General features: G+C 42.2%; 11 protein-coding genes across 15 annotated transcripts; 6 read left to right on the plus strand and 5 right to left on the minus strand.

The window, feature by feature from the left end:
• Nucleotides 1-22711: 22711 nt before the first annotated feature.
• dpysl2a (dihydropyrimidinase like 2a) lies at nucleotides 22712-44054 on the minus strand. Its single transcript, XM_074670073.1, has 14 exons — nucleotides 43695-44054; nucleotides 36750-36838; nucleotides 36477-36661; nucleotides 36178-36342; nucleotides 35530-35591; nucleotides 35340-35420; nucleotides 35174-35242; nucleotides 34917-35037; nucleotides 30562-30718; nucleotides 30161-30302; nucleotides 29881-30051; nucleotides 28833-29012; nucleotides 28526-28709; nucleotides 22712-24572 (listed from the first exon to the last, which is right to left on the minus strand). Exons 1-14 carry the CDS (start codon nucleotides 43734-43736, stop codon nucleotides 24481-24483), a joined length of 1740 nt encoding a protein of 579 aa, XP_074526174.1. The 5' UTR covers nucleotides 43737-44054; the 3' UTR covers nucleotides 22712-24480.
• Nucleotides 44055-44597: 543 nt separating this feature from the next.
• bnip3la (BCL2 interacting protein 3 like a) lies at nucleotides 44598-49701 on the minus strand. Its single transcript, XM_074671195.1, has 6 exons — nucleotides 49573-49701; nucleotides 48210-48483; nucleotides 48039-48120; nucleotides 47830-47936; nucleotides 47592-47741; nucleotides 44598-46383 (listed from the first exon to the last, which is right to left on the minus strand). The coding sequence occupies exons 1-6, from the start codon at nucleotides 49622-49624 to the stop codon at nucleotides 46335-46337; spliced, it is 714 nt and encodes a 237-aa protein (XP_074527296.1). The 5' UTR covers nucleotides 49625-49701; the 3' UTR covers nucleotides 44598-46334.
• Nucleotides 49702-51233: 1532 nt separating this feature from the next.
• Nucleotides 51234-61011, minus strand: ppp2r2aa (protein phosphatase 2, regulatory subunit B, alpha a). The gene is made up of 10 exons (XM_074670446.1): nucleotides 60678-61011; nucleotides 60239-60316; nucleotides 58487-58584; nucleotides 57837-58002; nucleotides 57566-57678; nucleotides 56322-56499; nucleotides 55323-55487; nucleotides 54293-54462; nucleotides 54013-54104; nucleotides 51234-53640 (listed from the first exon to the last, which is right to left on the minus strand). Exons 1-10 carry the CDS (start codon nucleotides 60682-60684, stop codon nucleotides 53361-53363), a joined length of 1347 nt encoding a protein of 448 aa, XP_074526547.1. The 5' UTR covers nucleotides 60685-61011; the 3' UTR covers nucleotides 51234-53360.
• A 2905-nt stretch (nucleotides 61012-63916) lies between these two features.
• vps33a (VPS33A core subunit of CORVET and HOPS complexes) lies at nucleotides 63917-70127 on the minus strand. The gene is made up of 13 exons (XM_074671202.1): nucleotides 69981-70127; nucleotides 69605-69670; nucleotides 69349-69476; nucleotides 69041-69227; nucleotides 68718-68834; nucleotides 68451-68625; nucleotides 68143-68336; nucleotides 67504-67630; nucleotides 67174-67241; nucleotides 66599-66736; nucleotides 66283-66420; nucleotides 66028-66196; nucleotides 63917-65408 (listed from the first exon to the last, which is right to left on the minus strand). The coding sequence occupies exons 1-13, from the start codon at nucleotides 70080-70082 to the stop codon at nucleotides 65215-65217; spliced, it is 1803 nt and encodes a 600-aa protein (XP_074527303.1). The 5' UTR covers nucleotides 70083-70127; the 3' UTR covers nucleotides 63917-65214.
• Nucleotides 70128-71392: 1265 nt separating this feature from the next.
• On the plus strand, nucleotides 71393-93408 carry LOC141790572 (rabphilin-3A-like). The gene is made up of 19 exons (XM_074670549.1): nucleotides 71393-71654; nucleotides 82747-82836; nucleotides 82943-82954; nucleotides 83069-83194; nucleotides 83284-83413; nucleotides 83559-83642; nucleotides 83732-83888; nucleotides 84022-84066; nucleotides 85893-86078; nucleotides 86174-86362; nucleotides 87973-88052; nucleotides 88195-88269; nucleotides 89942-90051; nucleotides 90177-90303; nucleotides 90394-90450; nucleotides 90571-90725; nucleotides 90810-90891; nucleotides 91019-91115; nucleotides 91202-93408. Exons 2-19 carry the CDS (start codon nucleotides 82763-82765, stop codon nucleotides 91330-91332), a joined length of 1917 nt encoding a protein of 638 aa, XP_074526650.1. The 5' UTR covers nucleotides 71393-71654; nucleotides 82747-82762; the 3' UTR covers nucleotides 91333-93408.
• Nucleotides 93409-93974: 566 nt separating this feature from the next.
• LOC141790717 (uncharacterized) lies at nucleotides 93975-102196 on the plus strand. 2 transcript variants are annotated; one of them, XM_074670770.1, is made up of 7 exons: nucleotides 93975-94565; nucleotides 95639-95771; nucleotides 96381-96515; nucleotides 97104-98035; nucleotides 98385-98514; nucleotides 101002-101121; nucleotides 101277-102196. In XM_074670770.1, the coding sequence occupies exons 1-7, from the start codon at nucleotides 94079-94081 to the stop codon at nucleotides 101464-101466; spliced, it is 2127 nt and encodes a 708-aa protein (XP_074526871.1). In that variant the 5' UTR covers nucleotides 93975-94078; the 3' UTR covers nucleotides 101467-102196. The 2 variants fall into 2 exon arrangements, with proteins under 2 accessions (XP_074526871.1, XP_074526872.1); XM_074670771.1 differs by having other exon boundaries at nucleotides 96381-96506.
• A 618-nt stretch (nucleotides 102197-102814) lies between these two features.
• On the plus strand, nucleotides 102815-139902 carry hectd4 (HECT domain E3 ubiquitin protein ligase 4). The gene is made up of 76 exons (XM_074669420.1): nucleotides 102815-103492; nucleotides 106390-106943; nucleotides 108643-108732; nucleotides 108814-108941; nucleotides 111669-111777; nucleotides 112483-112621; nucleotides 112994-113164; nucleotides 113265-113457; nucleotides 113590-113751; nucleotides 114013-114126; nucleotides 114239-114379; nucleotides 114467-114702; nucleotides 114796-114938; nucleotides 115053-115123; nucleotides 115217-115322; nucleotides 115465-115585; nucleotides 115694-115822; nucleotides 116155-116279; nucleotides 116673-116826; nucleotides 116936-117039; nucleotides 117210-117408; nucleotides 117540-117659; nucleotides 117745-117849; nucleotides 117948-118111; nucleotides 118240-118485; nucleotides 118573-118765; nucleotides 119201-119305; nucleotides 119400-119492; nucleotides 119570-119738; nucleotides 120074-120209; nucleotides 120301-120445; nucleotides 120555-120721; nucleotides 120842-120988; nucleotides 121087-121271; nucleotides 121441-121594; nucleotides 121770-122050; nucleotides 122147-122333; nucleotides 122426-122507; nucleotides 122602-122804; nucleotides 122964-123099; nucleotides 123214-123396; nucleotides 123491-123655; nucleotides 123752-123921; nucleotides 124143-124258; nucleotides 124369-124472; nucleotides 124950-125111; nucleotides 125210-125358; nucleotides 125497-125576; nucleotides 125832-125995; nucleotides 126135-126372; nucleotides 126537-126673; nucleotides 126767-126893; nucleotides 127508-127645; nucleotides 127789-127925; nucleotides 128175-128335; nucleotides 128425-128606; nucleotides 128698-128903; nucleotides 128988-129118; nucleotides 129210-129415; nucleotides 129512-129691; nucleotides 129913-131309; nucleotides 131395-131602; nucleotides 131687-131910; nucleotides 132007-132152; nucleotides 132253-132356; nucleotides 134328-134451; nucleotides 134765-134955; nucleotides 135046-135192; nucleotides 135316-135435; nucleotides 135540-135695; nucleotides 135805-135908; nucleotides 136199-136420; nucleotides 136503-136669; nucleotides 136766-136961; nucleotides 137050-137272; nucleotides 137716-139902. Exons 1-76 carry the CDS (start codon nucleotides 103346-103348, stop codon nucleotides 137850-137852), a joined length of 13356 nt encoding a protein of 4451 aa, XP_074525521.1. The 5' UTR covers nucleotides 102815-103345; the 3' UTR covers nucleotides 137853-139902.
• A 4503-nt stretch (nucleotides 139903-144405) lies between these two features.
• Nucleotides 144406-149799, minus strand: LOC141790812 (L-serine dehydratase/L-threonine deaminase-like). Of its 2 annotated transcripts, none has more exons than XM_074670910.1 (8): nucleotides 149716-149799; nucleotides 146474-146630; nucleotides 146286-146325; nucleotides 146060-146199; nucleotides 145831-145922; nucleotides 145072-145299; nucleotides 144847-144971; nucleotides 144406-144750 (listed from the first exon to the last, which is right to left on the minus strand). In XM_074670910.1, the coding sequence occupies exons 2-8, from the start codon at nucleotides 146624-146626 to the stop codon at nucleotides 144557-144559; spliced, it is 972 nt and encodes a 323-aa protein (XP_074527011.1). In that variant the 5' UTR covers nucleotides 146627-146630; nucleotides 149716-149799; the 3' UTR covers nucleotides 144406-144556. The 2 variants fall into 2 exon arrangements, with proteins under 2 accessions (XP_074527011.1, XP_074527010.1); XM_074670909.1 differs by lacking the exon at nucleotides 149716-149799 and adding an exon at nucleotides 146711-146780.
• A 5575-nt stretch (nucleotides 149800-155374) lies between these two features.
• Nucleotides 155375-367159, plus strand: LOC141790211 (tetratricopeptide repeat protein 28-like). 3 transcript variants are annotated; one of them, XM_074669913.1, is made up of 25 exons: nucleotides 155375-155513; nucleotides 157971-158270; nucleotides 277521-277668; nucleotides 283803-284075; nucleotides 286565-286695; nucleotides 322544-323051; nucleotides 336022-336818; nucleotides 336952-337496; nucleotides 338748-339271; nucleotides 345713-345822; nucleotides 348712-348841; nucleotides 348931-349149; nucleotides 352349-352511; nucleotides 357315-357455; nucleotides 360158-360302; nucleotides 360456-360635; nucleotides 360819-361363; nucleotides 361912-362159; nucleotides 362264-362388; nucleotides 362475-362706; nucleotides 362905-362981; nucleotides 363635-363658; nucleotides 364450-364579; nucleotides 364687-364794; nucleotides 364884-367158. In XM_074669913.1, the coding sequence occupies exons 1-25, from the start codon at nucleotides 155484-155486 to the stop codon at nucleotides 366485-366487; spliced, it is 7437 nt and encodes a 2478-aa protein (XP_074526014.1). In that variant the 5' UTR covers nucleotides 155375-155483; the 3' UTR covers nucleotides 366488-367158. The 3 variants fall into 3 exon arrangements, with proteins under 3 accessions (XP_074526014.1, XP_074526016.1, XP_074526017.1); XM_074669915.1 differs by lacking the exon at nucleotides 363635-363658 and having other exon boundaries at nucleotides 364884-367159; XM_074669916.1 differs by lacking the exons at nucleotides 155375-155513; nucleotides 157971-158270 and adding an exon at nucleotides 224815-225604.
• A 535-nt stretch (nucleotides 367160-367694) lies between these two features.
• Nucleotides 367695-393900, plus strand: LOC141790776 (phosphatidylinositol transfer protein beta isoform). Its single transcript, XM_074670852.1, has 12 exons — nucleotides 367695-367799; nucleotides 371369-371399; nucleotides 375007-375152; nucleotides 375397-375488; nucleotides 375711-375718; nucleotides 375821-375895; nucleotides 375998-376081; nucleotides 383167-383244; nucleotides 387240-387350; nucleotides 387669-387791; nucleotides 389554-389632; nucleotides 391257-393900. Exons 1-11 carry the CDS (start codon nucleotides 367780-367782, stop codon nucleotides 389599-389601), a joined length of 816 nt encoding a protein of 271 aa, XP_074526953.1. The 5' UTR covers nucleotides 367695-367779; the 3' UTR covers nucleotides 389602-389632; nucleotides 391257-393900.
• A 5379-nt stretch (nucleotides 393901-399279) lies between these two features.
• On the plus strand, nucleotides 399280-416159 carry mn1b (meningioma 1b). Its single transcript, XM_074670607.1, has 3 exons — nucleotides 399280-400147; nucleotides 400253-403855; nucleotides 414767-416159. Exons 2-3 carry the CDS (start codon nucleotides 400321-400323, stop codon nucleotides 414994-414996), a joined length of 3765 nt encoding a protein of 1254 aa, XP_074526708.1. The 5' UTR covers nucleotides 399280-400147; nucleotides 400253-400320; the 3' UTR covers nucleotides 414997-416159.
• Nucleotides 416160-576716: the final 160557 nt, after the last annotated feature.

Below are 576716 nucleotides of genomic sequence, written 5' to 3' on the forward strand. Positions count from 1 at the left end.
ACTCAACACTAACCCTAGTAACCCCAACCCTGAACATAACCCTAACCGTGACGCTGACAGTTAACCTAACCCTAACAGTAACCCTAACAGTAACCCTAACAGTAACCCTAACAGCAACCCTAACCCTAAAAGTAATCCTAACCCTGACCCTTACAGTAACCATAACCCTAACTGTAACCCTAACCCTAACAGTAACCCTAACCCTAAATGTAACACTTACCCTAACAGTAACACTAACACTAACCCTAACAGTAACCCTAACCCGAACCCCAACCCTAACAGTAACCGTAACCCTAGCAGTAACCCTAACCCTAACAGTAACACTAACCCTAACTGTAACCCTAACCCTAACAGTAACCCTAAATGTAACCCTAACCCTAACAGTAAACCTAACCCTAACTGTAACCCTAACCCTAACAGAAACCCTGACCCTAACAGTAACCCTTACCCTAACCCTAACCCTAACCCTAACCTAACCCTAACCCTAACCCTAACCCTAACCCTAACCCTAACTAACCCTAACCCTAACCCTAACCCTAACCTAACCCTAACCCTAACCCTAACTAACCCTAACCCTAACCCTAACCCTAACCTAACCCTAACCCTAACCCTAACCCTAACCCTAACCCTTAACCTAACCCTAACCCTAACAGTAACACTAACCCTAACAGTAACCCTAACCCTAACCCTAACCCTAACCCTAACAGTAACCCTAACCCTAACAGTAAACCTAACCCTAACAGTAACCCTAACCCTCACTGTAACCCTAACCCTAACAGTAACCCTAACCCTAACAGTAACCCTAACCCTAACCCTAACAGTAACCCTAACCCTAACAGTAAACCTAACCCTAACAGTAACCCTAACCCTCACTGTAACCCTAACCCTAACAGTAACCCTAACCCCTAACTGTAACCCTAACCCTAACAGTAACCCTAACCTTAACCCTAACTGTTACCCTAACCCTAACTGTAACCCTAACCCTAACTGTAACCCTAACTGTAACCCTAACCCTAACTGTAACCCTAACCCTAACTGTAACCCTAACCCTAACAGTAACGCTAACCCTAACAGTAACCCTAACCCTAACAGTAACCCTAAACCTAACCGTAACCCTAACCCTAACAGTAACCCTAACCCTAACTGTAACTCTAACCCTAACCCTAACCCTAACAGTAACCCTAACCCTAACAGTAAACCTAACCCTAACAGTAACCCCAACCCTCACTGTAACCCTAACCCTAACAGTAACCCTAACCCTAACAGTAACCCTAACCCTAACTGTAACCCTAACCCTAACAGTAACCCTAACCCTAACAGTAACCCTTACCCTAACAGTAACCCTAACCCTAACTATAACCCTAACCCTAACAGTAACCCTTAAAGTAACCCTAACCCTAACTATAACCCTAACCCTAACAGTAACCCTAACAGTAACCCTTACTGTAACCCCAACCCTAACAGTAACCCTAACCCTAACAGTAACCTTAACCCTAACGGTCACCCTAACCCTAACAGTAACCCTAGCCCTAACAGTAACCCTAACCCCAACAGTAACCCTAACCTTAACCCTTACAGTAACCCTTACCCTAACAGAAACCCTAACCCTAACCCTAACCCTAACAGTAGCCCTAAACCTTACAGTAACCCTAACACTTACAGTAACCCAAACCCAAACCCTAACTATAACACTAACCCTAACAGTAACCCTTACCCTAACAGTAACCCTAACCCTAACCCTAACCCTAACAGTAACCCTAAACCTAACCCTAAGAGTAACCCTAACCCTAACAGTAACCCTAACAGTAACCCTAACCCTTACAGTAACCCTAACCCTAACAGTAACCCTAAACCTAACAGTAACCCTAACAGTAACCCTAACCCTACCTGTAACCCTAACCCTAACAGTAACCCTAACCCTAACTGTAACCCTAACCCTAACACTTACCCTAACCCTAACAGTAACCCTCACCCTAGCAGTAACCCTTACCCTAACAGTAACCCTAACCTTTACAGTAACCCTAACCCTAACAGTAACCCTAACGCTAACCCTAAGAGTAACCCTAACCCTAACAGTAACCCTAACCCTAACAGTAAACCTAACCCTAACAATAACCCCAACCCTCACTGTAACCCTCACTGTAACCCTTTCCCTAACCCTAACAGTAACCCTAACCCTAACCCTAACTGTAACCCTAACCCTAACAGTAACCCTAACCCTAACTATAACCCTAAAAGTAACCCTAACCCTAACTATAACCCTAACCCTAACAGTAACCCAAACTGTAACCCTAACCCTAACAGTAACCCTAACCCTAACAGTAACCTTAACCCTAACAGTCACACTAACCCTAACTGTAACCCTTACCCTAACAGCAACCTTAACCCTAACAGTAACCCTAACCCTAACTCTAACCCTAACCCTAACTGTAACCCTAACCCTAACAGTAACCCTAACCCTAACAGTAAACCTAACCCTAACCCTTACAGTAACCCTAACCCTAACAGTAACCCTAACCCTGACAGTAACCCTAACCCTAACTGTAACCCTAACCCTAACAGTAACCCTAACAGTAACCCTAACCCTAACTGTAACCCTAACCCTAACAGTAACCCTAACCCTAACAGTACCCCTAACCCTAACATTAACCCTAACCCTAACAGGAACCCTGACCCTAACAGTAACCTTAACCCTAACAGTAACCCTAACCCTAAAAGTAACCCTAAACCTTACAGTAACCCTAACACTTACAGTAACCCTAACCCAAACCCTAACTATAACCCTTACCCTAACAGTAACCCTAACCCTAACAGTAACCCTAACCCTAACTGTAACTCTAACCCTGACAGTAACCCTAACCCTAACAGTAACCCTTAACCTAACCCTAACCCTAACAGTAAACCTAACCCTAACAGTAACCCTAACCCTCACTGTAACCCTAACCCTAACAGTAACCCTAACCCCTAACTGTAACCCTAACCCTAACAGTAACCCTAACCCTGACCCTAACTGTAACCCTAACCCTAACTGTAACCCTAACCCTAACTGTAACCCTAACCCTAACCCTAACCCTAACTGTAACCCTAACCCTAACTGTAACCCTAACCCTAACAGTAACCCTAACCCTAACGGTAACCCTAACCCTAACAGTAACCCTAAACCTAACCCTAACCCTAACAGTAACCCTAACCCTAACTGTAACCCTAACCCTAACTGTAACCCTAACCCTAACTGTAACCCTAACCCTAACAGTAACCCTAACCCTAACCCTAACCCTAACTGTAACCCTAACCCTAACTGTAACCCTAACCCTAACAGTAACCCTAACCCTAACAGTAACCCTAACCCTAACCCTAACCCTAACTGTAACCCTAACCCTAACAGTAACCCTAACCCTAACAGTAACCCTAACCATAACAGTTACCCTAACCCAAACCCTAACAGTAACCCTAACCCTAACAGTAACCCTAACCCTTACCATAACAGTAACCCTAACCCTAACAGAAACCCTAACCCTAACCCTAACCCTAACAGTAACCCTAAACCTAACAGTAACCCTTACACTTACTGTAACCCTAACCCTAACAGTAACCCTAAACCTAACAGTAACCCTTACACTTACTGTAACCCTAACCCTAACAGTAACCCTAACAGTAACCCTAACCCTAACAGTAACCCTAACCCTAACAGTAACCCTAACCCTTACAGTAACCCTAACCCTAACTGTAACCCTAAACCTAACAGTAACCCTAACAGTAACCCTAACCCTAACTGTAACCCTAACCCTAACAGTAACCCTAACCCTAACAATAACCCTAACCCTAACTGTAACCCTAACCCTAACACTAACCCTAACCCTAACAGTAACCCTAACCCTAGCAGTAACCCTAACCCTAACAGTAACCCTAACCCTTACAGTAACCCTAACCCTAACATTAACCCTTACCCTAACTGTAACCCTAACCCTAACAGTAACCCTTACCCTAACAGTAACCCTAACCCTAACCCTTACAGTAACCCTAACCCTAACGGTAACCCTAACCCTGACAGTAACCCTAACCCTAACTGTAACCCTAACCCTAACAGTAACCCTAACAGTAACCCTAACCCTAACAGTAACCCTAACCCTAACAGTACCCCTAACCCTAACATCAACCCTAGCCCTAACAGGAACCCCTACCCTAACAGTAACCTTAACCCTAACAGTAACCCTAACCCTAACAGTAACCCTAAACCTTACAGTAACCCTAACACTTACAGTAACCCTAACCCAGACCCTAACTATAACCCTTACCCTAACACTAACCCTAACCCTAACAGTAACCCTAACCCTAACTGTAACTCTAACCCTGACAGTAACCCTAACCCTAACAGTAACCCTTAACCTAACCCTAACCCTAACAGTAACACTAAACCTAACAGTAACCCTAACCCTAACCCTAACCCTAACCCTAACAGTAAACCTAACCCTAACAGTAACCCTAACCTTCACTGTAACCCTAACCCTAACTCTAACCCTAACCCTAACTGTAACCCTAACCCTAACAGTAACCCTAACCCTAACAGTAACCCTAACCCTAACCCTTACAGTAACCCTAACCCTAAGAGTAACCCTAACCCTAACAGTAACCCTAACCCTAACTGTAACCCTAACCCTAACAGTAACCCTAACAGTAACCCTAACAGTAACCCTAACCCTAACTGTAACCCTAACCCTAACAGTAACTCTAACCCTAACAGTAACCTTAACCCTAACAGTAACCCTAGCCCTAACAGGAACCCTTACCCTAACAGTAACCTTAACCCTAACAGTAACCCTAACCCTAACAGTAACCCTAAACCTTACAGTAACCCTAACACTTACAGTAACCCTAACCCAAACCCTAACTATAACCCTAACCCTAACAGTAACCCTAACCCTAACAGTAACCCTAACCCAAACCCTAAAAGTAACCCTTACCCTAACAGTAACCCTAACCCTAACAGTAACCCTAAACCTAACCCTAACCCTTACAGTAACACTAACCCTAACAGTATCCCTAACCCTAACAGTAACCCTAACCCTAACTATAACCCTAACCCTAACAGTAACCCTAAAAGTAACCCTAACCCTAACTATAACCCTAACCCTAACAGTAACCCAAACTGTAACCCTTACCCCAACAGTAACCCTAACCCTAACAGTAACCTTAACCCTAACAGTCACCCTAACCCTAACAGTAACCCTAGCCCTAACAGTAACCCTTACCCTAACAGTAACCTTAACCCTAGCAGTAACCCTAACCCTAACTGTAACCCTAACCCTAACTGTAACCCTAACCCTAACAGTAACCCTAACCCTAACGGTAACCCTAACCCTAACAGTAACCCTAAACCTAACCCTAACCCTAACAGTAACCCTAACCCTAACTGTAACCCTAACCCTAACTGTAACCCTAACCCTAACTGTAACCCTAACCCTAACAGTAACCCTAACCCTAACCCTAACCCTAACTGTAACCCTAACCCTAACTGTAACCCTAACCCTAACAGTAACCCTAACCCTAACAGTAACCCTAACAGTAACCTTAACCCTAACAGTAACCCTAACCCTAACAGTAACCCTAACCCTAACAGTAACCCTAACCATAACAGTTACCCTAACCCAAACCCTAACAGTAACCCTAACCCTAACAGTAACCCTAACCCTTACCATAACAGTAACCCTAACCCTAACAGAAACCCTAACCCTAACCCTAACCCTAACAGTAACCCTAAACCTAACAGTAACCCTTACACTTACTGTAACCCTAACCCTAACAGTAACCCTAAACCTAACAGTAACCCTTACACTTACTGTAACCCTAACCCTAACAGTAACCCTAACAGTAACCCTAACCCTAACAGTAACCCTAACCCTAACAGTAACCCTAACCCTTACAGTAACCCTAACCCTAACTGTAACCCTAAACCTAACAGTAACCCTAACAGTAACCCTAACCCTAACTGTAACCCTAACCCTAACAGTAACCCTAACCCTAACAATAACCCTAACCCTAACTGTAACCCTAACCCTAACACTAACCCTAACCCTAACAGTAACCCTAACCCTAGCAGTAACCCTAACCCTAACAGTAACCCTAACCCTTACAGTAACCCTAACCCTAACATTAACCCTTACCCTAACTGTAACCCTAACCCTAACAGTAACCCTTACCCTAACAGTAACCCTAACCCTAACCCTTACAGTAACCCTAACCCTAACGGTAACCCTAACCCTGACAGTAACCCTAACCCTAACTGTAACCCTAACCCTAACAGTAACCCTAACAGTAACCCTAACCCTTACTGTAACCCTAACCCTAACAGTAACCCTAACCCTAACAGTACCCCTAACCCTAACATTAACCCTAGCCCTAACAGGAACCCCTACCCTAACAGTAACCTTAACCCTAACAGTAACCCTAACCCTAACAGTAACCCTAAACCTTACAGTAACCCTAACACTTACAGTAACCCTAACCCAGACCCTAACTATAACCCTTACCCTAACACTAACCCTAACCCTAACAGTAACCCTAACCCTAACTGTAACTCTAACCCTGACAGTAACCCTAACCCTAACAGTAACCCTTAACCTAACCCTAACCCTAACAGTAACACTAAACCTAACAGTAACCCTAACCCTAACCCTAACCCTAACCCTAACAGTAAACCTAACCCTAACAGTAACCCTAACCTTCACTGTAACCCTAACCCTAACTCTAACCCTAACCCTAACTGTAACCCTAACCCTAACAGTAACCCTAACCCTAACAGTAACCCTAACCCTAACCCTTACAGTAACCCTAACCCTAAGAGTAACCCTAACCCTAACAGTAACCCTAACCCTAACTGTAACCCTAACCCTAACAGTAACCCTAACAGTAACCCTAACAGTAACCCTAACAGTAACCCTAACCCTAACTGTAACCCTAACCCTAACAGTAACTCTAACCCTAACAGTAACCTTAACCCTAACAGTAACCCTAGCCCTAACAGGAACCCTTACCCTAACAGTAACCTTAACCCTAACAGTAACCCTAACCCTAACAGTAACCCTAAACCTTACAGTAACCCTTACACTTACAGTAACCCTAACCCAAACCCTAACTATAACCCTAACCCTAACAGTAACCCTAACCCTAACAGTAACCCTAACCCAAACCCTAAAAGTAACCCTTACCCTAACAGTAACCCTAACCCTAACAGTAACCCTAAACCTAACCCTAACCCTTACAGTAACACTAACCCTAACAGTATCCCTAACCCTAACAGTAACCCTAACCCTAACTATAACCCTAACCCTAACAGTAACCCTAAAAGTAACCCTAACCCTAACTATAACCCTAACCCTAACAGTAACCCAAACTGTAACCCTTACCCCAACAGTAACCCTAACCCTAACAGTAACCTTAACCCTAACAGTCACCCTAACCCTAACAGTAACCCTAGCCCTAACAGTAACCCTTACCCTAACAGTAACCTTAACCCTAGCAGTAACCCTAACCCTAACAGTAACCCTAACCCTAACAGTAACCCTTACCCTAACAGTCACCCAAACCCTAACAGTAACCCTAACAGTAACCCTAACCCTAACCATAACAGTAACCCTAGCCCTTACAATAACCCTTACCCTAACAGTAACCTTAACCCTAACAGTTACCCTAACCCTAACAGAAACCCTAACCCTAACAGTAACCCTAACCCTCACTGTAACCCTAACCCTAACAGTAACCCTCACCCTAACAGTAAGCCTTACCCTAATCCTAACAGTAACCCTAACCCTAACAGTAAACCTTACCCTAACAGTAACCCTAACCCTCACTGTAACCCTAACCCTAACAGTAACCCTAACCCCTAACTGTAACCCTAACCCTAACAGTAACCCTAACCTTAACCCTAACTGTAACCCTAACCCTAACTGAAAACTTACCCTAACTGTAACCCTAACCCTAACCCTAACCCTAACTGTAACCCTAACCCTAACTGTAACCCTAACCCTAACAGTAACGCTAACCCTAACAGTAACCCTAACCCTAACCCTAACCCTAACCCTAACCTAACCCTAACCCTAACCCTAACAGTAACCCTAACCCTAACAGTAAACCTAACCCTAACAGTAACCCAACCCTCACTGTAACCCTAACCCTAACAGTAACCCTAACACTAACAGTAACCCTAACCCTAACAGTAACCCTAACCCTAACTCTTACAGTAACCGTAACCCTAACAGTAACCCTAACCCTAACAGTAACCCTAACCCAAACCCTAAAAGTAACCCTTACCCTAACAGTAACCCTAACCCTAACAGTAACCCTAACCCTAACTGTAACCCTAACCCTAACAGTAACCCTAACAGTAACCCTAACGGTAACCCTAACCCTAACTGTAACCCTAACCCTAACAGTAACCCTAACCCTAACAGTAACCTTAACCCTAACAGTAACCCTAGCCCTAACAGGAACCCTTACCCTAACAGTAACCTTAACCCTAACAGTAACCCTAACCCTAACAGTAACCCTAAACCTTACAGTAACCCTAACACTTACAGTAACCCTAACCCAAACCCTAACTATAACCCTAACCCTAACAGTAACCCTAACCCTAACAGTAACCCTAACCCAAACCCTAAAAGTAACCCTTACCCTAACAGTAACCCTAACCCTAACAGTAACCCTAAACCTAACCCTAACCCTTACAGTAACACTAACCCTAACAGTATCCCTAACCCTAACAGTAACCCTAACCCTAACTATAACCCTAACCCTAACAGTAACCCTAAAAGTAACCCTAACCCTAACTATAACCCTAACCCTAACAGTAACCCAAACTGTAACCCTTACCCCAACAGTAACCCTAACCCTAACAGTAACCTTAACCCTAACAGTCACCCTAACCCTAACAGTAACCCTAGCCCTAACAGTAACCCTTACCCTAACAGTAACCTTAACCCTACCAGTAACCCTAACCCTAACAGTAACCCTAACCCTAACAGTAACCCTTACCCTAACAGTCACCCAAACCCTAACAGTAACCCTAACAGTAACCCTAACCCTAACCATAACAGTAACCCTAGCCCTTACAATAACCCTTACCCTAACAGTAACCTTAACCCTAACAGTTACCCTAACCCTAACAGAAACCCTAACCCTAACAGTAACCCTAACCCTCACTGTAACCCTAACCCTAACAGTAACCCTCACCCTAACAGTAAGCCTTACCCTAATCCTAACAGTAACCCTAACCCTAACAGTAAACCTTACCCTAACAGTAACCCTAACCCTCACTGTAACCCTAACCCTAACAGTAACCCTAACCCCTAACTGTAACCCTAACCCTAACAGTAACCCTAACCTTAACCCTAACTGTAACCCTAACCCTAACTGAAAACTTACCCTAACTGTAACCCTAACCCTAACCCTAACCCTAACTGTAACCCTAACCCTAACTGTAACCCTAACCCTAACAGTAACGCTAACCCTAACAGTAACCCTAACCCTAACCCTAACCCTAACCCTAACCTAACCCTAACCCTAACCCTAACAGTAACCCTAACCCTAACAGTAAACCTAACCCTAACAGTAACCCAACCCTCACTGTAACCCTAACCCTAACAGTAACCCTAACACTAACAGTAACCCTAACCCTAACAGTAACCCTAACCCTAACTCTTACAGTAACCGTAACCCTAACAGTAACCCTAACCCTAACAGTAACCCTAACCCAAACCCTAAAAGTAACCCTTACCCTAACAGTAACCCTAACCCTAACAGTAACCCTAACCCTAACTGTAACCCTAACCCTAACAGTAACCCTAACAGTAACCCTAACGGTAACCCTAACCCTAACTGTAACCCTAACCCTAACAGTAACCCTAACCCTAACAGTAACCTTAACCCTAACAGTAACCCTAGCCCTAACAGGAACCCTTACCCTAACAGTAACCTTAACCCTAACAGTAACCCTAACCCTAACAGTAACCCTAAACCTTACAGTAACCCTAACACTTACAGTAACCCTAACCCAAACCCTAACTATAACCCTAACCCTAACAGTAACCCTAACCCTAACAGTAACCCTAACCCAAACCCTAAAAGTAACCCTTACCCTAACAGTAACCCTAACCCTAACAGTAACCCTAAACCTAACCCTAACCCTTACAGTAACACTAACCCTAACAGTATCCCTAACCCTAACAGTAACCCTAACCCTAACTATAACCCTAACCCTAACAGTAACCCTAAAAGTAACCCTAACCCTAACTATAACCCTAACCCTAACAGTAACCCAAACTGTAACCCTTACCCCAACAGTAACCCTAACCCTAACAGTAACCTTAACCCTAACAGTCACCCTAACCCTAACAGTAACCCTAGCCCTAACAGTAACCCTTACCCTAACAGTAACCTTAACCCTACCAGTAACCCTAACCCTAACAGTAACCCTAACCCTAACAGTAACCCTTACCCTAACAGTCACCCAAACCCTAACAGTAACCCTAACAGTAACCCTAACCCTAACCATAACAGTAACCCTAGCCCTTACAATAACCCTTACCCTAACAGTAACCTTAACCCTAACAGTTACCCTAACCCTAACAGAAACCCTAACCCTAACAGTAACCCTAACCCTCACTGTAACCCTAACCCTAACAGTAACCCTCACCCTAACAGTAAGCCTTACCCTAATCCTAACAGTAACCCTAACCCTAACAGTAAACCTTACCCTAACAGTAACCCTAACCCTCACTGTAACCCTAACCCTAACAGTAACCCTAACCCCTAACTGTAACCCTAACCCTAACAGTAACCCTAACCTTAACCCTAACTGTAACCCTAACCCTAACTGAAAACTTACCCTAACTGTAACCCTAACCCTAACCCTAACCCTAACTGTAACCCTTACCCTAACTGTAACCCTAACCCTAACAGTAACGCTAACCCTAACAGTAACCCTAACCCTAACCCTAACCCTAACCCTAACCTAACCCTAACCCTAACCCTAACAGTAACCCTAACCCTAACAGTAAACCTAACCCTAACAGTAACCCAACCCTCACTGTAACCCTAACCCTAACAGTAACCCTAACACTAACAGTAACCCTAACCCTAACTCTTACAGTAACCGTAACCCTAACAGTAACCCTAACCCTAACAGTAACCCTAACCCAAACCCTAAAAGTAACCCTTACCCTAACAGTAACCCTAACCCTAACAGTAACCCTAACCCTAACCCTAACAGTAACCCTAACCCTAACCCTAACCCTAACAGTAACCCTTACCCTAACAGAAACCCTAACCCTAACCCTAACCCTAACAGTAACCCTAAACCTAACAGTAACCCTAACACTTACTGTAACCCTAACCCTAACAGTAACCCTAACCCTAACCCTAACCCTATTAGTAACCCTCACCCAAACAGTAACCCTAACCCTTACAGTAACCCTAACCCTAACTGTAACCCTAACCCTAACCCTAACCCTTACAGTAACCCTAACCCTAACAGTAACCCTAACCCTAACTGTAACCCTAACCCTAACACTAACCTTAACCCTAACAGTAACCCTAACCCTAACAGTAACCCTAACCCTAACAGTAACCCTTACCCTAACAGTCACCCAAACCCTAACAGTAACCCTAACCCTAACAGTAACCCTAACCCTAACCATAACAGTAACCCTAGCCCTAACAATAACCCTTACCCTAACAGTAACCTTAACCCTAACAGTTACCCTAACCCTAACAGAAACCCTAACCCTAACAGTAACCCTAACCCTCACTGTAACCCTAACCCTAACAGTTACCCTCACCCTAACAGTAAGCCTTACCCTAATCCTAACAGTAACCCTAACCCTAACAGTAAACCTTACCCTAACAGTAACCCTAACCCTCACTGTAACCCTAACCCTAACAGTAACACTAACCCCTAACTGTAACCCTAACCCTAACAGTAACCCTAACCTTAACCCTAACTGTAACCCTAACCCTAACTGAAACCTTACCCTAACTGTAACCCTAACCCTAACCCTAACCCTAACTGTAACCCTAACCCTAACTGTAACCCTAACCCTAACAGTAACGCTAACCCTAACAGTAACCCTAACCCTAACCCTAACCCTAACCCTAACCTAACCCTAACCCTAACCCTAACAGTAACCCTAACCCTAACAGTAAACCTAACCCTAACAGTAACCCTAACCCTAACCCTAACAGTAACCCTAACCCTAACCCTAACCCTAACAGTAACCCTTACCCTAACAGAAACCCTAACCCTAACCCTAACCCTAACAGTAACCCTAAACCTAACAGTAACCCTAACACTTACTGTAACCCTAACCCTAACAGTAACCCTAACCCTAACCCTAACCCTATTAGTAACCCTCACCCAAACAGTAACCCTAACCCTTACAGTAACCCTAACCCTAACTGTAACCCTAACCCTAACCCTAACCCTTACAGTAACCCTAACCCTAACAGTAACCCTAACCCTAACTGTAACCCTAACCCTAACACTAACCTTAACACTAACAGTAACCCTAACCCTAACAGTAACCCTAACCCTAACAGTAACCCTTACCCTAACAGTCACCCAAACCCTAACAGTAACCCTAACCCTAACAGTAACCCTAACCCTAACCATAACAGTAACCCTAGCCCTAACAATAACCCTTACCCTAACAGTAACCTTAACCCTAACAGTTACCCTAACCCTAACAGAAACCCTAACCCTAACAGTAACCCTAACCCTCACTGTAACCCTAACCCTAACAGTTACCCTCACCCTAACAGTAAGCCTTACCCTAATCCTAACAGTAACCCTAACCCTAACAGTAAACCTTACCCTAACAGTAACCCTAACCCTCACTGTAACCCTAACCCTAACAGTAACACTAACCCCTAACTGTAACCCTAACCCTAACAGTAACCCTAACCTTAACCCTAACTGTAACCCTAACCCTAACTGAAACCTTACCCTAACTGTAACCCTAACCCTAACCCTAACCCTAACTGTAACCCTAACCCTAACTGTAACCCTAACCCTAACAGTAACGCTAACCCTAACAGTAACCCTAACCCTAACCCTAACCCTAACCCTAACCTAACCCTAACCCTAACCCTAACAGTAACCCTAACCCTAACAGTAAACCTAACCTCAACAGTAACCCAACCCTCACTGTAACCCTAACCCTAACAGTAACCCTAACCCTAACAGTAACCCTAACCCTAACAGTAACCCTAACCCTTACTCTTACAGTAACCGTAACCCTAACAGTAACCCTAACCCTAACAGTAACCCTAACCCAAACCCTAAAAGTAACCCTTACCCTAACAGTAACCCTAACCCTAACAGTAACCCTAACCCTAACCCTAACAGTAACCCTAACCCTAACCCTAACCCTAACAGTAACCCTTACCCTAACAGAAACCCTAACCCTAACCCTAACCCTAACAGTAACCCTAAACCTAACAGTAACCCTAACACTTACTGTAACCCTAACCCTAACAGTAACCCTAACCCTAACCCTAACCCTAACAGTAACCCTCACCCAAACAGTAACCCTAACCCTTACAGTAACCCTAACCCTAACTGTAACCCTAACCCTAACAGTAACCCTAACAGTAACCCTTACCCTAACTGTAACCCTAACCCTTACAGTAACCCTAACCCTAACAGTAACCCTAACCCTAACTGTAACCCTAACCCTAACACTAACCCTAACCCTAACAGTAACCCTAACCCTAGCAGTAACCCTAACCCTAACAGTAACCCTAACCCTTACAGTAACCCTAACCCTAACAGTAACCCTAACCCTAACAGCAACCTTAACCCTAACAGTAACCCTAACCCTAACTGTAACCCTAACCCTAACAGTAACCCTAACAGTAACCCTAACCCTAACTGTAACCCTAACCCTAACAGTAACCCTAACCCTAACAGTAACCCTTACCCTAACTGTAACCCTAACCCTTACAGTAACCCTAACCCTAACAGTAACCCTAACCCTAACTGTAACCCTAACCCTAACACTAACCCTAACCCTAACAGTAACCCTAACCCTAGCAGTAACCATTACCCTAACTGTAACCCTAACCCTAACCCTAACCCTAACTGTAACCCTAACCCTAACTGTAACCCTAACCCTAACAGTAACGCTAACCCTAACAGTAACCCTAACCCTAACCCTAACCCTAACCCTAACCCTAACCTAACCCTAACCCTAGCCTAACAGTAACCCTAACCCTAACAGTAAACCTAACCCTAACAGTAACCCAACCCTCACTGTAACCCTAACCCTAACAGTAACCCTAACCCTAACAGTAACCCTAACCCTAACAGTAACCCTAACCCTAACTCTTACAGTAACCGTAACCCTAACAGTAACCCTAACCCTAACAGTAACCCTAACCCAAACCCTAAAAGTAACCCTTACCCTAACAGTAACCCTAACCCTAACAGTAACCCTAACCCTAACCCTAACAGTAACCCTAACCCTAACCCTAACCCTAACAGTAACCCTTACCCTAACAGAAACCCTAACCCTAACCCTAACCCTAACAGTAACCCTAAACCTAACAGTAACCCTAACACTTACTGTAACCCTAACCCTAACAGTAACCCTAACCCTAACCCTAACCCTAACAGTAACCCTCACCCAAACAGTAACCCTAACCCTTACAGTAACCCTAACCCTAACTGTAACCCTAACCCTAACAGTAACCCTAACAGTAACCCTTACCCTAACTGTAACCCTAACCCTTACAGTAACCCTAACCCTAACAGTAACCCTAACCCTAACTGTAACCCTAACCCTAACACTAACCCTAACCCTAACAGTAACCCTAACCCTAGCAGTAACCCTAACCCTAACAGTAACCCTAACCCTTACAGTAACCCTAACCCTAACAGTAACCCTTACCCTAACAGCAACCTTAACCCTAACAGTAACCCTAACCCTAACTGTAACCCTAACCCTAACAGTAACCCTAACAGTAACCCTAACCCTAACTGTAACCCTAACCCTAACAGTAACCCTAACCCTAACAGTAACCCTAACCCTAACTGTAACCCTAACCCTAACACTAACCCTAACCCTAACAGTAACCCTAACCCTAGCAGTAACCCTAACCCTAACAGTAACCCTTACCCTAGTCCTAACAGTAACCCTAACCCTAACAGTAACCCTTACCCTAACAGCAACCTTAACCCTAACTGTAACCCTAACCCTAACTCTAACCCTAACCCTTACTGTAACCCTAACCCTAACATTAACCCTAACCCTAACAGTAACCCTAACCCTAACCCTTACAGTAACCCTTACCCTAACAGTAACCCTAACCCTAACCCTAACTGTAACCCTAACCCTAACAGTAACCCTAACCCTAACAGTAAACCTAACAGTAACCCTAACCCTAACAGTAACCCTAACCCTAACTATAACCCTAGCCCTAACAGTAACCCTTACCCTAACAGTAACCTTAACCCTAACAGTAACCCTAACCCTAACAGTAACCCTAACCCTAACAGTATCCCTTACCCTAACAGTCACCCAAACCCTAACAGTAACCCTAACCCTAACCATAACAGTAACCCTAGCCCTAACAGTAACCCTTACCCTAACAGTAACCTTAACCCTAACAGTTACCCTAACCCTAACAGAAACCCTAACCCTAACTGTAACCCTAAACCTAACAGTAACCCTAACCCTAACAGTAACCCTAACCCTAGCAGTAACACTAACCCTAACAGTAACCCTAACCCTTACCCTTACAGTAACCCTAACCCTAACAGTAACCCTAACCCTAACAGTAACCCTAACCCTAACAGTAACCTTAACCCTAACAGTCACCCTAACCCTAACAGAAACCCTAACCCTGAAAGTAACCCTTACCCTAACAGTAACCTCAACCCTAACAGTAACCCTAACCCTAACAGTAACCCTAACCCTAACTGTAACACTAACCCTAACTGTAACCCTAACCCTAACTGTAACCCTTACCCTAACAGTAACCCTAACCCTAACCCTAACCCTAACCCTAACCCTAACTGTAACCCTAACCCTAACAGTAACCCTTACCCTAACCCTAACCCTTACTGTAACCCTAACCCTAACTGTAACCCTAACCCTAACAGTAACCCTAACCCTAACTGTAACCCTAACGCTAACAGTAACCCTAACCCTAACACTTACCCTAACCCTAGCTGTAACCCAAACCCTAACAGTAACCCTAACCCTAACAGTAACCCTAACCCTAACCCTAACCCTAACAGTTACCCTAACAGTAACCCTAACCCTTTACCTAACCCTAACAGTCACCCTAACTCTAAGAGTAACCCTTACCCTGAAAGTAACCATTACCCTAACAGTAACCTCAACCCTAACAGTAACCCTAACCCTAACAGTAACCCTAACCCAAACTGTAACCCTAACCCTAACTGTAACCCTAACCCTAACTGTAACCCTAACCTTAACAGTAACCCTAACCCTAACCCTAACCCTAACCCTAACCCTGGCCCTAACCCTCACAGTAACCCTAACCCTAACTGTAACCCTAACCCTAACAGTAACCCTAACCCTAACACTTACCCTAACCCTAACCATAACTGTAACCCTAACCCTAACAGTAACCCTAACCCTAACCCTAACTGTAACCCTAACCCTAACTGTTACCCTAACCCTAACAGTAACCCTAACCCTCACTGTAACCCTAACCCTAACAGTAACCCTAACCCTAACCCTAACCCTAACAGTAACCCTAACCCTAACAGTAAACGTAACCCTAACAGTAACCCTAACCCTCACTGTAACCCTAACCCTAACAGTAACCCTAACCCTAACAGTAACCCTAACCCTAACCCTAACTGTAACCCTAACCCTAACAGTAACCTTAACCCTTACAGTAACCCTTACCCTAACAGTAACCCTAACCCTTACAATAACCCTTAGCCTAACAGTAACCCTAAAAGTAACCCTAACCCTAACTATAACCCTAACTATAACCCTAACCCTAACAGTAACCCTAACAGTAACCCTAACTGTAACCCTAACCCTAACAGTAACCCTAACCCTAACAGTAACCTTAACCCTCACAGTCACCCTAACCCTAACAGTAACCCTAACCCTAACTGTAACAGTAACCCTAACCCTAACACTTACCCTAACCCTAACCCTAACAGTAACCCTAACCCTAACAGTAACCCTAACCCCAACAGTAACCCTAACCCTAACAATAACCCTTAGCCTAACAGTAAACCTAAAAGTAACCCTAACCCTAACTATAACCCTAACCCTAACAGTAACCCTAACAGTAATCCTAACTGTAACCCTAACCCTAACAGTAACCCTAACCCTAACAGTAACCCTAACCCTAACTGTAACCCTAACGCTAACAGTAACCCTAACCCTAACACTTACCCTAACCCTAGCTGTAACCCAAACCCTAACAGTAACCCTAACCCTCACAGTCACCCTAACCCTAACAGTAACCCTAACCCTAACTGTAACCCTAACCCTAACAGTAACCCTAACCCTAACACTTACCCTAACCCTAACCCTAACTGTAACCCTAACCCTAACAGTAACCCTAACCCTAACAGTAACCCTAACCCCAACAGTAACCCTAACCCTAACAATAACCCTTAGCCTAACAGTAAACCTAAAAGTAACCCTAACCCTAACTATAACCCTAACCCTAACAGTAACCCTAACAGTAATCCTAACTGTAACCCTAACCCTAACAGTAACCCTAACCCTAACAGTAACCCTAACCCTAACTGTAACCCTAACGCTAACAGTAACCCTAACCCTAACACTTACCCTAACCCTAGCTGTAACCCAAACCCTAACAGTAACCCTAACCCTAACAGTAACCCTAACCCTAACCCTAACCCTAACAGTTACCCTAACAGTAACCCTAACCCTTTACCTAACCCTAACAGTCACCCTAACCCTAAGAGTAACCCTTACCCTGAAAGTAACCATTACCCTAACAGTAACCTCAACCCTAACAGTAACCCTAACCCTAACAGTAACCCTAACCCAAACTGTAACCCTAACCCTAACTGTAACCCTAACCCTAACTGTAACCCTAACCTTAACAGTAACCCTAACCCTAACCCTAACCCTAGCCCTAACCCTCACAGTAACCCTAACCCTAACTGTAACCCTAACCCTAACAGTAACCCTAACCCTAACACTTACCCTAACCCTAACCATAACTGTAACCCTAACCCTAACAGTAACCCTAACCCTAACCCTAACTGTAACCCTAACCCTAACTGTAACCCTAACCCTAACAGTAACCCTAACCCTCACTGTAACCCTAACCCTAACAGTAACCCTAACCCTAACCCTAACCCTAACAGTAACCCTAACCGTAACAGTAACCCTAACCCTTACAGTAACCCTAACCCTAACAGTAACCCTAACCCTAACAGTAACCCTAACCCTAACTGTAACCCTAACCCTAACAGTAACCCTAACAGTAACCCAACCCTTACTGTAACCCTAACCCTAACAGTAACCCTAACCTTTACAGTCACCCTAACCCTAACAGTAACCCTAGACCTAACAGTAACCCTTACCCTAACAGTAACCTTAACCCTAACAGTTACCCTAACCCTAACAGTAACCCTAACCCTAACTGTAACCCTAACCCTAGCAGTAACCCTAACCCTAGCAGTAACCCTTACCCTAACAGTAACCCTAACCCTCACTGTAACCCTAACCCTAACAGTAACCCTAACCCTAACAGTAACCCTAACCCTAACCCTAACTGTAACCCTAACCCTAACAGTAACCTTAACCCTTACAGTAACCCTTACCCTAACAGTAACCCTAACCCTTACAATAACCCTTAGCCTAACAGTTACCCTAAAAGTAACCCTAACCCTAACTATAACCCTAACTATAACCCTAACCCTAACAGTAACCCTAACAGTAACCCTAACTGTAACCCTAACCCTAACAGTAACCCTAACCCTAACAGTAACCTTAACCCTCACAGTCACCCTAACCCTAACAGTAACCCTAACCCTAACTGTAACAGTAACCCTAACCCTAACACTTACCCTAACCCTAACCCTAACAGTAACCCTAACCCTAACAGTAACCCTAACCCCAACAGTAACCCTAACCCTAACAATAACCCTTAGCCTAACAGTAAACCTAAAAGTAACCCTAACCCTAACTATAACCCTAACCCTAACAGTAACCCTAACAGTAATCCTAACTGTAACCCTAACCCTAACAGTAACCCTAACCCTAACAGTAACCCTAACCCTAACTGTAACCCTAACGCTAACAGTAACCCTAACCCTAACACTTACCCTAACCCTAGCTGTAACCCAAACCCTAACAGTAACCCTAACCCTCACAGTCACCCTAACCCTAACAGTAACCCTAACCCTAACTGTAACCCTAACCCTAACAGTAACCCTAACCCTAACACTTACCCTAACCCTAACCCTAACTGTAACCCTAACCCTAACAGTAACCCTAACCCTAACAGTAACCCTAACCCCAACAGTAACCCTAACCCTAACAATAACCCTTAGCCTAACAGTAAACCTAAAAGTAACCCTAACCCTAACTATAACCCTAACCCTAACAGTAACCCTAACAGTAATCCTAACTGTAACCCTAACCCTAACAGTAACCCTAACCCTAACAGTAACCCTAACCCTAACTGTAACCCTAACGCTAACAGTAACCCTAACCCTAACACTTACCCTAACCCTAGCTGTAACCCAAACCCTAACAGTAACCCTAACCCTAACAGTAACCCTAACCCTAACCCTAACCCTAACAGTTACCCTAACAGTAACCCTAACCCTTTACCTAACCCTAACAGTCACCCTAACCCTAAGAGTAACCCTTACCCTGAAAGTAACCATTACCCTAACAGTAACCTCAACCCTAACAGTAACCCTAACCCTAACAGTAACCCTAACCCAAACTGTAACCCTAACCCTAACTGTAACCCTAACCCTAACTGTAACCCTAACCTTAACAGTAACCCTAACCCTAACCCTAACCCTAGCCCTAACCCTCACAGTAACCCTAACCCTAACTGTAACCCTAACCCTAACAGTAACCCTAACCCTAACACTTACCCTAACCCTAACCATAACTGTAACCCTAACCCTAACAGTAACCCTAACCCTAACCCTAACTGTAACCCTAACCCTAACTGTAACCCTAACCCTAACAGTAACCCTAACCCTCACTGTAACCCTAACCCTAACAGTAACCCTAACCCTAACCCTAACCCTAACAGTAACCCTAACCCTAACAGTAAACGTAACCCTAACAGTAACCCTAACCCTCACTGTAACCCTAACCCTAACAGTAACCCTAACCCTAACAGTAACCCTAACCCTAACCCTAACTGTAACCCTAACCCTAACAGTTACCTTAACCCTTACAGTAACCCTTACCCTAACAGTAACCCTAACCCTTACAATAACCCTTAGCCTAACAGTTACCCTAAAAGTAACCCTAACCCTAACAGTAACCCTAACAGTAACCCTAACTGTAACCCTAACCCTAACAGTAACCCTAACCCTAACAGTAACCTTAACCCTCACAGTCACCCTAACCCTAACAGTAACCCTAACCCTAACTGTAACAGTAACCCTAACCCTAACACTTACCCTAACCCTAACCCTAACAGTAACCCTAACCCTAACAGTAACCCTAACCCCAACAGTAACCCTAACCCTAACAATAACCCTTAGCCTAACAGTAAACCTAAAAGTAACCCTAACCCTAACTATAACCCTCACCCTAACAGTAACCCTAACAGTAATCCTAACTGTAACCCTAACCCTAACAGTAACCCTAACCCTAACAGTAACCCTAACCCTAACTGTAACCCTAACGCTAACAGTAACCCTAACCCTAACACTTACCCTAACCCTAGCTGTAACCCAAACCCTAACAGTAACCCTAACCCTAACAGTTACCCTAACCCTAACCCTAACAGTTACCCTAACCCTAACCCTAACAGTAACCCTAACCCTTTACCTAACCCTAACAGTCACCCTAACCCTAAGAGTAACCCTTACCCTGAAAGTAACCATAACCCTAACTGTAACCCTAACCCTAACTGTAACCCTAACCCTAACTGTAACCCTAACCTTAACAGTAACCCTAACCCTAACCCTAACCCTAACTGTAACCCTAACCCTAACTGTAACCCTAACCCTAACTGTAACCCTAACCCTAACTGAAACCCTAACCCTTACAGTAACCCTAACCCTAACAGTAACCCTAACCCAGACCCTAACAGTTACCCTAACCCTAACAGTAACCCTAACCCTAACAGTAACCCTAACCCTAACTGTAACCCTAACCCTAACTGTAACCCTAACCTTAACAGTAACCCTAACCCTAACCCTAACCCTAACTGTAACCCTAACCCTAACTGTAACCCTAACCCTAACTGTAACCCTAACCCTAACAGTAACCCTAACCCTAACAGTAACCCTAACCCAGACCCTAACAGTTACCCTAACCCTAACAGTAACCCTAACCCTAACAGTAACCCTAACCCTTACCCTAACAGTAACCCTAACCCTAACCCTAACTGTAGCCCTAACCCGAACAGTAACCCTAACCCTAACAATTACCCTAACCCTAACAGTAACCCTTACCCTAACAGAAACCCTAACCCTAACCCTAACCCTAACAGTAACCCTAACCCTAACAGTAACCCTAACCCGAACAGTTACCCTAACCCTAACCCTAACAGTAACCCTTACCCAAACAGTAACCTTAACCCTAACAGTAACCCTAACCCTAACAGTAACCCTAACCCTAACTGTAACCCTAACCCTAACAGTAACCCTAACCCTGACAGTAACCCTAAACCTAACAGTAACCCTTAACCCAACAGTAACCCTAACCCTAACAGTAACCCTTACCCTTACCCTAACAGTAACCCTTACCCTAACCCTAACCTTCACCCTAACAGTAACCCTAACTGGGTTACTGTTAGGGTTACTGTTAGGGTTACAGTTAGTAACCCTAACCCTAACTGAAACCCTAACCCTAACAGTAACCCTAACAGTAACCCTAACCCTAACCCTAACCCTAACAGTAACCCTAACAGTTACCCTAACCCTAACCCTAACAGTAACCCTAACCCTAACAGTAACCCAACCCTAACTGTAAGCCTAACCCTAACAGTAAACCTAACCCTAACAGTAACCCTAACCCTAACTGTAACCCTAAACCTAACCCTAACCCCAACTGTAACCCTAACCCTAACTGTAACCCTAACCCTAACAGTAACCTTAACCCCAACCCTAATAGTAACCCTAACCCTTACAGCAACCCTAACCCTAACAGTAACCCCAACCCTAACTGTAACCCTAACAGTAACCCTAACCCTAACTGTAACCCTAACCTTAACCCTAACAGTAACCCTAACCCTAACAGTAACTGTAACCCTTACAGTAACCCTGTTGAGCTGATTGCTTAATGTTTTCATTTGAATTTTTTTTAAAAAAATTGGACAATACAACCTAACACACTCAACATGTTTAACTTTTATGAGCCATAAATGTTTCTTCAATATGTCTTCATTTTATTTATTTTTGTATTATTTACCAAATTTAACTACTCAGGAAAATATTATATAAGTGTCCTATTCAGCTAATTCTAAAAAAAGAGCTGATACAACAAGCTTGTTTTAATTATTTTAATCCACTGAAGTCAACACAGATAGGGTCAAATGCTGACAGGACTGATTATTTTCCCCCCCAAACCCTGATATCCTACAAAACATACATGACTGAGAGTATCACACCTGCTGGGAGAGGGGCAACAACAGTGCTCAACATCACAACTCAATAACCATCACCAAGAAACTTCCCCAAATGTAAATCACTTCACATCATAGCTCGGCATACAAAAACCTACACTGGACAAGGCAATAAGGGAGAAATAATAATTTAGTGTTTTACAGTAAAACAGAAAACCCAATGTGATTCAGTGTTTTATTTTTTTTTACAGCTAATTTCTGCAGTGTACCTTGTTTTGGGCAGGTAGAGGATCAGAAGGGATAGGTAAGAGAAGAAAAACTGGATATCTGATAATTCATTCACAACACTAACACCGAGTACAGTGGACACATCATCAGCACGCTGTGACGGATTTCATATACATACCAAAGATTTTTCATCAGGTCTTAAAGATTATGCTTTCACTTCTTTCAAGAGCCTTCATAGATACAGTGTGCTATCATTATCTTACAGAACAGGCAGGCAAGTAGTTCAATTCAACAAAAACATACAGATATATCTATTATAAAGAAAAGAGTTGCAAGCTCACATACATTTTCTAAGATTTGGATTGTTGCAGGTGCAAAACAAATCGTGTTGAGACTGGAGAGATGTGACTCTGTACTGGCTGCTGTGTGGAGTGAGACATCATCTGCATGAATACAGCATTGTTCATATAGCACCAGGTGCAGAGAAACCATCAGCAAATCTCCCATCTAGCTCGTCTTGGTCTGTTTTCTGAACAATATGCACTGGATGGATTATAGGAAGCTTGTTGCTCTGACAACCTCATGCATGACGTGAGGACAAAACAAAATGATGAAATTAAGGAAAGCTTTGTGTTTCTTGGACAAAATGATTTATGCCAGCTGTTCTCCTCTCATATTCAGGGCAAAGTTCAAAGAGTAGAATGAAACCCTTCACTACCTTTTTTCCCTTTTAGCTCTTTACAACATGACGTGACTGTCTGAAACATAAAACATCAACTTTTGTTTTTAAAAAAGTGTAACTATAACAAAAAAGGAAGACCAAGGTTAATTGATCAGTTGCACAAATTACCTATACAAAAATACTGCAAACATCAGATAAAATATGCTGTTAAAAATGAGAAACCTTGATGTGAAGTCTAATACTTCATGATTAGTGTTTCGAGTTTTTGTAGCAACATTTCAGCGTGTACTTCAAACAATCTTTTAGTGTAACGTCACATGGATTACTGAGGGTGACGTTGTGACGTGGCCACCAGCACATTCAGACTGATATCAAGAAAATAAAGGTTAAGAAAAATTGAGGTTTCTAAAAAACCTGCTCAAGAAACTGACTTCTTTCTGAGCAGCAACAACAAAAAAACAGCTCAAATATGTGCAGCAACAATAATACAAAAATGTAAACAACTTAATTCAATCAATAATCAAACTGGGCTTATAAACCACAAAAATACAATTCACATGATCCTTCCTTAGTGACTGGATATGGCAGGAAAGATGAACACATGAAAATGTGAGTTTTTCTGCATGAGGAGACAAAGTGGTAGTGTGAGAGTAAAGATGGCGGGAGGCTCGTGGGGTAGGGTGCAGGAGGAGTCAGAGGTAACCAGATGTGATGTGACAGCAATAAAAGTGGCCTCTGGTCCCGCGTTGTCCTGCATCCCCCAGCTCACTTAACAAAAAAGCTTAGCCCAGGCTGGTGATGTTGGCTTTTCCACCGGGGGGCGCCACAATGCGCTGAGTGGTACGGCGAGGAACATTGTCATCAATTTGGGCACCTAAAAATGAAAGGGCAACATTAAAGCAAGAGTCTGCAGGATTTTCCTAAAAAATAAAGTGTCAACTTCTCTGGGAATAAAACTGCCCCATCATCTCCTCTGGGCCTCTATACACGTGTGTCAGTGTCTGTGTCTGCCTTGAACCCTCTCCTCTGCCTGTATGTTGATGTTTTGGTTGTTTCTGTTTCTGGGCAGAGAATAAGCGTGATTACATAATTCAATCACAGAGCGCCCAATGCATAAGTGACTTTGGGTGTTGCAAGTGGTAGAAGCAGGGTTCACACAGATTTTTCATGGTCAAATTCATGTACTTTCCCAGGAACTACAAGGTCAATTTTCAAACTTTTCAAGTACTGTGAGCGGTTGTTAATTTCATAATGTTACGAAATTGATGCGCACACAAAATGGCAATTTCATTGTTTTGTGTTTAACAGCACATTTGTTCACAACTTAACAGAGAAGACTCGCATTTACAAAAAAAAAACCAGCATTTTTTTCCTGATTCTTGTCTTTTTACTACTTCTCAAAGAACTGATACTGGTATCATTATCTTTGAAACTAAGAGTAATAGGAGCATTATGTGGATTTATATTATATTTATTGTATTACAACAAATTTTTTAATGCAGCTCCCTCCTTTGTGAAAACAACATCCCTCCACAGTAGAGCTGCACGATTATCGCAATCGCAATCACAATCACAATCGCAATGTCAGCACATGCAATTACGTAATCGCAAAAGAGGTTATCGCAATGGCAATGGCAATGTCAGCACATGCAATTACATAATCGCAAAAGAGGTGCAATTGTGCAATTATTTTTAAAAAGTGTAAAAAAAAATGAGAGTGTTTGGGTGAGTGATGTGTGTGTGTCTGTGTCTGTGTGTGTGTGTGTGTCTGTGTGTGTGTGTGTATTAGGGCTGCACGATTATCGCAATCGCAATCACAATCGCAATGTCAGCACATGCAATTACGTAATCGCAAAAGAGGATATCGCAATCGCAATGTCAGCACATGCAATTCAGATTTTTCTCCATGATAACCAAGCAAATCTGTAGACTCATCATGACACAACTGTTTTTATTAAATCGCAAGCACAATCGCAATCGCAATATTTTCCACCTAATCGCAAATCGCACCTTTTCCCCAAATCGTGCAGCTCTAGTGTGTATGTGACTGAGTAAGCAGCGAGCATGAGATGACTAATCAGTCACTGTTTCAACTGGTCATGTGACTACCTGCCCCCCTGGTACAGCAGTTTAATCAGACAAGATGGAGCACAAAAAAGTAAGTGAGGCGCTCAAGGCGAAAAGAAACTCTACCTCTGTTATTTGGTATTATTTTGGTTACCGGTTGAATGACACAGCAAAAAGATGTAATTTTCAAAACATGCAAAGCAAAAGTGGCATAAATGTGCTATTTTGAATACAAACAAAACAGTACTGTTGTGCTGTACATTGTTGTTTGTATACAGTAAGTTTGGATATTTTGAGAATTATTACACAATTAAAATCCTCAGTAATCCATCTCTGCTTTTTTCTTGATTTTTTCCATGATAACCAAGCAAGTCTGTAGACTCATGACACAACTTTTTTTAATTAAATCGCAAGCACAATCCCAATTGCAATATTGTCCACCTAATCGCCAATCGCACCTTCGTGCAGCACTACTCCACAGTAGATGGTTCACAAACAGGGCAGACTGGGATAACAAATTAAACGCACCCTTCCCAACACCGTGTATGTTAATGAAGCAGCTGACAGCTCTCAGTGGATCAGTCTGAAGTCATATCTCCAGTTCAGACCCTCAGAATTAATCTGAACACCATGTAACAAACAACCACCCGTTAAAAACTCCAGCGTTTAACACATGGAGCTTATCATTTAGCGCGAGCACATTAGCAGTAGCTCGCGCAAGCGTCAGCTGATGAGGAGGATGATTGACAGCGTTTTCTCATAATCTGACACAGACGTCATGTTGCAGCAGGACAAAAACACTGAAACAGGTGGTTTGACGCTGTCTCTCTGCAGTTCTGATCAAACATAACAAACGGTAAGTAAAATCTGTTACGCTAAGACTGCTGCATGCCAAAGTTATGATCTCCTAATGAAGGAGAGCGTGAGGAGACGCGCTGATCCAGATGCATCTTGGGCTGATATCTACTTCATATTATCTTACAAAAACTCACTGTGAGTTATACACAGATAGGGTATGACTATATATCCCACACTGACTTGCAGGAACGGAATATTCTGTGTGGAGCACCTGCAGTCCGAAACTGAAATCCGGCCAAGAAAGGGAATATTTTCTTTTGATTAAAAGATCGATCCTTGGACTTAATTAATCGATGTCAAATTTTGAAAATGAGGATCGTTTTGATTTTTGAGAATCGATTTATTTAACCCAGCCCTACTTTTTTGTATCAAATTCTATGGTTTTTATCATTCTCAAACAATGAGTTAGATAGCCACATCTCAGACGCTTATAAAAGACCAAGCCGGTAGCGCGGTTTTAGCACGAACGAGCCATCTAACCTTAATGGTTTGATGCTCGGGGCAGGTTATCACATGACCGTTGTTCGTCTGTGCCGGGTCTCAATGAGAAACGCCGTTTCGTTCCTTCGTATGTACAGGGCGAGCCTCCCACTCCGCCGCGGCCGTGCGCTCAGACCAGGCACGACCCAGTATTTGTAGACAAAACCTGTCACCGCCCGACCGCAGTTATTTTATAACCTGCCCCGACAAACACCCGCGGGCAACACTACCTTCATGTTAAATGGGACTTTGCCTTCATCACTCATGCCTAGTATGTAGCATAAAAAGGTGGTTAGCTTCAACAGGTAGCAGGCTAATTGGCTAATTCACGTGTAGGGCTAACAGGGTACCTCTCATGTGGCTGGCGAGTGCCGACTCGCCCATAGCTTCCACTGCAATCTCCTTTTTACATACATTGCAGTATGCTGCATGGGGATTTTGCGCTACGTTTAATCCAAAATTTGTATTTCTCATTCTCCAGGTTATTGAAGCGGCAGCCTCCCGGTATGCTGTTCAAGGAACAATCCTCATGGGGGAAACGTCACAACGCACATATAAAAAGACCAGTGACGTTACACCCACGAGCCCATCAGATGGAACGTTTTTTTCCCCCACAATTTTATTTTATTTCTCTCTATTTGATCGATCTGTTGAGTTAGGAAGCTGAGTAGTGAGTTATATACGATTATAAATTCAAGCATTCTCAAGCACTTGAATAGAAAATCAAGTACTTTTCAAACCCTGAAAACACAACATGAAAAAATAAGCATTTTCAAGGATTTCAAGGACCTGTACGAACCCTGTAGAAGCTACCATGAGCGGCTACGATAGTGGACAGAGAACAAAGGAAGAAATACAACAAAAATGAAACAAGACAATAGTTTTAGGGAACTTGAAGAGCAGCTCTGGATGAAGCAAGTTGGCTTTGTAGGTATGTGTCAAAAACCTGTGATTAGCTTGTGCTAACATGACAAGGCAGGTGCACGGCTCTCGAGTCTCGCAAGCGTAGAGACCTGATGCTACAGGCGGTTGCCCGGCTAGTGAATGTGTTCACATAGTCCTGGTCAGAGGCACTGAGCCAAGGAGGCGCCCAGTTTGAATGTTGTGTTTACTAACAAGTAACAGAAATCCCTACAGACCCTACCTTTAATTTAAATAGAAAAAAAGTAAATCTCCATCCATTTTCTCCCACTTATCCTGTTCACAGTCGCAGGTGGCTGGAGTCTATCCCAGCTGTCGGTAGCTTTCTCTGTAGCCAGCTGTAGACTGTGGGAAGAACACACAATCTCCACACAGAAAGGCCCACTTTGCCCAAACTGGGATTCAAACTAGTTCTTGCTATGACACAATAGCATTAACTACTGCACCACTGTGCAGCCCAACAAGAAAACTCAGAAGAATGAAAAGTGTGATGTAACTCACCAGACAGACTGAAGCCAGACTGGTGGAGGTTGCGCACAGGCTGCTGGGTCATCTGCTGCTGCTGCTGCTGCTTGGCAGGAGAGGTCTTTACTGAGGAGACCGTGGACATCACCTTTGGAGTCACAGTCACCTCACAGACGGGGCCGTCATACTGGCCCCTGGGCACTCCTCGCAACTCTGTGAGCTAAACATACAGATCCGTTCATTATGAATAAACTGTCCGGACAGATGAATAGAAAACAATACACTGATCTGGTTTTGTCAATAAAACTTATCACAGTCAGTTTTCAGGTGTACAACAGCTCACCCTGCTGCGAGCCTTTATCCTCTTGTACACGTGGTCAGAGAAAGGTTTACGGCTAATGTAGCGCCCACAGCCCTCTGTGGTGTGAAGGCTGCCCTCCTCCAACACAATTTTGCCTTGGCTGATCACCACCACAGGACCTCCACGCACCTCTGTGCCCTCAAAGATATTATACTCCACAGCCTTGGAGAGGGGAGAGACAAGGTCAGATACAAAAAAACTGGATCATCATGTACCAATCACATCACAAACAAAAATGTGTTTTTATTAAGCAACTAGAAAAATTGCATTTCCTTGCAGCAAATGTGTTGAAATGCCTAAAAATGAAGAGGGAAAGTAGTGAAACACTGCTAAGATACTGCCTTTGTGAGAAGCGGAAGAAGCCAGGGAACATTTTTATGCATTTTAAATGTCTCTACAGTGAAGATTAATTTATTATGACAGTTTTTTTGAGAAAGTTCTGACGTATCAGCAGCAGCCTCCTTCACTCTGGCTGCTGATGTCATGCACTCTAAGAGCAGTGATTTTTTAAGATCTTGTGTTGCTCAAACAATAAAATCTCAAAAACTGTGAAAGATATCAAAAAGTTACATCATACATGAAGAGCTGAAAGATCAGTGAACATAACTTAACTTTGAGCAAAAATGAAGTCTGTAAAGAGAAGTATGCTAAAGTCATAGCATCTCAAAGTCGAGGAGTATTTAGGCAAAAGAGCTGAAGTTCCCCATTCATTTTAAAGGGGGAAATTTTGTCAGAAAAAGCTGAATAAATAAAAAATGTTAAGGGTTAAAGTTAAGAAAAGTCATAGCACCCATGTCTCGAAGAAGCTGAAGACTTTGAAAATTGAAGGGTGAAAATCAGACAAAATTTGAAGAAGTTATTACACGGTACAAAACAAACAGAAGAAGAAAAAAACGAAGAAGAAGAAGAAGCAGAAGAAGAAAGAAGAGGATAACAATATGATGAAATGCTGACTCAGCATTTTTAAATAAAAAAAGTTGGTCTTAAACACTCAGGAATTAGTCAGAGTTAACAACAGAAGTTTTCTGACCAGGTTGTGGCTCTTAGCTGTGATGATTTTGGTGACATCAGGGTCCCAAAGCACGAGGTCAGCGTCAGAGCCCACAGCGATACGGCCCTTGCGGGGGAACAGGTTGAAGATCTTGGCTGCGTTTGTGCTGGTCACAGCAACAAACTGGTTCTCATCCATCTTGCCAGTCACCTTTGAGGACAAGTCGGATTAGACGCTCACATTTAGATTGGAATGCACACACAAAAGGTTAACTGTGGGAATTTTGAAATGTGTGAAAAATGGGTCACATCAAGCTCACCACACATTTGTCCCAGATTATAGACATCCTCTCCTCTGTGCCATTGGTTCCCTCTGGGATTAGGGTGAAGTCATCTTTGCCAACTGCACGCTGAGAGGTGTGGAAGGTGCAGTGAGCACTCCCAGTCACCTGCAAGTCCCCACTAAAGCCAGAAAATAGGAACACTAGTTATAGAAACATACATCATAAAGGAAAAAATTAATTATGACGAGACAGGTGACTTTTGCATCCATGTAGTTTTTTATCTTTGCAATGAAAGCATTTAAATTACTAATGCTACTGCCAGGATCTTCCATGGTGAATGATCTCACAGAAAGAGGCACAGCAAAGGAAAACACAGCAGTATGCAGTACGTCAAATAATGTTCCAGCTATCTTTAGGCCCCAGCACAGAGCATGTACCATGACAACAGAGAGTTGAGGTAGTCAGGGGTGGTGGGATCAGGACTGAGTGGTGGAGAAGTGACAAAAGCTGCAGCCTTAGCCCAGTTCTTGCTCCAATAATGAGTACCGTCTGTGCCCAAGCTGGCAGATATGGGCTCCCCATAAACCACAGCACCTACGGGAGAAAACAGAATAATGTCAGAGCAAAAAATCAGACACATACGAGTGGATGTGGAAAAAGTTTAAAATAGGGTTGTCAAGATACCAAACTTTTAAACTGGGATACAAAAACAAACCCAAGATACCTTTTCAGCCTAACAGCAAAAAAAGATGGACCTGGGTTCAGAAAATGGAATAACTTTCCCCATTTTATGAGATAATACAAACAAAGAGGCAAAATGGGGATAATTACCCAATAAAGGTGCTCACAGAAACACACAAAAGAAAACATGTAATTACGTTTCCCTCTCACTCTGTCTATTATGCTCTTCGTCTGTCTGTCTGGGAGGATGCTACAGGTTACCCAGTGTTTCACTAAAACACTCCAAAGGTGTGTTAAAAAGCGTTGGTGTTTGACAACCTCTGAGTGAGACCTGTGTGGTGAGATGTGGATGTATGAGGAACTTGAGCAGGAAGAAAACTTTATTGGAAACCTTGTGCTAAGGGAAGGGGGCATCTCCATTCATGTTTAGTTTCTTGTATCAAGGCATTTTTCTTAAGATACTTCGCAGCCAAATTTCCCTTCCCTATTGGGAGATTTTTTTAAGCAGTCCTTTAACCCTTTGTGCACTGCTATGGCTGAAAACAGCCACTAGGGGTAAAATTTTATCAGTTATTTGACCATAACTGTTCTTGTATTACAGCAAATTGAATGAATTTTGGGCAGGAAGCTTATTTTTACATGCATTTTGAAAATACGATTTTAAAAATTTTCAAAGGGTTAAAAGTCACTGTGGACAACTTTACTGTACACTCGCACTGTTAAGGCTGTTTTCAGCCACTAACTTTTTGACTGCTCTAAAAACATATCAGATCAATATTTTCTTCTACTTTTTTCACATACATCTCTTAATCCACTTCTTCCTGCCTATAAAAAGCCATCAGAGACCAGAGATTTTTTGTGTGACATCATAGTCTTAGATATGTCAAAGATTTGTCGCATCATTGATTTTTAATCATTTCTCTTTTTTTGTAGCATCAATTTTTTTTCGAAAAGTAACGCTGGTGCTGTTATGGCTGTTTTCAGCCACTAACTTTTAACTACTCCAAAAACCCATCACATCAGTATTTTTTTCTACTTTTTTTTGCTAGAATCTCTTAATTCACTTCTGCCCTTGTCAAAATTACCAAGCATTGAAAAATAAAACATTTGTTTTGCCCCTATTCTATACTAGATTCCTTTCTGTGTGTTGTTTTTCTTTCATTCCCTCTCGGTACCATTACGTGGTAGAAACATGCAGAGTCAGAATTCATTTTGAGGCTGTGTGTTTTGTTTGTCAAGTCAAGTTGGTGAGAAAAAAGAAAAATTACATGATGGGTCTGACCTTTGTGAATTGATCCTGGAAAATAAAGTAAACATTTACTCCAGCTTCTAGAACTACTAAGGGTCCACTCAGACTAAACAAAAACAAAATGTAGAGGGTGCTTATGCACCTGCCACCTGCTTGCTCCATTCCCGCGCTCAGGTCTTTCACTCATCCTCATGATCAGTTTCTGATGAGAAGAGCAGCTAAAAGCTATATGGAGAGGAAACTCAGCATCACTGAAGCTCTTGAGATTTTGCTTTCTTTTTTGTGTTTGTTTTTCAAGATTAATCATCTTCAGAATCTGACTCTCCTGAGTCTGTTGTGATGGTGTCAGGTTCTGAAGAAAAACACAAACACAGAAAAAGAAAATGACGAATTGGTGCATTAGTGCCACCATGTGGAGGGTGATGTAACACGACCATTTTGCGGCTCAGAGTCAGAAGAATCAGCTATGACCATCTCAAGAGCTTCAGTGATGCTGAGTTTCCTCTCCATATAGCTTTCAGCTGCTCCTCTCATCAGAAACTGATCATGAGGATGAGTGAAAGACCTGAGCGCGGGAATGGAGCAAGCAGGTGGCAGGTGCATAAGCACCCTCTACATTTTGTTTTTGTTTAGTCTGAGTGGACCCTTTGTAGTTCAAAGAGCTGGAGTGAATGTTTACATTATTTTCCAGGATCAATTCACAAAGGTCAGACCCATCATGTAATTTTTTCTTTTTTCTCACCAACTTGACTTGACAAACAAAACACACAGCCTCAAGTTGAATTCTGACTCTGCATGATTCTACCAAGTAATGGTACTAAGAGGGAATAAGAGAAAAACCACACACAGCAAAAAATCTAGTATAGAATAGGGGCAAAACAAATGTATAAATTTTTTAATGCTTGATAATTTTGACAAGGGCAGAAGTGAATTAAGAGATTTTGGCAAAAAAAAGTAGAAAAAAATACTGATGGGATGGGTTTTTGGAGTAGTTAAAAGTTAGTGGCTGAAAACAGCCATAACAGCACCAGTGTTACTTTTCGAAAAAAAATTGATGCTACAAAAAAATGAGAAATTATTAAAAATCAATGATGCGACAAATCTTTGACATATCTAAGACTATGATGTCACGAAAAAAAACTTCTGTCTCTGATGATGTTTTATCTCGAAAAATAGGTCATTTGATGTTGTACCCTTCCAATAATCCATACCATATTTCTTCAAATAGCCATTAAGAGGTTAAATGTTTTATTTATTTTTCAATGCTTGGTAATTTTGACAAGGGCAGAAGTGAATTAAGAGATTTTAGTGAAAAAGTAGAAAAAAATACTGATGGGATGGGTTTTTGGAGCAGTTTAAAGTTAGTGGCTGAAAACAGCCATAACAGCTCGAGCATTCCTTTTTTAAAAAAAAATTGATGCTACACAAGAACTTAAAAGACATTAAAGTCAACAATGTCACTCATCTTTGAAATATCCAAGACCATGATACCCCGTAAAAAATCTCAGGTTTCTGATGGCTTTTTATATAGAATATAGGTCATTTCATCTTTAACCCTCCCATAATCAGTGATGTTCTATCGGTTTAATTCCCTTAAAGGATAAGTTCGGTTTATACAGCTTTTACATTGTTTATAGAATGAAGTAGAACAAAATACTCACCCAGAAGGTTTTCCTGATCCAAGCAGTGCTTCGGGAGATATCTAGATCCAAAATCGTGCAGCGGACATCCGTATAATGGGATCCATCTGGGCATAGACAGCGCCACTCCTGAAACTGCATTAATCGTCCAAAAACCTGTGTTTTTCACCAATATTCCATCATGGTCGGCTCCGAGATAGTCCTCTGCTGCAGTCTGTGTCACTCCAGACAGCGCTGTGCGGCTGTACTGATCTCTGAACTGACGAAGACTTTGTTTACGTTTGCCATGTCCAGATGTTAACATGCGCAGTACTGAGCCGACTGCGCATGCGCAGTGCTTTCTGTAGAGCTGAATCCTTTCTTTGAGGGGCAATCGTAAACAAAGTCTTCGTCAGTTCAGAGATCAGTACAGCCACACAGCGCTGTCTGGAGTGACACAGACTGCAGCAGAGGACTATCTCGGAGCCGACCATGATGGAATATTGGTGAAAAACGCGAGTTTTTGGACGATTAATGCAGTTTTAGGAGCGGTGATGTCTATGCCCCGATGGATCCCATTATATGGACGTCCGCTGCATGATTTTGGATCTAAATATCTCCCAAAGCACTGCTTGGATCAGGAAAACCTTCTGGGTGAGTATTTTGTTCTACTTCATTCTATAAACAATGTAAAAGCTGTATAAACCGAACTTATCCTTTAAGGTATTAAAATTTGTTAATTATTTTTTAATGATTGGTAGTTTTGAGCAGGGCAGAAGTGGATTAAGAGATTTATGTGAAAAAAGGAGAAGAAAATATCAATCTGATATGTTTTTAGAGCAGTCAAAAAATTAGTGGCTGAAAACAGCTTTAACAGTACCAGCGTACAGTATACTTAAGCAGTGCACAAGTTAATATGTTGACTAGGGCATTCTTCTTGACTTGTTCGGGTGTATTTGGCTCACATTAAGTCAAACGTGTCCATTTTTACTACGCCTTGTGTGTGAGTATCTAATAAATAAAGTTTGACTTGACTTAACTCGCTGTTTTCTCTTACCTTTCTATCAAGCTCAACCTGCTCACTTGTGTGACTGCCTCAGTCTTAAATCTCTAAAGTTGTCATCTACTTTAAAAAACTTAAACTTAAAATTTACACATATGGTAGCTCTTTAAACACGTGGTATCTAAAAAGTAAAAACCTATTAGCACATTTGGTAACCCATTGTCAAAAAATGCTTCATACCCTTTTTCCTGGCGAGGGCGATGACATCAGCAGCACTCTTGCTCATCACTTTGGTGATGTAGAGGGGACAGTTGGTCTGATTGGCTATGGTGACGGAGCGATTGACGGCCTCAGCCTCCACCTGCAGATAAACAGTCAAATCATCAATAACCTGGTATCAATACCAGTTTTGTGACAGTTTAATAACCCACCTTACCGTGGCACATATCAAACCATCTTTTTGCCACAGTTATTGTGGAGCAGAACCTCTGTCTTACCTCCTCGGGGCGACTGAGCACATGACCTTCTGGGCCAGTGATCCCCAGCTCTAGAATACGTCTCTGCTCCTGAAAAAAACATAACATAAAAAATAGATCTGAATCAAAAATGGCAACAACTGCCTACAGCCGAAACTTGACCTGTTTTTTTCTGTGGCTCTGTTACCTCTAAGATGATATCGCCATTCTCAGCATGCACCTGTGCAATGGCTCCAAGGTCTCTGATGACACTGAACACCTCATAGATCTAAGAGAAAACACTCAGGTCAATTTTCTATGCCACAGACATTTAACAGGAGCAAGAATGTGTGCTCTGGCAGACCATACAGCAGAGCAGGAAGAGAAGCAGAGCATACCTCAGAGTCAGAAAGTTGGAAAACATCCTTATAAGCCAAATAGACCAGGAAAGAGTTGACACCTGAAGATAGAGAACTTATGAGAGAAAACTTCCCAAGGTGGAACAAAAAGAGCAGAAAAAGAGGGAAAATCCCAGAGTGAAGGAAAAAACAGTAAAATCAAAGGGTAAGGATTACAAAGCAGGATCATTTAAAGATTTATAGTCTGTGAAAAGTGTTCTATCCCCAAACAAGGGCTAAGAAACACTCATTGAAGCATGATAAGAAAGACATTTTGAACAGTAACAGCAGCAAGTAGGGGCTTGTGTTTATGGAGCTTTTTTGGCAGAAAGGGAAGCCAGCCGGGTTACTGTAGAGCAGCCAAGCATGAAGAGCCAACTAAAAAGATATCAACAACTGACTCTGTATGATAAACTAATATCTACTCCTACATGGCTGGTTGTCTGAAAAGAAGTGAAAGCAAAGATATCAATGCCTTTCTGGAAAGTTCAAGAAGTTTAAAGCACTGAAGAAGAAGGGCAGAGCTCTGATCAATAAAACAACTCCTGCTGCTGCACAAAACACTTGGGGGCTCTGTAGTTACAGGCAGTGAGGTAGCCTTTCCTTGAATGTGTGCTTTAACAAAATGTGAAGTTAATGACTACACACCATGATCCTTCACTAAGGTCTCCATCTCCTCTTGGGTGCCTTTGTTCCACTCAGTGATGTCCACATGCAGAGAGTAGTCACAGCAGGACTTGCTGTCAGCCCACTCCCTCCACTGTTTGAAAGCTGCGAGCAGGCCGACGCCAGGCTCCTGCACCACATGGTCGACTGTGCAGCACAAACAAGCAGGCTGGGTTTTTTGTATGCAAACAAACTGCATAATTTAATCATACGCTTGAGGACATGAACATCTGCAAAAGGATTACTCAGCTCCTAACACATAAATGATATGAAACACATACTGATCATAGTTGTCCCCCCAGCCAGGGCCGCCCTGGTGCCCTGGTAGAAGTCATCTGCTGCCACCATGCCTCGGTCAGGCATCTGAAAACGGGTGTGCACGTCAATACCTCCAGGCATCACCATCCTCCCATGAGCCTCTATGATCTTAACTCCCCCAGGGACAATGAGGTTGTCTCCTATTTGTCTGGAGGAGACAGATAGAAGAAGTTATGGTTTATTATGTCATCCTAAAATTGAAAATAAAAAAAGAAATCCTTCAGACTGGTACTCACTTGATGACCCCATCCTCCATGTAGATATCAGCCAAGAATGACTGATCATCGTTCACTATCTTTGCTCCTTTTACAAGGAGGCGATCACTCTGAAGGAGGAGAAAGACAAAGCTGTTATAGTTCCCATAAAAAAAGAAGAATTTTTCCTGGCCAGCTTCAGAGCAGAACAAAAATGTGAGAAAAGACTGTCGAACCCTGTAAGGTAACAGCCAGCTCTATCAGTCTGAGGCAGTTTTGACCCATTTTCAGCAGTTTTTTAAAAATTTGTCCTATAAACTAGAAAAGCAATTTCTGAAGAAATTGCGCTGTGAATGCAGAATGCTGAAGCAGCTTGCGCTGAACTGCTAATGCAGAATGCTGAACATGATTGACTGAAGGTATGTCTGAAAATGGCTGAATGAAGTGTTAAAAAGCTTGCACTGATCTGCTAATGCAGAATGCTGAACATGATTGACTGAAGGTATGTCTGAAAATGGCTGAATGAAGTGTTAAAAAGCTTGCACTGAACTGCTTATGCCGATACTGAACATGAATGACTAAATGATCATGAAGCATGAATCAGTGTAATCTAAAATTAGATTTTAAAGTTTGAATGGCTGAATCAATTCCAGAAATAAAGGAAGGAATTTAAATTTAAAGAAAAAAATCTAGGAAAATAAGGAACTGACTCAGGGAAATGGAAGTCAAATGCTGTTAAAGTGTGATACTTTCTGCCCTGTGTGTGTGTGTGTGTGTGTGTGTGTGTGTGTGTGTGTGTGTGTGTGTGTGTGTGTGTGTGTGTGTGTGTGTGTGTGTGTGTGTGTGTGTTCAATCATGTAAACCTGGGTGGTGAGGCTATTCTGAAGCCAGATTTTGCATTGGTGATCACTGATAAATTAACACACACATGCGTGCCTTTGTTCTTGGATGTTTTGATGAGTTTCTATAAACAGCTGCATGAGATGAAAGGTTTCCACGGAGACCTGCTCGTTAAGGGTGCAGGTGCAGAACTTTGCCCTGGTAAGTGTAATCTTCTGAAGATTTTGTGGCAAAGCAAGAGTCCGAATCTCCTGTCACCTTGCCAAAACCGTGAGGGCTAGAATAAAAATGAACATACCATAGGAATCCTGAGACCCAGAGGAAGCTATTCGTGTAACTTTCATGTCTGAAGGCCAAGTAGCAGGACAAGCCTAACCTACATTTTGACATATAATATGCCTATGTGGGGCAAATATTGTGACCAAAAGAGCAGTTTATAGGGCTGCAGCGATTAGTCAACATAATGGACTAGTCAACGATAAAAATTCGTCGACGCAAATTTTAATAGTCGACGCGTCTTATTATTGTTTTTATTGTTGTTGTCACATGGTGAAATCAAATACCAGGGGGTAACACTCATTTGTAACTTCAGTTCACAGCATGAGGTGCTATGTTATTGGATACTTTTATGGGAAAAGATCACTAAGTTCATACGTGAGGAATATTGATGAGGAAAAATCTCCACTCCCAGAGAGCGCTGTGCGCTGACGGAGGCTCTGCATCTCCGGCTTGAACAGCCTGACAGCTCCCGCAGTTTAGCGTCTGATAACGTGATTTAGAGAGTCTCCTTCACTCTCTGTTACCGACAGTTTTTCAGGATCTGAGTCACAAACTAGAGTCAAAACTCCCCTAACTTGAGAAAAGAGAGGACACTTATCTGATGGATCTCTCACTCGCAAGCTTACACTGCACCGGTCACACTCAGCGGGGAGGAGGAGGGGCGGAGTGCACATGAGCAAAATAGCGCATGTTGAGAAACGAAACTAAACGTGTTGTCATGGAGAGCTGGGAGAGAGTCAGGCGGGATCATACAGAGAGCAAAGCAAGCCCCAATAAGCAAATAAACATTAGAAAACAAGCCCATAGTCACTAATAAGCGGTCTGTCCAACACTGGGTACAACAACTTCATTTCCCTGTTACCTGCTTCATTCATTTTGAGATTTATTTAATTTTTTTGTATAAAAGGCTACTTATATTTTTTGTTATCATAAATAAAATAAAGACAAACAGACATGACACAGGGCAGACCAATCAGAGGTGAGAACCTAACTCTGAGTAAATGCAGTGAAAATGCAACACATGGGTTGAACTAGAAAAGCAGTTTCTGAAGAAATTGCACAGTGAATGCAGAATGCTGAAGCAGCTTGAGCTGATCTGCTAATGCAGAATGCTGAACATGATTGACTGAAGGTATGTCTGAAAATGGCTGAATGAAGTGCTAAAAAGCTTGCACTGATCTGCTAATGCAGAATGCTGAAAATGATTGACTGAAGGTATGTCTGAAAATGGCTGAATGAAGTGTTAAAAAGCTTGCACTGAACTGCTAATGCAGAATGCTGAACATGATTCACTGAAGGTATGTCTGAAAATGGCTGAATGAAGTGTTAAAAAGCTTGCACTGAACTGCTTATGCTGATACTGAACATGAATGACTAAATGATCATGAAGCATGAATCAGTGTAATCTAAAATTGGATTAAAAGTTTCAATGGCTGAATCAATTCCAGAAATAAAGGAAGGAATTTGAATTTAAAGAAAAAAATCTCAGACAATAAGGAGCTGACTCAGGGAAATGGAAGTCAAATGCTTTTAAAGTGTGATACTTTCTGCCCTGTGTGTGTGTGTGTGTGTGTGTGTGTGTGTGTGTGTTCAATCATGTAAACCTGTCTGGTGAGGCTTTTCTAAAGCCAGATTTTGCATTGGTGATCACTGATAAATTAACACACATGCGTGCCTTTGTTCTTGGATGTTTTGAGGAGTTTCTATAAACAGCTGCATGAGATGAAAGGTTTCCACGGAGACCTGCTCGTTAAGGGTGCAGGTGCAGAACTTTGCCCTGGTAAGTGTAATCTTCTGAAGATTTTGTGGCAAAGCAAGAGTCCGAATCTCCTGTCACCTTGCCAAAACCGTGAGGGCTAGAATAAAAATGAACATACCATAGGAATCCTGAGATTCCTAGAGGAAGCTATTCGTGTAACTTTCATGTCTTACTTTTCATGTTCTTATCAGTGATCACCAATGCAAAATCTGGCTTTAGAAAAGCCTCACCAGACAGGTTTACATGATTGAACACACACACACACACACACACACACACACACACACACACACACACACACACAGGGCAGAAAGTATCACACTTTAACAGCATTTGACTTCCATTTCCCTGAGTCAGCTCCTTATTGTCCGAGATTTTTTTCTTTAAATTTAAATTCCTTCCTTTATTTCTTGAATTGATTCAGCCATTCAAACTTTTAAATCCAATTTTAGATTACACTGATTCATGCTTCATGATCATTCTTTTTGTCAGAATTGCAAGCACCTTTACACCCTGATTTCAAAGGGAATGTGTTGGGAATCAACAGTCTCCACCAGCTCTCTGATGGCAGTTGGTAAACAATGATCACTATGGCAACATCTGGTTTCAGATGGGCCTAAGCCTACAGGCTTACATGGTTAAAAAACTCACACACAGGATAACATTTTGACAGCGTTTAAGATATCTGACTTGCAATTTCCCTCAGTCAGGTCATTTCTTCCATAAATGTCCTTTAACATTTATGGAATTCAGCATTCTGCATTAGGCAGGAGTTCTTAAAACAATTTTCAGACGTATCCTCAGTCATTCATGTTCAGCATTCTGCATTAGCAGTTGAGCACAAGCTTTTCAAGACTTCATTCAACCATTTTCAGACAAATCTTTAGTCATCCATGTTCAGCATTCTGCATTAGCAGTTCAGCGCAAGCTGCTTCGGCATTCTGCATTCACAGCGCAATTTCTTCAGAAATTGCTTTTCTAGTTTTCTAGTCACATTGTTTCTGTGTGCTGTATAATTTTCAGGGCAATGGAATTTTACACTGTTCTATACTTCTGTGTAGTGCTTTTACTTCAGCTTCTTTGTACAATTTCTCCGGATATCTGTTTATTTAAAAAGATGATAAGCCCCAATGAGTCAACAAAAATGTTTTCCACATTTCTCATACTAACCAAAGGTCAATTCATGCAATCTCCCGCTCTGCCAAAATTACTAAACAAGGCTTTCTAACATAACTGATACATAGAATAGAATAGAATAGAATAGAATAGAATAGAATAGAATAGAATAGAATAGAGATGGCCAACTGGGACATTGTGGTATTACAGCAGCAGTGGTCAGAGCCAGTAAAACAAAGTGAAATACATGCCTGGTAAATAAGTACTCAACATATAAAAAAAGAAAAAGAGACTTACACACTAAGATTAACATACCTAATAGTTTCAAAAGGAAAAACTAAATACAACTTTAACTTAGAATAGCAATCTGAATGTAGAAAATAAAGAAAAATAGTTGCTTCATTTAAGAGGTGTAGGTTTGCAAAACACAGTGGTGACAGTGGTAAATATGTAATAACAGTGTGGAGGCTGAGCAGTCAACCACAGTTTTAACTTGAATATAATGTGATGTAGAACAGAGAAGGACAACATTCACCAAAAATGCATATTATATTCTAAGAAAGTGATCGTTTTTAAGTAAAAAAAAAAAAAAAAACTCAGCCAAGAGCACAGACTTCTTGAGTGGCAAGATTAACTCAGCCTGTTTGAGATGAAAAGAGAGCGTACAAGCCTGTCCTACTTCTCCTACAGGCTTACAGGGTCTCTGAGGACAATACGGAGAGATAACGAAGACAAAAGTGGTTTACTGCCAACCTCACAGCAGGGAACACTGTTTATAATGTGTAGAGTGGGGGTGAAGAGGACAGCCAGAATTCATTTGGTATGTATGTGACTGTGCTATTGTGATCTCCCAGCCAGTTACTCTCCTGTTAATGGGTCCTGTAACCTTTGTGCTCTCTGTACCTGAGTGGTCAGCAGCAGGAGCACACTCAGCTCGACATTGATTTCATATCCCACTGTCTAAGCCCTTCACTCCCCTAATGAACGCATCCCTATGTTGGCATAATGAGCAGTACATGCTCTATGCCATGAATAATTCTTAAGTGTACGGTTAAGAAGCTGGATTGATTACTCAAAACATACATCTCGAGTGAGGGAGTCAACAATCAAAGAGATGCAGGCACAGCAAAATAAAGTGTGGTGAAATGTAGGGAGGTATTTCAAGACTGTAGACCTCTTAAGACTCTACGCCTCTCTGAAAGCCAAATCATCATTAAGTTGGATATATGACATGATACTTTAATAGGACTGGATCAGTTGGGGCTCTATTTCTGTGCTAGTGCTTGACAAGAAAACATTTCCAAGTATGAAATGAGCAACAGTGGTATTTCTAAATATAACTTAAAAAGAATAAAGTATATGAACCAGAACTCATGAAAAGAACATTCAACCAAATGACAAAGCCATAACTGTAAGCTACAACCAGGTTAGTCAATGTCATTGTGCTTATTATTTCCATGAATAAAACTTAATAGTGGGGAGATGACTGAGAAAACTTGATCTTATGATGAAACAAAAAAGAGCTTTTTGCTACATTTCCAGAAGAAAAAGAAATGACACATCACAGAAACTGATAATGCTTTAGAAAGAAGCAAAAAGTGAACTAACTGCTGACAGAAAAAAAGAGACATAATGCTGCTACTTTTATATGCAATATTTTTAATTTATCAATTTATTAGAACACAAATTTCTATCATAGTTTCAAAAATGCAGGTGAGTTATTTTGCAGCTTTAGCATGCAAATTAACTATAAATTAGTAAGAACAAATCGCCATTTACCATTTGTATTTACTTTGTCGTTGCATTTTTCAAATAAACAAGATTGTAATAAAGGTTTAAAGCATTTATTAATATTTCTGCACTGTCATAATTGATACATCAATGAAGAACGCAACACCACTTGGTTATATGCAATCATACCACTGTCATGAGGCAGAATATAAGAGGCTAAAACCTCTGCAGAACTGCAGTTATTGTAGCTAGAAAAAAAATAATAAAATATGTTATTTATTCATTTTTTCAGCTATGCAGAGTAAAAGTAGCAGCTTGATTCCTGGCTAACACGTGGTGTCTGATGGTGGGTGTCTGAAGGCCTAAGGGGCCTTCTGCACATCTACTCATGACTGCATGTTGTGTCTGGTATGTCAGGGTTTTTTTTTATCACCCTGTCCTACCTGTGAGAGAGACCTGACAACAAATAAGATTAAAGACACAATTCATTTCAATAAGTGGTGTTATCAAGCAGTTACTGTCCATGTGTTTCAGCAATCTCACTTTAACAGCTGCATGATGAAAGATTAGGGGAAAAAAGGTTTGGATGGATGCTGTCCAATGACCTACTTTACAAAAGAGGTTTTATTTCTTCTAACTATCACGCATCCCTTCTCAACAGCTTTATTTACAGTGCTTTCTAATGAGAAGCTGCACCATAAAAGAAATATGATGTTTGTATAGCAAAAAAAAACTGCAGTATGTATCTCACAATTATTTTTCAATAACCCCTGCCTCTCGTGGCTACAGCATTAGACATATTTAAAACAACAATAGGTACGTAACAATAAAATTTAAGGATTGAGGATGTAGGAGAGGACATTGTAAGTGGTCTCCAAAGGATGGAGGATGAGATGATGACAGTAAAGGAAGATGTGTCTAAACCTGTTAACTACACCCTAAAGCAGAGGATGCTGACAGGCAGAGCTAGCGTTACACCCCCCCTTATGACAGCTGAAGGAGAGAGGATGCTTAAATAGGCTGTGGAGGTTCATTAACCATCATTATCTGCAAAAGAAATACTCAAGTTTCAAATATATATTCTGGTTATAATTAATTGCCCAGCACTATCAGTTTATAGAGATGAGGGAGGGCTGTCTGTAAATGAATGGCTAAGCGTTTGCTAGCTCTTGGTCTAATCCTGAGGCTCAACGCACGTTAAATGAAGCACTACCTTTAAAAGTTATCTAAACCGTTTCTTCGGGTTATGGTAGTATACTCACTGTAATTCGTGGAATATTCTTCTTTCCTTGGTAACCCGACATTTTGAAGAAGCCTCTGTCACAGCTGCCTCTCGGCTAACGTTAGCTAGCTTGTCTGGAAAACCTCAGCTGCCAATGAAAGGATGAATGGATGCTCTGCTGCCTGGTGGCCAGACGACGCCCAGGGATATCTCTGCTCCTGTCTGACAATTTCTCAAGCTAGTGATGAGAGTTTGTACAGTGCGACCTGAAATATTATTGTAAATTAATAGCTGTTTCCCTCCCCTTAAGGTCCTTTTCTTGGAATTACTGCTGGAAAAGGTCCCTGAAGACCAGACAAGCAGCAAGAAGAGATGGGCCACAAAGAAGTACCGCGCATGCGCATTGCCCCGCCCTGCTCAGTAGTAGCTCCATGTTTCTTTGATGGTTTATGTGTAGTTTTTTGGTAATAGGGCAATGATGTATTAAAAATCCCTTATAATTATGTTTTTTCACCCTTATATTTCCAGTACCTACGCATTTCATAGCACAGTTAAATATTAATGCTTTCTTTTTAATATAAAAATCAGGCACTGGGGTCTCTACTCACCCAATAGAATTTATACTTATACAATTTACCAAGTTGTTGTCTTACAATTAACTAATGCGTGGCCTGCAAGGTGTAAAGTTTAAAAAATTGGCAATACATTAGAGTCTAATTTGAACCTTCTGAGGAAAACAATTTTGTCACAGCATGAAACATAATAAGCTACTACAAAACGTACTTTCACATGTGACATGACTTACGATTAAAGGCAAAATAAAATGTAGCGGAATGTAGTGGAACTAGGTATATGTATCATCATGATAAAGTTGTAGGTGTGGCACCATAGGACACCCCCAGAATGACTCAGTTGAAATAGATTGGCTTACAGAGTTTATTCCATCCAGGAGTCACAAATTAAATTCAGAAATTTGCATGGGCCATCGTATTCAAGCCTACTTCACTCAGATTTTACAACGCTCACTGCTGGTCACTATTCAAATGTGCAGAAGTCGTTTGTGCTGACATGGGCATTTTTTATTTAATATAACAATGTACTTAAATAATGAATTAACATCTGTGCAGCTGTGTCCACTCTCTTTGTATTTATTTCTAGGTCACTGTATACAGTACAAACTTCAATTCAATTTTCCAAATGTCTGTATTGCACACTGATTTACTGTACATTAGCCTGTTATGCTGACAGTTTATGAGTAAGTATGAGTCATGTAATGCATTACAGCCTGTATGCATGATGTGTGTTGAATATAATTGCAGCTTAAGTTGGAGATACTGGTACTTGGTTTTCCGTACTGATTCCATAATGTCATTTATAAAAACAGACAGCAGAATCCTCTGGCAGGATCCAAAAATGAAAAAACATCTCTAACTTTTCTGGTAGTTATGCACACTCTGTACACTTTTATTGTATTATGTTGTGAAATGATTGCACAGTGTAATCTAGGTAAAAGTCAGACACTCTGAAATGAGGCCCAGAAAATACCTTCCTTTTCGTTTAGCTTCAGCAAATCAACAACGGCAAAAACACATTACATCCACTGCCACAATGCTATATAATGATATAATATGAATTAATATCAAGTATAAACAAATTATACAATGTTGAAAGGTGTACATGGGGCAGATCACAGCTTAGATTATTTTTCACATCTATATCTTTAAATACCTAAACATATTTGAAAATAAAAAAACAGTCTAAGAGAAATCACCAATGTGCAGTGGTGATAGATACAAATTTGGCACTTAGCCATTTGCTGTTATGTTATGTTAAAGAATACGATATGTTGGCAAAAAGAAAATAAAATAGCATATAGCCTGGTAAAAAAGCCGTTCAGCCTAGGTTCCACTAGCATAGGTATTCAAACAACCTCATTGTAAAATTTTGCAGCTACATACTACATCAGTGTCTATGCTTTCCAACCTTCAAAGATAAACAAAGCTTTTTATAAGAAACCTTCAGGAGTCAACATGGTACAACTTCTAGTCTCAGAAACTTGTGGAATTTGAAAAAAAGAAATTCCACTTGTGCGGCAACATTTAGGCCCCTGACCCTCCCCCCATCCTGAATTACTGCACCTTGAAAATTTACTTTAAAAAAATTAAGGCGAAAAAAGTCCCCGCTGTTGCAAGAGCCAATTTAATTTCTTGGTATTGCAGGCATGGCTAATATATTTGGTTCACACACTCTGCCCACTGAGACCCCAGCAGAGAGATGCAGCTTGGGAGAAAGGCCAAATTCCACATGACAAAACATAAAAACAAGTAGAAAAACTTCAACCCTGAAGCCACCGGACATCAAATCCTTGTCACATATTTTAAGGGTTTAAAAGGATGACTAATAGTTTCCGGCTGTAGCAGGGTCTGTTTTCTGCTGGATTCAAGTTAATGACATGTAACACTGTTGCCCCGTGTCAAAATGTGATGGAGTGTGGCAACGTGTCGTCATGTGTACAATTCTATAACTACAATGTGACAGGATTTAATGCTGATTGAAGGAGAGATGGAGGTTTTACAATTGATACAGGGAAACAGCTGAACTACATGAGGATGGGTGGGGAGACTTGGGGAGACAGGAGAACATCCAGGCACTGCTTCAACTTCTATTCAGTAGGAGCTGTTCAGTAAGAGCTGGTGGGGGCTGCTGCAATCCTCTTCCCAATGTACACACTGTAAGAAAAAAAAAACATGTGAATTTGAAAAGGATGATAGACACTGACAACCTTAATGCAGATGAATTGATCAAAAATGGTCACAGTCTCATGTTTGACATCGTCTTTTGGTGATTTCACGAGTGCCATTTACATAAAAACTACAATAAGGTCTTTAAGTGGCCCTTTCTGGATTTGCCTTTTACACATATCCCACACAGCACAGGATGCTCTCTCTGTATTCCATAAAAAATAAAATATTGGTTATCTACAGACATGCATCAGTCGATCAGGGGGATCGGTGATCAGTGATGGGTGATCAGTGGTCAGCCCATCCTTACATATGAAACTGATCTTATATACCTCTGGGAAGGTCTGACAGCCATCATTGTTGCTTTTTGCTATCAGACCTAAAACTCAGGATACTATATTGGTTAATAAAATTAGATAATTAATTATTTTTTAAATTTTATTTTATAGTTTTACAAGTATTGTACAATGATTTTCAATAAAAATAAGATTGAAACATTAAAGGTATATGCTGTCAGTTATAAAAAACAAAAATAGGTATCGGCAGGTCAGGCTTTTTAAAGATCAGTGATCGGTGATCTGCCAGAAAATTGTGATCGGTATACCCCTAGTTATCTAGGCAAGCATGCCCGGAGTAAATAGAAGAGAAAGTCTGCTCAACATGAATGACTCACCCACCTGTCTGGACAGTATGATCCCGACTATTAACTGCTGCAGTGGCACATCAGCTTAGCTAAACTTTTTATTAGTGTTAGGTTAAATCCCAAATAATGTTTGGGTAAAAAGACTTTGCTATCTGCTTTCACGCATGCATCTTCATTCAATGGTGTTATACTTGTTTCATACTAATAAATGAATTAGTACAAGAAGAAGGCACATTGGGTGCATTAAAAAAAATACAAAGCCTTGTGTCTGTGATATTAAACATCTCTGAAAAGTGGACAGGCATCATGGACACTATTTCCTGGAACTAAAATGGCAGCGCACTGTTAAAGAGACAGTCATTTAAATCTATAGCAATACTCTTGTACACAAATGCTGAGTCACAAAAATAACCAACTCGCAAAGAAACAGGAAAAGCACCATTCACCTCACCCCCTAAACAAACAAACATCCCAGGCTGAAAGGGATTTTTTTCATATCCAAGGCAAAAGCAAGCAATGTGCATGAAGGCAAAACTGCAAAATTCAGACTTACCCGATACCAAGAGCCAGGATATGTGAGATGAGTAAGGAAGGGATAAAAACTTTGAGGAATTCAGCAGAGAAGATGCCTCCTTTCTTCATTACTCCACTCTTTCTCATACTGAGAGAGACTGAACGTCTGGGGTGCCTGAAGTGAAACTCCCTGAGAGGAAGAAACCAATAATGTGTAACTCTTTCTAATTACATGAACAGGTAAAAGTGAGAAAATGTGGAAATGATTGTGTGCTCACTTTGGTGGAATGTTCTCTGGTCTGCTGGACCACTGAGCGACCCAGTCTACATCTTTGTTCATCAAGATGTCTTCCTCTTTGTCCTGCTCCAGACCCTCTTCCTCTGACTGCAAAAGGGGAGTACGCAGTGAAGCTTTGTAGTAAACTGACTTTTTCTTTTCTTTTCTTTTTTGAATTGCTGGAATTAGTATAATTAAATTTCATCTTACCTGACTACCCCTTGAGCTTGGCATTTCAACATCAAAAGTTATCTGACCTTCATCCTGGTCTGGGCTTGGTGGCCTGTGAGGACTGAATCACACAGACTGGGATTAAAGGAATTTATAAACATTAAAAAAACAAATCTGAGCTTTGTGTCAATCTTTGACCTATAGCCCTACCTATCACAGGCGGAGTTACTAGGGCTGGATTCATGCTGTGCATCCAGGAGAATCTTTTCCATATCTCCATTGTGGATAGAGGAAGACGATGGCACATGCTCAAGTCCTCCAATAAGGTTCTCATCTATCTCAGGCACCACTTCCAAGGTCTGCATGGTCTGACTCATGCCAGCATTTGCATTTACTTCGTCTGCAGGTGGTTCTACTTGTGGGTTGGTCTGCACTGAGCCTTGGGCCCCTGTGTTCCCATTCAGCTCCAGCTCTACCCAAGAGCCTTTGCACCACGATGGGTCAAGAAGAGAAAAGAAATGAAAATTAAGCTTGTGCTTCAAGAACAAACCGAACGGCAGATTGAATACCTCAAAGAAACACAACTCTGTTTCCTTTGAAAGGAAAACAGCTGACCTACATTTCCTGCACCAGTGACATTGTGCATTCAAATGAACTGACTGTGCACTGCATCCATGAGAGCATGCATGTCTTTGTGCCACTGCCCCACAAACAGCTTGCACATTTTTTTCCGGACAGGAGGTTATGTAATCTCTTACGAGCAGGAGGCTTGAATGAACAGGAGATGAACATTCAAAGGGGCTCAAGACATCCTTTTTTGCATATAAAAGATGCAGTTATTAAGTCGACACAATCTTGCCAGATAGTTTGCTCATTTACAGACGAGCTTGTCACCCATGCTGTTCTCATGGGAGGGTTGCATAACTGTGAAGTGCTGTGTGAGACAGGTTGTCCAGACATGTCGCTGTTCCAGCTGTGATATTGACACATAAAAAGCAAAGGGTTTGAATCCAAGTCAAAGTGTTGGTCTGTATGCGGTACCGCGGACCAATTTCACGTGAAAAATGTTTTGCGTAACATGTGATCAAAGTGTACGTTAAGTGTTTGCAAGCACTTAAGCTAGCATCCAACCATTGTCTTTCGTTAAAATTTCTATTTAACTACGACGACCTTTTCCTTTGTTTAAATTAACATACTTACTAACCAGATAAAGGAAAAGATGTGAACAACTGGATTCAAAAATAAAAACAAATACTTTGAAAAGCTAAATTTATATCGTCTTTTGTCCCAAACTTGTTTTCATTTCAGCTGTATCCGCCCTTTGCCGAGCTGAGTGCATGATTGGCTTCCGCCCCATCAATCAAACGTTTATAACGACGCCGTTGGCTTTCTTTTAGTGACGTCAAACATCATCATCCCCACCCCTCCCAAAAGAAGAGGAAATACCAAACCCGATGCAACTTTTATAATAAAACCTAAAATACGCAGTTTCCTTAACACACTCACGCTTATTTGAATTTCTCAAGGTAAGCCTTGTACCGAGGGTAACGGTACAACCGACGGCTTAACGTACCGTGAAGCCCGGGCTCCTCGTTATTGTTCCGTTGAGCAGCAGCGGTGGACATGTTGACTACCCAGTCTCAGCATTCATCAACATGACACGCAGACAAACGGTGATGTGCGCATGCGCGGAATCCGTCCAGCGTCAAGGCAACAGAGACAGACAGATAAGAGACAGACTATATGCTCATGAGTGATGGGCATCTTTTCAAACTTTCATTTCTCTTGGAAATACTCCTCGGTTTCACATACAGATTTTCTTAAGTTTTACGGAGTTTATGAACTAAATAAAGCACGTATAAAGTTCTGTTTTGTTATGATAAGTCAAGTTTTAGGGGCTTTGGAGATGTAGGACTGTTGATAGGAATGATGGGCCTCTACCATTCTCTCGCAAAATAAGTGCTCTGTTGGCATGACTTTATTATTAATGAGTGGAGCGTCATGTCCATTAGCAATGCTTCCTGTGCATTTGTAAAGGATGGGGTCATCTCTCACCCAGCCACACGTAGGTGTACTTGCTAAACCTCAGCAGTAATGTGTTAACTTGGTTTTTCAATGTGGTTGTTTCACTTTTCCAACAAAAATCCTCAAATCCAAAGCATATAGCAGTCAACATAGGACTTAAAGTCGAAATTCTTTATTACTTTTCATCTAAACTGTACTTAATTCCACTTTACAAAGACAAACAAAGCTGTACATGAACAATTTGTCACCTTTACCCCAAACAGATCACCCAAACTCTCCAACAATATTTATTTTAGATCCCCTTCAAAGAAATGAAAACAACAAATTCATGAAATTCACAACAATAAAAAGTGCATTTCATTTTAAACTCCTGTGATGCATGTGTATTTATATATTGCTGCTTCAAGTGAAAACCTTTCTATAGTTTCCACAAGAGAATTTGACAATGACTTTGTAGGGCAAGTAAAATCCAAAGTGGATGTTCAGCAACCATCATAGTGACCTGAAAGTCAAAAAGGTAATATCTAGTGAATAAGGCCATTTTAGAAAGTCCTGAAGAGCTGCTTTATATTAAAGTTATAAGGTTTTGATCACAGAGCAGCAGTTAAATCCCCTGAGCAGACGGTTTAAGAAACATACTTGATTATCTCATTTCTTTTTAATGCTAGAAAAGGCATTAGGGTTCTACTGTGTGGTCTGTGTCAAAGCATCAAACAACATATATGAGGGAGTGATGAAAAATAACTGAATGTTTTTTCCTGAATATCAGTGACCTAAAGTCTAATCTATTTCAATCTGTAATGGCTTTAAAAAAACATATTTAAAAAGAATTAATCAAAATGAGGACCTGTCATCTCTGTATAATTTCTATATTCCAAGAGATTTTTGCATTTCTGAATACTTTATGACCCAACAACTCTATGAAACTAGACAAATGTGTTGTTACATATGTTGATGCAAACATGACACCAAGAAAATAAATTAAAAATGATCCAAATACAAGTTTGCAATAGATGATAAAAGAGAGAAAAGCAAAATGTCCATTCAAAAAAAGAAATTACTCAGAGCCCTGAGAGAATGACACTCAACAGTAAATAAACACCTCCCCTTGGTGGATATTTTGGGGGTATGAGCACACTAACAGGACGAACATAAGCCAATGAACCAATAAGCTAAGTAATGGCTTGAACTGTCATCAAACTGAATGAAACAAAAGCCTGGTTTCATCTTTCACTTCAGAAAAGAACTGGCAGCACATGTCTGTAGACTTAGGACACAGAAAAACAGCAGAGTGAATATTTCATGTTTGACTACCACACAGCAATCGTCTTCAAATCAAGTGCTTCAGAGGCTCTTTTTAAATTAAACAAGTCCATATTCTCAAACTCATCTAGTCAACGGACTTGACTAGTTTCAGAGACAACTGGATCGCAAATTATAAAAATCAACTAAAATGTTGACCGAAATGACTCCTGTTTAGACCCTCAGAGGCCTAAGATTTCACAGCAAGAAAAAAAGATTTATAAACTAACCATGGCACAAAAACAGGATTTAAACGATCCAAATCATGACAGTCTAACTCCAAAGCATCCAAAAATAAATTCTACAGAAAACATCAGGTACAGCCAAAATAAAAAAAAAACTGTAATAGTGCTTATGACTACAGAGGTACTAACACCTGAAACACTTTCTCTTTGGACATCCATAGAAACAAAACTCTCCCCTTGATGTCACAAGAATTTTGTAGCTTTTTAAGAAACACCTGCCAGAATCAGAAAAAACATCCCAAAGTTGTGACAAAAAGGTTACCTGGTCAGGCAACCGTCCATACTCACTGAGAGACAGACAGCTCGAGAAACTACAGTGATCAGACTGTAATCCTATTGCCTTAATTCATACAAAAATAAATCTATAGTGATTATTTGTCTTTTATCAGGTACAGTACAAAACATCATAAAAAAACTCAGAAAACTAAATTCAGAGGATAAAGATGTCCATCTTTTAGCAATAAAACAAGATAGCAGCCTTAGACCATGACAGAAATAGGCTGCATCACAACTTTATGCCCATCCACACGCACAAGCCTTCATCCTGAGCTTTGAGTGGTGACCTAAACATGTGAAAAGGTAACCAGCATGACAGACGGATAGTTTTAATTTACACTAACTAGGACAGGACCGTTAACTTTGGCACAATAAGCCCTCATTGAACTCCTGAACCACAAAACCTGAAAATGTGTTCTGCTTTTTATGTATGAACAAAACAGGACAATCCATGTGTTGCTTTAGATGCTCAAGCTCTTATCTCAAAATTACATTGCTGCTGATCTTTAATCTAAATGTTGTAATTTCTCTCCACAATGGAAATCATCTCACAGGAGTGAAATATGATTTGAGATTGGTGAACACTTCTTCAGGTTATGGCTGAGGAACTGAGATCAAGGACTGTTTCTAAGACTTTGCTGAATTCTGGTTTTACAGACAGGTTTTGTGACATTTAGATGAATTTTATCATGTGTTAAATACGACAGTGCGCTTAAATTTTCCTACTTGCCCAGATAAAATGTTCTACGGGATGACAAAAGTTGGGTCTGTTTGGAATAAGCTAGCGTCTTATAGAAATGATTCTGAACCAGTGGTTGAGCTCAAATCTGATCCCTTAAATGTAAACAGTTTTGGACAAAGGTCAGCAGTAATGCAGCTCTATGCACTCAGAGAGAAGGAGCTTGAAAATGTGAAAACACAAGAATAGTCCTTTAACTGCATGACCATAGAGAAGTGGTAAGTGAAGTTGGCACCTTGACAAATACTTGAGGGCAATACATGGAGTGTTGACAGCTTGTATTTGCAGAGTTTCAGGCTAATTGAAAGAGATTTGGTGACAAAAAACTAAGAGTAAGAAAATTTTCCAATCAAACATGGTATGGTTCAAATACTTTGAACAGTTGGTAGCTATGACATGGAAATAAAGTGTGTCTGCATGGCACAAATAATCAAAGAAAAAAAAGCAAAACATGTGCTTTGAACACAGTTTCCCTTTGGTTTGGGATGTAGTGGAGTAGCAAATATTTGCTTGGTGAAAAGAGAGTTCCTGCTGCTGAAAATTAAAGGCAATAAATCCCAAGTTATAGACCTACAGTTACACACCCTGAATGATATTTTAAATACACATGGAAAATGTGCTTGTGTATTTCTCATGGACATAGAATATTAATTTCAAAACTCACAGAGAGCAGATCACATCAAAACTTGGGATTTAGCCAAAGATGGTCTGATATCGTTTGTAAGTGTGAAGAAGAGCATTGGGCTCAAGTAGAAGCTGGGATTCAAAAATATGCTAGTTCAGTTTTTCCTGAAATATGTACAGATTGTTGATGGTGGCAACTGCAATGATGTTGTCCAGAGGATGCCAGGCAGTGTGGAGGATCTTCTTGTTAAAGTCCAGACTGTCTACACTGATCTCATCCTTCTTGCGCTTTCCGCCTGTGCTCACTTTGCGAGGTTTTAGGATCGATCGAGGCTTACTGTTCTCCCGCGATGCCTCTAGAGTTACATCCTGACGATAGCCTCGGTCAAACAACCTGAAGAAGTTGTTGTAAGATCCGGTCATTACGACACTGTGGGAACAAAGTGTGAGTGAGTAAACAACATGGTAATTATAGAAGAAAATACCTAAAAAAGTTGAAAATATATTGTTCTGCAATGAGCCTCTTCCAGCACCATGGAGGGAATCCCCCTCTAAAACCAAACATTATCAAGTGCAGCCCTCTGCTCTGCACCAAGCTGATACACACTGTCAATGATAAGGCTCGAAAAGTGCATTCAATAAGAGTCAGCCCCAAATACTCGCATGAGTCATGTTAATTCATAAGGAGAATTCCCAAGGCATGATAAGGAAAACAAAGACACCCCTCTCAATGTATTATTCTTCCTAACAAGGCAGACATCTACCAGAGTTTTTCACATTTTTCACCCTGACAGAAGCTCACCTGTCATTCCCGTTCCAACAGCACTCAAACTTGTCAAAGATGCAGTCATTCTCATACAGTGAGCACAGCTTACTCCTGAGATATTCATGCACCTGTCACCAGATAAATACAAAGATACATTGAAGTTAGAACAAGCAGAAGTCTGAAAAATAAAACTTCTTCATAACTTCTGCAAAACATTGCCCTCTTGTGGAGAGGCAATGGAATGGTTTTTGACCTCAGCCAGTGATAAACAAGTGCAACCACATCCTTTTTTTCTTTGTATAGTAAAGCCACAAACCTGATACGTCTCTACTGGCCTGGACTCCATGTTGAGATCCCAGATTTTGACGGACAAGTAGTCGCGTGTCATCAGGTATCGACCACTGTGGCTGAACTTGACATCGGAGATCGAGGAGATGATTTCAGAGAAAAAAGAACGATTGTTTGGATCCTCTGGTTCTTCAAACACTAATGAGATGAAGACAGATGTGGACCATTAGTATACCTTCATTGTATATAGCTGAGTCACTACAACATGTTTACAAATACTAAGAATTTGGTCAATGGAGGTGTCCAATTTATTGTTCCAGGCCAAAGGATTATCTCAGTTAAATTTTGGACACTCTGAACCCAAACACATTTAGCTCTTTTGACTGTGACTCACTTTTGGCAAAACTAGTAGTAGCTCTTTTGGTGAATGACGAATGAGAACTGTTATTCTTTGTGGTTTTCAAGAGCTCACAAAGGTTCTTGAGAGTATTTTCTAACAAGACTTCTCTCTAGGATAGTTTGGGTCAAAGGCCAGCACTGCTGCCTCTGAACAAACACAAAAGTTGTCAGTAATGAGGCTTCAGCCGGCGGCTCCCTTCTCTCACCAACACGTGGCTGAGATAACTGATGTTTGACACAACCCTTCACCTCCTACATGACCTCCCTGCTCACACAGCTGTGTGGTGCTCACCAATTACGATCTCTCAGAAATTTTGGGCTCAGTGTAAGAAGATTCCTTGACGGATACTGTCGCTCTGCTGTTAGAGAAGCTACATATAGACAAAATATGTGGGGGGTATGAACACAAGTCTTGAAAGCTTTCACTTTGTTTGATGAAACCACTGGGGTCACTGCTCTTTAGAGAAACACCAGCCCCACAACAGCCAACAATTGATTTTCAGTGATTGATAAAAATTTAAAGTCTTGCAACTTGACCAAAACATTTTCCACAGAGAAACAAACGTGTTCAGTTCCCCTTACATTGTCACCCAGTTTCCATGAATTGAATATCTGAATAGCTCCCCTTCAGGCACTCGGCACAGATTAAAGAAGCTTACGTTTGGTGTGCTGGTCGCACAGCGCTGCAGCCCTCATGTCACACAGACGGATGGTGCCTTTGCTGCTGCTGTAGACAAATGTGTTACATTGGTTTGGATGGAACTCAGCTGCTGTGATCACCTCAGTCAACTCCTCCATGTTGGCTGGTTTAATGTCAACAATGTCTGTAAGGTTAGGTTAAAGTAAAATGCCACACAGTGACTTTTTTTGCTGCTTGGTTATTCTAATTCTTTTTTAAATACAAAAATAACTTGCTAAGGCTGGCAAATGAAAACCTGAGATATTCATTCATTCTATGTGATAAATCGTTTAACACGCACAAGCACTAACAACTAGCATTTTGATTAACTTACTATTTCAGCAATGTCTGAGCCTCATCGTGGTGAAATTATCTTTACTTTGAGGACACCTAGAGGCAGTATCAAACATGACACCCTGGCTCACACAATTTGTGACTAATACAAAGTCTGACTTATTTAACCTTTGATAAGTGGCAAAAAAGATTGTATGATCAGATAATTTACTCATTGACTTGAAAGATGTTTTAAAACGTCCTTATATGGAGCGGGTTTCACATTTTCTAAGAATGATTAATGCTCTGTCTGGATGTGTCAAAATTGATTGGCGTGGCATGTGGTGGGCAGGTTAACAGGATGCAAACAAGGGATCATTGGCTGACAGTGAGTCAAAGCTGCCTCGGCAAAACAAACTAACCAGCATATAACACAAATTATTTTACATAGACATTAAAAAAATGAAAACTTGTGATCCCTAAAATTGTCTGCAAATTTGACACTTGGACTGAAAACAAATTGAGAACACAAAATAGCTGGGCTGACCTAAAAATTTTCCCATTCAAGTCAAAGTTCTTGCTCTGCCACTGTCACTTTTAACAAGACAATTATGTGAAAGTGATGCGATTAACTGGGATGAATTATTCCTAGAACAATAAAGTCGACGATTGCTTCATGAAATACAAGGCTAAAATCAAAGGATACTAAAGCTGCGGTCAGTGATCTCCAGGTTCCACAGGTTAATGCGCAGGTCATCTGCAGACAGGTATGTCTCACAGTCACTGTTCACTGAGATCGAGTTGATGTGGTAAGTGTGAGCATTTGCAAAAACTCTTCTAGGACTGGCTTCAACCATCAAGTCCATCGGCATGAATACTGGAACCTGCGTAGAGTAGAGTAGAGGAGAGTAGAGGAGAGTAGAGGAGAGTAGAGTAGAGTAGAGTAGAGTAGAGTAGAGTAGAGTAGAGTAGAGTAGAGTAGAGTAGAGGAGAGGAGAGGAGAGTAGAGTAGAGTAGAGTAGAGTAGAGGAGAGGAGAGGAGAGGAGAGGAGAGGAGAGGAGAGGGCTCATGTTTTCATTTTTTCAGGACAATACATGATTATAATTTTGCAGAAGTAAGGGGAAAAGTTTTAATAAGTACTGATGAAAACAGTAAAAATGAAGGAAGGATGGTCCAGCTCAGGACTCTCCTACAGCACTGGCCTCTGCAGTGCACTTGTACATTACCACAGCAAAAATTAGTTAATATATCAGTCACTTAAAGCAACTGGTTGAATCTGACTTGTAATTAAAGTATTCAATTCAAAGTCTGGCATAGTGAAGTAACACTGATTTTAACATACTGTGGTTTTTAACATCTGGAAAAGATATGCTGTACATGTAAACTGTTAAAAATGATGCTGTTTTAACCGTCCTAGTCCCCCCTTTTCATTCCAAGTTTATACAGCCTTCTTGACGCTACCTGGTGACCCCTGGGAGGTCAGGAAAAGTACTTGTCTAGCCTCAGAGCTCCAGGCTAATCTTTTAGTTTACTCCAAGTTTCCCTGCATAAGCAAACAAAACTTATAAAGATGTATATTTAGATAAAGTGGTGGGATTTAAAAATAAAAAGGAAAAAAATCCATTAATATCTAGTTTCATGATTATGGAAAGCTAATGCCATTACTCTAGCACTGACTGTACAATGTATGATTAAATTACTGTTGCAGGACAGACGTTTCTGTGTGTCTGGTAAACATCTTTGGGAATAACAGAGATCTGACATTAAAAAGAGTAGTGCCCCAAGTTATTCCAGAAAAATGTTGAGGAGAATCAAAGCTTCATCCTTTTTTTAACCTTAATTTGATTAGATGGTTAACTAAAATGTTCTTGATTACATGTGGTTTGTATTATAAGTGATCATATCTTCATTTGGGTTATCTGGACAGTGTTTAAGTCAGCTTTACATACCCGCAGAGTAGTAACTGTGTTGAAATCTCTGTATCTTCCATCTTCTTCCTTTAAATTGTAGCCCTCTGGTCTCTTGTCACGCTCACTAATTTTCCACAGCTTGATGGTTTTGTCTGGTGATGAAGAAAGCAAAGATCACAGAAAACTCTTTAGCGACAGAAGAGACAGAGTAAATTTACATATCCAGAGGAGAGATGGAAAGACTTGGGTTAAAAAATTCATCACCTTCACTTCCTCGTGCAGTTAAATTATAAAAGAGTGTTTCACATACCGTTCGTTGACAAAAGGAACTGTGCAGCATTCTTCTGAGGCAGCCATCGAATCTTGTTGATCTTCTCCTCGATCTCAAGGCTTTTCAGGTAGTCAAACTCTGGCTCGTGGCTCTGGAAGGTGCTGTAAACATTGTACTCTCCTCGACACTGCGGCTGACTCTTGCTCTGAACAATGACAAATACATCAAAGTTACTTAAGTATCATTATGAGTGAAATGAAAGAAACAAAGTGTTTCAGCTTGTGAATGATCAAATGTAAGAGTCTTTTTTTTCTTTGAGATAGTTTTCAAATTCTTCCTAAAATAAGCTATTCATTAACCTAAAATAAAAACAGTTCATTCAGAATTTGTATGAATCACAACATGCATCTCGATTGGTACTAACAATTTTCACAATGTTAGATGAACCGCATTATTGGTAAGAGTTTTCTGAAATAAGATTGACACAGTGTTGACTTTGGTACCACTGCTGATCGATTTGTTTGCTTCTTTAACTGACTTGGGAGGAATAATTGGATTGCGTTTGTTTTGATAGGTTGATTTCTTTGTTTAAAATTTAACTTGTGTAATTAAAAAAAACTACAAAAAGCTCACAACTTTTGACAACCCATGTACATGTAAGTTCAGACTGCTGAAACAATAAAACTTACCTCTGGTTCCTGCTGGAAGATGACAACACGGCCCCCCTTGTCCCCAGTGGCGAGCAGTTCCCCAGAGTGGTTGAACTCAACAGTGGATATAATGTCAGCTGTCAAAAGATAATGTTGTAAACATAACACATTTTGGACCTAAGCACTTTTGCAAAGCAAACAGCATTATTAACTGCAAATTTTGTTAAAATTCAATCAGAAAGTAGTGAGTAAATTTTTGCAAAGTTTTTCTTGTTTTTCCTATTAAGACACAGACTCTCCTATCCGTCTTTAAAATATAAGACATGCTCCTGGTTATCTACCTATGAGCAGGTGACTTCATGTCAACCGTAGTGAAAACACAACAGAGCAGTGACGTACATGTTGTGTTTAAAAACACTACAGTGTGCTAATGCGATGTTACTCAACGTGAACTGAACACTTTCTATGTGCAGCTACTCAGTCAGCACTTTAAACCGGAGAAGCATTCTCATCAAATCCTACAACAGAACAATCAATCCCTGTTTACAGGCTGGTACTATTCTGAGGGAGTGCAATCCTTAATATAGACGGTGGTGTTGTTTCTCCTTTAACACAGCAAACAAAGCGCCTGACACGACCTGACTCCATACAAACTCTCATGGAAAGCCTAGGCTGGCAGAGTGGAGGAGAGTCAAATAAAATAAAACTACAACCCTGTTGTATTGCTGAGTTTACAGCCTGTGTGCTGCTATGTATTGACTCAAGGAGAGGTTCACATTTATACTTGTTCTCAGGCAGAGCTTACTGTAAACAGCTGTGTAGTCCTTTGCACACAAATAAGTTCAGCATGTACTGTAAACAAACCTGTCAAGGGAAGTGAAGTCTGTCATCAGACAATGGCAACGAGCCAGCTACAATCCAACACTAATCTTTCTATGAAGCTAACAACTTGAAATGTAAAAATGACCATCCCTCTGAGTTTTTTTTGCACTTAAGCTACATCACATATTTCCATGCATGGAGTTTAAATTATCTGCAACATTGCAAGTGTCAGTTTCTTAGTGTCCCTCAATTGTGTATGAATCTGCAGAAGATGACAGAACTGCACCAGGAAACCATATTCCTGTCTTTAAGTCAGCTGTGGCCTTGTTGGTGACTTAATATTAGTACAAAAATATAAATGAAAAAAGGTATAAATCTGGCTACTGTTGCAAACCAGTATAACCTACAAAACAGACACTTTACCTCCAAGGTGGCGGTAAGTGTCCCAAAATGTAAAACCCCTAAAACAGCTGAATGGACAACAGACAAAAGGTTTTTCTTTGGACCTGGACATCACAAAATGTAACTTGCTGAGACTGAGCAATGGAGCACGCTATTGCCTTACAGAACATGCACACATCAATTACTTCCTGCTTCTTCATTGTTGGTAATAGCTGTCTTGCAGAGATTAACTAAGACTGTGCAATTTCCTTCCCCAGCATGCAAACATCACATTACAAATAGTCAAGAGAGAATAAATTGTGGCTGATAGCAATTCACAAAGCAGGTGAATGGTAGCTCTCTTCTGATTTTACTTGTCTGAGACATACCTTGGGATTCAAAAATCACTGATTAATCTGGGATCAAGTAGCTCAAGTTCTTGCATTAGATTTAATCAGTGGACGTGCATTTGTTATTAGAACACAACTAATAGGAATAATGTGGCAGTCATTAGCTTATTTCAAAACAGGCATGCACAGGATGCTATTCGGACACGCTAGTGGTTCGAAGATCTCCACATGGACTTACCTTCAGCGACTTCATCATCAACAGCTCCTTTGACTTGGGAAAAGCACCACTGCACATCACTGTTCCCACCACCGGCCCCTGCAAGAGATACAAACAAGTTTTTACCACACCTCCACCACACAACTTTACACGCGTTAGCCTGGTGCTAACTTGGCTACATAGTTAGACAGACAATAACTATCCCGACTGCGAGAGGACGCTAATGGCATATTCAAGTGGCTATGATTACTTAAAGACACTTGGGAAACTTCAGCTGTGTTTGTTATGAGAAAAACGTCACTTTCACTGTCAGTGACACACATTAGCATAGCTTGCTAACTAGCCTGCACTGTTGAGCGTGATCAATGAGACAAACCATCATGTGTGCAGAGCAGCTCAGTAACTGTTTTTAAATGATAAAACGTTTAAAACTACGACAGTTTTCCACGTTAACTTTTACCTGCCATGCTGAGAGACTCGGACAGAGGATCTCTGTTAGGGGCTCAGGCCCTGGACTGGTGCAGTGCTGACCCGGGTCGGCTCGGGTGGTTCTGACCGATAAGCAATGAAAGAAGAAACTAGCAGGTGCCGCTAATAACTCCGAGGACTGTACGAGTCTCCGTCCCACTTTGTGTACACAAAACGAAGGCGTTTTGGGGTAAAGTAAGTAGACCACAATCCTCTCCGGTGAATTTCAGACTTTGCTCTCTACTTCAAGATTTCCCTCTCCCCTGCCTGTCCCAGACTTACGCTTTCAAAATGGCGCAGCGCGGGCGGCGCTCCGCAGAGAGCATCTCACGGAGAGCGGCCAAGGTTCAACAAACTATTTTAGAGTGACCAGATTTTGGACCCTCAAAAACTCGATGCTTTTATAATTTTCTTGTAATGAAAATAAGTATAAGATAGAGGGTGCGAGTGAAAAGAATGAAGTACCCATATTAATCAAGTAAAGTGACTTAAACCCCGCTCATGTACTTTGTTATGGTAGATAAAACCAAACTAACCCACGTACGTAGGGAGTTTTCACTTCACGTCAAAAGGGGAACTGTATCAAGTTAATCATAGACATCTAATCATACTTTGACTGTTGAGTAAGTCCAAGGGATATGTCCAGTCACGGTTCATTATTTGTTTGGTTAAAATTTAATTGACATTAAATGGATAACAAGTGGATTAATTTCTGTTGATTCTGACCCATTTGGCACAGGTGCTGTTTGCACCCATAATAGACAACAGAAAAAAAAGTGGTGATCCAGCAGCAGCTGATAAGACCTGCCACGAGTCTTACATCCGTTAATTGTGTGTTTTGAAGTTGTCGTTCTAAAATTTGCAGGTCTCGGTTCATACACCAGGGCTGAAATAACTTGTGCTTGGACTCATAGATACAATTAAGTGTTTTCCCTCCCAATAAAGCCCCCCCCCCCAAAAAAAGAACCATCTCAACAGACCATAACAAGGCCAGTTGGCACCGATGCAGATGCAATATTACGTGACAGTCATCTCAAATTGCTGCTTATGATTTTAATCATAACTCCTTAGCCAGAGACCCACACCTCTATTCATTTGACCAAACAGATTTATTCAGAAATTTGCTGCATCTGCTGCAAAATAAGTTGACAGAATAAAGCCCTTAAAAAATAGTTTAAACCTTCATGACCTTCGGGATGATGGGATCTGAGCTTAGGTGAGGCCTCAAAGCCTTTATATCATGCTTTAGCTGTATATTGCCAAGCAAGTGTAGTCATTGTTTACCCCTAAGTTCAGAGCCCTCATCATTGCAACAATTAAATGCTATACAGTGAATCTGGGATCCCTGGGTGCTCTGAGAGTCTCTTACTCTCTTAGCAGGTGCCTGCTATTGTTTTTCACTAATGATGGAAAATATGTTTCACTGATTAATTCAAGAAAAATGATCAACAGAGAAACAGCTGATGCTGCCCTATTTTTGCCAATAGTATGTGTGCTTTCCAAGAGAAAAACATTTTAAAGATAAATAATCAAACAATAAATTACACAGTTTTTGTATGCCACAAAACCACACATGTATAGCCTCATCGTGGATATTTTGCAAAACTGCAAACATTACTGCATCTATATTGCAGTTTTAAGCACTTTTAACAAATCAGATGCAAATATGCTTCACTGTAGAGTTTAGCACTTTATCTGTGCAACACACTTAGTTCGCAAAATTGCCCCCCAAAAATGTGTTTTTCCTGCAACATAACTTGATTCAAATATAGAAACCATTATGAGTCCAGTCTTTTGTACATTTGTGTTTTGAAACATCAATAATTTATAGGAACTGCATGGACCACAAGCCCCAGAAAGTCTGCCTGATCTCCGTCATTAATGAGCTTTAAGTCCATGAACAGGCTGTTTTTTACAAGTCTTTTTACTTTCCAACCATGAAATAAGTGGTCCATCTTGCAACCAGCAAAGCACCGAACAGCACAGTGTAGCTGAAGAGGACAAATTTCAGGATTTCCTTAAATGTCCGGAGGACGCGGATAAACAAGGGCTCCACATCCACATCCAGGTAAAAGTGCTGCGTCTTCTGCCTACCACCGGGTTGAGTCAGATGTCCCATGTCCCCACCTCGACCCATTCTGCAAACACAAACATGACAATACAGCAGAGTAGAAACTTTAATCCTCAGCAAACATGTCTGTTTGAAAGCCTGTGAAATCACAAAGACGTAGCATACAAAACCTGTCACAGCTAAAACAATCTGGTCGCTGATGTTTTAAAAATGGTCTTTTTTTATATGCATTAACATTATTTCTATTGGTTATTGTATTGTTAAAACGACCCAAGTTCAGATGTAGAAGTGCTGCACATTGATTTCTTGTTGGTCTCATAAAGGCTGCAGTTTTATAAGACCTCTGTGAATAATTTATCTGTAAATTGCTCTAAATGGTCTTGTTATTGATCTACTTGAATAAAGTAGCAAGCAACAGCTAACATTTCTCACATTTAGCTTTAATTTTGTCTGCAATGTGCACGTTATTTGTTCTGTAGAGCAGAACAGATAAGTTATAGTACTGAAAATAAATTTAACTATAGCCAGAACAAATCATGTAATCAAATATACTCAGTTTATAACTGTTTTCTTCTGTTAAAATGTGTTGATTTCTTGAACAGTTGGAGGTTTAGAGGCTGAAAATGAAGCAAAACTAAATTTAAACATGCATGAATCATAAAATGAATAAATCATACCTTGGTTTTGTTGGGGCAGGGCAGGACCTGATGAGAAAGTGGACTCCTGTGTTTCCAGCCCTGGAGTCCAAGTTGTTGTGTGCCGCCTTGAGCTTTTCAAGCTCTTATGGCAGAGGAGGAGCCAAGAGTAATAAGTGATCACAGGGATCTGAATCCCCCTGTGGTTGATCTAATGGGAGTTTAGATCTGCAGTGCACCTGCTCCACAAACAGAAATATCAAAGTGTTAGATTAGAAAGCTAATCCACAATGTTAAGTATTTTCCATTTCATTTAATCAAATCCTTTTTATTCTGACAAATCAGCATGGAGAAGGTTAGCATGTATTTACCCTAGCTTGTTCCCAGAATATCTGAGTGCTGTCAGCAGGTCTCTCCGTGTTCATAGTGTAAGGCACGGAGAAGATATTGACTGAAACAGAGATCAAACACCCTCCTGCAGCACTGCTATCCTCTACCGGAACATGGAGCAAATGGCCTCCTAATTCAATCAGTGTCATGCGCTGTCAAATCTCGGGCTGCCGTGGGCTGAGCTCTCCAGACAGCATAGGGCCATTACCGGCTGATCAGGGGGCCTGTTACTGTGCTAATTGCTCCTTCAGAGAGCTGGATCACTGCTGACGGATACACTCCCATCTCTGCTTCTTATCCGCTCTCCATGTCAGCCTGTCTTTCTGAAAATGATCTAAACAATGAGCAAAATGGCTTCCCACATGTCAATGCAATCCCAAACTGATTGGTTTCACAGTTGTGAGGACTTTATTTACCTTTTTTTCATCCCTGAAAAAGCCATACAAAAACAAAACTGGCAACAAAACTTTCAGGAATCATAACTTCTCACCTCTTACACAACAAAACACAAATTTTAAAGAAAAATTTCTTCTCAACATAAATACATATGTACAACTGCTGCAGTATGACAGTGACTTAAGAAATAGACATAAAGTAAAGTGACAAAGGGATGAAGCAATGGACACATTGTTAGTTATGTTAGGTGCATTATATATGAAGGATTGGAAACTTATTAAAGATGCCCTGTGGTGTGAATGACCACTCAAGATGCTATGGAGCACATATTGCTCCTGTTTGTGGTTTAGCATGGGTGCTAAAAGCAACAAGATACATTATTCCATGTATTCACAAGGTAGCCATATTTTCTTGATGTTCAAATCATTTAAAGATTATAGTTACAAATTATTTTGGTGCAGGAAATTCTATTATTCCACTGTTTGCAGCAACCTGGTGCAGAATTTCTGGCTAAGGATAATGTAGCTGGAGGGTTGATGGCTGCTAATGATGGTTGTCTCCTTACAGTAACTAATGGGTCATGACAAAGAATTTTCCATAAGATATTGCCCTATGTAATCTGGTACAGATTAGTGCAGCACTATAACAGCAACTGATCTTTCTACTCTGAGCCTGACATCTGCAGTGAGTGGTGGTACAGTTAAATTTGGCACAGGAGCTTTAGGAAATTAATTGCTGGCAAGAAAACATTAATTAAAAAATACACAGCTCAAGGTATTAAGTAGGATCTGATATGCACATGTAAGGAAAGACAAGCTTTTTCCATGTTAGTAAATCCTCAAGATGTAACACTGACTGTAAATGTGAGTTTATTTACAAGTGGAACACCACAGGTTACCTTTAAAGAGCTTCCTGTTCCTAAACCTGCACAAACATCAATGAAACACCTGCAGTACACTGATACAGACATAAAAACAGCAGCTGAGGTTTTCTGATGGATGGCGTGTTTGATGTGTCCAGGTGTGCACGAAGCTGACTCAGGGGGTCTGAGATTCAGGTCGGTCCATAAGGGATTTAATCCAAGTTGTTCCGTTTATGAGTTTGGTGGTGGCTATAATGTACTCCATCCCACTGTCTTCCATCTGAGAGAGGAAGCGCAGAGCAGCTATTTCTGCATACGTCACTCCGCCAAGGAAGAACACCAGGGTTGTCCGATTTTCCCCCTGCTGGCCTGAATTACAGGAAAAAGGATATGATAAATCCCTTATACTATTTTAACGGACAGGAAAAACATTTCTGTAGGTTTTAATTTGTATCACTTTAACACTGTAAATTTCAGTTACTTAACACACTACAACTTCATTTAAAACAGGGCAAGTCCCAACTGCACAAGCACCTGATTTGAAATGTGCGAAGACTAATTTCCTATCAACCTCCCCCAAGGTCAGTCCTCTATTATCACCTTTTAAAATTCAATTGAAAGCAGGCATGTAGAAACAAGTCCACTGTCCAATGCCCAAACTCAGTCCTCATTAGCACATTTGAAATTGGGAGTAAAATTAAATTCATAATTCAGATCAATCTAACACCTATTACTGCCAAAAGAAAAAAAATGGACCAGCTGAAGGAAAGAATTGGACACTGACTGTGTTTTTATTTCACCACAGACAGAGAAACCACAAACACAGTGCTTCTGTGGTACTGTCAGTTTTGTGTCGTCAATCTGCTGCTGGTCAGCATTAACCATGACAGAAACAAAGCCTGTGTCTTATCTCCGCACAGCAGGCAGAAGGTCGTTGGCTTTTGTTCTGTGGAGCAGAACAAACAGCATTTTTTACATCAAACCTTACGTTTCTTATGAAGGCCAGCTGGAAGCTGTTGTCTCTCCTCAAAGTGTGGGCCTGGGAGCATCTTCAGCACCTCTTCGATGCTGCGCCATCCGGGCCTGGCCAAAACCTGTGTCAATCGTATGCTCAGTGGAGCGTAGCCACTGTAGACGTAGGAGATGTCGTTTGGATTCTGTAACAATCAAAAAGAATTAGAAGGATTCTTAAAATGCATCAGCTCGTTTCTTAAAGTTTCATCATTTACAAAAAGTCTTGTACCTGCTCATTGGCGTCCTCCATCCACAGTTTAAGAGTTTTTCTAATAGTCGGGTAGTTGTTCCTTGAGCTTGTCTGTGGCTTCAGAAGACCTCCTTTCTCAAGGTTGTTTAATGTAAGAATGTGTTCATATCCATACGTCTAAACAACAAAGACACAAACAACTAATTATAAAACAGTCACCTATCAGTTTCTTTGATTAAATTCAGTTAGTAAACTTCAAAAAGAAGCCCACAGAACACAGAAATTACAGACAACTGTTTTCTCTCAGAATAGTTACAACACACCAATAAATGCATACATATCTTAGTAACTGTACCTGGAGAATCTCCCGCTTGTAGTAATCAAACACTTTCTGTTTGAGGCCGTTGTTGCAGACTGACTGCATACACACGAGACGAAGAATCTTGATTAGAGGATCCTTCTGTGCGATGCAGTCTTCTATGTAAGTGTTCACCTGAGCGGGAGAAATAATGTTTAACAAATATAAGTAAAACCATGTGCAGTATAACATTAGAAATAGAGTAAAAAAGTTTTTTTGGGGGGGTTTCAGACTCTCCTTAAAATCTGCCACCGGGTGCAGTACTGAGTGAACAAATGCAACACAGTATTTCCTGTTTTTGTGGGTTTTTGAAAACTTGAGTAACAATCAATGAAAACATAATATAACTATGTTCACTCAATAATTACATTATACCATATAATACATAACTTCTGAGTTTATTTTTTGTCTTTCATGCCTTAATAGAGAGATAGGACAGTGAGTAGAGCAATAAACTATTTAAAAGTTGAGGCTGGGATTGAACCCAGGCTGCTGCCTCAAAGACGACAGTTACTGTACATGCCAATCGTTGCCCATCAAAGACAGTTACTGACTGATAGATTAATGAATACCTTGTCTGTGTCAACCCCAGTCATAAACTCCTGCTCCACCGTAAGATTGTCAAAGAAGGCCTCAGATGCTGTGGGGAGATACACAAGTCAGATTTATGGTACAGTGAAATAAAACTTAAAGCTTAGGAATGGTCCAAAATGAATTCTGCATTCTTTAAAAACAGGATTTATCAACCGAATTAAGAGTGGTTTTATCATGCCAGTCTACTAACCAGAAAGTCCTGACTGGGGCTTTATGTCACTGCTTTGTGATATTGTTGTTTTAAAAAACTTGTATGTACTACTAAATGTTTTGAATAAGTCAAAAACAAAATTTATATTTTTACTCACTGGTAATGTCTTTGATCAGCTCTGCTATAGAAGTGTGGTTAGCCAGGGAGCTTCTTGCAGCCTGCATGTGAGGCAGCTGAGACACAAACTGCTTTATTTCTCCCACTGTTTTGGCATTGTGGCGCTCCTGGAAGACAAGAAACAAAAGCATGTTTACTATGCCACTTTCTTATTCAATCAAACTACTAAATAACCAAATGGAAAAAAAAACTTTCAAGTACAACAAAAACACACAATCACTTATGTTCCTTAATATTTTTTTAGTGGGAGAGTCTTTACTTAAATAAACAGCCTGTTCAGGTCACCACCTTAAAGCATAAGAAGTTTCTTCAAAACTTTTCCAATTTTGTTCAAACTAATGTACTTTTTTGACCTGATAAGCAGCAGAAATGTGCTTTGCTTTGTTTAAGGTCTGCCTAAATAATAATCTTATCTGCAAGAGATTGTCATCACTTCTCTATCCTCATGGATTTCCATTATTGACCTTTGTGCAAAAATGCCACAGAGATTCTAATCACATCAGAGCAGCTGGGATGTCTGGTAGTGATCTGATTTAGCCCCATTAAAAGCAACACACATCACATCTACATGTTGTTGCACTACAGTCAAGCATGCCAGAACAATAAAGGCCGGACCTACCTCGAAAGCAGCAGAAATTATCTTGGCCTTCTTGCTGAGCGCTGCTCCAACAGCGTTAAAATTCTTGTCCCGTATTTCTGCATACAGCTCCTCTGCTGAGTTGAGCTGCAGCTTCTTGGGTTCTGTTGGTAAATCTTTGCTGGCTTCACCTTGTTTCTTCTGGGCAAACTTTTCAGGGGGCAGCTTCACATAACCTGTAAGCAAAAGGGGATTGTAAACAAGGGAAATCAAAGTTTGTTTAAAATGAACAGTAAATGGTACATTTACAGAACAAACACAAAGAGCAGGAGTTAAAAAATCATTCTGACCATTTGTGATACCGTAGATCTCGTCAATTAGACCCTCATAGGTGAGCTGTGTAGCTAAAGGGGTGAGCAAGTCCACGTTACGATCCAAGAGGAGCAGAGTGTCAAACACAGGGAGGATCTGATTCTGAATACCGGCAAACTCCCTCTTCATCCTCAGCATCATGTTGGCAACATGCTAAGAACAAGCACAGAAATTATTTTTCAAAAACACTAATTTCTTTTTTGTACTCATTCAGTTTTCATTTGAAACTCTGCCATTGTACTCACTCGTGCACAGTCTCCTTTCCCATAAATTTGAGGAATGGTGCCATATAGTGCCTGTAAAGTCATGAGGCCTTTGGCTGTGTGGTAAAGACTAGTTTGATCATTTTCCAAGTAGCACTCCTGTTTAAGACAGAGAAGAGTAGAAATACACCATAACAGGAAGAGATATACTACAACTATTAATAACACGTCCAACAGGAGATCTTACAGATTTCCAAATGTGTCATCAAGAGCAGTGAATTTACACTTTAACACTCTCAGTGAATATACCATTAACTATAAAATAACAGTTACTTCATAAGAAGGGCACAAGAAATTATTCCCACCCTAAAGGCACTTTCATACTCCATGGACAGCAGGTCACCATCATAGGGAATCAGGTCCAGGATGTACTCATCAATGTTGGTAAATGAGGCTAACACACCCTGCTCCTTCAGCCTCTGTTCACACAGCATGCTCCTCCGAGGCACAAACAAGATGTGGAAGTCTCTTGTTGGGTGCATCTTGTCCTCACTAAATGGTGCACAATCAGACAGGAACTATTTAGTACTTGGGACAGCCGGACAAAGAGACACGAGAATGTGAAATACTTTATTTCACACCAAGGGGCTGAAGATGTGACACATAAGCAGACCTGAACACATTCTCAGCTATGATGTCCATGAGCTCCAGTCGTGGACGGACAAAGAAAATGATATTTTTGACATCGGCAGAAGGCAGCCTACCACTCTTGAGTGTGAACATCTTTTCGACCTCATGTTCCTGAAATCCCAAAATACACAGAATTTTACAGTCAACAAAAGCTTGAAAATGAGTTATGGTGACACCATTACAAGTGGTTGCGTTTAATTTAGTTAAACTCTTACACAAAACGTATGCACAGCACTTACCTTCAATAGAGAGTACTGAGCTATGAGTCCAAAAGGTCCGGTCAAATACTCATCCCAAACTATAGCCTAAACAGAGAAAACGGTTATCTGTATGCGGAAATATTTCTATGGGTGTCCACCTGTCCACAATGACTTGGCAACAACAACATGTTTTAGTGATATGCGTAGCCCCCTTTCGGACAAAATGTATCAATCACACTCGTGCCTATAATTTTTTACAGCTAACATAAATATCTCCCTTACTAAGATATCAACTGTTGTTAGAGATACATGCTGCATGACAGCGCTCAGACTAAGGCAACTAGCTTAACTACCCATAGATGTGGATAACCGTCACAGTTCCAGCCATGTTAGCGTGTTTCTGCATCTCCATTACCTTACTCCCCGCACATTTGTCCAAAAACTCTCGAAGCTCTTTTCGTGCTGCTTCTCTCAAAATGTTTAAATTAACTCTTCCGTAGGATAGGTGTGCAGCCATCTTCCATACCAGAAACACAACACATCAGGTGACCACAGTGGCGAGCGTCGGTCACGTGAATTATCAAAGACAATAAAAGCTCAAGAGAGTCTCCGCCGTGGTAGCTCCAGCTTGCGCCCGCGTAAGATGAGATACTTTATTGAAGCCGGTATAGAAAATTATGGAACCTATGAGTACAACTCAATCGATCGATTTGGCTTGTCTCAAACATTCCTGTCCGCCCTGCATGTATCCGAGAATTTAACATAAGAATCTCAGTGTCTTTTTCTCAGGACGCGAACCCGGAAGTATGATGGGTATTATCTTGTTTTCTTGTTTTTCTCCATTTTTTTTCTTTTGTGGGAATATGGTAGACACAAAAGCCTGATAAAACTGATTCTGATTCTTGATTTCTGACAAAGTGCACCTTCAGTTATTAAATTAATTGATTATTTATTTATTCATTCATTTATTTTATTTATTGCATATTGTTTTATTTTATTTATTTATTTATTTATTTATTTATTTATTTATTTTATCTTATTTTATTTTATTTTGTGTGTGTGTGTGTGTGTGTGTGTGTGTGTGTGTGTGTGTGTGTGTGTGTGTGTGTGTGTGTGTGTGTGTGTGTGTGTGTAGGGGAGGGGGGGGGGGGTGTCAATGTCAGTGTCAGCTATATTTATATAGCACATTTAAAACAGCCAGAGGCCTACTGAAGTGCTTTACCATAGAAAGGGTAGAAACAATTAAAAAAAAACAACAACATATGAATAAAACAATGAAAATTATAAACACATAGCAAAGGATTTAAAAATACTTTATTGAACCCAGGGGCAGAATTTGGTATTATCGTTGCTCTTAGTATAATACAGCGGTTGGAAAACATGATGGGTGATAAAATAAGTGAAAGATATACAATAAAATAAGAAATACAGTAAGCTGTACCAAAATAGGTGATAAGTACTAAACCTGATATAAACTATTGGCATTAAGAAGTAAGACAGGGCAAGATGAACTATGTTCAACAAATATTTCACTTCGCGAAATATCTATAACAGATATTGCACGTAATGTACTGAAATGGAAAACACTCGTAATCAAAAGCTTACGATCAGTTCATGACCTATGAGATATAAACCTCAAAAATGAGTTTGCTGTTGTAAATGACACCATCGTCGGGATCGCTTTTGGTCCTCTGAGGCCACCGTAGATGAAGCAGGTTTGAGCCATCGGTTTCGGTCCATTATGAAATCTGACAGCTAGATGTCGCTGAATGACCGTTTCTCTACACTGCACCTTTCAGCATCAGTGTTATCACTTCAGATCCAGGGGTTTCCTTCCCAGGGTACCAAGGGCTTTCCATCCACCACGCAGAATAGGAGACAAGTTCCCACGCATTGTGGAGGTCTGCTGTGCATCTTGCAATAGACTACTCCTCCGGGCAAAAAAAAAAAAGCACGAATTTTGGTGACAGGCACCATGCGCAATGAGTGACTCTGTGGTGGGATCCAAGCGCTGCACAGAAATTTAGTCCGCATCATTCCCTGACAGCTCCCTAAAAGAGAGGAGGGAGAAGCAGGGCTGGATTCTCAGGTAGGATACTATTTGATCTCCTTCGAAGGATTTTCAAACATTGCATCATTAACTCAATAACATCGTTTGGTTATATCAGTGAGAGGATGACTACGTATATTAATATTTGTCACTCACAAGTTGAATGAATGCAGCATTTCATTCACAAGAGAGGGTGGGAGTGGGAATATTCTGTTGTGAGTAAACACATTTAATTGCTTGTGTTAATTTATTTGATGGCACACATTTTATTGTCTTTATGAGTCTTTTATTTACTGAGTCATTTGAATGAAAAAATTGTAAATGTGTTTGTAATCCAGTGTGCATGAAGCAGCTCCTAAATAACCTATCTGGTTTAAAAAAAAAATGAAATCAAGACTTGATTGATTCTTTTGTTCAGAGAAAGAAATGTCTTAATGACAACAGTGCTCTGCTGCAGAATGTTTTATGCAGAGGCGTTGGTTGAGCTTCTTATTTTGAGGTGTTGCATTGATTTTACTACAGCATGCTTTGGTGTTGTGATAATGTCCTCGGTTTATTCATGAATGGCTTATAAATGTTGCCCAGGGTGTTGCTCCATAGGCTTTGATAAATCCTTAATTAAAACAAGAATTGAGGCTGGCTGTGTTCCTGCTTCCCGGATCTAGATCTGATATGAGAAAACAGACCTGGTAAGTCAAAAGGGGGACTGTGTGGTTGCAGTCCCTGGGCGTTGCTGCAGGATTTTTAGGAGTGCACGCTGGGGTTTGATGTGCCTGCAAACCAGGAGGAAAGCACAAGTGATGCCTTTCAATGCTGATGTGGGCAGGGCAGCTCTCAACTCCAGCTGTGCCACAGGACAGGTGATACAACTGCCTACTTGTTGTTATATTACCTCATCCTGCAGCCGTGGGTTATTACGCTTTGTGGGTCAGAGCGGTGTGTGTTGTTAACAGACTTTTGGGTTTATTTCTCCCTCTTAATATGGAAGGAGGACAGGAGGAAAAAGAAGCTGCCTCTTGGTTCCACCATCTCCAACTCCTCTGACAGGCCTGGAGCATGGGGGATTAAATGGGGGAGGGGAAGAAGAGGCTGAATGAACAGTCTGAGATATCTGCGGCTGGCTCCTCTCACATGAGCAGCCACAGTAGTGATTGGACGACACCCTTCTGCTGGTACCTCTCGCTCTTTCTCTCTGGGTTTCTGTCTTTCTGCCAGCCCTCTGTTTCCTGTCCAGAGATAGACCGGATTTGGGCAAGGGACAAAAGAAGAAAATTGATTCTTAGTCCATATCTCATGAAAGGAGAGAAAGGGGGTGGCGGCGGAGGGAACTAGGAAACATGGGTGTTAAGAGTAAAGGTTAAAACATGGAGGAATGAAGTAAGTGCTTTGCACACTAACTGCATTATTTAAAGCTGAGGAATACACTCCATCTGTACCCATAATCCCATGTCTTCAGCTTGTCTTCTTCTCTAACCACACTGTCTTTCCAAGTTGAAGCACCAAAGCATCCTAAGTGCACCGTCTTTTAGAAGCTGTAAACATGTTTATTGATACAGGAGATGATCCACAATTACTGCAACAATGGCCCAGTCTGCACAGGCTTTGCAATTTGGCGCAGGTATCATGGACTACAAACAAATAGACTGTGTTGGACACACACAAACACACACACACACACACACACACACACACACACACACACACACACACACACACACACAGCTTTTAATCATTCTGGTTCTTCTGATCTTGCTGTTACCATGGCCACAGTTGGTAAAGGTGCATGACTCCATGTTTCTCTGTGCTCCTCACAAACCGTATATGGAGCTCAAAATCACATTAAATCTTAAACACCTGTTGGTATCTGTTTGTTGTGTTGATGCCTTTCTAAAAGAAATCATTAATCAGCTGTTAGTGACAGAGGGGAGTGGCTTCATCTTCAAATCCTCATCAGACTGCTGGCTGTGAATCGATTCTGGGGCCTCTCAAAAAGGAGATTGGATTTGCCTAAACACTGTGGCATATTGGAGAAGACAGGTGTGATCAATGAGGCGCCCAAGAGAGCAAAGAGTTCGACCAAAACAGAATTTTCACTTCTGTCCTCTTCCATTTGTAATCCCAGACACTTAAATCTGACTAGTTATAATCATCTCTGTGCAAATGTGGCTGCAGCTCAGGGTGACATCTAGATAAACAAACTCTGCATTTCAAGTCACATCTCCTGGTCTCTAAGGGTTCAGGTTTTTTTCTTCAGAAGTTGAGCCACAGTTTATTTTTAGTGCTGCAGTGTCTCAGACGAGACCAGACTTCCTTACTCCAAGATAGATTTGCTAAAAACACCCAGGGGTGTTGTACCTGCCTGTTTGCTAGTGGGACAAGAGGGAGCATCAGATATCCAGCTGCTGAACCGTGCCAGATCTTCAAAGCAGAGCGGCACAGAAACAGAAACACAGCCATTACACTGAGAGAATGAAATGAGAGCTGACTGGTTTCTTTATATGATCACCGCCATGCAGTTTATCTGAACTGACCACCAGCTGCGGGTCCCTTCTGGTCAGTAAAAAAATAGATGCTTAGTATCATTACGACAGATTTAACTGCGCTGATTTAATGCCCTTGTCTGCTTGTGCTTGTTACCCTGAGATAAGATGAGAGGAAATTGAAAGTACATGACTTGCCAATGCATCAATGGCCAGGTCTCAAAGGCCCACCTTTTACCTCATGGGTATACTGGGATGAATCACCATCGGCCAGGAAATTTAAGAATTACTGCGGGCTTTTGCAGGAGCGCTGTTAATTGAGTGCTTCTTGTTCAATAGTTGTTTACTGCTGGAGTCCTCAAATAAGGTTTGGACAAATTAAGCTTTAGTATTACATCAAAATGCCTCAGAAAATGCGGATGTCTGCTAAATTCAAGAGTGGTTTATAGGGATGAGACACACAGGGCATGGACTGCTTACTCAGTGTGTACTGTGTTAATTTAAGAATGAAAGACATGTTGCCCAGCCCGTTTAGGTCCACTGGATTCAGCCAAAAGTGGTAGCAGGGTATCAGCATGGTAGCTTGTTGGTCACTGGATGGTCTTTCCTGTTTGTTCTCCAGCCATGCGGGACCTGGAGCCATGCCTGCTGGGAGGATGTAGTTGTGTGTATTAGAAACGGTGCAATACTCTCACATTGGAGGGGTGATGAGTCTTTGCAGATGGTTCCACAGATGGTCCTTGTCAACAGCATTGTCTGACTGAAAACACAGATAATTTGTTGATGCCTCAGACCTAAACAACAACAAACACCCTTGCTGTTGCCTTCAACAGATTTCAGTTATTTCTTAATCTGTCTGATCCTCTGTGATGTATTCCTGTACAGGTCCTCTGTTCTGTACATACAGATCCCAGAACATAAAGCATGCTTTGATGCCTTAAAGTGGGGGCTAACATGAAGTGAAAAGCAGTAGGGGGTGGGAGTTGTAAATAATTAAGAAATGCTGAGTGATGTTTTCGCCCTGCAGTGGAGGCTTTTCTTGGTGCAGTGCTTTACAGTCGTGCTCAGGTCCAGGCTTCTCTGTGTTTGGCAACTCACAGTCCCTCTTTGGAGGGTGGATGGCGTTGTGTCATGCATCTGTGAGTGGGTAGATACCTCGTTTTTGTCTTTTGGTTTCTTCTAACCCTGTCTCCCCACTCGCCTTAAGTGCCTGTGTATCACCACCTGAATGCTGTGTGGAGTCACGCTGTAAGACCAAATGATCGTTAAAGATTTTGGGACAGAATGTGGATCAGCCAGTCTTGACCATCTAACTGGGCAGCCGATAAAGTCTAACAAAAACACAACATGGAGCAAAACTTCTTCATTTCATCTCTCTCACAGTTGTGTGAAGTGTGTTCATTTTCTTTGTTTTGGGAGATCGGTCTGCTTGGCTTACGACTGATGTTTTTGTGTCATTTTGAACCAGGAACCATATGTACTGGATCTTTGATTACTCCTCAGTTAACAGGTGAATCCAGCAGGCTAAACAGGCTGTTTCTTTGTGAAATGAATTGGTGCTCACTTTGATTAAAGTACTCAGGGGCGTTTAGGCCAGCACCTACTGGTTAAACCCTCTGGACAATGAAAATAAAGCGAGAGGATCAGACTTATTGTTGTTTGAGAATTTGAGTGTTGGTGGGTTTCGGTGGCTGAATGTTAAAAACAGGACTTTCTGCCAGATGACAGATGTTTGTTAGCTGTATGAAGTCAAGAGTTTCATTTGAATTTTGGTCAGTGAAGTCAAATTTGGCCATTCAGTAAAAAAACTAACACTTGTTTAATTCAGCACAACTTTAACATACTGTGTCAACTTTCATATTTTACCCATTGACTGACTACAGACAACATGCCACCAAAAGCCAAAACACCCACGTGACCTGCCATATCTGCTAGTGACATTGAGTGACATGTAAGCAATAAAATCAAAAGCTGCTGAGGGAAGTGTGTCTTCTACAGCACAACTTACAGTCTGTCTGTTTAGTCTTCCCCGGTCTACAGATTGTGGACCACAGTCTGGGTCACTGATGTTGCAGAGCTGGGCTCCTAGTTCAGCATGTTTCTTGCTTTGGTGCTTCATGAGGTTAGAATTGCTACTCTTGGAATTAGATCAAGTGTTTCTTCCCCCAGATAGACTACAATTCACCTCTATGCTCTTACTCTTTCCCTATTTCCAAGACTCAGCTCAGACCTGGATGACTATCTGCCACTCCTCGAGTTTACAGCATGAGTGAGTCTTTCTCCCCAGGTGCTGACATGGGCATGACCTTTCCACAGATGATGGTTAGATGATGAATCTTATGTTGTTGTCAGCTATTTGATAATCAGTTTCCAGTAAAGAGTTTCTTTCTTGGTAACTGTAATGATATTTTGAATTTGAGAAGTTACCCGATACACTACCACAGATCCATAGGGTTGGGATGGTCAACAGCAGAATAGATCCTTTCACCAACTGAAGCAGACACTCTCAGATGTAGAAAGTTCTTGCGCGAGGGATAACAAACATCGTCCACTCTGCTGATCTGTCGAAGAACGCCTGAGTCAGCATTCGTCTGTATGTTCTAATGTCTCTGCTTCACTTTTAGGGGCGTTTGTCTATTCATACATGTTGACATTCGGTTTATGGTTTCACATGGAGTACATACATGTCAAAACATTTCTGGTCCACTGATTTCTTCATGTTTCATTTTAAGTGTATAATATAACTGGGTAAAGCCATGGAGCTTAGATAAGTGGCAGCTTGGCTTGCAGCCCCAAAAGCCCTACCATGGTACCTTACAGGAATGGAGGATTGCTGTAAATGGAAACTGACTATTAAGTGAGTTTTCTCTTCCTGGTTAGGTCACCTCCTCAGATTATTCTAAGTTACAAAAAAAGGACTGGTTCATCAGATCAGGCTTATAGACTGACAGATTTAGAGTCAACTTGGTTGATTGTCTATTGTGTGCTGGTGTTTCAAGTAGTTTTATTCAAATAGTAAATGTGCTTTGACCTGACTACAGCAAAACACTCTTAAATCCAAAGTGTAAACTTAACTCAGTCAGGACCATTCTTGTTGAAAGAAGATATAATTTGCATGCAATAAGTTATATTTGGCATTATGGCTCTATTCTGCACTCCCCGCCCTTCCATGTGCCTACATGGAAAGCCACAGCCGGAGGTAGGGAGAGCATACATGAAAAGCCAAGTCAAAGAGAGTAGCAGCAACAGCAGGAGGGACCTTCCAGGGTACAGAACAGAACAATATGTGTAACACTGGTAAAATCAGACACAGCATAAAAGGAGGTGCTGAGATGGTGGTAGTTTAAGGGGGAACAGTGAGAATAGGCAGGTTAAAGAACTTTAAAAAGAACAGCCATTTTCCTCTGTGTTAGAGCAGCTGATGTACTGTGGACTAAACCTGATTTCTTGGCCTGAGAAGTCAAACTCTGACTCTTCGAGTTTGGATCTTGACATTCATCACTCTTTATACAGCGCACTGATTCTTATACATCCCTGTGTGTGCATGAAACACAGTATGGACAAGAGTTTAGTTTGTACACACTCTTTATGCAAAAGACCTTAGATGAGCAGAATCCCTATAAAAAGATAACATGCTCGGAAGAGAATGGGAGCGTAGTGGTTTTCAATTATTGCAATCTGAAACCACATCATTTAGCACTTATTTCTACAGACTGTCCTAAAATAGGGTGTGCACTCGAGTGATCTGTTGTATATCACTCTAATATGGCCTGATCCCAGCAATAAGATGGTTTTATTTTACAAGATTTGGGTGTTTTTAATGGATTGACATTAAAGCCACCGGCTGGAGCCTACATGTGTCAAAATGATCTGATGAAGAAGAAAGCAGTTGGCTGTAGTTTTCGTAAAAGTAGCCTTCATGTGACTCACAAAGAGTGAGTCAAGGTATTGTCAGCTGGTATAGACTTTTCTATTGTTTTCATGAAGGTCTCAGATGACTCATAAACTCAAGAATAAGGCTGCAGTGCTTATTGATGGAATTCTCTTTTACAGTTGTCATTGTCAGTAAGTTAATAAGTTGTTTTTCTTTTTGTGGTGATCTGTTTTGAAAAAACCTGAACAACTAATGTTAGTGCAAATCACCTTTTTATGTAAGTCTGTTGATGGAGATTTGTTTAGTTAGCAGAAGAGACATTTTTCAGTCTTCTGTGCTCATGGGTGATGATCCAGATCACCACAGGACCTGTGTCAGAACTGTCGACAAGCCAAGACTCTCCTGTCTGAGGAGCTGTTTCATAATACACAATACAATCTGGGTTACCACCAGACCAGATGGTAGAGGAAGAAAAAGTCTGAAAAATAAAATGTTGTGTTCCCTCTCTTTTTTAACACAGCTCTTTAGATTTATTTTTATAGCTATAACAGCAAAGCTTAAAAGAAACAGACTGTTTTTCAGAAAATTACCATCATACATATTTTTTTATTTTGGACAGCGTAACAAAAAAAGGAGTGGTTTGACATTAGTTTTGTACAATACATAATAACCCTGGCTTGATGAGCCCTTTTAGTGTTTTGGTGTGACCACATTGTTTGTGGATTCACAACATAATAAATTATGAATGTGGTCAAACAATGGACTTTGAGCCTTGTAATGGCTATGTTTTAAAAAGTATTATAGCTGAGCTCGTTCCCCCATCATGGTGAAAAATGTGTATGAGTTGAGAGGTAATTGGACTTTTCTAATAGGAAAAGGCACAGTGTGTTATAGCTGATGAAACATTCATGCTCACAGCTATCTGAAAAAAAAAAAAAAAGTGAATGGTTTCACCAGGATTATTAACTCACTTGTGGGATGGATATGCGTCACCGGCATGAATACCAATTTGTCATCTACTTAGCATTACCACCTTGGAAAGGGGTTTTGGAGCAAAGTGCTGATTTGAGCCTGCAGAGACTCTGCAGGGGCCACTGGTAACGTTTGCTGGTGAATGATTCGGTGGTTTGCTTCAGCTAAGCTATAAGCAGACCTCTATTACACCTCCATAAGTAAGTTTTAGCCTCAGGCAACAAAATATAAATGGAGGCCTGATTAAAGATAAATTAAAGTGAAACCAATTGTGGGACTTTGCATTGATCTCCAATTCTCATTAACCTATTTCAAGAATGTCCTTCTTTAAAAACAGCAAGGGAATTGTCCTGGAATTCAGTTTCTTTAGATTCAACATGATTAAAAAAAGGACACAAAGCAGGTGTGAGGAAAACCAGATCAACAAACCTCCACTGTCAATGTATGAATAGACTTTGCTGTGAAAGAACATACGCTACCATGCTTTTACGCATTGTTTTCTGCTGATGTCAGTACAAGCAAGATGACTCTGTTTCCTCTGTCCCCAACCCCCCCTAAAGCTCCCACTCAGTGCTGTATCCATAATGATCCATGTTGGCTCAATCCATCAATGCCCCATTGCCTTGTTGTCACTCTCCACGCTTTATTCTGTTCCCATTTCCTCAGGCAAGAAGCAGTCTTGTGGAAAAAAAAATACATCAGGCTGCCGGCTGTAAAAACATGCTTTGATTCCAGTTAACTCTTCTCCGGCCATATATTCTGCAGTAATGACTCATACACCTGCAATTCAGAGTCACACAACATCAATCTGTGCATGTGCCTGATACTCAGACTTAAAGCTAGTTTCTCATGCTGAGCGTTCACTTCATGTTTCCAAGGAGAACGCATCATTGTGTTGCTAAAAATGGATGGAAAGTGTGTAGGGTGTGCCCTGGGAGTTGAATGTGCATACATCCCTGAAGATGTACAGATGCAGATCTGTATTGACTTTTCTCTCAGGCCCCCAGGAGGAGATACAGACCTCTAAACTGGTTCTCTCCCACCCCCACATGATACTCTATATAGGAGAGCTCCTGCTGTGCAGATGACACGAAGCAGAAGCTCGATTCAGTGCTTTCCTGTTGTCCTGTCACGTGAACTCTTACAACTTGTGTCTTTTGTGTTGGTGTCACAGTTCTGGGCAACACTTTGCAGGCTGCCACATCTGAGAGCAACGTCACCAGTTCTCTGTGACATTTTGTAAAATATCTGCTGCTCCCCAGAGAAGGATCCACCACCTGCCTGAGTCATTTCATATGGGAGGAAAACAGGCACAAGATGACTGTAGCACCAAGTCAAAGTCACAGATGACGCAGATTAGTTGCATTTATAACCTGTGCACCATGGAGAATGACAGTCTGAGGACCACGATGATGTCATAACTGCAGAATAACAACGCTCAATATGACATTTTGGTCGAGACACTCCATTATAATTGGCCTCGGATGCGTTTTTGAAAACTGTTTGAGATGTGAGCCCCTTCTGACAGCACAGTACAAAAAAAACGAGCTGTGCTTTTTGTGTCGGACGCATCAAAGCCTGCGCTGGCAGCTCTTTATGAGAGAAGTGTGTGTGTATAGGATCCTTCAGACGATCTCCCGAATGCTAATTGGATTGTCACCTCAGCAGAGAGTCCACTTCTGTGATGCGGTAACATCCATCCCCCTGACACCAGAGCGCTCTGACTTGTCTGAGTCAGTGATTACCCTGCCCAAGTCTGAATACCTCCTCCCAGCTGTCCCTCTTCCCCTCTTTCCCCTTCGCTCCCATTCTTTCTCTATCCACCTCTCTCCACAACAGTCATGTGAGACAGAAGTCAGATCGGTCATTTTGGCACGTGAAGCCTGAGTGTATAGGAAACAAGTCACACATCCAGAGTGATGTCTGAAGTGTCAGACTGCTGCTGAAAAGTAGAAAAAGACAAATGCTCTCGGTAGACTGTGTTGCTGCTGTTGTTGGGTGGAAGCAGCAGCAGCATCAGAGGGAGAAGCCCACACCCAGAGTGTCTATTGTTAGCACAGTGAATTTGTTGTTATTCTATGAATCCTGCAGGAAGAGTAGCGACAAAATAGACCTAAAAAGGTGACAAGCAGCTGTTTGACAAAGGCATTATCAAAGGGTTATTGTGATAAGAGAAGCTGGTGATAAGTAAAACTGATTGATTTTCCATTTAGCTTCATGATTATGCTTTTCATCTGAGGTTATGTGTCTCTGCAACGCAATTCCTCCATAGCAATTCCAGACATTTCAAGCCCAAAAGAGGAGCTTTTTTCCATTTTTCTTGCCCTATGTCCTCTCTGACTGCTGGTGCTTTCTCTGAAGACATACAGGGCTTTTTCCTGCTTTCTTGCCTGTGGCAGCTGTCACCCAATGTACTGTTCTGCAGGAATCTTACATTGCTCTGAGGCAGTCAAGCAGGGGCACCCATACTCACTGAGCAGACTTGCTCATGGGCACCCGCCTCAGTGATTTCTGTTGACATCTTGTATCATCTGTACCTGCCACTCTGAGATTGAATCACATTGTTAGTGTATCATATGGGCACACTTCACTGTTTTCCTCTGTCATCATTTGCTCTGGGCTCAGTTCCCAGTCTGTTTCCTTACACCATGTACACAAACAAACCATTTCCAAAGCTCACCTCCTCTCATCCCTTCTCTTTGTATGCTCTGACAACACAGCCATCCATAAAATTAAAAGTGCAGTCCTCTTGACAACGACTTCCTCCAGATCTCTCTCCTCAGCCCCTCTTCCCCTATGACACCTGACCACCCTCCCACTCCCACCCACATCCCTGAAGGAAGATTACAAGTGTCTGAAAACTAGAAAAACACTTAGCTTTAACCACCACACCATGAACAATCAGAAAACACTGGAGAAAAAGACTCTTAGTCATCCCTGTCAGTGTAAAGTCACCTCCTCCTCTCCCTCTGTATACGGCAGCATTATGGAGCCACTCCTGCTATATGGAACCATCTGTTTCTTTGAAACGTGTAAAGACACCAACTGGAAGAAAATCCTTACTGCTGCTAAAATAATTGGCTGTGCTTCCATCTATTTAGAGAGCGAATTTAACTTTTAAACACTGCACCACCTACCTCAACGTGATTTCACTTGTCTCTTAGTGCAGAGGGGGCTTTGCTGCGTGTCTGCAGTTTTCCCTGTGTCCGTTTGTTGCTTGAATATGTCTTGGGAACAATCTCTACAAAACAGGCTTGGCAAGAGGACGTAATTCTGATTGGCTGTGAGTTTGGCACCAAATGTGCTTACAGTTGCCATGGAAAGATAAAACTTTTGGTCTCTCTGGCTTGATATGCAGATTTTTGGGAAGTGAGTGGATTAACGGAAAAGTAGTATTTACAGTTTTATCCTAACAGTTGATTTTTGTCTGTTTCTACAGTTGTTTGTGTTTGATGGTCAGAGATGTGAAGTCATTTTGAGACAGCTTTCAGTAAATGATTAGTGTTCAGTGTCTGGTATTTCTTCAGCAGTGTCTCGGCTCATTTATCTGTACAAAATGTACTTTTTAATGAGATAGGACTGGCCTGAAGTCAAGGCTGCATCAGAAAAAGATCAAGGATTGGTTAAAGTGTGGGGTCTGGACTTTTTTTAATTTGGCTGAAAGTCAGAATCAAGTCATAGTTTGATGATTTATGGCCATACTTACCAAGACCATTCAATCCCTTCCAAAATAAGAGCCCACAGTGCAGAGTTTGCATCATAGTTTGTTTCATTTCTGAATTGATATCTTTCTGTCTTCCTGTAGACTGCCCCAGTGCAGCATGACAGACACAGTGATGAGCAGCAGCTCAGATTGCTGGGGGTCCAACGACAGACAGAGGAACATGCATGCCAGGTGAGCAGAGTTGTTAGAACATCTAAGTACCATGCCTTGCCTTGTTAGTACACTAACAGATATTTCCTGTTTGACCTTCATCCCACCTGTGTATGACCTGTAACAGTGACAAAGAGCAGTAAGTAGACAAACTTTCATTCTGTTTGCTCTGTTCAACCAAACAATTTAATGTGCAATTAAATTTGACCATAAATCAAGGTAACTTTAACTTGAGGCTGTGTTTGTCCAACAGGGGCACCTGGTCCATGCAGCAGGGCCCTGGACCTGGTCCAGACCTGACAGATGAAGAGAAAGAGATCATAAACAGTGTGATCGCTCGAGCTGAAAAAATGGAGGCCATGGAGCAGGAGAGAATTGGGTGAGAGATGAGGAAACCCATCGATTATTGAAAACCGAAAAAGTCAAACTTGCACATTTAATAAGAAACGCCACCCTGTGCTGTTTTAGGCGCTTAATAAACCGTCTGGATGACATGAAGAAGACAGTAGTCGGGGACGGACAATCCCGTTGTTTGCTGTGCGGGGAGCAGCTGGGATCACCTGGGGTCAGCTCAGTGGTGTGCGAGGACTGCAAAAAGGTAGCTAATGATGAGTCATCCAATTCTTGCAGGACAAAATAAAACCACTGCAAGTCATCCTGAAGTTAAGGAAGCATAAGAGGCTGGGTACTTGTGAAACAGAGTAAACGGCAGCTTGAAGTGCTTGTTTTATCTTCCCATGTAGAACATGTGCACTAAGTGTGGAACACAGTGTAGCAGTAAACCACGCGCTGTTTGGCTATGCAAGATCTGCAGAGAGCAGAGAGAGGTGAGAGCCTTTCACACAAGTCCTCAAATAAATGAATCTGATCCGCCAAAGAAGAAACGTGACAGATTCATTGTTTCCTGTTTTTTCAGGTATGGAAGAGATCTGGCGCCTGGTTCTTCAAAGGGTTTCCCAAGCATTTCCTGCCATCGCCCATGCCGTTATCTAAACCAAAAGAGAGTGAGGCAGCAGAGCCCCAGGCACCAGCCCCTGCACCCCAGGAGGCCAAAAGTCAACCTCATCAACCAGGTAGCCACAGCAAATTTTCTCACTTTGTTTTATTTCCATAATACAGAATTCTTACATCAGGTATTCTTTGGCATTTGAGAAGATCTGTCAGACCATTGTCATTAACTGAGAGTTTATATTATGCCTCTTTTAGGTCAGAGACAGAGTCAAGCTGCTGCTTCTGAGGAACAAGTTTCAGGTGGGTTTCTTTGTCTGTGGGACTGCTCAATCTGCACTAAGAGGTTTCAGTTGCTTGGAAAGCTGGCTGTTGTTTCACATCCAGGTTGAGATTGTAGTTTTTCTTGATATTATGGTAAGAAAATGCTACATTACATTGCTATATTATAGTTGTTGTGCGTACTTTTCCCCCAGTAGAGAGCAATTACAGCATGACAAAGTCAGTTAAAAACAGCAACAATTTGTATTTAAGTATAATTAATGGAAAAAAATATTTTTTACAGTGTATGGTGAAGGAAACCTGAAAGGTAATTATATAAGACAAGCGTAATCTGAAGGGCAAAGGAAAACTCAATATGAAAAAAGGCACTTAAGAAAAGTAAATAAAAAGCAAAGGTCAGAACACACCTAAGTGAAAAAAATTGTAGATTTCATAAAAGCTGACAAAAAAGATGAAGACAAACTGAGACAGAGTAGGAGAAGACAAGATGTCCTGGAAAGAAGAGGCTGGTAGAGCTCAGGGACTGACAGTGTCACAGGTGAGAGACTCACAATGCAAACTGGTGACGTGTTAACAGAGAGGAAATATGTTTGAGACAGAAGACGAAATTAAAACAGGACAAAACACATAACCTAAGTGATTGAGAATCATGACTAACTATTTTGAAAGTAGACTGAAATCTAATGTCTTGTTGTGCTGCTTGCTAGCAAATATGCTTTCAATATCAGGGTTGTTGCTACTGTTTGGAGAAGACCACATTTCCTGCAAACATTAACTACACAGTCAGAGACAATGAGGTCTTATCTCGCTTATTTCTTGCATGATATGACTATGTAAGTTATTTCTTCCTTTTAAACAGTTGTTTGTATTTGTTCCTTAGCTAGAAAGACAAGCTAAAAACCCTGAACTCTAAATATACTTGCTAGTTAGCCTAGCTAGTTAGCTTCTTCGTATTAGCCCTATGTTTCAACATGAGCTGAGTCACTCGCAGCTCTTGCCTTTATATTTAACAGGAGTTGCTTTCTAGTGAGTGTTAGCTGTATCTGTTAAGTCTTGATATGACAACAAAGGACCAGACTGTGTGTCCACACAGATGGACACACAGGCCTAACAGAGACAGTGCAGAAACAAGACACAAATAACCTGAATGAACATTGACTATTGGTTGCCAGAAATTTACTGTCTTGACAGGAACTTTTACAACATTTCATGTTGATGTTATTTACATTTTTGAAAGAAAAAGACATTCAAAGCTGACACCAAGGATACCATACATATAGACTTGTATCCTGGAAAAAAAAACAAGTTAACTTCAACCTTATCTCTTTGTCAAGTCTCCACCTCTACTTTTTTTTAAATCAGCATCTGCAGACAGGTCTTCTTGCATCCCCACCTCTTGGTGATCTTTTCCAAGCCTTTTATCCGCTTCCCAAATACATCAGCACCGCCCACTGTTGTAACGGAGGAGCTCAATTAGTCTGTCGGAAGGTGCATGCTGTGACACGGGATAAGCCTCCAGGTGGTGCTGGCATGATGGGTCACATTTTATTCTCACACACTTTCAGTGTGGTTACCTAGCGATAAGTTTTCACCACAATGGAGATGTGTCAGCTCAAGCGGAAAAGCAGACGTTATAGTTACTGCCTGTACAGTACCCGGCTGCCATGTTGTAGTGTATGTAGGTCATTGCTTTTGCAACGAAAAAGCTGCAACATCAAAAGTATCCAGAGAGACTAGGGAGTATTACAGATTCCACTGCAGTAAGAGCCTGAAGTGGTGTGATTATTCACTTCTCCTTTTTTATACTGTGTGTCTGTGTGTTTACTCTATTATATGCTTATTTTTAGGAGCAGAACCACAGGGCCGTGCTGGTTACCCACCTGTGGCCCCTAAACCCTCAGTTGTGCGCATGGCTGCGGGTGGGGCCGGCCCTGAGGAGGCAGGACAGGGCAGCCCAGTGGTGATGAAGAAGATGGTGCCTGTGCAGAGCTCAAGACCTCAACCCGCTGCATCAGCTAGCATGGCACAGCAGGGTGAGAGACAGCTAAGCCAACATCCTCTTACATGAATATTGCATCCCCAAGTGCTGCAGTTTAGTGCAGTTTTTGCTGGTTGAATGTGGTTGTAGGTCCGATGGCAGAAGAAGAAGGAGGGGCCTACTCCTCCTCTGGTGCAGCGCCTCCAGAGCAGAGAGTGCCCCTTGCATTAAGAGATGACAGAAGGCAGCCAGCAGCCTACAGTGCTCCTCCCGCACGCCAGCAGCCTCCCCCAGCTGAGGAGGAGGAGGAAACAAACGACTATGACTCTGATGAAGCCAGTGAGTACACCATCTGCTCACTCTCCTCACAGAGTGAGGTTTAAGGTGCCCAGTTTCATTTCACCCCGTGGTCAATTAAACATGACTGATTTCTTTCTTCCTCATTTCAGATTAAAGGTAACATGTTGGAGTCTTTTTTTATTCTTAGCCAAGCAAAACATATCATTAGTCAGCATACAGTATTTTAGTTGATTACCTCAATCTGGCAGCGTCTCTGCTCCTGTTTGAGATTCTGAGTCACATCGTGTTGATGCTTGGTTTCTGGCTTTTAGTCTGTCGGTAATAACTCATATCCACAAACTGCCCAATGGCCTTCACAAACAGCAAGTATCTCTCTGGCAATGTGTATTGATTTAGCCAGGAAATGACAAATGATAAGAATGGTTTGTTGTCGGAGGACTACAACCAATGTGAGAGGAAGATGTGAATCACTAAATCAATAGTGATACCTCAACATCGTAATTCTCCCTCTTTTTTGAACATCCGATTTCCCATTTTAATGATTTGAACACTTTCATGCCTATCACATTCCTTGCCTGCAGCGTCAAACAGTCTTTTTGTCACCTTTCTGGGGAACTGGCTGTTAATTTACTTTATAGTGGTCCGGGAATACAGAGCTGTGCAAATAATTCATGATACAACAAGGCAAGCAGGCTTCAGATTCCCCCTGTGTCTGACCCAATCCCCCTGTGTGGGGACTAAAAATGGAAGAAATAGCAATGGTTCATGTTCCCTGTGGAGATTTAACAAAGGGAACTAGATCCTTTGGTACTCATCTGGTTAATACTTGTTCTGTCATATGTTATAAATATTAACGTCCTAGTAGTTTAGATCTGTTAAAAGCTATGCATAGTTTGTTGAATAGGCATGATTGGACCATCATCTGGGTTAAATCATTTCACTCTTAGCAATGATGACCCGCAGAAATGTCTCAGCTATACTTGTTGTGAAGTGCTGAGTCAGATGTTAGAATTTCATCAGTGGTAAAAAGTCAACATCAAGATTTTACCTGCTTAGTGTAAACATGCTTATGGTTAGCATATTTACCTCAAAGTGCTGTGTAGCCCTGCAGAAATCGAGCATGCCTGAAGATTCTCTAAGTCCTTTTTTTATGAGCTCTGTGTCTTTGGTGTCCAAGTTTATTTTGGTTTTCAGCCCAGAAAAGTTAATAGATTAAAAAGAAGAAGAAGAGAAAAACGGACGTGCAATCATTTGTCCCCCCCAAGAGCAATGCTAGGCAAAGAGTCTCCTCCAAACAAAATGTGTGTGGGCAGATTTTTTTCTTCCTCACCCTGAGCATTATTTTCTGAATGTCTTCCTCTGAGACTTGAGTGTTTGTTTGATTTCCATGATCTTATGCACTTGTGCTTTGTGATGTGCTAATTTCTCTTCTGCTGGGTAAACAGAAAGTTGCATTTTTTTTTAGAACTGAACCTTGCTTGTACGTTTTTTAGCCAGTCTTTACATTTATTTAGATCCTTGGTACCTACACACAATGTGTTGTTTGATTACCGGACAACCTCCCCCTGTATTTATACTCTAAATTATTCAAGAGCAGACTTGCTGTCTCTCTGTAGTCAAATGTAACTATTGGTCTGGGTCTCTTTCAGCCACTCTGGGCTCTCTAGAGTTCAGTCTGCTCTATGAACAGGAGAGCAACAGCCTCATCTGTAGCATCCTCAAAGCAAAGGTACCACTCTCCTCCTCCTCGTTCTCACACACAAAGGGACGATTACAATCAAGTGCTGTATGTTAAAATGCTTCTGAATGGTACTTTAGCTTAATTGCTGTACTCAATGGTGTGATGGCTGTGGTGTTCGGTTTCCCCTCAGGGACTGAAGCCCATGGACTCAAATGGACTTGCAGATCCTTACATCAAGCTTCATCTGCTGCCAGGGGCTAGTAAGGTAAGATACACACCTTTCTTACTTTAAGCTTTTACTTCTTTTGAAAGATTTATTACATCAATATCCTGCTTAGCCAGAGGAAGGGTGGTGATTTTAAATTGCCTCGGTGTGATGATAGGTGTTATTTTAGCTCAAGGCTGACACCTTGTGGTTTGAATTGCCAAAATCATTTGAAGTGCCAAGAGATGAAATACTTAAAAAATAAGAATGAGGGGAAAAATTATTTGGGTTGTTTTAGTAATTCAATTTTAAAAGTGAAAAAAAAAGATTCAGTACACACAGGGTGAAATGGTTCAAGTATTTGTTTCTTTTAACTGTGATGATTACAGCTTACAGTTAATTAAAAGCTAAATTTTGGTACCTCATAAAATTAGAATGTTGTGAAAAAAAATCATTGTTGTGAACTAATGGTGTCACCTGGAAAGGTTTCCCAAGCTTTTAAATGGCTTCTTAGTCTTTCAATCCACTGTCATACAGTTGTCAGGTTAAGTCTCTGAGGTTTTTCACACTGTCACGGTTCTGGAGCTGGTTCTGTTCTGGATTCTTAGAGCCACGGTGCTTTCTAGCAAACTAGCTGTGGATAAACTTGACCAAGACCAACCGTTCAGAGACACAAACCTTCAGTTTTCTGAAACATTTTTTTTCTGGTCTGAACATCCCAGCTGGTTCAAAATTAGGTTTGGGAAACTTAACAAGCACAAGACCGTGCTAGTGTGAAAGCCCTTATCGAGACCCTCCACATGGAGATTGAGACACAACAGAAGAAGCTAGCTGCTCATCGAATGCTGTATCTAAGTGTATTATTTGAACGTTAAGTGAAAGGAAAAAGTGTGTTGGAAAAACATGCACAAGCAACAGGGATACTTGCAGCCTTGATAGGATGGGTCAAGCAAAACCCATTCAAGAATTTGGGGGAAAAGGGAAAAAAACACTGGACTCTTGCTCAGTGATCCAAAGTCATCATTTCAGTTGAAATCACTTTTTCGCATTACACGTGGAGATCAAGGACCCAGAGTCAATGCAGCTGTTTATGGGACATCTGAGAGCACTTTTTGCCCCCTTCTGCTGACAAACTTTATGGGAATGCTGTTTTCGGTCTCCAGTAAGACTTGACACCTACCGACACTGCCAAGAAAAACAAAAGTTGGTTGAATGTCCATGGGATTACTGTGCTTGGTTGGCCAGTAACCTCTCCAGAGCTGAGCCCTGCTAAGAATCTATGGGGTTCAGGCTCAGCCATGCCACACCACATTCATGCAGTAGTTAATGCAAAATGAGTTCCAACCAATCAAATAGTGCATCTTAATGAACATACTTTTCAGAACATCTTTTGTTTTTGATCTCATGTAATATTCTAGTTTTATAAAATACTAAAGTTGTGTTTTTATTTACTGTAATTTGACCTGTATAGTATATTCAATGAGAGTGTTATTCATTGAGATGCATCTGTCAGCCATATTTTAACATTTTAAATAGAGTAAAAAATGCAGGAGACCTGTAGGGAAAATAGGGATGCCCGAGTTATAAAAGTCCCGTGCTGAAGTGAGGCAGCATCATGTAGATACTTCCTTTGATACATTATACAAACCACAGAGGTATGGGATGTTGTGCAGCAGTATTTTGCCTCGAGACAGTTCCATGTCCTTGTCCTGATCTCCCCTGCATCAAACAGTCCAACAAGCTGCGCACGAAGACCCTGAGAAATACCCGCAACCCAGTGTGGAATGAGACGCTCACCTACCATGGCCTAACAGATGAGGACATGCAGCGTAAAACCCTCAGGTGGTATACCTTAGACAGATCTCAATCACTCTTTACCACAACAGCCCACTGTTTGTGTTTCAAACTAAATATCCACTCAGTTAACACTTCAAAGATGTATCAGGACTGTCTTTTTATTTCTGCAGGCTCTCTGTCTGTGATGAAGACAAGTTCGGTCATAATGAGTTTATCGGGGAAACCCGAGTGGCACTAAAGAAACTAAAGATGAACCAGAAGAAAAACTTCAACGTGTGTCTCGAGAGGGTTGTTCCTGTGAGAAACACTCAATTACATTTAAACACACCCTTGTTCTTCCTGTCTGGATTTCTTACTGACATAAAGTGAATTTGCTCCACCTTGCAGACGAAGAGGACCGCAGCAGCCGGGGGAGCCAGAGGCATCGCTCTCTATGAGGATGAGGCAATGCTTTTATTCTCCCAGCATGTCAAAACATGACAGATTCCTCCAGAAGTTCACACCAAGATTATCATGAAACCCACTGAACCCTTCTCCCCCCCCCTTTGCTCTGTCTCACTGTAGCCTGGGAAAGAGGGTGGAGAGGTGGAGGAGCGTGGTCGGATCCTGATGTCGCTTATGTATAGCACACAGACAAACAGGCTCATTGTTGGTGTTGTGCGCTGTGTTCACCTGGCTGCCATGGATGCTAATGGCTATTCTGACCCATATGTCAAAATGTAGGTGGAACTGGAAAACGAGTACATCCAGATTTGGAAGAAATGATTTGCATACATTCAATTCTGCTTGTGTGCATTTCACAGATGTCTGAAACCTGACATGGGGAAGAAGGGAAAGGGAAAAACACAAATCAAGAAAAGGACTCTAAATCCAGAATTCAATGAGGTTTGTTGAAGAGGCTGTAATCAGTCATAATACTGTAGAATTTGCAGTAAGTGTGTAAGTAACATACTTAAGGTAATCTGAACTCCCACTCTGAAAGAAAAAACTTCCTGTCTTTTTTGAATTCCAGGAATTCAGCTATGACATCAAACACAGTGAACTGGCCAAGAAGACTTTAGACATCTCAGTGTGGGATTACGATATCGGGAAGTCGAACGACTACATTGGTAAATATTTTGACAAGCATTATTGCAACATAAATGAAACTGTCAAGTGCCAACCACCCACCTTCTCACACCTCTTTCCTCGACAGGTGGCTGCCAGCTGGGTATCACTGCCAAAGGAGAGCGGCTGAAGCACTGGTATGAGTGTCTAAAGAACAAGGACAAGAAGATTGAGCGCTGGCACACCTTGTACAACGAGAGTCACACAGCTAGTGATTAACCCCGCACACAGCATGAGCTAAAACCTCGCCTTTTTGGTTTGCATTCATCTCTTTATTCCCTTTTCTCTTATTTTACCTGTTCACTCACCCTCTGACCATCACACAGGCTGATTCACCTCCTACCCTTGTAGTAGTACGTAGTTCACTCTTCTTTCCTGTCTTCTTATTAACAGTTTCTCTGCCTGTGCTGATACTTAATCTGCCTCTGGGAAAAATCACAGCATAAAAGAAATAAAAATTTCACTTAGATATCTGTCAGAGGAGCTGCACACAGACCAACATGCCTGTTTGTGGTGTTGTGCAGCCAGCTGAACTTAACTGATTCTTTGCTTGGAAAATAAAGTTGAATAACTGCACAGGCCCTGGACAGGAATAGCAATATGTTATGGCATATGAGGTCAAAACCAACGTTCAAAGTCATAAAAATTTGATTGAGCTGATGCTTAAAATATATTAGACTGTCAGGGTATCTTTTTTTCTTTAATTTGTCGCATTGATATCATGCTGTAGTGTAAGACTTGAGCTGTATGAGCATGCCAAGCCACAAACATACGGAAACATGCAGCTGCCCTCAAATGTTTCACCTGTGCCCATTTTGTATATTCCCATGAAGAAATGTTTACATACTGATACATTGCTCAGGTTAGGATAGACATCTGATACACAGATGAGTCATAAGTCAGTGGACCATGAAGCTTGATGATTCTTTCATCGGTTGCTGTTAATTTGTGATTTAAAACAATAGCACACTCAGTTAAACATTAGGAGTTTTTATGTATGCTTAGTGAAGCTGTGAAATTTTATTTGATGAAAGTATTAACTGTGATCAGAGAAACTTAGAAGTTAACTTTTTTTCTTAGTTATGGTGAGTATAGGCAGGAAAAAGGCTTTACTTCCTGCTACCTCTGCTCTTCTAAAGTTCGTGGTTCACTCTGACACCTCAGAGCTTTTCTACTGTAGTGTTTACACAGAACGCACACGGTCAGGTCTCTAACTGAATCCCCCTTCCCAGGAGGAAAAAAAAAGTGGAAGTTATGTCAGAAGTATGTGCAGCTTAATCTGCATGCACTGTGCTTGTGATGGGTGTGCCTGGGGCAGCCGTGGCCTGCTTTCACCCCAACGCACCACATTGCACAAAGCAGGGCTCTTTTTCCTGTGCCACGCCCCAATCATACGAGGCTTTAGTGGGTGTTCGTTTATTAATCACAGCAAATGAAGGAAAGCACACCTTACAAAGTGGGATAACCTCAATTTATACAGCTTTCTGCAAGTCATTCCCATGTAAGAATAAAGATGAAAACAAAAAATACTATGCATGAAATGTCTTGTAGTTCAAGATATATATACTTTGTAAGAACTTAAAGCTATTGTAATTCATTAATGTTTACACTTGACCATAACATTCCTGTTAATACGTCATATACAAGAGGCCATATTCTGCATGATTATGGTGACTATGGTGTAATCTGAATCAACTGCATCCACAGGATACTCTGATATCAACTGAGCACATCAACAAAAGACTTCAGCCAAATGACTCGGTAGCAGAAGTTGAGATGAATCTCACTCTTTGAATGAGACTTTCTGTACATACACATTTTAATCTCTTAAGTGTCTTGTTTTCTCTGCACAGCTACTACACCTGCCCTGTGGCAGGAATCCAAACACCCACCGGTAGCATCTCTCTCTCTCTCACACACACACACACACACACACACACACACACACACACACACACACACACACACACACACACACACACACACACAGATACACACACACACTGTCCTATGTTATGCTACTGCTGAAGTGCTCATCAGACGATGATGACGACATAAATTATAATCTATAGTTTTTTTCTAACAAGCTTCTCTCTGGGCTCAACTCACAGCTGTCCTCTACTTGATTCTGCCAGTTCAGTGGAATGTTTCTTGCTTTATCTCTGTATTTGTACATAGATAGTGCATGCACTGGAAATATGTATGTTTGCAGATAACTTTGCATGTAAAAAATTTTGCAAAGAGTTTACACAGATCAATGAAATAAAATGAAAGCTTACAAACCGTATGTGTTGAAAGACTTATTTGAGAAGAATTATGAGTTTGTGAAGTGTCTTAGGAGCAGGAGATGACACTGGAGCACAGGAATGAAGAATCTATTGCGCAGAAGTAAAATAAATGCAGGCTTTCAATAAACAATCTTGTATAATCTTTTCCAAAGCAACCTCCTCAGTCAGTATCTGTTGATTTTTATCATGCCACACCTTTTTACACATGTATTTAGAAACTTCCACATGTTAAGACAGCTCTGCGGATCAAAAAGATCTGGGTGGAGATAATAAAAAAAAATCCCAGGAAAAAGTTGATAAGTTGCACAAGTTTTTTTTGTGCTGTCACTTTGTTTGTATTTGGATTCTCACTCAATTGCTCTTCCGGAAAAAAGCAGAAACCGTTGGTACCTCAATACCTGAGAAGTTAATCACTAACGGAGCCCTCCCTGAGTCATATCACACACCCACATAATCACTCAGTGAGGTATGTCATATCTCACGAGCCTCCAAACGGACCAATAGGAGAAGCGTTTATCCTGGAGGTGCACATGCCTTCTTCGAGCACAGACAGATGCCGGCTGGTGCAGAACTACATCACTGCAACAATTAGATTGGAATGACTCGTGCACTCTCACTTTGATTTTACTCTTCATCCTGACTTAACCCGGTTTGTCCAATCCCCTCTTCACATTGAGATGCGCAACAGGTGCTTGCTGCAAGTTCTCCTCTGCTTATCATCGCTGATTTTATCAAAAGCGCAGGATGTGATGGGATCAGGTCTCTCATGTGTCAGGTCAAGTCCTGCAGATGACGGACGGACGCGCATTACGTTCTTGCGAGAAGACACAGCCGGCGCGCTCTCTCTGTACCTCACCCTGTGGTCTGAAGATACTCGGCTGGTTACCTGCGAAGTAGATCAAAATCCAATTGCTACGGAAAAATACTCCACGCTGTGCCACAAAAGCGATACACAGGAGGAAGACATCAGCCAGAAGTTTAATATCAGCGCGCTGTTGGCTCCGGATGCTCCGTGCGCACTTGGATCCTCCAGTGCGCCAAAGTTTTCCAGACGCGCTAGAAGACATGAGGAGGAAGGGAAAAGTCGAAGGAGACGCGCAGTGTCGTTTCCAGGGACGCTGTGGTGCGGCTCTGGAACCAGAGCGCGTAGATACGATCAGCTAGGTGAGCGATCTCCCCCTTGAAACTCTTACACAATCATTTTTGTCTATTAGAGAATACTAACAAAAGGATAATGGTGTGAACAGCCAGCTTTCCATTCAGTTTCCTACGCATGCTTGTTTTTGTATGCATCGGAGGAATGAAAAGAAAGAATCTGCAGTCTTTCAGAATACAGCATGAAGACCTGAGGGCACTTCTAGAGGCCCTCTCCAGATGTACGGTCTTAAACTTATCTTCATCAGGGCTCCAGCAGCACCTGCTGAAGAAGAGATGCAAAAGATATGGCTTTTATGAGTACTAAAACACTGTGTGCAATATATTCTCGAGCGATCACACATTTTTATACATTTTATTGATCAGTTTGTGTTATTTCAAGGTAAACTGAACTTATTTACTTTTTAAGATTTAGCAATTGTGGATAGGGATGGGTACCGAATTAGGTACTTTTATAGGTACCGACCAAATTCTGTCAAAAGTACCGGATATTGATTCATGTAAAACCAAAAGGTACCATGTTTAGGTACCTAAATGCATCCTTGTGACTGCGAGGGAGTGGAAGAGCAGGTGATTTTTCATGCTGGACATAACATAGCATTGCAAGGTTATATATTGAAGAATACATTTGTTAAATTGATTTTATATATATTTCATTATTAAGCAAATTGATATTTTTTACCAGATAAACACAAAAAAGTACAGAAACTTGGTACTGTTGAGTTCCGGTACAGATTGCCAGGTACCGGGCATCGATACCGTATCGTCTCAAATGTGAAAGGTACCCATCCCTAATTGTTGACAGCATAATTTTAGAATGGGTCTGCTGTGCTTACATTGAAAGAGAACTGGACATCAGTTAACCTGTACAAAACAATAAACAGGTGTAAAAAAATATAGAATATTCATAAAGTAAACAGTAAGAAAAAGAAGTTACAGCTTTTTTTATTTAAGTCTTTTTTTTTTAAACTTTAGATCTGTTTTAATTTTTATATAACTCTTTGAAGTGTCTCAGGTAAGGGATCTGAGCTCCAAAACAAAGTGTCTCCTGATGTGTAACTCAATCTAAATCTCCTGCACAGGGATGTTTGAGAGTGCAGATAGATGCTGCCGCGAACATGACCACTGTGAGCACATCATGCCAGCTTTCACAATGAATTACGGCGTCTTTAACTCCAAATTCTACACCATCTCCCACTGTGACTGCGACTTAAGGTAAGCTCAGCATGCACAACCATATCTCACTCTAATCTGGAGGGCTAAACTCATTCACATCTTAAGGTAAACATTCACATTCAGTAACAGAGGCCAGGATAAAGTAAAGGAATTTAATTTATAACTTAAACCTCTATCTTCTAAAAGTCTACTCCTCTCTGGAATGCTGGTACTGTTGCATTTTGTCATTGTGCCAATACATATAAAAAGTGTGAGTTGAGGGACCTGGGGGCACGTGATCCGACTATTCATCCAGGGGTAATAAATACATCACTGTCAGCCCCCTGGATACACTTCTGAGTCAAGACTGAACATGCCGCTTTCCATTCTTGTGTTTGCAGGGCATTTAATTCCCTCTTCTATTTATTTTAGAGCCAGGGTGTCTCTTTAAATCTTCCCTTTCCTTCAGTGCCGGCAGGTGCATGTTTAATAAGAGCTTGTGAAGTTCCTGACGTTTATGCTTCCTTCCAGTCAAACCTTTATCTGTTGTTAAAAACATTTGGGCTACACATAAACTGTAGACTAAACAAGGCAGAGTTCAAGGATGTGCGTGATAATTTTGTCTATGTGTGTGTGTCCCTTGTGACCTTGAAATGTGTTTCTCCCCAGGTTTCGACAATGCCTCCTCACTGTGAATGATACTATATCTAGCATGGTGGGCTACAGCTTCTTCAGCATTATGCAAGTCCCCTGCTTCGAGCTCAAATCCCAGAAGCGCTGCACTGAGACATACTGGTGGGGAATGTAAGGGAAACACGAATGTGGTTCCTTGTAGCTTATACTGTAGTGTGGCACAACTGCTATATCAAACCATAAAGAAAATACTAGCTCAGTGGAAAGTGTGTGTGCTGTTCATTTTGTGGGTATATCAGTAGATTTGCTTCTGCTACCTGTAAAAACATGCCTTACTGTCTGCCAAACCTCACAATGTCAGACAGGGTGTCATGCTGCAGCTCAGCTGTTTCCACAACTTCAGCAGAACACTAACAAGTGATCAAATTAAAAGGAATAATGGTTAAGCTAGTTCTGATAAAAACAGTATTGCAACTATAATTTCTATAGTTATAAAACTATAAATCAATTATGATGTAATTGAAGAGGTTTTCAAATTATTGATTCTTAAATTTCTCTGTCACTTGTTGGAAACTGTACATTGAAACTGCTTGAAAGAACACTATATCCCTGACAGGAGTAAAACAAAAATCTTCCTCTTTGAGAGTTTAATACATCAGACAGTGGTGTTTATCTCTAAGCACAGCATGTACAGGGTTAGAGAAGGAACACCCCCTTTTCTGCTGCTTGGTTTTAACAAGCATGTTTTTCGCTCCTTAGGTGCAAAGCAGCCGATGTGGCTCCATATGCTGTCTTCAAGAATCCCCTTCCTTACAACAGCTCCCATAATGCAAGCACATATGGGGTCATCACTGCCATTGACAAAACATCAGGGAATGGGGACCAGCAGGTAACAGAAAGCCCTGTGATCAGCACCAAGTCACCAAAGAGTAATCATAGTTGCAGCAACCCACACACAGGAAAGAGTCTCCAGCACAGAGGGAAGAAAGGGAAAGGATGTAAACACCAAAATGTGTCTACAGTGGCACCTTTGCACATGTCTCCAATAACGAAGGTGCCAACCACCACTCCTGGGATCAAGACAGGACTTTCTAATGTTTCTAAAAGTAGCACATTTGTTTCTAATAAGAAAGGAGCTGGGAAGAAGAAGAAGAACAGAAGAAAGGAAATGTCCATCAATGACACCCAGAAGGGCCAAGGTCTGCTAAACATGACCACAAAGCCTTATCCTCGAACATCTACAACACAAAGCACCCTGTCTTCCACACAACCTCCAGCCCTTCAGATACACACAACAGCCACCTCATTGGCAAATAAAACCACCAAAAGCAAGAAGAAAGGCCACTGCTGTGGACTCAAGGCACCTCTGAGAGGGGATGCTTTTCAGCCTCATTGTAGAAACTGTAAAAAACATAAACCAACATCTCACAAAACAACCGATACACCCTCAACAACTGCGAACAGATTACTGATCAAATCAAAAACACTTGAGGATCAGAAGCACAAAAAGAAAACAGAGAGAGCCAAACAAGACACCTTTAAGAATAATTCCACAAAATCAAAGTTTCCAGCCCAGAAAGATGTCAAGACGCAAAAAAACAGGAAGTCCCATTTGATATGGAATAACACACACCAGGAGTCAGTCGGCAGAACCAAAGGCCCAAACACACCTACAAAGAGAGGCCTGGCAGGTGAGTGTATGCATGTATAACTAATCTAACTAAATTCAGACTTATCAAGTCAGTAAGAGTCTCTCTTGTAATCTGATCTTTATTTACGCTCTAAAACATTTAATGCTGCCACTGTGGAAAGGGGCTTAAATTTTGAAAGAGCCCACAGGGATTGTTGTCGGGCTGAAGCGCTTCAGCTATGAGTCGTAAAGGTGGGACGCATGGCTAATTTTAAATGTTGAAAAATTCTGAATATAGACTATTCACCTTTTCTGCACCCGTGGGTGTCTGAGATGTATCGTTATATAAAGAAATGTGGGCACACCTAGATTTCTTGTGCGATATCCTGTGATCACTTCTGTTCTTGCAGACAACCACCTCCTGTGTGGAAGCCTCAGACATCTGGATGAATGCCGATACAAAATCCCTCCTTTGGAGAAGAAGTTTGGTCTGCAGAATGATGAGTCAAAGACTGCCTACCACTGTGATTGCACTAGCCGGTAACACGACATTTTCATGTTCCTCAGTTCTTACGACATTTTTTTTTTTCATCTTTGAATGAAGATAACTGGAAATTAGGAAGAAAATATATGAAAATTGTACAATATTTATGAATCACCAATCCCAGTCCCATAGATTGAAGGGATGAGCTTCCATAAAATTATCATAACGTTAATTTCTTTGATAAGAATAAGACCATTAGAGAGGGGAAGAAGAAGAAATGTTTTGTTGAAATGACAAAAAGAAAGCTACAAATAACATAGTATCCTCTGTCAAGCCCAAATTTTCAAACCAATGTTCGAGATAAAACCATGCCCTGCTGTAACCCTTTTTAATGATGTATGAGTATATAAAAAAAACAGCACACATTTCCAGCAAGGGCTTGTTTCTGAGCTGTTTTACTACCTGTTTAAGATTTAAGCTGCTCGTCATACGTGCTTCTGCTGCATTATTTAACCCTCTTGAAAAAAAAGTAGACTTAATGAATTCATTAATAAAATTTGTGTCAGTGCTTTGACAGGGAATTCCATCTTTACAACTTTAGACTTCATGCTGTCTCATGTGTTTTGGCTAATTACCATTATTATTCCCCTTGGAAACAGCTTACAGCACAGCCGGCTGACGCCAAGGACATGCAAAGCTCATACAGCTTATGAACCAGTCCAAACTTACAGCTTTTACCCTGATAATCCATTACGGGAGTGTTTGCATTCCTGTGCAACTTCAAGGTTCAACCTGCAGGTTGCAGAGAGATGATGTAACCACAGCAACTCTGAGTAAAATTAGAGGCCATGTAGAAGATTGAAATGAAGCACAGGAGGAGATTTTCTCTTTGTTAAAATAATAAGACTATTATTGTTGTGGGACTGTTGAAAGAAAATCAAAGAGCTGTTTCCAACAGGGCTTACAGTCTCTACGTGGCCCAGGGTACATTCAAAAATGTTTCTTAAAATTACAAGGACAGATTGTCAAACAGTGAATTTTCTTTGGGGGCTAAATCTTTTGATCTCCTTCCCATGGACCAACCCAAAATTCAACAGACATCAGACACAAAGGTGCAACAAGAACAATGATGGCAGTGTTGAATTAATCCCAATAAGACATGCAGGAGTGACAGAGGAGCAGCTATACATAACAGACCTTTTTCACAGCAGATGTTTGACAAGTTGCAGCAGGAAAACCTGCAGCAGCTGGCTTAGTGACATGGCTTCCTGCAGCCGTTAAAGGATGGGCTCATGAATGTTTAATTAAAACCAGCAGTCAGTTACTCAAATGAACAATGAAACTGGTTGGGCTTGATAAAGGTATGGTTCTGGTGAATACTGGCTATGAGAAAATTCCTTCCAAATGGGATTTTAATGTGAGTAATCAGCAGGGGTGTGACTTAAGGGGTGGCGAAGGGTGGCATGGGTAAGCTAAGAGATATGATTGGCCAGCTTTTGGTAACACCCCACAATCCCACATTATGATTGGCTACTTGCCTCATCAGAGGTAGTAAATGTCAGAAACATTAATCACGCTGTTTTATAACTGACTGCTAGTATTTTTATCTTTGCATTTTAGTGCCACACATTTTCATCTATTTGTATATTAAATAGTGAAATCTCATACAAATATTCTTTTTGGGTCCTTAAAGAGTTCAACCAGGAATACCTATATGTTATGAAGGTGTTACATTCTAATACTTACAGGGATATGACATTTTTAAACTTCATCCATCCCATACAAAATCCAGAGTAAAAGTTGAGCCAAACATAAATCTGGGAGCTTCCTTGCTGGTATAAACGACAAAAATATATCACAGGAGAATCATAAAGTTTGGTAGGAAATAAGGTATTCTTTCATCCTAGTGTGTCTTCAAGAATTCATTTCCCTTGTTGGTTTCTTTGTTTATTGGAATTGGAGAGTTAGTGCAGGTATCTATTCAAGAGAGGTTTGTTAAAAGCACTCAGGCAGATAAATCTTTTTTTTTTTTCAAACAAATGCTCTTTAATACAAAAAAAAAAAAAAAAAAAAAACCTTGAAAGCACATTTACAATTAAGAACTGAAGACTATTGTTTGAATACAGACCTTAAAAAATGTGGACCTTTCTCTTCATTCAGACTAACTCATCTTTCTACTTTCAGCTTTAAAAGTAGCTGCTGCTGCTCTAGCAAACTGCCTGCTTTTATGTTACATGGTTACTTTGATTGATACAAGTTTCAATTCCACTCTACCAGTTAAATTGCATTCAGCTCTCTCACTTACAGCTGTTAGTGCATGTTATGTACAACTATTATTCCTCATTCCTTTCTGCAGGAAGTAGTAATAAAAGAGAAAGGCCTACCACCTCAGGCAGCGCTCTCCTCCTTTGTCTGTGTCCCTCTGACTCACTCATGAGAGCATCATGCTTTATATAGAGTCATTACAACCCTGTTGTCTCCTGCATTTATCTGTATGTGAGTTTGTAAATAACTGTTGCCTGTCGTTTTTATCAATTTTACAGCCTGGCTCTTCAAATTAAAAGCTTCGAGCAACCAAGTATTCTCCCCACGATGCTGATGGATTTCGTCTCTCAGGACTGCTTTACACTGCCAGAGAAGAAAAAGTGTCACAGCAAGAAAAGGTTTTCAGCTCCCTTATCCATATTTATGTTAATCTCAGACAACTTTTGGTTACATCAGTGCCAGTCTGCCTGTCTTATGTGTTAGCTCATTTTGCAGCTGTGACAGATTATAAGGTTGGGCTCTGTGTCTTATACTCCTTATGCATCTTTTCTAGCTGTTCTGGAGCCTTCACCAAAGCCTCTGACCTACTTCAAGCACTTAAGAAGATGGAAGAAAAAGAAGACACTGCTGGGGTGCAAAATTCAGTCAATGGTAGAAAAAGAGGGTTTCCTGTTCGCCTTTCTAAGCGGTGCCTAAGGCTGCAAAGAGAAGCTGGTATCATGGCACAACTCACACGATTATAGACTAAGCTCCACTGTGCAGCAACAATGACTTTAATAAGCTTTACATTTCATGCAGCATTTTCTGTTTCTGTCTGGTGGGGTAAATTGGCTTTCTGTTGAAATATTCAGGGATTAAAAGGCTATTGTAAAATATTTGTAGGTATGCCATGGATGGGCATGTTTACAAGAAACTAACTTCATCCAACAGATTGTGTGTATGAATGTCAATAAAACTTTTTATTTTTTCCCTTTTGTTTAAATTAAAGAAATGATTCATACCCATGTGTCAAGAAAAAAAACTCAAACATGATCACAAAATGATATTTTGTTACTGTATTTGAAAAGTAAATGGAACTGTTCACAAAAAATATCAGCTGTATTCCATGCTGCAAAGAGGAACTAGACATCCTACATGTCAACAGCAACAAAAAATATTTTACAGCCAGTGTAACAATGCCATTTTATTTTATTCAAAAACGATTGTGTGATCTACATCTGCCATTTTAAATATACACAAAGTAACTAATATATTTCATTGCATGAGTATGTTATTCAAGATCTGGAAGCCTTACAAGGAGTGTAACTCCTTCAATGTGCACCTCATCTGCCCTCTCATTTCATCAACTCTAGCTCTTACAATGTGTTGCATCAGTATTTTCTACAGTACACGTATATCCTCACTTATAAAGTATGAGAAATGGAATGTGGCGATATCTTTGTTTTGTGATAACTTCAAAAACCCAATTCTATTACACTGCACAATCATAAGATTGCCATCTCAAAATGCAACAAGGCTGGTGTTTCAGGAAATAAGGGCACTGTTTTAATGGGATGGTGTTAGTGGTGCTAGCAAATTGTTTCAATCTGTAAAAAAAATTAAATCTCTTTTTCTTTGGTTAGTTTATCAGTTTTTTTTAACCCTTTTATGTTTCATCACAAAAAAGCGTTTTGTATTCTTCTATTTCTTCATTTTAACCGAGAAAAAAAACAGCAAAATAGGGTACAGCTCATTTTGTAAATTACATTTTTTTCATCCTTGCTGCTTATTTTCTGTTTTTTTTTTTTTTTATGATTTATTAATCAGAGTGAATTAATGTCAAGAATGACAGTTTAGTGTGATAATTAAGCTAATTATTAATACAAGTGATCGTAATTCTTTCTCACAGCCTCCCCCAAGCCTTGAAATCTACTATAAAATCCATTCTGTGTGGGAGTACTATGAAGTTGTGTTGTTTTGCTTTAAAACAAACCACAGACTGTGTAATAAATAGATTAATATTTATTATGTATATAAAAATGAACTCCTGAATTCTTCAGTTTTTATATTCTGGGCCGCGGTGCATCCTGGGAGTAGCTCGTTGGCCTTGGAAACATGGCGTCGCACTGACAGCTGAGCCTGTCATTATCTTCTCCAGAGGCAGACATACCGGCTGGGCCGTTAGAGGAGCTGTCTGCGTTCGCATTTCAGCTGCAAAATGAGCGGGCGACAGACGCAGCCTTCATCCTGAGAGACTGTCGTTTCAACCGTGCGGCGCGGTAACGGGTTTTGTCCGGGTGTCACGCCCACCGCTCTGCTCAGTAACGTTATAACGAACCGTACGCTAAGTTAGCTCCACCAAGCCAGACAGCTAGCTGGATACTATTAGCACGACACACGACCACCCATGAAATGTGAAGAGGACCTGCCACTTCTGCCTGTTCACTGCCGGGCTGTCTTCCAGTAGCCGACACCGTCACGGTACTGTCCGCCAGGTCTATCAGCACCGTCAGATTCAGTGGCGACAGTAATTGCAGTTATGTTATTGTAGCTCGCTAGCTGGCTAGCTAGGGCGTTTCTGTCATTCTGTCACTGAATTTTTAATGTTCGACCCCCTTGGCATCACCGTCGGAGGAGAGAGCGATGGGCTCCGGGGCTGTGGATTCGTCCCAGTGGCTTTCAGTGAAGGAGGAAACAATTTTTCTCCACGATGGACTCATTCGGGTCACAGATTTGGCCGAACTGCCCAGTGAAATTGGAGTGTCGGAGCAGGGGGACACCGAGCAAGAGGTGGGTGAAAGCCATCTCGAACACACACACAAACATACTCCAATCGTTTTATTTATAGCAAACAGTCATTTGTGTATTGGAAGTGTTTTAATTTCCCTTCTCGTGCAACACTGTTATTATCGATGGGTGTCACACAGCATCAATGATAACGGTAACGCTAACGTTTGCAAGTTTCCAGCCCGTCATGTTATTGACCTGCCGTCAGTTAACCCATCGTTATTACTGCTCTTCCTGTGGGTCCTTTCAAAACAAAAGCCGTGCAACCGAACGGTCGTAATACACCTTCAAATAAAGTAATCTGTTGCGATTACGACAACACAATACAGCGATTCTGCCAAGAATACTATTAATATGTTATATCTATGCAATATGTGTTGATAAATTTATGTTTTACTAAGATAGCATAGCTTTCTGGTCTTTGTAATTTAGGCCCTGGAGTTGCATCACACAGGTATGCTTCTCATTGGAGCCAGGCTCAGATGTAGCACAGTCAACAGGCATTGCCCTAGTTGGCTGATCTTATTTGTGTTTTGGATCAAATAACGATGTCTTTGTTTAACTATTGTTCTTTAAATTTCAAGTGTTGTTTATCATGCTCAAGATCGGCTCTTATTTTGAATACAATGATTGAAACAGGATATGTCTTTGTTGTTAGATTGTGAAGACTTAATGGTGATGCGGATGGAAACTTCTACATAACAATGTTGCATCCTCTCGATCCTATAGAACAAAGCGGGAATAGATTGTATGCATCACACTGGAAAGACCATTTCCTGCAGTGCTCCTTTCAAATGTTTACGATCTGGTGTTTTATTTCTATTCTGAGATAGAGGTTGAGTATTTGATTGTGACTAACAGTACAGTAACATTAGATAATCAGGAATGCCTTTGCTAAAATGTGGATTTAATAGGTATCTAATCAGATATTGAAATTGTTTTATTCATCCTTAATGTTTATCTTTATCCTTACAGTCTGGTTACTGGTTAGGAATTAGCCAGTGAACAGAAAATCTAACATGCTCTCGACTGACCTGAACAAGGGTTCACAGCAGTCATTAACTATTCTCAGCCAAGGACCCCACATGGTGAAATTTTTTATTTGTAACAGCTGATTTACATGTTAACACACAGCCTTGATTCAGAGTATGTTATCACGGAATCTGCTTGATGACAGAAACAGCATGTTGGAACAGTTCCACACCCAAGAAGTATGCTGAGATTGTCTGTGAGGCTTTAGTGCATATGGACAGACATTCTTTCTAATTTTCACAATGTGCAGCATGTTGCATTGCTCTTTATATATATACAAAACCAGTTGATTTACATCTCCATACTCTCTTTAGTCCTAACCTAGGTTGTCCAAATATCCACTTTGTTATTTGCTCTGAATTATTTTTAGTATCAGAATCACAATTTAATATTCAATTTGTTACATAATTAGTTCTCGAGGTAGTGTTTGACACGTAACAGCTGCACGTTTCTTTTAATATTCACCGATCAGCCAAATGCTGCATATTTTGGCTGGTATGAGCATATGTTAAATTAGCTGCCCTGACAGATGACAGACTACTGGTTAATTTATGAATGAAGAACACCTCATGGATTAACACAGCTTGTTGTCTCGGACCTATTCAGTGTCCCACAGTCAGGCATAGAAACTGATGGGTGATAACTTGGTAACCCCAAAATATAACCAAAGCGAATCATGTTATATTTTAATCTTACCAAAATGTAGACATCTTAGATGATGGATGTTATAAATCCAAAGCTTTTTGGAAATAGGAAAACTCACACAAAACTACCCCACTTGTTAGTATTGTGTTGTATACTCTGCATGTTTTTACTTTTATAAAGCAAAGCTCAAAAAGAAATCTAGTAGCCTTGTTTGGTAGATTTAAGCTTCTGGTACTGTAAATGATAACTTCTAAATGTTACTCTGCCTTCTTAACCTTAGTTGAATTCTTATCCTCTTCATCCCTGGTCTTCTCTGAGTCCAGCTTTAGGACTGACTGTGTCATTCAGTGCTGTTTTTGTAGGTGTTGTGATGCTGACTATTTTTATCCGCTTGCAGCAGTGTTTTGTGGATAAGCGAGATGGAGAAGGCCAAGCATCCAGTCGAGGAGTTTTACTGTAACATTAGTAGCATTTCTGAAATTGAATCAATACAAATTGTGCCTGCTAAATGGTATAATGGATTTTTTTTCCCTGGTCCATGATTCGTGGGCCACAGAGAGTAATCAATATCTGAAATGCTGCCTAAGTGCACATGAGGCACATTGTTTCACTTGTAATAGGCAAACCCAAATGTGTCTTCCATTTCTGGCCACTGCTTCATAGTAAAAGCGACTGAACAAGGATTTATTTCTGGGGGAGTGACTCATGGACGTGCTGTTAAGTTAAACCAAAAAGGTACTGACAGACTTTAATAGATTTTAGTTTTTGATTAAGCCAACAGTAAGGATACAGCAAGGATAACTATGTTTGACGTTCTTGTACTAAACTGTGAACTGAATACTTAAAACGATGGTAAATCAGTAGAGCAAATGTTATTTTCTTCATGCTGTTTAAAGAGAAAGATTATGTTTAAAGCCAAATACTATACAGGTAGAGTAAACACAAGGATGCTTTTCAAATCCTCAGATTTAAATCCATGAGAGTGAAATCTGAATTCTTCCGTGCTGTGTGCTTCCTCTATAATTTAATTATATTTCTGAGGGAATAACTCTCTGATGTGGAAAATTTGATTTGTGTGAAGCCAGACCAGGAAGGGAACACATGCTGTCTTTCATTTGTGGAATGGATTGTTCTCCCAAAACTACCCCCTGTTTGTCACAAAGGAAGCTGCTGTCAATGTAACTGAGATATTTTCCCTCTTCTCTCCCTGGTTTGTCCTCCAGATTCTAACATTTGAGACCAAGAACCCAGTGGAGCTTGCAGAGCGTCTTCGTGCCGTCTGTGGGAATCAAAGCAATGCATATGCACGCCTGCTGGAGTATCGCCTCAACGCTCTGCGTGGCCTATGGGGGGCACAGCGGCAGCTGGCCCTGGAGGAGCAGCAGGAGCGAGAGGGCATTGGTGGAGCTGATGAGGAGACCTTGGCTTTGCTCAAAAGACAAGGTCTGCTCCAGCAACCCGAGCAGGCGCCGTTTACTTCCCGTGTCGGTCTGCTGCTGGTCTTCCCCCTCTTGCAGTCCCAGACTCGCAGCGACCCAGCGCTCTGTGGTGTCACCGCAGAGGTTCTGCTAGCCTGCCTCCGGGACTGCCAGCCACTCAGCCTCAGTAAAGAGCCCGCAGACTGTCTCAATGGTCTGGAGGGACTGCTCTGCTCATGGCTGGAAGATGGTGCCCAGGAGTCAGGACAACAGCAGGGGAAGGCTCAGATGCAGATCCTCCACACCCATAGACAGAGAGAAAACGCTGCTGCAGCACTGGTGGCTCTGGCCTGTGCCAGGTGAGGCCATCAACCCTTTCCCGATGTTCTACCTGTGTTATGATTCTCTGCTGGCTCCAATACTTAATATGTAACCAGTCATCTTTGGTAAAGGGTTTACAAGTAAACTCATCAGAAACACCCTGATTAAGAAAGTATCTGTGTGAAACATTGCTGAGTCACTTCGTTAGCTATGTTTCTTACAGGAAGGTTAGTTATTTCAGTCAGCTGGAGCTGAAGTAACTGGCTGATGATTAGCTTCACTCCTGGTGGTAACACCACATTTAGTGCTCCAACTGTTCAAAGCACACTGCTGCAGTCCTTTTATGATGTGTCCAAAATCTGAATAGAGGAGCTTGACTTTAGTGATCAACATTTGTATACTTCCCTGACAAGTCAACATAAACAGACTCCCTGTTTTCAGTCAGCCGGGGTCGATGCAGTGCTTGGATGTTGTGGCTTCAAACCCATCACAGCCAGTGCATGCTGTAGTCTGAACTGTGCTCTATTACCAGAATCGACAAGCCTTGTTAAAAAACTTGTACCAAAAAGAAGAATGTTGTGCCACCTCCTGCTGCTTACCCATTTTTCTGGAGTTAGTGTAGTACATGCTGCAGCAGAAGGCCTCACACACAGTGAGTTATATCCAAAAAAAGGGGGTGGCACTGATTCTTTTACTATCATTACTAGCCTTTTTCTTTGCTGACCAGCAAAAAAGAAAGAAAGAAAAGTCAAAGTGAGGTTGATTATTGGTGTGATGTTCTCTGTGTTTCTCTCTCAGCCTACAGTAGACCAAAATTTGCTGCTTTTTCGTCTTTGCGTTTGCGCCTGAACTCTGGCTTCTGCTGGTGACAACCCTTCTTGACTTGTCAAAACCAGAACTCTCCACTCTTTGTTCAGCCTGTGTTGAGGCTGAGAGCTCTTTGTTGTGGGGAACCATCCAGCCTCAGTGCCTTTTTCACCAACAGTGGGAGCTAATTAAAGAGCTATGAGCTTTACTCCCCCTCAACTCTGAATGAGGATGGTTATTAAAATCACAGTATGAGGGGGGTTAGCTAGCAAAGAGACTGCATTACCATGCACTGAATCAGTTGTTGATGAGATGTTTACACCGGTATCTGGAGAGGGCAATGTCAACACATGATCAGTCCATGCTCTCTGTGTTGCTGAACATACAGGCACCAAATCAAATGTGTTTCAACAGGAAGTTATTGGAATTATTCTGTTTAATTAAATCTGTAGAAATGATAGATTATAATCCAAATCACCATGTCGTTATCTGCCTTTACATTTTCGTGCATGGCCAATTTATGTTTCCTTATGCAGCAGCAGCAATGCTCTTTTTTTTGCTCCAGTTGATGCCAGAAAAGCACTTCTTGCATAGATCTTGGCCCTGAATACTGAATCACTTGAATGTTTTCAGTTGATAGTTCAGTCATAGATGAGACGAAGCAGTAAATGAACACTGCACAAACTTAAGTAGGTTGCTCATTACACCCTGCAGAGATGCTGTGTCAAATAACTTCTGTGCTGCATCCTAATGGAAAAAAATCCTTTCATTCAGATTCAACATTCTAATTCTCAGCAGATTACATCAAGTCCCCCTCCATAATTCAAGCCAAGTATTATTCTGCTTACAGCTCCAGAGCTGCTTAACAATGAGCTTTAACTTGTGTTTCGTGCTGGGGCCTCCTGATTAATCTGCCAAACTATTCTCCAGGGGATCTCTGAAGACCTTCATCCACACAGTTCACCTGCTGCAGAAACAGACCGATCTGGGTCAGCTCCCTGTGTCAGATGTCCTCTACAGGTGAGAACAGTACTCCAGCTTATCTGATAACTTTTAGTGACTCACCTGGTGTCTAATGACTCTTCATCTCCCTTGTTTTAGACTTTTGCTCCTGGAAGGAGGTCCTGGCTCTCCATCCTGCCTCCTGGGGGGTAAACACAGTGTGTCCTGGGGTTTCGAGGACATGCTGCCCACTCCTGACAATTCTGCTGGAGGAGCAGAGAATAAAGGTTAAAAAAAAATTGTGATCAACTCCTTACTTTTAAATCAGCAAATCTGAATAATGAGTCGCAGCATATGCAGTTGTCTCGTGTGGGAATGAGGAATTATGTTGCAAACATATGTAGTTTTCTGGCTTGCAAGTTGTAGAGAGGACAGTGCTTGTCAGATTTCTCATCATACTTCTGCTTCTGTTTGATTTATTTATTCACCTTTAGATTATTTATAATGCCTTTTGTCTGAACTGCTTTAAGTGTGTGAAAACCCTTTAAAATGGAGGGAGGAGAGTGCATGGGCTGCTACCAGAGTACTCTGGCCTACTTTTACTGTACATGGAGATACAGTGACGAGAGTAACAGCTGTGTTTAAATAAAAAGAAGAGTTCTGGCGTGAGAGGTTCAGGGGTAAAGAAGAAAAGAGGAGGGTGATGTTTACCATCCACAGGGTTCGTACAGGTCCTTGAAATCCTTGAAAATGCTTATTTTTTCATGTTGTGTTTTCAAGGTTTGAAAAGTACTTGATTTTCTATTCAAGTGCTTGAGAATGCTTGAATTTATAATCGTATATAACTCACTACTCAGCTTCCTAACTCAACAGATCGACCAAATAGAGAGAAATAAAATAAAATTGTGGGGGAAAAAAACGTTCCATCTGATGGGCTCGCGGGTGTAACATAACTGGTCTGTTTATATTCAATGACCGTTGGCTGGAGAAAGAAAAATACAAATTTTGGGTTAAACGTAGCGCAAATCCCCGTTCAGCATAGTTCAATATATGTAAAAAGGAGATTGCAGTGGAAGCTATGGGCGAGTCGTACTCGCCAGCCACATGAGAGGTACCCTGTTAGCCTTACACGTTAATTAGCCAATTAGCCTGCTACCGGTTGAAGCTAACCACCTTTTTATGCTACATGCTAGGCATGAGTGATGAAGGCAGTGTCCCATTTAACATAAAGGTAGTGTTGCCCGCGGGTGTTTGTCAGGGCAGGTTATAAAATAACTGCGGTCGGGCGGTGACAAGTTTTGTCTACAAATACCGGGTCATGCCTGGCATACGGCCGCGGCGGAGTGGGAGGCTCGCCCTGTACATACGAAGGAACGAAACGGCGTTCCTCATTGAGACCCGGCACAGACGAACAACGGTCATGTGATAACCTGCCCCGAGCATCAAACCATAAAGGTTAGATGGCTCGTTCGTGCTAAAACCGCGCTACCGGCTTGGTTTATTATAAGCGTCTGAGATGTGGCTATCTAACTCATTGTTTGAGAATGATAAAAACCATAGAATTCGATACAAAAAAGTAGGGCTGGGTTAAAAAAAATCGATTCTCAAGAATAAAAATAATCCTCATTTTCAAAATTTGACATCGATTCATAAAGTCTAGGATCGATCTTTTAATCAAAAGAAAATATTCCCTTTCTTGGCCGGATTTCAGTTCCGGACAGCAGGTGCTCCACACAGAATGTTCCGTTCCTGTAAGTCAGTGTGGGATATATAGTCATACCCTATCAGTGTATAACTCACAGCGAGTTTTTGTAAGGTTATATGAAGTAGATATCAGCCCAAGATGCATCTGGATCCGCGCGTCTCCTCACGCTCTCCTTCATTAGGAGATCATAACTTTGTTATGAGTCTTAGCCTAACAGATTTTTCTTAGCGTTAGTTATGCTTGATCAGAACTGCAGAGTGACAGCGTCCAACCACCTGTTTCAGTGTTTTTGTCCTGCAGCAACATGACGTCTGTGTCAGATTATGGGAAAACGTTGTCAATCATCCTCATCAGCTGACGCTTGCGCGAGCTACTGTTAATGTGCTCGCGCTAAATGATAAGCTCCATGTGTTAAACGCTGGTGTTTTTAACGGGTGGTTGTTTGTTACAAGGTGTTCAGATTAATTCTGAGGGTCTGAACTGGAGATATGACTTCACTGTTTGTCTTCAGACTGATGCAGAGAGCTGTCAGCTGCTTCATTAACACACACGGTGTTGGGAAGGGTGCGTTTAATTTGTTCTCCCAGTCAGCCCTGTTTTTGGACCATCTACTGTGGAGGGATGTTGTTTTCACAAAGGAGGGAGCTGCATTAAAAAATTGTTGTAATTTAATAAATATAATATAAATCCTCACAATGCTCCTAATACTCGTAGTTTCAAAGATAATGATACCAGTTTCATCAGCAAGTGATGAGAATCAGTTCTTTGAGAAGTAGTAAAAAGACAAGAATCAGGAAAAAAATGCTTTTTTTTGTAAATGTGAGTCTTCTCTGTGAAGTTGTGAACAAATGTGCTGTGAAACACAAAACAATGAAATTGCCATTTTGTGTGCGCATCAATTTCTTAACATTGTGAAATTAACAACCGCTCACAGTACTTGAAAATTTTGAAAATTGACCTTGAAGTTCCTTGAAAAGTACTTGAATTTGACCATGAAAAATCTGTATGAACCCTGCATCCAGCAGTTGGAGTGACAGATCAGGTTATGATACCGTTAGAGCAGGTTTGCATATTGAAAGTTTATGCTGAGCTGAGACTGAATCAGTCCTGATACCTCTTGGAGGTATGAAAACATCAAACAAAGCAAACAGATGCCGCGACCTTGTTTTGCATCTTAACTCTGCTACCGATCGCCACTATTTCACCCCCCCTGTTGGTGCCTCCTCCGTTCTCTCCTTTTTGTGACAGAAAACTACATCTATCTGTCATTACACTTACACTGAACTCTTTCTGTCCCTGTGTCTTGCAGACACTGACCTGGGGCGCTGTCTAGCCACAGACGGGCTCTATCTGTATACCACCAACTCCTCTGGGAGAGGACTCAGCAAGCTGGGCTCTGGTTTACATGGCACACTGAGGTAATGTGACACTCTTACCCGCCTGCTTTGTCTTCATCTGCAACATTCAGAGAATAGCAACAGAGAAAAAAGAGGGTATGTGCTAAAAATATCTCTTATCAAGAGCTCATTCCAGGGCAACAATAGTGCTCATCATTTTTGAACTTGTATCTGCAGTACACAGTCTCATCCCTCCTTACTGTCTTGGATTGATTAAGTTAAAACTGTGAGTTCAGTATCCTGATGTAATGCTGGAACAGCACAGTGTCCATCTTCAGTTTATTTTAGATTTCAAAAGACCCAGAGTTTTGGCTAATTGTTTGCTCGAGTCTCAGTCTTTGTTTTTTTGTTCCATCTGAAAAAGTCATATCAGAGAAACAAAAGTCTCTGTTGGGAGTAGAAGTCAGGAATGACAATTTTACAGTGTGAACCAAGACGATGATTGCAATACTTGAAACATACTTTTGAAAATTTCTGGTTTTAGAGGACAGACTTTCACCAGTTGTCCTTGTGTGTACTGAGCAGACAAACGCAGACTTAGAATTTTACTTTTCATTCAAACAAAAACCAAGGGTAATTAAGAAACAACATTCAACAACTTAATCCATTTTAATTAAAATGTAACCTTAGCTGGATCTACTGTTAGGCAGAAAAAATGAGTTTCTTAAAAAGTACAAAGTACAGCATCCAGAAATAGCTCCCTTGTGTTTGATTTGGTTTGTGCAGGGGTTTTGTGTACTGTCGAAATGAGGAGTTGGAGCCTGGCTGGGTAGTTTACAGCAGCGGTCGCCTCCTCCACCGTCCTTCATCCTTTGATGCCAAGCCTCATCAGCTGTGCCAGGTCATTGACCCCTTCACCCTCCAGGTACTGTGTACATTTACTCAGCCATTTTGAATTTTATGTCGAGTCACACAATACATTTCGAAATGTACGCTCAGTGCGAGTCTCATATAAAGGCTCATTATTTTTTCTAAAGGTAGTATTGTTCCTTTATGCAACATTTAAATGAAGCCATGTGGGCTCAGAACGGAGCTGGGACTCTCTTTCTTCAGAATACAAATAAAGAGAAAAAGAGGAAGGCTAGTTGATTTTTATAAACATATACTTACACATTTCAACATTTACTAAGACACAGTCAATATAAAAATCTATTTTAGTTTTGTTGCACTCACATTCAGCCAGCTCTCAAAACCAAAGCCAATGCTAAAAAATGTGCTTTTGTGTGTTTTTTTTCAGGTGTGCCAGATTGTGCCCATGCCAGCCCATCACTTCCCGGTGGGCAGCAGCATGACCACGCTCCACCTCTGCTCAGATGGAACCTACCTGTACTGGGTCTGGTCTCCTGCAAGTCTCAACGAGAAGACACAAAAAGGCCACTCTGTCTTCATGGATGTCTTTCACCTGTCTGTAAGTTCATGCTTCACCATGCTCAGAAGTTTCGCCTTTATCTGGTTCTTTTATGTCTGTGTTTCATCTGTGATCTCCCTCTTGCCTTTTCGTCGGGCAGACACAGACGGGGTTGTGCGTTGCAGACATCTTGCAGGAGAGAGTTATTCTTACTCGCAAAGAAGGCGAGTCTTCAAAGTGCTTGAATGAACTTCTCTTGAGTCGAATGTCACGCTTCAGGGCCTCCCATTCTGCCACATTGGCTGCTCTAACGGGCTCTGCAATCACCAACACTGTCAAAGAGGAACAGTCTGGTAATTTATCAGTAAAACTCATCACACTCAAACACCGCAAACATCTTAAATATGTTATTGTGCAGCTCATGTGAATAATGTGGTCAATGATATATTTCTTTTCAACACTTTTTATTTATTTTTTTTTAAAAGCTGTCAACACAAGCTGTGGACTCCCTCTAAAGACCCTGAGAAGGACCCCGATGTATGTCTGTGGAACCTATCTTGTGATGCTGGTCTCACCTCCTGGTGTATCTGGGAGCTCTGCCACACGCTCTCTGTTTGGAGGCACAAGCAGCCTGTCCTCTCTCAAAAGTAAGTAAACACAGGTACCTTTGGTAAATACTACTTGTTTTTCATCATAACCTCTGAAGGTGGATGGAAATGTTGATTGTATTTAAAGTTAATATTCTATTGTAAGAATTGTTAAAGTAAGACATGTAAAAGCTCTTATGAAACACCCACATTTTTGTTTTGTTTTTGTTTTGCAGAAAATTCAAAAAGAATACAGTCTGAACTACACATTGTAGTGAATGATGAATGAAGTTTTGAAATGTAGCTCTTCTTTTTGGTCAGTTTTAGCTTCCAGCCTGGTTTTTAACCTGGCTGACGGTCAGTTCAGCAGCCGCGCAGACCTCATTGATGCCCCAGGCAGTTCTTTAGGCAGGGGAGCCCAAGTGGCTGGGCTAGGTGCGTTCAAATGCAGTCACATTTTATATTTATGCTTTTTTAATTCACCAAAAGTATTCACAAAAAGAAGTTATAGAAATAAAATCAGCTTTTATAATCTTTGGTTTTGCAGGAGCCTGTTATGATGCACTGAACAACTTGATCTGGACTTGCTCTAGTGATTACATAGATCAGTGGTGCAATCCAGGGAATCAAGCCTTTCATCATGTGTGCCATAGGCTCGGTGTCAGCCATGTCATCAAAGAACCCAAAGGTAGATTAAAGTTCTTTTAAAACTTACACACACTCTTTTTGGAGGCAAAACAAGCGTGTAACACCTGCTAAACTTCTCCTTTCACAGAGGAAACTGTGGCCACTGGAGAAGTGATCAACCAGCTGCTTCATCATGTAGGTGCGATGTGCATCCACCAGCTCAACCTGCTGGCAGCCAGCAGCAACAGCCTACCCTTAGGGGCACTATTGGGTAAACAACATCCTATCGAGGCCCGTCACTTCAGCAGCATTTGTGACATTATGGAGAAGGCCATGGTGAATGGAGATACCTGCATCATCCGCTGCATCTTGGTGGTGTTCCAGGTCTGTTTGAGGAGCAGCTTGGGACAGTTTTAGATGAGAATGACTCAGACAGTTTTTGTGTCTCTAAATAGGTTTTCTGTGGTTCCCTTTCAGGTGGTTTTTAGGTTTTTTAATCCTCAGTCGGAGCAGAATCGGGAGAGTGTACGTCGTGCAGGCCTGCTCCTGTGGCAGCTACTCATGGCTCCTGTGGATCAGATAGGGGCAGAGATCCAGAGAGAAGTGTGTTTGGCCATCAGGTAAATTGTGTGAAATAACTCAGAAACAACAATAAAGATGGTGTTTGCTTAATAATAATAAAAAAACATTTTTTAACTGGGGTTTATCTGTTTGAATCCACATTGTCTCCATAGCTCAGGACTGAATACCTTGTATCAGGGGGAAGCTGAACTCAACAAACTACTGAAGCTGGTTTTAACTGAAGGTGGACATAAAAAACTTTATTTGGATACAACTGCTTTTGGCTGGTTTGGTTTGAATATTTCTAATAATATGTGTATTTGCATGTGACGCTAAGGTGAAAGAAACAGTGGCTTGTCTCAGCTTCGTGATGTCATCCTCACCAACCTCTCAGACCAGCTGCAAAAGAATAGATTTGGGAGTGAAGAGGATGACCACTACAGGTCAGATGCTATCCTTCAGTATATTTTACAACAGCTTTTGACAACCAGCACAGAACAATGACGACGTCTTAACTCAAAATGAAAATGAGCTCCGCGCCTGCTGGTGTAAACCTGCTTAAGTAAATAAATCTGTCTCTTACAGATTGAGTGATGAGTTGCTGCACTGTATCCTCAAGACAGTAGTGCGTGAATCCTGCCTCCTCATCACCAAATGTCAGACTGTCGCCCGAGACGACTTCCAGAAGCTGCTCTCCACTGTGCCCGTATGAATATCAGCCTAGCAGAATGACTGCCATCTGTGCTGACTCAGATTGTGTGCTCACAGAGGTTGCACTTGTACAAACTTGATGTGTTTCCCCCCATCTCTGTAGGTGGTCTCACCTAGTCTGCGCTACCTCATGGCTGTTCAAAACCACCTCCTCAGTAACACCATCCTTATCCGTCCAGATGATAATGATGACAGCGACAGCTCCCTACAAGGGGAAACAATGAAGGTACAGGTAAACATCCCTTTTAATTACCCCTTCCTCTTTGCATGTGATGTGTTCATGTATTTGTCATAAGAGACTGAGCCATCAAGTGGAGCAATAGATCATCATTTTTTCTTAATTAATTAACCGTGGCATAGAAGCTAAGATTATGTGAGTAAATGAGTCTCACATGTGAGCTAAAAACTCAAACTGCAGCAATGTGGAGAGCTATTTTTTGTATCTTTTGGCATTAACATAAGGAAATGATGTGTAGACTCTATGATGCATGACAGAGTTTCAATGATTGGAAATCTTGGAGGCAGTGGTTACGTAAGTGTGGGCCTTACTGTGTGTGTCCTCAGGAGCTGCAAGGCAGTATCCTGTCCCTAGCAACCAAGATTCTGGTGGGATGTGATGAAGTGCTGGAGACCCTGCAGCAGGTGACCACGGCTCTTATTAACAGCGACATATCCGACAGAGAAACGAGGTAAACTTTTAACCGCACCTTTTTAGAGTGTACCCTGTAAGAGTTGGAAAAAGATTTATCAAGTTTGCTGGCTGCAGGGGCAGCTGGTTACTCTTTGATATTCACAACCTACTTATTTTATATAACATGAGCAGATTTTTAGAGTCAGTCTTTATTACCATAAAACTCTAGTGGAACTGACTGAAAGATATTAATATCTTGGTTCGCTCTACTGCACTGTGAAAAAAAGATTTAGCTCAATCTGAGAGATGCTGCAGCCTCTTTAAAATGAGTTCAGTCAGAGCACTGCAAATGATTTTTGTGCACAGATTTTTTTTTTCTTTCTTATCTTCCTCTTTCTGTCAAGGATCCATCACTAAACATTGCTTTTTGCTTTTCTTTCTCCATGTTTAGGTTGAAAGGCTTGGAACAGGTAACAAAGGCTACAATGCTTGGGCACCTGCTGCCAGTGTTGCTCACATCTCTGATGCACCCAAACCTGCAGACCCTTACTCTGGCTGATGCTCTCATGCCTCAGTTGGTCCAGCTGGTCCTCTATACCAGCCAGGTAAGAGTCTTTTTTGTCCAAAAAACAATTTTTGCATTAAAAAGAATAATTATTTTTCCTTGAGTAGGGGAAGCAGTCATTTAAGTATCTATTTTCAATCCTTCCCCAGACTGCCCTGTTGCTTAAGACTCAGTCTCCACTATTCACTGAAGAGCCTTCCCTCATGGGTGGCTCTTTAGGGCAAGGAGCAAAGGCATGTGCAGCTGATGACAAGTACGTATAACTAAGATGTTACTGTTAGAGTGCTGAAAATGAATCCATACACGTATTGCTTTGCTGAATTTAATTAAAGCAAGTATGATTTTAGCCTGATCTGCTAAAGACTTTGTCCTGGAAAACTTAGTTTTATAAAACTAATAGTTTTCTTTTGTCCGTAAAATTAGAATTCTGGATGAACGTGAGGAGCCTGGTTTTCTAACTGGACTGAAGATCCCTGCCCCATGGGCTGCTGGGAAAACTGTAGAGACAGTGCATCCTGTGAGGGACAATTACAAGTTTAAGGAGACGGTACACATCCCAGGGGCCCGCTGCCTTTACCTTCGCTTTGACTCTCGCTGCTCCTCACAGTATGACTATGACAAGGTAACAGCCTCTGACAATGTGTGCTAACTCAGAGGCATTCATTTCACTTTTTCCTTTCACATACATTGTCTACAGTTTCTACTCAGGATGATCAAACTTTTGTACATGTAATGTGATCTTTTATGTTTTAGCTGGTTATCTATGCCGGCCCAAACACCAACAGTCGGAAAGTGACAGAGTATGGTGGAAACACTCTGGGGTATGGCAGTCGCTCTGTCTTAGGGACAGGGTGGCCCAAAGACCTCGTCAAGGTAAAGAAACTCTTCCTCAGACAAACATCTATAACAAAATACTCATACTGCATTTGCTGCATTTGATTTCTGTGTTCTGTTACAGGTTGAAGGTGATACTGTGACGTTTTCTTTTGAGATGAGGAGTGGACGGGAACACAACACTCCAGACAAAGCCATGTGGGGGTTCTCCTGCACTGTCAGAGCTCAGGTTCAACAACCCAAACTTAAATGTTAACTACTTCTTAATCATACTGCCAGCACCGAACAGTAACTGATTCTGGAGATGCTCTTTGCTTTTGTTTTCAGGAGTCATCAGAGGATGTCTCAGGAGGCCTCCCCTTCCTGGCAGACCTGGCTCTGGGTCTTTCAGTGCTCGCCTGCTCAATGCTCCGGATTTTGTACAATGGGCCAGAAGTGACGAGGGAAGAGGACGCCTGTCATGACCTGCTCTGCTCTAAACTGCTGCAGAGGTGACACAGCCTTAGCAAAGTGCTACAGAATATCTCCACGTGACAAATATCAAACATTATGAGATTAGTCAATCATATTCTGTGGGGATCGATTCATGTATTGATGGCACAATTTGTTTCTCCTCCAGATGTCAGTGGCAGGTGGAAGCAAACGGTGCTATCTCTCCTGCTCTCACACCAAGCCCGTCACCTCTGCCCCTCACTATTGAGGAGGATCGGGAGTTCACCTACCCCTCCGACGTCCTTATCCCACCTCCAGGCCTCATGCCAGGGACATACTTTGACCTGCCTCGTATCCGTCTTCCTCCAGGCATCATGGGTAGGCTACGAGAAGTGTCTGGAAGAGCTCGGCCACAATTTCGCCCAAGCATCAAGTAAGTAGCAGAAGTTTTCTTTGTTGTAGACCAAAGTGCCAGCAGCCTGAGGTAACATTTTTGTTCACCTCTGATTTTTTCTGTCAGGGAGGTGATCAGGCCAGATGTCATGGAGGAGGTTATAGTATCCTGTGTGATTAAACATCTCAGCCTGGTTGACGCCCTACAGTCACTTGTTAACTATCAGTACCGTGAGGATCATGCAGAAGAGTACGATCTGGTCTGCAAGATCATGGCTGAAACTTTCAAGAAGATCAATGCTATGGAGCGCCAGCTTCAGGTGAGCCACAGAGGAACAACTTTAAAAGCTAGTTTGTTCTAAGTAATGATTTAACTCTGAGAACTGGAGAAATCTGCATTTGGCAGTTCAAGTCCTACAATATGGCTACAGGAGGAAAAATCTAAAACGGCTTTTGCCTAAACGTTTTTGCTAATCTGTGATTATTTGTAGCCACATTTTTTTCTACATTTTGCATCATTATACAATTTGTAGGTTGCCTGAATGTTGTTGCGTCTAAAAGGGCAGAATATTGTAGTATTGTAGTAGTCTGATACGAGTGTCACTTCTAGAACCAAAGGTTAACATTGAAAGTTAGGTTCCTGTCCACCAAAAGACCCATGTGTAGCTTTAAAAAATAAATCAACTACCAACCTTCACACAAACTGAAATTCTGAGTTTGTGGTGTTTAACTCTCTGTTGTGTTTTTTTTTGCAGAGTGTTGCAGAATTAGAACAGAAGTGGCAGAATGAGGTGGAGGAAGCACATCAGGGGAAACTGGAGAACAACACTCCTTTCTTCCATGACTACCACTTTTTTGAGGTACAAAACTATCAACCACTGCCTGTGACATTAAACATTAACCGCCAGCATTTTCTTTGATACTCACAATATACTGGGGATATTTTTGCTGCAGAACAAAATCAAGGAGCTTGAACTGCTTTGCTCCCTGAAGGAGGTCCCACTCGACTTCACCGATTTGGAAAATGTCGTTCTTGCACTGAGGCAAGTAATTAAAAGTTAAGCCAGCTCTTTCACCAGGGGTCACCTCGTGTACTCATATGATGTATTTGAACCTGCAGGGAGAAATTCTTTCAGGAGGTGAACACCATGCACCTCAGAAATGTGACTTCACTGGCTAAAACAAAAGCACTGGTGAGGAGTCTGATGAACCGCGCAGAGCTGCTGCTTCATGTGACCATTGCTCCACATTGCAGGAGCCTAACCTCCACACCTGCAGGGACACCAGGTCCAGGTACACATCCATGTCTAATGTCCTCCCTTATGCTTTGCTAAATTTCATTAAGCGGAAGGGTTGGGATAAGAGATTTCTCAACTTGTCAGATACTCAAATTACTTCAATGTCTAGCAGCTTATGTCCTCGTGAAGTTTATGGGGACAGTTGTGTAACTTTCACAGGAGTCTGACTTTAATGAATTTGAGAATACAGTATCACCATCTTTTTTTTCTGATGGTTTTTTTAATCTGTCAGAGTTTCAGTTAGTAATTACTTAATGATTTAATGATTTTCTTTGTCAGAGACACATCAGGGAGAGAACTTGTCTCACTTAATTCTTCATTTTGTGCTAGCCTCCAAGTCTGTGTCAGATGCTAAGACGGTGATCCCCATGGTGAAGCAGCCAGTGTTTCTACGCAGCATGTCTGCACCCTCTGACTTAGAGATGATCGCCAACCAAGATTTGGAGTTTACACATGCCCCCCAGAGGTATTTGTCTAAAATAGATCAACTGCTATAACGCGCTTGAAGAATATTAGGATAAAAGGGCTGGATTTAAACTTTGTTGTTCAACCTATAGGAGGCGACACCATCCTACTAGTCATCGCAGCAGCTCATTTACTCTGCTGCAGTCTCTGACCATAGAGGACAGCCGGGACAAACCAACGTACAGCGTGCTGCTGGGACAGCTCTTCGCCTTTATAGGAACCACACCTGATCAGGCTGTTAGTCTCACAACATTCCTTCCTTTTTTATTAACTGTATTGTCATCTAAATGAATTTGTGACTCCTCGCCTGACATTATAATCTAAACTCTGGTTAATTCTGTGTCAGGTGTCAAGCAGCAGTTTCCTGTCTGCTGCGCAGACACGATGGAGACGTGGCAGCACACGGAAGCAGGCACTTGTCCATATGAGGGAGTTACTTACTGCTGCTGTCAGAGTTGGAGGAGTTACACACCTGGTGGGCCCTGTCACCATGGTGCTGCAAGGGGGTCCGAGGTAAGAGAAGGGGGCTTCTTGATTTGCTATCCACAGAAATCTTCCTTCAATATACTTTGTGAAGATTGACCAATGTGTTAATTTGTCAGATATTTTAGATGATGTGTGCCTTGTGTGCAGGATTGAGGAGCTGACCTGTGGTGGGATGGTAGAGCAGGTGCAGGAGGCCTTTGGAGAAACCATGACATCTGTAGTGTCACTATGTGCTCGCTACCCCATTGCTTGTGCCAACAGTATTGGCTTGCTTTGCACAATTCCCTACACCAGGCAAGAGATTTTATCCTTTATCGTCTCTCTATTAAATTGTCTTTGTATAACAAAGCCCTCAAATCCCTTACCCTCTTCTAATATGTTTATTGTTACAGGAGTGAGGAGCAGTGCCTGGTCCGCAGTGGTCTGGTCCAGCTCATGGACAGCCTGTGTAGTTTAAGCGGTCAGAGAGAATGCAGCTCAAATGAAAAGCAGACAAAAAAGCAGAAAGTGGCAACCATGGCCTGGGCTGCTTTCCAGGTGCTGGCTAACCGCTGCATTGAGTGGGAGAAGGTAGAAGGTAAGCTTATTGATGTCTTTTGTAATTAGGAAAACAAACTGTTACGCTCAGTTTATTTGCTCATCTTGCTGAGATGTTTGAATTCAGAGGCAGGAAGGAAGTCATTGACATAAAGCATGCTTGGTTGGTGAATTGTAATGATGGTTGAAACCTCTATTATTCCCTGAAGGTGGGTCTACGGATGCAGTACACTCTGGTCTGGCACGGCAGGTGTCCAGCCTGCTAACCAATCACCTGGCCCGAGCTACTGAGTGCTGTGGGAACCAGGCAGCTGGAAATGATGCCTTACAGGATGTGCTCAGTCTGCTTAATGATCTTTCCAGGTAATAATTCCTGCAATTTGTGAATATAATGTGTTTTCAAACACTGTGTGTCATAGCATCGTTTATTTTGATTTATTTTTAACTTTTGCACCAGCAGACCATGACAAACTCCTCGCAATGTAAAAACTACTACTACTAAATCTGAATCTGATTCTGGGTTGTGTTTGATTTTCAGGAGCCACATAGGGAAGGCCATCCTGAGCCAGCCAGCTTGTGTTTCTAAGCTCTTGTCTCTGCTGCTCGACCAGAGACCTTCTCCAAAGTTGGTCCTCATCATCCTGCAGCTGTGTCGAGCTGCTTTGCCCCTCATGAGTGTAGAGGACTGCGGTAACGTGGCTCTGCCCTCATGGAGCTACTCTATAAACACACTAGATGCTGAGCAGCAAGATGCCAACGACCCTGCCTCGCGGATTGCTGCTTTGCTTCTTGCCAAGTTGGCAGACTATGTTGTACCAGGTTGGTTTATCTAACCTAGAAAGGTTTTATTAACTTATCCAAATACTGCCTTCTGCTAATTCTTTATACAATTTCCCATTTTTTCCTCTTTACCAGGCTGCCAGACCCTGCTCTCCCCCATCTCCTCCGAGCCAGACACTTGTGCATCCCGTGCCAGTTCCAAAGGAGCTCTGAAGTCAGATGATGCTGGCGAAGAGGGGGAGGCAGTGGATGGCAAACTATCTATCTTTATCCACAAGAGGGAGGACCAGTCATCTCATGAAGTTTTACAACCACTCCTCAGGTAAGGTTTCTCTAATACCTTTGTCTTTTATCAGCAAGTTTTGCTTTATCTTTTGGTGGCATGAGTGTTTGTCTGTTCACTCCAAAATACAGCAGCTCAGAGGGACGTCCATTTCGTCTTGGCACTGGAGCAAACATGGAAAAGGTGGTCAAGATGGACAGGGACATGACCAAGGTGAGAGTTACATAAGAAGCATGTCCTGTAAGTCGAAAAAAGGATTAGGAATTCTCAATCCACAAGCTTGTCTTTCATTTTTATCCTTTCCTAGAGCGGGAGCTGTGAGGTCATTACAGAGGAAGCATCTGCTGCCCTGAGGAAGGCCAACAAGTGGGCTCAGTCTGGTCTGATTGTGAGCGTTGGTCCACCTGTGGAGACTCTAGCTCAGGAGACTGCAGGGGGCATAACCACAGGTGACAAGAAGAAGACAGCTCAGACTGCTGTTTGCAGGGACAGGAATGCTGAGCTGGCGAGGTGAGTAAACAAAGTAAAACACGTCCTCCTTCCCTGTAAATGTGATGTTTTTATCATTCAGTTGTATGCATCGTGAAGGTTTTTTTTTTCTTTGTTCTACATGTCTGTGCTGCTCAAACTATATATAAAACACTTGTTCTGATCTTCCATCTTTAACAGGTCAGACCCTGTCCGGCCTTTCATCAGTGGCCATGTTGCCAACAGTATGGCTGCTGAGGTCATTGCTCTGCTGCACAGCCTGCTCACTGCCCCAGAGTCCAACACTGCTCAGATCTGGACCAGCACTGCAGAAAAAGTAAAGAAATGTTATGTGTATTGCTTGCAACAGGGTTCAGATTTACAATGACAGATCTTGTGTAATGTAGTTTGCATTGAACCAATTGTTTTTTTCCTTTGGGATCTGTTGTAGGTTCTCTCTCGGGCCCTGATGTTTATCCCTCAGCTGGGGAAGTATGCTGAGAGTATTCTGGAGAATGGGAGCAGCAGTGGCAGGAAACTGGCAAAGCTGCAGGCCATAGGCAGACAAGCTGTTGCAGCACTCTGTGCACTTGGAGGCTTCAAAGAAACTATTAAGATAGGCTCTGAGGTCCAGGTAAATAAAGGGACACATATCACAAAAAGAGCATTACCATCACACTAAATAGTCAAATGTTGGGCATGTTTTTAAATGTGACTTCTCCCTGCAGGTGGTGGGTAAAGGGGTGCTGGGCAGTGTGGGCATAGTGATGTCCATCAATGAGCAGGAAGGCATTGCTACTGTCAAGTTCCCTTCCTGTGAGTACAGGAGAACTTGCAAAGCCTCCGACATCCTGACAGTACCAATATCACGACTCTGCACTCCCAGATCTGAGGTATTACTTTCCTCTACTTTTTAAGACAGACCTACTTTTTATTAGAGCTAGCAGCTTCAATCTCTCATGTCCCGCTCTTTCTCTCCCTCTCAACAGGCTCTCCCTCTTTACAAGCTATCAATCACAGAGAAGGTGGTTCAAGCAGTGCAGTCGATGCTTCTGCCACAGGAGGGCAGTCTCTCAATTCACACCTCTCTACCAGCTACAGGAGATGGCTCCAGCCCGGTTATGGCTGCAGTGCGTCTGCTGGCAGAAATCAGAACCAGGTACATCAAAAGAAACCAAGAACACAAATCCTGATTAACCTTTATGGATTAATTTTTTTAGATTTTAGATTAGTCCTGTTAATTTTCATCAATTCTAACTTATTGAGTCTGGTGTTTCATGCTCCTGGTTTTGATGATCGTTTTTTGAAAATCTTGCCATCGAAAACCCTTTAGGTCTTTTTATTTTGAAAAGTTCAAACAGGGTTTTGTTTTGTTTTCAGAGCATGTCTGGTGATGGCTCAGCTTCTGGAGGACAGCTCTTTCTGTGAGGAGTTCATCCAGCAGTGTCCCGCGGCTGTTGAGGTGCTCAACCTCGTTGCCCAGGAATGCAGCCCTGGTGAGAATTTGTGCTGTTATGTGAAATCTTTTATGTGCTCAAAAGCCCTTCAACGCATCATGTTCATTTACTCAGCAGTGTGTTTGATACAATTATGTCTCGTTGAGCAGGGGAACGGCTGGGCATGGTTGAAGCTCAATGTGAAAGAGTAAGAATGCTGTACAGGGACTGCGCTCGGCCTCCTCCTCCTCCTTTGCAGACCGACAGACGCCAGGTGGGAGCCCAAATTTATGGCATTTTCATTTCTTGATTCAATTTTCTTAGTTTTTACACTCATTTTCGCAACATCAAAATAAAAACATCAGGGTGATCCACATCAGAGTCCACATCAGGGTGATCCACTCTGATGCAACAAGCAAAAAATCTGTGTGGCAAAAAAACACTGAACATTTTTGAGACTGTCTGTTGTTTGTAGAGACAGTTAGACCTCAGCTGATCTTCTCCCTGATAAAAGAGAGACAAATGTCAGTCTTAACAAAAATTGTTGATGAAAAAAAATGAATGTTTTCATTGTCTGACAGCTGAAACAACGATAATTACAGTGTGAACTTAAATGTATCTTATAAGCCTCAACTTGCTCACTCATTTTGACCCTGAGTCAAAAATCTTCAAAGACTTTCTGATAAATTTAATAGTCAGATGATTTTTTTCCCCTCTTTTTACGATTCCTTTGATGTTCTTCTCTCATCAGCCTAAGGAGATCACTTGGTGTCCGTCCAGAGTGTTCCCCCCGGTCCGTGCCTGCATGTTCTCATCTCGCCTGACCTCCGTCACCTTTTTGGCTGATCCCAGTGCAGGAGGAGGGCTGCCCAGAGGCACCTTCATCTATGCCACATGCCCTGTACCAATCCAGGTTGGCACATCCCGTTTAAACACACTCAAAGGATTATGACCTGCTATTTCTGTCTGTTTGAACTTGTATGAGATTGATTAATCTCTTTTCCCCTGCAGGCCCCGTCTTTTTACTGGGAGATAGAAATTGTCTCCTATGGAGACTCAGAGGAGGACAGTGGGCCCATTGTGTCCTTTGGTTTTGCCACTGAGGCAGAGAAGAGAGACGGAGCGTGGACCAACCCTGTGGGCACCTGTCTGTTTCATAAGTATGTTTACCTGCACATCAACGCTCAGTAACTCCATCCTTTTCCCACTGCGCTGTTTCTAACTGGAGTGCTGACTGCTGTTCTTCTCTTTCTTGTTGTTCCATTTCTGTGCGTCTGTCTCCTGTCTGTCTGTGTCAGTAATGGTAGGGCAGTGCACTATAACGGCTCCAGTCTGCTGCAGTGGAAGAGTGTCAGGCTGGATGTGGCTCTACTTCCTGGTGAGACAGGAGACAAAGTTTTCCTTGATCATAATCCACAGTCTCTTCTTTGATTTGGTCGTCTTATAAATCCATACAGCGATGAATGTTATGGATTTTGGACTGAACTCTTGAACTGGCTGCTCTTTCAAAATAATCCATGTTGCTAGCATATCTTGCTTCCTTTGCTCAAGCTACACAAGCATGCTGTCTCTTGTTTTAACCTGATGGCATTGAGCTTTTCTATTAATTTGACAATACATACATTGAACACAGGTGATGTAGCTGGAATAGGCTGGGAACGTTCTGAGGGCACTCCTCCACCTCCTGGTCAGGCGCCTAAAGGCAGAGTCTACTTTACCTACTGCGGTCAGCGGCTCAGCCCCATCCTCGAAGATGTGGCTGGTGGAATGTGGCCCCTGGTTCACATTCAAAAGAAGGTGAGTTTCTTTAAAACTTACCTACTTTGAACATTTGAAAAACTCATGACTTGTTTTTAAGCGACAATAAATATGCATAATACTGTATCTATATCTTCAAAAAAACACTCACTTGATGTTTTCTTTTTTTCATGCACAGAACTCAAAGATCCGTGCCAACTTTGGAAACCGGCCCTTTGCTTATGCAGAAGGCCAAGCACACAGAAATGCTGCAGACCTGTGTGTTGACCTTGCAGAGGAAATAAGTGCAAACTTTGAAGCGCTACCCTTTGCTATGGCCTCAGACAGTGACAACGATGCAGGTGCAAGTGTTACCTCTGACTCTGGCTCTCATGGACCGCCTTGTCGTATTGCAGCTGTGGCAGTTCCTCAGCAACGTAGGCTTTCACCTTGATTTTAGTCTTACCTTATTGATCAAACATGCTGTTTTGTTTCGTCTTTGGTTACATATAAATGTCCTACTTTTACGTTTTATTTTAACTTCCTGTTGGTGAAATGAGCGAAAGCTGCAATTGTGTGTTGTCATTTTCTGCTATTATAGAGTACAACAGTGACCTGTCGTGCCATTACAAAGTTGAGCTTAGCTATGAAAACCTGGTCACCTCGGGGCCTGACCCACATCCTCCTCCTATCGCAGATGATGAGAGTGATGATGAGGATGATGATGATGTCCCAAGAGTGAGTGGAGCCTACACTTCTCCAAAGTTCACATCATTTTCATAAATTCATCTAAGGTTTATTCCCCTTATTATATGTCTGTCTCATGTTCAGGAGGACCACTACGCCTTGCTGGTCAAGGCCTGGGAGACCAAAGTGTTCCCAACCATTCGCAGGCGGTTCCGCAACGAGGCTGAGAGGAAGTCTGGCTTGGACCAGATCAAAGGAGCTCTGCAGCTAGGTACAGAAAAAGTCTACAGATATGTCATAACTCCAAATTCTGTTTTAACAAATTACTAGAACACAAACCTCCTTTTCTTTTTCGATATCACAGTTAGTCAATCAGTGTATAACAACAAGTTAATTTGAAAGAAGCTGTGAAGCTGTGTTAAGCATTTAATACTTTGATGTGTATAACAAATATCAGTCAAAATCACTGAAGCTGGAAGGTCAAATTCGAATCATTAGCCAAACAAGACTCTAGTTAATGTGTCTCTTCTCTTTGTTTTGCTCCTTTTAAAATCACTGATCCGTCTGAATGCTTCCCACTTAATATCTTTGTTGGCACTCTCTAAAACGTTCTCCTTAATTAATTTCCCTTAAGTAAAACAGAACAAGGTTCACTGAGTATTGTTCTTCAGTTTAAGTGGACATGAAACAAGCTAACAACCTACTTAATCAGTTTAAAGCTCAGATCAGAGTTCATTAAATCAAAAACTGGCTATGTCCTTTCTGTTTTAAGGAAGACCGTGCTCTGTAAACTTTGTATTGAGAGTTCTTGCTCAGAAGTTTTGTTGTATCGATTTGCCAAGGACAGCTTTAACCCTGTTTGTCTCTGCGTTTCATTCACAACAGGAATGGTTGACATTGCAAGACAGACAGTTGAGTTTCTGTATGAAGAGAATGGCGGCATCCCTCGTGACCTGTATCTCCCCACCATTGAGGATATCAAGGATGAGGCCAACAAGTTTACTATTGACAAAGTCCGCAAAGGTACCTCTCCATTACTCTAACAGTTACAACACAGTAAGAGAAAATGAGATAACATTAGGCTCAAGCCAGCGTAAATTTAGATTTACTATTTTTGTAATTTACTCATGAATATACCTGGGTGATCATTTCCCTTTGAAACACAGGTTTGACGGTGGTCATCCGCTGTCCAGACAGCAACAACACCAACAGCACTACAGGAGGGACAGCCCTGCCTAAGTTTGCTATCAGGGGGATGTTGAAGACGTTTGGTCTGCACGGGGTAGTGCTGGATGTGGACTCTGTGAGTACAAAACTTGATGTTCATTTTTGCTTTGTGTGCCATCTAGATATTTCTTTGGTATGCCAAAGGGTATCAATCAGATCAGTTGACCCATTCTGTTGCTAGCATGAATATATTATTTATCTAGCTTTCTTTGGTATGAGCCTATATCTCCTGATAGTGTTAGAAATGCATCCTCATACATTGTGGCATACATCATTTATGTTTGCCAAATTATTGTGTGCCTCTTGTTCCCTTTACCTTGTCCAGGTGAATGAGCTGGTTCAGGTGGAGACGTACCTGCGCAGTGAGGGGGTCCTGGTGAGGTACTGGTATCCTATTGAGATGCTGGAGCGCCCTCCTGCTGGATCCCGACGAACTGCAGCTAATGGCTTAGTCTCATTAGACAGCAGCAACATTCAGATTCACAGGTAATGTGTGAACCTAATCAGGATTAACATAATTTAAATGCATCCTGCAGCTCAGCACAAACAAAACTTGACTTCCTACTTTGCTGTAGGGAACTGCTCCGCTGTGAGAGTGCACTGGCTCGGTTGTACTGTCGAATGGCTCTGCTCAACATCTTTGCCCCCAAGAGCCCACACACCTTCACACGTCTCTTCCACATACCTGCCATTCGTGACATCACCCTGGAGCACCTGCAGCTGCTTTCCAACCAGCTGCTGGCTCCACCTCTCCCAGGTGAGTGCCACGCTGTCCTCTGAGTCCTCCGTTGATTTAGAAATCTGACTTTTTCCCGGGTGTAATTGCCATGGTGCTGTTCTTCCTGCAGATGGCACTATCAGCTCAAGTGCGATCCTACTGGCCCAGTCGTTGCTCCACAACCTCCAGGGACAGAGTTGCTCTCCCTCAGACTTGTTCTATCAGGGTAATGCTCAGCCCATCCGGGAGTGGCTGACAGTGGCCATCACCCGTGCCTTGCATCAAGGAGAGGAGAGCCTGCTGGAGCTCACAAAGCAGATCTGCTGCTTCCTGCAGGTCAGCTCTGCGTGAACACACACCTTTCTGCTTTCATGTCCAGTTAGTAAAGTTGCTCACCTCTTTTGATTTACACTTTGACAGAATGCACCAGAGCAGTTTACATCTGAAGAATTTCCTGTAACTGAGTCAAAGGTCAGCATGGATGTGAGCTTCCCAGGTGCTGCCTTTGTGATTGTATCCTGCAAGGAGAGCCAGCTGGGCTGCAGGAAAGAGTGAGATGCTCCCACAGAACACAGATTTCTTACTCTCTGTTGCTTTAGCCCATCTTTAAATGCATTTTCTCCTTCTCTTTCTCCCCATCAGCTCCAGCCTGTACAAGGCTCCCTGGGCTCGAGTTATGGTGTATGGCCTGGGTCACAAAGTGCGTAGAAATGGTCAGCTGAATCTGATGGAGGCGGTGTGCTATCCTCTGGATGCCTCACCTACCAACACAGGCCTTACTCCCCCTCCCACCACCAACCAGTATCCCTCTGTTATCATTCCCACGGATAAGGTGCACATCAAGCTGGGTGAGTATTCAACTGCCAAGAGGGAAATTAAACCAGCTGATTTACTTTTCATGTGAGGATAAAATGTAATTAGATGTTCTCTTGTGTTGATTGCAGGTGTGTCGCCTCCTCCTGGTGCTGTGCTGGTGCTGCACTCCCTGCCACTGGAGTTTCCTCTGGCTGTGGCATTTGCAGAACAGTTGTTGACATGGAAGCTGGGAGAGAGCAGTGAGCGATCAGAAGATGAGCTGGACACGGTACCCCCGTCTGTGCTGCTGCAGGTGGTAGAACTATTAGGTAGGTTGAGAAACTCTGAAATGTATTTTGATTTTTTAACTAATGATTGTTAAATTCAATCACATAATCATTTAATATGAACCCTTAAAGATGATCACTTAACAATAATCTTGTAAATGATGAAGAACTTGGAAAACTTTAATGATAAAAAAAATACCAAACATAAATACAGCATTCACAAATCCCAACTTTCACTGTCTTCTGTGTCGTTGTTGTTGAAGGGGGTTTGCTATGGACCACTGATTTGGCTCCCTCCATCAAAGAGCTGACCTTTCACTTACTGGCAGAGCTTTTGCGGAAGATCCACCATTTGGAGCAGCGCAAAAGTCCTGCTGGTCTCTCCAGCTCCATCGCTCTGCTGCTGAACCCCTGCCTGGCCGTGCTCATGGCCCTGCAGACAGAACTCAGAAAGCTATATGACCGGGAGACTCAGGGATGGACGGCTGGAGGAGCTGGTGCAGGAGGCTCTTCTTCTGGAGGCATTGCGTTAGCTCTGGGGGCGGAGCAGAGCCGTTTCTCCACCTATTTCCATGCTCTGATGGAGGTGTGTCTGGCTGTGGCGGAGGTGACACTCCCGCTTAACGTTGGCGGCTCTTCAGTGGGAGCTCTGTCCTCCACCAGCGCACCTAATCTCAGTGATTCCTCTTCATCCTCGTCGTCATCCCCAGGACAGACACCCCAGAGCCCCAGTCTGCTTTCAAAACGCAAGAAGGTGAAGATGAAGCGCGAGAGAGCAGCAGCTGCTGTAGCCGCAGCAGTTTCTGGGAAACGAGGAAGTGGAGGCACACGGCTGTCGGAGAGTGACAGCGCTCTGCTGAACATGGCAGGAAGTAAACCTGAGGACATGCTGTGGTTCCACCGCTGCCTCACGCTCCTGATGATCCTGCGACATCTTGCCAACAAAGACCCACAAGGCTTAAGTGTGACCAGCGATGCAGTGACAGATGCCTGCCAGGCCCTGGTAGGACCCACTGCCCACAGCCGCCTACTGGTGCTCTCAGGTATCCCCACACACCTGGAGGAGGCCGTGGTCAGAAACGCTATCCGCAGGGCTTGCAACGCACATGGAGGTCTTTTCAAGGATGAAGTATTCATCCCTCTGCAGGAGGAGGACCCAAAGAAGCCCAAACCTGGAGCTGGGGTTTCCAGCCCTCAGGATGGCAAAGCAGGGCCTGAACCTGAGCGCCCCTTTCCTAACAGTTGCGGTCCTGAGAGTCCTGACAGCTCCAGTAGTGTGACTCCAGCCATGAGTGTGAGCGCTTCAGCATCTACCAGCCAAACATCCATTTGCAGCTCCTCTCAGGGAGTCTCCCGCACCGCCAGTGAACTTTCTGTCGATCAGGAGATGTTAGCTGTTCCACCCCTTACCCCTGCTGCAGCTTCAGCTGTTACCTCTCCACAGCAAGGACCTCAAGACTCCCAAACTGTTTCTAGTCAGGAGAGCCTAGACACCTCCTTTTGCAGCACAGGAAGCCTGGGGAGCCTGGGCAGCTTGGGTGAGCCTGTGGACAGCGCAGAAACACCGTCAGTGTCAGATGGGGGCTCTATGAACACTGTCACCTCACTGGAGAGCAATGCTGTGATGACAAGACCCATCAAGGGCTATGCTGTCATTGAGGTGGGTTGACCATGAGCAACTGTTGCTCTTAGCTGTTTGATTTTGTTCTGAGGGGTTACAGCTGTCTGTCTTTTATTGGTTTCAGGTTCGTTCTAGGGCCAAAGTGGAAAAAATCAGAGCAAGTCTTTTCAACAGCAGTGATCTGATTGGCTTGTCCAGTCTGGAAGGTGAAGAGGAGCTTATGGAGTTGACCAATGAGGAGATCCTCACAGCATCCAGTGTTAACCAAAGTCTGTTTGACACACAAGGAAGCTCTGCTCTGGAAGACTATTTCCTGGACAAGTCGATCAAAGGTGGGTGTTGGATATTTTTGCTTTTCCACTGTAGCCCCAGTTCTGTGAGCATATACCTAAATTGATCCTTCTCCATGTTTTAAGGCGACAAGCTTGTCCCTGGAGCACGAGATGTCCTCACAGACATCTTTAAGAGCTGCGTGCACTCAGAGCAGATGCTCAGCCTCACACCAACAAAGCCAGTTAAAGTGTCAGACATTTACCTCAGCAAGGAGCAGATCAACTCTCAGACCCCAGGAAACCTCCTGCATACTTTCTTCACCAACGTCAGGCCCCCCAAGAAAGTACTCGAGGATCAGCTGACTCAGGTACACAACACAGTGAAGAACTGTCCATGATGTTTGGCATTGAATTTCTTTGATTTTGCATTTTCATTTATGCATGTCAACATTTGTTTGTAACAGATCCTGAGGAAGTACGGCACTCCCAAGCCAAATAAAAACAAATACAGCAAGGCAGGAAAAGAGCAGCACCAGGGTAAAGTTGTGAGCACCAAGAGGCCTATTACCAAACCTCCCACCAAGGAAAAGTCTGTGCTCAACAGTGTCAGGTGAGTGTGCTTAACACAGAACTTTGAGTTCCACTTGTGAAGTTGGTTTTCACTTTGTCACAGTTATTTGATTTCTTTAACAATCTCTTTCCTCTGCTAGAACTGCACTGAGCGAGAAGAAGACGGTCTTGAAACCGAAATCTCCTGAGAAATCCAGACCTGAAGAGAAAGATGTAGAAAAATCTCCTGCAAAGAAAACTGAAGGTAGCAGTAATTAGAGAAATATTTGATGTGAAACATCACTGAAGGATGGCTCACATAATGAGTGTTTGAATTTACTGTAACAGAAAGCAAAGGATACATCTATGGGTGATTCTTCAACTAAGAAAGTTTTTCCGTCCCCAGGGTAGATTCCCGAGAAGAAAAATGTTTGCTACCAAAAAAAATTTGTAAGGGTTAGGTTAAAGAAGTAATGAAAAAAGTAGCTGTGTCTCAATGATGACATTTAAAGCCTTTTTCACCTGTGTGATGGTAATGACGTGTGACGGTAACGACAAATTTCAATTTTTGCAGAAAATATTGGTAAAGTTTTAGACTTGCTAAGTTAACAGGTTAGCTAGCATGCAATGTACACAAAATATATGTAAATAAAGTGAAATTTCCCACAAATTAGTGAAAATTAGTGAAATAACTTTAAACATATTCTCACATTAGGGTGAATAAAAGATCAAGTTACTCATGTGGGCATTTTAAAATCAGGCTTCTGCCTCATGACGTAGAATGTTCCTCTGGAGCATCTAATTAGCATGCAACAGTGTCAAGATTTTTTGTGAAAACATTATCAGTCTGCAAAATGTTGAATGTGATGGTAAAGACGGAAGTATAACCCTAAATTCCACCGCACAAGCTGCGCAGCGCAGCGGAGCGCCACAGTCTTGCTCCGATTGTCAAACCCCACTGGAAGCAGCACACTGCGCCGCTCAATCCAGAGGGGGGAGGGCTGGAGGGCTGGTCCTCGGAGAGTCACAGGCTCTCGTGTGAATAGCATTGTCACACGAACACCATCCACTCCCATAACTTTTGATATGTCAGTCCATACCTTGTCCTTTCTGCCTGTATCCTTATAAAAAGGATGTTTGGGATCATACATAATGTTGAACTTCTCCACCTCCAAGATCAGCTTCTCTTTATCCATGGCGTAGTGTTGCATCTGGGACCCTCTGACCGACTGTTTACCTGATGCACGTGCCTCCAGATGTGACGTATTTATAACATATTGGGCAAATTTACATCCAAGAGTTGGTGCATTGTGTTTTATTTGGGATCTTCCGGGTACTTCACACAGTGACTTCCTGTCTTGTGCTTTCTTATCAACAGTGAATTTACGAGGTATGGAAGCAGCCGCGCAGAAAATCGCCTTGAAGCGTATTTCTCGCACCTGGGTGCGCGCAGCAACACGTGCAGTGTAATTTGCCTGATAGATTACAACGTAAGCTCAGTGCTTCGCAAGGGCCAGTGAACGGCGCGTGCAGTGGAATTTAGGGGTCAGGGACAGCAATATTTAACTTTAAATTAACTGCAAATTGAATAAATGGAACAAATATAACCTATATGAATTTGAAAATGTCATTTTTAGTTTTTATGAGGAAATTTAAAGTAAGTATTTAAATGAATTTAGCACTTTTGTGGCTTTATTAAAGAGGGAATGTTAAAATACCTGGATTGGGGACAAGCCCAAAACTGTGAAAATCTTGCACTTTTGAATTTTGAAATATAACCATTGAGACACAGTTGTTTTTTCATAGCTTCTTCAATCTAACTCTTACTAATAGAATTATTTGTTTTTTGTAAAAAAAAAAAATAAAAAAAATTCTTGGAAATAGAATAGAATAGAATAGAACTTTATTTGTCATTGCAACAAGTACAACGAAAATCTACCCTGGGGACGGAAAAACTTCCTCAATTGAAGAATCACCACTATATATGTTTTTTTTTAACAACTAGGAGTGTTTAAAATAACTTTTTTTACTCATACAGTTAAGTTCTCTTCTTGTTTCTGAATGTCATAAAACTAAACCCACCTTGGTGTGTTTTTTAACTCAAATAATCACTTTGCCCTCTGGTAACCTGTAGTGAACCCACCATGATGTTCCACCACCGCACTTGTACCTTTAAAGTGTGTTTGCATAAACAAGATCTCTCAGCCTCCCTCACATACTGCTCTGTTTCCTTTAGTCCCGGAGGAGAAATTCCTGACACTGGAGGGCTTCCATAAATTTGCTGTTGACCGTGCCAAGCAGGACATTCGTAGTGTCTGGAGGGCAATTTTGGCTTGTGGCTACGATCTCCACTTTGAAAGGTGAGACTTGTAAGGGTCAAACCCTCTTAACCAACACCCAGACTGCTGTAACATAGATCCTGTCATAAACAGGATGCAGACATGTTGTTGGTCACTGTGAGTCATCATATTTTCCAAGTCTCTGTTGTTTACAGTAGTTATCTTGTTGATACAAAAAAAATATGACATTTTATGTTTTATTGGCATTCAGGAAAGAGAGCAGACCACACAGTTTGGAGAGTTTACTCATAAAACAAACAAAAATGTATAACACATGACTGTTGAAGTTTATTACTATTCTGTAACCTTATTTTGAACTCAATTTTTTTCTTAGGTGCACCTGTATCGACACTCGCCATGCCCAGAAGGCCTGTAGGAAGTGGGGCCTGGAAATGGACGTGGCGTTGGTCGAGTACATCAACAGACTTTGCCGTCATTTGGCTATCACACCAGCCAGACTCCACCCACATGAAGTCTACCTGGACTCCAGCGATACTGCTGATCCTCGTGTGGCCTGTCTGCTCAGTGAGTAAACCATCTGGTTGTTTCTGTTTGTTTGGTGAGGAAGCATCAAGTAAGTCACATTTGTCTTCATGTTTCATCTTGTGTTTTCAGATGTGCCAGTGGAGAGCCTGCGTTTAAGATTCGCTCTGCTACAGTCACTCAACAACACTCTGGAGAGTTTCTTCCTGCCGCTGGTGGAGCTGAGACAGACACAGACCTATCAGAACAGCATCGCCGCGCTGCTGTGTGAAGCCAAAGGTGAGGAGAATCTCAGCACAGATGAAGCAGGTCGAAGGAACGGATCATGATGTCACTTATTCATGAAGGTGGTTGTGTTAAGACAATGTCTGATCAAATCTTCATCACTTCCTGTGGTTACAGGTCTGGTCTTTTACGACACTAAGGTGACTGTAATGAACAGAGTATTGAACGCGACGGTACAGAGGACGGCTGACCACGCTGCTCCAGAGATCACACTGGACCCTCTGGAGATCGTTGGAGGTATTCAGTTCTGTTACTTTTCACATCTTTGTTTTGCCGTTCACGGAGCTTCATGTAAACTTGTTTAGGCATTCTGTCATTGTCTCTTGCTTCTTGTTCTTCAGGTGAGATCAGATCCTCGGAGAACACATATTTCTGTCAAGCAGCACGTCAGCTGTCCTGCGTGCCGTCATCTCAGCTCTGTGTAAAACTGGCCAGTGGAGGTGATCCGACCTACGCCTTCAACATCCGCTTCACTGGAGAGGAAGTTCATGGCACAAGTACAAGTTTCCCTTTCACATCTTATTTTGTTTGTTTTGTCTTTCAGCATTTTTTGGTCAACATTTCTTTTTCAAACCTAACTTCAGCTTTGATGAATCTGTCTCTCAGGCGGCTCCTTCAGACACTTCCTCTGGCAGGTGTGTAAAGAGTTACAGAGCTCTGCTCTCTCCCTGCTGCTCCCGTGTCCCAGTGCTGCAGCCAACCGCAACAAGGTAAGGTTTTACACTTTCTTCCATGTTTCACTGTCTTCTGCTTGACACTTCTGTTCTTTCCCACAAAGTATGTTCTGTATATCCTTGTCTGGATTGGACTAAGACTAAAGCAGATCTTATTGTTCATGCTTTGAGTTCATGCACACTTGACGGTGAGCTAAAAGGAAATCTTTCCATGAAGAAGCAGAACTTGATGTTCTTCTCTTAGCACAACACCAAAACAGTCTTACTAAGAGTCACTGTCACAGCAAAGTTTGTATGAATCAATGTTTTTGTTGGGTTATTTTTAGGGAAAGTACATCCTGACACCTTGCCCTATCAGCTATGCAGAGGAACAGTTGTTGCACTTCTTTGGTCAGCTTTTGGGCATCGCCATTCGTGCTGATGTTCCACTTCCTTTGGACCTGCTGGGCTCCTTTTGGAAAGGTCTGGTGGGCGAGCCCCTCGACCCCGAGCAGGATCTCCAGGAAGCTGATGTGCTCACCTTCAACTATGTCAAGAAGTTTGAAAACGTAAGAGGATCGTTAATGTTTACCTCACATCTTTACCTGACTACACCATGCTCCTGCTGACATCTGTGCTCTTGCTCTGCAGGTGAGTGATGAGTCGGAGCTGGAAGCCCTGTGTGCTGAGATTTCCTCTCAGCACCACTCAGGTGAAAGCCCGGACTCCCCCAGCCGACCCTGCTGCACCTTCACGTATGTCACTATGGCAGGTGATGAGGTGGAGCTTTGTCAGGGGGGCCGCAGCCTCACTGTCAGGTAAAGGAGACATGCAGAATGTAACCAGCCTATCAAGTCTTCTGTCCTTGTTTTTTTCGTACTATGTAATACTGTTGTGTGTGTGTGTGTGTTAAGCTGGGAGAATAAGGACGTGTATGCACGGGCGGTGCGGAGCCTTCGTATGAGGGAGCTGCTGAACATAGAGTGTATGACAGCGGTGCGCGCAGGCCTCGGCTCCATCATTCCCCTGCAGCTGCTCACCATGCTCAGTCCGCTGCAGATGGAGCTGCGAACTTGTGGCCTGCCCTACATCAACCTGGAGTTCCTCAAGGTAATTCACAGTTTTGTTTCAAACTAACAGAGTTCCTCCTCCCTTTGGTGTCAAGTTTTAAGTGTGCTCTTCTCTCATCTCACTCTAGGCTCACACCATGTACCAGGTGGGCCTGATGGAGACTGACCAGCACATTGAGTTCTTCTGGGCTGCCCTGGAGATGTTCACTCAGGAGGAGCTCTGTAAGTTCATCAAGTTCGCCTGCAACCAGGAGCGCATACCGTTCACCTGCCCCTGCAAGGATGGAGGGCCCGACACCGCCCATGTTCCTCCGTACCCCATGAAGATCGCCCCTCCAGACGGTGCTGCAGGTAGGCTAAGAGGGGGACACAGAGGCTGCTATCCGTCTGTGACGCTCCTCTCAGAAAGCTTTGTTAGTGATGATCACAGCAGGTTGTCATGTCTGGAACAAGTTGTCTGCAGCTTCATGTGTTTCTGGACATGAAAGTTCCTCTAAGATGACTTGTTGGTAGATTTGTGAACTTCAGCTCTTTCACAGACAACATACATTCTAGTTTACTGAGCCACTTTATAAAAACAAGGAGTCAGAGTGTTTCTTTTTGATAAGATAAGCAGTTGAACACTGACTTTTATCACCCTAACAAGCTCACTATCTCAGCCCATTGCTACACAGCTTGTCCCTGTGCTGTTTCATGAAGAGCTGAAGTGGTAAACTTACATCGCAGCGCTCATTATGTAAGATAAGCTTCATCTGATTGTGCTGTAATTAATGGGTTTGATTGTCTTTCTCCAGGTCAGCCAGATTCTCGTTACATTCGGGTGGAGACCTGCATGTTCATGGTTAAACTGCCCCAGTACACCTCTCTGGATGTAATGCTGGAGAAACTGCGATACGCCATCCACTACCGCGAGGACCCACTCAGCGGCTAAGAAGACTTGACGACCAGGTGTACCCGCTCCCTTTTTTCATTTTCCAACCCCTGCCTTCCTTTATCTCCACACTGCTGGACCTTCCTCTGAGACAGACAACAGCCTCTTCTGCTCTGCTGCTCCTCCATCAATACTTTTGTTTTATTTTGGGTGATGCTTTGCATGTTTGGCCCTGCTTTTCTTTATTTTTACTACAGTTTACATAACCACTAGGTTTTGTCATTATGTTTGACGCATATTTTTGAGCAAAATTCAGGGAAGGTGATTTGAACTGGCTCTGACACTGCAAACAAGTGTCTGTTCTGATTGCACTGAGTTTGAGAATGGCATTGATTTGAACAACTGTGAGTCTTTTTTCCCCCTCACCTATAACAGAGGGGATTAAGTCAACTTCTGTGAATCAAACAACTGAATGGGATGACTTCGGATCTGCACTTTACAGGTGCAGGATCAGTTTTATGAATTCTTCCTCTGCTGTAAAATTCAAGTATTCAGTGCGTGGTCTCAGCAAGAAAAGCTCTTCTCAGAGTTGCTGAAACTTTGCGCAGCTGTGAAGGCAACAAAAGTAACAGTTTCTCTCCTAATGCTAAACCTTGCTGCCTCCCTCTGTCCCCCCTCTGTGGGGGTGATCTTCTTAAACATGCCTTTGCTGTGGGTGTCTCTCTAGAGGCCCAAATGATTTCATAGATATTATCTCGATGTTTGAGACGGAGGTACGACTTCCACCTAAAAATTAAATCTGTGATGCTGCCTATTTTTTGACCACGTCAGCTCTGAGCAGGCAAAGGGTATGAACAAGTGCTGTACAGGATAATATGTAGTTTACTGCCTGTTTAAGAAATATGAACTGCTAATGGACAAATTAACTTATGCCTATATAAACTGAAAACATTTTATCCAAGTCTCTGATAAGAGAGGGTATTTAAGACATGTAAAAGTCATATTAGTCTATCAGTTTATAAAATTGCGCTTTGATTTTCAAAATTTTCTGAGAAGCTTTGGCAGCATGGTGGGTCAGGGGTTCATGCGAGAGGCCTGCTGGTTCAGATTTTCTGCATTTCAGGTTTGAAAAGCCTCTGTTACTTTGTGAAAACGGGAAGGAGATGATGTTCTCATGAGCTGCTCTCCCATGTTGTTTGCGTGCTACTGCTACTGAATGTGCAACAACCCTGCCTGCCCCTCCCTTGCTCCCCAACATACACAGTCTGCTCACACACACACACACACACACACACACACACTCACACACACACAGCGAGGGGGGGTGGCAGACTTTCTTGTGTTCTGCCTTTCATATTTTTTTTAATGAAGGAAGATCAGGATTCAGCTTCTTTTGTTTTTGTTAATTTTATTTAATCCATAACCAAATGTTTAGCTGTGTAAAAAATTACATAGGAAAAAATGTAAATAAACTGCAGTTATGTTTGGAGGCAGTTTTTATGAATTGCTAATTCACCTTATGATTTTTGTTTGCACTACTCTTCGAAGAAAAAGATTCTAAAATGAGCAAACTAGGCGATGTCTGTTGGATATCCGGTTTGTTGTGTTGTTATTTTTTAAATGAATTTTGGAAATACCAGTAATCTTATCACCTTTTGTCTTGTACTCAGATGGATTCAATTTCTTCTACTCATGGTGAAACATGTTCTCTTGTGTGAGTAAAATCGCCATTTTACTTGGATAGAACTGAAAACACAACAGCATTATGGGATTGTTGACTTGCTTGCCAGTTTTGGTTCAGTTCTTTTGAAGAGTGACGCACCGCTGCAAGCGTGGACGCTCTCTCCTCCTCTTACTCCTCCTGTAGAAGGAGAGGAGATAAGGTGATAAAAAAGGACATATCCAAACAAAGAGGTGTTACGATAAAATGTGTGCTGTACATTTACTTGATATTTATTACAATTATTTATGGTTGCATTAACTTAACTTTTACTGTCTTACCTCTGCACATCAGAAACTTAACATATCTAAAATGGATTATACAGATGTAAAGAATCAGATGGCATTTGAGATTTCTGTGTCACAATAAAGAAATGTCTTCATGTACAAATACAGCGTGTTTCTTTCAGTCTTCTCAGGTGTATCATTTAGTTTCATTAGACCTTTATTAATCAAGGAGAAAAGTAGTGCATCCATCTGTCCACTCATTAGCCATAACACTGACAATCTGAGGTCACAGGCTTGGAGCCTATCTCGGCTGTCATATGGCCTGTTTCAGGGTTCACTCCTGGACAGGTCAGTATTTTCAAATATCTTACTTTTTACTCACTTTATTGCCTCTAAACACACATTAATGGGTACATTGAGGCCAGAGATGTTATCTTTCAGTCAAAAATGAACACAATCAGCAACACAGCAGCTCTTGTGGCCACATGTTTTATACTGGCTCTGAATAGAATAGCTTAATACTGAATGCACACTAACAAGGTACGTTTATATGTATGTTAAAACTATGTTTTTGTACATAAGGGGGTCCCTGCTCCATCCCTCCATCACTAGGGGTCCTTGGTCTAAAAAATGCTGGTCCAGAGAGATCAATGAAGCAGAAAAGCATCTTTTTTTTGGACTGTGGAGGAAGGTGAAGTGCCCAGAGAGAACTCTCATATGTATCAGTAGAAACTCCACAAATTAAGACCTTCCCACTGCACCACCATGCTTCCTTCACATAAAGCAGTAGCTGGAAAAAAGGACAAATGCACTAATTACAACAGGCCTTAAGTGGTTTGTGGGAGTCAAAGTCCTTACTTTTTTAGAAAATGAAACTTGGACCACTGAAAGAATATAGAAATGTATAATGATTGCAGCCATTAAAAGAATAACAGAAAATGAAGAACACTATCTCACTTATTCTCTTTTGCTTACAAATCTTTTTTTGTTTGTTTTAAATCTATTCTTTTTGTTGAATTATATAGAAACAAAATTCTCTCCATATACATTCAGTCTAACAAAAGAGGGAAGAAATAACAGAATTACAGAAAAATATGGAAAATAAGAAAGAATCAAAGAGAAAAGTCAGCTACACTAATATGTTGACTGAGATATTAAGACACAGATGTTAAATAAAATAGGGCTAATGTTTCTGCATTAACTGTGATGTTCAGGTAAAAAAAAAGTATATTATTATTATTATTATTATTATTATTATTATTATTATTATTATTATTATTGTTACACCTTTTCTTATCATTTAATTGCATGATACTTTTTCCCTTTTGTTGCACTGCCTTTAGGATGCTGCTTCTTCCTGCTTCCTGCTGAGAACTTGGTTCACAGGTCAAAGGTTGTATGCACTTTGTGCAGAACACAATTAGCAGTCACCATACAGCCAAGGAGCTAAGCATACAGGTGCTGACTGAAAAAGGGAGAAATGCATTACCAAAGCTCTATTTTGGAGTTGGAAATTATGATAGACCTGGGGATGAAAACAAATCAATACAAAAAGAAAAAAAAACCTTGCTTTACGTCAGGGCTGCTGAGTCAGTCACACAGTTTTAGAGCATGCCTCATTTAAAGAAGCAGTAGTTCCTATTAGAGCAGGTGCTGGGTCTTGGACACAACCCTCTTCTGTATGTTTTCCCCTTTCTCACACATTTCCTGTTCTCTTTAAGCTGTTAATCAATAAGGGAAAAATGTTCAAAACCGTGATATGAAAAAATAAAAATAAGTGCTTTAAATTTAAATTTGCTGCAGTATTTCATTTATAGCATATCCAAGTGTCAAGAACATGGAGCACATTTCATTGCAGTCATTTGAATCCCAAAATCAAGACACTGGTAAGAATGTTATCATTTTCACCAACTTACAAAAAATATTATAATGCAGTGTTACAGAATTTTATCCTCATAATTAAAAATGTGTTTAATCACAGTTAACCATTAAACTTGGTGATTATTTGCAGTAAAAAAAAGAAAAAAGAAAAAAGTTTGATGGCTGTAAGATGAGACTTAAATAAAAGCCAGAACTAAAGGATTATTACGTACATCTTGATACTCAAACTTTAAAATGACTCTTAAAATAGAATGCAGTTACAACACAACATGTACTACTCTCAATTAGGATTAAAGGACAGACTAAAATTGAAAACACTTTGTTCACATGTGTGTGCACAAGTAGGCAAAACACTCTTGCAAAACAGTTTGGTGTCATTCACGTTAACATCTTTGGCATGGCATGGTGGACATGCCAGTTACACGCCTGCACAGACAATAGCAGTATTGATCCTGATGAACGATGCCCATGACGCATGTTTTGTCTTCTTTAGGACATGCTTTTTATGTGAGGGCCCCTGCAACCAGCCCCTGTTATGTCACCACTGCTGGGTAAACCGGACACCTTTTCAGAGCAGCCAGTGCAGGACCAGGCCAGTTTCAGCTGGATCTGAAGCCCTGCTGCCCTGACTCACACTGGCCCTTCAGCTTCATTGTGTGTTGTGTTGTGCAAAAGGAACAATCTGAATAGCTATGATGGTTGAAATGTTTGGAAAAGGAAGAAATGGAAATAATTGGAGAAATATTTTACACGTAGTAAACAAATAAACAAGCTTTTCTTGCCCAGGAGGCATCCCAGGAATGCCCACAGCATGCTGACGCTACTTTCAAGGGGAGCCAATCATATATCCCCTTTCTCACAGCTGTCTTCCTTCTCTCTGACATAAGCTCCACTTTAATGACCCCCACTGACCAATGAGCAGCTGGAAAAAGTGCCACATCCCTCACAATCCGACCAATTGAGCACAGAGAGGCTCAGCTTATTGAAAAGGCGTGGAGACCTCTGCTGTGGTCATGCGACATGTGGATGACCCATAAACAGCTTCTTTAGCTTCATAAAGGCCTTTAGGAATCCAGGGGTAATTTGACCTGACTGCAGTACAAAGTTGTGGGTCAGGTATGAAACACTATTGTTTGCTTCTTCATTCATAGGAGATTAAAGTCACACAAGAATCAAATTTGAATGCTGCAAGACAGCCTGCACACCCACAGAGGAGAGGGGGTTAATTAGAAAATAAACTAATGAGAAAGGGGTTAGTGATGAACTTTTACTCATCAAACAAACTAAAGTTACTTATGGGAAAGTCTGAGTCACAGGCTGTATGTTAGCTCATGTGTTATTAACACTTGATTTAAGTGTCTATGTGTTTTATATAGAAAAATCAATATGTTCTGCATATTTCAACATCTATATCAAGGAGTGTACCTGTAGTACACCTGGTAAAGATTTGACCTCATTAATCAACCCATCTGTTACATGATGTTTATTTCATCATCCTATGCATTTCTTCCTCCATAATGCATTGTTGTCTTAAGTTATGCATACGTTGGTGTTAAATGTTTGCGTTTATGTTTATAGTTGAATGTTTTTTCATTATTAGAGTCAGATTCCACAGGTGCACACATACACCTGTCTGATAAAGCTGATACACATGACGGCATTTTTGAACAATGTATGTCTTTAGATGTGTGTTAGAAAGACTGCAGAGTTAGGATTATTCAGGTGCTAAACCTAATGAGGCGTAACAGCTCATTTAACGCCTGTTTCATCTACTGAGCTAAAGTATATCTGACTTTTAAGAGTGACAGCCAAGGCAAGTTAATTTATACAGCACATTTTGGCAACAAGGCACTTCAAAGTGCTTAAGAGAGATGAATAGTCATTGAAAAGGTCAGCAAAACACGTTAAAACAAAACTATTGGAATTGGTTTTAAAATATATTACAGTGAAAAGCATTAGAGTTGTGTGATAAAATATATATTAAATGATTTGTTGAAATATTCTAATAAAAAACAGCTGTAAAGGGGGAGTTTTGAACTTGGATTTAAAGGAGCAGAGAGTTTCAGCAGCCCTGATATTTCCTGGGAGTTTACAAGTATACTCATTTTTTATGCAGTTAATTGTTTGATGCAGTCATGCATTTGTTTCTGGTATGTAGATTTATTTCCATGGCAGCATTTTTTTCAGGTGTTTGAACAGTTGAGATGTGCTGATCTGTGTAATGCTGCCTTGTGGATGATGTGGACACACTTCTGGTAAAAATACAAAGTGTTGATAAAAAAAAACTGATTTGTGCAAAATAAAATGATATTATGAGTCAGTTTAATCTTTCTGACACACCGTTCAGTGGTCATGTTGTTATAAAGTTAATCTGATATTTGTTTTGGAGTACACACAAACTGATAGGATCTTTATGTATCTGCTCTTAGTCTGTGTGAAGTTCACTCGTTCACTTGCTCAACGATCTTACTCTAAAGCAGTGCTTTTGGATATTTCTGACGGTAAACAGACACGAAACAGAATTCACTTTAGATACAGAATGAGTTTTGGTTAAGCTTGTTTTTTTCTTAAATAAGAAAAACAGTCCTTCAGGCAGAAAATTCAGAAACATAATTTATTCATTTTAAATACATTTTAAATACAAAAGCACAAAAAAGGCAAAATTTTTAGCAAGCAGGCTAAATTTTTCAGAGTACATCTTTTTAGAAACAGGCTGTGTTATTTTGAAATAGCTCTTTCTAGTTTTTACATGATAAAAAAAACCTCCATTCAGCAGCTCCTCTCCCATGTGTGGGTGTCAGTGCTCAGGAGAGTCTCACAGTCTGGAATGATTCGGTCTATGGAGCACATGAATAATTTAGGGGGTTATCATGGGTCGAGACCAGCTGAAGGAAGAACACAGGAAAGGTCAGGAAGGCGTGAGGTGGACAGCCACACTAGATAACACCCAGCTGTTTTTTAAGCCTCCACAGCTGCTCCATGCTGATGTTGTTGCCACCGCACACCACAATGACCACCGGGCCCAGGCTGCGGGCCAGCTTTCCTTCATCCTGGAGCTTTTTGATAATGTTGCTGTACACGGCTGCCAGGGCTGCACCGCAGGCGGGCTCCACCAGGACCTTCTCATCATCTGCAGAGAGAGCAGAAACCAGGAGGGATCAGGCAAAAAGCTGATTTATTGATGCTTTAAACCTAATGTGCAAATCAAGCTGCAGGTTGTACTCACCTACAAAGCGTTCTACAGCTTTGACCGCCTCCTGATCGGTGACGACTGCTGAGAAAACCTGGTGCTCATTCACCAGTTTAAGAGTCTGTGCAGAAACCCTTGTCAGACCCAGCGTGGTTGCAACACTAAGGATAAAAAAACACACGTCAGTACAGGTGAGAAAAACACATGGGATGATAACATAACATTTGTACAAATGACATGACATTTTTGCAGTTTCTGTACCTGGTGATTTCAGGTAAAGTGACCAGCTCCCCTGCCTCCATTGCTGCATTAAGACTATGTGCTCCCATGGTTTCCATGGCTACTATGGGAACATCAGCCCAGTTGGCGCGCCGCAGCCCCTCCACCACCCCGTTCAGGAGGCCACCACCTCCCACAGACAGCACTATGGCTCCTGGCTTCTCCTTCATGTCCTGCTCCAGCTCCTTCACCAGGGACGTGTGGCCCTCCCTGCACACAAACACAACCATGTCCTGTTATTTTAAATCAAATTGTTTAAACATTTCGTTCAGTGTTTTCTGTTTTTAAAAATTCATAATTGTATTAAGAGAGGCAACAATTCAAGCAGCCTGCAATAAATTTAACAATAAATCATTATACAAGGAGCCCAGTCTGTGCACACTGCAGAGGTTTATTTCTTTCATCCTGGAGGGGAAGAGTGTAATAAAATACTGATGATACTTCTGGAAGCCTCTGATTTAAGACCTCCAGGCAGGTTTAACAACTTGACAGTGATGTTGAAAGTGTCAATAAATTATGAATGAGTTTGCAGCATGATAAGATACCACAATAACTACATAACACCTCATCCAGATTCTGCAACAAGAACTGTTCTGTGTGCATGTCAGTGCACGATAAGAGAGTCGTCACTGTCAGTAATTTTATCACTGTCTTATCACTCCCTTCTCTCTATCTCCTGATGACAAACAGATTACTGAACAATACTCTGTGCTCACAGTTATTCACTGTAACAAGTCTCACCAGATGAGCGGGTCATCGAAGGGGGAGATGAAGATCCAACCGGGGTTGTTTGCAACGAGCTGCTGTCCGTATTCAATGCTTTCATTCAGAGCCTGAAAAGAAGTTACTTTAATTTAGTGAATCAAAGCTGTGCCATCGTTTTTGTGTGAATTTTCTCTTTAAAGACTGAGCTGAAGTGTTAATGCTGCTTTAACATACTGTGACTGATGTGAAAATGCAGTCATCTAACCTTGCCATGGATAATCACAGTGGCTCCCTCGTCCTTCAGCCTCTCCACTGTTGGGTTTGGTGTAACACTTGGCACAACAATGGTTGCTGGGACTCCAAGCTGACGAGCAGAGTAGGCTGCAGCCATCCCGGCGTTCCCACCTGTTGGGCCCAGAAGTGTTAAAGACGACTAACTTCAACACGTCAAACAGAAACAAGGAGAAGTCTTAAAAATGACTTAGGCTCACCTGAACAGCAGACAAAGCGCTCACACCCTCGCTCAGCCCACTGTGAGAGGCAGAAGATAACAATGTTGGTAAGCTAACCTCAACAAACCAGCTTCACTTTAGTAAAAATGGTCTCTTCTCAGCCACTCAAACTTCAGAAACCAGATCAATCACATCACTTCAGAACAGCAGAGGCTTAGAGTACTCACAGTTTTACACAGGTGTCCGATGCCCCTGATCTTGAAGGATCCTGTGGGCTGAGATGAATCCAGCTTGAGGTAAACACAAGTCCCAGCTACTTTAGTGAGGGCGAGGCTCTGCCTCACTGGAGTGGCCACATGCAGAGGTTGTTGGGTCTTCATCTCTCTGAGCAGGGGACAAATTCATTCAATACTCAGTATGATCTACTTTTTAATCATTACATGGTTCTGTTTCCTGTAACTCACCAGTCCCGGATGTATCTCAGGATAACAAAATGCTCTTGATTTGGGTGATCTCAATCTTCCTTAATTCTTGACTCATGCATCTGAAGTTTATATATAAGTACTTGTGCTGTGGGCTTGGCAAAGGAGGCCCACGTAATGACCAATCAGCGTCAGGCATCCAGCCAGAAGACCCTCCCTCTGACGAGGAGGAAGACGCGGGATGAGTATGAATGAAACTTCTTTCACTAGATTTCATCCCTTTTTCTTGAACAACAAACACTTTTCAGGGATGATTCGTGGACTGATGCATTCAAATGTACACAAGTGGTGTGACCACAAGGACGCACTCTGTACCAAATAATAAAATTCATAAACTATTTTTTCCATTATGCTTTTTGCTTTGTGCTGTCAAATTAAAGAATTGGGCTTTTAAACTTTTAGTAAACAAAATAACAAATGTAGGTCAAACCGTCTTCTCACCGTACCGTTATTACATAATTTTGCCCTCCTTTCTGACCCCCTTGACATTTCCTCGCCGCCGTGCTGAGTGCGTCCTCTCCCCTCTAAAGGAGTTGCTCTCCCCGCAGACATTACCAAAAGAGTCGAGACTATTTTGGCTCCGACAGACTACCAAAAGCGGGTCCGTGAGCTGCCTTCGTGCGGACGGTCCAGACCTGAAAAATCCGGCTGCTGCTCAGGAAATAAAGGGTTTCAAAATGAGGTCGCTCGGTTTGTAAATATTTGGTATAAAAAATCTCTTGTGAGATAAAACTCACGTGAACTCAGAGTGAAAGCTGGTGCCAACCTGTAGTTTGACATCAGGTACCGCGTTATGCCTACATTTCAAAGTCAACAGTAAGTATCCGGGAAAAAAGTCCCTGCAATTAAAATATTTAAATGTTGCGTTCAAGTTCGTGTCTCAGCTGTATACACTTTGATTCCTCCTCTCCATTAAATGTAGGTCAGTCTGTCAAGTCAGGTCACTCATTGTGTCAGGTGGGACAAACATGTGAGTGCTGTGGGTGAATTGATCCAAATCACAATAATATCATATAATTTCCTTGCCTTTCTCAGTGTGCTATCGTTTGTCAGGGTGCATTCACAACAAGATTTAGTCCTTTTTAATACCTACCAACTACATTTTATGGGTACAAAAGATATAAAAAGTTATTCATCACGTTTTTTAGGAATCTAATTGCGGTATATTTGCTAAAAAAAACAACAACATTTAACTAGCCTCTAAAGTAGCTTTTGAAAGACATAAACTTAGTTGTTGCCATGTAACAGTGTACTTTTTTTAGATGTTCCTTGTGATGGAAGAGCACAAACATAAAAAAAAAAAAAAAAAAAAAAAAAAGAGATCTCAGATTAAGATATTTCAGATGGTCTTGAAATTGAGAAGCGGACAGTGAAGTTTCAGACTGCAATGTTAACAAACATTAGTCTGGGCTATTGGGCTATCCATGGAAACCCAAAAACTTTGCCTTCACTGTCTGACACAAGTTATGCTGGTGTTACTTAAAACATATGTAAAACCTGGATTAGGTTTCACATCTTTAAGAAAGTTTTTGTTAATAAAGATGTAAGTGTTTTGAAGTACACCTGCAAAGGAAACTAACTGTTAATTTGGACAAACAGTGTTTCCACTGAGCAATCCTTTGCCAGAACTGTAAAAATGTCTCATTCTTCCTATTAATTAATTTCCATGATTTTTTTTCACTGCTTCTGAAGTTACAGTACTGTTCTGGTCTGAGTCACCCAAGTCAAGGAAATTTAGCCAGACAAGAGAAGATGGTTGAAACATTGAAGAAAAAGGAGTGGACCTTGCAACAGTAGGTTGGTGGAGAGTCTATGCTATACCTGCAATATAGGGGACGAGCGTGAAATCTCAGACAGCTCTGAGTCATACCAAAGTATAAGCAGTTTGTCCCAGTAAAAATACAGACAACCAAGTCAAACATGTATGAGTGTGTGAGAGACAACAACTGTTTTTGTGGTCAACACTATCATACATTTAGTTGTTTTATGTGATGAAAGTTTTCATCCTCTCCACCTCTGAGACCGCTTGGTCATATTTTTACTTTCTTTTGTTTGAATATGTTGTTTTAGACTTTATACATTAAACAGCAAGTGCATGGTTCTTCTAAAGTTTTTTTTTTCTCTTTTGAGTCTTAGTTGTCACAAGATATCAATAGGCCACACTTGTGCAAAAAATACTGCAGTAATTTGATTTTGTCCATTTACTTTGCATTACCACTAGTGTCAGGGCAAACGTGTGCCCTCTGAAGGCCTGCAGCTCCATCTGCTGGTGCAGAGCTGCAAGTACAAACAACATTCTGTTCACTGGGAGTCTGTTCTGTATAATGCTTTATTTTTTATGATACAAATTTCTTTTATTTTCTGCACAGCAAAGTCACATTATAGTCTGAAGGTCAAAAAAGAGGCTATTTTTGTTTGCAAACACATTGACAGCAGTTCTAAATGTGAACACTGACAATGTGTATGTGGGACAGTGGAAAATATGGGATGGTATCAAAAATATTCAGCTTGTTAAAACAAAATGTTACATATTTGTTTAAATGTGTAGTTTGCATTTCTGTTGCTGTCATAGTATTTATATATTTTATATATTTATATATTCTACCCTTTTTGCCACAAAAGAAGGGGAAGTATTAAATAATCTGCCTTACTAGAAGCAAGTTTACTGATGAAAGTTGTTATGAAACATCATCCCAAAATATTACATTTCTAAAGTTGATAATATGGTTTTTGTCATAATGACCAAGTCAGTTTCCCAATAGACATCAATGTTATCTCTTTATTTTTGGGTTACTTGGTTTGAAATCATTTTGAATTTCATTTTTGCAGCATAGCAGACTGACAAAATTATATCCATTGTAACTTTTTTAACATAATATTAGATTTGACATGAGAAACACTGGTTACACCAATTGACATTCAACAGTCTCACCAAATGACCATGTCTTTCACCTATGTGAATATTGCTTTGCATGTGGAAGACTTACAGTCGTGCTTTGATGCATTTTATTCAAACGGGAATGAAGGCCCGGTGGGCTCAGTCGGCGTCATCTGCAGACGTAGACTCTCTTCATCTTCAGGGATAATTGACATAAAACCCAAGGACTCACACACACTAGAAACATAAAAAGTTAACAACAACCAAGTCAATCACATGTCACATCTCTCCATTTCTCAATTATGCATTTATATGTAATAATTATTAAATATGCAAAAAAATAAATAATCAAATCTGAAAAAGGTCAGATGTTAGCTGATGGTAAAGAGGGGCAGAGTAAAGGACATTGTCATCAGCATGCAGTGCAAGAGAAGTCATATTGAATCACTGGTAGTTTATCAACAACTACAAATACCTTTGTGGAGATCATTAAAAACAGGCCGTTTTTTCAAACCAAATGAATGATGACAGCCGACGAGAGAAGATTCAAAGTATATGTTGTGTTTTTAGGGCCTTGTTCTGTGAACGGTCTATGTTTAACATCACAATTGAAAACCTCACTCAGCTAACTTACTAGCTACTGGTGTGCCACTGAGCCTCCATATGAGCCATGCTGATGAAGGGATGATTGAGAGCTTCTCCAGGAGTGATCCTCTTCTCGGGGTCCATCTCTAAAATGCATTCCAGGAGGCTGATAAACGCTCTCTTATCCTCCAGCTCAATGGGTTCCTGATTCTCTGGGTAAACCTGGATTTGATTGGTAGATAGAAGTTTAGATAATCTGCCCGCTTTCCTGGTTATACAGGAAATCTGTAATTGTGTGTTATTTACAGATGAAATGGACCACTTACTGTTATCAAGCTGTACAGACTGTCAAAAGACCTCGTACTTCTTTCAGGAATCATCTTACCGGTGTCAAGCTGGTACTCCCTTGGGGTCTAGAGGAGTGACAAACCACAGATGATTCAGGCATGTCTTCTGCTCAGCGAGAAACATTACTGTTCAGATACCTTCAGCCACCACTTTGGCTTGAGCCAGAGCTTGTTTTCCTTGAAGAACTTGAGTGTGAAGTCTCCAGCATCGAGGAGGTGGTCGGGCGGCTGGCCCAGTGTCAGGACGATATCCCTAATCTAGAGACACAGAGAAACATGAAGTCCTTTATCGTCTCAGAGCATGTGTGTGAATGCTGCTACTCAGATTTATAATGTTAATATTTCCAAGTATTTACCATCTCATACTCATCCACTATGGAAAATGGATGTCCTCCGAGGTAAAGGAGAAGCAGCACACTGCCAAGACTCCACATGTCTATAGCCTCAGAGATGTGGAGACCCAGGGATACTTCAGGTGCCCTGTGTAAAGTGTAGAAGAGTCAAATATCAAAGTCAGAAGGTGTTTTCCAAAGGCTTTATAGTGTCTCCCCTGTACCCCTGTAGGAGCTTTGTACATGTCACATAAAAAACCCTTTTTATCTCACACTGGGTTTCTAAAAAACATTAACTTTAGCCTCTTTCTAAAACACTCCCTCACAGCTGCTGTCTCTTTAAGACATTTCAGGCCACAAACCCTCTTCTCTCTTGGCCTTGGGAGAAGAGCTATGGGCAGACCTTGGTGTTTAAGGACCGTCTTTCCAACATGTGATGAACCAGCTAGGAGATCATTAATAAGCAAATCTTGTGAAGATCTATGTCTCTATCAAAAACAGTGCTGACATCTGATGCTGTTGATTGTAGATATCAACACTCTATTTGCAACACTGAAATGTACTGTCTAAGCAGGATTATTCCAAATCCAGGCCAAATCACCCAGCAAAACACTTGTACGACTGAACAAAATCTAAAAACAAAGTGAATTCTTAATTAGTGCCTTGACTTGTTGGACTGATCTTTTGGTTTCTCACACAAACCTTTCTGCATGGCTGAGCATGGGACCTCTGAATGGCTTCTCCAAACAACCAGTCATCAGTCTTTATTTGCATACAGCCAAATCACAACAAATGTTACCTCAACATGTTTTACAAAAACATTAGCAGGTCTAGACCTAGACCTACTCATGTTATATTATTATTATTTTTTTTTTTAAAAAAAAAAGACCCAACATCAAGGGAAAATGAAGACTTTGTTCACATTTTAACCCAACATTAGTACAGCACTCTGTAGCATTTCACAAGTTACAGTGGTGAGTAAACACTCCTTTCCTCCAGGCAGAAACCTTGAGCAGGACCAGACTCATGTTAGGAGTGGTTCATACTTATGCATTGAAATTAATCTGTAGCCCATGCCATAGGTTTGCATAGGCCACAAACAAAGAGGCCTTGTTAGAGCCCAAAATGTCACAATGACCCAGAATATAATAATAATAATAATAATAATAATAATAATAATAATAATAATAATAATAATAATAATAATAATAATAATAACAATAATAATAATAATAAAAAGTAACAAAACCCAAAATGTAACAAAAGTGCTGGGCCTGATATGTAATTAAAAAAGGAACAAAACCCAAAATGTGATAATTGACCCAAAATGTGATAACTTTTGTAGAACTTGTAACAACTTGTTACATTTTGGTTTCGTTACTTTTTTTTTTTTTTTTTTTTACATTTCAGGCTCAGAGCTTTTGTCAAATTATTGATTAGTTAATAAATTCAGGCTATAATAAATGTTTTAATAAAGTTTTGGGTTGTTGTTACATTATGGGTTATTGTTAAATTTTGACCCATTTCGGCTCTAACAGACCTACTCATGTAATCTACATGCACCCCTCACAGATGTGCAAGCATTGTGATTGGTGTGGGATTTGCTTGAGGACTGAGGAGGTTCGAGGATACTCCTGCTCCGCTACGCAAAGCAGAAGTATAAACCACACTTTGGCAGATGCCTGTCTCAACCATTCTAAATGTTATCTATTGCGCTTACTACTGGTACGTAACGTACCTCAGCCCCACCTGAAAAACTCCAAACTATCCCCTAAAACAAAGAACTGCTATTCAACAGTCAAACTTACCTGTAACCCAGAGGCTGAACAGTAACTCCGGATAGTGATAGAGACGCACTGCAAGCCAAACCAAAGTCTATCACTTTAATCCTGAAGGGATAGTCCACATGGTTAACCAGCATTATGTTATCTGGCTTAAGGTCCGTGTGGATGATCCCAATACCCTTCAGGGCATCAAGAGCTGTCACCAACTTCAGACCCAGAGGAGAATGTGTGAAAAAGATACCACTGGTCACTACAGAGATCTTAAAGACAACTGCTGTGTGTGTCATGATTTCTGTTTGTCACTTGTCTTACTGTCACAATCAGTTTGTAGATTGTTGGAAGTCTTTCTTGTGTATGTTTTTACCTGCTGTGTGATAGGCCGGATCTCAGGAAGAGACAGTTGATTGATCTCATTTTCCCTGAGCAGCTGGATCAGACTCCTGTCCAGTAATTCAAACACCAGGCAGGTATGTCCTTTGTGCTTAAAATGGTCAAGAAACTTAACCACGTTCTTCTTCTCTGGGTCAAGAGCACGTACTTTCTTGAGAATGAGGATCTGAAGAGAGATTGCATCAGTATACAGCAAATCTACAAACTCTTCTCAAAAGCATTTCAAATTATATAAAAAAAAAATAATCTACCTCATTGTTATCAGTAATGCCGTTCTTAGTTTTGAGGGTCTTTACAGCCACTTCCTGCATTGTTTTTAATTTTATACACTTGACAACTCTGCCGTACTTCCCTTCACCAGCAAACTCTTTGACAAGGTAGAGACTTTGACTGCTGCTGAGTTTGTCGCCCTTTTTAACCTTTAAGTCCCTCGGTTTGCACTCTTTGTCTGTGACTGCTGACAGGGAAGAAGTATCTGGGAGATTATCACCATGCAGTCAGCAAGGCTCATTCATTCAACACAGTTTGACCAAATACGTTACAGGAGCAACCTTTCTGCTAAATGATGTAAATGCTAGGTTATCATTCAGAGACAACAGTAGTAGGACTGATATAAGGTAAACTGGTAAGTGACATTGAACAAAATGTGTATCACTCATCAAAAGTAAGAGTATTTAATGTGATGTGAATATCACAACAGTATAATATATGCTGAGTTTGTTCCAGCTGTGTATGTTACTATCATACTGAGGTTTCCACCTAAATGTGGAGTTATTTAAGGAAGCTTTAAAAAAGCTTTAAAAAGTACATAAATTAACTTCAAGTATCAACAAAAAGTTTTTTCTTACATAAGCCGTGAGGAGGTGAACAGCTGGGAGAATCAGTAGGAGTTGGACCTATGCAAAAACATTTTTTGCAAATTGTCCACATGGTGGCTGCCTTGAACAAAACCAGTAAAATCTGAGTATCTGAGTATTTTTGAGACAGTTCAATTCTAAAGACTTCAATTTTGAAAAAAGAAACAGTTCCAAAACCATCGACAACACAACAAACAAGTTTTATTTTGATGTGATTTTATGTGATGAGAACTTAATTGGCTACTTGTCCTGTTCATTGACTGTATAATGAAGGTCCTGTTGAGTAATATTGGAGAAAAAGGGTAACAAAATAACAAGATACAGAACAGCATGGAAAAGGATAAGGGCCATAATTTTTTTTTTTTTTAAAGATAAGGGCCTATAATTTTTAAAGACTGTTATTAATCTAAGTTTAAAAGTCAGAATCCAATTACATAATTCAAATTTTTTCCCATAAAATTCTAAAACTAAAGTCAAAAATGAGAGAAAAAAGTCAAAATCCAACATTCAAGTCATATTTGAGGGAAAAAAAACGTCAGACGTCTAACTTTAATTTAATATTATTATAATTATTATTATCATAATACTTCTACTACTAGTACTACTAATAACAATAATAATAATGATAATAATATTTATTTATTTATATATTTATTTATTCATGTTTGGCCACAATCCTCTTACAGAGACCTTAAAAATAGGTAAACCTTTATATCTAATCTTTTCTTCAGCTCGAGAGAATATTGTGGGGCCATAACTGTTTGCTGAGTCTATTAAATACAGAGTAAAGCTGAAAAAAGAGGCATAAAACTGAAAGTTGGTCATTTTAAGATTTGTTAATCAATTTTGAATTTTTGGATTGTTTTTCCAACAGGCGCCTCCTGCTGGCTTTAAGAAACATGCTTTATAGTTTTCATACAATACCAAGAAAACTTAGTCACTGTGGATCACTTCTGCTGGGAATTAAAACTGTGGATTTATGGAGGAGTGCATCTTGGGGTTACTCTCAGTTTGGAGCTTTGAGTTTTGAGTGAGCCGGGCAGTGTGACTTGAATGCAGCATCACTTAGTCCAGGTGGAGCACTAATTGGCACGTGACGCAGTGAGGTGTGCAACTGTCATCTTCCCCCCTGCCGCGTGCTGAAATACCAAAGCTTGACAGCTAGCCAAAAATCTCTATTCGGTGTTGTTTGAGTAGTTATATCATATCTGAAACACAGTACGCCGGGCCTATCGTCTATCATTTGTATTTTTTTTCCTGACTCAGGCTCCCACAGACCTTCATGCCTCCTTCTGCACAACGCTCAGAAATCCGCTATGGCAACAGGGGGAAAAAAGAGCAGGAAAAAAAGGAAAAGTTTTGACAACATGGCGCACTTTCCTTGAGAAAAGTTTCTCCTGAACGCCACACAGCTCGGTCTTTGTGGGATCCCTTGCAGTTTGTCGACACTCGCTGAACAGCGTGGACGTTTTGGCAGACTTTTGGACACCTCTTGAAGCACAAACAGTCGACACAAAGCGGGGAAGGAGTGTGATGGGATGAGAGCGATAATCCGTCGCACAAACCAAAGCAGTGAGACAGGATGGAGAAGCAAATGGCTCTGAAAGAAAAGGTAAAAGGATTAAAACACACACTTTGCTAACTGTCACGCGAGCTGCCAATTGTTGTAGTTGTTGACATTTTATTGCCCCCAGAATAACACTTTTTACCTCGCGTCCTGGACAGGAAATACCAAATGACCATTCCTGCGAAAACCTCGTAAAAGTCCTCTATCGATTTTCCAGTCTCCACACTGTACTGAACTGCTCAGTGAATGTGTGGGCTCTGCAGTGAGAAAGTCATCGTGAATGTAATTTGTCATTTGAAGAGTGAACAGTTTTTCAACCAGACTTATTTTTTTCATCGCATGAACAGAATCGTGCACAGTTGCTTAAATTCACGAGTAAAATCAACATAGCGACGCTTGAACTCATAAAGTGTGCAGGCTGGGCTTAGCTAACTTCTTGGCTAACCGTGATTAAGTTGGTGCCTTCAGTATTAGTGTTGTCTTTTATTATCTCTCTCCCTCTCCACCCTTCCTGCCCTCTCATAGTCAGCCCCTGTGTGTTGCAGCAGATGAGATAGCAGCTCTCACAAGTCCATCCCCTCTTTGGATTCTGCTCATCAGCCAGTTTTACTGACTCTCAGGAGAAATACTGCACAACCTTGGGCCTCAGGAATCAATAACCTATGATAAATGCTTTCCTGGTTTTCATTTTGGAACAGGCCTTTAAAGCAGGCATGCTTGACACTGCTGTCTCTTTTTTCCTGTGTGTGTATTTCTGAGAGATTGGATACCTTTTTCGTAGTGCTTACAGCTGCAAACACAGCAGGAAGCACTAGTTATAAAGTCTCTGTGCACTCCCCCCACTGGTTTACCCTGCTAATTTTGCAGCACAAGTGATCTGCAGGTGTTTCATTGGTTATTAGAGGGAGGACTCAAAGAGTCGACCCTTTAAAACACAGTGAAAGGGAAGCAGGAAGTATTTTTTGTGGTATCATGTGATGGGAAAGATAATAAACAGTTTTAAAAGAAGAGAACAAGAAAATTTGGAAAAGGTGAAAGTCCAAGCTGTTGCTTAAAACAGTGATTATTGCTTACAATGTCACTTAGAGTTAAACTACTCCTACCGAAAGCCCTTATGTCTGCTGCTTTTACTCTCCGGGCTTCTGGAAGTAATTACCCAGCCTGCCCTATCCCAGAATTCAGTCTGAGGAGGTGTGGTGAGAAAGAGGTAGCCTATAATGGAAGCTGCTCCTAAAAACATGCAACCGGAGAGGTTTTCAGGATTCGATAACACTCGGCACACCGTCGCTGCAAAGCAGATACAGCGCTGCTCTACCTGATGGTGGGATGTACTGACAACAAGACTTAAACTGATGAGCTCGTCAGCCTTACATTTACAAGTTTTGCCTTTTAGTTCAGTCATGTCCATAGCTTCACTCAAAGGCATCCAGTTTTGTAGTGGATGAATTTCAATGGCTGCACTTTTCTGTAAAAAACAAAACAAAACAAAACACAGTTTGGATGAAATAGTTCTCCAAAGATCCACTATCCAACAAAATTAGCAAAAGATGCAAACATTGATCCACTTCAAAATTCTCAGTTGACATTTAAGCAGGAAAATATGGCAGAATTGCTGGAGGCTTGGTAGTTTTCTTTATATGACATTGAGATCAGTGTCTGTCATAAAATATTTATAAGAGTTCACTTCTAAATTACATTGAAGTATGCCATCCTGAAAAATGCAGAGACTGTATTTTTTATTTGTTTTTGTACCGAAATAATGTAATGGAAATTTTTTATCAGCATTTAATTGAAGTATCAGAGGGTGATTAAAAAAATGTGACATCCTCTTCTGTTAAGTGGACTCAAAGGGTTCAAGCTTACGAGCTGGAAACCTCTCGTTTTTAACTGTTCTTATCTAAGTGACAACTGTGAGGGAATTAAAGCACATTATATTGTCACTAAATTCAATCAATATAACATTTCTATTTTTTTCTCAACTTCAGTGCAACTTCCCTTTTCCTCACACCAAATCAAAGTTATCAGACAAAATGATTACATAGTTACATGATGTCTAAAGAAATGGATCATATCAAGCACTGACCTGTACTTGTCTTGACACACGTAGAAGAAATAATCCTACCTGTCAGCAAATGTAGCTGTTTTAGTGTCTCAGGGGTTTATGTTCAGTTTTTGTTTCACTGTGTGATGGTAATGAGTATCACAGAGCACAACAAAGTGAATTAAATTCAAATTTTTTCATTAATACTGGTGGTAATTTTTCTCTCTTCTTATATAAAATGAAAAAATTCTGGTGTGAAAAAGGTACATTTATGATAGCTGTTGTATAAGTCAAACTACAATCTGAAGTTTTCCTGTTGGAGTCGAGTCGATTTGACTAAACTCTCACATAAACAGTTGGAGCACAACATAACACTGAGGAGCGCAGTCCTGTTAGCTTTTATGGGTTTTTAAATCAAGCATATCATAACTTTCTCTGCCTTCTCTCTTTATTTGTTCTAGTTTTCAATCTTCAGCTCTCGAACAGTGGGCAGACCAACCCGGTGCGTTTCTGGAGACGGCGGGACCGGTTATGGTCTCAGCAAAGCAGAGTTCATGGAGAAGGTGCAGCAGAGCAACGAAGCGTGTCAGCGTGGAGACTTCCAGACGGCTGTTCATTTGTACACCAACGCCCTGCAGGCTGACCCACAGAACTGCATCTTGTACAGTAACCGCTCAGCAGCCCTTCTCAAGCTGGGACAACACCAGGCTGCTCTGGATGACGCTGAAAAAGCTTGTGAGCTCAACCCAAAGTGGCCAAAGGTAAGTGTGACATAAGAGATTAAAACTATTGCATACGCTTAACAGATTTGTGGCACAAGGAATAAATCTTGAATGAAATGGAAATTATTTAGTTCTTACAAGTTCTCCTAAAGGTTTCACAACTGCAAACTCAAAATCAGCTTGTAATGAAACATGATGTTGAATAAGATGTTGGGTTTTACCCTATACCATACTTATGAACACATTTCAGTGTTTTGAGAAAGGGACTGTTAAACAATAAAGTGAGTTAAAAGGTAAACAAACAGAAAAATCCAGGAACCTGTTGTTGGCCTTTAAAAAAATGCAGATGTAAGTGTAGAGGCTGTCAAACCAGTATCTTTTAACTCAAGGTTGATTGCAGATTTTCAGCTGCATTTTTAATCATATGCTTTAAATTCCACAGTCAAACAGTGTTTAAGTTTATGTTCACAATGCAAAAAGGGATTGTAACCAGTGTCTCAATCTAAAAATGAGCTGCTGTCTGACATTGGTCTGGCCAGCTGCACCTGTATGTGTTCAAAATCGGCTATGGTGTGCTGGAGGGAGCAAAAAGGAACACAGTAATGAAAATATATCTTTATCAGTGTGTGAACATTGGCAGCCCTAATCTCTTTAAAATGGTCATCCTTGGTATCTTAATGAAAATGGAAATTTGTAAATTAAGGTGGAAATATGAGCAAAGTAGTGCCACAGTTATATTCTTCACTACTACTGTTTTGCTACTACTATCCTAAATAAATTCATATTGAAACTTGAAATGGTTTTCTACCACACCATCACTTGTTATTCTTTTTTCCTAAATGATACGACACTTTACCCTTCATTTGGAGCGTTTCAGATTCTGCTCACAGCACCTCTCCGTACTCACATCTCTGCAGCTTCTAATCAATACCAACTTTTCTGGGGTCTTGTCTTTGATCTTGTCCAGGCCACGTGGACTAACCTGTGATAGATTTCACATTACTCAGCTGCAGAGATCTCTGGGCGACCCATTCCTCTCGGTGATAGAAATGCATTGATTTCATGATCTAGCGTGGAGAGATACTTTTGTCTTTCCAGAGAGTGATTGATAATAATGCTCTCAAGTGCTATCGATGATAACTTGTTGCTGCCGATGAGGCATCAGGGGCTGCTTTTTCTTTGATCTGAGATCATGTGTCTTTGGATGCTGAGGTAGGTTACCTCCTCTGTGAAACTTTGTTATATCTCTGAGTGCTGTCACTTTTTATCAAGCAGACATTATTGTGTGCTTTATTTGTCTAATAGTTTATTGACTTTCAGTAGTTATTTATCAGTACACTGTTCTAAATGAATGTCTTTTACAAATCTTCTCCTTCTAGCACATTGTCCTTCATGTTTTTATGTTAAATTTCCAGTTGCTTTCCAGCTTTTCTAAGGTGATGTTTCAGTACAGTGCTTTGTCCTTGTTATGCAGGATTGCTAGCTCTGCAGTGGAGCTCTGTGTATTCCTGGATTTACAGCCTGACAGGCTTGATTCTTACACTGTTAGCAGACTCCAGATGTTTAGCCTGACTTGTGTGTTTTACCTTGTAGCAGAGATTAACGTGTCTCCGGCATTAAAAGTCATCAGAGGGCTGCATGCTGCTGCTCTACACAAAGTTCCTTTAATCACCACTAGGGGTCAGTCTTGACAAGCAGTAGGGTTGTTATTGGCATTGGTCTGTCCATGACAAAAAAGACATTAAAGGGATTTAATGTCCAAGATGCATTTTTTCATCATCGTTGGATTCAAAGAAAACAAAATGCCATCATGATCGGCTTCACACAGTTTCCAAACGTGTCAACACAGCGTCTCAGAGAGCTCTGTGGGTGGTTTGTGAATGTGCAGGTGGAGGCAGGTGTCACAACAAATCCATAATCCAGTTTTCTCTCTGATATTTCAGACAAGATTACATTCTGCTCAAACTTAGCTCTGATCTCCTCATCAGAGTTTCATGACTTTATATCAGTGTGGTCCATCAGATATAAATGAACAGTGATGTGTAATACAGCTGCTGTTTTCAGGGAGCGCTGCCTCAAAGAATTGATTAGTAATGGTGGTCTTGACACTTATGGCGTGGGCCTCAAGGAGAGAGGGGGTTTGGCGTCGTACAGTCCATCTGCTGCGCCCGGATGTGTGATGAAGGAACAGGGATTAAATCACAGGAGTGTGCTGGCATTCAGATCCTGTGTGAGTACATAATATCATCAATCATACCTCCCCATGACTGCACTCCTGGATTGGCCCGTCAAACACTGACAGGCGTGGTTTTTTCACTGCCCCAAGCACCAGCAAGCAGCCCACCCTCCTGAAGCCCACAGGCAGCATGTGAACGCAGCCCCCCTGTCTGATCTGTCAGCTTTCTCTGCTGTAAGTGCCAGAAAACACATTCTGAAAGAAGAAAGAAATGTGGGGTTTAATGACCCAAGACAGCTTTGGGCCCTTTGTACCTCACCCTCTTACTGAATATAAAAAGCTTAAATGAGAACAAAATAGGGTGTCATTTCACAGACAAGGGGTGCACACTTGTGTGTGTGTGTGTTTTCATTTTGTCTCTATGAGCCAGAGTGGGAGAAGGAAAATGTGTGCTATTTAATCAGGCTCCTTTTCAGAGCATGATTAATAATTTGAAGTAAAGAAGAAACTGTTCAACTTAAGCTCTCACTAATTTTAGAGATGTTCAGATCCCTCTTCTCCCTCCTGAGGAAGATTTAGATACTTAGATCTGAGAATCTGGAGATACAGAGTACCTCATTTAAACCAATAGGGTAAAGAACATTTTAGATAGATTTTAATTTAATAAAGTTTGATAGGATATAACACTGTTGTGAACCACTGATTACTGAGATACTGATAAGCTTTGACTGACATTGTGTTGCTGCTAGAATGGCACCGCTGACCTTTGTTATTTTCACACAATAATCTGGATTTTATGAAGCTAATCAGATGTCATGACTCAAAAAGCATCTACACATTTAAGCTCAATGTTCCTTTTCTACCACACAGCTGTGTTTTAGTCATATACCAGCAGTGACAGAGGGGACAGTACCCCCTGTTGACGGGTTCCCTGCCTCTTCTGTTTCTCCATCTGGTCCCACCCTCTCAGCATGGCTGCTCCACTGACATGTTAAACAAACAGCCCTCTCTGCAATCACTCCCATTCTCCAGCGTGAGCGCTGACAGGAGAGCTCCCGGGGAACCAGATGACGACTGGCATGCAGCATCAGGGGAAACATCTCTGCCATTTGCATATCTTCTGATTATAGGTTATGATGATGCTGCCTATCAGGAGTATTCTGTCTCCTCCAGTGTATATGCCAAAGTTCCTGTGATGCCCTCATAATGACGCTTAAAGCTCATCAAGTCTCCAGTCCCAGAAGAAGCTATAACAGTTTATTTTCCTAGCGAATGCCAGTAGTTGCATTAATTTATTCTCTTTACTAGCATAAAAATGTCTGTGAGCAACCTGATGGAGGGGGCAAGGGTTTAACTGAGACAATGAGTGTTTGCATTGGGAAAGGTCATGGTGTGTGAAGGGCTGAATGGGGACTTTAATTACTGCAGCAGCACATCCAGTGATAGTGTGAAGAGTGGATGCTAACACCCTGATGAGGCGTTTATCCTGCAGCACTGAATGGGAGATGACACAGGCGCTGGCTGTGGCTGTCGCGGGAAAGGAAGGGAGAGAATAGCTTGTGCGATTTTTGCAGCTCATCCTTTGCCACTCTCAGCAGCTCTCTGCTTTTCGTGTGGATGAAAACCACTGGGGTGTAATGCTCCCCTGTTGGTGTGACAGTCCGTTAAACCAGCTCTCATCTGATCTCGCTGGGTGTGGAGAATAAAGAACCTGGCTTTTGATCTCACGTGGAGAGTGGTTATAGCTCGTGTACCTTTCCTCTGGCTCTCATTTTCACCATCTGAAATATTTATCTCTGTAGACCTTGGTGACCTTTCCTATTAGTGCGATACATGCTGAATCATGTGCTGAAAACGTCACAGTGAGACTAACGTGACGGGGATGAGAGAAGTGTGTTATGCATTTGTAGAGTGGAGAACACAAATTAGAGGCCTGTTTTTGTCATTTTGTTATAACATTACAGAATTTAATTTGTACCAATGTTACTAGTTGTTTTCGCTGAAATTGGTCATCAAATGTCTCCAATCTAAACATGTCATCCATCCATACTCATCAACAATCTAACTGTATCAAAAAGCTTTGAAACACTCATGTTTTTTGTCCTACCACTTCAGGAATCCCCTAACTTTTCTTCAAGCACCATATCGATAAGCATTATTGTGATTATGTGAAATTTGCTGGTTTCCGGGTAAAAAAACAAAACATATAACAGTATTCTCTCTAAGTCTTCTGGCTTTTATAAACTTGATTACCCCCATCAAGGAGGTCATGTTTTTTGGAGTGTTTGTCTGTGAACAACATAACTCAAAAAGTAATGAACAGATCTGAAAGAAATTTTCAGGAAACATTCAAATTGGGTTAAAGAAGAAGTGATTGAATTTTGGAGGGATCTGATACCTGACAGTGTTGAAAATCATGATGACCCAGTACATATTTCATATCCAGAATATTGGAAGGATCTGGATCATACTATTTCATCTGTCAGAAATTATGGTGACCTTGTCTTGTATTGTTTTGCAAAGCAATCCGACCATTAATCACAGTTTTATACACGTGGTGAAAACGGTCTTATCTCATAATGATAAAGAATCCTTGAAAAAGTCCTGGATCCAGACGGTGATCTGGATCACCTCCAAAATTTAATCACTTCTTCCTTATCCCATTTTGAACATTTTCTGAAAATTTCAACAAGATCTGTTGGTTACTTTTTGAGTTATTATAATCACAGACAAACAGATGGACAAACAAAAAGACAAACTCTCCCAAAAACATAACCTCCTTGATGGAGATAATTATCGTACAAACCTGCAACTAACACCAAATTGTAGCAGACAGTCTGCTGAAAGGGAGTATAACATTAAAGTAGGACTAAAGTGTTTCGTGACAATCACTATATGCTTGGCGGAGATATGCGCTCTCTGAGTGCTTTTGTAGCTTACAAAAAACGGTTGCTAGGCGCTACCCAAGTAGCTGCCTGTTGCAGCAGCTCTCTCGTCTTTGTCCGTTTCTTGTAATTTTTTCGTCTCTTTTTCGCCATCTTTGTATTTGGAGTGGATCATCACTTTGTATGGTTCATTGTTGGTCACGGACACCAAACTTTTTGTGGCTTCGGCGATATTTTTTACTACTTTTCTCCTGTGTTTGTCTGGAGATCCTACATGTAACCATGGCTGCATTGTTTACATGCGAAATTAGCTGTTAGCAGCCCGTAGCATGTCAATGCTAACTAGTGTAGGGCTTGATGATTTCCCTCGAGCTGAGGAGGAGGCGGTGAGGACGACGTGCTGGTTCTCGGATGTGGGCTGGGAGGTGACGACGTGGACCTGTCCTTCCATCCATCGTTGTTGGGAACGTGGGATCTAGCCCCGGGGGATGGACGAGCTAGCCGTGCTAACCCAACGGCATCGTGCTGTTCACGGACGTGGCTGACGGAGCTGACATCGGACGCCGCGACACATCGGAGGAGCTTCGCCTGCTGTGAGCAGACAGGATCCAGGAGACAGAGACTGAACAGACTGCTGGGGAGGCTCAGTCCTGGACCCTGTGGAGGTGGAGACTGGCTGGGCGTGGTGGACGAGTGGTGGACGGGATGTCGTCATCTAATTTCTTATGGACCTTTTTGCACTTTCTATACTCTCTCTTACTTTTGTTTTCTTAAATGCTGCGGTGACTCCTGAATTTCCCCTTGGGGATAAATAAAGTATTTTCTATTCTATTCTATTCTATTCTACAATGAAACTGCCCGACATTGGCATTAATCTAAAGATTGTACAAAACTTGGTTGCTGTTTCTGTAAAGTCACCTATTGAAAGAAGCAGTTATGGTGATTGCAGAACTCAACATGTTGACTCAATCTAACCCCTGGTTTATCTCGTAACAGGTCAATAAGCGGTACTTGGGAGCTTTGGGCTTCTTTACATTTTGATCCTGGTATTGGTGTATAGACGTTTCTGATACAGACTCAAATTTTTAGGATGGAATTCATTTCCAAAATTTACCTCTTTAGTCTGTACTGCTAAAAAAAGAGCTAAAGAAACTACAACATTTTTTCTTTTAACCAGCAACCTTTAATCCGGTTGATTTTTTGCTCTGGAGTTGAACAGCCATGTACTGGCTTGCTGCTAGCTTTACTGGCCAAATGAGGGTTTTATAACTTTTATATATTTCCCCGTCCATAGTCCACCATTTAAAATAAGATTATCGGCACCAAAATTGCTCATTTCTAAGCACTTTTTCTAAGTATCTGTGGATGACCTGAAATATCTGTTCACAGAAATTTCCCTTTGGCAATGTAAGGCTGGTTGTTCAGCAGTGAGAAGCAAGATCTGTCCTTTCCTCTTCTCAAAATGAACTCATGGATGTATATTGTAGAGAAAGTGGACACTAGAGCTGGACTGACAAAAAGAAAAAGGACAGAAGAGCAAAGGAAAGCTAAATAAGAGAGCGATACAGGACGGGCTGAAACACGGGCTAAGCTGTTTGTGATAATGTTCATTCCAACCCACTTGCAGCAGTTATTCTGCAGTGGGTTGTTCAAACTTGAGAGCTTATAAATAAAATGAAGAGTGAGGTTATGTGAGCAGTTTTAGGACATAACCAGGATTCACTACTGTTACATGTTATGGACACATCTCAGAATACCAAGCACCAGATAGTCTGCTCACCTTCTGGACACCTCGTGTAGAGGCCAAGCCCATGCTTTAAGCCACTGAGGTCCTACACCTGGATCATAGTTGACTCACTGCTAATAATAATAAAACATTTTATTTAAAGGCGCCTTTCAAAACACCCAAGGACACTGTACAGGATAAACAAAAAACAATAAAATCAACAAAACAAAAACTATAAAATCAGCGAAATACAACAGACAGTGACGGGTAAGTGGATAGGAGTGGAATGTTCATGGTAAGGAGTATGCAATTCGGAGGAGGTGGGTTTTGAGTCTGGATTTGAAAAGAGAGAGGGAAGTCAGGATGGATGATCATTCTGTTTATTGTACATAGCAAAAGTTCAACTTGTCTAATACAATTACCAAATGTTTGACCACCCTCCCACAGCACCATGCTGCCTCCACATGCAGTGGTCAAAAACTGTTTGACCTTTTTGGGTGAAACCCCTACCTACCCTAACAAGGTTCCCCTCTTTTAAACAATTTCACCCTTGATAATCTCAATTACAAATAAACACGGATGTAAACAACCCCATTCATTCATTCATTCTGCTCCTACACCTCGTCTACAATGTTTGCTGATTGTCACGTTTAAAACAATAGTGTTACAAATAAGTGCATCACTTTGTCACTTTGCATTCTTTAAAAAAATGTCTTGAACAAAGAAAAATGTTTGATTAAAGATCTGCTCTACATTTACTTGCTTCCAAACCAATGCTCGTTTTTTTAAGAGCCACGTCCTTGTGCAGGTTTTAAATGTAATTGACACAAATTTAGAAAATCAACCCCTCTGACTGTTTCGAGACTTTATTTACCCTTTAAGAAACTACGTGAATTTTAATATGTAAAAAGCACAAGGTAGATAAAAATTTTAAAACACAAATGTTTCACTTCGTAACTCCATGTGTATGCTAAGGCTTCAATATGCATCAATGAATATTCACAACACACCTTGATGCATATTTATGACGCTCGTGATTTAGTTTGATTTGAAAGAACTGAATGCAGCCGACATCAACCTGCAAAGCTGCCTGTAGATATGAATAAATAGTTATAAAATATGAATGCATTTAGATAGTCATGAGGATACTGAACGACAGCTGAGACTCATTGTAATAATGTGCAGAGAAAGTTGCTCACCACCTTCTTTATTCAGATGCGTTACTTTTTAAATCTGTTTTGGGTATAGCGAAAAATGAGGCCCAGGAACGCATCGACAAGCAAATGTCTTCATGAGATTCTGCTGCAGAGCCAAGGCATGTTTATGATTTTAATTGTCAAAAGTAACTGCTGAGGACTTTCTGAAGTTTTCAGAGCAGCTAAGGCTGTTTAAAATTGAATGAAGAGGCTGACTGAGATTGCATACATGTTTAACCACAGACAACTGCAAGAGTTTAACTTATCTCTGCAGAAAAAGTGCCTCTGCGCCAAAATCTCGGTCCCTGCCTTCAGTTTTTGTTATCTGTACTCTCTGTATTTGTTGATTATGGGTTTGTTGACCCTCTGAGCACCGCAGCAGTGTCTTTTTGTAAGAGGTTTTACGGATAGCCTTGTTTTGACAGTATATATCCCCTGCTGTCTCTCTTCATGAGGACGTGTGCTCTGGGTTAAAACAAGGTCTCCCCGCCAGTTTCCCCTCTCCTACATCTCTGCTGCTGTTTTCCATGGAGAGACGAGAGTCATGAACCACTAATGAGAGGGTTCCGTTTTGCTTCTACCCAGCCGAGGCTTGAACTAATGAACAAATCAAATGAGTGGCATGTAATTATAGGCCAGAGAGAGCGGGACGGACAGAGGGCTGGCGCTATAGCGGGCACAAACCTGAAATTATTTGTCTGGAAAATCTGTGAAATAAGCGGGAGCAGTTAAAATTCGGTCCTTTTTCCTTTAGAAGGCCGTTGTGGCTTTGCAGCGCAGCACATATGCAGGGACCACGATGGAGGGAAAGTGACCACACGCACACACGAGTCTGCTGTTTGGATTTCTGCAGCGCTAACTTGGCAGCTTTGACTTTCTTTGCACAGATGAGACGAAACTAATCCTGCTGCAGATTTCTGTTTTTGATAGCAGCTCTGCTCTCACACTGCTGTCTCACTACTACAGAGATTTCCTCGTTTTTGTTCATGAGAGTTTAATGTTTCTCATTTTCTGTGAGGTTATTCATTAATACTTAACACAAATACACTCAAGCTTCTGTGTTTTATGAACTGATGGTTGCGGTGTTTGAATTCAATAACTCCAGTAGCTGACTTCATCCGACTCACACTGTTAGAATCGTCTCATTTCCAACGATGTGTTGCTTCTCTGTTGTTCTGCCAGCATGTAATGCAGCTCAGGCACAACACGTAAATTAAGGCAGTAATATGGCTGATGGAATTTATACACAGGATTGCGCTGCTATTTTCAGCTTCCTAACTCAATATGCTGTTGATGTTTTCAGTGCTTCCCTCTCTGTTTTTTTTTTCATTCAATTTGGAACGGCTGATCTCAAATCCTGCTTACCCCGGTCGCTGTGACAGTGGCCAAGTGGTTTTCCTCTCTGCCACCCAGGCGCCCCACCAAATTGTAGTGTTTAGTAAAATTTAATCTGCTTTCAAGAAACACCAGGGCTGCGTACACTGAAAGGAAATTAGCCTATCTTTCCTGATGCTTTCGCAGAGTGAGTGTATCACTTCTGCGTTGCATGACCGCATGAAAAAGAGGTTTTCAGGGTTACATGATGTAATGTGGTTTGATGTGTGTGTGATGACCTCCCTCTCACCTCCTTGCTGTCTGACTCCAGACTGTCCTGAGGGCATGGATGAGTCAGAGCTGGGAGCTGATGTCACCCTGATTATAAACTGTCAGGCCTTTCAACACCTTAAACCATCCATGTCAAATGATTTAGACCATCTTCCCTAAAATACATTAGCTCCCCAGTGTGAATATTACCTTTTAGCCTTTTCCTGTTGAATAAATGTTTTAAAAATTCACTTTAACATTTACTTGTAGGCATTTATTAAATATTAAGATATAGACATGCACTGATCGATCGTTGCCAATTTTCTTAATTTTGGGGGATCGGTGATTGGCCCATCCTCAAATATGAAACTGATCTTATATACCTCTGGGAAGGTCTGACAGCCAGCCATTGATGCTTTTTTGCTCTGAGACCTAAAACCCAGGACACTTTATTGGTTGTTTAAATTAAAACATAAAAATTTTATTGTTTCACAGGTATTGTTCAATGATTTCCAATCAAATAAGGTTGGAACATTAAAGGCATATGCTGTCAGTTATAGAAAATAAAATATAAAAATCGGTTTTGGCTCAGATCCGTATCCGTAATCCGTATCCGCAGGTCAGGCTTTTTAAAGAACAGTGATCGGCGATCAGCCAGAAAACTGTGATTGGTGCATCCCTATTAATATAACATTTTTAAGGAAATCAGCTTCTGCCACATATCAATGTGTTTTTCAAGTCACATCAATCAGGCAAAACCTGCAAGCTTAGCGAGAACTATCAAGTTATCAAAATATTCAAACCATGTCCAGTGTGTGTGCTGAAAGAAAAAATAATTCAGACCATAAGTGTATCTTGAACCAGATTGTCATCATGTTAATTTGTGCAGTGAAGCCTTTTTTTTTAATGGGTGTCTGTATGTGGTTTCAGGTGCTTCTACAGACAGCCTCTAGTGGACATGTGATGAACTGTAGTGTTATTTGAGTAAAACACGTTAATGAGTTGTTAAGTCTGTGCATCAACAGGATTTAACTCTCATAATACACCTTTTGTCCTCTCCAGTAAAACCCTGTTTTTTGATGGCAGAGGATTTCATCAGGGGTCAAAATGACCCCATCTGGTTTTTACTGTTTTTTATAAGAAAAAATGAAAATAAATTTCCATCAATTCTGTGTTACACCCTTGGTCTTACTTCAGTCCAACCCATTACCACCATCTTTCCCTTTTTGGGGAGGAATTAAGGGCTAATTGACCTTGTTTGTAACAAGGAATACTCTGTTTTTAGATGGCATAGGATTTCATTTGGGGTCAAAATGACCCCAAGACAACTTAAGGATTTAACTCTGAAATGTACCCAAAACAAATGCTGTAATATCAGTCCTCCTTTACCCTCCTTTCACCTTGAATAAAAAGGTGATTGTGGTAACTTACATGTTGATTCAACAATCTTTTAGCCAGTTGAAAAGTGAAGGAATCAGACCTGGTTCCACCCTGTTTCTAAACATAGTTCAATGTTAAAATTCTGGAAGCACTGATCCGACTTCTGGCTTGATCCTGATACCAATACCGTTACCTGGGCTTTGGGTATTGATGGATCCCAATACTGATCCAATACCAGTGTAAAAGTAATAACCTGCATTCCCTACTGTGATTAAACTGGTAAAGTTTTGAGGAAAAGAAAAAATGAGAACATAATTACTGGGATTGGTATTTATTTAAACTTTTTTACCAGCAGTTTGGTAAAAACAAAAGAAGCAGAACTTGAAGAAATGATTGTTCGATTGTAAACATTTATACCCTGTAGACTAAACCATAATTTAGCCTTAGTGTCAAGTTTGGCTCAATCCTTTACCTTTGATACCCAGCTTGGAGGGCCAAGGTCAGCCAATACATGATACCAGGGTTGGGATCAGTGCATCCCAAGTTGAAATCTTCTGGGTTGTTGTTCTGCTGTATTACATCCATACTGATATTAGTGTTTCATTTTTTCTCGAGTCGTTTTTTACTTTTGCCTTTCTGCAGATAAGCTTTTCAGAAAATTAAGTGCAGCGACTGCTTTGTCCCAAAAGAAATAAAGTGTGTCAAAGGCGAGGTAAGCACCACAAACAAGAAACTTTCAATCATGTTAGTGAATGTGTGCACCTTCAGAATGCTTTTTCCCTCCGGATACATCAATTGATTACGGGCTTAATAGGTTTTTGCTTGCTATTACAAGGCAAGAAATGTCAAAAGGCCCAGAGAAAGCAAGCTCATTGCCATGCTCATGGCATAACACCGTGCTGCTGATGGTGGATCAGCTTTACAAGCCAGAGGAAATGAGGAAAACAATTGCACCCTGCTCCTAGCACGTAACCCCTTTGGGTTATTCAGGTTTTTTCTTGCAGGGGTTCATCTTGTTTGTCAGCCTCGTATTGTGCTGGCCCCTCCCACCTGGGAGCTTGGCAAAGCTCAGGCCCAGAGACTCGGATATCTCCAGAATTAGCACAACCTGGCTGTGCTGCAGGGAGGAAACGTTCCCATTGGGGAAAAGGGGTAGAGCAGAGAGCAACCTGCAAGAAGCCCATTAGTATACACTGCATAAGTATGGCAAGATGAAGGCAGAACTGAGAGGTTTCTTCCCTGCTCTGATCTACTTCCTGATCCTGCTGTCTTCACCTCTGAACTTCGGGTGACTGGCACTTTCTGGTTTCTTCTCATGTCAGTGCCAACAGCCACGTCATTAGCATACCAGGGTTACAAAGCCAGATAAAAATAAAGGAAGTTCTGGTGATGCATACATATCACAGATGTATTTTTATATCTTTCACCTCTTGAAAGAGGTGCAAGGTTTGGTCTGTGCTCACGCTTTTACAGAAAGTGTTCCTCTTGTAGCTTGTGGTCTGTTTCATACAGCACCTTTTCATGATGTAACCCCGTTCCCAGAATGAGTCATATGCCCTGGTTCCTCTCTGAGAAATAAATTGGTGGGGATAAAGGTGCCACTAATTTTGTTTCCAGGTGGCTCACTGCCATTTTTGGAAAGAAGCCTTGCAGTAGTCTGACAAAATCAGTATCAAATCAGTTCTTGCTTAAAATAAGAGAAAAAACTGGGTCTAGGTCGAATTTTGAGTATGTGGCAAACTTTTCTCTGAGTTGCCATCTCTGTTCAACTTCCTGTCCTCAGTTTTTAATTTGAGTTCTTGTTTATTTCACCTGGGAAACTGTGTGATTCTCATTTGAATACGGCTAAAAAAAGAGGACGTATTGATGCATAGTCTTGGTGAATGTGATAATAGTGAATGGCACTGAGGAAATACATTTTTATACTGTTTAATTGGCCTGAAATAAGGACTAGCATTGGGTTTTATGTGCTTATTTTGAGGGAAGTTCCTCTCACAACATTTGTATTGCTCACAAAAATGGCTGTAAAACTTTGTAGCACTCTCATTACTGGAGCCAACAACTGAGTTCAATTTTGTCTCTCACTGTTTATGTCTATGGTAAGAGGGGAGTTTAACCAGAGAACAATGTTTTTAAACTCCTCAAATAACCTCTGCAGATTAAAACAATGTCCAATGAGCCGTAACCCCAGTTTTTTGCAAACAGTTGAAAGTGGCTGGTTGTGCTACTTTGAGGTTTTATGACCTTGGTTGTTTTTAATCTGTATTTTAATCAAAGCACTACATTTTTAATCAAAATAATTGTAGTAGTCTTCTAAAAGGTCCCATATTATGCAAAAATCACTTTATTAAGTCTTTTAGTGAAATTTGTGGGTCTTTGGCTTTCCTCCCAGCCCACAAAATGTGATATTTAATGACAAAACCTGTACTTAGTAGTGCTTGTGAATGTAAAATCCTGACCTAAAACGAGCTGTTTGGGTTTCGGGGATTTGCTGACATCAGCAATTCCCTTTTTTGACCAATTAGGAGCAAGTCTGACCTGATTGGTCCACTGGAGCAGATACCCCCTGAACCCCCTCCCCACCCACACCCCTTCCCGTTACTGGAGAGAACTCTCTCCAGAAGCGGGGAGGAGAATGCCAAAGTCGAAGAGCCATCACTGCTCTGATTTTTGGCTGTAAACGGCCACATAGTTCCATGCACAAGCTTCCCAACTCGGTAGAAGACAAGACTGAGTGGCTAGAGTTAATTTACCAAGGAAATGTTCCAGCTACACTCAGTAAAACTGTGCATGTGCCAACTGCTTTTCCAACTTTGGACAGTCCAACAGAGGGCTAGCGAATAGACTGGTCCTGAATCCAGGCGCGTTACCAACCATCCACCAACAAACCTCGGACCCTGGAAATGTGAGTATTTTAAATGCTGTGTGCTGTGGAGCAGATGTAAGAGCTTTTCCTCAGTGTCCCCCCTGTCTCTGTGTTAGCTTCAGGATGCTAACTTTAGCTGCGGTTAGCCTGTTGTTTTTGCCTGTAATGTTACTGCAAACAAGCTTCGCTGTTTTCTAAACATTGTGCACTCGGAGCTCATGGAGCCGCTCTCAGTGACGCTGAAGAGCGGGGCGGTATCAGCGGTGGCTCATTCACATATGAAGGTCACGCCCACTAAATCAGAGCGTTCTGAACAGAGGGGCTATGAGAGCCTGGAAACAAAGCTGCTGTGCTTGATTTATTGGCTCTTTGGACCAAAACATGTTACTACCATTTCATGAAGACTTCAATGATCCATATCAAACTGCAGAAAAGGAGCAGAATATGGGACCTTTAAGATTATAAGACTTGTTTTATATTTATGACCAGGTAACTGCATGCCAGAGCAATAGGGATATGATTATCAGTCCACATTATGAAAACTATGAATGAGAGATTTGTGACCAATGACTTTAGCTGTCGTTAATTAGTCATTAAAGTCATGGAACATGTTTTTCAAGCTGATAACATTTATAAAAATCATCCTCAGTGTCTGAGTAACTGAGCCGTTCTCTTCAACAACACAGCAAAACTTAGTAAGTCTGAACGCTGCAGAGAAAAGAACTGACCATGTTTCTGTTGACAGCAGTGAAGATGATCTCTATACAGCTTACACAATGTGTCACCTTATCAGCTATGAGTATCAATGAAAACTTTCAGATTTGCAACAAGTAATTATGGTTTTAACATTTTATCTGTCATTATGACCTGTAAGTAGATGGTGTGCATCCTTAAATCAAACCAAGTATTTGTTTGAGTGAAGCAATTTCAGTAAAATAATCTCAGTGAAATCTTACTGTATACGGCTGCACGGTGGTGCAACGGTTAGCGCTGCAGCCTCACAGCAAGAAGGTCACCGGTTCAATTCCCCACCTCGGCCGGTGGGTCTTTCTGTGTGGAGTTTGCATGTTCTCCCCGTGCATGCGTGGGTTCTCTCCGGGTACTCCGGCTTCCTCCCACAGTCCAAAAACATGCTTACCAGGTTAATTGGTCACACCAAATTGTCCCTAGGTGTGAGTGTGTGCGTGCATGGTTGTCTGTCTATGTGTCAGCCCTGCGATTGACTGGCGACCAGTCCAGGGTGTACCCTGCCTCTTGCCCAATGATTGCTGGGATAGGCTCCAGCCACCCGCGACCCTAAACAGGATAAGCGGTATAGAAAATGGATGGATGGATGGATCTTACTGTATATTCACCAGAAAGGTGAATGTGAATGTGACAGATAAGTAAACATGAATCAAATAAATCTCTTGGTGGTGCTTCACCTTCAAAGGTTCTTGAAGCGTACCTAACTTAATATTCAAAGTTGAAACCATGCTGTGTATTTTCTGCCATTTTTATTTTTATTTTAATTTTTGTCCCTCACCTTAAAAGCTTGTTCTTTGAAAACTTCACCTTTTTTCCTGTCCTCCTCTTAGTGATGAATGAGTGTCCGTGGTAAAGCGTCAGCCTGCTTCATGATGGTTTGGATTTTCAGGACACCAGTATACTGTCTTGTCCCATATTATTCCCTTTCCATGCGTTATTACACCGGTTATATAGCCCCTTATTCTCAGCATGCTCTGGTCGCACTGCCCGTTACCCTCAGTTCATACATACTAGTCCTGATCCTTCAGTGCCGTGGACGACATCAAGCTTAGTTGCTTCTCTAGTCAATCACTGTGTTCACACACAGGGCGCACTGCGGCCCGTCTCTGGTACATACCACCAATGGCACTACATCTCTGCTTGCTGCTGCTACACTGCTGAGAAATTTAATAAAGAGTGTTAAATATGAAAGCTGATAGCTAAACATTCAAGTCATCAAGCCAATAATTAAGTCAAATCACTAACCACTTAGTCTGTGAATTATTTCAGCTGATGAGTCGTCAGCTACAGGAGGAAGGAAAACAAAGCTATGGCCACACGTCTTCTTTCACAAACTGTTCTCTGCACCAGAAACCCAGAAACTTCCTCATCTTTTCCTGAGCTATGATGTTGTCAAACGATGAATTGTAGATTCATGGATTAGGTTGTTGTAGTCCTTAAGAAAATGAAACAAACATCTTTCTTCAGCGTAGCAAATAGAAATAGACCACGTTACTTAGCAAATCAATATATTCACCGTGTAAAATGTCAGTGCACATTAATAAAACACACATTCTCCATGATGTGTCACTTTAACATGTCACAATTTTATTCAGAAGCAATCGGTTTATTTTTCCACTGAAAGACAAAGTGCTATTTGTCAGCGTCGCTGGTGTGGAACCAGAACAAGAAATTTAATCAGGCTTTTGTTTAAGTCTGACCTAATTTTGTCCATTAAGTGAGTGCTGTATGGTCACAATTTCTCTGTAATTACTGATTTAACTGGCAAGTCGTACATGATTAATGATAGATGATTTCTAATAAATAATTTATGTTTTGGAGGCCGTGAGGAACAAAGGATGCAATATGCACAACATTATGTTAACATGCTTGTGTGATAATCTCAGATCTTTTTCCTAATTCAGTAAGCAAGACCATTTAATATTCAAATCCAGTCTATTGAAAGATGGATCTCCTCTTTCTCTCTAAATGTCTTGGTGTAATGGCCTCCAGCCTAATCCATTCTTCTAAAGTGCTCCTGCCGGATCCCAGGGCTCGTTTTTAGGCAGCTAAATTACTCACTTGTGTCAGGTTATTACAATTAGCTGTTTGAGTGCCCGCGTTGTTGTCTCTTACCTTGATACTTCCCGCTAATTCTTTCTCTCTTTAATGGGTTTTACAGAGAAATGCACCAGTGACAACAACAACAACAACAGCAGCAAAATGAAAATGCCTGGGGAGATGTATTAGCTAAGAAAACATGGGATGCAGGTGGTGTATTTATGAGTGTGAAGCTGACAAATGACTTCCTGATTATGGATATAATCTCAGTGTTTGACCAGAGGCTGAGCTGTTCCAGTCAGGTGTCAAACTCACACACACACATTCTCAAACCTTAACTGGAGTGTGTTTCAGTAAAATGAGAGGGACGATCAATGATACACACAGTGACCTGAAAAATTCTCTCTTCAGATGCACAGAGAGTCATCTTTGGTCCTGATTTTACCTGACACTTCCTGTGGTGAGATGCATTTCTTAAAGCTGGATGCGACAATGCAGGGATCAGCGCTTTGATCTCCATAGTGCGTTCGCGCTCATCTCCAGGTGTCTAACGGTCTCACTCTCAGGGGATTGTGGAGTTCAGATCATTGACATCATTTCACTGGATGTTCTTCAAGCAATTTCTTGGTGATTTTGCACCTCGACAGAGACACAATCTCTCTGAGAATACAATTTTCTTGGGAACATGATGGTCATGGATGGGTAAATTTGATCATGTACAATCATAGAGGTTGCTCTGACACAAAGGTGTTGACACATATAATGATGAAACTGGAGTCTGACACGTTCAGTTCACTTTAAACCTGCACACATCCTTCCCTTTGCACAAACAGTTCTAAACAAATGTGTATGGACCCAGTTGGTGTATCACTGCAGATATTATCATATGGTTAAAGCTTTATCAGCTGTGGAATAAGAAGACTGCTTTAGTTTGTCCAGCACAGCAGACTTCAACACCATAGTTTGCGAATTTTCTTTGTAATTGGTTGAAGTGCACTTTAATTTGTTGACATGATAAGTAAAAGCTAACATGTGGTGCTTGATCCACAGAGAAAATGTATTTGATTTCAGAATAAATTCAGTACATTACCTGCTGTACTGGTAAACACTGATTCCTCTCCACTTCAAATGATTTTAATTTTAATTACTGAACATTATTTGGGGCTTTTGTATGAAAAGCTAACCCGTTAACTCATGCAGCCTACGCCTCAAATCTGACATTGAAAAATGGTCACCATCTTTGAATATCCTCACTAGTATTCTTCTGCTACCTGCTTCAAGGATGCAATGCATCAAGTGTTGGTCATTAGTCTCCACATTGATGCTCAAAGACTTTTAGCCCAGGCCATCTGACGTTAATCAAGCATGGGTCAACTGGAAGTTCTTCCAAAACAGCAAATAGTTTAAGTGTTTTGCATTCAGGTTAGGGTGTGATGTGAAAATACATAGTGAGGCAATAGAAATTATCTATCTTACTGACAGTTAGGGATGGGCACTAAATTATGTACTTTTATAGGTACAGACTGAATTCTGTCTATAGTACCGAGTAGTGATTCAAGTAAAATCAAACAGTTTCTGTTTCTGTACCCGAACACATCCTTGTGACTGTGAGGGAGTGGAAAAGTAAGCAATTTCCATACTGGACATAAACACAGCATCACAAGTTTGAGGAATAAATATATCAAATTGAAAAACTTTGAGATTTTGTTAAACAAATTTATATTCATTACCACATAAACACACACAAAATTACTGACAACTGGTACAGTTGAGTACCAATTCTGATGGGGAGGTGCCAGGTATCTGTACTGTATCGTTACAAATGTGAAAAGTACCCATCCCTGCTGATAGTTGAAAGTTTTTATTATGCAATCTACCTTAGTTAGTTAGTTAGGAAATCACTGCGAGTTGAGATCCAGTCAGTCTCAGGAAGAGTGTAAAAAAATTAAAAAGCAGTGTGCATTAGGGGTGGGCAATACTTGGAAACTTTATCGATCAGATACCAAGTAAATACAGGGCTAGTGTCGCTGATACTGATACCAATACTGATACCGATACTGATACTTTTTACATGAAATGTAATGATCATTGAATACTTTTGTGATTTTGCCTTGAGTTGGTTAATTTTGTTTATGATTATAGTGAAACACAGCACAAAGATTTTAGGCAATAAAAATGCTTTGTATTAACTAACCCCAACAATAGAACAAAATTTTAACTGTGTAAAAGTAATAGAATAATTATTCTACCACCACAACTGTTTTAGGAAAAAAAATCACAAGTGCAAAATAACAAAAAGGTTCCTCCCATTTGCACAGAGAAGTGGCAGACGGAGGAAAGTAAAGTAAATTGTTGGGCGACATAAGAGAAACTGCGGTATCGATCTCATCACGCTAGTGTCGATTCGATACCAATACTTATCTTGGTATTGATACTATCGATGTTTACATCGATACGCCCACCCCTAGTGTGCACAGAACTGGTCCATTACTACATAAATGTTTTTATTAATTCCTTATTCCTGTTTTATTTTGGTAATCCTTTGAAATTTTTGATAATTCTAACAGAGCATGACATGACATGCTTCCTCTGTCAACCAAACTGGTAAAAACTGATGTAATTTTGACTATTCCACAGCTATTTTGACTGAAACTTTACAAAGCCTCTGGTCACCTGATGTGATATTTTAAGAAAACCTGCTTGTGACCTGATTCATGTTCTATCGACTTTTAAAAAACAATAGAAGAAATTTTCTTGAAAATGTAGATGGTAGGTTGGCAGGGTGTTAACTCCTTATTCAAATGGCTTCAGGAGGGCAACACAAACAATTCAAATTATCACACTATTTGTCAGCTGTAATACAATGGATAGTTCGATTAACCACTGAGTAGCAGCAGCTCTTTAACTCTAATGACCATCCAATCTTCATCATGGATGATTGTCCTGTCACCCAGGGGGACCACACTCAGACTGCTGTTCTGACTTGATTGGGTTTGGTTGCCCTAAATGGTTATTGCATGTTAGTTTTAAAAGCCCTGTGCTTGGACATTTTAAAGTGGAGTGAAAGCCAAACAGTTTGTGAATAAAGAACAAAAAGAACCCAAAGAAAACCTCAGCTCCTAGTTAAACAGGATATTACATGTAGGACTCACACACAATACACGCCATATTTCAGGTTATGGATGAGAAATTAAGACGTTTAGAAAAAAAAAAAGAGAAAATCATTTAATTTACCTCAAAGATTTCCTGTCTAAAAAGTCTGTTACCTCCTTATTTACTCAACGTCAAATCAAACCGGCTCTGTAAAGGGTAATTATTATTGATGCTTATACTAACAACCTTGCAAGTAGCAATTTAGGGAGAAGTAAGGTTTTAGTGAATAACATTTGGTTTGATGAAGGAGATTGACTCATTTCAAGGAAAATAGACTTAACACTCTTTGCCTTAGTGTCTGCTCATTTATCTTCTGGCAGCTTGATACAAACATTGTGAAATTAATGAGTGACGGATTAAACATTGCAATAAGTAATGGTAATAATTTGACCTTGTGTATCTAGTTGTTTCCATGTTCCCTCACTGGGCTGCTGTGGTTGGTGAAGAGTGAACAGTAAATAGTGCAAAAATCCTGATCCTATGTTTCTTTATAAAGCCATGTCAGTACCAAGAATACATAAAAACCACCATCCGGAGGAGGGGGAGGGGGCAAATGAGCCTTGCTTCATCATTAATTATGTTCACCTGTGTCAAGAGAGGTGGCATCCAGCAGGTGCAGCGCATGGCATATTCTGGTTTGAGCACACCCTCATTGTCTTCAGCATTAAATGTTGATAAAACCGGTATTTTATTCCAACTGTGTAATCTGCTCAAGCAACTGGAGGTTGGTTTGTGATCGCAAAAAATCTGTTAAAACATGTCACCTCTTAATTTAAACTGCTGCAGAAATAATGAAAGTCAAAGAATTGTTACAGCTATAATTGTACAATGGTGCGCTGCAGCGTTCCTGTTTATTATTGATTAATGCTTCCTAATTAGAAGTTGGCACCTAACTAGGTTAGTTAAATGATGTAACATAGTGAAAGACAATGTGAGAGCTGTAATGGGGTACGATTAAAGAAACATGATTTGCTTGTCAAAGACTTTATAGCTCTATAAGACCTCCACAGAGTTGTAATTGAAGTGGTATCCTGCTGTGAATAGTTTTATGTAATGGAAGAGTAACTGTAAAGACTGTCAATCAGAGGCTCTGGCCAGGGCACCATGTTCACAAAGCCGCCATTTTCTTTGACATCATACTCGGGGCTTAAAGCTTGAATGTTGTTAAAATGTTGTCCTATTATGTTCCAGTCATTTTTAATCATTCCACTTGACCTTTACTTAATTTATCTGCAACGCTAAAAAAGACAATAGTTATTAGACCAAACTTCAAGGTAAAACAACAAATTGAATGTTAGCTAGGCAGCATTACTGTTGCCTGTTGTTAGCCTTAATTAACATTAGTTTGGATTAGTAGTGACCCCTTACCTAAGCTACAGTGTTATTAAAATAGAGGCTGCAAATATGTGAGATATGGTTGTCATCAAGGGAACACTTCACTTTTAAAGTTTGTGTTGGAACCACAAAAAGGAGCAAGGGTGAGGATGTGAGTGACTTAGACAACTGGGTCAGAACATCTTCAGATCTGCAGCTCTTGTGGGGTCTTCCCAGTTCCCAGTTCCCTAATATGTATGGTTGGTACAATTTGACAATTGAGCTTCCGACCTTCTGCACTGGGTCTGGCAAATGCCTGCTGTGAAAATATTTCATTTTTTTCATTTCATTTTTATTCAGACATGTCAACGGCAAATATTGCACACAATATTGACATGTCACACAAAATAACAGAATCAAGAGTCATGTGTTGAATAATGACTGTAGGCTACCAACCTCCATAAAAGCAAAAAAACAACAACACAGATAATTAATCACACTTATAAGCTTCAAAAATAGCTTTACGAATCATTTTCTTAAAAACCACAAAAGAATGACACGTTTTTAAATTTATGTTGGCATCATTCCAGAATTTAACTCCAATAATGGAGATACATCTCCTTTTCATACCTTTTTTAGCTTTTTATACAGTAAATTTAACAACACCTCTGAGATTATATGGACCGTCTTGAATTAAAAAGAACCTTTGTATTGTTTTGTATAAATATTGTGAATTATCATAAGATTGTGCTTAAGAGATAAGTGAGGTACAAGGTGTCCTTAAAGTCTCTCTACAACTTAAAAAGTGAATTCCATTAACAATGAACAGACAAGTATGTGGAAACTGTGACAAAATTAGGAGCAGATATTTAGTTTTTTAAGACAATTGAATAGAGACAAAATTTTGTGGAACGCTGAAAGCTTGTCTTTCACAATCAATGTTTTCCTCAGATGTTTTTGGTTGTCCACCCCTCCCTTTATGCAATCTGTCCCTGTCATTAATAAACTTCTTGTCCTATGTATGAAAAAACTGACAGACGTAATGGTGGATCTCTTCCATACTTGGCTCTGTAGTTTTCCTGACTCCTCGTATCCGTTTTTGTTTAAATAAGCCATTACGTGTTGTGCCTTTTCTTTAGGAGTAGCCATTTTTTTAGGGGTTCATTAAACAGAGCCTGTTTTTGACAGGATGCCTAAAATACATACATGCAATACAATTAAAGACTTTGATAACTACTGAGTGCATATAACAAATCTAAAATGTAAAGTGACTTTTTAAAGACCCTGTTAGAAGCTACAGCCACAAATATGTTTGTCCATAGAATCAGCCAACCCATCAGGTTACTGTGAGGCGAGCAGCTCAATACTGTTACTTTCACTCTGTGACTGCAGAGTTGGGGCAGTCTAATCAATCACTTTAATTGTGACTGCAGCAGTGTGGATTTTATCCAATGCTTTTCTATCAGATGTTTCCAGAAAACATTGTTCTGCAACACTGCTCTTCATTTGTCATGTGGCACTTTTACCCCAGGTGAGGTGAAAACAAGGCAGCAATGTTTCTTTCTTTTTTCTGCCTACATTAAATGTCATTTTGTTTTTAATTGTGGTGGAAAAATGTCAGAAAGTTGAACATTATAGTTTAGTCTCTGGTACGTCGTGTGTAAAACCACCCATAGGGAAGTGATGGTGGAGCCTTCTTAGTGCACACAGTCCTTGGGAAATTCATATCTAACAATGAGCTGCAGACAGGATACTGTTTGGGAAGTTTGTCAACAAAGCTCGGAAATGACCCCCTTCAGATTCAGGGTCAGGCTTTCCAGGCTGCAGAACCAAAACACTTGAAGGAAATTTGTCCTTTTTTCTAGAGAAGCTCAGACTGATGTAAACACAGACGATAATGGATAAAATATCAGCATCTGACACCATGTAGGAAAATAAGGAGTGCTTACTTCAGGACTCAGAGTTGTTAGTCGAGTCTGTCAAAACATGATTAGTTCCTGCACACACTTGTGTCCTCGTTTGCCATAAAGAACATATGGAAAATATTATGACGGTTTTTCTGGCTGTAAAACTCTGGGATTCACTTTCAAGGCTGATGTGATTTAATTGGGAAGTTGAGATTCAGTGAGTGTCCTGGAATGTAAAAGTATTTATCTCTTATTATCACAGTTTATGTCTCAGCCTTTCTAAACTTTGTTTACACATACACACGCAGAGAGTATGATTATGAAATATTGATGCATCAAGGATCAGAATGTTTCTAATTACTTCCACAGTTGTCATTGACTCATAAATAGAATAAATTACGCTTTTACCCAAAGCATTGGCATGTTTATTTATGATGCAGTCTTCCTACGATTTTATCTGCGTACTTCATGTAATTGCATATTTGCATCTGCAGTACGACCACAGCCGTCGTTTCCCCGAGCAGCACTTATGGCGCAACATATTTATTCATGCCACATGAGATTTTACCATCACAAAGTCTCCGCTTAAACACTACCACATTATGTGGCTCTGATTATTGGAGCTTTCAGTTTTCATTTCAGGGTGACTAATGTCTGTTATTTGTTACTGTATCATGCTCCACAATGTCATTAGCATTAGCATTCTGATACATTAGCACCAGTATACAATTATATATAAATGCTGGTGTGTGCATATGCTAATGTTAAATTTATTTGATTTCCGTCTTTGCATTTAGGTGTGAATGTGTCTTCATGCACACCTGGCTGTCAGCCTGGCTCCTGAAAAAAGCGACATTTTAATTCCTCTGTAGGTCCTTGGCACAGTTAATATACCAAAGCATAATTAAACAAGATGCTTATATGGCTGTGCTTAGCCCTCAGGGGAATTAACTCTCTTTAGTCTGACACCTTTAATGAATAGATAGGCACGTTTGGTTAGTAAGGTCGGGAGAGGACAGTGTGATCGCCTGCAGAGGTCAACACAATCTCACTGCTGGACTGCACATGCAATAAAGAGAGACAGCGTGTGCTTTCGACTCTGTGCTTCGTTGTTTTTGGCACACTGGTGAAGTTCTGATGTATGTGTTACAATGATGTAAGCCATATTGATTTAATATTCTAGCATCCTTGGTGAATTTTCAAAGGTTTTCATCTGTGTGGCCTTAATCCTGCAAGCATAATTCAGTGTTCACAGTCTCTCCTTTCATTCCACCAGCTATTCACTCTGTACAGCGCTGATGCTGACAGAACGAGCTAAAGATGTTGCTCAAAAACACATCTTCAACTTCTCACTATGTTATGCACTAATGAACCTGTCTCAGACACTGATACCCAAGAAATAAAATAATATGTTCTGAATTTACTTTTGGTTCATTTTATGGAGCAGTGTCACAGGTCTCTTATTCCTTTCTGGCCCGTGTATCAAAAAAGAGAAACGTACTTGGACCTGTTTGTTAGGCTGATGCACTTTTTGTGACAGCCTTTGGGATTTTCTGATAGAAAGCTGATGTGGACATAATTGAATTAGCCGCTTTGCGGCAGCTTAAGACGACTAGCTTTCTGCCAATACTGACAATAACAGGGATAAAGGCTCTGGCTGCATCGCTCTCATTCTGATCACTGTTGATCTCATCCCTTGATGAATCGTAACTCATTGTTTGATTGCTCTGCCGTCTCTCATCTTTATCTCTGCTGCTCTGTTATGGTCAATACCCTGGACCATTCAGTGCCATTTCACAGAGATGGTTCCATTATGATGACAAAATGTGATCCATCTGTATGTTTGTGTTTGTGTGCATGTGTGTGTGTATATGTGTATGTGGCTGTGTGTTATTGTGGGAATGTTGCACAGACACATGCAAACATTAAACGAACAGACCAAGCTTCAAATGGAAGACAATAGATGCTCAAATGTTCTCCCCATGTGCGATGCAGAAACTCCCTCTTTACTTTTAAATCTGCTGGTTTACTTGAAGTGTGGTTACATCCATTGATAGATATTTCAAACATTTATGTCCCACCAGACGTGGATTCTCTAGTGACCTTTAAGTCATTTAAGTCTTTGATGTGTGCTTCAAACTGACATTATTCCCATCAGCCCCATCTGAGTGCTCGACTTCACACACTGACATGCTTTCCTGTGAATTAAATCAGCAAACATGGTTAACATGATGCCTGCTCATCATTACAGTGTTGAGCATATTTTTCTGTTAGCATTAGCATGTAGCCTCAGAGAGCTTTGCAGCATATCTGTAGGCTGTTGGTGTAATTAGATCATATCTTTTAGAGCCTTTGGAGCATTTTTATCTGATAGTGATCATTAGAGAGTAAAATTATTGATATTTCTGGATCTGCTGAAAACTTTTTAATATTTATGGCACCATCCTCTGTCTGATATTGATCAAAGTCCTTCCCAGAATCCTAAGCTGCTCGTGTTTGTGCCAGTAGTTTTAGTGCTTTATGTTGACAGCAGAGTCAGTGCTACTAGTGTTAGCAGTCTTTGCCTCTGCTCTTTGTTCTTTATCAGTAACACAGAAACAACTATTACATGTGTAGTTCAGAGTTTCTGTTGCTTCTGACTAACTGTGATTGGCTGAGCCCTATCAGTACGTCTTGATTGGCTATAATGTGATAAAAAAAACGTCTGATACAGCTGTCTCAACCTCTGCTCTGATCCCTAAACAGCAGGAAAGGAGGCTGAGTTTCATTCTCTTATATAGGGGAGGTTTTATTGGATGTGGCAGACTAATAAAGAGTCTCACTTTGGAGCTGAGGTGAGGGGTCAAAGCTGGTGATAAGGGTAAAGATGAGGAAGGATGGCTTTTTTTGTGCTTGAGCGTGTGTTTGAGTGTGGATGGCCGCCTTTTGGGCCATGGCTCATATTCCACAAATCCTCCTGGGACTGAAGGGAGAACTGGACCGGGATTACAGCGTCTCAACACCATGTTCCTGTCAGTCACAGAGAAACACTTCCTGTGCTGGGAGAGAGTGAGAAGGATCAGAAATGTATAAGGTCGGACCAGGGGTGATGATGAGAAAGATACCACACTGCTGCAAAGATTTCATTTTTCAGATGACACTTTATTAGAAAGATGGAAGTCACAAACACAATTTACAGAAATACACCACTACAGCAGGATTAGAATGAAACATGAACAAAAACAGACCTCGTTCTTTTATTTATGTCGGTAATGTGCACTTAGTCCCATCAGAGTGACAACAAAACCAGACATCTGAGACACAGACACTGCTTCTTGACTTATAAATTGCAGGTTGATGTCTTGTCAGGTTGTAAAGTTCCTGTTTGAGAGCCAACCTCTGCTTTATTTTGTCTAAATGTTAACTGCAGATTTGCACATTAGAGAATATCAAGCTGTCAGATTGCTTTTGGTAAATCCATTCAGTCTTGTAGTGAAGGAAATATTCTCCAAAGTAAACAACAAGGCTCAGTTGACCACAGAGGTAATTTTCTTCCTAATGAAATGGTAAATGAACCTTGGTGCAGCAGTAATGTGCAGTAAGCCACATTTTCTTTGTGTTTTTATGAGCCTTAGGTGCAAATCTATTGAAACACTGTGTACACATTTTGTACAGCTCGTACACATGGGACTTATTAGCTTCATGGTGGTGTGACAAACCTTTTTAATGCCATAGGTTGTGCTCCTCGGCCTCTAATAGAAGCGGTGATACATGCTTCGTATCTGTTTCCTGCGGTGTGAATGTTGCAGTTGTTGTTGTGGGGGTTACATGCATATAGGGGGTTGTGCTAATTAGGACCTCTCTGCTGCCTTTGTGGCATTTTCACTCTGCCAATTCCCTCAGTGGCCTTTTTTTATTAAAGAAAAAGAAACATGCACACAATCATGCATTATTCACAACACAGGTGTCAGTCTGACCCTTTGTGGCATCAGCCCACAAGATGGCAAGCCCCACCCAGAATCCAGCGCCCACTCAGTGCAAAGGTATGAAGGTAGCTGTGCAGACAGATGCCTGAAAATTCTAGGCTTTTTCATGTTTTTGTGACTGTTTGTACCTCCTGTCTGTCCCATCTTGATTTAAATTGTTGCCTGTTTATTGAGATAAGAGTGTGTGGGGCAGATTGCTGAAGAATACTTGTCTAGAAATCAGAAGATGTGGATGCAGAAGCAGGACAGGGATCTGGCTGCAGCTTCCCTTTTTAGAGAAACTCCCACTGAGAGCTGTGGTCAACACTGCGACAGCTGGCCTCACAGTTACCTTTCATTTTCCCTGTAATTGCTTTTCTGTAATGGAGTGAGTAGCTGAGAATAAAAGGGAAAAGCGCTATAATTTTGACTCTTTCTTTACGCTTTTTACCTGGAGTTTTGTCCGTCTCTCCATCTGATTATTCAAACTGTCCAGGTCCCACTGTTCATCTAGTGAGGTCTCAGAGGGCATGTTTTTCACGAATAAACAGCTCCCTGCGTTTGCCTAATTTCTCCTTATTAATGTGGTCTTGTCTAGTGCTGAACTGCTGGGTCTGGAGAACTACGAGTCCCTAATTTGCCTTCCAGAGACTTTGCTGTGTGCAAATGGGGGCTTCATCATTAATGTTTCATAATTTAATCATGCTTCCTGCTCTCGTTTGCTCATAAAGCGATCTCAGTTGTGTCTGCTCTTGCTTACATGTGTGCGTCTCTATGAGAGGGTGAGACTGTGGAAACCAGTGAAACAGATAAAAGTATGAAACTTCAGATCGTTAATCATCGTTTTCAGAGGGATAAAGTCACCTCTTTGACCTGAGTGACACTGAGTCAGTACTGGAGCACTATCAATCACCTGGCTGTGGCGTGCTGGTCAATGAGGGTCACCCCTGAGCAGTTACCTGTTAACACAGCTAATGGAGGTCCGTATTTGCATAAGCCTTGGTAAAGAGAGGACCGACGCTGTGCAGCAGACAAGCTGGGCGGGGCTTTTCTCATTGCACAAATGAGACCATTCATCACAGCTTTGTGTTTGCCTGTATGCACCTTCTCATGAACAATTAATGTGCTGCAGACATTATAGTGCTTCTCTGCTCATTCTTTATCTCACCTTCTCTCTCTTTGTCTCACTTTCGGTAACTGTCACCCCGGCGCCTACCTCTCTCGTTGATTGTAACTTTTAGTCCATTTATTAATTTTGTCTTTCCAGGCTGCAGGCTGGTATTGTGCTTCCTCGACAGCCAAGGGGCCTCAGCGCATAAAGCCTTTTGATTTTTCCTCTGTGGTTTACTGGTTTTAATGTTAACTGGCTTCTACATCTTGCCAGTGATGTGCTCCAGGCATTTTCTGATACCTCAGACAACATAGCAAGCTGTGTGCAATGCTGCAAAGATTCAAACACAAGATTAGGTTCTGCACTCCAGCGAGCATGATTCATCAAAGAGATGATATACACCAGACATCAGCAACACTGTGATGGTTTTAGGCATTTTCTGAGACGTTTTACTTTGTCTCAGTCCTCTGTGGTATCATGTGTTACTTAATTAGACCACATTTTTTATGTGTGATCAATATATATATGGTTGAATATTTACTTAGGTAATTTGGTTTGAGTGCCTGGTTTCCGGGGAGGTTATAGAGACCGAGGCCCACCTGGGAATAGATGCCAATATTCCTCAGACAAGAGTTGTCAGCATAAATCAGCCTCCACTTACCAGTAACAAAACACATCCATTAGAACATTTTACTTTTTAGTTATAGCCGACTACTTAATGTTGTTTATTGGCTTTCACACTAGAGATCTATTTGTCTCTGCTTCTTCTTCAAATATTAAAGAGCAGACATGAGTTATTTCAGTGTTCAAGCCGGCCATGTTTTGTTCACAGCCTCAGCTAACGGCGTCATAAAAAGAGGGGTATGAATAATAAATGATAACAGCGATAGTCAATGGTTTTGGTTTGTACTCTTCATCTTTCACTGCTTCCATTTGAACGCATGATGTTGCTTGACTATTGGCCATTTTTCAATAAAAGTGGTAATCAGGTTGAGCTGTTTGCACACCACAGCCTTTGATATCTGTCATTGAGAGTCTTTGCTGCACTAAATAGACCAATGAATAGGATATTAAGCTTTTCATCACACAGACTTTATTAAGCTCTCTCACCAATAATGAGGGAAGGGGTTTTGTTCTGAGACTTTCCATTTCCCTCGAAGTAAGGTCTCCAAAAAATAGTTGTTCAGAAAAGCATTTCTATCTATTTAGCTTTTAATGAACATCATTCCTGGATATTCACAAAATACACCTCATCTCATGTTTCAGAGAAGAATTTTTCGGCAGCGAGATTATTGTTAGACATTTCAAATTATTGTCGCCATGCTGACATTAACAGTACATCCAGTAGTCCTTAACAACATGACTTCACTGAGTTTACATCATTCTCTTTTGTATGAAGCCATGACTGGTATCTCTCGTCTCTCTGCTCAGGGTGAATCTCTGCAAATGTGAAAGATCAGGCCTGAATTATGTCGTCTGATCTGGTGGGATTAGTGCACATGTCAGTAATCCATGGTGAATCTACTGAAGTCACATCCAGGCATTAAACTCCATTTCAATCAGATGAGTTTTTCAGCATCACTGAAAAGACATTTGATTGACTAGTGCATAATTAAGATGACAAATGTGAAAAGTCTTCCATGATTACACCCAACTCTGTCATTTCCATATATTTTTGAGGTGATAGGCAGAGAGTATGTAAGAAAATCTCAGTTGAAATCCAAGTAGTGGTGTCAAGGGAAGGATGCCTGATTCGATGAAAAGTGGGCTTCGAAAGATCTTAACAAAATAAACGGCTGGGTTACAGGGTAGGAGGAAGGTTTTAAGGCACCACACTAAATAACAACTTAAAGTGTGAGGAGACAGAGCATGTTTCAAGCATGATAGTAGCCATGTGGAAGGCTGATGAACTTTGTGGTGAAACTTGGTTTGATTGGTGAAAGGGTGTAAAAGTCCATGAAAAGCTGATAAGAACAACAGAAAAGAAAGAGGACGGGTTGGATGGGTAGTGACCATTTTACTCTGAACATGCTGTAAGGAGGCAAAACTTGAAGTATTCCTATCGCTTTATTTAGGGTTTCAGAATCCTTTAATCAGAGTGAATGTATCATTTTACTGCTAACCGATTCATCAACAACTGATGAAATAATAAATATGAAAAATACAAAGGAACATGGGTCCATATTTCATCCTGAGTCAGCATACTTAACTTAAAAAAGTCATAAGCTACCATCAGACAACAGCTTACATTAGCATCCATCCATTCCGAGCTAACATTACTGTTTTCTGGTCTAATTTCTTAGCTTATGGGATTTTTAGCAAGTAATTTAGCCATTTACTGTCAATCCCCTTCTCTTAAAAGCTAACTTGTGGGCATAGCTTACTTAGTTGGCAAGGCTTCATACAGAGTAAAAAACAAGCAGTTATCTATACAGCAGAAGCAACATTAGAGACAATTTGATCTAACACATCAAATTTAATCTATCAATGCAAATATACACTGCCCAGCCAAATAAAAGTTGCGACCAACAAAAAGGTCACTCACTCTAATATTTCATTGGACTTTCTCTAGCTTTGATTCACTGTGGCATTGTTTTGATGCGCTGTTACGATAATGTCACAGATTTGTTTCCATCCAGTGTTGCATTAATTTTTCACCAAGATCTTCATTGATGATGGTAGAGTCTGACAGCTGTGCAAAGCCTTCTCCAGCATATCCCAAAGATTCTCAATGGAGTTAAGGTCTGGACTCTGAGGGGGCCAATCCATGTGTGAAAATGATGTCTCATGCTCTCTGAAACACTCTTTAACAATTTGAGCCTGATGAATCCTGGCATTGTCATCTTGGAATATGGCCGAGCCATCAGGGAAGAAAAAAGCCATTGATGGAATAACCTGGTCATTCAGTATATTCAGGTAGTCAGCTGACCTCATTCTTTGAGCACAGACTGTTGCTGAACCCAGACCTGACCAACTGCAGCAACCCCAGATCATAGCACTGCCCCCACAGGCTTAGACAGTAGGCACAAGGCATGATGGGTGATCACTTCATCTGCCTCTCTTCTTACCCTGATGTGCCCATCACTCTGGAACAGGGTCAATCTGGACTCATCAGACCACATGATCTTCTTCTTTTGCTCCATAGTCCAGTCTTAATACTCCCCAGAAAATTGAAGCCTTTTTTTCCAGTTAGCCTCACTGATGGCTGACTGACAGCGGTCAGACTCTACCATCATCAATGGAAGATCTTGGTGAAAAATTAATGCAACACTGGATGGAAATAAATCTTGTGACATTGAAGAAGCTTATCGAAACAATGCCACAGCGAATGCGTGCTCTAATCAAAGCTAAAGACGGGCCAATGAAATATCAGAGTGTGTGACCTATTTTGTGGTGGTGACTTTTTTTTGGCCTGGCAGTGTATGATGGCATGTTTCACCTCTTCCTGTTGACACTGTAGCAAAAAAACAAATATTTCTGTTATCATTCTGAATTGGTAAACATTGTGGCACAAACATTAGTCTTGAGAGGTGAGAAATATCAAGAGGTAGCTGGTACAGATGTGAGAGCATCCTGACGAGCTACTGGGCCCTGACCATTCCTCAAAGGGAAAAATGGAGCAATATCCTTTCCTGCAGTCGAGGTAATGGTAGCAGAGCTTGTGAACACATCTATCAGTTGCTGTTTGCTGCAAAGTAAATCAAACTATAAATGATATGGATAATAGCAATGATGTTAAAACTTGGACATTCATATCGTGTTACCTGCAGACTCTAAATAAAAGGAGAGATAAATAAGGACTGGATCTGTCCGCTTTGTCAAATGTGACCTACGGTTGAAAAGGTTGCATGGGAGTTTTAATAAAATGCAGCTGTGGTCTAATGCCTTTGCTTTGTGCAGGGTCCTGCTCACAATGTCAGGGTTCAAATCTGAATGATCATATGTTCACTATACAATCTCCTTTTCTTCTTTATTTCCCCCAAAATATAGAATAGAATAGAATAGAATAGAATAGAACTTTATTGTCACTTTAACAAGTACAGCGAATTTGAAGTCACAGCAGCAATCAAGAAGACAAAAGTAAGAAAGTGTATAGAAAATGCAAAAAGGTCCATAAGAAAATAGATGATGACAGCATGTCCATCATTGTCCAGTTCAGCCAGCCTCCACCTCCACAGGGTCCAGGACTGAGCTTCTTCAGCAGTCTGTTCAGTCTCTGTCTCCTGGATCCTGTCTGCTCACAGCAGGTGAAGTTCTTCCTGTGTGGCGTTGGTGTCTGATGTTAGCTCCGTTAGCCATGTCTGTGAATAGCACGATGCTACTCTGCCCTCTGGTATTCCCTCTGTTGCTGGGTTAGCACAGCTAGCTCGTCCACCTTATTGTAGGTAGACCTTACGTTCCCAATAACAATGGATGTACGGACAGGTCGATGTCGTCACTTCTTAGCTCACACCTGAGAACCAGCACGCCGTCCTCACCTCCTTCTCCTCACCTTGTGGGGAAACATCAGACCTTGCACCAGTTAGCATTGACATGCTACAGGCTGCTAACAGCTGAGTTCACATGTAAACAACGCAGCCATGGTTATATGTAGGATCTCCAGACAAACACAGGAGAAAAAGTAGTAAAAATATCACTGAAGCCACAAAAAGTTTGGTGTCCATGACCAACAAATGAGCCAAACAAAGTAATGATCCACTCCAAATACAAGGATTACGAAAAAGAGACACAAAAATTACAAAAAATGGACAAAGAAGTGAGAGCTGCTGTAAATGGCAGCCATAGCCAACAGGGCGGTGCCTAGCAATATATAATATGACTTAATGCCTCTGGGTATCAGCAGTTGTCATTGTTTGTTTTTAGTTATCAAACAATGTATGAACAGTTTAACAGAAGGAATTTACAGAATTAGCAACTTTAAGCTCTTGTATTTCATTTTGAATTTGGTGAAATCTGACCATTTCACACAGGATGAAAAATGCAATCCACTTGTAGTACAAACTCATTCATTGTTAATCATAAAAGGCATAAATCTTTCCTCTGCTGTATTTCTGTTGTAGGTTTTCCTTCCACTACATGAAGCGACAGCAGCCACTGTCGTTTTCTACTCAGGGTGGCAGGACCCCCCCCCTTTTCAACAAACTCTCCGAGGCAGAGTGATAAAACACGCATTCAGAGACCTTGGGAATTCATTCACATCTGTGCCTTTTCTTTTGCACACACTGTTAAACACACTGTTTGCAGATAGAGATCTCAGGATGAAACATTAACAAACAATTGAGCTAGATCTCCTTGTTTGAATTTAAACACAAGCAGCATTACCGCATTAAGTTATGTTGATATTGAGAAGCCATTTTTGCCATCTGGACAAAAAAATACCAGAACAGATACTGGGAGATTTATGTAGTCACTGTCTCTTTGCACTGTGGTAGAAATCTCTGTGTTGTTTTAGGTTTTGGGATAAAGATGGTAATAAAGATGGATTAAAAACTATAGAGATGTTGGAGGAAAGCAATTGATTTAAATGTCAGGGTGCATCTTGCCCCTCCCCCTTACTGTGCTTTATTGGATATTGTCACTGGGATTGTGTGCAGCCTGTTCTTAGGAGACTCAGTCATGCTCGGAGATCCTTGCAGAGGGCTGTGTGTGAGGGACTGTGGGAGGACGGGAGGAAGGGAGGGAGGGAGAGAAGGGAGACATGGTGGTAACATCAATAATTCACAACAGTATTGCTAGGGAAACAGGATGTGAAGGTATACGGGAGTGAGACCGGTACGAGAAACACATCTCTCAGAGCAGCGTGCAAATGAACTTAATGTGAGCTCCCTCATATATTTTCACAGCATTTCACAGCCTTATAAATGTATTGAGCCCATAAAAAATGCTTAATGATCACATTGATTTCAAAGAAGCAGTTTATCTCTTTTTTTTACGTGTGTCTCACCAGTGGAGAGTTTAATTTACTGGTGTGTTAAGGCTTCTTGTTTTATAAACCCTCTTGTTGAGAGGAAGAGAAAGGTATTGGGAAAGCCCAATAGAGCACAGGGCTATTTCCCAGCCCTGCTTATTAAATATCCAATCATGGCCTGTGGTGCAATGGCATTACCGCCATAAAACACCTCTTGGCTATGTAGCCGTCTGGGAAGAAATTGCTTTTGCTTGGTGGAAACTTGAGTGTTTCCCTGCCATTGATTTCTGCAGAGATGGGAATGAGGGAAATAGAGTTTAGGCCATCATTAAAACAGAATCACAGAGGGATTCCTGTGAACATCACACATCAGCTGCAGCTTTGGTGGCGTCTACCGCAGGTGCTGATTGGGCTTTATGAAGCACTCCCTCTTGTGTTTTTGTCTGCTTGTTTTTCGCTGCTAGGAGTTTCTCCCCCCTGTTATGGATAAAGGCTTAATCCATTATCCCGTTTAGTGCCAGTTTGATTTCTGTCACACCCCTTTCTCCAGGCTTGGGTCAATTACATAGCAGGCAGCAAATGCATCAGTTATTCATGGAGAGCTCATGACCAGATGAAGAGTAATAAGTCGGATGATTACCTTTTGGATAAGCAGTAAAATCAGATTATGATTTCAATCTATCTCACGATGACGAAGTGAGATTTAGTTCTTATTGGTAGTCTAACGTTACCTTTATCAAACAGCCCACTGTACTAGCTGCGTTTTTGTCTTATCCCCTCTCCCCAGTGACTCCCTCCCTCTTTCTTGCCCTTCCACAATTTTCTCATTAGTGATTAGAGCAGAGTTTCCATTTCCAGGCTATTGACTGTGCTGTTGGAAGCTGAGAGCCCATTACATACGTTGCTCCCTCTAATTGTTTCCAGTCATAATGAAGTTCCTCACAGTGGAGGAGTGGTAGTTAAGGCACATTAGGTCGTAGGCACGTGCCAAGCATTAACTTGAATACAACCTGTAAGGTGCTTTTTACTTATTCAGTTGATGATTGTTTCTTTATACAGCATGTAAAGCTGTTGATGGGTGCGATTATCGAGCATTCCTCTGCTGAGTAAGGTCTGATTGGATTCTTTTTGTCTTTGTCAGGATTTTATTTTGAACGGAGAAAACCTGCAGCCCACAGTGAGGTGTATTGTATCCATGCAGGTTGTAGGTGGACGGTATGCCGTAGGGGCTGAGGATTAGATCAGACATCTGCTGTGTGACAGAAGTTCAATTCACTGCTCAGTCTATTAAAAAGAGTTTAAGAATCACCAGTCAATCCTCTCTGTTTTATTTGTCTCTTGACCGCTCTTCTAAGACCAACAAAAACACTCACATCTTGCTTATGGCCACACGAGCCATCCGACCAGTTTCAGAACATTTCTCCTGGATTTGTTCAGCATGGAAAAAGGGCAGCAGAGTTTTCTCCAGTGACTTTTGGGCGACACCAAAATATCACTTGGACCAGTTTCTGCCATGGTTTTTCCTCCCAGTCAGTCATTTTGGGAACACTTCCAGAGTAGGAGAGCCAAAGGACATTCTTGCTTGGCGGCCACATAACCTCTGCTGACTTCTCTTTGTAGAAATGGTCAGCAGCCTTCCTCAAAGTCTCATGTATTTCTGCTATGAATAATATAATATTACCACTCATCCAGTAGAAAATCACATCTTACTTCTTTGTATGGTATTTTATTTAAGTCACTACAGAGCGCTTGTGGCATCAGGTAAAGATTGTTTAAAAAAACGGAAAGGTTTGGTAATAAAGATTCTTATGTTGTCAAACAATCATGATCACACTAGAAAAATACTAAATATACTTACTAGACAAAAGCGGTGTTGGTGTTTTTCATCCACTGTCTCTTGTTAACCCACATTATAAACATGGATTTAAAGTAACAATGCTGGGTGGTCATACTTAACTGTTGAGACGATCTCCTCATTGGTTCATGACCATAGACTGTATAAAACATGGACGTAGTCTCCCCCGACATCACCTGTCTGTTTATGAAACAGAAAATAAAGCACCTCGGCTATGGCGGCCATATTGGTAGTGGCAAGTGCTTCCTGTACAGCTATAGGGCCCCTGTCGTTCATGTGACCTGAGCTGTGCCTCAGATTGGGCAAGCTTGTGATCTTAATATCCTCTGAACTGCCAATTCAGAAAAAAAATCACACCCCCGTACAGAGTGTGCGGATAGTAAAATTACTGACTCAGACTGGAGATGTTTTTGGAGCCAGGCTGTAAATGGGTTAATTTCAGCTTTAAAAATGTTTTTTTTTTTTTTTGGCTTGGTGTGTATGTAACTTATTTTGGAGCCAGCCTCAAGTGGACACTCAAGAAACAGCAGATTTCAGCACTTCTGCATGTCTCATATTCTTAGACTGGAGGCTGCATGACACTTTGAACAGGCTAGCCTTAAACATTAAGGTCTGCCTAGAGTCCTTTCCCTGACAGGCCTTCAGAGGCTGACCAATCAGAGGGAAGTGGCTTCATGGAGTGGCAAGCCTTGAAGAGACAGTAGATGAACTAAAATGTCCTGGACAAAGGCTGAAATAGGAGTTTTCTAAAACACCCATTTGAATAAAATTGGGAGATTTTTTTTTTTAGCTTTGAATCATTGAAAGCTAATACAGGAGAAACAGAGTGGCAGTATCAATCCTAAAAAAAACAATACCCCTCCTCTATAAGTATAACCAACTTGTTTACATTTTTTAAAGCTTAAAACAAAATCTTGTTCTTATTTGAATCACTATGACTACCCAGGCCTATCATATGAACACTGACATAAGCCATGCGTCATGCTACTTTGGAGCTCTTTCTGTCTTTCTTGAAGGGAAAGTTATCCTCAACCTTTCCTTTCAACTCAGTATAAAAAGTTTGAACGGCTTCCTTTTTCTTTGTTGTGGTTTAAATAGTGCCTTAAGCATCTTTTACCTTCACTCACCGCTGTCCAGCATTATTCTGCTTTCAGTTCCTTCCTCATTCATACGGCTGTATGTCTTCTTCAGCTGGGTCATGGAGCATTGACATGGTGAGTTACATTGGCAGTGTAATCCTTTCAGAACACTGTACTTTTTCAGCATATCGATTATTGTATCACACAAGTTATGACAGAGTTACATTGAAGTAGCAGTATTTGGATTCACCTTTATTAAATGTGCATGAAGTGATGGTGGGATCAATACAACGCTCATACCAAGAGTGAAGCACTGAGTGCTCCATGTTCATTTTATTCAATGTGACATATGACATGCATGTCTCTAAACAGCCAGAAGGCTGCCAACGTAGTCTTATTAAACACAACCTTTTGCAATATATAAGCCACTTTGACAAGATGTTAGATGTCAAATGAGAATTACATTGATTAAATGATACGTATGGTGGTAGAAACCTTTAGAGAAATGTTCCTGTCTGCCTTTGGGTTTCAGGAGGTGGTTTCTGTGTGAGACATGGTAGGCAGATTTTTATGCCAACTATTGGCTGAAATTACTCTCTGCTATAGTACTACATAAATGAACCCCTTGCTGTGCCTCTCTGCCTTAGGTACAGGCCAGCAATTCCTTTTTTTGAACCACTGGCGGGAGTTATTCTGCCTTATGCCAGCCATGGAAATACAGCCGAATGACTCCATAATATGAAGTTCTGTCTTTAATCTCTGCTCTTTTACCAGTTCCCCTCTCGCCTACACATTAAATATAAATAAATGCAGTTTCATGTGCGTCTCAGTCAGACATTTAGCTCTCTGACTTTCTGAATGTTCGGTCAGGCACAAGAACATCATGTTCACCCAGTCAGATCACGAGCCTCAGTGTTGTTCAAACACCGAGTCACAGGGTGCTGGAGTGACAGGCGGTGTGAAATGGAGAGTGATGACACCAGTACAAAGAAAGGGTCTGGTTGAGATGACCCTTAAACATGGCACATCACACTCGGCTCCAGTCAAGTGTTTAAAAAAAGCTTTTCCTACTCCATCTCAGCCTGCTGGGGGGATGAATCACCCCCACGCTGCTCTGCACGCTCCCCTACCTGCCTTTTCAATATACTGCTGCGGCTTCAGTCCATGTCACATCTCTCTTCTGCCACCACCCTTCACCGAGGAACAAGAAACGTAATGTGTTTTCTGTGCTGCAGCATCATGCTTCATATTATGGGGTGTGGACCTTGTAATTCTAGCGTGCCATTACAAAAAAGTGTCGCTTGGTCTGAGGTGGGCAGCTTGAGTCTGCTGGGAAGTATCAGTGCTTCAGTGAGCCTTCAGTGTGATTAAACAGTATTTTATCTTAAAGATGGTCACCGTCTAATTCATATTCAGCTCTCACCACACCTATGTTTTCTCCTGCTTTCCTCTCTTGTTTTTAAATACACCCTGAGCCATTTCAGTAGGAGCGATGAAGAGGTGCGAGAAAGGCAGTAAGAAGTAAATAACCAAGCCTATGAATTATAGATGTAGTGCAGGACCTCTTTGCAGGAAAGCCATCCTGATTCCCTAACTTAAAGCCCTCAGCTGCTGGGCTGCTCTCTGCTCTGTTTGTCTATATGAGTGTGTATGCATGTGTGAGTGCCTGTGTTTGAACTTGGATTTGCAGTATGTGTACTTTGCTCTTGCTTTTTTTGGAACGCAGCAGAAGTTAGGTCCCTATGTTTGTGTAGCATCCCAGTTTAAAACACTCTGGAGCCGTCTGCACCAAGGAAGCACGAACCTACACAAGACATCAACTTATCCTGAGCAGCTTTTGATCACCAGTGACTCTCTCTATTTCATGTGTCTGTCCACATTTGTTTACAAAATCACACAGGTGATGCACTCCACGTACCTTCTAACAATTTCGCATACTGCGCTGACCTGCAGGTGGCAACAATACCGGAGCAGTGCAACAGTGTGCAAACAAAGGAAGGGAAAAAGAATGACTCTTTCAAGTAGACATAAAGGGTTTCTTTGAAAAAAAAAAAAAAAAAAAGGTTTGCAAAAGGTTTTGGCAGCAGAGAGAAGTGCGTTTAGAACATTTGTTCAACTTCCCACAACAAATTGGTGAGTAACCCTGAAAGTAAACTTGAAGTGCACTGGTAAATAACAAAAGCTTCAAAGAAAACACTGAATCTAAAGTCTCAAAAATCTGAAGCTCAGCCTTGGTTGTTGCCAGAGTTTTGCTTCTGAACACTAGATTTTAGGACAATTTAAAAACAAGGACGTTTTCCCTCAGCTACACCGATAAAAAAAGTAGTAATATAATGATTGATTTCAATCTCATTGTCTGTATGACAAAGCTTCCAGATGCAGTCCAACATGTTGGGATGCTACTTAAGAGCTGATGAAATAAACCTGCTTGCCTGGTGCAGATGTGGATTTTCTAGCTCTGCGGGTGATGATTCTTATAAACTGAGCTTGAATAATGAACAACAAAACCCCAGTGCACCAAGCACAATCACTTACAAGACGCTTTAAAATTTAAATAGCTTGGTTTCTATGTCCGGCGGGCTTTTTACAACAGCATCTTGTTATGTGTCCAAAGCCTTTGTCCTTTAATGCTCTGAGCAGAATCACGCAGGAGATGGCAACATGCCGAGGAGGATGATCAAACAGCTGATGCAAACATTGAGTGTAATTCTGAGTCAGTGAAAGAAGTGTACAGTAAGAGAAGAATACTCCGAGGCTGATATCACCACAGACAATTTTGCTCACTTTATGATGCAACCGAGGAATTGTTTCAGCAATAAGTTTACAGTCTACAGTATGAGTGGAGAAGAGATGATGTGGGCATTTCTTCTCAGTGTTAAAATGAACACATCGGAGTCATTTAGTGCCTAATCTGCCCTCTTTCTGTGACTTCTTAACTTTTTGTCTCCAACTTTACCCTAAATGATCGACTCAGTACTCATTTTGCCTCCACAGTAGCCCCCTTATCACACGCAACACATTTCTTCTGTTTCATTGGCTGTGATGTTTCATTATTCATTCTTTACTACACCATATGAGGGAATATCTAAGGTATTAGAGTCATTAAAGTCGAGTTAAAATGGGTGAAACTGGAATAATGGATCAGTCGTTGAGTTCTTTTGAAATCATATAATTCCCCCTTTTTTATTTATCTCATTTATATTCTTAATTTAATTTCATTACTCTGCCAATAATGCATTTCACAGAAACAAATGTGACCTCACACAGAAATTCATTATCTCTGCAGTAAACATTTTCTTTTTTTCTTGCATACATATTAAACTCGTCTGCACCAAACGGCGTGCCGCCTACCTTGGGGTCCTTTTCAGCGTCTGCCTGCATTTGCATGTACCTCATATTTGTTTTAGCCCGGGAGACGGTTGATGTGGAGAAATGCATCGCACACGGAGACAGACGCTCTCACATGCCTGCCAGCCGCCGTATCCACCCGTCTGTCACGTTAACGACTTTAAATGCTGCCGATTTGCATCTCTTTCATGGCGTCTAAAGGGTCATTTGCTGCTGCCCCGTCGTGCGGCTGCCCTGAAGGGAAGTAGCCCCCAGAATGTCTGCTGAATTATTTAAAATATAGATGAATGAAATAGTAACTGTGCTTTGGATTTTTTATCATCCAGCTTGTGATTTTTATCGGTCAGTGATGTAATGTATTGGCCCTTCAGTTTCCCAGACTGGTTATGACTACAGCACTTTGATTATACGCATTAGATGGAATTACAACAATGAATTATTCAACTTTTAGTCGGCCCATTTTTAGAACTGTTCCACGTTTCTTTCATTTCCTCCTCTTCCACAAACTTGCCCTTTGTTTTTGGCTTCCTGTGACTGGCTGGAAGGATCTCGGTGTGTTTGCTACCGGATCAACACTCTCCTTTTTACTCGGTCTCTTCCACCCATTTCGCACCAATTCTCACCTTCCTGCCCTTTTCCACTTATTGTCCAGCTGAATGAATGGCTTGGCTACCTTATCCAGCCTCCTGTTCCTTTACCAGCTGGCTGTGGAAACAAACAGGGCCCGTGGTGTCTGGGCTGGCAGTGCCACTCTGATCTGTTGGGTTGTAGGCGGCGTAGCATTGCTTGCTGCTCCAGATGCTCAAAATTACGTCGTCCACACTGCAGCACCTCCACCCCCCACAGCCCCTCCACCCCCCACAGCCCCCCCCCCCCCCCCCCCCCCCCCCAGCCCCCAGACTGCTTGCAGCTGCCACTGAAAGGCTGGGATTTCATAGACGCTCAGTGTGCGTTTCTTGCAGGGCAGCATGCACAAAATTATTCGACATTTCTGCAGTTTCAGCACACCAGATTCCTGCTCAGCACTCTCCTTTTAAAAACTATTCTCGACACATTGGAGTAAGATAATGAACGGAGCAAATGGTGGAGCACAGATGGGGGTTTTAATGTTTCAGTGCCTCATGAACACGGCCCAATTACTTAAACACAGATAAGATGTAAAGTATCCGTCACTTTTTCTACCTCACTTAAACATTTTCCTGCACACAGAGTCGCAGCTTTGGGTCCAGTGAGAGCTGCGCTGAGGGGGGTCATCAGAGCTTAACACAACAATTAATCCTGCCACTCATCAGGAGTCTGCATGAGAGTGACAGTGGTTTAAAGTGGAATTATTCTCTCTGCTAATTAGCGGTTAGCATTGACAGCGTCAAGGAGAAATAGTAAGCTGTGGAGCAGTCATGTGACTGCATTCATGGAAGAGACCGGCTGTTAATTCTGCTTCTCACCCTCATAACTGGCGAGGAGTCCACCCTGCCAACACAGTCCCCCTCTCCTTTTTTCATTCATACATATTTCTTTACAAACCTCCTGTTTCTTCTCCTCCTTCCTTCCTCCATCCTTTCTCCTCCACCCTTTCTCTTCTTGTCACCCAGCCAGCCCTCTGGCTGTGCGCCTCCACAGTTGCCATGGTAATGATATAGTTTCTCATCTCTGTAATGTGATGTCTTATTAGGTTTCATTGGGGCGTGTGTCACTATTTTATTTCACGCACCATTTGGTGAGCTTCGGTCCCCCTGTTAAAAAACCTTTCGCCCGAGAGGTGAGCAGCGAGTGCACTGATGGCGAAGTGTAAAAGCTTCAATGTTGGAGAGTGAGGGTCCTGATGGAGTGGACGAGGGGGACAAGATTGAGTGAGGCAGAGCGAGAGATATGTAGGCCAGTGCGTGCTGGAGCTACATTACACTTCTCTCTTGGTTTGCACTTTTTGTCTTGCAGAACAGATACATGAATGGTAATGTGAAAGGCATGCTGTCCCTGGGTATCTTTGTGTTTCTGCTGTGAGGCTGCTGCACCAGGGAGGGGTTTTCAGCTGCTACCCAGCAGGAGGCACTGTCTGTGTGCTTTCAAGGATCCACTGAGAAAGCACTTTATTTGTAGTACAGTGTGCCTACTGTATCTGTCTTCAGAGGGTTGTGTGGATGGGTAGGCTGATGTGCACCATTAGGGATGGGGACTCAGGGATGAGAGATCTGCTGCTGCTGCAAACATACATCCCCTCTTCACACAGACACTCTGTAGATATGTATCGGAATAATCAATCCTTGTGTTTCCATTGGAGGGCTGTGTGTTTGTTGAGAACACGTCCTTTTAAGTTGTCAGCATGCCTTGTATTGTTCTCCTCTGTGCGTGTGTGTGTGTGTGAGCGTGTGTGTGTTTGCAATTATAACAAGTGCTTTGAAAGGCTGTGAATAAAACAGTGGGAAGGGGGCTCCAGTCAATAACTGATCAATATTAGCCCAGATGCCAGAGTCAGACACATCAGTAGAGTTCCTCTAACGGTGGTTTTTATCCCCCTCTGTGTATAAACTGCCTTATGTCGGCCTGGGGGGCTTTTAAAAATGACCCACCTCGCCGTGTCTTTCCTGTCTCTGCTCAGCAGACTCTGGAAGTCCACATCTGCAGTGACAGTGCGGGAGGCGTGATTGTGGATATTGAACTGGCTATGGGGTGGTAATTGCACATCACCACTTCTCCTAATTTGCACAGGATTGCTGCGGCTGAATGAAGCTGTTCTCTTTCTCAGTATTTCCAATTTGAAAGTACTCCAAATTTCAGTGGGGGGTGAGTGTTAAAATGATTTTCTGCAGCCAAGATGACAACGTGCATTTTTTTTTTTTTTTACACTTGAAGCTTTCTGTTTTCTGTTGGAGGCGCTGAAGCTGGCAGCCTGTTGTACTGTTTTTGTCACAAGCCAGAAATTTTTGAATGGAAATTTTTAAACCTGGACCTAGAAGATTTAACTAATTACACAGAATGTCAATTTCATTGTCTAGAATTACACATTAATGTTTGCTTGCCCTCTTGTCTCTCGACACTTGACAGGGAAATGATTTGGCGTGAACTGCACCTACAAACATGTTTTTATTTTTAGACTTACTTTAGCTCAACAACAACATCAGGTGAGTTTTCCACCCACCAAACTGTGGTGAAATGCAGCTTTGAAGTGCTCTTATTCAGTCCCTCTTAATAATGCTCTCAGAAACCCTTTTTTTTGGCTCTGTGTGCGAGGAGGCAGGTGACAGAAAATATCACATTTCATCGTCTTGTATGTGTTTGTGTTCAGAACCAAGCACTTTAATTCCTTGTGTACAGGAAGCATTTGGGCCTGTGTATGCAGAGCTTTGGTAAAACCGTGGCTAACCAGGTAAATCATGGTCTGTTTTTATTTTTCTGGGGGTGCTCATGTTTTTGTTGTGTTACATAGCCGGCCCCAAAGAGGAGGGATGTGTGCTCCGGATGGCATCTGTTGTCTTTCCTTCTCTGCTGGGCTCCGTGCCAGCCGTGTGTTTGTCAGATGGCAGTGTTGGTAAGATGGAGGCTTCTAATATATCTTGACACGCTCGTTCTGCATTCTCCTTGACTGGGTCATTCGTAGTATTTTGAGACCTTGGCGCATAACAACTTGCATCTACATTCATCACTGCTCAAATTGAGATGCAGCTCTTTCCTCTGTGCACAAATTTATATAAATGTCACAGCTGGAGCCAGGTCTGCATGATGAATTTCATCAATAGACGTATGCATTACGGAATGAAAACTTTTTAGCTTTCTTGAGCTAATGGAGTGGTACACTTTGTCAAAACAACTTAGTTTTCCCTTTTCAATGTCAAACATTTAGGTCTATTAATCTTTGTGGATTGTAATCTGTACACTCAGTTAGTTCACTGTTGGTGTATTCAGTCACTGTGGCGTTTTAAAAAAAGGTTATGATAAAAAAAGACACAAATGAAATGTACCAAAAGTCTGACCTTAGTGAGAGCAAAGTCTCATATCTTGATATGTCATTTCAAGAGATTGGCCTCAAGACTAGGTGTAATAAATAATGGAGGAAACCGATACTGCAGTTTTTTTTCTCCTACAATTTATGCTATGATAAGGACAAATGGAAAATGCACCGCAGATGTAATACCTAACCGAAAGACTTACATTTTACTCAGATCTTTACCCATCCCTCCGTGGCTCCTCTAGCACCATGAAAAGTCCTCACACAACACTTCATCTGTGCTGCACAAAAAGTGAACACGCTGCAGAACACCTGGAGCTGGTGGCAGGAACACGCAGACTGGAAGACTATCGGCACAGATGAGAGTCTTTTCAGACCTTTGTGCATCACAAGGTCATCCTACCTGGAGCTTCATGTTGGTGAGACACAGAAGTGTGTAAGCATGTTTTCATTTCACTTTGACATGAACAATATGCAATAATGTATTCCTCTTCTGTAGCTCATTATCTAACATTTAGTAGCTAATTTCTCTACCAGCACTACGGGCTGACCAGAAACTGAGTTTGAATTATTTTATTGATTAACTCATAACATACTCTACTCCTAACCTAATGTCTTTAATTTCTTTGGGTTTTAAAACAGTGTGCCTTGTCATACAGTATGTATGGGCTGAGATCTGTGCCATTAGAAACTGAATCTGAATTATTATATTTAATTTTAAAGCATGATCTGATATTGAATGTCATGTTTTTAAATTCAATGTACTTGCTTTGAAATTGTGTCCCATAGGTCCCATATTCTGCTCCTTTTCTGCAGTTTAATATGGATCATTGATGTCTTCATGAAATGATAGTAACATGTTTTGGTCCAAAAAGTCAATAAATCAAGCACAGCAGCATTGTTTCCAGGCTCTCATAGCCCCTCTGTTCAGAACGCTCTGATTTAGTGGGCGTGACCTTCAGATGTAAATGAGCCACCGCTGATACCGCCCTGCTCTTCAGCGTCACTGAGAGCGGTGCCACATGGAGGGGAGTGAGAGGGGGTTAGGGGGTATATGCTCTGGTGGACCAATCAGGTCAGACTTGCTCCTGATTGGTCAAAAAAGGGAATTGGTGATGTCGGCAAATCCCCAAAATCCAAACAGCTCGTTTTAGGTCAGGATTTTACATTCACTAACACTACCAAGTACAGGTTTTGTCATTAAATATCACATTTTGTGGGCTGGGAGGAAAGCCAAAGACCCACAAATTTCACTAAAAGACTCATGGAGTGATTTTTGGATAATATGGGACCTTGAAACCTTCTTGAAAATTAAGCTCTCTATATCCTTTCAAGTAAAAAATACAAAATTGATTGGTTTTAAAGAAAAAGTCACTTTCATGAAGACTCATTTAGGGTTTGTAGCTGTCTTCCTCACCTGAACAGAACCAGACGACACAGGATGTCTGGAGACCAGGGACTGAATTTTAAGTTCAAGCTTTAAGTTTTACTAAAATCGGCACTTTATATTTAGGTTTAAAACATTTTTTGCTGAATTTCTAATTTTTTTTTTGCATTAATATACTGCTCCTTGTGCCTTTGAAATGCCCCCAGGGACAAATAAGGACAGCCACAGACCATACATGAGTTTTCGTGAATGTGACGATTACTGTGAATCTTTGCTTGATTACTCTTCCTCTCGGACACAGATAAAGTAATGGTCATGGCGCTCTGAACTGAAATTCAATTTCATAGTTTTAATTTTAGGAAAATACAAAACAGCTCATACTGTAATGTCAGGAACATTTTTTAGAACTTAAATTCATTAGGTTTGGAGTTTAGCATGAATAAGGGCATGGCTGCTTAGATTGACTGGTGGGCTCAGCTTTAAATGCGGAGGCTTGAGACTTGTTTTAGCTTCACCTTTTTGCTTTTCTCGTTTTTATTATTATTTGTAGTCTGAATGTTTGGTGCAGTCAGAACTTCCAATATGTCAACTGATGGCTGCCAATGGCCTTCAAAACTCTGCTCGAGAAACCTTAAAGGGACAATGCTCTGTCCATGAATCATAGAGTCTGCGATCACACTCAGGCACAGGTAACAACGGTATAAAGGTTTATTTTTAAAAGCAGATAGTCATATGAACTTTTGCTTTGATGAATCAAAATTTCTTAACTGGTTTATGAATTACTGACTTTCGGATAATTTGTCAACACATATACCACAGCACATTGCATTGCCTGAATATACAGGGGACACAGTGCATCAAATGACCACACAGAGGGACACAGTGGTTCAGAGGGTAGAGCAGTCCTTCATTTCTTGGCTCCTTCAGTCAGAATATCCAATTATTCATTTGCAGGATACTGAACCTCAAGTTTCTCCAGAAGCTCTGAATTAGGTCAATGGCATTTAGAGTAGAGCTTTAAAATGTTACATAAGAGCAGCTCTCCCACCATTTCCTTACATTTTGAACGAGACACTCAACAATAAATCAAACTAACTTTTCCCCTTTTGTTTAAAACCATTGTGTTGTGTGCAATGAAGCATGTAAAAAAATATAACATTTTGATGTATAAAACATATTTTGACATGTGTGAGGGATGGTGTTTGAGTCTTTCATGGAGTTTAGTCAGCAGAACAATTTGCGAAGCGCTGTTTTTGCATCTGTGGTAAACTTTTAGGATAGAAGAAACCCTGCCTGCAGTAAAGTTTGTTGGTTTGTCTCTCACACTGTGAGTCTTTCTTCTGCTTTGAATTAAACTTCTCTGTGTCACACCCACTACAAGCATCCATGCTGGTTTGTTTTGCCTTTTTACAAAGTGGCCTTTGTGCGTATGTGTGTGTGTAACATGTGGTACATCACAAAGCACCAATAAGGGGAAAAAATAATACCATAGAGAATTTCATTTGCAAAAACATTGTTTCTTCACTTGAGTCTTAGGAGTTTTATGATGTCATTTCATCAAAGTCCTGTACATTAACCAACGCTGAGGACTTTACCACGCTGCGAGGAGGAGCACTTCATTGTAGGTAATCATGTAAATGTGAAGTTTGAATCTTCAGGATTCCTGTTTGTTTGGTGCAGTTTTGGATTCGAGCTCGGTCATGGAGAGAATTAATCGTACAGTGTGAAATGGGAAATTTGAAGGTGTCCATTCTTCGGCTCTCCGCGCTGCCTGGGAGAAGCAGATTTAGGTCATGGAGATTTGGGGGTGGCGGAGCAGCTGGGGAGCTTGTTCTGGACTGTCATAGCTGCCCTGTATACCATCTGGATGGGCTGATAGTGCTGCAGAGCCAGTTATCCTCTTTGGAGAGCTGTATGGATCTGCATAGCAAGGAGCTTCGACACAGCTGTACCTCTTCTGCCTTGTCACCAAATCATCCAAACTTCTGAGTTGATGCCATGCAACCACTTGACTGCTTTCCTGTACATCTATGTCACATGGGTATTCACCTGTATGTTCACTAACACCTGCTCAGGCGTAGTATGGGAAAATGTCCAGCAGTGGACTTGAAGGAAACTTCAGACTTTGTCCAAATCCATGGTAAATTTATTTCTAACATTGTGAAACGTGTTTTGAGTGAGTGTTACGAAAAAATGGATCTTTTCCAAACACCCTGACGTGGCTGCAGTCCCTCATCCTAAGCTCCTTAAAAATATTGAGCTCTTTCACTGACTCGTAATGGTCTCCAACAGTTCTCCTCTCCTGTGTCAGTCCTGTCATGCTCAGGATGTCCAGCCTGTTCTCAAAGACTTCCCCAACCTGTCCTAACATTCATGCTCAGAGGCAGCCCTTCATGCATCAGTAATAATCTGTTCAGCCTCATAGAGTCTCGACACCTCGCACTGAAAGCCTTTACAGCCAGTTTTCACCTGTCAGGTTTGAGATGTGTAATGCAAGTTTGCATTCTCAGATAGGAGCGTGTGAAAGACACTTCAAGTGTTGGTGTTTAAGCATCCTCTCGCTCCGCTTTTTGCCTCTTTGCAGTTAAACATTTCTCTCCGGTTCGGAGGAGTCGAATAAAGCACACTGAACAGAAAAGCCTGAATGGTGAATTCAGTTGATGAGAAAATCCACTTTTTATCCCTAAATCCACTTCTTGTTGAGATGCCATTTACTGTAGTAATCTCTCCTCGAGCACCACTTCTGCTCAGCCTGTTGTGGAGCTCTCCTGCTAAGTGGAAGGTGAAAATGAACATCGCACCCCTCAATTGAGGCTGTGACGCTTGTTATCATACCTTTGATTTCATCCCTGGGTGTTAATACATTTTTGTGTCAATACTAATGAGCACATAATCCACATTTAATGCACTACACTTATGTGTGCTCTTTTTTCCAGTGTGAGTTGTGAAGCCCACACAGTAATTTACACACTGTTACACAGCTGGTAGTTTCAGCCCGGCTGTGTAATTGATAAAAGATGCTCAAATCCTGATGTTAAACAATCGCTTCCCAAGCACTTCCAAATCAAAGTGAGTACCAAGAGAAGACACTTTTTTAACCCCATGGATATTTTTTCCGCTTCATTCATTATTTATCTGTTCTATCATTTGGAAAACATGCACAGGAAACTTTCACACATGGTCCTTTGAGAGCTTTCCAGATGATTTTGTGTGTTTTTGAGATCCTTTTCTATTTATAGCATACAGAGAAGGTTGTATGCTCTTGTGCGTTGCGTCACTGATGCTCATCCCTACACGGACCACACACTGTGTACAACGAGTGTGATGAAAGACAACAAATGATTGATTCACACAAAGCATCTCTGCTCCTCAGGGGGACTTTTTGAGGGATGCCCAGCCCCTCTGAGCAGTGCTGGGGTGTGGGAAGCTTCAGCTGGGACTCGACGTGGAAACTCTAAGACTCAGCTTACACCAGAATTACATCATGGCTGGGCCTTTTGCTCCAACCACATCAAACGGTCCGGAGGCGAGGCTTGTTTACAGGGAAGGGCAGTAGATGGGCTCCAAGAGGCTTTAGGTTACTCTGAATCTGGTCTCCTTTAATTCTGGGTTTCTGGCACCTGTGCACTCGAAAAACCGAGCAAAAATAAACGTGATGAGTAAAGACTATCAACATTCAGCTATTTCCATTTTTGTTATAGATGTAACAGGTGCGCACACTCATGTACTTGTTTAGAGAAGGTGTGGCAGAGTTAATGCTCTGTTATTGTCATTGTTGTGCACTTTTTTTGTTATAACAGCAGCTGCACTTTGACAGCTTGCATATTTCATATCTGCAGGAGTTGTCTCCCTGAAAGAGACAACAAGTGAGGATTTCTCTGATTAACTCCGTAACACTTGCTGTCCACCACACTGAGGTAAATACTACTCATGGACCCTTTGTCACACTCAGTTTCCTCCAATATATTTTCTGATCTCATAGTTTTTTGCTTCAGTTTTGATGTTAGCTTTTACTCCAGCCCAACAAAACAATAACAAAGCAAGCATAAGCACAAATCAGCATCTCACGGGCAAGAGAAACCCCTATAAATAACAAGCTGGCTGTGTTATATTTTACTGTGATGTGGGAAGTGAAAAATCAAAGAGCCAATCAAGGTTGAGGTCAGAGGTCATGTGGGTGTAGCAAGCTTAGAGATGACTATCATAAGCGAGTCAGTGCCTCACTTGGTCTCCACCTTCAAACTGTCAAAATTATTTTTCCCGAGAGAATTCAGTTTGCAAAAATTAATGCATATTCAACCAATCCCTGTAAAGTCAATGTAACCTATTCTCAAATTTGACCAACCCCTAGAATTTCACCAATTGTATCCAACCAATCAGTCCTCCACAAAACTTACTTTCTTGTTTATGAAGTTGCAGAAGTATCACCTCAAGGACTGTGCAAGGCAATTTCCCAGTGTTCTAAAACATAACTGTGTACAATATTGTGTTGGAACACAAACGTAAATCATCTATTGACAAACACTTTTCTACAGCAAAACACAAGAGGAGAATGACTGAGGCGCACAGACAACACACACGATGGATAACAGCGACAGAGACTGCATGCGGTATACTTGAAACAATCGGTGTTTCTGAATGAATTGTATATTTATTTTAAACAATTACAACTAGTTTTGCAATTTTTGCTCACTGCTGAAATTTAATTAAAAAAAAAATCTAAAAACATCACAACATGCATTGCAAATTTTCAAAAAGCTGCTGGGAAATCAGCCAAAAAGTCTGCAAAATCCTGGAGGGACTGGTTTTCTAACTGGGTCCTGAAGTTTCTCATGCACCTGTTTAGAAAGCACATTTGTGCTATTTCCTGTTTGAATACTTCTCTGCATTAAAACCACACAGGAGCAGATGCTGCCTCAAAGCAGAGCTGTTAAAATGTACTGGACACATTTTTCTATCTGGACCACAAGTCATATTACTTGACATGTGATCCGTAAGTCAGTATCAATAAGTAGGTTTCCCTGAGTTCAAGTAGTAAATACCCTGCTGCTGTTTCCCTGAGATACCGCTCCTGTGCTGTTTTTAAATAATGCTGTTTCATTCCCAACACCTGCTAAGATGTTTATAGTCGTCACAGTCCCACTCACTCCATCATCATTCAACTCCACTTCCCAAGATGTGATTCAATTCAGCTAATAATAAATGCAGCAGATAGGCCATTGTCACATTAAGTACCAGCGCATGCATCTTAATAACGCGTAGCCTTTAGTAATGAGTTGCCACAAATTTTTATTAAGTGCGCGGACAAAAGGGCATGACACAGTTATGAAATGAAATATGGCTGATTGAGGTCGCTGTTTTTCTGATGTGTTGCAGACAGATGGTGATAGAGATGCTGTGATGTGATGAATGGCAAACAGAATCAGATGAAGTGATGAGTCACAGAGGAGTGAGGCAGCACTTAGGCCCACTGAAGGCTGTATCTGGCCAGGCTGGATACTGGAGGGGGCAGGAGGGGTGGGTAATGCAGCGCAGTGTGCGGGTGGTGATGGATGAGGAGCGCGCGAGAGAAGGACGAGGCATGAAATAGAATGAGGATGAAGGACAGAGAAGTCCTGGACGGATGGGGAGGGGAAGGAGACTGTGAGACAGAGATGGAGAGACTGAGAGTGGAGAAAGAATGAGGGTCAGAGAGAGACTAACCTACTCTGAAAAATGCTGAGGTTTGCTCGTCTCAGCCGCACCGTGGCTTCACGCTTAAATTTGCATTTACTCAGACAATATCAGGTCAGTGTATCAGGTGAGTCTTCTTCGGCTGTGAAACCTGTGAAGGTCAACATGACAGTGAGGAAGACCCCAAGTTTCTGTCTAATTAATAGGATCACCCTAGCTTAAAATTAAAAACGTTCACATACTGTTTGACCTTCAGATGAGGAACAAAACACCTGGATTTATGCAATTATCCAAAATACGAGTAAGACTTTTCAACACATTGTTCTCTCTCGTGTGCACAGGAGAACATTAGAAAGAGAATTTATTACATGTAACCAGGAGGTCCACAGGTTTTCCTGAATTAGAGATGCTTTCACCAGCTCTGCTGCTGTTTGGATAACAGGAGAGGATCATGGCTCTAGTAGCTCTTTGGCTACTCTCACTTTGTTTCCCAACAATAAGAATTATTCCCAGACTGTTAAACTAGCTCTAAAACAAATGTTTCTCCTACAGTATCAACAAGCAAGGGTTAACTGTGCTGGACTCTTGTCAGTTGATGGATTTGCTCTGACGTGATCAGTTTCCCTGAATTGTTGTGTTTGTTTTTGAAAGTTAATCACTATTGTTTTGGGTTTTGACCAATCAGAATCAAGTTATTTTATCCTGCCTGGTAATAAACAAGAAAGCTGGGGAACAATCTAAGCTAAGCTGATTTCCAGTGAAATCAGATGATCTGTTTCACAGCCAGAGGTATTAGATTAGTGCTAGCTTCTACTTCAGATTTAAAGCTGTGCTTAGCTGCTCTAACATCATTTATAATAGTTCTAGGCCGATACCAGGTATTGGTATCGGGCTGATACCAGCCGTGTTTCAAGGTAACAGTACTCCTGAAGGCTGCCTTGCTAGGCACCTCCCTGTTGGCTATGGCTGCCTTTTGCAGCAGCTCTCTCTTCTTTGTCCATTTCTTGTAATTTTTTCGTCTCTTTTTCGTAATCTTTGTATTTGGAGTGGATCATTACTTTGTATGGCTCATTTGTTGGTCAGGGACACCAAACTTTTTGTGGCTTCAGTGATATTTTTACTACTTTTTCTCCTGTGTTTGTCTGGAGATCCTACATGTAACCATGGCTGCATTGTTTACATGTGAACTCAGCTGTTAGCAGTCTGTAGCATGTCAATGCTAACTGGTGTAAGGCCTGATGTCTTCCCACAAGGTGAGGAGAAAGAGGTGAGGACGACGTGCTGGTTCTCAGGTGTGAGCTAAGAAATAACATGGACCTGTCCTTCTATCCATCTTTATTGGGAACTTAAGATCTATCTCCAATAAGATGGACGAGCTAGCTGTGCTAACCCAGCAACAGAGGGAATACCAGAGGGCAGAGTAGCATCATGCTATTCACAGACATGGCTAACTGAGCTAACATCAGACACCAACGCCACATTGGAAGAGTTTCACCTGCTGTGAGCAGACAGGATCCAGGAGACAGGGACTAAACAGACTGCTGAAGAAGCTCAGTCCTGGACCCTGTGGAGGTGGAGGCTGGCTGAACTGGACAGTGATGGACAAGCTGTCAGCATCTATTTACTTATGGACCTTTTTGCACTTTCTATACACTTTCTTACTTTTGTTTTTTTGATTGCTGCTGTGACTTCGGTTTAGTTGTACTTATTACAATGACAATAAAGTTCTATTCTATTCTATTCTATTCTATTCTATTCTATTCTATACCAGCAGCCCATACTCAAGGGAAAAAAATCTTTAGTTCACCAAGTCCTATTGCCAGTAGTTGGCGCTACATTGCTGCGGTTCCACACCACGGCAAATGTACATCAGATCCTGTTCAGACATTAATGAACTAGGGAGGGTTAACAGTTAAACTGTTTTATTTTGCGCTTTGGTTTATTTTAAGAAAATTACAAAAACCCTGAAAGTTGTTGGTTTAATTTCGCATTTTTGTTATTTATTTATTTATTTATTTTTAATCCTAAACTCAGAGAGTTGTTGTTTTTTTTATTTTGGACTTTACGACAGAGTGACTGTGCTGTCTTTGTTCAAAATGACCTGTTACTATTGACAGATATTTTTTGTATCAACAGTAACAGTGGTACAGGTACCCAGTATCAGTGAGTGCTCAAGAGGTGATACTTGTACTGGTATTGGTCTGAACAAAAAGGGTATCAGACATCCCTAGTTCTCATAATAAAATCCCAGAGCAATTATTTTTCGAGTTCCTTGAGGTTTTTGCAAAGTTTTTTTTTCCTCAGTAGTTTAAAACTACCCTCAGGTAAAAATTAGGAGGAGTTGTAAAAAAATGGTTCTGGAGGAACTGCAACATCAAGATAAATACAGAATGTCTATGACTGTTTTTGTACAGATTTATGTTATTATTACTGTGAAAAAAGACACTTTACTTTAGAAGGTACAAACAAAGCCAGGTTTGATCTCAGCTCTGACACCTCCTCAGAGTATTTGAGTGAAAGAGTTAAAGCTTCATCCATTGTGTAACAATTCAATCTTTAGTGCACTGTTAAATATTTTACATTATTAATGCTTTCATGTACTGTTTGAGGATTTATTTAACACAAAAAGCAGTAATCTAAAAAGTGATATTTGTGTTGTGTTGAACAAGTGTTGTACCTCCTCATGCAGCATCCAGCACCAAATTAATCTTCTCCCACATGTTTCATACTCTCTCTTGTTGCATGAATGAGCAGAAGAGCCGGGACTCAATACGAGAGAAACGATATCAAGCTGCGATGGAAAATCTCAGCTGCTGCTGTGATTCATACTTTTCTCTCCATCCTATTCCGAGGATGATCCAAGATTAAGCGCGTTCATAATCTCTACAGTGTCATAGTAATTTACATGTAATGACTTCACTGTTCACAGCGTAGCCTGACAAAAAGGAATCTCTCCTGTGTGCTTTTCAAACCGCATTTCTAACGACCTTCCAAATGGTCATCTACACTGGAAGTCCTGCTGTGGATCTGCACATTACTGCTGAATTGTGGGTAAATGAAGCTTTCGTTCCGGCTGTGAGCTGTCATGATGTGTTTGAGAAAAGCAGGATTGTAGTCATGCGTGCACATATGCTCACATACAGCTCGATCTCTCTTCCTCTCTTACAAACACACACACACACACACACACACACACACACACACACACACACACACACACACACACACACACACACACACACACACACACACACACACACACACACACACACACACACTCACGCTCATCCATGGACTGTGGAGGCAAAGACAGAGCGATTCATCAGTCACTGAGTCAAGCCGAGGGTGGCAGCTTAAAGGAAACCGTGTCCTTTCTGTCTCTTACTTTCTCTGTCCTCCATTAGTTTATCTGTCACTCCTCTTCTCTTTCTTTTCCGTGGCCATCACGGTGCGGCCTGACCTTCCTCTGGTTGTCTTCCTGCCTCAGTCGGCCAGCAGGAGAGAGGGCCGGGCTGTTTCCAGACCAGCCAGATGGCGAGGTCTAGCCTGGGACTGGAGACTCGAACTGGGGCAGACCCACTGGCCAAACTGGTGACTGTGGCAGCAGACAGGAGCGCGGTGGGAGGCGGTTCCACCCCCCCTATATGACCACAAATGCTAATTAGCTGTCCTCAGTGTTCAGATAGGTGAGGAGACGGTCCTGATTTTTAGCTACAGTTTCAGATTAGTCTTAGATTTTCTGTCACTTCGTTGCAGGTGGAGGTTTGTTGCTGTTGTTTCATTGTGCACTTTCAGCAGAGCAGGAGTGGGATGAAGATGATTGGAGTAGAAAAGTCAAACCGATGTCAAGGAGGTTTGACAGCAGGGGAGGAAGCTGGTGGAGGAGAGAGGCGGCATGTGTTGAGGAGTTTGATAGGAAAGGACTGAAGTGTTCCTGTCCTTGGAGTAGAGTCAACACTCCCTCCCCCTACGAGTCCCTCCTCCTGCTACATCAGCTCCTTAGTCTCTATATGAGGAGTATCAATAGCACAGGCTTGTTTTATTTCAGCCGGAGTATTTGCTGCACCTTGCCCGAGGATATCTGTGAGCCTGCAACACTACGTAACCCGTGTTTCAAAGGACGCTGCGAGCACAGCTGTTTGACTCAAGACACCGCCGGCATGCAAATGAAGTCATGTAGCTGAAACATTAGAGCCGCGCCTCTTATCAGAGCGGTCAGGGCGAAGGAGGACAACTAATTCTGCTGGGTTAACAACAGCGCCTCTTCTCTGAAACTGAGCTCGCCGCACTCAGACCCCACGAGTCAGGTGTTGAGATGAAAGAGAGGCCTGCCTATGCTACATGGCTAATTTAAGGGATTAACACCTGTTCTACCAAGGCAGATTAATCCTAATCCTGCTTTAACCCCTTTGATCTAAAGTCAGACTGATTTAAGGAGTCGACTGATGGCCTAATCCGTTCACAACAGTGACCGAAACTCCACATACCCAATTGAGCAGCTGGCTAAACGCTACTGTATATTTACTGTCCTCATTTTTGCGTTCATTTACTTTTCCTTTCTCTCTCTGCAGAGGGAGTCATTACTGAGTCCTTTTGTGCAGCTTCTCTCTCCACTCCAGAAAGGGTTAATTCACATTTGATGCGCTCTCACGGGGTTAAATTAGAAAGGGCAGGAAGAGCTGTCATTGGCATAATAAGCTGCAAGTATTAAGGTATTATAGTAGACTGATCATTACGGGAGAGAAAACTGTTTTGTTGGAGCAAAAGCCGCCGGCTCTGGCTCAGTCACACTTTATAAATCTACATTTAAACAACCACATAAGCTGAACGAGAAGCTGCAGAGCGTCTAAGATGTAGTTAAATATTTGCACAGTTATTTGCTATTAATTGTAGTCTGCTCAAGAGATCATCAGTCATAAATTGTGGCTTTAATGTGTTCATTATGATTCCCAGATTGTGGCGTATGACTGTACATGTGTGTGTGGGTGTGTGTTTGTGATGGTAACTCATGGATACATTTGATACGAGAGAGAGAAAAAAAGAAGAGAGACTGTGGGAGAATTTAGATAGGTCTGGTTTGGTGACGATGGTGGGAAAAAAGGTAATTGAAAAAAGAGAGGCATGAGTTTGGTTTTGGGGTTTTTGAAATGAGGGAGTGGAGATGGGCGGGTCTGACCGCAGCACGGTTTTGTGTGTTTTTATGTGTTTACGTGCGTGTGTGTGTTTGTATTCGTGGAAGCAGATAAACAGATTTGGATTCATTGTCCTGCTCCATCTCTATGTTTAGTGTACATAGACGGAGGAGGACCACACAGGATCTCTGTCTCATGCGTCGGAGTTTGTGGCAACACTGTTATTATCGATCCAGCCACAGACGTCAAACCCCAGCGCCGATTTAACTGCCGGCCTGATTCAAACAATATGCTGCAGCCTGTTTCATCCATGTCCAAATCCAGTGAATTATTAAACACGTCTCCAAAGCAAAGGTCCTTCTCTTTGCATATTGTCTTCACACAAATCCATTTAAGAGTGTCTCCAGGGAATAAACAAGCCCTTCTTCATTAGTGTAATTGAAAGAAGAAAAGAAAGGAGGAAAAATGAGGGGACGGGACTTAAGAGAATGAAAAGATCATAATCACATGCCTTTATCACGCTGTGTGAAGAATCCGTGATTAAACACTAAAATGGCTGAGAAGAAAGAGAGCGCCAGGCTTTTTCATTATCAGACACTCTACAGGATGAAGATAAGGCTGTTTGTGTTTTTAGTGTGGCTGAATTTGAGCTTTTAGATGAATTATTATACACATCGGAAATATTTACACATATTTACACTCCAGGGCTTCAGGAGAAGTTTTATTTTATATGTTCCATTCATAAATTTAGATATTTCAACCACACCATCCCTGCTAAGTTTTAGTGTTATGACAGCACAAAGCTCCAGGTAGGGATGGGTACCTTTCACATTTGAAATGATACAGTACCAATGCCCGGTACCTGGCAATCGATACCGGTACTCAACGGTACCAATTTTCAGTACTTTTGTGTGTTAATGTGGTAAAAAATATCAATTTGTTTAATGATGAAATATATATATTTTTTCAATTCAACATATTTATTCTTCAATATTTAAACTTGGAATGCTGTGTTCATGTCCAGCATGGAAAATTGCCTTGACTTCCACTCCCTCAAAGTCACAAGGATGCATTTAGGTACCTAAACATGGTACCTTTTGACTTTACATGAATCGGTACCCGGTACTTTTGACAGAATTAGATCGGTATCTAAAAAAGTACCTGCTTCGGTACCCATCCCTAGCTCCAGGTGCTGCGGAAACTTTTCCTTGAGTCCATCAGCTTTACCTTATTATCTGTACGAGGACCTCGGCTGACATTAAGGCAGAGGCAGGTTAAGCCAATCACAGGTCAGACACACAGACAAACACTCACCTCAGACGACTGTTTAGAGCTGTAATCTTCATGTTTGCAACTCAGGAAACCAACAAGGGCACACAGAGAGCTTCCCCACATGATGGCCCTGACTAACTGCTTGGTTTTAACACATGACAGCGTTACCACTATGCTGCTCTTTAACTCTTTAAAATCTTTTATTCTACCATGCCTGTACTGATTTCAGAAACTCCTTTATTTTCAACTTTCTAGGCCAACCCATATAAATCTTGAAACTGACTTGCAGCGTTTGTTTTTCAAACATTTTTTGCCTCCAGGCCTCAGAGCTCAGGTCCTTGATGAACATTTGACCCAATTTTAAAAGGACAAAATGCTGACAAAGCTCTGACTTGAAGAATGTGAACAGATCTGAAAATTATGCAAACTAATGCAGAGCAAAAAGCATAAACAAAGCTACGTTGTGAGGTGTTATTTAAGTGTGAAACTAACACATTTAGTTTTAATATTCAGAGATTTAAGCCTTGTTGTTCCAATTATACAGCCCTGCTTTGCAACTAAGGGTTTCACCTATATATTGATGTTATATGCTTTTAAAATGTCATCCTATAAGTTTGATGCCATTCAGTCTCCTGAGCTGCACATGCTGCTTTTGCTAGTTGTTTTAATGGATAAGTGAGGGTCAAGATTTTACAGTCTCTGATACAGACTAAGACTAGGGATGCACAATATTATGGGCACAATATCAGTATTGGCTGATAAAAGCTTAAAAACACGTTTATCGGTATCGGCAGATGTGAAAATTTCTGCTGATATGCACAGCCAATAAGGTGCTATTCAGTTAGGATTATTATTATTTTCCATCTGAAAAATAAGCTCCTTAAATAAAATGTAGCACTTCATTTATTTGCACTGCAGAGCTCTGTGTCTGTCACCAGGTTGTTACAGTAGCTCTAAAATAATCAAATGCAACTTGGTTATGTTTAAAAATGCATTGTACATTTAAAGTTCATGTGATCTAAAGAAATTATTTTTCTGTATTTCAATACTGAATGTCTTGAGTTTGAAAAAATAATACATTTCTTATTTATGGTAAAATCAAATGGGTTTTTTTGTCTTGTTTTATGTGTGTTTCTTAAACAAATAAGACCGTCATAATAAGAGTAACATATAAATTCCAGTACAGGATAGACTTAGCTGTCTCTACAGTGAAAAAAACAAACAAACTTGTGATTATCGGTTTCGGTATCGGTATCGGTATCGGTATCGGCCAAAAGGGGTTTGGCATATCGGTTATCGGCAAAAATCCAATATGCATCCCTAACTGAGACATTTCCTTGAACCGACAACTACTCCCACCTCAAACAAAATTGCTTTTGCAGACTCCTAAAATACAAAAACCACCTCTTGTGTTCGATGTCTTCCTACTGGTATTGAACCAGACAGGTTAATGTCAATCACTGCAGTCTGACTCCGTGTAAGCCGGTCATCCTGCCTCATCCTGATGGTGCTGAGAGTGATGCTGATATGAGATGATCGGCCTGCAGTGCACATCACTGAGCGTGCAACCTGCTGATCATTTGAGGGCACTGAGGAAAGAAACATGAACTGTTCTCCACTTTTTCCTTTTGTCATTCAAGTTAAAACCACTGCACTCTTTGAGGCATCTCTGGTGTTGTGAGTCGTGGTGCTGACCTGACTGGTTCACCCTCTCCCTCTGCTCTGCCAGGATTTCACTCTAGAAATGATCCATTTTGCTCTCCATGGACAAACAAATAAGATCTGGGATGGTTTTCAGGGCATCAGCCTTTGATGCTCGGGGCTCGTTGGGTGGTCAGTGTGTGACCTTCTCATAGCAGGGTGCCCTCACCCCCCATCCATCCCTATTAGAGGACACTTATCAGGAACAGCAGCCAGAGTGACACTGTCCCAGCTGGGCTTCCCTGGAGGAAAAGCTGCACAGGGAATGATCCCCATGGTGCACAGAGGTGTGTACATGCTGTGAGTATGTGTGTGTGCATGTGTGTGTGTGTGTGTGTGTGTGTGGAGTTGTTCTCTGCAGATAGGACCCTGTGACTCTGAGATATGCACAGGCTCATTAATTAGAGGCTCTCATTATCCCCCCTCAGGCTCCAGACACTTAATCAACACCAAGCTCCAAGTAAGACACATGCATGCATGCACACACACACGTGTAGACACCCATGTGCTCACATGGTCTGATGCCGGCTAAATTCTGACAAAACATCATCAAAGAACTGAGCACTTTTAAAATAGGTGAATGAATGAATGCTGATGAGGGTTATTTGTTTCCAGTGATGTACGGCACAACAGAGTGGGTGGATGTCGTCGCTGTTTAACACTTTTATTATTATAATGTTGTAAAGCATTTCACAACACATACATCCTCCTGACATGTCCAACTATGGTGGTAATCCGTCAAACACTGGGAATCCTATTTTTATCACATGAGTGTTCCAGCTAGAAATACAACCAATAAGTCCTCAAAGACCTCACCTTTTATGGATCTTGTATGTCATGGCTTGTCGTAGCTTTTCTGCTATCTTTTCTTCATTATTGCAGGGATGCTCAGATACGTACGTGCGTGTAACAGTAGCATACTTTTCTCTGTGCTCTTGTTGTGGTGTTTTATTGCCCTGAAACTCCAGCCTCAGTAATTAAAAGGCTGCTGTTATTTAAACGTGGGACGGATAGCACACAGCGACACTCCAGAACGGGGACTTGAGAGCGAGATTCGTTGTGAGAATAAATTACCCTCAGACATTCAGGAGAGCTTTTTTGGAGTGCTTCTGCTCTGTGGGGCTTTTAAAGACATCTCTGTCAGTTCTCTGTGAACCAACATGTGGGTGATGTATTTTTTACATCATGTGGACTCATCAACAAACGGGCCAAACGACAGACACACAGGAAAATACTCATCTGTGTACGGAGATGCTTCAGCCTCCCTAAGAGTGTTTTCCATGCAGTTTTATTCCAGTGAAATTTAAATCTTTTTCCACGTTGCTTTCTGATTTGTGACTAGTGGAACTGATTTTATGTGTAGACCAATTAAGACTCTTTAAAATTAAAATACGACTGACTGAGCTGCAGCTTCAAGCTGCTAAACACTGTTCATTCCAGCAGAAAATGTGCTCCTTGTGGGGAAAGTAACAGTTACAAGGACACTTTACTAGAGAGAAATTGTGATTAAATGAAGCAGGGGCAGTCACATTCTTAATGGGCTACTTTTTCCTGAGCATTGCTGCGGCTTTACTATTATTAGCAAACCCTATAATGAGATAGTTTTCTCCTTTTTTTGTTCATGGCAAGAAACGAAAAGTGACACTAGCATCAAAAAGACTGTGCTGTACCTCCAGGAATTCGCTAGATTCAACACAAGTCGTTATTTTGGCCAACATTTGTACAAGAAAACTTCCATACAGCAGTATAAATAACATTCATGAAACCAGCCCCTGATCAGAAAAGAGACATTTTTGAGGGCACGATTGGCAAGAACAAGAAAAGGAAGACTTTTTTCCAAACAGCTCCAAGTTGTGGAAAAACGACAGAGAGGGAGGGGAGGAGGGGTTGTTTCCCTCAGAGGGCTGGAGTCTGATTTCCTGTGTGGCTCTGATTGGGAAAGCAGAGGCTCACACGGGGAGCCTGCTTCTGTATGGAGAAGCCAGATGACAGGCTTCACTACCAGCAGACTGTTACTGAACAGCTCGCTCCAGTGGCCTCTGATTGATCTTCAAACGTGACTTTTATGAAACAATCTCTCGTGTAAACCTGTTTTAGATGATGTGACTTCAATGTGTGAGCGTGTGGTGAAAGGGAACATAAAAGTAGCTCACTGTTATGTTTCTAGCACAAACCCAGCAGGAGTCAGGCGAGAGCTGGACATATAAAAGTAATCCATGTCAAACGGAATGAGATCTATATACTTTACCCCATGAGGACCTTTTCTTTATTATTTTAATACAAATGTATCAGTGATCACAGTGCTCAACCACACAGCTTCTCTCTGCTTAAGTCCAATGGGGCCCCCTTATAGATGGATCCAGCTAGAGAGTTGTGTGGCTCCATCTTTCAAAGCAGCCAGTGACTCTAACAGGGCTGAAAACAAAAGAGTGGTATCTGGCATGCCACTTGTGGCTGAGTGGAATATGCCAGTTCCCCAGTGGCATATTCCAGTTTTCAAACTGGCATGCCAGGTCTATCAGTGGTATGCCACTCGTCTAAGACTGGAAGAGGCATGCCTTCATCAGACTGACGGTCGTATTTTGTTTTTATTGACAGTATAATTTAAGCAGTACTGAAAACAAATGTATGTGTCAGGGAAAACAGCCAAACCTTTGCCTTAGTTGTTTTTTCTTGTACTGTGTAACTCAGTGTTCTGAAGGTTGCAGCGTTTAATCATTATTGGAGAAAACAGTTGATTGACTAACTTGGTTAGCATTAGCCTAGCCAAGCCACCGTGTCCAGTCTGACTAAATCAAATGCAGAGTGTGGCTTTTGCCCTCCTTGCGAACAGTTATTATGTTTTTGATGCTCTTCTAAAGACTGTCCAAGTCTTCTCAGTAGCCAGTGAATCTCCTGTATGAGTGTCCTGTCATTTAAGAAGAGGACACTATTGAGTCAATGATACAACAGTAATGCTGGTTTGTCAACATCCAGTAATTCAATGGATTATTCTACACGTGCCAGTTTGAAATTCTGGATTTACTGGTTGCTTTTAGGGTGTAATTCATGAATTTAATGAGGAACTTTACTTTTACTGTGATTTACTGTGGCCAAAGTGTATGGATGGGTATTGCTAGCTGACATGTTATTATAAGATGCACAACACATGGCTCACAGTCAGGATAATATTGCGATAGTGATGTAATGGGTTTAGTGTGAGACACCTGTATAATGATACATCACAATATTTGATTAACTGAAGACTACAATACGCTCCGTAACAGGAAGAGAGCAGGAGGAATGATTTTATTTTCTGCTCTTTGTTTTAAAGTGCAACAAGACCTGAAGAACAGCTAAAACACGGGTGTACACCTATCAAAATATTCCAGATATGCATCTTGAAAAAGACTTCTTAGAATAAATGGATGTCCTTTGGTAGACAGAGCTTGTGTACATGAACATGTTCACATTTTCACTTGTTTTTGTGGTAACATGTTTGTACTTGGAACAGAAACAGTCATATTTATCATGATGTCAATACCTACAGCCTCTGTCTCTCACTTCGTAGTCTACAGTAATACTTTTACCATATGAGCACTGCCCCCATGTATCACACTAGTTTGTAGCATTTGGAAATGTGCTCTCCTCTCATTCATTCTCATTCATCAGTAATCGTAACGTAACAGACTTGAGTGGAGCCAGATTTAAGTGCATCCTCCTCCTTTCCTGCAAAGAAACGCTGGATCAGCTCTTTCTGTCTCTTTTCTTTTGGGTTTTGACTTGCACATCTCATCACTCCTTTCACCACCATCTGGCATCCTTCAGTTTTCTTGTAGTGTTGTACTGCTATCAACTTTTATTTTGGCCAATTATCATTCTTCACAGCTCTGTCACAATCAGCACCACTAGAAGTCATGAAAAAAGTGATGGGGTGAGTCACATTGGCAGGGGAATTTGTTTAGAGGGCAAAACTATTTCAGTTGAAATAGCAGAAGTACTGGTGTTGTATCACACAAGAGATACTTGTAATCTCTTTGCTCATGCTGTCCAGTTTATGTGGGTAAATACATTTTCTCTGAGCTAATTTGAACACTCTGCACCATGGACTGAATCTCTTTTGTCCTGTGGAAAATGCTGGTTTTTATTTCAGTTTTTGGTGCATCTATTTGTTGAAAAAGCTTCTTACCGGAGCTTAAATTGTAAACCCATCAGATATAAAGAAATTGCTCAAACCTCAACTTTTAGCTTAAACTGACATTCAGCATCCAGTATTGATTTATTCAAATCCCTAATTTGAATGAATTGTGTTATGTTGTATTTTTGTCATGACATATTTTTACACAGCTATCTGTTCTATAAACTATAAATCTTCACAGAACAGCATTGCGCTGTGGTCCACATGTAGTGAGGTTATCTTAAGAAATACAGGACCCTTTTTTGGGGATTGTCCCTCTGGTGTCAGATGCCAGCTGTGTTAGCGGTAGAAGTGTCCAGCATTTTGTTCATGTTCATCCATGTGGATTACTCAGTGTCTCATGGACTCTCTGGCACAGCAGGAGTTGGTCCATGAGGCCATATGTCACCTTCCTCCCCTCCTCCCACTGATCTTTTGTTATCGGAGTGGCCTTTAGGTGCACTGCAGACCCTGCTGACCCTGAACAGACACCAGTTTATTGACCAGCTCACGGCTCCATAGAGTCCATTACCTAAACCAATTTAAATCACAAACTTATGGTTTAATCCGATTTCCCCTCACTTCAGTATCGACCCTTTCTTTCACTTCAAGACAACTCCTTATGATTAAACAGTAATGCTGTTACTGCATTAATGTAGTCACAAATCTCAATGATAAATGAGCTGGTTTTACGCTGCTTTAAAACTGTTTTCATTTTGTGACTGTGGCGGTGACTGTGGTTAGGGGTTTCTCGCCAGAATAACCATGTCCGCTATTTTGAATTTTATTCAGCCAACTTCCAAAATTAACGTTTAAGAGTCATTTTTGAAAAGCCACAGATATTTTCTCTCCCCAGCCAAAAATGCCACACAAATATTTCTGGCAGTGTTCTGGGTCTGATGGCTGTGTGCAGTAAAATATTGCACATTACACTTTATGTGACAGCTGCACTCAGAGGAAGGAAGCAGGGAAAGTACATAAACAAGGCTTTAGTTCTCTCTGGTGTCCTGGGCTCTTTGTCCTTTGACAGTTGTCTCTTGAATGAAGAGGCATACTGTAAATTTCACTCAAAGATGACAGTTATCTTTGGTTAATGAGGGCAACTAGTAATTCAGCAGCAGAATGTCAAAATATTTTAATCTCATAAGGTCATTACCCAGAGTCATCTGTGATGGCGTCATAGCTTTGTTTCTGTCAACCAGACCAGCAGATGTTATTATTATTTGATGAGTCTGACCACAATTAACACCAGTTATATCGCCTTCTGTAATTTTAGTGATTATACAACTATTTTAGGATGAAAATATGTTGGAATTTCAGCTTGATGTCCAACCATAAGGGGTATTATATTTTCAAAATGTCATGTTCGTGAGGTGCACCTGTAGTTGACTAAATGTTAAACATTGTGACCTGCAGCAATTATTAATACTGTAGGCTCAGAATGATATTCATACATAATATAAAACATCCACTTTTTACTGGTCAGGGCTGCAGATCCGGTTAATGGCTACTGTCGCTTTATTTTGGTGCTACCAGGATGTAAAGAAGCACAGACGACGGGTGGTATCTCAAAGTGCTGTGTGGTTTGGCAGTATTTTGAGTTAGCAGATGGAGATAAAGTTGCAAGTAGTCGGTGACTGCTCAAACTGGCAAATAATCACTCCTGAAGATCCACACTTTACAAATTTTGCTTCTCAGTAACAGTGCTAGTTTTTGACACAGGGTGCGAATAAATACACAGCTATGCAGTGCTATGCGGTCATCAGCATCGTCCACTTTGTCTCGAGTTGCGCCATAGTGTAGATTGTCTGTTTGTGCTTCGTAATTTTTTCGGTATCCTCACCTTTTTTGCATCATGGAATTTAATTGTCTGTACTGTTTTTCCATGAATATGAAGTATAATGCATGTAGATGCATTATATGCATGTAATAGAACCTGTTTGCAAGTCAGGGACCACCTGTACTTTCAAACAAAATAATACAAAAAGCTACATCTTCCTTAAAAGTTAGATGATGCTATCTCTGAAACAATGATAACAATACCCCCAACTAGGGCAAATTTGGCCAATTTCACAATTGACATGGTTTTTAAACATAACCTCTGTTCACAGGGAACATGTGAGAAGTGTTTGCCTTACAAACTTCTACTTTAACTGAATTTGAATCTTAAAACAGGAGCCAAATATGTGATTACTCAATCTGCACAGTGCAAACGAAAACACAAAAAGTGCAAAAACTGTAGCTGCAGTCCCCAATCAGAACTTGAATAAGTAGCTGTGCTCCTTCTACACTGCACAATTCTATGATCTAGAAACACTGTGTAACAGAGAGATGCAAACAATAAAAAAAGCATAAGAAGCATATTAGCAGCAGCTATTTTATCTGTGGAGAGTGGCATGTTGACTGATTTCTGATATTTAAAATTAAGTCCAATATCAGCCAATACCAATGATGTACCGACATTATCCCTAACAACCATCACAGCATATCAACAATACCCTGTAAGAAGGATTTAAGTTGGTTGGTGCTAGCTCTGCTAACTTTAGCCACACAGTTTTGACTATTTTGTGAGAATTTTCTTATTTTCAGTCAGAATTTAAATTTCATTTTAAACCACCAAGAAATGAGCTTCTTTGGAGCCTAGAGTTATAATGTGACTGGATATAACCTACAGCACTTTTTACTGGCATTTCTGGTTTTATATCCAGTTTTTATCAGTATTTTGGTGATCATAGTTAAATATCTCTTTTTATTTTTGGTCCATATACTTTTTCCAAATTCAACTTGGCGAAAATTCAATTATTAGAAAAATTTGGTATTCCAATTTCTATTTTGACCCAGAGGAAGAGTTATTCTATCTGCAGATACACCACTGTATAGTACGAAATGGTGTTTTGACCTCAGTGTGTCATTCAGCATTGTTTAGACTACCTAGAAAGGTGTCTTTACACACCAAACCACAGCCTGCTTCCTGTCTGGACAGCAGCGTCCCTCTGGTGCGTAAATGTAGAGCGCAGGGTTTTGACCGGCGGCGCTATGACCCTGCAGCCTCCTCTCTGCACAGCTCCTCCGCTCCAAGTCTGCTAACTGCAAAGCTGGAGGAGCGCAGGGAGGGAAGTCATCTGAGAGCTGGAGTCCAGTTTGTTGCTGTTGCAGGAATCAGGATATCCTTCCAGCTCCTCACAAAAAATTCCAAGAATTTTTTTTGGAGCTTGTACCCCCTCCTCCTCCAAAGAGTAATCCCTCCGCTTGTCGCGCTGTCTCCGCTGGGCTCCATCTCACTGTTCTTCGAGACTACTTCCAAAAGTGTGTTTCTGTCGATGAGGAAACAGGATTAGACCACTGTGATGACTTTAACGGCGTTCTGGCTCACATTTCGCCTTCCTCTCCCTACCTCTGCTTCGAGGAGCGTTGGACAGACGGTGTAGAGTCCTCACAGAGACGACTTCGTTTGGAAAAGTTTAAGAATTAATTTTCCCTCATACACGGTCCGGATTGGTCCTGGAGGCGCCGACCGTGCGTGCCGAGAGAGGAGGGAGTGGATTCATAACGGACTCATACTTTGGATTTACGCACAGGAACCCTCTCCCCACACACTGTCAGTCGACACCATGTGTCTCTGATTTATTCCCCGACCTCATTTGTGGATTTACCCGGTGTGTGATTCGTGTGGACTTCGCTGTCTCCTCAAAAAATTGCCGCAAAGCTGAGACTCGCACATCACCATGCATCGCTCCTTGGAGAAAATCTGCTGCAAAATTGTGGGAAGTCGCGAGGCAGCATGACTTGCGCCCTGGATTTCTTTAAATCTACATTCCTTTCTCATATAATATCTTAATGCTGTTCCATTTTGGTTTACAAATATGATGAAATGGCAGCCCCGGAAGAAGGTGAGTCTAGCTGTTATTTTTTTCCCAATTATGGCCATAAATAACGTTTGTGTGTCGATCACAACTTGGGAGAAGCTCGGTCACAGACTGCTGCTCTCCATATGCGTTTAGGCTACTACAACTGATAGCTCATATGGACAGCACTGGAGAGAATAGCTGTGTACTTAACTGAAGTGTATCTGTATAAGATGTTAAAACTAGTTTGTGTTCCCTTTTGACTTTCAGTCTCCTGCTTTTCATCCCCTCTTTTTCCTCCTCTGCTCGCAGTGACTCTTGAAGCACAGCGGTCAGCTGCTCTTCACTGCTCTGTATACCATCCGTACTATACTTGTACATTAGTGCTGCTTTCCAAGGACTATGAAATCTGTTGCTATTTAATCTTCTACACTCTGACATGTGTTCTGGTTTCACCTCCTACAAAGCATTATCTGGACTGATCAGGACAGCGCTGATTCATGCATCCTGTTTTTGATACCTGGACTTGTTGTAGAAGCTGATGAATCCCAAAATGTAACTTATTGGAAACTAGATTTACAAATTGAGACACTGCCCTTCAGATTTGTAGCTTTTTTAAAAGTTTCAGCATCAACAGACACCCCTCTCTCTTTAAAAGGATCCTCTTAAAGGACTAAAATGTGTCTTGGTTTCTTTTTTTTCAGTATTACACAAGCATTTCTTTGACTAATTTGCATTCCTCATGCTCTCTCTTAATGCTCCATTTTCATAGCCTTGGAATATTACAACATGGAAAATGTCTGAAAATCATCTGGGGTCTATAAAAAGTGGTAGCACTGAAACACCTATGGTTTAATCTACCAGCAGGGGGCACTTGTCTGACAAGAAGTAGCTCTCCATTGCAGAAGTGGGCTCTACACTGGTCTGGAGTCCAAGAAGAAAAAATGAAAGGATGAGCAACTGTTCTTCTGGAGACTGTTTTGCATCATTCTGAACTTTGTTTCACCCCAAAGACTTATTTCAACTTTTTTTTCCTCTGTCCCAAATATTCCTGCTCTGTCAGCTGTGGCCTGTTTCTTTAAAAGTACCAGCATGAGAGCACTGGTGACCAGTACCAGAGGCAGTTAAACACCTGCTACTGGCAGAGGAAGTTGTCTTGTCTTAGTAAATGCCATCTCTTTGTTGCATTTAATTTTTTTTGTGTCTTTCTTCTAAATCAAGTCTGATTTAAGCGAATGATCTCATGCTGTAAATGACATGGAAGCAGATCACCGAAATCAAGCTTCTTAATGTTGAATTATCAACAGAGAAAATAAAAGTAGTGAGAATGCCCCAGTGATTAGCACAGCTGTGCCCTGTATCTGCCAAAAACCATCCATGAGACCCCCCTTTGAGGATTAAAAGCCTTTTCTCGCTGCAGGAATCGATTCACAGCCGCTCTGCAGTCACATGTGCTCAACCTGAACAAATCATAAAAGTAACACCGCCATTCATTCGTAGATTTTCTGTTCATCACAAATTTGACCAAGGTGAGCTGAGGAAAACCTCATTCTAGTGGCTCTCATCAAGGAGGAAAATAGCTCCTCACTGTTGTCTGATAGGGATTAATTAACCTTTAGCTGATGTTAAATGCTGAATGCATAATTATAAACACAAGCACTCGGAGCAGAAATCATTGTTCTTTCACCCTGAACTCTGGGTGATTGCGAGGCCTTCTGCTGTGTTCACATATTGAACAGCTATTGTAAAGAAAGTGATTTCCTTACAATTGAAGGCACTCTGTAGAAAGTTCACGCACAATAATGTCACAAAGGAGTCCTTGAATTTTCCCATCCCAGGCTTGTTTATCAGCTTTTCAATCTTTCTCTTTGCTCCACTTGTGGTGGAGTAGGATCAATAGAAAGTGTAGGAGAATCAAATTGATTCGGGCTGAGTGTCCTGTCCACCTCTTCATAATGGATTACACTAATGACTCAAAATTCCACATCTGTGATGTTGCAGAGAAAAGAAAGCAATTCCCCTAATGTTGCTGGCACAAAGCTTATCTGCTCTGGAAGGAGAAAGAGAGACTAAGATCTGTTTTTTCTCTCTCTCTCTCTCTCTGGGGATTTGTGTGATAAACTTTCTTTTCCTTCAGTTTACTCCAGTTACTTTGAGTGTCTGCTGCTGCTGAGATCTGGAGGGGGATGTGACTAAAGGCTGTCATGGATATCGGTTTCTGATCACTGCTAGATAAAACAGTCAGTCTATTGATATTTAATGATGTCTGTAGAGATATGTTTAATTTTGAATTGGCTTAAAAGCAAAGTGATAGGACGCTCAAAAAGAGATGCTTGTTTTTAATGCTACGAAGTCTATTTCTGTTCTTGATATGATACAAGATGAAGGTCTGGGTGTACATAACAGCAGTTGCAGCTCACTGTGATCTCAGTCTATCAGAGGGAGCTGAGCATAAGAAAACATGGACAGTAACTGGCCTGAGGGAGAGCTTTCTGGTTGGATCCAAGCACTGAAAAACCTGCAGGATTGCTGGTTTGAAAACAGAAAACACTGGCTCTGTTTGTGTCTCTATATGTACAAGTCCAAAGTGGTTTGAACTTGAGTTATAGATGCCACAGCTTGGGAAGTTTCCATGTGCCTTTGACCTATCTGAATCAGACGCTGAGTCTGATTGTGGTTTTTCCTTTTCCGTGAGTTTCTTTTTGCAACATTCCATTTTCTCTGCCAGATGTGTTTTTTAGTCATCATCACTCCTTGTTATCTTGAGCAGGATTTCTCACAGCCTGTTAATATATTGGGTGGTCTCGTGTTACAAAGCCCGGCTCTGGATTTAGAGTCCACATCATGCCTTGTGGCAGTGTGACCAAGTCAGGAGGAAGCGACTGTTTGTTTTTGTGGTTGTGCCAGATGTTTCTGTGGCTTCAGCACAGTTGACATGAGGCCTCCTCACCTGAGAGCGACAGGATGCCCTGCTCATGTTTCTGTGGCCAGACCCACTGGGAGCTTGGACTTTCACCATCAGCAGGCTCTCTCTCACATCTTTAACTAAGTTCATTGGCTTTTCACCTCGGGGGAGTTACTCATGCGGCTTCCCCTCTTTGATTTGGTATTATTTATGAGCTCTCCGGTGGGGCAGAAGAGCTATCTCTCCCCCCAGAGCTCCAACAGTCCATGTGACGTCTCATGGCTGGCGGTGGCACAGCAGTTCGAGAATACATTTACAGCAAGGGAAAAGCCGTCAGAAAGTGAGGAGAAGTGCTGGAAGGCACACATCTGAGGAGAGAAAGAAACGGGCACGGCTGTCAGTGGGGGAAGGAATCACTTGGGAGAAGCTGAGAGTGCAGGACAAAGATTGAGCTACATCAGGGGACAAATGAATCGAGGGGAGATGGTAGGATTGTTGGGAAAAAGGAGATTGATGGGTGGATATCGAGGAGATGAAATGGAATTGCTGTAGACATGGTTAGAATTAGAGAAAGCGGGAGAAAATGGGAAAGCATTGGATACTGGAGGATAAGATGGTGCAGAAGAAAGAGATTTTGAGTTAAGGAGTGAGAGGCCCTGGAGTGATGCAGCGGGGGATAATTAATGATAGGCAGTGATAGCACCTGCTGTTCCTGATGCTACGCAGTATTTACGGCCCAGCATGCCGAGGGAACCAGGATGAGACTGCATGGCCCAGCCCCCTGGTCCATCCTCCTGGGGCATGGAAAGATAGTGAATAGGGGCGGGGGATCGGGTCAGGTAAGGAGGGGGAAACAGCGACTCAGCAATACAGCTGAAATTTATGTCCTGTACTCGCTCGGTTAATCCCAGTCCACTGCCTCCCATTGGGGGAGCCGGACAGAGATGGAGGATGGTAAGAAGAGCCTCCTGGAATGCAAGGCCTTCCTTAACTCTTCGAGTGACGCAGTGGTCTGCAGTATGCTCGAGCCGCAGGCATACGGCCCAGCGAGGCACTCATGGGAATCCACTGTCAAAATACAACAGGAGAAACAATAGGGATAATGGTGACTGGGCCATCCTGCTCTCATTAATCCTCATTCCTGCGAGCCGCACATTCCTCTGTGAGTGAGGAGATGGATTTTGGATAGCAAGTGGTAAATGCAAAGATTGATTTATGTGTACAGCAGTCCATTTGTAACGTTTCCCTCCAAGCCTCAGAGCGCTCATTTCTGATTTGGTACAGCTTCCCTTTACCCCCCAGTGCTCGTGTTCCAACAAATGGAGATCTGTTTGAGTTTATTGAGGTCATTGTTCCAGAGGTGTGGTCAGCAGGGCTCAGTAGGTGCCTGCCTCTGAGTGCCTCCACTGGGAATAAAGTGGACCTGACTTGATGGACCACATCAATAGGAACACATTTCCCTGTTCTGTGAGGTGGAACAGTCCTCTGCAACACTTAAGCGCTATTCTTTTTCATTCTTTTCATCGGTTAAGCTCCTGAATTATGCACTAAGTCCAGCTTGTACTGAAGAGAGCCAGTGTTTCAGGCTTAAGCTGACTAAAACATGTTTTGAATAAGGGTTTGTCAAAGGCACCAGCGACACATCCCTTCAGCATATGGCCTAAAAAAACATGCATACTTGTGTCTGTTTCACAACATTTTATCAGATCACAGCTGCCAAAACCGCAGTCCCTACATTCCTTTATAACTCCACGCTGGACCGGCTCCAGTGGGCTGAGCATAGCATCAGCTCAGTCTTCAGGCCCTGCAGCTGTCTCCATCCATGCAGTGCTGTTTGTTGTGACAGACATTTGCTGCTAGTGTGTTCTAAAGAGGGCCTGTGATCCAGTCTGGATGGAGACGTGTAAAGAGCAACAGTAATACCCCCTGCCTCTTGCTGACGCCCCTAAATCCCGCTAATTCCATCTCTTCTTTTGTCAGAGATGGGATTCATAAGCCGGTCTTTGAAGGCTCAATTTTCCAGGAGTGTGTCCATGGCTCAGCTTTAGCCCTCATGTAGCCTGGACTAAACATCCCCTTCCTTGGATTGACGCCCTGGTCTGGCACCTGAGTGGTCAGTATCGGGTGCTTGAGTGGATTATTGATGATTATTGACTGTGAAAAAAACAAAAACAGTCGATTAACCCCTGAATCTTCATGACCACTGCCCACTTGGATAAACAGCACATAGTCCAAGAGGGAGGCAAACAGGATTAGTCTGGGCCTTTCTCTGTCCCCCCTCAGTTTAAAGGAGAAGGTGCTGTGTGTGTTTTTGCAGTCAGACAGTGCAGCAGAAACACACACACACACACAATCAGCCTTAGCACAGTGCTTCTCCAGGGGTCACAGAAACAACCAAACCCAAAGCAGATTGTTTCAGTTCCCCTCACCGTCTCTGTGGATTGTCTGGCCCTCCCCCCTTTTACTTTTCCTGCCATGCTGAATGTGGCGAGGGTAGCTATGAGAGGTTTTTACTGCTGGCTGTAAAATCCTGCAGGAAGGAAGGAGAAATGGTGCCGAGCACGACACACTGAGTGCTTTCCATCTCGCTTTAGCTGCTGTTCTTTCTTGTGAGTTTAGATTTATTTATATGAGGCTTATACTGGGATACTTATGTCAGGGGTATGTTTATAGTTGCTAAGATATGTGGGCCAGCCGAGCTTCCATACACGCAGTGGGCTTGTCTCCTGGGGCAGAGTTATGATTCCAGCGCCCTTAACAAGGCAGACAGACAGGTGGTGACTGACAGGCACGCTGAGGTAGATTCAGTAATGAGGGCTACAGAACAAACCTCAGTGGTCCACCCCCTCTCCCACACACAATCTCAAATGATCCCATGCCTCATAGCTTTTATATATTATACTCAGGGTGCTGTTGCAGTCTAATTGAGCCGTAGGTACGCGTGGTATGATGCAGCTTTTGCCTCCTGCCTGTTGCTCCCCTCTGCCCCTCTCTGTGTTCACCCCAGCAATGTCGTGCATGTCGTTGAAAACCACAAGTGTTTTGTTTGTTCCTTTCTGCCACTCTTTGCTTGTGTTTGTGGATGTGACTTGAACCTAAATGTGTACCCAACTCTCCTTGAGCTCTCGTAAATTTCATTTCCAGCCTCCTTGAAGGGAGCTTTGAGCAACACAATGAGAACGATCAGTGTACGTTTTGTCGATTTAAAAATATTTCTTTGTCAGTGGATATTGTTGTCTGAAAATGTGAGTTAAATTCCTGAGTGATTTTCTCAAGTCAGAGAAGTGATGATTTGTGAAACTTGTTCATTAATATTGTTCGTCAGAGATACCGAACACTGTACCTCTTTTCTTTCCTCCACCACGCTCATGCTCTCTTCCTCCAGCCCTCTTTCTTGATCTATTTCCCTGCGACTGAGGTCAAAGGCCACATTACAGCGCAGATTGTTCTGCAGTCTGGAGAGTGCTCCAGTTACCACTGTGAAATCTCGAGCATCAGCGCCTTCTTAACTGTTTAAATATCCCGTACTGTGCTCAACACTGCTTCAGGGGTCCCGCCAGACGCGACACAATGTCTGTGGTGTGACGTTACATTATTTTAAGTGATGGCTGCCTTTATAGCCGTGTTAAATGTGTTTGCGTCCTTTGCCACCTGTCTGGGTGTTCTGCAGGATGTAATCATGCTGAACAGAACATGTTAAATGCTATGACTGCTACTTTGTCTCCTGGAATAAAAAGTGGTAAATGCGCTCGTTCCAGCTGCTTCAATGAGGGCTGGAAAAAAAAGAAACATAATCACTCATTGGAACAAAACATCATAACTTGGCACACAACAGTTGGTGTAACGCTTCAGGTGTGAAATTACCCTCCCAATTTACATTTGGGATTATGTGTTAGCCCCGTCCTCCTCCTCTTCAAATGAACAATGCTGTGCTTTTAGTTGCAGAGAAGGCTGCAGCTGCTGTTATTGTATTTTCCAGGTGATATGCTGCAATAGGAGTCAGTCTCTGACAGAGCAGTATGCTGCAGCTGCCCCATTAGGTCTGGATGGAGCTAAGGTGTAGTTCAGGTGCTGACTCAAACTGCTGAGCCTTGTGTTATAATGAACTGATGTATTATACTTTACAGACACTGAATGCTGCTCGTTTGTTGCTGCAGGCTAGTGCACAGTTCTACAACAGCGCCCCAGGGACATCATTGTAACACGGCCATGCTGGCTGGCATTTGGACGTGTGAAACTACCCATGCCTGAGTCTGTCAGTGAACACGCCTGCATGTGTCCATCAGACTCTGACCGGCAGCAGAAGCCCTCAAACAGCCTGACTTCAGCAGGTCTCTGACTGAACCTCCACATCAACATCCGACCTGGATTCACTGGGTTTTATTTTGTTTTGCACACAACAAAGATGTTGTTTTTTAAGACTGTTGCAGTGTGCACAAGCTCAGCCACTATCCTTGAAACTCATATGAATTCATATTAGGTCCTCAAAAGCACTCTGGTTGGTTTGAGCTAAGCTGTTGACATTTACCAACAAATCTATTCCCCTCAGCCCTCTATCACTTCATCCCCTCATTCCTCCGTCTCTGCACTGAGCCGCTGTTCACAGCTAACAGAGCGGGGCCTCAGGCGGAGCAGGTGCAGGCTGCTGCGATGGTGGCTCTTCCGATGCGTGCACACACACATGCATGGGTACACTCCGGGGACACAGGTTGGCTGCGGTAGCACTCTCAGTGAAATGGCAGACCAGGATTGTTTGTTGGAGAGGAAGAATGGCTCTGCGCTGGTTGTATACTGCGGTCTAAGTGGAGAGCGAGCAGGTGTTTAGAAATTAAAGCAGTGCTGCGTGTGCCAATGTGGCTTGATCCCAAAGGAGCCATTTTGATTTGGTGAAATCCTGTTTTCTGCAAATCTGTGGACAATGCTGGGTGTTTTTCTGCCAGTTGGTGTTTTGAAGTGTGTCTTCTTGGCGTTGTGTTGGGAATCTAATTTAATAAGCCACTTTGTGCCTGTTGCTGTGATTCTAAATTTGATGAAATTACACGGCAAACAACTAAAATGCATTCCTCTGACAGGATTTCAAGTGTTTGTCACTGGAGGGTTTTTTACGACACAGACTGATAGTGCTTTTCTGAAGAGACTAACTTTTGGTGTCTTAATGTATGTATGGAGTAACACTGAGGAGAAACGGTTTGACACATAATCTTGTGCTCGTCATGTTTCATTCTATTTTGTTTTTGTGCGCTTTCTGTTGGAAAATCTAAAACCGTCCTTGACATTTCAGATGGATTTCTAATCAAAGTGTGAGACAAATATAATGGCTGTGTGATTGAGCTGTCAGTCTGAGGACTGTCTGCAAAACAGTTTGGATAAAATACTTTGGAAATCTTGATTCTACAACAGGAGTAATAATTACGAGCTGATGAAAATGTTCAACAAAAGCTAAATAGCAGATTACTGTGCCACATTAAGAAAGCCTCCTTTCCTCATTTCACAGCACATGGACACGTGTTCCCTTTGTAATGGAGTTTGTCAGTCTTTTGAGCACAGCGCAGCAAACAAACAGATGGACTGGCAGGTTGACAGATAATGGAGATGCGAATGTGGCGGGTGACACTCCTTCTGAGACACCTCTTTGACTGTTATCGCAGCCACTTGTCCCCATTCCCATAAAGAGAGCCTCATTTAATTCCCCGTCACCGTTTCCTGCCATGACGGAAACTGTCGCTCTGGCACAGGAAGCACTCATCTCGGAAAACGAAAAGGGAAACAACACGAGACAGAAAGATGTTTTCAACCTTCATCCAGCGCTCATTCTCTTACTTCTGTTTTTTCTTTTCGTATCAGCCATTGATGCAGGGGGCTTAGTTGTCTCAATCAGCGCGCATCTTTAAGTGCTTTCCTGTTTGGGAAATTAGCGTCAAATGATCTTGTTTGAGTGCCCGTCTCGTCTTGGCTGGTGTGATGGTTAGTCTCGGGGGGGTTTGTGAGAGGATTCAGATCGCAGGATGTTGAGAGGAGGGGGAGTTATGAAAGCTGATTAGAATATGGTTTGAGTTAATTAACTAAGATTTCTCTCTCATTCCATCTATCTGTTTGTAATCTAATTACACATGCTGGTTTCCAGTTCCTATCAAATGAAAATGTAACTGGTCCCTGGAGGAAGGGAGTGTGTGTCAGGAGGGGTGGGTGAGAAAGGATTCCCCCTCCCAGCAGCCCACCCACCTCCTCCGCCTCCTGGTCTCATCCTCTCAAAGCTGTTTTGAGGAGTTAACAGATGTTGTGTCAAAGCTTTGTCTTAGTCCGTCTGCAGCATTTCCACTCAGTGTTCTTAAACTGCCACAAAGTCTGTCAAAGACGCTGAAGGTGTGTCACCAATGGGGATGGGTACCTTTCACATTTGAAACAATACGGTACAGATGCCTGGTACCTGGCAATCGGTATCAGTACCATTTTTTGTTACTTTTTGTGTTTATGTGGTAAAAATATTAATTTGTGTAATAATAGTATATTTTTTGATTTAACATATTTATTCTTCAATTTTTTCACCTTACAATGCTGTGTTTATGTCCAGCATGGAAAATCCCCCACTCTTTCACTCCCTCACAGTCACAAGGATGCATTTAGGTACCTAAACATGGATGGACCTGCCTGATTCAGTTTCCAAAATCCTGCAGGTCCATCTTGCCAGGCTCGATTGACCAATGATTTCACTCGGCTAAATTGTAACCGACCCAATCAGGGAAGAGAGACGAGAGCTGCGGGAGCAGCGGAAGTGACGAGAAGACGTGACGTCAGCAGACTTTCTTACTTGTCAGCGTTCCTTTGATTCTTAAGTTAGTTTACAAAAACAGCAGCAGTCGTCTAACGCCATTATCACAGCTGTTTCTCATGTTCCTGTAGTTCTTCGTCTATTGTTTCTCAGCAGCGGAGTACATGAACTACGTCACACCGTGGCTTGATGTGGATTGGTCCGTGGTGAGTGTGTCAATCAGAACAGTCATCCAGTCACCAGCTACAGTTATTTTTTTAAGGTCCCACCTCTGAAAACAAATCCGAAGAGCTGCTACACAGATGGAGAAATATTTCCATAGTGGATAAATGAAACTGTCTGTCTAGTGTGCCAGGTTAACCAAGTTAGGTACAGACAGAAATCCATCTGGATTACCCATTCACGTGACATCAAACGGTACCATGTTTGGGAGTGGAAGAGTAGGCGATTTTCCTCACTGGACATGAACACAGCATTGCAAGTTTATAAATATAAATTTTATAAAAATTTATTGTGATATTGTATTATTTGATAGATAATTAAATGAATATGTGAACTTGAAAAACTTTGAAATTTTAATATTAATATGCTAACATTTATTACCACATTAACACATACAAAAGTGCAGGAAATTGGTACCATGAGTACCGCTACTAATTGCCAGGTACCAGGCTTTGGTACCGTATTGTTTTAAATGTGAATTGTACCCATCCCTTGTCACTGTTTAATAAATTAAGACCAAAACTGAAAAAATCACTAAGGTAGTTTCTCTTAGACATAGTAGACTGAATATCTCCTTCATGCTGCAACACATGACGAGTTGAACATACATGTTTGTGTATAAAAGAACTACCCTTGAAAATGCTTGGCTCTATAGTTTCTCAGCTGCAGCATGGACTCCAGGCATAATTATGAACAGATGGCGGAGGACCTCTCATGTTCATTTTATGTCTCGTCCTTCTTTCCAGCGCCTTTCTCTCGTCTACTTCTTCCAACTTCTTTCTATCTCTCAAACTTCTCTGCGGGTAGCAAACTTCTTCATGCTGACATCCTCTTTTGTTTCTGCTTGTTGAATATCTGAGCAGCTCTTGTCATGCTAGCTGATTGGGAAGATCAAGAGCAGCTCTTCAACAGCAGTCTCTTTGTATAAGACTAGTCAAAGGCCAGAAAGTGCGATTCAAGCACTTCTGTCTTCCCTCTGAGATGACGCTTGTATTAGTGCAAACGTCTTGCTCGGCTGTCTCACATCTTTCCTCCCTTTTTACTCTCTCTCTGTCGAAAATTCAAACCCTCTTCTCGACTGTCTTCCTCTGCATATCATCTGCACTCCATCTTTATGTCGGTGTCTCTGAGGAAGAAACAGCCTTTAGCTGTAAATTGGCCCATTTCTCACATTTCATTTCTGAAAGTTGAAGCAGGTAGTGATGAGTGGAGGGGGGAGAGAACCTGCAAGCCCAGCACATCGGAGGAACTGTGAATTCATTAGCGTGCCTGAATCTTTGAAACAAGAGATTTTTCAGCCAGAAACGGAGTCCTGACTGTATTGTGTTTCGCTGTAAGCCTTAATCAGGTTATGTACTCAGGACTCTTATAAACTGGTCATGAAAGAAACAGCAGCAGACACTTAACAGCGAGCACTTTTGCAGCTCACCGGGCTGACTGGTTTTCTAAGTGGAGAAGAAACATCAGGGTATTCCATTATTCTGAGAATGTGTAAGTCCGTAAAAGCATAAAATTAGATATCTGTGGAGCATAAAATTAATTCTGAGACCTCTACAAAAGGTCAAAGGATATTCTCCAACTAAACCCACGATTAGCTTCTTGTATGACACACAATGTTAATGCTCGGTAAGAAGTTACCCAGTGTGGAATTGGTATGTCCAGTCACACATTAATCCAGCTTTGAAGTCTTTCAAGTCTTTTGTGACCCACTAAGGATTACGGATGAATTTCACATATTGTTCTGATGCATGCACATCACATTTCAGACGTTATTGGAATTTGTGGTTGCAGAAAACGGTGCTGTGGCGAGGGAGTCTGTTCGTGCCTGCTGCCCCATTTTCTCCATCCGCCACTTTCTGTGGTCAGAGATTAGGGGAAGGGGAGTGAAGCAGACAATTACAGTTATATCTTTGTCCTGCCGTAGACTCCCCAGCGTCTGCAGCTCTCTCCCTGGACGAAAAAAGAGCATCCTCTCTCCTCCAGCAGCCCAATTTGTCAAGATCACTCATTCAGATTGGTGTCATTTTGAGTGGGGGCTGGTGTCTGCCTTTGGTGAGGAATGATTATGGCGAAGAAGACAGATGAAAAGGCAAAATGCAGATGATCCTTAATCTCTTTTGAGGAGTCGCACCTCCTCTTGCTTTTTCGTCACCCCTTTATCTCATGATCCCATTTCCCTTTTTGTTCAAGGTCTTCCCGCTGTCCCGTTGACCTCCCATTTTTCCTCCTTGATTTCCCTTCTCTCTTCATCTCCTTTCTACTCTTCATTATCTCCTCTCTGTCTGATTTGGTGTCTCATCCCTACCACCATTCCTTCCTTTATCATCTCTTCCTCTCTACTCTCTGCAGCAGACTCCTTTCTAATGTGTGGACGGTGCATCACCGACCCCATGTAAATATGTAGGCTAATCTGGGCTTTCATTAGTTTGTGTACATGAATATTGCATGACTGGTTCTCCTGTGCTAGCTCAGATTAGCTCTCGGTCTTTTCTCTTGGCTAATTGAAAACCATTATAAGTGACTGCAGTCAGGAGTCGTGCTCCAAAAAGGCTTTCTTTTTTTTCCTCCCTCAGACGGCTCTGATCTCCTCCCTTCCCTCCGTACCCTCCCGTCAAACCCAAAGCCCGCTTTTCAAATGGACACCAATCAAAGGGCTCTTCTGGGAGAGGCAGAGCAGAGTGTTGGGAAATGAGGTTAAGTGTGCAGACTGACCGACCTTCAATATTGCAACGCCCTCCGTATCAGAATCTGACAGGCCGTGAGAGTGTGGAAAGAGAGGGGATGGTGGGAAGAGTTGTAATTGGACGCGGATACAAGAGAGTAGATGAAGCATTCAAGGCTAGGTCCTGTCTGTTTTCTGAGCATGAAGGGTGTGAGATCACAGACTCACCTTTGTGTTTCCGTTTGAATGCAACCAAACAGCAAACATTCACTTCACACATTCTTTATCCATTATTCATTTTAGGGTGGTAGATACATGCAAGACAGGCCGAGCGTGTTGGAAAATGTCAGCACAGAGTTATTAATTTTCTGCTCTGTATTTTTTTTTCCTCCTGCTAGTTGAAATCTTCAGAAGAGTGTCTGTGGGGTGCTATTTTAAACAGGCCTCTATCTGATCTGGTGTTGTAACTCGGGGATATAAAGGGGGGTTGAGCGGAGAATGTCGAGACTCTTTGGAAACAAGGTCCTCCATGTTGCCCCCAGACACGTTCCCCTTGTCAAGCAGCTAATTTTATGCAACCCTCATCATGCCTTTGGAAGGAAAAAGAGACGGAGAGATACTATCTTCAGGACTGTGCCGAAATAAGAGGAGGAAATTGAGTGGAAACTCTTGCTATGAATAAAAGCAAGCAGTATATCACCATGGGAGCATGTTTTCCTGCCCCCATCCTCTTTCCTCACTTATTACTTTTTTTTCCAGAGACTATCTCACTGTTGTCTGTTTGCCTCTGTTTTAATTTTTATGTGCTGGGAGGCTGGGATATATGAGCTTGTGTATGTATGAGGTTTACACTTTAGCTGGGGTTTAAATATAAAAAAAATGTATATGTGAGTGTGTGTTTCTCTTGGAGCATGTTGGGAATGCCAACTCCTGCGGTGAGTGTTTACCCCAAACATAAGACTCTCTCTGCAACTTGATGAATTTTTCACACCATCATTTCTCTGTCAAATATTTGTGCCTTTTTGCACTTTCCAGCACCTGTGCAGGTTTGTTTAGAGTGACAGAATTCTATTTTTCGCCTTGACCTTGATGATGTTCTGCTGACACATTTGCATGTACAAGTCACAATATTTTTCAAGCTGAATACTCAAGCATTTCCCTTCCTACAGGAATTTAAAAAACACGTCATCCCCTTCCCTCGTCTACCCTTTCCCTCTTTGACTCATTTCCCTTCCCCGTTCCCACCACACGACTGCGATGCTGCCTTCAGGAATGGAAATGAGATGCTTGGTGGCACTGTGTCAAAGAGCAGCAGCTTGAACATTAGCCTGAACGGTCCAGCAAATGTTTGCAGATTTTTTTTTATTCAAATTAGACGAGAATGTTGGCTCCGGTGCCAAGAGTGCGGAGAGAGCTCTGCAGTGGACACCTGCTCTATTAACCCCACATGATGTGTTCATGTTTGGGTGTGATTGCATGAATTATCACAAGTATGAGATAGTCCTCAGTACATGTGCTGCTTATGTTTGTTTCTGTGTGTGTGTGTGTGTGTGTGTGTGTGTGTGTGTGTGTGTGTGTGTGTGTGTGCGAGGCCCAGGAGAGCGTGAAAATAGAGAACAGAAAGTTAGATTTAGCCGCCTTTAGCATCTTATTAGTTGTTATGTGGGGTACGTCTGCTCTGTTTGTTTTCCCCAAAGCAAAGTTTTCCACTTTTAGTCTTACATTTAGTCAAACAATGAAAGTAAACCTGAGCAGAGGGAGGGGAGCTCCAGCCTGACACCAGACAGTATTATTTATAGTGTACGTGGCTGTTGCTGGTGTTTGACTTATTGCAGGGTCACAGGATGCGGGTGGATTTAGATGCTACTTTATCACTCTTACCTCACCATTCATAATCGAGTCACGTCCCAGCCTGTCAGTGCGCTGGGTCACCTCCAGTATCTGTGTCTGTATCTTGGTGTGTCTGTATGTATAGTATATACTGTATACTAACAGCACTGATAGTATTGACTGAGACCACACACACCATTTCTTCCTGATACCCACTGGAATTGTGAGTCGTGTTTACAGCCATGTCTATGACAAGGAGACAGTAAGTCAGTGGTTTTCTATGGAGATTGTGGCCTGGTCAGTGATAAAAAAAAATCTAAAGGCTCAATTATTTAGATCAGAGGGGGTTCCACTGTAACACTTATTTAGGGTTGCAAAATTCCAGAAATTTCAAAGTTAGAAACTTTCCATAGGAGTTTATGGGAATAAAATTTAAAGGTAGAGTCTGCAGAATTTCCTAAAAAAAGAATGTCAGCTTTTACAGGAATTATCCTGCTATATCGTCTCATATGGACCTCTATACATGTGTGTCAGTGTCTGTGTCTGCCTCATCCCCCTCCTCTATCTGCATGTTGATGTTTTGGATGTTTCTGTGCAGAGAGTAAGTGCTGTTACCTCATCCAATCACAGCACCCAGTGCACAAGTGACTTTGCGTGTTGATAATAGTGGGTGGAAGAACCTATTCAGAGTGGCTTTGATAGTGGAAATAGCACGGAGGAAGGAAAACACAACCAAAGTGAAACAAAACGCCAAACAGAATGAGCTTTTTTCTTGGTTTGGCTCAACTCACTTGGTTTCGGCACTTTGAGAACTGAGTTGGCTTTCTGCTAACCAGGTATGTGTCATATACCTCTGATTAGCTTGTGCTAACATGCCAAGTCAGGTGCATGGCTCTCGACTCTCTCCCACGTAGAAATACAATGTGACAGGTGTTTGCTGGACTAATGGGTGTTCACGTGGCTTCAGGTGGAGGCTGTGGGTGTGTGCTGCTGCTGGCACTGAGCCAAGGAGGAGCCTAGTTTGATGTTGTGTTTACCAACAAGTAACCAAAATTCCTGCAGACCCTACCTTCAAATATAGCTAGGGTAAATACATTGTACCATAGTTTTGGCTAAAACAACCACTTATGCTATTCCTTGACCACATAGCGGCACTTTGCTGAACATGCCCTGTGCATGATGCCCACAGCATAAGCTGATTAAAGGCACCACCTGAGGACCACATAAAGTCAAGTTTCGATAAAACAATTTAGAGTATTTCCAAATTTCGCAAGCTTAACTTCCCATGGGGATTTTTCTTCAATTTCCATTCGTTCCTTATTTAGATGTTAAGGGAAGGTCAATTATAGACATAACGTCATAATGTAAGACTAATAATTGAAAGGTATAACAAGGACAAACAATGCTGCAGAGCCAAAAAGCTTGACCTATAAAAAGACCCTACATAACCCATGATGAAACTCAATGACAGACAGCAGTTGTAGATTTCAGTCAAACCTGTTAGCCTCCTGCAGATATGATAAGCAGGCTTCAGAAGTTTACAAACTCCACATCCCCAATTTCTTATTTCATGTTCTGCCTCAAAGTTCAAATTTCACTTGAGAAATTACAACAGATTCAGTTCAGAACTGCCTAAAACCTCTAAACAGTTTTTGGAGTTTCCCTTTAACAGGATAAGACTTGCCCCTTGTGGTCCATTTTATCTCTACTTGAATGTAACAATGTCGTAACAAACTCCCTTTGTGTGTGTTTGCGCTGTTATATTTCTACAGTGTCCAGCACATTACCCTCAGCCCTCCCTCTCTGCCCTTGGCTGGTTTGTGTGTGCTGACAGCGGCTGCCCTGCCTTGCTTTTAACCTTAGTCTAAAGCCATGACTGATGGGATTCGCAAGCCTCCTCCCTGCCTCACCTCTCACCGATGATATATGTTTGTATCGAAATTTACCTTTGCCGGTTCGTGTGTGTGTTATTTTTTTCCTCTGCTCTTGTGAGTGGGTGTGTCAGATCCTTGACTTTGACCTATTCTCGACAGTGTGTGGTGTGTTCAGTATTTCTTGGTGTGAGATTTGTCTTTGGGTAATTTAACCAGAAAGAGAACAAGTGTCTGCAGCTCTCCATCACATGTGTCTCTTGACGAAGTCTCGGCTGACTAGATATCATGTCGGCTGGGTATTAAATGTTTAATGTCAGTGGATGTAGTAGATTGCCTTCTTCTTGTCCTGATTAAATATTTAGGGGTGTGTGAATGGTGCGTTTGACATTGGTAGGTGCTGAGGGACCCTGTTCACAGTGTGAAGTGTGGGAACATAACTGACTGCCAGCTGTCTGTTTGGTTCTGACTGGGATGCAACTGGGACCTCAGCTGAGTAAAACCTGGTGGCAGACTCAGAACAGGAGGTGAGAGGGGAGGTTATATTTAGCCATGTCCTTCATAACACAGCTCTGCTTCCTCTCTGCACCGCACAGCCCTGCCTCTGTAAGGGGCTTTGTCCTTTTGAATATAGGAGACTCTGGGCCAGGATAAAACCTGGCAGCTCGGGGTTGGCATACAGACCTGATTTAGATTTCCACAGACAACTGTGAGCCATGCATTTCTTACTTTAACTTGGTGTGGACCTTAAATGCTGCCAGTGTAAGAATACAGTGAAATGGAGTTTGTATTAAATAAAAATGCAGTTTCCAACTACAGTAAAAAATCTCAAAGGAGAGAGATTAAAGTTACTTCTGTTTCCATCTGGAAAACCAGCAAAGCTAAAGTACAAAGACAGGCTTGGAATAAATATCTTAAAATCAAAGAGCTGCGCACACATGAAAGGAATGATCCATTTACCTGAAACCTTTGTCCACACTCAAAGGGGAAGAGACTGAGGTAGCTGTATCTTTTGCTCCTTATTTAACGCTGACAACAACAGTTTGGTCCTAATAAATAAATGAAGAAGTTTTTCAGATACTTTTTCTCACTTCTGTTGCAGCTTGAGATCAAGAGCCTTCACTTCTTGTGCCAGTCATGTTACACTAAATACATTTCTGGAAAACAGGATAGCAAATAGGGGTGGGAGAAAAAAACAGTGCATCAAAGTATTGGGATTTTTTTTGTTCAATTTTTTTTTTTTTTCAAATTGAAATCTTTCATTTCAGTCTTTGTTTATAAGCTGGGTTAGAAAAAAAGTTGAGATGTCAGACTCCTTTTGAGGATGATATGGCTCCTGATACAATCTGTAGACATCACCGTCATCATTCAACTTTTTTTTTTTTTGCAAAAAAAAGAATATATATGGGAGAATTGCAATATAAACTGAATCAACTCCCAAAAATTGTAAAAAAAAAAAAAAAAAAATGTAAGAAAAGCATATCGTCACAGCCCTAATACCAAATAGCAGCAACACAACATAAATGTTGTACAAAACAGCAAAACAGTCTTTTAATTATTACAAAATACAATGATGTGGAACAATTCACAGTAGCTGGTGGGAAGAATTGGAGACCTCTTCAGAAATGGTGTTTAGTGCGACGAATGAGATCATCACACATTGGTACTGTATTTATAGCTGCTTAAAAAATGTGTTTCTGTAGACACTTTGACGCCACAGCGTCTGAAGCACTGGACAGATGACTTTCTGTGCTCTAAGCACGCTCCTGATCTTCAGGGGCCTCTCAAGTTGCCAGATCTGCTTACCATATCCTTCCTCCATGGAGGCAGTCAAAGGTGTTTGAATATCAGGGGCACATCTCGACATGGGACCCCTGGGATCGATCCAGGAGACACCTGGTCTCTCTGCAGACATCTTTATAGTTCTGGCTCACACTGACTGTATTGTGTGGAGAAGTTCACAATGGAGACATGCACACAGGGACTCTGAGGTTACGATACCTCGAACAGCCTCATGCTTTACCTGCACAGAAACAGTTGTGTCTGCATCTGTTGAGTCAAAGTGGAGTACGGCAAACTTTGCCTGGTTTTAGAGGATTGCCTGTGGTTGACAGAGGAAGACAAAAGTAAATGTAAAGCAGCTCTGACTTAGACTGTCTGCTGGGCCGGCCTGTTGGACGACCCACAAAGGGACACCAGGGATTGATCAGATGAGAAGAAGACCTCCACAGGAAGCGCCTGAAGGCAGGGGGAACCTTCTGCTCCACAGTCAAATGTACTTCTGAAGAGGCAAATGTTCAAAGGATGAAAGGAGACTTCACTGATGTGATCGCTGCCTGGGCTCAGTAATGCCACAAGATGTACGTAGATGCTTAGATCACAGTTTGGCACATGCTCTTACGGTCTCTTCTTCTGTGGCGGCTGGCTGGCTGGTGTGTAACGTTTAAAGGCCACACCTCAAATGATAGCTCCTGATAGCTGCAGTACACAAAGCAATTCAAAGGGTGAAAGCAGCCAAACTCCTCACAGCAGATTTCAGTTTCTCCTATTTTTATAAAAAGCTGCAGAACTCTGTGAGAGCTAAACTTAAGATTTAAAGTGTGACTTGTTGTGGTCCAGGACAAAATAAGCAAATTTCATGACTGTCTGCGCCCACTGTCTATTCTTTACTATATTCCAGAGGCCTGTGGTCGCACTTTAATGCTATTTCCATGGTGCGGTTCTGTGTTTGCCTTGGTATCTGTTTGTTGTACCATTTTTGTCAGGAATGCTGTTGGGTCTCTGCTTTTCATTAGCTGAACTACGTCAGGAGAATCTGACCCATGATTTCAGAAGTGGGAGGGGGGAGATGATGTCTGCTGTTGTAATCCTGTCGTGCATCTCGCTCGTAACATCAGCCTGTATCACAGTTCATTAGTGTCTGTGTGATCCTGAGGCTACGGCTGAAGTCAGCACAATGCAGGACTGGATGGCAGAAGCACACTCTCTACAGAGCTGCTTGTTTATATGCTAATGTGTCCACGTGACTGGTTGTTTTACACATAGGATAATGCTAATCTTTTAATATCTCTAATTTAATGTCTAATAAAACACTCAGTTGGCTTAATTTTTCAGTGGTCACTCTCCAGATTCCCCCCTAAACACACGAACCAGACACACACACACACGGCTCTCCAGGCAAACAGGGATGCTGTGCCCAGTGTTTGGGGAACCTGGCTTGTTGGATCAAGGCAGGATAAGTGGTTAAGGTTTGAAAGGGGCCCTGTAGGCCCTGTTATGGCCGGATGGTTTAGCCTTAATCCGATTGAGCACGCCTGGGAGACCTGATGCTGGCGGCATCAGGTCCAACAGCCAGGCAACCAGACACACCTGCCACTCCATTTTATCTCGATGTTCCGGCTGATTACCAACAGTAATTAAAAATTCTAATTATATCTGATTCTCTATCAAGGAGGATTTGTAGAAATACAGATAATTAGCTGTTTTTGTTTTGGATCAATTATCCACTTCCCTCTCGTGGGGGCTGTAGTGTAAAATCTTGATATAAACATCACCAGATGATGCTTTAGTAGCTCACTGCCCCTACCCACCTTGACACCTGCACATGTTTACAACAGACCAACCCTATGGTCAATGGGACTGCGTGATATTTAAGAGTCACATTCTTGGCTCTTTTTGAAGTGAACTGATGAATATTCAGAATCCACGACCCATGTTAGGAAACAGATGAGCAGTGGAAAGTTCTCAGAGCAGCATGACACCAGGGTCGCTGGAGTTTAACCAATCAAAGCTGCAGAAAAACATGAGCAGGATTCCCAAATGGTGAAAAAAGACTTCCTCAGAGTAAAAGCAAGAAAGCAGCGAATGGAAAACATGAGTGGCAGAAGCAATCCTCTAAAGCAATCTATAGCAGCCCATCCAACCTTGAAGGAGCTTACAATAGCCGGAGCCGTTTCCTCGGCATTAGCAGTCTTGTGTGGGATGCTGTATAATCTACCTGCCAGATTAAGATGACATGGTCATTGTCTAGAAGAGAGAATTGAATTATGGTGTGTGAAGGGGGTTTAAATGAGATTATGGGGAAAGAACTCATCCAGCATGCGTGAGATGTGCAAAGTCAGGGACTCGGCACACACCAACACTTTCTCTCTCTTCCTCCACACACACACACGCACACACACATGCTTAGACGCTCACACTTGTGTTCATGCAGTGTAAGCTTTTTTGCCTACACTTAAGCAGCAACACAGGGAGATGTGAATGTGCACACGCACAGGTGCACACAAACACCTGGCCTATATTTGTAGTCCACACATCACTGCGGCTCATTCCTGCTTCTTTACGAGCAGAGATGATGATGTTCTGGTGACAGTGCATCCTCAGTGTGTGTGTGTGCGTGTGTGTGTGGGAGAGAGAATCTGTTTCCTGTGTACTAATGTGTTTACTCTTTGGCTTGCCAAGGTCTCCCTAACACAAGTATTTGGGCTAATCCTTGGGATGTGTGCGATTAGGTTAACAACTCTGCTGCACATTAAGTACATGTATCTGCTCTGTTAAAGCGCAGCTAATCTCCTAGCATCCCAAACTGCTAAGTTCCCATGATCCCCTCTCTCTCTGTGTTTACACTTAAACTCTATCTCTTTCCATGTTTCTCCTCAGGCTCGCTGTGTGGAGCTTTCTGCAGATTCACACAGAAATGCTCTGCTAACTGTAGCTGGCTGAGGACATTTGTGTGTGTGTTTGTCTATCTGTATATGTGTGTGGATGGTCTGTGAGGCAGTGTGATTGTGGTGGATGCTGTTATCTCAGATGATGTTGCTGTGTTTGCGTCTACCCTACAGGGAATATGTTTGGAGATTCTGCAACAGCAGCTTGCCATTTTCTTTTATCAGCCCTGATCATCAGTAGATTGCACGCACAAGGGCTTCATAACATGAGTGATGCTATCAATTAATCACATTTACTGTATTGTGCTCCACCACATAGGAAGTGATCTCACCCCTCAGAAGTTTGTGTTTGCTACACAGAGCAATGAATGTTCCTCTGTGTCTGTACATCAGTGGAGGGTAAATGGATTAGAATTAGCAGATGGGATGTATGTGCATTAGCCACCGGGGTGCTAACACAGACGGAGTCAATCTGGTGTGCAGGGCTGGGACCAGGTTGCAGCTCACTGGGGTAGAGCCAGGCCAGGACACCCTGTCTAGGTCTCTGTAGCAGCAGGGGGCCTGGGAGGAGCCAGAGTACACTTAGTCTGCATATGTTGCTTGTGCTTAGCAGGGCAGTAGCACAGGTGGGTTGAGGTGAAACGCTGATTTAAGTAGATGTGGTTGTATGAAGATTAGAACTGTGGCGTGGTAAAGAAAGGCATGTAGAGGAAGAGCAGGAGGTTAAAAGTTGAAGAATGTAAACACAGTGAGGGAAAGGAGGGCATGCGAGGAGAGCTTACAAACTGGGAAAAAAAAATCCTCTGAAATGTTTTGGAGTCAATTAGCTTTATTCCAGTTCTGTTCACGCCTTTTTCATTTCCCTTTGTTCTCCGTTCCTTCGCTTGGTTATCTCAGTCCCAAGCTCTCCGCAGGGTGCTGGCTGCACTGCTTTGCTAGACGAGCCTCGTGTTTGTGTCACCCAACCATCACATTCCCTGCAGAAATGGCCAAAACTTTCTTTTTCTCTCTGTATTTTTTTCAGATATCTGTTTCTCGCTGGATTCCTACTTTACAGAAAAATAGCAAGTTTCAGGGAAGCATGTTTTTCTTCTTCTTTATCTTCTTCTTTTTTTTTCTCTTGGGAGGATTCTGATTTTTAATTTCCTCTTTGTGAATCCATATCCTCGTTGAGGGCGAGCTATGCGTTACAGCTCAAAAACCTGCCCTTTAGAATGGAAGTTTCTGTTATTATTGTCCAAATGCTGACAAATGAGTCTTGGATAGGTCAGGAGAGGCAGACGGCTGTGATTATTGCTCATCAGTGAGCAGACAAATCAATGTGGAGTAGAAGTCCTCAGTGAAGAAAGCAAATGAGCATCTTGAGCTGGTGCCACCAGCAGACGCAAAACTGTGTCGGGTGAAAATAAGCGGCCGTCGTTTGAGCCTCTTTCCTGAGGAGTTAAGAATAAAGAGTTGGCTGGAACTACCCAAGAGTACCAAGAGCCGCAGAGACGCGGAGATACTGACAGATACTTAGTGAGTTGTTTTAGCAGCAGTTTACAAGCATGGCAGTTGTGGAACAAAAGGAAAAATGAAGGCCTCTGGTCTCTGGAGTTTTAAAGCTTTAGTACAGACTTCTATTTTAGGAAGAGCCATTCTTTGAGAGTGCGAGAAACAGCCTCCCTTTTTATTGCACACATTACATGTCATCACTCCAAACTAATCATGTCCTGGAAATTGAGCCTGAGGAAGACTGCTGAGCTTGGATTTTACTCTGCTTTTCACCCCCACCCCCTTGATTCTTTCCCTCCTTCTTTTTCCCTTCTTCTCCCACGCTCACATCGTTTTACCTCTTTATCTCAGTCCAATCTGTAATCCCCCCTTCCTCTCTCCATATCTGTGCCCTCGTTTATTACTTCACTTATTTTTCTTCTCATCCCTCCTTCTTCTCTTCCTCTCTGCCATTTCACTGTTAACTACTGAGCCAGGGAAAAGTGCCCCATCTCCTCTGCACTGGATTGTTTGCTCTCAGACAAAGAAGTGAATTTTCAATTAAACTGGCTGTCATTAGAAAGATGGCGACACTCTGCCGCTTCAGGACCGTCTGACTTCACACACGCTTTGATGATGGCTCATTTTCCTCAGCACTGTTCCCTCTTTTTCTCCCTGATCCTGTCTGAAGCACTACAGATCCACGCCTGAGTCTCTACAACTCAAACGCAGACTTGGCTCTGGGCTCCTGCAGACTTTCTTGTGGATCACAGCCTCCACCAGTCACTGGGTGGAGGCCGGCTGTGTGCTAACATGCTGACTGATCCAGAGACCTCCAGTCTGGTAATTGCATTGGCTTAATAGTAGCAAGAATGCTATCTTCACATGACAGGTGGTCATGAGATGTGGCTTGATAAATGGCTGCATAAATTACTCAAAGTGGTTGATCTGCACTTTTTCCCTCAGAGGGGAAGTACAGGCGTAAAAAAGGGAGCGATGATAAGCAACTGGATGGGAAATGTGATGTGAGGCTCGAGGAGGGGACTTCACGGGGACACAGGAGGCAGACGGCTTTGAATAGTTGGATCGTGAATGCTCTGTGGTCGCATGTTATCTTTCAATACAAAGACACAAATAATACAGGTCTGTGTGAATGAGATTGAAGAGCAGGAACATGGGGGGGCCTCGGGACAGACAGCTACAGATTACAAACACGGTCTTTCCTCCAGGGTGAGAGGGACACTTTCTATAAACCAGTATTTTCATACATATTTGATCCTCTCCTGGCTCTGATTACCCCTCACCACTTTGTCAGTCTCCATTTGTCACCATTTCCAGCCTGCCCTCCTGGATATGCGTGTGTGTGTGCATGTGCTGGTCTTGTTTATGTGTGTAGATATGCACATATTGCTGGGAAAAAAGGGGGGGGCAGTTATATTAGATTTGGCAGAGGCAGCACAATTTGTCTGACATGTTGAGGGAGAAGATTAGAGGAGGGGGGAAACACAAAATGTATTCAGTATTACACTCTCATCTCACAGCTGTAGCAATTGATTTTTTAAAAGTACACATCGGAGCGCCTGGGCCGCTGATAGCTGAGAGGGAGGTGTGGAGAACTGCCATTATCAGGCCAAAGACTCCAATTCACACATGTAAAAACTCCGAATGAAAAGAGGATAAACAGCCGTAATCTGTTTCCGCGGACAGGAGCGTGTCTAAAGTCATTTGGGGTGGGGCTGGGGGTGCACTGTGTATGAGTTTCCCCATCGCTTTGGCTCATTGTCCTTAACTACATGGCCCGGCCTAAGCCTGCCCTCTGGGTCAGATTACTCACAAAATGCCTCATAGCCTTCGCGGGATTCCCCTAGTCTGAGTTTATCATTCGTGAACACATTCAGCTACTCCACTGGAAAGCACACTGTCTCAGCGCGAGGCCACATTGTGCCCGCCAGTTGACCAAACGCTGAATAATATGAACAACAAAACAGCGAGAAATTACAGCGCTGGGAATTATTGGTTCAGCACTTAAAAATCCTCCAGTGCTGTCAATAAAGAAATGATTAAGATATTTCTACGTTTAGTACCCTGACTACACGTTCACACCTTAACTCCTCCTCGACCATCGATGAGGCTGAACTTACTACAGAAGCACCAGTCAACGTCAGCCTGTTAATGCTGTCTTTTTATAATAAACGCCCTCTTAATGGCAAGTCGAGAAGACACGTAGTCTCGTATGAAATGATTAGTGACGCATGGCTGTGTTAGAAGAGGGAGCATCAATCAAGCCTGAGAGAAAGGATGGCTAATGACACATGTGTCTGCGAGGGAGGCCCGAAGGGGCGGTGGGTGGCGGTGGTGGTGTTGTAGCTGCCTTTTACTCTCAAAGATGTATTTTTGCTGCCTCGGTGTCTCTGCTCATCTTTACATGATTAATTACTGGGTGCTTGTGCAGACTTAGCTGAAAGAGTGAGCTCTCCTTTGTTCCTTGAAGAAGACTTTTATAAAAGACGTTTTGAGGTTAATTTTGGACATGGGTGCATGAAAGATGAGAGTCTGAGAGGATCCTCCTGATTCTGGGGTAGCACAGTCTCAGCGATGCTAACGTGTGTTTAGTCTGTCCTGTAGTCATTCTTTCATGAGCTCTCTGCTCCCTGCGTGGATCCTCTCTGACGTCAGCATGTGGCACGCCATGAACCATGAAAACTCCACGCATCATGTGAGTAAAGGAACAGAAGAGACGCCGCTCAAACTCTCTCTTTGATCAGTCTGGAAAACTCAAAGCAGCTCCTGTCACACGGTGCCAGTGTGTGGGAACACTTTCACACAGTATTTACCTTGATGAGGAATTGAAGCTGACTATGTGGAGGAGCGTGACCCTCCTGGGGTTGAGAACAAAGTGCTTGTGTTAGTAAACAGACGCATAAATTGCATTCTTCTGAGCTGTGAGTAACAGCTCTCAGACTCACACAGCCTGTGAGCGGGGGTGTATAATTTCTGCATCCCTCGAGCTTACCAAGGCTTTGGTTAAACATTCCGGAAATACCATCCTGGCGATCCAACTCTGGCCATCAGGGCGAGGAGTGGCTTCCTCCTCCTCCTCCTCCTCCTCCTCCTCCTTCTGAGGTCTGGTTATGTGTGTATGGTTTCTCTTATGGAGCGATCAGCTGGCACTTTTTACTCCATCCATCTGCTCACACCGTCTACTCTGCTCTTATTCCTGGCTGTCACTCCGTCTGTACGCTCCATGTGTAGCTTTGGATGAACAGAGCTTGCTTGTGTGTTTTTATCCTTGCTGTGGAGCAGGCAGTTTGACTGCTTTTCAGGGATTTTGGGTGCAAATAAAGAGGCAACTTGGGATTCTCTTTACCCAAAAAGGAGGTTACGTGGAGCTTTGTTTTGGAAACTTGTGATCTGTTAAGTGTCTTAAAGGATTTTTGAGAAAAATCCGGGCTGCAACTCATTATTTTTACTATCAATTATTTCACCCATTATTTTCCAAATTAATGGATGAATCTTTTAGTTGATGAAACTAAAATGCTAACAAAAAAAAAATCAACACAACACATTTTCCAAGAGCCTAAAAAAGAAAATTTTGTATCCCAGAGTTTTTTTTTTAATTTACTGTAATAAAAGACAAGTTTGAGCATCAAATCCTCATATTTAGGATGCAGAAATTAGCAATTCTTCTTGAGAAGAGTCTGAAACAATAAAGCTATTCTCAAAATGGTAAAAGATTTTCTTTTCCCCCTCATTGCTGCTGTAAAACTCTCTTTTATTTGGAGAAACACTCAATGAACGAGCTACAATGATGGGAGAAAATCCTTGATTGAACGATAACTGAAATTTCTGTCTGCTTTACCTCTTAAAAAAAACAATCAGGTATTTGACTAACAACCTGTCACCAAGTGTATTCAAGCTACATGTCACACTATATATAACTTAGTAGAAATCATGGCGTGGTACTCCCTAATGCTAACTTAATTATGTCCCTTCCCTCCTCTGAGCCCCCAGCTTAACCTCATCTGAGATGGCCATGAACCATAACTGATATAATCATAGCCGTCCCTGTGTGGATGTGTTACTAGCACATTATCAGATGTTGTAAATCAGTTTATGGATTAATCAAATTTAGGCCCAGCGTCCTTAAATAGCCGTCGCTTCTCCCTTTCCCCTCCCCTGCTGTGGAAACAGCTGAGCGCTTTGCCCATTTCCAGATCATTCAGGTGTGGCCCCACCTCCGCACTCTCTTAATATGAACATAATGGCTTCATATCTGCTCCCAGGCCAAATGAATTGAATCAGTTCCACTGTGTGATTAAGATAGTGGCGCTGGTGGCCTGATTGTCCTGTGCTAGCCTGCGCCGCTAAGCTTCCTGAGTTCAGGGGAGTTCAGGGGCGAGGTCTCAGCGCGGGCTCACTGAGCGCCTGAAGCACCTGCCTCAGCTGAAACACACATGATCAAAGCGGCTCTGTGGGAGACCTGACTGCTGCAGGGTGAGCAGAGTTTGAAGGGAAATACTCGTGCTGCAGTCTTTTTCATACGGAAAGTTTCTTTGAACCATGACACTGCCATTCAGTGAGGTAATTACACCCATATTGTCTTATAAGGGAATTTATAATCAGCAGCATGAATCTTTCACGTGGGCTGTATGTATTTTTCAAACAGACATAAATAGAAGTCAGAGCGAGTGTTTCCACACTGTAAAAGCAGCCGTCACCCCTCATCTCTTTGTGTTTTAATGATTAAGCATATATACACATGAAGAACAAAGGAAGGAGACAAAGCAATAGCACACAACCAGCCGTCTAATTAAGTATTTCTGTAGCCACCAGCCATAGATAATGAAGGAAGCGGGGGTTGCTGGGAATTGGTTTGACAGCCTTTTCTCTGTGTTTCTCCCTCCCGCAGCACCGTCCTCTTGGTCCTCTGTAAATACCATTGAGATAAATTAGCGTCACTGATAAAAACAGGCCTGCTGCACAAAAGACACCATAAGTGACGGTAATTGTCTTTCTCAGATTACATTTCTAACCTTTGTACCTCATCCCCTCCTCCTCTTAGCCAGCTTCAGTTCTCGGAGGCATGGCGGCATCGAGCTGACAGATTGTGTTATTCAGATGCACCGTTACTTTGAGAAACTTAAGAGACACTTTCTCTCCAATTTCTCTGACTGCTTGTCATACACCCCAGCGCCGCTGATGGAAAGAGTCGTCACTAGCTGTCAGAGCGGCCCTGCACTGTGGACAAATGTGACAAACACTTTTTTGGAGCTATGATCCTGCTCCAATTGCCTACATTTCAGCTCACTTCTGACAGTTTTGTAGCTAAAAATGTCCAGCTTTACGTGGAGATTTTTTGACTTTTAAGTTGCTTTGAGATCACTTTGTTTGTATAACTCGTACATGTGTTCCGGTCTTGGTTTTTATTCACTCCTTTTGCATGTTTCTACCACCATCAAAAGATCACAAATCCCTGATACACCCTCATCATTCACTCTAAGCTCCCTGCATCACTCTGATCTTCTTTTGACGAAAACAAAGCTGTAAGAAGGCCCTCAAAGACAACGTGAAGTGATGGATAAAGTAAGGCGGAGGGATGTAAGGATAAGATAAAGCAGGTGCGAGGGTGGGAGGGACTGAGACGGAGGAGTGAGGGTGAGATGAATAACAGTTTGACAGGTAGAATGAGAAAACCACTGAGGCTGTTTGGAGCGGTGTGGTAGGAGTGTGTGCGGCACGGTGTGGCGCAGCGCAGCATTTGGGTCATACATCACAGTAATACAGCAGGAGGACGCAGCCCAGCACAGCGCTATGCAGAGCAGGAGGAGAGTAATGTGCTGCGTTTGCACCAGCTCCATCTGATTGAAACGCACAGCACAGAGGCTACATTTACTCACCCCCCACATGCACACTTTATAAATCTACTCTCGGCCTGTATATTCTCCCAGATAATCCCTGAAAACAGACACACAGGTTCTCCATCATGGTGGGGGCAGGGTCGACCACATTGTGTTTGTCAACTATCTACATGTTGCTGTGTGGAGCAGCTTTACCAAGGCCAAAAACATTAAAATACATCGACACGGAGATGGAAGTGGAGAAGGTGCAATTAAAAAAACATTAAGTTGCCATTAGGAAAGAGTTTGGCTCACTAAAATCATTGATCAAGATTGTTAATTAATTTATAAAGAGATAAATTTGGGTATAATTAACAACAGAGACATTTTTCTTCCACTGTGCTCATATTACACCACAGGCTGATTCATTTTCAGCTTTAATTCTTTGTTTGGCTTCATTATTTCCTTCTTGAGGCTTCACACATCGGTCCAACAGCCTATAAGTTTGGGTGGAGTCCTAAAACTGTTGAACCTGAAACAAAAGTCATTATTATGGATGACTTTGGCGTAAATGTTTCAGCTCTCTCAGAGTATGAAATAATCTAACCTTCATTTAACTGGGCCTGGCTCTGTGCGCCTCTGTCTGCCTGCCTTTGATCACTGAAGCAAGATTCAAAGCAATTCAGATGAGAGCGCTGAGCCTCTTCTTACACCACTGACATTTACATTATCCAGACTGTTCTTTCTGCAGCCCTGATAATTAGCTCCATCACTGCAGCGCTGCACAAGAAGGAACCACCATATCTCCTGTGGAAGGATGCCACGAGAGCCCTGTGCGATCAGGTCGACTGTCATACAAACTCCAGGGCTCAGGTGCAGGTGATGGCCCACGTCCCGATCACACCTAACGACATGCAGCAGACTGACAGATGTGATGTGGTGTTCATGCAACGAGTATGACATCGCGATCCGGTCTGTGTGGGTGATCCTAATTGGCCAAGGGTTCAGGTCCCAGGGCCAGCCACCTGCTTACGCTGTCATTAGCAAGGCGAGCTGCTCAGCTTTGCATTTGCTCCTCTCACCTCCTTCAGGGGGGCTTAGTGTGAGGTGGGCTGAGCGTGGATCCTTTGCCGTTGTGGCACTTCGACCTCGGGAGGTGATTAATTAAGGTTGAGGGCGAGAGCAATGATAACAGCTACAAAACCCACCCGGAGAGGTGATGATGAGGAGCGTTTAGATACCCCCCGCCCTGCCCGCTGTGCTCCCTCTCACCTCCAGGCCATGGAGCTGATTGAATTGAGTCGTCAACGATGGCAACTTTGTCCTCAGATGTGGGTGGGTTTCTGGGGACCTCAAGGTCTGCCTTGGATAGAGAATTGGATTCCCAGCACTAATAAAGATCTGTCCACCAGGGAGTTAAAAATGGATGGAGGTTGTCTTTGAAAGCTGAGCCTGTAGGGTTCTGAGGGGTTTGGGGTTGATAGGTTGAAGTATAGAGGTGGATCCCGCTGTTGACCGGGATGCTATTTTCATTATTGTCCTGTGCTTGTCTCGGGCTGTGTTCATTAGAGTTCAAGGGTTGGTGTGCGCCAACTTTCAGAAGTGGTTAAAACTGGGGCTTCAAGGGGTATGAGAGGGCCCCTCAGGCGGTGAACTGGTCCTTTGGAGCGCTGTGGTATTTGACAGGGCAGCTGTAATTGCTCCTCAGAGACCGAGAAGAGTCAGCATCTTCAAAACCAGCACTTCTGAAAGGGATTCATTCCCCATAGGGTAGAAATGCTGCAGAGGGGGGAGGAAGACCCTGAGAGAGCCGGGCAGAGAAAGACGGTTATTCATTTTGTGTTAATAACTTTTATATCTGTGGAGAAATTACCTTAGATGTCTCCTTCAGGTCCTTTGGGGTATTGAAATCTCCTGCCCCTTCTGCTGTCTCGTCCTTCTGCTCTGCAATTTTTTTCCCCTTTAAATGTATTTTCTTTTCATTTATGTCAATGGCTGTGTATTGAAAAACATGAGAGAGGCAGGCGAAGGCAAAGGCAGCCCCCAGGGCCTGCATCGAGGCTCTTTTTTTTTGCGGCATGATGTTCAAAGGCTCCTGCAGTTTTCAGCCAAGCTAAAGCCAAGTGTTTAGGGTGATTCCCAGTAATGGCCATGTCTTTTGCTGTGCTGGGTCATGAGGGAGGCGTGGGTCATGGGCCCACGAGGGGGGTTTTGGATGGTGCTGTTCAAGGATAACTAGCCGGTAATAGCTGTATTCACGTCTGCTGCTTGGAGATAGTAGTCGCTGTCGTGGAGCTCTTGGGCTTAGTGTTTCTGTGCGAGGTTTGTCTGGAGGCTATGATAGATATCCCTCTGAAATTGACCAGGATGTCAGAAACCACTCACTTTTGTTTGTCTGGATTCAGTGAGTGCTGCTTTATAGCTGAAGGGCAGAGACAGCTGCAAAGTCTGTGTCGCAGCATCTGCTCTTGTATAAATGTGCCTGCGTGTGTGTGTGTATGTGTCAGGGGTTAGGCAGGTCAGTGCTGGAGTGATGGGTGTGATCTTGATGTGTGACCTCACTTCCTCCCCCTTTCACCTGCTGCCTCTCCTCCATCTTTCACTTTCACTCTGATTCTGTACATGATGTATCGCCCTCTCCCCTAAAGGAAGAAAGATGATGTTTCGTGGTATCAGTCTGTAATTAGTCCTCCACCTCCGCGCTGATATATTTGCATTAATACGAGCAGACCTTCATAGCTGACTGCCCACAGAAAGGAAACCTCTCTATAAACAAAAGCTGGTGTCCCCTTGGGTGGGACCTGGTTGTTGACCCGTGATGAACTCCTGACCAGAGCTGCCATGTCGTCCTGACGGGCTGCAGTGACACTCTGGATTATGACAGACGGACGGTGAGAGCAGGAGACAGACTGACAGTTTGACCCAGACACACAGGAATGCAAATAGTGGGATCTGTAGAGATTATGCACCCTGCTTCGAAATAGCCTGGGTCCTTTGGAGTGCAAGTCACCCCCCCTGGAGCAGCCTGGTCAAAGAGATAGGTGCCTGCTTTCTTTTCATGTTGCAAATTGTTCTTTAACTGGAACTGATTTGTTGTCACAAGCAAATTATTTGCTTTCTCTTTTGGCATTTTTTGGCTCTACTTTCTTCTCGAGCTCAGAGAGGGTGCTGTGGTGAAAGATATACCATTGGCCCAAATCTTATCCTCCCTTTGTGTGCATCCAGACCTAAACCTGCTGCCTCTTAACTACCTTTGGCCCTTATCTGCTCATTCTCTCACAGACGCTCTCTTTTCTCTGCTCTCTCGCTCAACCTCTCTGCTGCCACACGGAAATGGTTTAATGGAAATTATTCAAAAGTGGAAAGAAAGAAAAAGTCCAGAGTTCACTGTTTGTTTGTCAAACCATATCTGCTGCAGTTAGAGAAGGCGCAGAAGACACAGGGGCACACGTTTCTTAACTTTGCTGAACGGCTGTTTGTTGTTTAGGCAGTGTGTGCACGCCATTTCTTTCTTTCAGCAGACTCTTCTCTGACTGTGCTACTTTCTTTCCCTCCAACAATGAGGGGCAGTGCCCTGCGTTCAAATACTTTATTCCTTATTTCATTTTATTTAAAACCTCTTTCTGACTTTAGGACCTTTGGGTAATGTATTTTCTCTGCAAACCGTCTATTAAAGGTCAGAGAGCATCACGATACGCAGCAGGACCAGATTCCAGAAATCCATTAATCACCAGGGGCGGATCAAAATGCCTCAGGGCTACATGACATTTTATCATAAGCTGCCTTTATGGTTCACTTCAGCTTCACTGTGGGCTCTCTGAGTGCTTTAGAAAATCTATTTCACTTCTTGGTTATTCTCTTCTTGTTTTTTTAACTCACGGCTTTAACACAGTTTTAAAGTGTAGAGTATCAAGAGTGTTGCTTTTCTGTTAGTGATATTGTATAGATGTTGAACACTCTGTATTGATTTTTTTATTAAAGTGAAGATGTGTAGCTGCAGACAAATTCTGTGATGTTCTTACACCTAAAGGTGTGTTGACGATGGTGTTGAAACTTTGTGTTTGACTGATCCTGATACAGTGGGCTTTTAATGGTAGAAACTCATTAACTCATATACAAAATGACCTGTTGCACAATGTACTAGAATACAAAGGGATCACAGGCCACCTTTGTCAACCCTTGGGTCAACCATTAGTTCCAAATAATCACCCCACATCCCAACCAGTACCAACTATGTACAGTGACTAGCCTGCATAGAGCAACAGGGGGTAGCTCTTTTTCTGGCTGGCGTAGGTCTTTACATAGTCTCACTTTTGACTACCTGTTCCTAATTCATAATTTAAAATGAGATTATCAGCACCTAAATCAGTGTTGTCAAAAGGCTACTTCTAATTATTTTTGGTCAGGTCAGACTTTCCGTTGATGAATCTATTAACGGCATGTAGAGAAAGCTCTTTTGATGACACACCAGCTGAGGGGGAAGCAAGACCTGTCCTGTTTATCTAAAAAAACAATTGTGTTGAGTTGGTGCTGGACTGGCAAAAAGAAAAAAGAGACAGGAAAGCAGAAAAATGGTAAACAGGAGAGTGATAGAGCATGTGCTAAGGCTAAAACAAGGCTGAAGTTGTTTGTGATAATGTTCATTCAAACCCACATGCAGCAGTTATTCTGCAGTGGTCTGTTCAAACTTGAGAGTCTATCAATAAAATGAAGAGTGAGGTTACGTTACACTGCAAAAACTGAAACCTTATCAAGTGTTTTTGTCTTATTTTCAGTAGAAAATGCCTTTTTAGACTTAATATTAGCCACATTCACCCGACCAGTCCAGAAAAAATGTCTTATTTCAAGTCATTTAAAAATGAGGTCTGAATTGCTTGTAACAAGTTAAAAATATCTGCAAATGGATCAAGAAAAAAGTTACTTGTATTAAGACAATATTTTAGTTTTTAGCAAATTTTCTAGCAAATCTTTCTTGTCCATTGGCAGATTTTTTTAACTTGTTACAAGCAATTCAAACCTCATTTTTGTCTTTCAATAACTTGACTCAAGAGGTTTTCTGGACTGACAAGTTGAATGTGGCTCATATTGAGTATAAAAAGACAATTTTGACTAATAATGAGACATAAACTCTTGATAAGATTTAAGTTTTTGCAGTGTAGCTCTGCTTAGTGAGTTTGAAGTTGGTAGATGGGCAGTGAACTATGCTACAAACTGAGATTACAGAGTTTCTTCTTGTAACATTTTAAACAATAGTGCTATTTAACTTTAAATAAAAACATTTCCTTATTGTTTGCTCATGGGAAATGAAGTCTTTTTCCTGGAAAAACACTTCTGATTCTGTCCAGAGTTGTCACTGCAGTTGATGCCAAAGACACGGACCTCAGCGCAGTAAGGAGACAGGTGTTTTATTTGATGGATATTCACTTCAATGAAATTTGTCTGTTTTTATGTTAAAGAGACCTAACTGTTCAGGGTGTTTCTTGCATGTTACCGTTAGACAACAGAACTTTGAGGGAACATAAAGCTTCAAAGTTAGTAGAATATCACGTCACCACAGCGGTCCATGCTGACCCACTTTGCAGATCTGCCCCTTATCGTGCTGCCAGCAGTCTGCATCATTGTTCGTTATCATCACTTTGTGCTGTTCTAAGGGCCAGTTAAGGGGAATGAGGCTCTGAGTTTAATTTGCATAATAAAGCAGGAAAGTCATACCAGTAATTTGGGTTAAAAAATAATTAATGCATTAAGGTGTTGGGATTAATTGCATGCATTAACTCGTTGACATTGACATACTGAAATAGAAACCCTGTTTTGTGATGCGTATCTTATCTCTGGATATTTGCAGGGCAGCATGTCTTTGTGAAATAATGAACTTTTGGAGTGTTAGTTACTAACATCTAGCTCTCTAAGAGTATTCACACTGAATAAAAATGGATATGAGATATTTTGATTTATTCCCTTTCAGTTTTCTCAGTGGTGCAGAGCACTTTATGTCCCTCTGTGTTGTCCCTGTTCAATCACAGGTAGCTGTGCAGCACGGGACTTTCTCTGTAAGCCTCATGTCACTCTCTCAGAGCTGCAAGACAGCAAAGAGAGGCCCGGGATTTGTCTTCCTTTCCCCTTCACTTATCTCTTTTGTTTGTCCTGGTTTCCATAGATGAGCAGCAGCCCTCCATTTTCTTCTCAAGCGAAACTAAGTGCTGCCTCTACTCTCGACCTGCCAGCTCCAAATTGGCAGCCTGACCTTCTTTTTCTTCCTCGGGGCGTCTGCACAAAGCCATACCTCTACCAAGGGGGAAAAATGCAATTAAGAGGTGACATAAACACTGAGCACCCGTTGTAGCTGTGCCCAGGAAGGAGAAGGAGGAGGGGGAGGAGGGGGGAGGCAGCTGCCATTGTGACACGCATGCATAGATACTGGTCTATTAATTGGACTTTACGCATGGCAGTGTGACATCAGGGCGAGCAGAATAGATGGAGAACAGTGGATGTGACTCACTGAATGAGCCCTGACAGGGGAGTGGTGTCAAACTCTGACCCGGCTGGTGTTTTCATTAAATGTGGCTGCTCTCTGACCTTGTGTTTTGATTCGTGTAGGTAATTATCCTCTAATGTTTCTGCACTCATGACAAAGAGAATATGCAAAGCAGGGCAGCTAATTTTAAGCAATGTCTTAAATAATTGATTTGATAACCCATTAAACTCGTAAGAGCTGCAGAATGTTTTCTTTTAATGAAGGCATTGTAAAAATCTGTGCTCGTATTCAAGAGATTAAACTCTGTTTTGTACAATTAACCGGCATTAATGGCCAACACTAAGAACATGATACCAAAGATATGAAAGAAAACCTCCTTTATTCTTGATCCAGTATAAAATGTTTGAGCTCTCAAATGTCAGTCATCTTGAGAATATTATGGGCTGCCTACATCTCCTGGTAAAGAGCATCGTATCACTCTAATTGAGCTTAACAAGTCGAGAATATCTGCAAATAATGTATTAATTATGTGCTATAAAAACACAATATCCTTAATGTGACTTGATATGAGACGACCTGGCAGCTTTAATTTCTAGTTGAGGAAGCCCATTAAAACAGGCACTGAGGGAGAGTGCTGTTTAATTGCCAGCTAAGGTGTGTGACATTTGAAGAAGCATATCGAATGTGGCCTAAAGTCCAAAAGGTGTGCGTGTGTGTGTGAGGGAGAAGAGAGTAATTGCTCTGGTCTCTCCAGGCAACAGGTATAATAATAAGACGATTCACACAATGAGAGAAGAGGAGCACACATACAGACACAAACACTGAAATACTTCCACACAGGTTACACAGACAGCTTTGGTGTCATGTTTTTGTTTGTTTGTTTCTCTGAGTTTGTGTCTTGGGGAGAGGATTTCAGGGTGTTTGAACCTTTGAAAAGGCTGTTTTTTTCTTTTATCATTGTTTTATTGTTGCTTTTTACAGGAAGCAGTCAGAGATATGGGTTTTTGCCTTTATTTGCTTTTTCTAACTAGGAGCTACCATGTGTTAAAACATTGAAAACAATGGTCAGAAAAGGGACTGACTTACCAGCATCAGCTGTTTAATCATGGTCTACTCAAAACATTTGAGCAGCTGCGAAAAGATCTCAATCTTCCCAGAGTTTTTCAGATACTTGACAACTCACAAGGAATGGGATAAATTCACAAAACTTACACCCTTAGAAAGGTGTCTGATGCAGTTATATACTGGAGATGGAGAGAAGAAAATCATTTCCAAACTATACATTTTGTTCTTATCTATGAATGAAAATAACTCCTCACAATAAGGGGAAGATAGGAGGCCAACATAGTCATGTCTCAAGATGATTGGTGCAATGTACCAAGGCACATCTAGTCACACATTCTAATACATGGAGGGAATTCAAGTGGAACATAATTATTAGATATTTCAGGACATTGGAAATAGTCTCCAAGATGGGTCCACAGCAACCAACTTCATGCAGGAGGAACTGCCCTTAAAGCCAGTCACATAATGATCTTATGTAATTTTTTATAAGGGCTGAACAATTAATCAAATTTAAACCAACATCGCAATGTAATAGAATGCAATTTTCAAATCGCAAAGGCTGCAATTTAAAAAACAAAACAAAAAAAATTAAAGTGCATTTACTTTAGTTTGTGTTTCGTTACTGATGAGAGATCAGTAAGATTTCTATACAATTAAAAATTAAATTTATGTTCACACAGTGTTTCTTTTTCATTTTATGAAAAAGTGCAATCCACATGTTGACATATTTCAGTGGCTGAGCCAGAGGTTTGGTCTTCTTTACATTTCTGCACTGCATTTTATGTGAGATCCATAGACAAGAGGATTCATATTTAATTTTTATTTTATTGTTCATAATAGGCCTGCTGTTCTGCAGTGCTTTGTTCCTTTCTCTGATTTTATTTAAGGTAATTAATGATAATTTTATTACAGGTCTATAAGGCCTGAAGTTAAATCAATCAGTCAATATTCTACTGTGATTGTAATAGTTAAATCAAGATATATGGTATTTGTAAACATGACATGTAGGCCTGGACAACAGGAAAAAATTGTATGTTACAGTCTGCTTTGTTGTGTAGGTCATACTATAGAACGGTTTATTGCTTGTGTTAAGTGAAGAATGTAGAAGATTAACATAACCCCCCCATAAAATCACATGCTAAATCGCAATCGCAATATTGGTAAAAAAAAAAAAAAAAAAAATCACAATTAGATTATTTTCCAAAATTGTTCAGCCCTATTTTTTTTGACTTCATCTGCCAAATACTGTAATTTCCCTTCTGGGATTAATAAAGTAAATTATGTTCAATTCTATTCTTTTCTATTTTGAGCCTTCAGAAAGCCAAATTATGAAAAGATGGGAACCTATACTACCTTTATTACTGCAATAACAATACCTATTAGTGATGCAAAATCCTCCTGTTGTATATCAAAATGCTGTCAACCTGCCTCTGACTAGGATTTGTCCCTGTAATTTATATTCTGGAGTAAAGATTATGTGTTTATTTAATATGACTTTTATTTTCTTTAATTTCTATTCTATATCACCTATATAGGTTTGTAAAAATATACAGCTGGAAAAAAGGAAAAAAAACTATTGACCTGTATTGAAATGTAAACATTGTAGTGAACTGAAAAAAGAAAATCTGATAAAAACTGAGTTCAAAAACAAGTCAATGATGTCACCATAAGCCTTATTTTTTGCTATGTGTGGCTTCAGGTTCAGGTGTATCAGCTGTACTCAAAGCTGTTTATGAACAGATCTTTTCCTCAGAGAGTGATCAGCAGTGATCTATCTGCTCTGTTAGCCTGTAAACAGCCCGCCGCTCCACCATGTCTGTTCTTACATGTTTGTACAGTAGATGAGTGGCTCCCTGGCCCTCTCCTCAGGGTTGTTTAGCTTTCCTACCCCTGACAGAGGAAAGGGAGAAACTCCCCTGGGTGAACATGAAGCACACTCACAGGTTGAATGAAATTCTCTCTGAACACTCCAAAGCCCTTCTTCATCTGCACAGACTCGTGGGGGAAGAAGCAGAGAGCAGAGAAATGTTTAAAACAGGATACTTAATCCAGCAGCATAGAGAAAGCATTGCAGCGTGTGGAGTGTCTTTTTTTTTGTACCCAGGAGAGAAAACACTTAAAAAGAGGCCCAACATGATAGGCCGGCATAATGAGCCATCACTTGCTGATATGAGGAAGTTTATTCATGGAGTTGCACTAGAAGATGGCTCAGTGCAGGATGTTATCTTAATGCCACAACATGATAAATGATGCAGTGAGAAGAGCAGTAGGAAACAGTTAGGAAACACGTTTTTAGATACTTTCCAGCAAACTGAGCACTTTCACATTTTGAATAAGAAGGAGCACAAGTTTAAAAAGAGACTGCTTTTTGTTCTGACACATAAAGAGTAATAGGAGACGATTACAAGCTGCAGGTAAACACAGAAAGAGAAAACCAGCGTCATACTGTGGTAGCCTTAGCTCATCTGTTCTAATAAAATCAGTAAGCATGATATAATATGCTTCAATATCTGTATTGTAGTCAAGTAATAGAACATCGCTCATAGACGGAGCCCCCTAATGATAAGTTATGAGAGTGAGACCTACGTAGATGCTCCACAGGGCGTGTGTGTGTGTGCGTGCGTGTGAGTGTGGGGATGGGTGTAAGTTATTGCAGGGTCTCAAACAGAGGCTAGTGGCTCAGTAAATGATGGCACAGGGGTTGGCTTCATCGACTGGGGTCATCACTCCCTGGGTAGCCTGATAGGTAATTCATACACCTTTTCTATATAGAGGGGGTCGGCGCCTTTTCACCATTTATCACGTCACAACTCTTCCTAAACCCCTCCCCCCCCGTCCAACCCTGCTGGTTTGTGCTCCAGCAAACTGTTGAGAGAAGTGGGTTGAGGAGAGATAGATACAAAGCTTGAGCTGGAGAATCTGTCCTCTTATTAGCCACACCGTGTCCTGCAGGTACAGATGTGGTTGTAGAGCAGCAGGTCCCAGACAATGTGCTAATTTGAATGTGCAGGGTTTTTTTTTTTTTTTTTTTCTGCTGATGTTCATTTGCAAAGTGGTGTTGCGGACGTTGCACCTTGCTCGGGGTAATCATTAGCACGAGACGAGAGTTTAGTATTCTGCTCAGCCGAGGCTCTGACACAGAGGCGTCCCTGGCTTCTGTTTCTATTAGTGTCCAGGCCTGCGGCTGCATGGCCCACACTTCAATGAGTGCTTTCTCAACGCGTGGCCATTTCTCTGCTGCAGCTGCTGCCCTCCTAACTCTTTAGCTTTAGGAGAGAAATATGACACGAGAGAACACCCGCAGGTTTCTCAGGCCCTGCTTTTGTCTCTTCTTCTCTACCCTACTCACGATTTCACATCCAATTTTCCCATCACCCGGTGACGCCCAAACCCCTAAGACCCCGGCTACTGTGGGATCACTGGACTCCCCATGTGTTATAGTGTGTGTGTGTGTGTGTGTGTCTTCTTATTGATCATGGCTGAGTGTCTGGGGCTCCTGCTGCTGCTATCACTGCAGTGTGGAGGTTTGGGAGGAGGCACTGTGGTTCCCAGAAACTAGGGCTTCTGGGCAATGTGTATTTTTATGTGTGTGTCAACAGGACAGAGTGTTCACAACATGCTTTCATTGTGAGCTGTTCCTCCCAGATTTCATGTCTAAAACAAGCAGAACAATTTACACTCTCACAATGACTGTAATTACCTCCTTTTTCTGACAGTAAGATCACTGTCAAGCAGGAGGAAGGTAACAAGAAAATGCAGGAGGCATTAGCTGTAAGTATACTCCAGATCTCCTGAATCACTGTAATCTCAACAAAAGCAGAGCCTCTCGTGTGACAGAAATGTTTTTATCTCATACTGAGGAGGTGTGAACTACCTGCAGCAGAAGATGTAACTCCTTCATTTCACTCTGAGCAAAGTGAAAGTGAAAGTAGAATCCTTCTTTTCCCATTTCTACCTCCGTTTTCCACAGTTCCCCTTCACTGTGGCTCCCTGCTCAGTGGGTGTGGATAGGACTCTTATGATGGATTGCACTGCTGCTCCTCTCGAGTGCATGCATGTGAATAAATGGGTGCAGTGTGCACATGTTCCTCCCTTTTCTTCCCTCTTCCCTCTATCAGCCTGTATTTTTTTTCCTCGTTTCCCTAAAGTCCTCCTTGCCACCCTGCTCCATCCTTTTTTCACTTCAGCTGTGGCAGATATGTGGGCAGAAATGTATGCCGTGACACGCGTGTGTGCTTATTTTCACATATGGCTACTCACACGGACACACTCAGCAGAAACGCGTACCACTCAAGGCCCCGTTCCTCAGTGGCCACCATGATTAATTACTTTTAACAAAGCAAACAGGGTCCAGCTTGTCTGGATCAATCTTTTCCTCGTCTTGGTGCCGGGTTGCTGTCACAAGTAATTGCCAAACTCTGTGTAGTATGAAATGAGGGCCACTTTCACCTCTCTCTGCTCCTAAGCTAACCATAGTCTCAATTTTCTACGCTTGTGTGCTTGCTTTGCTGGCCCCCTGTGCTCCAACCATCCTCTCTGTTTCTTTCTTTTTCTCTATCTCCCATTTTTTCATTGTGCTGCAACCCCTTCCTCAGGATCTGTAGTGCTTTTTCACACATCTCTGAGGCTGGTGTCCATGTCTTAGCTTTTACTCAATCAATACCAGCGTTTTAGGAGCAAGTACACACTGGAAAATCCAAAACCATGCCTCTTGCCATCCAGGCATACTAATTGGCATCTCTCTGCCAGGCTGATCAAACACCATTAATCTATTTGTAGTATATATTTGTGTCTAAATGAGAAAATTAATACATCCCGTTACTACAGCCAGATGGGTGCGGTGAGCCCCATTGATTGTTGGCACCCACAGTATGACTCATAGCTCTGAGCAAGTGTTTTTTTTTGGCCTGCAGTGGTTGTATATGTGCTCGGATGTGAGTGTGCGTGTGTTTCCTGGCGGTGAATCACTTTTATGTTGAGAGATGTTGCCAGAAGAGTTTCAATTAACATATTTACTCTCTTTTTTTCTGAGCGTGGAAAGTGTCAACAGGTGGTAAGCCTGTTCACTTCCTGGTTTTACTGGACAGGCCAATCGAGTCACGCAGTGTGCACAGAGACAGATATCAAAGCCAGAGAAGTACTGCTAACGTGATTAGCGGGCGGACACAATTAATGATGCATGGTGATGGCCAAAGAACGCAGAGGGAACTTGCTGTTTAATGAGCTTACACAGACTGTGCAGATGTGTTACAGGACCACTCAGTATTATCAGAGGCAGACACCTCCTCTCTGTAGAACTCTGCCAATTAGCCCTCTTAGGGGAGTTGACTGTCAGGATTGCACTCTGAAAAAGTGAGTACTTGTTGCTTAAATGTAGCATTAGCAGCACTGTGCTTGTTAAAATTTGCAGTACCATGCATTTCTATTCCCCTGTGGTGGTGACATTTCCCATGAAAATGGTTCGACTGTTCAGCTCAACTACATCCGGGATTGACCGATAATTCTCAATAGGACAGCAAGCCTGAAATGACTCTCCTCATTAATAATGAAAAATCCACACTGGTTCAACCATAATCTTACTTTTTTTTCGGCTTCTAATATTTTCCCTGGCCCTGCTATGTGCTAGAGCATGTCATATATATGATAAGTAGAGGAGCCTGTCGGCGCGGGACTCATCACACACTTAAATTGGTGCAGCATGGACTTCATATTGCAGTGTGGCCGAGGGGGAATTAGTGGGTCTATATATAAACCCATGCCGCATGTGTTGTGAATTAAAGTGCATTTATCTGGTAATCGCTGGGGAAGATGGCTGCGTGCACCAGCATGGCAAAGCCCAGTATACTGATGCTGCTGCTGCCCTGGGAGATGAGAAGGAGAAACAGGTCACACACAATAAAGAGCCCTGGTCGCCTGAACGGCAGCAGGCATGTACAGAAATAACAAGAGGCCTCTCTGACCAAAGATGTATCAAAATGGTTTCTTCCTTTCCGATACAGATAGAGATAACAATACCTGAGTGTTAACAAATGCATAGTCTAGTTGTCTGTATCCTGCCTAAAACTAGGGATAGGTACCAAATTTGGTACTTCCATAGGTACTGACCGAATTCCGTCTGTATCACCGAGTACCAATTCACTATAATCAAACGGTACCATGTTTTGATACCTAAACATCCTTGTGACTGTGAGGAAGTGGAAGAGTAAGCAGTTTTCCATGCTGGACACAAACACAGCATTGCAAGTTTTTATGTTAAGAAATAAATGTGTTAAACTGAAAAACTTTCAGATTTTATTCCTAAACAAATTAATATTTATTGCCACATTAACACACACAAAAGTTCCAAAAATCGGTATCGTTGAGTACCAATACCGATTGCTAGGTACCATACCGTTTTAAATGTGAAAGGTAGCCATACCTACCTGAGACTAGTCTCCATACTCTGCATGAAACTGCTAATCCTGTAGGTGCATGACCAGAGTTTGATATGGAGAATACTCTGTGGTTTGTTATAGTGCGAGGGTTAGAGTCCTCTTCTTTTTGCTGGCGTTGGTTGTCTGCAGGTGAGCAGTCCACGTGAAGAGCACAATGAGCAGCAATCTGCCAGCACAGTTCTGAATCCCTGTGGCAGTCACTTAGCTTTAATGGATGTAAACAGAGTTCTGTACTCAATGCTGTACAGTCAACAATCTGTTTTGAAATCTTTTCTTTTCTTTTCTTTTTATTTTTTTATGCAAACCTCAGACGATCCCAGCCAGGCTATAAACAATAGGAATGCACATATAAAAATCTTGACCAGAGGTCCTTATTACTAATCCCTCGCTACATCTGAAACCAGAAAAGTTGTTCACTACTTCTTGGGGCTAAATCAATGTCAGACAGTTGCTGATGGGTTTCAAAATTGGCCTTGATGGCCGTGGACATGAACAGAAATAACGAGAGGACTCTGGGTATAGATGCCTTTTCTTCTTTTTCTCCCTTTTTCTTTTTAACTGATGATACTGGAGTTTTTTTTTAGCCTTTGATAGACAGCTTGAGAAATTGTTGGGAGAGAGCTGGGGATGACACGGACTACATAATGCCAGGATCATGAATCGATTCTATGACCGATGCATTGAGGTTGTAGCCTCCGTACATGAGCGCCTGCGCAACTAACTGAGCTCAACTGGCACACCAAACAAGACCTCCTTTTTTTGTCCCAGTGTCTAGTATCCTTCAGGTTCCAACATTAAGAAATTGATACTATGGTTCAAGGTTTTTGTTCATAATATACCTGTAACATGATTTTTAAGGAACAGTGATGATATGTTTTCTCCTGAGTCCAACCTGTTACAATTTCCTGGGTGCCGATCTGATTAAAATTGCAATACTTGGATATTTCTGATTTTTGCGATTTTTAGTTTGCTTCTTTAAAACCAGCCCATATGAAAAAGTTAAATAATGATGATGATGATGTCTACATACTATATCAGGAGCCATATAATCACATCAAATGTGATTTTTTATGATTTATTCAGGGGATCTGACATCTCAACTTTTTCCCAACCCAGCTTATAAACAAAGACTAAAATGAAGGATTCAAATTTGAAAAAGAAAAAAGAAAAAAAAGATTTTGAATAAAGATATAAAATTGTTAAAATATCCAGATGCTTCGATACGATTTTTCTCTCACCCCTATCGAGCACGGTAACAACTCTTCTCTCAGCCTCCTCCATCAGCTACCTTTTATCAATCTCCCTCTCTCCTCAGTATTTCCACCTCCTTGTTTTAAGGAAGGAGCTCACCATTGTCTTTTTACCCTGCCCTCTCCTATCTCCACTCCTCTCAGCCTTTTAGCGTCTTATCTGTGGTTCAGCTTGCCTTTACTCAATCATGTATGACTCCTTACTGGCAGAATCAAAAGCAGTGGGGCTCATGCCATGCTTTTCATTAGAGCCCTCCATAAAGGCTGACTGTGAGTCTTTTGAAGTGTTGCAGGACAGCTCTGGAGAAGCCACGCTGTCAGGCAGCCCCACTCCTGTTTGATGAAGCAACTTCCCACTAAGGCCAGAGCAACCTAATGAACCCAACACAAGTGCTGACACTGACAAGGAGCTGTTCCCACTGTGTGACAGTGTGAGGGAGGTAATGACTTGGTGGACTCTGTGTCTCCTTGGGATCTTCAAACTCAGCAAGCAATCATAACCATCCCCATAAAAAAACACCTCAGGCCCCGGAAACGCTTCTTCTGCTTGGCAGCTTATTTTTCACACCTCAGAAAACGCCAGTTTAAACAGATTCTGTTGTGCAAAGGCTCGGAAAGGATTTGCATTTTGTTCTACATCTGACTTTGTCAACGCATCATTTGGTGTTTCAGTATTTTAGATGTGAAGCTCAGAGAGTCCTGCTCTGTTGTTCAGAGAGGGTCAGCTGGACAGGACTCCCCATCCTAATGGCTTTTGGAGATGCCTGGTTCTCCATGTTGAGAACATGTGTTTCTGTGCCACTGTTTACCATGAGGAGGGTATTTTTCAGCCATGCTTGAGTTCACTGTCAAAGCCAATTAAGTAAGTACAAATGAAGATGGAGGATGTGGAGCCCAGGGCCAGGAGAGTACAGCACAAGGGCCAAGTATCCTCTTCTGTCGGCACTGTGGGGCTAAACACATCAGGGACACACATGGTTAGAGCTGCTTATTCAATTGGCATTGGCTTTGCATAATCAGTTCCCAGAAATTGCATTACAAAAAGTCAGTTTTGGTTCTGTTGTTAGCTCGTTGTAGCCTTTTTGAATAAGAAAACTCTTTGAATTGGTAAAAAGTTCAAACATGAAAATCTAATCAGTATTCAGGAGACAGCAGAGGCTTGCTAGATAACACTTTTGGCTGTAAAGTATCCGCCTTAGAGGTATTTTGTATTACAGCGTTTTATTGCCACCTCCGGTCTAGTCTGGATGGAAAGCACTTCTGCAGCCTAGAGTTTGCTCATTTTTTTCAGGTTCACCATCTGGCCTTGATTGATTAAAGCTCCTTTAAGTAATTAATGCCTATTTTAATTGAGAGTCCACCCCTGTGGCTGTGGGGTTGGTGTGCAAATGCTCAGCCAGAGCGAGCCAAGGATCTACTCGAGAGGGGCACGGAAATCTGTTTAGCACCCTGACCCTCTCAGCCTCACATCTCAAGACTCTCAAAATGCTAATAAGAATGCAAGTTTGCTCGCTGCATCCATGTGACAAATCAGGCTATAAATCACAGAGGAAGTGTTTGAGACGGTTTTTCTAACATAGGAATTAATGTGCTTGGAATGGCCCACAGGCATATTGCCATTTTATCTGCTGCTTTATCACTTTCCATGGGGATGTTTCCTTTGTGAAAACCGTCAGTTGTGGTAGACGTGCACGTAGCGGAAAGAAAATTGAATTGCTTTTGCCAAACAGTGTATTGTGACAGCATGTCACCGCACGACCTCACAGCTTGCCACTATTGTGCTGTTTCATCTGTTTGTGATAAACGAGCAATATCAGTTTTTCCCCTTCTGTTTCACTTTGTCTGTCAGAAAGGATGTACACCACACGACACCTCCCACATCTCAGAGCCCTGACCTTCTGCACTGAAGCTTCTCTTTGACTCTTGGTAATTGTTTATAGAAAATGCTAAAACAACCCCCCTCGTCTGATAATGGGAGACAGTGAATACAGAGAGCTCAGCATTGATTCCACATACCTGACTGTGACCTTTTCCGATCTGAAGTCCTGCGCTGGCTGCTGGTTTGATGTGAGCAGGCTAATCGATCGCTCGCAGCCATGAGAGTACTACAGTGCCTTTCACAATGAAGCATCTACAAGGCATCCTGGTTTGTACTGGGGTCTGACTGTTGCCACTCACTGAATAATGAAACATTTACCCTTTAATTGCTGGCTCCACAAAGAATGATCTGTTTAATTTGCTCTCATTAAAGCCATCTCATCTAATGGGCTAATTAAGGATGTGCCAGCAATCACCAGAGTCTACAACATCCTTAGGGAGGAATACATCAATGGATCATAAATATTTTACAGCGTCTACCTACACGCAGATTGTAAGGTGCCTCCATTTGACTTGCAAAAGTGCTTAACCTGCACCTTTCACAAGCCTTATTTTGGTCTGCATTAAATCACTGTAGCTTCAGACATGGTCGTTATTCACAAATCTGCAGAGTCAGCAAATTGGGTAAATCAAAAAAAGCAACATTTTTTTCATTGATCACCTGGATTACTGCAGAAATTTTTCAGTAAGTCGGTGTGAGGAAAAATGAGTGTGTCAGTGTTTTTTCTCTCTCCAACAAAAGGCATACACACACTTGATCGATGTAGGTCAGAGGTGCTTGCTGGTTTAGGGTTGGAGCTTATTAGATTTGGGAGATAGTAATAGACAGGCAGCTGTGTCATGATTCTGTCCCAGTGACCTGGGGGCCAAAGGTTCATGTTTGGCCCGAGGCTACCGAGTAAGCCCCCTCCACCTCTGAGAGGACCTATCTCTTTTAAGTCCTGAGAGAAAGAGTCTGTACCTAGAAGGAGAGGCAGGGAGAGGGGTGGAAACTCTCTTACTTGGCTTCAGGAATAGATTTAATTAAGTGCATTCTCTATTGTGCTCTGCTGTGGCTTCCAGCCTGTCAAGTTGAAGGGCAGAAGGCCCAAAGCAACAATCATTCTGTTTTACTTTTTTTTAAAGCTGCACTCCAAGCTCATTTGTCATGGCCGACAGTTATCCCTGGATATTAAATTAAGTGGTTGACATTTTGTGTACCCTGCGTATCAGCGGTGTCACCTTCAAAGTGTGGAGGCAAAGACTTCCAACGTTTGACCTCATGGATGGTCTGAAACCATAGCTGACACATGACATTTCTAGGTCACATTGGAAACCAGGCAACGACACATAAGAGCCAAGAAACAGGGCAAAGAAAGGCAGAAATCCCTTTGTTCCTGTCAAACCATTAGTGTTAATCTGATCCCAGCTTTCTGGCCTGTGTGGAAAGCTGATTTTAAGTAATACATGTTTGTTGAGGACAGATGGGTGGTTTTCTTGTGGATTTATTGATGTATTTTTCTCCAGTTTGTATTTATGTGTGTGTGTGCAGTGTATTTGCTGCCTGCTGTCCCTATTTGATGGTCTGATTTGGGTTCCATTATGTCGCCAGCGGGGGCTCAGTTCAGAGTCGACACATTGGCACCAGCCGCCCTGTGGGTGATCACAGAAACCATCTGCAGCAGGCATCTCCTAAACACGCCACAGCGGTGAAGGGTGTGGCACGGTCTAAGCGGGGCTTACATGGCTTCTATTGATTTCCACATCTAAGAGGATCTCTATTATTGCTGATCACCGATCAGTGCACAGCAAGCCTCACAAGGTCCAGGGCTGCTGCAGCTCAGCTGGAGAAGACCACTCTGTGAATACATTGTAGGTGAGGTGTTATGCTGTTTGTTGAAAGAGACATCATTTTGGTCGAGGTGTTATAACCCATGAGGTGAAGAACAGCTCCAGCTGTCAGTAGATTACCTGCCCATACCTGAGCCTTTATACTACACCTTCCTTAAAATCGCCCTGACAATTTGATTCCTTACTGAAATGACAGTTTCAGGTTTTTTGACTGGCATTTTGCCGCAGAGGCACAACATACACTACAGCACATGGTTCAATCTGTGGAAATAACAAACAGCTCAAGATCAGATGATGGGTATTGAAAACTGGTTCCTGTTAAAAATTGATAAGAAATGTTTCAATCCATCCACATCAGGAGCCTTCATTCTAAACTATTTCCTTATTGATTCTCTACATTACGCTGGACTTAAGGTCACTAGTCTGCCCCTGTTGCTATCTTAGCTTAGCAGATGAATAACAGTTTCCCAAGAAAACTCTGATTTAAGATTTTACTGAAGAACTTAACACACAAAGAAGTGTACATTACTCTCTGACACAATATTCCTATTCACTACATTCAACGTGTATTGAATAGGATCTCATAATGGCCCAAAAACCATATAGGAAAAATAGCACTAGCTTGATACTGACATATATGGGATGTGCGAGCAGTTAGGATACATCGATATGACTTCATTTTTACAACAGAATTTCAACTTTCATCACAAAAGCATATCACAGTTAGTCTTTTTAAATGATACTAAGAACGGTAAATGTCAAAATACTCACAGGCAAATGTTTCCCCAAAAGCATGGTAGAAGAACCTGCATGGCTGACTTCAGCAGAAATAAAGCTCAATGTTCCAAACAACTCAAAGCATTGTTATAACCACTTTAAGACACTAGATGGCCCATTTCAGTCAACAATATAAAACAGTACATCAACATCAGATGACGTGTGATTTTTGCTTTTTTTGATTTATTTACGGCCAAAGATATCCAGATCTGTTGACCAATTTCATATTTCTTTTATCATAAACTCAATAAAATGTTACAACCTGTGTGATTCTGGTCAAGTATGTCATCATACTGCTGTGTGGATGTGGGTTTAAATTCCCGACCCTGTGTTTTTGCTTTAGGTTTTAAGGTAGTGGCCATGTCAGGATCTGTAGGACAACAACACCGACTAGCTGACGTACTTGGGGACTTCTGAAGGGCTTCTTTTGAGCACAAATTTGAGTATTTTTTCAATATTGCCCTGTGACTATCAGATAGTAATTTTGATTGAAATACCCATCTCTCGTGTTTGGCACCCTGCCACACGCCAGATCCTTCTCCCGTTGGTCACTGTTTGCATCCATTGGCACTTCAAGTGATTTCTAGTGATTTTTTCCCTTAAGCCTGTTAGGCCCAGATCCTGAGTAAGGACAGACAAGTGCAAACACAAACGTGCTCCCAGGGGCTGACGACACCCCTGAGGTTACAGAGTACTGAAGAGCAGCCTAAGAGGGGGGCAAGGACGTAAAGAGGGCATTAATCTGCTAATAGAAAAAGAGCCTCTAACAGCTGCTCTAGGGCCAAACTCCCAATCTTAATCTTGTCAACTTTCAGTACAGCTGCTCCGACTGTGAGCCTTATTGTGAACAACAGAGCTGTCACTGACAGAAAGCTGTCCATGTTTCATTGTAAGTGTCTTGTTAGAGAAGAAAGAGCGTATGTGACTGGTGTGCATTAGCTTGTTGCTTGTGTGTATGTGTGCTGAGAGTTTTGGTTTCCCACAGTGTGTACCAGAGTGTATAACTTTTTTTTTTGCATCATTTCCCTCTTCCGCCTAAGCATAAAAAACATGAATATTTAAAACTACATCAAACAAGCATTCATGAAATATTAAAAAGTTCGAGAAACAAGAAAAGCTTTTATCCTCTCTCTTATCCGTATATGTTTTCCAGCCTCTCTCTTTCTCTCCCCCTCTTTTTTCCCAGCTCCCAAACACACACACACACACATTGACACACATGCGCAGTATTTCTCCCAGAATTTACCCACGGGTGAGAACGACAAAGCCTCCCGCTCAATCCACTATTCTGTAGTATCAGCAGATTGCTGCTTTAAATAGAGGAGGTAGATAGGCGGGAAGGTTCAATAATTTACCTCTGGAGTGAATTTCAAGCTCAACAGATTATTAGAGGTCCAGGTTTGTTGATGTCATGTTAAACAAGGTACCTGAACAGGTGTGTCACATTTCAGGAGGGCCTGTGCTCTGTGGGAACTTCAGCTTTGGAGGAGACCCTCTTTAACGTGCATCCTGTTTAGAGGGATGTTTTTGGCCTGGGAGATTAAGCACTTGTACCATTCTGCTGTGTGTGTAATGCTGTCTGTTGATGGGGCAAAGCTAATCTGCAGAGCCCTCTTTTTTCCCGTAATACTTTCTATTCCTCTGCTCTATCTCCCCCTCTTAATTTCTCTCTCTGTCTGGGTGAGAGCTAGAGGCTGTGCTAATCACTGTAGCAGCAGCTCTAAGCAGATGCTGCTGTGTTTTTAGAAAAGATCCTGTTAAGCGTGAATTAAGAAAATGTTGTGTAGGGGTAAAATCCTGCTCTCCCCTCTTCTGTAATGATTCATAGCAGCAACTTCACCAAACAGCTGGTGTCATTTCTACCACTGAGACCTCTTCTGAAACACTTGAGTGTTTCACCTCCTGTCATGTAAATTCATGTGGACTCTCTGTTTTATGAGCAGCACTGGTTGAATTGACTTGTTGGATTATGCAAAAGCTGAGGTTATATCTTTGGTGTCTGTCTTTGTGCAGCTACATGATGTGTTTTGAAAGCAGCGGGAGATTAATGCAAGAAAAAAAAAATCCTATAAGGCTGTACGGCTCATTGATTCTGTCATTTTTGCCGTGGCTCTTTCATTTACGCATTTATTCTCCTGCTTGTGTTTTGCAATATTTTAATGCACTCCCCGCGCAGTCTATTTTTCAATGTAGGGCAGAAGAGGGTGAAATAAAAGGATTAAAAGAGATAGCTTTTTTTGTGAAGGGAGCCTTATTTTATCAATCTTTGCTCTTGTCCTATTTCCTCAGCCAGGAGCCGCCGCTTTAAAAAAATGAAGGGGCGATCTTTGAGCGAGCAGTCATATTGTAGGCTAAATCTAATCAAAGGTAGAAGTGCTTTTAAATGTCCTTTGTTCCCCCTGGCGAACGTTCATGGGCCTCTCCACTCTCGCCAAAGCCTCCTGCCCAAACTCCACCGCCACAAGATGCAATTAATATTGAGCGGATACCCTGGCCTGCACTCCTCTCATATAATAACAGTGTTAGAACAAAGGTTAATGCTTTGAATCTAATCTCTGTCCTCGTCATTTTCTATGGAGTTGTGATGCAAGCGCAAGGAGGCCGAGACGTGGAGGGGGAGCAGCAGGTCTGAGGGGAGATTGGTAGTCAGTGGGGGCTCGGACGGAGGCAAAATTAATTACTGGTCTCTATAAATTCGATGTCATGTCTCATTTTCCCTAATCCTTCCCGCCTTTTTCACTTCCTCGCCGTGCTAACAGAGAAGCTTGGAAAGACTAATGAAAAGGCCTCTTAGATGCTAATGGCAAATTAGCCCTCGTGTCACATTTGGAAGCTGTGAGTGGAGTGACTGCTCAGTGTGGAGATGGACTGCTGCTGCCCCACACACGCACGCACACACAAACACAAGCACACAAAAACACCAAAGACGAAGAAGTAGTCTTGGACAGACATAATACTTATATTCCTGCTTTTGCAGCTGTAATTGTGCGTTTCTTACACACGAGTCCAGATATAACTTCTCGGAGAGACAGTTTGCTTTCTCTTGGGGGGGATTTAGCGGTTTGGATGATGAATAATGAGCTGGATCCACTTCCATCCCTCTTTTCTGCTGCTTTTAGTCTGGCCCAGAATCACATTTAACAACTCCCCAGGATTATTGTCTGATAAGTCACAAACATACTGAGTCACAAACTTGCTTGGATAAAACATCTCTTTTCTCTGGTGAGTCCAAACAGACATGCTGATGAATGAGAAAAAAAAGGAAAAAAAAAACATATTGTTGGGGCTTTGGATCCCAGCGTCTGCGTCTGTTTTAGTTTTTCAATCTGAGGAATGTTCCAAAATATTTTAGTCTCTTGCAGAAAGAAACAGTATGTCAGCAGCATGCAGTTTATGTCTCAGAGGAACAATGTGACTTGGATGACAAATGCAGTTAATTTTTTCGTCTGCTTGAAGAGCCAGTCACGTAACCAAAACACGACACAGCTACACATCTGATGTACGAAATATGGCAAAAACAGACTGCGGCCAGTTGTGTTATTGTTTTACGACTGCGCTCTGACAAAGGGAGTGCACAATCTGAAGTATTTTGGGGTTTCTTTCATTCAGCTACAGACTGACTTCATTCTCTCTCTCTCTCTCTCTCGTCTTTTTTTCTTGCTTATTTTCCAACACAGCCAAAAAGAAATCCCAGACCTCGACTTGTGCGTGGCTTACTCCCACAGCAAACAGAAGACAAAAATATTGAGCAGAAAAACAATAGTTGCTCCTGTGAAGGCAGGCAGCCAGACTGTAACATGTGCATTTATGTAAAACTTATAATCCAATTAACAAGTACAAAAAACCCAGTGATCACTCTATTATGGGAATACAATAGAGAGAGGTGCCATGTTCAGAGAACTGCTCATGTGGAAAAAATGCAAATGGCGTGAAATGAGTGTGTCTGCTGAAGTGTTTGTATAGAGCCTCACGCTGTGGCACTGATGACTCTGTCTCCCACCTTCCACCCTCTGCAGGCATACTTCCGACAGGGTGTTGCCCTTCAGTACCTTGGTCGCCATGCCGACGCACTGGCCGCCTTCGCCTCCGGGCTGGCCCAAGACCCCAAGAGCCTGCAGCTGCTGGTGGGCATGGTAGAAGCCGCCATGAAGTCGCCGTTACGAGGTAAGAGAAGTGTCCAAATACTCATGTAAACGTGTTGTGACAGGTTTGTCATCTGCCTCCATCACCATCTCCACGTTTTTCAGTCCTGTTACTGTTTGGACGCCTGTCTCAGAGATAATCCCCACACTCTGTCAGTCAGTAAGCATGTTCAGGTGACTTTGCTTGTCACACTTTTACCCACTCAGCAAACAGGCCATCTCTCCATCTGTCTGTCTTTCCATCTTTTCAACTGACTGTTGGTGTCAAACACGCACCTCTGGACTCGGAGGCCTGACGCCCGCAGCTTCAGCATATCTTATTGTTAGCCGGCATGATCTATCACACAGATAGCCTGTTATCTTAATGAGCATCCAACACTAATGCCATTGTTTGCGTCTGCCCCTGTTATAAGCCTTTTTTTCCAGAGCTGAGTGGATTTATAAGTTGTGCATTCAAGCCAAGATTGTTGCTAAAATGTGTTCTGGCCTGTTTTGCATTATAATCACTTGTGTCAGCCAACTGCAGTGACCCGATTGCCCATGAGTAATCAGTGAGAGACGGCCTAATGAGCCTCCAAACAAACCTGGCAGCACTTTTCCTTCACATGACCACTGCGGAGGATTTAATATTCTTCAGATCTAAATGGCAGCGACCTGCCAACACGGACTTAGTCATTCTGCAGTGTTGCTTTGTCATCATCCCTTTCAAGAAGGAGCTCAAACCTGAGCCTGTGAGAAAATTTGGCCTTGTTTTATAATCCAAAAATTCACTGAACTGTACAATGAGATCAGCTGCTCTGAGGGGCTTTGTTGGGTGAGGAATCAGCCCGTCTTTGATTGAATTCTGCTCTCCTCTGAATATTTGTGTGCAAACACAGGGGAGGGAGAAATATTGCAAAGAGACGAAAAAACAGGGAACCCATCTGAGCAAAATTGAGTGTATAAGCCTGTCAATGGAGCCAAAACTAAGAGGTTTTGGGTGTGAGCCCAGACCTGAGCATCATGGTCCAAAATGGTTCCTCTCAGTCGGGAAGAACCAAGAGTTAGCCCAAGCCATTTAATCCCTTAATTGTTTACCTTATTTCCCACAGTGCCAGGCAACCAGTGAAGAACCTAATCCGAGGTGTGTTGAGGAGAGGTAGCTAGGTCAAAGGATTAGGGGGCAATGATCCTCTCAGAGGGGCTGCTGGCACAGGGGGACGATAATCAATGTTACGCCAGCAAACAGGGAGGATAATCAGTGTTACTCAGCCTAAGTCCCCTGATAAGAGAAAGGTAGGGAAGTGCTTTCTTTTCTTCAAGGAGGAAGAGCTCTACGTTGATGCCAGGCGTGTTTATCTTCCTTATAGCGTGCTTATCCCAGGATTCAGCTTGTTGATTACCTCACCTGCCAATTTCATTTTCCCTCACGTATGTGAAAGGTTTAAAAAAATCACTTAAGCCCACTAATATGTCTCATCACACCACTAAAAACACGCCATACAAATAGTCATTGTTTCACATGAGTTTCTACTTTGCTTGTTTTGTTTTGTCAGAGCACTGTAATTACACTAAATATGTAATCCTGTTGTAATTACACTTAAATCTCTCATAGCAGCTCTGTACACACAACATTATTCCCAACTGCTGCCAAGATACCAGGAAAGAGCTGAACGTATCTCACTGTGATTGCAGCCTTCACTTATCTCAGTCATTTATCTTACCGCAGACATCTCGACACACTCTGGTGTTCACAGCTCTCCCTGAGCACCTTTATGATTATATTTTTGCCCCTGAGCAAAGAAATCCATCTGATGACATTCACACCAAAATAAGCAAATACATAAATTATGACAGAGGAAGACAAATAATGAGCCTGGGAGAACAATATCAAGGCATACGTCTTCAAGGATTCATTGTGTCGTGAATTCATCAAAGCTTGCACAGTTTCCGCTGTTAATTTAATATTATTTGCAATACTCCAATTCTAGGAGTGTGTCATTTACAATGCATCGCTCTCTCCTGACACAAACTCCCGCTCCTCCTTTCACAGATCAAGGTTTTTTCTCATTATACCAGAATCAAGCAGCTGTTGTGCTCTCATGTGACACGTACAGTATCTCCCACAACAAACGGCTCCCACAGTCTGTGCAGTTTCACCTCCTTTTTCCTACTGTATCTGCCTTTCTCTGTCTGCTGCTCCTGAATACTATGGCAGCAACTTTTTTTTTTCCCTCTCAAATAATGATTGTCCATCTGTGGCATTGGATGAGCTGTGGGAAATCATCCTCGCACAGCTTTATCTATGCGAGGCGCCTTTTTACGATGTATGTTCTCACATGGGTAATATTCTCGCCATTCATCCTGCTCCAGTTCACCCTCTCGTTCAGCTGATTGGGTCCGGAGAGAGTGCGAAGAGTCCATTAGCCGTTAATTATTGGATTGTTTTCCACACATGCCCACTCATAAGGGGGTTTTCACACAAAGTTCCCTCTAGATGAACCATTGAGAAGATGGATTCACAGAGTGGCAGTTATTGACCCAGGCTGGATCATTTGCCATTAAAAAGCTTGTCCTTTAACTGGAGGATTTGGAGTCTTGTTCATCGCCATCTGTCATGCTGAGAAGCCTTTGAGCAATGCTCTTTTGATTCTTAAACTGAAGGAATACCAGAGCGACAGCTCGGCCTGATGTCTGATTTCCCTGTGGACGACAAGTGAGGGGGTTAATATTCTGACTGAGTTCAATAAAGTATCATATTAGATTGTGTGTATGTATTTATGCTTTCATTATGAAATCCCTGAATAAATGCATAATTTATATAAAGTATACACACTCTTTGCCCCAAGAATAAATATCATCAAATATTGATGATATTAGACGTTTGGTGGACCTGCAGATCAAGCCTTTCCCTCTGTCCAAGACCAACACACAGCATTAAGATCAGTTCTGATGTCGAATCATGATGGGCTTTCTGGACATCAAGTGGACGTCTATGCAAGACTGAGTGAGCCCACTGCACAAAGACACGTTCTCAGGTCGTCCTTTCAACGTCATTTTTGGACGAGTAATTTTTGTCTTCTGAAACTTCCGACTGTTAGTCCAGATGACGTCTTTTTTCCAGTGTCTACTGAACGTCCATTTATGATGTCAGCAGAACCACTCCTCTGTGCAAAGAGACATAGAAAGGACGTCCTTTCAGCGCCATTTTTGGACATTTAAACATTAGTTTTGAAGAAAAGTAATATTCTTGTTTTCCATTTTTAAAATCCTAAACTGTAATCCTGTACTGGTTCATTTTCTTGTGACTTTGTTTGGCTCAGCAGCAGGTTTAAAGTGGAAATGCGTAACGTCTTTGTTTGCATTTACAGTTACCATCTGTTGCTAAAAATCAAGTAAGCTTTAGGAAAATGAACTGGAACAGTGTGCCACCTTCTGAAACTGGACTACAGTTGTGAAGAGAAACTAGAAAAATATAAAAACATTAAGTGTGCCTAAAATGGCCTTGGTGACAGCAGCAGCAACAAAAAGCTCAGTTGATAGGGACCTGGTTTTGTTACTGGAGGGACGCTAGTTCAAGGCCCGACATGGACAAAGATTTTGAATGTCTCTTTGTGGAGTGGGTTGCTCTTATACAGAGGTACCACGGACATCATGAATGGACATTTATTAGATTTTGAAAAAAGATGTCTGGAATCAGTCTGCACCTCCAGGAGACCAAAAGAAGATGTCCAAAAATGACTGTCAAAGGACGTCCTTTGAATGTCTCTTTGCTTGTAGGGAAAAGTACCTTTTTTGGTTTTAGTTTATGAAGAAAGGAGCGCTATTAGAAACATTGCCAAGCCAGTCATTTTTTAGAGAAACGGATAATTTTTGAATTTTAATATTCAATGATGATTAATCATGTTTTTGCCCATGTCTTTTTAAAATCTCATTGTTTTGCATTTTACAACAGTTTTGAGTCCATAGTAATGATATAAAGCAAGTTTTCACTGTTAAGCAAATCCTGCATCACAACACTACTGTGATCTGAAACCTTGAATCCAGAAGAAGCACGTCCTTAGTGTTGACTGGCCTGCAGTTAGTCATCGCATGTTTGGCAAGTTGTAGTTGACATCTGTGGTTTTATTTAACGAACCAGTCTGAAGTGATTCACTCACTTTAAAATAGTATTTTCCCTTTGTCTAATTTATTTGAATAAAGATGTTTCTTAAAACTGACTTGTGCGCTGAGTCCTCTCATAGTTCCAAAGCCCCATGGTGTCATTATTTCCTATCATGGCCGTAGTAAGAAGCAGGAAGACATTGCAGTAACTTGACTATAGTGTGTTGAAAGGGACAAAATACCATGGATAAAAAAAAATGCCTCAATGTCATCAGAATTTGCTTTTAATTGAAAAGTACAAAATGTTCCCAAAGTTTTATTTTGATGATTGAGCACTAGTTACATGTTTTAAGATCTAACCACATGTGAAGACATGAGACCATGCTAGTTTGTAATTTCTAGTCTTTTTAATTGCGTAGGAGTGCCTGAGCTTATTTTATGTGGTCATGCTGTTTACGACATCTGTAATATTTTTCCTTGTCTTTAATGTTTCTACAGCATACGTTAACATGCGTGATTAAGTGTAGGGTAACACCATGGTTCATTGCTGCAAGTATTTCAGCTCACAAATGTACCTTCATTATATTAAGGTGTGGCCGATGGGGGTGAAATTAATCTTTGTTATGACTGTTTGTGAGCTGGGTACATCGCAGTGAGGCAGAGGTTGTTATTCTTGCTTCATATCTGGATGCAAGGCTTAGAAAACACTTAAGCATTTGAGTTTGTGTGTGTGTGTGTGTGTGTGTGTCTGTATGGGTGTGAAACAACCCACTCTGATGTTGTCATAACTCCCTGTTTATGAATGCGGCAGCCATGACACCTTTTTAAAAAACGATCCTCTCTTTGTTTGATTTATGACTCAGCTCTCGGTGTCACTCTGAAGGCAATTACAAGCTATGAATGGATATTATATGCACGCAGCGTCTCTGTAAGCACGACATTCTGCCAAGTGCTGGAACAGAAGCTATGCTCTTGAAAGAGCATCATCAGTTATGCTTTTGAGTGCTGTTATAGGGAAGCATCTCATATTGTGTGAATGTGTGTGTGTGTGTAAGTGATCTAGCTCCTGTGTGTTTTCATGAACTATTGAGTTTGTTCAGATATTGCGACTGTGTACTTGTTGTGCCTAAATATTTGTCTAAACAAATGAAAGAAGCAGTTTATGGGAGCTGTGTTTTATTTGGAAGGTTCACGCTGCACTTGGAGCCACACAGAGCACAGTATCACTGAGCAGTCATCTGCTAAGCACTTTGACCTAATTAGTAGCATCTCTGCTCATAATATTTGCAGATACAGGGCCCTGAGAATGAAGCATTCCCCAGACACTCTCCTGTACATGAATGCAGTGTACTCTCTCACACACACACACACACACACACACACACATACATCGATAACACAGACCCACATTCTTGGGCGTGCCTGCCTCCTTTGGCCCCCCTTCCTGTTGTTCGATGTTGGTGTCTGCCAGGGGGCTTTGTAATCTGGAGGGGATGTGGATCCCAAATCCCGAGCGGCCCCACCATTGATTTATGTCATTGTGTGCGTTTTCAGCCTCTTCAAAGGTCACCTTGCGCGTCTCCTTTGCTCTGCATTCATCTGCTGTTGCTAGTGTTGTGCACTGGCTGTATTAGTTTCTCCGTCACTCTGTGAAGTCCATCTCAAAACCTGCTCATTGAACAGGCACACCAGCTGACACAAAGAGAAGCCAAAAATATAATTTTGCCTGTGGTTTGCAAACGTATATGTCCACAATGGACCTAACTTGTTTCATTTTTGTTCATTCCAGTCACTAAAGGGAGCACAAAAATGGTTCACTTGTCAACTTTTTCTCAAAATAATCACTAGAAGCAGTCACTCTGTCATGATACGGGCTATGTTCACGCAGGCAGGCAAAATACAACTGTCTAATGGAGAAACCAGAGTCTGGATTTAGACAGCAGTCACTCTTATCAAAGTTGTTAAAAATGTAACAAACTTACTGCAGTCACTATCAGATACAGTTGTCCATCAAAACGTTTGGCACGTTTTAGTCTGTTTCTAATCCCTGTCTTTCTCGTCTCCTTCCTGCAGAGTCTCTGGAGCCCACCTATCAGCAGCTGCAAAAGATGAAGTTGGACAAAAGTCCCTTTGTGGTGGTGTCCGTGATTGGCCAGGAGCTGCTGACAGCGGGCCACCACACGGCCTCTGTTGTGGTGCTGGAAGCCGCTTTGAAGATCGGCACGTGCAGCCTCAAGTTACGCGGCTCCGTCTTCTCGGCCCTCAGCAGCGCCCACTGGTCCCTGGGCAACACCGAGAAGAGCACTGGCTACATGCAGCAGGACCTGGAGGTGGCCAAGACCTTAGGTGAGCAGCTTGAAATAGGCAGGAAAGAAGAATATGGGAAATTAAACTATAACCACTGCTGAGAGTTGTTTCTTAACTGGTGAGATGAGGACTGTTACCTCTGTAAGCGGGGCATCTGCACTACCAGTTGAGCTAAAACAGCATCCTGAGTCCTAAATGAAATGTAGTCAAATCAAATAAGCTTGTGATGATGACGCCGAGGGTGAATAGCACAGAACTCACAGTGAATTAAGATCAATACCAGCAACTGTTGATTCATGCTTTCGTGTGAGCTTATCTGCCATGTCTGTAGTGAAACAGAACAGGAACAAAGCTTCAAAATGTTTTCTATCAAACACATTGAAGAAAAGTCCTAGTTGCTGAAGCCCTTGGCTGAGGTAAGGTCTGGTGGACCATCCTGGCTTACATCTCAGTGGTCAAAACCCAGATTGGATTTTTGATTTGTTAGACCAATATGTTCTTTTCGGGGCTGATACCAGTGAAAAGTGGTCAAGGAGGCAGATAACCAATATTTGGAGCCAGTATTCATTTACAGTGAAAGTGAAAATTCTGATGTTAAAATTTTGACTAATACAAACTCTGAAGCTTAACTTCATGTAAATGCCTTTAAGCATTTGTTAATCTAACAGCTCTAAGGCTCAGCAGCATGTCTTATAAAGTTAAACACTTTAGATAGATATAATAGATTCCTAAAGTTTTCTTCAGTAGGTAAAGTTAGAAAAAAAATAGCTCTGTGTGTAGTACTGCGCAGTAATAGAGACATAATAGTGACAGCAGACTGAGAAATGTGGCTGCATCAGAGCCAAGAAATAGCACAATTTTGAATTGATTTCTTACCAGCCTTCAGATTAAAAAAAAAGGCAGATGCCGATATGCCTCAAAATTCAGAATATCGGTCAATCACTCGCTCTTTCATGTCTGCAAGTGAAATGTGCAGAATCCAAACTTACAAACTCTTTGTTTTTTGTTGAGCTGTCCAAATGTTGCAATGAAGAAATATTACCCAATAATCCCAGCATTTGCACATACTTTAAGAACTGGTGGTCATAGAAATGTCTTCTCATCAGTTAGCGACCTTTCTGACCTACAGCATGGGTTGTTAATAACCTTTTACACAGATGGTGGTTTGGCTCAGTGGAGGGATCGTGTGTCCCATGTACAGAGGCTGTGTCCTCAAAGAGCGTGGCCTGAGTTCAGATCCGACCTGTTGTCTTTGGCTGCGCGTCAATCCTCACTCTCCTCTCACTTTCCTCCTCTATCCAGGGTCCTGTCCTCTTCGTACAAGCATGAAAATCAACAAATAATTCCCTCCCGATGAACCCTGCATAAAGCTGGAATCTTATCAAGTGTTGTTGTCTTATTCTTAGTAAAATAAAGCGTATTTTTGAACTTTATAAAAGCCACATTCACCTGACCACCTGGGGTAAGAAAAAACGTGTTTGTTAAGATTAGAATAATGTCTTGATAGAAACACATTTTTCTTACCCTTACTTGATACAAGCAATTCAGACCTCATTTTTGTCTTTGAACCACTTGAAATAAGCTATTTTTCTGGACTAGGCAGGTGAATGTGGCTCATATAAAGTCTAAAACAGACATATTTTTTTTACTGAAAATCATTCTGTTATTAAACCATAACTTGATCTGAATTGTTAAATTTGACATTTGTCTAAACACTGAAGAGCAGTTCTTGTTGATCCAAGCTTTAATTCCCTTTTGAACCAATTATAAGCCAGCATTGGTATCAGAAAAGTAAGATTTTGAACTCTATGATTTGTAATCAACAGCTTGATAACATTATCAGCATGAGCATGTCTGTGCTTTTGTTACTGTGCCTTTTATACCCTGTCCTCTAGTCTAGCATGTTGCACCAAAATGTGAGATAATTCAAATCTGAAAAAAATGAAGCGAGTGACCCATTTCTGTGCTTATAAATAGATATTACTTACATGGATATGCAGCGTGGGTGTTAATATAGGAGGAGGAGAGAAGATTTGAGGGAAAGACAGTAAGGGGGAAAAAAAACTTGAGATTGTAAGATAAGGATAAAAAAGTGAAAACAGGGAGTAGCACAGACTGGCTCCAGTCTTCTCACCCCCACACAGTTTGACACATGACTGGGCAGAGCAGCTGGAGATAAGGAGCTGTGGTTCTCAGGTGCAACACAGAGACTCACACTTTACTTTGGCCCTGTCTGTGGGGCCTCTCTGTCAGGCAGAAATAATAAGGCTTTCCCCTCTCACCCTCTGGAGCACCGAGATCAACAGAACCAGCTGTCAGGGAAGCTATTCTACTGTGGAGAACTCGTATGGCCACTTTCCCTTTTAAGGCTGCAGCGGCATGTCAAGCAGCGTTGATGTGGTTCATCACACCGCTGTTCGGCAGTGGCCATGGCATGATGTGGAATAAACACCACTTGCTTTGTAATCTCATAGGCTGTACCGTAAATATGCTTTGTTGGCTCATTGCTTCTGGTTTTTCCCCTCCAGGTGACCAAACAGGGGAATGCCGTGCTCATGGAAATCTGGGCTCGGCATTCTTCTCCAAGGGAAACTACCGAGAGGCGCTCACCAACCACCGCAACCAGCTGGTTCTGGCCATGAAACTGAAGGACAGAGAGGTAAGAGGCGCATTCTAAGAAAACGATAGAGCAGGATAACCATTATCGTAGAGGACAATGAATCAAGGTTGGATGTTTTTTTTCTCTGAGTCCTTATCACTCTGTAGGTGTGGGATTTTGCTGTGCCCAGTGTTCCTCTCTAGTCTGTCTGTTTGGAGGGTATCTGAAGGAGGAGTCTGAAGGACACAGAGATGCTGCTGCTCTTTGTCTATTTAAAAACACCGGTGACAAGTTGGTGTGGAAGCAGAACGGATGAAGGTGACGGGGGAGGAGGGAAGGCGGTTGAAGGATGGCCTCAGCAGCTGGTTCACCTTGTTATTAATGCAAAACATGGAATGCAGATATTATGCAGATGTTTATCCAGCCCGTGTTGCAGTAAATCCTGGGCTTTATTACGTACACCTGTTTTGGAATGTTATTTAAAGAGATAGAGATGTTTGAATATGGGGCAGAGATAGTAAAGACAAGTGGGAGGGACAGGAGATCATAAAGGAGTGGAAAGGGAAATTAGTTAGACTGATCCACTTTTCTTGGCTGTTAGATGCCCTGATTCTGGCCTCACTCTGTCTCCTACGTCTGTCTCCTTCTCCCCTAACCCTCAGCGGTCATTGTTGGGAGGTGACAGGTGCTTGTTCTAACACAATCCCCGTCACACAAGGAGAAGAATGGCCTCCGCTTCCCCTTCATTCCTTATCCTCCCCACCAGGCCGCCAGCCCTGCTTATTTGTGTTCCCTGATATCAGGAGACATTTAAACGGTCCGGTCAAACGCAGCACAATGCACCAGGATGAAGCTAACGGGTGACAAATGAGGCCAGAGGTCCATTTGACATCTCCCACGCCTCACTGTTTAAGGATGTGTGCAGAGCAGAAGTATGATTATGAGTCTACAGACACCAGCTCCTAAAACCTCTGCTATGCAGTGAGGTTAGAGAGTGAGATAGTGAGAAACACAGAGGACACATGCAAGGTCCTTAGTGTCTGCTCTGAGGGCTGGACTGCTCCACATACACTTGGCTGTAGCAGTAATTGGCTGGCAGAATGTCTGATGAGATGTTTTAACTTGTTAGTGCAGGCACATGAATTTTTATGCCCACTTAAAATGTACAGGCTGGTGGAGTGTCCTCACTGTAATGTCCAAAATCCTGTACAGGCCAGGGACAGAGTGGTTTATGGAAAACAATCCAAACTGTTTGGTTTACCTGACTCAGCTCAGGGTGCGCGTGTAGTTGGTTTTTTCTTCGTTTTACTACTCAGTTTGACACAAGGTGAAGGAGTACAGCAGGACAGTTGTGGAGAGAGGCGTGTGAGTCGAGCATGGCGAGCGGAGAAGTCAGAGTTAGGAGATGTGCCTGTGGCATTGTATCATTCTGATTAGGGATGCACGATATTATCGGCACAATATCAGTATCGACTGATAAAAGCTTAAAAACACGTTTATCCGTATCGGCAGATATGAAAATTTCTGCGGATATGCACAGCCGATAAGGTGCTATCCAGTTAGGATTATTATTTTCCATCTGAAAAATAAGCTCCTTGAATAAAATGTAGCACTTCATTTATTTGCACTGCAGAGCTCTGTGTCTGTCACCAGGTTGTTACAATAGCTCTAAAATAATCAAATGCAACTTGGCTATGTTTAAAAATGTATTGTACATTTAAAGTTCATGTGATCTAAAGAAATTATTTTTCTGTATTTCAATACTGAATGTGTTGAGTTTGAAAAAATAATACATTTCTTATTTATGGTAAAATCAAATGGTTTTTTTGTCTTGTTTTATGTGTGTTTCTTAAACAAATAAGACTGTCACAATAAGAGTAACATATAAATTCCAGAACAGGATAGACTTAGCTTTCTTTACAGTGAAAAAACAAACAAACTTGAGATTATTGGTATCGGTATCGGCCAAAAGGAGTTTCGATATATCGGCATATTGGATATCGGCAAAAACCCAAAATCGTGCATCCCTAATTCTGATGTATGGGAACACTTTGGATTCAGTGTGAGCTCTGATGACCGCGGTAAGAAAGTGGTGGAGAAAACCACTACTGAGTGTTGCCAGTTTAGCAACTTTGTCACTCTATTTGAAGACTTTTCAGACCCCCTGGCGACTTTTTTCCCAAAAACGACCAACAAATCTGGTGATTTATCTGGAGTTTGGAGACTCTGACGTGAAAGCGTGTTTTGGTCTGGCTCAAGCCCGGATAAAGAAGGAGGGATGATATTTCCACATAAAAAAATCGACAGAAGAAATGTATAGTTCTTAATGTATTTACAGTGTTTTTTTTTAACCTGGTTTCTGTCTCTCCCATACTCTATATATGTTTATTCCAAGCAAATGGCTTATGACTTTAATTAGGCAGCGGTATCATTTAGAGACTTTTAGCGACTTCTGGGACCGTCAGTAGTGACTTTGCTTACTGAGGAGTTGGCATGTTGAAACTTGCAGTATGTCACCCAGCTTTAGTGGTGGATTATTAGGGTGTATGGAAGTTTGGGGTGTTAAAAACAAAAACAATGGAAGTGCACATGGTGTAGCCATCTAGGTCGCGCTGCATGAGGTTTGCCCTTGGGCAGGAGGCCTTGCTTTGAATCCAGCCTATGGCCTTGTTACTCCCTATTCTTGCCCGGGTTTCTGCTCTATCCACCGCCCTTTCCTCTCTGATTAAAGGCATAAATAAACCCCCCAAAATAACTTAAAACAACAACAACAATAACAACAACGCACACCAAACTGAAAAGCGTGACCACAAATCTGTGACAAGATCCGAACCCTGGATTTTGAGAACCGTTCCATCCCTAATACAGGCAGTTTTCTGTACATGATTATGTAAATATAGCAGGTATTTAGGAATAGGCCAATCATATGTTGAAGTAAAAGTCCACCAGACAGTATATATATTTTCAACCTGGCATGAAGTAAAGAGTGAGCGTAATATGTATTATAAGTTTATAACACCGGATTGTGTTAGCTCATGTGTTTGGATATCAGTATAGCATGCATAGTGTTTGTAAGTGCTCTGTTAGCTAAAGTTAAGTGTCAGTTATAGTTTCTCTGAGCAGCAATGTGCTGCAGCTTATCAAAACACAATTATTTACAAAAAAACAATGACAGGATCAAAGGCAACAAGAGAAACTGTTTCAAAGGAATACATGTTCCACTGCAAATAATTTTCATTTCAGTCAATGATACTTAATGATAGCTTACTTCAGGCTCTGAGTGAGTCACAGACTCTGGAAGCCACAGGTGTTGTGTCAGCTGAGGCAGTTTTTGATGTTTCTGCGTTGTGTGTTTTCTGAATTTTCCAAATGTTGCCCATGTGTTCTCAAATGAGGGGGAATATTGCTTGTGTTTCGTCTATTTGGCATCCTGTTTTCTTTAGATAGAGCCTCCTAAAACCACTTTGGTAACTCTATACAGCTGCTGAACGCCACAGTGACCCATATTTTCAGACCCAGAGTCCTGTGCCGCTCACGTGTTGCTTCTTAGGAAAGGCCCTCCTGATTTCACCCCCATGCTTATACACAAAAGGACAACTAATGGGTTGAAAGGCCTTGAACACAGCTAACAGTTGCGTCACACTGTATGCAAAAAGCACTGCTTGCCCCCCCCCTTCCCCTGTTGTTCCTCTGAAGGCCCCCTAATCAGAGTCATATGTGTGTCACACCACCTGGTCTCCCTCAGAACTCTCAGAACACACAGGGGCCTGGTGGATCGCTCATTACGGCCAGCCTGTTGTTTTTGTTTCTGATGTGGACGTTTTATCTGGCCTTTCTGAAGCTGAGGTCACTTCCTAGAGGCCGGGGACAGGATGTTGTTTCGGACTGGATTTCCAGTGTTCGGTCTCGGAGTGTGGAGAGGAGAGAGATTTTGAATATGTGGCACTGATTCCCATCCTCAGTGATAGAGGAATATGAGCTGCATGTGGATTTAAAGAGCTTTAATTCCAGTTTATTGCAGTTACTGAGAAGTTCCTCGAGACTTGAGATAAATCACATGCAGTGAGATGTTTGATGTGATAAGGGGACGCGGTGGACCATGTGGCTTTGATATTACGTGGGATGTGGGTTTTGATTCTGTCGAGCTCCAGGTTTTGATCACATGTAAAAAAGATGGCAACATGTCTGAGTGTGAACTTGTTACAGTTTGTGTGTGTGTGTATGTGCATAACCATCTGAAGCCTGTATGCTGCACGCTCTGTTGTTTCTTGAGTTGGATCACCACCTAATATGGGAAATGCTTTTTATTGTAGCTCTGATTTTTTTTTATCTTTTTATCCCTATAAAGAGACAAGTGCAGCACAAGCAGTTAGCGATAAAACACCAGCTTTTCAGTTTGACATATATATCTGATATACTCGTACTGTTTTCTCATGTTGAAGAATGTGCATAATTTATTTCTGACAAACCAAAACTGACATTACATTTAACTTCAGTTGCAAGTCATCCCCATTAGAAAAGCTGTATACCAAAACCAGAAAACAAAGTTTATAAAAGTTTTGAAAAAAAAATACATTTTCTGTCCTGAAAGGATCTGTGGATTTTTAAAATAATTCAGCTGTGAGCAGAAATCACTTACTGCTCTGGTTGTTTAATTTTTTGTCGAACAAATTTCACTTCTGTTTCAATGAAGAAGAACAATAAACAACTGCTGCCAGCTAGCAGCTCTTTGATAGCTGTAGCTAATGCCAGCCTGAGGCAAACAGAATGAGACAGAAATAGCTAACTCGCAGCTTATAATGCTAATGTACACACTAGATGCAGATTAGACTGTCCTCTGCTTCATTTTCCTCTTCATTTTCCTCACTGTCCTCATGTTTGTCATCTTCACCACCTCCATGTGTTAAAGTCCTCACTACTGTGAATAACTCAGATTAATTCCCTCGCGCTTTCTTGTTATTGATTAGACATTAGCACAACTTAACTTTAACTAATTAGCACAAACCTGTTACAAACAGTGAATATGTGAAGACTTTTATCAATGTACGTTGATGTTCTTTTAGTTATTCTGTTGCAATTTAACTATATTGTGACAATACTTTGTGGGCAGCAGTAACTCAGTTTGTTGTGACATAGCTTAGGAACCAAAGGCTTGCTAGGGTGCAAGACATCAAACCTCCAACATCCCTGTGTGCACGTCTGTGTGCAGCCCTCACCCTCTGACATCTTGCTATCAAGACGTGTCCATATAGAGTCCTGTTAATGCATGTGAAACGCAGCCTGTGTTTGTGTAGCATGATTCAACACCAGAGTGGAAAAAGGATTTCTTCCTTTCTTTCTTTCTTTCTTTCTTTCTTTCTTTCTTTCTTTCTTTCTTTCTTCTTCTTCTTCTTCTTCTTCTTCTTCTTCTTCACAGAATATCAAACTGCATAGCAGGTGGGAAACATAAACAAGGCTCATTACTTGTGTCTCTTAAATTTCATTAAAGAAATTGAAAACATGATTTGATTTAATGAATATTATATAATTGATCATTTGATATGATTTATAAGTAAGTAATAACAAAGGAGATGTTTTGACATATTTAGTTACCTTTATAATTGCATGGATATTTTTCATTGTGTCTTACTATTAGGAATAGAGGCTTAATATACTTTGTGATGTAAAGAAAGGCCTTTAGACTCTGCCTGCTCCCCCTTCACTCAGCCTTATGTTAGTCTGTAGCTGCAATTTTTCCCTTTGTGAGTACAGCAAATACAAGCATGACATGAAATAACAGGCAAAGCTTTGACAATTTGATGCACTTTGTCATTTATGACATTGTCACCTAATCCTCCAAAGGTGACAATATCACACAGTTTGTCTTGCACTTGTAAACCGTCACTAATACAAAGTGCTGATGTAACTCAGAGCTTTGGTCTATCACAATACTCTGTCTCTTCATCTCTGCCACAGGGGCCTGAACAGTGGCCTCTGTATGATGAAAGATCAGAGAGAGACAAAAAGCAGAGATCCAGATGAGTGTCCTTCATAAATCCAGAGGCGGTGGAGTACCTGGGTCCTGTTAGGAGCTGTGCATAGGATCTCTTTTCATCTCGTAGTAACCAGAGGAAAAAACACGCTAGGTTCTTTTTGGCACAACACAGCAAAAAAAGGTCATCGCAGCTGCTGACCAGCAGAGTCTGTGACACCGATAAATCATCTGACTGTGATACTCCTCTGTAAAGACGGAGGATTGTAAAAGAAGAAAACAAAACAGAAAAGAGGGCCAAGCTGAGGAAAGGCTCAAAGACAGAGTGCTCTGTCATCCACGACTGGGACTGCGAGCTGCGATCCAAACCAGTGAGGTCATAGGCTAGTGTGAAGTTAGTGTTTTTCTCCTGCTGCCTTTTGGAAATATCTTTAGCAGACTTTCAGCTGTCATATAAACTGCAGATTGAACACAAACATGCTCCGCAGTCTTTTTAGCTTTGTGTGTCGTTTCCAACTTTAGTTTTGTCCCAGTTTCCACACCTGGTGTTATCTAAGGCCTGCCAGTAACCATCTCTAACAAAGGCCCTCTCTGTCATTGGAGAAAAAAGCTGCTTAACTAGGTCTTCCCCCTCCAAACTCCCTGTCTGTTTGTCTCTGACGTTTCAGACTTAAATAGTAGGTTTAACTTTAGGGAGTTAACCCCTAATTTGGGGTGTGAGTATTCGGGAGAAACTGAAGTGGGCTGGCGATGGTGCGCTCTGTAATTATGTCTTGTGTGATGTAGAAAGAGTCTCCTTCATTTACTCCCCTAACCCAATGTTGAAATGGAAATCAAGATCAGGGAACAGTGAAAGAGATACAAACAATATTTTTTTCATCTCTCTCCTGACCCCTTTCCATTTCTTGAGCTCTCCCTTTGTTTGTCTACGCTCTCTTTCCCTCTCGCTCCATCTGCTGAGAGGAATTTACTCAAACTTTGCCCCTCGCTCTGAGTGAGAGTGACACGGACAATTTCATCATGTGTGTTTGTCTTGCTGCGAGTTTTTCGGGCCGTATGGATATTTCTGGACCGGGGCTGGTGTAATGAGGCTGAGGACTGAGAGAGGAGCCTCCTGACATGGGGTGAGGAAGAGGGCCAAGTGTGGGTGTTCCTCATGTCAGGGTCAGGGTTTGTCAGTGTTTGTCAGCACTCCAGCAGAGGAGGGGATCATTAGGGAGTCATTAGGGTATAGACGTGTGCTTTATTTGGGCCTTTGCTAATAGAAGATGGCAGTTGGGGGATCTTGGGGCTCATGTCTCTTCTCTTTAGCCTCTACAGCTTTGCTGATTGAGAAGAAGGATTTGGGGATGATTAGAGGGGCTAATTTAGCTGAAAAGCAGGGTTAAGGCAGAGCCAGGTGTCTGACTGAATAAAAGGAAACACCTCTTTCTCTTTCTTAGCGTGCACACTTCATAGAGCAGGTTAGTCTTGGAGTGCACTCAACTGTTGATCTCACCCTGCCAGTTAAACCACTCTGAGCAGTGCTAGCACATACAGTACCTGCATCCTCCCCGCCTGTTGTGCTGGACGGAGGCAGAGCCATGCTGCTGCAGCTCTAACAGCACGTCCAGCCCGCTGTGCCTTAATGACACACAGGCCCTCCTCGGCCCAGTGGTTCAGAACTGCTCTACAGCCGCTCGCTTAGCCATGAATCATGAGAGATGGACGGCAGGCTTCAGCCAATGGGCCATGACCAGGGCTGGGAAACAAGGATTTGCGTGTGTGTGTGTGTGTGTGTTTGTTTGTGAGTGTATATTAATGGAAGCACACATCTCTGTTGCCATATTCCAGTGTCATGTTAATGTGTCATGTTCTGTTCATGGGCATGTTTGTCTTGCCACATGTCAGTGAGAAATATTAAAAACAAGCTTCAGTAAAGAAGTTGATATTTCTGTGTAAAATTGGAGCGAGTTTTCCACATTAAAGCGTCCTTTGAAGTGTCCTTCAGATTTATTGCTCTCAATTTCATTGCACCCAAACATCATTTTAACAAATCAGCAGATTTTATTTTATGTGTGTGTGTGCATGTGCAAGCCAAAGCATGTGTGAGCGTCTGATGCCTGTGGCTATGATTTGTGCTTGTACAGGTTGCAGTGTAATGGTGTATGCATTGACTTACCATGCCCTGCAACATGCTGCTGACCCAGAACATGCAGCTCTGTGTGTTCATAAACATGAATTTGCCTCTGCGTGTGTATTCACATGTATGCTAACGTGTGTGTATGCTGTGCATTTGGTGCATTCGGGGTGACGCAGCTCTGTGTCTCCCCCAGTGGAGCATTTGGAAGGCTGTCAGAGAGATGAATGACTGCCGTTATATCGACTACTGCTCTCTGCCTCCGCCCTCTCTCCCTCCTCAGTGCCCCATGCTCCATTTCTCCTTTCCTCCGCCCTTCCACATCACCTCCACTTCCTTTCTTTACTTTTCTTCCAGTTCACCTCTTCGCCGCACCTCTTTTTCCCACCCTCTAATTTTTCTGCTTTCTAGACCTGTTTGTCTTATCTTTTTCTCATGTTAAAGAATCCCTGACCATGTTGTCGTGTTATATCAGAGAGCAGCTTACAGAAATCGCAGACAACCCTCAGCTGGAGGATTCTTTGCTATCAGAAGCTTGTTTTTTCAAATTGACTGCACAGTGGACTCCTACATTTACTGATTAAAGTGTCAATGCTGTAGCATCAGAGAGGCTGCTGCTAATGCTGCTCTAACAGGACCTTAATCCAAACACCGCTGTGTGTTGTGTAAAATTGAAGTGCTCACAGTCAGGATGTTAGGTTATTTCTCTCAAATATTACACCTTGTCTGTCTTTTTTCTCCCCTGACGCACCAATCAAGGGCGATACAGAGGGAGAGATTAGATTACAAATAAACAGTGACATGGTCACAGAAGACTTCTTCACTCTCTGATACGCCACTGCGGTGCACAATATGATTATAGATGACAACCAACAGACACAGAGATAGAGCTCATCAGAGGGAGGAGGGAATCAAACGGCCTCCTTTGGGGTTTCCACTGCACCGCAGGACACAGAGTATACGCAATAGAGATTTTAATCATTAAGAAAATCAAACGTCCGATCATTAATCTTGGCGGAGGGTTTGATGTCACACAGCGAGAGGAATGGAGACTGAATGTGCCAACTCATCTTCCCCAGATAATAGCCGACGATAAGGGATGGAGCCCGATTAAAGGCGTCAGCCAGCGGAACGTTGGTTCGCAGGGCTTTGATTGAAATGAATTGCATGTCAGTGCAGCTAACTGAGACACTCCCACCTGTGTTTTTTCCCACTGTTCTGAACGGTCCCATTATAGTTTGCACTTTCTGGAGAGCCCGCAAGTGGCCCAAAGAGACTGGCTAATGTGCGGGCCCCAACCTGTGAGATTAATTAATTATCTGATCTCATCAGACTAATCCTCATTACAGAGTTGGTGAGCTCCTTTCATGTGAATTCTGATCCCAGCCATCAGGGGAACCTTGGTTTTCTTCACTGAAGACCAAAAATGTATCAGAGTCCAGACTCGGGGCAGACCCCCTGGCCTTACCCAGCACTCTCTCCTCCTCCTCCTTCTCCTCCTCCTCCTCCTCCCCTCCGGCCTCAGTCCAGCCTTCATCCACGCTGGCCAGAGAGCCATTTAAAGCTCTGGAACTGCATCCCCTTTCTCTGGCCCGATCGATAGTGGAGCTGTCAGCAAGATGAATGGAGGCTTTAGGAAGTCCATTTTAATGAAGGAGAAGGAGCGAGGGAAAGAGAGGTAGTTGGGAGAAGGAGGGAGGGTGAAGGATAGAGGAAGAGTAACCAAAGGTAGCTGTGAAGGGAAGGAAGAAGGAGGGAGAGAGAAAAAGAAAGAAAAAGCCCAGAGAAGGATTGCGTGTATGTGTTTATTGAACTTGTGTGTAGAATTATGTGTGTACTGCGTCTCCAGTGACAGGGGTTGGGGAGGGCTGGACGGGGTTGATTTAGCTACAGTAAGACCTATTTCTAGCTCAGCAGTGTGAAATGGCTCCTTAGCTACAGTAACTTGTAAAGCACAGCCCAACACAGAAACCTACATTAGTGGACTGAGGGGATTTCATCTGGCCAGCGCACCAACACCACATCAAGTCCTCTGGCTCATGAATCATGTCAGCAGCTCTGTGGAAAAAAAGATATTGTTGTGACAAGGGAGGGCTACAAAACCAAGGCAACTCCCTCCACAGCTGCCCTCAACCAGCACGCCGGGCCACATCAAAAGATTTGTGTACGTTTGCATTAAAAGATGTCTTCTGGAGCAGACAGTGGACTTGGGATTTTGTTGTTGATGTTGTTTGTTTGTTTTCTGCCTCTTTAATAGGCATTCTGAGCTGATAGCATTGCCTTGTGTCAATATGCAGAAAAGGCTGCATGATAATTGGTAATTAGGAGCTGGGGTCAGAGGTTAGAAACAGCCACTGATGAAGACCAACAATCCCCTCTGGGCAGTGGCCCAACTGGACCCTGTTTTCTCTCATTGGAGCAATTACTGGCCCTGATTAGTCACTGTGACTGTGGAAACGATTATTGCATGCAGCCAAACACTCAAATCAACAGGCGTTTACACATCAACTCTGCTCAGGACTGACGATGGCCTTTTAAAGCATGCCCACATTTTCCTAACCCTTGTCTCAGTGAGTTGAAGTGTAATGTAAAAGCATAGGCTGTTCCATCCCTGCTGTGCTCAATTCTCATGAATTAAAACTATCTATTAAAGTACAAAAGAGTGCAAAAGTACAAGACTTAGGTTGCGCGAACACTGGCTATTCTTATTGTGCTGTACTCAAACATGATTGGCCCCCTGCAGTGCTGTCCTCCCACTGGTCGCGTGGTCATGCTACTCTAATAAGAACCAGACTAAACATGATTGCCTCTTGTACATGCATCATCACATTGTAATACCATACATGCATGACCCACCTGTGTCATCATGAGGTGTCTGTTTACACAGAGTGCAGTCTCAGTCTCATCAGAGTCAGCACAGTGGAGATCACAGAGAACATGTTGATTACTTTAGTTACTTTTTAGTTTCTGTTGAAAACACTTTTTTCAGACACAGCCCTCTAAGTACCCCGACATTGTTTGAATAATTGTCTACAGAGGAGCGGTAGTCACTATTATACATCACGGATTATATGTCTTGTTCTTGTTGTGTACGTGTGCTTGTGTTGTGAATGAAGCGTACCAAAGTCAAGAAAGTGTACTGTGCCTGAGAACAGTATGAAGTGGTCACACTGGCCAAACAAACTGGACTTTAGGGTTGAATCATGTTGGAACACGGTACAGATGGCCGGTGTTTGGCCAGCCCTTAAAGCCAAGAACTAAACTAAGAAAAGAAACTATCCTTCAAAAAAAAAAAAATCAAACCAACACATTTACTTATTGGTTTTCTCGAACTGAAAGCAACAGAATGACAATAGTAATATGAAATCAAACTGTCATTCAGTCAAGCAAAGGAATTTAACAAAAAACCTTACAGTTCAAATTAAACTGAGTCACAAGATTTACAAGAAGAGATTCAGAGGCAGCTGTCACTTAGGTGGTATTCAGACCTGGACTGTTTGGTCCACTTTAAACAGACCAGGGTTCGTTTCCCACACTGGTGCGGACTTTTCATGCAGGTGTGAATAGAATCAAATGAACCCTGGTGCAGACAAAACAACCGGACCGAGACCCACTTTTTGAGGTAGTCTCGGTCCGCTTCCAAACAAACTCTGGTGCAATTTGTGGTTCTCTGGTGCAGGTCTGAATACAAACCAAGGTCCATCCAAAGTAACTACAAGATACATGCGCCTTTTGGGCCAATAAAGCCACCGTAACCTTATCGTCTTTGGTTCATACCTGATCCTCCGTCTTCTGTTTAGCCACGCTGTTGCTCGCATGTTGTGGGTCAGGACACGCAGAGCATAGCGCCTCCTCGCTGCGATCATTCGTCTTTGCTGTTCCAAAATTTGAAACGATGTTGTTCAGTCTGCTTTGAAGGAGCTGCTCTTGAATCTGAAAATAAATTTGCAGCTCTAATAAGAGCACAAACACACAGTCCAGGAGACCGGCATGTAGGACTTCTGTGTTTACCTCCATTTCCGGGTCTGTATTCTGTGTGCCGCCCTTTGTCAGTGCTGTCCAATGAGAGCACCGATCGTCACACACACGTGGATGTGTTTACAGAATATAGTCCACTTGCAAAAAGTACAATCTGAATACGAACCACAACAAACGAAAAAATAAAGTCCGCTTTTGGTCCGGACCAAACAAGTGGACCAAAGGACTTTTCTGGTCTGAATACAGCCTTAGTGACCACATGATGAGAAAACTGGTTCATTTTGAACTAATTCTGCAGATGAACACTTCCCTTCAACACCCAGCCAGTCAGGACACTTCACCTGCAGAGAAACAGGAAAGAAAGTGAGTTAATGTGATACCAGAGCTGCTGGTGTTAGTCTTATTAGTGTCTACCTTAGAAAAATGTATGGCTTTCTTTGCAGTCAGTAACAGTTAAGTGGTTACATACTTGAATACTTTTAACATCCTGAAGGATTCTGAATAAAGATGAGCAGCTCCTTGACATATACTCTGATCCCTGCTACCAGGACATGAGATATTTACATTGAGCCCTCAAAGAAAGTTGCTACAGTAAGTCCATTCACATGCTGCAGTATATTTTGTTCTTCCTCTGCTCTGTGCTGTCGCTGAAACAGGATGTATTGTAAAGAACTGACCTTCCTCCATCTGTACTTTCTCTTCCTCAGATCTTTAGAGTGAAGTCAAAGACAGGAACCAGTTAAGTCCTCACCGCTGGCCCATCTGTAGAATAGAGATGAGCTTGTCCTTACAGATAAGGTGAAATTCAGATGGTGCGGTACAGTTTCCAACCACTCCGTGTTTGAGGGGAATGGTTTCTGTATTATGAGGGAGCGAGGGGTCTCTCAGGGGGAGAAAGGTCAGCGCAGCTACAAGCGTTTGATGTTTGCATTACATACAGCTGCGGCACACACTGGGTTGCAGGAGACAGCATTTTTGTAAAGTGAGGAAATGGTCTTCAGCAAACTCTCTGACATCATGCCAAAGTCGGGGATTATAGCTCCTCATTTTGGCTGCTCTCGAGCCTCCTAACAACTCCTATACACTGAGACTTGCTCTCTTTCTCTATCTGTCTTCTCCAGTCTCATCTCCAGCTTTTGTCCCGAGTTACAGCAGTGTCAGCATTCTTGTCCCTGTGGCGCTGTATCCAGACCTTCCCCTCTCTGTTGGACGGCAGCCCTGCGTCTGAATGAGGAGGTGGAATGTGTCTTTGTGGAAAGCGCTCAGAGAAAGCAATAAAATGGAGAGAAAATACGAGGCCCCATGTGAGTGAAATGAAAGTACTCCATCTTAGGAGGGGACAGAGGCCTACGGGTTTCGGCTTATACTTGACCTTGCAGCACACTCAGTACGGTCTCTAAATAACAGTCCAGACAGGGTTGAGCTGGCTACACATCAACCCAGAAAAAAAGCTCTTGAAAGTGCCGTCTTTGAGAAAGGGACTGAGTTGAATCAAGGTTGTAAAATATTCAACATAGGGCCCAGAGGTACGGACTGCTCTGCTATTATATTGTAGCCAGACAGTTTTGGAAGTGAGGAGCTAATTCTGATGCTGTCAGCAGGTTTAATTGCAGACATTGGCTCTTGCTTGTGGCAAGGTGTGGCTGTATCAGGTTTGAGGGAAATGGTTTTCCAGGGGCACTACACTTGCATACACATGAAAAATACACAGATGCATTTTTATGATATTAATACTGTTAAATGGCTGTGGCCAAGAAGAGAGGATTTGGTTTCAAATAAATACAAATTCCGTGTAAATGACTGAATTATTTATGTTCCAAGCCATTTCAGGGCCGTGTTTACTTTTATTGAGACTTGATATTTAAAATAATGTTTGTTTTTTTTACAAAGGCTGCACACTCAATCACAATTTCATCATCATTGGGCTATGGACATTTGCAGTAAACACATCATAACAGTCTGAATTTATCATAATAGACAAGTAACACTGTTGCATGTGAACAAGCAAAGCTTTCTCACTCCATTGTATCTGTTGAATAGAAGCCTGGGTTGTCAGGCATGCTCTTACACCACTTTGATGTCATCAGATGGAGCTGGTTATCCGCTCCCCTCAGGTTGACTGGTGCTGATGTAACTGCACTTCACTTGTTTTTCTAGCCCTGAGACCACTCGAAGCACTTTTACACGTCAGCCATCCATTCACACCACTTTTATACACTGATGGCAGAGGATACAATATGGAGATATGTTATGTTCCTGTTTCGAGTTAAGCTGAGTTTTGACCTTTCTGAACTGCACATTACTTCCTCAAAGGGACTCTTGTTCAAAATAGGATTTGTCCAACAAAAAACAAGTCCTGCTTGGCCCTGCAGTGACTTTTGTGAACTGCTTTTGTCTGAAGAAACTGAAATAGCAACTGTCTCTTATCTGCCACATAAAGAGCTGTTATAGCCACATGTGAATCCTACTGTGAGATGAAATCAGCTCTTTCAGCTGTACTCAAACTTCCCTGAATTAAAGCCTCTCTCCTCTGTAGAGCTCTGAGCTGCTTAATCACTGAAACAACGTGTTGCTGGTTTCCAGTGTTATAGCACTGGCTAATGTTTTTTTTCCACAGTATTGCTTGGCCACAAGTCTTTTCATTTTAAAATAGTTAAAAGATTGTGTTATCTTCACTTATTTTAAATGGGAAGAGATCATAGACTATATATAGAATCGACAGCGTGCCTCCACCATTTACAATTGTCCTGTTTTGAAGCTGAAATACCCCCTCACAGGGGCCACCATTGTGCAGCCAGAGTCTGCCCAGCAGAGACTGAGGGATTCTGAGCAAATCTTAGTGTAGCCTGGTGACAAAAATATACTTTTTTTTTTTCTTTTGTCATCTCTTCTTCAAGTGTGTTAAATGTGACGTAAAACCCCATATTTAACCTCTAATAACTAATAAAAAATCAAACTTTTCAGAAGAAAAGAGCACTTCAACACTTCAATCTATGCAGGAGACAACTATGATGAGCTCACTGTATCCAGGTGTTTCTTTTTTTTTTTCAGATAAACTGCTTTAGCATTAGCTTCATCAGCTAATGCTAGCTCTGGATGGTAGTTGTATGTAGTGTTGCTCTAGTCAACAAAAATTACGACTAAATATCAACGTCAACGAACCTTTATCACGTGACGGAAACGGGAGGAGACGGGACGTGAATGTTGGTCATGTGACTAAAACTATAATTAAATATATAATGTAATATTGTTAATGAATAAAAACGGGACTAAATGTGGTTTACAAGATGAAAACTCTGCTAATATACGTCTTCATTTTCGTTAACCAAAACGAGATGGGACGTAATGTCATTGCGTTATTTAGTATCACTTTTATCTTGTATTATTTCCATTTCCTGGGTCGCAGTTCAGCGGCTGTTTCAAATCAGAGCATCTTCCGTGTCTGGAATTGAATGTATTCTTGAGTCTATAAGGTAACAATAATATAGGGTTAGATAATATAATTATAAGATATCCATGTTTGACTTGTGAAATGGATGACTTAGAGAAAATTTTGGTTACATCTACTCCATACTGAGTATTTGTACTAAATTAAGTGGGTTAAAGGATAAGTTTGGTTTATACAGCTTTTACATTGTTTATAGAATGAAGTAGAACAAAATACTGTACCCAGAAGGCTTTCCTGATCCAAGCAGTGCTTTGGGAGATATTTAGATCCAATATCGTGCAGCGGACGTCCGTATAATGGGATCCATCTGGGCACAGACAGCGCCGCTCCTAAAACTGCATTAATCGTCCAAAAACTCATGTTTTTCACCAATATTCCATCATGGTCCGCTCCAAGATAGTCCTCTCCTGCAGTCTGTGTCACTCCAGACAGCGCTGTGTGGCTGTACTGACCTCTGAACTCATGAAGACTTTGTTTACGCTTGCCCCTCAAAGTACTGCGCATGCGCAGTACTTTCTGGAGAGCTGACTCCTTTCTTTGAGGGGTAAGCGTAAACTAAGTCTTCGTCAGTTCAGAGGTCAGTACAGCCACACAGCGCTGTCTGGAGTGACACAGACTGCAGCAGAGGACTAACCCCGAGCGGACCATGATGGAATATTGGTGAAAAACACGAGTTTGTGGACGATTAATGCAGTTTTAGGAGCGGCGCTGTCTATGCCCCGATGGATCCCATTATACGGACGTCCGCTGCACGATTTTGGATCTAAATATCTCCCGAAGCACTGCTTGGATCAGGAAAGACTTCTGGGTGAGTATTTTGTTCTACTTCATTCTATAAACAATGTAAAAGCTGTATAAAACAAACTTATCCTTTAAGTAGAATTGCATTGGTCAAAAGAGATGAGATTAAAGTACAATCTTCATTGACTAAAACTATACAAAAATAATCATGGATAATTCTGACTACAATAAGACTAAAATGCTCAGACTTTAAGTCAACTGAAATTTGACTTGACTAAAAGGAGTATAAATGTGACTAAAACTAATAAAAACTAAAATAATAGTTTGACACAAAGACTAGACTAAAACTAAAATTAAAACAGGTCGCCAAAAACAACACTAGTTGTATGTTTTTAAATATTCCATTTCCATTAGACAGTCCTTGTCCACTGAAAAGAAAAGATCCTAGAAAGATCCTAGAAAGATCCTACACAAGTCTACACATTTGAATTAGATGCAGAAAGCGCTTCTTTATTTATTTCACCGATGCCTCCATGTTAGTCCATCAGCTTTAAACCTCATGAGGCCGACACAGTGGAACACAGAACAATATCATTCATACGTCTATGTTGATTTAACTGTGAAGGCTTTGAATACATAAGGGGGAAAGAATCATAGTGCATCTTGACAGATGCAGATATGATAGCTCCCTGTATGAGGGTGCTGTTTTTTGCCTTGGACAACAACCTGCAGACTTCTTCTCAGAATGCAAAAGACCTCCAAACAACTGTAACAAACCTTTTCCAAACCCATTCAAAGTGATGGAATGATATAAACTATTTGTTTGTCCATGCAAAATGATTGCAAATTGTTCTTCCGGTGTTTGCTATCAGACTTGTGTCTACAAACTGTACACAGCTGCTCGTGTGGATTACATTTTGTTATGGTGCTGATGAATTAAGTGTTTGCTGTTGCGTGTGTGTTGGTGTGTTTAATGAGTCGGGCATCTGTGAATATGTGCATGGGCACGTTTTTGACTTCATCACCATTCAGAGGGGCTTAGCGTGATTAGAGCAGTGTGATCCTCTGAAGAGTTAATGATGAGAGAAGCAGTAGCTCCACGGAGGCCAATCACACACCATCCTCTGACAGCATGTGGGGGCTTATCTCGCTATGTGTGTTGTGTGTGTCTGTCCGTGCGTGTGTGTGTCTACGTGTGGACATGTGTAGGAACATATATGATGGGATTTTAGCTATCATCCCTCGCATGATCATGTTTGTTATCGTCCACCCTGGACACCATTAGAATATGCATGATTCCTTTGTCTGGATGTTTGACATTTGGGGCTTTATGGACACACAAGGCAGAATTGATAATCATATAGCTTCATTATGCCAGTGCGAGACACAGATCCAGCACAGGAGGAGCTTTTGATACCTCCGGGTCTGGTTCAGGGCTACACGAAGCACCGAAGAAGGCCGAAGGCTGTTTCCTCCTCCCCAAACTCCAGGGGACTGACTGACAGGCTTAATGACACAGCCGGGGTTACGGCATGTCTCCGACTCATTTTCGAATGTGATTGAAGTTCGCAGTGGGTAGCTTTTCATCAGTGTTGAGCAGACAAAAGGGACCTTTTCCGTGTTGTCTTTGTACGGGTGTGCAGTTTGTGTTTGCACATGTACGCCTGCAGTTCTAAAGGGATGCACAAGAGAAGAAAGGCTTTATGGTTATTATCCGGGCTGTGTTGGAATCTCACGTTCCTGGAGATGATGAGTTTTGTATGGGCTTGTCTCCAGTGTGCAATACCCCTGTTTATTGCATGGCACATATACACAATTATGATCTTGAGGAGGCTGCAAAAGAGGATTCTTTGTCTAGGTCAGTGTGTCATTAAACCAAGTTGACTTCGCTTAGTACTCACATTTACAAAAGCCTTATCATTTGCACTAACAAAATGCAAAAAGGACAATGTCAGCACCCTGCTGATCAGGTTTGTGCATAAAGCAATTTACTGCTTGAGTCCAGTGCAGAACAAAAAACAAAACAATTTTTTTTTTTTTTGTCGAAGAGGAAAAAGCATTATGAAATGAGGATGCTGCTCTATTAAAAGACATCAGCCCACCAGCACACATCATGCCATACAACAATGTCTCTAGCCAATGTTTATCTGCATGTTTTGCATACTTATGGCCTCAATAAATATCACAAGCTAGTTCAACTCAATGACGGCGCAGGGAAGAGGTTTTTAATCAAGCAGAAGAAGTCGTGTGTTGGACAAACCTTGATTTTGTTTTATTCATGGTCACATGTGAAGGAAAATGTCAGCATTTTAAAAGATCAGTGCCATGAAGTTTGGAAGACTAGATCTATTTCACATATTTAAAAGGAGTGGAGTACCAGGAACGAGAAAAGTACAATGAATCCTATTGTTTATTTTAAACACATACATAGAGATGAGCAATAAGCTCAAGCAAAAGCATTATTATCACTCTAGACTATCACAATAAGTGCATCTCTTTAGAAATGTAATCCTTAATTGATCAATTTAACTGTTTACTGCCTTAAGTCTTTCTGTTATAGATTTCATGTTTGTTCAGGACTTCAATTTTTAAAGGTAGGGTCTGCAGGAATTTTCCTAAGTTGTTAGTTAACACAACATTCAAACTGGGCTCCTCCTCCTTGGATCAGTACCAGTGGCAGCGCTCACCCAGAGCCTCCGACTGTGACTACCTGAACACACCCACTAGCCCAACAACCACCTGCAGCATCACTTTTCCAAGTGGGAGAGACTCGAGAGCTGTGCAACTGACTTGGCATTTTAGCACAAGCTAATCACTGGTATTTGACATATATCTGGTTAGCAGAAAGCCAACTTGCGTTGCTCTTTGTCCCAAGCTGCTCTCAAGCTGCCCAAAAGCAAGCCTCACCATCATAAAGGAAAAAGCTTGAACTGTTTGGGATTTTATTTCAGCTTGGTTGTGTTTTTCTTTCTCCATGCTACGTTCACTATCATAGTTGCTCAGGATTGCTTATTCTGCATGCTATTAACAACATGCAAAGTCACTTGCACACTGGGTGCAGAGGTTGGCTGATGTAACCATGCTTACTCTCAGTCCAGAAACGTCCCAGTACAGCCAAAACATCAATGCCCAGGCTGAGGAGGAGGGGGTTGAGGCAGACACAAACACTGACACACATGTTTAGGGGCTGAGAAGTGACAAATGAGCGGGATTATTCTAGCAAAAGGTGATATAATTTTAAGGAAATCCTGAAGATCCTAGCTTTAGATAACATCAGGGAACAGTTCCTGAGTAAGTGTTGTGTTTCATGTTCTAACATCCTATGAGCAGCGTAACGTTCATTTTCACTGATTTCTTTTTTTTTTCCTAAAATATTTTTGGTTTCAAAATTGAACAGCTCCTGCTGAATGAGTTCAACTGGGTCATCTAGTTTTCCTTCAGCTTTTTAAAGATGCTTTGGTTTATTAGTCAAACATCAAAACTGTTAACTGCTGTGTTGACAGACATTAGCAAGTTGTGTGCAGTTCACTGATGTCTCTATCAGTGGTAACAGTATGAAGCCTTTTTCACAACACACACATCCCTGATTTTGTCTATTTGTGCTCAGTAATCAGCTAATCTTAAATCATTACTTTAGCTTTCACACGCTCTTTCTCTGTGGCGTAGTCAAACTGAGTCTCCTACACACATGACAGCGTGTCTCCTGGCTGTACCACTCATTTGACTCTTGCTTAGCTCTGCTCACAGTCCACCTCAGTTCAGGCTTGAGTCGTCCACTGCTGCAGATGTGGGATGAGTCATGTAATAGTTGTTGATGTTGGCTCAGCTGTACTTTAAACCCCCTCCTCCTTTTCGCCCTTCTTCTTTTCTCATTTCCGCCCCCTTCCTCTTGCTCCTTTTCCTCTCTTAGCTCCTCTAAACCAGCCTGCCCGCCTGTCTTTGTTAAGCAGCAGTTTGCCGAATGTTGTGGCTGCGGAGTCTGCATCCTGTCACTAAATGGCAGCGCAGAAGTGGCCTGTGATTGCTCCATCACTCCTGTGTGAAGAGGCCAATCTAACACAGACAGCAGTCCACTTTGTTTGAAGCAACAGTGCTGTTTTTCCTATCATTCTTCCTCTTGACTAGTGGAAGTAGATTTCGATTGGTGCTCATGTGTCTGCTTTGAGTCAGCTGACATCCCTTGGCTCTTGCTTGGCATACAAAGCCCCCCCTCCCCTACCTTCAGCACCTTCTTTTTAGCTTCATACTTGTCTTCAGCGGGGATTTCAGCAGAGCCAAATATTTCCTCCTACGCGGGCAAATCCCCCTTCTTAGATTGCGTGACCTGAACACAAGAGGCATTCCAGAAAAATCAGGCCTTCAAATACCAATACAGTCCCTGCAGAGTGTTTGGTAAACATCTTCCCTTTCTCTGCTCTCTGCCTCTGCTGAGCTTCACCTCCTCTCCCTGAAAACCACTTTACCCTCCATGTTTCTTTACCCATCAGGATGTGTGGCTGTGTTTCCCCTCAGAAGGATTTTGTTGATGTTGCAAAAATAGACGTGTGTTATTCTTTTTTTGCAGGCACGGGGTGAGTTGTAATAGCAGGGGAGCGTGCATCTCAAATGGCGCGGTCGAGATGCCAACTTAATTTGTGGCTGAAGGGCTGTAACAAAAGCCAATCACCCGTCCACTGTAGCTTCTATTCTGCCAGAGGTGAGAGATACAATCAGGGCTCCTGCTAGCAACTATTTACCCTCGCTGTCAATCAGAGTCCTGTGGCGTGCGTTCGCAGCTGGAGGCATCGCTGGCAGGTGGCCCAGAATATCTTGGAAAACAAGCCTTAAAAGCAACGATTATTTCCTGGTCGTCCCTTCCTGTCTCATCAGCAACAAACCCCTCGCTACAAACTCAGTTCACCTTTGATCTCTCATCTGCCATCGTCCTTATCTCTCTGTATGACTGCTACTCGATTGTCCACATTAGCTGCAATATCTGCAGCATTATCCTGGGAAATATTGGACTGGAGGAAACTAATTAGAAAAGTCTTATTGTGATTCTTCTGCCTCTACACACACAGACACACACACTGTCAGAGCAGACACACTACCCCAGGAGGCAGATGTGTCCTGCATGGGACATGGAAAAGAATGTTCTAGGATTTGGTTTCCATCATGCTGCACTAAGAGAGCTTACCATCCTCATGCTCTTAAATCTTGGTCACGGTGGGAGGTTCTGTGTGCACACATGTGCCTTTGAGCATGTGTGCATACATGCATAATGTGTTTATGGATGTAATAATACAGCCCAGTAGTGAGATCCTCTTTCAGTCTTTATCAGTAGGACCAGTTCTGTCCGCCTGGGGCTAAAGCAAAGCACCCAGTGGTGCTGAAAGCATGGGGTTAGTCTGGTGTAGCCTGGTAGGGCTACAGTCCACAGAACAGTGAGGTGAGGGGGTGCTTTTGGAGGGACAGGCCAATGTTTTGATGCCACCAAGTGCTGGTACTGATGCCGTGTTCTGCAGACCGCCCAGGCCGCAGTAGCCACCCTGACCAGGATTTAATTACATTTCAGGAATAAAAGCACAGAGGGAGGAAAGGGATTTAAATGGTCTGTGTGTTGGCTGGAGGTCCTTTGGCTCTCTCTGTGGCACTTCATTTCAGATTTATTCACACAGCAGAATCAGAGCGTGTTGACAAGTAGTATAAAGCATGATTGAGCGCAATATTAAACTTACAGGTGAGAAATGGAGGCCTGTTTGATGGAGATTATGTTTTTATAATTTATATTGACATTTCTCATTTGTACAAAGGAGCTGGAACAAGATCTACATTAAAAAGAAAAGCAGAACATATACCTCTAATATTCCCACGCACAGGGCGAGTTGATGAAGTTCATTCTTTCTTCTCTCACCCTCATGTCCTTTAATGAAGTGCATGAATAAGTCCAGCTGCCAAGATTAAAAGCTTCTTCACCAGATGAGTCTTTTATGAAACAAGCCAACAGTTGCCTGCTGTGTTTCTTTTATGTGGCTCTAAAGGTCTCTCCTCCTGTATCCGTATCTCTTTTGCCTCTTGTTATTCAAGCTTATTTCTCCTCCCCAGTCACCGAGTTATTTCTCCTTCAGCACAGGTAGTCTACAGTTGATCCATCAGAGCTTTTTGTTGGTGAAAGCTCCCTGCAGCTACTCAGAATAGGATTGATGATCAAAAGTTCTGTCCCAGAAAACAAAAACTGTGGGTGAAAAAGCTTTTTCCAGCTGGGTAATAAGTCTGTGAGATTGGCACTGAAAGCAACAGCTTTCACACGTTTATTTGTTGATGATATCAAATATTGACTAGCTTTGCTTTAAGCATCTTGATGGAAGTGGGATGTTTTGCAAATTTAGACTTCCTCCTCTTGGATCAGTACAAAGGCTGTCACTGGTGTCTGCAAACAGTCAAACTTTCCTTTTTTACTCAGTTCACTCACAGGACAGCTGTTTCAGAAGTCACCCGTTTGTTCTGAAAACCAGGGACCTAGTAAACCCCATAACCCCGCCTCACTGCTGCTGACTTGATGTTCACATGTCAGGGGTTTAAATAGGTTGGTCTCAGTTAGATCAGGTTGGCAGATGTTCTTACTAAACCAGAACCCCACTGTAAGTGAGAGCCTGTCAGTGTTTCAGGTAGACAAGTCCTCAAACCTTTAGTCTGAGTCAGGTCAGGAGTCTCCAGTTCAGTCCAAGTTGAGGCTGATTGACCAAAGAAGAGTCCGAGTTGAGTTTGAGTCCTCATTCATTTCCTTGATTTATGAGGACCCCTGTCTCACGCTTCCCTCCTTTCAGATAAGTAGAAAATAGGTGCATTTGGCTTCAGTGATATTTTTACTACTTTTTCTCCTGTGTTTGTCTGGAGATCCTACATGTAACCATGGCTGCATTGTTTACATGTGAACTCAGCTGTTAGCCGCCTGTAGCATGTCAATGCTAACTGGTGTAAGGCCTGTTGTCTTCCCACAAGGTGAGAAGAAGGAGGTGAGGATGACGTGCTGGTTCTCAGGTGTGAGCTAAGAAGTGACGACATGGACCTGTCCTTCCATCCATCGTTATTGGGAACATAAGATCTATCACCAATAAGATGGACGAGCTAGCTGTGCTAACCCAGCAACAGAGGGAATACCAGAGGGCAGAGTAGCATGATGCTATTCATAGACATGGCTAACGGAGCTAACATTAGACACTTAATTAATTTATTAATTCATTCATGTATTTACCTTTAACTTTACTTTTATTGTTCCTGTATCTTCACCAATGACTGATTTATTTGAAATATTCAATCTGGAGATCTCTTTGAAAATTAATAACTAAAATGTTAAGATGTATCCATGGTTTGTTTTGTACATTTATGATAGTTTTGAAAAATCCTTCAGCTGTTCTTTTGGTTTCTGAAACTGAAAACCAGCACCGTGAAGAACAGACCCACAGAACAGTCATACTACATACTATAATGTGGGCAGTATGCAGTATGCAGTACATACGAAATACAACTTTCATACGTAGAGGGTAGTAGACAGTTTGGAAACAGCCAACGTCTCCTCTCTCAGGTCAGACGGTGACGAGCTGAGAGTGAGGACGTTTGGCTGTCACTCTTCATTTCTGTCATTGTGTTGGCCTGCTCCAGGCAACAGCTCCGGTCAGCTCATATTGATCCAGGTCCTCAGACCTTAACCTGTGTACTTTTATCTCCTCTCCTCTCCTCTCCTCTCCTCTCCTCTCCTCTCCTCTCCTCTCCTCTCCTCTCCTCTCCTCTCCTCTCCTCTCCTCTCCTCTCCTCTCCTCTCCTCTCCTCTCCTCTCCTCTCCTCTCCTCTCCTATCCTCTCCTCTCCTCTCCTCTCCTCTCCTCTCCTCTCCTCTCCTCTCCTCTCCTCTCCTCTACTTTACTTTACCTGCCACCTGTGCAAATAGAATTTCTGTGCTCCACTGAAACAGTTAGACTATGTAGTTTAGTTTTACGTCAGACCTGATTTATCCAGCTGTGTGGGCTGATGGGACAGCGCTTCCCATCTCTGGGCCTCCACAACACCCTTGAATAACCCTGCAGTGGAGTGTCCTTGGATTGACTGGCCAGCTTCCTGCTGAATGCTCTCAGATGCGAGGTTGAGCCCTGGAAGCTCTGCTATATTTGGCTCTGTGTCCTCAGACCCAGCAGGGAACCATAACGACCGCAAATTAGCTTATAATTGATAGACTTAGAAAATGATGTTGTTTATCTCGTGCTTTTTTAATCCAACTGCAGTGTCTTAGTTTTTGTTCCAACCTTTAAAAAAAAATCTCTCTGTTTTTGATCGTGAAGCTAAAAAGATTACCACCGCTTGTAGGAGAGCAGGAATATCTGCCCATTCAGTTCATGTCACACTCAGGAACTTAACTTTAACCACTCCTAACCTACATTATCGTATAAAGAAGGAGTTATCTGCTCCTCTCAGCATTATACTTCTCTCTCTACTTTGTCCCTTGCTTGAGGCCTTGCAAAGTGGCAAACCTTGATGTTTACCTCCTGGAATGACTTTCAAACACCACTGTGATTTCCCCTTCTGTCACCACAAGGTCTCTAAAGAATTGATTCCCCGCACCAGCAGGCATCACACAGCTATGCCCGTGGAGATTTGACTTTAGCACAGAAATAAACAGCAGCCCCGTGCAGCCCTTCAAGGCTTTGCTCTGATTTAGAGTACATTAAGATTCATTCACAGTGCCCCCGCTTCCCTCAGCGTGCCACCTCTTCTGTTTCCTCCACAACCAGACTAGATTCATGTGTTTATATCAGAAGGCAGGAGGCTTGTTTTTGCATTTGAACAATGCTGACATCCTGTCACAGGGGACAGTTAGAGGGGGGGACTGAGGCGGGGAGCTGGGAAGGTGGAGCCAAACGCTCCCTCTTTTCTTCCTCACTGAGCATTTGGCCATTTCTGTAAACCTTGTTTTGTCTAGCGAATTGTCAAAGAGAGGGTGCTGAAATATCAAACCCACCCCCCATACCACTTGAAGAGAACAGTCAAATTTTCCAGCAGCACCAGTGGAGGCTGTCAGCTCCAATTTCATTCAGTGCTTCAGCCTCTCGGCTGCCTGTTTGCCACCAACTTGCACAATGTCGCCTCAAACCAACACACCAGCACATTCTGAGGGAAGATACCCAAGTGAAAATGCAAAAATACAAGCAAATGCAAAAATGTGGCCCCACATACACACATGCGTGCACACTCTCACACTCAGAAACCACACAGCTCTGGGATAAACTTGGTATTTTTTGTCAAAGGATGTGTGAGTTGATGTGTGCTGGGTCTCTGGAGTAACCACAAATGCGCCACCATTTGCCTGAAACCACAGCAGACGAAAAAATAACTTTTTCATTAGCATTGCCTCCACTGCAGCCCGCCTGTGTCTTCATGTACAGCCACTCAGGCATTATTAGTGTGTTTGTGTGCATGCTTGTGTGCTTGTTTGTGAGCGTACAGTAAGTGTGGATTTGCAGCAGACTGTCTCTCAGACGGCGTAGGAGCTGTCACGAGTGTCCTTACCCGCAGCTTGACCTTTAGTGACAATCAATCCTTTGTGAACGCGTCCTGTGGAGGCTAAAGGAATTATCAAGCTGCGAGCCCTCTGGCGTCATTTATCTACATGCAGGAGGTCACGCAGGTCACAGAAAAACAAGTGGCTCCTCTGGTATCTCGTCACTGTTAATAGATCGGATTAGCTCTGATGATTGATTAGAGAATCTAGTTAACAGCGAGGCAACATATGATATGTGTTTGTTTTCTACCACAACAAATAAAGAGTCTTTTCAGGAGCAGCATAATCAAACATCTTCAGGGTTAGGTCTGTTTTGGATTGATTTGTGATCTGAGTCCAACAGTTTCAGGGTTTAGGTGTGATGAGTGGCGTTTCAGACTAAGAAAAGGTAAAAATATGTGCAACTCAATTTTAAAAGGACAAACAGTTAATCTCAGTTTCATTGTAGTCCTCTCTAACTCAACCTTAATACAATTTAGCTTTCTGGAGAAAACGCGGGTATGATGTCTGTGTTTTCACACTAATTCTGTGCAGTGAGACAAAGCTTGATCATTTCATAGTAGTGGAAAAAAAATGATTCTTTTTTTTCACCTCGAAGGAAAATGTTACAAACACATGTTTGAAATATAGGAAACAGCAACAAAAGTGTGTGCATGTGACATCACAGATGGCAGAATCACTGCAGTTACCTCCACGGAGAGGATGAATGTGGTGAGCAGCATTCAGTCTGAACACTGTGAAAACACAAAAAGACTTCAATAAAAAAAAAACGTTGGTCTGTATTATGAATCAAAATAGTGGAAAAATTAGATCATTTGGTTCTAAGTTCAGAGTTTTCTGTGTCACAAATGAAAATGGGTATCTGCCGTTAAGAATCTGTATGAAATGCTCGTATAAGCCTTTATAATTAAAGATTCCTTTATTGATTCTTTGCATTACGACAGAGCTGCCAAACTTAATGTTAACTAGTCTGCCCCAGCTATCGTAGCTTAGCAGTTAGATAAAATTTTTCCCCCAGAAAACCTCTGATTCAGGATTTCCTGCTTGAATTTTTAATCAAGAACTGAACACACAAAGAAATGTTTGTTACTCTCCTACACCAAATTCCAATTCAACACATTTAACAGGTTGTACATCTTATCTAACAAAAACCATGTGGGGAAAAAAAAGCACTGACTTGATGCTAATGTGTATTGGAAATTGCATTAACATATTAGCAGTTAGCATACATTAGTAAAACTTTGGTTTTACAACAGAATTTCAACTTACATCCCAAAACATATCAAAATCACTCTTCATAACCAATACTGAAAAGTTTAAATGTCTAAATACTACCAAGGAAAGACAGAAAAAAGGCACATGCAGGCTCATGGCTGAGTTCAGCGTAACTATTGCGACCTCAGTGTTCTACTCAGAGCATTGCTATCACCACTTCAAGATTCTAGATGACCTATTTCAGTCAATAAAATATAACAAAACAGTACATCAACGTCAGGTAACCTGTGATTTTTACTAATCTTTATTCATTGACGTCCAGAGATATCCAGATCCAGTGACCAATTGCATCTTTCTTCTTATGAACTCAGTTCAATGTTGTTGACGCAGAAAACCTGTGAAACAGACTTTTGGTGCAGAGAAAATTCACAGGAACAATTAATTAGAGAATCGATAAAAAATTGGAACCAATAAGGGCACTGGTTTCAATAAAATCTGATGGATACCAGTCACGAAGCTGTCTCTCTTTGAACCTGGCTAGATCATTGCTAACCTGTTCAGGATTAGGCTTTGTTTAGTTTCAGCTTTATATAGATTTTTTAAAATCATTTTTATTAATAGTTTACAGTGTCCCCTGCGGATAGTTTAGATCCTCAGTTGACGTGCTCTCTGCCTCTGCCCATGCTGCTGTAATCATGAGTACCACTGTTGAGTTTACTATGTTGAGTTGTCAACCTAGAGGTAAACGGATAGCCACGACATTTTATTAGATATTAAAACCACTTCATTGATTTTCAGGGTTACACAACGATTATATTGTGGCCTTGCTTTGTGTGCTTCCTTAGGTTTGATCAGGTCCATATATCAGTCAATCCAATTTCTTCCCAAATTTTGATTTTCACAGATCAGTGTATCTTTGGTAAATTGGGGGAGCTCTCTGTAGAGTCCAAATGTCCTTAATTTAAGCAGATATTTGTCAGTTTGATTCATAGTTTTGATGTTTTGTCTTGCTGAAGTTAAGCAACCTGCTGCAGATATTTTGGCCTTCAAACCAACACAGAGAGCACATCCTGGTGGGAAGGTGACATTAGTACATACACTCTGCTGACATAGAGACTTTGAGTTATGACCAAAATGCATTCGTTCATATTTCATCACTATGACGATTCAAATCTTAATATTGAATTTTACACTTTTTTTTTTTTTTTACCATGACCGCCGAGTGATTTGACTCCAGAGGGAGTAAAGTTGGCCTGTGCCTGGCTACACAACCACAGTGGCCTGAACTAAATCCCACTATGTGTGCGTGTGGGCGTGCACGTGTGTGTGCGTTCTCATGTAAGTCAGCGATTGTGTGTGTGTGTGTGTGTGTGTGTGTGTGTGTGTGTGTGTGTGTGTGTGTGTGTGTGTGTGTGTGTGTGTGTGTGTGTGTGTGTGTGTGTGTAAAAGAGAGCAATCAGGCACAGCTGTACCTGCCCTCGCTTGGCAGAGCAGTGCATTTGTCTGCTTAGAAAAGCAGAAGGTTTTGATATGGCAGAGAGGCAGTCATTTGGCTGATCTAATGGAGGCTCCCATAGGATCCATATCTGTGTGCAAACACAGAGCCAGAGAAGAGAGTGCGGTATACACCCATAAAACCAGCTGAATATTTTATCATCTCCCTCCCCGCCTCCAGCCTCTACACTGTCATCAGCAGCAAGCCTCCTTCATCATGCAGCCTGCATTATCTGCTCTCATTTACACATATGCACATACCTGATTTCACACAACATGCAGCTTTAGGAAGCATCCTTCCTGCCTCTTTGACAGCCTCTCTGACTGGTCTCTGAAGTTGAGATGTTTCCTTTTTTGTCAAATACGTCCCTGCAGGTGAATTCAGATCTAAAGAAACAGTCGCCCCGGGGAAGTCTCCAGTATTCTCTCCTCTCATCCTTCAAACACAATCTTTCTCGTATCCTTTTATCTGTCCCCCTTCCTCCCTTCTCACTCCCCTTCCCCTGAATGCCCCGCTCCCTCCAGTGTGTGGCTCTGTTTTCTGCCAGCCCGCTCCTGTTGCTGCCTGAGCCCAGCTCGTTAAAGGAAACAGTGGAGCATGGTCCTGCTCACCTTCCCTCTGCACTGCCTTTTAATTAGACAGCTGTTGGTGTGTGTGCGCGCGTGTGTAAGAGAAAGAAGGAGTGCGTGTGCAGTGGAATAAATTGATGATGTATGTGTTTGCAGTGTTTGGATGGAGGGCTGGAGTGTTTTCCGTCACATGAGTCATCTTTTTGAAGTGATTGGTATCACAGCAGCGTGTTTGTTTCTCTGATGTTCTACCCAGACGTTTAATAGCAGTGTGTGCTCATACATTCTCCATGCAGCTCTTGGACACACACTCATACTCCTTTGATCATATTTGCTTAATTTAGCGGGTTTATAGAGCTGACACCATGATTAATAAATAAGTCAGTCTACACCAAAGACTTTGGATAACCAACTGAGCGTTTGTGTGATTGTTGTTGAGCAAAAAATTGGTCAAAATTCCCAGATCTAACTTCTGAGATTGGAGATTTCTCTTTGTTATATTTGTACTCTGATTGCTTTCAGCTGTTCTTCTGGAAGAAAAAAATATCACTTTGAGTTTTGGAAGATACATTGGTATTTTTCATGTTTCTACCTCAAATTTTCTGGCTTAGTTTTATTTGTAAGTTGCATCTTTGATTTAGGTCTGTTGCTGGTAAGTTTGCAAGAGGCTATAGCTCAAGGGGGAGGGGTTATTTTATAGAAGTTGATAAAAATTAAAATAGAATAGAATAGAATAGAACTTTATTGTCATTGCAACAAGTACAATGAAATTGAAGCCACAGCAGCAACCAAGAAAAAAAATTGGGAAAGTGTACAGAAAGTGCAAAAAGGTCCATAAGAAAATAGATGATGACAGCTTGTCCATCATTCTCCAGTTCAGCCAGCCTCCACCTCCACAGGGTCCAGGACTGAGCTTCTTCAGTCATGCTCCATCTCTGTCTCCTGGATCCTGTCTGCTCACAGCAGGTGAAGCTCTTCCAATGTGGCGTTGGTGTCTGTTGTTAGCTCCGTTAGCCATGTCTGTGAATAGCATGATGCTACTCTGCCCTCTGGTATTCCCTCTGTTGCTGGGTTAGCACAGCTAGCTCGTCCATCTTATTGGAGATAGATCTTACGTTCCCAACAATGATGGATGGAAGGACAGGTCCATATTGTCACTTCTTAGCTCTCACCTGAGAACCAGCACGTCGTCCTCACCTCCTTCTCCTCACCTTGTGGGAAGACATCAGGCCTTACACCAGTTAGCACTGACATGCTACATACTGCTAACAGCTGAGTTCACATGTAAACAATGCAGCCATGGTTACATGTAGGATCTCCAGACAAACACAGGAGAAAAAGTAGTAAGAATATCACTGAAGCCACAAAAAGTTTGGTGTCCATGACCAACAAATGAGCCAAACAAAGTAATGATCCACTCTAAATACAAAGATGACGAAAAGTAGACGAAAAAAATTACAAAAAACGGACAAAGAAGATAGAGCTGCTGCAAAGCCAGCCATAGCCAACAGGGCGGCGCCCAGCAATAGCACCTAGTTATTACAGTTTAAATGTGAATATAATCTTCAACTACATACTTTAATTATTCCATTTAATGTTGTTTTTTGGGTCAATGCAATTAGCATTACATCTAATCCTTCTATTGGATATGTGTCATTTTATGACTGCTTCTGTTCATGGGGCTTGAATCATTTTGCTGAAATTTGAGAAAGGAGCTGCTTGAACTGTTCCTGTTGATTTTTTTTTATTGCAAACTGCTGAAACTTTGTACATTTTGCTAATAATTTGTAACAGGGGTTGATTAATTTTGGTTATATGTCTGCGTCCCAGCCCCCAGTGTTTTCTGCTGTTAATGGCAAAACATCTGTACCGGTTCAGTGAAAGACGTGATTGTTCCCGCCTCTGCAGTAATGAAATCAAACCTGTTTTCCGTCCCCCCTTGTCAAGACATAGCGACTCCTCTCCTCTCCTCTCTCGTATAATCCCATTAATGGCACTTTACTGGAGTAGCTGCTGCCCTGCTCTGCTGCAGGACATGCCTTTTGGACAGAGGGCAAACTGTGGGCTCTTTAACACCTTACACCTCCCGCAGGCTGCCTCAGCCTCTCGGTGGCTCTCATCTCTCTGTCCTAAAACTTTCAAATCAGGAATAACAAATATTTTAGCTTCTCTAGAACTATCTCTTCTTATTTTCTCCCAGTTTTTACAGTTTATTGCAATAAATCTGTCATTTTGCAAGGATTAGATTTCACAGAGATGTTTTTGTTGAGGAGGAATTGATCGATGATTTGTCTATCTGATATGTGATTTTAAAAACCAAATGAAAAGTATCTAATCATGAGTCTGGCTGCGCTGAAAGCAGTGAATGAGTATTTGTTCACCTGTTTATGGTTTTATTTGCCTCTTTCTGTCAACTCAGGAGCAGATTCACCCCCTGTGTGTGTATGAGCATAGCGCAGGTCGCCTCTTCTGTGAAGGAAGTGTAGGCCCTAATCCAGCCATTCACATCACCATGACAACCAGGCTTGTCCCATAAGCCTCGGCAGCCTGTGATGATAGCCTTGGTTGTTTTGAGGAATATCAGAGCTCGTGGGTCCAAAGTGAAATATGGTTTTTGATTTTCAAAGGCATCCTCACACAGCTGCAGGGAGAGACATAACCACACAGCTCCACACAGCAGAGCGGCGGCTGGCAGGACTCTGAGAAACAAAAACACACTAGGGGCTCAGAGTCACAGATCTTGCTCTGCTGCATGACATAAGGGGCTAATTATGCTAAGCACAATACATTACCTCCAGCATGTGCCATGAAAGCAGCCATTCCGTTAATGTGCAGCAGAATATAAACATACTTAGCAAAGAAGGCTAACAGAGAGGAATCAGTGAGGAATCTTAAACCAGTGTCCTTGTCAGAAGAAAGAAATGGAATAATGTTATTGGAGCCGAGCATTTCTGATTAACATGTCATCAAGGACCTCCCCCGTCGCCGCCTCTCTCTTCTGCTGGCTCTCTCCCCAGCAGAACTAGTTTACCTTTCATTAGGAGACCCTTGGTGCAAAATGTGTTTGCTGATAAGAGCCAGCGGTTTATCAACAGTTTATAAAGCACGGCGTAAGGATTAATCAAATCAGCACACATCCGGAGAAGGGCTGGACTCTGTAAACACAATCAGATCTGACTCTGCAGACGGACCGAGAGGAGTGTGGGAGACAGAGGGGAAGAGAGTAAGAGCAGGGAGGGAGGAAAGATAAGTACAGAAATTAGAATGAAGTCAATTCTGCAGAAATTATAAATTTCAGGCAATTATTTCACTCCCAGAAGGAATGTTATTCTGTGATACTGGAGGGGAGTCGAAATGAGCAGCGGTGGGAGAGAGCTGCAGTCAGAAATGAGCGAGATATGGTGCCAGTGTCTGTCCCTGAGCCAAACACAGTGCCTCCTCTGTGCCTGGCAAGGCTGCCTCCTCATTATCTGCCTATCTTGGCTCCCATCTGAGGAGAAAATGCAGCGTTGCAGTCTCACTTTAGAGGGACACTGATCACAAGAGCAACTCATCTCAACTGGAGTAAGATTGCGCTCAACCTCTCCCTCCCTGTGTCTCCCACTGCTGCGGGTTGGAGGCAGACAGAGATGAGGAATCCTCTGTTTTCAGCTCAGAAAAGTGGAAGTTTGAGTCAGAGAGATGGAGCGAAGCTTCAAAAGGCACATGTAATTGAGCAGCCCTAGATAGGCTATCTGGGAACATGAAACAGCAACAGTTGTGACGGAGGGTAATTGCCTCCCCGGGCCTGTATAATGCCTTGTCGAGTCTTTAAACTTGAGCAAACTGCTGGAAGTCCTTATGTCAGCAGGTAATTGGTTCCAGGCATCAGCAGTGATTTGAAATAAAGGATAGGTAGGAGGTGTGTGTGTGTGTGTGTGTGTGTGTGTGTGTTTGGAAAAAAGAAAGTATGAAAGATTCACAGCAAAGTCACTTTATGAGCATCTTCAGGAGTGTTCTGTTGTATTGATTTTTTTCTCAACAATGTGTTTCTGCTGTTCATTTATTCAGAGGGCTCAATATTTTTTATTATGTGCTGCTGGAGCAAAGAGAAAAGATCTTGTGCTCTCTGCGGGTGCTTTTCTTCAAATGGCATCCTATGTGTCTGTGGGTGATGGCTGTAAATTTAGATGGAAGATGCTCGTCTCATGCAAGTATAAGTTGCAGTTTTTGTAGCATAAGCAGTAGCTTTAAAAAAAATCTGTCCAGCTCCAAACACTAGAGATAGACCGACAGGGTTTTTTTCAGGGCCGATACTGATCATTAGTAGTTGAGGACGCTGATAACTGATATTTGGAGCTAATATTAATTTGTGGTAAAAGTGAAATTATTGGTGTCAAGTTTTGTATAATACAAACTCCAACACATAACTTTCTTTAAATATCTCATTTTTCTTATCAAGATAATTGAAAACTTGAAAAAATTACTCTCTAAATTTCTACAGATTTCTACAAATAAAGTTTTCCAAAATTACAATGTAGCTAAAATGTTATTTTATCTTTCAATTATCTTTGTTTTAAGGTAACTTAGGTATGGTACTGTGGATGGGACAATGCTAAAGACAGGGTATTGACCGCAGACAGGAAGACATTGCTACATCAGAGCCAAAAATAACGCAGTTTTAAATTGTATTGTTACCGGCCGTCGGCTTAAAAAAGAGACCAATGCCTCAAAATACCCCTTTGCTACAGCTTGTTGCAAACTTACCAACAACCAGCCGATAATCAGTCTGTTCCTACTAAAAACTAGGGAAACACTGATTATCAGCCAGGCTGATTATTGGCGCTGATATTTAGCATTTTGAGGCATATCGGCATCAGCCTTTTTGTTTAATCCAGCGGTTGATAAGAAATTACATTTAAAACTTTGCCGTTTTGGCTCCAATACAGCCGCGCCTCTCTGTCTGCAGTCACTACTCTGTCTCTGGCATTGTCTCATCCACTGATTGGTGACACAGAGCCATTATTTGGAAAACTTGACCTACTTTGATAAGATTTAGGGAGCTATTTTTTAACTTTTCATCTAACTGTATAAGACATGCAGCTGATCCTGGGAGCTGTTAAGAAAAAATATGCTTAAAGACGTTAAAGGTCCCATATTCTGCTCCTTTTTTGCACTTCAATATGGATCATTGCTGTCTTCATGAAATGGTTGTAACATGTTTTGGTCCAAAAAGCCAATAAATCAAGCACAGCAGCATTGTTTCCAGGCTCTCATAGCCCCTCTGTTCAGAATGGTCTGATTTAGTGGGCGTGGCCTTCATATGCAAATGAGCCACCGCTGATACCGCCCTGCTCTTCAGCATCACTGAGAGCGGCGCCACGAGCTCCGAGTGCACAATGTTTAGAAAACAGTAAAGCTCGTTTACCGTAACATTACAGGCTAAAACAACAGGCTAACCACTGCTAAAGTTAGCATCCTGAAGCTAACACAGAGACAGGGGGGACACTGAGGAAAAGCTCTTACATCTGCTCCACAGCACACAGCATTTGCAGTATCTGCTCCGGTGGACCAATCAGGTCAGACTTGCTCCTGATTGGTCAAAAAAGGGAATCGCTGACATCGGCAAATACCGGAAATTCCAAACAACTCGTTTTAGATCAGGATTTTATGTTCAAGAGCTACTAAGTACAGGTTTGGTCATTAAATATCACGTTTTGTGGGCTGGGAGGAAAGCCAAAGACCCACCCTTTAAAACAAAGGCAAGTGTTCAGAGTTCATATTATCCCAGATTTTGACACCAGTATTTTTACTTTTACTGCAAATGAACCTCTGCCCCAAACATTGGTTATCAGCTTCCTTGACTACTAATAACTGGTATTGGTATCAGCCCTGAAAAAAAAATTGTTATTAATCTATCTCTACTAAAAACCCACAAGGTGACCAGGTCAGGATGGTCAGCACTGTGGCCTTCACTCTCAAGGTGTCTGTCCTCTCATTTGGCCTGCATCCAGTGCGCTTCCTGGCTGCAGGATGCAGAGTGGGACCTCAGGAAGTAGATGCTGTATTAGCTGTCCCTGCATGATTAATTGAGCATCTGTTCACACAAAAACAGCTGACCCCAATTCCCAGCTGTTTACCCTCTGTATAAACAGCTAATAAGCCTGCCGTGAATGTGTCACATGAGAGGTCAAGACGACGTTTCTTGAAGCCTCTCTATCTTCCTGCTGAACCGCTCCTTGTGCAGTTGAAGGAGGTGTCCAGCGTGGTTTTGTTTTCACAGGTGGACAGGGCTTGAGAAAATGGAAGATGGAGTGGATGAGGATATACAGACAGTATTGTTCTCCCTGTTTCCAGCTCCAGAGGTCTTGTCAGCAGTCAGTCAGTCAGCCAGTTAACCCCCCACAGCTCTGGTGTGAAGCTAAAACCTCCCTCCTCTCCCTCCTGATTAGCCGAGTCTTTGTTCTGTTGGTGGTGGCACGCCATGAAGCGTGATTGCAGCGGGCCAACTGAGGGCTTTGAAACAAGTCTGCTGCTGCGCTGATCTGCATCGCACTTTACCCCCCTCGTCAGACAGCGAGGATGAAATCGAATCAGGTTTTGTTTGTTGTTTGCTTTCTGAGCAGTAAGCCTTCTAAGAGATTTGGGAAATGGATTTTTCTTGTTTCTTCTCAGTTTAATGAACAGTAATTCTGACCAAAGAGATGGAAGTGTAAGAGGGAAGTCTGTGGTAAAAAGACAACAAAATGACTCACTGTTAATAGCACGAGTGTAAATAAAGGCTTTGTTTTTGTTTGCTCACAGTTGAATGTCTAAGTGTTTCACTTATTTTCTCTCTTTTTCTCTGTCTTTCCATCTGTAGGCTGCTTCAATGGCACTCAGCAGTTTGGGCCATGTGTATACAGCCATAGGGGACTATCCAAACGCCCTAGCTAGCCACAAGCAGTGTGTCCTGCTCGCCAAGCAGTCCAAGGATCAACTATCAGAGGCCCGTGAGCTGGGAAACATGGGGGCTGTCTACATCGCCATGGGAGACTTCGACAACGCTGTCCAATGCCACGAGCAGCACCTGGGCATCGCCAAAGCCCTGGAAAACAAACGAGAGGAAGCTCGAGCTTACAGCAACCTGGGCAGTGCCTACCACTACCACCGCAACTTTGACAAGGCCATGTCCTACCACACGCACGTTCTGGAGCTGGCCCAGGAGCTGGAGGAAAAGTCCATCGAGATGAGAGCCTACGCAGGCCTGGGTCACGCTGCTCGCTGCATGCAGGACCTGGAGAGGGCCAAACAGTACCACGAACAGCAGCTGTCCATAGCTGAAGGTTTGAAGGACAGAGCCGCGGAGGGGAGGGCCTCATCCAATCTGGGTATGTGTGCAGAATACTAATAGACTAGAGCAAGCTAACAAGATTATAACATGATGCCAAAACCTTGCCATATGTTTCTGGTAGATTATTTGCTTCCATATAGTACGCTGTTTGTCGTGAATCACTAAGATCGTCTCGAAATTGAAGGTGAGCTAACAACCAGGAGTTTCTAAACCATGTTTTGAACACCTTTGTTGTTGGGAAGGACAGCACAGTTGTTGGATTATAATAAGGTGAATTTAATTAACTGCTGCTGAAACTGTTATTTAAATGTTCTCCTTTATTATGACACAACAAAGACAGAGAACAGAGAAAGCATGAAAAGCATTAACTTGATTTTATTGTTGCATTGCCTTAGGCTTGTCAACAAGCAAACCTTTAGCGCTTTGTTTTCACGCTTCATTTTTGACTTAATCCAGTAAAAGCAGTTTCATGTTTGGCCATAGAAGTGTAGCCTGAATAACACACTTTCCAGTTTTTTTGTTATTGTGTTTTCACAATTGAGGCTGTGTTTCTACACTCGTGGAGAGGTGCTGATACACAACACCAGTGTTGACAGTGTTTACGAGAGGTGGAACACTCTACCAATGTGTATAAATATTCTACAACATTCATAAAATGCCTCGTTGATGGAATGAAGGAAATCTAGTTAAAGAAATACATCCCTGATTCTTTCACTACACATCTCTGCACAGTCTAATGAAATAAAGAGTATTCACAGTTTCAGAGAGCAGCTGTGTTTCAGATGGAGGGTGCTCTGTGGTTTGATCCCTGCATGCTCTTTTCTACTGTTGTTTTTGAGGAAGATTCTGAGCCTCGAACAGATCCTGAAGGCATAGCCTGCTGTGGAATAGTGTGTATAGCTTACTTTAAAACCTGATTGTAAGTTTAACACCTCGCATCACAGCCTGCGTCCTGATGAAACAGGCTGTGATGAATATATGTGTGACAGGGTGAATGTGCCATGTTGTGAAAGTGCTCTGTATGGATGAAACACGAAAGGCAGTATACCTCTTAGGTGCCATCAATTAGTCCTTAAAGGTAGAGTCTGCAGGAATTTTCTTGTGAAAAAACACAAAAACAAACAGGCTCCTCCTCCTTGGATCAGTGCCAGTGGCAGCATAGACCCACAGCCTCCGACTGTAGCTATGTGAGCATGCTCACTAACCCAGCACCCATCTGTAGCATTGCATTTCTGCACAGGAGAGACTCTAGAGCTGTGCATCTGACATAGCATGTAAGCACAAGCTAATCACTGGTATTTGACACATACCTGGTTAGCAGAAAGCCGCTCTTCGTTCTCAGCCGCTCTCCAATTGCCCAAAAGCAAGTGAAAGTCAAGCAAAGCCACCTTTTTTAGGAAAAAAATGTTTCTGTTTGGCTTTTTTTTTTTAGTTGCAGTTTTTTTGCTCCATGCTACGTCCGCTATTGTAGCCATTCAGGATATCTTCTTCCACTCGCTGTCATCCACACGCAAATTCACTTGCACACTGGGTGCCAGGCTGAGGTAGTCACATCTACTCTACGTCCAGAAACATCCAACACAACCGAAACATCAGCATCAGGGCAGAGTAGGAGGTTGAGGCCGACACAGGCATTGACACCCATTTATGAATGAATGAATGAATGAATGAATGAATGAAAGTTTATTTTGAAAATGTAGAAGAAGAATAATGTTATGGAGACAGCCAACAAAAGAAAGAAGAAGAAGACCAAAATAATAATAATAGTAATAATAGTAATATTTTAAATCCCTAAGTTACAGTCTTTTACATTCTCAAAAAGGAGTGGAAAGAAATTTAACTTATAATTTCCACCCCCTCTCCAGTTTTAATTGAATACCATATGGTTAGTCAAGCTTCTATGTGTCTATTTAAATATATACACACATAAATACACTTATACATACATACATATAGACATACATATATACATACATACATATAGACATACATATATACATGCATGCATACATACATACAATTTTTATACACATATGTGTATACCCCAACATATCTAAATACATGAATTTATACACACATACACATAAGCAGCCCAGTGATCAGACAGCCCTATCATTCAGGGCCTCGAGCTGTCCTGCCCTCGCACGGTGGTGTTTAACTCCCATCCTCCAACCTGTATTTTGTGAGAATCACCTCCTTGTATTTCCTTTTAAAGTTATCAACATTATTGCATTGTTGTAGCTCTATAAACAGATTGTTCAAAAGTTTTACCCCACTGATTGCTATTGAAAAGGATCTGGTTGTGGTGCGTATGGTCGATGATTTGAAATTCATTTCTCCCCTTAGATTTTACCCTCCCCCTCATCCCCTAAACAGTTTTTGAATATTGGCAGGTAATAAGTGGGATTTGGCCTTAAACATGACTATTGCAGTTTGGTATTTTACAATATCTAAAAAATTAAGTAGCCTTAACTGTAGAAATAATGGGTTGGTGTGGTCCAGGTATCCGACTTGATGAATAATTCTTATGGCTCTTTTTTGAAGTATGGATAATGAATGCAGTGAGCATTTGTATATGTTGCCCCAAACCTCAGCACAGTAACTTAAAATGGTAAAACCAGAGAACAGTACAGTATCCAGAGTGATATGGAGGCCTTGAAGTGATGATTGAGCAGAATTATTCTTGTAAAAATTGAAATTTTGTCAATAGTTTTAGGAAAATCCTGCAGACCCTACTTTTAACATGAAGAAGAGGCTGAAAAAACAAAAAATAAATAAACAAGTGAAAGGTGTCTGTCTGCCTTCTTGTTGTTTTGGGGATATAAAAAGGCGACTGCTTTCTGCTTGTGTTTTCACTGCGCTGCAGGCTACATCCATGTTTGTCCTCATTCAAATGAGATGTTCGCTGAAAGCTGTTTTCAGACATATGTATGTATAATCAAACCACAGTGTCATTATTTTTCATTTTCATTGATGCATGGTCACTGATTTATTCAAAGTTGTTGATTATGCTGTACAATATTTCAGGATTGCATTATGTTCAACATAATGTGCATAGTGCCCAGCAGATTATAGAAGCATAAGGTGTGCAGGAGTGAGTCTGCATGGAAGCCAGGGAAGAAGATGGTGCACGTCAGAGCCAGCAGTAATTTGTGAGCCCAGAAAGTTCTGTGTGTTGGGTGATACACTGCCAACATACAGCACTGGCTGTCAGAATATAAATAAACCTATGAACGAAATGTGTTAATTCTCCAAAGAAATCCTTTCACATTTACCGTTCCTGCTCTCACCTTCACACTCGCTTTGACTTTAATCACACCTGAAATAGAAAAAGAGGTGTAAAGAGAAATATAAATGAGACAGTGCAAACTGAATGTATGATCTGGATGTTTTGATGGAAACTTACACAGCATTTATCGCCCCCTTTGGAAGCTAATGTTTTATAGATATATCCTGCTAAAATGAAATGATTAGCGCTTTTACCTTGTGAAATCTTCTAATGTAATAATAAAAGCAACCTCAGAGATCAAGGTCTCTCGATATCCAATACCTCATGAGATATATGCTATAGCCTCTTTCCTGTATTTAATCCAGCAATTATCACCTACGCTGGATGACTTATGATAGCCATGAAGAAAGTAGTAAACCTGACTCTAATGGACAACTAAGAGGCATAATAGGTCCTCACAGATGATTTATTTTTGAACCTAATGTGTAAAGTGTGCAAGCAGAGAGCAGGGTTAATCATCCAAACATAAATTGAAGTCGTCCTTTGACCGGACTAATGGTCGCACATCCTGGAAAGCTCGCAGCACCAACACACACCTGACTTAAAGAGAGCTGGTGACTGGTCGCCATAAATTAGGGACTGTAGTGAGAACGTTTTTATGATTTTACAGTACGTGAGCTTTATTAAGAGTGGGCACCATGTGTCATACAGCGAATGTGCGCCTTTCTGTAGCATGATTGCAGTTTTGCCAGCTCGTATTTATTATTAGTTTACAACATTACAGCCCTGGGAGTGGATGACAGAGTAATGATAGTGTGGTTGATGCAGTGTCAAAGACCTCCAGCTGGCAAAAGCAGAAGCTAAATGAGAGGGTGTAGCAGCCTGTTGCTCCATGATGACAGCCTGGACAAGCTGGAGCATCATGTGGAAACTCAACCTCCTGACATCCGCAGAGGCTCCTCGTCCATCTGAGCGCTGCTTTATCTGCGCGCACTCTCCTCTTTACTTGTAGTTTTTGATGCCTTCCTCTCTCATGCTCTATCTGTCTCTCCCTTCACCCCTACTGATTGTAATCTGCAGCTGTCAAGCTCCCTGTAATTGAAACTGACTTGATGAATCGCTTAATTACCTTTAATAGCTGATTCAAGAGGAGCTGAATAATGAAGATAACAGAGGATGAAGTGGAGGTTGTGGAGCATCAGTCTGTAATTGTCCCATTGTTGTTGTTTTTGTTTTTGTTTTGAGCAGCGGGGTGTGTGTTGTTATTCCGTCATCAACGCCCAAAAACCTGCTCAGCAGAAGAAGATAATGCGGGCTAAAACTAACAGGATGTTGTTTGGGACTTCAAATGATTTCACTGCTCGGAGAGGAAGGATGATGGAAAGAAGATTAACGAGCAGTGATAAAAGAAAAATCAGTTGAAGAGATGGAAAGAAGAAGCTGCAGGAACAGGAAAGAAGAAACTTTTATTATGCCCTCTCAGCTTGTCGCTAATGGTGCGTGCAGTGTGGGTGGAGCGGCAGCTGACATGGCTCTGAGGTACAGTTGTATCCAGATCGCCACGCTTTCATATCTAACCATGATGCCCAGCGGTACTAGCAGCCCTGGCTCAGCACACTCTGACCTATAAAGGATATGAAAATGTTGTATTCCAGCCCCATTTATTATTCATTAATTGGCTAACTTACCCCCTAGTCAGCAATATTTAATATCCAAGTGAGGGCTAAAGTAGTGGGTTCCCATGTAGTTCACATTTCTTGTATTCATGAAACAGAATCTAAATTGTATTATTTCCCCTCTGCATCCCACTTCAAAGAGACTTTGAATAAGTTTCTTTCATAAGCTTTGTGTGCGTGCCTGGTCTTTGTTGTGCTCCACTCACACCTCCTCATCTGACCATATGTCTCAAAGAAGTCACTTGAACTGTCGCCTCCATCAGTAAAAAACGCCGGAGGTAACAGATCTAATTAAGCATTTTTTATTTCCTCCAGAATCCCTGGGGAACACTTTCTGCTGATGCTCACAAAAACAAAGCAACAGAAAGAGGAAAACAAAAGGAAGAAGATTTCACAGAACTACAAAGCCCCTCACAATCCTCGCTCTGATGCTCTGTGCTCACATCTCATCAGTTGTATTTAAAAAAAAAGAGGGCATAACTTCTGTAGTGAATTAGTTTCAGACCTTTTATGCTAAACTCATTTCACACTCGCAGCTTTTTTCCATTTAAGGGCCATGAGAGAACGAGCGCTGGAATTTACATTCCAGAAAATCAGTTGTGGAAATCTGCTTTGACCAGACATCTGATTACCAGGTTTTGTAACATGTCTGACGGAAACATTGTCGCACATGATTTATATTTCTCACAGGCCGTGTGTGCCGCAGGTTGTGTTGAAATATGGCATCACTGACCCGCATAATGTGAGCTCTAATGCATGTAACCTCGACAGAAGTTGTATCATCGTTGCCTTTAAAATGATCCTCCTGTAAATGGGCTGCTTCGTAATGTAATTAAAAGATAAGATAAACATCCTTAATCATGACAAAGCTCGAACACAGCAGCATCATCTCTATTATCATTACAACAACAAAGATTGCATGAACATAAATCCCATACCTTCCTCTAAACTGATTTCACACTGCCTACAGCAGCGACAGACAGGGACCAGACTGGCCCTGAGGCACTGAGATTATTCAGTTTTCTACCTTAAGCCTTTAGAAACAGCAGTGATTGTCGACATATTACTAGTCTGACCAGGAAGGGGAACAGGAGAGTGCAGAATTTACAGAGGAATTTAGCCAGCCTAATGGCCCAGACAGGATAAATGAGAGCACAATATACGGAGGAAGACAGGAAAGAAGCGTAACAAGGCCATAAAAAGTGAATTCTTCTGAGACTGGTGACATCTTAAGCTTTCCATTAATGACCGGGTAAATGGAGAAGGTAAAGGTGGGGGTGGTTTTGCAAGATGCCAGGCTTATGTTACTTTCCTGCAGAGGTCTTTGCTATCTAGCTGATCTTTGCAGCCTGGCCCCAAATGTCTGTTTGTTGGAAAAGCAGCAGACGCTCCCTACTCCCTACCTCCCCCCTGCCTGGCCTCCTTCAATCTCTTGACAGAGGACGCTGCCAGGAACTGGACTAGAGGCCCTTGCTAAACACACTTTTCTTGTCTCTGTGCTTACACTAACATTTAGCTCATTTAATGCAGTTATTATTCAGCACGCTGTGGGGCTATTAAGTGAAACAAAAGAGCTGTAACATTGTTTTGCATTGAGCAACGGTGGCCTTTTCTCAGCCTTCTGCAACTTCAGCATGAAATTTGATCTGTTCCTAAATGGTGAGGTGATTGTGCAGAGCAAAAATGAAGAAAAACCCTGATTGAATATTGTCAGCCGAAGTGCTCGGAGGAATCAGAGGTCATGCATTCAGACAGGAAAGCGACAGCTGTTTTGATGAGCTCAGGAAAGTGAACACAACTGGTACAGCTCTCTCTTTGTGTGTCTCCTTTGGCAGACGACCCATTCAGCAGCCAACCATCTATCCATACTATGTCCTTTTTATCTCCCTCTTTCCTGTCTCTCCGTCAGTCAGACTGTGGAGGATGTCTGTGTCTGCTCGTGGGGATTTGCTACCTTAAACCCAGACCCTCCAGCTCCGCCTCTTCCCTCCTCCTCAGACCCCAGCAGAATCCAGTGTCTGCTTCAGCTCACTACTCCCCCCACAGATCGTAACATACACTAAAGCATAATTTACAACTGGCACAGCTCAGTTCAGATACTTTGCATATTTTAATAGAGTCTTTCAGCTTCCATTCATCCATTCATTTTCATAGACATTATTACATTGGAAGTCTCTGGGAAACTTATCCTCCATATTATGACCATAATCCATGTATAATCATCACAGTCTGCACATAATTGCTTTGAACCTTTTCAATTCAACATCTCTCTTTGACTGTTCTTACTGGTGACTAAATTTGTGCTAGTGTAATGAAAATGTAGTTTTTCTTTATCCTGCATTTTCTATTTCTATTACCATTGAAAGAACTGTCTCTTTAGTGACTGTTAGAAAAGTTGTGAAGGGATTTTCTAACTTAACCTTTTGGTGTGTCTCGCTATAGATTATCTCTCTATACAGAAAAAAAACCCAAAATGTTAATAAAAACAAACTGATGGTTCGCAAAATTATTCGTAAACATAAATTGAATTGGTAACTATATGAAACAATAACTCAAATGTTGAAACTGAAAAATACAGCATATGCTCTGTTTTAAATTTGATGCCAGGCAGCTGCACATTTCAAAAAACTAGAAACTGGGACATGTTTGTCATTGTGTTACATCACCTCTTCTTTTAACAGCTCGCTGTGAGCGTTCGGGAACTGAGGAGACCAGTTTCCGGGGCTTTGAAAGAAAATGTTGTCCTATTTTTTGCCTGATAAAAGATTTCATCCGCTCGACAGTTCTGGACCCTGTTTGTCAGATTTGTTGTTTCATGATGCAGCAAATGTTTTCAGTGGGTACAGAGTCAGGACAGCAGGCGGGTCAGTGTAGCACCCTGACTTATTGACTGCTGGGAGATGTTGTAATGCAAGCAAAATGTGGTTTGGTGGTGTTTTCCTGAAATATACAAGGGCTCTTAAGGCACTTATGTTGCTCTAAAACCTGTAAATATGGTTTAACACTGTACCTTCCCAGTGTAAGTTTAATTATGGACTGACAAAAACTTTATTTTTCCTCTCTTTAAAGCAGAGGATCCAGCGCCCATTATTTAATAAAGAATGTCAAATTTTTATGTGTAGGACTTTGTCAGTCATTCCAAAATGGGCTCAGGAGTTTCTGCATCATGTTTATTTACATTTTCCTCTTTGTACCACACAGTGTTTACCCCTTAATTTTCTGCTCAACTGTTTGGTAACCGTTTTAAGGATAGCTGTGGCTCAGTAGTTGTTGCCTCTCAATCGTAAGGCTGAGGGTTTGATTCCAGCTCCTGCAGTCACATGCCAAAGTGTCCTTGAGCAAGACACTGAGCCCCAATTGCTCCTGCCAGTGGTGTATGGATGGGTGTGACTCCATTAGATAAGCTAATGGTTCCTATAATAGAAACCTCTGCCATCAGTGTGTGAATGTTGTACAGATGGGTGTAAAGCGCTTTGAGTGTCAGGAAACTCGCTTTATAAGTACTTTATAAATACTGGTCTACATTTTGGAGTAGCAAGCAAATATGCTGAATTGAATAAAACCTGATGGGTTGTATCTACACCTCCAAAATATTTCCCGATTTTAGTGCTCCAACAACAATCAAATACAAAAAAAATCTATAGTTGTTTTCTTGGAGTGAAAGTTAAAGGGTTAAGTTCATTGACAGTTGTTTTTTTCTTTGGTTTTGAGCCCATGCAGAGGTTTTCACTACAGAGTCATCCCTGCATTTGATGCAGTGCAGCCTTCAGGCCTGGACATCTGTTCATTCAGTATTAGTTGTCAAATCCAATCCAACTTTATTTGTTAAGCACTTTAATAAGAGACACTGCCGACCAAAGTGCTGTACAAAAGAATGAATGAATGTATGAGTGAATAAATAAATAGAAAAGTAAATATATAAATATACAACAATAATATACATAGCAGCTTACATGAGATGAAAGAACACTGTATGTCAAATACAAAAACAATTTAAAGACATGGTTAAAAAGGATACAGGAGGGCAATCAAAGAAATAAATAAGATCAATGACTACTGTGTATCGAAGGCCAGGAAAAAGTTTTAGGAAGAGATTTAAAAACAGACAGAGACGTGGCTTGTTTAACGTGCTGTGATAAGCCCTTTCAAAGTTTTGGAGCCACAACAGCAAACACGCGGTCCCCTCAGAGCTTCTGCTTGGTTTTCACCACCTTCAGGAGCAGCTGATCAGCTGACCTGAGGGAGCAGGTGGGTGTATATGGGTGAAGAAGCTCAGCCAGGTAGGGTGTGGCAAGACCATGGAGAGATTTAAAGCAAATAAAACAATTTTAAAGTTAATCCTATACTGAATGGGCAACCAATGGAGTGAGGCTAAAACATGTGGATGTATTTATATATGGAAGAATGTGCCAGTGAAAAGACAAGCAGCTGCATTCTGAACCGTCTGTCAGCCTTGACCCTTTGGTACAGTAGACGATGAAAACCACAACATTCTTGTAACTATATTGTTATGCAACATTATTCTGTAATCGTTCAACTACTTTCTCACGCAGTCTCCCACAGAGTGTTTTTAATACCCAGTCATAATATTAGTCTGTTGTGTATTAATCTTATTTAATAAGAGATGTTATATTAGTTGTTTTGTAGGATTACACAGATTTTGTAATTCTTGTCCAAACTTTTTTGAAACATGCTGGCATCAAATTTAAAATGAACTTACAGTTTCACTAAAGAATTAAATTTTTTAAATTGTTTGGTCTTGGTGTTATTTTCAATCATTTTTAATGACTTTCATATATATCTTAAAATTATTTTTTAATTTTGTTTGATTCTGTTTTGGGGGAAGTTGTCAGTGTTACATGCTTCATCGATCTTTAATATCCCTAATTTATTTCCTGGAGCAAGCAGCTTTTTTAATACTTCTACAGAGTCTAAGTTACCAAGGGAGTGTAAAATATGTTCAAACGTACTGAACTAAACGCACAAGCTTTGGTTGAAAGGAATATTTTTTGAGCACTGCCAGCTTCATTGGAATTTCCTTCAAAGACCGACTTCCTCCTCTGGTATTTTACACATGCCAATCTCCCCAAGTTGAGGTTTAAGTCAGCATCAGCATTTCCACAAGCAACACAATTCCAGCTTCCTGATATGGTTTTTACCATTCAAACATGAAAATAAGTAAATTATAATGTTGACTTCAATCTAAAATATAAACCAGGAACACACCCAAGTCTTTATTTTGGGCTCAGACTGGTCATCTCTGCTCCATTTCTAGTCTCACCCGGCAGCATTGTTGGTAAAAAAAAAATCCTCTTAGCTGAGTGTAGGCAGCAGCACTCAGGACCTCCATGGCTCCTGGAAGAATGACACAGTGATTTACTCTGAACACAACGCTATCCCTCAAAGTCATCTCAGCGGCGTATCCCTCTTTGTACAGCCAGCTGTGTAATGAAAAGTGACAACACATTGCCATGCTTTTAATGTCTTTGGTTATGGGGGGATGGAGGGAGCTCTGGATGGATAGGGCCCTGTATAAATGTATTTGAATGATGTGCTGTGCACTTTATCCCGGTTTTTCACAGCCTTTATCTTACGCTGCAAGCCAAAACGGAATAATTGAGCCATATTACTCGATGCGTTGCAGTCAAATGCATTTTTAGTTTGCACCACTCTCTTACATGTTGGTGCAGAAACTGACACTTTGACAAGGGGCACTTTGACTCAGTTGACCTTCCACCATGACCATTATGGGTGGACCCTTCCTCTTAATTCCATCAGTATTTTCCAGCATGTTTGGTGTGGTTTTATTTACTATCATTCTGGATGCCATCCCCTGAGGCTTCCATAATCCTCTTGCCATATGGAGGGAGGCAGGAAGTATTTTCTTGCCTCAAGTGTGGCTCCAGGCAGAGCCTGAGGCTTATGGCAATTTTGGCTGCAGATTCCAAGCCCAACCTCAGACTACGCCATTGAAGACCAGCCTCTGTCCCCGCTGCCTCTTCTACCCCGCCGTCCATAGCTGAGACCCCAGATCCATTTTTAGCCTGCAGCATGGAACATGTTTGCTGGTAATACATCAGTGGGCATTATATCCAAGGCAAGATCAGCCTCCGTTGGGGAAAACATAACCTTGGGAGTGACTTTGTGGCAAGGGCTGTCAGAGCTTTCAAAGTTGCCTGCCGTGAATCTTAACATGCTTCTACTCAAAGGAGAGACTGCCAGGAAAGGCAAGCTTAATAGGTTTGTCCAAGGTATAGGAAATGACTCTGCAAGTGGAGCCTTAATGCAAAAGTGTTCCAAGCACGTTGATTTATTTTGGCTCAAGAAAGAGCACCGTCCATGTTCTGTAAGCTCCACACAGATGTCACGTTATGTTAGTGCTCATGTAGTCATTTCCATCCCAGCTCATCTGTGTATTATCAGGCTGGTTAACTTCTCTCTGTTTAACACCACGACACTCTGAGCATACCATCTCCTCAGGGCAGTGACCTTATTATTGCAAGGTCTGTGCAGGTTGTATGGGTTTAACCTGAGAACACGAGCAAGCAAACAAACAGCCAATCAGCTCTGATTCATCAAGAGGTGCCAGGCTGCAGTGCATGCTGCATCATGGCCTGAATTAAGCAGGCAGATGATCTTTGATGATGTTTTCCCTGGAAAATTCAATCCGTCTGGAATTTTTCAGCACCTAATCCGGGCATGTTTGTTTGAGCCTCCTCATTTAGACTTGATGTAGAGTGAAATATTGATGCTGCAGATGTCATACTTATGTAGATTTCTCCCAAGGCCACCAACCTGCTGGAGCATATAAGCGCTTTATGTGTGTTGAAAGGAATATACATGCCTGACAAACTATTACGCAGACCAGTGGCTCATGCTGTAGAGGTGCCAAAGCTTTTTCAGTTCTCATTGGCCTGATGTGCTTCTTTTTAATTGGGCCGAAACCTGAACGCAGATCCACATCAATCATCTTACCTCTGCAGTCATGTGAGCCGTCTGTTTAGCTTCACCCCCACTGTTTATGCAGCCAGTGTTCAGGCCCATAATGTGGCAGGTTTCGGATGAAATGAATGGGAAAACACACATGGCGGTAACTAATCCCGGCGGCACCATCACATACCGCCACAAAGCCACAGAGCCCCTCTCCTTCCCAGGTTCACACCCACTCTGGCTCCAGAGCCGTTTCCCTCCTGGGTGTCCCATCCCTGCCTGAACCCCCCCTCCTCTCTGTCATAGTCACACATTAGCCTCCATGCTGAGCCAGCAAAGCAAAGATGGCAAGGCTGGATGGTGGATGGAGCTATTTGCCTTGCAGCTGGTTTCTCTGTCTCCATCCGCCAGCCTGAAGCTATCCTGTCTTCTCTCCAAGTGAGCTTTAGTATTATCAGCACAATTATTATCCTTGAAAGCTGGGTGACAATGCAAAAAGAGAACTGAGATTAGTAAAGAGTCTCAGTGGAAAGCAGGGGAGATACCGTAGATAGGCTGTGATGTCTTTACTCTTTGCTGTGTTTTTGTCAGTGTGTATGCACATTTGTTTGGATGTATGTGCGTTTGTGTGTGTGTGTGAGCCAGATGGCTGCCTGGCTGTGGGGTAGAGCTATTATTTTCCACAGGATGGTATTTTATCAGAGATAATACGCTGAATGCACCGGGTTCTCCATTATTTATTGTTTCTCTGCACTTAACTCATTTTTCTAAAGTTGTTTGCTGAGCTTTCCATCAGCTCTTCAAAGTCTTCCCCCGCACTTTCACTTCCTCTTTTCTTTCTTGTTCTCTCATAAACTGTTTTCAACCCTGTGGAAAAGTTGTTGATTTTGATAAAATCCCTCTAAGACACCATCATCAAAGACAACTCAGACAATCAAAAGACTCTATTTTGGTGTTATAATAACACTCTTTGATTGCACTACAGTTTAATGACCATAATTCTGTGGGAGTGTGTTGTGTAAGCAGAGAGCAGATGGCTCAGAGAGCATATTTTAACAACCAAATGACTTGTTTTGTACATGAAGTGCTGACAAGGCACTTGAATTTACTCATTTATAATCTTCCCCTGAATGGGTCTTTAACTCCATCCTCTCCTCCTCCTCTCTCTGCAGGCATCATCCACCAGATGAAGGGCGACTACGAGACCGCACTGAAACTCCACAAAACACACCTAGCCATTGCTCAGGAGCTGAACGATTATGCTGCTCAGGGCCGGTCGTACGGTAACATGGGTAATGCTTACAACGCCCTGGGAGCCTTTGACCAGGCCGTGCGCTACCACCGCCAGGAGCTGCAGATTTCAATGGAGGTCAACGATCGCGCCTCGCAAGCCTCCACACACGGGAACCTGGCTGTGGCCTACCAAGCTCTGGGAGCCCATGACCGCGCTCTGCAACACTACCAGAACCACCTCAACATTGCTCGCGAGCTCAGAGACGTCCAGAGCGAAGCCAGGGCTCTGGGCAACCTTGGAAACTTCCACTGTTCACGAGGGGAGTTCCCTCAAGCTGTGCCCTACTACGAGCAGTACCTTCGTCTGTCCCCTGACCTCCAGGACATGGAGAGTGAGGGAAAAGTTTGTCACAACCTGGGTTACGCCCACTACTGCCTCGGTAACTACCAGGATGCTGTTAAATACTATGAGCAGGACCTAGCCCTGGCTAAGGACCTTCATGACAAACTGAGCCAGGCAAAGGCGTACTGTAACCTGGGTTTGGCTTTCAAGGCCCTTGGAGACTTCACTAAGGCAGAGGAGTGTCAGAAATACCTGCTGTCACTGGCCCAGTCCCTGAACAATGCACAGGCTCGCTTCAGAGCTCTGGGGAACCTGGGGGACATATTTGTCTGTAAAAAAGATGTGGCTGGAGCCATTCAGTTTTATGAGCAGCAGCTGGCTTTAGCTCACCAGGTATGACCCCACATATTGAATGTATTATAACATACTTCAACCATTCATCCTTAAAATAGAAAATGTCATGTGAAAAGCCATATTGATAGTCACTCTTTCATGTCCCTATCGCCGACTTTCTGTCTCGTTTCAGGTTAAGGAGCGAAGGATGGAGGCTTGTGCCTATGCTGCCCTCGGGGCCACCTACAGACTTGTGCAGAAATATGACAAAGCCCTGGGCTACCACACCCAGGAGCTGGAGGTTTATCAAGAGCTGGGTGATGTGTCGGGAGAGTGCAAAGCCCACGGTCACCTGGCAGCAGTCTACATGGCCCTGGGGAAGTACGCCATGGCCTTCAAGAGCTACGAGGAGCAGTTGGAGCTCGGTCGCAGGCTGAAGGACCCCGTGGTGGAGGCTCAGGTGTACGGAAACATGGGCATCACCAAAATGAATGTAGGTGTGATGGAGGAAGCAATCGGCTATCTGGAGCAGCAGCTGGCTACTTTACAGCAGCTGAGCGGCAACGAGGCAGTAATGGACAGGGGCAGAGCCTATGGGAACCTGGGAGACTGTTATGAGGCTCTGGGAGACTTTGAGGAGGCCATCAAGTACTATGACCAGTATTTGTCAGTGGCCCAGAGCCTCAACCGCATGCAAGACCAGGAGAAGGCCTACAGAGGCTTAGGCAATGGACACAGGTGCGTTTGTTTTGTCTGAGAGGCAACAAGCTTCACATTCACTGTCATATTTCTTGAAAAACACTTTTGAGCCTTTCCAAAACCCAGCGGTATCAGTGTCCCCTAGCAGTGGCAGATAATTGTATTGGCAGGGTTTTACAAATAATCACAGTAATCCCGCTTTGCATATTATTTTCCTAGCGCTTGTTATCAAAGACCACCGTAGTTTAGAGACACCTTGCTGGTGAGTGAGGCTTGGATATGAGCCTGGTGCTAGCTGTCTCAGCAGCAGCCTATTGGCCCTGTTCTTATCTGTATGCAAAGAGGCTTTGGCACACAGACGTCTGAAACTGAGGGGAGCGCAGTTATTTCAAGGCAACCTCTTACATCTCGTGTGTCTTCCTCTCTTCCATTTCTCCTCATGCGACAAAGAGCTGATGGCATCCTGGGAGACTACACCGCAAAATATAACACGAAAGGCTTTCTGAAATCCCCATTTCAGAGATGATTTTCTTCTCATTGTGTATCATCAGCATGGCACCGCAGCAATCACTCACAGCAGTATTAGCCATGCACGAGTTCAGAGGGGCATAATAGACATCAGACACAACCCTTCCCGTCTTCTAACAGCTCTTAGTCAAGCACATACATTATCACACAGCATTAATTAGGCCGGGAGCCTTTATTCTTTTAATGCTCTGTTTGAAACAGCATCCGGCAATTGTGTGAAGTGCCTGAAAATGAGAATAAAGTCTGTTTGATGACTTTGAAGGCAAAGGAAAATGTTGAGATGGGATGAATAGCACTCTGTCAACACAAACAGCTGAGGGGAGAGGCAGCGGGAATTCTTTGACAGGTGACCCATCATCCCACCCAACATTTGTGGAGAGTAAACAGTGTTACCCTTTAAGCACAGCCTGCGTTTAAACTTCATATCAGCTCTGAGATCTTCATTCGGACCAGACTTTAGCCACAGTTTTGGCTGCATCTGAATCTATATTACATATTCACTAAGAACTGATCATCAGCTGCTTTGAAAACAGGATTGTTTGAGCATTTAGTACTCAGTGCTTGTTCTGTAGTGCTCTGTTAAGACAGAACAAAAAGGTATCACACCAAACAAATCAATAATACAGTTTCTCAGAGGTGTGAGATAAATGCCAAGTAAAGATTTTCTACTTGTCTGTTTTTTTCCCATTGTTTGTTATTGTTTTTATCTCACACATCAGACTTCTAATTTGTTGCTTCCTGGTTTTCTGTCCTCACCTTCAGGGCGATGGGAAACCTGCAGCAGTCACTTGTGTGTTTCGAGAAGCGGTTGGTCGTAGCTCATGAACTGGGAGAGTGTGGCGGCAAGGCTCAGGCTTACGGTGAACTGGGCGCTCTGCACAGCCAGCTAGGCAACTACGAGCAGGCTATTTCCTGTCTGGAGCGCCAGCTGGGTATTGCTCGTGACACCCAGGACCGACTACTGGAGGGCGATGCTAGCTGCGGTTTAGGCGCTGTGTATCAGTCAATGGGAGAGTACGAGACGGCCCTGCGATGCCACCAAAGTGACCTGGAGATTGCAGAGGAAGCGGGCAGCCCTGCACGACAGGCCCGTGCCTACGGGAACCTGGGCCTTACCTACGAGTCACTGGGAAACTACGAGCGGGCGGTGGTGTTCCAGGAACAGCACCTCAGTGTTGCTGCTCAGACAAACGACTTGGCTGCCAAAACTCTGGCCTATGGCAGCTTGGGGAGAACACACCACGCTCTGCAAAACTACTCACAGGCTGTCATGTACCTGCAGGAAGGTGAGTGAGTCAGGGGAAGCAGGAGAGAGGATTGCCTTTGTTGCCTGAGTTGATAGGCTTAGAGTTTGTGAATTCATGAATATGAAATTCAGAGTGTATTTGCTGCTTAAGCCATTGCCATTTTTATTAGGCGATGTGCATGTGTGCATAGGTGCATGTGTGCGTGAGTGTGTGTTGGGGCTTTTGTGCTTATTTGTTATAAGTGCGCAGGGGGATTTTGTGCGCGTATTATTTGTCTGTGTCGGCTTCTGTGCTGTAAAGGTATACTAGCATTCCTGTGTGTATGTCTGTGCAAACCTATCAGGATGCACGCCAAGGCTCTGTCCCTGTTTACTGCTCGCTCCTCTTCACACCTCTATATCTACTTTCCTCAGAGGGTTCTTTGCTGCAAGCTGCCAAAGGATCTTTTCACACGCTGGCTGACACACTCCTGCCTCTCACGCTTCATTGTCCCCAGCAGATTATGGTGAAATAAAAACCTGAAGCTTTGCCCCTCTGAAATTCATTATGTCAGTGACAGTGCTGGGAGGGTTTTTTCACAGAGGAAGTGATAAGTGGAGGGATCCATAGATGTGAGCTGAATGTTCACACCATCAGCCTCACCCAGCGTCAGACCTCTCACACAGGCAGGCGCACCCATTGTGTTACCGCCCAGACTCTGTTTGAGTGCTAGAACGTTGCAGCTCATGTAAAGAGACAGATGTATACTTCATTTATCCCTCCTCCGTCTGCTGTGTTAGAGTGAGCCAGGCCTGCAGTGACCCGAACACCCTCTGCTGGCCTGCTTGTTGAGGTTTATTGAAAACAAAGGCGACAGGCCATTCTGTCTCCACCCTGTCCTCCTGTTGTCCCCTGCACTGTCCTTGTATCGTTCCTGGGTCTGGCTGGGAAAAAGAACAGTCCTTTCACTATCCTTGACAGCCAATTATTTCTGGCCAACCTACCCAGACCGAAAACTTGGCGTATTTTTTTTCCTTCAGCTTCTCTATTTTTTCCTTCTCCCACTTTTATTTTTTTTTTTACTCTTCATGCTGCACTGCTTGTTTTTGTTTTTGTTCCCTAAAAAAAGATTAATTAAAAGGAGGGATAGAAAAGCAGCTCCAAACAGATACTGTTGACGACATCTGGCTCCTGATTCAGTGTGCGTGTGTGTTTCTGTGTGAAGTCAGGAGGTTACGCTGTATTTAAGACTCGTATGGAAGCTACAGTGGAGTACACATGAAGATACCAATTAACTGTTGATAGACAGACCTCAAGTGTTCACACTGCTCCCCTATTATTTTCCCATAGTGTTGCGTTCGAGGACGTTGTACATTGCTTTCTCGTCCTTACATAAAAGAGGCTTTCACACCAGGATGCTCTGTTCACCTTTTGTAATGTCACTAAATCAATGGCGTCAATGTAGCGACTAATGGGGGTATAACAAGTTCTCCATGCTCTATTTATGCCACAACAACCAATAGAAAAGCAATTCTCACCAACAGAGGAAGTGTTTGGTCCAAATGCACATTGTGGATGATATCTGAACCTTGGTGCAATAAAGAAAGAGTTGTAGATAGAAAGCATAATAGAAAGTGTTTTTTTACTATGAATCCAGGCCTAGGACAAAATCACATTAAATTTTATAAGCTTACTAATTTAAATTCACAATATGGGTTGCTCTTTTGTTTATTTTTTGGTTGTGAGCCAGTAATAGCCTACCTCCTTCTGATGGCCAAACCAATACAATTACCAGTATATTATATGTGTAAAAATCGCATCATACAGGGCAGGTAGGGAGTCATGTTGAGGTGTTACAGGATCTTGTTGTTCATGTTCTGCTATGTTGGAGCAATGTGGATCATCAAGTGTTGTGAATTCAGTAATTTTGCCTTTGATTGTTGTAGATTTTGTCTCTGGTTTAGCCTGTTGAATCAACACTAAGGCACTCAGATGTTTTGTTGTAAATGCCAGCTGTGGCTTTTGCTGCTTCGTATGTCCTCAATACATCTTTGTTGCTATGATTGCTCAGATGACCTAAAGGTCTGCTCAAGACACTTACAGCACATGTTTTCAAGTTGTACTCTCATTGTAATTTGTGGCAACTTTGGCTAAGTGGTAGAGTTTGATCCCAGTCAGATGCCAAATATGGAACACACATAGTATGTTTACATAGAGCTTCAGAAATCAGGTTTATTGTCATTGTATCAAGTACAATGAAACTGAAGTCACAGCAGCAATCAAGAAAGCAAAAGTAAGAAAGTGTATAGAAAGTGCAAAACAGTCCATAACAAGATAGATGATGACAGCTTGTCCATCATTGTCCAGTTCAGCCAGCCTCCACCTCCACAGGGTCCAGGACTGAGCTTCTTCAGTCATGCTCCATCTCTGTCTCCTGGATCCTGTCTGCTCACAGCAGGTGAAGTTGGTGTCTGATGTTAGCTCCGTTAGCCATATCTGTGAATGGCATGATGCTACTCTGCCCTCTGGTATTCCCTCTGCTGCTGGGTTAGCAAAGCTAGCTCGTCCATCTTATTGGAGATAGATCTTACATTTCCAATAATGATGGATGGAAGGACAGGTCCATGTCGTCACTTCTTAGCTCACATCTGAGAACCTGCAAGTCGTCCTCACCTCGTGGGGAAACATCAGGCCTTGCACCAGTTAGCATTGACATGCTACAGGCTGCTAACAGCTGAGTTCATATGTAAACAATGCAGTCATGGTTACATGTAGGATCTCCAGACAAACACAGGAGAAAAAGTAGTAAAAATATTGCTGAAGGCACAAAAATCTGGTGTCCAAATGAGCCATACAAAGTAACGATCCACTCCAAATACAAAGGTTATGAAAAAGAGACAAAAAAATTACAAGAAATAGACAAAGAAGAGAGAGCTGCTGCAAAAGGCAGCCATAGCCAACAGGGCAGTGCCTAGCAATGATACATGACACATACTTGATGCATAAAGACATACAGCTGCATTAATCTCTGTCTTTGTTGCTATAATGATGCTTTCTTTTTAGGTGAACCAAACCTAGTTTGATACGCCCGCAGCTCCGCTTAAAAGAAAGGACAGTGCGCCGCCTATCGAAGCATAGTGAGACACTCTTGGCCAGAAGTCAGATTCTCTTTTCTGCATGTGTATGAAGACAAGACCAGACCCCGCTGTGGCTTTACAATCAAGCTATGACCTTAGTCAGACTATTGTGTGTATGTAAACATACTGGCTGGACCCCAAGTTGTTCCCAGTGACAAAGTTGGTGATTGGCTCCTAAATCAACATTCTCTTCAATCAGTTCATCAATATGGTGCAAATGGATGAATGTTGTAAAAAAAAAAGCTTTAAATGATTTGAGAGACTAAACAAATGCTACAGGAGTACAAGTCCACTTAGCATTTTACTTCTAAAGCAGTAAAAACAAACACACTGGTGACTCCGTCGTCACTCTTCTCCTATATGAGGCAAATCCTAAGCTACCTGTTTTTTATCTGACAGTGTCCACTTAAAAGGAAATGTTAAATTAGCAAAACTTATTTCAGTGAATCATAAAAATGCTAAAACATACCATGAGATTGCATTAAATCATCAAACTGGTGTATATTGGGCATCTTTACTCACAAAATCAAGAATTTTGTGGTTTTTAAATTCATTTTTCTTTTATGACACATGATGAAAGAGTAATTAACCGTCGATGTGTTAAACAGCTCTGCCTCTTGGTTCTGATTAAACACGTCCATGTTGATGAGACTTTGAACAGCTTGTCAGGAAGCATCTAAATCTAAACCTAGCTGGATGACGCGTGTCTCACTATGAGATGTCTGGACCTGTTTTCATCATATAGCCCCCTCACAGTTTGACTGTCTCTATCTCTAAATGCCATATCTCAAATGTCAGTTGACAAAAAGTGACAGTGGAGCTTTGAACACTGACATATTGAGCCACTGATATACTTACTGCTTTGAGCTTTGTGGATATTTGTGTTTGTAGGTGATGTGACCTTTGAAAGCTCCAAATAGACAGAATCTCATGTAAAACGTGTGTTTAAGTGATGAACATTTGACAGGCAGGTGAATTAATGTCCTAAGCTATCAGTAATATCATTAATTATAAATGAAGCTTTCACGAATACAACATTTAGATCTGATCTAAATGTAAATGTCATCACTGCTTAAGCTCCTGTGAAGTGTTTTGATGAGGAATAAATTTGATGTCTCATATTAAGACTGTATACCAAAGGTGTGGGGAAGATTTCCTTTACACTGAACAAGTTGATTTTATTGTTAACATGAGTGAAGAGAAAAAGGAGACGCCGCAGGGGGATTTTGTATCATAAAAACACCTCAGGAGCACCTCCTGTAGAAGACACACTTTTCTTTTCCACATGTGGTCGTGATCAAAGAACTGACCTGTCATGTGTCAGGAGTGCATTCATGCTGGGGTATTTTGTCTGCAGGACTACTGACTTGTAGCTCTACAGTGCATGAGATTTTGTGCCTTTTTTTTCTAATGCATGTGTATTTGATGTCTGCACATAACGCTTGTGTCTGAAGCCAGAGGTGCACGGGCCCCAGGGGCTGCAGAGACTCACTCACCCAGCTGTCAAGCAGCCTTTAAAGTGTTCTCTAGTTGCTCTTCAGGGTGCAGCCAGCCACGGCCACATCCTCATGTCAGCCCGCCGCTACGTGACTGTGCCTGCGGGGCACACCAAAGGCACGCAACGGTGACAGTGACAGACACTGAGTGATACAGAGCACGAGAACAGAGGGAATGAGAGAGTAAGGGAGGAGAGGAGGGATGGAGAGAAAGAAAGAGAATGGCAGGCAGGCGGAGGGAAACGACAGATCAGCATGCGTCATAATTCACGTGTATTATTTCACTGTCAGCTGGAGAATAAAGAAAACAGAGAGTTGGTTGACATTCAGGCTTGATCATAAAGAACGATCACAGAGCAGCTTGGAGAAAGAAAGGTCTGTGTGCGTGCGTGAGAATGTGTGTGTGTGTGTGTGTGTGTGTGTGTGTAGATGAAAGACTCAGAGCTGGAGTTGAGATGAGTGAGGGGTGATGCTGTCAGAGAATGAAAAGGATAATTTAGATCTGTTTCCTCTCTCTTGCTCCAGTGCCTAATGAGCCCTAAGCAGTGCTGAGTCCCCCGCAAGCTCTGCCACCACAGTCAAGATGAAACAGGTAGAGAGAAGAAGGGGGGGCAGAAACACTGGCACAGAGATGAGAAAATGAGTACGGGGAGGTAGAGGGAGAGAGGATCTCAGCAGATGCATGGGGAAGAGGGCAGGCAGGCAGGCAGGCAGAGGGAGGGTGTGTGGAAAGATAAGGCGAGAGGGGAGACTGTTGCAGGCTTCAAAGGCAGCCAGCTATAGCGTGGCCGTGGAGGAGCCATGAAGTCTAAGGCTGCGTGGTGTGCTGGGTCTTGCGGAAAAAGGCTGCCTGTTTTCGGGTCATGCGCTCTGTTCTTGGCTTATCTGGTCCAGCCACAGACTGTTTTCCAGGAATGCAGAGGAAAGCAGACTCGGACGAGCTGCAGCTTGACCCATTTTTTTCTGAAAGCGTGTTTGGACCCCCTTTGTCACACGAGCAAGGGGTGCGAATAGGGGAAAATATGCAGCCTGTGTTAGGTGAGACAGTGCATGAGCAATAACTTATTGCAAACTGCACACTACTTGCAAAGCATTTAGCACCTTGTGGGTGATATGTGGCCCAGCAGCTGTCGTTTTTTTTTTTTTCATCATTGTCCTCTGTGGAGTGGCATTTTCATCCCAGTAATTGGGCAGAACCAAGTCCTCTGCAGGCAGAGCGAGGACACATGCAAAGATGTGACATACGCCTCGCTGTTTGAGGGATTGAAAGTAAAAAAACAAACCGTGCGCTCACCAGGTTATCTGAAACACGCATGCTGATCATGCACACTGGGGTGCGCTCATGTGAACATGCACGTTTCCTCCCTGTCTTCCAAAGAAAGTCAAAATATCACAACTTTGCTCTGCTGTGAGTTCACACACATACACACACAGTCTATTATTAGCCCTGCCGTGTGTTTGCAAATATTTGTAGACGTCTTCATGATATCGTGTGGGTTCTTTTATGCAAGCACCAGGCGTGTGTTTGTGTTTGCTCAGCCGGTCGATTCTGAGCATTGATTACTATGCAGTCCGATTAGTGCTCAAACAGCTCCCCACTAAAGTACAAGTGTGTGGGTGTGTGGGTGTGTGGGTGTGTGGGTGTGTGGGTGTGTGTGTGTGTGTGTGTGTTCAGTCCCAGTTGGAGCAGTATCTTACAACCGAGGCCAAATATCCAAACCTGTTCGCTGTCAGAACATCAGTACCACGCTACGCTTACATCTGTTACTCGGAAAGATACCTAAGAGTCTGCCTGCTCTGAATAATTTTTGCTCTTCCTCTCCCTCCGCTGTCTCTCTGCTGCTCCCGTTTCCTCCCCACTCTGACAGGCCTGCGGCTTGCAGAGCAGCTGGCTCGGCGTGAGGACGAGGCAAAGATCCGCCATCGTCTGGGGCTCTCTCTGTGGGCCAGTGGGAATCTGGAGGAGGCCCAACATCAGGTAAAGTTTTTCCTGTTCCATATTTCTCTCGCTCCAACTCACCTTGACTCACTTCTCCTCCCCCTCTCCTCTCCTCTCCTCTCCTGCCCTCCATCTGGACTCCCCCCTGTAGTTAAAACTGACCTCTAATAAGCACACATCTGTTGGCTAGCAAAAATTTCAGATGAGGGAGGGAAGTACATGTCCAACGGTTTAAAGTGTGAAATAGAGATTTTCAGCCAAATCCTGATGGTAAAAAAAGAGAGAGGCCATGGGAGAGAACAAAAGGAGGAATAAAAAGAGAGGTGAATAAAGAGATTGAACGCGGCTGCTGGAAATATGCTCTGGAGTCTGTTAGGCTGGTAAATTCTGTCATCTCTGCAGACAGGCAACAGATGACAGAAGGTTTTCTATGTGCATGGTCTCCAGAGTCCCAAACCCCTGCATCACACACACTCACACACATACACATACACACAGCGTCCTCTTCAGCCCACTGCCCACCTGGCAAGCATGGAATATCCCCTTAACATCTCCCTTTACAGTCTGTCCACACACCACAGCTCAAGTCTTTTTTTTTTCCAGCCGGTGAATCCACATCCAAATCTGCCAGCAGCAGCGACTGTCACGTGTGTCTGTGGGGATGTTACTCAGCTGCTTTCATTTTCAAAATCTAGTCCAAAGAAACATTTCTGGTGTGATACACGCACACTTCCAACATCTATGTGACCCAGATAGGCTTTTTTGTTATTTCTGTCCTGTGTTGTACTTTTCAGAAAAGTTACTCTGTCTGTTTGCAATTATCTGTAACGAGAGTTTGGAGAAGAAGAGAAAAAACGAAGCAAGGTGATGACTCGAGCAGAGGCTCATGACTCATCTTCAGGAATTTGTGTTCAATTAAAGCAAAATATTATTCTAACAAGCACATGCAACATACTTTCCACTGTGTTTGCTCTCCACTTCAGCACTGAACCTTAAGATCGTAGTAGTGCATATTATTTGTGATTTCCTCACGGGAATCCAACGCTTCTCCCACATTTATACCACAGCTGGGTTACACATATTTTCTTTCCTCTGCCGTCTCAAAAGGCCTGAGGGTGAGTTGTTGGTGAGAAAGGACGTCGTCGTCCTCAGAGTGTAGATTAGATGGTTATTCATGAGCAGGCCTGTTGCTCCAGGAGACCTTGGTAAATGCCCTGACCCACTTCAGATCTCATTTGTATAGCCCTGTATTGGGATTTATACAGCCTCTATAGGCGTATGATGAGAGTACTTGACCTATCTTCCTTCTCCTGTTTGAATTTAAACTCAGCTGGGTTTAAAACCTGAGCTTCAGTCTTGGTGTCCACCGTGACCTATCCTGATTGTAATCAGCTCTGAAGAGCACTCAACATTAATATCTAAGAAGGATGAACCAACACATTTATGTTTACTTAAAATATCGTTTAAAGTATCTTTTTCTACCTCTGATACAGTCTGAAACCTCCATAGAGGTTATTTTACAAAAATCATTAAAGGTGAACATCAAGCTCCATTGATGTCAGTGATTCAGCATGACATTGACATTCACTAAGCATGTCAGATAAACGCCGTGTTCATGTCAGTCACACTAAAAACATGAGACTGCTTTCCAAATGCATGGCAGCTGAAGAATGGAGCAGATTCACCTGCACCACAGCCAACTGAGTCACTGCAGACACAGCACATTCGGGATTGTTCCCCCCCTTTCATCTCTGCCAGGAGGGGTCAGGCCGGAGGAAAGGCGCTGTGAGAAATTAGTTTCACTCTTAAAGGGGATGTCTGCAAGCCTAACAGATTAAACTAGCACTGCAGCAATCCGCCCATGGCCCTATCAGCAAAAATCAGCGCGACCAGCAGCTCTGCCTACTAGCACTAATGCAGCAGAGCTCCTCAGATTCTCTGCTGATCTCTACTCTCCCCCTTCACTCCCTCTGACACACTTTTCCTGCATGACCTTGGGATATGCCAGACAAGCTACAGCGTATGCATATATGTATGCTCACAAGCAGCACACAATGCTGTTCTCTACCCCTCTCTCTGCTTCCTCCTCACAAACCCACAGTGCTCACACAACCCTTTCCACAGACACCAACAACCTTTTCTCCACTGCAGCTCTTTCTCTTTTACATGAACTATGGTCAAGCGGTGTGAGCAGGGTGCTTCACCCTCTCTGCTGGCCCTGGACTTCTGGAGAGTGGCTCCGTAGCAGTCCTAGCCACCCTGCGGGGCAGCCATAGGCGCAGAGATAGGAAATCGATAAAGGCTCCCATGATTCAGCACTCCTGGCTTGCTCTGCTGGGCCGGTAGCAGCAACGCCTGCCACCCCACCTCTCCATTGTCTCTCTCCCTCTCCCTCAATCCAATGTCTGGCGCTGAATAGAAAGGTCCAATAACACAGAAAGGCTTATTGAGTTCACAAAGCATTTATTTCCTTGAATGCTGTCTGGACGTTGATGCTCAGGTAATGGTGTAGCTTCTCATTGCCCTTTCAAGTGGAGAGCCAAATAAGAGCTGAAGAGAGGTTTACTTTTTTGGGGGGTGATTCATCGAGCTATATTACACTACTTTTCTCTGCTGAGACACAAGCTGAATTAGGAGGCAGCAGGTCTCATCAGGGATGAAGAGTGAGGTGGGATGCTACCACCTAGTGGCCATAATCAGTCCCCCTCTCCAAAGGCTAATCATACATGCATAACGGGGTTTGATTTGATGGACATTTTAATCCTCTCCTCCCTGACTCGCTGCATTTAAGTATGAGTCAAGAAAAGACAGTGATACTTAATCTTATGAGATGAATAGGATTTCATTGACCTGCACGAATTACAACTAAATCCAAGTATAATGTCATTGTTTTGCTTTAAAAACCTGTTGTTTGTGGTTTCTCCTCAGCTCTACCGAGCGTCTGCACTGTTTGAGACCATCCGCCATGAAGCCCAGCACAGCACAGACTACAAACTCTCCCTGTTTGACCTGCAAACCTCCTGCTACCAGGCGCTCCAACGGGTCCTCGTCAGCCTCGGTACGCCCATCCGCTCTGCTCCTCTCCTCCTTACTTCATGCTGCTTTAGCTGTGACTTATTAATCAGTAGAAACCTCTGATCCTCACAGGCCACCACGATGAGGCTCTGGCTGTTGCAGAGCGCGGTCGCACACGGGCCTTTGCTGACCTGTTGGTGGAGCGGCAGACCGGCCAGCAGGACTCGGACCCCTACACCCCAGTCACAGTGGAGCACATCCTGGACACGGTCAACAGCCAGAGGGCCTTGGTGCTGTATTTCTCCATGGCTGCTGGCTACCTGTACAGCTGGCTGTTGGCTCCAGGAGCAGGTGAGGACTGTCAGAGACCATGTGTGCCTGAACAAGAAAATTTAGAAAATCTTTCTCAAATTTCAGCCTTTGCATGTGGAAAATAAGTGTTCCAGTCACATGGTACTCTGTGGTTATGTTTTGGTCTTTACATTCTGAACATTTTTGCCTAGAACTTAAGCTTTGATGCATTTTGAACACAAATTTCCCCAGTTTAGAAATAAATGAACGACATATTTCAATCAATCAATCAATCAATCAATCTTTATTTGTATAGTGCCAAATCATAACAAATGTTATTTCAAGACACTTTACAAAAACATTTACAGGTCTAGACCCGTAAATGTTAATAAAATTTTATTAGCAGAAACCCAACATCAAGACAAGATAAGGAGTCTTATCTTATCTTAATCCACCATGAGTACAGGACTTTGCAGCATTTAGCAAGTTACAATGGCAAGGAAAAACTTCCCTTTAACGGGCAGAAACCTCGGACAGAACCAGACTCATGTTAGACAGACATCTGAGGAGACTGTGTTGGGGTTCTGAGACAGATTGAGGAGAGAGAGTGGGAGAGAGAATAATGGGGGGGTGACAGAGAGAGAGGGATACACACACACGCACACACACATGCGCACACACACACAGAAAGGGAGAGAGAGACAGACAGACAGACGCAGTCTGAAGTTTGGCGCTGTGGCGACAGTTAAGGAGAAACCAGCAGGCCGTTCCCGGCAACAATCCAAAGCTGTAGCAGCTGGAGTCTGACAGGAGCACAGCAGCAGGACGTCTACTTCACCGACCCCAGGAACCTACAAGACAAACTCAGATCCTCCCAGAGAGGTGTATGGTCAGTAACTATAACAGGACATTAAGACTAGAAGTTAGACTGACAGAAAAAGAGGGAAACAGGAGCCCTGTGTGTCAGTTCCCCCCAGCAGTCTAAACCTATAGCAGCATGACTAAGATCTGGTTCAGACCTGATCCAGCTCTAACTGTAAGCTTTATCAAAAAAGGAAAGTTTTAAGTCTGCTCCCCAGACCTCAACCGGTAAGTTATTCCAAAGAAGAGGAGCCTGATAACTAAAGGCTCGACCTCCCATACTACTTTTAGAGACCCTAGGTACAACCAGCAGACCTGCATGTTGAAAACGCAAAGACTTAGACGGATTATACGGAACGATTAAGTCTTTAAGATATTATGGCCCGATGCCATTAATCGCTTTGTAAGTCAAAAGAAGAATTTTAAACTCTATCCTAGATTTTATAGGTAACCAGTGTAGAGACGCTAACACTGGAGAGATGTGCTCTCTCCTCCCAGTCCAAGTCAGTACCTGAGCGGCAGCGTTCTGAACCAGCTGAAGAGTCCTAATTGACTTATTAGGACAGCCGGATAAAAGAGAGTTACAGTAGTCCAGCCTAGAAGAAACTAAAGCATGGACTAGTTTCTCAGCATCGCTCCGAGACAAGATGTGTCTAATTCTCTTGATATTGCGAAGATGAAAAAATGCTGTCCTTGAGACCTGTTGGATGTGAGAGTTAAAGGACAGGTCCTGATCCAAAAGAACTCCCAGGTTCCTGACAGTGGTGCTGGAAGCCTATTGTCCTTCACAGTTTTCTGTATCCTGTAAAATAATGTCATATCTGCAGCTAATGTGTATGCTAGCACAAAACACTACCTGCTATATAACACTTACTCTGTATTTTAGTAGTGAAGACCACGTAAATAGGCGGACAGAAATTGCTCACTTGTTTTCTCTCTTTTCTGCTTGTATTTGTAGATAGTTTAACAATTACAAAGGTCAGAGAACATTCTCAGTCGAAACAAAACACTTGCTTGTTCAAATTAAAGCAGATAAAAGGTCTGGAGGCTGTAGCTTGTTTTTAGCTGCAGGGGTAAGAAGGCCAGCTTTAGCACCAAGCAGCATTGCCACCTGCCACTCTGCTGTTAGGATTTGCCCCCTGCTTTGCCTCACACCCCAGAAGGCGTCTGCCAACAGACCGTGCTAATTGAAAGTGACACGGCCAAACAACACCGACAACATCTTCACACATGCCAAGAGGAAACACTTAGCCCTTGCACAAAGTCAGAACATAATTTCCCTGTCTCTTTTCATCCTGTCTCCTGTGTTTTTTTGTTGCTTTTGTGCTTTTCTTTTTTTAGAGTGTTGCTGTACTTTTGCACTTTGTGTTCTCCTCCAACTCTGTCCCTTTTTGTTGACACTCTGAGTAACACCAACGCAGGCGGAGGGATTAAGATGCAGCTTGTTTTCTGACTTGTGAAATTCCTGTTTCACAAAGAGAATAGGCAAAGCCGTGGGTGAATTACAGTGCAGCTCTCACGACACCTTCGGCTGCAGAGCTGTTAGCGCTCCTTTGGCTCTTCTCTGCTGCTCTCTGCTTTAGAGAGAGGAAATGAGAGCCGTGACCCATGTTCCATACCACTAGAAGCTTGAACATTTGATCAAACTGGCTCCCAGGCAACCATATGAACTTGACCCCTGCAGCACTCGTCATACGGAGGGGAGGAACACTGCAGGGACCAGTGGAGATCTTCAAAGCGCTGAATTTTGCCCCGAGCTAAGAGGGAGCCACTTGCTCACTAATCGCCTGTCTGTCACTTCCTGGCATTCCCTGGCATCCAGCTGGCACACAAACATGGCCTGCTCTAAAGAGTCTGCCACCACTAAAAAGGCCTACAAAGGTCCTAATTACCTCAGTAGTGTAAATTCTGGGTGTTTATAGACATGAAAGCGCACCCACACAGAGAGAAACCTTAATCACTCTTAATATCCATTCAAACGCATTAAAGCAGAACCATTCATGCAGGTGACACATGCACACACATACACATACAGATGCGCACACACACACACCCTGTACTCCATCTCCCAGTGTGCTCTCCCCCCTCTCTGATGTTCCTGCTCAAAACTCAGTTGAGCTCTCATGTCGGGCAGCAGATGGCACAGGCAGCCTTCTCTTATCTTTTATTGAGCATTATTTGTTTTATTCATTCCGCTCCACAGATGCACTACCACACGTGGCTTCACTCACAGCTCTCAGTTAAAATGATCCAAAATTTTCCTCTTTTGTCAGCGTGTAATAAAATGCGTTTGAAAACAAGCCATGGGAAACAGTTGGATGTTTTTCTGCTTATTCATCTTTGTCCTTATTAACACCTGTAAACAGTCAGTAATGTCTGCCCCTGCTTCTTCCTCCAGGCATCCTGAAGTTTCATGAGGTGTACCTGGGCGAGGGCATGTCGGAAGGAGGGTCTGAGTTCCAGGAGGGGGGCGGCGGTGGTGGGGTGGTCACTGGATCCTCCTTGGAGCAGCTCATAGCCAGTGCACGGGAGGCTCTTGGTGTTGAGTCTTATTACAGCAGGTGAGATGTTTGCAGCTGTCACAGTGAAACAGAAAATCTTTATTCTGCTTGTCAGCTCATTACTCGTGTTTGTGAAGCTTGTGGTTTGTATCGCATTATAAAATGTGTTATTTGATGGATTATCTTCATGGACATTACATCTTTTATTTGCAGACAGTCATCACACCATTGACTTTTTAGACTCCGTACTGTTTTCCAAATGCATGATTAATAACAGGCTTTATAATTCAAGAAACAGGATAAAACTAGAACAACACAATTTTTCTCAAGAAGAGGCCTTATGAATTTTGTGTGACTATAGACATGATGTAAGATACTGTTGTTATTACTTCATCCAATGCTCTTGTTTTTATCTGATTAACGTAACATTGGATTGTCTCAGATAGTACCAAGTCCTGTTCAGATTTCCTTGATGCCTAAAGAACATGTTTTTTCACAAACTACATCACACCTCTGAGGTGTATCTTGAAATTTTAGATATGGTACGAAATAAAAAATAAGAGAGTGGAATTATTTTTTAATATGACACACTCAACTTCATTCATGTAGGCAATAATAAACCTGCCGTTTTGATACTTTCAATCATTAAATTATAAAAAGCTTTATTTATATAGCATTTTTTGAAAGCAAAGTTACAAAGGGCTTTTCAGGCAGATAAAACAACAAGCAATTCATATTCCTGGAAAATCAGGCAGCAAACAAAATCAGATAAAAAAGAAAGAAAGAAAGAGTAAAATATGAAGATAATCTTTAAAAGAAATCAGGGAAGGATTGCTGAGAAAAGTATGTTTTAAGAAGTGACTAAAAAGAGGCTACTGACTCAGCAGACCAGATCTCATCAGGCAGACTACTCCATAGCCTCCATAGGAGCACAGACTGAAAATGCCTTGTCTCCTTAGTTTTCAGTCTTGTCACTGGCACATTTACAAGGCCTCTGCCTGAGAACTTTAATGGGCACTTTGGCTCATAAGGTGTTAAAAGGTCTAAAATATAGGAAGGTGCGAGGCCACGAAGAGCTTTAAAACAAGTCAGTAACATCTTAAAATCAATTCTAAAACAAATAGGGAGCCAGTGTAAGGAGGATAATGTGCTCACATCTCCTGGTTTTGGTTAAAAGCCTGGCAGCAGAGTTTTGAACTAACCGTGGACGATTGATGTCTCTCTGGCTCAGGCAGGTAAAAAGACTGTTACAGTCATCTAGGCGCAAGGATATGAAAGCATGTAAAAGTATCTCAGTGTCCTTGAAACTTAAAGTGGATCTAATTTGTCAATGTTTTTCAGGTGGTAAAAACAAGATTGTACAATTTTAGTTGTATGCCAGAGATTGCATGCAACTAGAGAGAGTGTTAGACCACCGGCAGTACAGCAGGTTACAAAAAGACAAGGTCTTCTTTTGATCCTCATTTTATTAGCCGATTTATGAATCTATCAAAATCTGTCCAGAATTATCATACAACTAATTCTTGGCCCAAACCAGGATACATCTATCTACAGCTTTTTAGAGATGACCTGCAGCATGCTTGCCTAAAATTTAGTTTTGAAATCTATGATTTATTTAACTATGTAGCCATCTGGCCTCCTTACTGTTGTTTTTTCTTTGGCCAGACAAAGAAAAAAGTACAAATAATACAGCCTTTGATCATGGCGAGTTTTTTGGGATGCCCCCCTTTACCAGTTATCAGACACATGAATGGAGCGACGTGAGATATTATTGAATAATTTTGCCTCTAAGCAACAGCCAAGACTAGAATTTGACACCTTTATCCACAGAGTGAGCTGTGGAAAGCTTAAGTTAGAAACTCTACATGTGTGTGTGTGTGTGTGTGTGTGTGTGTGTGTGTGTGTGTGTGTGTGTGTGTGTGTGTGTGTGTGTGTGTGTGTGTGTGTGTGAATGTGTGTGTGTGTGTGTGTGTGTGTGTGTGTGTGTGTGTGTGTGTGTGTGTGTACATAGAATGGTGTTATTCTGCCCCATTGAACCCTGTGATGACAGCCCTCCTCCTCTGCCTCCTATACTCCACTCTCTCCCCAGTGGGAATAAATGAAACGGAATAATGGCTCTTTGTCAAGGCAGATTGTTGAACACACCTAACAAACACAGAACCTGACAAGCAGAGGAAGAGTGAATGGAGTTTACTGAGAGTATACTAAGGGTGAATAGGACGAAGGCTAAGATACAGTGGTAAAAAGAGAGGAGTCAAAGCAGAACCTCCTGATTACAGAACAAACAGACAGTAGCCAGTGGGTCTCTGAAGGCGTGGTTAGATTTTATTGTGAGGTATTTTGACAGCTAAATCTCCCTTCAACAGCCGCAGCATACACAGTGTTAGATGTTAGCCCTGAGTCTCTAGTTGATGTTTGATCCATAGTGCCCAGCTGGTCCGCCCAGTGCCATCCTCCAGCACCCCAGCAGCCTGGCCCTCCTGCCCCATTACCAGCTCATTTACTACTCCAATGGGAAGCTGCACACACGCCACTGCGCCTGGATGGGCACAATATGGCACCACTTACCAGCCTATTCATTCTCCAGAGTGGGGAGAAAAGAGAGGCAGCAGTCTGAAATGAGTGGAGAGGGGAAATGAATGGGATGGAGAAAAATGGGGAAAGAAATGAGGATGCAGACTTGCCTGACAGTAGAAATATATTTGACTTTTTTAGAGTCATCTTTTCAAACTACATTTTAGTCTGAACTCATCATTTCTTCACACAGCAGATGTCGGTCATTATGTACACTAAAGGAGAGTGAATCTTAATTGACTGTATTTATGGGACAGCCACTTTCCATGGCCCCACTCTCAGGGTGTGAAGCTCAAATACAGTAAAAATGTATCACTATTTACAACACAGTTTATGGTGGTTAATGTGTATATGTAGAAAACCCTGACAGTTTTTAATCACTTTACAACCAAGGAACAACATTTAGAAAAAGCCTATGTGGAAGTGCTAAAAGTTGCTGCTCATCAATGATCTGCTTGAGGCTGGCTGCAGAAAGACTGGAGGTCACGTACACACCAATCCAAAAAAAAAAAAACATTTACAGCATAAAAACACATTTATAGCCTAGTTAAAAAAATGGCTTAGGTATGAAACGCTAATTATGCTATCGGCATAGACTACGGTGCTGATTGTTTTCTAACTCTGCCGTCTAGAAAATAAAAGGATATTAGGATCATACTTTATACAGTCTATGTTCACGACATCAAAGTGGTTATCACCTTAAAAACAGTGAACAGTCCATATTTCAAATTTAAATACACCTTTGATAACCTGTTAGCAATAGCCATGTTTAGGCTAATATAAGTAAGCTAGGAAGTAGCCGAACCCTTACATTACCTCCTGAAAGTGTTGTTAACCACAGTAGTGAAGGTTTAAAAGTAGGGTCTGCATGAATTTTCCTTACTTGTTAGTTAACACAAAATTCAAACAGGGCTCCTTCTCCTTGGATCAGTGCCAACAGCAGCACACACCCACAGCCTCTGACCATATCTACGTGAACACACTCACTAGCCCCGCAACCACCTGTAGCATTGCGTTTTAACGTAGGAGAGACTAGAGAGCCATGCACCTGACTTGGCATGTTAGTGCAAGCTAATCACAGGTATTTGACACATACCTGGTTAGCAGAAAGCCACCTAGCATCGCTCTTTGTCCCGTGCTGTTCTCCAAGTTTGTGAAAGCAAGTGAAAGTCGGCCCAGCTTTATCTTTGTTTAGGAAAAAGCTTTATCTGTTTAGTCTCTCTTTGGTTGTGTTTTCCTTTCTCCGTGTAACATCAACTATCCTATCTGCTCTGGATAGCTTCTTCTACTTGCTAACTAACACTAGTCACTTGCACACTGGGCTTGCTGTGACTGACTAGTGTAACCACGTCCCAACACAACCAAAACATCGACATACAGGCTGAGGAGAGGGTTCGAAACAGACAGAGTCACTGACACACTTGTATAGAGGCCCAGAGTGACAATTGAGCAGGATTATTTCTGTAAAAATTAACATTTAAGGGAAACCCTGCAGACTCTGTATAGACTTAAAAGATAGACACAACTTTCGTGATTAACTAACATTAGCATTCACCCTCTCACTGGCTAACAACTGTTAGCAAATTACAACTCACTGTTGTGGCTTGCAATACAGATGAAGCTGATGTTGGCATTCTGAAAGTCCTATGCTTCTGTTAGCCAGGATGTTTGTGAAAGTTTGTGTTAAATTTTGCCTTTGAAACTCACAAAATAAAGTTACAACAACATTATAACAGTATTTTAGCTGCCCACTCTTTGTGTGAAAAAGTAAAAAATGAAAAAAAGTAACTAAAGTCAAGATCATTTTTCTTTAAATGGTGATGGTGGGAGGATAAGATAATGAGAGAACCCATGGTGCTGGTTCACACGCTGCTTCTGTGAGAGAAAAAGCTGACATAAGAGTTACATGATATGGGTGCATAACAGAAGAGGTCCACAAATGAAGGCAGAGATGGGAGATGGGAGAGAGTGGTGTTGCGTTCGTGATTGTGGGGTTGGGGGTTGGTTGACTCCCTACTGACTGGATCAGCATCAGCAGCATTATAATGAAAGGATTTAAGTCTGCTTATCATCACTGTGTTGGACCAAGCCTGGGAAATTAGGCCAAGTGTGTGTGGGTTGGAACAGTGTGTATTTTTTAGACAGATCAGGAGTGTGTGTAGTTGATTAATCCACTGAGAAACAATGTAAGTCTGTGTATTGTCTTACTTTGCTGAAGTGCTTTTTGCTTGCCAGAATCTCACTCACTGTTCATGTCTCTCACTCCATCTTTCCCATTTTCTTTTCCAGAGGATGTTCAAGCAGCGAGACGGAGAGCGAGGCGGGGGATTTGTTGGACCAACAATTTGAGGAGCTCAACAACAAGCTTAACTCAGTCACTGATCCAACAGGCTTCCTGCGCATGGTGTCCAGAAACAACCTGTTCAACAGGTACCAGATTTTCCCAAATCACCTCAACATTCCTGCACACAGCCCTTCATCCAGAAGCTTTACTTAGACCTACTTTCCTCTAAAAAACAGAAAGATTAAAAATATCAGCTTGGGTAAGGAGATTCGCAGGGTATTGTAGCTCATGTGTGAAAGGAGTCTTTTCTCCATTGTTTCGCCAGCACAGAGGCAGCATGTGAATCCTTCTTATTAAATAGACTGAGCAGAGCCAAGCTGCTAAAGCCCTTATCGCTGCCTGCTCTGATGGGCCTTGTGTGTGTGCGTGTGTGTGTGTGTGTGTGTGCCAAACACAGACGTTGATGTGGTTTTAAGATGTTTGCCCTGTTTGTGTTTGCCATGCAGATTTATGGCTGTGGATTTTTCAGCGAGTCTGGCGGTGGCTCATTCAGAGTATTATTGAAAACCACTATGCAAAGTATTCATTTACATTGTGCTGATTGGTAATATACACCAATGGAATGTGTGCATGTGTGTGCATATGCGTGTGTGTCTGGGTCATATTTTCCTGTCCTCGTCCACAGTTGAGCTGCTCTTTGATGAGGGGGTAATTCCAGCTTTAATTGAGTCTCGGTGCTCATTAAGCTCTTTTAATGGGCTGCCGGTAATAATCCGCTCATTCTTTTGGGCCTCAAAAAACTCTGAATTATAAAGCTCCTCGTGCTTAGGAGCCTATTGTCTATCACGTTGCTGAAGCAAGAGAAAATGAAGAAAACCTCTCTGTCATTTGAAGTCATACATCTCTGGGGGTTTGTCAGATAATGTAAACATAGCACATGCTTTTAGAGGAAGGTTAATATAAGTTATTAGTGAAATAAAGATGGCAGCAATGCTATAATTACTCTTAATTAAGAGAATTCCAGAAATAAGTCAAACCAAATGACATTTAAATCCAAAGAGGTAAATGTAGAGTGTGAAATAGTTGTGCGTCTTGGTGAGATATCTTCATTTGGTTTAATAATCGATTGCCTTATTTTAACACTGAGATCTAATCTCTATCTGGGAGCTTTGAGGGATTACTATGGGAAGGTGATAATGAGCCACTCGTCGTGTCTAATCCCCTCTGTGTGTAATTGAATACATTTTTATGCACATTGATAGCATAATGAGATTGTTTGGGGATCTGTATGAAGTTGTCTATGAAAATTAAAAGACAGGAAACACTTTTGAGAGAAAGCACACTGCATCAAATATTTTTTTTAAAGCACGGCTAAAAATAAGGTCACTCTGAAGAGTTTAAATGTGTCAGGAAGGCTAACTTGTCTGTCTCTGCACGCTTAAGCAGTCCCTGAATCCAATCTTCACCTTCAGCCTCACTGCTCTCAGTCTTTTCTTTTCACTGTTTCCCTCCACACTTGACACTCACCTTCTCTTGGCTGATCCCTCGCCCACTCTCTCATTCTTTCTGTCAGGCTAACAAACGATTGTTTGCTTTCCCATGGAGGCTCATGCCAAGGCCTGGGAGAGAGACAGAGTGTTGGGAGTCTGGAGGAAAGCCAGTGGCCGGGGGCTAACAGAAGGGCAGGATAGATGTCTGTTGGCTGCTTCCCGGAGGAAACTCTGGCTGCCTGAACAGACGGAGACTAGTGACAAGTGTGGCTATAAACCTTGGCCCTGTGCGCCTACAGCACCAGAGGCTTCTGAACCCCACGGCTACTATTAGCACAGTTCTCAGTATGTTATGTGTCTCTGCCTTTGCAGGGCGATGTCACTCCTGTCACACAGTAGCCACGCTCCTAGACACAAGGCTGCTACCACCTCCCTTTTGTTTCAGAAACATATCATAGGTGGTGCATTAAAGAATTCTCCTCCTTTCTGACATGAAGTCTCTAACTTAGATTACATGTGGAGTAAGAGCCTGTGAAATGGGATGAAAACAGCTCTTCCTCGCGTCTGGTGGCAATCTGATCACTTTCATTTCTACTCCATGTTTCTGCTAGATCCACTCTACCACAATGTTACACTGCCACCTTGTGGATCTAGTGGATATTGACTCAGTATTCTCTGTGTCATTTTAAATTATACATGTGTTCACAGGGATTACAGCACATCACAATGGAGATTCAGTTTGTCCTGCTTTTATCTGCCTCTTACTCATCCTGACTCAGATCTGTCAGTGAGCATATAAAAGAAAGCTGGGTCTCTGTGATTGAGTGCTGGATCGGGCTCTTCTGTTGCAGCTGAGGCACATAAACTCACAGAAATAGCAGTGGCTGAGTTTGCATCTTTATACAGCCATATCTGATGCAACATTATGCAGCAAGTTAGACACGGTGCTTGCAGCCACATTCCCGGCGCATCTGCAAAGCTCATTAAGTGCAGCAGGACGAGTGGGTTTAAAAGTGTACTTTGATTCACGGGTTCCCTGTTGGTTTGTCCATAGGTTTGAAATGGTACAGTTAAAGCCTGGATTGCAATACTTTGTAATTGTGAATGTAATTATCAAACTGTGTTTTGAATTTTAAACTTTCTCTGACCTCAAAGTGACTAAAGCAAAACCATGGTTATGATACGACTATTTAAGCTTTGTGTGGGGCTCAAGCAAGGTCTTCTTATTTTTATATCTGATCATCTGGAGAACATGTCTCCATGCATATGTTTTGTCGATATACTCTACATTAATGCTGTCTAAGCTCTGGAGCCTTAACATCATTAAATCCAAATAGCATCATTTTGTATTTGTGCAGGAGTTGCCAGAGTATGACCAGCCTGTTCAGTAACACCATGTCACCTGCCAAAGATGGAAACTCTTCCCTGCCTCGTCGCTCCAGCAACCTTGGAAAGCCTCCACTGCGGGCACTTTATGATTTACTAATCGCACCTATGGAAGGGGTAAGAACTGCCTCTACGGCTCATTGCCTACCTGTTGGTGATGTAGGGTGGTAAAGACAAGAGATAAAAAATCCAATCATAAAAAGGGAGGGGGACTAACTGAATTTTATATTGCATTTGTTGTTTTCTGGTACTAATGCTGTGGTCTGACAGGGCTTGATGCACTCCAGCGGGCCTGTTGGCCGACACAGACAGCTGGTGATGGTTCTGGAGGGAGAGCTGTACCTCATCCCCTTTGCTCTGCTGAAAGGAAGCTCTTCCAATGAGTACCTGTACGAGCGCTTCAGCCTCATTGCTGTTCCCTCTATTCACGGCCTTGGATCCAGTGCAAAGGTTGATCTCCTCTTTCTCATAAATGAAAAATATTCAAAACATTGTTTTCTGGTATACTATTCATACCTAAAGGGCTTTATTGCTGCTAATTCTGCTTGTTTGGAATCATGTTTTTATATTTAAGACGAAAAACTGAACTGCAGCGGTAGATTTATAGTTATACCTTTGTTTTTGTGCTCCTAGGTTCACTCACGGCGCCCTGGACCTGCTCCATGTGGTGGTGTCTCGATGGCTGCCGTTGTAGGAAACCCCCGGCTGCCCTCACCTGTGATGGACCGCTGGCTGTGGGGACCCATGCCCTCTGCAGAGGAGGAGGCCCTCATGGTGGCTGAGCTGCTGGGCTGCCAACCTCTTGCTGGCTCTGCAGCCACCAAAGAAAGAGTGATGAGTGCCCTCACTCAGGCTGAGTGTGCCCACTTTGCCACCCACATTTCCTGGAAGTTGGCGGCTCTGGTACTTACCCCAAACCCGGAGGGTGGACCTGGTGGTGCCAGTGCCAGTGTGGGTGTGGGAACAGTGGGTAGAGGCGCAGGAGGGAGGAGAGGAAGCAGCGGTCGCGGAAGGAAGGGCTCGATAGGAAGCGGCTACACCATCCCAGAGTCCCTTCACATGCAGGATGACAGCAGCGATGTGGAGAGTATCTGTGACAGCCCGCCCCTCCAGGAGTTCCTGCTCACAGCAGCAGATATTTTAGACCTGAGGTTACCTGTCAAGCTGGTGGTATTGGGGTAGGTCATAAAGTCAAAATCCTCACATGTGATTGTTATTTAATGTAGTCTTGATATTCTACTCTTCAGATTTATAAAGCTGTAAATACTTTGTGTTTTTCACACTACTAAATGAAATCATTCACTCATTAGAGGTTAATTAAGAATTGGTTCACAAACATGTAAAGTATTATTTACTGAGGAGAAATGATTTTAAGAAATGTTACATAACAGAAAAGAATGGGCACTGTTGTGGCCACAGGAATTTCACCATAAGCCAGGAGAGGGGGGTAATGTTATGAAAAACAGGATTTACAAGGTTAAAGGCACTAATTTGATTTTAGAAAAAAACTTGAAAACTATTTGAGATAAAGGATGTACTTCGAAGATAAAGGTACCAGTTTAATACATCTTTACGTCACATATTTGAAAGCAAAAACTGTGTCGTAAAAAGAAAACTCAAGCAGAAAAAATAGCTCTGATGGATTTTAAGAATGCCTTTTAATGTTATGCTTCATATATTTAAGCTTCTGATTCCCTTGCCTCCTTTCTCATCTTTGCACCCGCAGGTCCTATCAGGAGTCGAGCAGCAAAGTGACAGCAGATGGTGTTGTTGGGTTGACCCGGGCATTCCTAGCTGCTGGGGCACAGTGTACTCTTGTGTCCTTGTGGCCAGTCCCTGTCGCAGCGTCCAAAGTTTTTGTCCATGCCTTTTACACTGCCCTGCTTAACGGGACCAAGGCCAGTGCAGCTCTGGCAGATGCCATGAAGACTGTACAGAGCAGCAAGCAGTACTCACACCCCTCCAACTGGGCAGGTTAGAAACACCTGAAAGTTTTGGGTTTGTGTTTTGTTCCAGTATTTAGGAGAAGTAAAGACCTTTGATGAAGTGTTTATTTTGATTTTTTTTCTTCTCTCCAGGTTACATGCTGATAGGTAATGATGTCAAGCTGAACAGCCCCTCATCCCTCATTGGCCAAGCCTTGGCAGAGATTCTACAGTATCCAGAGCGAGCGCGGGATGCTCTTAGGGTTTTACTCCACCTGGTGAGACTCTAACACTCTCTTAAAAACCTAGTGTGATAAAATACCACAAACAAGGACATGAATATATGTAACTTTGGTTTTTGCAGGTGGAGAAGTCTCTTCAGAGGATACAGAACGGCCAGCGTAACTCCATGTACACATCTCAGCAGAGTGTGGAGAACAAAGTGGGTGGTGTTCCTGGCTGGCAGGCGTTGCTGACAGCTGTGGGCTTCCGCCTTGACTCTGCAGGCACTGGTATCCCTGCTGCTGTCTTCTTTCCCACTGCAGATCCAGGAGACAGGCTCCAGCAATGCAGCACCACTTTACAATCACTACTGGGTATGTACCTGAGACAGGCTTCACATCACAGTCAGATAAAACTCAGAATCTCATGTTTTACTGATGTTTTGGTTGTGTCACATTGTTTCCACATAGGGTCCAGTTTTATCCTTTCATATCACTCTGTTTATCATCTGTCATAAAAATGCACCTGGTTTCTGATGTGAATGATGCAGAACTTCTGATCCCATCCCTCAGGTCTGCCACCCCCAGCTCTCCAGGCTTTGTGCAAACTCATCACTGCTTCAGAGGCGGGAGAGCAGCTCATCAACCGGGTAGGCCCTGCAGCTCTGAACAAATACTTCTGGATTTTTGTATCTAATGCAACACAAAACCAATCAGTCCTTGGCTCAAACACTGTTATTATTAGCGTTAAGAACCACTGAGTCATTCCCTCCCGCTTTCTCTGATCCTTTATTTACCAAGTACCATGAGGTTCTTAGTGGAAAGGAGAATACCAGGGATATATTGTGACATAACTTAGTTGCGTCAGGACTGGATTCCCACTAACACACTGGCAGCTCAAGCGTCAGATTAATCTCCTGTATAATGCTGTAGAGAAGCCTGACTAGTGGTAGCACTTCAAGTGTAAAGTCTCGACTACAATCCGAGTCCTGTTCCCTTGCACCCAAGCTCGTGACACCAGAGAATTAATCTTACACTGCAGTGCTTTTTCTCTGTTTACGTGTGACGTGTGACTATCACATGCTAACAGTGAAAAACTACCCACTCAGATGGTGATTAGCAGTTTTTTAATGCTTTGAGGCACACCACCTCACTTTGCTCAGTTTGCACACACTGAATGCTTGTGTAACTTGTTGCTGTTCTCCTTCTTGTTGACCTCAACCCTTGTACCCTTTGTGAATGGCTCTGTGCATGAAATTAAAAGCCTATTCTCTCTCCCCTTCCCTAAACGTGCTGTCTGAAGGCTGTTAAAAATATGGTGGCCATGGTAAGTGTGCCCTCACCTACCTGTACCCTTTCCCACTCTCCACTGCTCATTCGCTCTAAACTTTCTGTCTTCATAATCTCTCTGAAGCATTAATCCATGTATAAAAGCTGCATTCTAATTTGATAATCTGTTCTGTTGTTTCCCACATCGCCCCGCACTTTTACTCATCACATGTAGTGTAGAAGACATTCAGTGTTTTTGTTTGTTTGAAATTTTCCCATCACCACTGTCTGCACACAGGTTTTAGAGATTACGTACAGCCTGGTTTATTACAGGTCAAAGAAGTGTTTCAGGGTGGGATAAAGCTGTGACGTAAAAGAAAACCCCTCATTACTCCACGTTTTAAGTTTGTCCACAGTTACGTCAGGTTAACAAAGGTTTCTCTGTTCCAAACAAAGTAATCCTCAGCAAAATAGGCGTGTGTGTGCTCCCAGCAGGGCACGTGTAAAGGCCAACAAAGCCCCAGCCCTTTCTCTGCTTCTTCCCTGGAAACGTTCTGTTGACTAAACGTGCCATCAAACAGCTTTATACCTACTTCAGAAAATCATGTTACAGGTTTTCCACAACAAGATGTTGTTATAATACTTGGGCCCTTAAAACATGAAGTTGTTGTAGGAGAATTTTTTTTATTTGTTTTGGGAATAGAAATTGTTCAAGTCTATGCTTAAGATTTAACCGTTTATCATGTCTCCAACAGAATTCTTGAGTTTTTTCATTCTTGTATTTTATTATGTTACTCCACCTTAACCATGACCTCTTTCCCTTTTTGGATTATCCCTCTTCCTCTGCAGCTCCACCAGGTGCTAGTCCAACTTCAAACTGGAGAAAAAGAACAAGATTTCTCCCTCCTGCCCATTCAGGTGTCCATCAGTGTGCAGCTGTGGCGACTGCCAGGATGCCATGAATTTCTAGCTGCTCTTGGTGAGTTAAATGTTGTCTGAGAATCAGTCCATATGAACTCCTCATACAACCATGAATCCATTTGTTTATGTGGACTCACAATCACGTTTTTAATATTTTGCTTGCAGGATTTGACTTGTGTGAGGTCGGCCAAGAAGAAGTGGTGCTCAAGACAGGCAAACTAGCTAACCGCCGCACCTTGCACTTTGCCCTCCAGGCTCTGCTAGCGCTGTTTGGTAAGTAAATTCATTTGCTGATTATTTCTGTTCTCCTGAATACATTTCTGCTTAATACTTCTGATTGCTGGACTTTTCTGTTTCTTCAGACTCCACAGAACTTCCCAAACGCCTGAGTCTGGACAGCTCATCTTCCCTCGAGTCTCTAGCTTCGGCGCAGTCTGTGTCGAACCCCCTGCCCATGGGATACTCCAGCCTCCCCTTCTCTCCTCCTTGCCTGGACAATCAGGCATCTGATGCAATCTCTGTGTATAGTCTCAGCTCTGTAGCCTCCTCTATGAGCTTTGCATCTAAGTCAGACTGTGACTTCCTCAGCCATCGGCATCGCAGTGGGGCTACCGCTCACTACTCTATCCACAAACACCCTCATGTTCCCCGCAGCCGCTCCTCTCCTCACGGGGCAGCAGCTGCAGTAGCAGGAGCTCGAGGGGATGAGGAAGAATATGAAGGATTTTCCATAATCAGCAGCGAGCCACTGGGAAGCCACTGTGACTCTCTGCCTCTGCCACCAGGGCATAGCCAACGCCACCACCGTGGGGGGAGGGGTGTCAGTGGCTCCAGCACAGGAGCAGGGAGAGGCTACTCCGTATCAGTTTCATCAAGGGGCAGCGTTAGCACCCCCACATCCCCTGTCAAAACTAGCCTGGTTCCCAGTCCAAACTCCCCGTTCCAGAAGGTGGGCAAGGTGAGCAGCTCGGATACAGGTGAATCCGACCAATCCAGTACCGAGACAGACAGCACTGTCAAGTCTCAGGAAGAAAAAACTGTCCCTCTTGACCCTCAGGAGCTAGCCCAGAAGATTCTGGAGGAGACTCAGAGCCACCTTCGAGCTGTGGGGAGCCTTCAGCGAGCAGGGGTGGAGAGTGGTACAACTGGAGGAACCTCAGCTCGGAGCAGCGCCTTCCGCTCCTCTGAAACCAGCGCATTCAGCCGTCCTAACAGCAGTGCCAGTGGCCGAGCTCAGTCTTCCCCAAGACCCAAACCCCCGTCTCGTTCCTCTTCACTGCAAAAGATAAGCTCAGGCTACAACAGCCCTGCAGTCTCTGAGTCTTCCCAAAAGGAGGGTAGCCATCCTTCGCCCACTCTGGACAGCCATGCACAGTTCAAACTGAAGTACCCAAGCTCCCCGTACAGTGGCCACATCTCTCGGTCCCCAAGTAATGTGTCCCCCAGTTCTGGTCACCAGTCCCCTGCTGGTAGTGCTCCTTCCCCTGCTCTGTCCTACTCCTCTACAGGCTCAGCCTGCTCAACATCCGCTGATGCCCCAGACCTGGACCGGTTGAGAAGAGGGGTTATAGACGAAAAAGTCCAAGCTATACACAACCTGAAGACCTTTTGGGCTAACGCTACAGCTCAGCAGCAGCAACATCTAGGCCCTGTCAAAGCCGTCCACAGCGCTCCCGGACCTCTTGCTTCTGCCAGCAGGGATGTACTGAGCCTTCTGAACCTCTCCCCTCGCCGTTGCTCCCCCAGTGATACCCAAGACAGCCTGGAGCTGCGAGAGCTGGGACTGCAGCCTGTAGACAGGGGCAGCAAAAACAATGGACACCACTGCTCCAACCCCAGAAAAGTGGCCCCATCGCCTACTATTTCCACAAGCAGCAGCCCTGGTGCTCGTTCTATCCGGCTACCTGCCGGGAATGGATACAAGTTCCTATCACCTGGGAGATTTTTCCCTTCCTCTAAATGCTGAGACATTAAAATGATCCTTACTTTAATCTGTTATTTGCTATCCAGAGTGCTGGAGGAGAAGGGCACTTTTTCAGCTTGACTGACAGCAAAAAGGATTTGATTGGTCAGTGAGTGTGATCTTGCAGAGGCACACGAGTGCTTTAGAGGATGTCTTGTCTTTGTGCCCATAACACTGTAAATGGCAATGAGAAATACTCAACGACCTGATACTGTGTTTGTGTGTAACTGTGTGTCAGGTAGATGTAAATGCCATTTGGTATTTTCCCTCCAAATCTTTGCTGTTTGTATGGGCCAAGATGCAACAGCTCTGACTGATTTCCTCCATTCAGTTTTATTTTTGTTTTTAAATTTAATGGCTATTGTTATTATTGTTTGTTATTGTTATTAATATTATAATAATTATTATTATGTTTTGTAAATTAATTCCAGTGTTTCACAATCAGTATTAAGCGTTTTTATATTATTAAAAAAAGTGAACAAACCTGTACCATGTAAAGATGGATAGAGTGGGAAAAAAAAGATTTAATATTTTTTATCAAAATCAAACAGGCATTTTGCCTGGTTTCTTTGTGAATTGAGTGTCTGCTCTGAAGCATGGATTCTCTTGCTATTCAATGTTAAGTACCATGTATGACTTTTTAGCCCATGATTTTTTGAGATTAAACATGAAAGTTTCATGACAACCATCTGTCATTTATCAGTAAACTGTTTCAATAAAAATCATCATGTTTGAGTTCCTGCATCTCTAAACTTCATACAGGTAATTTAAAGAGATTTCAGTGGCTATTAATATGTTGGGATGATATTTGACTTCATTTTCAACTACTATATATATGTGTACTAATACATATTAATGTAGTAAGATAAATCCCAGCAAAAGCAGGGGATAGATAGACTGAATGCACCCACAGACAGGCGACAGGTGTAAGGACACGTCATTATTAGACCAAGGAAATGAGCTCAGGTTGAGATGCAGATATCTGAACAACACATTAAAATCTTTTATTATCAAGGGGATTTTTCTGCGTGCCTCTTGAATTATTCGTAGAACAGTAAAAATTAACGGTGCGGTTTAAATGATAGTACTCGATCGGACCTGATGAAGTAAGGCGGACTGCAGCCACCAGGTAGATAGCTCATTGGTTCATACCCGCCAGTGGGTTTATTTAATTCACTTCCCTGCCAATCACCGCCCTCGAGGGCGGGTCAATGCGCTGCTCTGAGCACCTCATGACGTCACAGCAGTCAGCGGTCGCTGGGTAGTACCAGCAGTGTCGAAAGAAGCGAGCGACAATGGTCCTCATCAAGGAGTAGTAAGTGCTCTTTTCCTCTCTTTACTACTTTTTTTCAGTGAATATCAACCTATTTGAGCTGTTAAATGAAGAATAAACTGAGGCGGGGCAGTTTTCCCGGGGTTTGGACTCTTGTAAAAACTTTTCATGTGTCTGTGTCAGACACACGAGGGAAGGGTGGGATTGCGAGAGAGCTGCTGTGGCCTACCGGCTTTGACAGAAGCAGTGTTCAGGCTTCCTGTGACAGCTGCTGTTACAGCACAGCTCTTCTTGTTTACACATTCTGTGTCTTCCTTAAGAATAACTCAGTCCAGTATCTGTCCTCACTTAATCGTTTAAAGACAGTAGATTAGCATGTGTGTTTTTAAGCTTCAAATTTGACACTTACGTGAACTACAAGTTAGTCAGTACACTCATGCTAATGCTAGCTAACTTAACGGGAGATACGACAAAAAGGGAATCCTCTAGCCCCGGTAATGTAATCTTTGTAGCATTGACACATTCACTCGCAGTGGCGCCAGCTAGTCCTTCTCATGATAAGATACTTTGATCTTTACTGCAACAGACACCCCAGTGATCCTCTCTGGTTAAACAAAGACATTTTGACAACTAGCTCGCTAGCCGTAGTAGTGTTTATGTTCCGCTAACGTAAGCGTGCTGTTAGCGGGATCACACATGAAGTTTCAAAGATGCTTTTTAAAGTAGTATAAGTTTGAAACAGTCCTAAATCCAGGGGCTAACTCGTCACAACTGAACACAGATGCTCGTGAAAACTGTTGCAGGCATCTTCCGCATACTTATAAACTCATCAAATCTGTGCCCGACGGATCAGGAAGTGGAACAGGCTACATGTTCATCAGGATGGGTATGGATGTGTTTTGGTCAAAAAAATAGTCTGTCTTTATCTGCATCGAAAAGCGTGTGGACCGAACACACACAGGTCACTTAATATATCACAAGTTGTTAATCTGATGTACAGACACGAGTTTTGTAGCCCTGTTGAAGGCAGTGCGATCTGACGCTAGGCAGCACAAAATAAAAACAAACTGCAGCACTCTTCAATAAGCTGATCAGCACAGTCTCAAAGCACGAACCATTGTTGGATTGAATGTTAGAAGATCAGTGTTTTGATTGTGTGTGCTGCTCAGCTTGGTGCTTTGATTTTTGCCCTGGAAGAACTCAACATGTCATGTATGGCAAACATAATTATGTTTGAAACTCCCCGAGTGATAGTGGATTAGGCCTAATTGCTCAGTCAAGCTTTTTGTTGTTTAATTTGTTATTAGAATAAGATGTGTCAATAAGTCACAAAGCATTCTTGTTAAAATTAATTACAGCTGCATTAGACATAACTTTTTTCCTCTTTGAGTTACATAAAAACACATGGGCACAGTGCAATTACTACGACACTCATATCATACCACCAAATTATAATGAAACCCTAAAATCCACATAACTAGCATAACTAATGTAGGGGTCACTCACCTGGTGTACAGCTTCAAAATGGATCCATAAACATTGACGCTTTCTTCATAAAAGATGCTCAAACTGTCACCTTCATTTTGAAAAATATTTCCAGATCACTTCATTTTTCAAATGTATTAAATACCATGATGCACCTTGTTTTCCTGATTGTGTTCAAAGCAAGGTTAAAATAATTTTGGGTTTGTCATTATAGTTTAGTTTTAGTTAATTTTGACATTTTTTTTCCATTACAGTTTAGTTTTAAATAGTTTTAGAGTGGGCATTCTAGTTTTTATTTAGTTTTGATTTTTGCAACAAGGCTTAGTTTTAGTTTAGTTTTAGTTTAGTTTCAGTTTAGTTTCAGTTTAGTTTTAGTTTTTCATACCTTATTAACCAGGTGCAGGATTCAAAAAGGTCAGAGTAAATATTTTGTGATACTGTTTATTTTCAAGTCCAACATAGTGCTCACTGCTCAGTCAATGCTGATACTGAACTGTTGGCTGCTTCTTTAAACACATGAAAATAATATAAACTTAATATAAAAAAATATAAACATAAATTATATAAAAATAATGGTACCATAAATTACAAAAAAATAATATAAACATAAATGATATAAAACAATATAATATGAGCTTAAATAATTAGAAACATGGACTCTGTAACAATAAAGTCAGACTCACATGCAGTTAAACTCTTACAGATGCTCTGATTCATTGCTCCACTACGTTTTGTCGCAGCACAGCGCACAGCCAGTCAGTGCAGTAAACAAGCTCGTCCCAGTACGTTGCTATGATGGTGCTGTAAGACACTGACAACTGCCGAAAACTGTCAAAAATGTGTCTGATGAATTTAAATCCTAAAGGCTATTAACATTGTCAAAAACGATAACTAAGGACATTTTTCTATAATTTTAGTTAGTTTCAGTTGGTTTTGTGAACACAAGATACAGTTGTAGTTTACTTATCGTTTTTGTTTTCTTTTCTAGTTTTTATTAGTTTGAGTTAACTGCAATGTATTTTAAATTATAGTTTTCCTTTTTAGTTTCGTTTTAGTTAGCTATTATAACATTGGTTCAAAGCTTACAAAACTGTCACTGGCCCTGCTTATTAGAGATGTCAGAGATGTCAACAAGATTTATTTTTTGTTTAAATTGTGTGAATGTAGCAAAAACAACAATACAGTATAAGTGTTGCATGCAGTTTAAAACATAACTAATCCCCTTGTTGAGCAGTCAGAAAAGATTAAATATTACCCCTTTAGGTGTCAAGGTGGATAATCTCAAAGCTTCATTGTGCAGGATTTTTGTCTCATTTAAAGTTTGCACAAACTTTGACTGAGACTACCGACACTTTGAAAATCCAGCAACAAGGCTGATATCCAGGCTTGAGTGCCACTTCGCTCTACTTTGAGAAAACTTCTTGCTTCCTCCTCACTTTTTTCTCCTTTTGCGCTGTGTGGTTAGTGGTCACTGCCTGAAGCTTCATGTTCATCACATTAAATGATGCAATTGCTTTTGGTAGAGCGTGCCACTCCCTGAAGCCGAGGTCTGTCGAGACATGAAGAAAGAAGTTGCTGTAAACTTTTGCATAGAAATGCACAAAGTAATCTTATGTAATTAACAGTCAGGTATTATTTTTTTCACGCTCTCAAAACCAGCTGTTCTCTTTGTGTACACTCCCCTCTTTACCTGATCATGCATGTGTGTGTTTTCAGTTTTCTTTGTCTTATCCTCACATCTTGCTGAAGTCAGCAGTGTGTCAAACTAAGCAGAAACAGTTTTCACCTAAGGAAGGGTGTCTACAGAAGTCTTCCTGCTCTTTTAGCAGTGAAAAAGCCTGTGCATTTTTTAGGTTATCTCTTAACAATGAAGCATGCTGGGGAAACTACTGCTTCCTCTGAAGGTTTTTTTTTTTTTGCTGCGTAATATGTAGAAGTCAGAGAAACGTCACACTGGTTTGGTATACTTTTTGCTGCTGAAACAAAATGAAAAGAATTGAAACTTCTTTTTCTGAGTGAAGATGATGTTTTGCTCAATCTTGTTTACTTTGAAGAGTGATTGTAGATCTTTGGGCAAAGTTTTGTGTGTATGTAATGTAACTACACTTCTCTTCTGTCTTTTGCAGCCGTGTGGTTTTACCCTGTAGCGTTGAAGAGGTAAGTAACTGCTCTTGGTTTCCTCTGTTATTAACCAGACAAAATGAGAAAGAAAGTGAAGAATATGACTTTTATCTTCATTTTACTGCTTCTGTGTTCAGTCCTGTACATACATACAACATACTTTACATCTTTGTATTTGTGCATTTTACTAAATAAACAATAGTAAACTCAAGACTTGGAGACAAGATTGATGCATGGTCTTATTAAACTTAATATCAGCCACAGTCCCCTGACGTCTAGAAAAATTATATTTTAAGATGGAGACACAAAAATTTACACCTGGGGTATTTGTAAAGAGTTAAAAATTGGGGAAGGAGAGGTAGGATAAGAAAACCTTCCTTTAATGTCTAATCTTTTTGAGGAGTCTTAATGCTAGAAACTACATAAGTGTATTCTTAATCACATTGGCAGTTTTTAAGCATTCAAGGTGTCATACTTGTTTCTTTATAGTTTGAAATAAGATGTTTATTCAGTCAGATGAACATGGTTCATTTTAAATCTAACAAGAAACTTTTATTTTTCTTTCTCTTCTATAGTTCTGTCATAGCTTAAAGTCTTGGTTAAAACTTTTATGATTAATACCAGAAGTTTTTTGCAACTCCACAACAGCATCAACAGACTCTTTAGGGATAAAAGTTGTGATCAGCTGGTGAAACTGATAAATGTCAAATGGTGTAACCAATGTTTCTCATTAAAAACAACTGATATTGTGTAAAAATAAAACCGCTGTGAATATTATTTGACAGTCTGCTACTCTGTAAAAAAAATGAAATTTAAAACAATTTTACACCAACTGACCAAAATATGTAGCGGAAACACCGACTTGCTCAGTACAAGAAAAACCATATTACAAAGTTTAGAAATGAAATGTTTTAATTGTACGTAGAGATTGTATTTCATAACAAATAACTTACTTCATCAGTACACTTGCATAACTGTTAGGAAGGTGAATTGTTTTATACTTGTCATTTTTTGTGGCTACACCATTTGAAAATTTAGTGGCACTGATTCTTTGATTGATTGATTAAAAATGTTGTATTTAATACTATTACAGCAACAGAACTGCAAATTACACGTTAAATCAAACATCTAACATGTTGTTTGGTCAAGTTTAAAGCATATTTTTGATTTGGACTGACATCATACCCACCCTTATTTGTCTCTGTCCCTTCCACATACACCCAGTTCATATCTGACTTGGTTTCACATGCAGCAGAACTTTAATCCCTTTTCTGGACTTTTACTAAGAGGTGGCTTATAGTAAACACAGGGCCTCCCAAAATAACTACATCAGTCCCACAGTGAGTAGAGCCAGTGGCTCATGATTGTACCATTTACCTTATCATCCTCCGGTGTTTGTCTTCACGCTGGTTGCCAGTTAGGACAACAGTCTTATTCCAAACCCATCCTTTGTAACTCAAGTGAATGTTTTACAGGAGCATGATTTGTTCCTTGCTTACAAGAAAGGCTTATGTCATCAATCCCAGACTCCCCGCGCTGCCTTATAAGGGGACAAAATCTCTTGGCAATAATTGTTGCATATTAAGGTTCATTCCAAGTAATTTAAAAATAAGTGTTCTCTGAATGAGAGAAACAATAACAAGCGCTCTGGTAGCTGAAAAATAAGCAAACACAGTTCTTTCTGTAGCTGTCTGCTGTTCAAACATGACAAAATGAGACATTAATGAATTTGGCCTGCAGACTAACAGCCTAATATGTTAATGATCTGCACATGTCTCAAATGTTTAAATTTAGAAAGACAGCACCAACAATTTTGATAAATATAGCTGAATTTATATTTTGTTCTCACTCAGTCTTTCATTTAAAGCACTGAGGAACAGTCTGTTGGACTGACTGCGCCCCATCATACACCCCAATAAGTAACGTTGCACCATTTGCTTAGTTAGGCTGTAGATAAAACACGTAGGAAGTGATAACCGTCCCATCTTAAATAGGGATAGACCGATTATCGGCCAGGCTGATTATCTGGGACCGATATTTGGCATTTTGAGGCATATCGGCATCAGCGTTATTTTAGTCCGACGACAGATACGGAGCAAATTTGAGGCCCCGTTTACACCGAGACTCCCACAACGATTCTTCCTTTGCGTTTTCAAAAGCCACCCATGTTTAGATGAGGACGGCGTGAAAACGTTCATGCGGCTCCAGGAGGACAAGTCACTTCTTCTGTTCTTTCTTATTCTGCCGTTTTGTTGTGTGAGACGGTCGGCAATCCAACCATAACGCGCATTACCGCCACCTACTGAACCGGAATGGCTCAACTGGAAATGTTGCTGAGCGCGCAGCCTTCACCTGAAACTGCGAGTGCGCATGCGGTGACGTCAGCGTTTCACCCTGAAACGCTCCGCTCTGTGTTTACACGAAGCTGGATGGAGGAGCGGATTCAGATCTTTCCACTCTGGAGAGCGTTTTCAAAAGTTTGCGTTTCCACTGAAAACGCAACGTGGTCTCGTCTAAACGGAAGGCCAAAACGCAACGAAATGTTTGCGGAATCGACCGTTTTCGGCGTCATGTAAACAGGGCCTAAAAATGCGTTGTTGCAGCTCTGATGCAGCTGCTCCGCTGTCTGCAGTCCTCAGCACTGTCCCACCCACAGTACCATCTGATTGGTTACAAGCAAAGCCATGGCTCAGGAAACGGCCAATCAGCAGTGCAGTTATTACAGTTATTGCAGTTACATTGAAATTTTGGAAAATTTTATTTACTATTGAAAACTTATGCTATTTAATTTTTCAGGTTTTCATTTAACTTTATAAAACATGCTGCTAAGCCTTGGGGCTGTTTAATAAACTCATGCTTGAAGGTATTTGAATGAAGTTAAGTGTTGGAGTTTGTATTGTTCAAGATTTTGACACCAGTATTTGCACTTTGACTGCAAATTAATATTGGCTTCAAATCGGTTATCTGCCTCCTTGACTACAAATAATCGGAATCGGTATCAGCCTGGAAAAATCCATATTGCTCTATCTCTAATCTTAAAAGTTAAAAATGCTACAAAATGATAACCAATATGGACAGTTTAACGTTTCTGCTGCATTGACAATCACTGTCTTAAAATTAGCATCATACCACCACCTTCCCACTTTACCCTGGACATTCTGCACGCCTCACTGTTTCTCATCTCCTGTCACTGCGTCTCTGCTGTGGTTGACAGATGACTGCAGCCACCGTTAGGTCACTGGCTTTCCAAAAAGCTGGCGCTCTCTGCTGTTGTGGTCATGTAGCGGCCCTAGACAACGGTTAGACCCTTATTGTATGACGACCCCCTCCCCTTTTTTCCACATTATTTTCCACAAAAAATGTGTCTCATGTTGCAATCACTACGGTATTCCCTAAAAGCCATACTCCTAAGGTAAAAACACTAATTATTGACCAAGTAGCTTGGCTGCATTTCAAGTTTTTATAGACCATCAGATTCAATTTTTTCCTGTTTCATTCATAGTGTAAATACCATTGAGCTTGAATCTTTGGGAACGTATAACGTCACTGACCTCATTTGACTTGGGTATAAACATTTGTTTATTTCTATGCTTATACTTCCTATCCTTCATTTGAGTCCATTTTCTCTCTTTTTGTGTAACAGTATCAAGTGGGGCAGCTGTTCTCTGTGGCTGAAGCCAGTAAAAATGAGACGGGAGGTGGTGAGGGCATTGAGGTACTCAAAAATGAGCCCTACGAGAAAGATGGCGAGAAAGGACAGTATACACACAAAATCTACCACCTAAAGAGGTACTTACCCTTTTCTCACATCATTTTGTCCCATAACTGTTAATTTATAGTGTAATTGCAGCATGCTACCACACGGTGGCAGCATTGTCTTGTCTTTGTTGTAAAGTTTTAAGTTGTTTCTCTCCTTCCTATTCTTGCTTTTCTTTAGAACATCAGTTAACTGAGACAATTTGTCCTCCCTCTCTTTTTCTCCTCTTAAATTTGGACCATCCCTGTTCCCTTGGCATGTTTCCCTGCCATGCAGCAAAGTCCCAGGGTTTGTCAAGATGTTTGCCCCTGAAGGTTCCCTGGTTTTTCATGAAAAAGCCTGGAATGCTTACCCTTACTGCAAAACCAGTGAGTCCCCTCTCCTATATCACTTCACCCTTCACCTCTATGACCCCTCACCCTCCCTCTGGTTATACAATGCAAGATTGTGTAACTTGCCATGACCATGAATCCCCTCACAGTATGAGTTTTTACCTCATTATTGTCTTTGTCTAACTTATTGTATTTTACTCTTCCCTCCTCATGTCCCACTTTGACCCAGTTGTGGAGGTAAGGCAGCTTTCTGTGAAGTTTTCACTGTTTTAATTCTAAAATTAACAACTTATAGTATTCCTCCAGCTGAATTTAGTCTGTTTTCTTTCATTCTTCATTAATCAATCCTCTCTCGACTCCTTGTTCAGAATGAGTTTATGAAAGACGATTTCTTCATTAAGATTGAGACGTGGCACAAACCAGACCTTGGAACACAAGACAACGTGAGCACCCTTTACTTTGTCTTTTCAAACAAACTTCAGGTCTAAGCATCAGGTTTGACTTCTAGAGCTGCAACAATTTGAGTGTTTTTGTTTTGTTTTTAGGTTCACAAACTGGACAGCTCCACGTGGAAGAATGTAACTGTAGTGCCCATTGACATTGCTGACAGAAGTCAAGTGTCCAACGCTGTGAGTAGAAACTGCTCTGGCACACATCCAGTGACAGATCAAAACACAGTTTGGCGCCTCATGAGGACAAAGCTGATAATTATACAGCTACCTGCCAAACCTCAACCGCTGCACACGGCAAATGATCCAAATAGTATTCATACATGTTTGATGAAGAAGAGTGATCTGATTTTATTAACACTGACGCATATTTCTGGAAAGAGGAGTGATCATTATGAATGCTGGAACTTTACAGGGACAGTGTTTAAGTTGTATCTATAGGAGTCATCTCTATAATCAGCTTGATCAGTGATCGTATGATTTATGACATGTTCGGAGATGATGTTTTGGTTACAGATCACCATTACGTTTTTATATTTTCAGAAAATTGGATTAAATATTTAAAGATCATTAAAAATTGCCATAGCATACAGCAATATTATCCAATGGCCAGATTTTTAATAACACTTGGAAAAAAAATGAATTATACCCGTAATTGTACTATTTAAGGGCACGGTCACAATGGCCATCCAAGCTGTGCCGTGCTCAAGCACGATTGCCCCCCTTTAGTGCTACTCCAGTATGAACCAGACTTTAGCAGGTATCACACACACACGCGTGGCCCGCCTATGCCGTACCGTACCGGATTCAGCATGGTACGGTTTGCCTGTGTGACCACGTCCTATAAGGCTGGATGCTTTAACCATTGAAATTATTATTAAATTGAATGATCATGTCAAAGCCTGACATAATTAAAAAGGCTTTTCCAATATTCAGTTTAAAAATATGAGAGGCCTCACACACGTGGACAAAATGACACGTTTAACAGTTTTGTTCTCACAGTTTACAGAGTGTAGAGTTCCTTCACTTTGAACCACGGTCGTCACCCTCCACACTAAAAATCAAGGGAAAAATAGTTTTAAAATTTCACTAGTTATTTTTGTTTTACTTTCACTTTTGATACCAATTTTTGTCCAGTTGAATATTTTTTTGATGTTGTTTTGTCAGTTTCACATTCAGTTTTGCTAAAAGCCTAGTTTTACATAAAACATAAAAAAATGTCAATTTCTTGTATAGTTCTTTCGCAGACAGACAAAGATGCTTGACATACTGTGTAAGACTGATAAAGGTTCAAAGATACAGACATTACAGAAATAGGGTGGGATTAGGTGTCACATGTAGGCTTATTTGAAAGGTAGGTGTTCTGTTGATGATTAAATATGTAAAATGAGTCAGAGCTGTGAGTGTTTGGAGGTAGTGTTCCAGTAGAGAGTTTACTTTGTGACTTTACCATGGATAATAGCCTTGGTGTTTACTTTTGTCACAATGGCTGCATTTGTTTTGCTTCCTTCTCCAATCTTTTTGCTTCCTGATTTTGTTCAAAATGACTCAATGGACCACGATTCTCATGTATGTAAAGAGAGTGTTATCTACCCTTTGTACTCCTCGACAAGTCACAACTTTTACCTGTGCATTCTGAGGCTCAACATTTCATGATGCTACTCTGTGCCAGCATTATTGAACAAAAGCTTTAGAATGACATATTTAACACAGATAAAGCTATGCTAGTATAAGGACTTTATTTGTGTTGCTTTTACATCAGGTTTTATGAAACCCTGGCTTAACAAAATCACCAGATCACTCGACTCAAATCAGGAATCAGCTCAACTTCGAATCAACTTCCCTGCGTTTGTGTGCCAGTGCTCAAACTTGGCTCACTGCAGTTCAGTCGTCTGAAGTGTCCCCTCCTAACACTGAGAGGCTGAAAACATATTGAATAGGAAGCAGTAAACTACTTTAATTTTTCTGCAGTGAATTAAATGCCTTCATATTCCCTCTTGGCTAACATTTGTACCATGAACTGTTTGCTCTCACTACAACTACAGTGTTTGCGCATAGAGTTTTTGGAGGTGGGGGAATCAGCAAGGGACCATTTCTTCATCCATCAATGTTTGGGAAAACTTTCCTCTTTAATCCACTGACTGTGCAGGCGTCACCGGTGTTTATGAACTCATCTTAGAGCAGCAAAAAGCAGTTTTGTGTCTTATTTTTATCAGTTTTGTTAAACTTTGAAGCCTGCACCCTGTCTCCCCCTCAATCACTCAGAGTAAGAATGGGCAGGGCTCAGACACAGACAGGCATCACTCTCTTTTACTTATTTTACTTTGAAGCAGAAACAAGCTTTGAGAAGCAGTAAAAAAACAGTAGCAACTTGTTATTAAACATGTAGATGATACATTTTACACAGATCAATGGATCTCATGTGGTTGGATCTGTGTTCCCACTGATCACAGACCATCTATGATCCATTACACCACTCTATGTGATAATCCATTGTGTGACCAATCATCCCAACCATACACTTCATCTTTAACTCACAAGAAAAAATGTACTCAAATACTTTGTCACATTCTTCCTCCTCTTTCTTTTGGTAGAATCAGCGAGCTGTAGTTTGTGATGAACATGTACAACTTCTCCAGTTAAAGGCCTCATTTACATGACATTTCACTGGAAAATACTGAAACACAGTGAAAAAAAATCTAAGTTTACATGGAAACGCTAAGGAGCTGAAAATGCTGTAGTGAGCATGTCAGGCCTGTAGTTTGGGCTATGCATTTGGTAGATCTCTACCGAAGAGTTGGGCCGATCATGTGGTGTATTGGTAAATGCTAAGTGCAGAAGTGAAGCAAAATATGCACATTTTGTTGAAAGACTGTCAGCTGTTTGAGCAGCACAAGCACAACACAATAGTCCACAACATCGGTAACACCACTACTGTTGTACTGTTATTCACTCACTGGCTGCTTTATTAGGCACACATTGCTAGTACCAGGTTGGACCCCCTTTTGTCTTCAAAACTGCCTTAATCCTCTGTGGCATAGATTCAACAAGGAACTGGAAACATTCCTCAGAGAGTTTGGTCCATATTGACATGATAGCATCACACAGTTGCAGATTTGTCAGCTGCACATCCATGATGAGAATCTCCCATTCCACCACATCCCAAAGGTGCTCTATTAGATTGAGATCTGGGGACTGTGGAGGACATTTGAGTACAGTGAACTCATTGTCATGTTGAAGAAACCAGTCTGAGATGACTCCAGCTTTATGACTTGGAGCGTTATCCTGCTGGAAGTAGCCATCAGAAGATGGGTACACTGTGTCCATAAAGAGATGAACATGGTCAGCAACAATACTCAGGTAGGCTGTGGACTTTAAACCATGCTCAGTTGGTACTAAGGGGCCCAAAGTGAGCCAAGATAATATCCCCCACACCATTACACCACCAGCAGCAGCCTGAACCGTTTATACAAGGCAGGATGGATCCAGCATTCATGTGGTTGACGCCAAATTCTGACCCTACCATCTGAATGTGGAGCAGAAATCCAGACTCATCAGACCAGACAACGTTTTTCCAACCTTCTATTGTCCAGTTTTGGTGTTGCTGTGTGAATTGTAGCCTCAGTTTCCTGTTCTTAGCTGACAGGAGGGTCACCCGGTGTGGTCTTCTGCTGCTGTAGCCCATCTGCCTCAAGGTTGGACGTGTTGTGTGTTCAGAGATGCTCTCCTGCAGACCTCGGTTGTAAGCAGTGGTTGTTTGAGTTACTGTTGCCTTTCTATCAGCTCCAACCAGTCTGTCCATTCTCCTCTGACCTCTGGCATCAACAAGGCATTTTGGGCCACAGAACTGCCGCTCACTGGATATTTTCTCTTTTTGGGACCATTCTTTGTAAACCCTAGAGATGGTTGTTGGTTAAAATCCCAGTAGATCAGCAGTTTCTGAAATACTCAGACCAACCCGTCTGGCAGCAATAACCATGCCTCGTACAAAGTCACTTAAATCACCTTTCTTCCCCATTCTGATGCTCGGTTTGAACTGAAACAGACTGTCTTAACTATGTCTACATGCCTAAGTGCATTGAGTTGCTGCCATGTGATTGGCTGATTAGAAATTAGCGTTGACGAGCAGTTGGACAGGTGTGCTTAAAATAGTGGTGTATGTGTAGAGTGTATGTGCTAAGTGGAGCGTAACATCAGCATTTCTACTGGAAACTCTGGCTTGCTGTTAACACTAGGGATGTCCTGATATTACATTTCACTTCCGATACGATACCGATACTGCAGCATTGAGTATTGGCCGATACCGATATTAATCCGATAAGATATCAGCATTAAACTTGCATACTTTTATTACTTATTTTGTTGTATTTCATGTTAGAAAAGGCTTGATTAAGTGATATTATTCTAACAAAGAACAGTAGTCAGCAACAGTAGGTATGAGGAAAAACTGACCCATTTATTATTAACCATTGGGTAGAAGAAATGTTAACATTAAACATAAAAGATACTAGTAATTGAATAAAATAAAGAATAAATTAGAAGACCCAGAAAATAACCTAAATAAATCAAATAAAAACAGCAGGAGTGGAGTCTGGAATGGACTGATTATATCGGAGATTTTAGATGCATTCTGATACGATACCGATATTTATTTTTTTGCTGATATCGGACCGATATCTGATATTAATATTGGACTGGGACACCTCTAGTTAACACCACAATGATGGTGGCAGTGTTTCAGAAAAAATTCCACTCTGGAGGCCGTTTTCAAAAGTTTCCATTTTGGGTTAGCTATAACACTGTTCCCGTTTAAACAAGAGGCCAAAACACAACAATACTTTTGTGTTTCATCCTAAAAAACATTGTTGTGTTAACAGCGATAAAGGTGCCATAACACACACCTTTAATAAAACTGAAAATCATTTTTTAAAACATATAAAGGTTGATCATCTGCGTTCTTAGTTTAAATGTTACACAGGGATGTGATTCTTCAGGATTAATGCGGAACTCAGGATTTTATGACCTGAAAGTCGGCCAATGAGTCTCAAATTATCCACAGAGATGTCAGTTCATGTTCAACTTGAACGCAACCTGTAGTTTTTTGAAGGAGAGCAGTTAGCCTTTGGCTGTTTGGCTATCGTGGAGTACGTTCGCCACAAATGAACACAAACACGTCTTTCTGCTGATGACTCAGATATGTTGAAAAGGAGAAGTTTTCAGACGTTTTCATTGATGCCACCTTGTATTTGTTTTAGATGTTTCATAATGAAAGTTGGCGACACTGAGTTACCACAGTCACAGGAACGCCTGACCTTTATGTGCAAGGAGAGCAGGATGCCCAAATAAAGATGTTACATCTAAAAATATGGACACAAAGAGTTAATGAATTGTCATAAAATTATTCCAAAAAGAGTAAAATTGACTCTTGAGAACGCCAGAGCTTTAAGTACAGGTGGTGTTACAGTGAAACAAAACATATGGCTCCTTTATTCATGCAGTTAAATTTTGATGTGTGCCGTGCCCTGCTCTGTCCTCTGCCAGTCACATCCCTGGTTAATGATCTATGGTTTGATATAAGCATCACAAACTTTAATCTTTGTAATTAAAAACTAAAGCCGCTGTTGGAGCCTCCTAAAATTCAATCAATGATATTTCAGAATATGAATCAGAGTTTTTAATGCTCCACTTGGAATCCCTGAAATCTTATTTGAAGATGTTACCCATTATTGCTGTTATTTGACATCACATTGCCTCATTTCACTCTGGCCCTGTGTGTTTTTGTGTGCACATATGTAGTTGTGTGTGTGTCTATTTAGTGTGTGTGTATGTGTGTGTGTTTGTTTGCTGTGGGTGGTTAACGAGGCGGAGGTGTTTGCCTTGCTAGAGGAGTGTGTTGTGTCTGAGGACCCTATCAGCCCTCAGCCTCGGGCATGGCTGCAGGGCCTGGGGCGTACCTCCAGCACAGATGAGTTTGTTAGTGTAATTAAGGCTCACTGCGCTTCGTATGCCGGAACTAGACAAACACACACACACACACACACACACACACACACACACACACACACACACACACACACACACACACACACACACACCACAAACACACTGGCACTCTAGCACACTCTCTTTCACTTGAAGAGTTGGTCCTTTTCGTCTACCACGGCATATCGATTCACAGACCTCATTAGTGCAGCACAGTGTATTGTTATGGTGACGGGGCTCTCAGCATTAAAACAGCCAAATTATGCTGTGTTTGTGTGTAGGGGTTTCTATCTCTCTCCACACGTTTGGCACCCTCCTGTTGGCCGATAGCCCTGAAAAGTAGCTTTTTAGCTGCAGGCGTATCATGATTTATTTAGAATTGCTGGGCCCTTGAGCTGCTGATAATTTGAAAGCCATTTCATTTATTTGTATTACTATTTCTCACGCCAGCTTTATGAAGTCAGGTTTTTGGTGTTTGTCATGTGCTTGACATATGCACTCGGTATTGCACGGTGTTGCTTTAATATTTCTCTATAAGCTTTAAAACACTTTTTTTAACCGCTGGATCAAGATCTCCTGCACTGTAGGGAGTGTGTGTTACTTTACTGAAAGGGGCTTGCAGGCCATTGTATGCACTTTACTATAGAGATCATAGCAGGTGGGGCTTATACATACAGTAAAGGCAGGTGTGTTGAAGAAAAGATTCATGTACCTAGGTGTGTGGTAGCACAAGCTAACATAAGCTCACATGCAGCTGGATGCTACTGCATAAGTGTATTTGAACAAGCACCAGCGCCTCCATAATTAAACAGATGCTGCTGGTGGCATTAACGCCCCATAGACGGTGTTTTATCTCAGAGCCACTTAAGGCTGAGTTCTGGTCTGGCAGTCTGACATTTTCCCCAGGGGGTGGTGGGATTTGAGAGAAAGTGTGGTACCCTTTGGCCTTTCAGCAGTGACTGCTGTGCTGCTTGCTTGAGAGCACAGTGAGTGAACAGTCGGTGAGGAAATGCACAACAACATTTCTGAAACCCACTGAGTGCTGTGATGAAAGTAAACTTTCTTCTGGATTGTTATTTGTTTAGTAAGTTTACAAAAGAAGGGAGTTGGATTTTATTGAGACAGGTTTTTAGAGAGTTTGGTCCTGTACCAGAAATAAAGCCTCATTATTTCTCAGCTCATGTTAGAGCTGTATGTGTGTGTACATTTAATTTATCTAAGCTTGTCTCAGCCAAACACCCTGGGTTTCTGTTTTATAATTATTAAAACCATTCTCATTGCAGGACTACAAACCAGATGAGGACCCAGCTAGGTTCAAGTCAGTAAAGACCGGCAGAGGACCTCTTGGACCAAACTGGAAGGTATGATTCTGATAAACGGTGGAAATGAGGCATCACACTCACATACTCACATCTTGCAAACACTAGCCATACTCATGAAATGAAAAAATGAAAAAACACATCTCCATCAGTCTGGCAGATTGTAGCTTCTTTACAGTCTGTGGGAACAACAGATGTTGATGACGGAGGGCTCTTTCAAACCCACAACAAAGAAAAAGCTCTGCTAAAATCAAAACATGACACAGAAAGACAGAAAGAGGTTTGTGGGACACTCCTCATCCCAAACGGTGAAGGACAACTCTGTGGTTAGACCAAGTATGGAACATACTTTGTGTGGTGTTTGGAGGCAGCAGCATCATGCTGTGAAGATGCTCCTCCGCGGGGGTCCTGGAAGGCTTATGAAGATAAGAAGAAGGGTGAAGGTAATGTTATAAAAGTCTGTGAAATCCTAGAGGAAAACCTGCTGCAGTTTGCAAAAAATGCTACATGGACGAGCATTTAGCTTCCAGAGAGACCACAACCCCCAAAAAAACAAGACAATGCAACCAAGGAAATAACTTAACACAACAATACTCGTGTCCTGCTGTTATTAGGGCTGGACAATGATGGCAAAAATCAGAATGATTCATTGAATCCTCTACCTTGGTTTCGGTTAATGCTCTCAGCTCAGTTTATCTTGTGAATATTTGTATAATTTTGAAACGAGTCACTGAAATGAACAAGCACAGATGAAAAATTAAGGGTTATCTATTGAAATGATGGAATTGAAAACACATATCAGCGACAAATGTTTTGTGAAAAAAAAATCAAATTTTCCCTAAAAAAAAAGGAGAAAATTAAAAAACTTGTACTGCTTGCAGCAAAATAAATCATTTTTATTAGAGCCGGACCGATTAATCGATCGGTCGATTTTGCTCCACTGAGATTCTGTCGCTTCTCCTGTGTCTGTGTGTTGGGCTGCACGGTGCCCGAGTGCCCGCCCCCTCCGTCCACCATTATCTAATGTAAGACTATAGAACGGCGTTTTAACGTCCCGATAGTTGCTTTTTTGTGAGATAAACAGAGATAAATGCTACTGTTAATTCACACGTCTAACATTATCTAATTTAAGACTATAATACAGCGTTTTAACATTGTGTAAGTTGCTCATTGTGTGTTTACATTTTCAATTTTTTTTTATACTTACAGTGTTTAAAGTTTGACTTCTTTATTTATTATTGTGTTTACAGCTTGTTCTTCTTTATCATTGGTTTACACTACAGTTCTTATGTTTACAGTTTTATAAATTAAGTTCCTTGTTTTAATCTAATAGTGTTCTGTCTCTGTCTTGCATCATATGGGTATTATAATGATTTGTGATTATATACAGTATATATCCTGTGTATATCAATGAATTTATTATATATATCAGCCAATATATTGAATAACGGTTGATATATTGAATATCGGTGGATATATTGGATATCGGCTTTTTTTTGCCCCCAGTATCCGTATCGGCATCGGCCCAAAAAATCCCATATCGGTCGGGCTCTAATTTTAATAATGTGTGTTAACGTGAAAAACAGCTTTCACCTTATGAAAAAGGAACTTCACTATTTTTTGAAATTCCTTACAATGTTTTTAGTTGAAGACATCCTCATCGAAGCTCAAGTGTGTCCGAACAACTCAAACAGAATTACTTTTGGGTACAAGCTGCTCAGCTTGGTGTCCTCCATGACGCTTCTGTTTGGAGACCTGCTGAATCCAACCGCAGTCTGGTAGCAATCGCATTTTCTTCGTGTGCTGTCCAAGCTATGCTCGGTCCAGTCTTGTGCCGACTGGCAAATATACTGTCTGTACCGGACTGGATGGGACAGTGTCACATGACTACGTCTTCCTCTGTTTTCTGGTAGTCTTCACTTTGTGACACTTGGCTTCCTGTCGTGTAACTACACAACCAGTAGTGTATTTTTAGGCAATGGTGTAAGGTAGAGACAGAATTACAAAGGGGGAAAAAAAATCGAAATAATAAACACAACAGTTTTACATCAGTTAGAAGCTTTAAATGTGGGTTTCGGTTATTTTTCGATGAATCGTCCAGTCCTACCTGGAGTTATAAACTGACAATTCAGATCTCAGTCCAATATAAAAAATGTGGCTGGACCTGAAAAGTGAATTTGGGCTGAAAATAGAGATAAATGTTCTGATGTGTAGATCAGATCATACACTGAGCGAGATGTGTTGTTGGAATAAAAATGTTGTAGTTTATATTCTGATTATTTTGTTTATTTATTTTTATTTCATGCAGACGTTAGTATTTCCTTCACAACAAAATCTCGTAGAAGTCAGAATACCTCTGCACCGTGGAGCACCGAGCCCTAAGAAGGCTGCTGTGAGGCGGGCAGAACTGTACGGCCTCAGTTTGATGAAGACAAATCACCTCTTTCTCGGCTCTAATTGGATGTGATAGAAATTTCTCGTCCCCAGGTCAGATAAAGGTTCTAATTTGTAAAGATGAAACAAGACACAGGAGAGAGACATTGATTCTGAATTTGACAGGCAGCAGTAATGGATAAAGACTGATGTAGCTTTGATTAAAAGCAATAAGTCAATAAGACATAGCCCATCCACACAGAGACACTTTGTGGGGAGTTTTGTTGCGTTCCCGTGTAAACCTCGCTGTACCCGGCAGCCTCACAAACGGGTCCTGTGCGTGGTGTCAGAGCGCGGAGGATTTTATTCTGCTGTGGAGCCCTCAAAGTTCACCATGGGAAACTTTCCTCTGCTTCAAGGATTTTTACAGAACAAAGGCAGCCAAACAGCTTTAAAAAGTCTGAATAAAGAAGCACAACTTTCTATTTTGTGTTTTTAATTAGATCACTTTCCCGTCCGCTGTGGACACGGAAAAAGACTGTTTTTGAAAAGGTGAAAAAAAAAAAAGAGAGAAAGTAGTTACGTGACAACAGAGGCACAATTTCTGCCAGCTTCTCAGAGCAATAAAACTCTTGTCTATCTCTGCATGCACACATGCTTGCATATCGCTACCCTTTGTATTTCTGAAAACTTCTGCTCCTTTGAGTGGGGCACAGAGAGGGAGAGAAGAAATGTCACCGTAAGTGTTTTGATGTAGAATCCGTTTCATGTGAAGTTCTCCTTTAGCGATGACAACTTTTCTAAACCCACTGCAAATTTAGAAATGTTTCTCATTCCCCCTCTCTCTCGCGCTCCTCCGTGATCGTGGCATCAAACGGCAGTGGGATGAGGGTGATTGAGGCGGGTCTGTGGCATTTTCTCGCGGAATGCCGAGCCAGAATGGAGTGATTAATTAAACAGGTGTTCTCAGAGGGAGTGTGTGTGTGTGTGTGTGTGTGTGTGTGTGTGTGTGTGTGTGTGTGTGTGTGTGTGTGTGTGTGTGTGTGTGTGTGTGTGTGTGTGTGTGTGTGTGTGTGTGTGTGTGTGTGTGTGTGTGTGTGTGTGTGTGTGTGTGTTCTGGGGGCGAGCAGGTCCTAGGTGTTAATAATGTAACCAGCTTTTCACCGTGACGCCCTTATCACTTCACTAGCACCGTTTTATCTGCCTTCCTTGGCCACAAAGGCATGCCTGTCGGGAACGGTGTCGCTGTCAGGGTGGAGGCAGAGAAATGGTCCCTTCATCTGGAGTTTATCCACTTTGCTCTGCCCCAACCCCCCTCCGCCTTTTCTTCTCTTCTTCACAGGGAGCCAGAGTGCATGCAGCGGATGGATTTGGAAAGTGTGTTGTAGATTAGGACACTTTTATCTGCACACAGCACATCTTCATTTTGATAATTATTTCAGCAAGCTCCGTACCCAAAGCATTATGTATTAATGAATTGTAGCTTTGAATGCAGCTGAGATTAGTCTAAAATAATATTCTCTCTGCCTTCTGCTTTTTCTACGATTATTCTCTCACTGGAAAGTTTCTGTCAAGTTTTGACTTTCTTATTTCTCCTGATACTGCGCTTTAAATCATGACAGGCTCTAACTCTTGTCATTCTTTTGCTTTTCTTCCTTTGACAGAAAGAGCTGGCGAGTAAGCCTGACTGCCCGAGGATGTGTGCCTATAAGCTGGTCACAGTCAAGTTTCGATGGTGGGGCCTGCAGACCAAAGTGGAGAACTTCATCCACGATGTGAGTGGGACATGTTTACACACTTTACACTGCTCAAGTTTTATTCTGATCCTGCTCCTCAGTTCATATATTTTATCATCTCATGTACTGAGACAAGAGCTTATTGACATTTCACTTTTATCGTTTTGACTTTTAAAACAAGTGCAACGCAAAAATATTACAGTGTTGTGTATTTGTGCCTCTAATGCTTTCATTCAACAGAAAAGTTGAGTGTTTAAGAAAAAAAAGTGCATTTTCCATTTTTTGATGAACCATCATTTAAAGTCACTTTTCTGACTAATCACCCACTGTAACTGAGACTGCACTTGTTTCTCTCAGCAAGAGAAGAGGATTTTCAACAACTTCCACCGTCAGGTCTTCTGCTGGTTGGACAGGTGGGTGGACCTGACGATGGATGATATCCGGCGGATGGAGGCAGAGACACAGAAGGAGTTGGATGAGGTGAGTGCTCAGTGGAAATTATACAAAGCTAAAAGTAATCTTGGTTCATGATAGAAACTTATTTGTCAGTGATGTGCTCGATGAACAAAATGAGGGGTGTCCGTGTTGTTTACCATTGCATTTCTACAGCTCCTAAATTTGTTCCAAAACTGTTAAATCAATATAGCGCCAGTTTTCACCAAGCAGTACGGCACACGTCACATGTTTGTGGCATTTCCACTGACTCATCCTGAGACAGATCTCCAAATAACTGAGACGAGTCGTCCCACTTTTTGGGACACTTCTGTAGGGGTGCCAAACTAATCCGATCTAGCTCCAGAAGGTGGCGCTACAACACTGCAGACCGTTGATTGGTCGAAAGAATCGTCACTTAATGTGGGACAGCAGCTGAATTTCTCCTGGTGTCACACAGTCTTCTCTGAAACAAAGCTTGATTTAGCTTTCTAGCTGAGAGCCACATGGAAATCACAAAGAAGATGACTTGCTGGATGTTCTCTATCGTTGCTCTTTGATTACTCTCCTTTGTTGGATTTATTAGTGGGGTTCTCTGTGTCGCGCTGCAATGGCGTCACACTTCTATGTAACTGATGCGGCTATTGGCATCCAGCTTCAGGGATGGGTACCTTTCACTTTTGAAACGATACAGTACTGATGCTGGGTACCTAGCAATTGGTAACGGTACTCAACAGTACCAATTATCATTACTTTGTTGTAGGGATGCGCGATATTATCGGCACAATATCGGTATCGGCTGATAAAAGCTTAAAAACACGTTTATCGGTATCGGCCGATAAGGTGCTATTTGGTTAGGATTATTAATATTTTCCATCTGAAAAATAAGCTCCTTAAATAAAATGCAGCACTTCATTTATTTGCACTGCAGAGCTCTGTGTCTGTCACCAGGTTGTTACAGTAGCTCTAAAATAATCAAATGCAACTTGGTTATGTTTAAAAATGCATTGCACATTTAAAGTTCATGTGATCTAAAGAAATTATTTTTCTGTATTTCAATACTGAATGTCTTGAGTTTGAAAAAATAATACATTTCTTATTTATGGTAAAATCAAATGTTTTTTTTTCTTGTTTTATGTGTGTTTCTTAAACAAAGAAGACCGTCACAATAAGAGTAACATATAAATTCCAGTACAGGATAGACTTAGCTTTCTTTACAGTGAAAAAAACAAACAAACTTGTGATTATCGGTGTCGGTATCGGCCAAAAGGGGTTTCGATATATCGGCATATCGGATATTGGCAAAAATCCAATATCGTGCATCCTTTTTAGTTTTATGTGAATCAGTACCCGGTACTTTTGACAGAATTCGGTTGGTACCTACAAATGTACCTAATATGGTACCCATCCCTATCAGGGTTAAACGCTGCCTTGAGAGGGCATGATCAGCATTGGAAACGCAAGCAGGACCAGGTTTAACAGATACAACCCGTACTAAACCCGAACTGTTCTAAACCGGACTGCTTGGTGGAAACAGGGCTTAGATTTAATTCTTGTGTTTGCTGATTTGTAGTGTGAAAATTCGCTGCTCGCTCAAAACATATCGTTAAGTTTTCTCAGTTAAATTAATGCTGTTAAATCAGAAATGTACTTCTGATCATACTTTACTATTCATTGATTTATTTTTTTGATCCAAACAAATCAAACTTATATAGTTATAAATGATGACTAATGCCAAAGCCCATGCTGGCGTTGGGAGCTTCACTAATCCAAATTTCTGTGATTGACTGCTTTCCCCACTCCTGTCTAGATGCGTAAGAAGGGCTCAGTGCGAGGTACAAAGGCTGCAGACCAGTAGCCGAGCCAGGTGTAGGTCTGAGTATTGCTCTGTAAGTTCACGCCGGTGCAGAGGCCAGCCTCTCAGACTCTTTCTCTCTGCTTGCTGCATGCCTGTGCACTGCTTTCACTCCGCACTCTCTGGTGCTGTGGGAAGGCTGAGGCTCTTTGTTCACAAAGTTTAATTTTGCATGTGTGTGTGTGTGTGTGTATGCGCATGCTGTAATGTATAACGCCTCAGCTCACTCTGCTCTGTATGAGTCAACGAACAGCTCCAGATTTCAGAGAAATATGACACGTGGTGAGTCGTTCCTGACCCACTGAAAATCTCCCACCATGGTTTACATGAGGGCATGTTGTGTTTGTGTTCTTACTGAAGTATGCAAGTGTTGTCATCTGGAGAGATCTGAGACATCTGGTCAAACCTTTCTTGAATCACACATGCCTTTTTTTAAAAAAAAAGGTGGCTCAAGTTAAAAACATACACAGAAGGCCTGTGAGATGAGTACCTGCAGTCCAGATCCTCTTCTTAGAGGAAAACAAGGCACAGAGAAGCACTCCTTTCTCTCTTAAATCACAAGCTTTATTTCTGTGAATCCCGTTCTCTGCAAAGGCCTACCACTAGTTAGCTTTTGGAACCACTTGAAATATCTCCCTTTTTCTCCTTCTACGTTTGGCCGTACAAGGAGAAAAAAGGGAGGAATCCGGGCTGGACTGGCCGGTGTGGACCAGGCTCAAACATTCCTGGCTCTCTACCAACATACAGCATTTTGTCCTCAGCTCCCCCTCTCTCTGATCTCGCCCAATTCAGCATGTGTTCCCCATTTTCCCTTGGAGTAAGTAAACAGGCGGGTGCCATCAAAGAGGGCTGTGGTGGGGAGGCCGGCTGGGCCTGAACCTGTGGGCTAGAGGGTGAGCAAGGTCACAGTTTGACTGTACGAGACAGGAGTGTGACTGAGGCTGAGGCGAGCGTAGAGACATTCAGGTTCTGCACAAGAACATGCTGCTCTTTTTTTATTTATATACGTTTAGTGGTTTGGAAGGGGAAGTATAGGAGAGGGACAGGGCAGAAGAGGAGGATGGTGTGTGTGTGTGTATGAATGAGTGTGTGTGGGGTGAGGGGGGGGCTTCAAGATGGCTCCTTTTCCCTCATTAACATACAAATGGAATTCTGCAGTTGAGAAGAAGTCAGTGCTGTGATTGAGAAAACAGGGAGGGGAGGATGGGGAAAGGATGGAGAAGAAGTAGGAGGGCGAATCCTCATGCCATTTCATCAGATGTGTCTATTCCTCTGTTTAGAGCCAGTGTTGGTTTGAACCGTTCCATTAAGGTGTTTCAGCTATCAGATTCTAACACTAATTGACTTTCCAAAGCCATCAGCCTCAGGGTGGGAGAATCTGAAAGTGATGCTTTTATCTACATAGAAGACAAACAAGAGGTTTGATAAGGACTGTTGGAGCAGATTTTATGAGGAAAAGCTACAGATTATAGTTGGCAGAAAGGAAAATCATTTTTTAAAAAGTCTTAGCCCAAATCACACACACTTTTCAAAGATTCATCTCAACTTGTTCACAGCAGCCATTCAAGAAAGGTTTGACACAGTTCTCCTAAACCTGCTCCTACCTGTTTGCCAGGAATAAATCTGACGTGTTTATTTTCTTGTGTTTCCCTCCACAGCTTCGCAAGAAGGGTGAAATACGAGGAACCAGCGCTGCAGACGACTAAAAAGGCAGATTTTAAACACCCACCATGACGGTAGAGACGGAGACTGCTAACAGGGTTCTTTTGGTGCCACTTTCTTTCCCTGAACAGATTCAGGCTGTGGAGGAGGGAGGGAGGCTCTGCTACCTGTAATCAATGGAGCCAGATTCCTGACTTTGACCCAATCATAGACTTTCTATGTGCTGAGAAATTGATTCCTAGAAAACCAACCCGATCGTCGCTGATATAACTGGTTAATGTTGATCTCCTGAGCAGTCAGCGTCATGTTATTGACGGCCTGCTGCAGGGATCTGAAGAGGAGCTTCTTGCAGTACAGACACTTTTATGTTTTTTTTTTTCACTAAAGCAAATTCATCGGCTTGATTCCACAGCGGCAGGTGTTGGACCAAATAATTCCTCATTTTATTATTTTGATTTTCCTTTTTAGTCCATGCTCTCTCCGAAACATTCCTCTGCAGACGATGCCCCGTCTGACCTCTCTTTGTCTCTCCTCCTTCGTTTTAACTGTACACACTGCGGCTCAGTGGTTTGCATTCCCAGGCATGAGTCTGTCTGTTTGTCATACTCATGTTCCTTCCTGCCACAGCCTCCATTAAGAGATTACTAACACCCTTGGCGCCTCGGCCCTGTTGTAATCCTTCCCCCATCAGCCCACCTCAGTCAAAGCACTGCATCTTATTAATGCTGACAATCATGCCCGTACAGGTATTCACTCTCACTCTCACACAAACCAACATTCACATGCATGTGCCGCACATACATCACACACAGAGAATAAACATGTGAATTCACTCTAACACACTCACAGGTGTGGATGCCTTTGCAGTGACTGATCACCTACCAGCACAAGCTGGGCAGATCCATGCAAGCTCCCTCTGCTAAAGGATGTTACTTTGGAAGTGTTTACAGCTTTCCCCCCACTCCCCTCACCTAGGACACACGCACACACACACACTCCCTAATCTGAAGACACTCACACATTACATACAACACACCATTCACCTCCCTCACAGCCATCCCCAGAGCAAAGATTGCACTGAAAAAACAGCCACAGATGGTGCTACACCCCTCCAGCCGCTGTCACAAGCCAAACTGCAGCACCCCACCTCTCCCAGCCCACCCCTGAGACCCAGCTCACTCATCTGGTTCTCTGAGGTAGACTGTTTCTTCTTCTCCTGCCTCATTCTGGGTGTGTTTACAGATTCCCAGCAGCCTTACCATAGCCCAGTCAACACCTACCTACCCAACACACTGCTTGCCTTAATCTTTGAAGCTTTGTACCTGTTCGGACCTACTGTACCTCTGCCACCAGCTGTTGCTCAGGCTACCTCCCTTGTTTCTGTCTGAATGTTTCCCCCTAACACAGAAAGGTTAGCGCTAGCTGTTAGCTGCTACTTGTTGGGAGTTAACAATGGCAGACATAGCTTTATGAGCGAAATGGTTTGTGATGACTCTTTGTTCTGTTTGTAGAGTTGTGTGATTGGTGATTGTGTGTCACTGTGCCTGAGCAAGTGCAATTCTCTCAGCAAACATAAAAAAACGTTGCAGTCTCTTTGCTGTTGTTGCTACAGATTTACTTAACCAGCTTGATAAATATGCCATATTGATGACTTTTCAGCTCCACAGTGCACTTTCTACCCTCATGCTACAGAATCATGCCTACAGTGTCGGTCACAATAAGTGTTACAAACATTAATAGTTCAGGTGGTCTCATCATTTCATCGTCTTTGAGTGTTTGTCTTTGTTTTCCTGGCGTGTCTTTGATTGTGCTTCAGGAATCGGGAGGGGAGGGGGCTGTTTTTAGAGATCTTTTTTCTGTACTTTCCTTTGGCCACATTCGTGTAGTAAAAAACTTTGGGTTCAACCATCCTGATGTTTTTATTTAGTGTAAACTGTAAGAGGAAACTGTAATCACTTCCTCATGAATGGTTATTGGCTTGTCCAAAGAGTGTGAATGACTTTCTGAAATGTTTACATGCATCCAGCAGTGGTAGGTCGGGAACATAGGAAAATTGGAAGAGATATTGTGTGACGCAACATTTTTTTGATTACAAGAAAATCTTCTCAGGTGACCAAGCTGACATGATGATCTTTTTGATATTACTCACCAGTTGCCTCAGACCATTTCCATCCCCCACAGGGCCATGTCCTTTCCAGTAGTGTGATTCTGCTTTTATGATTCGAACAGGATTGTTGTAATGTATCCTCTTCTGTCCTGTCACAGTGTGAGACAGTCAGCTGATCTACTCTGGGATTGTACACATATGTCTCAAAGAGCCAAAAGTGTGAAACAATTGGTCTTCAGTGTAATCAATGTTTAACAGTCTATCCTAATGATCTGTGCTGTCTGCTGAACAGAGCACCCACTGTCTGAAGAGAACAACCCAAATCAATGATTAACCATCTGCCAAGACAGTGACGGACATATTTACAAAGCAACTGCACAGTCCAATCCTAATTTATGAAATCTGCAACTGTTAAAATTCCTCAGCTGTTTGCTTTTACATGTTTCTGATCAGCTTATGAAATTCAGGGGATATGGTAGTGAATGTATGATACTTGTGCCTTTTCTTTCTCTAGATCTTTCTGTCAGTGAGTCTACACGTTATATATCAAATAAATTTTGTCTGAAAAATACCTTTTTGGATCCAGTTGTCGTGACTATAGATAGGTGAATGAGGAAGAATGAAGGCCTGTTTGACTTTTTAAATTTCAATTTAGTGTCGCAAAGAGCAATTGCACCAGACAGTCAAAGGTGAAGTAATTGACACATGTCAGTTTAGCAAGACGTGGGTGGTTCATGAATTTTGTCAGTCTTAAGATTAACAAAAGGCACTGATGAGTATTATTTATTAAGACTAATGAATGACTTCAAGAGTTGTTAAGCTAATTATAGAAATATAAAGGAGAGAAATAACGAATGACAAAATGCCAATAAATAGAAAATATACACATGGGCTTACATAAAGGAGGAAAATCACACGTCTCAGGTGTTTTTTTAATTTTTTTTTTTTTTTTTTTAGTTGAAATAAATGTCTGAAGTGATTTAGACCACTTCATAAGAGGTCACTACTTTTTCTCAATACTTTCTATTTAGTCAAATTTTACATTTTTATAGCATGACCAAAAAAAAAAAAAAAAAACAGTTGGGGCATGTCAAGTTTGAAGAAAGTAATAAATTTTCAGTTTATTAAAGGATGCTCTTCTAAATCAAAGAGAAAAAGTTGTCTTTTCCATTTGGTTTATTCCTGTTACTATTCTCATCCTTTCTTTAAGCCTGTGGGGCTTAGGTTCATTCTGTCTCCTCGTTATACATTTTTTAAGAGGTCACTGTTTTTAAGGTTAGCTTTGCAGTGAAATATAACGAACCACTTCCTGAACTTGGCCTCAGTGGATTAGCAAAGAGACGGTTATAATCAATAAGCAATAAGAAGGATTTATATGTTAACTGAGGTGGAATCAAAGAAAACTGTTCAGATATTTTTATTGCTCTCATTTATCTGTTTGTTTATATATTTATTGTTCTTTGACAAGTGACTAGAGAGAGTCCTGCCAACCCCCTTTAGCATGGACCAAAATTTAGAGTTTGCACAAAAGCTGGATGGTTACATCAGCCATGTCTTCCCAGTTAAAATAAGTGTTTGAATGAAATGATTGTGCAGATTATTATTTTTTATTTGTAAAAAAAAAAAAAAAAGGGTTTGAACAAAGGGTGTTTAATATTTTTATTCAGCTTGTTGCTATTAAAGTCCATCTGCTCAAAAATTGTCTTTACCAATAAAGAGGCTGGAGGGCATACTGAACCCTGTGGTTTGCTAGTGATAATTTTCCTTTTTATTTTATTTTATTTTTTTAATATATTTTTCTTTTTTATTTGATGTTAGAAAAAAAAACGTATCTATTTTAAATCTAGTTTTACTAAATCTAATTTTTCTAACGAGTTACTTCAGTTTAGGATTCAATTAGTGATTAGAAGGGCAATGTTAAAAAGGTTACAACTCATCCCATGAGCTGTAAATAAGTACATCAGCTGTAGAGGAAAAGTCATCAACCAGCATCTCATTTTTTTTTATATCTTGGACCACCTGAAGGGAAGCAAAGATTATGACACGCTGACGATCTGCGCAGCTTTTTATTAACTGTCCACTAACTTAGTGGTCTATGGAGGAGTTTATGGTAACCTAACCCACATACTAATTGACAAAGCAACTCAAACTGGATTATGTTGGTCAAAAGTTGATAGCTAGAAATATAAGCTGTCCACAGTAAAAGCACAAAGGATGAAAAAATAAATAACAGTCTTTCAGTATGACTGCAGTAAGGACTACACTTTCAGTGACCTGCAGGTCAAAGAAGTCACACAATAACAGCGGAATCGGTGCTAAAGAGCAGGAAGAGACGCCAGTCTGCTGCCTGAGATATCCGCCTCTTTTATTGTTTGTGGAGGAATGGTCACATGTGCCTGCTGCAAGGAAACCAGTCATATCTGCCCCAGAACAAGCAAATAATGCTGTTTCTAAAAGCGGAGATGGGCAGGCTCGCCCACACACCTCCTGTTTAGTGGCAGCTCGCAGTCGTCTACAGTAGGCATGTATCCATCCGTCCATGTGTCTCCCTCCCAGAGAAGATGAAGGGACGTGTCATGAGTGAGCCCCTGTCATTTAAATAGATGAGGCAACAGATGAAGAGGAGAAATGGATCTCAAAGGGAGGCTTAAGACGTGACATAGCAGGACATCCAGGCATGTTGCCGAGGAATGACTCGATGGTGAGGGCTGAAAAACACTTGGAGGGTGCCAGAAGACAAGCTCATTGCTTCAATACATAACCAGCTTGAACACTGATTATTAACAACACTCTGAAATGTGTCAGGATGAAGTGAATAGGTCTCCAGTACCAAGGGGAATAAAACACTACCACTGTTTGTTGCTGCATTTCCTGCCACAAAAATACAAAGTGGTGAGAGCCTTTTCTCCCCCTCTCTTTTTGGAGGAAGGGGCACTGTGTACATTTACTCCAGTCCAGTACCATGTTTGTGTACAGCCTGTGACCCTCCCCTGGGGCCTGATGTGTTCAGGAGCTTACAGTTTTCTAGGAGAGGAAAGCTATTTTTGGCGTACAGGGGATGGCAGTGATGTCACAAGTGCTTCCTCCTCCTCCGGTCTGAGGTCAGAGTTAGCCGCAGAGATTCTCCTGAGTTTTCCTGTTGTTCTGAGGGAGGTGGAAGAGGTGTGGAGCCAACCAGGGAGGGGGGAGAGGGGGGGGCTCTGTGTCACATCCCCTCCTCTTAATACAATGGTGCTTCTCTGGATGACAGATGCTGCTTAACCCAGCCTGACCCACAGAGCTGTGATGGCTCAGCTGAGTGACAGGCCCATAGAGGATGCACAGAGGCTCTGCTCCACTCCGCCTGAGCAGCACAGGACGCCGTCCCCTCCAAACGGGAAGGAACTGTCTCTTTGGGCAGCCCCCCTATGTAATATACGTCTCTGTGAGGAAAAGCTGAATTAAGACTGGAGGAGGGCACCCTCTCCTACTATCTTGTCCAACAGAGTAAAATATTGAGACAAATTGAGAGCTAAATCACTGCAGAGAAGAGCGGTATTGTGACAGTGCTGGAGAGCCAGTGGACTGTCCATTGTCAGGGAGTCGCCCCAGCAGCAGCTCGGAGCTGCATTTATCATCACTGGGGACTCAAGGGGAAAGAGACCATGCCATCGGTTTGTCATACTTAACTTGTCTGTCTCCACTTGAGAGGACTGTGGACAGAGGCAGGAGGAGCTGGATCACAGGGGATAAATGTTACAGTCACATACATTATCTTCATTTTCTTCTTGTAATGTTTTTATTAACACAATCTCATTTTTATCTGAGATAAAAATGAGCAGATTTTAGCGGTTGGTACATTCTTTTTTTTGTTTTGCTTTGGGTATATCTGTAATGATGCCCAGCCCACTTCAAGATATGAAGGCACTTATCTTGCAAGGTGTCAGCTGACAAAAATAAAATATGTGTGTTGTGGTATTTTTTTTTATAGCAGCACACCACACAAGCAGAGCAGCCCAACATGCCTCTCCTTCTCTCAGAGACAGGTACTCCATGCGATGTCTGCTGGAAAACACAGCCACCATCGAGTCCTGTCTCCTCGCTCTGAGGCTGCTGTCCTCTCAGCTGCAATGATTGCACTCCTACACCTTCAAATTTCCAAATATATATACACACACACACATGAGCTTATTTCTTCTCAAACTCTGCAGTGCCTTGTCCTGACCTGTCTCCAGCCCCAGCCCTGACATAAACCTGAGCTTTCTGGTGCATGGTGAAGTGCTTAACCATTTTACCTCTTTATATTTCCACTTACTGGTATATATACAGGTTTTATAGTTTGTTTTCACACCATATGTCACATCTATTTTTAGATTCAAAAATATTAGTGACAACATTTTCCTTATAATGCCTATATGACATGTGCCATCATCTGTAATGTTTGGCATAATGGTCTGTAATTATCCGTCACTCCCTCCGCCGGCCGCTAGGTGGCACTGTGTCTGTTTGGGAAAAGTCCGTTTGGTTCCCTCTGTGAGCGCACAATGCTGCCTGACACAAGACTCTCCACATGTTCACTGTCCACAGTGCTGGAAATGTGCCACATTCACCCCTAAAACTACTGGTCATCACAAATAGGAATATTCCATGTCTTAATATCGACTTTAGCCAAACACTGGTGCAGTCCTCTAATCTTTTCAGGGACTCTCACATCCAAGGAGGCATTTTAAACCACATTTAAGATATCGTTGATACGTCTTTATCTTTGTGAAGTGGTTCATCGTTGATGTATAAGAAAATAAACGTAAAGAAAGAAACGAAAAGAGGAGGAACTAAATGTAAGGAAGCATAAAAATTGCATCCTATGATATACTAATGTGAGACCAAAGATATATCACCACACATGACAGACAATGCGACACATACCTGAGCACTAACACTACATTTCAGGAAAAAAGAGCCGAAAAAGTAGGTGGCATGATTCATCAAATCATTACAAAGGTCATTCATATTCTTCGTATTAACTTAATGTTTTATCTCACATCATAAAATTACACCACAAACTAAAACCTGCAGCTCATCAACCCACGAAATGAGTTATCCTAAATTTGTGATGCAAATCTGCTCTGATTTAAAGACCATCATACTTGGAGAGAGCTATTGATTATCGGAACCGAAGCCCAATATCATCCACATGATTTACTTCAGATGGTCTTTTAAGGAGGATTTTTTTCCCCTTCCCATTGGGACACAGATCTGGCAATTGGTCCCAAGTGGGAGAGCTTTTCACTTCAGGCTATTTGCTATATTTATAACTTTATTGCAGCATCAATATCAAGTCATTACCAAAGGTTTCTCTGTCAGCACCTGCGTTCGATCACTTGGATGAGGCCATGTAGGAATCATAGAAGAAAACTACAAAGCGTGAGTTTTATAAAACTTCAAGATTTACACTATGGCTGATTCTTTTCAGACACGTGCCAATGTATTAGCAGTACTTTAGAGTTTTCTTTATTTTTATTTTTTTAACATATCACGGAATAAATGTATCGAGCAAAAACAGCACTGATCAGAATGAAATGTCAGACAATCCTACAGTTTTACCCACGTCTGAGGCGTAGTTGACAAGAACTATGAAACAATGCACAAAATGTGTCATAAAATCTTTATAAATATAAAAACGACTATCTGTGAATCTGATTTCAGTCAAAATCTGTTCGTGAGTTTCATTATGAATACGTACAGCAGATGTTTTGGTCAGATCCTCACATTTTAAGTGAAAGCCATCCCTGAGATCTGATTTACACACAGGCTTTACAATTCCATTGACTTAGCGGACCACCTTAAGAGCTTTTGTCCCGCCCTCAAAGCTCTCTCTGCTCCCTCTGATTGGCTGAGACCTCCTGCATGGAAGCGGCTGTAGAAATGCAAAACTTGTTGCTGGTTCCTGTGGACGCGTTGATCTCACACAGCGCCAAGCAGCACAGCAGAGTGTGAGTGTATCTGTAAATCGCTCCCCAGTGCGCTCAGACCGCAGCAGATAGAAGTCGGTGAACGGAGAGACGCGCACGTTTGGAGTGAAACGCATTGAAAGGACTAAAAGGCAAGACGCATGACCGGCAGCAGGGCGGAGGATGCTGTCAAGCCGCTCCGTGGTGGTGGAGTGCGGGTAGTGCGCACCGCGCTGCTCCGGGTTCGGGTCGCGTAAAAGGACGCTCCGGTTCTCCGGTGCCTGGGCTGGAAGCCCGTGTTTGTGGACTTTTATCACACTGGACTCTTGGCTTCACGCCTCAGCATCAGTTGTTGGGATTCTGAAGGACATTTGTTTGAGAGATTTTTTTCCTCTCCTGAAAGCCGCAGAGTTGGTTTTAACAATACCGCTCCAATTGGACTTTTTCTTGTTTCCAGCATGGGACCCTATGCTAAAAGTCGCTCTGGGACATGTGACATTGGACTGGAATCATGAATTAGCGGGCAGAAATGCTCATATTCCCCGTTTGATCGCTCGAAGTCATCCACGTTCTCCTTTTTAGTTTGCTGGTGAGGATTTTATTATCATGTTAATCCCGGAGAAGCGCGCAGAGCAAAAACTTTGAAATATGATATGTCACTCGTGCAGAGTTTTATATTTGTTTGCTTAATGAAAGACAGAAAGAAGAGCAGTGAGTTGCATGTATCGATACAGGAGTAGGAACGCAGTTTACGTGCGTAATTGGACACAGTCGGTCCCCTCTCCTCTCTGCGTCCTTGGATAAGTTGAAAAACAAAAACTGTGTATCCACAACAGAGAGAACCAATGCGGTGAGTTTTGACGTTTAAATCGCTCGAAACAGCCGTTTAATCCTCTTTATGATATAAATATTTTATTCGTTTTTTGTATTTCTTTTTTTCGGTTTTTGTGCACAGACGGAAAAACAGACAGTGTGCCGATGTCTGGCAAACTGGCCGTCATGTGGGATTGATTGCAGGGGAGTATGTTTGGGCTGGAGCAGTTTGGTTCTCAGATTAATAGCAGAAACCCTGGCCAGTCAGAGAGAAACATAAACCAACCGAGACTGAACATGGGCTCTCATTATAAAAGCCCAGGTTTTCACGCCGGAGGCCCACCGGGAGCCGTGGAGCCCGGCATGGGCCCTCTGAGTGAGCCACAAATGCTGGGGCTCAATATGAACATGAACGGGGAGCAGTATGGGGGCTTTCACCCGCGGGGCCACTCGGACATGCATGCAGGTGGAGGACTTCAGCAGCAGCAGCAGCAGCAGCAGCAGCAAGGACCCATGCATGGATTTTTTAACAACCAGCAACCTCACCAAGGGCATCCACATGGCCACCAACCTCACCCCCACCAACCTCACCCTCATTTCAGTGGGAATTTTGGAGGCCCAGAGCCAGGCTCATCATGCCTGCATGGTGGCAGGCTAATGGGCTACAACAACAATGGCATGGGACCACAGCAGGGCTTTGGAGAAGGATTTGATCCTCTCACAGAGGGACAGGGAGGGGATGGCTTTCCCCAACAGCAGCAGCGGCCTGGTAACATGACTGAATTTCAGCATCATGGGCCCCCAAGTGGCAGCCACGCTGTCCCAGCTCCCTGTTTACCTCTGGACCAGTCACCTAACAGAGCAGCATCCTTCCATGGACTCCCTTCCTCCTCATCCTCATCCTCCGAGTCTCACGGTCTAGAGCCCCGGCGGATGCCAAACCAGGGAGCTGTGGAGGGATTAGAATACAACTTCCCAAGTGAGCCTCCATCTGGACATTTTGACGTTCATGTATTTTCCCCATCAGAATCAGAATCCCAGTTACCCCATTTTGGGCCAGGAAGGCCAGTTCCTGGTGGAAATTTTCCTGGGAACCCCGGCATGCCACGGACTCCAGGTATGCAGGGCATCTCTAAGGGACATCAGCCGCCTCCACCACAGCCTCAGCAGCCTCAGCATGGAGTGTTTTTTGAGCGTTTTGGAAATGGCCGGAAGGTGCCCGTGGGAATGGAGCCGGGGGTCAACGCGAGACATCCTCTCATGCAGCAGCAACAACAGGCTGGCTTGATAGCCAGACAGAACTCATGTCCCCCTGGCCTCCCCAGACCCCCTCAGGCTGAGCCCGGCTCTACTAACCCTAACATTCTGGATGGAGGGGTCATGATGCCTGGCCAACACAACCAGTTTGAATATCCCATTCACAGACTGGAAAATAGGGGGCTGCACCCCTATGGGGACCCCATGTTTAATATGCAACAGCCAGCTCCTCCTCCCTCCCAACAGCCCCCAAACCAGAGGCTGCAACACTTTGATTCTCCCTACATGAACATGGCTAAAAGGCCCAGATTTGACTTTCCAAATGCACATGGCAGTGAAGGCTGGTGTGGTGGGATGGATAACCACCTCTCTCCCTCCGCCTACCCTGGCCTACCGGGGGAGTTCACCCCACCTGTGAGTGAAGGTTTCCCACCAGGTCCTCTGCAGCATCCAGGGCCAGAGCAGCAGTCTCTGCAGCAGCGGCAGAATGCAGCCATGATGATCAAACAGATGGCCTCTCGAAATCAGCAGCAGAGGATGAGGCAGCCCAGCCTGCAGCAGCTGGGTCACCATGGCGATGTTCCCCCTGGCCCAATGGCTCATGGTGGCCCCGTTGGGAACATGCCTCAGCCCAATTTTGACAGGGAGAACAGTGGCAGGATGCCCAACATCGATGGGCAGAATCCTCACGTAGCTCAGGAGAACTCCTGGTTCCAAGGGTCCCACCCACCAGGGGAGATGATGTCACGGCGTATAGGTGGAGCAGGAAATGAATCCGGGCCTCATGACATGGGGCTGCAGCAGAATGGGGCTGGGATGATGTTTCGGCCAGGCATGGGCATGCAGGAGCCCATGAGAATACCAGGAGATGGTCATGTGCAGGCTCTCCACTCCCCGGGCATGCACTCACAGTTCAGCGGCAATATGGGCAACCTCTCACAGATGCAGAGTCCAGGAGCAGGAGCAGGGCACCCAAACCCACCAGCAGAGAGGCGACCAGCTGACTTTCCTGCACCTCCAATGGGAGCACAGCCAACTTTTCCTTATGGAGGGGGAAACCGTCAAGGGCCCCCCCACGGTGCTCCCCAGGGGGTGAGCACCTCACCGGGGACATACCCTCCTCAGTCTGAGTTCCCCTCAGGCCAGCGGTCGTCTGTTAGCAAGCTAGGAGCTCTGTCCCTTGGGAACTTCAGCAAAACCAGCTCCAAAGACAGTGTTTTTGGCCAGAGCTGCCTGGCGGCCCTTTCCACGGCCTGCCAGAACATGATAGCTAGCCTAGGGGCCCCCAATCTTAACGTAACATTCAACAAGAAGAACCAAAATGAGGGCAAGCGAAAACTGAGTCAGACAGAGCAGGACATTAATAGCAGCACATCTAATGGGACTGGCAGTGCTGGTCCTGAATATTTTCAGAGCAGCACTTCCCAGAACAGCCAGATGCCTGGCACCGGGAATAGCAACTCTAAGCCTGCAAGTCAAAGCCAGACGGTGCAGGGGGAAGCCAGTGCCCTCTCCCCAAATTTCAACATGGACGCTACCCCATGCAGTGAGGGGAAGGCAACAACAGGGAGTGGGAGAGGGAGAGGGAGGAGAAAAAGAGACAGTGGACATGTGAGCCCTGGAATTTTTTTTTCCTCTGACAATGGTAACCCTGTTGTAAGTCCAGGCCAGCAGACCCCTTCAGCTGGCGTTGGGGAGAGGGGTGGGGGCACGCCCCATGAGAAACACCTCCAATCACCCTCATGGGGGAAAGGAGGTGACCTAATGTTAGGGGACCAGGCTGATCTGATGTCGTCTTTGGACAGTGGCATTCAAAGTGTTGCCAAGTCTGACAGCAGCTCACCTCGAGTTGACTTTCCTGACGATGTCAGCACCCACTACGGCAATGAGGACGAGGTGTCCTCCAGCTCTGACGCAGGAGGGGCCTCCACCACAAAGCCTAACCGCAGCCCTATGATCACCGGCTCACCTAAAATGCAGAGGGTTGATCACGGGTTGATTAATGGACAGAAGCCCCTCAGCATGGGCATTAACAATCACACTACCTCTACACCAGACAGCTACGGACTGAACGCTGGTGGGGGCGCAGGGGCCAGCGGGGTGAGCCACCCAGGCACACCTGGGGCGGAGCAGGTACGCACCCCATCTAGCACCTCTGGCCAGGAAGAAATCCACCCTCTGGAGATTCTGCAGGCCCAGATCCAGCTGCAGCGGCAGCAGTTCAGTATCTCTGAGGACCAGCCCTTGGCCATGAAGAATGGCAAGAAGAATGGCGACTGTCCCTCGCAGAACGGAGACAATGAGCTGGCAGGCTGCAGCCCGGATGCTGGGAAGGGCTCAATGGGCACTATTGACCTTGACACCCTGATGGCAGAGCAGCACGCCACCTGGTACGTGCCCAGTGACAAGGCCATGATGGACGGGTCAGAGGATGACAAGGCCATGGGACCATGGGAAAAAAATAAGAGCCAAAACAACAGCAAAGAAGGTAAATGACAACAGTTTCATACATTTGCTGACATTTTATCCTCTTTTTCTCCTCTCCTTTTCTCTTCCTCTGTGTGTCTCTCCCGTATATTGATACGACTTGATATAATTTGCTCGTAAAATTAGTTTTTTTCCCCTCTTATTTAAAGGTGTATTTTTTTTTTTTTTTTGGTAAAATACATCTTACACATGTCAGGTAAAACGCTTCTGTAAAGAGGAGAGAAGAGACCTTTTCGTCGTGACGTGCGGCCAGAAAGCAGCCGTCTCTGTTAAACTGGAGTCTTTGTGTTCAGGGGGGTACGCCTGTGGGAAAATAATGCATTTCATGGTGGAAGCGTTTCGGTCTTCAGAGAGGAAAAAAGGCGAGATACGCGGTGTTTTTTCTCGTTAAATTGGTCCGTACTGAGGAATGTAAAATATGAATACCAGAATGAGCAGTTTACATGCCTTCTGACTGCACAAAGTAAACCCTGTGTGCTTTGCATTGTATTTTTCTAAGGTTCCTCATTGTTAGAGCACTTCAAAAGAGCAGCTCAAGAAAAGTAAACATTTCCTGTGGTTCTTTATCTCGGTTTTCAGGGTGAACAACTACATTGAGAAGATTAATAGCTTTTTGAGGATATGCGTTCGCGCAGCGGGGTTTCCCTCGCCTTGTTACGTGTTTGTTTTTGTTATTATCAGGGGATAATGCAGGGCTGCTCACAGTGGATTGATTTGAGATTGGCAGGACAGGATTTCAAGGATTACATAGCATGGTGAAATTATTACAGCCGTTCATTTCTATTTTTTTTCCCGAGAGAAGTGTGTGATTTGGATCTCTTTCATTTCTGCTTGGTTTAAAAGTCGAGTTGTTCATAGTTGAACGACTGTTTTTATTTTTTTAATTGCCAATTTAGTCTTTCTAAATGATCGAGTATCATTATCTACCTCTAACATTTTAGCAACTGAGAAATCAAGTGAAAAAGTTTTTCAGTAAAAATATTACAACTTCTGCCCCAAAGGCACAGAGGCAGTTTGTCACGACGAAGATTTTCCGTCTGTTTGTTGGTGATTTAAAATAATTTAATTTGTCATTAAATTGAAACTAAAATGCACATGATGCACTTTACGTCGATCAACCACAAATACGTTTTTTTGTTGTAATAATAATAATAATAATAATAATAATAATAATAATAATAATAATAATAATAATAAATGTAATTTGTTACACAAATAATGTTTGCTCCTATTTTTAATTTATGTTTATATTATATTTAACTGTATGCATTGATATGGGTATTATTTCAGAATAGGGAAAGTTGTAGTCATCGTTAGTTAAAAAAAAAAAAAAGTCAGTGTTTATGAATAAATCATTTACTTTTTCCGTTTACATCAGTACGTTTTCCCCCGGTTTATTTTTGGGTTACGTATTTTCAGATAAAATAGAAATAAATTAAGTTAATTTCAACAAAACCGTCGAAGATGTTGGTTAACGATCCCATGTAAAAATTATAGAAGCATATCTACGGCCAGTCTAGATTTATGGATGTGTATTAACGTTGGGATGCGTGTAGGTGTGGAAAGCGCTCAGCGCGTCTCGAGCGCCTCTTTGTTCTGATCAGTGCGGGTGCAGAGAGGGCGGGGGCGCGCGCGCGGAGTCTCGAGTCCAGGCGTATTGTTTATGTGAGACTGAGCACAGGGTGCCGGGTAGTAACACTAATGCAGTTACTTTAGAAGAGCTCTGTAACTTGTAACCAGCAGCACTGGTGCAGTAAAACCAATTTTGTATTCAGTCAGATAAAAAAAACAAAGTACTGAGTTTGTTTATTTTAACCAGAATAATCAGAAGTCATATATGTCACTTCATTCAGCTTTGTTTTAATTATCTGTGTTATTATTGCTCCCTCTGATCCTCCATGCCAAAATGACAATTTCAAAATGTAAAGCACTTGAGGATTTTTTTTAATGATTTTTCCCCAAAATCTCAGTCACAAAAGAAAGACATTTTAGTCCTGTAAGTAGCCTAACAAAAAAAAAAAAAGTTTAAAAATCTCAAACACACAAGCAAAAAATACATGCAGGTCTTTGGTTATTAGGAAAAAAATCACCCCGTCCATCCAGAAAATGATGAGTAACATCATGACTTTTGATATTGATTAATGAGTTTTCTTCTGAGTCAGAAACCCAGCGCTGATAAGCATCCAGCCACTCACCCTGTTGCTCTGACTCTCTGAATCACTCTAGCACTGATAGCACATTTAACAATGGGATTTCACTAAAGAGCAGTTATTCTACAGTGTTATATCTGCTCCCTTTCCTTTCCCATCCTCTCTCTCTCTGTCCCTTCTCCTCTTCCTTCCTCTTCCTCTCCTCTCCTCTTCTCCTCCTCCTCATCTCCTCCTCGTCTCCTCTCGTCTCTCAGCCCTCCCTGCATGGACACGAGGCATGCAGCTCGGGAGCGATCGATAGCTAGTTAGCACAAATCACGGCTCCTGACAGTTTCTCATTTGAGTGCTTCAGACAGCAGAGATGAAAAAAAGGGTGGAGGTGTATTTGGGAGGGGAGGGGGATTTTGAGATTGAATCTGATGCTTAGGCTACACAGAAGGGAGCAAAATAACATAATAATTTAAGATAAGTCATAGCCCACAGTGCACTTCCATAAGAGCCAACATCCCACACTGCAAAAAATGTCCACCCCCGACCAGCCTGTCGACTTCTCAGCCCTGTGAACAAAACTCTGCCTGTGGGGAGATGGTGTCAGTGACACTAATGTGAAATAAATCAGGCCAATTCATTAGTCCATTAGCATTAACTGAATGTAACTTGGAAAATCTGAAGAGATCATCGTTTTCATTAGGCTGAAATTATTTATGTAATCCCAGTGACAGTGGAAATTATTATTATTTTTTTTACACTTTTAATGAGTAATAATAACATTCTAATTATGAGCTCATGATGATGTAACATGCTAAGACATTTTTTGCAGTGGATTTTTTTCTTTATCAAGGCTCACATTAGTCAGATATATGTACTAAGTAAATGTTTTTTTAACATGGTGGATTGTTTTTTTTCTCTGCAAAAAATATTTTCTTCCTTTGATATAATTGAGATAACTTTGCCTTATTTTACTTTCACAGAAATGTTAAATTCTGCAGATGTTTTGTTTTTCTGAACATTATCAGGTCAATTATCCCAATTTGATAACATAAACAGAGACACGCTCTTCTATTATAGAAGTGGAAGTACATAGGGAAACACAACTGTTTTTTTATACCTACAAGCACAACCTTTCCTTTAAAATTTGAGGACAAGTTGAGAATTTAGTTCCAGGTTGTTTCACTTTATCCAGGATGTGTCGCAAATGAGATTTTATGGTGAGTTTTATTGAAACAAACTCATACAAGATGTGTGTGTGCCCTTTTTTAGGAGGTGTGTGGAGGAAAGTGCAGTGTGACTTAAAGAGAGTTTAAAAAACGGTAAATTGTGTTGAGGTGTGTCTTCCTGGTTCACTTTTGACTGTATTTGTATTTACTAAAAGTTAAAGAGTTTGGAGTCAAAGGTCAGCTTCACTGTCTGAGGTGAATGACTTCATCTCCTGCATCCTATATGAACAAAGTGTGGGCACGAGCTGGGAGCTCTCATCCTCTTGTTGCTAAGTGTGTTTTCATTTTAGTGGAACAAGTGATAGTATATGAGTCACAGATCATGTTCAGATCAGAATCGTGAAGACATTTCATGTTATTTTCCAGCTTGATGTTTGATTGTGCTGCAGGTAAGCGCTGAAAGTTAACCTCTGCTTACAGCTGACGTCAGCTCACCCAGTGCTCCACAGCTCACCCTCACTGTGGTTCCTCTGAGCCTGTTTAAGGTGATGCGTGCTGCACTAATGGCCCCCTTTGGACCCCATGTTTGGCCCTCTCTCCCTCAGTGGCAGCATGTAGCTCAGGTTTTTCACTGTAGCACTGTTTTACACCGCTCCTTCTCCTCCCAAGAAGTTGAGGTGCAAACAAGTAACTCGTCTTGTGTGCTGTCAGTTAATATTATTTCCCCTTTTTAGAAAAAAAATGTGACTCTCTTCCTCTTCTTTTCTCCTCTGTATATCTTCGCCAGAAGCTGACCGTTCATTTGGAAACTCGTGCAAAGTCTTGATAACAGGCCACCAGCAGGCGTAGGAAGTGATTCAGTTATTTTTATTTTTACTTTTTCACCACATGCACCTCTTTCTTTCTTTCTTTCTCTTTTTTTTCATCAGCTCAGTTAAGACACTTCACAGTTGACCCTGCAGAATAGCTCCACTCCTCCCTCTCAGTAATCAGCCCGTAAACAGCTCTAATAATGATCAAATCTCTCTCACTCTGACTTTGACAGGTTTCAAAAAAAAAAAAAGAAAAAAAAAGCAGAACCTGCATCTTATCACAGCAACTAGAAAGCACTTAAATCCGCAGAAAGAGCCGTATTGATATTCCAGCGTGGAGCACACAGTCCTGTGAGACTACCTGCCTTTGACATTTCAGCGCGACAACAACCCCACAAATCACACCAGTAATTTCTATTTCTAAAAAAAGACGAAAGTGATTGGCACATGCTTGAACGTGGAGAAAACAGCTCGGGGCAGTGTGTGTTCTTTACCTGTCATTACAAGGTGTTTCATATTGACGTTTCAACAACACACACATCCACCAAGCACGCCGCACACCTCTGTACTACAGTAATGATAATAATCATGATAATCATAGCAATTAGCATGTGTAATATTGTTTCCAAAGGTGGCAACTCATCCTCGGGCAGCTCCTTTAAGTTGACTTGGTTATTGACAGCTTCATCAGGGTGTGGAAAGCAGCTGGTTTAGGTTTAAAGTGCAGCTTCTTGCGACAATTATGCACAATTTTCACACCAGATCAGTGCTTTTCAAACTTACATCCTCCTGAACAGGATGTGCATGTGGAAAATAAAGCTTTTTTTTTTCTGTGACTGCATGTGACGTAAGTTTGTGACGAAGTGCAGGTTTTGTAGACTCTGCAACTTGATAGTTTGGATTTGTCAGCTGTAGACGTAAAGTTTGATTTATTTCGACTCTGTGTCACAGTCACGGCGTCAGCCCCCCTGATCTCAGGTGTCTCGCTCTGTGGGACACACTCACTTAATTCTAATGTGTTGAAAATATTTAAGAGTATTTACTTGACTTGTAAATAGCGCATGGCTGAAAAAAACGCCCATCATGCATTTAGAGTGCCTGGAATTTAAGTCTGTGTTTGTTTACGTGTGTGTGTGTGTGTGCAATGCTTGCATGCATGTTTGTGTGAGTGAGTGAGTTAGTGTGCATGCACGCTCTGTTCCTGGGCTTTTGCACGACATTGAGCACTGGTGACAGTTAAAGGAAGCCTGTTAAAGCAGCGTGTTTGTGACTGATGAAGGGAGAAAAAGATGAACAAAAGGTGTCAGGCCTTTTTTTTTTTTTTTTTGCCTTGCTGGATTTTCAAGCCTTCAAAATAGCAGCTCATCCGGTGTTTTGTTTTCCCTGGGGAAGGGTGTTAGAAATAAAATAAAACTTGCCTCAGCATGTGGTAAATGTTCTCATAGATGCAGTGGGGGAATGGAAAGCTGAATTTATCTGGGAGGATGTACAGAACAAGGAGTCTCAAAGCCTCGAGTGTGGATGTATGTGCTGCATGCTTCCAAATGTCCATCGTCCCTGTGAATGAGTGCACGACAGAGAAAAAGATGTGGAAGGTGTTCTGGGTTCATATGTTGCCTGGGATACAAGTACAGTGAGAGAGAGAGAGAGTGTGTGTGTGTGTGTGTGTGTGTGTGTGTGTGTGTGTGTGTGTGTGTGTGTGTGTGTGTGTGTGTGTGTGTGTGTGTGTGTGTGTTCTCAGGTTTTCAGAGGTGTAGATGTTGTCACGCTGCCAGCAGCGGTTATGTTATTAGACACACAGGTAGTCGTCAGGCGCCTTTAATTTGTATTGAGGAATTGACAAATGAGTTATGACACTGGAGCAGTTTCTCCTGGGAGACAGAAGAAGAGACTGATGGAGTGAACCAGAAAGTCAGAGAGATAGAGCAAAGTATTTTTTATTCTTTCGTTGAGTTTCACTCATGAAGTGAAGGGCTGGTAAATAGTTTCCATTCGCGTTAGAGGAAGAAAAATAAACCAGTTCGTCATGTAACATCTTTTTATTGCTCTCATTCTCCAGGATGAGTTTTTTTCTTTTCATTGACCTATAAATCCTAAATAAACTCCTCACTTTAATGATTATAAGTAAAACAGCAAAACACCCACTATCAACAAAACAAATTAGCTGTTTAATTACACTGATAGAAATAATCTGTTGACAGTTTTTTGGGGACTGAATTAAACCTTTTTAATCATTATTTTCAAAATAAAAGCTTCTTTCAAATTTTCCTCTAATTTGAAATTTACTGCCGTTAAAATGCAGCTGTGACCTTTCCCAAAAAGGTGAAAAAAAAAAAACTGAGAAACATAGTGTGCCGCAATGTGCTGAAACAAAATAGAGACAGAAGTAGATCAATATGTCACCGACTTGGATGACACGCTGGACAGGTCCTGGACATGGTTTTGAGTTATGAAGGAGGCACTAAATCACTTCCCATGTTCTGATTTGTGTCTGGTTTCCTAAGCACTTCTCGTGGCCAGAGGAAGAGGTGTGTGTGCGCATGTGTGTGTGTGTGTGTGTTTGTGTGTGTGAGGGGGTGGGAATGGGTGTGTTGCTGCTGGAGAAAAGGTAACAAATGCTGGGGGCAATGCCTGCCTGGGCAAGTTTTTTTTTCCCCTTTTTGTTTCAGGCCAGAGAACAGAGAGGAAATTCAAACCAAAATAACCCCTGTGCCCTTGCCTGAGAAATGTGCCCCCTCACCTCCTCCACCTCCTCCCCCCTGCTCCCTCCAGATATCCTCCCTTCTCTGAGGGAAAGGTCACATTACGGCAGCAGGGTGGTGGTGGACGTGCGGGCGGCCGAACTTGCCCAGGGCCCCTTACCCCACCTCAGGGGCAGGATACCTGTACAACCCCTCGGTTAGCCCAGCAAATGCATTATTCAGACTTCTCTTTACACAACTGTACAAAAGGAACATTATTTAATTTCCTCGGTGACCCAGTTTTATTTCTGAGATGAGGATGATACAGCTTAAGGAGACGTTTGTTGTATTTCAGTTTTTAGAACCTGTTCTTTCACCATCAGACCATTTCTCGCCCCGTTTTATTTCGAAATCCCACTTTTCCTCCCCTGGATTGTGATGGCAGTTTTGTGCTGACAAAGACAGAAGCCTTCACACCAGGCCATGGTGCTAGTTGTTATGCTAAAGGAATCTGACCTGATGTCACACACTGTCATAGGAGCACAGGCCTTTGGGTGTTTTTGTCAGCGAGCAGAACCGTCTGATTGGGCTGGTTTGTGTTCAGAGGAGAAGGGGTCGCGCCCTCGGGAGCACCGGGTTAAAGGTGAAGTGTCGTCATGGAAGTATAGCGCTCGGGATAGAAAGGGCAGAGGCCTGCCGCATGGGATTCTGGGGCCTGGGAAATCAATGTGACGGCTCTGAGGAAGCTCACACCAAAAAGGAGCTTTGGAGATTCAAACGGTGTCGTGTTCACTTTATTTTCTGCTTATTTTCTTTAAAGAACATCAAATTTACCTTCTATTAACTTTACTGATAGAAAAAATATAATGCGAGTCCTCGTCGTTATTGCTGAGCATGCTGCTGCTTTAAGAGCTAATTGAAAAAATAATTACACATTTCTCACACTTGCTCTTTTCTTTAACAGCAAGAAAATATGGCCCCAAAGCAGCCATTGTTTACCTCCCTGTGCTGCTGCATGTGTGTGTTGAGTGTGTGTGTGTGTGTGTGTGTGTGTGTGTGTGACATGTAAACCCGTGTCAGGCCGTCAGCTTGCAGACACATTGGTGTCATCCAGACAAGCCGAGCTGTGCGTTCTGCTCCCAGCCTTCATGGCATTCGAAGCTCCACTCATCTCTGTAAATCGTCTCTGGCTCTGTGTGTGTGTGTGTGTGTATCCGTGTGTGTGTGTTAGCTCTGTATTTGAGAATGTGTGTGTAAGCACCGTCACCAGGCACTAAATAACAAAGTACAGCACTTGGGGCGAGAGATGTAGCGATATAAGAGCATCACATTAGCTTCAGTATTTACTTAACACATCGCTGTGGTAATCTGTTCTGGCTGTAATGTGGTTAAGGATATTTAGGTGTGTTTGTAGCTCCGCGCAGCTGCTCGTGCTGTTACTGTTCCCTTTTTTTTTTATTAGGTATTTTCCCCCCTCGCTTGTTGATGCTAAGCACTCGTTCCCCTCAGATGAATAGGCTATTATTGAGATATTACCGTGGATATGAATTCTGCGTAAGTCAATGAACAGCCATAACAAGATAGATCTTATTATATAGAAGAGAAAAAAAAAGGTTTCCCTGCTTGTAAAATGTCATGGTGATTTGGGATTGTGTGATGTAGAATTTCACACCGCCGTTTTTCCTCTCCTGAACGAACACACCGCCATGGATGATGGTTTACAATTTGAGGGCAGTGTCTTGATTATTTTCTGTAAAAACCACATCCTTTGAATCCCCTTTGGTTACCCAGAATGCTCTGTGATATTTTAATCCCGCAGGGGGTCGAGTGTTTGTTGTATTTTTAAAGTAAAGAACTTTTCACATGCTGTTGATTGAAAGGTGTGTCGAAGAAAACAGCAGTCAAACAATTTAAGTGGACTGCAGGCCTCGAACTCCAAGCTGTAGTCGCAGAATTTACAGTTTAAATAAGCGTTTTCTGCACTTTTCCAGTTGTTCAGACATGTGTGATTAAAACTTGTTTTTAATGAGAACTCATTCCTGAGAGTGTGTGCCAGGAAAGACAGTTTGTAACATGGTGTGTGTAACGTAATGTATGCACGTCCGTATACATTTGGCTGTGTGTGTGTGTTTTCTCGTGCACATGTGGAGCAGCAGCTGAGGGCTGGTGTGTGCACGGCGGCGGCAGCAGCAGTGGCTGTTGTGTGTGTTTCTGGCCGTGCGTGTTGTCAGTTCTCTGTGTGTCAGCAGTGAGCCAGGGGAACGCTTGGCTGCCTATTCAGGCCGGTGCGGACCCTGCTGTGCCCAGCTAGCATGAGCTGCCGGCGGGTGCTGGAGGGCACACAGCGCTCCGAAGAGAGTGTGTGAGTGGGTGGGGAGGAGGAGAGGGCTCTGTGTGTGTGTGTGTATGTGTGTGTGGCAGGGGGTGGGGGATCGGCCATGCTGAGGTGTATGACTGGACCCTCTGGCAAATGTTAGATCCTGTCACCGCCGCCACCAACACTGCTCTAAATCCTTATCCCCCCCCCACATGCTCAGCCCCCTCTCACAACACGACTCCAGTCCTTTGGAGGGAGATGGAGAGAGAGACAGACAGAAATTCACAGAGACCAGCCGTCAGAGAGACGAAACAGGGAACAACGGGGAGGCTTGGCTGCCTGACCTTTTACCAAATCCCCCCACTTTTCCATTCCAGTGGTCGCAGCCCAGACAGGCTGGGGGGCAAGCCTGCCTCACTGCCTGCATGTCTGCCTCTCTTGGTTGTCCCAGCCGCTCTGGTCTGGATCGGCCTGGGCTGGCGTCCCTGGATGTGTTGACACTGTGTCACTGCTGCCCCCAGGGTTTGAGAAATCAGAGGAGGAGAAATGAAAACAAGTCGAAAAATGTTCAGGAGAAACAGGAGCTGAAGAGACAAAAACAGGGCTGTGGATGATGTGGTGGGTCTGCGCTCTGCTTCTCTTTCCTCTCAGGTGAGCAGCTGACTGACTGCAGTGTTGTGATCTGCAGCCTCTGTGCCGTCGCTTCTGTCGTCTATCACAGCCTCTCCCTCCTCTGACACATGTAACTCAGCTTGTCAGAGCTGTTTCCTACCTGTCTCTACACTCAGGCTTCTAGATGTCCCTGCACCTTAAAGCTCTGAGTCTGATCTGTGCAGCATCCGCACGGAGCGGGGCGGTGCTTTGCTTTATTGGTGAGGAAATGCGGGGAATAATCAGACTGATTTTAGTGAAGGATCCATAAACTTTCTCAGCGCTTTGAGCTTCCTTCGAGGCAGAACCCACAGCACACGATGCAACAATTCTGTCATAACACACAGCCCCGCGATTAACTCTTTCCTTCTCTTCCCCTGCTCTCTGTGTCTTTATTTCTACCCTCCAAGTCTTCTGCCGTCTGTGTCCCAGCAGATGAAGTGTGATGCTGGGCCTTTATGCACAGTTTAGCCAAACGCTTCCCGTCCTCAATCTTCCCGTCAAATCATTTTTTTGTGACACCGTGTAGTGTGATCTGTCTCCATACGTGAAACACGCGTCTCAGCCGTCAGCGTGGACTCTGCGGTGCAGCAGATTTTTTTTTATCTGACTTGTAATCAACCTGCGTATGGATTTTCCATAGGATTGGTGCAACCATTTAATATGAGGCGCCACACCTTGGTGACACAGGGTCGATACCATGGCACGGTCATTATACCAGTAAATTGGGTCAAGCAGGGTTAAAGGCCAGTATTCTCCACGCCCTTTGACCCTCTGACCAAAGGGGTCAGGCAGGAGCGCTTTAGATTTGCACGCCTGGCTGGGAAAAGAACGTGTGTGTTTGTGTGTGTGTGTGTGTGTGTGTGTGTGATTTCACGTGTGTATGAAGAGGAGGAGTGTGAGCAGAGGAAGCTTTGCTCACAGCCTCCGTTTCAGGTCGCTTTGATGAAGAGGTGGAATAGTGTTGAATTAATTTCACAGTGCAGATTTAGAGTGGGATGTGAAAATGACACTGGTTTAATTAAAAGTGTGTATTTTAAAAAAAAACGCTTCAGCTGCATCAGAGAACGTCAGTTATTTAAGTTGTTTTTCATCTTTTTTTTTTTTTTTAATTATTAAACCATCCCTCTCTGTTTGTCTGCAGAATCCGAGCTGACCCAGAGTAAGGCTGGAGCTGGGGCCCCTGGAGCTGGAGGAGGAGGAGGAGGAGGAGGAGGAGGGAGCAGCGGAGGGAACCACCTGCAGTGCCTGTCCGTCCACTGCACAGACGAGCTGGGGGACAGTAAGGGTCGAGGGGGGCCCGTCTCATCCTGGCGCTCGCTCCACTCTGATATCTCCAACCGGTTCGGGACATTCGTGGCCGCACTGACTTGAACGAAAAAGGAAAAAAAAGCAGGAGGAAGGAAAGAGAGAAAGAAACAGCTTCAGAGACAAATAACGTATGATGAGGATGAAAAAGTGTCACGAGCAGCTCCTGCCTGTTCAGGGACAGAAAGACTGTGACACTCAAACACGCAGACATGACACACACACACACACACATACACACATAAACACACACACACACATGCTAGTACCATGTCTTTTCTGATACATGCAGTCTCACGTAATGACTCTTACATACACACTCGCACACACACGCAGCTGGACTTCACAGCGCGGGCTCTACTCAACAATGCCCACATCTGGAAAACCTCAAATCAATACTTTTTTGTTTTCTTTTATTTTCTTTGTGGAAGAAAAATAAAGAATTGTCAAAGGTGGAGAACGAAAAAGGAGAAGGAAGCGGAGGAGGAGATATTCTGTTGTCAGTGGCTTTGATTGTATACCAGTGTTGAGTCCCATGATCTCATAATCGGCTCTAACGTGTCCACTTTTGGAGACTGTGCAGCTTCTTTTGCTCTAAATTTACACTCCTCTGATGAACGCAGTTATGAAGAGATTATTTTTACCCCTTATTCAAATATTGCAGAAAGCAGAAGTAGAGGAAGAAAGAAGAGTGAACATGCATGAATGTAACTCGACCCTTTTCATTTTCTGGGAACACATTTTAAACACTTTGATCGCTCTAATAATCCACAATTTGGTGCAATCCTCCATCCTTTCTCTCCCTGAGAACATCTCCCGTCTCTCTGTTTTCTTCCATCTTCTTCATACCTCTGCTATCCACCACATGTGCTCAACCGCTTCTATACAAGTCAGCCAATGGGAACTGAAACGACGGAGGTCAAAGGATTGTTTAATAAGGGAATTGAGGAAAAAAAAAAGAACTATTGGTATTGCACATGTATAATAAGAGAAAATTTGCTGTGTGTTAGGCAATCTTGTAATCTTTAAATAAAGCTTCTGTTGAATTTGAATTTCTGAAACAATAGATGGAGGACTGTGACGGCAATTTACGAACTGATTTTATGTTCTCTTTTTTGTTTTTCTTTTTTTAATAATATGTAAAGTGCAGTCGTCTGTTTTCCTGCATATTGTATATATCTGTATATGTTTTATTGAGTAACTAAATAACAATAAATATGATGTTAAAGGTGGCACTTTTGGCTTTTGCTTTGGGTATTTTTTTTTATTAATCAAAGCAACACAGAAATGATTGAATAGGTTTTTTATTCTTCGACTAAAGGAATAGTCAACGTTTAAAAAAGAGTGTGTGACTGTGTGGGTGTATGTGTGTGTATCCTGAGGATCATCAGTGAATTACAGAAGTGCACATGGCGTATTCAAAGTGACAGATATGACAGGGGAGTTGTGGGCTGATGCACAATACCTGACAAGCATGCAGGAGGCTGCGAAACATTAAAGACGTAATATCAGGAGTACGAGTAAACCTGGCGTCCTGCTGGATTAGAGCGCCAACAGGATTAATGTTGTGTACACCTGCACACAGCCTGTATACATAATGCATGTTTATCCTGCATTATAGAAATAACTGATGAGTAAAAAAAAAATACTCTAAACAATTTTTATATTTAATCACAGATTTGGTATAAAAGACTTTAACAGAAAATCTCAACATTTTATTTTTACTCTTTAAATCTGTTTTTTATTTTTCTGTTTTCTTCATCCTCTCTGTTGGTTTTGGCCACTCTTCACCCTGCCCCCACCTTCCTTTTCCACACACACACACCCTCCCTCTCCCCACTCCCCAGGCCCTCTTTGGCTCACCTGCTCTTTATTGGCCATCTGCATGGATGCTTAATGCTAATCAATAACTCCCCTGTGTGCCAACTCTGAGGTGGAGACGTCAATGCTACCTAACAGGGCTAGTGATCAACCTGCATCGCTGCTGTCTAGGATACACACACACACACTCTCTCTTTCCCTCACATACACACACTCACACACGCGCGGAAACTGGAGCTCCCTGCAGGACCCTGTCTGTGTTATTCAGGTGTGTTTGTGCTCGCTGCTGTACCCGCCCGCCTGCTGTGTAGGATTGCAGAGCCTGTTGTGAGTGTGATGCGCGCAGAGCTGCAGCGTTAGCAAACAGCAGAGACTGGTTATGTGAGAGGCTGTCATGTCACCTGGGAGGGACTGTTAAGGGAGGTGGGGGGAGAAAAAGAAGGGGAGAGAGTGGGAGACGACTGGGGAATAAATGCTGATTACACTGCTCACTTTGAAAGCAGAGCTGGAGAGTCCCGGGTAGGTTTAGTCACAGAATCCCACAAATACTGTGTGAGTACTCACTTTGCTCTCCTGTGTGCACAGTTTTTCAGTGTGTCAGTGTGCTCTCTGGGTATTTTTAGATACTTAAACTAAGCAAACATGTAAGGCACTCGGCCACAATTACACAAAGTAATTAGACCTGTCACCTCTCTATTGTTCACAAAGAACACAGTGTACAAAGCAACAACAAGTCCATAAGCACTGGTGACACTGGTGTGACTGGTATTTGGCAACAGTGCAGACATGACTGAGCAGCTATCACTTTATTCATCCAGAGGAATCTCATTTTCAGGGGTGGATCCAGTGACTGTTAGAGGATCAAAAAGAGGTCAAGTGTTCCTCTGTTGTTGTCTAAACCTTAAACCCAGCTTTGTGTTTCATCATGTCAAGGTTCTAAATTTCATTAAAGAGTCTCCTCTCAGCGTGTGTGTGCCAAAAGACTCCTGTGGTGACACACTACCTGCCAGTCTGGTTTGGATGACGTGTTTTAAAGAAGCCTTGGATTTGTGTTCACAGCTTTTTGAGGCAGACTTTTCTGAACGCTTGTGACTTCAGTTCTCCTTGCTGGTGCAGTAACACCAGAATAACTCTGAAACAGGAATCTGTCCCTTTTTCTCCTTCAGGAACAGCAGATCTATCCGACCCAAAGCAGCAGATGAGCTGGCCTGTGAGTTCTCAAAGCATGGAGAGCAAAATAAGAGTAGCCCTTCTTTTTCTCTCCAACATGCCTGATGCCTGGCCACAGCAGTGTGGGACCTTAGCGACAAAGAGGCCTTGGGATATTGGCTCCGGTCAAGATGTATGGCGCTGGACCTTGTCCTTCAATGGGCTCCTCTGCGTGGCGGCCATATTGGGAGGGAGAGTACTGTGTGGTCGCCTGAGAACTTATGTGTTTCCCAGCCAACGTGCATCCAAAGAATAACAATTTCACTAGCCATGAAGACCATCCGTGGAGCCGAAGGGGCCGTGGCCAGAAAGCTGGGCCAAACGCTCTCCTCTCATGCAGCTTTCTATGTACTCCTATAAATACATCTCCTATTTGTATAGAGGCGATATGCATCTTTGGGAAAATACCACAATGTTGACATAAGAGCACCCTCTACACCCTCCCACCCTCCTCCTTTACTGCCCCCTCCCCTCCTCTCTCCCCAAACTTTTTCTACCCCTTGCTGAACCTTTCACTGCCCGAGAGAGAGAAAGAGAAAAAGAGGGAGAGGAGGAAAGAGGAATGAAGGGAGACTGGGAGTAAAAGAAGTGTCTCTTAGAGGCCTCCACGGTCTTTAAGCCACTATGGTATCCACCAGAGCCCTCACATACACTCGGCCTCTAAAGGGCTTTTGTCCTGTAAAGAGGGGGTTTGGCTAAATTGGGGGTGCTTGTGGATTGGCGGGTGGGACAGGGCTTGGTGTAGTATATTTGGCTCCCACGTCTCCATCACTGGAATGGTGATTTTTTTTTTTAAGCTAGGGAATTGAGGGGTGGGGTATGGAGGGGCAAAGGGGTCTCTTGATTTTTTTTTTTTTTTTTTTTTTTTGGGTGGGGGGGTTGGAAATCTTCCAAACAGTGCCTTTTTGCTTTCAAAGAAGGCTCCACTTGTGTAAATGTGCTCTTTGTCCCTTGGCCTATTGTTTGAATAGCATTGTGGACTTTTTGTGGGAAGCTCACGGGGGCCTGAGGGGCCTGGGAGGCCAAAGAGGGACTGAGGGGGGCTCTGGCTGAATGACTTGGACCAGGGAGGATAGGGCTGTTAAGGTAAAATGAAGAAATGCATGCACTCACGTGAAAATATGCATGATAAAGCATTTAAAAACAGGTGAAAACAGGTGTTGCAAAGTCTTTTTTCTGAACGTGTAATACTTCCTGAATGTTCGCGCTATCTAAAGTTCTTGTCTCCTCTTGAATGATCCACATGTTGTGAAGTACATGTTAACGTAGACCCAGCAGCACTGAGGGGCTCTCCCATTGTGGTCCCCTCTCTGCTGATAGAAACAACATGAAAACAGTCTGCTTCCCTCCCCCCTATAAAGGGATTTCTTGATAGAGCTGAAAGTCTGGAGTCCCTCGCTGCAGCCAATTCATGACTTCCATCTGTCTTTGCTCTCAAAAGATGCCGGCAGGTGGAGAGAAGCACAAAGCAATCGCATTCTGAGTCCTTTAGTTAAAAAAAAAAAAAAAAGTAAAAAAAAAAACCTGGCTTTTACAGAGTCCATGGGTCAGTCTGGTAAAATGTTTACTCCTGCTGTAAAATGATCCAAGTACAGTGTATAAAAACTTGAGCGGCATGAGGAGCAGCACATAAGAAAAGTTATAACGTTGGTAAATCCTGCACAGATACCTTTGCGTTAGGGCACGTCGTACATTTTAATAAAGGGTGGTAATGATACAATAATGCTGCAACAGGTGCACGCCGTTTCACAGACCAGAAGCAGACTTTAATTCAAATCCAATGAGGATAATCCAGTGAGGATAAAGTAAGGCCTAGTAAATCTCTCCCTACCATGTAAGGACAGACTTCCTCTCCTCTGTTACTCTGCCTTTTCTGTTTGTCTCCAGCAAATCCCTGTCAAACCACAGTATTCCCTCCACTCCCCTCTCTTGCCTCAGTGCTCCAGTCCCTCCTGAGTTCTCCTCTACTGTCATCTCCAGATATCCTGTGACCTCTCTTTCCTCCGAACACCCCCTCAGAGTAGCACTCTGCTGCTTTCTGCTGGAAGGTGATTGAGCATGGCACCCTGCTCCAGCCCTGTCCTGCTTTGTCTGGGGACGTGTGCCTGTGTCAGGAACCACAATTAGTGGGGCGCGTCCCCTACCATTAATCACAGAACAGGCACGGATCTCAGCGCAGGCGGAGAACCCCACATGCTGGAGTCACTGACAGTTTGCTCAACATCAACATGAGGATGCTGGAGGATGTAGAAAATACAACGCGGCGATATGAGAAACTACATGCTGTGTTTTGTGTCTCTTGAGAGAACAACACTGGATAGATTCTGTCAAATAAAGCTCCACCTGTATGGACAAAACATTGATTTTTTTTAAAAAAGAAACACAGTAATATCAATCTGAAAAATCAGTCAATAGGAACTTCTTTTTTGTTGTTTATTTTGACTGACAACAGGTGCTTTTCATCTCAAATCACTTCTCAGAGGTCTTTTAATCCCTATTTTTGGGGATATTGATGAAACAAAAAGTTAAATTATGAGATTAATCTCATAGATTTACAGGAACAAAGTCCTACATTTACAAGAATAATGTCAAAGATTTAACTCTAAAGTCTGTCAGGAGAACACCTGTACAAAAATTGGGACGGTGAAATATTTTGATAAGTTATACTTAAATACAGGTTTCACAAATAAATAATTAACTCATCTTTGGCACATAAGCATAATTTAAATAAGAGTACTTTCACTTATGACAATGTTTTAAAGATGTTGTGTGCTATATAGCTCTAGCGCTAAAGCTAAAGCTAAGAAACTGGGGCTTTGTTAAGAACTCTGGTAAAGTTAAAAAGGTTTTCACCCAGAAAACTTTATTTCTTCTTCTTCTTCTTCTTCTTTTCTTTTCTTTAATTTTTTTCATTTTTTTTTCATTTATGTACTCGTTTATTTATTTATTATTATTATTATTATTATTATTATTATTATTATTATTATTATTATTATTATTATTATCCGTTTTTGTAAATTAAAATGACAATGAAAATAAATGGTTTAAAAAAAAATGTTTTCACAAATTTGGCTTTGCTTGATCAACGACTCATCAGTTATTTTTACAAATTGACACCTCTCTATGATCACAGAAAGGTAGTCTGCAAGCTACAAAAGTATTTTCCTCCAAACAAGCCGTCCTCAGTGCCAGGGTACTTACACTGGCCTCAATGCAGACTGTTGGAATTGGTGGAATTAAATGTCTGCATTTTGTGGCACCAATAAAATCTGGTACAAAAAAATCAAATAGCTTCATCAAGGAGAGCTGTAGCGACATCAAAATCATTTCAAACAAGTAATCCCACGCTTATCACACTACATTTCTTAGATCTTCTGATAGCGTAAAGCTATAGACTAAGATAATGAGTTTATTTGCATAAATGTATGCCATCATTCTCATAAATGTATGACTCTTCTCATAAAAGTATTACTTTGTTCTTGTAAATATACTTTTTTTGTAAAATTATATATCTTTTCCTTGATAATTTATGACTTTATTTTATTGTAGTTTAATAACTTTCTTCTTGTCAATTTTTTACTTCATTCTCAGAAACTTATGGGATTAATCTTGTAAAAAAAGTTTCCCTTTAACATGGTACCAATCCTCTGTTGTAGAAACTGATCAAGTTCTGCACATTGGGAAAAAAAGTAGGTTTCTTGTTCATTCCACTTTCTCATCAAAAATACTTTACAACATCAGGTGAACTTTTCGTTCCCTATAGACAATAGTCTCATCCTTGTATCCTGCAGAATCAGAGGGCAAATATACGCCTGTGTGAGAGAGAAACACGCACGCACACATCTTCAGTTCCCTTCTCCCTCGGAGTATTCAGATCAATACTGTGACAGGATGTTAAATATTTGTCATCAGACGATCACACATTGATGGAACAAATCAATAGATGATAGGAGGGAATGAGATGATGCTGTTGCTTACCTAGCTCCTGAGGGATGGGGAGGGAAAGATGAAGGTGGATGGAGATTTGTGACTACCTCTGGGGCTTAGATTTTTCTCTTGGGAGTGATCTGTTATGTCATTTTGTGTTTTGAAGCAAAAGGGTGGATGGAAATTTGAGTTTAGGAAGCTGCCACGTATGAAAGTGAAAGGAGAAATTGAACTTTTTGTACTTTTTTAATCACGTTTTTCTGTCTGTTTGCTCATCATTCCATTTCTGCTCATCCTATACTCCCAGCGCTCACAAATGTAAACATACATGCCCAAGCACAGACGCACTTTATCTCTGTATCACACACAAATGCACACACTGCTCTGTATTCTCCCCCTTCTCTCACTGTCTTTATTTAACGCATAATGAATTTTGTGCCCGGTCTCTTTCGATCTCTCCCTCTATGTCTCTCTTTCTCTGTTCCCCTTGCTTTATAAAAACAGAGGAATAAAAAGCAGCCAGATGGTAGCTCAGGCCTAATATAAAATCAATACGCTGCCTCCAAGAGAACTGAAGAAGAGAAAAAAGAAGAAGAAGAAGAGTTGGTGAAAAAACAACAGTCAAACACCACAAATGCCAAAATAGAGTTCTTTCGTCTCGCCTTTTCCCTCCTACCTCTCTCTGTTTTTCTCTGTTCTTCCTCTTTCTCGCTCTGTCTTTTTCTCTGACTCAGATATGTGCTCTGACACACACACACACACACACACACACACACACACACACACACACACACACACACACACACACACACACACACACACACACACACACACACACACACACTGCCTCAATGGGCCTCATCTAGGTTTGAGAGGATCTGGACCTCTAAACTTCCTCACCTACTGCACTTTTAAAGACAATAAGAAGAGCTGCTTACATGCATGTGTATTTCTGTGTGTATGTGTGTGTGTGTATGTGCACGTCACTATAAGCACACAGGAATGTCAGGACATCTCATTGGGCCGCAAATTGAGAGAAAGAGACAGAGAGGAGGAGGAGGACATGGTAGAGATAGCCTTTGAAGAGGGCCATTGAGAAGTCATTAGGGTAATGATAATTGGCGCGGTGAATAAGCAAAGGGAGAAAAAGGGGGAGGAGAGTGTGTGCACGTGTGTGTGTGTGTGTGAGTGTGTGTGTGTTGGGTTAACAGATGCAAATAGGTGATATGTCACAAGTTAATTTGATTGACAGCACCATGTTGACTGCTGATTTGCGTAAACAGACTCATCAGAGAAGTTTTCAGTGAGTCCTCACTTGTTTCATGTGAATGTGAGAAAAATAGAGATCCTACGTGATAGAAAGAGAGGAAGAGACAGATAGTGTGTGTGTGTGCGTGTGTGTGTTAGCAGCTCCGCTGTGTGTGTGAGGAGTGTGTGTGAGGAGCAGTAAAGCCTGTCCCCTGGTGACTGGGCCTGCTTGCTGGGTGACAGATAGCCCAGGGAGAGAGGGGACACCAGGCTGTTTAGCTGATAATTAAGGGGGTTTTATCTTAATTTGAGCTGTTACTCTCTATCCTCTGCTGTGATTTATGAGTTGCCGGCCTGGCCCTGCTCCCCTGCTCTGCCCCTTAGCATTGGGAACAAGACAAAGGAACCTCCTCCTTCTGTACACACACAACACACACTCATACAGAGACAGGGAAGAAGTCGGATTCTTGAGTCAGGTAAACCTGGATCATGGCTTGAATATACCCTGCTTTATGTAAAGGAATACTCATAGATAAGAGGGCTATTTAACTGTAAAATTCAGGAAGTACATTTTGAGTTCCTGATGCAATATGATGTATTATAATATGTTTAGTTAAACCACTCATACATATCACTAATATTTTGTTTGCACAAATGTCAAAAGGAGGCTTTGCCTTCAAAGAAAACAAGTATTGTTAGAGTATGAAGGCCATGCATTATAAGAAAAGAGGGGAGGGAAAAAATGATCATTGATATTGCAGAAAAAAACACAGACAACAAAAAACAAACAATAATAAAACAAACAAAAACAGCAACAACAAAAAATCAACAAAAATAAATAAAGTTGAAATAAAGACAAGAAAAAAACAAGAAACAGTATGAAGAGAAAAAGGTTGGTATACATGAACCTCTCTTTGGAGGGGAAAGTCAGTGGTTACCAAGTTGCAATGTCACAGTATCACATGAAGTTTCATGATCACATTCTTATTTTTCACTCAAATATCCATGGGATGGGAAGAAGAAAAGTAGAGATACTCTGCAGTCACATCATTAACTGGCTGAGAACAAAACGTCGGTACAGCTTCCTGAATGAAGCCATTGAATCAGTTAAAACAGTCTTGCATGCTGATGCTGCTGATAGACTGACCTGAGTAACCTTTAATGCTGTAAACAATAAAAAAGTGTGAAATTTCTCTGGGCTCGTGCTGATCAGCTTATATTGTGCTGCATAACATTTGCTTTCATGAAAAGACAAGAGATAGTGAATGGTTTGAGAGATGAGTACAACACAAAGCTAATCATGGTTATTTTAGCAATGAAATGCTAACTGCTCACATCAAGGAGGATGCTTCAGTTTTAAACATGGAGGATAATGATGTCAAAGTCTGCACCTAAATGATAAGCATCCATCTTTCATCAATGAAAGTGGGATTTTTGCTATAAAAATCTTCTTTTTTCACTGGTGCTTCTGCAGCCAGCCTCAAGCAGGCGTTTAATAAACTGCAGGTTTTGACACTTCTGCATAGGCCTAAGTTTCATATTTGGAAGCCAGAGGTAAACATGGTCTTTGGCTAACGTCAGCTACAGCTAGCAAGGCGACGCTCCACAGCTGAAACTACCAAGTTTAAAGATGTCTGTATTGTACATGGAGTACAATAAACTAATTTGTCATGAGTGTTTTTACTTTATATTGCCTGTTGTGTCAAAAAAACAGTTTGCATCAGCTCATTATCCTGCTGTGAATAATTTATAGGGGGGGCGGGGGGGGGGGGGGGGGGGGGGGGGCTATACTTAAGAGTATACCCACACCCCCACCCCAAAGATTTATAAAGTGTATTTTCTTTCATTTAGAATTTTAAAAAGATTTTTCATCAGACATAAATCACATATTTATCTTACAAATTAGATAGAAAAATTGAATTTTTCTTTCTTTCCACGACGTCGAAGATACCGGATCAGGTGACCACTTTCAGCCAATGGGGCAGCACGCACCGAACGTTTGACCTTGCGCGTGAGTTTTGCTAGTTTAGCAGCAGTTTGTATCACAGTCGGTGTTTTCTATTTCATAAACGCCTGCATGTTCAGATTTGGTAAGAAAATAGCAAATGAGGGAGATGTTGACTCGTGTACTGTGGATGAGCTGATGGATATAAAGAAGAGTCCATCAGTGAACGTAAACACGCAAATCCTGAGAACGACATGGAAGGCGATCTGATCTGATGAGGAATATGACATTGCCATGCGGCCATCATCACGTGAGCCGAAGACCCTCATAAAACATCCATGGCGGATAATTTTGAAGACATCATGTGGTGAGTGCATAGTTCCCTGGCTTCTGTGTTGTTCTGAGCTCCCGTGGGCCTGCTTAGCCCTGTGTATTGTTGATTAATATAATCATGAAGAATGGATAACTGTTGATTTTGTTTAATCTCAGTATCCGAGCGAAGTGTTTGCTTGCTGTGTGTGTGTGCACTGTCTCACTGGCTGCGCAGTGCGTGATTTTCTATTCAGACTTGAAGACCTGTGCTTTCTCCTCCAACTGGAATCTCAACTTTTGTTTGAAACACTGACATTTGAAACAGCACGCAATGTGCGTCAATGCGCTCGTCTGTGTACGCCTGTGGGTGCGTGCGCACAGGTGCATGAATGCCCATCGGGTGTGTTTGGGTGCAGAGTTTTTTTTGGGGTGTTTGCTGCACATTCAGTGAATATTATGAATGTAAAAGCAGCTGCTTATATACAAATGAGCACCCAGACACAGTTAATGTACAATTCTTTTTTTACACATTGAAGATGGTGAGAGATAACATTGATTGTTTGGCATCTGAAGTGGTTCACCATGATGCAAATTTGTGTCACAGTTAACCAGAGCACATGCTGAAAACTTTGTAGTGCTGATTTTGTTCAAACAGGAGGAAAAAATAAAATATAGTGGAATCATGAAACAAAAAGTTGGAAGTACTCACAACTAAAAAGCTAAAATTCTCAATTAAAAAAAGTAGGGATGCACGATATTGGATTTTTGCCGTTATCCGATATGCCAATATATCGAAACCCCTTTTGGCCAATACCGATACCGATAATCACAAGTTTGTTGTTTTTTTTTCACTGTAAAGAAAGCTAAGTCTATCCTGTACTGGAATTTATATGTTACTCTAATTGTGTCGGTCTTATTTGTTTAAGAAACACACATAAAACAAGACAAAAACATTTGATTTTACCATAAATAAGAAATGTATTATTTTTTCAAACTCAAGACATTCAGTATTGAAATACAGAAAAATAATTTCTTTAGATCACATGAACTTTAAATGTACAATGCATTTTTTAAACATAACTAAGTTGCATTTGATTATTTTAGAGCTACTGTAACAACCTGGTGACAGACACAGAGCTCTGCAGTGCAAATAAATGAAGTGCTACATTTTATTTAAGGAGCTTATTTTTCAGATGGAAAATATTAATAATCCTAACTGAATAGCACCTTATCGGCTGTGCATATCAGCAGAAATTTTCACATCTGCCGATACCGATAAATGTGTTTTTAAGCTTTTATAAGCCGATACCGATATTGTGCCGATGATAACGTGCGTCCCTAAAAAAAAGGAGAATGACTTGATCTCGCTACAACAAATCCAATGCTCACAGACTTGTTTGCAAACTACCTATGTCAAGTAATTTGATTGTTTTACTTTGTAGTTTAATAAATGAAAAGGCCACAGCATTTAATAAACTTCGAATATATTAAGTTCAAACCTGTAGGTAAAGTGAGTATTGACTTAAAATAAGGACTTAAAGAAAATCTTTTAAATTTGTACTTCAGTCAAGTTTAGTGAATCTACTGAGTTACATTCATGTCTGAACGTTTCTCTCTTACAGAAGGTGAAACTGAATCAGAAGCTTTGACACAAAAGCTGAAAACTATACAAGACCTGAGGAATATATTTGCACATTAGTCCTCGGAGGAGCACAAAGGCTCAAAGCACACAATATCAGCACAGCAGCTGATTGATATCTGCTTGCAGTGGAGCAGCAGCTCTCACTTATTGCCTTTTATTCTCTGCAGCCAGGCTTTGGTGGTAATGAATCATACAAGAAAAGGAGCTGAAGCTTTAACCTCTCACCGGCTGGCTCCAGAGAGACACACACAGAGCAGGAGAGGATTGAGTTCCTGCGAGGTGGAGAGTGACCGCAGGCAAGAGTTAACTCGATCTTCAGCAGGGTGGGGTACTGGGGTGAAGAGGAGGCAGAGCGGAGGGAGTAGGGGGGTAGTACTGGCAAACAATGCGAGCCACTGTTCTCAACCTATCACCCCCCGGGGTCACAGAGGAGAAGACATGCTAGTGCAACCTCATCTCTTCCAGTCACCTCTCACATAAAGGCCGGGGATTTCTCCAGCGCCCCAGCTCGGATGTTGTTTTTACCCAGATTGTGGGCAGGTCTTTCGGCCAGGCGTGTTTCAGATTGTGCGTTTATAATCCCACAGGTATTTGGCTCCAGGGAGGGACCTTCACACCTTCGTCAAAACGGTGGAGGCCAAGGAGACTGTGGGCATTGTTGTTGGGTGTGTAAGCCAAGACGTCATTCTCTCTGTCCGTCACGTTGAGCTGCATTTGAGTAAACTTTTTCCTGTTAGTCTGCATTCAGGAGATATTTCTACAATCAGCGACAGCTCTTTCTAGGACTGAACCCTGTGACTGTGATACCTCTCTAGGTGATGAAACAATCTTAAAAGTAGTTTCAATCAAAAAGAAAGTTTCTTACAAGAGGCTTCTGTTGACACGCTGCACTCTTTTTACCCAAACTTCTGCAAAAGGGCATGAAAAAACAAAAGCCCTCTTTTGACAAGGGACATGTATGTGCATGTGTATGAGACTATGTGATGAGATCCACAAAAGGGATAGGTGTTCACCACTGGAAGATCTCCCATTGACCCCTGACCCTTAAGAGTCAGAAACCTGTTTGTGTTTCCATAAAGTCCCCGCCTCCTTTCCTCTTATCTCTCCAGTCGGGGGAGGGAGGGCAGCAAGGGAAGTAGTGGTTTCAGCCAGGGGGCACAGAGTCTTCTCGGGGCATGAAACCTCATCTGCCCCCTTCTCCGCTATCCATCCAGGCTCTTAACTTTCACCCCTGACCCTGTCACACCCTCCTCTGGGCTCCAGCAACAACAAAAGGAGGAGATTAGGGAAATCGACAGGGCTAGAGGGGATTACTGTAGGCCTTTTCATCTCAGGCTGGGCGCACAGTTGACACAGTCTGTTAGCGGTACTTCAACTTAATCTGAGGGCAGTTTACTTTTTAGTTTGTGTACTTATGTTATCCAGGGTTTGTACATAGGCTTAACTGTAGCAAAAGCCACAGAAATAACAGTTTCATGGGCTTGACCGAATGCGGAGACAGAATATCTCAGCTGAAGTTTATGGCTACTTTTGTGGATGTCAGATGCTGTTTTTGATGAGCGTTGTGTTGTATCAACAGAGAAAAAAAATCCAAATCCACATCTTATGAAGATTAGTAGATTTCGTGACCCCTCACACTCTAAAACACAACATCGACTTTAATAAAAACTATACAAGTGAAACGAACTCATTTTTCATTAATACGTTATTAACACTCATTGTAAACAAGGAATGGTAATTAGAAGTTGAAAAAAGTTGAAGAAAATTAGTTTTCTGATAAATTAAATAATAAACAATGTTTTTATGTGATCAGTTCCCACATGTGCAAATAATCTCTGATCTGCTTGGTGGAACATTTGTGGCCAAGCCAGCATACACTGTAAAAAGACAATATTCAGTCAATTGAAGTAATATAATATTTTGATTAAATCATACTTCATATTGTGTGCCTGACCTTTTTTCCTACACTGAAAAAAAAATGTTGATCCAACTTAATAAAATTGTTTCAACTAGTTACACACAAATAATTCAAGTGCTTCCAAATAACCCTATCATGTTGGACTTAGATAATCGTTTTAAATCGCATGCGTTAATTAATTTGATTCATTTTAAATTGTCAGCTTTTATAAACCCAATCTCAGATTTAGACTAGCTAACCTAACAGTTAAAAAAACTGCTCATTTACATTTAAGAAAAAAGTTTTAGCAGTTATTTTTGTTGTGATGGTGTTTTGAAACCATGAGTGGGGAGGGAACGCAGTAGACATGAGATCCTGCTGTACTTCTGTAGGTAGAGTCTGCAGGATTACCCTTAAAAAATAGAACGTCAACTTGTACGGGACAAATCCTGGTTTATCACCTCCTACAGGCCTCTATACATGTGTGTCAGTGTCTGTGTGTACCTTTACCCTCTCCTCTGCCTGTATGTTGATGTTTTGACTAAGTCAGGATGTTTCTGAGTGGAGAGTAGGGATGGGTACTGAATTAGGTACTTTTAAAGGTACCGACTGAATTCTGTCAAAAGTACTGAGTACCGATTCACGTAAAACCAAAAAGCACCATGTTTAGGTACCTAGATGCATCCTTATGACTGTGAGGAAGTGGAAGAGTAGGTGATTTTTCGATGCTGGCCATGAACACAGCATTACAAGGTTATATATTGAAGAATAAGCATGTGAAATTGAAAAGAATTTACGTTTTATTATTAACCAAATTAATACTTTTTACCACATAAACTCACAAAAGTATTGAAAATTGGTAACGTTGAGTACCGATATTGATTGCCAGGTACCGGAAATTGGTACCGTATCATTTCGAATATAAAACTTACCCATCCCTAGTGGAGAGTAAGCGTGGTTACCTCAGCCAATCACAGTGTGCCCAGTGTGCAAGTAACTTTGCGAGTTGATTAGTGAGTGGAAGAAGCTATCCTGAGTGGAGTGACAAAATGCCAAACAGATAAAGCTTTTTTCCTAAATGACGGTAAATGTTGGCTCGACTTTCACTCGCTTTTGGGTTCTTGGCAATCTGCACAAGATAAAGAGCCATGTGAGTTGGCTTTCTGCTGACCAGGTATGTGTCAAATACCAGTGATTAGCTTGTGCTAACATGCTAAGTCAGGTGCACAGCTCTCGAGTCTCTCCCATGTAGGAACGAGATGCAACAGGTGGTTGCTGGGCTAATGAGTGTGTTCACGTAGCTTTGGTCAGAGGCTGTGGGTGTGCGCTGCAGCTGGCACTGAGCCAAGGACGAGGAGCCTAGCTTGAATATTGGGTTCACTAACGAGTAACGAAAAGTCCTGCAGACCCTTCCTTTAAATGTTATTTAATGTAGTTGTTAAGATTTGCTCCAGCCTTTTACATGCACTTACTTCCTAAACAAATCTCAATGATTCACAGCTTCAGATTTACTCAGTATTGTTAAATGTAAACTTAGTAGCGCAGTTATACTTTTTAGAGTGCAAAACGAGAACATTTTGCTACCACAAAGCATGACCTTAGTTTCATTGTCTTTAAAAAATATCCAAAGAAAGTTTTTTATAATCAAAATGATTTAGTTGTATCATATTTAACTCAGCTTCACTTAGTTTTTTTGAGGCAACAAGTTACCTTTTTTTTTTTGAATAAGGTCAACTTACTATGTTTTACAGTGCATGTCAGTGTGCAACTTTACAGTGATGCTAATGTGAAGTTTTACAGCAATAAAAAGTAGTCTCCTGGTTGCTTGGTCATAAAACTTATGAGATAATGAGAGGTGAAGGTAAATTTACTGAGGATAATAGGTGTTTTTTCTCCTCTGTTAGCTCTGTCTCATTTGTGCGAGCCTGTGCCTTCTAATTATAGTTTAGTCCACTTCTAACCACATCCCCCCTCTAAGCCGTCTTTTCCTTTCCCCCTTGCAGCCCCATGCTGCACTCCTGATTTGCCCTGGATCTAAGAATCTGGCATCAAGTCAAAACTATGCACTGGACCCTCTACTAGCACGTCTGCTAACCGTTAAGCCGTTTAGCTCCTAATACCAACAACAAACACTCTTTCTGTGCTGTCTCTGGGCATGCAGCACAGTGAGCGGCCTGTGAGAGAGGTCAGACAACTCTATAATCGGACTCTACCCATCTGCCCTCTGCTCTCCCACACTGAGCAGCAGGTTGGACTCCTCTGCGGGGGACTAAGTGGGACATGGGGACACAGATGCCCATTTGACACTGCACCATTCATGGAGCTTAAGCCCCAGCGTAGACACCCAGTGATCTCACAATAAGCAAATCATTTAATGATGTGGTGTGTGTGTGTGTGTATGTGCTCTGCTCGGCTGTGTGTGAGTGGGAGTGAATGTGTGGATGTGTGAGAGCCGGTGTTATGAACAGGCATAATTGTGTGTGGAGAGGTGTGTGTATGCCTGTATATTTATGAAGTGCTAGTTCAGACATTTAATTTGCCACAGCCTAGTGAGTGTGCAGAGAGGCGTCTCAGTGGATGTGTGCTGTCACCACCCTCTCCACCCTCTCCACCCTCCCCTGCCTCCCAGCATTCCTTCTCCTCCTCAAGTCTTCCACCCTTATTCTCTGCATTCCCCTTCCTCTCTCCCCCAGCTCTCCCCTCCTCCCCTGCTCCTGCACCCCATGCTGGGGCTAATTTTAGAGCTTCTCTTCCCTGGATCCCAGCATCCAGCTGGAGGTGTCTCTCCACCCCTGCCTCGCTAAGGCGCATCTCTTGGATGTGCTCCACCGGGCGCTCCGACGCTCCTTCGAGGCGTGTAAAAGGTGGGCTGAAGGGGAGGTGAGCTATGGGAAAAGGTGGAGGGGTGTGTGTGTGTTGGGGGGGTGGAGGCAGGTAAGCTGAGAGCTGTGTGCTCCTTAACCACGCTAAGGTACCATGGAAACGGGAATCTACCTTTCTGATGGGTGGTTTTCTCATTCTTTTCCCATTGTTTTTTCTCTTTTATTCCCCTCTCTTATGCTTACCTTATTCACTGGAAGAGTGCTGTTCTTCACTCAGGAGTGTAAGCTCGAGCGTGATTGGCTGAGCTGAATCCCTGGTGGTCTATTAGCTGTAAGAGAGTACACCAAATAGTGCTGCGAACACAGTCAGAGGCAGCTTTCTGTCAGACAACCTGAAATGAGACCCAGACAGCTGCACAGGCACACACACACACACACTCACACACACACACACACACACACACATAGACACACACATTTACACTCATGCATGGGTGTCTGTATTAAATGTGTCTTAACTTGGGGTAGTTTTACCGCGCAGGCTGCCGTGATGTCATATCACCCTGGATGTGTGTCACTGTGGAGATGATTAATGTGGGAAAAAGGAGCTGTGTGACTCCCTTGGAACTACAACTTCAACACGTTTGTGAACTATTACCAGCCGATAAAAATATAAGGAACTTTTTGAAATTAAAATCTTAAGCCTCTGCTCTTAACAGCTGCACTTGGTGACAGTGATTCCCATAAACAGCTTGTGCTGATGATGTAGATGTGAGAAGCTCAAGATGGGAGTACTATGAAGTGACTTTTCATTACACCAAGTTTGAAAGATTTTTTTTTATTATTATTTCAATTCTATGTGAAATAAATGGACATGCAAACTGTACAAGTTCGAATTGACTCTACAAAGACATTTTTTAGTTCTGTCTTTTAGTTTGGCAGATGTATGCTTTTAGTCAACAGACAATATAATCTAAGAATTCTTCTATAGCCATGTTAACATGCAGAATTTCTTCCTTCTGATTTAATTCATTTCGACTGAATACCTCAGGTCAGCTGTGAACATGTGGTGTGATTTATTCCGGTCTGGTGTTTACATGTGCTACAACATTTAATCAAAACAGCCGTTTTACAGACGACACGTGCAGATCTATGCAACATCATCAAACATGGAGGTTTATCTTCTATGTAGCATAGTAGTCACAATTTATTCTAGTCTACTATAAAGCTGTGGATGAAGGTCTGCAGCCACTGTTGCCAACTCCTCAGTAAAAACAGTCACTTTTTGCTGTCTCAGAAATTTATAGTCACTAAATGGTGCCACCGCCTTATATGCATAATAAATCATTTGCATGCAATTGCCACAGTCTGTTAGAGGACAGAGGAATAACATCACAACATTTAGTTTTTATTTTGAAATCAAAATACCAACCCTCATCCTTGTTTCTGGGCATGGGACCGACCAAAGTGACCCAAAGAGACACGCACGATGCACGAGCTGGGAGAGACTGCTGTGAGCTAGCCTAGGAGGGTTCAGATTCTCCGAACCCCAGAAAAGTTTCTAGATTTGTCTCTAGTCACTTTTTAGTATAAATGAATAAATAAATGAATAAGAAAATAAGTAAATAAAAAAGTGAATGAAAAGTTGCTAGAGGGTTTTGAAAAGTTGCTTAGTTGGCGGTGAGAACAAGTTATACTTGAATTGTGTATGCACATTTAAGACAGAGCATGTGCAGAAGAACCCAGCTTTACAACGTTGCATTTCAGCGTGAACATGACAGAACTTTACTTTTGATCAGTTTGGGAAAAGGAAGATAAATGAAATTCCACTCAGTTTCAGTCTGTTTATTCTGATTGAGGTGTTTTTTTATGGAGCATTTCTGTTCGGTTTGAGACCCTGACCCATTTCCAATCTGAATATTAGGCTCCATGTGAACCCAGCTTATGAGAATCAAAAACAAGGTGAGCAGATTTAATGCCCTCCTTAAATGAACTTTTCTGCCCACCATCCTGTTCTTTTATATCTCAAGCTGTAATTGAAATTGGAAGTGCTCTACCAGCAGACGATGATCTCAGTGACCGCCGCGCTGCCTAAAAAAAGCAGCAGCAGAAAGAAAGAAAGTTACAAAACAAACCGGGCAATGTCTCACTTTGTCGTCTGTCCGCCTGGATTTGCTTTCTTGTTGTTGTTTTTGTCCTAGCTTTTGGGCCAAATCCTTACATGTAGGCGTTCATTCAACTGCTCTAACAAGCCTACTGGGGCATGAGCTGAGCTATCTGTGGGACATGAATTGGACCTGGCCAAGGGCACAAATCACAGAGTGAGAAGAAGAGAGACCCTGACAGCGGAGGGCTGCGGCTCAGCTTTCTCCCTCCTCCCCTTTGCTCCTTGGTGGATTTTCTGCTTTTCCTGCTCTCCCTGCTGCTGTTGAGAGCTCCGCTGGCTTGTTAAAATTAATCTCCATGCACGACGAGGGGAGAGGACAGTTGTTTCTCTTTGCTGGGACTGCTCTGAGCTGTGTTTGGATCTGGTGGGTCGGCCTGTGTGTGTGTGTGTGTGTGTCTGTGTTTGTGTGTGTGTGTCATTTTTGGACAGAGCAGGGATGTGATTCATCATGTGGTGGTCAGGCGGACTCAACAGGCGTAACCACAGCCAGCCACACCAGGCCATCTGAGACCATGCAGCGCTGAGGCATGGCTGCTCTCTGCACACAGCATCACTCTGAGCACCCCGGGGAGGCAGCAGAGGTGGCGTGTGAAACGCACACCAGGGAGAGTCTGCAGGCAGCATGAGCTCACATATGTGTGTGTTAATGTGCGTGTGAGGGTTATGTGGATGTGTGTGATTTTCACCAACATGTGTGTGTGTGTGGAAATCAGCATTTATGGAGGAGGGATAAAACACAATCCTCAACATGTTGGCGTGCCTCTCTTTATGTCTGTCTTTCCATGCTTGCTTGTGGAGAAAGTTTCCAGCCGTGGCCTCAGGTTCCTGAGACAGAGTGGTGGAGGAGTTGATGGTTGGGGGGTTGTGTTTCCATCCTCCTCATCTTCCCCTCCACTGCTTTCTCCCTCTCTCCTGTTCTTTCTCTGTTTCTCCCTATAGATTGAGCTGAAGGACATGTCACCACAACAGGGCGCTGGATGAGACAAGCCTGCATCTCTGCTGCCCTCCCTCCCTTACCAACCTCCTCTCCTCTCTTCACACACTTTCTCCTCTTTTCCCTTTTTTTCAAACTGTCCCCACAAACACAAACACATAAACAAACTCAATTAGCTAATGACACTGGCCTGGCCATTGGGTGGTCCTAATTAACGTTTACTGGCTGCCTGATGTCAGCTCTCAGGCAGTGATTAATAACTAGACCCCTACCAGTACACACACACACAGAAGACTAATACAGACACACATGCATAACACACAGGCATTAAGCACAGGGGTAAGAGGTGCTGCTTTTTTCATATTATGATATTACCATGCAGCTCTTTAAGGCTCTGATGACTCGACATGTGTCAGCTGGCCGCAAACCTGCCCTCCTCTTTTTTTTAAATGGTAGACCCTGCACTCCAGAGAGCTAGAGGCTGTAATATGATCATTAAATCCTCCGTGCTGTAAAACAGATTAGAGCCTGAGGGGAGTACGTAGAGTAGTTAGAGGCTCAGTCCAAACATAGCAGGCCCTGTAGACAGTGTCTATGTGTGTGTGTGTGTGTGTGGACAGGCCCTGTGGTGCTCTCCTCAGGAAAAAGGCTGCTGTTTAGTCGGCAAAGGGTTAACATCTGCTGGGCTCGCAGACTCCCTGCGTGTGACGCACTGTCTCGATGAGGGAAAGTCTAACAGGAAAGGCAGTCTAAAAAAGGGTCCCTGTGCAGCGAGGGCCCAAGGTACGTTTTCTTTGGCCCTCTCCTCGCATTTTTTTGCTCTTGTTTTTCCAATTTGCTTAACTGCAGTTCAATGGTTTTCGGATTTGCAGATTGCTGCACGGTTCCTCTCTTAATTCTGGCGGTGGAAGCTTTGTCTTTTACTGCTATTATGTGGCTCGTTCAGGGATTTTTTTTTTTTTTACATCTTTGTTTTTTGGCATGAGTCCCACTCACCCACCCACCCCCCCCTGGCCTCACACACCCTCTGCCACTCTTGTGTCCCTGTTGCCCGTAAGTTCACCCCGCTGTTGGTTTCACAATCCCCTCTAAGCTGTTTGGAGATTTCTGGTGATAAAACGGCATCACACCTGACCCACAGGCTGCATGTGTTGGTGTGTTGGTGTGTTTGTGTGTTTGTGAGCGAATGTGAATGAGGTCAGTTGAGAGGGTGGACACAGCAGTGACAGGGCTTCATATGTTAATATGCTGCACATGTGGCTCTGGCATTGGAGGACCGTGGTGGTCAGAATTACCCCCTACCCATTTCCAACCCCATCCCATTCATCCCTGCTGAATGTGGCTCTCCATTCACGCTGCTTTCACAGAGGAGGGAGGGAGGGAGGAGGAGGAGGAGAAGGAGGAGGAGGAGGAGGAGGGAAAGTGGTCTCAGAGGGAGAGAGGTGGTCTTTCTCTTCTCTGGCTCAGGGAGAAGGAAAAACAATTGGTGTGCAAATGGATGCCTCTCCCTTATTCCTGGATGACCCGCCCCTCCTTCTCCTCATCCTCTCCATGCATCCCTCCTTTTTTTGCGGTCACAGGATGTTCAGAAAGAGGAGCACAGCGGAGGAAGGACTATTGGCGAAGCATCTGTGTAAAATCTGAGGGAAGGCAGAGGGTGTATCTTGTGGGTGTGTGTTTATACTGTTTGTGTTTTCTCTGTGTTTTGCATGTGAGTGTGTGTGTGTGTGTGTGTGTGTGCATGCTAGCCAGCCTGTCAAAAGAGAAAGGCCCCCAGTGTCCTCTGTAATTTTCATAGGTCAGAACTGACAATGGCCACTTTGATAGAGAAGCTGTGGAGATGTAAATCAGCCAATGAAGGGAGACAAAACAACTGTCCTCCCACCGGCCCCCCACACCCCACCCACCAATAAAGGGAATTTAGATTTAAAAGAGTGAGCGAAGGAGCAGGAGAAGAAAGAGGGAGAGCAAGAAAGACATCCACTCTGCCTTTACACAGATGATGCTCTTCTTTTCACGTTCTCAGCGGTGGTGGCAGAAGCGAAGGAGGTGGGTAGGAGCAGCAAGGTTGGGGTGTTAAATCCACTATTTTAAGCAGTCCCGCTCATTCCTGGGAAAGTTTGGAGCATCTTCTCTATTGCCTGGCACCTGGAGTGGGTCGCTGGGAAGCAGGACAATAGCATTGAGGTTGGTGGGTCGCTGGAGCACGGTCCTGCTCGGCTCCAGACGTGGACACGCTCCAGGCCTCCCCTTAATCCCATCACTGCAGCAGCCCTGGGGCTGAAAAGACCCTCTGGAGAGGGCGGGAAAGCCTCCAGCAGCAGTCACACTGAGAATATGCCTCAGTAGGATATGTAAATAAGCCCATATGAGAGCTAATAAAAGAGAGAAAGATTGTGTTTGTGGGAGACAGAGGGGTCAGGCGCTTTAGGTTTGTCGAAAGCTGCTTCTGAGTCGGAGTGGGAAAAAGATGAAGCTATTGAAACAAATTAGAGATGAAACAAACACGCTTACAGCTTGATAAGTGCAGATTAAAGTCATAAAGTTGCCATAAATAATGGATGTGTGCCCGCGTGCCCTGCAGGCCCGGGAGCATGGAATCCGCCCAATTTCCGCTGCGCGATGACAAATTGCTTATACACGTATGACTCCAGTTCAGGACATGAATGGGCTTGAGGGAGGCCCAGCAACAGTAATGAGCAGTAGGTTAGCAGGGCATGCTTACGTACATGTCTTCATACCACTTAGGTTGCACACAGAAAGTGTGAAGACTTGCAAACCCGCCCCCCTTAATGGCTGTGGTCGCCGAGTTTGGTATGTGTGGATTTTTTTTTTTTTTGGAGCTGTGGGGCTGTGGAGGAGCCTCAGAGTGTGAATGAGCAGTGAGGCGGTCAGTCAGACAGACAGTGGTCAGAGATAAGCAGATGAAAGCCCCGGGGATGGCTGGTGGGAGAGAGATTGATCCATCAAATGGTCTACAGACAGTCTTTGTGACATCTGATGCTCAATGTGAAGAAACGGCACACGAAGGGTTAAAGATTTCTTAAAGAAGGGTGTGAAAAGAGCAGAGGAAATAAACTTTAGCCTTTCAAGACAAATTTCTTTCACATTTTCTTTTTCTTTTTTTTCTTTCTTTGCCATAAAAACAGACACATTTTCACTTTACTTGGAAATAATTTTAACTTATAGTAACGATAACTGAAGTAAACTCTACTCATGTTAAATAAAGAGAAAATATCTCAATTATGATTTGATCAATTCCTTAATCGGACAATTAGCCACTAAACTTAGCTGAAAGTTTTGAGGTTAAAGCTGCTTTCATTCATTTTTCCTCTGACTTTTTTTCTTTGTGGGTTGTATAGATGTTATCGGAGGAGGATTTCTGGAATCAGTCACCATGAACTCAAATCCAAAAATGAATTTTTACTGTAAGATTAAAGGTAGGGTCTGCAGAATTTTTGTTACTTGTTAGTAAACACAAAATCCAAACTGGGCTCCTCCTCCTTGGATCAGTGTCAGCAGCAGCACACACCCTCAGCCTCCAACCGTGACTTTGGGAACACACTCAGTAGCCAAGCAACCACCTGTAGCATCACATTGAGAGACTTGAGACCTGTGGACCTGACTTGGCATGTTAGCACAAGCTAATCACTGACACATACCTGGTTAGCAGAGAGCCAACTTGTGTCACTCTTTGTCCCATGCTGCTCTCCAAGTTCCTGAAAGTTGAGCCAAGCTTCGCCCCCATTTAGCAAAAAACTTTATCTTTTTAGCGTTTCATTTGACTTTGGTTGTTTTCCTTGCTCTGTGCTATATCCACAATCCTAGCCACTCGGGATAGCTTCCTCCACTCGCTATCATCAGCACACAACATCACTCTGTGATTGGCTGAGGCAACCATGCTTACTCTCCGCCCCCAAAAAATCCCAAAACAGCTAAAACATCAACATACAGGCAGAGGGGTTTGAGGCAGACACAGACACTGACACACATGTATAGAGGCCCAGAAGTGACGATTAAGCATGATTAAAAAAAAGAGTTTGCATTTTCTTTTTTAGGAAAGTCCTGCAGACCCTACCTTTGGTCTTTTTCTGGGCCTGTGTTTGACTCTTGCTTCCTTGTTTATTGTTTGCATACAGGAGTAGTCTGAAAGCCACCAGTGGAAATTGCTATTAGATAATGAACTTGGTTCACCCCTGCTAGGTGCCAAACAGCCTGAGGGTCCAGAGCAGTCAAGTAACAACAACTCCTGGGTGCACAGTGCAGCTGACAACAAGTACAGACCATCTCAGAGAAGGGCAACACACCTCATTAAAATGTACACCAGAGATGAATCAGTCGTGGAAGTTCTCTGTAAATGCTACAAATCAGTAAAAGGGATATCATTTTCTGACATCGATTTAATCTTTATGAGCAAAAACTTTATGGTCCGTTGTAAAATGTTGATTTCAGCCATTGGGTATTATGAGTGGCCGTTTTGGTCATTTAATGGCTCTCATATGCACTCTGTGGGACCCAGCGAGAGAGCCGGCAGTCACTGGGTCCTGGCTTGTGTCTGTTGAGCAGCAGTGTAGTTTTACTGCGCGATGTGAGCCAGGCAGTGGGAGCAGTGTGAGAGAGTTTGCTCCAAGCTCCTGTGCTGTGGGAGCGACACATCAAGACACAGAGAGCGCTCTGTTCCACATATCTGAAGAAGAGGAGCAGGAAAACGATGGCACTGAGGAGTCATGAAAAAGTGTCTTTGTGTCAGAGGGTTGAAAAACAGCCCATTTAGAGTGGTCTGCCTATTAGGCGAACAAAGACAAGGGTCTGTCTCTGAAATCTGCTGCAAAGACTATTTAGTGTGTATACTGTATCAAGGGACAGCAAACAGGATCTTCTTTTTGCGCTCCGGCTCTGGCCGTCCCCCATCTTCTTAGAAAGGACTCATCCTTTCTATGCATTCCTCCTCTGGGCCCAGGATCCTCTCTGGCCCCCTTTCTCTTTCTCTCCATTCATCTTCTCATCTAAGCCTCTCTGAAAAACACCAGCTTTCCTTGAGGAAAAAAAAAAACTGCAGGATAGTCGTGTTCGTAAGTTGCACAAGCAGCAAGCCAAATCCAGCTATCCTAAATGTACTGTGTGATCTCCTCTGTCTGACTAAACTCTTATGACAGGGCCAGCGGTTCTTACGTCCCCTACTGACCTCTTCTCTCCATTTTTCTCTCTATCTCTCTCTTCCATCCAGCTTAAAGTCACTGAAATCTCTCTCAAGATTCCTCTATCTCCTCGCTTCAGCGTGTAGCCACACATGACACTCCTTTGTCATTTTTTTTGACACGGACATGTTGTCTCTGAGGCCTCTAGTCAACATGATCGTGTGGGACACAGCTGTGGCTCCGTGCCTGCTCGTTCACCACGGGGCAGTCGGGTTGTGTCGCAAGTTGTTTATCCGCGCCTACATGTGAGGCAAAGCAGCGTTACTATTCTATGGGGCATGCTAGTTATTTTGTAGGCATGTTGGGTGTGTCAAAATTGGTTAAGTCACACAGTCCCGTGTAAAGGGGTGTAAAAATGGATCACTCTCACTTGTCAGGTGGTAACATTAAGCATTACTCTGTCTGGTTTTAAAACATGTTGTAAATGGAGCACAAGAACAGACACAAACAGTTTAGTCAGTTAGAAGTCATCAGTTTGACCTCAGGCTCACAACGATGAAGCTTCCTGTATCTGAGAATGCGACCTCACCTGTCCTGCTGCTCTTACTCCAGTGACTCATGGGTACGTGACTTACTGATGAAATTTGACCTGTAAAACAAAAACAGCCGTGCGTTATTCTACCAACTGAAGCATCTTTAAAAAAGTACTCTCATTAGCCAACCACTTGAGTTGGTGTTTTAGCCGTCAGCTAAATTAGAGATAGCAGAATTTTACTTTAAGGGGAAGTTATTGGCAACAGAAACAGAGGAGCCAGTGAATGGTTTGTGTGTGTTAATACTTTTATTTATCAGCTTGAATAGCTATCCTTACATTTTCCCATGAGTAAATATGGAGAAGGGCTGCACGGTGGCGCAATGCTTAGCACTGCAGCCTCACTGTAAGAAGGTTACTGGTTTGAATCCCAGCTTGGCCGGTGGGCCTTTCTGTGTGGAATTTGCATATTCACTCCATGCATGGGTTCCCTCCTCCCACAGTCCAAGAACATGCTCATCAGGTTAATTGAGCACTCTAAATTGTCTAAATGTGAATGTTTCTCTGTCTGTGTCAGCTCTGTGACTGACTGGCGACCAGTCCAGGGTGTACCCCGCCTCTCGCCCAATGACAGCTGGGGTTGGCTCGAGCCACCCGCAACCCTGAACAAGAAAAGCGGTTCAAAAAATGAATGAATGAATACAGATTAGAAAAAACTGCATTTTCTTCACAGTCCACATAAGGCTGGTTTCAAAGTCAAGTGTCTGTATGAACACTCGTGTAGAGATGTCAATTTCTGCTGCAGTATAACAGCGCCATTTTTATCACCCATTTTTTTTTTAGGTAATAAGACCAAGAGCGATACATACATTTGCACAATTAGGGGAAAAACTTAATTGATTCAGAGGCTAGCACCATCTAGCTGTTTCACGGCTTATAGACCCACTTCAGCTCCATCTCTGAAGATGAAGCAAAGGTTATGCTGACCCAGCATTTCCAGAAAGCCAACTGCCACTACTTGGCTTCAAAACCACTTTTTAGAAACCAATGAACCATGGCAACTATTTACCTCCATGTGTCTGAAACACCATCTCCACCAAGTAGTTCAGTTCAGTTATTCTCTGTACTGCACTCATTTTGTGGCATTTCCACGAACTGATCCCTGTACAGGTCCCCAAATTACCAACCCGTACTGTCCCACTTTTTGGTACCCTTCTGTTGGGGTGCTAGACTAAACTGATTTGACCCCAGAAGGTGGAGCTACAACACTTCAGTCCCTTGATTGGTCGAAAGAATCATCACTTACTGTGCGACAGCGGCTTGCTCCTAGCAGCACACAGCCTTCTCTGAAATAAAGCTTGGTTGCGCTTTTTAACAAAGAGCCACATGCCAATAACAGGGAAAACAAATTGGTGGATGTCTTCCATCTTGCTTTTTGTTTACTCTGCCACGCTGCTATGGCGTCTATCGTCTTACTTGACTCATGTGCCTATCTGCATCTGGCTTACACGCCGCCTACCACTAATCCATACTGAGTGCTTGGTGGCTACAGTCAATGGGAGTAGAAGCTGTTCACACATGAATCCAAAAGTTAAACCAAGCCAACAGTGCTTAATGCTGTAGATTTTCGTACAGTAATGGAGTAAATGTGCAATTTCAAATAAGTTTTATTTTGAAAGCATTGAGTGACCCTATTATCAGCGTTTCACAACCTCCCATGGGTTCCTGAACCCAGTTTTGTGAACCACTGACCTGGAGCTTGTTTTCTACAGTCTGAAGTTTAAAGATGGCAGTAATGAAGATCCTGTAATCTTACTCTTTGCAAGGAAAAAAAATATATAAAAAGCAGAAAACAAAGAAAAGAACAAAGCAAAACATAAAACATTAAGAGCAAGCTTTATCTCCAGGTCTCCTCTAACCATAAAGCTGCTGCTCTTTCAATTAAATGAAACAGGAAGTATTTATTAAAAGGAAACAAGTTGAAGCATCCTTATCAGAGAGCTCTCCTGATTGAAAACACAGGGTGCTTGGTGTCCTGAGCAACTGACCAGTGCTAAGGTATTCAACCCAGCTCATTACTATTCAACTGCTCTTTATGTTTGGGCCTTACAGGCAGCCTGCAGGCAGGAAATAATCATCATTACTTGACGGAAAGTAAAGACAACAACAGCTTTGACTCTGATTGACACATTCCTAAAGTCCCTCTAAACACTTTCTCATCCTTGACAATTTTCCAGCATTTTTGAGCGCACCTCCTCGCTCTCGCCCCCTCTGCCTCTCCTCCTGTCTTCACACTGGAATATCTGCCCGAAGACCGTGTTGTGGAAAGGTTGTGTTCGACTCAGCAGTAGCTCTAAACCATACAGTACAATGTGTATCTCTTCACAGTCTAATTTTAAATCCTTGGCAAGCATTGGAGGAGGAGGAACCGGGTAGCCTACTCCCGGTCTAAGAACTGAGCTGTTTGGCACAGACTCCATCTGCTTGAATGTGTGGAGGACAGTATGGATCCGTCCAAGGAATGTTGTACTGATGCCATGATCGTCTTCTCGGGGCTTAGGTCTAGACTTGGTATCCTAACAGAAAAGAAGCACACACACACACTCACACACACACACACACACACACACACACACACACACACACACACACACACACACACACACAGAGGCATGTATCTGCTTTATGAGACCCTCTGAGTGAAGACTAAAAAGAGACAAAGAACACAGCTCTTCAAAGTAAAATTAAGAAAAATCAGGAAGTTTTAAGCCAAAAAATCTTCACCAGCCCAGGAGTGAGCTTTATCTATACTTAGCTTCCTGCTCCATAACCCACCGTCAGGAGATGTTACAACTTCCACACATTAATCCCTTCTGCCTTGCCCCACTGCTTCTCCCTCTCTCATTCACCTCCACCTTTCCCCTCCTCTTCAGTCTGGATCCATGCTTCTTAAAACTCCCGCTGTTTGAAGACGAGGATGAGAATAATAGGAAGAAGAAGCAGGATGAACACAGAATAAGAGAATGAAAGACGAGTGAGGGGTTTCCTCCGTGTAGAAGTGACCGTATGGAAACATGATGTGCACTTATGTGCTTTGTACTACGCGGAGCTGCCCTTTATGCTCATGGATTTTCAGATGATGTTGGAAAGGAATCAATGGGACACAGCCAGTACCAGGAATGCAAGTCCATCGGAGGAAAGCTGCAGTTAGATAGTATTGGGAAATAGATTTTCCTCAGTCTGCTCCCCTTCTCTTCCTCTCCTCTCCTCCACCACCACCACCACGAGCTTTCTCTTCAATACTCGCTGCAATTACTTCACAGTCGACGGAGAGAGATGGAGACTTGGCAGAGTAAATGTGTGTCTATGCCTGTGTGTGTGTGTGTGTGTGTGTGTTTGTGTGTGAGGGACTGTAGGTGGCAGGAGATTTAATAAAGGTAACTATGTAGGTGTCTACGTCCAGGTGTTCACCCAAGACAAGGTGTGGACCGCTCATTCAACAATTACATGCATAACAACACAAGAAATCTCCCAGAATCCTCTGTTGTCAAATTCCATGCTTGTGCAGGCTTGTGCAAACGGACACACTCACACACACACACATATTCACGCACACACACACACACATACACACACACTGTGCTTGTGTTTTATCCCCTCAGGAATCTGGAGGAAGGTGTCAGGTCTGTCTCTGGTCTATCTCTGGCTGTGCACACAAGCTTCCCTCTTCTCCCTCACTGTCTCTCTTTCCCTTTCTTTCTCTCCCCTTCTCCTTCCTCCTCCTCCTCCAGGCTTCACCATTATCTCTCCCCTTCCTCATCCTCCCCGTCTTCCTCAACCCCCCCTCTCCTCCTCCTTCCACTTCTCTTGGCCTCCCTATCTCCTCTCTCCTACTCATTTCTTCTCTCTTCTCTCCTCCCCCAGACCTCTCTATCTCCCCTCTCCTTCCTCATCCCCCTTTTCTCTCTGTCTTTCTTTTTTTCCCTCCCTCTCCTGTCCTCCTCCAGGTCTCTCTGTCTTCCCTCTCTGCCTCTAATTCTCTCTCGCTCCTTCGCTCGCCTCACTCTGCAACAATAAATTACACACAAACTCAATGTACATCTCTTTGTTCTCCCCCGCCAGATAATTCAATTCATTTTAGCCAGGCTCTGCATTCTGAATGATGAATGCATTGACTATGCAATTAAACAGGGCCATGCATTAAAGCGCTCACAGTGAGCTCCCATACATGCACGGTGCACACACTCTCTTAGACCCGTATTCTGATGCAGGCAGAGAGGCGCACGCAGAGAAATAATTCACACTTTTGCACATGTTCTGTCCTCATTATAGCATTTCATAGCCTCCTGTTTTCACCTTTTTACGCACATTCATTGATATTCTGAGTGTCAGATTCATCGCAGGAATGGAGACTTGGGGCTGGGGATCTCTGATTCCCACACACACACACACACACACAAAGTGGACCCTTTGGAATATGGATGACAACCTGGTGGCTTCCATTACACAGCCAGGCAGATGGAGGAGTGTCTGCGTTGAGGTTTACGGCATTTTACAGAGAGCTGTCCTTCCAGAGGTGACCCAGCAGTCCTTGGAGCCATTGGCGGGCGCTTTCTCCTTCGTCCTCCATCTTCCTCTCTGCCTGTGGCTTCCTGCCGTGTGATTAATGTTTGCTCAACAGCACCCTGTCTGCATACGCTCACACTCAGCTGTCAAGTCATGAGGGCAGTGTCAGTCAGCTGTCGGAGACTGGATTAGACGACGTCAGGTGGCGTTGGTGGGCCAGACGGACTCGTGCCCAGGTGTGGATGTTTGCTAATCAGAACTCTCCGGGGCCAAGCAGGAGCGATACGTCGAGATAGCGATCAAGGCCAAGGGCAGAGTAAAGAAGAGATAATAGAGAAACCTGAGAGCAGAGGGTGACCAAAGGTCCAGGTGTCTTCGTTTCCCTTTTCTTAAGAGGAGAAGAAAGAGAGATTTACCCTGGCACCTGAGCTGCACATTGTCCCCGGGACCAGCACCCACTTTAAATGCTGCGGGTTTGTGGGGAGGCAGAAGGTGATTAATGGGGCGTGTGTAAACAAAGCCCTTGAAACAAAAGCGAGAGTGTAAAGAATAGAGATAAGGCTCGACTCCAGTCAAGTTTGGCATCATCCCTCTTCTACTAACGACCTCTACTGTCGCCCAGTGATGGCGGGGGCAGCGAGGACGGGGGGAACTGAGAATGGGGAGGAAGAGAGTAAAAGAAGCCCTGACATGCACATTCATTCTTTAAATGAAAAGAGATAATTGTGAGAGGAACCGACCTGTCTTCATTCTTTGAATAAATAAAAACGCATGACCTGCCTGAAATATGGACAATGCCATTACTGATTTAATTTGAATAGACCACTTGTTATTGTGCCTTGCTGGGGCTCACCATGAATGCTAAAATGCTTGACGTGACTTAAAAAACAGTGGAGAGGGAGCGAGATAAACCCGGCTGGCTTTGTTGAAAAAAGGATCATATGCAAAAGAGGTCAGGTAGATCTGAGCTCCAGACGCAGGCCTTCAGCTACATTATACAATAGACTTTTATAAGCAGTTCATCTAATGTTGCTACACTCAGTTGATCCCTCATCATTATGACCGCAATCATGAAATGAACCACTTTGAAGATGAGTTGCATCAGCCCTTACACCTTTTTTTTCTCATCTTTCCTCCCTCCATCAGCCTCGGTGTGGTCAAGTGAGCAAAAACATGTTTAGTAAGCACAATAAATCACCGCAACAAGCTCAGCCAGTCCTAACCACTGAAAGCATATTCATTTACACTCTTCAATATAATGGCCTCATACAGGTCCTAAGCTAATATATTTGACAAAAGCCCACCAATTAAACAGATTGATTTCTCACAGTGATGTAAGCACGCCTTAATCAAGACAGCCTTGTTCCCGGCCGATTTATGAAATACAGCCCGTCAACCTGTGGCACAGAGCTGTGTTTACATAATGATATAATGGAGGAGAAGGCGTCCATGTCCTCCCCTCCAAATAGTTTAGATAAGGCCAGTTAGCCTCCCCCCTGCTCCAGCTGAAACCCCTATCTGTGGGCAGGCATTCCACAGAGCATCCCTCACCACATTGTGAGACACGCTAAATCACTGGAAACACATCGCGTCATAATCCCCGGGACTCGCTCCTGACGGGAGCTAAAGTGTCCGATTGTGGGGTGGGATGGGGGGTTCAATGGGAGAAGATTCTGGGTCAGAAGAAGAGATTGAGATCAAATAGGTTGAATGAATTTGGAGCTGCGTTTTTCATGTTGACTAAACACAGTCAGGTGTAGTTTTTTGAATTAGTAATTGTGTCAATTCTGAGTGATTTTTAACTACGCAGCATAAGGAGAGAGAAGCAGCTGTTTTATCACTGGCGACCATCAAAAAACATAAGAGCTGAAGGACTGTGTGTGTATCCAGACAGGTGAGGGGACAGCACTGACCAACAATTTGTGTTCACTTTGAATATTTTTTCATGAGTATTTGCTAGGCCTGGGCGATATATCGATTATATCGATTAATTGGAATTTTTCCTTGTGGATGATTTAAAAAATGAAAAATTCGATTTTTTTCTCCCTGCTATTGGGCACTTTTTTATACCGCAGCAAGCGCTGACTCCGCGTGTGTGCAGCATGATTTAACAGTTCACTAACAAAACAACAGAAACCTAAAGGTCATAAAATGTTCTTGTGCGTCTTTTAGACCCAGCACCTTGACGGACACGTGTTCCTTATAGTCCGTATCAACAGCCCTAAGAGATTGATATAAACTAGACCTCTTGCCAGTAAACGTTCAAATCCCTTTCCTCCAATACTCTGTTTTCTATCTGTCACTTTTTCGGAGTTTGTTTAGATCTTTGACTGAAACATTTACAAAGTCGGGACCGTTTTTAGGTTCACCTGCAGATTATTGATGATGTGATTGACGCGTGTAAAACCTCCTGCTCTTCGAAGTTAGTACTCTGATCATTTTGAGATTTAGACAGTAAAGAAATATACATTAGTTTTTCTCAGAACACCCTCACTGTACCAAAGAAAATCCCCTCTTATGGTGACATGGACGGATCATGATCTGTGAAAGTAGGCTGTGGGGTGGGAGACGGGACGACGATGGGCGATCGAACAGTGCGGCGTGCTGCTCGGACAGACATGAATGAGAAGTTGTTAAACTTTTACCTGAGGGAAGCTGAGTCCTGTCTTTCCCTGCAACTCCCTCTGTTCCGCCAACTAAATCCTCCATTCAGCAAAAATCCATCTGCTGACGAGCAGAGCGACATAACGATCTAGCATTGAGGTGCACTCTGTCAAGCAGGGGCGGACCAGACTTTTTAGACTGGGGTGCCCCGACCAGGGCACTGACTTATGCAGGGAGGCATGAATTTTATGAGTCCACACTTGAATAGATAGCATTTATTTTTTACTTATTTGTTTATATTTAAATTAAAGGATAAACAGGCTATAGCCCTAAAAAAATAAAACTAAACAGAAACAAAGTGTTTTTTTTAATAAACCATTTAAAAGTAGAATATAACTGAATAGTGCTGTAGTGCACTGAAACAGTACTGTCCACGCTTTTCCTAGCAGTATTTTTAAATTCAAAATGTAAAAAATGACGCAGCTTTCACTATGAATGTAAATAAGTTTGCCTCCTTTAAAACTACAAAGTGAAGTTACTGAAACAGAAGAAAAGCTGAAAATTCAATTCCAAGAGTCAAAATGAGGTTACTTTGATTAAGTTTTTGACAAAATTAAAACAAGACTGGTTTTGAGTTATCTCTGTCATTTGTACTTATTGTTTTCTTTAAAAAGAAAAAAAATCATCAAAAAATCGAAAATCAATTTTTTTGTTAAAAAAAAAAAAAAAAAAATTATTTTTAGGCCATATCGCCCAGCCCTAGTATTTGGTCTTAACAATGTGAGAATGATGTATGTGTTAACAATATGAAGTGCACTAAACTAACAAAGCCTGAAATTAGTAGAGCTAGCACCACTCGCCTTCAGTGCTCCTTGCAGGTTAATTACCACATTCCCGTGCTAAGAATGCACCTGTGGCTGTGGCTCAGTGGTAGAGTTGTTGCCCCTCAATTGAAAGGTCGGGAGTTCAATTCCAGCTCCTGCAGTCACATAATGAAATGTCTTTGAGCAAGACACTCAACTTCAAATTGCTCCCACTGCTGGCCAAAGGTGTATGGATGGGTATGATTGCAATAGATATGCTGATGGTTTTCAATAGAAAACTCAACCATCAGTGTGTGAATGTGGTGTGGATGGGAATGAGACTAGCAGTGTGAAGTGCTTTGATTGGTCAGAGAGACTAGCAAAGAGCTATAAAAGTGCTGGTCCATTACTATTGCACCGATTCGATCCTTGTATCAGGTATTGGTCCAATACTTTACCAGGTTAGACCGGATATCAAAGGCTGATTCATTGGATAGATCTATTCAAATCAGCTCTATGCTCTCACATCCATGTGAGATTAACGCCGGTACATCTGTACATTCTTGTGTGTTACAAGGTTGAGTTGTTGTGGCCGTATTTTAAGGATGTTTTTTATTTTTAGATATAAATTCAGGACTGAAACGCAGAAACAGTCTGTTGCGCCCTGTCTGTGGATTGTTCCATGTAGTCATGTCATATGTTGTTCCTCAGTCGTTTTCCTCTTCACCTCATGTCTTGGTATGTTTACATGGAGCTGTATGTTGTCCGTGTGTCTGTACATGTCAGCGAGCTCCATCTGAGTGAACATCCGCTCATCCCGTCGACCGTACACTGCTTCTCCGTTTCCTAGCAACTCGACCAGCGCCCGGGGCTGGCTGTTACCTTTCCGTCAGGGCCCGTGATTTCTCCTGGTTGGAGTGAGGTGACTTTCATGTGTGATGTGTATTTGAGAGGCATCCTCCTCTTCTTCTTCTTCCTCCTCCCCCCTCATTTCTCGTCTGCCTCCCTTCTCCGCCGGTGCTGTTGGGCTGTAACGTGCAGGAGAGGCCCCTGCTGTCGAAAAGCATCGGTTCAGATTTGTGTTCACTCTCCCCCCGACGGCAATGGCTCTTTGAAACAGGAAGACTTGAAAGAGTTGGAATCACAGTGACTGATCATTGGATGTGCTGTAACAAGAGGAAATTCTCAGGATCCTGTAGGAAGAGAAGAGGGGGAAGTGAGAAAAGTACAGAAGGGGGACGGTGAGAAAGAAGAAATGGTAACAGAAGGAAATGGAGTGTTTTGACAGGAAGAAAGGGAAGTGCAGATTAATATGAGAAAGGAACAGAAGGCCTCCACATTTCGTACATTTTTTTTGTTATTTCTGCCAGAGAACAGTAGTCATCAGAACTAACACATGCATTTTAACACATGCTATTGAAAGCCTTGTGCGGGAACGTCAGAGCGCTCCGTGGCAATGGACATTTTCAACACTTCATTCACACCAAAGAGCCACTTCAATAATTCATCACTCATTCTCTGCACAGCGGCTCTCTGCAGCAGGCTAATAGTTTTCAACACCTTTTAAACTCTACTTTCACACTCGCTAACACACACACACGCTCACTAACACTCACACACATTATTTCAGAGCCACAGAGAGAGAACACCAACTCTTTTTCTCACAAACAAAACTACAAAGAGCTTAAATTGTACGTTTATGTCACAAGAAGCTATTTTTGTACTTTCCACACCACAGTGAACATGTCAAAGCTAGTTTGATGCAACGCTATTACTCCAAATGCACATTTCATATGCTTGGATTGCAGGGCTAGCTTGAATCTAATCGCAGCCTATCTGACCCCATAACCACCCTCGATATGGCTACTCAGCAGTACAGTGCTTACAGTCTGAAAGGGAGGCCTTAGAGGGATTTCTGGCCTGGCAGCATTCACCGCAGTTAGGGAAAGTGAGGTCATTGGTGTGTGTCTTTGAATGTGTGTGTGTGTGTGTGTGAGTGTGTGGGCTTACATGCATGTGTGGGATTTTTCATTGTGCCAGAGGGATATGGGTTTGGAAAGGCTAATTTGGTTTTAAGGGCACTGGGCCCTTGCCAGGCGCACCAAACCAATCTTGTGTGCCATCCGTTACAGGACAGCCTACATCCACACATGTGCAAACATGCCACCCCCACCCACCCCCTACACCAAGCCCCACCAGCCCCTTCCCTTTCCCTGAGCACAGTCATTCATTCATCAGTGACTCAAGCTTTAAAAGACACGCTGTATGTTAAAACCAGTCACAACTTGTGGGTCTCGTGATTCCCTTAACAGAAAAATCTGATTTACCGTACATGTCCATTAGTCATTTCAGTCCAGTTTAATTGGTAAGACATGTTTGACATGTGTTTGCAAAGTTACAACAAGAATCACAACAGTTACGGGGGTCAGAAAAATAAAGTAATATGAGTAAACTCACAAAACCAGTATTCCTCCACACTCTGAAAAATGTAGTTATCTCTTTTAAAACCTGAGATTAAAAAACATCCCTTAGATAAAGAAACTGATACAATTTGAGAAAAGAAAACATATTAAATTGTATTCAGGGAAAAAAAGATCAGAAACCTGCATGTTCCCCTGGTATTGACTTTCCAACACAACAGATGTTTTACACATTCAAAACTGACCCCAAACTAGTCTTTTTCAGGAGGGAGAAGGAATGTTTGTGCTCTTTGTTTTCCCTGTTTTAACTGATCAGGAGACCATTTTTAACTCTCACCACCCCTCAGTCTTTGTTGTTGAAACAGTTGCTCCTGATTAGGGTTCAGCCAGGAGCCTTGAAAAGGACGGAGGCATGGTGGTGGTGGTGGTGGTGGTGGAGGGGCTACAGAGGCATCAATGACACAAATAGCTTTTCACCGTTTCTTCCCCCCTTTTCTCTTTCTTTCCCTCTTACTTCGACTCTGCCGTTTCCACCCCTCTCCATCTGCAGTCTGACCTCTGCTATTCTTCACTATGATTCCTGTGTGTTCAAAGGCGGCAGGATGTCAGTAATTGGAAGGGATGTGATGGAGCGGGGGGCCCCTCCTCGGGGCTGGGAGGCCCCCAGCGCTGGAGAGGTCAGGGAGAGCCTGTCTCACACTGACATGCAGGCTTGGACGGCAGCATCCAGTCACAACAGGCCCGAGGCAGCGTGATCAGCAGCAGCAGCTCAGAGAGGAGAGGGAGAGATCTACTGCTGTTTTGGGAGGAAAATGTTCCCGTGTTTCTTCACTGCATGTCTTTATTTTACACTCATGGGCCGAACTTTAACTCTGCTCTGCTGATTTCCACTTCACGCTTCAAAATCTTTGAAAATACTTTGTTACGTCTGAGCTTACAACTAATGCTCTATCCTTTTCACTGCTAATCTGCCCTCTACCTGTTTGCCTTGTGGCCGACGGTTGTGTCTCTAATCAGCTGTGATCAAATTGCCGGGCTGCAGGGAAAGCTCCCGCTTGTCTCGCACGCAGACACGGCAGAGCGATTAGCACACCTCTTCACACTAGCTTAGACCACAGAGGCGTGGAGAGGGCGGCTTAAGAGGCTACTTTAACCACATCAGCTTTAAATAAAGATGTCTGGACTGCATCAACATCAATGAGACCACCGCTGACATTACACACACACACACACACACACACACACAGACACACACACACACACACACACACACACACACACACACACACACACACACACACACACACACACACACACACAACCTTGGTCAAACACATGCACTGTATACCCTCAAACATGTACTGACAGGCAGACAGGCAGATACACACACACACCTTCACAAATCTATGCGTATGTTTGTGAGAAGTCCCGCCAGCATGTGTGTGTGCGTGTGTGTGTGTGTGTGTGTGTGTGTGTGTGTGTGTGTGAAATGACACAAATTGCACACACACACAGAGTCAGTCTCTGCCTACAGCATATGTCATCTTCAGCAGACCGTTGTGGTTGAGGGCCGCCCCGCTATAGGACGAGGCTGATTTGGGGAAACACCCAGCTGACACATTAACCCAGGCTCGCCATGACACAGAGCTGCCGCCGCTCTCCTTAAACACTACCTGGGGCTTTGCCTGTGCCATGTGGGATTACCACTGGACCACGTTAGCACCACATTTACCCACCCACTGTCTCCTCCAAAAAAAACAAAAAAACAATCCCACCACACCCAAAGGTCTGGCATTTCCACAAGGACGTGGCAATGAGAGCAGGCCAGGCTGATGCCTGCCACTGTTACCATCATGTTAACCATGTGTGGCTGTGTCTGTCTGTCTCGCCCCTGGGGTGTGCCCATAATCGAAAACCTCTCCCTAGGGGGACGCGGCCTCCTGCTGGGCTCAGGGCTATGCCCAGTGTGCTCACGCCCCCCTCCCTATTTCTCCATACTCTTCTAAAATTCACCCAAATCTGAGTGACTCCTCCTTTCTGTCCGTCTCCTCAGATATTCAGAGGTCAAGACTAATGCTGAGAAATGACATTTCCTCACACACAAAGGAGCTGTGCGCAGTGTTTACTGCCTCGGCGAAACCAGAGTTGTTACTAGGGATGCACGATATCGGCACAATATCGGAATCGGCTGATAAAAGCTTAAAAACCTGTTTATCAGTATCGGCAGATATGAAAATTTCTGCTGATAGGCACAGCCGATAATGTGCTATTCAGTTAGGATTATTATTATTTTCCATCTGAAAAATAAGCTCCTTAAATAAAATGTAGCACTTCATTTATTTGCACTGCAGAGCTCTGTGTCTGTCACCAGGTTGTAACAGTAGCTCTAAAATAATCAAATGCAACTTGGTTATGTTTAAAAATGCATTGTACATTTAAAGTTCATGTGATCTAAAGAAATTATTTTTCTGTATTTCAATACTGAATGTCTTGAGTTTGAAAAAATAATACATTTCTTATTTATGGTAAAATCAAATGTTTTTTGTCTTGTTTTATGTGTGTTTCTTAAACAAATAAGACCGTCACAATAAGAGTAACATATAAATTCCAGTACAGGATAGACTTAGCTTTCTTTACAGTGAAAAAAACAAACAAACTTGTGATTATTGGTATTGGCCAAAAGGGGTTTCGATATATCGGCATATCGGATATTGGCAAAAATCCAATATTGTGCATCCCTAGTTGTTACCGTGAAGAATATCTGCCTTGATATTTTATTTTCATCTAATACACTGAAAGCAATGGCAGCCATCCCTGAGCAGTGGCCCCTGACCTTTCTGATACTGCTGTGTCAACTGATCTATGTATCTATCAGTAATGAGCTGGAAACTTTTCTCACTGTTTATAAAAAACAGAGGCGGGGGAAATATATGTATTAAGAAATTAACAGATTAACATATCATGTCTCCTCTTTCTAAGTCACACCACTGAGCCAAAATGTAGACATTGCTTTCCAAAATGTAGTTTAGCATTAAATAAGCTGTTTCAACCATGGGATCTGTCCCTTAGAGCTACATGCATTTTTACTGTTGTAACTGGGGTAAAATTTTAGTTCTGGGGGATAAATTTACCCTTTTACCCGGGTGCAGTACCCCAAGAGATCCAGTGTCTTTGGGAGGCGAGGCCTGCAAGCTGAACCTTGTTTGGTGGAGCATACGCAGTGTTTTTGTTTCTCTCACCTTCCACAATAGATAACACACAGCTTGGATTGATTTGATTTAATAATTCCTTAACAATCTTCTCAGAGCCTGTCTCTGTTAGCAGCCAGTTTTGCGTTTTGTAGACTTAATTCCTTCAACTGAACAGTTGGTGGATACATAGTTTATGACAGCGTCCTCAAGATTGCATTCTAGTTTGTGTCTTGATCTCCACATCAGATACATATTTCGTGATGATCTAAAGATCTTTGAGAAGGATGCATCCCGCTGAAAGTGGTCTACCGTTCTAAAGCTGAAACACGAGTTGACTTCGACCATCCTCGTGCTTTAGATGCGGGAGCGTTCCCCTGTTTTGCCGGTCAAAGCTCTTCAGCTTTGTCACTTGTGCTTGTCTCTTTTCAAGTGTCAACAAATCCATCTGTAGTGCTGTAGAGCACTGTTGAAGCCAGTACAGGCTGTGTATCCTTAATGCTAACAAGCTAACTGCAGGGGCTACACAGCTTGTCCGTTTCTTTCTGTGGTGTCATATTTGCTGAAAGGCCTTTGTTGTCTTACTACCCTCTACCAGTCTGCTGTTGTTGTTTTTTTCTATTACCTGTATTTTTTTCTCTATTTGTCAACACACAAAGGCAATCAAAGGGCCACAGGAACAACGTTGGTTCTGGGGAATGACAGGAACTAACAGGAACTAAAAGTTCCTGGACCACAGCTATTGATAGAAAAGCTAATACTGCTCTTATCTGTGCAGCTATTGCTTTGGATTGTCTATAAATGTGTTTTGTGCAAGCTATTGGTGAATGGGTGCTATACACAGCTAGTGCCTTCATGTCTGTTTGTTTAAACTGTAATGAATCACAGTTAAATTAGAGCAGCTGACTGAGAAAAAAAGTTTCAATCTGCTTCTGACAAGTTTTGGTGATAAATACCTGGAATTTCTCACTCAGACAACAAAGTATAGATTTTTGTTTCTTAAGTTCTTTTTGTGTACTTTTTAAATTCATTGACAGCTTAATAGAGGAGGTAAATTGCTAGAGCAAAGAGTTTTGGAAGATGTTTGTGGCTTACGGACGAAATTAGTTATCCCTGGGACAGGACTGCTGTACAAAAACTGAAATCTAAGCAAGTGTTTAAAAGTCTGAGTTTTCACAAGATTTTTCCTATCAGACTTAATATGAGACACATTTGCTTGACACATCCTGAAAAGTGTCTTATTTTATGACACTAAAGACAAAAAATTACACCTAAAACGCTTATAATGAGAAAAAAATCTTACCAATGGGGATAGGGAAGTGTACTTGTTAAGTGTCTTGTTTTAAGACATTTTTGATGTTTCAAAAAACATGATGAAAAACTTTTTCTTACCCCATATGTAGATTTTATTTTTACGCTTTACAAGCAATTCATTAACCTTTTTTGGGTTTTCAATATCATGATGAAACACGTTTTCTGTATTTTTGGGATGAATGTTGCTCACATGAAAACCAATAAGACCACTGAAAACGAGACTTAGACACTTGCTTGGATTTAATTTTTTGCAGTGTACAGCCTTTGATATGTGTGGCACGCTTAGACTACAAAGCCAACCAGTGTCCCAGAGCATTTGACTTTTGGAAAAACTTTTGATAGAATAGCTGTAGAGAGAATGTGTCAATGTGAAGTCACAGTTTAACAGGAGGTATTTAATTTGTTTGTCTGATTTGATCTGAGCATGATCAGACAGGGGTGGGACATAACTTCAGTAGATTTAAGAGGGGTTCAATAAAAAGCCTGTCCTATAAGAGGAGGCTGAATGTACTGCTGGTGAGGGAAGCTGTAGAGCTGTGGATTGGCTGCTAAAAGAGTCAAAGTTCCTTCAGAGAAATATCAGGACTGGACTTCCACTTGAATGGATTATCCCACTCTGTGATGAAGCTGACCAAAGTTAGCTGTTTAGTGTTGAGCTGAAGGATTCCCCCCAAAAGAGCAGAAATGTAAGTTGTTTTATTTAAACTCTGTTTTAAAGTACAGGCTGGGCATAATCCTTTAGTATGAGTTAATTGTGTGTTTAGTTGGTTTAGGTCTGTCATTGTTTTGTGTTTCAGAGCAGAGACTACAGTGATGCAGAAACCCACTATCACTCATCCAATGGACCCTTGAGTCTATTATTGTGTCCCTTTCCTAAAAAAAAAAATCCAGACATCTGCTGTGATTTATAGCTGTTAACTCCAAATAAATATCTAATTTCAGGTGTTGCTGACCTTTACAGTGCGTCTCAGCTTGTTGCTTTGTGTGTTTAGATTCTGTAACCTTTACCCACGCGGGTAAAAGGCAAGTTATTTGAGCAATCTCCCTGTCAACACACATTATTAGCCAAAAGTGGAAAAGTCCTGCTTTGATTGTGTGAGGAAGAAATCAGAAAGAAAGAGGACAAGGGGGAATTCATTTAAAAGCTACTGTTGCATTTATTGCCAATTAAGTAAACTCTACCATGATTGACAGATTACCCATTCAAGCTATGCGACTGTTCTTTGTAATTTTTTCTTGTTTAAAGCTAAGTCCTGGAATGGATACCTATGTAAAACTCCCTGTGTCTCAGTGTGCTGAATACAGAAGAGGACAAAACATGCTATACTAAAACAAATTGAACTTGTGATTTTTAATGGAATATTTTCCTCTTAAGTAACTTTTATCAATGTAAGATGATAGTGCATAATTTTGTTTTACGGTTTAACCTGGTTAACACACTCAGCCATCCACCTCTAGCTCAGGCTGTGGCTGTGGTTACTCTCCTACTCGGGTGTAAACAAGTACAGATGGGCAATTGCATCTCGTATAGCATTATGGTTTGTTAGTATTTTGTTTTTGAAAATGGAAATAATGTTCTATGTAGGTTTCTGTAGTTTAACTTGCATTCAACAGAGAGGAAAACCCAAACTTTGGACCATTAAATTGAATGCCACTGTTGATATTTGAAGGTAGAGTCTGAAGAATTTTCATAAAAAAATAAAAAGTCAACTTTTACAGGAATAATCCTGCTCAACCGTCTCCTCTGGGCCTCTATACATGTGTGGAAGTGTCTGTATCTGCCGCAACCCTCCCCCTCTGCCTGTATGTTGGTGTTTTGGTCTTGGGACCTTTCTGGGTGGAGAGTAAGCATGGTTGCATCAGCCAATCACAGAGCACCCAGTGCGCAAGTGGGGAGTAGCTCGGGACGAAGAGTGATGTGATTTGGTATGTGCCAAATACCAGTGATTAGCTTGTGCTAACATGCTAAGTCAGGTGCATGACTCTTGCGTCTCTCCTATGTAGAAACGTGATGCTACATGTGGTTGCTGGAGTAGTGTGTTCACACAATCATGGTCGGAGGCTGTGGGTGTGTGCTGCTGCTGGCACTGATCCAAGGAGGGGGGATCCCAGTTTGAATGTTGTGTCCTCTAACAAGTAATGAAACTTCCTGCAGACCCTACCTTTCAAAGAGAGAACTCCTCAATGTCTTCATTCTCAGTGGGCTTCACCATCATGCTCCCATGGTAGATTCACTCTGCTTTGCTTAAAAAAAAAAGGTATTGCTTGTTCACCTCTTCTGCATTTGGGGTAGAATGCTTCCAAACTTAGCAGCAAAGCAGCTATGTTGTTTTTTAAAAAAGATTTTGTTAAAATGTCACTGGTGGTAGATCATTGCATCCCTCCTCATAATCCCTTGTTGGATGTTGTTTCTACAACTCCAACACTATTTCTGCTTCTCTGCAATTAATGCAACCATCTCTGCAGGTCTTGAAAGTCCATGTCCAAATAATCTTAAAGATACAAAATCTAGCAGTCGCCATGCTCTGTAATTTCATGGATGACCAGATAGGCTTCACATGTTTTATAGAAGTCAGAGCATGAGGTGAGGAGAAGACAGTTTGTGCTTGATAGTGATGGATCAATCACAGTTCATTTCCACCTGCTGCTCTCTCTGGGACGCACACTTCCAGGCTATATGCTCCACCACTGTCAGACCCTTTTTCTAGCACAGGTTTTGAGAGACTTAAGCTGCAACATCACATGACTGCGAAGCTCTCCTCTTACACTACTGTGAACTGGACCCTGGAAATCAATCTGCTGTTTTGAGCAATACCATCTATTTGATCTTGATTGTGCAACAGTGGACCCAAACATACAGGTGAATGAGCAACACTGCACCTGTTAGCCACCCTTTTGTCATCCTGATGAAGACGCGAGGGGGTGAATAGTATAGATGACCTGAGCAAAAAGGAGGCATGTTACAGGAGGTGAAACAGGAGGAGAGAGACCCAGGGAATCCAGGATACCTGATCTGGAAACTTGAGCCCGGGAGAAAGAGAAAACCTCATCCCAGGGGAGAGTGGCAGAGCCGGACCTGGAGGAGGTTTGAGTGCAGGCCCGGGTACAAGGACGAGCCAACACGGTGCAAGATGAGGTTTCACTTAAATGAGATTAACAGGTAAGCCAGGTTTGATGTACAGTGCGCCCCATCTCATTAGCAGAACTGTCAGTGACATCTCGGTTCAGGATGCAGGAGATAAGGTTCTGCGTCCAGCGGTTCAGTGAGACAGATTTCTGAGTCCACACAGCAGGCTGGTTTTCAATGCCGGCCCATTCCTTTGTTATCTCTCCTTGGCGGTAAAGTAGTCAGCGAAGTGGAAGGAATGTGAGGTATTTCCAGGGTCTGACAGGGGAGTGTGCGTGTTTGTGTGCATGTTTGTGTGTGTTCAGTTAGGGGGTTCAGGAGGGTGGTCAGTCAATGCCCACCCAAAGCAGTGCAGCAGCATGATGCCTCCTGACACACATAAAGGAGGCCTTGTCTAACGCTCTACTTTCATTCACTTCAACACATCGGTTTTCCAATGCTTTTCTCCAGTTTCTTCTTCTATGTGTTTTTTTCCCTTCGCCTTCAGTCCTCACACATGCACACTCATACACACACATACACACACACATTCGCACACTAAGTGACTAAACGAAAACTGGCGAAAATGATGATTATATAAATCTTAATTAGTTTCCAGGGATTAAAAGTGTGCAGATTTGGTGTGTGAAGAAAACACTAACAGCTTGAAACCATGATTATCTCACTGCGTAGGTATAAAATTGGGGTTAATACCTGAGATGAAACAAACGGCTTAAAAGTCCCAAACCTCTTCGCGCCTGCCAGGGGATTCTGGCAGCATCGTAATGACAGGGATTGAAATACAGTTCCATCACAGAGAGAAAACAGAATATTCACAATTTATTCAACAGACATATTTCATCTTATGAGGCTTTACGGGTCTCGGTACATCCTCTAAATAAAAGATGATGAATTGCACGCGCAGCTGAGTCTCGTACAACAAGGAAAAAAAATAGTGTTCAATGATAGATAAGGTTTTCTTATTTTCTTTCATTCGCAGTCGTGCTCCCTTCCTCTCTCATTCTCTATTACTCTGCCTCTCCCCTCCTCTCACTGTGTGTTAATGCAGTTAATGTACACAGCATTATTGAGAGTCTGTGCTTGCAGCAGGATTCAGATATTAGGTGGCTCATTTGGTTAGCTCATTGACTGCTATCAGATTTCGGGTCAATGACCTTAATGATCAGGCAGCAGCCCAGAGCAGGGATGGAAAGTGGAGAAATGAACACCAGCACGGTTGGTCTGTTTGGCAGCTTGAGTAGTGTTGATTCACCACAGGACTGTTCAGGTTGGACAAACAATGTGGGGTTAGTAAAAACTGAGATAGTGGTAGACAAGAGAGAGGTGTGTATTACACTTAAGCTCCATTTCCACCTAGAAGTCCAGTACAGTTTGGTACGGGTCGGATCAGTGAAGCCTGATCCTGTTTGCATCTCCACAGCCAACCATGCCCCCTCTTGGTAGGCAGTGTGTAAGTTGGACGCCAAGTCAGTTACGTAATTGCGTGATACCTTTGCAGTGTGACACAGTGTACCTTTGCTAATAAGTCCAATAGAGAAGAACAATGGGACACAGTAAACAAAGAGCAACAATGGAAGACATCCAGCAATTTGCCTTCTTTGTAATTGGCATGTGGCTCTGTGTTACAAAGCGCGATCAAGCTTTGTTTCAGGGGAGGCTGTGCGCCGAAAGGAGAAATGCAGCAGCCGTGTTGCACGGTACGTGAAGATTCTTTCAACTAATCCATGAACTGCAGTGTCTCTTGCGCCATTTTCTGGGGTCGGATCAGTAGGTCCGGCACCCTGACAGAAGGTTACCAAAATATGGGACGGTACAGGTTGGTAATTTAGGGACCCGCCTGGGGATAAATCAATGGAAATGCCACAAAATGCATACCAAGACGAACCGAACCACACTACTTTGTGGAAACAAGGCTTTGTCTTATTGTTTGTAATGATCATCTTGGTAGTGACTGTAAACTTCAGTGTATGAGACACTATTGTTATACCTTTTGGTTTTTTTTTCTACATCTTAAATGAAAGAAGGGTGTTTTATTTCTTTACTGTTTTCTTTCTGGTAGATAGCACTATACTTATAGAAGCTTCATCATGGACATGCTGTTGTACAACCTGTGGCAATTCAAAAATTTACCCCATAATTTGTTTTGCAAAACTTGTAAAAGCATACTCAAGGGTACATAGTGAGGTGAACCATGCTAGTGGCGCCACTTTTTTGGTAGCTTTCCTTTCCCACTTGGGCATGATCTTGAATCTTAAAGGGGACATATCATGCTTGTTTCTCCTTTTCACTATGCCAGACTAGGATGCCTGTAAAGCATTTCTGCCCTCAGTACAAGTCATTTAGTTCCTTCATTGCCCCACAATAGCGTTCTCAATATCCTCATTTTAGGCCATTCTGAAGATCTCGTTGAAACGCTCCGTTTCGAGAATGACCTCCAGTAACCTCGCAACGTCACAGCCCTTTGTGCTGTGATTGGTCAGTTCTATCGGAGGGGCGGAGGGGGTAGAGCCAGGGGGCGGTTTTTGCAGCATGGCAGTATTTACAAAATCACCATATTGGATGGAGCAGACCGAGCGAGTTTGCTGTTTGCCAAAACTTCACCGTAAGGCATTGATAGCTCTAATGGCAGAGTGTAGGATACGTCCTTTTGTATTGGACCCCGAGTCAGACCCGGACAGTTCTGCAGCTCAGGAGGAAGAAAATCCACCTCGACACAGATCATCTCATGACGCTTCAGTGTGGTGAGTCAAACCGGTACTGTAACATGTATAGATTATACGTGGAAATATAGGCAGACTTCACCAATAAACTATTTCTATAACAGGGCTCCATCCTGCTCCTTCACTTTTCTCTGTCTGTTTTATCCATCATGCTGAAAGTGTAGTCTAAAGATCGCCTCTACCGTCAGTTCGTCACTGTGTTATTACCGCAGCATTATTGTGGTCCAGGTTCACAGTGCATGTCAGAACAAGCATGCAAATATCACAGTCTCACAAGTATTACGACATCTGCTGAAACTACAGTTTTTTAACTGCTAATTCACCATGTAAAGCCGAGCTGCTCAGCAGAGCAGAGTCCCTGCATCCAGCACTCAGTCAAGTTAGCCAGAGCTGGTAGGGAGCTTTATTTATACTCGGCTCTTGGTGGGTGTATCCCTTGGTGGCGGTTGTGTGACTGACATCACAGAGGAGGAGCTGCTTTATCAGATTACTCCAATAAAAAGCATTAAATCTCCTTTTAGGATATCAGGAAAAATACAGTGTCTCATTTTTTGAAAATTCAGGGGGTTAAAGGTCTAGTTTTCAAATTTATTATATTATATGTAAGTATTAAATCAGGGATCAGCATGATATGTCCCCTTTAAGTGTACATAGTGCTTGTTTGATTAAAACACCTTAGTTTGCAAAACAGGTAACCAAGTGAGTTGAGTGGTGGGCAAGTGGGTTTGTACTTACCATCATTCAACTACCACACTGGCTCCTAGCAGAATTTCCAACTCAACTTGGTGAAAACCAATAGTACTAGAAAGAGCTATACAGCTGTACTAAAAAGCACATTGTAGATTTTGCTGACTCGATTGAAGCCCCTTGAAGACCTCCATAAACAGACTGCTTCTTATGGACTGGTGCGGCTTATATTTCAGATTTTACTATCAAGTGCTGCAATGACCAAACCCTTTCCAGCATACATCTTTGGAAAGGATGTTATGACTTGAAATGATCTTTTCATACCATGGACCTTATATGTGATGCAATAAAAGAAGGAATAAAAAAGGAAAAGAAAGATATTTTAAAGTATTTTTTACAATAAAATTATGAACAGCTGTCAGTTTTTTTGGAGTCAAATGAGGCTCATAAACCTTTTACTACAGCTGGACTTCTTGTGTTTTTTCATGCCTCAACTTTCAGAGAGCCCCTTGTGTTTGTAACTTGGGACTGTTTGTGTCGATTAGGACTAACTGTAGCTAGTGTTAGCTGTTTGTTTCTGTCTGTTACATGCGTGGTCTTAGTGCATGTTTGAATGTTGTCACCCACTGTACTACTTCTTTGCTGAATAGATGACGTAATCAAACGAGAGGATCTGGGCTTGTGTAGAAACTTTTAATGGATTTGTGATTAAAAATAAAGAAAAGCATTTTGAAGATCTGATCCTGGTGTAACACTCTGACAGCGCACAGAAGTGAACTCTGTGAGCACATCTTGACATTTAATTATTGTGGCAAAAAGTAAATGTTGATTATATTGCATAATACTTTTTTAAGAATTTAATGATTTTGTGTTACGTGGGGTAAAAACAAAAAAAATGTCTGAGGTATTTTTCTACCTACAGCCCTTGATACAAGTGCTCGGTGTCACAAGTACTTTAGCTTTGTGGTAATTATATGTGCGGAAGAAGTGTCACAGCGTTCACCTGCATGAAGCTTTTTCTTTGTTCTATTTGTAGATTTGCTGATCTGCATAATCAAAGAAGAACATCGAGAAGGTGGTTTTCATGCTGCTAATGGACAATGCTGTCATCCTGGTAACATCAAGGGAGTCACTAATTAGAAAAAAACCTGGAGAGCTTTCAGCATACTACAGTGATCATGGCTGGTTGACCTTGGGTCATTTACAGTGAAGCGATGTGATAGGTAACCATACCTTTGGGTTCCTTTCACAAGCACCTTGACCTCACAGAAATAACATCTGCAACAAAAAGTGTAACGAATATATAAATGGATCGTTTTATTATGATTCACAAAGGAATGAGAGCAGACAGAGTAAAAAACTTTGTGTTGACATGTTTCTTAGACCAATACTTCAGTTCTCTCCTAGTTTTATCACTGTTTATCTTCTCTGTTCTCAATATGTCTGCATCAAGTGTAATCATAATCTTCATACATCTACACCAAAGGGATGAGACAAAACATTGGCATATTCCTACCTGTGACTGAGAGCAGTTTGTGGTAGAGTGTGTGATGGAGTGCGGAGCAGAGAGACAGACAGCATGCAGGAAGAAGTGAAACTTCAGCATCAAACAAAATTCAGAACCTTCTGCAGCGATGTGTACATGTTTATGAGCTCTACTAAGGGCAGTGATGCAATCAGGAGATTTATAATTGGACCAATTTGTTGTGTGCACTGGTACTATCTGTATGTTTTATCTCTATATCACCACTCTCTCTTTACCTAACTTCTACATTTGACACTACTGAATACACTATTAAATATAAGAGTAACATCTTTTTAGCCATGCGCTGCTTTTGGTGGAACTTGAACACAGTGTTACATGTATGTGCATGTAAAGTGTGTTACAGCTCTATGTGCTCAAAGCACATAGAGGAAACAGCAGAGACAGAAAAACAGGCAGTCTTGTGTCAGATCAGTTGCTAGCCCTCTTAGCCTGTCATTGTGGTGAAACCAAAGCAGAGATTAGCCTACTAATAACCAAAATGATAACTGGAGATATGCTGCATAAGTGTTTGTTGAAGGTGAAGGTTTCAGAGTGCTGATAGTGTTTGTCAAACCAGAGTACAAGCCACCCTCACGGACAACTACATCTACGAGAGTGGAAAAAATGGATGTAAAGACTTTAATTGTGCACCAGGAGGTTGGTGTCCAACTGACCCTATTTTATTTTACGGTTAAAAAAAACAACAATAATCTGTGAGTGCTGGAGTATTTGTTCACTACATTGTTAGTTGCTAGGCGCCGCCCTGTTGGCTATGGCGGCCTTTTGCAGCAGCTCTCTCTTCTTTGTCAGTTTCTTGTAATTTTTTCGTCTCTTTTTGATAATCTTTGTATTTGGAGCGGATCATTACTTTGTATGGCTCATTTGTTGGTCACAGACACCAAACTTTTTGTGGCTTCAGTGATATTTTTACTACTTTTTCTCCTGTGTTTGTCTGGAGATCCTACATGTAACCATGGCTGCATTGTTTACATGTGAACTCAGCTGTTAGCAGCCTGTAGCATGTCAATGCTAACTGGTGTAGGGCCTGATGTCTTCCCACAAGGTGTGGAGAAGGAGGTGAGGACAACATGCTGGTTCTCAGGTGTGAGCTAAGAAGTGACGACATGGACCTGTCCTTCCATCCATCGTTATTGGGAACTTAAGATCTATCTCTAATAAGATGGACAAGCCAACCATGCTTACCCAGCAACAAAGGGAATACCAGAGGGCAGAGTAGCATCATGATATTCACAGACATGGCTAACAGAGCTAACACCAGACACCAACCAGTCCAGTCAGTCCAGTCCTGGACCCTGTGGAGGTGGAGGCTGGCTGAACTGGAGAATGATGGACAAGCATCTATTTTGTTATGGACTTTTTTGCACTTTCTATACACTTTCTTACTTTTGTTTTCTTGATTGCTGCTGTGACTCCTCCTGAACTCCCCCTCGAGGATGTACAAGGTATTTTCTATTCTATTCTATTCTATTCTATTCTATTCTATTCTATTTTATTCTAGATATTTAGAGTAATCAAGTACAGTAATTCATGTAAATTCCCATCAATAATACTTTCACTGGTACTTTTTAACAGCACTGCATTTTGACCACCTTTAAACAGCGCAGCATTGATTGGATCCAACATGCTCAAAAACACAAGACATGGTGACGGGTCATATGGAGATTACATTTCTACCTGCTAGCTGTTCTGTGATGGCCTCAGAAAAAGTCTGCAGGTTAACGTCATAGTTTCTGTCTCTTTCCATTTCTCCCTTACATACCTACACTCATTTCTCACCCCCCCATCCCTCTCACCCTCTCATTGGGTCATTAGCATGTTGCTGATGGGGGCCGGTCATCCATTGAGCGGTGTGGGGAGGTTTGGCCACGGCTGCAGCAGGCCTGTCAGGGCAGGTCATTAAGAAAACGACGGGTCGGGGAATACACAGACAAGGTTGATTGGTTTCCTGCAGCCGTCAGCAGAGCCCTGCAGCATCTCCTGACCCTGTGAGCCCCATCTAACCTACACACACACACACACACACACACACACACACACACACACACACACACATACACACACACACACACACACATACACACACAAACACACACACAATGCATGCACCTGCACAATCACGCACGAACACAGACACATTTGTATAGACATAAACACAGGGAGAATGTGTGCAGGAAGCAAAACGTATAGTATCTACACATCCACACACAACTTACCCCTTGACCCTTACAGGGTTAAGACTGGGTGCAGACAGGGTGCCCGGGCGAGGCGATTACCCTGATCTTGATCTACACAATCCAGCCTGTTACCAGTTTTTAGATCTACTTGTCTACTTGTAGTGTGGAGCTTGTAACTAATCCGGACTGTTTGCCTGCTGCTCCTCCACTCAGGACGTGCGTCCATGGAGGAGCCAAAGCAGAAATAACCTTCTTAAAAGAAGAACTGGTTACATGACTCAAAAACTACCTTTGTTTTTGTTTTGTCTTGGTTTGTGAGTAAGCTCTGCAGAATCAAAGAGAAGAAGAAGAAAAAAAAAGTGAGGTTGACCCTTGTTTCCCTCAAAGGTCACATGTGGGATTGAATGCGGCCGTGTGCAGGGAGGGGCTCTGTCATGCGTGCATGGATGGAATGCTACCCAGCATCCATCTCTGCTGTCTGTTGTGCTGTGAATGTCAAACCCAGAGGCTCTGACACCCACCACCCTCACAACCTCCTCCACCCTCCACCCCCCCATTTTACGCCCCCCTACCCTACCTGACCCTCCAGTCTCAAGCAGCCTCGGCCTACCTGATGAACAAAGCGTCCTCCCCGGGGCTTTTGTGCTCCAAATGAGCCCTATAATAATGTTACTTCAAATGTCAAAGGCGGGGTTATTATGTTGAAATGCTGACTCAGCATTTCAACATATTGTTCTCCTGTGACTTTATTCTTCTTTTTTTTCTTCTTCTTATTCTTCCGTACGTTTTTTGGTTCGCTAAAACTCCTTCAAATTTTGTCCGATTTTCACCATTCAAATTTCAAACTATTCAGCTTCTTTTGGAGATTTATGCTATGACTTTTGTGGTATTTAACCCTTAAACTTTTTGAATTATTCAGCTTTTTATGAAAATTATACTCCATCTGAAATGCATTGGAAACTTCAGCTTCTCTTGAAAAATCTCCTTCAACTTTCACAAGTTCTAGCCTCCTCATACTTCCTCTTACAGATTTCATTTAAACTTTAAAATATTCAGCTATCTTTCCACTCTTTAGGTTTTTGTCTGCTCTTAAATATCTTTTACTGTTTTTGAGATTTCACTGTTTAAGCAACATAAACTTTTCCCACTTTACCCTAAAATCTCAGCTTCCTAGAGTGCAATCATCGTTAGCTGGAGTGCGACACACTCTTGCAGAAAGGTTGCTGCTGTCTTTGAATAAATTGTCATAACTTCTGAAATATTTACAGTAGAAACATAAAAAATACATCACATGGTAGCTAATCTTGTCCTGCTTCTGACAAAGTGGTTTTTAAAGCAAAAACATCAAGCACTTTATCACAAAATGACCAGCTGTCATGAAGTTTTTACACCCTCAAGCCATCTCCTCCAATGTTAATTCCTGAGGAGTTTTCTCAAAGATCAGTGGAATTTCCCTCATTTGCAAACTGCTCTCAATGACACAGTTCTGCATCTTCATACATGAAAGTTGCACCTTCAGCTTCCCCAGGATCTTCTGCTTCTTATGGTGTGTTTATTTTTATTCTAGCCCTCACGGTTTTGACAAGATGACAGAAGATTCAGACTCTTGCTTCACCACAAAATGCCCAGAGTAACACATGAGCAGGGCAAAGTTCTGCAGCTGCAGACTAACGAGCATTTGTCTCCTTGACAGTCTTTCATCTCACACAGCTGTTAATAATACCTCATCAAAACATCCAGGAACAAAGACACACATGTACATCAGTTACTTATAAGACCATACCTCCCCCTTTGACTTAATCTACATGCTCCACTATTCAAACAACTTTTTACCACACCTTATAATTCTCAAACTGCTACTTTTTCTTCTATTACTAGTGCTACATTAATCTCTGTACTGTTTTTTCCCCTATTTCTCCTACTTCTTCTCTCCATTCCACATTTTCAGCTCTGGTTCACATCTTAACCCCCCTTTTTTTAACTTTTAAATGGTTAAACTTTATTTAAAACATTTTACCAACAAAAACACAGACTCAAATAATCTCCTGATCCACTGCAACTCCTTCAACTTCAACTGCTTCTACCTTCTGCAGACTTTGACTTAAAGACCTCATTGACATAATAAACTGGTCCTATTACCCTTAATCCTATTTACACATTAGTCATAGATTTCTGCTTTCTTCTACATTTTTGAAGATTTCACTTTTTGATCTTTCTCTTATTTTTTTTCTTTTATTTTGACTTTGTTAGGATGATTTACATGTCCACTATATCTATTAAACATTTCATCTCATGCAGCTGTTTATACCAACTCATCAAAACATTCAGGAACAAAGACACACATGTGTGTGTGCGTGCTCTTCTGTCCCTCACACACCCAGACCTTTACATGCAGTGACATTTCCATCACTACTTCAGTTACTTAAAATACCATACCTCCCCTTTGACTTAATCCTCATGCTCCACTATTCATAAGGTTATTCCACAGCTTTTACTTGTCAAACTACTGCTTCTTCTCCTAATATTAGTGCTACATAAACCTCTATATTTTTTCCTATTTCTGCTAATTGTTATTCTGTCCATTCCACATTTCCAGCTCTGCTACACATCTATAGCCTTTTTTAAACTTTATTTAAACAATTTTACCAACAAAGACATACACTAAAATAATCTGCTGATCCACTGCAACTCCTTCAACTTCAACTGCTTCCACCTTCTGCAGACTTTGATTTAAGACTCTGTTCACACATTAAACTGTCCCTATTATCCTTTATGCTATTTACACATTAGTCATAGATTTCTGATTTCTTACTTCTGAATTACTACTCCTTCAAATACTAGTGCTACATTAACCTCTGTACTCTTTCTGCTACTTCTTATTCTCTCAATTCCACATTTTCAGCTCTGCATCACATCTTAACGTTTTTAACCTTTAAATCATAAAACTTTATTTAAACAATTTCACCAGCAAAGACAGACACTAAAATAATCTGCTGATCCACTGCAACTCCTTCAACTTCAACTGCTTGTACCTTCTGCAGACTTTGACTTAAAGACTCTGTTCACACGTTAAACTGGCCCTATTATCCTTTATGCTATTTACACATTAGTCATGGATTTCTGCTTTCCTCTACATTATTGGAGATTTCACTGATTTATCTTTCTCTCTTTTTTTGATCATTTATATATTTTAACTGTTATAGGCTTATTTATATTTTCCACTGTATCCACTGTCTTTATCCACTTTGTCTTCAATTCATTTTCCTTACCTATTTTTTCTTCACTTTCTCTCAACTTTTCTTTTACTTTCTTTCTCACTTTTTCTCTTCTGCCTTTCTTCTTCACTTCTACATCACTTTTACCTCATCTTTTTTCTTTACTCCTTCTTTACTCTGTCTTCACAATTTGTTCCCTTCCTCTTCCCTCCTTCTACACTCCAAATTTTCAGTTCATACTTTGTTCAACTATTTAGCTGTTTTCTTTCGCATTTTCAGATTTTTCCACTAGTATTTTCATTTCTTCAGCTTCAGCATTTCAACGCATTTCCTGCATGGAAATGCAATTTCTCTAGTTAGCACATGTATTTGTGTGTGTGTGTGTGTGTGTGTGTGCGTGCTTAGGGGTGTGGTGCATGTTGTTGTGGGGCTAAAGTGTCTTGTGCTGCTGCTGCCACATCCCACCATTTATCCTTGGGTGTAATCAAATGCATTAATGTGTAAAAATGCCATTTAGCACAACACATCAGACTGCAGGCCCGTTAGTGGACGCTGATAGACAGACAGCGTTTGACTGACAGTCCCCGGCTGTGGCCTGTCTGTGGGTGTCAATGACACACACGCCATTCTTCATGCTAAGGCTCAGTCGTCAGGCCAGATCTCTACTTGTGGAATAGCTATGCAGTGATAGCATACCCACAAAGGGACACAGCATCACACAGTCACACACACATGAGACAATGCACAAACACAAGCATTAACCCACCCATGGTGATTGTTAATGCACAATATAATTGCTAATGGGACCTGTCTGAGGGGTGAAGTGGAGTTAACCTCTGATCAACCCCAGGTCAACCACTTATGGGTGAGATAGAATTCATTACATTTTACCCACTTCATCATCAGCATCTGACTGACCAATTTCACACCACTGACAATGACAAACACACAAGCAGAGGCATGAAAGAAGCATTTTTGCAACTCTTTATTCGTTCCCTTTTTGGATCTTCCCTTCTGCGCCTTAAATCAGACTCATTGCATCTCTCTTGCACCCTGCAGGCGTGCTGATTGGATACTTAAATGTTTGTGTAAATGAAGCAAACAACTATCCTGTGTTTGTAGTCTTGGCTGATATTTGATGTTTCTTCTCTATTTATGCCTCGTTTTTCCTTGACGTGCTGAAAAAACAAAATAAGAGTTTTAATCCCACAAGAAAACCTTTGATTTTTTTTTGAACCGACCACCAGGCTAACTCTCCATCAAGCCTCTGTTGCTGGATGTCAGGTGGTGCTGTGTTAAACTCATCGTGGCGTCCGCAGAACAAAACAGCCGACCAGGCGGCAATTAAGATGTTAACAGATAGCTTCATAAGGATGGCAAACCAGAGGGAGAGCGGGTGGGAGGAAAAGACCCAAACCGCAACAGATTTCCGAGACTTCTAATTAATAGCGATGGCAATTAAAGTGTAATTCAGCCCATTTCCCTCTGTAGTGTTCTCTCTCCCTCGTCTCCGATTGCCTTTCCTCACTCGCCAAGAGCACTGGAGGGTTGTGACGCATCCTCTTTTAAATGTTAAATTTCCACATGTAGTATGTTATCTGCAGTTTTGGTGAAACACGCGTGTCGTTTGAGTGGGCAAATAATGAAATTATCGAGTCGTCTCCTCAGGGCTAATCCTCTGCTTTAGGTGTTGTAATGTAGCAGTGTTTTCATGGATGAATAAAAGTGTTTTGTGTATTTAGTCATGTGTGTTTGTGTGCTGTGTGTCAGTGACTACAGGGCCAAGCAGCAAGACAGGGGCAGGTGAATGATAGCGACTCTAATTAGCAGGGTTGTGGCTCCTGTGCTGCGCTGCTCCAGAGATGAGTCGTCAGGGACTCAGGGTGCCGGGCTCAGTGGGGAGGACTCAGAAAAACAGCTTTAATTGGTGGGAGTTATTTATAGACAAAGCACCTCTTTCAAGGTTAGTGGGTTAAGTCTGCTCAGTCCTCTGTGGGGACCGTCATGTTTGGTGGCAACAAACAGACCGTGCCAAAAAACCTGCCACACCTCTCTTTCTCTCTGGAGTCACATATCAGAAACACACACATTGACAGTCCAGTGCCACACACACACACACACGCACACACGCACACGCACACGCACACACACACACACACACACACACACACACACACACATTTTTTTATTGCAGCTTTCCCATGCACTTAGACCTACTGTTGACACTGAGGGATTTGTGCAGAGCGACAGAAAGTGTGCAATAGGAAGAGAAAAATGGAGAGAAGGGGCAAGAAAGAGACAGAGAGAGATAGTGGGGCGCGGATGGAAAAGACAAGGTGTGGAGGTTGCTCCTGGGTTGAATCCCTCATTGGAGGCGTCTTCATCTGCCGCCCAATCCTCCCGGGGGGCCTCTACTTCTCCATTTCATTAGTTTGTCAGCTTGCACGAAGGATTGTGCATTAGGCCTTTAATTTAGTGGATAGCCAGAGGCTGGCTGTGCTGCTTGGTCTACTCGCAGCTCCAACAGGCTGGAATCTAACTAGGATCAGCTTAGCTCAACTTAATGCAGCCACACACTCACACACATTCACACACAGCTCTAAAAGAGAGGCAAGGTGGGAGGTCTATGTCTATACTGGATCTTTACATGTGTGTTTCTGTCTGAATCTATCATCCAGATTGTGGAAAATGTGAACAAAAGAAAATCATTTCACTTCAATGACAACTACAGAATACACTAAATGCTTTGTGTTGTACTGAACAAAACAGCTCAGAAACGATCAAACATTTGTCAGTTACATTTTTTGTTTTTGTCCGACTTTTTTTCAAGTGCTCAAATCTCTCTTCAGATTTCTGAGAGAAAACTCTGACACCCTGTCCTGACAGCTCAAAATCAAGAGGTTTTTTTTGTTGTTGTTGTTGTTGTTTAACTGAACTGGTCAATAGCAATGTAAGGCAAAGCAATGTGCTGTTTTAACCAAGTGGCAACCTGATGGTACAGAGACTATGTTCATTTACTACACAGTCTATGGTTTTAACCTCAACCCTCTGTTTCTTTTTATATTCCTGCCATAGAAACATGGATGAGGAGCAGTTGTTCATGAGGTTCAAAGAGGAGATAACTGTATATCTCATCTTACTACAGAAACATGGATGAGGAAGATCAACAAAGGGCTGGTGGTGATTATTGATCTTAGAGCTTGGTAGTAGTTTAACAAAGTAGAGATAGTGGTGCATCAATAGTTTCCATATCTGTGTAGTAACTTAAATTGTGTTAACACCATAGACTGTATAATACATGGATGTAGTCTCCATGATGTCAGCCCTCTTCTTCTAAAGCAGAGCAATGAAGCCTGTCATCAGTGAGCGCCATGTTGGAAATGCTGACTCTACCTCACAACCTCACAACATTGCATAAGGCAAAAAGACAGCATTGAGGCGGGGTTTAAGCCTACTACAATGGGGAAAATAAGTATTGAACCCATCAACTTTTTCTCATTTCATCTATTTCCAAAGCTGCAATTCAAATGAAATTTCTGCCAGACATTGGTATTAACTCAAATAATCCATGAAAAGAAATCATGACATTCAAATCCATAAATAATGATTATGTGGAATTAAGTACCATAACACAGGAAAAAGTATTGAACACACCATGGAAAGGCTGTATACTGTGGCAAGGAAATGCACCATACCACCTGAAATCTGTCAGTAGTTATTACTTGAACTTCCAGTTAGTGCAAACCAACATCAGCTGGGCTACAACAAATTTATGGTCCTATAACAAAGGTAGTTTTTTCACTAAGCAGTTAAATATGAAAAACCTCATGATGAGTAAAGGCAAAGAGCTCTCTGAAGACATTCACAACCTGATTGTTGCTCACCATCAGAACGGAACTGGTTACAGACTTATATCAAAGCACCTAAATATTCCAGTCAGCACCGTTGGGGCCATTATTCACAAGTGGAAGAAGCACCACCTTACCATCAACAGGCCACGCACAGGAGCTCCTTGCAAGATTTCTGACCACGGAGTCAGAAAGATAGTCAGAAGAGTACTCAATGAGCCAAGGACCACCCTGAAAGTGCTCCAGAAAGACTTGGAGGCAGCAGGTACAATTGTTACAGAGAAAACAATAGGCAACGCACTCCACCACCATGGCCTCTATGGACGCTCAGCCCGCAAGACTCCATTCCTCAAGAAAAGACATGTTGAAGCTCGTTTCAAGTTTGCTAAACAGCGTTTTGACAAGCCTGTAGAATACTGGGAGAATGTTGCCTGATCAGATGAGACCAAAATTGAACTTTTCATCTGTCATACTACATACCATGTTTGGAGGAGAAATGGCACTGCACATCACCCAAAAAACACTTTACCAACAGTGAAGTGTGGATATGGAAGCATCATGGCATGGGGTTGTTTCTCATCTCATGGTATTACCAAACTTCATATAATTGAGCAATGAATGGAGCCATGTATGGGGAAATTCTTGATATGAATCTGCTGCCATCCACCAGGATGATGAAGATGAGACGTGGCTGGACCTTCCAGCAGGACAACGATGTATAGTGCATTTTCTTGCCAAAGTATACAGCCTTTCCATAGTGTGTTCAATACTTTTTTCCTGTGTTATGGTACTTAATTCCACATAATCATTATTTATGGACCTGAATGTTGTGATTTCTTTTCATGTGTGGATTATTTGAGTTAATACTAATGTCTGGTAGAAATTTTGTTTGAATTGCATCTTTGGAAATAAATGCTATGAGAAAAAAAGTTGACGCGTCCAATACTTATTTTCCCCACTTTAGCTAACAGCTACAGTCAGTACATTTACACGCAGCTTCAGAAATCAGACTATGAGCTGAGTCGGCATGAGATTGGTGTATTGGAATGCGTGTAAACATCTTCGTTGAACCAAAATCGGACAAGGCATAGCTTGATCGACACACCTAGATAAAGGGATTGCTATCTGACAATGGTTAGGTGTTGCAGGACTTGGCAGGTCTTGGTACATCTTGGCGTTTCCTGGAGAGGAAACACAACAAACACCACACATACATAAAAACATAAAGACCTACAGTAGCATCCATCTCCACCATTGTTGTTAGAATATTGCTTCTTCTTCAGCTGAACCAAAACTAGGTTGATACACCCGCAGCTTCGCATGTCAAAAAAAGGACACAGCGCTGCCTATCAAAGTGGAGTGAGACCTTCTTGGTCCGAAGTCTGATTGTCTTTTCTGCATGGATATGCAGACAAAACTGCGTCTCCTTTCTGTGGCTTCACAATCGTGCCATCGCTTTAGTCAGACTGCTCAGTGCTTGTGATTGTACTGAGTGTGCTTTCTGTCCATCTGGTCAGCTGTGCCTTTAATTAAGCAGAACTCATAATCTTAATATTTTCTGAACTGAGGAGTTAAAAAAAAAATTGGACCCCTGGTGCAGCGTGTGTTGTTAGAGAAATTAGTTATTCAGACAGTCATGTCTTTGAACTTTGCTGTAAACATGTTGATTGCTTTAAAGATCAGATTTTTTCTAAGTTATTTTTCATGGGCTTTTTTTGTAATCAATCAATCTTTTGTTTAATCAGACAGGAGAGAACAGTGGATTTAGGAAACAGGGAGAGAGTGGTGAGTGGCATGCGAGGAAGAGGCCACAAGCTGGATTCGAACCCACCTGCACAAAGAACCTCATGGAGCACAGCCTAGAACGCCAGGCCATCTTATTGAAGGTGTGTACATGTGTTTCCAGCCACAAGAAGACACTCCACATTGGCTTCTTTTAAAGACAGGAGGTTACCACTTCATTAACGCCGGCAGTTAGAAAATACCTTTATCTCAGGTGTCTCTTGGTGTTCTCTAGTACACAGTTGATAGCAATTTGATTTGTTTACACAGCATTTACAGAAATGTCTATCTGACAAGACTGTGGACACTGAGGGTTGGTTGCTTTGCAATGTATGGAAAAGAAATATCTGATGAATCAGTCACACTGATCCTTCTGGATCGAAGCCACTGATCATTTTCTTGCTCTTAGGATAGAATACTGACTTTTCTTTCTCATAATTAAAAAAGAAAAATCCCTTCTCCTCTTCTAGCATTTTAAAATTTATATGAAAGGATCAAATATTATATCATTGGCCATAACTGACAGTTCATCAAGCATTGTTGAACTCAAGACCTGGGTGTTCATCAGTTTCCTCACTTACAAGTAGGGGTGCGAAATAATAAACCCGGGCTAATTGTTCAAGGCAGTCCAATCGGATTTTGGTTATCAGATTGGATTAAATCCTGAAAATGGGTTGTTCAAAATGGAAAGAAGGATTTCAAAATCTGATTAGATCACATAATCTAATTCTAGTTTGAATCCACATCGAAACTTCGGTTTGTGTTGTTCAGAACTTTTCAGTAGGATTTGGATCACTTTGATCCAAACCCCCCCCCCCCAAAAAAAAACAGGAATATCCTGACCCCAACAGGGATCAGGATTTAAAGGTGGATTTCAGGAAGAAAATGTAGTGAAACTTTAAAATTGGTCAAATAAAACAAATTTTTTTCGAATTTAGTGTTGATATTTTTAATTGTATTTTGCACTTGACTTGTTTAACCACTACAGTGATAAAGTAGATAAAGCTTTAGCAGGCATCAAACACACGCATGGCCCGCCTACGTCATCGTGATGCATCTGTTTACATGGAGCGCGATCAGAGTCAGCACAATGAGACACAGAGAGTTCTGCCAAAAATTCAGAGACTTTTAGACTTATGGCAAGTAGTTTTGGCCCGACACAGCCCTCTAGCACCCCGTTACTGTTTAAAATGATTGTCATGAGATGCGCTGGCATCCAATTCTTTGAACAACTGGCCACTCATGATACAATAGGAGGTACTCATGATAACAAACAACTTTTGTTCACAGTATCACAAAAAAAGGTTCAGCCGCCCCCAGCACATGATTGTCATCATTATCTTTGGAATTAGGAGTAATATTAGGGTTTACAATATATATTCATAGTATCACAGCCTAATTAATCGCATAGAGTTTGTCTTTGAAATTAATATCCTATCTTTACAAAAATTGACATCCATCCACGTCCAGGCTAGCTGAATAAATCAAGTGCACACTTTCTAAACATTCAGGCTCTGCTTACACAACATTTCACCCCAAAATGCAAAAATGTAGAAAAAAAAATCTGTTTACATGGTGAGAGCCTGAAAATATTGTAGTAAGCATACCAGACCTGTAGTTATGCTTTAACTGTTTTGTCTAGAAGTGGCTTTTGGTAGATCTCCATTGAAGTAGAGTAAGTACTTGAGCTTGCGCAAGTGTCAGCTGATTGACAGCGTTTTCTCAAAGTCCGATACAGACATCATGTTGAAGCAGGGCAAACATGCTGAAACAGGCGGTTTGACGCTGCCTTGCTGTAGTTTTGATCAAATGTAACTAACGTTACTTAAAGTACGTCATGCCAAGACAGCTGTGTGTCAAAGTTATGATCTCCTAATGACAGCAGCCTTCTGTGCCCCGATGCAGCATAAGAGAGGAGACGCACTGAACCAGTCTGATACGTCTTCAAGCTGAACCTTGCAAATCCGGCTGTGAGTTATACAGAGCTGTTGTTTGAATCAGCCTCAGACTTGTGGAAAACAAATATTTTGTGTGGAGTTTCTGTTGTCACGCACTAAAATTCAATCCTTTTGATTTTCTTATAGACTTGATTTATTTTATGCATCTTTGGAATTTTTCGCCAATATTTAAAGGTTAGAGTTAGGGTCCTTTACACCTTTACTTACAAGTAACTCCCTGTTGTGTGCTGTGTAACACTCAGAGCATCTCGTCCATCTCTTCATCAATCTGTGCATCTCTTCATCTGAAGTCCTTTTATCTATTGTATGTTAAGTATCCAAAGTGCAGTAATGAGTCATTATGTAATTAGTCACACCCAGTGGAGGGTCTATCCAATAGTCCAAGCTGATAGCAGCTTCCCTCAGTGAGTGTGAAGTGATGCTGGAAGTGATACCCCGAGCATCAAAGCCTTTTTCTTCTCCACTCTGAGGGAGCTGCACTTTGAGGGCCTGTCTCTCAGTGTCACTCAGGATATCTATTGAGAAGGCTGACATGCAATGAGGCTGCTGAGGACTGTGTGGGATGTGGGTGGACCTCCAACAGAACAACAACTATGCATCACAATGCAGAAATACGACTAGCACACATGTACACGCTCTGAGCTGCCCCATTATAAACACACTCGTGTGCAGTGGCATGAAAGCTGATCTCCCACACAGGCGACAGGGACACATTTACATGGTACAAAGAGCAAAAAGACAAAAGAGCAAAGTCATCCAGCTGACACCCCAGCTGAATATGTCCCATCACATCTTCTCTTGTTTTTTGCTTTAAGTGCTGCTCCTTCTTTTCTGTGACCCACCACCCCCTCCGACTTTTAACCCTCTGGCACCCCTTTAACTTGCCCACCCTCCCTGGCTCCCTCCACAGCTTTCACCCCTGTTTTTTGGGGATGGTTGAGGGGGGCTAAAACGGCGTGCTGTGGCTGTCGGTGGGGACGGGGGCCCTTCTTTTGTTTGCTGTTACAACATGCATTTCATGGGCAGGCCTGGCTTCTGACCCCGCCGAGCACACACTGCGCCGAGGCTGGGAGCTCCAAGGGAAAGGCCCATCTGTGGCATCCATCAGGGCTGCGGTCTCCCGCTGAGGTACTGTCAGAAGCCGGTGGGGGTGGTTGTGGTGGTGGAGCAGAGGCTCTGGGCATGAGATAGGGAGGGGCTCGGGGGCGAGGTTAGTTGAAGAATGGGATGAGGGGGGTAAAATCAGGACGAAAAAACAGACATGAGAGACGCAGGGCCCCCCTAAAATCTGTGTCTTTGTGTGTGTGTGTGTGTGTGTGTGTGTGTGTGTAACTGGAGCAAAGAATGTAGAATAAACACTGAAACATATGGAGCACAAGAATCTCAAAGAAAGATGTAGAAACGTGGATGACATTTCTGACATTATTTTATCAGAAAGTAGTTTAATCTTTAATTTCTATAAAATCTCACCTTGCACTAAAAACACAGCAGCATGCATTTCGACACACTGTCCAAAGCTCTGGTGGTAAACGCTTTAAACTCAGCTGCAGAAGATCAATGGAGCATTTTAACAGAGAGAATCTAGACGTCTGCATGAACCCTGGTACACACACACACACACACACCGTGGCTGACACACATACAGATGGATGCAGATGAAACAATCGCTTTATTTTCTGGGGGCATTGTGCAGACAGAGGTTTTTTGAAATACCAGGAGCCCAGGTAGAAGCTGCTGAGGGTGGAACTGAAAGACACCAGATGTTGCTCTCTGCCATTCCTCGGTCTGTGAAGACTCTCTCATGTTGTTGCACATACCTGAGGCGCTACACGGGGAGAAAAGTGGATTGGTTTGAAGGTCAGTTTAAATAAAAATACTTCAGCAAGTATGACAGGCAGGGTGTGCTCGGGATAAATGCAGTGCTCTCATGCCAGCTCACTGAAACTGATTGATTGACTTGTAAGATGTCATGGACAGGCTGGGGAGGCAGGGCGAGGCAGAGAAAGGGGGAGAGATGGCGAGAAAGGATATGGCTACTGTTGGGTGGAAGATGACGGAAGAAGACGTATATTTGTGTGGTTGTGTCGAAGGGCTGCTGGGGTTGGAAGTGCACACACAAACACACACTCATGCACGGACACACACAGCTGGCCAGCTCTGGCCTGGTTCTGGTCAGTTGCCCGTGGCCACGGCGGGCACAGGAGTCAGCTGTCAGCTTGTGACGGATTGATACAGACACCCCCACCCCCTCCACGCCTCCCGCCCCAGACACTCCCAAACCTCCACCTCCATCCCTCAATCCCTCCAGCCTTCCACCTCCCTCCTCCTCCTCCTCCTCTTCTTCTTCATCGGCGGGCCCATGCCTGGTGGGCATGTTTGAGTGGAGACGTATTGAGGAGGGGTGTAGGGAGAGGGGGAGCCAGCCTCCATCTTGACTGTGGCCTGTATTAGAACATGCCCTCCTGTCACCCTCACTCAGGCACTGTGTTGGCTTCATAACTGTTAGCCGTGTTAGCTGTTAGGCTGCGGTCTTTCTATCACTTCATCTGGCCAGCTGACAGCAGCCTGCTGGAGGTCCCTCTGTGCCTGTTGTCCCGTCCAATGAGGAGCCGATGTCTTACTCTCCTCCAGCATTTTGATGCCTATTAGGATGATCCTGTGGGAGCGTTTTGGAACATGGGTGGCACGTTTCCATCAGTGGCTTTGAAAAGATAAATAAATAAAAGTTTTCTGCTGAAAAACACAGATATTGTTTTGAGGAAGCACTGCACTGATTTTCAGAGAAAAACTGACGGTTTTGTGTTTGGAGTACAAAGGTGCGTGTTGGGTAGGAACTGTTTGAGGTAGAGACACTTTAGTTGGATGTTTTGAAAAGAAAATCTGAACATTTTAGTGTCAGTGGCTCTATTTTGGATCCTAATCTGTCCTCAATAAGTCGGAACAGTGTGGACACACAGTCCAATACAAGAACACTGAAGTGCCCTTTGAGCACAGGTATTACTGTTGCTGTTCCTGTGCTTTCTGTCTACTTTGGCTGGTGTTAAAACTTTCTGAAACCAAACAAAAGCTGAGCAGAAAACATAATCTCTCAGATTGGTGAACCTTGAGTTAAGATTTGAGAAAAATGTTTGTAATTGCCTTCCACAACTTTAAACAAACAAAATACAAAAAACAAATCCAAAGGATTTCTGATCGGATCACATCTTTTGTCAGTTCACGTCAAACACAAAACAAAGCTCTAACAAAAATAACTGATAGATTGTTTTCCTCTATTGTTAGCTTCAGGCACAAAAAACTACTTGGTTAAGTTTAGAAAGAAGAAATAGTCGACTGCTGAAGTGAAAAAAGAAAAAGTATCAATCTTTTCTGTCATCTATCAACCCATCTTTGAACTCCCAAGGTTTTCCAAAGTTGTTCAGCTCTTTACTTTCCCATTACTTCTACAGTTTTGTTCCCGTCAGACACCAGTCTCACTTTAAAGAGACACCAGATTTCTTTTTCAGGTATATCAAAACATGCAGCTGTAGGAATTTGGACAAATAGCTCTTAAACTGAGGATCAGCTGAGTTTTCAGACTTTTCTGGATTATTGATCTAGAGACATCACCAAACGTATATCAGCACCATGCCTGGAACAATTATTTTTTTGTATCCAGGTCTTGGTGTCTGTATCAACATCAAGATCTGTGACCATATCTGTCTCTGTCTCAATATCTTCCTCATACCTCTCTCGTCCGTCCGTCTGTCTGGCCGTCCCGTCCGCCTCTTTCTCCCTGACCAGTGTGAAGTGTAATTGAAGGAGCAGTCTTCACATGGCCCACAGGCATGGAGGGGACATTGTGTGCGCTGTGGCGGCAAATTGCTCTCCTTGCTCCTGCGAACCTATACCTCTCCTTCACTCCTCTCCTTCTCCTCCTCCTCCTCCTCCCTTCATAGTCTGCCCATCCTCTCACTGCTTTATTAGTCAGCCCTCTCGATCACCACTCTCTGCTGCTCCCCCTCCTTACCCCATCCTCACTGTCATTCTCAAGTATTCCATCATGTCCTGCAGTCCGTCATCAGGTCTAAAATAGTTACTCATATGATTTAAAAGTCTCAGGAATAATGGCTGATAATGGCTGGAATCTGCAAAATGTATGTATGATATCGAATTGAACGCCAGAGTGAAAATTTATATCCCTTACCACCAAAAAAAAATAATTAAGACACTGCAGACTGTAAAAACTTTGCCTGTCACACTTATAAATGTCTCCCCTGCTTTGCACATGGCCATACTGCATGAAACAATCATGCAGGTGCATCCCTACATGTAACAAAAATTGATCTGAAATGGAGTCATATGGAGCACAGGTTGCCCTCCCAGATGGAAATATTTGTCAGAGTTTGTCTCTAAAAATGTTTTGACAAGTCTTATGGTGTTTTCACACCTGAAATTCCAGACCATGGTCTGGGACAAGGTCCTTGTTTTTTGTTACATTTGTTACACTTGGTTCAGTCTGTGGTTTCACAAAGTTCTTATTGCAAACAAACTAACAGACCTTACGTAATGAACCTTTTTTTCGAAAATCATGTCATAATTTCTTGTCATTGGTACAAAGGTCCGACCCTTTCAAAACAATGCTTTCACACTGGGCATGAACCAGACCATGGTGCGGTTTGGTCCTCATCTCTTTTGGTTGAGGTCATGGTCTGGCTGTTTGGGCCGTACCAGGGTCCAGGGGGAGTTTCACACTTCTCATTTTGGTTCGAACAACACAGGAAAATCTTGATTGAATGACTTTGGTGAAAACCTGAGCACATTCTTCCCAATTGGGACCCAAAGTTGAAGCCACACAAATGGCAGAAAAACGTTGCCATGTAGATTTGGTGTCGTTTACTAAAAGACTTGCACATATGGACTACATGAAATAAAGATGTAATCCCTGAGACATCATTCATTAGGCTCTGAAGAAGAGCTGTAAGTCCAGCAATGGACATGATCATGTTGGAAATGCCTTAAAGAGTTTTCTGAAGACTCAGAGAACAAGACTTTCAGGACTGTGTAGAGTTTGGGGAAACGTTTTGCCTCCCATCCAAGAAGCTTCAATTTCCTTGTTCTTTGAGTCTTCAGAATAACCTTGCCCGGGATGAATGAGAATCTGCATGGACGCCAAGTGCATATTTACTGGGGCTCTAATGGCGATGCCTTAGCTTGTGCCACTAGTACGCATCTACAGAGACAGATGCTGCAATTTCTGGACCTAAATTTTGGGACTGCATCTCTAGCAAGGATGCACCAATCCGACTATTTTTCTATACTGATACTTACATCAATACCTGGGCTTTGGGTAATGTGTTAAATAATAACCTACCTGCACTACTGTGGAAAGAGACTGGTTAGAAGGCAAAAACTAAGTACGGAGTTACTGACATCAATATTTATTTAAACTTTAAAATATTTGAATGTTTCCCAGCAGTTTTGTTAAAACAATGCTTTAGAATGTACAGAAATCACTATTCAATTGTAAACTTTTATACTCTGTAGACTGGTAATGCAGAAAAAAAAAAATTCAACCAGAGGTATCATTCAAGCGGCAACCCCCAGTCTAAGAATATGAGATGGATGCGGAAGTGCTAGAATCTGCTGTTTCTTGCGTGTTCACTTGAGGCTGGCTCCGGAAGTACCAGGAGTCACATACACACCTATTTTCAAAGCAGAAATTAACCTATTTACAGCCTGGTTCAAAAAATGTCTCCTGTCTGAGTCGCTTATTTTACTACCGGCTCCCACTGTACTGGGGGTGAATTTTTTCTAACTCGGCCGTTCGGAGGATGTTAAGATCCCGAGCTCCCCCAACAAGAGGCACAGCTAAGGGTCACGTGACCGACAGGCGTCCTATGGCTGTAGGCAAAGCCCTTGCCACTTCCAATATGGCCACTATAGCCGATGTGCTTCATTTTCCGTTTCAGAAACAGACGGGTGACGTCGACGAGACTACATCCATGTTTTATAGAGTCTGTGGTATCATTCCAAATCAAGTAGTCCAGAGTGCTTTTACACAAAAGGCATATAGAGCCAGTTTCCTGGATCAGCACCATGGATCGGCCCCTTCCCACTGATACCCAAAACAGCTTTGAGGGGCTGAATCGGACCAATACCCTGTACCCGGGTCGGGATTGGTGCATCCCTAATCTGTAGTGCCCTTGTTTTGTTTTGACAGTTATGGTAAGGATTAGCATAACAGTTCAACACTTGGGGTGTTTAAGTCAAACACCAATAATGGTCAAGCTACACACCAAACATGCCCTACGATGCTGAAAATCCAGTTCTTACTCACTACTAGGTGGTGCTGTCACGAGCCAAAAGGATTTTAGGATTGCAATCTGAAAAATGTAATCCTCAATCTGCAGCCTGTGTAAAGCAAGCAGCATTTGACTTCAGACCCAGCCATCCTCAAGTGGACATTCAAGGTACACCAGTTTTTTCACTCTTAAATTGGCCTTTTTGTCAATATGGAAATTTGCTTCTCGTGTAATTTACATTCTGATTATTTGGTTAAGAGTAATGCCATACCAAATACCAGCAAGGCTTTTGATCATGGGGATTTTCAGGGACTTCGAGACAGAGTTTGCACTTGTACCTGGTAAAGTTGGTACACAAACTTCCAAACTGTCCAACTTTAAAAATTGAGACTGAAGAATTACCTTCACCTACTGTAACGTCTTCTTCTGTCAGATCAAAACTCACAGGAGGCATCATTGAAAAGTGGCTTTGAAGGACCATGAATTTAATTGTTGCAAAGATTGCATGTCAGGCTGCCAATCAAAGAATCAAAAAACAAACCAGGAGCTCCAAGCATGGCGCCTGATCACTGGTTGAGTGAAACTGCAAATAGTGTACGGGGCAACTGAGGAAACCCAGGATGCATGAAGAGGAAAAAGAGTCGAAGGGGGAGTGAACACACACACCCACTTGGGCTAGCAAAAGTGACAGAGCATCCATGATGGGGGATGTGAGAAGTCTCCAATATGAGGAGAGATTTGAGCCTGGAGAGCAGCACACTGAGCAGGAAGGAGCTGCAGAGAATGAAGGAGATAGATGGTGGAGAAAACCTGAGGGAGGGAAAGCAGGGAGAGGGGAGAGTAGTACTTGGTCCGAGACGAAGCAGCGCATGCTTCATTAAGTGAGGAAGTAATCCTGGCTAATTAAGGCTCTCCATGACAGCACTGTCAGGGATGACTGATCCTTCAAATGGCACCTCCCTCTCCTGACTGACAGCCAGCCTGCTCTCACCACTTTGAAGGTGAGAACTTTCTTACTATTCCCTGTCGCCTCTTATCCCCAATTCAAAGTGTTTTTCTTTGTTTTTATGTATCTCATTATCGTTTCGAAGTCAAGTGTGTGAGTGTAAGGGAGTGAAAGCATGTATCTGCTCGTCTGTGTGTGTATGTATACTTGCTTGCAAACAGTATGCATGCATCTGTCTGTACGTGTGCAGTAATTGCAGCAGTACCTGGGCAAAATACTAGAGGAAATCAGTGGATGGAAGGCGCAGCCCATTGATTGCTTGACTAATTAATCAGCTGCATTGGCTCCATGTGGATCCAAGTTTATTGAGTGGAGGCTTGGCGCAGGGCCCTTTATGAGCCCATAATGATTCCTTAGCCCATGGAGTCAGGGCCTCATCTGGCCTTTAGCACAGCTGTGGTAATACTACTCAATACAGGAGCTTAGAAAGCAGCCATGCCTCTGCTAAATGTTCATCCTGTCCTTAAAAGTAAAACCCTTATGTGATTGCAATATTACTTGGAGCACTTTTTCTTTTTTTGCAATGCAGCACGTTTAGCTCTTATTTATGGGGTTCATTTCCTCAGCAGGGGGCTTTCTCTACATGATCCATCGTGAGCACCAACTAGACACCCTCCAACCACATGTGTGCACTGACCTATGCCATTCACAGAGGAGCTATGTTGACAGTTAGTGTCCCCCTGCAGGAGAGCCCACATGAAACAGCAACCTGAGCTGAAACCAGAGAGAGCAGAGGCCATGGTATATGACCCAGACGCCCAGACAGGGCTGGACTGTCCTGCCTGACATCAATCCTTGCCTTACCCCCACCCCCCCTTCGCCTAGCTTGGCCCCAGCCTTGCTCAACCCGGCCTGTCCCTAAACGGGGGGCGACTACGACGACCTGCTCGTAAACATGCCTATAAAAGTCCTGTTTGTATTCCAGCAGAAGGCGGCTCAGTCCCAACCCACAGGAGCTCACGTGAGCGGGCGCTTGGCGATGACCAACTATCTTGGGGCTGCTGCAATCTGAGCGTTACAACAGGTGCCTCTGTGGGCCTGTGTTACAGAAGTTTTGTGCATGTTTACGACACCATTGTTATGGCTTTTAACACTCAGTTATCTATTATTTTATAGCAAGCATGAAAAAATCTATATTTCTGATGTGATAGATTTTATTTTACCATGCAGTGGAAGCGATTGTTGGGATGCCACTTCCTTAGATAGAAAACACTTTATGCTTGTGTGTTTGTGGATACACATTTGTGCAGGAAAGAGCCTGTTGGTTTGTGTTCTGACACTTTTAGCGTATTAGTCCACTCTCCCCAGCTCCATGGAGATTTTTTAATGGGTGGCTGCATTAACACAGCCGGGCTCTAATAGCCTCCTTGAAGTTTTTTTTACCCGACAGACTGCCAGAAACTCATGAAATAGATGATTTAACAGCAAGAAGCCTCTCCATCACATGCAGAGTTGAAGATAAAAGCCAGCTCCAGCTGGAGAGGCAGTATGCGCTAAGTCGAGGCGATTGGGTACCAGTGTATTCATACCCTCCAACCAATGGAAAATAAGAACAATACAAATTGTGGTTATGTAAATGTATGTCCGATTGACTTCACAAGGACTGCTTGAAATAAGATATAAACTTAACTGGAAAATTTCAGGTTGGATATGCAATAAAAAAAATAGATATGTACAAATTCATCTAAACAGTAAATGTGTTCTTGAACATTACAAACAGCTGTCATGCAGCATGTGTCAAGGGTTTAAACACCAATAGAAGAACGATTGCTTGTTCATTGGACTCTTATTTAGGGATGAGTACTAGTAATCAAGTACTTGCATATTCGAATATTCCCAGTTAACCCCATTATTTAAATGGCATTTTTTATTCGCGCACCTGTGCAAGGGCTGCTTTTGGTGACACAACACACAGCGTTACATGTGTGACCCAGCTCTTTGTCTTTGCCTGACTGAATATATTATGTAGGTAAATAATTAACAGAATACAAACATACCACTTCTCCTGCCACACAGAGCCAGGTTTCAGCAAAAACAACTGTTTTACGGCAGCCACAAGGTAACTTTCGAGGAACATGTTATTTCACCAAAAGCAAAAACATAACAAGTGCAGAACCGTCTGCTACACCTGTAACAGGTCAGTCAAGAAAAGTCATGTCTGAAAGTACTTTGAGGAAAACGATGAAGTTAATGTGCAGTGACAGATATGTGGCGTTAAACTTTGATGCCGCAGAAGAACTTGTTTGATGCATAACCACATGCACTCAAAGCACAAGGAGAAAATAGCGGAGACTGGCAGTCTTGCGTCACATCAATTGCTAGCCCTGTTAGCATCTGTCATTGTGGCAGAACCAGAGCAGAGAAGATTAGCCTGCTAATAGCTCAAGTGTTCACTGGAGATATGCTCCCATTAAGTTTTTTTCCAACATTATATTTATTGTTTTAATAAGCTTAATACAAACACATCAATGCACTTCACAAAACTGTGTGCATAAAAACCAAACATCACTCAGGTACACAAACAAGGGTCTTAAAGCATAATAATAGTGATTTTTGTGTGTAAAAACAAACAAGCAAAAAAAAAAATAAATAAATAAACAAATAAAAAAAATCATATATATACATACATACACGTACCCATACACACATACATACATATACACATACATACATATACATACATATAGATAGATGGATCCATGCACATACACTTACACACACATAGAAATCTGCATAAAAACCCACATACGCATACGCACACACATATTAGTGAACATACACATGTATCACAAGTAATTATAAGATGGGAAGTTAAGTTAGAACTCAAATTGTTGTAGGTGTTTTAAATCAAGATAGAGACAGTAATTATAATGATAGTTATGCCTATATAAATACATGTATAAATATATATATATATATATATATATATATATATATATATATATATATATATTCGGAAATTAAGCAAACATATGTAATACAATTTATAAACTGATAAATAGAAGAAAAAAAAAAGGGGAAAGAAATAATTCAAATAAATGAATATGGATAGGATAAAAAGATAGTTCCTGTATTTATCAGATGTTTAAGCTGGGGAGTGATCAAACTGATACGAAACAGACCAGTTAACACTCCCATTAAGTTTAGTGGAAGGTGAAGGTTTCAGAGAGCTGATGGCGTTTGTTGAGCCAGAGTACAAGCTACTGCCATGAAGAACAACATCTACAAGAGTGAAAAAGATAGATGTCAAGACTTTTATTACTGTCCGGGAGGTCGGGGTACAATGGACTCTATTTTCGTTGACAGTTTAAAAATGACAAAAAAAAAAATAAATAAATAAAAATACTGGTGAGTATTTTTTCATTAGATATTTAGAGTATTCAAATACAGGAATTACTGTAAATTCTTATCCCTACTCTCAATGTCCACGTGTCTTTAACGATGAATGCAACAAAGATGTCTAACTGAGAGCATGTAGACAGATAAACCCATTTTACAACTTTCAAATGCTGTATCTTAATAGCATCCTGGAAGTGTCAGAACAGTTGGCTCTGTGCTGTCATGCTGCTGCTGCTGCTGCTGCTGCAGAGATGGACAACAGTAGCTTTCCTCCATTCAATCCTGTAAGCTCCCTCCATAAGCTCCCTGGTTCCCTCGGGTGGCTGGACTGGAGTTAAAGCACCAAGACCCTGGCAGTTAAAGTTTACAGTGTCGTAAAGTGGTCTCACGCGGGCCAGCTCTCTAAAGATAACGCTAAATACACAGTGATTACAGTGTATGGTCAGCGGACTGGAACTTGGAACTGCAGATGGACACAGAGATGATTTGCAGATTTACCAAGTACGACATGTTTCAGTCTAAATGTGTGACTGTGTCGTCCTGGATCCATAAAACCACTCATCATATGCTGCCTGAGCTTGATGGTACAAGCGTGCATGTTTTCATCATCTAACTTTTTACCCAGTGAACATTTGACTTTAATGAAGCCTTGTGACTAACACAGCAGAAATGTAAAAGAAGCTCAAATTAGAGGACGCGGGACCACATGAGGCTCCTGTGGCTTCACGTCCCCTAGTTTCCACTTTGCAGCTCCCCAGTGAGCGCCTGTGAGCATGCATGAGCCTGAAACAGAGAGAGATATGGCCAGAAAGTGTGTGAGAGAGAGTGATATTGTTTTTAGAGTCAGTGAGCACACAGGGCCATTTTTAACTACAGTCACAAGACGCCAGTATAGGGTTAGAACAGAGATGAGCTCCTGCTCTCAGAATAGTCCCTGGGAGGCCATGTGGCCCCTGTTGCTGACCCTGGCCCGCATTCCAGTTGGCAGACACACAGTTGTTGGGTCAGACATGGTTCCTGTGCTGGCGAGGGACAAGATGACATGGAAGGGAGGGGATGGTGGGGTAAGGAGTGATGCAATGTGGCCCATTTCACCACTGACAACTGCACTGTTTATGGCACTCCCTTATAAGGTTACATAGAAAATGATAGTCTGTAATTTCTTTTATCTCTTTCTAGCCTCTTTTTCCTGTCTTCCACGGGATCTGAGATAACTTTTATTACATCAGTCCAGTGATGTCAGGGTTCCCTAAATCATGCATCCTGTTCTTTTCCACCTCCTAGCTCCTTAAATCCCACCCCCTGAAGCTCCCCCATAAAAATATCTCCATTGCTTGCATGATGCATGCCTGGGATAGCTTCCATTGGGTATAAAAAGAACTCAATACAGGCAAACAGTTGTGATTGGAGAACAGCAGGGTCAGTCTAAGGTGGAGGGGTGCTGTGAGATTACATGAAGAGTGCTTCAGCAAACCTTAAACAGCTGACTGTGTTGTATTATGTGGGGATAGGACAGGTAATCAGAGGAGTTATTGCATTATTGTTGAGTTAATGTGTGTGTTTGCGTATGTGCATGTAGATTTCCATATAGAAGATTGAACTTATATTTGGAATATTTAAAATTTATAACATTTATTTTACTGTGCAGAACATTTGAGAACCTTCAAAAATGTGGTGCACTAATGCAATGGATTGGTAAATGGTCCAAGAGAGTCCCCTATCCTCACAGCTGTCTAGTCTCCCATTTTGGCCTGGAAACTACGGTATTTCACTCCCCTTCCCTGCTGTCCTCCCCGTATTGGTATTCCCCCAAAAATCTCCTGTATTATTATATTAAAAAAGAAAAAAAACCCAATGACAACAAACAACCTGCTGCCTCTCCAAAGTGAGCTCTGTCACTAGCCTCTTGAGAACTGCCACCTGCAGGAGCCTCGGTGGCAGTCGCTGCAAGGTTAGTGATAGCAGGAATCAAACTGTAGCTGTCAAGTCTCCTGCTTTGCCTGGGCAATAAGATGAATAATTTCAAAATAAAATCGCTCTCCAATTCTGTTGAATAATTTCTGTGTAAAGTTATGTTGGTCCTATTCTTATGTTCTTAGTAGCAGTATTTAATAAAATGAAAAAAAAATTAGGAAGTCACATCTAGTTTAATGTTTTAGTCTTGTTATTTAGTTTTATCTTACTCACACAATCCAAGATATTTTTTGGTCAAAACGGAATAAACTCTTTAGTGTGAATCCTATTCTTAAAAAAAGCCCACTGATGGAACTCAAATATAAACAATTAAAAGGTGCATCATTAATATTTCATCATCATTTATTTCTAGCATATTAATATTAACAATTGCACATTAATATAATGTTTTGAACTTTTTTACAGAATAGTCACCTACTGTTTTCTCTTTTTGCAATGTAATGTTAGTACTTAGGTCCAAGCATTCCTGGGGCTGATGGCAGAGATTGAGGTCTACAGGAAAGGAGCTTGAGAGATGAGGTGGAGGGGCTTGACAGGTGAGGTCTGTAGCCAGACACGTCTCAAATGGTCTGGTAGTGGTAGGTGTAAGGAAGCCCCAGGAAATAGAAAGACACAAAACAATGCAGATACACACTGCAAAAACTGAAATCTTATCAAGTTTTTTTGTCTTCCTTTTTAGACTCAATATGAGCCAAATTCACATGACCAATCCAGAAAAATGTCTTGTTTAAAGTTATTTAAGGATAAAAATGAGGTCTGAATTGCTCGTAACCAGTAAACAATGGAACAAGAGAAAAGTTACTTGTATTAAGACATTATTCTAGTCTCAAGGAAATTTTCAAGCAATTTTTTCTTGTTCCGTTGGCAGATTTTTTTTACTGGTTACAAGCGATTCAAACCTCATTTTTGTACTCTGATAACTTGAAACAAGACATTTTTCTGGATTGATAAGTTGAAAGTGGCTCATATCGAGAATAATAAGACAATCTTTTCTTAAAAAAAAGACAAAAACACTTGATAAGATTTCAGTTTTTTGCAGTGCAGGTGCCGCTAAAGCTTTAGGCTGTTACAAGAACATTCCCAGCTGTAGTGTAGTTAAATTCAAGTATCATGACAACCTTGGGCACAAATGAATGATCAACATCAATGATAAACGTTATTACCATGAATAGTAAAATCCACAGTCAAGTTGCTACCATGGTAGCATTTAAAACTTGGGATTTCAGTTGGAGTGATTTTTCTTATTTCTCACTGCAAACTGCAAACTGTAAATAATAGCGAGAATGATTCTGAAGACATATAGGTTTCCACTTGTTTGATTTCTGGCCTGTAGCACTGACGTTATGCTACACGTTCACAAAGCAACAAAAAATTCACACCTTCAGATCGCCCAGTGAAACCACAGCACTCTTCAGCCTGCAGTGAAAGCTGCAGTCTGAGGTTTTGTGGTCCATGTTGTTGCTTTCTCCTCCCACCGTTTTCCAACCAGTCAGACTATTCCAACCGCCAACACTTCATTCACAGCCCAGCTCCTCTGACCTCTGTGGTACCTCCACCCCTGAGCACCAGAGTTACACACATTCACTTAGGAGACTGGCTGTGTATATGGAGATCGAGCAGTGATCTGTGTCTCCCCTGTGGGAGCGAGTATATGGAGTGGTATGGAAGAGTTGTATGGACTCTGTCTTTTATTTTCAACACCCTACTCCCAGGTGGTGACAGCCCAGTGCTAAGTGCGGTAATAGCCAATTGATTTTGTTCTCTTTTTTTGTTGGTGGCTAGACATAAATCAAAGTGTCTGTCAGGACCTCGATGTAGTAGGGAGGGTGAGTGCGTGTGCGCATGGTGTGTGTGTAATGGGGGTAGTGAGGGTTGTGTTTGGACTAGGAGAGTGTCAACAATTAATCCAGCCTCTGATCTGTAGGCCACTGCTTTCCTGACCCTCAGTCACAATCCAATTGGGACACGATGGGGCTAAAATCAACACACTGAGTCCTCCTGAAGGCTCAGCCCATTATACAGCTTCCATTTTTACTCATTGGTTCAAATTTCAGTGAGTTGATTATCTAACGTCCTTTCTTATGACTGTTTATCTACAACTGACTGTTAAAGCATTTCCTCAAATGGGCTTTGGTTGCACAATATCTCGTGTTTACTTCACAGAAAGTATTCTTTGAGTGATCTGCCGACCCCCATCACCCCAAGAATTCGAGACAAAGCAAAGATGTGGAATTATAGAGAACACAGATGTGGGGAACACTGGAACCATGTTAATCCTTTTAATTCAATTATGGTAAATAGGGACGGAGCTTCCTTCTAAACAAAACCCTGTATGCAGGAGTTCAGCAGGCGCTGGCGGGGGGAGCCTCTGATGTAGGCAGGCCCAGTAGGAGGCCTGGTGGTCTCCTGGGATACCCCCCAGCTCTTGAACCCCCTACTGGGGCTCCCCCTCCAAAGGCTCTCCAAGGCCCATCACTAGCCTCAGGAACAGTGAGTGAGGGCTGGACATTATGCCTGAGACAATGGGTGTAGAACCACACACACACACCAGTGTGTGCAGTGAATATGCAGCTGTGTTCATTCTTACACAGAGCGAGCAGGCAGGAGGAGGAAGAGGAGAGGGGAGCAGAGTGTTGGATGGCGTGTAATGTGTCAGAATTGAGTATTAAATGGGATCTGCCAAAGTGCTTTGGGGCCTGGCTAGCTCATTCCTCCTGAAACGGTTCTTTGCAGGAGTAACCTGCTAACCCAGGCCAGACTGACACCAGCACCTCCTCCGCAATGAAAGAGTGTCTGTTCCCTGCAATGAACACAGGACACAGAGAGAAAGAGGGGGGAGCAGAGCAGGCTGAGAAAGGGAGTATGTTTTTGAAACAGTTAGACAATCTGTTTGGATTAGGCCCATCGCTGAAGAGACGGGGAAATGATGGGCAGCCGGACTAAGGGAGGAAAGGAAGAGGAGAATGAGAGGAGAGGAGAGAGTGGGGGGCAGATGGAGAAGGAGGGTGGTGGTGGAGGGGTTTAGCAGAGGCGAGGAGGGGGGAGATGAGGTGAGGAGAGGAGAGGAGAGGGGTCGGAGACTGGAATCTCAGGATCTAAGGCTCTTTTGGCTTGATGGTTCCCAGATGTTGTAGGCCTCCCTCATCCCTCCTCCTCCAACACCTCCTCCTCCTCCTGTTTCTCTGCTGCGATGAATACACAGGAGCCCAGTTAGCCGTGCGGGACAGATGGGTCAGCGGCTGTGTGGAGATGGGCCTCCTGCGGAACAGGGGAAATGGGAGGTGAGAAGGCATCCTGTCCTCCCAACATCCACGGGCCAGAGGGGGCAGACCTGGCTGTGTTTTCTTATCCTCTCTGCCCCCGTGCAATCCTGCAAGACAGGGTGTGCGTGCATGTGTGCAGATGTGCATAATGTGTCTACAAAAGTGTGCATATTTCTGTTTACACATGCAGGTTTGCACATAATCACGGATGCATGAACAACCTGCATATTTATGTATGAGGAAGTGCGTTTTTGCAGAATGCAGGTGCTTGGTCACACTGTAACCCCGTGCTGAAACTCTGTCCCCACAAGATTTACAGCCTCTGGCTGCAGCCGACCATGTTTCAGGATGACGGCGTGTTCTCGTCCTCCTCTCTGCTAAAACGCTTACAGCTCTGCACCGTACCACTTCCTCTGCCTCAGTCCTCAGCGGCACAAAGTGTCATGGCTGTATATTAGCAGGTTGTTTACTGGCCGCTGAAGCACACATTTGTCAACGTATTAGAAGGTGTCAACACTGGAACAACAGCTTGTTAGCCCACCCACGTTACTTTACGTCCACTTTCATCCCTCCATCTTTATTAACTCAAGATTTACAGGAGGAGGAGGGGGCTCATTAGCGTAGGTGGAAACGGTGGAGCTACTTCTTTGGCTTTGAATGCATTAGTTTCACTTTGCTTATTTATAATCAACTATAACATTAACCAATCAGATTTAAAGGCTCATTTAGCCGGTTAATTTAGGGGGAAATCATTTGCTGCTGCAGTAAAAGTAAGTTGCTGCATAGATGCATCTGTCCCAGCTGCGATGTGCACTGCGTGGTGATCCGACTTCATCCAGAAGCTCTTATCCTAACTTAGTGAGTCAAAGCCGGCTGGCTCAGAGGCAGTGAGCCCTCCAGTTAGAGAGCGCTCGAGCAGGCTGTTGTATCACTTAATTGTGCATTGATGTTCGAGTGTTCGCACATTTGCTGAGAAGTTTCTGTATCCTTCTGGGTGCTCTTAAACCCAGAGCCACGAGGAGGGAATATTTCACAGAAGCCTTCGCTTAATTTGTGGTCATGGTTGCCAGATATGGAGAGAGACATTCTATCTCCCCTGAGAAGGGTGGATATCCTCTTCTCTGGACTGGGTAGTGGGGGTGGGGTATTTTTGGAGCATCTCATGGCTATTACAGGAGACCTGGGGATGGGAATAAGCTTGTGCGTGTGTGTGTGTGTGTGTGTGTGTGTGTGTGTGATAATGTGTGTGAAGCAGGGAAAGAATTGGAGGAGCTGCTGTGATCAGGATTCCACAGCTGGCTCATGTCACTCCTTTGACCCTTTCCCCCCTCCTCCACGTAACCCCCACAAAATAAAGAGTCTAGACTGCTCTCTGCGTCTCGCCACTTCACAGAAACAGACGAAAAAAAGGCACACGGAGGGAAAGACAAGATAAACGAAGTCGTAACTTTCTCTTTCCCCCGAAGGACTCAGTTCAAGAGACTGCTCTTCATAGCAAGACACGGTGTCTATTAAGGTCATTAATAAGTAAAGAAAGGCAATAGCGCCACCAAAGAAATAGATATCACACTATTACTTATTTAACCGCTCTGCTGAATTATTTATTGTTTATTCCAAATGATCTTTTTTTTCAAGTGTACACTTTCAGCTTGGGTATCCCATGTGAGCCAACCAGCAGCAGATGATTTGGACAGCCAAGTTCAACTTGGATGAGTTTGTGAGTGGGGGGTGTGCGGCTGCCGGTGCAAAAACTACTGCAGGGGGTTGGGGGAAAAGATCCTTGACGATCGTGTTACTGACATCAAAGAATGAGTACACCAAAGTCAACAGCCAGGCAGTATTAAACACCCACTGAAAGACAGACAGACACATACTCACTCTCTTCCTCTCCCTCACACTCATTTACTCACTATGTCTTCCTGAAACACTCCCAGGGTCCGCGGAGAGAGATAAATTATGGGCCCAGTGGCTTTTTGAAGTCTGCTCGGCATCAACACCAATAAACGCCAAGCATGGCCCGCCTCTCTGCTCCTAAATTAAGTACTTATTACCTCTGGTGTGACTGGGCCATGTGGACCATGGCAACAGTGTGGTTGGGCAGGGCTGGAGGCCTATGATGAGAGACAGAGGGAACAAGTGGAGCATATGTCCTCTAATGAAATAAAGACCTCTGGTATATACAAGCTGAATGATTTATGCTCAAGCGTCGTGACCTCTGAGGATTCACGAGTCAGAGCTTGTGAGTGTGACTTCTTCACTACCTGGCACACGTGTCTGGATGGATATTAATCCTTCAACTCCTCTGTGGTGGGACTGTTCAGAGTTTGTAATCTCCACATTTCTAACAAAGTATTCAGACTTAATAAAACTAAAGATACTGAAACAAGTGTTGATATTAACCATCACAGTGTGGCTCTGCCTTTCACTATTGTACAGTTTCAAAGCTAAAACTCCTCTGTCAGAGGCGCTGCCATTGTGCGTTCAGAGTCTGTGCAGTGGAGACCAAGAGGAACTCAGAGAGAATCTGAGTGGAACTGGGTGAAAAAGATATATTTTTTCTCTTTCAAAGTCTAATCTCTTCTTGGTTCTCCCTCCTGATGTATTTAACTATTCAGGAAAAAATACACGAGAACAGCAGCTGCCAATCATCGTAAGACATGAAGCAAAACCGCGTTTAATGTCTAATAACTTATGAAAATGAAACTTTTCTGAAGAAATTAGGACTTGAACACAATTCAGCCCAATAATATCTTCATATCACCACAGCATACAGATGCGAGAAACATTTCTATGAGGTATATTTACTTTTTATAGTTTGACCACAGCCCATCTGGACTGAATGGAGACAGTGTTTCCCCTACCATTATATAGGGAGAGTAGCCCGCCCCACCTGAAAGTCCCCCTGAAAATGGAGCTAATTTCATTTTCCATGTAGCTCCAGATCACAATAGAATTAAATAAGAGTTCCTTCTCTCATAAATTTAGGTCTATACTTTTTTTTAATCTAACAGACTAAATAGCCCTCTGTTATTTCTTTAATTTTCACGAACATCTCTACGTCTTCCAGTTCACATTTCTCCTCGCGGAGCTTCACTGTGCGCGAAAGAGCATGTGATCTCTAGCTCATGGTGAAGACCCGCCCAGACGCGTTCACAGGCACACAAACATATGCGCCCATTTATACACAAAGACAAGCAAATTCCGTATAGCGGACAGAAAGTTGGGAAAACCACCACAAGAAACCTCTTCCAACTCTATTTCTGTCAATATGCAACACTCACTTTAGTGGGTATCACACTCTCACATGGCCCGCCTCAGTCATCTGGAAGCATCCGTCAACATGAAGCGCGATCTCATCAGAGTCAGCACAATGAGACACAGAGAGCACAGCTACAACTTTAGTGACTTTTAGACTTATGGTAAGTCGTTTTGGTCCGACACAGCTCTCTAACACCCCCAATTTGTTTAAAATGATTGTCGAGAGATGCGTGCATGGTGATCATACGTTATGGGTCACACGGGCTATCCGTTTACTTGTGCTTGTGCATGAAGTAAACCGTGCGGAAGCCCACCTCTCTGAAGCGTGCCAAAGTAGAGAAGTGAATCGTGCTCAAGTACGGCATTGGTTGCGGTCACGCCGGCTATTCCAAACATGTTTCAGGGCTGAAGTGTTCTTAAGTACGGTATGGTTTGCCAGTGTGACCACATCCTTACTGTAGCAGCTTATGCCATCAGTCCATGAAAGTGGTGTCAGTGGATGAAGGTGGCATAACTACAGTCTACAGTCTATGTACCCCAGTCAAAGGACCCGTTGCATAAAATAATCCATTGTTCCCTAAAAAGATTAACAAGTGAAAAGTAAATTATGATGTGATTAAGTAAAATACATTGAATGAAAGTGTTGTAGTCCTAGTAATATGTAAGAAGTTAGCCATAATTATCAAAATGCTACCAATTACTGTCATATTTGCACTTTGAATTGCCTTGTATATGAATTGTGCTAATAAGGTCACCAGTTCGATTCCCCGCTTGGCCGGTGGGCCTTTCTGTGTGGAGTTTGCATGTTCTCCCCGTGCATCCCTGTGTGCCAAAAACATGCTCACCAGGTTGATTGAGCACTCTAAATTGACATAGGTGAAAGGTTGTTCGTCTGTCTCTGTGTCAGCCCTGCAAATGGCTGGCGACCAGTCCAGGGTGTACCCCGCCTCTTGTCCAATGACAGCTGGGATAGGCTCCAGCCACCCGCAACTCTGAACAGGATAAATGGTTAAGAAAATGGATGGATGGATGGATGGATGGATGGATAAATTGTGCTCAACATCAAAACTTGCCTTGCCTATTTCCTGGTCTAAAACTAGCCCAGAGGTGAAAATCTCTCAAACAGTCAAAATGGATTTAGCACAGCTAATCACAGAGTCAGCCTGTTAACAATGTCACGTTGTTTTTCTGAATGTGGCCAGCATTAGCAGAGCTGGCACCATCAGCCTTCAGCCTTCATATTATTGTTATATGCTAGTCCAACCAGACGTGGCCTAATGTACAAAATACTTCCTCCCTGCGCCATGCTTCAAGGTGCCATCTGTCACCTGTGCCAATTTACATCTGGATGATGCAGCATTTTAGCAGTTTGGCTGAAGCTTGTAAACAAAGCTACAGCCCTCGCTGCCTATAGGTGGCTGCATTATGGCTAAGACAACATATGACAGGTAATTCAAGACAATACAACCATTAATAATTTGTTCAGGAGACCAGAAATTGTGATCCTGACTAGCAAGGATGATGACATTTTGCCAATTAGTTGACTTAATATCCTAAAATAATACCGGTAATTTATGTCAATCACATGTTTTGGTAAGTGAGACGTATTCAGTATGAGCAGATAAGCAAGTCTAGGTATAGCGAAGGAGAAATTGCATGAAACACATTTATAAGACAATGCTTTCCCTGGTCTGGGACAGTTATGCAAGATCTGTTCCTACAGAGCTCTAAACTAATAACAGTAGCTGGCACTTTTATCAAATTAAATGCCACTGTGCAAGAAAAATCTGCAGCCTCAAACAAAAGGATGGAGAAGTGCCAAAACACTCTGGAGAGGGGAGAGAGAAAAGTTGAGGCAGAGCAGGCAGCTCATTCTCCTGCAGCACCCTTTAAAGTAGTGCCAAGGCCCTTTCTGGTGCTATTGCACTGCATCTTTTCCCCCCTGGGAGAGATGAGGTGCTGAGCCCACTCCTCCTCTGCTCTCCTGACACACGCCTGTCTGGCCGCTGCAGCAGGGAGATTGTATAATCCAAGTGTGTAAAACAGTCCTTTACGGCATTGTAAAGATTTACTATTGGAGTAAATAACGGTGGAAGAACAGGGCTTTTAAATGGAACCCAATCAATATGTCAGAGGAGGCTGCAGCAGAGGACAGGGCTGTGTCTGACGCCGCACACAGGTGGATGGGGCAGATCAGTGCACGGTGCTCAAAGGAATACCAGGAGGAGCTCACAACAGCTTACCTCAGCAGAAAACTGCCAAACAAAACTTCAACCTGATCAATAACTCTTTATTTTTGATAGTAAACTGCAACCTAACCCACAAAACAAGATCAGACAAAGTAAAAGTTCAACAGGACACTCTGGTGATAAACTTGTTGTCGAGATAAAATCTAAAACTTGTGTTGTATGATGTGTAATGTCATCAAAAGATGAATAACGGTCATACACACATGCAAACACACTGACACAGGCTGGTATAAATTCAACACTTTGCTCCCCCAACACAGACGAGCACATGCACCAGTGTACAGAGAAATGCAGACATGCAATAAATTTCCAGCCCTGTGAAAGCAACGTCGACTTACACACACACACACACACACACACACACACACACACACACACACACACACACACGGCCCCTATAGACACTCACACATTCACACAGAGACACCCTGGCCTCATGAGCAATAAATCGCACAGCCCATCTAACAAGTTCATTTCCGGAGGCCAGAGAGGATGGGTCCTCTGACTTTGGAGTCAGCAGCCTTGTGAGGATCAATGGCGAGAGACGGAGAGCGAGGGGCAAGGAATCGAGCTGAGATACAAAAATCAATCAGCAATTTAATCGCTTCGGGAGGGGAAGACAGGAAAAAAAGAGGACGGGGGAGAATTCCAGCGCTTTTTTACTTAAAAAAGCAATGCTTTGATTTAACCCTTTGACATATAGTATACATCTCTCAGTTTTATTGAAGCTTTTTGCTATGACAGGAGAGGCTCCAATGGGAGCAGATCTATTTTCAGACTCCAGATCACACAACTACTGTTTCTCTCTGCAGTCTTAGATAAGACTCCGTTAATGTGTCAGGAATAGAGGAAGGCATAAATGAGAGATTCCATTGTAGAGATTTTCTCTTTTAACTATGTGCAAGCTTTTGTCAAAGCTTCTGCACTGTCGTTATGTGCAATCTGGGAGTGTCAGCAACTTCACTGAGAGATGCAGATACAACCCCAGCTCCAAAAAAAGTTGGAATGCTACTTAAAATATTGATAATAAACAATTTTGATGGTTTACAAATGATTAAAAGTATATTTTTGATAGAAAATAGCACATCAACATGTCAAATGATTGAACTGAAAAGTTGTAGTGTTTTATCAAGAATATATGCACATTTTAAATTTGATGCCTGCAACATGTGAGAAAAAGTTAGGACAGGGGCATGAAAACATTAAAAAAGCTCTAGAGAGAAAAGCCCTGTTCTCATTGGATGAATTTGCAACAGGTTACTGAGATGACTGAGGATAAAAATGGCATCCCACAGACATTACGCCTCTCAGGAGTAAAGTTTGGAAGAGGCCGTGGATTAAATAGTTTGCAACATTCAGGATGAACTGAGGAGAGGTGGAAACTGTCCTATGACCTGACTAATCAGCATTTGACACTTTGTTTTGGAAATCATGGACACTCAGCAAAAGGGACCAGTTCAGCACACAGTTTAAAAACAAGCACCTGTGATGGTGTGAGGATGCACAAGTGCCCATAGCATGGGTCGCTCACACATTGGTGTAGGCACCACTGAAGCCAAAAAATATAGTTTTTATACAGTATGGTCTGTACTTATATGCTGCCGTCCAGTAAATGCCTTTTTCAAAAAAAAGGAAAAAAACCTTGCATATTTCAGAAAAAGGATGCCAAACCACATTCTGCACAGATTACAAAAACATGGCTTTGTAGTAGAGGAGTGCAGGTGTTTAACTGGCCTGCCTGGAGTCCTGATAGGGTTGCCAACGCTCTCACTACTACATAAGCGACAGGTGCACAGTGCTATGGTGGTGTGAGCATGATATGTGAATTCAGCTGTATTCATATTCTTATAAACTGGCAATGCAGAAAGTGTGTATACTGTACAGTCTTTTTTTGTTTTTTTCCAAGTTTGTCCTTGTTTTCTTTGCAAAACCGACCAGACAACACTACACATCACCCTAACTTCTTTTATTGTTTTTATTTTACCTTTTTATCCTGATTTATTTATTTATTCATTCCTTTTTTTGCACGTCTTGGCGCATTTGCACTGTTTACAACGGATGCACGTGAGGGAGCCTCTGATCGGATGACAGGCGGTGAGATTGGCACATGCTCTGTCACTGCTGTTTTACCTGATCTGGGATTTTTAGCTTTTCCAAAAATTTGTAGTCAATATACAGAACAACTGAGGTCCTGCATGTAAAAAAACAAAACAAAACAAAACAATTTGGCCCAATATTTCCCTCCTAAAACTTCATACACTGCTCTCATTAGTTCCCAAATGATTTCAGTGTTAAACAAAGTATCCCTTTTTCCAGTTTGCTTCACAGTAGTAAATGTGGCTCTGTCCCAACTTTTACTGTTTAATAGGCTTTCTTCATTCTTAAAAAAAATCAAAATAGGTTTGAATTATTTAAAAACTACATGATCTGTTTTTGTTAACAGTTTGACAGGCTTAATTGGAATTAGGATTGTAAACTAATACTTTTTTCCTGTAGTTGCAGCAGCAGCAGGGTCAGGGGTGAGCTGCTCAGGACCTGTTATAGGGCATTTTACTGCTGATAGTTAAAGTGCTTGATGAAGGAAATTTCTCTGAGGTGGAAGTGGTTGATTCTGGGCTGGGTGTTGAGGAGGAACTCCTTTAGGTCAATGGCCGAGGCTCGGAATTGACACTATTGAACGAGTGAGCTTTAGACTAATAAAATGAGTGACAGCCTCTGGCTGCAGAATCGAAGATATAGATCCTCTGAGGAGAAAAAAAGCAAGCTGGAAAAAGGGAAACATAGAAGCAGCTCTCAAATCAGCTTGGCTGGAGGAAGAACCTTAATAGAAAGGGAGTGAGTTAATTGAAAGTGTTGCAGTCTCTTTGTGAATGAGGGTCAGTTTGTGGAGGTTTGGCATGACAGACCTTGTGTTTGTGCCATTTATGTTTTAGTCAATAAACATCAGAAATGATATGGCTGTGCTGGGTATTTGATCCTGATTGATCATCAAAAAGCAACACTCTTTGTTTTATGAAACTTATATTTTTGGGCATTTTTGCCTTCATAAGATACGACTTCTAAAGAGAGACTTCAATGACCAATGCAACAGCGCCCCAGTTTGCTTTCTTAGAATGTTACTGCAATGAAGTAAAATCTGTAGCTACGAATGCATCTAACATAGACTTATTGGGAGGTACTAATGTTAATCATTTCAGTGAGCAGAGCTGAGCCAAATATGTTTGACAATGGTTGTTTTGGGTAAACACAAGAAAAAGTTATGAAAGGAACTCAGGGGCTAAAGACACTGAAACTGTGTCAGTCCATCATCCATGATGATCAACATCTGAGATCAGAGTGTTTTGACATCATGGTAGTGGTCTTTGGCTGAAGCTACAATCTGCATAAGACTGGCATTTTAAGCATACAGTAATTAAGATATTACCATATTGACCAAATGGACAACCCCGATTTTAAGACAAACCCTTCTTTTCAAAACCAATCTCCAGAAAAAGGCTCTGATAACAAAAATTTACTATGTAACTTTTTTAAATTTAAATTCTGAGAAAATCATTGAAATAATTGAGACTGCTCTCATTTTTTGGCTTTAAATACAATCACTAAGATCTGTGTTTCAGATGTAATTTCATGACAGCTCTGGTAATGTGCCTGCCTTCATTACGTTTCTCACCCTCTGGTCATTTTCTTTGAAACAGTCGCTCTGAGGACCACGATAACTTATTCTTTTACAGTTTTCATTTTTCAGATGTTCTTTATGGACACCTGCTCTTCACACATCACACTCTGTAACTCCATATTTTTGGCTGTCTGTCAGTTGTGAACATCTCTGCTGCATTGACCATCATTATCTTAAAATCAGCATCATAACTCTGCCTCACTTGTTCATTAACCTACCTAACTTTTGGTCCACTTTGCTTTGGACAATCACTTCACTTCTCCATTTCTCACCTCCTGTCAGTGCGTCTCTGCTGTGATTGACAGATCACTGCAGCCACCGTGAGGTCTCTGGCTCTACAAAAGCTGACGCTCTCTGCTGTTGCAGTTGTGTAGCGACCCTAGCCATCTATCAGCATGTGTCAATGGTTAGACCCTAATTATGAGACCACTTCCCTTTTTCACAGTATTTTCAATAAAAAACCTTGTCTTACTTTCAGGTAAATCCACTAGTATTTAATTGATGAGTAATTCTGTTGCAAGGGTGATGTCGTGCAGTCGTTAACTTAACATGTACATCTCTATCTTATAGGGTATGTTTTCCCAAACTCATTTATTTTAGTAGTTGTTTTTGTGAATTCACATAAGAAAGTATGTATCGCTTCACTGTTAGTGTTCCTGTGTGTACATATATGTGCCCACATGCATACGTATGTGTTTTTGCACGTGTGTCTGTGCATTAGATTGTTGAGGCGTTACAGGCTGATTCCTCCAGAACTCAGCCATTGCTGAAACTTAGCAACAGGAGCCAGGGGCCTCCCTCCCCAGAGAGGCCTGCTGCCGAGACACATTCATTACTGGCCCAGAATCTTGGGCTGGATTAAAAATTCATGCTGTTTACAACAACAAAAGGCCCCCCGTTAAAGAATATGAGCCCTACTGAACAATGGCTCCACCAAACCGTAAGCAGATCGCTGACATCTCAAAGGAGACCAGCGCTTGTGCATGAGAGTGTGTGTTTGAATTTGTGTGCTGCTAACAGCTAGCGGTGTGCTTCCTGAGTGTATGTACACACCCTCATCGGCGCTGCTGGTATAAATAATGATGCTGTTTACTGCAGCAGGGAGTGAAAACAGCTTAAGGGCGCTTGAATAAGGACGAGATTCCCTCAAAGTCCTGTGCCTTGTCATGCTGTTTACGCCTGTAATAAAGGAAGCACGTACTCTCAATGTGCTGCACATGTGTCTGTAGGTGCCAGAGTGCTTTCCTTGGACTGAGCTTGAGTTTTGTGCTGTGTGTGTGACCCCGTCTCTTCTCGGCTCATTGACAAACGCCTCTGTGCGCTGTGCTGTCGGCTGATTTGTTGGCAAAGGGACTGTGCTTATGAGCTCTATTCAGTGTTAATTAGCACACTCCACAGCGATCATTATATCAGGTTCCTGTGGTGGCGTCTGATTGCATTGTCACGGTGGGTGGGGTGGAGGGCTGAAACTTTACAGATAGGGGGGATGCACCACACACACACACACACACGGATTTCTGTACAAGACCACACACTCAAGTGCATACGTAAGGACGCGCATGCATATTAAAAAACATACTGTACTGCACGAGTGCTCTCAGAAACACAATATGGATGCACTGATGTGAAAAATGCAAGGATATAAAGGGTGGGTGTGGGGGGGGGGGGGGGGGGGGGGGCTGCCAGCCCCCTCCATTCCATTAATGCCACAGTGAACAGGTGCAAGGTCAAACCACTACGCCAATAATAGATGCTCCTCATCATTCTCAGAAAACAGTCCCCTCAAAGCCACTAAATGTTTCAGTAAGGTTGTGTGCTGTTTGTATTGCTATGACGTGCATGAGGTGAGAGGCCATGTGTGCACAGGTCGTGGAGATCTCCTCTGTGTGTGCCCAGCCCTGACCTTTGACCTGTCCTCTCCATCATAGAGCTGAAAACAGCAGAGGGGCTGACAGAGCATTGTTGTGTATGCTTTGGCTTTCTGGCCTGCAGTTTACTGTTATTTTTTACTTGTAGGGTTCATTAGAATATAAGTTAGCATGCTTAAACAGGGAAGTATGGTTCAGACACTTTCTGTGACCCTCACATTCTAACTTTTAAAATGATTGTCCCTGCCGCTTTGCTGCACTGCAGTTCATTGAGTTGATATGCTGCTGTTGTTTCACCAGAACACCATGTCCTAACAACTCATGGCTATTCCTGAGGGGCATTTGGCTCATGGGCCCAGTGACATTGTATTATGAGGAGGATTGGGGGTGATTGTCACCCCCTGAACCAACGAGGGTTGCGTCATGTTCGGGGCACCTGTTTTTCTCTGTGGGCTGCTCTCCAGGGGACTCGGTTCAGGTTTCAGTATGATTTTCCAAAGTTCAACAACTGCCATCTCTCCACCCTGGCATCCTGCTGTAACACCCCCTGAGTGACAGGACGCTACCTTTGACTGTCATGTGCTCTACAGCACTGAGCCTTTCTCATCATGGGGCTGTCATCAGGGTAGCACATCTACTGGAATAGCAGGCCACTTGGTATGAGCATGCGGGTTTGTTCGGTGTGCCCACGGGTGTGTGTGTGAGTGAACTTGTGTTTATGAGTGTGGAGCATTCATTATGTTGGCTGTCATATTTTCATACAAACAGAGGTATAAGCTGCAGGAATGTGTTTTTGTTAGTTCGGTGGGAGCATCGAAGCTTTTTAGACTCTAACTTAGTAAAAACTGATATTCGATATTCAATTTTACTACACACTTACTTTCAATTAAACATTTCACAACTTCCGCCAAGAAACTCAATGATTTCCTGTCTTTTTTCTAAATTTTCTATTATTGAAGCGTTGTTGCACAAACCATTGGAGGAAAAATTTGGGTTGCTCTACACAAAGGTTTGTATTTAAAGAGTTTTTATTGATGTAAAGTGATATAAAAAGAGAATGCACTATGGCTCAGAAACTTAACTTACAAAAACCATGATTTAAAATAATATATGAAAACTTCTAACATTCCTAAAGCTGTACTTGTTGATTTTTTTTTTAACAGGAAATATATTTAATAAAATAATTAATTTTTCTGTGTCTCAGTCTCAGTTTAAAAAATTTTAAATGTGTGAGCTAAAAAGTCAAACTTATGAGACAGAAAGTCTGAATGGTGTAAAAAGTCAAAATCAGAAATATGGCTTTAAAATGAAGGGTGTCTCATAGTATTAACTTCTCATGACATATTGAACTGTGTTACTCCTACTTTTTTTTTTTTTTTTGAAATTGTGACTTTTTAAAGGTAGGGTTTTGCAGGGATTTTTGTTGTTGTTTAACACAAATTCAATCTGGGCTCCTCCTCCTTGGATCAGTGCCAGCAGCAGCGCACACCAACAGCAGGGGAGGGGGTTGAGGCTGACACAGACACTGACACACATGTGTACAGTCACAGAGGAGACTATTGGGCTGGATTATTCCTGTAAAAGTTGGCATTTTATTTTCTAAGGAAAATCCTGTGACTCTACCTTTGGTATCTTATTTATTTATTTATTTATTTTAATACATGAAAGTACAAAACAAATAATAATTCAATAACAAGAGCCTCAAAACAACCCTGACAGTCTTGTTCAGTCAACCTTATTTACAGTATTCAGCATAAAGATAAAACATTAATGCTGTAAAGAAAAGTTTCAGATTAAATTTAAGATTAATTAAGGTTAAAAATAAGGATTATCGTTGAAACAAAAGAAAGACATGTGAAGTGGGGGATAATAGCTTTACATGTATGACAAGTTAGACTCATCGTAATGCTTCTTTTCTTAACTGATCTAGTTGTTTGATTTTTTTATGAATGAGTTGTTTTTGAAGCTTCTGATATGATGGCAAACTGAGAAAAAGATGTCCTGGAAAATACTTTTTGAAGTTTGTTTGCACACCATGTTTGTTAAAGATGAAATCTTTAAGATGAAATCCAAGCTAAGTCCTCATTTATTTGAAGTTCCACTGGTGGAAATGGGCTTCCATAGTTGTGTAACCCTGAAGAGGTCTTGTTTTAAATTGACCTCATCTGAACACATGAATATATGTTGCCTACCAGCGATGAGTCTCATTTATACACTGTCTGGCCTCAGGCAAAAGCAAAGAATTCATTTAAGGCCTTGACATTCAGCGTGTTTGGGAAGACTTAATTGAAGCCTTGGGATAATGATACAGTAAATGAGAAAAAACAGTGTGATGCAGCACAAATTCATTTTACAAATGACTGTGTGTTTGTGTAAATCCCATTTATGGTTGTCGAGTGGCCTGAAGAAAACTTTTGGCGAAGTGTGTCTGTCGTCACTCATTCTCCGGCTTTTTGTGGATGTGGTTCCTCTCTCGTCAGATGTAATACTACAGCTGCTCCGGCACCTTGACTGCTCATCATCATTCACAGCTTCAGTCTTCAAGAGGCGCAGGAGAGGCCACTCGATAGCAGCAACTGAATGAAACCAGATGAATACGATCCTAATGTGTAGCAGGTAAATGCAACAGAATGAGCGGGCCTCTTTGTCACCTCGGAAAGAGCAAGTGGCTTTTGTATTTGTGAATGAGGCTGCGATCATTCTATGAATACTCTCCTCGCTCGACTCTCGGTGGAATTGAAATGCCAACTATCTCTCCATTCCACCCCTCATTGCTCTCAGCCGTCGCTCCCTAAATGCAAGGTCCTAAGTTACACAACTTGAGAGCCAGAGAGAGACAGAGAGAAAGACAACACACAATTTTACACTTTGGTGCACACAAACAAATAAGGCGATATTGATTGGAGCCACGGCTGCGTTCACACTGATGCTCCTCTCAATAGATCAGTCATGCTCGTGCAGCTTGCCCTGCTGCAGCCCTGCAGTTTAACACCGCTGGCCTGCACTAAAGGACACATTCAATCCACCTGACACCTAAACAGCCCTGCTAACCACTCATACATACATACTGTGCTCCTCAGTGCGTGAATAAACCCTCCAAGTCTAAATGTGATTGTTTCTCTAAATGACAGCAATTCTAATTCTCATATTACAGTAAGAAAACTTCATTGATCTCTGAGAGTCATTGTCTCTTCCCATGCTGGATTAAAGCACAGGCGACAGAGACCCCTGTTGACTTCCTCTGAATGTAAAGGTGATGAAAGATAAAGCAGAAGACACTCAAATGCTCTAGAAGGTTCCTTTGTGGTTAGTGTTTTAGATATTATATCTTCACTTCGCTTCCTGTTTTATTTACAAGTGGTGTTATTCTGTTTTTTTTTTTTTTTTTTTTTCAGAAATGTGTTTGTATTGCCACATTGAGGTCACACGAAATAAACTCCACTTCAGAGCCGAAGCCTCGATAGTCACACTTCTAATCCAACAGACACATTTTCAGCCTCAAAGCGTGGGAGTGGGAGTTGCAACAGCCTTGATTCACACTGCCACCAACCCACAGATTGGCTGACGCCTCTGAGGAAGTGAAAGCTGAATCATAATGTGACTCTTTCTGCTGCAAAAAAAAAAAAAAAAAAAAAGAGGCCAGGAGCATCCTTCCTCTGCTGGGCCTGAGGGTGGAGATGGCTGATGTGGAGAATGTCAACCAGAAATGGCAATTCAGACACACACACACATTCACACACACACACACACACACACACACACACACACACACACACACACACACACACACACACACACACACACACACACACACGCACTGCTTGTTTTCCTGCAAATCTGCTGTGATATCCTCGCGTGTGTCTAAGTAAGACGGATGCATGCGTGAAAACATAAATGATACAAGCAAGGAAAAAGTGATCTGTAATTTCTTTGTGACCTTCTGCAAATCAAATTCCTGGTTGAGCTGCTCTTGTCTTTGGTTGTCCACTGTTTTGTGGCACAGAAAACCACAGAACAAATATGATCAACTCTTTTTTTCAACATGTAAAAATTTGATGAACGAGAATGCATTTTGAACATATATTGTTTTTCATCTAGAAAGTGAACTGCAGCCTATTCAGTGGTGTATGTAGTAAAAAAAATGCTGGAGAAGGTTCAGTTATCTAATCTATCTTAGTGACCCCCAAACAGAAAACATCTATTTTAATCTTCTAATAATTTCCAATCATCCAAAACTTCTCAGGCCCAGCCTTTCCATCCTCCATAGTTTTCATTGACGATGCCTGCAGATCAACACTAGTGGTTTGCTTGTCTGTGGATTAATATCTGGCTGCTGGTCCTGAATTTACCTGGAAGGCAGATGGAGAAGAAGAGAGGGGGGTGGTTTTACAGTTGAAGAAGAAAACAGCAGTTGTTGTTGAAGAAGACAGCAGAAGAAGAAGAAGAAGAAGAAGAAGAAGAAGAAGAAGAAGAAGAAGAAGAAAAGTGTTTTGTTGTTGTTGTTTTGCACAAACAAATTCGTATTGAGAGCGTATTGAGACTGTATATAGAGTGGCCAAAATTCCTCCGTCACAGGCGCAGCCATTGGCAGCAATGCAGCCAGAGTCTGCGCAGTAAAGACTGTGAGGGATTCTGGGAGAATCTGGGTGGAGCCAGTTGATAAAAAAAACTATTTCGTGAATCTCATCCCTTCTTGACTCTACCTCCCGACATATTTTACAATCCCTGAAAAATAATACTCAAGAGCGGCAGCTGTCAAGCATTGTTAAACCTTACGTAAAGCCTTGTTTTTAACCTCTGATAAGTAATGAAAACGAAACTTTTCAGAACAAAGGGAACTTGAATACAATACAGCCAAATGATATCTTCAAATCACCACAATAATCAGACATGAAAAACATTTCTATAGGGTGTATTAATTTTTTAAAGTTTGATCACAGCCCATCTGCAATGGCTGGAAAGCTGGATTTTTTACCCTATACTGCATCCAGCCACCAGGGGGAGCAGCTTTTGTGGAAACCTCACTTGGAGCTGAGCAAGATGACATCGTGTCCCAAATCGCATACTTCCATACTCAAATACTCAAAATTTTGAGTATACTGAGTCAAAATGAAAAACAGTATGCATAGTATGCAAAAAATGAGTATGCAAAAGTACCAGGATGATGTACTCAAATCAGCCCGGATTTTGAGTATGCAGCTGTGGACACTTAACGCACTCATTTCCTCCTCTGGCAGCAATGGCGGAAGAGAGCTGTGGCCGTTCGCTCAGCACGGTAAAAATACAAATAAATAATACATACCGGGAAATCTTCAGCCAGTAGGAGGAGGAGGAGATGTTGTTGGCGCCGATTACGGCGTAGCAAAGCGCGATTGAAATTTATTGTGATTACAATGAAAGATGGTAAGATCTTGATATTTTGATCATGTTATTAGCTGTGTTTAACAAACTACTGAAAAGGCTTTGAAAATTCACGGGCAAATAGTGGCGGTATTTGGCGGAAATGCGCTGGAAGCCGGCCACAATTAGACGTAAAAGAAAAAGAGGTCGACGTCATGTCGTCATTACTGGTAAGTACGGCGCTCGGCAGTATGCGATTTGAGACAGCACTACACCCTCAAAATTTGCGTACTAAGCCAGTGAGTATGTAGTATGCTTAGTACACTCAATTTGAAAATTTTGAGTACCCAGTATGGAAGTATGCGATTTGAGACACACTGTATGATTGAGAGTAGTTTATAATATCAAGCATTAGTTGAGCATAAAATCCATCATATTTCATCAAAAAAGGTCAGGAAGAAATGAAGTGAAACTGGGAAAGTCAATGACTTAAAAGAGAGTAAACATCGGCATCAGTAAACATCATTCTAAACTGAGTTGTTTATTGATTGTGGTAAAGTCTAACAAATGTAAGCGTTTCTATGTTTTTATGAGTTTTCTTATATACCTGATGGTCAGAGGTGTGTTTGTTGTTTATTGTTGAAAGCTGGCATTGTAAAACAGAACATGAGCTGTTTGAGGGTTAATGCGGATGTCATGGAGCCTTCTTGCTGTTGTTTCTCCAGCAATGAGACATGTCCTGTAGCATCAACGCCCATCACAAGGATGAAAAACATAAATGATGCCATCTTCAGGATCAAGTTTGACCTGCAAAGGCCTCCACCACTTAGTGATGAGTTGTTGTTGCTAAAATTCTTATTTCTACACACTGCACCTTCAACACCCCAAGCTGCAGTATCACCAATACTTCAGACTGACTCCAAAACACCCATCTTCACACACAATTTGAGCTTTGAAAATACAAATAAGAGTCCTGGAGGGGATTTAAGGATCTTTCATTTCATCATCAATTGTGTGGCTTACATAGACAAATGTAATAGGATTTGATCCTGACGGGTGTCTCATTACAGCTGGCTGTGGTGACTGCCATACCTCTGCCCCACCAAAAATCCTCCTCTCAACCAAAAGGAGAATTCATGACTCCACTAAGATGACAGGAGCAAGCAGTAAACCCAAATCAAAGCTCAGAAACCTCCAGTCAGGAACCTCTGAGTGATGGCACACATGATAAATGTGTTTTTTTCTTCAGTTGGTAATCTGTACCCACATTCATTTGAAAGCAGCCACAAGTAAAGACGGGAGTATAGCTATCGGGTTGATGGGATTTAGGTCCCTTTTAAGCAGGAAAGTGAGCCTAATGATTTAATATTCTGAGGTTAAGCAGTAAATCACATCAATCACCACGTGGGTCTCTCGTCTTCATCAGCTGACAAAATGATGTATGGAGGAGAATAATGATGCGCCTGGATTGACCGCAGACTACTGTATGTGAGGCCAGCAGATGGGGTGTTGTTGTGTATACAGTGCAAGTCTTACATGACTGTGGAGCCACGAAAACATTCACTTGACATGCTCTCATCTCCATTGGAGTTTTTTTGTTTTTAGTTGTCACACAGAGATTCAAAAGCTGCTCAACAAAACACGTAGTTCTCTGACAGACAGAAAGCCACTCCTCTGGAGCTGCATTTCAGAACAGAAAAAACAGGAGGAGACACTTTGTCATGTGTCTCTGAGCACCTTCACACACATTCTCACACACCTTTTTCTACTCTGGTTCCTGCGTGACACCTGCACTGTAACACTGAGGTGTTTACAGGAAACACCATCCCTGTTGCTCTTGTGTTTTCCTGCTCAGACCCTGGGGGGATGGAGGCCACCTCGCTGTGGAGCAGCCCTGAATGTGTCTGCTCATGTAGGACATGCCCTGTACATGCACACGCTCGCAGCCAGCATCTCATGCCTGAGTAAGTCTGCAGCAGGCCCTGGGCTGAGAGGGCTGCAGCCTGTACGGGCAGGAAAGAGTTAAACACTACATTCCTGCGTTTAGAATCCGTAACTAATATTGGAGTTTATTAGTGGAGGAGTTGGAGGCTGACAGTTGTGTAGGTGTTTTCATCTGGCTACCTCTGACAATAGCACGTGCACATACACACGCACACACAAACACACACACATGCATGCAAGCAATCTGACACATGTATGCAAAGGCATACACACACATGCAAGCTTTGAAAAATGCACAGATACAATAACAGACACACCTGGATTCTCTCCTGTTACTGCTCACCTGTGTTCTGTTGAATACTCCTCACTCTGCTTTTAACTTCTGAGCTAGTAACGTTGTATCATTACTTTGTCCAATATCAGGGGTTTCTGTGACGACTAACAAAGACCTGGATCATATTCAGTATCATATGAACTCCTTTGGTTTTTTGTATTTTGTTAAGGGTTGCTGAGAATTGCATATTTAATTTGTCAAAGTAAGCACAGCTTTTTGTGTTTCACCCATAGACTGTATATAGAGTGGACAGCGTGGCTCTGCCATTTATCATTGTACGGTTTTGAAGCCAAAATACCCCTGTCACAGGCGCAGCCCTTGGTAGCAGTTGTGCAGCCAGAGTCTGCGCTGTAGAGGCTATGAGGGATTTTGGGAGAATCCGAGTGGAGTCGGGTGACGAAAATGATATATTTTTTTTCTTACGAGAGTCTTATCACTTATTGACTCGACCTTACAACATATTTTACAACCCCCGAAAAAATACACAAGAACAGCAGCTGTCAATCATCGTTAAACCTTACCTAAAGCCTTGTTTTTAACCTCTGATAACAAATGAAAAGGAACGAAAAGGGACTGAAATACAAGGCAGCCAAATGATGTCTTCAAATCACCACAACATTCAGACTTGAGAAACATTTCTACAAGGTGTATTAATTTTTTAATGTTTGACCACAGCCCATATGATGCATGCCTGAGAGGCTACAGAAGGTCTATGGTTTTTCTGGCGTCTTGCTAGGTAATACTTCTTTGGGCAACTAACAACATGACTTTAAAAAATAAGAAGCACTGTTGCCACAGTTGTCTTAAAAAGTTAATCGGATAACTCCTTTAAAAAGTAACTTATTGACTGATTTCTTGATCTTTAAAGAAAATAAATTAGGTTACGAGTTACTTCTTTTAGTTAAATTCAGCAGCTATCGACAACGCCCCCCAATGCCTCATAGAGCTACATAATTTGGCAAAGGTGAATCTAAAATCTACATGTTTTGTTATAAAGGATTACACAGAAATTAATAGTGCTTGCTATATATGTACTTCACAATTAAAAACTTTTTTTTCACATTTTAAAATGCAAATAAAGAAATCTTGCACTGTGCTCTTTTTTTAGTGTGCTATAGTACTGTTCAGTTAAATTGTAGCTTTAGATTTTTTTAACTCTTTGTTTAAACTAATTCGGATTTTATCAATTTAATTTTTTGTCAAAGCTTTTTGATCCTTTATTTGTGATACAAATGTGAAAAATGAAATGATTTTGGAAAGCAGGCTCACATAATCCCCGGTGCACTGGTCAGGGCATCCAAGTCTGAATAGTCTGGAGCCGCCCCTGCTTGTCAGCGCACGCCTTGTTGCAGGTAGCCTACGTTATGTTGCTCTGCTCATCTAACAGAGCAACATAATGTCCATCAATGGATGGATCTGTGCTGAACGGAGGATTCAACTCATGGTATGTCGAAAGAGACAGGGCACATTTATGGCCACATGTTTTACACGTGAGATGTCCTCATGCTGAAAATGTGACCTGTTGCGTACGTAACTCCTGTCACTCCCCAAAATGCATGAAGAAAGCAAATATATCTTTTTTACTTAGGAAAATGGGAAAAAAGAATAGTAACACACAGTGGCGTCGATAAGGAACTATAATGGGATTACTGGTTTGGAAATAGTAACACGTTAGATTGCGCCTTACTGGAAAAAGTGGTCATATCAGAGTCAGTGATAGAAAGATACAAGAAAAAGTCAAAATAGGAACAGGTCTAATTGTTTCTAGAAAACATGAATGTTTGGTTGTTTTGAATGTCAAATGCAAGTGTACACACCGATCATCTCATTTGTCATTTGTTAAGATTCTTTGCAGAAAGAAAAACTTGCAAAACTTGTAACAGTGAGCTTTAAACTCCTTAGAGGAATGAGTCAAGATACATACTTAGTCTGGAGGAAATGATAAATATAAATAGATTAAGAAAATGTTGGAGTGATGATCCCCTGTGTGTGCAGCTTTTGCACAAAAGGAGAAAACAAAACACACCGCTGAACACAAATCGATTTTGATCTTCTCTCACATTGAGCACATTTCTCCAAATGTGGGAATACTCCTTTATCTAATTTAGGAAGGCTGAGTTTGTATTGTTAAAACTTGTATTCAGATTGGTGTCATGATGTCAGCCACTTAATTGCACATGTTATTCTTTGAGACTCTGAGGCTTCTCCATAAATATCCCCTTCTTGCTTGTGGTGTCTGAAAATTGCTATTTGCAAAGCTCTTAACATAGTCTCGCTGTAGCGTGAGCCGTGCCTTGAATGGCAGAGGGGAAGAGGAGCAGGGTTAACAAGTGCATGGCAACAGCCCCTCGGTGCACAGCCTGTCACTCAGAAAGAGGGAACCCCGGTTCGTTCAGTCTCACCGTGAAGTGTCGGGTTGATGAGGAATGTGACTTTCAGGTTTTAGGAGCTCTGAAGGCCACAGGTTTAGCATCGTTTCTCCCTTTTACCCTCCTGGTACATTCCTCTTTGGTGTGGTGGTGGAGGTAGGGAGATGCTGCACACATACACACACATTCTCTCACACGCTGGGTTGTATCTGGATTTCATCACCACTGAACAATCCGGCTCCCGGTTAACTCGCACAGAGAAGAGGTAAGTGAGGCAAGAGCTCTTTAAAGTGAGAGCTGTCGCAATCAGTGTTTAAATAGTGATCTTTAAAAGGAATGACAAGTGTTGTGGTACATCAAAACCACCAGAACTCTGTAAAATGAGAGCTGGAGTCACTGGCTTATCTCTCAGTCATTACTCAGCCCTTTTATGGTTGATGGTGATTTGTATGTACACACAGTGTTTAAGCAGACTTAGTTTGGCTACTGATCATGTGACTTCTCAGATCATGAGGCATCTGCTCACTATTCAGCGAGCCCTGGCTCTCTTTAATCCTTTTCTTCTGCAAAGCCGAACCCTTTCTCTTAAACCAACTGCACCTTTTGATTTACTTTTTCTTCAATAGTAACATTTGGTAATTAAATACAGATATAGTCAGTGCTAATTGGAACAGGCAAACACTGCCAAAAGCAATTGTTGCTCTCCAACGGCGCAGCAGCCAGATCTGAAGTGACTCAAATTTTCACCCAGCAAACAGGTTTTCAGTCGCCTGGTTCTGGGCCTGTTTCAAGGAAAAGGAAACAATTGGCTAATAAGTGAAGGAGAGAAATATTGACACATATCCCCCTGCAATGTATGATTGTGGAGCCCCATTCGTTTATTGCCTCCCCCCTCCCCCTCCCTCCCACCTCAATCCCCTACATTACAGCCATTTACCTAATTGGATAAAACGACTCCTGGATGTAAGCCAAAGGGGGTTTTATAGTCCGTGTTTGCGATTCGGATGTTTGATTATAAGCTCTCTTTGATAATTACTCCCAGTTTGCTAGCAGCCAGCCGGGCCCGCTCTCTTTATAGCTTCCTTGCTGTGCTGTGAGCAGCAGTTGTGTGTGCCCAAAATCAGCCACCGGGCTGTAAAAGGTACCACAGCATGCCTTCTGGGCCCAACATCATAGGCGTGTTCCGTGCCCAGTTTACCGAGGCTAATTATCCCTAATTCGAGGTAATGGCGTGATCAAGTGTGCGCTATTATCACAGATCCCCACTCTCCCTCCTCTTGCAAACTGCCAGTCCTTCAAAGGTTAGCATTCCTGAGCTTTGTTGTGCTTCTGCTGATTGGTCTCCTGTTTCCACTTCCTCCACACTAACACATTTTCTCCTTCATCCCCCATCTGTTCGCTTTAACCAGAACCACTCTGCATACGCGTGCGTCTGAAACACGGTTAATGCATCATGGTTTCCTGATTGTAAGTGAGAGAGATAGCCAGCCTCACCTGCACCGGCCCTGAGGGGGTCCTTGAAGCTGATGTGGTTATCAGTGCTCTGAGAGGGAAGAGACATAATCCATTCTGTGGCACATGGGGGTCTTTCATCGACCTTCCCCACTCTGAAAGAGTCATCCCTGCAGGTCTCACCTAGGGCTGCGATACGACCGCTCCTTACCGTCCCTCCAGCACCTGCTGATACGGCCTGGCTCTATTAGGTCATGTCTGCATGCTTGAGCTCATGTCAGTTATGGAGCCACTTTACCCAGAGGGCATTGGATGGCAACTCTGGAAGGAAAAGACCCCAAGGACATATTGAAAAGTTGGAAATTGCTGTAACTTAGTGCACTTTCCGATGCGGGGCTGGGAAACTCAGAAGCAGTTATATTCTAATTATGCAGGGTTCAAACTTTCTCTGCACTTTGCCTCACAGGTACAGTGAAAGACTGGCAATACATGTTTATCATCACGTCTCATTTTTAAAAAAAGTTTAACTGTAAATCTGATGCAAGCTTTTTAATTTTGAAAGACATAAACAAAAAAACACAAATTGGAATAAAACAAAAGCTTGACCGCACATTTTAATTACACCTGCATCTTTTCATCTTTTTCTCTCTTTCCCTCTTTAGTATGCTGTCGCAGATGAATCCATACTTAATGCTTTTACTGTCACATGCATGCACGTGTGTGTGTGTGTAAATGCAAAGACACAAACACGCACTCTCTCTCACGTACACACGCAAGCACACAGCACCAGTCATTACCATTGTTCTAATCCTTTTATTTTATTTCCCTCCCCATCGCTGCCTGCTCTTTGGCAGCCTGCATGCAAATGTGGTGGGTAATGAGCAGAAAAAGGCAGTGAGGAAGAGAGGAAAGGAGGGAGAGAGGAAGGAGAGAGACAATTTCTATGCCTCTGAACAATCAAAAGAGCAGCACACCCCCATTCTTTGTACTTTCCTTTAGCTTGTGAGCGGGAGTGTGTGTGTGTGTGTGCGTGTGTGGTGTGTGTGTGGGTGAGGTTTTGGGGGGTGGAGGGGGCTGTTGCTGTCATGTGTCTGACAGATATTGAAGATAATTGTGCGCTTTCTTCGTCTTGCCTGTGTAATTCCACTGCTGCAGCTTGAACAACACTCACCTGGGCAGGAGAGGAGGGTAAGGAGGAAGGCAGAGGGAGTTGCAGAGAGTGGGGGGTTGGTGCGTTTGGTAAGAGGATGAGGAGTGTACTCTAGTTACTGCTGTTAGTGAATCTGTTTTACAGTCAGAGTGGATTCATGGGTTTTGTCCTGTTGGAGGTGTTCTGCTGCGTGGCATACTGATTGAAAACTGACTGGTTTTGATGAAAGAAGAGTCTGTCTTTACAAACAGCGCTGGATATAAAGGTGTAGTAAGACAGCAAATCTGGTTTAGGGTCCCTTTTGTTGGCATAAAAAGGTGCATTGGGGGAAAGCGCTTGGCAAAGTCATGGGTACCCAAGTTGCAGAACAGGTGTCTCCCTGGATGGAATACATTTGAATGACAAAAACCCAGGAGGGGATTATTCAGGCATCTCCTACCCTGGATGGAGGGCATCTACTATTAATGAGATGGAGGGATTCAGATTTCCAGACCAGCTCCTGGCTACGCATGGGAGCTCTGCACTGTTAAAAAGTTGACTCTGGGGAACAAAAGGATTCAGGTGGGCTCCTGTCCTGGAAGTTCCTCAGCGTTAGTTATAGGAACCAGTCATACTGAACTATCTCCGTGCACCAGAACATTTTATCCTCATGCATTGAATATGTTTTTCCTTTTTAACCAGTATCTGGTAAATACTAATTCTGATTGGTTAAGCCCCGATAAGTAAGCCTAGAAACAAAAAGTTGTGCATGGGATCAGAGAAGAAGATGATCATGACCAACATTGTATCATTTGTAGGGAGGAATCCCGTTCATTGCACCCCTGAATGTTGACAGTCGTGCAAAACAACTAGCATCCATTAGCATTCTTATTCCTTGTTAAACCAATCAGCATCATTTTCTACACATCAATATTAAGTGTTATTCATTCATGTCTGTAGCTGGCAGCTGTGCAATTAGCAGTAAAATGTGCTTGGGTCTTGCTCACCCTGTTTGGATTCCACTTTGTGTAACCACATGTTCACCAGGGATGAGTGATGATCACATTTTATGGCAACCAATCCACATATCAAATCTGCTTATCGATCCAATTCTTTATCGATTTCCTTTCCTTTTTTTCTGTACAAAAATTAGCTTTACAGGTTTTCTGCGCCAACATTAACTGAGATTAAAAGTATATAAATGTGAAATTTGTCAGTGGATCTGGATATCACTCAATAAACAAAAAAATAAAAGTTGCCTGTCACATGACTGTGATATAGTTATGTTATGTTTTAGACTGAAATAGGTCATCAAATGTCTCAGAGTAGTCGTAGCAATGCTTTGAGTAGAACACTGAACTTACCAAAGTTATTCTAAAGTCAGTCATGAGCCTGCACCTACCTTTTCCTCTATCTTGCCTGTAAGTATTTTGACTAGACATGCACTGATCCATCAGTGCAGATTTTCCTTAATTTTGGGGGATCAGTGATCAGCCCATCTTTACATTTGAAACTGATTTTGTATACCTCTGCGGAGTTCTGACAGCCAGCAATTGTTGCTTTATGCTCTGAGACTTTAAACTCAGCACAATTTATTGGTTGGTTAAGTTAAAATCTAAAGATTTTATTGTTTCACAGGTATTGTTCAATGATTTTCAATAAAATAAGATAGGAACATTGAAGGTATGTGCTGTCAGTTATAAAAAAAAATAAGAAAATAAAAATCAGTATGTGCCCAAACTGGAATTGGCAGGTCAGGCTTTTTAAAAATTGTTGATCGCTGAGCGGCCATAAAATTATGATCGGTGCACCCCCTTATTATGACATTTAAGCCCCGTTTCCACCAAGCGGTTCAGTTCGGCTTATCTCGGTCCGGCACACATTTTGTGGTTCCCACTGACTAATCCCAGGACAGGTCTCCAGACAACTGAGACGAAGCATCCCACCTTTTGGTACCCTTCCGTTGGGGTGCCAGACATACCGATACGAACCCAAAAGGTGGAGCTACAACACTGCAGTCCGTTGGTCGTTCAAAAGAATTGTCTCTTACCCTGCAGAAGCGGTAGCTGTGTTTTTCCTTACGACATACATCCTTCTCTGAAACAAAGCTTGATTTTACTTTTTAACAAAGACCCATAAGGAAAAAACACAAAGAAGACAAGTTGCTGGATGTCTTCTGTTGCTCGTTTTTTTCACTATGTTGCATTTTTCTTCTTTGTTGGATTTATTACCGAGTTAAACTGTGCCACATGCTGTGGCATCACGCTGTTACATAAGTGATGTGGCTATCGGCATCAAGCTTACATACTGCCTACCAAGAAGGGCACAGTTGGCTGTGGAAATGCAAACAGGATCTGTACTGAACCATACTGGGCCGCTTGGTGGAAACTGGACTTTAGAGTTCTCAGTATTGTTTACAAAGGGTAAGTGTGATATGTTTCTGTGATGAAAGTTGAAATTCTAACTGCTAGCATATCAATGCATTTTTCCATATGTTAGCATCAAGCTAGTACTAAGTTTTCTATATGATTTTTGGTCCATTAGGAGCTGTATAATATGTTAAATGTATGGAATAGGAATCTGGTGTGAGAGACTCATGTACATTTCATTGGTTGCTCAGGTCATCAGTAAAACTTCAAGCAGAAAATCTTGAATCAGAGTTTTCAAGGGAAATTGTTACCAATTTGTTAAATTAAGATAGCTGTGGTAGACAAGTCGACACAAAGTCCAGCTTCTCTGATGTAAAGAAATTAAAAGGGAAATCGTTAGGCATAAAGGCTAATGATGTTGATGGTTTGAACCATTTCTTATCGATTCTTAACGGGAACCAGTTTTCGACACCCATCTCCAATGTTCAATATATGTATTGGTACACTATTCTTTATTTTAGATGAAGCCTTTAAAAATCTCTTTATTTGGGGTGTATTGATAAGATTGACAGCTCTCTAAATGCTTACTCACTCCATTAGATCCGCAGGTTTTGTGGTGAAACATCCACACACTCATGCAAAAGCAAAAATGACATTAAATCATGCACAAGTCAAACATTCTTAGCATGACCCTTTGATGGCTGCACGCTGAAACGTAGCTCGCATAGTTTTCCTTGATTAGAGATACCTATCACCATCTCATTTCCCTTGGTGAAGCAAACCTTTCTGCAGCAACAGCCGACTGAGACAAGCCGAGCTTGAATGTTGGTACCAAATGGAGGGAGAGAAAAAAATGAAAGAAACAGAACTTGAACTCAGCCCCTGCATCTGTTGTTTTTTCCTAAGTTCTAGGAAAGCTGTGGAATGGGAAGAAGGCCGACTGGATCCTCGCTTCTCCTCCTCCTCCTCCTTTCAGCCCAGACTTCTTCAGTGCTTCCACTGACCCCTCCTCTTTAAGGCGATGCTAAAAAACACTGGAATATGCAGCCAAATCAAACAATGGTGGGTCCCATTGCTAAGCAGTGTCTAGAAGGACTGGGCTGGCCTCCAAGCCTGTGGTCACTGGAAACACTGGTGAATGCTGGGATAATACTAGGCTTTTACAGAAGCAGCACCCCCCTTCCTCCTCCCTCACCCTCCTCCACCTTCTTCCTCACACTGCGTACACACACACACACACACACACACATACACACACTAAAGGCAGATTTGCTCATCGTTGCGTCCTATATTGCTGAGATCTGATGCAACACCAGCTGTGGAGGCTCATCTGTTGATCAACGCAACACTTGCACACATCAAACTGTGTGTGAGCCTGTAGCGATGATGAAACACTCCATGTATTCATCCCAGAGGTGAGGTCACCTGTCCACAGAGAGGTCAGACCGTCACTGTGCTACTGTATGAGGTGGCTCTTGTGGCTGTCCAGGACTCCATTCAATCAATGGGCTGCAAGTTCATCCTCTAATTACTGCAGTGGGCGCCCTCGCCTTCTCTCTGCTACTTATCAATAACACACTTCCTTTTCTTCCCCGGGAGCCATAAATCTTTGGTGTTGAGCCTCCTTCAGACTCCAAGCAAACGGCCTAGAGGAAGCCTGGACACATGTGTTAACAATCGCTGACAGGTCTGCCCCCATTTTGGTACAGGCAGTTGGAGAAAGGAACATTTTTGTGTTTTCTTGTTGCTCTGAATTACCAGAATTGCTGTTTGTCTGCACTTCTTGTTTCTCACTGTATCTTTCTTCCCTTTGCCAGCTTCCCCTCTCTGTCTCTGTCTCAGTGTTGTTGTCGCTGTTTCTCTCTCCTCCCTTTCTCTCCTTCTCTGTCTCCCTTTCTCTGCCAGAGGGGGCCAGGATTATGTCTAGAGTAGGGGGAGATAACCTGTGGGCCCTGGATGAAGGGATTTGGAAGATGGAAAAGTTTTCTTTTTTTAGTTAAGGTGGGAGGAAGGGCAGAATGACGCTGGTTGCAGCACAGAGCTGTTGGATTTATCACCATATGGAAGGTGGGGTGTTATGGAGAGTGTGACACATGGTTTAAAAGAAGAAACCCACCCTGATGCACATGCTCACTATTTTAAATACCTCCATCACACGCACAGAGAAGCATCTTATGTTCACTGTAGCATCAGGGACAAATGCAGTTATGTAAGAAGGATGGGTACTTCTCAGGAGTCTCAAACCAAGAAGTTAACAGTGTCACCCTGTGGTCTGAAGATAGAGGAGACTATGGGGAGAAAGATGAGTAAAGCTCAACATAAAGGATAAGAGAATGAGCTGAAAGTGCAGGAAGGCTTCCTCTGTGTCTTTTATCTCAAAGGTGCAGATCCAGAGAGTTGACACAGGGAAAGGAAAGACAATGTCGTACCACTACAGCACATTTGTGTCAGCATGTTCACACACGTATTCACAACCTTTTTGGCGACATTTTTTTTTTTTACATCGTCCTTCCTTTCCTTTCTCTCCTCCACAGATTGAGACAGCGCTGAACAATGAGCTTGTGCAGGTTGAGCAATTCAAGCATCCAGGTGATGCTCCCCAGACACATCCCGGCCTGCTGTCCTACAGCTGAGAGCTCCTAAACTCAAACAGGGTGTGGCAATCCCATTACCTGCTTGTCCTCTGCTGTCTGCTCGCTGTAGCACGCTTGTAGAACAGGGCTTTTAATGGACAGGTCGGGCTGAAGGCAGGGTGACATGCAGAGGTACAAAACACCTTGCTGCCAAAGTGTTGAAATTACAGCAGTGTGGTTGGAGCTCACAGTGCAGGTAGAGGATGCAGCTAATGGAGGTCATGCACTTGATGCACCACTGATGCAAAAGCAGTTTGGCAAGGTCATTTGTTTTTGCAGAGAAGGCCTGTTCTTGTTGTATGCTTGTCATGTACAACATTATGCTCAGTAACCCAAAACCGATCCATATCTGGGGAGGATTCATCAGCGACCAAGTGACTTTGGTGCCTTAATATCAACAAACTCAGGAGACAGTTCTCTTAGAATGGACTTCAGCCACTAATAGCTAGGGATGCACTGGTCCAGATCCTGGAATAGGGTATAACCCTGATCCAGCCCCTCAAAGCTGGATCAGGCCGACCCATGATGCTGATCCAGGCAAATAGCTCTATGCCTGTTTTTCTGTTCTTCTTGAATTGGAATGTGACCTCTGATTCTCTATTTGTGTTTTTTTTTTTTTGCTGCATAATCAGTTTATAGGGTGTAAAACTTTATAATGAAATAATAATTTCTGTACATTCTGAAATGTTGTTTTTACCAAACTGCTGGGAAACATTCAAATAATTCATAGTTAAAGAAATATTAACTTCAGTAACTCCATATACTCATTTTTTGCCTTTTAGCAAAAACATCTCTCATCTTATCCCGCAGTAGGGCAGACAGGTTACTATTGATTCAACACTGGTATAGGATCGGTATCATTCCCTACCAAAGACCAGGTATCGGTATCAGTATTGGTATCAATATCAGGACCAAAAACGTTAGATCGGTGCATCCCTAGTAGCAGTCCCATGAGTTGTGCATCTTTTGTCTCCATTGTATTCTCTTTCTCAGGCTTTAATTCATAAAGCATGTAGCATTGGTATTGAAGTGTGCTCAGCAACACATCTCTGTGCAGCTGACTCTAGCTTTGTGTCAGACTGTGATTGAGATGAACTGCCGTGCTTGGTGCAGCCTTGTCCTGACCTGGCTGCAGACATCCACTAAAAAGTCATGTCAAGGCAATAATAATAGACTTTTTGTATAGATATTTTATTTCAGAGTTGGAAATGTGTTAGACACTGTGATGTTTTAGCTAGACCCCCTTTGTGAATACTCCTGTGCAATTACCACCAGCTCAGCAGACGGTATATATATATATATATATATACCGGGTACGGTACCGTATCATTTCAAATGTGAGAGGTACCCATCACTAGCAAAGGGCCACAGGCTGGAACTGAACCCGGGATAATCTCATGGTTGTGTATGGTGCACTAACTAAATGATCGGCCATACCAGCACTCCTTTAATTGATTCTTATTTCATGTATTGATTGCAATTAGGCTTATTTGCATGAAAAAGGTCATTCAGCGGAGATGCTGTTTGCTCTGCCGGGCAATTTGTGGTGCATCCAACCCTTTTCGTGTGCTCTGTGAATCACAGTTTAGTTTTGTCCCATTTGCTCAGGTGAAGCAGGTGCAAAAAAATGCTCAACAACCCTCTTGTTAATCCGGTCCTCAGACTTGTTGATGCCCGTCAATTGTTTGTCCACAAGCTGTAATTGAAAATCTACCTGGATTGATCTCATTCACATCACACACTTGATTGCTTCACTTTCAAAGCCTAACCAGAGGTTGCATGTTAATTATTGCTGACTTGAACGTGGAGTCCTCAGCACACCAAACAAAAAAACTGTGTTACATCAAAAGATTAAGACCATACTGCCATATTGGGTGAAATGAGGGAGGAAGATGCAAACCATGAGTTTACGACACAGGAGTAAAAGCTCATCATTACTTACATTTCTCAGTGCATAGAGTTTAACTTTCCTTTCAGGAATGAGAAATGTGCAATTGTGTGATTTTTAAAATTTACTTTCAACTGTAAGACCAACATTCTCCTTTTGAATTCAGTGATGTCCAGAGCACTCGCTAATATTTTCCACCTTCTTACCCAATAAAAATATAGATTTTTTTCCCCCATTGTAAGACGATACTCTTCAACTGAGCTATGTTGTTTTGTAGATTGTGTCCTACTGTTGTAGCAACCCTGGTGTGTCTATTTTGGAGAAATAGAAAAAATGCTAAAACAAACATGAATTGATGTTTGTACGAGCGTGTGTAGTGTCTGAGTGTGTGTGTGTGTGTGTGTGCTAGGATACAGTATGGATGTGTTTGCATGCTCCAGCAATGTGCAACGCATTAAGTCCTGGCAGTCTTTCCACATACATAAGTTTGATTCATACGTACAGTAGTGCTCCAAGAGACTGGTTTTTCTTTCCTGCAGTTGCCAAAGATGACTCACTTTAGCACTCAGGATACTGTGTCGAAGGCTCTCTGAGAGTGCTTTGGAGACTCGGAGGACAAACAGGAGAGCCAGTGGTCAGTGCAGTGACAGCAGATACGTCTTTGACAGTGAGCCTCTGCTGTGCCTCAAATACAGTTTCCTGCCTTGTTTTTTCACTGGAATCGCAAAGCAGAGCGTCTTGAGAGTTTGCCCAGAATTTGCTTTCTTCTCTCGTTTATTCCGGGTGTTGTTGTGGTTGATGGCGGTGTCTGGATGTGTGTGGGAGAGAGGAGGTGAGTGCAGACTTGGCTCGCGGCCTGAGTCCCCACTGTTCACAACGTATCATGCCAAGGTTCTTTTAATTAGGCTGATCAAGTGTTTTGTGGGAACCGGACCCACGCTCTGCGCCACTAACACATCCTCAAGAACGACTCCCACTCCCCCTCTGCATCCTTTTGTCTTTTATATGTTTCCTTTGGAGCTTTTATCTTCTTTTATTATCACATCACAGACTCTTGCTACATTTTCCTTCACTGTCTGCCAACGGATGTTACCTGGAAAGTGTTGAGATATCGCATTAATGCTGCTTTTGTTTCCTGTAGATAAACAACAACAAACTGATAGCTGCTCCCATGGCTTTCATTGCTGGACACATAAGAAATGAAACAACACAACTCCTGTGCATGCACACTGGACTGAAAGATTTTACTCACACACTTCGGATTTTCTTAAAACTCTGCTTTGCTTTGTTAAGTAGAAACAATCTAAAAGTCTAAATGCAGTGAAACATGAAAGAGTAATTTATTTTCCTGACAAAGTACAAATGTTCGACGGACAAAAGACATCTGAGCTGCTGAAGTCAAAGAGGCCCCTGAAAAAAGGGAACATTTGGTAATGTAATTTGCTTTATTTTTTAAAACATTAGCACTTTCTGATTTCTTTCGTTTTCTTTCATTATGTTTTGAAAGAAAATAGCACCTGTGCTCCGGCCTCCTGGAGTGCGCTGTCCATCAGCAGGATGTTGTGTGCTGCTGTTGTTCCAGGTTGCCACAGTAACTGTCCTCTTTATTTCTTCGGGGGCCCAGAGGCTTTTGGGTTGCATATTTTATGCGTGGAATGTAACTCCCAGAAAAACTGAGAAGACGGGGGGAAACAAAGTGTAAGAGGAGCAGCTGATCTCAGAGTATCTGTGTGTGAGGACACTCAGCTCTGTTCCAGCATCAGACGGGATAATAATATCAGCTGAAGTTATGAAGGCCCAGACTTTTGCTCTTGGGCACAAACAAATGAGCGTTATGGCTAGAGTGTATGTAGCGCAGAGTGCTGCTGTGGAAGTGGCACCTTTCTCAGAGATACAGTTGCCTGCTCTCTACTGACTCCTACTGCATGTCTGCCCTCTGTGTCTGTGCTTTTATTGTGAAGAGACCCAAGTTATGTGTCAGTTTATATCCAACAAATCTCAGCTCATCTTTGCCATCATGAGACTAACAGCAGCCAATAAGGAGATGTGTAAAATATATGTTTCCTGTACCCCAGGTCAGTGAGGAATTCCTGCTTTTTTAGTTTTATTAGATTGTGAAGAATGAGAATCTAAAAGTTTCATACAGTGGTTGGAGCAAATCATTTAGTTGCAGTGCCTTGAGCTCTGCCTGAAAAAAGGCCTCGTAGAAAACTTTAAACTTCAGTGGTGCCTCCTTTTTGGTCCACAAATAACAATCTTTTGTCATGTTATTTTGTAAGGAGTTCAGGGTGTCAGAAGATTCCTGATTCGTACTGTAGGTGCAACATCCCATGTGCCTGCAGTTTGACGTTTGAGAGTAGCCAATCGTGAGATCAGAAGATGCTGAGAATACAGTGACAAAATCTGTAGGGCTCACACTCTTTCTGCGAGTGTCCTCAGATTAGACAATTTTTTCACACTGAGATTTTTCTCAGTTATTGCTGAAATGATTTTAACATTTCAGTCCTGTTTGTGTCAGAAAGATCTCACCTCATGTGGGCCTCCATGTTCTCCTCACTCTCTGTAAAAAAAGCAACATGGGGGACAAAGTGATGACAGAATGAGACAGAAATGAGATGCTTGATGGCAGATGAGTAACAGATACACTTTTTAAAAAAATAAAATTTGAATGCCTCTCTCTGTGGTCACTTAGATTATACAAAAACCATTGTGCCTACACAAACCCTGAACAGTGACTGAATATGCCGGGTAAATACATAAATACATAAATACATTCTGCTGCACTTTAATCCATCCTGTGTCTGTCACACTGTTTCATCTCATTATTAGAGAATCTTACTTAAAGCCAGATCAAAAAGCACAAATCAAACACTTGAAGTGGTCCCTTTACTAATTCTTAAAGTCATATCTCCCACTCCCCACAAATGAGTTTTTTTTTTGATCTAATGTGTTTACACCCTTACTTATTTTACTCCAATTTACTGTAAGTCAAATTATTTTTCCCCATTGAATGGATTGAAATGACAATAATCTGTTACAGACCCTCCCAAAAACACCACTTTTTATTTTTCTTACACGTTTTTAAATAAAAAAAATGACCTTTAAATAATGAGTATTGTATAAAAACACAAAACAACAGAATATACTGCACTGAACTGTTTTCATTAAGTTTAATGTTCAGCATTGGAAATCCTTAAAGATCAGATGACTTGAAGATGCTAATGGAGGAGGAGAAAGGCTGAATTGAGTAACTCAATCTTATTTGCTTATTTTTGCTCTTTTTGCCCTTTCATACCACCTTTTTTTCACTTTCATCTGCAGGTGCTTCTGATAAAAACCTGTTCAATAAAATCTATATCATCCTCTCCTCCAGGACAATTCTTAAACGAGTTTGGCAAGTGTCATTAAACACTGCCCATGCATGCCGCAGCTTTTTCTGGGTGTTTCTTTTGAATAAAGTCTGAAAGTTTTGTAAATTAACTGTAAGCAGTTAGCTCACAATGGAAGCATCAGTGCTGTGCTCACAGGATGTCAGGCGGATGTTGTGGCATTTAATGTGGCGTGCCCTGCAACACTGGTGGGGGATCTAAAGCTGGCTCACAACACAAATATTAGCTCTTAACTCAAAATAAACAACTGGCCAATAGATGGTTGGTATCTTGAAAAACTCATCAGTTGGGACACTCTTTAGTATATTATTTAGTATATATATTTAATATATTTATTAATATTTATTTTAATATATTATATATATTAATATATTTAATATTTTTTATTTATTTTATTAATATTTATTTATTCATTTATTTAGTATATAATAAATATTAAGTATATATTATTTATTTATTTAGTATATTACTGTATATAAAATGCCAACACCTAAATACACATAAAAATCAAGAAACAAGGTAGTTGTGAGATAAACCCAAAATGGCTCAATTATGATCAACCTTGCTACCCAGAGTTACCAGTTGGTCAAACAAATTATTTACCATCTTTATGATTGTTAACCTAAAATGATGGTCAGTTGATGGTCAGTAAAATGATGAGTTTCAGTTGTAGTGTCGTAACTACCTGTCATTAGCTGTGGTAGCAGCTCCATTAAATAGCTAAAGTCATGATGCTTTGAAGATCTACTACCCTGATAAAAACAAACACAGATGATGGATTGCCTCTAGTAACTTGGTGTGGTTTGGCATTATTTTGACCTAGAGAATGGAGGTAAGTTTAAGTAAGCTGTGTCTATTTAAAATGATGTATAACCACTGGATTGAAGCAGTAACCTTCACAGGAATGTGGATGTTAGGTTAAAGTGAACGGGCCAAGCTCAGCTATCGTGGTCACACGCTGCCAAAAAACTTAGAGATCAATTACCCACAGACCTGTGATCCTGTATTTGTCTGTGGGGAATAAAAAGTGATCAGATACAACTGGTGTCTGAGTGTTATCTTACCTTTAGGAGTGTTCTTTTTGTCAGAATTAATATTTCCCTGAAAGCGACCCAAAAATCAGTTGTTTTGGAACATCTTTATTGGAAACCACACACAGAAGAGCCAGAAAAAGGCAACACTGACAGAAACACAATTTTTGAGTGTTTTACGTCATGAATAGATGATCAGATGGTGTCAGACAAAAGGCACCGTCTGGAGAGACAGTCTTCACCTTTAGGAGACCAAAGTAGACATCCAAAAAGATGTTAAAAGAACAACCTTTGAATGTTTTTTTTTGCATCAGATGTTGTGGGTCCAAATTGGTACCGTGTTTTGGTACCTAAACGCATGCTTGTCACTGCAAAGGAGTGGAAGAGTTGGTGATTTTCCATACTAGACATAAACACAGCTCTGCAAGATTATATTTTGAGAATTATTGAGTTAAATTGAAAAACGTTGGTACCATTGAGTACCAATACCTATTACCAGGTACCAGGCATGGGTACTGTATTGTTTCAAATGTGAAAGGTACCCATCACTAGTGGGAAGGGTTTTAATCCTGAAAAAAAAAAAATCTTTTTTTCAAGCCTTAAGTCAAACGAGACATAGGTTCATTCTTCAATAGTAGTGGATCCTCACACCCTGCACAATCCCCAGCAGTCGTGCCCCACACACCTACACAGACATGAACACATGAAGTAAATAAGTTAAAACCTCTCATTACAAGCCCCAGCTGGGTGTCCCCTGGGAGTCGTGGAGATGAGATCCTGAGCAGTAACATCCCTCTGCACCACCACCACCTCACGCTCCACTGACCAAGTCCTGCCATGAAATACAAGCCCGCAGAGGTCACAGTGATTGACCTGTGTCGTAAAACGCCAAGTGTGATGCATGCTCAGACGCCGTCTGCTCACACACCCACGGCTGACTGTGTACAGTGAAGCCATGCGGGGCTTTGTAGAGTATGTTTGTGATTGTTTCTGGATGTGTTTGATATTCTTTGGCGAGTGGATCCATCCAAATGGCAATATTTACGCTGCGGCACATGTGTGTCAAATATTGCAGGAGATTACTGAGAGAAATCTCAAAAAATGCCTTTTTTTTCTCTGAAGTCTTCCTCTGAAGCTTTTACTTCTGTGTTATTTATATGGATAAATCTTTGTGTGGACACATTTCAGAGTAAGCGTGCCACTGAGTTGGTTTCCCTCCTGCTGAGCTCACTGATTTGCTTTGAATCCTCGTCCATCCATCCTGTACTGCAGGGATAAGCTGAGAGGAAATGAGCCATCGCACAGAAATGCAGGTTCTGTTGAAAGCAAAAAGTATTTGAGTGGGTCAAAAGGAGTGTATCCTTGTGTCCTCATCTGTCACCAGCTCTGTCCCCGGTGAGTCTGGCCTGAGTGTATGAAGTCCCAAAACACCGGGCTGTGTCTGAACACCATCTAAAGAGCAGCACCGGCTCTGTGTATAAACACAGAGGAGGAAATGATTTCCAGACCCACTTTTTCCTCCTTGTTTAGTCTCTCTCAAGTTTAACACTTTCTGGAGAGAAAAGATTTAGAAGTGCATATCAAAGACTTCTGCCCATATGGTGCAGTATGTAATATTGTGTGCATATGTCCATATTAAAAAAAAAAAAAGAAAAAGAAGAGGAGGCGGCTTCATATGTTTTCTTTCTGCAGGTTGTACTGTTAATGAAACAGGACACCAGATAAATGCAGACAAAACCCTTCTCTTACACTTTGTTTCACCTTTTGCTCCGTGTATGAAAATGAAAATGTATATAAACCTACAAATTTACTTTTCTATTATTTGCTTAAGTTTTATGTCTTCACCTGTTCCTAAGCTCTTGGGAGTTCTGTGGATTATTTTGAAATGAAAACACAAAAGTCTAATTCAACATTTAATTATCAAACAATAAAATTATTTATAAGATTTCACTTGTAGCTCTAATGTTGATCTGCTGTTATTTAGATCTTGCACAAAACATATGATGCAATACATCCCTCCTGAATACAACTTCAATCCAAACAGCCTTTTTTCAGGACAGCTGATAGCTAGCATGAGCTATACATTATCACTTTGTCTTTTGTATACTATTATTTTGAGCTTGTTTTATATTAGAGGCTTGGTTTAAAAATTGCAAATATTAATTCACAACAGACTGAGGCCAGCGGTCACTTGCAACTGCAGCAGCCGGGAGATGGAGGGTGGAGAGACACAGTGATAAAACAGAGGCAAAGTAATGCAAAGTAGGTAGAGTTATTCAACAGCTAAGGTGGAGTTATGATGCAGCTCAATGGTTTAGCAATGTCTGAGCAGAGCATACAAACTTTGTTGGATAGTGTAATGCATACCTGCCAACATGAGACTTTGACAAAGCAGGAGACCCCCTGTACCCTAACATTCTTACCTCCCCCCGCCGTGCATTAGCCCTTTGATGCCTGTTGTTGCAAATTTGTGACATACCCTGTCAGGTCTTGAGGCAGCTGAAATGACCTTTGTATCTTATTATTACCTATTGATTTATATTCTACACATACCAAAGATCGTATCAGATCCACTATGTCACAATATGTTGGTCAGGGGATCAACTTCTCATGTCTAGACATATCATATACTATACTAAAATTTACAATCTCCACTTAATTCAACATCTGTAAGAATGCAAAAAACACATAAAACAGCCCATTTTTATAATTGTTAATTAATTCAGGCAGTAAGGGGTTAACATGCTTTTTGCTTTGTGTTTTATGCTGTAATCTGCGAATGCTTGTAGCTGCCATATGTGGGATTACCATGTCTGAGGACACGTAACCTACACATTATTATGAACCAGCCTTTAACTGGTATTGTACTCTAAGTCTCAATTTACATTTTGATGTTAACATTTCATTTGACCACTCCATACCAGTTTCTGTTGGCTGTAACTACAACAGAAAAGTAGAAAGTAACATGCAGCTTTCTGTTTAAATCTTGAATGAGCACACAACTCTCCCAGAAAACACACAACACACAGACGCTGGCTGCTGAAGTGCTGATCATGGCTGATGCATTTACTGAACCTTGTAATTTTCAAACACAAAATAAATCATTTTCTTCTTCTCAAATCTTTTTGTTTATATGTTTTTTATTTTATTTTTCAACACAGAAAGACATAATAAACAACATCTGCATTGGGATCAAGTGTGTTGGCAGATCATAGGGTGAATATATTGCAGAGTAAACATTAACATAATCTGATAACATGGATTTTTAGAAACAACTCTTGACTCATCTTAACATTAATGTTCCCATTGTCCAGTCTGTTACGGTATCAACTTGAAAATTGGGAAGAAATGCGGGGGAAATTACAAATGGGGAGTTCAGTTGGAGAAAATGGTTAAAAAGCAGGGGAATCATGAAGAAATCTGAAAAAAATAGTGTCAGAAACATGGCAAGATTTAGAAAAGCGAACAGATATAGAAAGTCTTGCAACTGACGGGACAGCCGTAAGTAAAAAGCAGAACAAAGATATGTTGATTACTGGGCTCCTCATCCATCTTCTAAACCTTTATTTGACTTTAAAGTTAGGATTTCATTTCATTTAAAAGTTTTTGATAACAACAACCTTCCTTTTTTGTTCAGTGTGTTTGTTTGATTATTTAAAATAATTAGAAAAGATTTTGTTATGGAAGAAGATTTGGGCTTTCAAACTCTAAAGTTTAGTATTGCAAAGGAGGGTTGCCCTGTATTCAAACCAATACGGTCATTTTTATCCTGCATGCTACACATTTGAGACTCAATGTTTTTACTTAGACTGCTCATTTTGCCCCAATACATAAGTTTTGATTTATGGTCCAGCTCTAATATCCACCTTCTCTTTCCAGGTTCAACTCTCCCTGTCAAGGCGGACGGCCGTCAGTGGGCTGGATGTTGGATGTGAATGCAGGAGCAGCGTGGTCGTCACTGCGGGCATACAGAGGAGCGTGAGGAAGGACAATAGAGGTGAGTTATCCTCAGGGGGAATCTCACAGGGGTAAATGAAGAAGGGCTGCGTTGCTTTGGTTGAGAGGTCAGTGCTTAGCATGCAGGTGAACTCTTTGTGGAGGCACGTGGATCGCCTAACCACATCAAGGAAAGGAAGAGGAGAGTCAGCGTTAAACAGGGCACCTTGTTTGGAGGTGCTGATATGTAATGATAACAGGCTTATACCCATCCTGTTATGTTCATCAGTAGAAATACAGAGGAGGGCTTGTTAAAGTGAAAACCCTGCAATGTCCTCAGTAAGAATAGTGTGCAAGTGTGTGTGTGTGTTTGTACGAGGTGTGTCTTAATGAAATTCAGTATTGATCCGGGTAAAATAGACTTTATACATCATTCATGCTCTCTATCAATCACGGACTGCTAAGTTTTCCAAAGCTGTTTGTTTTAGAGGAGCAGAGAGAGAAAAAAAACCTCTGAGCAGAGCAATAATTACTTTGAAGAGATTGTTTTAAAGTCTTTCCTTTAGCCTTTTCTCAAGGTGTAACAAGCTTATCTGTCAAAGACAATGTCCATCGAGTGGACTGCTTAATTTGAAATTGATTGAGGTTCTTTTCAGTTTAGCTAGGGAAAAACTCTTTTCCGCAGACCTGATGGAGACTTGGGAATTTAAAGCTTCGCCAAGAGACAGGTCACAGAAAGACAAGGCCTGGTCCTTCATGGTGGGAAGAAGAAGAAGGAGTTCATCCCTGAAGAGATAACCGTTGTATTTGTCACTCCTCCCAAAAGCTGAGATAGTGCCATCCTTTTCTTTTGTGTTTTTGTGTGCTTTGGTGGATGTTAGAAAAGTCCTATAGGGTGGATACAGACAGAAAGCAAAGAAAATAAACACAGGACGTGGTAACCTGACACAGGAAACCCAGTGAATGCTGGGAGTGAGCAGTGAACCGAGCTTCCTGTAGGACAGCACAATGGTAAGCGGTGGCCCCAGATTCCTTACAGAGTCTGCAGTCGCAGGGACAAGGAAGGGCAGCCTGTGTCCTCCGGTCCACTGCTGATAAGAGCAGAGATAGAAATGGCATTTCTGTCCCTCTCACCGCTCTGGGAAAACAAAACATCCTGCGGTTGCCTTGGTTACCCATTTTATTAAACATAAAAGAGCAAAAAGCAAATGGAAGCATTTAATCCAAAGTTATGTCACCAGCTAAAGGGAGCCACCTATGTTTTTGGTTGCCATATGTCCTGTGTACTCTCAGGACATGGAAGTCAAACACATTCACTGGATGGTTGATAACAGATATTACCAATTTGTTTTGTAGAAATTTTCCCCGTCGTCTTCTTCTTCTCAAAGATTTTCCCCTTCTCTCTGTTTTTCCTCTGGTTCTGTCACTCCCTTCACTTGCCTCCTCCATCAAAGAAGTCCTCCAGGATTTTAAGTTTGCAGCCTTTGGACCGGTGATTCTTTGGTGGTTTCGCCACCTGCTTTTCTGAGTAGCGTGAGACAGTCCTCTTCTTTTAGTCGATGCTGCATTCACAACACTCTGAAAGGAATGGACAGAAAAGGAGGACATTGTGGTAAAGCCACATGGGAGGCTCTGGCTTTTGACTGAATTAGAAGCTCTGAGAAAATTGAAGAAATTAAAACTAAACAAACTTCTACTAATAAAGTCTAAGACTTTGCAGCTTTGTTAGTGTCTGAACATCATACACTTTACATTTTGAATGAAGAACAATGATATAATTTTAACCAGCTTATAACATGAATCACTTCCTTATTTGCATATATGTCATATATACAATACTCCATATTGCGTATTTGGTTGTTATTAGAAAGCTTTTATCTTTTTAAACTTGTCCGTTAAGATAGCATTGGGCTCTCCTTATGTGCTTTGGTTTCTGTGAATTGAAGTGGATAAATCTAACTCCCAGGCTGAGGAGTGACTTTTGCTGCTGTTGTTGTCTAGTTTTAATGTAAATCTTATTTTGGTAATTACATATTTTCCACTGGATAATTTGTCCAATAAGCTGCAATAAAGTCAAAATGTATTGTCAGCCTGCCAAACTGGAGAACTTTAGAGATCACCGTTTGAGACCTTGAAGGATTTGGTTGGTGTCTAAAAATAGATAACAAGGAACATTGAAATGATGATACATAGCAGCCATCACTCTTTTCTTTTCTAAAAGGTAAATATGCTGTTTTAAGCCCCGTTTACACGACAACGTTTCATCTGAAAACGCTGCAACGCAGTGAAAACATGATGAAAAAAATTTGCGTTTACACGGAAACGCTGATGGACTGAAAACGCTGTAGTAAGCATGCCAGGCCTGTAGGTGGTGCTATAACTGTCTTGTCCAGAAGTCACTTTTGGTAGATCTCCACGGAAGTAGAGTTGAGCTGATCATCTGGTGTATTGGGAAATACTAAATACAAAAGTGGAGCAAAAGGTGCACATTTTGTATAAAGACAGTCAGCAGATTGAGCAGCAAAAGCACAACACAGTAGTTCGCGACAATCGTAACAACGGTACTGTTGTCCTGTTGTATGCGTTCTTGAGGCATGGAGTGTGACGTCAGCTTTTCTACTAAAAACGCCGGCACATTGTTTTAAATGGCAATGGTGTCGGCAGCGTTTCAGAAAAATCCCACTTTGGAGGCCGTGTTCAAAAGTTTGCATTTAAGGTCAGCTAGAATGCTGTTTCTGTGTAAACGAGAGGCTAAAACGCAACAAAACTTATGTTTCACCCTAAAACCGTTGTCGTGTAAACGGCCCCTTAAACCCAAAATATTTGTAATCATTATTCAATGACAAACCAGAAAATCACCTTAAAATGTTTCAATCCTTCCGGCCATGTATCTCATCATTTCATCTATTCATCAGTCTGCTCATCCATTGATCAGACATACATCCATCACTGTGTAAGTCAATTTATCCATGCATTTATCCTTTCAAACACCTTTCTGTTCACCTACCCACCCATCCATCCATCCATCCGTGCATTTACCTGTCTGCCTGTCATGACTAACATAAGAATGAGTCTACAAAGGTTTTCTGCTCCCATCTCTGTGTGTCCCTGGACTATAAACTGAGTGGGCCTTTCATTGCAGCCTGAACCATGTGAAATCTTTTGGGCCATTTAGCATCACTATATAATTGTGTAACTTGGCTCCTGATAAGAAAAGAACTGTGGTGGAGTAAGTGAGTCTGTCTGCAGATTTATCAATGGCTGGTCCACCCTTCCTCCTCCTCCCTTCATCCCTCCTCCCTGGTTTCCCTCTGTCTCCTGCTGCAGTCAAACAATGTTATTAAAACATTGTTCTTTTATTTAAAACTCAAATATCTGGCCGATGGGAAAGGATTAAGATACATAAACTTTAAATATGCATGATTCTTGGAAATGTCAAATAAAAGGTCATTTTTGTGTGGCACAGTCTGAGAATCTGTGAACGATATACTTTGAAAAAGCTCATTGAATTGAATTGAATTGAAATTGAATTGAAAATACTTTATTTATCCCCGAGGGGAAATTCAGGAGTCACAGCAGCAATTAAGAAAACAAAAGTAAGAAAGAATATAGAAAGTGCAAAAAGGTCCATAAGAAAATAGATGATGACATCCCGTCCACCACATGTGCCAACAGTTAGCTTCTAGCTTCTGTCGTCATGCTTATTTTGTATATCAGAGACTGAACTGACCTCATGGTGTTACATAACATGGTTCAGCCCATAGATGGTGAATGACATGTAGGTAAATGGTGAAGATGGAGATCAAGGTGCACCCTAAGTATAGATTCGTCTTTTCTTGTAGAAATATATTTTAGCTGTAGAGCACCCCCCTCACTCTCTCCCACAGACTCACAAAGACCAGGCACAGGAATGGTGTAAAAAAATTTTTTTCTTCACAGCACTGCTCTGTTCTTTTTCCGTGATACCCACTTAGACCAAATGAAAAGAAGTGGAAGTGGGATGTTGGTGCGTCTTATCTTGCTGTTTTGTTTCGTTGTTGACCCGATAGCGTGAGTGTGTGTTCACGTCCCGTTCCTGCAGGACCTCCCTGTCAAACCAGGCATGCGTGTTGGCTCGCCCACACCTATCTGCGGCATTGTCCATTCAATATGATTATCGCTGACCCACACCGCCTCCTGTCTCCGGGGCTCACATGAACCAGTGCTTCCTCCGAGGAAGGAAACGTTCGTTACCCACGGGCCGGTGTCACACGACTGCACTGTACAGAACCAAAAAGGCAGGTTTTACCAGGAAATGTATCCAAAAACAGATCTTTTGTGCTCACTTCCTGATCTCTTCACGCTGAGAAATCATAATGATCTGTTTTCATAGAATAAAAATCCCCAAACATCCACTTCAGCTTTATTTTCTAATCACCAAGTTACACACTTGTCTCTCTGGATAGCTCTTATTCTATCCCTCTCCTCTTGAAACACACATGCACACAGACACATTCACAAACAGTAGGCAGTGGGACTCCGAGGGAGAGGGGGGATCATTTGTCTCAATCTGCAGTGATGATAGTTTATCAGAGGATGGAGGAGTGGAGTGGGAGCAGGTGGTGGAAGCAGGCTTTGTAAAAGAGACCACAGTAATCAGATCTGCAGCTCAGAGCTCAAAGCTTGGGGGAGTCCAGGACTGACCTCCCAACCAACCAGACGATTGCAGGGGGTTAACTTTCCTCCACCTGGATCCCCGGCCGGCCAATTAGAGCGCACAGACACAGAGCCAAGGAAGCAAGACCCACAGATACTGCCTTCAACATGGACCTGCAGGAGGTGGAAACCCTTGCTTTTCAACATCTTAAAAGTGGCTGACCAATTTAAGGAAAGTTAGAGTACATTAGAAGGTTTTTCTTTGAAAGAAAAGTTATAATACCATTAGATTACTCTTTTAATTTTCCTTTTAAACTCATTTAATGACATCCGTTTAACACTGAGTCGCTTCTTCTCGTCTTAAACTCACAGTCCTTTTCTCTCTGACCCATCCACTTGTGGCAACAATAGATGGTCTTTCTCTCATTCATACACTGTAGCGTATAGTAATACTGTGGTGGTCGCCATAGCAACCCGCTAGTCAGACGATCTCATTACTGGCCCTTAGACATTTCTTTCTCACTCCCTCTCTAAGGAATTACCACTTTTCATTATGATTTCCCTCCCCTCTCTCCCCCACCCACCCCTCCTCCTTTATCTCTGCCCCTCCCCCTCCCCCCTCATTCTCCCTCCTCAAAGGTCAGATGTCCTCCATGGTGGGGAGAGAGGAAATCTGTAGAAGCGTTGAGGTCTATTCAGTAACCCCCGTCTCTTTCTCTCCCCCCGATTGCACCCCACAATCATTCTGCTCCTTTCTATAGCTGCGAAGAAAGGAGCCAGAGAGAAGGGAGGGAAGAGAGGAGCCTAGAGTCTGCTTTTCTTTGGAGCACATTTAAAATCTGTTTCTTTTTTTCCTGCCCTTCTCTTTTCTCTCCTCAAAGCTGTCTTTTGTGTAGAAAATAGCTCCTTGAACTGATGGCCGAGTAGTGGTCTGTGTTGACTTTTTTAAAACGTTCCTGTCAATAGGCCCTAAATTCACACACTCACTCACACACACATGCTCACAGACATGTGACACACATACATTCACACGTATAGATGTGCACCGTCCTTGAACTACCTCATGCATATGTTATATTGCCTTTATGCAGGTTAACAGACACACATTCACACAGTTCACTTTGTCCAGGGCTCAGCACACAAATGTTGACTTATTCAACGTTATTTATGAAAGAGGATTTATTCTACAGAAAATAACTTTCCTTGAAAGACCAAACTGTGTTTTTTACCTACCTTTGAATACACTCTCTGTAGATCTGTGAGTGAGACTCCTCCTACCCCAGACACACTGCTCACTTTTCACACTTAAAACTCCCCTGCCAATGGGAACCCATCGTATTTTCCTCTTTCCAGACTTTTTCAAAAACTCTATTTTCTAATGTTGCATTAAGTCTTGTGTCCTCTAACAGGTTTTGTTTTGTGCCTGCAGTGCTCACAACCTCACACCTCAAATACACCAGATATGTGTGCAGTTCTGCTCCGCTACATTGCACGTTGACTGCGTTTGTCAACTCACACTGTTCAGTCCAGCAAGCCGCATGACTTACAGACAGTTGGAGTGGCGAGGCCGAGAAGTTCCTGCACTTCCCACTCTGTTGATAAAACTCTCCTCATTTATGTTGGACTGTAAAACTCAAAACCTGTTGACTCTTGGTCTGACTCCGCTCATTATGTGTGTCTGTCGTCGTAGTCAAGCAAAATACGAACTGATTTTGACAGAGTTTTTTTTTATTTCGAAATCCACTGGGTGTTTTGAAATAGTTTCTGGTCAACTTCCTGTCATTCTTAATCTTTCCTATGCGGTTCAGCAAGAATAGGATGGCTGCATATTACCTGCAACCTGCTAGACCAGCCACACAGCCGGACTGTGAGTTGACCCATTGACTGGAATGGGAACCTGTCTGATCTGGTGCAGTGACAGAGTAGGGACGGACTGGAGATGCATCTGGTGTATTTCAGTCGTCAAAATCAGAGCACTTCTTAAAGATGCTTTAAATGTTATTTTATAAGCTATGGTGGAGACCAGAAGAGCTAGATGTGCTCGTCCACCTGCTGTGTACTAGTACATTAACTATGACATAACTCAGGCAAACTTTAAAAATCCCTTGAAGTATATTTTTAAATGCTCTTTTAGCTTTATTTTTTTCTTTTGAATGGAATTTTTCAAAGAAATCATGACCATGACCATAATTAATAGATTTGTTTCCTAGCACCAGCAGCTGCTTAAGGCGTGAAAACTAAACCTAGACTAGATATCAGGTAAGAGGATCCTCCTCTTTTCTTCTTCTTCTTCTTCTTCTTCTTCTTCTTCTTCACAATTGGTCACAGATAAAGAGGTGACAATGTAGTTAGAGCGTTCTCACTTAGAGTAAGTGACATAAAACAGGTGAGGGCATTTTTGTCTACAACCCTTGGCAGTGGCGTGGCGTGGGGATTTGAGGAAGCCAAGTGAGACAAAGCCTCTTATCTGTATGATTTTTAGGGAGTGGGGTACATAAAAGACTATGTTACAGTTTGTATATCGCTATTTCATGTAACGGAACGACCTGTTAGAGCGCCCAGAGAGCACTCATTTTACTTACTGTGAACACCGACACACACCCTTTCACTCTCCCACCCTCACTCACTCATTCACACACATGCTTTGTTCTCTTGACTTAGCTTAAACATCTTATTAATTCATTTAACTGCCCACTTAAACACACAACCGACTGCTTCGTGCACACTGCTAATGTGCACACTGCTAATGTGCTAACCTCCCTGATTTCATTCAGTGGCTTGATGATGACGATACTGTGATTTGATTGGTTTGAGGCCAAAGACGGGGTGGCTTCCCTTGACACAGTCTTGGTCAATCACAGATGAGCAGTGTCATGACCATGGCCTCATCTGATTGGTTAATCATTCTTGTTTTTTTTTCACCAAGGGACGCCAACTCAGCTTGGCTTCCTTGCGGTGTGTGTGCAGTATCATATTTTCACCACGCATTTGCCACAGAACATTCATGAGGGCGCTGTTTTACACATCGTAAAATGCTCAATAACTAGAGGAGAGGAATAAGAAAGAGATGACAGTGACAAAACACAGAAGAATTATCCAAACTGTTAAAAAGGAATATTTTCATTAAATCACAGCTACAGTCTGAAAAAAGAGAGGAAGCATGGCTTCCCTTGGCCTCCGGGAGAGAACGCCACCGGTTATGCATAGAAAATGGCACAGCAAGCGTGAAGAAAAAAAAGCCATACTTTAGTGACATACACACTCAACCTGATTGGTTTGATGGCACAAAAATGTAAGATATGACAGTTTGCCTTCAGTATAATCAGTGTTCTGATGAAAACTTGTTTTTCTTGTCTTGTCTTGTTATTTCAATTTCCTTTGTTCATGGAAGATAGAAGAACAGATTTTTAAAACAACCGTCCACATGATCATACTCAGGTTTGTCACTATATAAGCCACCCCTGGACACAGTATTTTCTATGTCCAAGTCCAAGTGAAAAAGGGAATCTGATGATAACATTTGCTTAAGTTTCCCAGAATACCTGAAAAAGGCCTGAAGTCAAATACTACTGTGCACCTGTAAGCCTCCCCAGTGTTGAATCAAAAGGAAAAATTGTTGCAGAATCAAACTACAGACACACAATAAGCAGACAGATAAACTGTCTGTTAGTTTTTTTTTTGTCATTTGAAACAGAATTAAAAGATTAACTTCTACATATCAGTATCAGTACATAGATATCAGACAGGAAAAAGGGATAATATGGTGAACATATGGGCTGACTCCCAGCTGTAGCCTTCCTTCCAGATGCCTCCATCCTCCGTGATAAGACGGTGTGTAGGGGTAACAAAGATGGCTGAGCCTGTCCCACCTCCTCTTGATGTCCTCTGTATCTCAGGCTTTCACTCTGTCATTCTCCGCCTGCCACAAAGGGACAGCGAACAGTGGGCCGATCCATACGCCCTATTGCTCCATCACACATTGATCCATATGGGTCTCTATTCAACTGCATCGGCCGTGCGATTGATCCCGGCCTCTCTGCTGCGGTAAACATTTTACTCAGCTTGCCTCCATCCTGATCAATAGCCTTCTTTTAATAATGTATCTCATTGATCAGTTTGGCCCCAGAGTAAATTGATCAATTATTTTAATCCTTTTTTTTTCTGCTGTGCGGTAACAAATGAGAGGCAAACGGCTGTGGGTTAAACGTTTGGTGTTGCTATCTGCGCTGATGTAAAAAAATGATCTGTCCTCTTCGGAGGATATTAGATATAATCCCAAATTAGTTTTTCAGATTAGTATGGTGAAATTCAAAACAGACATGGCTATAGTTAGTTTTAATAAAGGCAGTGCGCAAGTAGTCTCTGTTTGATCTTGCATCAGTCACTTACTCACTTTTATTATTTACCAGGAAAAGATTGACAGAAAAACTCCTCCTACATTCTCTGTGCAAGGTTGTGTGGCTGTGTTTTTATTGTGTTCGGCTGCGTACTGATCAGGCTGCTTGTCTCTGACGATGTGCCTCCTGATGGACTTCAAGGGCATTGGTCATCAGCATTGGTGAGGTAAACCAACTCCACCCACCACATCTCATTACTAGTCCTAATTACCCTGACAAGTCACCATTGCCTGTGTGTGTGTGTGTGTGTGTGTGTTCCTCTCTTGATGTCTCAGACACAAACAGGAGAACAGAGAAGCACACACACACACACACACACACAAACACACACACACACACACACACACACACACACACACACACACACACACACACACACACACACACACACACACACACACACACACACACACACACACACACACACGCATTTATTCTTGGCACAAACACAAACATAAGCTAAATGCACAGATATAAGCACTGAAGCAAACGGATCAATAGCCTGCGTGTGTCCCTGATTTTATGGAAGCAGCAGAAAAGGTATTTGAAATCCAAAGAGTTATCAGAGACAGGGGAAAAAACAGGGAGGAGGTAAAGTCTTTGTTAGTTTGACCTTGCTGAGATTTATCATCTGTCGAGATATTTTCACTGATTGGCAATGATGCTAACTGGTAGATTTAAAAAGGAGCAAAAGAAAGGCAGCGAGCCAGATACTTGATCATAACACATGTATACTCCGTCCCTTCCCTTATGGTAATGCACACAAGCATAAACATATTCATTTCTGGCAGTTTCTCTTTGATCCATCAGGCTTTGTCGTCTCTCTCCGTAGGCTAGGGAACAGACCATTCCCATGGCAATCAGGAGCTGATCAGGTGTGTTGAGCATCGCCATGTTGAGTGCTAGCTCATTAAAATCTCATCTTCATGCACTCCTCCAACCCCCAAACAACTGAGATGACGTGACAGAGCCCAAGGCAGTTTAAACATCCCCGCTACTTCTCTCCTCTTCCCCCCACAGTAGCCACGTGAAAATGCTCTGATGATCGTCTGTCACTCTCGTACGGCTGCTCCTCGACTTGCTTGCTCGCTCTTCCAGAACACAGGTGTGAAGTATGAGCAGAGCGGCGCAGAACTTTTTCCGCGCTCGCCTTTTCACGCTACTGTCATGCACCATCCCAGTGGATGCACTTCACTTCACAGATCAGGCTGAATGTTTGACAGCTAGTATGGACATAAGGTAAAATCTAAATCTGCTGAAAGGGAAAAATGAATTTTTTTTGAGAATGAAAAGTAATATTTTTAAGATTAGCACACCTGGTCTGCCATGGAAATTAAGTCTTGTAAAGTCCAATGATGCCTCAACATGTGATGATTGCTTTGTGTCTTGTCATGAGCTGAACATAAAAACCATGCAGTGTGTTGATTCAGGCCCATTTTTATTAATGTTTGGTCCTGAAATGCCAGGAAAAGTCAGTGCTGTAGCTCTAGTTATCGGATGTTGCCATGATGCTTTAAATCTCTACTACCCAGATGTAAACAAGCACATAATAAACCTCTATTGAAAAATGGGCTTATTAGCAAGTGTACAACTTTTCAGCTTTTTGCAATGAACAGATCCAATTGGAACAATTTACGGAGCTCAGCACAACTCGTATTTGCAAGTGCTGTCTCCAATTTTAACACAAAATGCCACTGTTAATGACTAAAGCAGTCTCATGATTATTGATTATTTTTTCTATAACATGGTTTATAAACGATACATAACCAGGCTGTAGCATCTAGCAGCGTGCCTTCTGTATCTTGACTTAATTTCATGGGCAATGGTTTTCTGTTCACCAGTCTTTTCAGGTTTGCGTTCTGCATCCTCCTTTCCAACTCCAACCACAGATTTTCTGTCAGGTGATTGTTATGACCACACAAGAATATTCCAGGGCTTATTTTGAGCTATTTGAGTTGTTCATGTTTGATTTGTTGATTTTGCCTATGAACCTATTTGGCAAAGTGAGTTAAATAACTGTGTGGATCACCCCTGTAGATCAGGGGTGGCCAACCAGTCAGAGATCAAGAGCCACAAAAATTACTGTGGTACTACAAAGAGCCACAACACACAAACACACTTACTCTCACACATAAACAAAAGGACATAAGATGAAAATCAAAAGATTTCCAAAATTTTGAAGTGACATTTATTGCGTTTGTAAGCGTGTTTCAATTTGTACCAAGAGCCGTGTCAAAGACAAATTTTTGTTTTTACTGCACAAGAGACAAAGTTTCATCCATCTATCTATTTAGATAGCTATGAGCACATGTGCGATGTAGAGAAAAGAAACTGAAACTTAAGTATCAATCTCATCAGCCAAGTATTGATCAATACTGATCACAACATCAATATATCAATAATTTAGATTGATTGGTACACCACTACTCATAACAATAATGAATGGATGAAAGAGCATAGAGCAAAGGCAAAGAGCCGCATGTGGCTCGCAAGTCGCAGGTTGGCCACCCCTGCTGTAGATGATAGATGGTTGCTGTAGCATGTTGCAATTTGAACTGGAAAATGGAAGTGAAGCTGTCTGTGGGCAGGGTCTGGTTAAACTGACATAACCACTTGACTAATTTGCAGGCTGCTAGCTCTGTTAGAATTTGCCTAAATTCTTTGTTATGTGACTTGTTTTAAATATAGTGTGCATGATTTTTTTGGGCTGTTTGAACGTTTTCTCACATCTAGACTGGTTGTTTGGTCAGAAACAAAGTTTGAACAACTTCAAAATGAGTTCTTTTAGAGCATACTCTCTATAGACCTGATCTAACTTTTTCCTGGTGGTCTGTTTAACCTCTGTGGGTCATTTTGAGGCATCCTTTTTGATTTCAAACTGATTCATAACATCCAAAAACTCTCTCCTCACAGAAGCTTTTAGCTTTTTTAGGAAAACAAGCAAAATTAAAGCAGAAATTAAACTAATAGAAGGCTGTCACAGCTGCTTTCATTTGCTTTCCTGCAGCAAGTGCAGCATCTGTGTGCGTGCAAACATGAGAACCTGCATCAGCGTGTGTGTATCAGTGTGTGTGTTTGCCAGTGTTTGAGTTCACTATTGTGTGTCCATAGAGAGAGCGCTAATTGTAAAGGATGTGGCAGGTTAAGATAAGGTTATCTTGACGCAGTGAAACGTCTAAGAGAGAGAGGGCCAGAGCTTGCAGACGGAATTAGATTGATTAGAAGAGCCATATTTGGGCCACAGTGCTATTTCCAGATAGCCTTCGGTGAGCCTCATCCCCTCCGCCTGGCACGGCTCTGCTTTCGTCCTCACCCTCACCCCCAGCTCTCCCTCTCCGCCTGACACTCCTGCTGTGCAGCAGGACAGCTGATAGTGCCACAGGCTGTCACTCACACGCTAACTGACTGGCCACTGCAGGGCTGAGATAGTCCCACAGAGTCCCCCCTCTGACATCTACAGAGGAAAAAAGGGAATAATTAAGAGCAACAATGTATGCACCGTTTGCATGAGAGCTCTTCTCAGGGTGCAGAATTGTGTCATCTTATTAGCCTGTGAGGGCTAAACACTCAATTCAACTTTCAGTGCAGCAGAGTGTAACTCAGCTTGAAGTTTTTCATTCCCATTCGGCGCTTTTTTCAGTCCTAAGACCTTGAGGTAAACTGATTCTCACCACTTCTCTGTGGTTCGCTGAGAAAAGAAGAAAAAAAAAAACCTCATCATATAGGCTTCATTTTAGACGCGGATGTGGCAAGGAAGTCAATCCTCAAAAATCCTGCACTCAATTCCTACCATCAGGATCCTCCATTAGCCAAGCATTAGAAACAAATTAACTCTTCTCAGTTGAATGGCTTGTCAGAGGAAGTGTGGGAAAATCCTCTATTAGGCAGGAGTTAAGTGCCTATTGGAAAGCTGGAGATGGAATCCTGCCTAATAAAGGAATAGTCAACCATTGGAACGCCGGCTGAATGGAGGAGAAGAAGTGCTAATTAAGAGAACAAAGTGTCGTCTTACAGGCTGCTCCATTAATGTGAGTTTTAGGCCTCATCTCACTGCATGGCGTCCCCTGATTTCCTGAATATGAATATAAGCTTGTGTGTGTGAGTGTGTGTGCACTCTGCATTTGAAAGGGAGTGATAAAATTTGTTTATTTCAGGCAGTGGTGACAGTGTGTAAACAGATAAATAATGAATCCTCACTGCTCCCAGAGGCCACACTTTTTTAAGACAAGTCTCATCTCAGGATTTGACATGTCGTCTAAGCCGTGCAACGAACACGCCGCGCTGAAACTATTTGGGGCGTTATGTCTCAGATGAGCCGAGCCAAGTAAAAAAAAAAAAAAAAGAAAAAAAAAAAAACACGGCTCCAGTCACAAGCGCTGAGCTTTCTCCAATTTTTCTTGCTGTGAAAAGTGAGAGGGGATGGCGAAACTAGCGTCATGGACCGAACCGGGCGGAGACTCAAAACAAACTTGCGCAGGTTTGGCAGAATCCCGGGGCTCCATCTCTGTTTATCTTAGTGAGAGTGAGCATGGGAGCCCAGTGATGAAATCAAAAAAAAAAAAAAGAACAGGGAGGAAAAAATTAAACAGAGTTGAACAGGCCAGTGTATTTGGTTGGGGGTTTCCATGGTAACAGAGTGCATGGATGCAGATAAACAGCACGTTGACTACTCGGGGAGGAATGCAGCCCTTCTGCCTGCGGTTTTGGAGAGGAGGTTAACACTTCTCTTTCTCAACAGCTCCGGCACTCAACAACATATGGGACTGAGGAGGAGGAAGAGGAGGAGGAGGAGGAGGAGGGGGAGTTGCACTTTAATTGCGCACATCCAGGGATAAAAGGGAATGTGTAGGAATATTTGGAGAAAAGGGGAGCGATGTGTAATGCTCTATTGCGTTTTATGGCAGAAGTTGTGTGAGTGTTTTGACTTAACAATTGGAAACAGAAAAAGAGAGGGAAAAAGTGAAGGGAAATTAAAATGAGAAACAGAAATAGAGGTATGGAAAATTACAGAAAAGAGAGCCTTTCAATCTGAGAATAAAGCTTTGACGCTCTCTGATGGCCTCCCTCCTCTTCAGCAGATTGCACATGTGAAGTAATTGAAGTAATCCGTCGTCATTTCTCAAACGGCGCAATGATCCGAACAAATGAAAAAAGGTGCCGTTGATTTGTTCGGTTATATTAAAAGTTGCAGGGGGCAGGTAGCAGTTATGGATAAGCAGGTGGGAATGGTGGCAAGGGGAGAGGAGAAGGAGAAGTGGGTGGAGAAAAAGGAGGAGATGGTACAAGGAGAAGCCAATTTGGTTAGGAATGGCGGCTGGGGCTGGCTGATAAGAGGCTCTCCCTCTCAGCTCCCTCTGACAGAATGAGGGAGGCCTTGTCTGGAGGCCCATTAGCAGCCATAGCTACACGGCCCTGCCTTTTCTACATGGCCAGCCTTCAATAGGAGAAAGAAATGGAAAATGGCTACTTAACCAATGATTACCCGATTGAAAGGTACCTGTCATGGGAGGGGAACGGGGGCCAGGAGAATAGAGGGGGCACGGGGGGAGGATAGGAGTGAGTGATTCTGGTCCTGTTTCGGCGGTGAGATGAACGTGTTACTGTGAGATTAAACCAGGAGTGTGTGTTTATTAAAGCCATGTAGAAGGGGGGGGGGGGGTGTTGAGATGAGGTAGGGGGATTACAAAAAGCTGGACTACAAGGGTCTGGTGAAGGAAAAACTAAAAGCGCTGAGGGAAAAAATAGATATCATGCCTGTCCATGATTTTTCACTGCAGCAGATAACTTCCCGCTCTATTATTGCTTTTCTAATATTTTATTTATGTGCTGTATTTGGGTACTTTGTTAGTGTTTAATGCAGGGCTAGTTAAAAAGTCCACAAATCATCCCGAGAATAGAGAATGCCATGCTTAGCTGCAGTCCCTCCTAATCAGGAAAACAATTCTCCCGGTATTCCTGTTAATCAGACCGCTGCTCCATCACCGCAGAGCAGTCACCTGCACGATTTCTTTTTTTCCCTCTGCATAATGGCTGCTTTTATTCTCCTCTCTAATTGCTCATCGTATCTGTCCCTGTGGCTCTTTGTTTCCACAAGTCGCTCTTATCACCTCGCCGTGCTGCTTGCCATCCAGCAGTGTCACACAATCCAGCGTCACTTCTGCAGCAGGATCTTGCAAGGGGGATGCCCTGAGCCGCAGCGTTTTTAATGGTCCCCGCAGGCCTGGCCCACAGTGCCATGTGAGTGGCTTTATGGAAGCTATTATTAGTGTTTACTCACTGGCACTTACTGGGCTGACAAGCGTCCTGTGTGTCTCCATGTGCAGCGAGGCTCTGCAGCCCCGACTTCTGATTTTAATGTTATGGGTAACGTTATGGGTCTGTCTCTTTGCTCAATCGTTAACTCTGTGACCGTTTTATGGGGTATTAATTGAGTTGTAATTTTGACTCAATGAAACCATGTAAGAGTTTAATGCCGTTTTAACTTGGGATCTAATTGAAAACAGGCACTGAGTTTGCACTCTTGACACGGTGTCCAATATGACAGGGATTAGCTTCTTTAAAAAATAGTCATTTTTATTCTTTAACTGCATTCTTCCTGTGCATAAAATATAAAAACAAACATTAGAAACACTACACAAAGAAGTTAACCTGTGACTAACTGAGACACACGTGCATACATGCATGCACAAATACAAAAGGAGAGAGTAAAAGAGAGGTTTAGATGGTGCTTTGGACCGATCACATTACCTCATCTCAAATGTATTTCAGGGACCTGAAACTTGATATGCATGCAATTGTTATTTTAAATCACTGTCTGGGAAAGCTGGACCCAGTGTCTGCAGTCACTAACTGAAGGGGGGTTGGGATGCAGATGGGATAGGCTACACGGGCAGGTGGTGCCTTAGTATCAGAAGTGTAGGACTGCAGCGAGGAGGGTATCTTCATCATGAAGGATCTTTATTTAGTTCTTAATTTGACCTGAATTTGTTCCAAAGTAGGGCTGCAGCTATCGAATATTTTAGTATTCGAGTATTCTACTGAAAATCCCATCGAGTAATTGGATAAAATACATTTTTGTGTAGTTTAAGAGCAGTTATTTTTTCTTTAAGAAATATAATTTTCTGATACAGCATGTCAATAAGAGCACTTGCTTTGGTTGCTCCAAAATTTGTAAAAACACTTTGACACATTTTGTGTGCCTTGTACATCTCATCAAATGTTGCGGACCCCAAATGGCACCTGTTTCGTAGAATGACCCATTGGTCTCCAAACTCCAGAAAAGAAGCTAGATTTGTTGCTAGTTGCTATTTTGTGTAAGAGGTAGCTTGAGGGGTCTGAAAACTCTCTTAATATGTCCTCAGCTCTATTTGAAATACCACTCTTTAACCTTCTTAAAATTAAACGATTCCTCGAGGCGGAGAAAATTACTCGAGTATTTTTTGTAATCGAGTACCTCGAATCATTTGAGGAATTGTTTCAGCTCTATTCCAAAGTCATTTTTGATAATGTGGTTGATGACTGCAGTCAATCTTTAACTGTTTGTCAGGCCCTCAAATGCATTTCTGACCATGTGTGGTAAATGTCTCCCTCCTCCTTCCCGTTCCTCTGCCACCTCATCTCTTGTATCCCTTCTCTCTATCATCCGTCCCAATCTTTGTCCGTGTTCACACCTGCAAGGTTAATGTGTATGTGAAGGCAGAGAATATTGCATGGCGCTGACTCCAGATCCATAAGAGTATATTTCACCTCTCAGGGCTGGACAGGCAGCATGCCAGAGGCCAGCAGATAACTGCAGCCTCCCTCCTCTCTGCAGCCCAGGTTAATTAAAGTTCCTCATCTCCCCTTAAAGTATGCTTTTAAACAGAGTGCTATGTGTCATTGGATTGTATTTTAGTCCTTTTGATGATGGACTCATCTTGTGCGTGCTTGGTGTGTGTGTGTGCATGTGTGTGTGTGTGTGAGTGGACATGCTGCACATTTCATTTCATCAATAGGAGCAGGCATGCGAGGAATGCACGCTGGCGTTGTTGCTCGGAATACCTCTGGAGTTCAGCCGTCTTTCACAAAACGACGTGCTCCTCACAACAACGTTTAACCTTGATATGTCTGATGAATGAAGTATGTGTTAGCCCTACAGCAGTAGCTCGCTCACACACACGCACACACACTGTACGCATGCCCATGAGGGAGTGATTATTATCAGTTATCCCGCCCACACTAAGACGTTGACGTTGCATCACTTGCATAATGAATTCACCGCTAATTCAGTTTCAAGTTACCCTACACCAGAGGCTGAATAGGAAACACTGTAAAAGAAGAGACTGGGGGTAAATATAGGAGCTCAACCCGTGGATCTTTTCTCTTCAACAAGCCAGAGAGCCACAGGCGCTCACATTCTTCTGTAATGATGTGTAATACTTTGAATCCACAAGGTTAAGTGTGAGAGGAGTGGGCTGCCTGCCGGCGGACTCAGATACGGGAGCCTGACTCACGCTAACACAACTTTAGTTCACAACTATCTGTGTAAAGTGTTAACGAGCAGAATGATTACCTGAGGGGGGCTGATGACGCGCACATGAACACGCTCATGCACACACACGTACACAAGATGCAAAACCATGCACGTAAAGCATCACCAATACAAACACTCAAACACAGATTTTTACGTTTCACTCGTAGTCCAAGATGCAGACCATCACATATGCGAACATGCATCACATCACAAACACTGCTAATGCTCTGTTTGACTGTATGATGTATGAAGTTGCGCCTTTACGCAAACAAAAACATTTGTTGCAGAAAAGTTGCATCATTATTTTTATTACAGGAAGCTGCTGCTGACCTTCTCTTTTGTAACAACCAAACACTCCTCTTTAATGTCTCTTCTTTCCATCCCATTGGCTCTCTGCAGATCAATGAGCCGTGGTGACTTTCAGGACTGTACTTACAGTAGGATCCATAGATAGAATCCATAAACTTTATTTCATTATTAACTCTATAGGCATTGTTAAAACTTGCTCCACGTGAAGGTGCTGCAGGGCACAAAGCTTTCTTCTCTCTGCTCTGCTTTTTCGGTTTCACTCCCTTTTACCCCCCTCCTGTTCTCTCCTTTCCTTGGGTGATTTATTGGATGATGATCCCTTCTTTTCCTCTCAGGATGAGCGTGTGCTTTGGGCATCCAGCCAACGGGACCTGCTTTAATTGATGTCAGTAATCTGGTCACCTTGAGAGATAGTTAAAAGGGCAAATCTCTATTAGCTTTAGTTTATGGCTAGCAAATTATAACACACACACACAGCTGCACACACATTCCCCAAAGCTGTACAGGAAAAGGAATGTATGTGGATGTAATACATACTGCAGATGTTAGTGACAACTCTCAGAGCGCTAATCTCGTCCGGTGCTGTTTGCTGTGAGTAAACATGAAGGTGTAGTCTCTCTGCTGAAACCTGTGTTCCCTTAAACGTTGGAGGAAATACATTAAGACTAGTGCAGAGCCGAGATAAGTTATTTCTGGTTGGATAAGCACAAGGAGGATGTATCTGAGGGAGCCAAAAGAATCTACATTAAGGAGAGATATCTGTTAATTAAATCTGTCCCTGCCTGATCTCTATCTGTAACACGTAACTTACACCACTGCTGCTGCTGCTGAATGATCACACACACGCACACACACACACACACAAACACACACACACACACACACGTATACATAAAACTTAAAACCCCAGACTTCCCTGTCTATCCTCCCATCTCCTACTGCAGACAGGAAAGGAAACATAAAGGCGATTCAACTTGCTGGAATATATTTTCACAGGTGATAGTGCCAGTTCTTTATAGTACCATAATACCTTCTACTAAAGCCTTTATATCTACACTATATGTGTATGCATAAAGGCTAATGGTCCTCCTGCTGGAGAACCGGGCCTCTTAGTCACCTTTTATATGTTGTTATTCTTCAGCCTCTGTTGAAGATGAAGGATAACGCTCTCAGTTACAATTAGGTAGAGAATAAAGATCACATCATTGTAGGAAACACATTAAATTCTTGAAGATAAATCAGTATTCTTTTACAAATACAATATGTACTGGTATGATACGATGTGTCTTGAAGGGTCTTTCCTTTGTGCGTCTCTGCTTTTATTTCTTTCTCTGTTCCACTCTCGTTCCCCATCTTTTCCTCTTTTTATTTATGTTTCTCCTCCACTTCCACTACATCTTCTTGTTCTTCAGCCTCTCAAATGTCTTGGGACTCTGTCTGGTTATTCCTGAGCAGGACAGGGGCCTTGGAGGTGACTTGGGAGGGGGGGGGTTGAAGACTTGGGGTGTATGCGGACCAGATGTCTGGGCTTTCATGAAGCTGGGGAGGGGTAACATGGGGAGGATAGGGGGGGGCATAGCTGTTCTCAATTACCCTGATCAATGGCAGGGAGGGAGGATGAGGGAGTCAGGGATGAGGGAATTGGGGTGGAGGGGGGAAACCTTTTTTTGTTCTAAAAAAGTAAGGATGTTATTCAAAAACTCTCCCCTCACTTTCTCAACTAAACTAAAAAGAATGTTTTTCTTTCATCCTTTGTAATCCTGATATATGTTTGTTGTTTGTTGAGAAATAATTAAAAAAACACCTTGTTCTCAGCAGCAGAGGTGCTCAGTCCAGGATAAAGTCTATCTTCAGATTACTTCCCCTCTAATGACCCTCTGATAAACTGTAGTTGTTTTCATGCATGCTTTGAAGCCTGCATACTACAAATAGGGGGGTTTGCATAAAGTGAAGGTATTCATTAGAGCCGTGTAGGATGGCAATAATGATCGCTTGATTTGCTTGTTCAGACTGTGACCATTATTTCATTATCGTAGCTTCAAAAACAATAAAAGATCCTGAACTCGACGATGTTTGAGCTCAAGCTGAGGCCCCCTCAGATCAAGTGGTAGCTCTGTTCTGTGTTTTAATTAGGATTATATGTCCTCTTTAAAGGATCCTTTCTCTCAAGCCCTTCCCATTCAAAGCCCTATAGGGTTACACAAGATTAAAAGCACTTTTCCATCTTTACCCTCTGATACATCTTTGAAATTGTGCTCGCTTGCCCGTCTCTGGAACGCTTTATCTCCCCCTTAGAAGGGGTGAGAGGAGGGGTAAGACGGGCTTTGGGTGGTATGCCAGACTTTTATTCTTTTTTTTTAACTCATTTCCTTTTTATTTACTTTTATATTTTGTGACTATGTTATGGTATTTTCATTTATGATGTCGCTTTGATCAGGCACAAGCGGGGTGTCACATTACACACCAGAGTTTAACTGCACTTCTGATACAACAGGCTTGTGTCCAATCACAGAGATCCTCCACGGTGACCTCTGACCTTCACTCCAGGCATCGGTTTCAGCAGAGAGGGGGGGCTATGGATGGCTGTCTGTCGCTGCAGACAGCTTAGTTGGCCCCCCACCCCTCCTTTTTTTTTTTTTTTTTTGCTCCTTCTTGAAACTAACTTTATTCTAAACACTCAAAAATCCTCCACATGTGCAAACAATTAGGTTTCACGACTTGCTCTGGATGAGAAAGGCCCACAGACAAGCACACACGCAAACATGGCAAGACTGTGGCATGCAAAAGCACACACGCATACACACGCATACAATATGAATTTACAAAAACACATTATATTCGCTGATAATGCATCACATAGACATTCAACAAAGCGTGTAGATTTGCTAAGTTTAACACATAAATTACAAAAAAAAACATTCCCACTGAGCAGTCACATCATATTTATTTGATAAACATCCTGCCAGCACATGATGCTGCATGACTCACATATTTCATTTACCTCTACGTGATCATTTTCTTTTAGTGTACAAATCCCAAAATAAAGAGCCTACGTACGATATAGAGTGAGAATTTGGAAAGCATCTCAAAAGATTTGGTTTATTGCAGGTTTTTTCTTGCAATGATTTGTTATGACAAGCAAAGTTTAGTATTTGAACCTAAGAATGATCAAAAACAACAACACATTCAGATACTAAACAGAAATGTTTTCTGTCTCTTTACAATCAGCTCCCTCTCTTTGCACATTAGGCTGAAAACTGTCTCCAGTTTCTTCTACGCGAGGGATGCATGATATACTTTATATCAGTCCAACAAGTCATCAGCTGATATTTTGGAATTTGCTGTTTTGATAACACAATTTTACCCTGCAAAAACAATCTGTAAAGCTGTTTTCAGTTACTTATTATTGCATTACCACTGTTCCATACTGACTTAACTCATGCTCCATTTATAATTACCTCTTCAAATGCCGCTCCAGTCTGATGTCATCATACAATATTGAACTTCACTGCATTACATGGTCATGCTAACTGAGGCAGTGCTGACTAGAGATTGCTGAAATAATAAAAAAAAAACAAACAGATAATCCAACCTCTTCTTCCACTTTCCTTCAAGTGAGCTCCTTTTTGCTCCGAACCTCTGTCGTTCTGTTCGATCATACGTCACCAAAGAATCTGCATAATGATTGGCTGTCATGGCGCAAATGATAAGCTGGAGATCAGCTTTTTCAACACTCAGATACAAGTGAATAAAGTGAGTAGAGCATTGAAGTTGTCTCAAATTAGCGCCATATCTTGCTGCTTAATTTGCATTATCTGCATTGCTTGACAGGAACTCCTGTCTGCTGGTATAACTGCACGGACTCACTTGTTGGAGGTTATCTACGTATGTCAGTAATTATGGAATAAACTATGTATTTTGCTGACTGATTTGTAGCCTTTGTTACCCTCTGGTGTGAACAAGTATCACTTTAGCAATGTTGGTTATTGTTACCTCTTTGTATTAGCCTTGAAATCCATAACATGCATTCCTTTAAACTCCGACGTCACTAATTTAGATGTTCCATTTTTGATTTTTGGTCTGTCATAATCAACGGCGGTCCTGGCTAGTTTATGCCCTGGGCAACCCTCCCTGAAAAAAAAAGAAAAAAAAAGAGAAAAAGGAAAAAAGTCTAGCATGAAAGAAATCAATGAGTACAACACTTTGGAGGCTGTTTTTGACGAAAAATGTGAATCATGTTAAGTACTGTGTGTATCTATACAAAAGCCTTTGCAAAACAGATAAGTTTACATCAAAATTTCAAGAATCAATATGAATTTTCCGGTTTAATATATAGTTTGATGTAGTGTAATTTTCCCGTCTTATATTTCAGGTTAGAAATACATAACATGCATTTCTTTAGTTATTTATTTTCAGTTCCACTCAAATAATAATACAGTCATATTTTTTTAACTGGTTGAATATATAATTTGCCTGTCTAAATAGTATTTAATCAGATTTCCAAAGTTACAACTATGAAGACCAATTATTCTTTAAAAAATAACAGAAAGTTGACATGACAATGGGACGCCCCAGCACCCACTCCACTAATATGACACAGAATTGAGCGGTAGTCAAGAACAGTGGTTCTCAAACGTTTTTCAGTGACGTACCCCCTATGACATGTATTTTTTCAGCCAAATACCCCCTATCAAGCGCAAATTAGTTTTGGTTGGAAAAAGAATGTAGAACAGCGCTATACAATTAGTGTCTATTGGATAAAGTACTCGGTTTAGGAACTTAAACTTATTTGGATTCAAATATCAATCAAATAAATTGTGTTAAAGGGATTTTTCTTGGTTGATATTTTTTTTGAAGATACATTTTTGAATCTTGCGTACCCCCTGGAGTGCCCTGGCGTACCCCCAGGGGTACACGAACCCCCATTTGAGAACCACTGGTCTAGAAAACTGGTGAGGTTTTTTTTTTTTTTTTGGAGGGTGCTCGTGGGCCCTCACAAGGCTTGCACCCTGGTTGGTCACCCACATTGCCCATTACAAAAACTGTCCCTGATCACAACTCCATGAAGCTAAAGGAATCACAGTTGACTGTCGATACAGGAGCATCCTGCTTTTCTAGATGCTTTGCCCAGCTCAGTCCTGAAGCTATCTGATCAACTGCATAAAATGTATTTTCCTAAAACATCTGTTTTTCTAACGCATTGACACTCAGCTACTGAGACTACCTGTCAGCATGTCAAGCGTTCATTTTAGCCTAAAATCATTCCTAACCACTGAAACATTCAACAAACCATTTAGAAACCATAATTGGACCCTGAGTTCAATGATCTGTTTGTGCCAAAAAGTCTGCCTACACATTGATTACTGGCAGCGTGAAGTACTTCTTATCCCAGGTATTTGCTGGATTAACAAAAGACCAACTGGTGGAAAATCCTCAACTTCAACCAAATGGACTACAAAATTCAGGAAATGGTACAAACTGCTTGGTTCTGATGAACTTAGTAAAATCCACAACCAGCATTATTTCCCAGTTCCAACCTGTGCACCTTGACTGGTCTCCCTTACTCGCTGTGCACATGCTTAAGCTCCACAAGCTCGTGCATTTTAGTTAATCATGTTTGCAAGCAGCGAAGTTCCTTCTACAAATGATCAGAGTAAATATTTCGCTTTTGTTGTTTGCAAAATAACATTACGGGAACATCAGGAAGATGCCGGATAAACATCCTCAATCTGTTTCTGCTGAAGTCACAGATCTGCAGCTAATGAGCAGGAGATGAGACATAAATGAAAACAAGCGATGGGGAAACAGCCCGTAAATGAAAAGTACTGCAATTGTGAAAATGGCTTTGGAGAAGTAAAGTGTTTTTTTTGTTGTTGAGAAGGTGTAGTAAAATAAGTATGTGTTAATGGTGGAAAGGTAGCTTCATTAAAACCAAAACTGTTTTCTACATGCAGCTTACCACATTTTTTTTAATCATGGGAGAATTATGTTTTTCATCAGCATTCAGCTTTCTTTTACAGACTGGCTCAGGAAAGACTGTTTTGTGGTCGTCAAATAGAGCCATTACCAGTTTTCCATTAGATCAAAGTAGCTTTTATACAAACTAAACCATTAGCATCAATTAGGTTAATTAGCTAATAGTGATTTGTATACCAAGAGCTAATTCCTTAAGTGGCTGTCAGCTGAGTGCAACATGTGGTGGCTTTAGTTTAACTGATTACATGTTTACCTTGACCTTATGTTATAAATGACAAAGGCTGTGATTCTGTTGCTTCTTCCCATGACTGACGTAGCAGGAGGTGAATGAAATGACACCCACGAAGCTCGCAGGAAGTCACCGCTTTTACTTTTAATGACATCTGATCTGATGTCTCCTTGAAAGGATTTCCTGAAATGTTTTTGTCTGAGCTGATTATGTCTGCGTCTGATGATGAGTGTGACATGTCACCTTATCAAGACTAAATGGCTAAAGATTCACTGAGGTAACATTGGTGTGATGTGGATAATCATTACATTAATGACACACGCTCACATGGAGTGTAATTTAAAAGCAATTATGGGATCAGTAACCTTTTTAATCCAATCATCACCTAGAGTAGGCGCTGTGTGTCATGCTGTATCACCTGAACCGGCAAATGGAAACATTAATAAAATGTTAATCAATCACAGGGACGGCGACTGAGCTGGCAGGTAGGTCAGATAGAGTTAACGCACTGATAGAGGCGCTGACTTCCAGAAAGAAGCTGAACCATTCTGGAAAAATGTTATTTAAACAAATCTGCCTAGACAGATTTTTCTGCTGGTTTAATTCAGAATACCTTATGATGTACTTTCCAAAAAGTGACAAACACACGCATGCATTCATGCACACTGAAACGCAGGCCCGCAGTTCTGCCACAGGATGCTTTTTTCCAGCTGTTTAAACCGCGGCTCAAATTAGCTGCTCAGCCATTGGAAGGAAAGGCAGGCAGGATACCAGTAATTACTGTCTGATTGGTAGAGTGGCTGCAATTAGTAAGTGTAAGACTGAAGATTTGCATGCATTTAAAAAGCTCAAGAAAGCAAGGTGCAGGTATGAAAGTAGAGTAGTGTGAGAGCCACACACATACACAAATTAGATCCAGCAAGTCTGAGTGTTGTTAATGAAAAGAACATCCCTGCATGGGTTTTGATGTCATGTCGTTGGTGGCCAGTGTTATAAATCTGGTTACACTCTGTTTACACCATTGTGTCATCACAGCAGAACCAGAGCTAAACATGAAACAGATATCATCCGTTAAAAACAGTGTGGAGGAATCCATTAGTATCTGTGTGCTTCCAGCCCAGCAGCACCAAGGAGAGCCTCAGCAGTGGTCCTCCCTTATCATAGCACGTTTAACAGGGGGCTAATCCAATCAGGTGGGATAACAGGGTTGCTCTCTGTGAGCGGAGGAGGATCAGGCGAGCGCTCCTCTGCTTCCCATTAGTGTGTGTCTCTCCAGCCGGGCCCATCCTAATCCCATTTCCCCATCTAAAGCCTTAACCCAAACAAGCACACAGGACAATAATCTCTGGTCACACTCCTGTCGGCCGCCCCGGGCCTCCTCATGCTGCTAATGGAGGGCTAGCCGGAGAGATGCCAAGAGACTGCTAAGGGGGACTGGATGTGGCATGTCCAGCCAAGAAAACTACAACATCCAAAGCTATTTCTCTGTTTATCTCCCCCTATTGTTTCCTTCCTTTTAAGTTTTAGTGCTGATGTGTATCTGTTGCTGGTTTGGGCTCCACTCTGCCACCTAACACATTTAACCACTGAGAAAATCCAGTGTTTGCACGGATCATTTTTCAATTGAGCGTGTCAGGAGCGTAGTTTAATAAACACATTTGATTGCAGTTTTACTGGATTCACCATCTCACGAAAGTGGTTTAAAGCTGAATTTGAGCTTCTAAGCAGATAGGTGCAGAATCTTCAAATGGACAGGAAAGCCATGGGATTTCATTTCAGTCAGGACAGAGAGGGAAAAAAAAGAAAGTGGGAGAAAAAGAGAGGTTTTGGCTCTGGTATCCTGCCGTCTTTCTGTCCCTGTTGCCGGCACATGTGCCCCAGATGCAGGGTCCTGATCCAAACCCAGGCTCATCCAGACGCCACCCCGAGTGTCTCAGATCACTTACACACTCTCCAAGGACCTCGGAAAAAACAGCCTCATCCACATTTCTCATTTCTTTTGGTTTCCATAAGAAAAATGTAGCCCCAACTTCCTAATGAATTCCAACTGAAATATGGTTGGTGCAACAGCGTGTGCCTCAAACAAGGCTTTTTCAGCTTAGCATTTTCATGTTCCATATGGAAGATATTAGTCTACCCATTGCCTTTGAACAAATTTGAACGCTGCAGTTTATTTTCTGGAGAAAGAGTGGAACAAATAGAGAGAATAAAATTTCACTATACTCCAAGATATCTTTTTTTTGCAAAAGAAGTTGCTGGATCTTCTATCCCCACCTACACCATCACCATCAACCAGTTGAATAAACACCTGGCTAAATGGTGGAGGTGTCCTTCTTTTTGTGCTGTCTGTCTATGTGGACACAGCTGCAAGCAGTGCTAAATCACTGTTATTAAGATAATTCAGTTATCAGGTTGTTTTCCTTCAGACATGAGTCTGATTGAGGTCTGTTCCACATGTCGTGTCAGAGACGGATTTTTATTTAAAATTAAAGACTTCATTTAAGCTTTAAGAGAGAATCTCTCCAAACCAATAATTAGGTCAGATAGACTGATACATAGAAAGATGTTACCATGTCTGCAGAATAAATGTTAATGAAATCATAGTTTAAGTATTTGATCCCTTGAGATTACAATACCATCTGTGTGAATCTCTGAAATGATCCAAACTCTTTTCCACAGAGTATTTTACTCTAAATGGTCATCATCATTCAGCTATGTACACTTGGGTAGCATAAGGGAAAGATTGTCATAGTTATCCGAGTAATTTTTGTCCAATGACTTCAAGAAAATAGAAAATTATTACAATGTGTCAACAAACAGTTTTCTTCGGTGCATGTTGAACTCAGTGATATAAATGTGCGTCCTATGTTCAGAGGACCCTGAATCTTTACTCCCAATGTGTCCCCCTCTGGCTCTCTTCAGCTGGCCCGTTTAATAAAGGCAGAACTGCTCAGAAAAAAAAGTTGTCACTGAGAACTAGCAATCATAGATATTTGCTGACATGGTTCAATTTAGATATTGTGCTCAAGCCCTGTGAAGTGATGAGGCAAATACCAAGACATACCAAAAGTGTTTGGTGAGGTCAGAGTTCTGCTGTTTGTCACAAAACATCCAGCTGTCCAATTTTGCTTGACCGACTTGTGGCCCCTAACTTTTAGCAGCAAGGTAGAGTCTGCATGATTTTACTAAAAAATAAAATGTCAAATTTCTCAGGAATAATCCTGCTCAATTGTCTCCTACAGGTCTCTGTACATGTGTATCAGTGTCTCTGTCTGCCTTAACCCACTCCTCTGCCTGTATGTTGATGTTTTGGTTGTGTTGGGACGTTTCTGGGCAGAGAATAAGTGTGGTTACATCGGCCAATCACAGCGCACCCAGTGTGCAAGTGACCTTGCGTGTTGATTAGTTAGTGGAAGAAGCTTTCCTGAGTGGCTATGATAGTGGACGTAGCACAGAGAAAGAAAAATACAGCTAAAGTGAAACAAAACACCAAAGAGATAAAGCTTTTTACTGAACGAGGATGAAGCTTGGCTCAACTTTCACTCGCTTTCGAACACTTGGAGAGCAGCTTGGGATGAAGAGCAATGTGTGTTGGCTTTCTGCTGACCAGGTATGAGTCTAATACCCGTGATTAGCTTGTGCTACCATAGTCCCTAAAACTTTTAAAATGGTCATTATTGGATGTCATTTGTAAAGCTACCTTCAAGTTTAGTTTACTTTGATGACTATATTTAAGCTGAAGGATTTAACTCTCAATAGTGGAACTGAGTCTGAGTTTTGGTTTTCCTCTTGCAAAGTTTGATTCCAAAGGCCTGGGGAAGTGTTGATATTTGGCTTTCTTCACTTATGAACTTTATATTTGACTCAAACATGGTGCAGCCCGCTTTTGTTAGCTTATATTCTGAGATGGGAAGCTAAATTTAATTATATGTTTGGTGTAGCCACCTGCATGTTAAAATCTTTTGTGGGATTAGCACCAGCAACTTTTTCCAGTACTACTCAGTATCGCTCTAATCGTTGATAAAGTTGCTGGTTAAAATTTCTTTTCATTTATAGTTGTCATCAAAAAGCTGATACTCTGAAAAGCACATTTTCTCTCAGCCGTCCCTACGTCACCGAGATCATTTTCGTCAACTGCTGTTATCAATTTATTTACTTTCACCTAATGACTGCCTAACAAAAAACACACCACTGATACTAGCACATAAAACAGAATGAGCACACTTCTACAAAAAAGATCATCAGAATTATTCTAAATTGTTCCAAATTGTTGACAGCTGTGGAATGTGGTAGGAGTAAAAGTTCAGCCATCTAAATCATCAGTGTTGATCTGATTTTGTCATTCGCTCAGTCAACTTGAAATGCTCATAAAAAACAAAATTTTCACCTCAGAGTTCAGCAGTCATAGCGGGAAAAAATCATTGGAAACACTGTGACATCCCAGAGCCACCAGATTCCTCACCAACAACTGCCTCACTTATCCATTATGTAAGGCGTTTGCGTAAGGGACGACTCACTTTTTCTCAACTGGCAACAACAGTTAGCACTCTGTCCACCCACACGTACACCAGTTTAAAGGCTGAGTACATCCCACGCCAGCCTCCATCAATCAAGTTGTTAAGGTTACCCAGTGGACAATTAATGCTGCCAGGTGGATCTTTACAAAAAGATACTTCCACATTTCAAACTTTGAATTTAGGCAGAACGAGGAAGCTGAGGATGTTTTCATACCGGGATTGTTTAGAGACATTACCCCTGAAACAGAGAGCGTTTCCCCCTGTAGCTTTGAATGTTTGGACGCATGTGAGCACAGCAATCACGCTCTGGTGCAGAACAAAACAGGTGAGCTGAGTTCCCCAAGATGAGGTGGTCTTGACTTGTTTCCAATCAAACCCTGAGAGGTGAGATTGCAATCAACCCAGCAACCAGAAGAAACAGCTGCTTGAGCCTTTACACTTATAGCAGTATTATAATAGAAGCAGTGATCCAGCTATGGGGCAGGTTCAATTATTTAAGATTCTTGGCATTAGAAGAGTGATAGGCTAAGGTTGTCCACCATCGCCTTCCAATCAAACATCAGTAGAAAGGCTACTTATAATAACCTCTGTATTTTTGTGAGTCTTGTGACCACTGTGATCATTTCTCATTGTTGGAGTTGGTGAAGTAAAAGTATACCTGGGGCATACTGAAGCTCACTTTTTATTTCTATTTATCTGAGCTTTATTTTACCAGGACTGTTCCCACTGAGATGGAAGAACTCTTTTACTAGGGTATCCTGCCCAATACAAAAAAATTCACTCAGATGGCAAGACAGAAACAGTAGACAGCAATTAATCAACAGTACTTCAAATCCATAAACTAGCAGCGGTCAGATCAGATGATCCTTAATCCTACTTTTAGAATAGTCCAAGCTAACATAACTGCCCAGTTTTTGGATGGCCTTGTTGCCCAGACAAAAAATGAAAGAGCGATGACACTGAAAGCTCTTTGACCATAGACAGAGCGAGTCCAAGGAACCACAAACAGAGTTTGACCATTTGACCGAAGGTTACAGTCAGTGACAACCTTAGGAGCTCTAATTTCGTGGCGCAGCGCAGGGGGCGAAAGCCTGGCGCACCCTGCACAGTGTAAATTTCGTGCTGCGCACCACAGTGCGCTGCCATTTTGACAATTTGGTAGACCGTCTGCGCAGAGATGGGTGTGACTGCGTGCCGGGGGGAGTTGACGGCGCACCAGGGGGAGGTGTCAGCAGATTCATGTTGGCGCAGTGACAATTTCGTGCCAAAAAAGTTCGCTGAAAGCTCGCCAGCTCCAACCTGGTCTATCCTCGGCGCAAGGCGGAGCGCACCCTCCGCAGCTGTAATTTGGTGACAGGCGCACATGTAATCACTATTTAATGTAACTGTCTGAACCAGCATATACATTTATATCTATATTAACTGTCCCGTCGCATCTGATTTCAGATTAAAGCCGTTTGTCATAATGGAAAGTTAACCTGACGGCAGCTGGAAGTTTGATGCACATCTTACAATTAAACAATAAACAGCCTTAACATCTGATACTGAGTATATATCTGGCTTCTCTCATTTCATTTAATTCAAAGAAAAGAGGGAGAGAAAAGATTTAGAAAAAAGAGAAAATAAATGTGTGTCACTCAGGATTTACCCGTGATTTCCCATATTTATCTGTTTTAGTCTTTATTTTTAACGTGATCTAAAAAGATGGAGTACATTACTGTAAGGAGGATGAGGTGGAGACACACGGAGAGTATACAGTATATCACCAAAGGTTCTGCTATTTGGCGAAGACAAACCAGGAGTGCAGGTGGATCAAAAGTATTCTGAATGGATAAGCCAGCTGTGTAACTGTCTCTTCATTTTGTACTCCTATTAATGACAAAGGAACAGATTACATCTGTCGCGGGAGCTGGCCCACACGGTGACGCGCTTAGTGTCCTCCGATGCGCGTCGCTGTCCATTCTCCTGCTGCAGGGACAGCGGCTCTGACCGTCTCGGCTGCCAGCACACTGTTTCCGCGGTGCTGGGGATCAGTCAGACCAATCAGAAGCTGCGCCTTGGCTGCAGGGCATTTAAAAGCGAGGAGAGGCGCTCATTTGATTGGTGAAAACAGCGCTCTGCTGTGTTAAACCCACTCACAGCTTTTCTCCTCCCTCTCTGCCAAGGGAGGCGTGGAAGCGCAGCTCTGCGCTCCTCTGCGCTCCTCTGCGCTCCTCTGCGCCTTGACTGCGCCTCTCTTGGCACAGCAGGAAACTTGCAAAGTGTGCCGTTCACGCCCTGTCCGCGCGGCGAAGGCCGGCGCAGGGCAGGTGCGCCTGTGCTTGCGCCTGGTCTACGAAATTAGAGCCCTAGGAGTCAGTAGAGAGCATAAATAAGACAGCAGATCATGTAATGTTGCCTTTCAAAGAAATATAACAATGCTCCATTCTTCTGTTGTGTAGGTAGGACAGACCTACTTGATCGTTGTGTGTGAAATCCTAACCCCGAGACAAAGTGCAATGCAGCTTGCTAAACTTAGTCCAACATTTTTACAGAGGCTGATGTAGCATGCGTAAAGACAATGTTGCCATAGTCAAGGACAGATAAAAAGATTACTTGAGTTAGTTTTCTCAAAGCATCGAATATGAAGCATCCTTTGTTTCTGTAAAAGAAATCCAGCTTTATCTTAGTTTTTTGTTTTTTTTTAAAGCTCTGGATTTGATGACTAAAGAAATACTTTTATCCAAGAGAAAACCTAAGTGTTTAAAAGGGTAGACCCAATCCCCTCATTTAGAATTGTAAAAACCTGACATTTGTCTCCCACTGTCCTCTTAGACCTAGAGTTTGTAGGATAGTCCTCTGGTCACAGTTTGCACTCTGATTGGTATCAACAACAAGTGTGTCATTCATCGGTGATAGAGTCTTTACTCCCACTGACTTTCAATTAAAAAAATTAATAAAATAATTTTCTATTCTATTCTATTCTATTCTATTCTATTCTATTCTATTCTATTCTATTCTAAAAAAGAGATTTAAAAAGGTTGTTATTCCATTGACTTCAGAGGTTTTTAAATCCGAGTACAGATTCTTGACTTTGCACACACATGTAGAGAAAACAAACAGCAGCAGAACATTTTCCCTGGCTTGAACCCAGTCTTACCCCAAAGACATAGGTCAATGAGTTGTAAACAGAGGAGGTTTATCTTTGTCATAGATACAGTAATCACAGTTGATGTGGAGTAAATGGACTAATGAACACAGATCAGTTGCTGGCATATAACTCTGTTGTTACATATTTCCTGACGTTCTCAGCAAATAGCCTGTGGTTACTGTTATTATTACACAGCCAGCTTGGCACAGCTGGAAGTTGAACTTGGCTCGTGACCTGGGGGTAAAACATCAGTCATAGCTGTGGGTGAGTTATCATTGACTTTCCAACGATGCAATGATGCCGATACAAATATTGTTTCCAGCTATTTTGAAGCCAGCAACACTGAAGCATCTGTTCTTATACTGACAATCTGTCTTGGCTGAACATCAGACAGACAGGCAGCCATTTGATTGTTGTCAAATATCACTCCAATAGACATGCCCAGCAACCATAGCGGCAATGCTACCCTATTAGTGCTCTAACATCTCTGCTTTGCTATCTTGGGTGCATGCCAACACATATTTGCAGTGTTTGTTATTTGATGTAATTACATTCATGAAAGCTTGTAATGATGACCAATCTTTTATTCTCTCTCCAGTTTTCTTTTCTAGTCCTCCTCTCACAGTGATGGAAGCATATCCTGGAACAGGTGCTGAATGCACAGTTATTCCTGTCCTGAAACCAGACGATACAAGACTGAAATTTCTCATCACTGTCTTTAGTTTTACACATCTAGGCGTATGGAAATTAGTTTATTCCTTTGGCTTTAACCCCCCCCCCAAAAAAAAAAAAAAAATTAAACAAGTTGTCAAAGTATGTCCACACAAACCTCTACAATGAAGTAGATGACAAGTTATTGATCTTAATTTTTTTTGTTTTTGCATTCAAGGACACAAAAGTGTCTTCCTACCATAAAGAGTTTATAGTTAACTTTAAAATGTAATACTGACATCATCTCTAAAGATTTTTTGCTGATCCATATTGTCACCATCATGGTATGAAAAAAACATTAACTTAAAGTGATACTCCAGCATGGAACAAGTTGGGTCCTGTCACAAGGTTTAGGGCAGAAATTACCCCCTACATCAGTGTTTTTGTGCAGCAGAAGCCCAGGGCGCTCGCACCAAACACCCCCTCCCTGCTCCTCTGCTGGTTTCCTCTGCACTCAGACGGGGCCAATTTTTACTTGACCAATACACAAATAAACGGACTCCCACCGAAAAAATCTGATATCAGTCTGCATTCACGCTTTATTTAGAGAATTTTCAGCGCGTTACTTTCACACAAAAACACTGCTAAATAAGACTCTAGTTCTCATCGTGTTGTAAAACGGTGCTACCTCCGCTGCAGAGCCACAGCTGGCTACGAGGCGCTCGCCGCTTAGTGTATCAGTCCGTGCGGCGTGCCAGATATAAACAAACGCAGGTAGTCTGCCAGGATGAAGAGACACGATGAGAACTAGAGCCTTATTTAGTGGTGTTTTTGTGTGAAAGTAACGCGCTGAAAATTCTCTAAATAAAGCGTGAATGCAGACTGATATCAGATTTTTGAGGTGGGAGTCTGTTTATTTGTGTTTTTGGTCAAGTAAAATATGGCCCCGTCTGAGTGCAGAGGAAACCAGCAGAGGAGCAGGGAGGGGGTGTTTGGTGCGAGCGCTCTGGGCTTCTGCTGCACAAAAACACTGCTGTAGGGGTAATTTCTGCCCTAAACCTTGTGATAGGACCCAACTTGTTCCATCCCGGAGTATCACTTTAAGGTGACGACATTGTAGGCTATGGTCGTTATTACAGTGGTGAAAATCTTTACCTATGTGGTAGAAACAATAGATTTAACAAGCAATAGATTGGGTTTTTATCGATTGGCTGTTTTTATACAGCAAATTTTAGTCTTTTTCAGCATACAGGCCATACATAGTACAAATTGGGGATATGTGTTGAAGTAATCCACAGAAACTTTCAACTAAGGTATCAGACGCCAAAAATAGAGCCTGCTGTAACAAGAAAAATTGACATGTCTAGTTTCTGGAAAATAAAGATATTGTCCCTATTTGAGAAACTTAAAGTCAGTTGGTCTCATTCCATTGGTGGATTTTTTTATACCTGCAACAATGCAGGGTATTTATTTTTTTCCACACTTGCCAGATGAATCCAGCTTGTGACACACCTCAGCAGAAATAAGTCAAAAACACTGAGAAACACTCTACAAATAACTCAAACCAGTGGCTATCTCACATCAAAGTACCTTACACTCAATGTACCCAACCAGACAACCTGTATTAATCATTTTTTATCCTTCTTTGTGTCTATCTTCCAACTATTTGGAACTAACCTAAAATGAAATGTGGAGGTGAGGTATTTGTATTGTGTATTTGTATTCTGCTCTAAGCAATAAAAACTGAGGGTGTTATGGGAACATATTTGCAAAAGCATGTAGGAAGTGTTGGACATTGTAGTTAATCTCTAATGCAGGGGTCTTTAACAGAAGGGTTTGTGGTCCCGAGAGGGTCGGTGACATTTTTGGTTGATTATGCAATATTTTACATTTTTCAAATAATTATTACTAATACTTCTCATTCCATTGTCTTTGAACAAACATCAAAGGTGTTTTCTTTCAGTCAGAAATGAACACATTCAATTGCATAGTAGCTCTCTCAAACTGCACACAAGTTCATTGACTCCAACCTCCTCAAGACAGAAGAAGACCCGCCCCTATCACTGCTCTACCAATAAGGCGGCTGTATGTTTCATACTGGCTCTGTCAGGTTCCCCTGAATAGCTTAATACTAAAAGCACACTAACAAGGTATGTTTATATGGGGTACTGGAGTACTGGGCCCAGTTCAGTCTAACACACAATTTTATATGAAACTTTAAAATACTTAATATATTGAATGAAATGAGGCACTTTCTGTTTGGGAAGTCTCATCATCTCCAGCTGTTAAGGAGCTGCTTTTACCCACAGACCAGTGTGGGGCCTGTGGATCAATTTCCTGATGCTCCCCTTTCAAAATAAACACAGAGGTCTCAATGGAGGCAGCGCAGTGCGCAGGAGGGTTGAGGGAGAAAGTGATGGAGAAGGAGGAGGGGGAGGGGGGTAATAGAGGTAGGAGACTAGCCCTGGAAGTGTCCACCTGGTGGGGTGGTTGAGAGCCAGCATGGAGCCCTCCCAGTACACAAAGCTGGCCTTGTGTGAGATAAGCGGCGGGCACCAGGAGGGCCCTACGGCACTATTTTCACAATCAGAGCCAGTTTGTTTTCTCTGGGCCTCTGAGCCGGAGCCTGTCAGGAGAGCAGCATGCTGGCAGGGAGGGAGGCTGGACTGGGAAGCACCGTTAGGAGAGAAAGAGGGTCTCCGACAGGGTGGGCCAGGGGTCTCAGGGCCTCATCATTTACTTATTAGTTGACTATATTTGTTTGCATTACCTATCCCTAACTAGACAGATTACCAGTTAGGTTTGAACATTTTTTCTTGGGGATGAGTTATTGTTATAATTATTTGTTTTACTTCCTCTATAGCCTCATTAAAAAGGGAACCAGTTTTAAGTCTTTATTCAGTAAAGTGTCGTAGAGAATAATTGTATCTTTGAAAGTATCTTTGCCTTTCTGCTTTTTGAGAACAGCTCTTGTGCTGCAGCATTTCTGTACATAAATTGAGATCTAAATCCTTAACGTTTGAAGCCATGCTGGTTAATGCTCTTAGAGACAGAGTCCATATCTTCAACCTTCACCGTACAAACTCCACTGCAAATGTTTCCGCTTCTCTTTCTTCTGGCAGTGAGGTTGTGGTGTAATATTATGAGTGTTTATAGTGAAAAGCCACAGTGTAAAGGACTCTGAGTTATAAGAATGTTTTCTTGGTAAAGACTTTTCGGAAAATGATACTAAAATTTAATTAGAAACAGTTGCTTCGCTGGTGCAGAGATGAGATGCCTGGAGCAAGTATTTTAAGTCGGCTAGTTTCATCCAGAAGTGCAACAAAGAAAATATGGAGAGGTAATATTCAAAGCAAAGAGATTTTTCATTGCAAATGTGGCCACAGTTAAAGAACTGCAATATGCAGCCACTCCTGTGATTATTTTGTTTGCTTATCTGATTTTGGGTTAATTTCTCATTAGGTACTGGTGTTGTAAAAAGGAGCGCTCCAAGCCTCGTGTTGGGATTATTTAAAAGTGGTTTCTCTGCAGCCAGGTTTCATGATTTTTCTCCCCCTTCCACAGTATGTCTTGGCCCATCAGAGGCGGCTGGCGGCCAGGACTCCTCTCAGCTCGTTCCCTGAAGACCCCTGGCTCCACAGAAACAGGAAATGGTAATAGTATTGCACTGCTTTTCCTCCCCCTATCTGTATCCCCATTTCTCTCTTGCTCTCTCTCTGAATGGACAAAAGGGAGAGAAAACAGATGTGTAATAACATATATGTGTGGAAAAATGGAGCTAGACCATGAAATAAAGCAAAGGTGCACATCGTGCTTTTGCACTTTGTTCAAATCCCCCAAAAAAAGTTAAAAAAAAAAAAAAAAAGGGCTTCAGTACTTTCCACACTATCAACCCGCTGTAGTTGTCAGACTGTTTTAAGAAAATAAAACTTAACTTGATGTTTTTCCACCAAATAGTTTCCATAACCAGAGATTTGGAAGAATCTGGTTTTGTTTTTGTTTTTTTTTAATTATCTATAAGACAAAGCAGACAGTTTGGAAAGGTGTTAAAACATTGAGAGGTTACTGTCACTCCAGACTTGTACTCCATTCAGGTGTCTTAAACAAACGATGTTGGTTTCATGATAAGGCTCTAAACGAAAACAAAAAGAGTACATTTGATTTTGTTTCCTGAAACCTTCCAGTCTTCGGGCGGCCAAACAGAGGTTGGGTTGGGTCTGTTTCCAGGCTGTGTAGTCCCTCCACAGGTGGATGAACACACACACACCCACCCTCCAAGTGTTTATGAGTCACTTCACCCCTGGCCAAGCATGTGGTGAAGCCACCCAGCCCGAGTCATATCAAGGGGATCTGCTAACTAGCCCCCACGGACACTGCCAGGTTTTTATAGTAAATCGTGGAGCAAAACCACAATTGACTCAAAGAGATAGGCTTGCTTTGACTTCATAGCATTTTGTGGTCTACATTTCTCTTTGAGTTCTTTTTTTCTCTCCAGCTCTTTCCCTCCTCTTTTCCCTTTCATCTTAATTTAAAATGCAGCTGGATCCTCCAGTCCTCCTAATAGTTTTCTTTGTTGCTGACTTTTTAGAAACAGTGTTTTATCGTTTTCTGCTTTTCATTGGAATTTTTTTTTCATGAAAGCTTTAATGCGTTCAAGAAGTCCTAAAGTTAGCTGCAGTTATGTTGCAAAAAGAAAAATCTCTCTTTCTTTGAAATAATCTGAACTGAGACATTTTGTCCCAAAGCATAGATCTCTATAGGTGTAACGTTTTTCACATCCACTGCTCACCATTTTTGTGCTGTCAAGGCTTAAGACAACCCTGTGCAGCACAGATGTGGACATCTCCAGCCAAAAGCACCGATTCTCAGCCAAAACAAAACCATAAAAATCCGCCTGCAATAAGTAACCATGAAACCGAAATGTCTCTTTTCCTGCAGTAGAACTGTGGGATCTGCCCCATCGACCATAAACCTTAGTTACACCAAGGGAACAGAGGGGAGTGCAGAGGCCTGATTGGGTGGAAAACCATCTGAGAGGCTGAGTTTATACTGGACTAAGAAACCAACACAAGAGTCAAAAAGCATAGCATTTAGTTGCACATGGATTCTTACTAAAAGCTTCACTTTTCAGGCAAGTGCATCACATATTGGCACAACCTGTAATTGTATACATGGTAGCATTCTTGTAACTTTCCCTCAGACCACACTTCACACTGTTATCCGTATCTGACATTCCAAAAACACATAAGTAGAGCAGAGTTCTGCTGCTGCTGCCAACAGTTTTTAAGTCCTGTGCCCAACTCCTCAGCTTTCAGCCAGGGCAGAGGAGGGCAGCGTACTGGCCGTCTGTTCTCGTTCCCAGGATTGGATTCACTGTACTGCACTTTACCCCTGTGGCTTCTCTCAAAATGCCAGTTAGGTGCTTGGCAGAACAGCAACATTTTCTTATTCAATTTATTTTTTCTTGACCTAGTGATGGATGGCAACAAATTCCTGCTCTGAGTTGAATGCACATGTAAGTGCACATTAGTGTCTGCATCCACACTTCTTCTACTCTTTTTGTTCTTTTTTTGCGTGCATTAGTTTGTCTAAGTAGTGTTTACTTTTAGTGTGATCTCGATTCGTGTTTTTTTTATTCATACTTAGAGCTCTTTTAAAAGTTGCAAAGTTTGAGTGAAGTTAGGAGACACATTATGGGTGGACAATTCAGCATTTTTCCATAAAAAAATACAACTTATTGTGAAGTTTTAAACAATGACTTAGTGAAGTCAAAATACTGCTTCTGCAGGTGCTGACATAGTGTCCTGGTGACAGTTCTGCATGTGTGCAACTAATGGAGCTGCAGGAGTAACATTGCATCCCTTCTAAAGAGCCAATTTTAACGTACTGATTGAAGGGAATGTGAGGAGTTTCAAAGTGGTCTTAAGAAAATTTCCCTTCTAGATTTATGCCTGATTGTAATCCACACTTTAAAATGAGATTATCAGCACCAATATAGGTTATTTCAAAATGCTACTTCTTAGCTTCCCGATCTGGTGGAGCAGGATTGGACTGTCTCCATGACAACACTTAATCAGCTGACAAAGTTTAGAAGTGCGAAGACAGATCTGAATTTTTCTCTGCTGAAAACGATTTCTGTGATTAGTTTTGTAGTGATGGTGGACACAGGAGCCAAACTGTCTGACAGAAAAAAGGCAAAAGAGCAGAAGAAAGCTAAAGGGGAGAGTGATACAGCCCAAGCTAAATGGTAAAAGGGCTAAACTGTTTGTGATAGTGTTAATTCCAACCCACAGTCAGCAGTTATTCTGCAGTGGTCTGTTCAAATGTGAAAGTCTATCAATATAGTGAAGAGTGAGGTTACGTTAGCGCTACAATCAGCTGGCGACTGATGTACGGTACAAACTCACAACGTTTGCTTGTTATGTTTCAAACAACAGCTCTACGTAACTTTACTGATAAATACTTCACCTTGTGGCACTGTATCTGGTAGAGAGTTTTCTTGAACAAAGAAAAATAGTTCCAAAACAAACACGCCTGGTTAAAAGTCACTTCCTTATGACAGTGTGCGTGACACTCCGGGCCAAAAGGTGGCGCTAGAGTCTAATCAAAGCAGATCCTCCTCATAGCATCTTTAATTAGCAAAAATCCCCTGTAGAACAGACTCTTTTGTTGGTGTTTAAGCAGAGTTAAGGAAAGTTCAGTGATACCTTTGTTTTTGTTTTCTCACAGCACTGTCTACAGATCTGTCAATCAATCACCTTTTTAAAGTCAATTAACTCTAATAAATGAAAACTTGTACATAAATCATCAGGAGAAGGACCAACCCTAATGACAGAATGCTTGAAGAAAACTTCTGCAGCCTGTCACAAGGGGCTTTGGAAGTTTTTGGCTTCACTTAGTGAAGTTTGAGTGCTGTCCATTACAATAAGTCAACGGTTTGTAAATCTTGTAAAATGTATTTTTATTTTAAAAGAAACATACATTTACAAATTTTGCATAAATCCTGTGAGGCTGGTGAAGAGAAAAAGTTTTTACATCAAGTCGTCTAAGAACAAAATTCTCGCAGACATAAAACGTCTTTTTTTATGTCATTGTCTCAGACGATTATAGATGAATAGGGATTCTTCATCCCAGACAAATATCTTTGCAAATCTTCAGTAAACAAGGTGTAAATGGAACATTACATCTTTATGTAATGATGTGCTTATTTTCTCCATGCAGTGAGGTAGTCAGGCCTCCATAGCAATTAACACTCCTCTTCTCAGGGCTCTTCTCTCTTTTCCTCTCCATCTCCGTCACTTACACACACGCACACACAGACTTGCACACACCGTGTTGCTGTGCGGGAGTTTACCCCTGTAATGTGACCTGGAGGGGCGCCAATGAGCTCAGGGAAGGTACTGTGGCCTGAGGCCTGCCGACACCTCTCCCAGCCCTGTTGAAATGTTTATTTATAACTCTCTTCCAGCTCCACCTCCCCCTGTCGTCTGCCAGCCGCCATGCCAATCCAAACACACTGGGCCTCTCCAGACTGATCCAGAGCATGATTTTAGAAAGAAGAGAACCCTTTCCCCCTCTTTTTCCCCCTTCTCATGCCCAAACTCTCCCACCCAGTCCTCCCTCCCTCTCCCTCTGTCTCAGTGCGTCTTCCAAAGAGTAACGCTCGGGAAAACTGAGCAGAGACAGAAGGGAGAGGAAAGGAAAAGAGAGGAGAGGGGAGGGAGGGGGTGGATAGAAGAAAAAGAGGAGGGGGCAGAGGTTTACTCCATCCAGCATGGGCTGCTAAATTGGTTTCAGAGCAGCAGTTGGACTCCAGGGATGCACGGCACACACTGCCGACTAGCTGTGTTTGCTTTTGTGGGGTGTAGGAAATCTGATATCCCTCCATGTAGCCAACCCACATCCCACATCCCTCCCATCTCTACCACCAAGAATGAAGAGGGCTGGGAGGATGGTCGCCCTAAAACAGGTATCATCGATACTTTAGTGCAAACAAACATAAAATCCATGCGAGGGAAAGTGTGTATTTCACCAAAATGTTGAGCGGTTACATCATACCACATGAGCCCTCTTTGTTGCAGGCAGGAAGTCACATGTCTGCTGAAGGTGGGATGACATGTTGGGTCCCTGGTGAGCCCAAGGCTGAAGGCTCTCTAAATAGGTTTAATTGGGCCAGGCCTAACACGGCCATGCAGACAGGCACAGGGCTACAGGGAGAAGCAGCGCACCCAGGAGACCTCGGGCAGCGAGTCCCTGAATGTGACTCGGTGCTGCTGTGTGGCTCATTTGGTGTACTCACAGTTTAAGAACACACTGCTAACACATTGCCGTGTCCAAGGGAGCTGTGCCAAATTACCAATACCAGTTGTTTATCCAAAAAAAAACATGCTCATACAGCACAGCTATGATTGGTTTGTAGCCCAAGGCAGAACTCCAGCTCTCAAAAGTGGGAATTGTTTACCTCCTCGTGCCTGTGTGTTCGTGTGCTTGTTTTTGTGTCTCTATTTATGCGTAAGTACATTTTCTGCATGTCTCGGTATAGGCATCTCTGTAACAGCCCTCTCCAGCTCAGCCACCAGGGTCCGTGACATCCCCCGCAGCGAATGGCGAAACGTAGATCAGCCATAACAAAATTGAAATATATATCATATTATATCCACTCAACCAATGAAGCTGGAGCCTGATAAATAAAATATGATGCGTCAAATATTTATCCAGACAACAAAAAGGGCAAAAGGAAGGAACATGAGGACAGGAGCGTGCTGTATGTTTAATATATGTTATATATGCGGTGTTTAGACAGCCGTCCAATTAATGCAGCTGTCTTCAAGACAGAGGAGGGACTTCATGTGGCGTTAAGGCTGCAGTGTTACATTGATGCACAAGCCACTTTTCTTGTAATTTCTGTGTGTGTGTGCGTCTTGTCTCTGTCTTGCTTTTGCTCATTCATATTGTACACACACACACACACACACACACACACACACACACACACACACACACACACACACACACACACACAGATGCAAAAATATCCCCGTGTTCAGGGCACATCCTCATTTCTCTCTCAGACACTTTGCTTGCCTTGCATCCGAATGGACTTGTCTTACATCGCGTGTGCATATGATGACAAATCTCACATTTAATTTACTCTGCCTTTCTGCAGCGCGCACCAACTTCTTTTATTTAATAAATGATCGCACTTTAAACGCAACCAAGTGTTGAATGAACTGCTGCACACACTAAAACACCTTCCGTTACAGGGAATGGTCTTGTATATGTGTGTGAGAGAGGAGTTGACTCTGTGTGTGTGTGTGTGTGTTCCTGTGAATATTTCTGTTTATGTTCTTGTTTGTGTGTTTGTTGGGAGTTAGTCCTGGGGGAATCTGGTCTCCACAGTAACCGTCTCTCTTGGTGGTCGGCCATTAATAGTCTGTCTGGTGTTGATGATTTAGATTGAAAAAAAAAAGAAGAAGAAGAAGAAGAAGAAGAAACTGCAGTGAGATATATCAAGTGTAATCCCATAAAACCGTTTAACAACCAGCCATAATAAACATCTCAACAAGTGAATAAATAATCAGTAAATCAAGAGGTCAGTTTAAGCAGCTTTTATTCAGCCTGAGTGTGTGTGTGTGTTCAGATATTTGGTGTTTGTTTTTTTCCTCTTTGTCTCATCTCTCCCCCCGCCTCTCCTGAGTGAAGAGAAATTGAGAAACCAATCTAAAATCCATCAGGACTCTCCTGCCCACAAGCCCCTCTCCCAACCACCCAGCACACAAACACCCTACCACCCCCCCGCTCCTGTTTTTTGTGTTGCAAGCGTCTGGAAATTGGATGAGATGTTCGTTTAGCGGGCAGCTGGTCTGGGGCCGATATGAATTGCGTTTCCCCACGCCAGGAAAGGTCAAGCCCCCTCGCCTTGACGGAGTGCATCGGCCTATTGAGTGGCGCTTTAGTCCATTTACCAACCACCAATGGCGTGGCAGCAGAGGGGGGAGAGAGGCGAGCACGGGACTCTGTGTGGAAGAGAGAAAAGAATGGCGGCACGTCGGATATAAATTCATTGTTTCTCATCACCCAGCTGGGGCAGGAATGGCTGGGAGTGATTGCTGCGATGGGGGAAGAGAGGTGGGAATATTACCGTCTGAGTGGGCTGTGCCTGTGTGACAGAGGAGATGAGCACCCCTCTTTTTACCAACGCTGGCTCCGCATTCAGCCTCGCTGCCCAGAATTTTGATAGACAATGTGAAGAGCTTACATTGGCTTTGAAACACCCAAATGAAAATCAGATGACGCGGCCTCCATAAGAATGTGCGAGTGTTCAAAAGAGGAGAAAATAGGCTGGCCCCTTTCATGTCACAGCTCCAGAAGTATACCCTTATTTTTAAAGAGAGCAGAAAATAATGCCACAGCAGTTGAAGCCTTTGTTAAAAAGAGAAAAAACTGTAAAGTCTAAAAATAGGGACAGTTAATAGGTTGGTTACATGCTAAAAACAGACTCCTCAGCCAAACACACACACACACACACACACACACGCCTCAGGGCTCCTATCTCTGCTGGTTTTTGTTTCTCTCTGACTCTCATACATGCCTACAGAGAAAGAGGGTGCTGTCCCTTTAATTTTCATCCCCACGTATCTGGAGGAGTTAAGGCAAAGCAATTAAAACAAAGGCATATTTAACATGGGGTTAATGATTGGCTGACCCTGCAGTCAGCACAGTGACAATATCTTAATTATTGAGAAACCTAAAGTCATTACGCCTACGAATGGCCTGAGGAGCGTCTCTATTGATCGGGATCCAGTCCCATTACAGGCCTAGCCCGGACCAATGAAGCCCCCCATTATAGACAGGTTTTTTTCTCTTTTTCTTTCTCCTTGTCGCTGTCTTCTCTTCTCACTCTCTTTTTTTCCCCTCTCTATCCTCTACGAGCTGTTGGATGTGTTGAACGGTGAGACACGAGCCAGACGAGGCTTGTGGGCTTTATTGCTTTCTAAAAGATTCATAACCAAGCCTGACATTTTTGCTGAGGAATGATTATTTTCCTCCTTCCCTCAATCTACTCTCCTTTATGGTCCTTCTCTCTCCCTCTCTCCTTTTTTTTTTTTTTTTTTTTTTTTTAAGTGGCAGAAGTGTTAAGAATCAAACACTTACTGGACTGACCACTTCTCTCATTCTTAACCAGGTTAGACACCATCACTGTAGTCCTTAGGCACTTTAACAAATAGATTGTTTAATCAGATTTCTGCTGCAATTAAAATAAATAAATAAATAAAGACCTTTCACGACACACGAGCAAATCTCAAACTTTTATTTTATTATTATTTTTTTTGCAGTATTTGTTCTACTTTAAGGAGAACTTCCTCTTCTCACATTAATGACCCATGTAATTTGCTTTCCAGTGTTGTCAGGTTTACAGATGTGATTGTGAGTCATATTTGCTTGACTTTTAATTTATTGTGTAAAAACTTTTGTTAGGTAACTTCAAGCCCATATGAGAAACTTTGTGCTTGTGCTGACTTTGGCACCCCTTGTGGACGAAGTGGTAAATATATTCTGTCAGACATCTGTACTGATTTTCTCCTGTGTACACATGTAAGCTCTGGAAAAGAAAATAATTAAGGCTGTTTCTTCACAGCAAAAGAAGTTTGCTTTTTAAGGTCATACATTAAGAGGCATCTGTGTTTCTTTCAGTATAAAAAACTCCTTGTAGGAGCTTAGACAATGCCTGGTTAAAAAAAAGATAGATTAAAGTAAAAATTGACTGAGGGAATAGAAATGTTAATATTTTCAGTTATTTATTCACAATATTTACTCACAAGTTTTCAACTTGAAACCCATATATATATATATATATATATATATATATATATATATATATATATATATATATATATATATATATATATATATATATATATATATATATATATATATATATATATATATATATATATATATATAACAAGATGTGCAGTGAAGGACGCAACAGCTACAAGTGAATGCAGAGTGAATCATTGTAAAATATAAAAAAAAAATTGTCAGTTCAATCAAAAACGCCGGGGCCCCCTGCAGTATCACCACAGTTTAAATTCATCAACATTACCCCTCGTGTTTTTTGACTGCACTTGAGTTGTGTCTCTAAAACAAGAGTTGTTTTCACAATGACCCTAAACAATATAATTGTAATCTGTATTGTGTTCATTTGCTTTGTAGTAACCATCAAGACCTAAAACGACCTTTGGGTGTCGTTTGTTATGACCTCTGGCTTCACTGATTTGTCTGATTTAATGTGCCAGTAATAGCTGTGATTACCTTTGACTGTAAAAATGTCTTTTTGAAATATCATCGTCGTATGACTTGATTGGCATAAACTCAGTAAAAGTTTAGCAGCTCCTAACAGTTGTTAGTTAAACACAGCCAATTCTGCTTTTTAACTTCAATGTTGGATAATTCAGTTTCCTTTGAAGATAAAAGTACAATTTGTTTTTTTCTCTGTTTACTGCTGTAAATATCTGCATTTTTCTGTCATTGACACCATTTTTATACCACCCTCTTCTCACTTATGTGCACACAACATACACACATACAGTTCCACAAACATTTACTGATTGATAACTCCCTGCACCCATTTATCCATGAACTTTTTCATTTGACTGCTGAAAGGCTTAACCTGACTCAGTCTCTAATGGGAGGCCAGTGAAATTTTGGTCCTGGAGTCGCTAAGTGTGTTTTATGATAAATATAGAAACTTCACCACTGTCACATCACTCTCTCCTCGTGTGGCCCCAGAGTGAAGCAGCATGGGGAGAGCTGGGATGTAATTACCCAATCAGTGTGTGCCATCCTTATTAAAACACTACTAACAGTGCTCCATTATTGAAATACCCCCCACCGGACTCTTCTTAATTCATTAAATAAATTAGCGGCAGGGCCTTTAATAATTCATAGAGTGATGTCTACGTTTTTTCTCCCCCGCTGAGGGTAACTATGACAAAAAGCAGGGAACTGAAGCAAGACTGTAAGATAATACTGAACAGAGTGGAGAGAGGAGGCCATCAGTGATATTGAAACTCATGAGTTACACATACACACTCTATAACATGTGTGTAACAATAGCTTGAAACCACCTTTAATGGCAGATTTTGGAATGAAC

The sequence above is a fragment of the Halichoeres trimaculatus genome, unplaced genomic scaffold, assembly GCF_033239565.1.
Source record: "Halichoeres trimaculatus isolate MK-OKI-2021-1 unplaced genomic scaffold, fHalTri1.1 fHalTri1_scaffold_5, whole genome shotgun sequence".
In the NCBI taxonomy this organism is placed as follows: domain Eukaryota; kingdom Metazoa; phylum Chordata; class Actinopteri; order Labriformes; family Labridae; genus Halichoeres; species Halichoeres trimaculatus.

Bases quoted from the DNA above. Each gene is read 5' to 3' on its own strand.
- bnip3la (XM_074671195.1), bottom strand. From the start codon at position 49,624: ATGTCCACCGCTGCTGCTCAACGGAACAATAACGAGGAGCCCGGGCTT. The intron at 48,484-49,572 runs GTACGTTAAGCC...CGTGGTGCAAAG, and splicing joins CGAGGAGCCCGGGCTTCACG to GCTCTTGGGTAGAGCTGGAG. The intron at 46,384-47,591 runs GTAAGTCTGAAT...TTTTTCTTACAG, and splicing joins ATCCTGGCTCTTGGTATCGG to TGTGTACATTGGGAAGAGGA.
- LOC141790572 (XM_074670549.1), top strand. From the start codon at position 82,763: ATGACAGACACAGTGATGAGCAGCAGCTCAGATTGCTGGGGGTCCAAC. The intron at 84,067-85,892 runs GTGGGTTTCTTT...GCTTATTTTTAG, and splicing joins TTCTGAGGAACAAGTTTCAG to GAGCAGAACCACAGGGCCGT. The intron at 91,116-91,201 runs GTAAATATTTTG...TTTCCTCGACAG, and splicing joins GAAGTCGAACGACTACATTG to GTGGCTGCCAGCTGGGTATC.
- dpysl2a (XM_074670073.1), bottom strand. From the start codon at position 43,736: ATGTCGGGTTACCAAGGAAAGAAGAATATTCCACGAATTACA. The intron at 36,343-36,476 runs GTATGTGTTTCA...TGTGCTGCACAG, and splicing joins TGGGGGGACAACTATGATCA to TCGACCATGTGGTGCAGGAG. The intron at 24,573-28,525 runs GTGAGTTACATC...TTTCATTTTTAG, and splicing joins GTCTGGCTTCAGTCTGTCTG to GTGCCCAAATTGATGACAAT.
- LOC141790776 (XM_074670852.1), top strand. From the start codon at position 367,780: ATGGTCCTCATCAAGGAGTA. The intron at 367,800-371,368 runs GTAAGTGCTCTT...TGTCTTTTGCAG, and splicing joins ATGGTCCTCATCAAGGAGTA to CCGTGTGGTTTTACCCTGTA. The intron at 376,082-383,166 runs GTGAGTAGAAAC...TTCTCATTGCAG, and splicing joins GAAGTCAAGTGTCCAACGCT to GACTACAAACCAGATGAGGA.
- LOC141790717 (XM_074670770.1), top strand. From the start codon at position 94,079: ATGCGCAACAGGTGCTTGCTGCAAGTTCTCCTCTGCTTATCATCGCTG. The intron at 94,566-95,638 runs GTGAGCGATCTC...TCTCCTGCACAG, and splicing joins GCGTAGATACGATCAGCTAG to GGATGTTTGAGAGTGCAGAT. The intron at 101,122-101,276 runs GTTTTCAGCTCC...CATCTTTTCTAG, and splicing joins AAGTGTCACAGCAAGAAAAG to CTGTTCTGGAGCCTTCACCA.
- ppp2r2aa (XM_074670446.1), bottom strand. The intron at 54,463-55,322 runs GTAAGCTTCTTT...TCATCTCATTAG, and splicing joins GTGCGACCAGCACACCAAAC to TGTTTGAAGAACCAGAGGAT. The intron at 54,105-54,292 runs GTTTGTGGCTTT...ATCTGGTGACAG, and splicing joins GGCCAGTAGAGACGTATCAG to GTGCATGAATATCTCAGGAG.
- hectd4 (XM_074669420.1), top strand. From the start codon at position 103,346: ATGGGCTCCGGGGCTGTGGATTCGTCCCAGTGGCTTTCAGTGAAGGAG. The intron at 113,458-113,589 runs GTAATTTATCAG...TTTTTTTAAAAG, and splicing joins TGTCAAAGAGGAACAGTCTG to CTGTCAACACAAGCTGTGGA. The intron at 118,112-118,239 runs GTGACACAGCCT...TTTCTCCTCCAG, and splicing joins TGCTCTAAACTGCTGCAGAG to ATGTCAGTGGCAGGTGGAAG.
- LOC141790211 (XM_074669913.1), top strand. From the start codon at position 155,484: ATGGAGAAGCAAATGGCTCTGAAAGAAAAG. The intron at 158,271-277,520 runs GTAAGTGTGACA...CACCCTCTGCAG, and splicing joins TCAACCCAAAGTGGCCAAAG to GCATACTTCCGACAGGGTGT. The intron at 364,580-364,686 runs GTGAGTTAAATG...TTTTGCTTGCAG, and splicing joins TGAATTTCTAGCTGCTCTTG to GATTTGACTTGTGTGAGGTC.
- vps33a (XM_074671202.1), bottom strand. From the start codon at position 70,082: ATGGCTGCACACCTATCCTACGGAAGAGTTAATTTAAACATTTTGAGA. The intron at 69,671-69,980 runs GTAATGGAGATG...TTCTCTGTTTAG, and splicing joins ACAAATGTGCGGGGAGTAAG to GCTATAGTTTGGGATGAGTA. The intron at 69,228-69,348 runs GTCTGCTTATGT...TGCACCATTTAG, and splicing joins ATAGCTGAGAATGTGTTCAG to TGAGGACAAGATGCACCCAA.
- mn1b (XM_074670607.1), top strand. From the start codon at position 400,321: ATGTTTGGGCTGGAGCAGTTTGGTTCTCAGATTAATAGCAGAAACCCT. The intron at 403,856-414,766 runs GTAAATGACAAC...GTTTGTCTGCAG, and splicing joins CCAAAACAACAGCAAAGAAG to AATCCGAGCTGACCCAGAGT.
- LOC141790812 (XM_074670910.1), bottom strand. From the start codon at position 146,626: ATGAAGACCCAACAACCTCTGCATGTGGCCACTCCAGTGAGGCAGAGC. The intron at 145,923-146,059 runs GTTAGATGACTG...ACTTCTTTTCAG, and splicing joins CTGTGATTATCCATGGCAAG to GCTCTGAATGAAAGCATTGA. The intron at 144,751-144,846 runs GTGAGTACAACC...CTCTCTCTGCAG, and splicing joins AGCTGTAGAACGCTTTGTAG to ATGATGAGAAGGTCCTGGTG.